At 41.2% G+C, this 552348-nt stretch overlaps 11 protein-coding genes and 1 non-coding gene across 39 annotated transcripts; 6 read left to right on the top strand and 6 right to left on the bottom strand.

The window, feature by feature from the left end:
• Window positions 1-5003: 5003 nt before the first annotated feature.
• Window positions 5004-24176, bottom strand: NSUN4 (NOP2/Sun RNA methyltransferase 4). Of its 4 annotated transcripts, XM_027059299.2 has the most exons (7): window positions 23987-24005; window positions 20322-20458; window positions 19210-19553; window positions 14496-14650; window positions 11130-11290; window positions 9833-9957; window positions 5004-9245 (listed from the first exon to the last, which is right to left on the bottom strand). In XM_027059299.2, exons 3-7 carry the CDS (start codon window positions 19497-19499, stop codon window positions 8969-8971), a joined length of 1008 nt encoding a protein of 335 aa, XP_026915100.1. In that variant the 5' UTR covers window positions 19500-19553; window positions 20322-20458; window positions 23987-24005; the 3' UTR covers window positions 5004-8968. The 4 variants fall into 4 exon arrangements, 3 of the variants coding, with proteins under 3 accessions (XP_026915100.1, XP_014925919.1, XP_026915099.1); XM_015070433.3 differs by lacking the exon at window positions 20322-20458 and having other exon boundaries at window positions 23987-24176; XM_027059298.2 differs by lacking the exon at window positions 23987-24005 and having other exon boundaries at window positions 20322-20661.
• Window positions 24177-35829: 11653 nt separating this feature from the next.
• LOC106973356 (cytochrome b-c1 complex subunit 6, mitochondrial) lies at window positions 35830-43771 on the bottom strand. Of its 2 annotated transcripts, XM_027059300.2 has the most exons (5): window positions 43622-43735; window positions 40018-40044; window positions 39383-39530; window positions 39113-39274; window positions 35830-36045 (listed from the first exon to the last, which is right to left on the bottom strand). In XM_027059300.2, the coding sequence occupies exons 3-5, from the start codon at window positions 39443-39445 to the stop codon at window positions 36013-36015; spliced, it is 258 nt and encodes an 85-aa protein (XP_026915101.2). In that variant the 5' UTR covers window positions 39446-39530; window positions 40018-40044; window positions 43622-43735; the 3' UTR covers window positions 35830-36012. The 2 variants fall into 2 exon arrangements, with proteins under 2 accessions (XP_026915101.2, XP_014925904.3); XM_015070418.3 differs by lacking the exon at window positions 39383-39530 and having other exon boundaries at window positions 43622-43771.
• A 128-nt stretch (window positions 43772-43899) lies between these two features.
• On the top strand, window positions 43900-63126 carry LRRC41 (leucine rich repeat containing 41). Of its 2 annotated transcripts, none has more exons than XM_027059296.2 (10): window positions 43900-44317; window positions 48405-48491; window positions 49395-49465; window positions 56408-57551; window positions 60248-60508; window positions 61025-61189; window positions 61279-61377; window positions 61916-62038; window positions 62260-62335; window positions 62430-63126. In XM_027059296.2, exons 1-10 carry the CDS (start codon window positions 44119-44121, stop codon window positions 62647-62649), a joined length of 2445 nt encoding a protein of 814 aa, XP_026915097.1. In that variant the 5' UTR covers window positions 43900-44118; the 3' UTR covers window positions 62650-63126. The 2 variants fall into 2 exon arrangements, with proteins under 2 accessions (XP_026915097.1, XP_026915098.1); XM_027059297.2 differs by lacking the exon at window positions 43900-44317 and adding an exon at window positions 44706-45519.
• Window positions 63049-88605, bottom strand: RAD54L (RAD54 like). 5 transcript variants are annotated; one of them, XM_053213584.1, is made up of 19 exons: window positions 88289-88601; window positions 87688-87752; window positions 87496-87582; window positions 86121-86240; window positions 80448-80508; window positions 79591-79726; window positions 79071-79140; window positions 78683-78971; window positions 78353-78477; window positions 73096-73246; window positions 69828-69954; window positions 68542-68616; window positions 68280-68410; window positions 67637-67747; window positions 67362-67485; window positions 66936-67014; window positions 66451-66630; window positions 63552-63715; window positions 63049-63455 (listed from the first exon to the last, which is right to left on the bottom strand). In XM_053213584.1, the coding sequence occupies exons 2-19, from the start codon at window positions 87688-87690 to the stop codon at window positions 63245-63247; spliced, it is 2244 nt and encodes a 747-aa protein (XP_053069559.1). In that variant the 5' UTR covers window positions 87691-87752; window positions 88289-88601; the 3' UTR covers window positions 63049-63244. The 5 variants fall into 5 exon arrangements, 4 of the variants coding, with proteins under 4 accessions (XP_053069559.1, XP_014925895.1, XP_053069561.1 ...); XM_015070409.3 differs by having other exon boundaries at window positions 87688-88601; XM_053213586.1 differs by having other exon boundaries at window positions 67362-67452; window positions 87688-88598.
• Window positions 88606-107223: 18618 nt separating this feature from the next.
• Window positions 107224-118018, bottom strand: LURAP1 (leucine rich adaptor protein 1). Its single transcript, XM_015070400.3, has 2 exons — window positions 117584-118018; window positions 107224-108067 (listed from the first exon to the last, which is right to left on the bottom strand). The coding sequence occupies exons 1-2, from the start codon at window positions 117779-117781 to the stop codon at window positions 107546-107548; spliced, it is 720 nt and encodes a 239-aa protein (XP_014925886.2). The 5' UTR covers window positions 117782-118018; the 3' UTR covers window positions 107224-107545.
• A 3191-nt stretch (window positions 118019-121209) lies between these two features.
• POMGNT1 (protein O-linked mannose N-acetylglucosaminyltransferase 1 (beta 1,2-)) lies at window positions 121210-130772 on the top strand. 2 transcript variants are annotated; one of them, XM_027059302.2, is made up of 22 exons: window positions 121210-121351; window positions 121862-122031; window positions 122657-122732; window positions 122923-123041; window positions 123690-123755; window positions 123845-123958; window positions 124780-124897; window positions 125091-125189; window positions 125357-125484; window positions 125855-125925; window positions 126152-126227; window positions 126408-126491; window positions 126581-126622; window positions 126835-126893; window positions 127233-127305; window positions 127394-127522; window positions 127609-127734; window positions 128959-129023; window positions 129218-129262; window positions 129494-129629; window positions 129894-130003; window positions 130103-130772. In XM_027059302.2, the coding sequence occupies exons 2-22, from the start codon at window positions 121912-121914 to the stop codon at window positions 130188-130190; spliced, it is 1944 nt and encodes a 647-aa protein (XP_026915103.1). In that variant the 5' UTR covers window positions 121210-121351; window positions 121862-121911; the 3' UTR covers window positions 130191-130772. The 2 variants fall into 2 exon arrangements, with proteins under 2 accessions (XP_026915103.1, XP_026915102.1); XM_027059301.2 differs by having other exon boundaries at window positions 122657-122771.
• Window positions 130773-131354: 582 nt separating this feature from the next.
• TSPAN1 (tetraspanin 1) lies at window positions 131355-138711 on the bottom strand. 2 transcript variants are annotated; one of them, XM_053213553.1, is made up of 8 exons: window positions 138578-138711; window positions 137933-137997; window positions 135289-135495; window positions 135008-135082; window positions 134793-134891; window positions 134558-134713; window positions 134374-134457; window positions 131355-134187 (listed from the first exon to the last, which is right to left on the bottom strand). In XM_053213553.1, the coding sequence occupies exons 1-8, from the start codon at window positions 138627-138629 to the stop codon at window positions 134140-134142; spliced, it is 786 nt and encodes a 261-aa protein (XP_053069528.1). In that variant the 5' UTR covers window positions 138630-138711; the 3' UTR covers window positions 131355-134139. The 2 variants fall into 2 exon arrangements, with proteins under 2 accessions (XP_053069528.1, XP_014925858.1); XM_015070372.3 differs by having other exon boundaries at window positions 138443-138580.
• Window positions 138712-142045: 3334 nt separating this feature from the next.
• Window positions 142046-142953, top strand: P3R3URF (PIK3R3 upstream open reading frame). The gene is made up of 2 exons (XM_027059304.2): window positions 142046-142523; window positions 142807-142953. The coding sequence occupies exons 1-2, from the start codon at window positions 142277-142279 to the stop codon at window positions 142848-142850; spliced, it is 291 nt and encodes a 96-aa protein (XP_026915105.2). The 5' UTR covers window positions 142046-142276; the 3' UTR covers window positions 142851-142953.
• Window positions 142954-179322: 36369 nt separating this feature from the next.
• On the top strand, window positions 179323-321169 carry PIK3R3 (phosphoinositide-3-kinase regulatory subunit 3). The gene is given in 12 exon segments (XM_053213544.1): window positions 179323-180406; window positions 270201-270309; window positions 272469-272567; window positions 280773-280807; window positions 280810-280846; window positions 286357-286537; window positions 286987-287112; window positions 301219-301361; window positions 303807-303983; window positions 306935-307009; window positions 307432-307602; window positions 313776-321169. Coding segments are annotated over 12 exon segments (1458 nt in total). The 5' UTR covers window positions 179323-180300; the 3' UTR covers window positions 313975-321169.
• A 504-nt stretch (window positions 321170-321673) lies between these two features.
• Window positions 321674-548929, bottom strand: MAST2 (microtubule associated serine/threonine kinase 2). Of its 17 annotated transcripts, none has more exons than XM_027059308.2 (31): window positions 548454-548927; window positions 514931-515078; window positions 510071-510213; window positions 455184-455215; window positions 420292-420486; window positions 380251-380342; window positions 355282-355357; window positions 352699-352719; window positions 350821-350899; window positions 348911-349065; window positions 346487-346562; window positions 342944-343153; window positions 337188-337289; window positions 334877-335009; window positions 334048-334109; window positions 333695-333777; window positions 333016-333224; window positions 331829-331967; window positions 329195-329327; window positions 328255-328420; window positions 327623-327724; window positions 327238-327360; window positions 326951-327060; window positions 326443-326597; window positions 325912-326195; window positions 325606-325803; window positions 324760-324983; window positions 324439-324561; window positions 323876-324012; window positions 323565-323758; window positions 321674-323255 (listed from the first exon to the last, which is right to left on the bottom strand). In XM_027059308.2, exons 1-31 carry the CDS (start codon window positions 548637-548639, stop codon window positions 321730-321732), a joined length of 5616 nt encoding a protein of 1871 aa, XP_026915109.1. In that variant the 5' UTR covers window positions 548640-548927; the 3' UTR covers window positions 321674-321729. The 17 variants fall into 17 exon arrangements, with proteins under 17 accessions (XP_026915109.1, XP_026915112.1, XP_053069489.1 ...); XM_027059311.2 differs by having other exon boundaries at window positions 326035-326195; XM_053213514.1 differs by having other exon boundaries at window positions 321674-322691; window positions 325606-326195; window positions 548454-548929.
• On the top strand, window positions 365899-366306 carry LOC106974045 (UPF0729 protein C18orf32 homolog). Its single transcript, XM_053204908.1, has one exon. It carries the CDS (start codon window positions 366064-366066, stop codon window positions 366304-366306), a length of 243 nt encoding a protein of 80 aa, XP_053060883.1. The 5' UTR covers window positions 365899-366063.
• Window positions 427469-427571, top strand: LOC113599643 (U6 spliceosomal RNA). The gene has a single exon (XR_003420562.1). It is a non-coding gene; the product is annotated as a U6 spliceosomal RNA (small nuclear RNA).
• Window positions 548930-552348: the final 3419 nt, after the last annotated feature.

Here is a 552348-nt window from a genome sequence, read left to right as displayed (position 1 = left end):
ACTAATTTTGAGGGCAATTCGTCACATAGCAATAGCTGACTGATATACCTCCTGATCCCCATTGCCCAGATGGATAACCAAGGCCCACAACCAGTGACTTGCTCAGTGCTGCATAACCATTGGGGGGGGGGGGGGCAACTGTGAATCAAACCTGGATCTTTGAGACTCACTGCTGCCTCTGTAATATGGACACAGACATCTAGACTTTAGAACTGTTATTAAAAGTTCCCATTCATTAGCTTGGAAACACATCAACCACACCTCACCTTATTTCTGTTTTTGTCAATTTGTTTTAACCCATGCACTCTTTGGATATACACAAAATGCTATGCTTTCTCCCTCCTAAATTTATTGGAAACTGTGGGGTAAATTTCTTTACCATTGTGCATTTGAGTTTCCCCATCTGTAAAATGGGGATATTGGACTACCTCATTGGTTAGGAGGATTAAATGAGTTCATGTTAGTCACGTGTTCAGAACAGTGCCTGACATCTAGCAAAGGCTGTATAAAATAAAATAATAAAAGAATGTGACTAGAAATGAGCCACAGCAGTAGCAATTTTCCTAGGGGAACGTTTTATTTTGATCCTGAAAGCTGCATATTTTTCACTTGGGTCTGGTGACATCAGCATGAGTGTGGAGTCAGCCCATATGCCATAAGCTTTCTCTCCAAGATAGTGTGGGAGACATCTCGAGGATGACAAACCAGTTTTTGAAAACCAGGCATGCAGAAAAGCACATGAGTCCCTTCTTGAGAAGCACTGGTAGGCCATTATTATACATTTATCTCTTATTTCACAGAGGGCATATTCTTGGTAGGTTGTATGTAAATCAAATCCTAACATAAATCTATGTTAAAGCTTACCTGGGGAATCATTCTGCAAAGTGAAGATGGTTTTTTTTTTTAAGTTTATTTTGAGAGAGAGAGACAGACAGAATGAGCGGGGGAGGGGCAGAGAGAGAGGAAGACAGCGGATCCAAAGTGGGCTCTGTGCTGACAGCAGAGAGCTCAATGTGGGGCTCGAACCCACAAACCATGAGATCATGAACTGAGCCGAAATCCAACACTTAACCAACTGAGCCACATAGGTGCCCCATGAAGATAGCTTTCGTAAAGCAGATCAGGATCCCTTTAAGGGACATTCAAAATTTTGACTAGAGATGGATTGAATTTCCTTGTGTCTAAAACAAATGTGTCCACCTGGGTTTCCCTCAGAGGACTCTGGTCCTTCTCTCTTCCCAGGATACCACCCCCCCCCCCCGCGCGCCCGCCCCCCCACCCAGTTTCCAGGGCTGGCTGCGCTGAACCTCAGAACAATGCCAAGAGGTCTCTTACTTCCTCTCACTTGGCTCTTGCTCTTGGCTCTTGTGGGAACCTGTGCAATTCCTGAGTCTACCAAAGTGAATGCCCTTGAAATCAGAAGGTACGGGGCTGTTGTCTGCAATGACTCTGATGTCATATGCTGGCAGCCTAGACATGTAGCTATCAACTCCCTGGCTTCTTGCCTAAGGCAACAACCTGCTTAGAGCTTCCTTCACAAACAGGGGCATCTACGAGAGAGAGAACCCACAGTTTTAGCAGATGCCCACATTTGGTTCTGCGAGCTGGATGAATATATGGATAGGGTAAAACTCAGTATCTGATGGTTCTGCCAGGCTGTTGGAATAAGCACAAGTATGAAGGAAGGTCCTAACTAACTTCTTAGCCTTCCTCAGACACCTTAGGCCCCAGTGATGTCCTGTGCCTTTGAACATACTATTCCCTTGTCTTCTAATGCTCACGTTCCTCCATACTCTTCCTCTAACCACCCCCACCCTGCAACACACAATGCCTCACAAACTTCTATTCATCCTTCAAGACCCAATTCAGAGGCCTCGGGTTCCAGATGGCACATAAAGTACATGCATTTACCGTCTCCATTAAAATAGCAGAAGAAAAATTCTTTTAAAAGATAAACATGAGCTTTTGGCAAACCAGGGAAAAAAAAGTAAAATTCTTAGAAGATAGAAAGCAGGTGATACCAAACTGAAGGAAAAGGAGAAGCTGTTAAAGACACCAGAGGGAGCTCTGGGGAAGATCCAAGCAGGAATGGCCCTGACGACAGTCATGGGAATACACAGAGTACTGCTTGGAACTGCTGCAACTCTGGGGGCTTTTCCTGCCCCCCCCCCATAAAGTAACAGTCCAGGTTCAAGTGTGGTGAAATACTCTATAAATAAAGTGCCCCGGTCTGGGAAGGACAACCATAAAGGGCATCAGGGTTTGAAAGGAACAGAACAGAAAGGGACTGAGTGACTCTGATCCCCTAAACAGACAAAAAGGGGGTTGGGGAGAGAAGAGGACAGTGATTTTGTAGGAGTCCTAAATTACCTGCCCACTTCTTGGTCATACTCCTTCACCTGACCAGTTAGCCCTCTGGATCAGGGGAAAGGCCTCCTGGCAGGCAATCCTACCCAACTCAGTAGGAAATGCACACCACCAGCACCTTTAGTAACTAATGTTTAGTCTTTCATTCATTCCCACAGGTACAGATGATTGAGTTCACCACACTCCCCAGTTTAGAGCACATTATCATCATTGATCCACCCAAGTCCCTCTCACATTTTATCTATTCTTGCTATCTTTGCTCCCCAATCTTATTCTCCTCCTAACCCACCCAGGCAACCACTGATCTGCTGTCTGTCACTATAGATTGCTGTGAATTTGATATTTTCTACTGTATTCTCTTTCATTAAAAATGAGGAGCTGGTTGGCATACCTGGGTGGCTCAGTTGGTTAAGCGTCTGACTCTTGATCACAGCTCAGGTCTTGATCTCAGGGGTCGTGAGTTCAAGGCCCATGTTGGGCTCCATGCCCAGCATATTTTAAAAAATAATAAATAATAATAAAGGAGCTGGCCTATACCTATGGCCGTAGTCAAGATAGACTAAGCTATACTTCAGGAACAACACAAACTCTCAGTGGCTTAACACAACCACAGCTATTTTTCACTCTCACCACATGTCTAATTCAGGTCCATGGGGGGCTCTGCTCAACACAGTCACTTGGGCACTCAAGCTGATGCAGGTTCCATCTCAACAAATGTTCCCACGATCACTGTAGCAGGAATGACATGGCAGATCAGATGCTCACATTCAAAGCTTCCATCCAGAAATGTGGAAGAAAAACACCATTTCTGCTAATATTTCATAAAGCAAGTCACATGGCCATGCCTACTTGCAGAAGGAGTGGGGAAGGCAACTCCTCCAAGGGTGTCTATGAAAAGTCCCACCACACCCACAGAACTGACTTCATGACCATTAATGAATCAGTGTTGTGAACCGTAGTTCAGAAAACACTAGTTTAAAGGTTTCTTATGTTGATCTGCAACCTGGCCCACTACAGATTCCTTCCACTGGCCCCAGCTCAGCCCCCTGGGGATACTCAAAACACCTCTGCACACCCTGCTTCAGAACAGTCCTATTTAGAAATGGCATCCCTCCTCCCTAGGCCTTCCCCTCTCCTGGCTTAATACCCTCAATTCCTCTTCCCAGGCTGAGACTTTCAGTTTCCTCTCTATCCTGGCCACCCTCCTCAGGCTCTACCCATTTGCCAGTGTACCTCCTAACATGTCACCTCAAAATGTGGTCTGAGCAGCTTGGCATTCAAGAATTCCCATTACTCTGAGGCATGAAAGCTGAGTAAGCTTAAGGATGGGACTGACCTTCAGAAGAGTTTTTTTGTTAAGCCAGTTATCTAATTTCCTCATTCTGCAAATACTACTAATAATCAAATTCCCAGCGGGAGGCCCATGGAAATTTGATCAGATCATTTTCTGGCTTAATAATCCTGCAACAGCTTCCAATTCCTCAGGATAAAATACCCACTCCTTCAAGTGGCCTGCAAGGCCCTGGTGCAGTTGGCTTACACCTGCTTCTCTGACCTCGTATTTCACAGCCATCCCCTCCTACTAGATTTCAGCACACTAGACCTCTTTCAGGTCCTGGAATACACCCTCTCTTGCCTCAGGAGCTTCACAGTCACATGACCTGTTCTCTTGCTCATGCCCCACATCCCCGCTGCCTAGCTCACTCCTCCTCATCCTCAGGTCTGTTTAAACCTCTCTTCCTCCAGGCTAGGTTAGGTCTCCTGGGTGAAGATACTCTACACTTCTCTCAGTACTTTGCTCACTTATCATTCAGTTGAAATTCGTTTGTAATTACTTGCCTAGCTTGCCCGGTAGATTATATATCCCATGAGAAAAAGGACCTTGTTTTGTTCACCACTCTCTCTAGTATCTAGGATTGAGCCTAGCACCCAACAGATACTTGATGTGTGCTACCTAATTATATATCAAGCATTCTGGATTAGGGATGCAAAGATGCATACTGGCTTCCTACCCCAAGTAATTCCTAATCTAGGGATGGGTTGAGGAGAGAAAGCAAACATGGGAGGAACTACATTCATAGTATATATAGAGGGCTGGGAAAGCAGAGAGGAAGGAGCAACTCAGTCTGCTATAGAGGGATCAGGAAAGAAACTTTAGATTATGTGTAATTTTTGGAAAGTTTCTTAAGTGGTCTAAGCTTGTTTCCTTATCTATAAAATGGAACTAAAAAGAGTACCTCTCAGGGGGTTTGTGAGGATAAGAAACAATGATGCCTATAAAACAATGCTTAGCATCAGCCTGGGACAGATAACTGTTCGAAATGCAAAAGTGATTACTGTCACTGCTATTATGAATTAGGCATCAAGGGTAACTGCAGTTCCTGGCTTGGGCAGCAGGGCCCATGGTGGTGCTATGTTTGGAGATGAGGAATGCAGATGGGAAGAAAAGCAGGTTGGCGGGAGAAAGAGTGATTTGAGTTAGCCACTGGGGCTCTGCTTGCCGCCCCCTGCCACCCACCCCCCTCCCCGTCCTCTTCTAAAGACCCTCAAGTTCTGAGACCTTCTTTTTTTTTAAATAATTTTTTAATGCTTATTTATTTCCTGTTGAGAGAGAAGGAGAGAGGGCACAAGTGGGGGAGGGATGGAGAGAGAGAGAGAGGGAGACACAGAATCCGAAGCAGGCTCCAGGCTCTGAGCTGTCAGCACAGAGCCTGATGGAGAGCTTGAACCCACAAACTGTGAGATCGTGACATAAGCTGAAGTTGGGATGCTTAACCAACTGAGCCACCCAGGTGCCCCATCAAATCCTGAGACCTTCTAATCCAAAATTGGATTTTGGTTTTTAACTTTTTTTCTCAAAGGTTTTTAACTTAGGGCTTATGGATGATCTTTGGGGAATGCCCAACCCCCTGAGATTATGTGCAAAATGTGTTTCCCCTGAGAATACCAAAGTTTTTACCAGTCTCTCAGATAGATTTATGACCCCTGCCCACAACAAGCTGAAAACCACAGACCCAAGCTATGTCTCTAATGTAACCTATGGCTGCCCTAACATTTATGGCCCCCTGACAAGGATGGGCTGTTTTATGTCACACAGAAAGAACTCACAAGCAAGACTGAGGCAACATCGCTAAGCTTCTTGGTCTCTAGATATCTCCCACAACCCATATCAAGTCACATTTGGCACTCATAGTTTGCGAGCTTGGTTCTGTACCCCCTCCTATTTTTGGCCATCTTGTGCACAACATTGGATTAATCATAATCCTTTTGCATGACTGCTTTTATCATTTTTATCATGTACAACACACTTTTTTTTAACATTTATTTATTTTGAGAGAGAGAGAGACAGTATGAGCAGGGTAGGGGCAGAGAGACAGGGAGAATCTGAAGCAAGCTCTGGGCTCCGAGCTGTCAGCACAGAGCCTGACACGAGGCTTGAACTCACGGACTGCAAGATCATGACCTGAGCTGAAGTTGGACACTTAACCAACTGAGCCACCCAGGTGCCCCACACAACACTTTTATGCATAGCTTTTAACCAATTTAGTTGACAATAATGGAACTATATGGTCCCTCCAGCTCTATTGTATCCACCTTACCTGTGGGAATCATTATCCTGAATCCCACAGTGAGAACCATTTTGTACTTCTTTTTACATAGTTTTATTGTATATATGTTCTTTTAAAATGTTTTTAAATTCTTAGTTGTATTTAACTCTAATAACACGGGAGAGATGCAAATTAAAACCACAATGAGATACTCAGACAAACCCACTAGAATACAGTTTAAAACTTATAATACCAAGTACTAGCAAGGATGTTTGAATCACCATGATCTGTGTAAGGAAGCTTGCCTTTGGGAGAGCTCAAATGAGAAGTTCACAGGAAGGGTTTTTATACTACTCTGGCCATGTAATCAAGCCAGATATATGTAACCAGTTAGGCCAATTGTAAACCATCAGTAAAGAAAGTGACCCTGGGAATCATCAGGGGAGCTTCAGCATTTAAATGCCACATTGCAAATTCTAGAATAGACAAAACTATATGTTTTGCAGATAGTGACAAAAGCAGATCAGTGATTTCCTGGGGCCAAGGAAGGGGGAGGGGATTGAGTGCAAAGGAGCACAAGCAAACTTTTTAGAAGATAGAATTATTTTCTGTATTTTGATGGTGATGGTGATTATATTATATGATTATCAAAATTCATTAAATAGTACATTGAAAATTGATCAATTATATTGTATGTAAATTATAACAAATTTTTATAAGTTTTTAAATTTATTTTTTATTTTTTAATTTTATTTTTGAGAGAGGAAGAGAGAGAACACGAGCCAGAGAGAGGGACAGAGGGGGAGAGAGAGAATCCCAAGCAGACTCCACCCTCAGCACGGAGCCTGATGCAGAGCTCGATCCCACAACCCTGGGATCATGACCTGAGCCAAAATCAAGTCAGATGCTCAACTGACCGAATCAACTAAATCAAACTGAAGCCCCTCAGTTTTCTTGTTTTTAAAAAGGGCATGATGCTACATTTAATCTTTTGGGACTAAACTTTTTCATCTAATATTTTATTGTAAAGATTCATTCATATTGTTATATGTCACTGTGGTTCATGTTTTGACAACCATATAATATTCCATTGTGTGAATATTCTAATTTATTTTTCCACTCCATTGCTCATGGGCATTTGGGTTTCCTTTTGGGATTGCTATAAACATTCTTATACAAGTCTGCTATTATACATGTATGAGTTTCTCTTGATTTATCCCTAGTATTGAGATAGCTGGGCTGGAGGGCAAGTAAATATTCAATTATAGGAGATAATCAAACTTTTTTCCAAAGTAGTTCTCTGCTTTTTCTATTTGGGTCAGTCTATCATCAATTTGATTGGGACTCCCGGAGCAAGAGACCCTCTCTTCTTGAATTATCACTGCTTAGCATTTAGTTAGCACCAGGCTGGATACCCAGGAGGCAGGGCAGAAGCCTAGGCACCTGAGGCCTCCCAGGCTCAGCCAATACTGAGTGCAGAGTAAACAGCAGACAGGGACCACATACCATATATGGAGACTAATTAAGGTCCTACTCCCTCGAGCTCCGTCTTCCTAGCTTCACTTGATTTTGAGTCTGGAAGATCTTCCAGGGCCCTCAGTTACAATGCAAATCCCAAGAAAAGAGAGGGCTTAACCTTATCGAAAATCCTTCTCAGCTGACACCTCTAATACCCAAACAAGAATTAGCAGGAAAGGCATAAAGAACAAAATGAGTGACAAAAAGAGGAAGAGGAGGGATAACGAAAGTGGGAAGAACCAGGAACATAAGTATTCTGAAATTATGCTCCCTTTTCTGCACAAGAACCAGTTTTTCAGGAAAAAAAATTTTTAATTAAAAAAAGCAATATTTTGCAAGTGACCAAGCAACTTTTAATATCCCTGCCATTAAAGGATTACCTTCTTTACGTTAAAGTTACAAAAACAACATAACTAGCATGCAGCCAGCAGTGATGTAATATCGACCCAAACTTCATACACTCTGGAAGATGAGGCCCTGTGACACTGGGGAAGAGCTCAGGGATTTGGGGGTGGGCCGAACAATGGAAACCAGAGCTTGGCCACAGACCAGGAACAAGAAAAACAAAACCAAAAGCATAACAGAAGAAGATACTAGGAGCTGCTGAGGTGCTCAGAAAGCAAAAGGAGAGCTGCATGAAGAAGGATGAGGGGGTCTCACCTCCCACAGTCCCAACTGCTACACCTCCAACAGCTCCCTGGCTGAGGTGTCACACAGGAGCTCAAGGAACACTTGCTAGATGAATGAACAATGGGAGAAACACACAGAAGAGGAGCACAGCCCTGTGGCAGAAGCAGCTTCCCCAGCCACCTTGGGCAGCAGTGCTGTGGACAGCAGGAGGAGTGGCTTCCATTGTGCAGCTCGGGAGAGCTTTCTCGGTATAAGTAAGCAGATTATCATGCATTGGCTTAACGTTTTTAGTTGCTTGTTCCTTAAATTAGATCATGGGCCATCTGAAGAAATTAGGGAGGCTTGTTTGGGCCCATTGGCTGCTGAAGACGGATCACACAGAACTCACTTCAAATGGGAGAGGTGCTCTGTAACCAGAGGTCTGTAACCAGGCTGAGTTCCTGGGCTTTGGACCCCTAGGAGCTAGTGCTCAGTAGCAGCAGCTGGTACAAATGGAACTAACAGTACTTGGACTGACATGAGGCCCCAACTACAGCCCCAGCTCTATGGAACTTCAATAATTTTATTGGCTAAATGCTTCTCCCCAAGTTTACAGCTTAAAGTGTGGGCCTGCTCACTGGCTCCTCTTCCTCCTAAGCCCCTAATCGGGCAGGAACCTTTAGCACAGGCTTAGAAATGGGGGAAGGGGGTACAATAAGTGAGTGAGAAACCTGCTGATGCTCCATAATTGGACAGCAGGACAGAAAAACTCCTACTTTCTAATGCTGAGAATTGTCTACACAAAGACTTGAACATGATGGAGATAGGACCCAGAGTGCATCTTTGCCACTGGTCTTGGTTTCTGGTGCCTCTATGGAAGTATACCCTTTACCTTCCTACCCCAGGACTTCGGGAACCGGGTGATGCTATGTCAGCCTACACATTTTGCAAAAGTACATCGGCCCAAAATTGGCCAAGAGGTTTGGGATTACCAGTTCCCCAACCTGGCAGGATGGGAAGAAAGAAAATGTGTCCATGAAAAGCTTTCGGAAGTAACTCAGGTCTTCCACCTGAACCTTGATGCTGTATTGATTGGCCAAGAACTCGATGGTGCCTTGCACCACATACTCGTTCTGTAAATGTGAGAGTGAGCAGGTGGAATAGACAACGTGGCCTCCTGGTTTGGTGGCAAGGAGTCCAGCCCTGAAACCAGAAAGAGAGAAAATCAGTGACTACTGAGCTTCCCAGAAGCAGAAGGACAACAGGAGGAGCTAGAAGCAGGCACAGTGGAGTCTACTGTGGGATGCACAGCTGTGTTAGCTTCTGAAGTCTCTCCCCCAAAGATACCACCAGAAAAGTCATTCTCGAAAGAGAGCAGCAACCCAACCTTACTCCATGGGCTCTCCTCTGGAAGCAATCCCCTGAACTCTGACTCTGGTTATGGGCCAAACCCTGGTGCTAGCTGTGCACTGTGTCCTTACCAGCCCTACCGAGCCTTGACTTCAGTAACTTTTTTCAAGCTTTCAAACTTGTGCCACTCACTGGGACTGAGACTAGCGTGGAGGTAAGATAACGTAAATGAATCTGTGCCACCCACCCTGCTATGTGTGTCCTACCACATAGGGTTTGTGTGTTCCAGAGAAAGCCCATCCTATCATATCTGGAAGTTCCTCAATCAGAAGACCCTTCTGTGGGTGATGGTGTTGGCAAGAGCTCACAGTTCCCCAAGTGACTGGTCCCCTGGAGCACTGTGGCACAAAGTCCTCAGTTTTTGTAAATCTGTTACTCACGCGAGCAGCTGCATCTGAAGCATAGGCAACATCTGCCGCTCCTTCTTCCTCGACCGCTGAAAGATGTTGTTCTCCTCCTCATGAAGGGAGTGGCGGTCTGTGGTACAGGGCACATCCACCAGCACCTACCCACAAGTGTTAAAGGGTACTGTGTTAGAGCTCCTTACTGGCTCCTCTCCCTTAGGCCCTTGCTCTGACAGGTTTCACTCAGTGCTCCCTCTGCCCATCCTTCCATTGCAGAGTACCTGACAAAGCTTCTCACTTTAACCTGGTAGACAACTGGGAAATAATGAGTGGGAAAAGAGTATATTTAGGTATACTCATGGCTAGTCAAAAAACAAAGCCAATACCCAAGTGACCATAATTAAATAATTGATATCAACCTAGAAAGAAGGCCTTCCCTTTTTTTAGAGATTTTAAGTAATAACTACATCCAACATGGGGCTCATACCTACAACCCTGAGATCAAGAGTTGCATGCTATTGGGGTGCCTGGGTGGCTCAGTTGCTTAAGCATCTGACTTCGGCTCAAGTCATGATCTCACAGTTCGTGAGTTCGAGCCCCGTGTTGGGCTCTGTGCTGTCAGCGCAGAGCCTAGAGCCTGTTTCAGATTCTATGTCTCCCTCTCTCTCTGCCCCTCCCATGCTCCTGCTCTCTCTGTCTCAAAAATAAATTAAAAAAAAAAAAAACAAAAAACATTAGAGAGTTGTATGCTCTACTGACTGAGCCAGCCAGGTGCCCTTCATCGTTTAGGACTCTGTCCTTGGCTATTTGAATGAAATATCCAATTTACAAAATGATACAATGCCCAGAAGGTAGCTAATATACTGAATAACAGGATCAGGATTCAAAATTATTTTATGCTGAAACATCATATCCAATATGGAAAGTTTTAAAGTAAGAAATATAAAATCATCCATTCATTTACTAAGAGCCTATACTCTGTGCTAGGCACAAGAGACAAAAACAAAAATTAAAACAAAAGAAAAAGTCCTATAATTATGTTTCCAAAAAAAAAAAATTCATCTATGGAAGAGAGCTGTGAATTTTACTTGAGAAATAACCCTTTTCCCACTCAGTCAGGTTCAAACTCTTTCCTGTTAATTGTCTCCAATGAAGACACTACTGATGACTGTGAAGAAGGCTGTGTTCTCTCAATCACGGAGAGCTGGCGAGGTCCAGAAATGGCCCTACATCCCCAAATATGGAGGGCTGGATCTTACTCACTCAGGGTCTGCAGCTGAGATGGGAAGGCCAGATTCGACTAGCTCGATGTCTCAGGTCAGGAATCACTCACCCGGTCATAGGTGTCCCCCTCCAGTTCTCCCCACTTCCTGCCATCCCATGAGGTGACTCGAACTCGATTCCTATCCCTGATATCTTGAGGCACATAGCTGTGAAGAACCTTCTGTAATCTGACTGTTCGAGAAGTGGACAGATCATTGGCAGCGAGATTGCCTGTGGGAATATAAATTTTAGCATTGTTTTTCTAATTCTGAAAAACAAATACCATCGGAAACTTGATAGGGATTGCACTAATCTATAGATGGCCGTGGGTAGTCTGGGCATTAAAATGCCTGTGAGAATAAAGAAACTTCAAAGCCATCGCCCAACAAAACATCACACCAGCAATGGTGCTGATGGAGAATCAGACCAATTCTCAGGCACAGCCAATCAATGCAGGCCCCAGGGGCAGGGGCAGGGGCAAGTGGAGAAGAAACATTTACTATGTGCATGGCACAGTCCTAGACACTCGAGAGCAGGAGTTGCAAAGGCAAACACCTACACCAGCCAGAAAGGATATGTAAATAAATAAAGCAGACCAAGTATGAATATTTCTAAACAAATATGCTCTCTCCTACTTTTCTTGAATCATGTGTCTCTCTCTACATCTTTGGCAGATGCTATACATTATTTACCAAAAATATATTCTCTTCCCATTCCTTATTAATAGAACTCCAGTTTTATTTGAGGTAGAGGGGAGTGATGTGCCCCATTTCCCAGCCTCCTTTTATAACTAAGTATGACTATATGGCTAAGTTTTGATCAATGAGTTACAGGCATAATTATCGTGTGGGATTTCTGGGGAGATGTTCAAAAGAAATTAATGCAATTAGATGTGCCCCTTTTACCCAATCTTTTCTTCCTGTCTTGAACTTGAATGTGATAACTGGAGTTCTAGGAGCCATCTTGAGCCATGAGGCAATCCTGACGATGGAAGCCAGAAATAAAATAGGTTGCAAAAAGAAAAAAGGAGCCCAAGTCCCTAAGACTGTGTAGACTCCATACCAGCCCTGGACTGCTGATATCCCAGTTCTCTTATGTAAGAGAGAAATAAACTTCTTTAAGCCAATTTGTTGATTTTCTGTTTTATATGACCAAACCTAATCCTAATTAACTTACCATCTGTCTTTCACTTTCCCTTTTGTGACAGGTGTGAATTCAAAAAAGAGCTCACTGGGGCACCTGGGTGGCCCAGTCGGTTAAGCAGCCAACTTCGGCTCAGGTCATGATCTCGCAGTGTGTGAGTTCCAGCCCCGCGTCAGGGTCTGTGCTGACAGCTCAGAGCCTGGAGCCTGTTTCTGATTCTGTGTCTCCCTCTCTCTCTGACCCTCCCCCGTTCATGCTCTGTCTCTCTCTGTCTCAACAATAAATAAACGTTAAAAAAAAAATTTTAAAAAACAAAACAAAACAAAAAAGAGCTCACTTTGGGGCACCTGGGTGGCACAGTCGGTTAAGCGTCCAACTCTTGGTTTCAGCTGAGGTCATGATCACATGGTTTGTGAGTTCAAGCCCCATGTCGGGCTCTGTGCTGACACCACAGAGCCTGCTTGGGATTCTGTCTCTCCCTCTCTCTCTGCCCCTCCCCGCTCGTGCTCTTTCTCTCTTTCTCAAAATAAATAAATAAAATTTAAAAAGAAAAATAAAGAGCTTAATTACTTTGTTCTTAGATCTCCTATAAGAAAAAATATTACTGTAAGCTTGATAACAAATGATGACTGATACCTGGCCTCAGAGTCAAGGAATGAAAAGGAGGCAGGAGCTGCGGTGAAGAACTAGAGAGTATATACCTTATCCACTGGGACTGGTCACTCCCATGAACAAGCTTAGTGTTCCCACAAACACATAGAGTCCCAATTTTTGAGGGCACTCAAAGAAGTAAAAATTGGATTCTCTGCTCAGGAGGAATTTGGAGAAGGCCAGGAACTAAGAACAGAAAAAGCTGGGTTCCAGTTCTGGCTCTATCTCCAACTCAGGTAAAAGTTAAGTTATTTCATCTCTTCAGGACTCAATTTCCTCCTCTGTAAAATATGAGGGCTAGACTAGGTAAACTCGAAATTGCCTTTGTCGACTGGAATCAAGGACTCACTTTGGTGAGGGGCCAGGATGGGGGTAAGGTGCTGGTAATTTAGCACACCTTAGAAAAGCAACTCTCAGTTACTTCTCCTTGGCCCTTCTCCCACCTCTTAGTTCAAGTTCCTCTTCTTACAAGTAACCCTACCTCATTCATCCCCTTTCTGATGGATTCCTACAGCAGTCAGTCAGATCAGCACAGCCCAGCACAGAGGCTGGGATCTCCTGCACTGGACTCATTAAACCATATCAACACTTTTTCTCCTCTCCCTCTGCACTTCCAGGAGGTAAGATCAAATGTGCAACCTTGCTCAATCACCCATAGGGTCTACCACACGACTGGAAGCTAACCCAAACTATGCAAGTTGGCTGACAAGAACTGAAGAGAAGGGCCCAGGTCCAACAAAAAGGCTAGGGCACAAGGCAAGAGAAACCTGGCAGGGTGAGTGGAAAAACCACAGTCCTGCTCTGGGTATTTCTCAAATCCCCAAGGAAAAAGTGTTGCCTATTTTAAGGCAGGATGTCAGCCAGTAGATGGCTGAAGTGAACTCTTATGGTACACATAGCCCAGGCTGGTGGCTGCACTACTGCGATTAGACTTGGGCCTATCCCCAGGGAATTCATAATCTTGAAGAGGGAGAAGATGCATACCCGGTAAAGCTCTGATGCAAGGCTAATGTGCTAACAGTTGCTAGGATACTGCCCACGGTAAGGGAGCATAGGAGACAGAGGCGTCACTTTGCAACCAGCCCCTAGAGGTCATGAGGGAAGACTTTCCAGGAGGTGGCACACTTGAGCTGGGACTTGAAAGCTAAAAGGATATAAGCAGGCCAGCTAGGATAGGACAGAGGGTATTCTAGAGAGAAAATGGAACATGAGCAAAAGATGGAGGCTTATTCAAGAAACAGAGAGTAGCAGGATGTGGCTGAAGCATATAAAGTCTGAGGAAGAATGACATAAAGCTATAAAGGGTGGCTGCAGCCAGATCTTATTGCTTTAGCTGGCAGACTAAGGAAATGGAACTTAGAGACAAAGTAAACAGATACAGAGCGGTAAAAGTGTCAGGTATAGACTGGTCAGGGCCCCACGTTAGTCTGCCTCCAGAGACCTTGCTCTGCTCAGCAATCTTCTTTGGCCAACTGACACAGAGAGAGAGGAGAGACAGCTGCAAACACAAATACTCCACCTTAGCAAGCAAGCACTATACTCCCTCTGACCTTGAGACCTGAAATCCCATCAGATTCAGTATGCCCCTGACTGGGTGAGGTAGGGAGCCCTCACTGCCCAAGACACCAGCCCTCTGACTTACGGCAACAGCCAGTCTGAAGCAGTGCTAGTGTTTTTCCCCCAGGGGCCGCACATAAGTCAAGCACAGTGTCACCAGACTGCAGGCCAAGGGCCAAGACAGGCAGCAAGGAAGCAGCATCCATCAGGTAGTAGTCCATGACACCCAGGCTGCCAAGCCTACAAGAGAGGAGACCACCTTATAGTCAAACTCCAAGTCAGGAGACCCACTGGAAGTCAAGGCCACCAAGTCCATGCCCTCGGGGGTTACTGAGTTCTACTCACCAAAAACTCATTTCTAAGACCCACACTCACTTATTCACTCACTCATTCATCCACACAGCAGGCAGAGTGACCCATTTAAAACACAGATCAAGGGGCACCTGACTGGCTCAGCTGGTGGAGCATGCAACTCTTGATCACAGGGTTGTCGGTTTGAGCCCCACATTGGGTACAGAGATTACTTAAAATTAAAATCTTCAGGGGCGCCTGGATGGCTTAGTCGGTTAAGCAACCAACTTCCGCTCAGGTCATGATCTCACGGTTCCTGAGTTTGAGCCCAGCATCAGGCTCACTGCTGTCAGCCCAGAGCCTGCTTCAGTTTCTGTCCCCCTCTCTCTGCCCCTCCCCCACTCACTCACGTATGGGCACACGCATGCTCTCTCTCTCTCTCTCTCTCTCAAAAATAAATAAACATTTAAAAAATACATAGGGGTACTCGGGTAGCTCAGTTGGTTAAGCGTCTGACTCTTCAGCTCAGGTCACGATCTCACCATCTCTGGGTTTGAGCCCCACATCGGGCTCTGCGCTGTCAGTGAGGAGCCTGCTTGGGATTCTCTCTCTCTCTGTCCCTCCCCCACTTGCTCCCTATCTCTTTCAAAATAAATTTTAAAAGAATAAAATAAAACTTAAAAAATAAATAAAAATAAAACAGCACCCCTCCCCCACGCCCATCACTTCCTTTCTCTCTATGTGACACTACTTTTCTTTAAGGCACTTATTGTTCACTTTATATGTACAGGGGTGTGTGTGTGTGTGTGTACTCTCCTCCTCCTCCCTCTTTAGAATAAAGGCAGAGACTTTGTTCACTGGAATTGAAAGGGCGGGCCTACGCCAGCCGACTCCATCTTGTTCTGTGTCCTTCACCTTGACCACACCTCCTCCCCTTGAGTAACCCCCCCCCTCACCTGCCTAACAGGACTCGACCCTTCCCCAGGACCCTTCCCCAGCCAATCGGCTGAGGCCATAGCCATTACCTCACCAACTGCCCCCAGGCCCCAATAAAACCTTTGTCCTTTTGAAACTTGCTCTCTTTCCCTGGTATCTCACTGCTGCGTTGGTGCAGGTAGGGGATTGAGCTTGAGCTAGCTCGAATAAAGGCTCTTTGCTTTTGCATCGGACTCGGCTCCCTAGTGGTCTTTGGGGATCACGAATTCTGGGCATAACAGAATAACCTCAGCACCTGAAACACCACCTTGCATACAATAGGAGCTCAGTCTTATTGGGTTACATATTAAGATACAAAATGCTTTCTGGGTTCAGAGAAGAGCGCCATCACTTGTCCCTCTCACAGTTACCTGAGTCAGGCCTGATGAAGAAATAGGCCCTATTAGGTGAAGAAAGGGAGGGATGGAGGAAGAAACAGGAGCATTCCAAGAGAAGAGAAAAGACCAAGCGAAGGCACAGAAGCATGCAAACTCATACCTCCTTTCAGAAACAATGAGAAACCTTCAGTAGCAGAAATACAAAGTGGAGGAGATTGAGGTTGAAAAGCAGGTAGAGGCCAGGTTGTAGAAAGCCTAGGACCCTATGCTAAGGAGTTTGGACTGTAACCTGGAGGCAGTTACCAGTTTGTAAAGAAAATGACATGATCACCTAAATAGAGTTTTAGAAAGCTAGGTAGGCTAGAAAGAACACATTAGAAACAGACACCAGTGATGAGGCTGTGATGAAAGTCCAAGTGAGAGCCAATGAGGCATGAAGACAGGCAGGATCCATGTGGGTAGAGAGGGGGACGACAGACAATAACCTAATGGTCACTCCCAGGCCAGTTGTCATAAGCCATTCCCCTGCCTGAGACACAGCTCAGCCATTGGGGACAGACTCAAGAAGACAGAAACCTGACCTTTGCTGCCCTGACAGGAAGGCTCTGGGAGAAAAATGTGATGAGACATGAGACATAGCAGCGCTGAGGGTTTGCTACAAAAGCTATAATCCCCAGTCTTGAGGTTGTAACACCTTCGCAGATAGGCTCAGACTATAATAGGATACTTTCAAAATCAAATCATGCCTGGATTGTCCCTGAAGCTGTGTGCCCATTGCCCCTGCAAAAGAGAATCAACCAGCACTGGTCTACAAAACTCATTCTCATCCAGTTCCTTCCTTTGGAAGTGTCACTCAACCTTTTTTTGGTTCAGACAGTTTCGAGAATCTGCTGAAAGCTACAGTCCCTCTTTTCAACAACAACAACAACAAAAAGCACAACAGTTTTTCAGACAATTTCAGGAGGTTCCTGGACTCCCTAAATACATCCTTGACCTCCTGAGAGGTTAAGATTCCCTTGATTTATAGGGAGCCTATCAAGATGAGAAGGAAACCCAAACCTCACTGAATAGAAGCCAAGCACCCTAGGCAACTTAGGAAACCCTGCTTAGTCTGTGGTTCTGCCTAAGACCAATGCCTCCAAACCGGTCTCTAATCCTGTCCCAATCTATCTTCCTCCCACCCCAATTTATTACAGTGATCCTCCTGAAGCATAACTTCGATGAGAATGACACAGACAGTAAGAGATACTGTTTAGGAGTGCTCTACCACAGGTACTACACTAGGTGTCTCGTATACATCACTCCATTCAGGCCTCACCACAGCCCTGTGATGCAGCAGAACCCAGGATCCAGAGCCACACTGGCTGCATCTCAAATCCAGCCCAGGTGCTCAACAATTGTATGCCTTTAGCAAATGACTCAATTTCTCTGTGCATCAGTTTCCTCATCTGTAATAAGAGTACATGCCATATAGGATTATTGTGAAAATGAAAGGAATTAATAGAAGTCAAGTGCTTAGAATAGCAGCTGCCACACAATGAGCCATAGTACCAGTACCATCATTTTCCAGATTATTTTCCAGGAAAGGAAACCAAGAGTCAGTTATTCAAAGCTAATGTCCAATAAGTAATGAAGGTAGAATCCAAATCTAGGTTTTCTTGACTCCAAAGCCCATGCTTATAACCACTGTGCATTATTGCCTTTCCCCTACTTAGAAACCCTTTCCACCAGTTCTCTAGAACAGATCTTGGCAATTTACAGCAATATGTACTAAAGAGTGCATCGTCTGAAGCCATTCAGCCCTGGCATGTCCAGCCATTTATAAGCAATCCTGGGCCATCAGAAAAATCCCCTTCTCCCAACCTATAAGCTCCTGGCATTCAAGATTCCCATACATGGCCCCCCACATACTCTTCCAGCCTTACCTTCTAGCTTTACTAAGCATGTAGCCCTCCCTCAAGCCAGCAGCTAGAGCTATTGCAAAAGCTTCCTAATTTACTTCCCTATTTCATATTTGATACATAGCCTCGCCCCTCTTCAATTTGTTTTCCACATAGCAGCCAGAAAAATATCTCAAAAATTCAAATCTGGTTATGTCATTCCCCACCTTAACACTTTTCATGGCTCCCTCTTCCTTTTAGAGAAAAAGTCCAAAATCCCTCATGGCTTAGACTTTCAAAATTTGGCTCCTGCCAGCTTTTTTGGCCTGTCACTCCCACCCCCACCCCCATGCCACCAGCTGTAATTCCTACTCATTTTCAGGTCTAAGCTTAAATTTCACTTCCTCAGAAAAGACTGCATTAGATCTCCTAGTTATAATACCTAATAGCACCTTGTACTTTTCTTTTGTGGCACTTATCACAATTGTAAATAGTTTCTCAATACTTATCTTCCTCACTAGACTGTAAGGTCAATGAGGGCTTTTGCACCTGTAACCCAGGCACTTAAGAAGGCCTGGCATTTGGTAGACAATAACTATTTACTGAATGAGTGAATCAGTCCTTCAAAGATCAATTCCCATATCCTACAACTAACATTGAGCTCTCGTTTTCTCAGTTTCTAAAGCACAATGTAGCATTTGATCGCAAGAGTCTTTTTCATCCAACTTTATATAAATCTGAGCACTGGATCAGAAGACCAGGAGTCCCCTCACCACCACGCCCCTCTGGTACTTGGTGTCCCTAGCAAGTCCCACTTGTTCTTTGGTACCATGAGCTTACCTGTCCCACTCACTTGGATGGGTGACTGTGAGGGCAAAATGAGAAAGCCCTTATAAATAATACACACTTTAACTGTGGAGGGTGTTAAGTGCTCAAGTTAGAGCACTCTTCGATGGGAGGTAGCGGAGAAGAGCAGGTTCAAAGTGCAGGTTTTGGGGTCAAACTGCCTGGGTCTAAGTCCTAGCTGCATCACCTGCTATCCAAGGAACCTAAAGCAAGCAACTTCTCTGCACCTCAGTCTCCTCAAATATAAAAGAGGAACAATAATATTACCTACCTCAGAGTGCTGTTGACAGAACAAAAGAAGATCATGGATAATGCACACACAACACTTAGAAAAACACCTAGCATGTATAAGCACTCAGTAAATATTAGCAATATTAGGATCCTCATTAAATGGGACAAAAGCTGGGTCTCCTGCTGTCTACTTCCTGTAGACACTCAGGATGGCCCTAGCCATGACTCCAGATCCTACCTGGCAGGGGGGAACCGGCTGACATCCCCTCTGGTGAAAGTGAAGCATCGAAGGTTCGGGCTGCAGGTCCCAGAGGCTAGGGATGGAGTTGCAGTTTGGCCACTCTCAGGCTCCAGTTCCCCATGGGAGATGGAGTCATTCACAAAGTCCCTGGCACCCAGCTTCTCCAGCTTTCCACTCACATGATCCCAGGCAGCAAAGTTATTGACCAGTGCACCATACTTCTGCTCTGAAAGGAGACTGACCCGGATGGATGGCCAAAGATCACCAAATTGCACACTGTAGGTCATGTCAAAATTCTGCAGAGCCAGTTGAGTGGCAGGAAATTTGGGCTCTGTGGCAGCCTAAAAGGAAAAGAACAGCTTTATTGGTCTTCCAGCCTTGCCTCTCCCCTCCCACCTAACCTCACCAATACCTCAGAGCCCTGCAGCCAACATGGTTCCAGCTAGTGCCCACTCCTGCCTTTGCATCCTACCTCTGCTAGCCAGAAGAGAAGTGCGAGAGAGAAAAGTAGTAGGAAGTCGGCCCTTCTGTCTCAGTGTTGTGAGAGAAAGCAAGCTGTAGCTCTCACAACAGCAGGTGGGGTCACCAAGAAAGGCGCGGGGCACTCCCTCAGGCCTGGGAGTAAGAACTTAAGAAAATGGCAGCTCAGGATAGGACTCTTGAGGGGGGCCTACCGAAGGTTGGAAGAATCTATGAAGGCCCCAGGAAGCTTCAGCCTTAAAAACAAAAGACGCGGGGCGCCTGGGTGGCTCAGTCGGTTGGGCGTCCGACTTCGGCTCAGGTCACAATCTCGCAGTCCGTGGGTTCGAGCCCCGCTTCGGGCTCTGGGCTGATGGCTTGGAGCCTGGAGCCTGCTTCCTTCCGATTCTGTGTTTCCCTCTCTCTCTGCCCCTCCCCCATTCATGCTGTGTCTCTCTCTGTCTCAAAAATAAATAAACGTTAAAAAAAAACAAAACACAACAAAAGACGCTTTCTCTCTGAACAGTCCTTCCATCTTCTAAAGCATTTTCTGGTCTCCTAGCTTATGTGAGCACCACAACAGATAGCTCGGTGGGATACAAAAAAATATCAACCCTCCACATTCGATGGACAGGTATAAGGTAACTTACCTAATGGCATGCAGTGGCTGACACCATAATGCTCAGAATCACAGGGTTGAGGGTCATTTGGGGAGTTCTTATACCCCAGGAACATGGGATAAAGGGAGCTCACAGAAACCTTGAGGTGTGAGCCAAAATGGGGACTTCTATGGGGGTAGCAGAGAGAGACATGAGTCAACCTTGCAGAGCATAAACACAGATTACGAGGAAAATGAAGACCTCAGCTGAGGAGTCCTCAGGTCGATCCACGTTGCCACAGCTGGGCGCTTGCTATGGCTGGCAGTCCTGTTATTGTCTATGAATTTTGCTCTGGTCTGCATTTTTGATTTGGTCAGAACTCTTCCTCTGGCCCTCATTTCTTGCTATGGCAAGGACTCTTGCTCCCACCATGACTTCTGCTATGGTGGGGACTCTCACTCTGGCCTCGACTTTTGCTGGGACAGGGACTCTTGCTCCGGCTCCTGCTGTGGGAGGGACTCTTGCTCTTGCCTTGCCTTTTGCCATGGCAGGAACTCTTGCTTCGGCTCCGACTTTTGCCATGGAGGTCACTCTTGATTTGGCCCTGACTTTTGCTACATGGAGAGCTCTCACTCTGGCCCTGATTTCTGCTATGACACTCGCTCTTATCCTGATTTATGCTTTGGTGGGAACTATTGCTCCGGCTCCGACTTCTCTTTCGACTAGGACTCTTGTTCCGACTCTGACTTCTGTGAAGATGGAGACTCTTGCTCTGACTTTGACTTCTGCAGGGGTGGTGGGTATTCTCATTCTGGCTCTGACTTCTGCTTTGGCGGGAACTCTTGCTCTGGCTGTCACTGCTCTGGCATTCACTAATAACAGTTAAGCTACGGCTGACATTAGTGCTACAGCTGGAAGTCTTGGATGAAGGCAAAGGACAGCCGAAGGGAACCTGGGGGCACTCTTTGCAGGAGACTCGAGGAGCCACAGAGTAGACGTGGAAGCCACAGGGCATAGTATCGGGGTGGCACCGGGTTTGGGGGCCAATGGGTAAACTTTGAGGATCAAAGGGTGTTCTCAAAGGGATAAAAGAATAGATGTGGGTGGAACAAGGAGGTGCCACAGGCTGGCGATAAGGTTGGGCTGGGCCCCTGGAAGTGCTATAGATGCCACAGGGGGGCACCATGGGCAGTTTATGACACTGAGAGGGGCAAATGGATTGATTGAGGGAAGCAAGGAGTGGGCAGGGATCAGGGGTCGAGGAAACCACAGAATATATATGGGTACTGCATGGGGGTCCTATGGAGAATCCATGGGGGCTGCTCTGAGCATAACTATTGGTTGAGACAGTACCAAAAGGAAGGCGAAGGGGAAGACAAGTGGGGATAACAGGTTTGAGGGTCCTAGGGATCACAGTAGGTAAGGTAGTTCCTTGGGGAATTTCTTTGGGGCAGGGATTTGAGCAAGTGGTAATGGATGTCACCATACAAGAAGGACCAGAAGGGCAGGACAGTGGTGGAGGGGAGGCGTTGGCCTTAGGGGCCCTGGGCTGGTCAAAAGGAGTGCGCTGGAGAGGGATGACCAGGGAGCGACATCTGTGGAGAGCACATGGTTGTTTTAACTCTGAGGATTTGGGGGACTTCACTTGGGGGCAAACTGGGGTAGGGAGAGGGGGTTCATTACAGCTTCCGCGGGGGGGTGACTGGGATGGAGATATAAACTGGTTGCCCAGGGGTGAAGGGAAGGAGAAGACAGTATAAGGACAGCAAGAGGAGAGGGGAAGAGGTGGTTCCTGGGGACAGGGGGGACAAGGGGGACAAGGAGGACAAGGGGGACAAGGAGGACAAGGAGGACAGGGAGCACAAGAAATTGGGGTGCCTGGCTCTACCAAGAGGTAAGAGTTCCCACTAATCTCCCAGGTTAAAATGGACTCCAAGCAAGGCTTTATGGGAGCCTGGGATGGGGGTGAGCAAAGAGAACCAGTACTCTTAGGGGATAGGCGGATGGCACAATAAGGGCTACCGGGGGCAGGTACATGGGCCTCTGGAGAAAAATGGGAACAGTGATAAGAGCTCTCCTGAGGTGAGCTGGGAGAGCCAGATGTACCTGCCTGAGAAGAAAGTGGGGAGCCACAGAAATTTTTCCTAAGGGGCAGGTCAAGCTGTGGTTTAGGCTCACAAGAGTCTGGAGGCTTAAGGTGGACATGGTAAAAGCTGCCAGTGGGTGGGGAAGATGCTGGAGAAAGAGGAGGGTCATTATAACTTCTCCCTGAGGACCAGGGAGAGAGCAGAGGGGAGATCCCAGTTTCCAAAACCTTGTGAGAAAGGAGTGGGGAAGCTAGAAGTCTAGTTTCCGGGGGCCGGTGAGCAAGAGGAGGTGACATAATGGGGGTAGTTCTCAGGGGCCTATGAGTAAGAGAAGGTGACATGCTGGGGCAAGTTCCCTGGGACCCAGGACCGGTGGAAGGTGAAATCATGGGATCTGTTCCTGGGTGCTGATGAGTGACAGAAGGTGGAGTCACTGGGCCAGTTTCCAATGGCCCATGAGGGAGGGTGGGAGAAGTCACTGGGCTGGTTCCTGAGGGCCGATGAGGAAGAGGAGGGGAAGTCACAGGGCTGGTTACCAGGGCTGAAGGGTATCCACAGTAACACAGGTAAGACTGCTGGTCAGTGTAAGGGCTTCGGGGACAGGGACGCGGTGTTCTCAGGGGACTGATCCAGCTGCAATAAGGGCTCCGTGGACGAACAGAGGGTGACCCCAGAAGGCTGCGCCGGTCAAAACAAGGGCTCGAAGGGGGCGAACCCGAGATAATAGGCTCACGGCAGTAAGGCCTTCCAAGGAGTGGATAACAGGGTTCAAAAGAACATCTCCCAGGGCGCAGGGGAGGCTGTGGAGGTGGGGAAGGGGACGGTGGGGGCGGGGAGGGAACCGGAGGGGGTAGGGAGGCGGGCGTGGCGGTTATGGAAGAAATTCCAGGACTACAGCTGAGGCCAGAGAAAGGGTCTCTGGAGAGGTGAGGAGATTCCAGGGGCTGAGGAGAGTCGCTGCATCCTTTGCCTGGGTCTGGGTAAAGGCCAGAAGTGTGGGCAGGGTGATCGCTGTAACCTTTCCTGGACGCCAGAGGCACCTCGAGGGTGAGGACAGGGTTGAATCCTTTCCCAGTGGGCGGCGGAGACCCAGGAAGGAAGGGGTTGTCGCTAAGACATTTTTCGAGGGGTGAGGGCGGCCGGGCCGAAAGTTCTAGGAGGAAAGGCGGAGACGAGGTCATGCAGGGAGGGATGAAGGGGGGCGGGGTAGGAAAGAAGGGGAGGGCGGGGAAGAGGGAGGAAGGGAAGTGTAAGGGATAGTGGGGGCCAAGGGGAAAGTAACCAACAGCAGGGGAACACGTGGTGGTGACATAACTGAAAGAATGAGGGCGGAGGTGATGGCGTAACTTAGGGGGGCGGAGTCGGGGTACAGCGGACATACTAAAACAGCCGAAGATTTGTGACGAAACAACGGGGCAGATAGAGGCGATGACGTAACAGATGCGAGAGGGAGGAGCCTAGAGACGGCCCCTGAGGGGCGGGGAAAAGAGGCTAAGGGCCTTCGGAGGGGCTGGAGTAGTGAACCTATCCGACAGTGGCGGGAGGTGGCAGGGCTAGAGAAGTTTCCCGAGGGGAGGCGGCAAAAGGCCGTTGTCACTGTTTCCTCGTGGGCCAGCGGCTGGACCTTACCCATTTCTTCTTATGTCGATGTCTCCGCGGGATGGTCGCGAAGTGCGCACGCTTCAGCACGCCCGGCACACCCCTCACTACCAGCGCAGCCATATCAGCGTGCACCGCCGAGTCATTCCTCCCGGAACCGCAAGGGCCGACCCGCGGGTTCCGGGGAGGTGGGGGCGCCACTCTGGACGAGAACAGGAGGGAATTCCGGCGGCCTCAGGTTCGGGGCTCAGCACACCTTTACAGCTCAGGTGCAAACCGAGCCCCGCTCCTCCAGGGATTTTCTGTGGGTTCTGGGAAAGAGCAACCATTCGCACGGAATGGCGTCTCTGCCTGGGTGCTTGGAGCATTGGGAAAGACTCCGTAAAGGCTCCTAGCCCAGCTGGGGGATCAGAGAAAACCGGGAGGTGGCAGTTGGCAAATGGGGGCGGGAAGGGCCTTCTAGGCAGAAGTTGCACGAGGAAAGATCCTGAGGTAGAGAAAAATGAGGCCAGATTTGTGGGCAGAGGCAGATTTATACTGAAGCTAACCAAGCTTGGAATTTCAGAACTTGCCATTTGCAGTGCCCCTTGCAAGACCCTGTACCTAATTTTGTATTGTTTTTCTTGAAGAGGACCTCTCGGATTCTGTAAGCTGTAGGTCCCACAAAACTTGACCCCCTCATAGGGAGACGGTAGAAAGGAAGGACGTGATCAGATAGGCGGGTTTTGTTTTGTTTTGTTTTTTAAAGTTTATTTATTTTGAAAGAGAGAGCATGAGGGAGGGGCAGAGAGAGGGACAAAAAGAGAATCCCAAGCAGGCTCTGGCGCTGACATCGTGAAGCCCCACACGGGGCTTGAGATCTCACCAACCGTGAGACGTGAGCCGAAATCAAGAGACCAAGAGACAGTCGCTTAACCCGACTGAGCCACCCAGGTGTCCCCTCAGATAAGTGTTTTTAAAATGATCATCTGGGAGCTTACTGGTTGGTGAATACACGGAGGTGCTGGGAGAGAGCACGGAAGCGCCCTGTCTTTCCCTATGTGCATCTCCATCTGACCATACCTGAGTTACATACTTTTATAATAAGCCAGTGATCTAGTGAGTAATGGGTTTCCCGAAATATGTGAGCTGCTCCAGCAAGTTAACAGAGCCAAGGAGGGGCTGGTGGGGAACTCTGATCCCTAGGCAGTGGATCAGAAGTACAGATGTGAGCTGTCAGCCAGTGGAGCTTAAGTATTCAAAAGTAATCAAACTCCCATCAAAAAGTCCTATCACTTTCAAAAGGCAGGAAGTTTGGGTACATTTTTACTGAAGTTACAGGAATGATGAAGCAAGTGTGAATTTTAAGACAACAAACTATCTCTTCACTACCATAGAAAATTAGAAGTAGTGAAGAACCTTGTAGCACTTTGAGCTTTTCCAGTATTTTATGGATTGTGAACTGCCAAAGCTACATATGAATGAGGGAATTTTTGACCTTTGCTCAAACTATATTCTTCTTGATGTGGGTTGTAAAATTCCACTGAGAAACATACACCTTTATTTCCACATTTACAGGGCAGGAGGAGTTACCAAAACTTTAAATATCACAAATAGAATCTTGTGTTTATCACTAAAAAAAGAAAAATCATCTGACAGTTGATGACCGGAGTAGGTAGGATTATGGAAGGTAGATCAGATGAGAGAAGACAGTTCTGGATTAGTGTGGTGCCAAGGAAGATACAAAAGGATTCCCGGGCGCCTGGGTAGTTCAGTTAAGTGCCTGACTCTTGATTTTGGCTCAGGTCATGATCTCACGGTTTGTGGGTTCGAGCCCCACATCTGGCTCTGTGCTGGCAGTGTGGAGTCCACTTGGGATTCTCTGTCTTCCTCTCTCTTCTCCTCCCCCGCTGGTGATCTCTCTCTCTCTCTCTCTCTCTCTCTCTCTCTCTCTCTCTCTCTCACACACACACACACACACACATACACATACACAAGTAAAATAAATAAACATTTTTTTTAAAAAAGGAAAAGGATTGATTCCACTTGTGATTAAGAGAGAATTGATTGATTGGCCCTATCTATCTAAACTAGTACATGCTACTAGTCCTCTTAACCTGCCTTTATTCTTATAACTTATGTATTTTTTCATATAGTCTGCTAAATTACAATTTGCAAAAGGTGGGAAACATAATTCTTACACAAAGATAAAGTGAGTGCAGGCCAAAGATTTTATTCATCATAATAAACTACTCCTCCATTATTATCCTAAATAATGAGGGAACCAGTTAGATGGTAAGATTTGTGCAAATGAGAATTTGGGTTTCAGATATTTAGATTATCAAAGGAATGCTGAAATGAATTTGCTGATAGTTGCAAAAACATTAAAATCTTCAGTAATAAACTATAATGTTTGGGACTATCACTTATACCAGATGGAAATCAATTCCATCTCTACTGATCAAAATCCATTTGCATTACTATGGATAGGAGTAATTGCATTTGCCATTGGTTTTTTACAAGCTAACCTTTACCCCTACAAAGTTGTGCAATAGCCTAGTCAATATAAAGTCAATCAAAGGTATACTCTAGCACTACAATGAGAGAGCACCCAGTAATTCTCTTCTGCCCATTTACAAGTTCTGGACCAATTTTCTGACCCCTCACCAGAATGTAAGATTTTAAAAATCAAATCAAGGATTTTGTTTAATTCATTGTTGGATTATCAGCACCTAGAGCTGTATATGGTACATAGTTGGCGCTCAGTAAATAGTCATTGAATGAGTGAGTGAAAGATGAGAAAGAAGTTTGTAACAGGGACCTAGCAGTTGTAAGACGGAGGGAGATGTGTGCATAGAGAAAAGCCTTTTTTGTTTTATTAAAAAAAATTTTTTTTAATGTTTATTTATTCTTGAGAGAGAGTGGTGGAGGGACAGAGAGAGAGGGAGACACAAAATCCAAAGCAGGCTCCAGGCTCTGGTCTATCAGCACAGAACCCGATGCAGGGCTCAAACTCATGAACCGCGAGATGACCTGAGCCGAAGTTGGATGCTTAACTGACTTAGCCACCCAGGTGCCCAGAGAAAAGTCTTTAAAAAAAAAAAAAACTCATGACATTTAAATCCAGATAAGGATCCAGTGAAGAAGATTGAATACACTAAATAGGAGTTATCCCAGCACACCTCTTCTCACAGATTTATACCGAATGTGGAGTGTCAGGACCACAACCACAGTCTCCCTGTGAAGGGTCCTTTCCAACTCCAAGCCTCAGTTTACCCATCTATAAAATAGGGAATCAAGAGAGAGAGGGTTGGAGTAGATCAATGATTCTCAAACCTTTGGGTCTTGAGACACTTTACACTCTTAAAACTTAAGAATTATTAAGCTTTTTATTTGCTATCAATATTTGCCAGATTAGAAATTAAAACAATATTTTAAATATTTACTCATTAAAAATAACAATAAACCCATTGCATGATAATATAGGTATCTTTATGAAAAAATAGTTATATTTTTCTAAAAGAAATTTAGAAGAGTGGCATTGTTTTACAAATATGTGGCAAATTAATGTCTGACTTAATGAAAAGCTGGATCTTCATCCTCTTCCTTTAGTGTGTTATGATATGTTGTTTAAGTATATATAGAAAATCCAGCCTCACACAGATAGGTGGTTAGAAAAGAGAGGAGTATTTTAATAGACATATTAAAGACATATATATTGGATATTCTTTGGTACTATCTCAAAATTGGACAAGTGGTAGTTTTCTTAAAAGTTAGTAGCAGGGAAAAAAAAATGTCAGTAGCAGGGGCACCTGGGTGGCTCGGTTGGGTTGAACATCCGACTTCCACTCAGGTGGTGATCTCAGGGTTGGTCAGTTCAAGCCCCACGCTGGGCTGGCTGCTCTCAGCCTGTCAGTGCAGATCCTGCTTTGGATCCTCTGTCCCCCTCTCTCTGCCCCTCCACAGCTTACACTCTCCCAAAACTAAATGAATATTAAAAAAAAAAAGTTGATAGCAGTGTGGAATCTGAAACCGTATCTATAACTTTTCATACTCTGTTACATTGAGATCCATTGATCTATCTTGTAGTTAAAATGACTCTTTTGCCTAAGCTTGATTTGTCACATCATACAGTGGTTATTTGGAAATTATCAGGGTCACTGAGTTATGCAGAGCTTACAAATGCTTTCACATTCATTATACAACATCAAAAATCATATTTGTTAATATCACTACTGATCTCATCGAAAACTTTATATGTTAGGAAAACTTTTAAGCTCACAATAACGGGTACCAGTTTTTTTCAAAATCCTAATTTTATTTAGTTAGTTATTTAGTTATAAATGTTTGTTTATTTTTGAGATAGAGTGGGGAAGGGGCAGAGAGAGGGATGGAGAGGATCCAAAGCAGGCTGTGCACTATCAGCTGTCAGCAGAGCCTGATGCAGAGCTTGAATTCACAAACCATGAGATCATGACCTGGACCGAAGTCCGATGCTTAACCAACTGAGCCACCCAGACACCCCTTTATGTATGTATGTATGTATGTATGTATGTATGTATGTATTTATTTATTTATTTAGGTAATCTCTACACCCAGTGTGGTTTGCAGACCCACAACCCTGAGATCAAGAGTCACACGCTCCACCGACTGAGCCAGCCAGGTGCCTCTCAAAATGCTAATTTTGCTTGAAGGCAAAATTTTTTTTTAAATGTTTTTTTGGGGCACCTGGGTGGCTCAGTCGGTTAAGATTCCAACCTCAGCTCAGGTCATGATCTCACAGTTTGTGAGTTCAAGCCCCGCATCAGGCTCTGTGCTGTCAGCTTGGAGCCTGGAGCCCATTTCAGATTCTGTGTCTATCTCTCTGCCCCTTCCCTGCTCGTTCTCTGTCTCTCTCTTTGTTCTTTTTAATGTTTCTTTTTTATTTTTGAGAGAGAGTGTGAGTGGGGGAATGGCAGAGAGAGAGAGGGACAGAGGATCTGAAGCACGTTCCCTGCTGACATCAGATCCCGATGCAGGGCCCGAACTCATGAAGCACAAGATCATAACCTGAGCTGAGTCAGATAGTTAACTGACTGATCCACCCCAGGTGTCCCTAAAATTAGCTCAATTTTTATCTTTGGCGACTGGTACTATCAATTGTTTGAATTGACAGTGACAGGCTTACTTTGTTCATTTTTTAAGAAAATGCTAGTTATTAAAATACAATTGATTTTTGTCTGTTGATCTTACATCCTGAGACCTTGCTAAATTAAATTATGTTTCGGTAACTTTTTGGAACTATTTTCACTTTTTCTGTGCACAAGGTCATGTTTTTTATAAAGACATTTTTACTTCTTTCCAATCTGTATGCCTTTTTTTTTCCCTTTGCCTTATTTTACTGTTTATGACTTACAGCACACCATTGAATACAGGTGGTAGTAGTAGATTGCCTTGTTCCCATTCTTGGGGGAAATCACTCAGTATTTCATCATTATATATGATGTTATATAGGTTTTTTTTTTAAAACAGATGTCCTTTACTAGATTGAGAAATCTCCCTTTCTTAGTTTGCTGAGATTTTTTTTTTTTAAATTATGAATGGTTGTTGATTTTCTTCAAATGCTTTTCCTGTATCTATTGAGATGATCATATGATTTTTCTGCTGTATTGTTAATATGATGAGTTATATAGCCTGATTATCAAATGATGAACCAACTTTGCATTCCTGTAAAAAAACATACTAGTTCATGATGTATCATTATTCTTTTTATATATTGTTATATTCTTACATCTGTGTCCACAGAGAATATTGGCCTGAAATTTTCTCTTTCTGTAATATCTTTGCTTGATTTTGATATCCAGGTAATGCTGGATTCATAAAATGAATTTGGAAAGCATCCTTTACTCCTTTTTTTTTTCCCTTCACTCCTATTTTCTGAAAGAATTTTTATAGGATTGGTATTATTTCTTCCTTAAATTATGGATAGAATTTACCAGTGAAGCCACGTAGAGTTGGGTGTTTGGGTGGCTTTGTTTTTGTTTTTGTTGTTGTTGTTGTTTGTTTTTTTGGGGGGGGAGGGTGTACAGGGTAAGGTGGAAAGGAAGGTTTTTAATTGTGAATTCAGTTTCTTTCATTGACATAGGGCAGTTATATTCAACCAGAGATGATATCCCTTCCCCAGGGAACATTTGGTAACATCTGGAGTTATTTGGGGTTATTATAACTAGATGATGCTTCTGGCATCTAGTGGGCAGAAGCCAGGGATACTGCTGAAAACCTTATCCCCCACACAAAGAATTATCTAGTCCAAAATGTAAGTACTACTAAAATTTGAGAAACCCTGATATAGGGCTGTTTGAATTTTCCAGTAGCAGTTTTAACAATTTGAGTTTTTTAAAGAATTTGTTTCACATAGGTTGCCAGTTTTCTTCACATAAAGTTGTTCAGAATATCCCCTTATTACCCTTTTAGTGTTTGTAGCAAGGGGCATCGAACTATAGCCACAAACCAAACTCAGCCTCAGCCAATATTTCAAATACTGTTTTATTTTTACACAGCCACCTTTCATTTACTGTGGCTCTAATAGAGATGAATGGTTGCTCAAGAGATCATATGTCCCACAAATCCAAAAATATTTACTGTCTGAATGTTTACAGAAAAAGGCTGCTGACCCGGTTTGTAGGATCTATAGTAATGTCCCCTCTCTCATCACTGATACTGGTAATTTGTATCTTCTCTCTTGGGTACTTTTGTCAGCCTAACTACAGGTTTATTTTGTTGAATTTTACAAAGAACCAGGTTTTGGTTTTATGGGTTTTCTCCTTTCTTTTCTCTCTTTTTTTTTAAAGTTTATTTCTTTATTTTTGAGAGAGAGAGAGAGAGAGAGCAGGGGAGGGGCAGAGAGAAAGGGAGACAGAATCCCAGTAGGCTCTGTATTGTCAGTGCAGAGCCTGTTTCAGGCTTTGAACTCACAAATGTGAGATCATGACCTGAGCCATAATCAAGAGTTGGATGCTTAACTGACTGAGGCACCCAGGCACCCCTCCTTTCTTTTCTATTTCATAGATTTCTACTCTTTATAATTTCTTTCTACTTAATGTGTTCTTTTCATTGTAAGCTATCTTTAAAAAAAATTTTTTTTAATGTTTATTTTTGAGAAAGAGAAAGCGGGGTGGGGGTGGAGGGGAGCAGAGACAGAGGATCCAAAGCAGGTTCAGTGCTGACAGCAGGAAGCCCGATACGGGGCTTGAACTCACAAACTGTGAGATCATGACCTAAGCTAAGTTGGACACTTAATCGACTGAGCCACCCAGGCACTCCTGTAAGCTATCTTTTAAATAAATTTTTTAAATGAGATAGAATATCTATTCTATTTAATATTTATTATTTACCATTTCTGGGACTGTTTGTTTCTTTGTGTAGATCAAAGTTTCCATTTAGTATTTTATTTTTCCTGAACTATCTTTAATATTTCTTGTAGAATCCAAGTCTGCTGACAATGAATTATGTCTGGTTTTTTTTTTTTAACGTTTATTTATTTTTGAGACAGAGAGAGACAGAGCATGAACGGGGGAGGGGCAGAGAGAGAGGGAGACACAGAATCAAGCAGGCTCCAGGCTCTGAGCCATCAGCCCAGAGCCTGACGCGGGGCTCGAACTCACGGACCACGAGATCATGACCTGAGCCGAAGTCGGACGCCCAACCGACTGAGCCACTCAGGCGCCCCTGTTTTGTTTGTTTAAAACATCCTTATTTAGTTTTCATTTAAGGATATTTTCACTTGATACAGAATTTAAGGATAAACATCTCTTTCTTTCAACACTTTATTTTTTAGAGAGAGAGAACATGTGAGTGGGGGAGCAGGGAGAGGGGCAGAGGAAGAAAGAATATCAAGCAGGCTCCACAGTCAGTGCAAAGCCCGATGTGGGGCTCAATCCCACAACCCTGGGGTCATGACCTGAGCTGAAATCAAGAGTCAGCTGCTCAACCAACTGAGCCACCAGGCACCCCTTTCAAAGCTTTAAAGATGATTTTTCTTAGGAGAAGTGGGTAGTAATTCTTACCATTGTGCCTCTGTATGTAATGCATATTTTCTTTTTGAGATTTTCACTTTATCACTGGTTTTCAGCAATTTGAGAATAAGTGACTTGGTGTGATTTCCTTTCTGTTTATACTGATTAGAGTCTATTGAGCTTCTGGGAACTATGAATTTATAATTTTCATTAAATTTGTAAAATTTCAACCATTATTGTTTCCATTTTTTTTCTGTTCCAAAACATCTACTTAAGTTTTTTCATTTATAACATTCCTTCAAATAAAATAATATGGTATTCCCCACCACCCCCCAAAATTTGTTTTTCTCTCTTCCTTCCCATCTCTCACTTTCTCTCTCTTCTGACCATGTGATATTGTCTCAGTTTACTTTTTCCTTGTTCATTTATTTTTAGTGTTTTTTTTTTTCCTCTTGTGCTTCAGTTTTTATAGTTTCAGTTGCTGGGTCTTCAAGAGCATACCAGTACACATACACTTTTTTTTCTTCACTGTATAATCTTGTGTCAGTCTTGTCCAGTGAAGTTTAAATTTCAGATATTACACTTATAAGCTCCAGAAATTCTATTTATTTTATATGTTGCACTTCTCTCATTATGTTCATTTCCCTTAAATTCTTGGGCATATTTGTAATAGCTCTTTCAAAGTCCTTGTCTACTATTTTCTCATCTTATCATCATGTGTCTGTTTTTATTGACTATCTTTCTCCTGGTCACATTTGCCTGTTTTTGTGCATGTCTAGCAATTTTTTATTGAATGCTTGGTATTGCAAAATTTACATTGTTGAATGCTAGATTTTGTTGTCTTCTTTTAAAATGTCTTGGACTTTGTTCCAGCAGGCAGTCAGGTTTTTTTGTGAATCAGTCTAATCCTTTCAAGGCTCCTTTTTAAGATGTGGTATAGCCTATCTTCAGTATCCTCTTTCTAGGGCTAGCTTTAGCCCTACTGCTGAAGCGTCCACTTCCAGAGTCAATGCTCCAGGTGTCCAACAAGTTTAATAGGAATTCCCCACATTAGCTCGCCAAAACTCAAACAACTCCCAGCCCTCTGTTAACTCTGGGAATTAGTCAACTTATAGGTACCCAGTAGTTCTTTGCCTGGCTACACAGAGTGTTGCCCTATTCAATTGCAGCTTAATATTCAGCAACAGACTCAAGAATCCTCTAGGCAGAATTCTGGAGCTTTTTCTCTGGGTAATTCCTCCTCTCTATGATAAAACTAATAACACATTACTAACCATTCACTGAAATCTGAGTGATGAGTTTAGAAATGTTCCCTGTAAAACTTCAGCTTTCCTATATGTTTGAGATTTTAATGAGCTGTTTGAAAATAATCAGATTACGTACAACAAATACAATCCCAGTATTTTTAAAGGTATTTTGTGAGATTATACATCACCATGAAATGGGTTCTAAGTCAGAAATGGCTGGGAAATGCTGGCCATCCCTGTAGCTAGGACAACAGGTTGAAAGAGCTTCTAGGTTCAAGTGGCCCTTTGCCCCGTTTTTGCAAACATAATCCTTCAGATTCTCAGAAGCTCCACTGCCATATTTTCATCTACGAAGCTTTCTGCAGCCTTGCTGGCTATACTATCAATTACTTCTGAAGCACAAGGTACTCATTTTTGCCATGGTTCACTTTCTATCCATATATAACTATCTGCATATTGTCTTTTTCATTTGCAACCAGAGGTTGCAAACTAGTGAGCCAAAGCCAGCCCATAGATGTGTGTTATTTGGCCTAATGCTTTTAAAAAGTTAGTTGTCCACATTTAAAAATTGGGAGATGGGGACAGGAAAAAATAAAAAATTGGGAGAGCTAACATAAAACTTGGATTTCTGGCTCCTTACCAAGTGGTCTGGCAACACTGGCTGTGTATTCCCACATAGCAACAGCTTATGCAGTTGGAGCAGTTTTCCAACATCTACAGCGCCAGCTTCCCTCAGCACTCAGGTGGTTCAATTTGCAATGCCTAGACCTCTGCTGTCTAATATGGTAACCACTAGACACACGTGGCAATTTGAACATAAATTAATTCAAATTTAATTGCAATTAAATAAATTTAGAGGCACCTGGGTGGCTCAGTTGGTTGGGCATCCGACTTTGGTTCAGGTCTGATTTCACCGTTCGGGGGTTCAAGCCCCATGTTGGGCTCTGTGCTGACAGCTCAGAGCCTGGAGCCTGCTTCGGATTCTGTGTCTCCCTCTCTCAAAAATACTAAAAAGAAATTTTTTAAAAAAAATAATAAATTTAAAACCTCAATACCTCAACCACATTTCAAGTGTTCAGTAGCCATCTATAGCTAGTGGCTACCATATTGGACAATACAGAATAGATACCAGTTGCCCCAATAATGTCCTTAATAACAAAAGGATCCAGTTTGAAATCACATGTTGCACTCAATTGTCTTGTCTCTTTAGTTTCCTTTTATCTGGAGCAGTTCTTCAATTTTTCCTTGACTTTTACCATCTTGATACAAATGAGGATTACTTTGTACAATGTCTAGTTTTATAGAGTGTCCCTCAGTTTTATCAGGTTAGATTCAGCTTATCTATTTTTTGCAGGAATCAGTGATGCTGTGTTCTTCTCATTGCTGCCTACAGCCATGTGTCTCCTTAGTGGGGATACCAGCTTTCATTTAAGCTACAGTTTGTACATTCTCCTTTTGTAATATGTATCACCTTCCTTACCTTTTTTTTTTTAGGTTTATTTATTCATTTTGAAAGGGAGAAAGCACACATGCAGGTGGGGGAAGGGCAGAAAGAGAGGAGAGAGAATCCCAGGCAGGCTGTTTGGTTCATGACCTAAGCCAAAGTCAGACACTTAACTATCTGAGCCACCCAGGTGCCCCCCTCACCTAACCTTTGATTCACTTATTTTTATTAGCTTGGATTCCTGTATTATTTTATTCAATTGAGTTACAATCCAGTACTATCATTATATATTTTGATGCTCAAATTATTCCGGATTTGGCTAGTTGCTTTTGTGTACTTGACACATCCCTATCGTTCTTTGAGCATTTCCTTCTCTCTGGAACAAACAAATGTCTTGTACTTTCCCAGCTCTGGAATCACCCATTCCTCCAAGGAACCCTGGTTCCTTTTATTGGAGAATAAAGCCCTCTTTGTGGGCTGAGCTAAAGAAATATATATCCCCTACATGTTTATACACTGGCATCTGTATTTACTTACATTGAAATCTGTATTTCGATCATAAATACCTCAACACTGCTCAAATCCTTCTGGTTTCTTCCTATTTGTAACTCATTCTCTCCTAGCACTTATTACCTTCAATATACTAACTTACTAGATGTCTTCTACTCATATGTATGTAACCAATTTCCCATTGCCAGCACTGCCTACCCAGGTGCCCTTTTTTCATCCTTCTTGGAATCCACTACCTTTCCCCTCACAAACTTATTATCTCCTCACTCCTTTTTAAAATATGTATGTATGTTATTTCTTAAGTAGGCTCCATGCTCAGCGTGGAGCCCAATGCAGGGCTTGCACTCATAACCCTGAAATCAAGACCCAAGCTGAGATCAAGAGTCAGATGCTTAACTGATTAAGCCACCCAGGGGCCCCCTAAATATGTGTATTTTTAAAAAGCAACCTTGTTGAATACTGAGACCAAAAACTGTCAAAAGACGCTTGTAAGAGAGAATTTCACATGGACTCAGCATTCGATGAAATTGAGCCATCCCTGTTCATGTTAACTGTGATAATGGCATCAAGGTAAATTTTGTATCATTAAGAGATGCATACTTGCTAGGCGATGGGTACACGGGAGTTGATTATTGTTCTACCTAGTCTTATGTTTGAAATTTTCAAATTAAATTTAAAAAAAGGACAAGAGGCAGCAGGTCTGCAGATCACTGGCCTTTATTAAGAGGAATCACTGCTAATTACATAGAAGCTACCTGCCTAGCTAAAATCCATGAGGTTCACATGAACTTACAGTTACACAAATAAACAAATGGCATGGTCAAAACCATAAGAAAGTATCCTGATGACCAGGTCATGAAGGCTGGGGTGAAGTCTGCACATTTATTTCAAGCTGTTAAAGAGTTTGTGGGCCACCTACATGGGGGAAAGAAAAGGATGTCATCAAATGGCAGCTTTAATATCCTGGCTTACATGGTCCTTCATGACCTGGAACAATACTGCTTCTTGTCTCTCCACAGCGTTCCATACACCCACACCCCTCTTGAGCCCTAGTGAACTCCCTAGTTACTGGAATACTATCTCCCTTCTACCTGGAACTCTTTCCCACTTTTTTCATCCTTTATTTTTCCTTTAGAACTTAAGTTTACATGTAATTTCTTGTAAGCCTTCTCTAAACAAACTCCTATCCCCACACAAATGTGTCTCTCCTCTGTCTTCCCCACAGAAACTTCTATGTCCCATATCACAGTGTTTATTAACTCAACAAATGTTTATAATATCTACTATATGCCAGGTACTCTTCTAGATGCTGAGTAAGCTACAATGGTAAACCAGGTAATACCTCTGTCTCTTAAGGAACTTACACAATGACAGAATTATAAAATACATATAAGATTAACTTCTGATAGTGAGGAATGCTCTGAGGAAAATAAAAAGGCAGGGAGGGCTAGCAGCTTTAAACAGGAGGATCAGTGAAGGCCATCCTGAAAAGGCTACACCCAAGACAGTTTACTACTCTACTTGTCTTCTATGCTGGCTCAATTTGGTGAAGGAAAGGACCATGCCTATTTCATCCCCAGATCTCAACCCAGTGATTGGCTCATAAAAGTATTTAAATAATATACAATTTACCATTTTAACTATTTTTTTTTTAAAGTAAGCTCTAGGACAAACATAGAGCTTGAAATCACAACCCCGAGACCAAGAGTTGCACACTCCACTAAATGAGCCAGCCAAGCACCCCCATTTTAATGATTTTTAACTCTACATTTCTGTGGCATTAAGTAATTTACTGTCTAGCAATTATCAATCTCCAATTTTTTTCAATTTCCCAAACTGAAACTATGTACCTATTAAGGAATTCCCCATTTCCCCCAACAATCACCATTCTACTTTCTGTCTATGAATTTGACTATTCTAGGTACCTAGTAAGTGGAATGACCTATTTGTCTTTTTGTGATAGGTTTATTTTACTTAGCATGTCTTCAAGGTTCATATATGTTGTAGCATGTCAGAGTTTCTTTCCTTTTTAGGACTGAACAATATTTCATTGTATGCATATACCACAATGGACATTTGGGCTGCATCCATCTTTTAGCTACTATGAGTGCTGTGAACATGCATGTACTAATCTGTTTAAGTCCTTGAACAGTCTCAATTCTTTAGGGTATACAACGAGAAGTGGAACTGCTAGATCATATGGTAGAATTTACATTTTTGAGTAAAGTACATGATTTCTTTTTACTGCCAAATAATATCCCATTATACAGATATATTACATTTTATTTATCCATATATCAGTTGATATATGTTGTTTCTCCTTTCTGCCTATTATGAATAACGCTTCTGTGAGTATTTGTGTACAACCTTTTATATAGACATGTTTTCATTTCTCTTGAGTTTATAGGTAGGAGTGGAATTACTGGGTCATATTAACTCTAACTTTTTGAAGAACTGCCAGACCATTTATCTATAGGGCTATACCAATCTATATCCCCATTATGAGGTTTCCAATTTCTCCACATTTCACCAACACCAATCTATTTCTTTCATGATATGGAGAATTACAGACACATATTTTGTATATAAATTTTGCTTCTTTCCACTAAAATTATGTTGAAAAAGAAATGCCTCTATTCATATTTTATATGTAAATGTATCTATGATGCCATTTTTATTTAAAAATCTGATAGTATATACAAGAAAACATGGTTATCTCTAGCCAGTATGATTTCAGTTAGATTTTTCTATATTCATAAAATACCTTCCTTGATTATCACAATGTGTTTAATGGGGGTACTTGTGTACATTTGTGTATTCCCAGTGTATATTACAGAATTAAAACACAAATATTGAATTGTTGAAGCATAAAATTGGTTGAATGGAGATCATTAACTTTTTCACGGGGGCAAATGTCATTTATTTTCTCCTTTTTACTTTTTGACCCCCTTCACCCATTTCTCCCTATCTTTTTGATTATAGCCATCCTAGTAGGTATGAACTGGTATCTCATTATGGTTTTGATCTGTATTTCTCTGAGGGGTAAAGGTATTAGGCACCTTTTCATATGCTTATTAACCAATCAGTTTTAATGTAACCAATCATATCCAACTTTTGCCTACTCTGTAATTTATTTACAATACCTTACTCTTACATGTAAAAGAGTCAAATACAAATTTTAAAAATTTTAAAAAAAGGAAGGGGCACCTGGATGGCTCAGTCTGTTGAGTGCCTGACTCTTGATTTTGGCTCATGATCTCCTGCCTGGGATTCTGTCTCTCTCTGCCCCCTCCCCTCCCCCCACCATTCTCTCTCTCAGAATAAATAAACTTAAAAATAAACAAATAAATAAAAAGAAAGAAAACTTTTTGGACCAACTGCTATGTATAAGACACGCTGAAGGATATAAATTATTATTTAAAAAAATTTTTTTTAATGTTTATTTTTGAGAGAGAGACTGCGTGCATGCGCACACATACACCCATGCATGCACACATGCACTGAGTGGAAGAGGGGCAGAGAGAGGAGACAGAGGATCTGAAGCGGGCTCTGTGCCAACAGCAGAGAGCCCAATACAGGGCTCAAACTCACGAACCATGAGATCATGACATGAGCCAAAGCTGACGCTTAAGTGATTGAGCTACCCAGGCGCCCCAAGGATATCAATTATTTTAAAATAGCCTGTTACTTAAAGATACAAAATCCAGCTTTCTTACTGGATTCCCAATCCAAGTTGGGACATCATTTCTCTTCTTTAAGCCTCAGTTTCTTATCTGCAAAATGGGGATAACGACCCCTTATCTCCAGTGAAAACAGAATTAGATAAGACTATTTATGTAAAGTGCTCAGAACTGGACCTGACATATATTGGGCCAATAAGTAAATGCTTATTGACGGAACTGTCCTAGGATGGAAAGGCTGTCAGCACCAAGTCTGCCTGGCCACTGTAAGTTTCCCCCTTCCTGACTTTAGGCTGACTCACACAATGGTCCCTTGCATGCAGGAAGTCAAAGAGCTCCTCTGTGCAATCCTCCTCTGTCTTTGACCTGGAGGATACGCGCTCATCACAGAGCTCTAGCCGCTCCCGAGCCTTTACACATTTCTCCAGCTGCTCGCATTGCTCTCTCACCGTTGTTAGAGGATCCTGAAGGAGAAACACAGAGAAGAACCAAAATGGGGTTATAGGAGGAGACCCACAACCATCTGCTTTGATTAATACAACCACCAAACCAAGGTGCTGCCTCTGAATTACCGTGCAGAAGGCCAGCTGGCAGAGCCACACTGACGCCAGAAATGGCAGAATGGGGTCTCCCATTCAATTCTGATGCTAAGTAGTAGGGGAAAGTTTCACATTCCTGCCTTCCAAGGTTGCCAGTATGCACTGAAAGCCTCAGTCCTATCTGAAAAACAAGGTGGTAAAGGAAACCTAGCCAAACTTGAAGTAGATCTATAGGAGGCCTTACTTGTTAACATAGCATTTTGGGATATGTAATGTCTGTGAATTTGAATTCTCCTCATCTGACAGCCAGGCCTATGCAACCCCAGCTGTCCAGCTAGAAAGGCAATGTTAACATGGAGAAGGACTATACAAGAAGAGTTCCTTCCAGAATTCTTTATTAAACCACAAATAGCAGATAATTGAGTACTAGGTCCTCAAGATGCTGCTCTGCTCCCTGACGCCATGACTAAAGCCCCAAACCCAGAAAAGACTGTTTCCCAGGCCCACACCACCCCCAAACACTCCACAGCACAGGAAGGATTAAAGGCCTTTTCCACTTCCATCTTTTCCAAGGTGTCAAGTAAAGACGCCTTAAAATGCCCTTAAGAGTTTCACGAAGCTCAAACTTTCTTTTACTGAGGTAGTTCCAAACCTGAGACGGCTCTTACCACTAATTCCTCCTCCTCCTCTTCCTCCTAAAAAAGGAAAACAAAATTAATGTCAGCAGCAATTTAGGAAATACATATTTCCAATCACACTGATTGTTGTAATTACGGAGGATAAGCATTGTATTAATTGTTTTTTTAAATTTTCTGTATTTTATGATGCTTTGACATTGTAGGGCATTGCTACGTTACTAATCCAGGAGAGAAAGCCCCTCCCAGGGCTGGCTAATTTCTAGGCAGCAACTTGCCTTACAGACACATCTTTCATATGTAAACCAACCAATCCAAAACCCTTATCACCAACTACCTCCTTTATCTAACTCTCCTACACTAAACCTGTTATTGTCCCTGCCCTAATCTCCTTAGAGTCAAGTACCAAACAACTGGAGAACACCTCTATAGCCCAGAACCCAAGGAAATTATTCAAACTATCTAATCCTAACCTTGCCAGAGCTTGACTATCTTGCCTCACCCATTCTTTCCCTCAGAAACCAAAAGTCTGGTTTCCCTTGCTCTCTCCGCTGGTCCAGGCACTTTCCCATGTGGCCCTGGGTGGTGTGGCCTTCCCCCCTTCTCTTGGAACCCATACAAACTCTTCTTTCAAGAACAGTTGTCTCCATGCCTGTAACCTTACCATACCTAATTAAAACAAACCCTGAGTACATTGCAACAAGGACACACTATCTCACTTTAATTAGCAACAACCTAAAGTGTGCAGGACACTCTAAAGCCTCTAAAGTACTTATCTGTAATTTGATTAATCACAACAGCCCCTTAAAGGGCTCCCAGTTTAGAAATAACAAACACTAATTAGACATTTTTTTAAGTGAGCTCTACACCCAGTGGGGCTTAAACTCACCACCCCAAGATTTAAAAAAAAGTCGCATGCTCTACAGCCTGAGCCAGTCAGACACCCCTAATTAGACATTTTCTGATACAGATTCAAGCTGATGTTCACATGGAACCTATATAACTTAAAGTATTTTGTTTGGAATTCTGGTAGGTCCTACTAGCACCAAAAATAGCTTAATTTCATCCTTACATCCCAAATGAAATTAGGAGGAAAACATTTTTTCTAGACACTGAACTTGAACTGGGAATATGAAAATGGCCAAACCTAAACTCTTCTATAGCCAATGCTTTCCAGTTACTGCATTTGGCTTGCTGAACCCTCAGGACTCTAAGTAAACTATCAGTGTTAAGTGCATCAAAAGTCTAGAGTAGTCCATTCACAAACTTGGAACCATGCCCTAACCTATTTACTTCTGATTCAGGGACACAACCTCAAACTTACAAATAATGTAAACTTTTACAAATAATGTAAAAGATTCTCTGTGGGAGCATCAGCATAGGCTTAAATCTCAGGCATAGCAGAGTCTGAACTGCAGTATCTCAACCTGTCTAAATTAAGGTGTTTGCCTTAATTTACATTCACAGGAATGTGAATGCACATGTCCACATTTGGGGAAGGGAAAGAAAAGGTATATACGAAGATTAAAAAAAAACAACAACAACAAACCACAACAAATTAGCTTAGCAATCCTTCATTAAGTTTTCAAAATTCCAACACAATTTGCTTCATTCTAATGAAAGCTGGGAAGGGTAAGGCAGGTTCAACCCAGGCTATTTATTCTCACAGTTAGCAAAGATCTCTCCTAAACATGAAGATGATTTTTATGATGTCAAATTCCAGTTTTTCATTAAGGTTTCTTAACCTTGCTCTTTAAAAAAAATTCATACTGAAAAAGTTTTTCCAGGGGCACCTGGGTGACTCAGTCGGTTGAACATCCCAACTCTTGGTTTCAGCTCAGGTCATGATCTCACTGTTTTTGGGCTTGAGCCTCACGACAGGCTCTGTGCTGACAGCAGAGCCTGCTTGGGATTCTCTCTCTCCCTCTTTCTCTGCCCCTCCCCAGCTCACTCACTCATTCTCTCAAAAACAAAAACAAGGGGCACCTGGGTGGCTCAGTCGGTTAGGCGGCCAACTTCAGCTCAGGTCATGATCTCACAGTCCGTGAGTTCGGGCCCTGCATCGGGCTCTCTGCTAACAGCTCAGAACCTGGAGCCTGTTTCAGATTCTGTGTCTCCCTCTCTCTCTGACCCTCCCCCATTCATGCTCTGTCTCTCTCTGTCTCAAAAACAAATAAACGTTAAAAAAATTTTTTTAAAAAAAACAAAAACAAAAAAACAAACAAAAAATCCTCCCACCCACCAAATTGAAATCCTAACCTGCCCGAGTTAGAAACCTGAAATTTGTATCCCAGAAGCAAGACCTTTGTATCATTTCCCTATTAGCAATGCTACTACATTGATCATTTTGATGATTTTGTAGCAGAAGTATCACAGCATGTTTTGGAAAAACAAATCCAAATACAAGTCTGAAAATGGGACTACTTCATATAAAATTTCCAGTCAATGACAAAAACCAAGGTCACACTAGATAAAAAGATTTATTGTCCAAAAGGTATAGATAGGTTCTTCATAAAAGACCTCAGTTTTCTTAATTAAAACAAAAAAACAAAAAACAAAAAAACTGACTACTTTCTTTTTCTCATCTGCTGCTGTGGTGAGCTCTACTGAACTTTCTGGTATACTTCCTGCTGAACTTCCTGAGGCAAGCTCCATTTCTTTCTGGTCCTCTTTCTGAAAATAAGACTAAGAAAAATCATGGGATCAACTAGTTTCCAACTACTCTGAACCCATAAACCCAGAACAGCTGCCCAGAAGTGACTAGAGAACAAAACAAAGGATAGGAAATGTGACTGAAAACCAAAAGTTAGCTGGCTTCTCTAAAGCTGTATAGCACTGTGGCTAAGTCTTGGCTCTGGAACCATGTGGCTTGGGTTCAATTCCTCGCTCCATGATTTCTTAGGTATGGTCCTTAGAAAAGATATTTAACCTCTCTATGCTAGCTTCCTCACCTGTAAAATGACAACAGGAATAGTACCTAATACTTACCTCATAGGACTATGGGGTGGCTTAAAGGAATGAGTACATATAAAGAACTTGGAATGGAATAGTAAGCTGTCAATAAATTATTACTAGGTTGGAATTCTTCCTCTGGGAAAGAGCTCCCTCTTCCATCCTCACAGAATTATACTGCACACTCCTACACCGTCCCCAAATATACCTCCCACTCCCACCCCCACCAAAGAAAAAGAAATCCCTTCCTCACAGAAACTAGCATAAGGCCAGATCTCCGGAACCTCAACAGAAGATGTAGCAGGATTCCTGACCTGAGCGGAGGGAAGCGCTAGGGTTGGTCTGCTTGCTCCCTGACCTTGTCAAACCAGGATCTCAGAACACCGGATTGACTAAAAACACAGATACTATTTTTACAAAAGTTTAGGCGACACAGCATTTTCGCTCTCGTTAAACCGTCACCGCTTTCACAAGACGGGGAAACCAAGGCCCAGAGAAAAGCTAGTCATCTACTAGCCCCAGATGAATCGACGAATTCTGGGGCTGGGTCGAGGGAACCAGTAAATCCCGACCGTGCAAACTCCAGGGGCGAATCCAAGGCCAACAGGGCCCCGCGTGTATTTTGGCGGGCTTGGTCTTGAGCCTCAGGGCAGTGAAGAGGGCCGAGTCGGTCGCCTTGCCTTACCTCTTTGGGGTCTCCGGACCCAGTCAGGATCTTTCGCTCGTCCTCCAGCCCCATGTTCCGCTACGGTCCTGAATTCAACACCAGCAGCAACAGCGGCACCTATACCACTCCAGGATCAAGAAGGACTTGTAAGGGTCACTCAGCGGATATCCGGCGATCTGGCCGGAAGTGCGGCAGACTCGTCGTAGTCGCGAACACACGCTCGGATTGGCATATACTACCGTCCACAGGCAGGGGACAGGGGGAGCTAGTACTCGTGCCTAAGGAGGATTTGCTAAGAAATATCCCCTTGATCGCGCCAGAGCCAAATACATTGATATACGAATTTATTTAAAGTATTGGCTTCTAAGAGACTTGGTAAGAATGCGCATTTACTCGACGTTCCTTTAGCGCAGTTCCCAGTCTTCCCCACATCGCTGATGAAACCGTCCTAACTGCTGACCTTTTCAAGATGGCGGCGCGAGGGTGCCACTCTCGGGATCGCGCACCTCCCCAAGATGGCGGCGCCCGAGGCCTGGCGCGCCCGGAGTTGCTGGTTCTGTGAGGTAGCGGCGGCAACGACCATGGAGGCCACGTCCCGGGAGGCGGCGCCAGCGAAGAGCTCGGCCTCGGGCCCCAGCGCTCCCCCCGCCCTGTTCGAGCTGTGCGGGCGGGCGGTGAGCGCCCATATGGGGGTTCTGGAGAGCGGGGTGTGGGGTAAGTCGCGGGGTGAGGGGCTACCTCTGGCAACGAGCGGAGGCGGCCCAGCGGCCGGGGGGCGCGGGGGGCGAGGCCGGGAGGCCTGGGGCAAGGCCCAGCCCGGGGTACTGGAAGCCGCACCGTCGGGTCGGAACACGAATTCCGTGACTGACTGGACTAGGCAGAGTAAAAGCAGGGACCAAATCGGCAGGTGGACCTGCACCGCGGCCTGGCTAGGGGGTCGCGGGGGGCGAGGGCAGGAGGCCCGGTCTGGGGCCAAGCAGGCAGGGCCCGGACGACAGAGGCTGGAGTGACGGACCGGCCGTGGGCACCGAACTGACGCTCGAGACGGGCCGGGCTGGGGAGTCTCGGATGTCGAACCGACGGGCAGAGATGGCCCTGCCGCTTGGGGGCGGGGGCCGAGGTTGGGAGGCCCGGCCTAAGGCAAGGAGGCCAGGCCCGGGGCCACCTAACCTGACTGACGCGCGGGGCCTCCGGTGTCTGCTTGACGGACCGCGGGTGCTGAGACTCCCGAGGCCAGGCTGATGGGCCAGGGCAGCCCAGTGGAATGGAGAGCGAGGGGCTGGGGGAGAGGCCGAAGGCTTGGGGCGCCGAGGCCTGTCCGACGACCCAGGGCTGAGGGGAGCGCACTGACGACCGGGGCCTCGGGTGCCCAATTGCTTCAGCGCAGGACTGACTGACGGGCAGGGCAGGGAACGCCGGAGGCCACTCGGACTGGCCTGAGCGGAGGAAGGGCCCGAGCGGGTGAAGGGAGGCCGGGAGCGGGTCAGCAATCTAGGGAGGCTCGAATGACGGACAGGCGGGAAGGGCCAGGGAGGCCCCAGGAGGGGCGACGGCCCGGGGATCCCGGCTGGGAGGGGGCGCGTCGCAGCTAGGAGGCCTTGGGCCGAGTCGGAGCCAAAGGAGGCACCGGGCCCGAAAGCTGCCGGGACCGACGGCCCGGCTCCGGGCTGAGGGTGCCCAGGCTGAGCGGCCAAGGCGGGCGGCCCGCGGCCCTGGGCCGAGGGGCCGGGAAGGGCAAACCGACCAGCCGGGCTGGTGGGCCTGGGAGTAGGGCGGCCCGGCGCGGGTCAGGTAACGCAGGAGAGAAGGCCCGCAGCCGGATGCGCACGCGGAGGCCGGGCTTTGGGGTGGGCCCCGCCGGCCCCAGCCTGGCAGCTGGTGAGGAAAAACTCGGGTCGGCCTGGCGAACACTGATGGTGAGAGTGATAGACAGCAGAGTGAGTGAGGGCTCCGGGGGCGGCGGGGGGGGGGGGGGGGGGGGCAGGCCTGGCCGCACGGGGATGAGGGAGGCCTTGGGCCTGACAGACTGGTGGTGTGAGGGGGTGGGGTCCAGAGGCCCGGCCGAAGCTGGGTGAGGAGATCCAGGCCAGGCCCAGGGCCCAGGGAACCCGGAGGGAGTGGCAGGAGAGAAGAGGAGGCCCCCAGGCCTTGAAGGGGTGGGGGGGTGAGGTTCTGGAGAAGGCCTCGGGAGTGGTGGTAGTGCCTCTGCCAGGAGGAAGGCCCTGGTAAGGTCAGAAGTGAAGGCTTGAGGTCCCGGGATTCTGGGTTTGAGTTGCACTTTGAGGAGATGGCTGTGAAGAAAGGGCCCTCGAGTTTGACCGGTTGGGCCTCCAGGAATAAGGCCTAAGGCTGTGGAGAGTGGTTAAAGAAGGCCTAGGGATGTGGGAAGGCCCTTGGTGAGGTGGGGGTGGGGCAGCGATCCTGAGGAGGCCCAAGTGTCTTCCTGTAGTGGGGAAGACTGTTAGAGTCCTCAAGCTGATGGGGGGAGGAGTTGTGGAGGCCCTGTGCCAACAGATGAGAGGAGAAGGGTCAGGCTGACCCATGGGGAATAGGTGAAGTGTCAGTGGAGCTGGGCAGGGGGCTCAGAAGAGTCCTGAAGAGTCTGCCTGGAAGAAGGCAGAGAGAGGATTGGCTCTATCAGCCTGGAGCTTCTAGAATGCTAAACTTGGCTAGGAGGGAAGAGGACTGGGTATAGAGGCCCCAAGTTGGGAAGAGGAGGCAGTAAAGGTAGAGGCTGGAAAGAAGCAAGGAAGAGCCTGGCTTAAGAAGAATGGAGAAAGGAAGAGAGGAGTTTGTGGATAATAGGGGATGAGAATCCCTATGGCTGTGAGAGGGGATGGCTAAACAGAGCAGATTGGAGGGACAGAGGAGGACGAGCTCTTATGGGCCTAGCCTAGGTAAATAGTCACACAGAAAAAGCTGAATCAGGTTAGGCCTCTTAGGAGGGCCAAGTAAGAGGCCTGGGAAGAAGTGCTGCTTTGGAGGAAGGTCTCAGTGTGGGCTAACAGCCAAGAAAGGCTTCCTGGAGGCAGTGGACTAGTGTTGCTTTGTGTAGGGAGAGAGAAGGGTAAAGTGAGTAGAGGCAGCAGGAAAGGATACAGTGAGGAAACAAGTAGAATAGGTATGTTATGCCTTGAATGCCAGGATATGGAGCTTGAATGCAATAGAGAACTCACATTAATGTAATAGCTTAGGGAATTAATACTTTCATTCAGCAAGTACACTGAGTACTATGTACAAAGAATTGTACTAGACTGTGGACATCAAGATTCACTTATTCCACAAGTAAAGATAAAGGGAGATCCTAGAAGTTTTGAAAGATTTTCCTTAGATATGGTATACTCTAAGATCTTAGACTGTTCTTGGCAGGACAGAGATGGTATTGACAGGATAAGGATAATAATAGACAACATTTAGTGAGCTTATTATGGCCAGGAATGGTCTTAAAAAGATTACAGGTATGATCTTCTTTAATTTTTATAGCAATATTATGAGGTAGTTATTATTACTTCCATTTTAAAATTGAGAAAACTGAGTCTTAAAGATGTTAATTTGCCCAAGGATTCATAACTAAGTAATAGAATCAGAATTTCACTCAGTTTTGTCCAACTCTAGAGACTAAACTGTTTAGCCATAATACTGTAAAGCCTTTTGGCTCTAGACGTCAGCAAGAGCAAGTTTTGTTTTTATGATATGTTGAATTTAGAGTTAGGGCTGGATTATTTCTATTGTTCACTGGAAAGTACTAGTTCAGAATATAGTAGGGGCCCAAAGGATGGGAGTCACCAACCTGGAAGAGTGGGAAGGGGATTCAGAAAAGGCTTGATAAAAGGCACATGATACTTGGAAGATGAATAGTTAATATGATGAAAATGGCAAGGACATTCCTAGTAGAGAGCAGCATGACAAAGGCACAGAGACAGAAAATAGTGTGACATGTTAAATAAATGTAAAAGTAATTTAGCATGGATGAAGCATAGGAGACAAAGCAGGGAGCTGGAAAAGTTAGTACGACCCAGATTATGTTGGATATTTTTATCACACATATTCAATAGGAATTTTTATTTGTTTTGTATTTTTATCTTTTTTTTTTTAAAGTTTATTTATTTTGAGAAAGTGAGATCAGGGGAAGGGTGGAGAGAGAGAGAATCCTAAGCAGGCTCCACACTGTCAGTGCAGAGCCTGATGCGGGGCTCGACCTCACAAACTGCTAGATCATGACCTGAGCTAAAATTAAGAGTCGGACACTTAATTGACTGAGCCACCCAGGCACCCCTTTTTATCTTTTTTTTTTTTTTTTTTGAGATTATTTATTGTGAGAGAGAGCAGGGGAGGGACAGAGAGAGAGAGGGAGAGAGGGAGAGAGAATCCCAAGCAGGCTCCGAGCCGCCAGCACAGAACCCGATGCAGGGCTCATACCCACAAATTGTGAGATCATGATCCTAGCTAAAATCAAGACTCAGTTACCTAACCAACTAGGTCACCCTGGTGCCCCTCAATAGGACCTTTCAAATGCAGAATGTTTCATTATGCTTGGGCAGAAATGAACTGACCAGCTCCTAAATGAGTATATCAGCTTGCTTTATTATCTCACCCTTGAAGATGTGCATGTCCCTGAAATTCCAGGTGCTAACTAAGTGGCTGAAGATAAGTGGATTAGAGTTTGAATTAGACTTAGGTTAGCTTCTGGAGGTTCCATTTGCCAAATGAGAAGTCTGCCCTTCTGTTTTCCTTTCCAGTAGGATAAATAATGCTTGGAACCCTAGGAGAAAAAAATAAATTTTGTGTTTTCTTTTTGTAGCTCTCCCAGGCCCAATACTTCAAAGCATCTTACCTCTGCTCAATATATATTACTTGGAGAGGATTGAGGAAACTGCCCTCAAGAAAGGTGAGTGTCTTTCTCTCTTTCTCATTCAGTGATTATAAGCCAGGCACCATAATGTTCTGGTAAATATTACACCTGATACCTGTATAGAACTCATGCTTTTCAAAAGTACCCTCACACCTGCTTTCTTACCAGATTCCTTACAGTGTCCAGTGAAACACAAAGCAAATAAATGATCCCAATTACACTAATGAAAGTGAAACCATAGGCACACCACAATTAATAGCTAAGTCAGACTAAAACCCAGACCTTCTGAATCTTAGTTTTTCTATTTTACCTTGCTGTTTCCCAAACCACTCATTAGACAGATCTTTTTTTTTTTTTAATTTTTTTTTTTAACGTTTATTTATTTTTGAGACGGAGAGAGACAGAGCATGAACAGGGGAGGGTCAGAGAGAGAGGGAGACACAGAATCCGAAACAGGCTCCAGGCTCTGAGCTGTCAGCACAGAGCCCGACGCGGGGCTCGAACTCACAGACCGTGAGATCATGACCTGAGCTGAAGTCTGACGCTTAACCGACTGAGCCACCCAGGCGCCCCTAGACAGATCTTTTAATAGCCAGCATTTATCTAACTAATCCTGATGTGCCAGGCACTCTCCTAGGCACTTTACTTGGAGAAACACATTTAATCTTTTCAACAACTCTATGAAATAACTATTATTAACTATGTTTTACAGATAAGGTAACTGAGGTACAGAAAAATGAAGTAAACTCGCCCAAAGTCACACAGCTAGAGTGTGGTTGGCTGATATTTAAACCCAGGCAGTCTGTCTTTAGAGCCAGTGCTCTTTACTAGTCTGCCATATTGCTCCTGTGAATCCAGAGAAGGCAACACTAAAGGCTGATGTACTTCACTCATGGTGGCCAAAGAGCAGCCAAATAAAGGTGATATTTCTCCCCACAGGCCTCTCCACTCAAGCCATCTGGCGCCGACTATGGGATGAGCTAATGAAGACAAGGCCTTCCAGTTTGGAAGTAAGTTAGCACCAGGTAGAACTCTGGCCTGACTTTGCACAATGAAAGCAGGAATAGCTTACAAACACAAGCTGGGTACTGGTAAAGTGCAGACACAGGGTTGGAATGAATTTGGGAGGAGGGCTCTGATGTCTTGTCACAAGGTTCTTTCCATTTGGCTTTTGTCACTGGTTTGATTGCTCACCGTGTTTATAGGTAACACAAAACAGAGGAAGGTAGTGATCATAATGGAAGACAGAACCCAGATTCGTAGAGGTCTTGACAGGGCTGGAGCAGTGGTCAAACCTAACAAGATAAAATTTAACAGAATAAACCAATTCCTCACTTGAGTCTAAAAAATTCCAATTGCATGACCTCAGGGAAAGAGGTGAAGGGGCCTGGCTTAGCAACTTGTATAAATGATTAAGGGGGTTTGGTCAACAGTGTGCTAAAGTCATTCATACAATGACTATACCCTGAGCTGTGTGAATTAATGTAACTATAACATATGCTAAAGGACAAGGGGGATGATAGACCTGCCTGGCTTTGCAGTGGTCAGGCTACCCTTGGAGTATGGAGAAAGAAGTCAAGGCCACATCATGTGAGTCACACTTGGAACACTGGAGATGTTTTTCCTGAAAAAAAGAAGACTTGGGGAACATGAACTGTCTTGAAATATTTGAATGATTATCATATAAAAGAGGAATTAATAGACTTGTATGGGTAGAAGCTAAAGGAGGATAAATTTTTGCCAAAGTGATTGTAGAACTTTTAAACCCTGAACTTATTGGTGATGAAACAAGTTAATTCCAGAGGTAATAAGCTTCCCATCACTAAGTGTTCAAATAGAGTCTAGATAACTACCTGACACAAGGATATTGTAGAAGAAATTCAGCATTGTAAGAGAGGTTGGACAAGATGACTTTTAGGGCTTCTTGTAGCCCTGTAGTTCTATTATGTGTTGGTTCAGATATAACTCACTGGATCTCTCTTTTAAGCAGAATTTCTTTTGCTGCTCCATAACTAGGTGACAGAACAGATTGAGTTCAATAAGCATTACTAAAACTTCCCACATGCCAGGTCTTATGTTAGATATTGGAAGTACAGACACAGTCCCTAATCTTCAGGAACTTCATGTTTAGCAGGAAGTCTGCAAAGAAATACATTATGCATGGGAGGATAAGTGGTGTGATAGTAACAAGAAGGTTGAGGGAGAAGGGAGCATGAAAGTGTTTCTTGGGAAGTAGTATTTGAACTGGTGGGTGAGGCCAAGTGATAAGAAAACAAGCTCTTATCAGGAATTGGAGATTTAATTTCTGGGGATGCACTGGGTTCAGTAACATTCAGCTCCATATCCTTCAGCTTGTCTACTTCCAGATCTGGATGCAACTCTTGAAGTTCAGTGAGATAATGCTAAGGCCCAACAAAATCTTCAGGCACTATATACAGGAATTAGGCCTCATGAGGAGAAGTAGATGCAAGATTTGAAAACAGTAACAGCTTCCTGAAACCTTTAAAGAAGCATGAGAGTCACTGTGGCCTAGTGTTTCCCAAGCAGTATGGTTGACTAGCAGTTGATGGAGATTGTAATATCTTTCACTTAGAATACGCTTTTTTTCCCAACATTATCTCAAGCTTCCTGGTAAAGAATATATGTTTGTTATCTTTTCTTGTCTCAGAGCATTTCAGAACATTAAGGAAACCCCAGGCTTGGTGGCCTAACAGTCACCTAGACAGAGGTCCTGACTTGGATCATATCCATTCCAAAGGGTGCCTCTTTTTGTTTCCCAGTTTTGCATGACAGTAACCTTAACCTCATAATTCAGAAACACTTAATAAGTGCCTGCTCAATTCCAGGCACTATACTAGGTTCTAAGTATACAGTGGTGAACGAGATAGCCATGGTCCCTGATTGCTTATAAAGAAATAGAATTTCAAATTGTGCAGTACTTTGTGTGTATTAAGAGATCTGTTATTCTGGAGACAAGGCAACAGGGAAATGAAGGATTATTCAGTAAATGATTCTCTAGTTACTAGTTCACTGTTTGGAAAAAATCAAGTTAGAGCCTCATTTTACAATATACTCAAATAATTTCTATATGGAACTAAAGATTAAACTGTAAAAAGTAAAAGCATAAAACAACTAAACAAGAATAAAGGTGACTGGTTATCTAATCTCAGGATGGAGAGTGTTAATTATTAAATGGGCAGAACCAAAAAAAAAAGTATGGACAATAAATGCCAATACAATAAACACAATTTAAAGGTACATAAACTAGGAAAGAATGTTTGCAACAACATTTGTAAAACGAGGATACAGAGAATAAGACAAAGACAAGCTATTCCAGTAGAGTACATAAAGATTGGGACAAGTCACAAAATATACAAAAATCTCCAATAAAGTGAAAACTATTCAATCTCAATAATAAAAAATGGGAAAATAAACTTATAACTCTTAAATTAGTGAAGTCTTGTTTTGGTTTGTTTTAAAAGATAATTCCAGGGGTGGGTGAAACTTGCATTTTAATATGGTATTGGTGGGAGCAGAAATGTTACATAACTGTCTTGGTGGACAATCTGGTGATAATTGTCAAGAGTCTTTAAAATATTCTTAGACTAGAAATTCTATTTCTTAGAATTTATAGTACATAAAAGTTGAGATACTCATGAAGATTTATTTCAAGACGTTCATCGCAGCAACTTAATATCAAAACCTGGAAATAATTTCTTCAATAATGCATGAATTATTGAATGTAGTACATCCAAATTTTCAAAATATTAACAAAGTCATGTTCTAAAAACATTTAAATACATGGTGGTAAAATGTAATGACACGGTGGTATAATGTTTAAAAAGCCCAGAATTTGAAATTGTTCAAAATTGTCTCAATGTTATAAAAACAATTATAGCTATATGGGGCCCCTGGGTGGCTCAGTCGGTTAAGTGTCCAACTTCAGCTCAGGTAATGATTTCGCGGTTTGTGGGTTCGAGTCCCGCATCGGGCTCTGTGCTGACAGCTCGGAGCCTGGAGCCTGCTTTAGATTCTGTGTCTCCCTCTCTGCCCCTCCCCACTTGCACTCTCTCAAAAAAAAGAAAATAATAAATGTTTAAAAATTAAAAAAAAAAAACAATTATAGCTATTCACATTTACATATACATTCCAAAGAGTTGGTATACAGATTTTATCTCTCCGCAAATAATATTTCTGTTATCAGAAACATAGTGGACAATAGTTTGTGAACATTTGCTGGCTCTGTTTAGTACATAAAATATTTAGCCTTCTCTAGTTTGTACACACACTTCTTCCTCCCCAGCTGGTGCCTAAGCCACCAGCCTGTGGATGGGCCAAGGACTGTGTTGGTAGACAAATGTTATTTTACCTCTTTGGTGGTGCCTTATTTCCCCTACTCTTGCCTGAAAGAATGTGTGTGTGTGTGTTTTTAATGTTTATTTATTTTTGAGACAGAGAATCCCAAGGAGGCTCTGCACTGATAGCGTGAGGTTCAAACTCATGAACTGTGAGATCATGACCTGAGCTGAAAACAAGAGTCTTATCACTAAACCTTGACTGAGCCACCTAGGTGCCTCCAAAAGAATGTGTTTAAATCTTTTATTTTTGGGGCGCCTGGGTGGCTCAGTCGGTTGGGCATCCAACTTCAGCTCAGGTCATGATCTCATAGCTTGTAAGTTCGAGCCCCACATCGGGCAGGCTCTGGGCTGACAGCTCAGAGCCTGGAGCCTGCTTCGGATCCTGTGTTTCCCTCTCTCTCTGCCCCTCCCCCACTCTCACTCTCTGTCTCTCAAAAGTGAATAAACATTAAAAAAAAAAAATTAAAAAAACAATCTTTTATTTTTAAATTTATTGAGTTTATTTTGAAAGAGAGAACATGAGCAGGGAAGGCTCAGAGAGAAGGAGAGAGAGACTCCCAAGCAGGCTCCGCACCGCCAGTGCAGAACGCAATGCAGGGCTCAAACTCATGAACCATGAGATCATGACCTGAGCTGAAGTCATGCTTAACCAACTGAGCCACCCAGACACCCCTCAACTTTGAAATTTTAGCAGAGATTCTTCTAAAAGGCGGTGATGGAATAAAACGCAGTGAACTGCTGTCTGCTCATAATTAATTGACATAATTGTCATAACTAACTTTACTCATCTAATCCTCACAACTCTATGATGTAGGTAGGTTTAGTTACCTTCCTCACTTTATAGATGATGAAACTGAGGCAGATAGAGGTGAAGTTACTGTCTGAGGTTATAGTTAGTGAATGGCAGACCTAGGATTCAAGTTGAGGCAATTTGGCTCTGGAGTGCCTGCTCCTATTCACTATGTCATGCGGTTCTCGCAGCAGTTACCACATGTCTGGGTGTTCCAGTTTCAAATATTCTCCCACTGTCTTCATCAACCAATAAAATGTGGGGAGAGGGGAACACTAATATTTAGTTACCAAAACTACATATTACATGTGCCTCCTGGTCAGAAACAGCCACAATATCTTGGTTCACATTTTTGTCCATATTTTAGGCCTTGACTGTCTCACTTGTGAAGTTGAAGCCTTGCTAGGTTACCTGCAGGTGTTTTCCAAGGCTGTGAGCATAGGCCAGCAAATGTGTAGGAAAAGTGTTAGAGATAGGATTCAGGAATACCCACTCTGCTTCTTCTGTAGGCTGAGTGGAGATTTGGTTGTCAGGTATTTTTTCCTGGTCCCATAATGCCCCTACATTATTGCTGGTGAGAGGTCCTTCCCCCTTGTTGCTGCCATGCAATTAGCTCAAACACGAAGAAGTCATTTCCAATTATTACCACAGCAGGCAGTGTCATAGGGAATGGCCAGGGCAAAGGGAATGACACTTTTGCCTAAGAATAGGGGCCCAACTCTTGCCAAGAACCTCAGATATAAGTTGAGGGTGACTGTGGTATGAGTGAATGCATAGAGGCAGGGCAAATACCAAAGAGAAGTGCCTTTTTAGTCTTGGGGAACCTCAGGCCCCTACTGCCTTTGCTTCAGGCTGAATAAAGCACCCTGCTTAACAGGCTCTGCCTCCATCAAGTTCATTTCACATTGCCCATCTGGGCTATTATCATTAGCAGTAACAGAAGTAACATTTTGTATTTTACAGTTTACAGAGTGCTTTGACTTGCATGGTCTCATTTGATCTTAACAACAAACCTGTGAAACAAGTGATATTATCCACCTTTTACAGATGAAGAGATTCAAGAGGTCCAGAGTATAGTGGCAGAGATAACACTTGTATCAAAGTCAGCAGACTTTCTACTGCACATTAGGAGAGAATGGGAACTTAAGGAAGGCTGTGTGCCCTTTTGGGGGTGGGGAGGGTAGGTAGCAGTAAATGCTGACCTCTGATATATATCAGAATCATCTGGGGGGAAGTTTAAAAAATAAAGATGCACAGGCCTTGGTGGCTCAGTCAGTTAAGCGTCTGACTTCGGCTCAGGTCACCATCTCGTGGTTTGTAAGTTCGAACCCTGCATCAGGCTCTGTACTGACAGCTCAGAGCCTGGTGCCTCCTTTAGATTGTCTTTCTCCCTCCCTCCCTCTCTCTCAAAAATAAATATTAAAAAAAATTTTTTTATGGGCCTTACTGCAGATATAACATAAGAGGATCACCAAGTCTGGGTAGCTGACATGAATTTTGGAGAAACAAAAGCTCCACAGTAAATCTTGATGTGCACCAAAGGTTAAGAAACACCTGCATTCAGAGATCTTCTAAATGTACCAGAATAGTCTGATAAAATCTCATGTGCATCAAAGCCAGTAACTATTGCCTTGGAGAAACCAAATCTAGGATTTGGACCTTGATCTCCAGGAATTTTTCATCTGGTTGGGATAAAACGTGTGCAGAGACAACACCATGAGACAAGGTTACCAATGTCTAACACCTGAGTAGTCAGATTATCAGAGGAGTCCCACAAGAGAGGCAGGGGAGGGGTAAAAGGGGGCACACAGAGACACTGAGATGAATAACCTCAAGAAGAGTAAAATGTTGGGGCACCTGAGTGGCTCAGTCAGTTAAGCATCCGACTTTGGCTCAGGTCATGATCTCACAGTCTGTGGGTTTAAGCCCTCCATTGGGCTCTGCTGACCACTCAGAGCCTGGAGCCTGCTTCGGATTCTGTGTCTCCCTCCCTCTCTCTCAAAAATAAACATGTAAAAAATTATTTAAAAAAAAAAAAGTGAAATGTTAGTAGGTCTTCTCAGGAAGCCTATTTGGTCTGGCAATGAAGAGCATTTCTGGCAGATGTAGGAAAAGCATGTAGAAGGCAGGTCTTGGTCAATAAGGTGATCAATTTGTCCAGAGCAAAACATTCACATGAGCAAGATGTGGGAGATAAATCTTAGAGGCCACATTGTACAGGGCTTTCCCTCCCAGGCTAAGGAACTTCAGATTAACTCTGAGCAATGGAAAGATTCTGAGGGTTTTAAGGCAGAATGTAGTCAGGCATGTTTTACAAAGACGAATCCAGTGGACTTGTGTATAAAAGTTTGGGAAGGAGAAAGAGATGGGGGAGTAATCAGGAAGCTAATGGTCAGGTGTGAGGGGGTAAGGGTCTGAACAAAGGTGGTAGTGGTAAGAGTGGAAAGTTGGGGTCAGGTTCTAGAAACAAACATGGAAGAAACTACAGGAGTGAATGTTTCACTTGAATGGCAGTCACTATAACAAAATAATCTCTGGAACCAAATTTCCTGGGTTCAGATCTTGATTCTACTATTTACCTGTGTAACCACAGGCAGTAACAACTTTTGTGCCTTATTTTTCCTACCTGTAAAATGGGGATAACAGTAATATAAGCCTCAAAGATGTGAAGATTAATTTGTATAAATTATTTAGAATGTTGCCTGACTCATCAAATAGCTATTGGAACAGAGGGACTTGGGGAAATGATGGTTCAGTGGGTAGCCCTTAGTATCACAGCTGTCTGGCATGTTCTCTGCTTTCAGAGTGTGACCTGTTGGCGAGCCAAGTTTATGGAGGCCTTTTTTTCCCATGTTCTACGTGGGACCATTGATGTATCTTCTGACAGGCGTCTCTGTGACCAGCGCTTCTCACCTCTTCTGCATAGCTCCCGCCACGTCCGGCAGCTGACCATCTGCAATATGCTGCAGGGTGCGACTGAGCTGGTGGCTGAGCCCAACCGCAGGGTTCTGGAGACCCTGGCCAGTTCCCTGCACACCCTCAAGTTCCGCCACCTGCTGTTCTCTGATGTGGCTGCTCAGCAGTCTCTTCGGCAGCTGTTGCATCAGCTTATTCACCATGGGGCTGTCAGCCAGGTGTCGCTGTACTCCTGGCCTGTGCCTGAGTCAGCCCTTTTCATCCTCATCCTCACCATGAGTGCTGGCTTCTGGCAGCCAGGCCCTGGTGGTCCACCTTGCCGCCTCTGTGGAGAAGCCTCCCGAGGCCGGGCCCCATCCCGAGATGAAGGGTCCCTCCTGTTGGGCTCACGCCGGCCTCGCAGGGATGCTGCTGAGCGATGTGCTGCAGCCCTGATGGCCTCCCGGCGGAAGAGTGAAGCCAAGCAGACGGCCAGAGCTACACCTGCTACCCGGGTAACACGCCGGAGCACACAGGAGAGCCTGATAGCAGGTGGGACAGACCCTAAGAGGGATCTGCACCCTCCAGCAACCTCCTACGAGGCTCCTGGCACCAAGCGGCCACCCTCTGCTCCAGCCACCACCTCCTCTGCCTCTGCTTCCTCTTCCACATCCTCATCCAAACGGGCTCCAGCTAGCTCAGTTCCACAGCCTAAGCCCCTAAAGCGTTTTAAGCGAGCTGCAGGGAAGAAGGGTGCTCGCACCCGTCAGGGGTCTGGAGCGGAGTCTGAAGACCTGTATGACTTTGTTTTCATTGTGGCTGGTGAGAAGGAGGATGGGGAAGAGATGGAGATCGGGGAAGTGGCTTGTGGAGCTTTGGATGGATCAGATCCCAGCTGCCTGGGGCTTCCAGCACTGGAGGCCTCCCAGCGATTCCGAAGCATTTCCACCTTGGAGCTATTCACAGTTCCGCTCTCCACAGAGGCGGCTCTGACACTGTGCCACCTGCTGAGCTCCTGGGTGTCTCTGGAGAGCCTCACACTCTCCTATAATGGTGAGTGCCCTGCAGGGGCAGAGATGGGTCTCACAGCAGCACCAGCCGTGTGCCCAATCCTGCAGAGGGGAATAGGGAATGCGATCGAGGAGCTGGAGATGTGGCCCAGCCTGCGTCAGAGTGGGGCAGAAGGCACATACATGAAACAGTGGCAGACTTTCAGTACTAGGGAAGAACATGAGGTTTATAGGCTTTAGAGTTGGAAGGAGTTCCTGAGAGACAGTGAGAACCTTAAGAATGGGTACATTTTAGATATGGTAGGCAATTCCCATATTGTGGGAATAGTATAGTGTATGCAGGCCCACCAAGTCTAAGGTTGGGTCCCACCACTCATATCAAAGCAGCTATACAGACAAGGTGTAGACCACATTTTTATCAGACCAGCAACCTGTAAAGCAGTCCTCAGTTCTTACCCGCATGGCTGTGCCCAGCGAGCCAAACTTCAACTCTGGGTAAATCCATCAATCTACTTAGGATGCTGAGTACTGATGGGGAAAATCACAACTGTGCAGACCAGTGCTACTGTATATTCAGTCATCATCCTTATATGAATCCTGTGTTTGTAACATTAGCTCCCATTCCTACTACTTCCAAATCCTCCCTTTTCCTTTCTTAGCAGATGACTTCACCTCCTACTTCAGAGAAAATAGAAGCCATCACACATGAACTTCAACTTATTGTTAACCAACCTATAAACTCTCCTACATCTACACTCATCCTTTTCTCCTTCATCACAATGGAAGAGATGGCCATCCTATCTAAGGCTAACTCACTTACCTGTTTTCTGGATCCATACCTTCTTGCCTTCTTAGGAAAGCTTGTTTCTCAGATGCCTTAGTAATAAGAACTTTTATACATTGCTTAGTATGTATCTGGCATAATTTAAGCACTATATGAATTGAATCCTTACACCAACCCTGTGAGGTCAAGTGGCTTGCCCAGGATAACCTCACTGAGCCAGGATTCAGATCCAGGCAACCGGATTCCCGAATCCAAGGTTTTCACCACTCCTTAATGCTGCCTTCCTTCTCCAAGGTCCTCCCTGTTGCTAAGTCCAATACATATGTTTTAGTCCTCCTCTCACATTAATTTTCGGCAGCATTTGCTGCTATGAAGTAGTCTTCATCAAATATTCTCATTTCCACTATCTCAAAATCTATTTTTCTCTTCTCCCTCTCTGGACATTACCTCTCTTATCTCAATGTTCAGAGTTTCTCAGAGCTCTGCCACTTTATACATGCTTCCTGAACAATTCTGTCCATTCTTGTAGTTTGAAAGGGCAACTATGCTGAAGATTCCCCAATCTATGACACTGGCCCAGATCCTTCTCCTAAACTCCAGAACTATTTAGCCAGCCGACTACTAGATATCACTTCATAAACCACAAGCCCCGCAGCCTGAATGCATCTTCTCCCGATAGCTCTGTTCTGTCAGTGACCTCACAGCTGACTCAGCTGCCCAAAAGAAAGCCGGGTTCTTTCTTTTGCACCACATATCTTTATGATCTCTCAAATCCACTTACTTCTCTATCTCCACATCCTTAATTTGAGCCATGATTACTTCTCACCCGGATTCATCATTTCAGTAGTTCCTCCTGACTTCATACTCACCATACAATTCACAGTCTACACTGCAGCCCAAGTTTTGTTTTTTCAATGAAAAGATCATTCATTTAAAAACCCTTGAATGGTTTCCTGTCACCATACTTAATTTACTTACAGGTCATTTGTGTTCTCACTCTTGCTTACTTTCATAGTGGCATCTTGAACCCCCCCTCCCCCCCCCCCCCCCCCCCGCCTCATACTTTATACAGCAGCCACAGTGAATATTTCCAGTTCTTGGAAGCTGCCACTCTTCCTCCTTCAGGCTTTTATATATACCGAGTTCTCCCTGCCAGTCCCTCCCGTCCCTCCTTTTAGCCTGTCTCCTTTGTGTTCTTTTACAACTCAGCTGTAAAGTTTTTACTGAGGGAAGCTGGACTGGGTGCTAAGTACCCCCATCCTTTGTGCTTCTACAATACTCAACTTCTCCAGTTCCCCTCACATATTTTTGTTGTTAATCAGCCTACATAGGCAGGAGCAAGAGCTGTTGCTGGCTACTGTCTAGCAAAAACACACAAAGTATTTACTAGGTGCTGGGTGAGGTTTAGTTGAAGAAATGGATCAACAGGGGCCTTCTCAGTCCAAGGGGAGATAAGTACGTTCCAAGAAATTATTTGCTTTGTGGCATTAAGCATCTACTCTAACCCTTCTGCATCCTGTTCCCTTTTGTGGGATGTGGTTATCCTTTTCTGCTCTATTCCTACCTAATTAATCTTTTAAAGTATTCCCTATTGAGTCATTGCCACTCCCCTTAGATTTCAAATGTTCCACGTGACCTATAAGAAAAGTGCAGAGATTTCTGCTGCCCTCTGGGCCTGTCATTTAGCTGGTAGCACAGTATGCCCCACCACATCCTCTTATTTTCTGACTGCCCTGACTGATGCTTGAGGGCATAGCCCAGTACAGTAGACATCAGTTTGCTGGTTACCTGAGGAAAAAAGCAAGACGATGAATAGTTGAGACAAATGGTTTTAAGTAATCTGATCGGAAGCTCAAGAAAATTGGTGGTCATCAACAGAAATATCTGGAGTGGTCTCTGAATGTTATTCTTGCTGACATTCCCACATGACTGACCTAACCTCTTTCCTGCCATAGGCCTGGGCTCTAACATCTTCCGCCTGCTGGACAGTCTGCGGGCCCTGTCAGGCCAGGCTGGATGCCGCCTCCGTGCCCTGCATCTCAGTGATCTGTTCTCACCACTGCCCATCCTGGAGCTGACACGTGCCATTGTGCGAGCCCTGCCCCTGCTGCGGGTCCTTTCTATTCGTGTTGACCACCCCAGCCAGAGGGACAACCCTGCCGTGCCAGGGAATGCAGGGCCCCCTAGCCACATAATTGGGGATGAGGAGATACCAGGTGAAGCACTGTGCGTGTGCGTGTGCATGTGTTCACACAAATGTGCAGGTGCATTTGTGTGGAAAAGGTGGGAAGACCTAATCCAGACCTAGCAACACTCATTCCTGGCTTATCTGAAATCCATTCCCTCTTTAGAGCCTGCTGTTAAAGATGACCATGGGCTGGACAGGGCCCAGACCACTACAAGCCCAACAGAAAGTGACCATGGCAGATGAATCTCCAGAAAAGGGGTCTAGGTCCCCCTTCTGTATGTCCCCTTGGATCCTGTTTCCTAGCTCACCACTCTTGCACACTCCTGTTTGCTTGTCTGAATAGTCTAGTCTTCCTGGGCTAAAAGCTCCAGGAGAACAAGGACTAAATCTCCTAGTACTCTCTTCCCAGAACCTAGTGTTATAGCAGGCACTCAATGACAAGTAAACAAGATTTTTCAGTGAGCCTCTAAAGGACAGGATGGGACCTGCTCTGAGAATAGAAGAGAGATGGCCCACTGGAATCTTTTCTCCCTATCATATCCAGAAAACTGCCTGGAACAGCTGGAGATGGGATTTCCACGGGGAGCCCAACCAGCCCCACTGCTCTGCTCTGTACTGAAGGCCTCAGGTTCTCTGCAGCAGCTGTCTCTGGATAGTGCTACCTTTGCCTCTCCCCAAGATTTTGGGCTTGTGTTACAGACACTCAAAGGTAGGACCCAGCTAGAATGATAAAGGGAGGGTAGGAGACCCTGTTATTCTTTGGGAAAGCTAAGGCCCGTGGCCTCTACCCCCATGCAGAGTACAACCTAGCCCTGAAGAGGCTGAGCTTCCACGACATGAATCTGGCTGACTGTCAGAGTGAGGTGCTCTTTTTGCTACAGAATCTGACTCTTCAAGGTAAATTCATCATTCAGAACCTGGGGCATTGCTGGGTCCTCATTGTGGCTCTGCCACTGTTCTTTTCTTGGCCTTATATCCTCAACTGTAAGTTATAGAAACTGCATCATCTTCCTTCTAAAAGGTCCCAAATTCAACTCCTCCTATACTTAACATGGGAAAATTACTCAAGTTTTTCTTACCTTTCAGTGGCCAACAGAAATAATGGTGGTGGGGAAGGATAAATATGCTGTCAGGTTCCCCTCATACTCTTGTCCCTAATCCCCACCCCTGCATAGAGGGCAAGCAATGGATAGAGGGAAAAGAAGTGAATGGAGAACTGTCCACACAGAGGACCTCTCTAGGGTGAACCTCTGGGTTCAGCCTCTGGTTTAAATCTGATTTAGTTCCAGTCTTGCTTGGGGTCTTGGACAAATTCCTTTCTCTTTCTGGGCCTCTATAAAATGTTCAGATCCCTTGCTAAGGCCAACTGGGGCAGGAGGGGCAGCAACAAGTCCTAATGTTAGCCATCAGAATTTATTCTAATTTCTCTTGACAGAGATTACCTTCTCCTTCTGCCGTCTGTTTGAGAAGCGCCCGGCCCAGTTTCTGCCTGAGATGGTTGCTGCTATGAAGGGCAACTCCACACTGAAGGGCCTCCGGCTGCCAGGGAACCGCCTGGGTGGGGGCAGGGCCCTGGGAAGGGACAGGGGTGAAGGAGCCAGTTCTTTGACCTCAAAATTCAGTGGAGGAAGGCATAGGCCTCTCCACTGGGAACATAGGGGTTGGAATATAGTTGTGTGCTGGGGCTTTTGGAGGCTGGGCTTCTCCCCACCAGAAATGGGTTGGGATACCATTGTTTCCTGTTCTTGGGTGATTAGACATTTCTCCCCTTCTCCCCAGGGAATGCTGGCCTGCTGGCCCTGGCAGATGTTTTCTCAGAGGATTCATCCTCCTCTCTGTGTCAGCTGGACATCAGGTATATGGGGAGGAGGAGGGGACAAGGGATGGAGCTGTAAGGATATAGACTAGGGATTGTTTCCTGGGTGTCTAATCCATCTCACCCCTACCAGTTCCAACTGCATCAAGCCAGATGGTCTTCTGGAGTTCGCCAAGCGGCTGGAGCGCTGGGGCCGTGGAGCCTTTGGTCACCTGCGCCTCTTCCAGAACTGGCTGGACCAGGATGCAGTCACAGCCAGGGAAGCCATTCGGCGGCTCCGGGCCACTTGTCACGTGGTTAGCGACTCGTGGGACTCATCCCAGGCCTTCGCAGATTATGTCAGCACCATGTGATGGGGCCCATGCTTCACAGGCCCATGCTCAGCACCATCAGCTTGCAGGGGCTGAGACATGGGCTGCCCAGAACTCCCAAACACCAATTCTGTCTTTCTCTTTCTGCAACTTTTTTTCTCTTTTTCCTTCTTCCCTTGCACTGAGGTCCTGGAGGTCTTGCTGGGCTCAGCAAAGGCACTCTCACAACTGGGTTTAGAGCCTTTGGGCCCCTTACCCACTACTCTCGGAACCCTGGGCCAGGTTACAGTGCTCATCAGTCACTGAGGACAGCTCCTCTCCCCCTGCCTGAGGTTCCTGCTTTCCTTCCTCAAGCAGGTACCCAGGCTTTAGAGAAGTACAGGAGTGTCCACTACCAGGCCTCTTCTCTGCTGGGCTCACCATGCTGCTCCCAAGCCTCAGTCCCTTTCATACCTTTATTCCTTTCTTTTTTTTAACCAAAAAAGTTTTTCTTATAAAATAAACTTTGGGCAAACATCATGCAGCCCTCCTTGATGATTTTTGTCCCAGAGAACAAAATTCAGTAGGGTCCTATGGGGCAAGGAGCCCCCTTTCCCTGTCTCCTTCCTCTAACAGCTACACCCAGACCAGCTGGTTATCAGTGGAGACCCCGCTGCTCCTCATGAGACTGCTGGTGGAAGACGAATGTGATGGCTGTGGAGGCAGCATCCCAGGCGGCCTGGAGTACCTCATCCTTAAGCCCCCGTTTATCAGTGTTATGGTTCCACTGAGCCAGGTCTGAGGTGCAGTCAGAACCATCAGGGGGTGGCCGGACCTGGTGATTGTTGACACAGCGGCAGCAGCGCAACCTGGGGGCAGAGGACAGAGCCATGGTAACTATAGAGCCCGTCTCCATGCTGTGCAGGGAGTTCAGAAGTAATGGCCAGCAAGGGCACCCCACCCACCTGTCATGTGTGTCACTGAGGCTAGCCTCATCCAGGGTAAACAGCTCCTTCAACTCGCCGAGAGAGAAGTGCCGCTCCACATCCTGTTCCTCATCCACCACACAGCTGCTCAGTGCCTTCTTGTGGCTCTGGCGCTGAAAGATCTTCTCCTCAATGGTTCCTGCCTGAGGTGGGGGCGCCCAAGGATGTACAGCTAAGTCATTCCCAAACATAGGGGGCAGGAAAACCCAGGGGTTGAAACTATAGCCACCCAAGAGAAGGGGAAATGAATGAGAAGTAAAAGTCCTATAGCAACACATCTGCTCAGCTGAGCCCATTTTCCCAATCTGTCTGTTGGGAACATGACTTGTAGCCACTGCTCACCCAGGATATTTTCTGTACGAATGAAGGGTTTCATGTCTTGGCTAAATTCCTTCAGAGTGAGCTGAGGTTTGCAGCAGCTTCACCAGACCTCCACACCAAGCCCAGGCCTTTCATACTCAACAAATATCATTTGGGTATCCTATGCCTGGCTCTGTGCCAACACTAGGATACAAAGAAGAATTAAATATGATCCTTATTCCTGAACTCCTAGGCTTCTGGGAGAGACATATAAACTAACTGGCACAATAACAGAAACCTGCATAGGATTCCCAAGGGCCTACAAGAGGGGTAGTAGAGGGGGAAAATGATGAAAAGCTTGAAGTAAAGATGATCCTTGAGTTGAATCGTAAAAAATGAATAGATGGTTTACAAGGGAAGAGAGAAGGAAAGCTCATAGGCCCCACATAGGACAAAGGCATAAGCCTGGCCTACTGGAGGACTGAGGAGTTGAGCCTGTCTTGAGGATAGTGGGAGTGTAGTAAGGGCTGGGACTGAGTAAGTCAGCAGAGGCCATACCGGAGAAATATGGATGCCAGGCTGAAAGAGCTTTGCCTTGTCCTGCAAGTGATGAAAAGCAAAATCAGGATTTTTGGAAAGTTCATTCTGGAAGCAATATGTGAAGAACAGGTTAAGACCAAAGGTAAAGCATTAGGAAGCTGCTGCAGTATCCAAGTGAAAAAGAACTGTGACTTTAGCACAGGGTAAAGAGGAAGGTTAGATAAAGAAATTGCCAGAAGACAAATAGTGATTTGTTGTTAGGAGACAGGGAATGGTCCAGTAGGATGATACCCAGATTTGGGTTGGTTGGATAATGGAGCCATTAAATGACAAAATTCAGAAAGGAAATGAATTTAGTCACCTTGCATCTAAAGTGTTCATGAGACATACAAGTGGAAATGTACAATAGGTGATGGAAATATGGGTCTAAAACTCAGGTAAGAGATCTTGGCTAAACATTTAGAGATTTGTCAATATAATGAGTAATCACAGAGATAGAAAAACCAGAGTGGAGTTTCCAAAGACAATAGAATTTTAAAGACTAGCAGTCAACAGTGTCAGATACACAGAGGAAAAATCAAGAGTTTCTTGTTCTGACAATTAGGAAGCCAATATTACATTCAAAAGCAAGTTCAAAAGCGGTCTGATGAGTGAATAGAAGATGAGGAAGTGAAGTTAATCTGTAGGCTTTGGAAAAATGTGATGGTGAACGCATGGAAAGTAACCCAAGGTAGTGGCTACAATAGGACAGAGAGTTAAATGGTGAGAGCTACCTCAGTATGTTTATAGACTTAGGTAAATAAGAGAGACCTTAATCAACTAAGAAAGAAGGAAAACAATCCAGGGCAGAGCTGGAATGATGAAGCTCAAAGAAGGAAATTATCTTCCTCTGAGATGGGAAGGGAAGGGCAGGTCTAGAGATACACAAAAGACAGGTAAGAGAACTCAAGCCTGGTAGCCTACATTTTTTTCTGTGAAGCAGAAGACAAGGTCTCTGCAAAAAGAATGAGAGACAGGGTTAGGTAAGAAACTTGAGGGAAGTGGTGAAGGCTTGAAGTGGCTGTTGAAAGAAACGAGATACACCCCAGCCCAAAATGGAATATGTGAATTTGTGGTAGTGCTAATCTACACCTGCAAATTTTATCTGGTGCAGAACTTGAGAACAGTTGTAGTGATCCAACTGGAGTATTACAGAAAGAGTGACTGAAAGGATGCACAGTAGGAATCAGGCCAAACAAAGAGAAGTGAAGCCAGACTGGGGGAAAGGTGAGGTACTAGGGACATTTAGGCTAAAGCAGATATAGGAGATATGAGAAAACTGGAAGGACAGGAAGTTGAGAACAGAATGATAGTTTTGGGTACTGTGTATAGTTTTGGCATTACTAAAGTTCCAGAGTGTGGCCTTGGGAGTAACTAAACGGGAAGGAGTTGAACTGGTCATTAGAGATGAGGTCAAGGAAACATGGAAGCCAGAGTGCTAGATAACTGCATAGTCCTTGAAGTCAAGATGATAACTGAATTTGGGGAAGAAATGAAGGACTAGACTAGGCTGGTATCCAAAGTCATCAATGAATTAGGAAACTAGCATAGGGTAGATGACAGTGACAAGAAAGAAAAGAGAGTAGTCAAGTCAGAGAACATGAGCTTTAAAAGAGAACTACAGTCTGTATGATTGATCACTGAGAACTTGGGAGAATGCCAATACTACTTCTTAGTCCCAGGGGACACATGGAGTATGAGAAGATTACAAGGCAAGTGCACAGTAGAAATCAAGGTATGAGGGAAAGCAGGTGTCCTGTGAAGAGATGAGGCCACAGGGGAGTTTGTCAACCACTGAACAGGTATCAGGAGGCATAGGTTTTGAAGAAATGGGGTGGAGAGAGGGAGAAAGAACAGAAAAATACAGGGGTCTGGCTAAGCCCATAGATTGGCCACTGCTAGAGGCAGAGGCAAAACAGGCACTGAGAAAAAACCCAAGATTGTCCTAAAGGTCTTTTTCACGACCCACCCCTACTCTGACCACTGTCACCATCCTTACAGACAGCAGGCGATAGATGTAGCAGGTCTTCTTTTGACCATCACGCCAGACCCGGGCCATGGCTTGTTCATCATTAGCCGGGTTCCAGTCAGGGTCAAACATGACCAGTCGGTTTGCTCCAATGAGATTGAGGCCACAACCCCCAGCTTTGCTGCTCAGCATGAAGACAAAGTCAGGGCTCTGGAAAGAAAGGAAGCAGGAGAAAAGAACCTCTTGCAGCCTGAACTGGAATCCTATTCAGTCCAGCCAACAGTTCTCTCTCTCATACATCTGTACTCTTATGCTGTGAGGACCACCAATTTGCCTACCAATTTCCCAGCCCCACCATCACCAACCAGGCTAATTCTACCACACCCACCAAGGGCGGGGGGAGAGAGAGAGAGGAGAGAGAGACCCTAAAGCAGAGCACCCATCTAGTTTCTCTATCAACCACTGATTCAGATGTTGCTGCATTGGTAGTATGGAAACAGGGGCTGTACATTTACCAATGGATTGTTGAAGCGCTCTACAATCTTGGCTCGCTTCTTAATGGACATTGTGCCATCCAAGCGGACATACAAGTACCTGAAGGGGAATTCAAACATCAAAACCCAAGAAGGAAGCAGAGGCTTGCTACTGAAGGACTTGAACTAACCAGGCTTGAGGCTACTCATGTAGAGCCTGAGGGCCTAAACTCCCAAAGGGAGAGGCAGGGGACTAAGGGCTAGGACTCTGTCCTCTGGAAGTACCTGAAGGGCCAGGGGCTATTCTGCTTGGAGATGGAGTCAGGATCATCAGAGTAAGAGAACAGATATTTTCTGGGAAATCCCCCCTGCACCCATTTCTTGCCCATATCCACCAATCAGAACACCTACCATCTACTCTTCCTAGGGGAGGCACTCCTTTGGCAAACTGATTTGACTCTTCCCTACCTTCGAGCCCGGCAGAGCTTCTCAAAGAGGTCCAATGTCTGAGTGTAATTGGACACCAGCACTACTTTGTCACTGCTGCGGCTTCGGGTCACTGCCAGAATGTAATCAAGGACCAGCATCTTACCTGGGGAAATCATCAACCATTAGCTCCCAACAGGCCATCCCCATGGCCCAGGATTCTTACTTTTGATATCATGCCTTGAGGTAAGGATACATCTAGCACAAAGAGACAATTTCCCACCTTTCCTCCCAGAGGAGCCCAAAGACTGGCTTACCTGATAGCTGGGGCTCTAGAGCCTTGGAGCTATAACCAGGGGGGAATATTTCCAAGGCACCTTCAAAGCCACCCTCCTCTTCCACACACTTGTCATAGATTAGAGCTGGATCTGAAAACAACAACAAAAACAAAACCCAAAATGCCAGCTACAGTGCTTTCCAGTTTCCACTTCGATGCTCATTGGAATCTCCTCTAGAAGCCTACCCAGCAGACCTTCCTCAGCGCCAGACTTACCAGGTCCCAATTCCTAGTTTGCAGTCAGTTCCATCTAGGACCACCTTGCTTACTAGTGTGTTCTCCCAGCAAGAAGGGAACTATACCACAGAGGGCAAGATTTGTTATTTTTCCTCCTGTCCAACATTTTATATGCACAGGTGTGCGTGCATACTCCCATGTACTCACAAGTCCCATATACTCCCAAGCATCAAGCATGGGCTGGGCAAAGGGTAAGCAAACTTTTCCAAAGCAAAGGGTCTGGTATGGAGTACCAAATGTAGGGTTCATGCCTTGGGGAGGGCTGGAATCACAGGTGCCTTTATGAGGACTCTAGACAAGTTTTGGTCAAGGTGGCTGGACCTTACAGGAGCCTAGCCTTCCTTGCTTACTCTCTCAGGGGGCCCCAGGACATGGACCCAACTCACGATTACAAAGCTTCTTTAGCAAGGTGATGGAAGAAAGGGAAGACACACTCATCTTGCCCTCACGCAACTCTTCTGCTGGCTTGGCCTGTCTCAGAAACTTCTTGTATAACTCAGTCTGAAGGGATGTCAGCCTGAAAAAAGGGTAGCTGGGTTAGTGGGAAAGGCTGGACGACACCTCTGCCCTGAGAATACTGTGAGAGCCCAGCCATGCCTCAAGGGCTGAGTTTTTACACACTCTACACCCCTCAGTTGAGTTCAGTACCTACAACAAACCACCTGCTCAATTTTCACAGGCAGATATTTAGAAAGGATATCAGAGGTCCTCCGTATCAGGCACCTGGGGAGAGAAGATAAAAAGGCAAGAGGCTGGTAAAAATGCCCTGCTAACTACTAGAATAAAAGCTACCACCCAAAGAACCCAAAAGACTGTCTCTTTTGTAGAATCAAATGTCAGAGACACATCAGCTCTATGGCAAAGAAATCTTTATCAGGGTCTCAGTCATGGGAACAGAGACTCTTTCGAACAGTCTAGCTTACAAGTGACAACTCTTCCTCTTCAAAAGTTTAGCTAGTCTTCAAGAGAAGGCCAAGATCTCCCATTAAGCCTGGTGCTCAGACAGAAGGAAGCTGCGAACCACCAAGTCCTTAGAGGAGTTTCTACTTGCACTTGCCCAAATACCACAGGGCCCAAGGTTCAATGAAATTAAGCCCATACCTCCTGGCCGACCAGGAAGGACAGGGATCAGACACCTAAGGAGCAGCTCCTAAGAATATAGTGACTCTCCTTCCTGCCATCGAAAATTGGGAGGGAGAGAGGGCGGGACTCCAGGATATAAATCAAGTGTATTACCTACAACAGGGAATCTAGAATGTACTTGCCTTTTGGATTATGTGGACCCTATGGAAAAGCCCTCTTAGTCTGGGAGCCACACCCATCAGTCAGATCTATTTCTACCTGTCACAGAAGACTATGGGGTCTGAGAAGGGAAGCCTGGTGCTTTAGGTCTAAGACGGACTGACAGGAAGCTTCTGAAGTATTAACAATGCTCCAAGGGATATTCTGTTCAGGGAGACCAGCATCAGAGAAGAGCTTCCTCAGCAGGATGCTAAGCAGCCCAAAGCCAGACCACAGGGTCCAGGCCAGGAAGAAAGCAGGGACTTGGCTTGCAAGACCTCTCCATTTATTCAGCGGCTATAGTCAGGGCACAGATCCCACTCCCTTCCCAGCCTCATGGGCCAAAGCACCAAAGGATTGGACTTGGATAGTTTAGTAGGCAATTCTGATGACCTAACTTGGGGGAAAATCCCAAAGAAAGGTGCTGCTGGGGCACCTGGGTGGCTCAGTCGGTTAAGTGTCCAACTTTCGGTCTTGGCCCAGGTCATGATCTCATGGTTCATGAGTCTGAGCCCCGCGTTGGGCTCTGTGCTGACAGTGCAGAACCTGCCTGGGATTCTGTCTCTCCCTCTCTCTCTCTCTCTCAAAATAAACACTTAAAAAAAAAAAAAAAAAGGTGCTGCTGCCTAGCCCAGCACCCACCCTGCTATTACCTATTCACAATGCTGGTGAGCTCCCGTAGCCGCTCTTCTCCTAGCTGCCTGTCGGCCTCACTGGCAGCTGCATCTCGACTCTTCAAAATTGGCAACTCAAAATGCTTCTTGAACTCATGGGCAGTTCCTAAGACAAGAGAGAAGGGAAAAATAAAATACTACATAAAAAAAAAAAAAAAAGGTAGGGGAGTCTCGCTCTTTTACATCCCACTTCTAGCCACTTGCTCTTTTTGCCATGTGTTCCCCGGCACCCCTCCTAGCCAGGACTCACAAAATTGAAGAAATCAAGGACTTTTTGCTCACAGCCAAATGAAAGGATGCCAAATCTGCCAAGATCAAGAAACGTAAGGGCGCTTGGGTGGCTCAGTCCTTAAGCATCTGACTTCAGCTCAGGTCATGATGTCACAGTTTGTGAGTTTGAGTTCTACATTAGGTGAACCCGAGTGCCACTTTGGGTGAGCTCAAACCCTGCTTCTCTCTCTCCCCCTCTCCCTCTCTGCCCCTCATGGGATTCTCTTTCTCAAGGAAAAAAAAAAAAAAAGAGCGTGCCTGGATGGCTCAGTTGGTTAAGCTTCCAACTTCAGCTCAGGTCATGATCTCATGGTTCAGGGGTTCAAACCCTTCATGGGACTCTGTGTGGACAGCTCAGAGCCTGGAGACTCCTTCAGAGTCCGTGTCTCCCTCTCTTTGCCCCTCTGGCACTCTCTCTCTCAAAAATAAACAAAAAACAAAACAAAACAAATACTATATCAACTTCCTTCTTAAAAAATTGAAAACATAAGGAAAACATAAGGATAATGTGAAGGTGAAAGTTTCATGCAGCTTGGTCATCACCAAAAAAAAAAAAAAAGGCAGAGAAACTGAAGCAATCCCTACCCCCAGGTCTGGCAGTGAAGGAGGTGAAATGAACCTCGCACACTGATTAGAACTGTATTAAAATTTTTAATTAAAAAAAACAAAAACAAAAACCGAATGATTATCCCACTGCCAATAATGACAGACTGCTTTGTTACAGACCACCTTCCTGCCAAGAACAAAGCTGAACAAATTATAGGCAATTTCTGTTTGAATGGATCAGAAAGCTAACCAAAGCAGTGGAGACTTGAAAGGCCAAGTAGGTTAAAACTCAAATATATAACTAATTACATTATATATAAATGGACCAAATAATCCAATTAAAAGACGATACAATTGTCAGACTGGGCTTTTTTTTTTTTTAAAGCCCATCTATATGCTGCTCATAAGAGATGAAGTAGCATGTATGATACGTGCTACAATGCAGCTGAAATATTATACTAAGTAAAAGAAATCAACACAAAAGGTAACATATTGTAGAATTCCATTTATATGAACTGTCCAGAATAGACAAATTCATAGAGATAGAAAGAAGATTGGTGGTTGCCAGAGTTTGAGGTTAAGGAGAGATAGGGAATACTTGTTTAATGGGTACAGTTTTCTTTTGGCCAGGAATAAAAAGGGCAGGTTATCTCACATATGAGGATCTCTAAATGGCCAATAAACATATTAAAAGGTATTCAACTTTATTAAACATTAGGTAAACACAAGGTATCACTAAACACCCACTAGAATTACTAAAATTAAAAAAAAAATTGGGGGGGGGAACCCCAAATCTTTAATTTTTCTCCTTGCCTGGTGCAAGGACTTGAGAGACACCTGAGCTTTACAAACAGGAGACAAACGTCAGCCACCAGGGCCCTCACCGGGTTCAATGCAGGCACGAGGCCCCTCCCCTCAGAGTGCATCACAGACTGGCTCCCATGTGGCCCTGAAGTTCGGCTCATCAGTGCCCTGACAAGTCCATGGTGAGGGCAGGGAGGGCAGAAAAAATTTTTCTCAAGATAAATATTAGTCATGGTATAGAGTAGAGGTGAGCTAACTACAGCCATGGGTCAGCCACATGTTTCTGTAAATAAAGTTTTATTAGAACACAACCATGTCCATTCATTTATACTTTATGGCTGCTTTCATACTACAGTATGAATTGAGTAGTTGTAACAGAGACAGGCCTGCAAACCTAAAATACTACCTATCCCTTTAAGAAAAAATTTACTGACCCCTCATGTAGAGACACTAGAATTCTCATACACTTCTGGCACACTTTGGAAAGAAAGCCAGAGTATCTACTAGAGCTGAATACATGCATAACACATGAACTAAACACATGCATACCCCAGAAATTCCACTCATAGGACAGAGAATGCATATGTACACAACAGAAATGCATACTATGCTCAGGTAAAGACATGTACAAAAATGTTTACATCATTATTCAAAAGAATAAAAAACTGGAAACTCAACTGTCCAACAGAACAGATAAAGCCTGGTATATTCATGAAAATGAAATACACAAACAAGAAAACAAACTACTGCACAACATGGACTGATCTCACAAACATAATGAACAAAAAGAAACTAGATGCCAAGGAATACTGTATTATTCCATTTACAAAAGTTCAAAAATAGGACAAACCAATCTTGAGTCAGAAGAGATTTCTGGGGGAAAAGGTGAGAATAATGATTAGAAGGGGGTGTCGCTGAGATGGTGGCAGTAATTGATCTGATAGTGGTTACACAAATGTGTTCACATGAAAATTCTACTGCTTAGCTGGTTCTTGCCTAAAGCCATCTTCCTGAGCAACAGCAAGTTGAGGTGGCACTAAGACATCCTCCCATAGATATTTAAGCGCAAGAACTGTCCACCTGTGGTTTCCAGAGGCTGGGAGGTGAGAGGGGATGGGACATGGGGAGTTATTATTTAATGGGTAGAGTTTCAGTTCTGAAAGATGAAAAAAGTTCTGGAGATGGATGGTGGTGATATTTGCACAACAATGTAAGTATATTTCAGGACACTGAATTGTACGCTAAAAAGTAGTTTAGAACAAAACAAAACAGCCCAAGACAGTCTGTTCTGAGGCCAAAGCTCTTATGAGGCAGCTACAATGCAATGAGCAAAAATGCCTAGGGGTAGTGTTTCCACCCCCAGCTCATAGTGACACCATACTGTGCATAGCCCCTGCTACCTCTGTATTGGAAAAATGGCTACAGTGGTTCTTGCTGAGCTGTTCAGCAGAACCACGGTCTCCCAATGGCTTTGCTACTCCCTGACAAGAGAAGCCTTCCTACAAGAGTGACTAGTGACCCACATGTTATAACTAGCATTCTCTCCTTTCTCTCTTCAGCTAGAGTTATACTCCCAAGGCCAAGGCAAGGCTCCTCTCCAATGTAGCAGAAAAGGCTGGAATCTTACCTAGAATGCCCGAATTAACAAAATGTACCAAGCTGAAATACTCAAGGAGATCATTCTGGATGGGGGTCCCAGAGATAAGCACCCGCCGGCTGGTGTTCAAGCTGTCCAGGGCCTGGTAAGTCTGATTCTCAGAGTTCTTAAGTCTGTGTCCCTGCAAGGAAATTAATTCTCACTTAGGCCTGGGCATGATAAGGCATCCCTAATGATAGTAAAGTCTTGTGTAGACAGGAAAAGAGGAAAGAGGAATCAAACATTACAGGTTCTGGGGCCTTAGGAACTGGGCAGGGCACAGCAAGAATGAGAACCTACCTGCTTGCTTACGGAGAAATGTCATGTTCAAGAGACAGACCTTCAGTTTCCAGACCACTAGTGTTACATCCATCCATAAAACAACGATTCCCTGGATTATTACCTCACCTCCTTTTCCCTGCCCTAACCTCCAGAGCCCTAGCAGCCTGCCTATCCTCTTCAGAGACATTCAGCCACATTAGTGACCCATGCTTTCAGGGAATCCTCCCTTCCCACTAGCCAAACCAACCCAGAACACCTCCTGAGCCAGATGCTTTCTGGATTGGTTTACAGGCCATGTCTGGGTTGTCAGAGCCCAAGTCCCTCTGGACTTGGCCCAGGCTCCTTCTTCCCGCTCCCTGCAGAATCCTAAGAGCCTCTCTTCCTCCCTTTGTATCTCTTCCCCAATTCGTCACCCATCCTTCATACACACCCTGTTACTTCTCTCTTTTAAGCCCTTTTCAAGGAAGTGGTAAAGGACCCTATCATCTTCCCTCTTTCCCCAAGAACCACATGGGCAAGATCAAGCCTGCGCCTGTTCTATCCAGTCTCCATTTCAGCCCCAAATGCAACCACCAATGAAAGAATGGCCAAACAAGTCAGCATGCTCCCTCTGGCCAGCCTTGTATGATGAAATTAAACACAGACCCTCTACTGACCCTCCTGTGTCTAGGACCAAGTCCAAGCTCGTTAGTTTAGCACTTCTCAGTAAGACCCCAGCTAACTTCTCTGACAAGTCTTCACAGCTCGTCTTAGTCCAGGAAGCCATAACTCCTCCTCACTCCTAATGTTGGAGTTCCTTAGGTCTCTTTGCCCATGCCATTCCTCTGCCCAGAATTCTCTCCCACAGGCAAATTCCTCAATGTCACCTCCAATGCAAAGCCCTCCTCACTGACACCAAGCTGTTGGTGTCTCCCACTTCCATGCTCCTATGGCACTCTGTACATAATAGCTGTTTACTAAATCTTTTCCAAGTGCCAGGCACTGGACTAATAAGCAGCATTTCCTGTATATTCTCTTCTATAATCCAGATAACAATTAGATGAGTGGGAATTGTAATACCTATTTTAGAGAAAATGAAGTTCAGAAAGGTGAACACACCAAAATCCCACACTGGTAAAAAGTAGCAGAACTAGGGGGTGCCTGGGTGGCTCAGTCGGTTGAGTGTCTGACTTCGGCTCAGGTCATGATCTTGCGGTTCATAAGTTCGAGCCCCACGTCGGGCTCTGTGCTGGCAGCTCGGAGCCTGCAGCCTGCTTCGGATTCTGTGCCCCCTCCCTCTCTGCCCCACCCCTGCTTGTGCTCTCTGTCTTTCAAAAATGAATAAACATAAAACAATTTTTTTAAGGAAGTAGCAGAACTAGGATTTGAACTCAGGTCTGTGTGATTCCAAAATCTGGGCACTGTACTACTCTGCCTCTCGTCTACTGCTACACAGAGTACTAATCATACTCTACTGTATGTACTCAATCTCCTCACCTAGACAGGAACTTCTTCAAACAAAGACCATGTCAGATTTGCCTTTATATAACTTGGTGTACATGACAGAGTCCCCCACAGAGAACTGCTCAGTAAATGTTAAATGAAAGAATAACCAACGTTGCTATTAAAGAATTAGACATAGAATTTTAATCTTTATAAATGACTGGATGTTGTATACCTAAGACTAATTCAATGTCATGTCAATTACATTTCAATTAAAATAATTTTTAAGACATCCAAAACAAACAAAAAAATAAAAAATGATTAGAGGCTCCAAGCACTAGTCCTGAAAACAGAAGGCTGAGACTTTGGAGTCAAAGAGGGAAATAAAACTTGAAGCTTGTGAGGAAATTCCCCAAAAGACCCCAGGGAAGGGCACCTGGGTGGCTCAGTCAGTTAAACGTTCAACTTTGGCTTATGTCATGATCTTGCGGTTCTTGGGTTCAAGCCCCACGTAGGGCTCTGTGCGGACAGCTCAGAGCCTGGAGCCTGCGTTGGATTCTTGTCTCCCTCTCTCTCTGCCCTTCTCCTGCTTGTGCTCTCTCTCTCTCTCAAAAATAAACATTAAAAATAATTTTTTTTTAACAAACAGAAAAACCCAAAAAATACCCTAGGGAAATAGGGGTCAACAGTTGGGTCCCTCTAAACTGAAGCTCCCTGAGGGCAGATATCAATGGGATTCCCAGGGCCTGATGCATGACACGCACTTAATAAATAATCCAACAAATGAACTGGGCTGACACACTATCCCTGTGGGTCTCTGTGGAAGTGTAAGCCAATACCAGCTCCCTATGGGAACACCCCAGCTCCAGACCCAGCTCCTCCCACCATCACCCACAGATTTAAAACCCAAACTCTCTGGGTTGCCTGGCTGGCTCAGTCGGAAGAGTATGCTACTCTTGATCTCAGTCCTCAGTTTGAGCCCCCGTGTTAGAGATTGCTTAAAAATAAAATTTTAAAAAAATAATAAAAATAAGACCCAAACTCTGGCATCTCAGCAAATCAAATATTTGGCCAGATGAAAAGCTGTCAGAGCTCTTATTAATAAGCTGCTGCTGAATTTCTGTTCTGGCAGAGTTCTCCGTTTATCCTTTTTAAAGACAAAAGGGCCAGTCTTTCCATACCTAAGCCAAGCTTCCTATACCACGTTTTGGATTATATCCAAGGCACTAAGGGATAAGAGCCCGGTCTTAAAACCCCAGGCCTGAATTCAAGTCCCAGCTCACTAGGTCCTCATAGGGGAAACCCTAGGCAAGTCACTGCACTCCTAACCTCCAAAACGGAGATGACAATGATGTCAATCCCTCACCTATTCATACACTTTCCAAAATGCTTCCATAGATCTCTCTTGATCAGGATCGTGTCCCTTTCAGGTATACCCTGTGCCATCCACTGTACAGAAGTCACTGAGTCTCTGAGCAGTCTCTTCTGCATTGTGCTTACAAGTGGCAACACCAAGGCTGACCCCATGTCTTCTGACTTGCCCTAGTAACCTGAGTAACCTGAGTAACTTAGCTCAGGTTACTATGAGGGATCAAAGATTTTGTACACAGAGTTATTACGCAGCATTTCTGTGTTCCAGAAAGACCCATCAGCTAGAAGGAAGTTGTGGGTATGAACAGGACAAACTCCTCCTAGAGTAGGCAGTCTTCCAGGACTGGCTTCCTCAGGTCTCTGACAATTGACAAACTGCTGACAAATAAAAGGTAGATGAGTAAAAAGGCAGGCCAGGATGCTAAGTGTGACAAGCAGCAGCCTGGTCCCTTCTGCCCTGCAGAGTCAGCTCAGAAAACAAGAGAGAATGAGAAAGAAAAGAAACACTACAGAGCAGAATGAAATCCAGATGGGCTAGGACCCTGAGCTTCATAGGGTTTATCACACATATACCCTACCTCAACCTCCTATATCCTTTACTCTTACAAGAACAGCCCATCAAGGTATCAGAAGTTGGCACACTTGCCCAACAATGACTAACTCTTTATTAAGGACAAAAGCCTAATTGGGAAAGAGCTTGTAAGTAGCAAGCATGGCATCCCAAAAGTAAGCCTTTCTTCTCTGTCCTGTCCCAAAAGTCCCTCGGATACTGAGCTAATAACCTACAATTCCCAGAGCACAGTCAAGCTTCCCAATCAGTTGACAAATGGGGGCCAAGTCTTTCAGCCACATCTCCACTAAAGACCCAGGGGTGTGCAAGGTGGCCTTAATTCTTCCCAAGAGGTACAAATAATGGTAGCAGCCTCAGGGTAGCCAAGCACCCTGAAAACCTGGAAAATTCATTTTTTAAGTTTACTTATTTTGAGAGAGACCTTGAAAGTGCGAGCAGGGGGGAGGGGCAGAGAGAGGGAGAGAGAGAATCTTAAGCAGGCTCTGCACTGTCAGCGCAGAGCCCAACACGGGGCTCAAACCCACAAACCATGAGATCATGACCTGAGCGGAAACCAAGAGTTGGACTCTTAACTGAATGAGCTACCCAGGTGCCCCTGGAAAATTCTTTATACTGGGAAGCTCCCACCACCCTCATTCCTTTCTAAGTAGTAGCATCATTACCACCATTCATGCATAGTGGTGGAAAAGGCTAGTAAGTAACTACTGCCACATTTCCCTCTGTCCCAGCGAGTCAATACGGACTGGTATAAGGTGTATGGACTGTCCACACTGGACTTTCCTACCTCTGTGCTTCTGTTCATATGCATTCCCCCAGCCTAGAATAAAAAAACAGAGTTCTATGACCCTTACCAAAGTCTTAGGACATACCAGGCACTTGGTAAGAGCTTTCCCTCATTCACCTCATTTAACCCTCACAATAACCCATGAAACAAATATTATAAGCCCATTTTACTGACGTGAAAATAGAGGCTCGGGTGGTTAAGTAACTTGTCTGACGTCATTTTACTGGTAAGTAGAAGAGCTAGAATTTGAAAACAAGTCTGACTCTTGGGGTGCCTGGATGGCTCAGCCGGTTAAGTGTGTGACTTTGGCTCAGGTCATGATCTCACAGCTTGTGGGCTAGAGCCCCACATCAGGCTCTGTGCTGACACCTCAGAGTCTGGAGCCCACTTCAGATTCTGTGTCTCCCTCTCTCTCTCTGCCCCTCCCCCACTCACACTCCATGTCTCTCTCTCTCTCTCAAAAATAAATATTAAAAAACAAACAGACAAAACTAGTCTGACTCCAGAACCTGTTCCCTTAAACACTATACAGTGTGTCTCCACCTATCCAAATCCCTCTCATCCTTCAAAGTCCTTCTTCAGTCTAAGAATACTGACTGGAAGCAATCAAATAGCCCACAGTACCTCACCCTCCTCAAGTTCCAAGCACTGCTTAATCCCTTTTGGCAGGCTGGTATCAAAGGCTCTCCCTCTCACTTGCGTCCTCTAAGGCAACAAGCTCTGTCCTTAATATTCCCTGGTGACTGGCACAGCCTTTGGATGGCAGTTATTAGGAGATTTCAACACTTCCTCCACCCAGACTGCTGAGAGGCAAGTACCTCATCACAGATGACCAGTCCAACACTCCCTTTCTGGAGGATTCCAACGTGAAGGCGGAATGTCTCATAGGAAATGATAAGGATGGGAGAAGGCACTCGGGCTCCACGCTGGTTCATGAATCCTTCTACAAAAGAAAACAGGTCAAGGGAACAAATCTTAGAATACCTTAAACAAAAAAAGTTTCACGGTTCTTTAATTTAGCCTGAAACTACTTCAATTATTTTCCATGGAATTCTCTTCCACCCCCTCAGTGCCCTCAACCTACTGGCCATCAGTGAGCATACACACAAGAAGCGAGCAAGCTCTATGGAAGAGTTAAGGCTCCATACCCAGTTTTTGGTCTATCTCGTCCTTAGAGCCTCCATCAATGGCCAGAGGTTGGATCCTCCCTGCAAGCCATTTCCCAACTTCATTGTACCAGTTCTTCACTAGGCTGGAGGGTGACACCACCACTGCCTTGTCAATTTCCGGTTTGCACTCTGGACTCTGGCGCAAAAGCGTCCACATCAACGTGATGCACTGCAGCGTCTTGCCCAGACCCATCTCATCAGCCATGATACAGCCGTGGCTGCCAGGGATGCGCCGACTGGTGACACACTCCCACAGGAACTTTACTCCCTGGGGAATAACAGCATTCAGGCCACTTTGATCCACACTGCTGCAGCCCCAGGGATGAAGGCCTCCCATCTCATACCTCTTTACCCCAGCTCCCCTTACCTCTCTCTGATGGGGCCGTAAGACCTTACTGAGAATGGGATCAACAACCACATGGACAGGGAGTTTTTCCCTGAGAAAACACAGCAAAGAAAATATAGTGCTCAGACATGTGCAAGGCCACTCCCTCAGGAAGTTGTGTCCTGCTGATCTAGAGGCCAGAGGCAGCTGCCTAAGAGAAGACCTTCTTAGCCTGATAATCAAACCATAGCAAAATTTTGCTCCAGGAGTTAGAAGGTGAGGAGAGGGCTCCCTGTGTCATCAATCCCTCCTGCTCCCTTGAGCAAGCTTGGCAGGAAGGGTGAGGAACCCCCACCAACTGGACATGCCCACAAGCTCTTCCCCACACACTCTCCTTCCCCACCTACCCACTCTCTGGATGATGCAGTGGTCATGACAGCACTCTGAAAGCATGCCAATCCCAAGGGGGAAAAAAAAAGTCACACCAAAATTCCCTCTGCCCTCCCAGGTATGTGCACTTAACAGAAAACCAAACCTGTTCAAGAAATACCAATGCACATACTTGTCAAGCTTCAGCTGGTCGTGGGCACTCAGAGGGGGAGGCTCATACAGAACCAAGGCACCTTCTTCCAAGGGGTCATGGAGGGCCCGGCGGACCCCAGCCCTTTTGAGGCCCAATGCACGAGAGCCCAGAGGACCTAGAAACCAACAATCTGTCACCTGGGGCTCTATATTGAGATCAGCACGCCCAGCTTAAATACTTATCTTTCATATGACCTTTAAGCTTGCATATGACCTTCTCTCTCCCAGAACCTCTCCAAACCCAGCGGGGCACCTCTACCTGACCATTATCCCAACCTGCTTCAGATCAGTTTTTCCCCATTTTGTTTCTTCCATTTAACTATAAACTTCTGGAGGGTTGGGTCTTGTTCATCTCAAGTCAATCCTAGAAAGGTGTGGAACCCAAAGGGCCTTTCAAGATGGAGGGCTCTTGAAAGTTGGCCTCCTCCCTCTCCAGTCCCAGTTTTAGCACAATAATATGCTCTACAAACGTCAGGGAAAACGCTGTAGAACCCAGGTCTCAGACACAGCCAACCTCAGACACAAGATGCTACTGAAATTATTCAGACTGAATGAAGCCTGGGCCCGTCAACCACCTGGGCCCACCAGGAGATTCCTGAGCACTGGCACATCCCCACCAAGGAGATGAGGGGCAGTCAGGTGTGGCAGCCCTTGCTCAAACTATCAAATACAGCCTTCATGCAAGCCTCTGGAGCCATTCCATACACAGACACCACTGGGCTGGCATCTTCAATTCCAAAGTAAGCATGTATTACAGAAGCAGAGGTTTTCCTCTATTCATTTCATCATACATTTGCACATGATTGATTCAAAAGATAGAAAACTCTCTATTTTTACCTTGATAATTTGGAATGGGAATTTTAAAAGGCTTTGACAAAATGCTTCGAATAAAGGCTTCCTAAAAAGAAAAAGAAACAGGGATTCAGGACTGATTGGAGAGGTTTGGGGATAATATTTCTACAAATGCAGTCTAAAATTTAAAGATAATAAATACATTCAGAGTATTATATTTTGATTACATCTCACTCAGATGCATTTAGAACATAAGGAGGGGCATATGGGTGGCTCAGTTAGTTAAGCGTCTGACTTTTTTAATGCTTATTTATTTTGAGAGACAGTGCACATGGGGAAAGGGCAGAGAGAGAGACACAGAATCCAAAGCAGGCTCCAGGCTCTGAGTTGTCAGCAGAGAGCCTGATGCGGGCTCGAACTCAAGGACCAGGAGATCATGACCTAAGCTGAAGTCTGAAGCTTAACCAACTGAGCCACCTAGGCACCTGAGCACCTAAGCGTCCGACTCCGGATTTCGGCTCAGGTCATGATCTCATGGTCCATAAGACTGAGCTCCCCCACCCCACCCTACCCCTGGTCAGCACAGGGCCTGCTTGGGATTTTCTGTCTGTCTCTACCCAGATTACATGCATGTGCTCTCTCTCAAAATAAATAAAAACTTAAAAGAAAAAAAACTTAAAAGAAAAAAAAAGCTAAGGACATGTGTTCCTTATTAGGTTATTAGGTTTTATACAACAGCTTTCATCTTTGAGGCTTTACATAAGATTCCACAAATACTCAGGGAGAGGAGAGTGCCACTGGCAAGTAACCAACCTCAATCAACCACAAGGCTTAGACCCATTTGTTCATGAAAGGCCATGTCAGTGAGGACAATTAAATATTCCCTAGGGTACAGCACCTTAAGAAGAAAACACCAGAGGGGTGCCTCAGTGGCTCAGTTGGTTAAGCATCCAACTCTTGGTTTAGGCTGAGGTGGTGATCTCACAGTTCATGAGTTCAAGACCCACGTCAGGCTGGGGCAGGAGAGAAGATAGGGAGAGAAGGTAGGGGAGTCCATAGCACCAGCCCCTGAGCCAACTCTGACAACTCCCATTAAAGTTCTGGGGTTGGGGGGTGGGGGGGTGGGGGTGTGTGTGGTGTGTGTGTGTAATGTCCCTGAGCCCTCTGGGGAATTACAATGGCCTGTGAACCTCAACAAAACAAGAGCTAAAACCCAAGATAGCAAAGAGAAAAAACAGAACCCCTCAGGGTAGTTTTAATGGGTAATACATTAGTGGAAAAAGAAATAATGAAAAATACTCCCCTCAAACAAAAAGGTTTAATAGGGAAAAAAGCACACCTGTCTTGCCCTGAAATTTTTTACCTTTTTATTCTGACCCACTGCTATACTGATCATAAATTTCTAGAAACTCAGTGTACTTTAAATAGGAAAAATGTAATGAACACATTTGACAATCTACTGGAAGACAGAAAAAGAATGTGGAGAACTGAACTTCATCACATGAAATAACATGACAAGGGAAGGTTGGAGGAAGGCCCAAATTCTCTGTTAATTGCATATTTCTTTGCAGCTGAATAAAATCTTTTATTGACTATAATAAGCATATTGACTATGCTTATTATAATTATGAATAGCAATGATAATGAGAAACATATATGAACAATGCTATCAAAAAGCTACTCTTCAAAGGAGAGGAAAAGAAAGGAGATGGACTCTAATTTCCTTTCTAATTTAGCTTCAATTCTAAAACAATTTTTTCAAAGATTTTTAAAAAATTATTTATTTTTTTTTTACATTTATTTTTGAGAGCCAGAGCGCAAGCAGGGGAGGGGCAGAGAGAGAAGGAGAGACACAGAATCCAAAGCAGGCCCTAGGCTCTGAGCTGTCAGCACAGAGCCTAACATGGGGCTTGAACCCACAAACTGCGAGATCATGACCTGAGTTGAAGTTGGATGCTTAACCAACTGAGCCACCCAGACTCCCCTAAGATTTTGTTTAAGTCCCACATCGGGTGAGCTCAAGCCCCGCTTCGGGTGAGCATGAGCCCCACTTTGGGTGAGCACAAGCCCTGCTTCTCTCCCTCTCTCTGCCCCTTGTGGGATTTTCTCTTTCTGCCCCTCACTCACTTGCACCTCCCCCTTGAAATGAAATGAAATGAAATGAAATGAAATGAAATGAAATGAAATGAAATGAAATGAAATGGATGTTTTAAAAGTAATCTCTACACTCAATGTCCCAATGTGGGGCATGAAACTACAACCCCAATATTAAGATTCTCACACTCCACTGACTGAGCCAGCCAGGCACCCCCAAAAAACTGAAATCTTTTCAATATGTTCAATACAGAAGGCTAGATTTGAGGCTCAGGGTAGCCAAAAACTTATGCACAGATTTAAAAAGCAAGACTTTCAATAAAACCCAGTAACCATAGGGTCCGCAGGGAGAACTGCAAGTTTGTACAACTAGCATGAGCATCCCTGGCCCAAAACACGAGGGCACAGCCTGTAAGACTGGCAATGGCCTGCTTCAGAAAATCTGGTCTGGTAAGACTGACAGAGGCAGGGGAGAGAGCATGCTCTCACTTTATTTAGTTACTGAAAATTCATACCATCCCTTCCTTCTGATAGAAGAGGAAGAGTATCTCTCCTTCCCACCAAGGTCAAAGCTTCCCTCTTCCAGAGAGATTCACTCAATCAGTTCTGCTAGATCTTTCCTGTATCTCAGCCTCTCCCTCTCTACTACCCCTTTCCCACCAGCATTCAAAACATGCTTAACTATCTTAAAAACAAAAATTCCTTTGACCTCTTATCTCCTCCCTTTCAAACTGCTACAAATTGTCTGCTTCCCTTTTCTAATCTTCCACTCCTGGTATCTTCTGCCATTTCTACTCCTCTGAAATGACTGGCCAAGATCACCAATGGCCTACATGACCTTAATTCCAGTGGACATGTCCCTATCCTTATGTTGGTAGAAGATAAAGCTGGCCACTCCTTCTTCTCAAACATTCTCTGCCTTTGAATTCCATGACACCACTCTCCTACTATTCTGACCTCTAGGTCAGGACCTAGAACTTCATGCTCAGCCCCCTAATGAGCTCTTCTTTCTCTGCTTAACCCCCTTAAAAGTCAGTGTTTCTCAGGGCTCAGGGATTATCTCTCAGCTCCTGAATGCACACTCACTGTGACACTCCAATACACTTTGGAGGTGTCAAATATCATCTCTATGCTAAGGATCCCAAATCTATTCCCAGTCCCCAGCTTCCTCTTAGGCTCCACACCTACCTATACTTGCAACTATCCCCAAACCTAGATATCCTATCAGACTTCAAAACACTTCACATCTAAGTGCTCATCCCCAGGGCTGCACTGTAAGATTTTTCTGGGCCTGAGGCACTTTTGCCTTTAGAACACACCTAGAACACCTCCCACTCTCTTCACCTGGCTGACTCCTCATATCCTTGAGGACTCAACCTAATCGTCCTACCCCTCAGATTCAAGTCTTCACCAACCTCCAGGTGGTTAGACCCCTGTTGTATACTCCCACTACACCTGCACTTATGTCATATGCTTACATAGGACAACTTGAATGAATCCTGAATGAAGAGTCCCATAGGAAGGGAAGGAAAAATAAGATTAAAACAGACAGGGAGGCAAACCATAAGAGACTCTTAAATATAGAGAACTGAGGGTTGCTGGCTGGGTGCTGGGTGGGGGGATGGACTAAATGGGTGATGGGCATTAAAGAGGGCACTTTTTGGGACGAGCACTGGGTGTTGCATGTAAGTGATGAGTCACTAAATTCTACTCCTGAAACCAATACTATACGCTAACTTGAATCTAAATTAAAAAAAAATATTTTAAAATTTTTAAAAATTAAAAGAAAAAAAAGTCCCAGAGAACTACACACCATTTTTAACGGCTCAGTAAACCATTAAACAATGTATTATTTAGTGAATTATATACACATAACTATCACAAAAGCAAGGGATGATGAAGATAATTCAGGATAGTGGTTACCTCTCAGGATGGGAAAAGGGATTATGACTTTGATGTTTTAGTGCAGGATGGCGGGTTCACAGGTGTTTTTTATCTCACATGTTATATGCATATTCCTTTGTATTTATCAAGTATTACATAAAAATGTTTTAAAATGTTTGCTGAACGCACAAATAACTAATGTCCACTATATATTCCCATTTTTCCTCCAAAACGTCCCTGTAAAGGAAAAACACACTCCTGTATGTCTCCCCCATTCTACCACAGTACTTCACTTGACACCAAATGTGTTTTCTATATACAAGAAATTATTCAGCACCACCTGGGTGTCCTATAATTTAACTCATTTCTGACACTACCTACCTGGAGATAGCATCAGATCCCACACGTTAGGGGCTCAGTCTCACAAGCCTGCCTCTCCCCACTTTAGACACCAATCTGAAATCCAGGTTGCTCCCTGTGCTTCTGACCAACAAGCTCTAGATCAGAGGGTCCCAACCCCCTCCTGGGGTTTAATTAATTTTCTAGAGTGGCTCACAGAACTCAGGAACTAAGTTTACCCATTAGATTACCAGTTTATCACAAAGGCTATTAAAGGACATGAACAGGGGCGCCTGGGTGGCTCAGTCGGTTATGCATCCAACTTCCGCTCAGGTCATGGTCTCATGGTTCAGTTCGTGAGTTTGAGCCCCGAGACGAGCTCTATGCTGACAGCTCAGAGCCCGGAGCCTGCTTTGGATTCTGTGTCTCCCTCTCTCTCTCTGCCCCTCCACGGCTCGCGTGAGCACACTCTCTCAAAAATAAGCAAACATTAAAAAAAATTTTTTTTAATAAAATAAAGGATATGAACAGCCAGAAGAGATACATAGAGCAAGGTCTGGAAGGGTCCTGCGCACAGGAGCTTCTGTCCCGCTGGAGTTTGGGATGTGCCACTTCCTGGCACATGGATGAGTTCCTGTTCACCTATTCGTAAGCTCTCCAAACCATGACCGTTTGGGGTTTTATGGAGGCTTCATTACATAGGGATGATTGATTAAACACTGGCCACTGGTGGGTTGGTTCCCCTAGCAAGCAGCCATCAAGGTTAGGCACTTTACAAATGAAATCTCATTAACATAAACTCAGGTGTAGCTGAAAGGGTTTTTTATGAATAATAAAAGACACCTTTATTACTTATTCACTTAAGAAATTCCAAACATTTTTGGAGGTCCAGGCCGGAGCTCAATACAACAGTCCTCAGAAAGTTTGGTGGAAAAAGCTTTGGTGAAACTAAGCAGCTCTGACTACTCTGCAATTGTAATTTGGGACACATTATTTAATCCCTCTGAGATTCAGTTTCCTCATCTTAAAAAATGAGTTACATGAGATAATGTCCAGAACCTGTCATAGTAAAGATTACATTTGATTTTACTATAGGAAACACGTGAAACCTGTAAGTTAGACTGAGTGAGAGACTGAGCTGGCATGGGGATCGTGGTTCCAATACCCTGCCATGGCCTTCCCTTTCCTCAGGAATCTGAGCCACCTGAGATCTGGTGCCCAAATAGCTCTAAACAAGGGGAGATTCCAAGTCAGGAACATATCTCAGAAGGCAAGAGGCCAGGACTCTTCCAGGCCCTCGAGGCTGTGGGTGGACCCACAGTAGAAGCCTCCCTAGACAAAGCAAGAAAGGCGCCTCCACAGGGCACACACATTTACCAGCAGGTAGCAATTCTGACTTACATGTTGACTACTGTCCAGACTGGGTGGTCGATTCGTTAGTTGAGTCAAAGGTTTCCGAAAAGGCGACAGGAAACACTCTTTGCTCTGGGTCCCACTGTTGGATTTCTGTTTCTTGGGAGTCTAGAAGAGTATTGGGAAAGGTGAAATCTGGAAGACCACAGAGTTTACCAAAATGACAACTACATTTAACACACTTATTAAATGCCAGGCATTGTGCTAAACTCTTTACATGTATTATCGTGTATCATCTTCACAGTAATCCTATGATAAATATTTATTATACTCATTTAGCAGGTGAGAAAACCTTAGGTTAATGAGGTTACAGAACTTGTCCAATCTGAAGAAGGGTACTGGATGAAGTGAATGAAGTGAGCCAGTCAGCCCACACCAAGGCAGTGAGGACACTAGCACTGAAAGCATTTTTTAGTAGCAACCAGCCGCAAACAGCAACATTTATGACCCAGCTGCACGAAGTGCCGCCCCAAATTCAAATCTGAGACCCATGTAAGTAATAAGGGGCAGCCTTGTCCCTCACAGGTAGAGGAGCCTCCTGCACACCAGCAATGGTGCAACTACAGAGCAAGACCCTATGGAACTATCAGGCAAGCCTGTAGCAGCTTGCCAAAAGTACTTGAACTTTCAATGATCCTACGAGACACACCTGAAACAAACACGGGGTCTCTTCCCCTCTCACATACAGCCCCTGCCCAAAATTGTCTTCTAGACCTTCCTTAGCTAATCCCTTCCTCCAAAGTTCCAGTGGCCAAGCCCTTCTTTAACTCCTCTCTATCTCTGAAGTACATGCTACATTATCCTGTTGATTTTTATTTATATAGGTCCTGCCCACAGCCAACCCCAGAAAGCCTCAAAAGCAGGCAACAGAGCACAGGACCCAGACCAAAATCAAACTGTACTTGAGTATTAGGAGGGACTAGAAGGGCACCACTCCTCTAATCTAAGCCCAAGTGAGCTCAGGACCCTAAGGCAGGCCCTATAGTATTCTACTATTCTGTGATATTGGGCAGGGGACAAAGAGGAAAAAAAGCAGGCAGCTAGTTGCTATTGGGGAGCCATTTTTTCCCCCAAGGAAGCCAAAAGGCCCAACCCAAGCCCAACTCTTTGGCTTTGAAATATCCTTTTCTATCAGAAAAATTGAGGCTATATTAGATTTTAGTAAGCACCTTGAGAACAAAGATTTTATCTTGTTCAATGCCTGATGATGCAAAGTAAGCACTCATTAAAAGTTTACTGAAGAGGTTTCTGGAGGTGACCAGCTTCATTCCGTGTAACCCCAGAAACCAAGTCCAGGATTCCTTTCTGTCCAAAGAGTCCTGCATCCCACCTGTCCTATACCCCTGTGGGGTAGAGTACTCACCACTGTCCTAGGCTGCCAATCTTCCTCATCACCAGGTCTGCCTTCCGGTTTTCTCTTGGCCAGCTGGCTAGGAGCTAAGCTCTTCCTCTGTAAGGAGAAAATGCAAACTGAGCATCTCCAGAGATCCTGCAGCCTGAGTCCACTAGACCCAGACACAAGGCTCCCCACAGTCTCCCGTATGCCCATACTTACCATCCTGGGCTCAGGATCATAAAATGTCAAGTACCCATCAGCCAAAGATCAAAGGCACCCAACAGCTGGGAATGCAGAAGCAGGGCGGATTAAAGCGGGCTGCTGTATTACTGAAAGCATGAGCTAATTAAAGAGGGCGTGTGGATGAAGGGAATCCAGCCAGGGGCTGGAGTTTGAGCCCAAACTGTGAGAGTGTCGGTCGCCAGTTAGCCAAGGCGGGAGAGCAGGCCAAAGAGGAAGTATCCAAGGAAAGGTGAGTAAAAGTCTGGGATAGAGGGAGGAGGCAGATGGAGTGCCGGATTCGGCAGAGCTGGGATAATGGTCCAAGTGGACGTGATGGCAGGCAGTAGTTGAGGGGGAAAAGTAATCACAGGCCAGGGGAAAGGGGCTGGGGTGAAAAGCTGAGGCCCAGGGAGGGCTAGGCGCTCGACTGCGGAGGGGTTTTTCCCAGGTCTGGAGCGCGGAAGCCAGGCCAGGACTAGGGGAGGTCGAGCAGGGGTCCAGGCAGAACAGGTAAAACACCCAGGCTTGGGAGGGGAATCCCAGGAAAAGCTGGAAAGATCCGCAGAAGTAAATCCGGGCCCAGGGAGCCCGGCTTAACCTTCCTCTTCGCAAAGCGCGCGTTAACAGCCGCCGGGACTCTCCGGACGCGCCAGGCCCAGTGAATCGAACCTCCCGCGGTGCTGCCGCCGCATCACCCATTGGCTGCGTTCGAGGAGTTCGGCGCTCGCGGCCCCAGGAAGGGGGTGGGCCTAGTGCTGTGGTCACCGATGGGCCGAGACTCCTCCGGAGAGTAGACTAAACCGACGTGCTAGGAGGTGGGACTTAGGGATGACGGGCGGGGCCAACAGTGATGTGCGCAGTTGGGCGAGGTGGGCGGAGCAAGCGGGGCTTGCAGGCAAATAAAGTGACATTTGCATCAGACTGGACTGCGGAGGAGTTGCCCCCAGTCGGCAGAAGGCTGGGTGTTATGAAAGATGGCACGTGTCTGCACTTCCCCTGTGCTCGACTTGGAGTTGTGGTCCAGGGTCGGAATCAGATCTCGCCCACTCTCTGGATGGGGATAGTCACTCGGCCGGGACTACCTATCACCAGGTCTATTCCGCAGTGATAGAGCCTTCAGGGGAAGTAATTTGTTTGGTCCGGGGTTTCTTGAAGGAAGCGGTTTCTTTGCTAGGCAAAATCAAGTTGGTGGAAGTGTGATTCTTGGAATCAGGCCTGATCCCAGAGACTTAATGATTCAATCTCTCAAAACTTCAGTTTCTGCACATCTAAAATGTGCATTCTATTAGTATCTTCCCCTGAGAAGATACTATGTTCTGTATCTTATTCTGAGAATTAAGTAAATTAGTGTTGAAAGTACTCAACACAGAGGGCGCCTGGCTGTCTCTTTTGGTGGAGTGTGAGACTCGATCTCCGGGTTCAGTTCGATCCCCGGAGTGTGGGTGGGTGTGGAGCCTACTTTAAAAATAAATAAAATAACATCTTTAAAAGTAAATAAAAACAGTGCCAGGCACAACCTAGGTACTCACTAATTATAATAAGGGTATACATAACATTTACTACAAGCACTTCCAAGCTTCTTACATATAATTCATTTAGTGCTTATTACTATGAGATAGGTTTATTATTGCCCCCATTTTATAGGTGAAGAAAACAGGTGCGGAGAAACCAGTAACTTGTCTAAAGCCACATACGTAGTGTGTGGCTCCAGAGTCATTGTTCTTAGCCACCATGCTAAGGAGGGTCAGAGCCAGGTTTTGTGAGGCCTAAAGCTTTTGTAAGTACTTGTTGAGACCCTCTAAAATTAGGCACACGTTAAAATTAGGAACACATATTAATATTTACTGAGAATAAAGGAAAAAATACTCAATTATGGAATCTTGGAAATGTGGGTCCCTTTCTTCTGAAACCTCTTTAGGCAATTAGAAATGCTTCCTGTTGCAGTCTGGTTTCTTCTTAGTTAGAACACTGGTTACAAATCTCTAGTAACTTCCAGCACTCCCAGAGGCTATGCAGACAGGAGTCTAAGGGTCTAAGCTTACCTTTAGCTTGATGGTAAATCTGCCTCTGATGATAATTTTACTATTTGGGCGGTGGAGGGCAATAATGTTTTACTTACTGATTTTTTTAAAGTTTATTTATTTATTTTGAGAGGGAACGCACGCACACGGGAGAGGGGCAGAGAGAGGGAGAGAGAGAGAGAATCCCAAGCAGGCTCTGCACCATTAGCACAGAGCCAGATCTGGGGTTCAAACCCATGAACTAAGAGATCATTACTCCAGCGGAAGAGTTGGAAGCTCAACCGATTCGGTCACCCAGGCACCCCTTTACTGATTTGTTTTAAATTGATTTATTTATTTTGAGAGAGAAAGGGAATCTCAAGATCCCAAGAGGGTTCCACGCTGTCAACAGAGCCCCAATGAGGGGCTTAAACCCACTAACCATGAGATCATGACCTGAACAGAAATCAAGAGTGGGTGGCTTAAGCAACTGAGCCATCCAGGCACCCTGTTATTATTTTTTACTTTAGCGATTCTGATAGGTGTGAAGTAATATCTTGTGATTTTAATTTGCATTTCCCTAATTGCTCATAACATTGAACATCTTTACATGGGCTTATTTGACATCCGTATATCCTCTTCAGTGAAATATATCTTTTGCCCATTTTCTAATTGGATTCTTTGTTTTTTAATGTTGTGTTTTGAGCATGTTTTATATGTTCTAGTCCTTTGTCAGATATGTGGTTTGCAAGTATTTTCTCCCATTCTGTAGCTTTTTTTTTTAATCCTCTTAACAGAATCTATCACAGAACAAGCATTTTTAACTTTGACACAGTATAATTTATCAATTTTTCCTTTTATGGATCATGATTTTGGTGTTAAGTCTGAGAACATTTTGTCTAACCCTAGATCTAACCATAGATTTTTCTCCTATGTTTTTCCTAAAGGTTTTATGGTTTTATATTTTACATTCAAATATGTAATCCACTTTGAATTTCTTTTTTATAACATAACATTTAGGTACAAATCCACTGTTTTGCCTATGGATGTTCAATTGCTCCAGTACCATGTTAAAAAAAAAAATCATTAAAGAAGACAATTTAGGTGATACAAACAAACTTAATTTAATACTTCATGAAGTGGACAGTCTCCATTTGGAGAACTGTGAAATGGGACAGAAGGCAGGAAGCATTTATAGGATAAAGAATAAAGAACAAGGAAGAGAAAAATAGAAAATATCTGATTGGCTGAGGTAACGTAGTGAAACTTATTTGGGGTGGGAAGGAACAAGGAAATAAGTATAGAGCCCAGAGTTGGCTTGGTGTTTAGAGATTGGCTGAGTGGATGTACTGTGTTTCTGGTCAAGCAGAGCATTTACAGGGACATGAAAGTTATCTAAGTTTCTGTTTGCTGATCTGGCACCCTGGGCAGGATTGGCTCCAACTTGGGCCTAGAAATTTACTTCAATAACCATTTGTTGAAAAGTCTGTCTTGGGGTGCCTGGGTGGCTCAGTCGGTTGAGCATCTGACTTCAGCTCTGGTCATGTCTCGTGATTCGTGTGTTCAGGCCCCATGTTGGGCTCTGTGCACACGGCTCAGAGCCCGGAACCTGCTTCGGATTCTGTGTCTCCCTCTCTCTCTGCCCTCCCCTGCTCGCGCTCTATCTCTCTCAAAAATACATAAGCATTAAAAAACATTTCTTTAATTAATTTTTTTTAACGTTTATTTATTTTTGAGACAGAGAGAGACAGAGCATGAACGGGGGAGGGTCAGAGAGAGGAAGACACAGAATCTGAAACAGGCTCCATGCTCTGAGCTGTCAGCACAGAGCCCGATGCAGGGCTCGAACTTACGGGCCGCGAAATCATGACCTGAGCCGAAGTCGGCTGCTTAACCGACTGAGCCACCCAGGCGCCCCCTTTTTTTTTTAAAGAAAGGAAAGTCTGGGGCACATCGGGCTCTGTGCTGGCAGCTCAGAGCCTGGATGGAGCCTGCTTCCGATTCTATGTTTCCCTCTTTCTCTGCCCCTTCCCTGCTTGCTCTCTGTCTGTCTCTCAAAAATAATAAACATTTAAAAATTAAAAAAAAAAAAAAAAGAAAAGTCTATCTTTCCTCCACTGAGTTGCTTTTGCCCCTTTGCCACAAATCAATTGTGGATATTTGTGTGGTATGTTTCTGGGATCTTTATTCCATTCCATTGATCTATGTGTCTAACCCTCCACCAACACTGCACAGTCTTTTTTTTTTTTTAATTTTTTTTTAACGTTTACTCATTTTTGAGAGAGAGAGTATGAGCGGGGGAGGGGCAGACAGAGAGGAAGACACATAATCTGAAGCAGGCTCCAGGCTCCAAGCTGTCAACACAGAGCCCGACACAGGGCTCAAACTCACCAAGTGCAAGATCATGACCTGAGCTGAAGTCAGACGCTCAACCGACTAAGCCACCCAGGTACCCCGTCACAGTCTTCATTACTGTAGGTGTATGTAAGTATTGAAACTGAGTAGATTTCTTCCTCCCATTTTATTTTCTTTTTCAAAGCTATGTTGGCTATTCTAGTTCCTTTGCCTTTCCATATAAATTTGAAAATAGTCTTGTCAATGTTTACAAAAAAATCTTGCTATGATTTTGATAGGAATTTAAATAAATCCATATATCAGTTTGGGGAGAATTGACATCTTTACTGGGTTGAAGCTACTAATCCACGAACAAAGTATATCTCTCCATTTATACAGATGTTCTTTTTTTCATTCATCAGCATTGTGTCATTTTCAGTATACACACACCTTGTACATGTTTTTTCGCATTTACACCTAAGTATTTCTTTCTTTTTTCTCTTAATTGTAAACAATATTATATTTTTATTTTCAGTAGCCATGTGGTCATAGCTAGTATATTGACTTTTTTCTTTTTCTTTTTTTTTTTAAGTAGGTTCCATGCCCAGCATGGGCTTTAACTCATGACTCTGAGATCAAGACCTGAGCTGAGATCCAGAATTGAACACTCAACCAATTAAACCACCCAGGCACCCTAACTTTTTTTAAAGTAATCTCTACACCCAATGTGGGGCTCAAACTCACAACCCCAAGATCGAGAGTTGCATTCTCTACCAGTTGAGCCAGCCAGGTGCCCCAAAATGCAATTGGTTTTTTATGTTTATTTTATATTCTGTGACCTTGATGAACTTACTTGTTCTAGGTTTTTTGTAGATTCCTTGGGATTTTCACATAGACAATCTTGTCATCTACACACAGGGACAGTTTTATTTCTCTTTCTAGTGTGTATGCCTTTTAGTTCCTTTTCTTGCCTTATTGCACTGGCTTAGAACTTCCAGCACCATGTTGAGTAAGAGTGGTCAAAGAAGACATCCTTGTCTTGTTCCCAACTTAAAACAATCTTCGACCATTATGCTTTTGTTGATGCTTTTTAACAAGTTGAAGAGTACCCCTCTATTCCTATTTGAGGTTTTATAATGAATGGCTTTTGAACTTTGTCAAGTTCTTTTTCTGTGTTAATTAATACAATCATGTGATTTTTCTTTTTAAACTGTTAATATGGTGATTTTCGAATATTGAACTGGACTTGCATCCCTGAAATCAATTCTGTCATAATGTAAAATTATTTTTATATATTATTGAATTCTATTTGCTAATATTTTCTTAAGGACTTTTACATCTACATTCATGAAGGATATTAGTCTGTGGTGTGTCTTTTTTTGTACTGTTTTTGTCTGGTTTTGGTATCAGGGTAATACTAACTTTATAAAATGAATTGAGAACTGTTCTCTTCTATTTTGTAGAAGAAATTGTGTAGAATTGGTGTTAATTCTTCTTTAAATGCTTGGTGGAATTCTTCAGTGAAACCATCTGTACCTGGGGATTTCTTTTACGCGAGTTTTTAAGTTATGAACTAAATTTCCTTAATAGTTATTGGATTACTCAATTTTTTTAATGTTTATTTTTGAGAGAGAGAGAGCATGAGCAGGGGAAGAGCAGAGAGAGAGGGACACAGAGAATCTGAAGCAGGCTCTGTACTATCAGTGCAAAGCCCAATGGGGAGCTTGAACCCACGGACTGTGAAATCATGACCTGAGCCGAAGTTGGATGCTCAACCAACTGAACCACCCAGGCGCACCAGGGACTATTCAAATTCTCTATTTCATATTGAATAAATTGTGGTAGTTTGTATTTTTTGAGGAATTGGTCCATTTTGTTTAAGTTGTTGACTTTATGTGTGTAGAGTTGTTTGTGGTATACCCTTACTGTGTTTTTTATGTCTACAGGATGTATAGTGATATTCACTGTTTCATCCCTAATATTATTAATTTGTGTCTTCTCTTTTTGTTCTTCATAAGTCTTGCTGGAGATTTATCAATTTTATTGATCTTTTCAAAGAACCAACTCTTTGTTTAATTGATTTTCTCTATTTCTGTTTTTGTTCTGTGTTTACTTAGGTTCTGCATTTGTTTTTTTGGCACCCTTTAATCACAGGGCCAAACTAATGACCAAAGTTTACATCTCCTCTGCAATCCAGCTTTCATAGGCATGTGAAAATCATATTACAAACCGTACAACTAATCCCAAGTCTATACCCCCAACCACTTCCTTTATTTAACCACACATCAAACCAATATTTGCCCTACCCTAAATCAACTGGGGCCAGGTATCAGACAACCAGAGGCAGCTCTTACGCCCTAGAGCCCACCAGAATTATTCAAATTAAACAATCCTTAACTATTTACCCCAACATGCCCTACATTTCCATGGAAACTCCAGTGAAGACTATGGCCTATTCCTTCCCTTTGCTCCTTTCTGCCTCTGATTGACACTGGTGCTTCCCCCCATGGTCCTGCATGGTGAGCTGTGCTTCTTGTTCTATGGGAATTATGAATAGTAACATTAAACTTTTCTTTTAGTGGCATTGACTTCTCTGTATTATCAGTCACCTTTAGAAATTAAGACCTGTTAATCAGTTTTCAACTTTACTGTTTTCTGTTCTTGTCTTTATTATTTCTTACTTCTGCCTTCATTGCATTATTTTGCTCTTCTTCTTCTAGATGCTTGAGGTAGAAATGTATTGATTTGAGACTTTTCCTCTTTTCTAATGTATCCAGGAGTGCCTGGATGGCTCAGGCAGTAAAGCATGTGACTCTTGATCTAGGGGTCACGAGTTCAAGCCCCACATTGGGCATGGAGCCTACTTAAAAAACATTTTAATTTATGCCATAACTTTCCCTCTCCACACTGCTGTAGCTGTGTCCCACAAATTTTGATATTTTGTATTTTCATTTTCATTCCATTCAATATATTTTTTTCCTTGAAACTTCCTCTTTGACCAATAGATTATTTAGAAATGTGTTTAGTTCCAAGTATTAATAAATTTTGTTATCTGTTACTGATTTCTAGTGATTCCACTGTGACTAGAGAATACACTCAATATGATTTCAATTTTTTTTGTTATTGAAATTTGTTTTATGGCCCAGGATATGTCTTGGTATATGTTCAGTGTGTGCCCTAAAATAACGTATATTTCAATGTTTGGTGGATTGTTATGCCATGTCCATTAGATCCTGTTAGTTGACAATATTATTATTTCTAATATTTTTGCCCATTTTCTGTCTAGTTCTGTTAGAGAATGGTGTTAAAGTCTCCAACTACATAGGCATACCTCATTTTATTGAGCTACACTTTACTGCACTTGGTAAATATTGAGTTTTTTACAAATTGAAGGTTTCTTGCAATCATGTGTCAAGCAAGTCTATCAGTGCCACCTTTCCAACGGCATTTGCTCACTTCATGTCTGTCACATGTTTTTAATTCTCTCAACATTTCAGACTGGGTGAGGATTTCAGCTTTTGTCCACTGCTGGAGACAAAATTTGGAGTTAAAGTCTAGCCAAGTTAGCTTCCAGCTAAAACAAAAACCATTCTTCAAAGGAACATAACAGAATTCAGAATTCTAAACATATCATTCCTAGTGCCCAGCATCCAACAAAAAATAGTAGACATATAAAGAAACAGGAAATGTGACTCACAAGTCAGTTAATAAAAACCTCCCCAAGGGGTGCCTGGGTGGCTCAGTCAGTTAAGTGTCTGACCCTGGATTTTGGCTTAGGATCTCATGGTTTGTGAGATCAAGCTCTGCATCAGGCCTCAAGCTGACAGTGCAGAGCCCGCTTGGGATTCTCTCTCTCCGTTCTCTCTGCCCCTCCCCAGTTGTGAGCAGGCACATGTGCTCTCTCTCTCTCCAAATAAATAAACTTAAAAAATAAAAATAAAAATAAAAACCTCCCCCCAGATGACACAGGTATTAAAATTAGCAGACATGAATTTTAATGCAGCTGTTATTAATAGTTTCAAAGACAAAAAGGAAAATGTATGCACATTAGATACCTCTACATACCTATTAAAAGAGCTCAAATTAAAAAAGACTGACAATATTAAGGGTTGCTGAGGATGCAGAGCAACTGAAACTCACATACATTGCTTTTGGAATGTAAAATGGTAAAGCACTGGCAGTGTCTTACAAATTTATACTTGCTATATAACTTATCCATTACACTCCTAGGTATTTCTTCAAGAGAGAGATTTATTCAAGAAACACATGCTTAAAAAAAAAGTTGACAAAAAGTCTTGTACATAAATGTTCACATAATCTTAATTCAGAGCAAAAAAAAAACTGGAAACAACTAAAATATCCATCAATAGGTGAATGGATTAACAAATAGTGGTATATTCATACAATGGAATACTTCTCAGCAGTACCAAGTAACAAACTCTTGATAAATACAACATGTATGAATCTTAAAAACATGATGCTGAACAAAAAAATACAGACATGAAAGATTAAAAATTTATTATTCTACTTATATGAAATTTTGAAACAAGAAGCAACTAATCTTGATTGACACAAAGCAGATCTGTGGTTGCTTGGAACCAGGGTAGGAGAGAGCCTAACTGCAAAGGGGCAGGTGATACATTTTGGAAAGGATAAAAATGTTCTATGTATTGATTGTAATAATGATTACGTGCATGTATACGTTGTCAAAACTCATCAAACTATATACTTAAAGTAGGTTCATTTTCTTATATGTAAATTATACCTCAATAAATTTTAATTTTTTTTTAAATAATATGAAGGCGAAATAAATACAAGTTCAGGTCAACAAAAACAGAGAATCACCACCACCAGACTTGTGCTACAAAAAATGCTAAGGAAATTTCCTTAGACTAAAGGAAAATTACACCAAATAATCTGTAGGAAGGAATGAAGATCACCAGAAATGACAAATAGGTGGGTGTGGTAGGAAGAATAATGGCCTATCAAAGATGTCCTTGGCTTCATCTCCAGAATTTGTGAATATGATAGGTTACCTGGCAAAGGAAAACTAAGGTTGCAGAGGGGAATTAAGGTTGCTAATCAGATGACCTTGAGACGGAGAGATCATCTGGATTATCTGGTCCAAAGAAATCACAAGTATCCTTATAAATGGAAGTGGGAGGCAGAAGAGTCCGTGTCAAAGAGCAGATGCCCTCTAGAACCTGGCAAAGGAAAGGAAACAGTTTCTCCCCTAGAGCATCCAGAAAGAACGCAACCTGGCTGGCACCTTGATTTTAGCCTGAGACTCATTTCATACTTCTGACCTCCAAAACTGTCTGACCTCCCAAACTGTAAAGTAGTAAGTCTGCATTGTTTTATACCACTAAGTTTGTGGTAATTTGTTACAGCAGACATAGGAAACTAATACTGTGGTTTAATATAAAAGTCTGGCTTAAATTTTTTTCTTCTGTTAATCTCTTTAAAATGCTTATTACATGTTAAAATGAGCACTATAAGCCATATTCTGCAGTTAACAACACATGTAGATATAGTACATCTGACTATAGTAGCTCAAAAGACGGGACCAAAGTTGGAAAATGGACCCACACTGCTGCAAGATTTCTATGTTTTGTAAAGGAGTAGAATACCTATTCTATCAATCAGTGAGGGAGGGGTGTTAAAAATCTCTAAATAGGGGGGCACCTGGCTGGCTCAGTAGGAAGAGCATGTGAATCTTCACCTCAGGGTCATGAGGTTGAGCCCCACGTTGGGTGTAGAGATTACTTACAAATAAATAAATAAATAAGCAAACTTAAAAAACAAAACTCCAAATAGGATTGTGAATTTGGTTTATCTCCTTTTACTTCTGCCGATTCTTCTCTTCACATAATTTGCAAGCTTTTTTATTAGGTGCATACGTGGCTTACATGTAAACCACGTATGTATTGATCCTTTTATCATTGTGAGATGTTTCTCTCTTTCTCTAGTAATTCTCCTTGTCTTAAATTTATTTTGCCTGATATTTCCTTGGATCAGCGTTTGCATGGGATATTTTTTCCCATAGTTTTACTTTCAAGTTATTTACATCTTTGTATTTAAAATGCATCTCGTGTAGACAGCATATCTTTGGATGTTGCTTTTTTATTCAGACTTATAGTCTCTGTTGTTTTTTTAAATTTTTTTTAACGTTTATTTATTTTTGAGACAGAGAGAGACAGAGCATGAACGGGGGAGGGTCAGAGAGAGGGGGAGACACAGAATCCGAAACAGGCTCCAGGCTCTGAGCTGTCAGCACAGAGCCCGACGCGGGGCTCGAACTCACGAACCCGCGAGATCATGACCTGAGCCAAAGTCAGCCGCTTAACCGACTGAGCCACCCAGGCGCCCCTAGTCTCTGTTTTTTAATTGCAGTGCAATTATAAGTGCACTTACACTGTAAGACTGCCATTTGCTATTTGTTTTCTATTTGTCTAATCTGTTGATGGAACAAGCAGATAAAAATTCATCAAGGATATACTAAACCAATACTATCAAATACTTTGACTTAATTGACATTTACATAACATCATACACAACAATTGCAAAATGCACATTCTTTTCAAGGGGCTATGGAAATTCACCCAGAAAGGTCATATTCCGGACCATAAAAAAGTCCCAATAAATTTTGAAAAATTGATACCTTACAGAGTATATTTTCTGGACTTAAATTAGAAATCAATAACAATAAGCTTTCTAGAAAGCCCCAAGTGGGGCACCTGGGTTGCTCAGTGGTTAAGCATTTGACTGATGATCTCGCGGTTCATGAGTTCAAGCCCCACATTAAGTTCTGTGCTGACAGCTCAGAGCCTGGAGCCTGCTTCCAATTCTGTGTCTCCCTCTATCTCTGTTCCTCCCCACTCAGGCTCTGTCTCTCTCTCACAAAAATAAATAAAGATTATAAAAATTTTTTTAAAAATAAAAAGCCCCAAGTATTTGGTAAGCATTATACTTCTAATTAACTCATAGGCCAAAGAAGAAATAGCAAAGGAAATCACAAAACACTTTTAACTGAATGATAATAAAATATATAAAAACTGTGTGGTATGTAAGTAAATCAGTGCTTAGAAATTTATAGCTTATATTATAAAGGCAGGCTTAAAAAATCAATTATCTAAGTTTTCACCTAAAAAACTAGAGAAAGATGAACAAATTAAACCCAAAATAAAATAAGGGAAATAAAGATTAGAGTAACATTTGATGAAGTACAAAACAAACAGTAGAGAAAATTAACAAGGCCAAAAGTTGGTTCTTTAAAAATATTAATAAAATGGGTAAACGCCAAGCAAGATTGATCAAGAGTAAAACAGGGAAGCACAAATTATTTATATCAAGTATGAAAGAGAGGATGTGACTACAGATTTTACAGACACCAAAGGATAATAGGGAGAGGATTCTGGGAAGATGATGGCAACAGTGACACCATAGTTTTTCTATCTCTTCAGATCCCCACATAAAAACCGACGCAGGGACTAGAGAGTAAAATTAGAAAGAAAAAAACATGGACAACATTTACAACAAAATTTGGGGACCAAGCTATCTCCACAGCCCCCAAATATAAGCAAGTAGGAGCAAACCACCAACAGCCACCAGACCTATACAGGATCAGCATCTGCAAGAGAAAGAAGAAAATAAAGGAATGGCCTCTGACAGAATAAGAACGGGAGAACCCGAACAAGCCTATAGGTACTCACTGAAATCAAGACAGGCCGTTTGAGAACAGTAAATGAAATGAGGGATCTGCTGTCTAAAATAGCAGGTGAGTGCAGAGGGCCTGCAGTGAGAAGCTCTAAGGGGCTGGGGCAGGTCTGGCTCCTATGAATTGTCAAAACTGACCCACCAGGGCTGCCTTCTAGTACCCTGCCCCACACTGAGGAGAAGTTGCTTGGAGTTGAATCAAAATGTATTAGGATGGGGACAACACTTGTGCGCACATGCTCTCTCTCTCTCTCAAATTAATTAAATAAATACATACATAAATACATAAAATTTTTTAAAAAGGTTGTATGCCCTCCAACTGAGCCAGCCAGGCACCCCTAAAATGATTGAACTGTAAAGAAAATGAAAAAAATCCTTTGGGCATCTGAACACACACACCCCATACACACAAAAAATTAAATGATCATTAGACTTCAATAGTAACACTTTATGTCAGAAGAAAATGAACATTTAAGAGACTCAAGATAGAAAAGTGTGAACCTAGCAAAACAAACTTTATAAAGGGCACAAACATATCAACATGAAAGATCTCAAAGAATACTGTTGTCAAGTGCCCTACCTGGGGAATCTGACCAGAAATTAGCTACAAGGGCACTTGGGTGGCTTAGTTGGTTGAGTGTCTGACTCTTGATTTCCATTCAGGTCATGACTCATGGTGGTTCACGAGTTCAAGCCCCACTGACAACACACAGCCTGCTTGGGATTCTCTCTCTCCCTCTCTCTGCCCCTACCCCCTTTGTGCTCTCTCTCTCTCTCTCTCTCACACACACACACACACACACACACACGCACAATAAATAAATTTTTAAAAAAAGAAGAAAAAGAAAATCAGCTTCAGACAACCAAAGTGAGTAGAATGACTTAAAGACTAGAGATGAGTATTAATTATAAGATTACTTGTGGAACTAAAACTATATAAAGGCTAAGAAGAAGAAAATACAGACTTACTACAAAGTTTTTTAATGTAGAGAATGGGAAACGCATTTGCAAAATACTTCCTTAATGTTTTCAGTAATCATATAAGTGGTAGTATTAATATTGTTACTCTGAGAAATCTTGCCATTTGCAACTACGTGGATGGAACTGGAGGGTATTATGCTAAGTGAAATTAGTCAGAGAAAGACAAAAATCATATGACTTCACTCATATGAGGTCTTTAAGAGACAAAACAGATGAACATAAGGGAAGGGAAACAAAAATAATATAAAAACAGGGAGGGAGACAAAACAGAAGAGACTCATAAGTATGGAGAACAAACAGAGGGTGACTGGAGGGGTTAAATGGGTAACGGGCACTAAGGAATCTACTCCTGAAATCATTGTTGCACTATATGCTAACTAATTTGGATGTAAATTTTAAAAAATAAAAAATAAAATTAAAAATATTGTTATTCTGAGAGTGCTTTGTATAGGAGATAAAAGAAATGAGTAATTATGGATTATTCTAATTCTATTATCACCTGTGTCCTTGAAAATCAGGATTCTTGGTACAGAAAAAAGAAGCTAGACAAGAAATTGAGTAAAAGCTCTTTAATCTTGAATTTGAAGCAAAAGTATCAATATGTACTCATGAGGTATTTCACCATATGTATGTTTGTGCGTACATGTATATATGTATGTGTATGTGCGTGGGTGTGTACAGTATACAGTTGACCCTTGAAAAACACAGGTTTGAACTATGCAGGTCCACCTATACCCGGATTTTGTCTTTACAAATACAGTACAGTGCTGTAATTATATTTTCTCTTCCTTATGATTTTCTTAATAACATTTTTTTCTCTAGCTTGCTTTATTGTAAGAAAAATATATAACATACAAAATATGTATTAATCAACTGCTTATATTATTGCTAAGGCTTTCAGTCAACAGTACGCTATTAACAGTTAAGTTTTAGTCAAAAGTTACATGTGGATTTTCAATTGCACTGGGGGTCAGTGCCCCTAACCTATGCCATTATTCAAGGGTCAACTGTACTAATTTCTCTACTTGTGTCTATGTTTTAAATTTTATGTGATATAAAACAAAAAGTAACTGCAAGTGATTAAAAAACATTAAATATATTAAAAACTACAAATTCACAATAATAATTTGAGAGCAAAACAAAACAAAATCATCGAACTCTAAGTTGCTAGGGGATCAATTCACTACTTTAAAAAGGATAGATAAGGGAAGAGATTTAAGCATTCATCTTGCTATTCTAGTATAAACTTTACTTTAGGTTAACCAAATGGTCCTAGAGGATGTAATGGTCCTAGAGGATGTGAAAAAGGTTTTATGTGTAGAATTAGAATAACAGAGGGAATAATATTACTAGAAAAGGCATCATTTTGTAATCTCTAATAAAATAACCAATTTATAAAATGGTCATTAATAGATGTTAAAACAATTTGCCAAAAAGTTGACAGGAATTTTATGACACAGAATCAGGCTATCACCACCTGAAAATGGAAGGAGCCATTTCAAACCTGAAATGGCCAGGGGAAGAGAGCCATCCAAGTGGGAATACCTGTGCTCCTGTGTAAGTGAAAAGGAAATGTTTATTGTATTAAATCACTGGAATATGGGGCAACGTGTTATGGAAGTTAGCTTATTGTAAAATAATACCATTTATATATATATTACAACATATAAGCACACAATTATCTATTGTTTTAAAGATACGAACATATCCGAACACATACTAAACCCATCAGAGTATATGCCTAGGTCAGGAAGAGGAATGAGAACAGGGATCAGGGATCAAAAGAAGAAAATAAAGCAATAAAGGGGCCTAATATCAACTGAGGATGAGAGTTCATCACGCTATGAGGAGCATGGTTTAACTTATTAAGGAATAAAAACTAATTTAAAAAGGAGAGAACAAATCTACCCTTTCTAAAGAGAGCCCAGCCTAGTTCGCTGGTAATTACCTTCCGCCTTGCACAGAATGGTTCTGGAGAGGAGGCAGTGTTGAAGACAGAGCTTGCTGGAACCCTCCACCATGTTCACTAGGAGAGTGTCAAGCCTGAAAATTCCCTAAACGGAGAATTTCTCCCTTTAATCTCAGCTCTGCCTGGTAGTGATGATGCAAGAGGCACTTGCCATTCTCCAGACATGGGGCCTGGACCTGGCCACCTTCCCCTTGGCCACCACTTTCCCACCACCCTTCACTCCAGGCTGAGGGAGGCTGGACAAAGCATACAGGCTCATTCTGGGCCTGGGTGCATCCATCTGCCCACCTTCCATCTCTGCCTTTGGTAGGCTGAATAATGGTTCTTACTCCAAAGATGTTCATTTTCTGATCCTCAAAACCCGTGAATATTTTACCTTTTGTGACAAAAGGGACTTTGAAGAGGTTAAATTAAGGCTTTTGACATGAGGAGATGATCCTAGATCATCCCAGGGGCCCAATATAATCACAAGCATATGTAATCACAATATAATCCTCAAAAGACAGAATTAGAGAAGATGAAAGAATGGAAGAAGAGGTCAGAGGAGAGAAGATGCTATCCTGTTACCTTGAGGATAGAGGAAGGGGCCATGAACTAAGGAATGCAAGCAGCCTCTAGAAACTAGAAAAGGCAAAGAAATGGATTCTCCCCTAGCGTCTCCAGAAGGAATACAGACTTTAATTTAGCCCAGTGAAACTGATTTCAGACTTCTGACCTCCAGAACTGTAAGATGCTAAATTTGTGTCATTTTTTTTGTTTGTTTGTTTTTTGTTAGTTTTTATTATTTATTTTTAAATTTTATTTTTTATTTTTTAAAATTTACATCCAAGTTAGCATATAGTGCAACAATGATTTCAGGAGTAGATTCCTTAATGCCCCTTACCCATTTAGCCCATCCCCCTCCCACAGCCCCTCCAGTAACTCTGTTTGTTCTCCATATTTATGAGTCTCTTCTGTTTTGTCCCCCTCCCTGTTTTTATATTATTTTTGCTTCCCTTCCCTTGTGTTCATCTGTTTTGTCTCTTAAAGTCCTCATATGAGTGAAGTCATATGATATTTGTCTTACTCTGACTAATTTCACTTAGCATAATACCCTCCAGTTCCATCCACATGGTTGCAAATGGCAAGATTTCATTCTCTTTGATTGCCGAGTAATACTCCGTTGTGCATATATACCACATTTTCTTTATCCATTCATCCATCGATGGACATTTGGGCTCTTTCCATACTTTGGCTATTGTTGATAGTGCTGCTATAAACATGGGGGTGCATGTGTCCCTTCGAAACAGCACACCTGTATCCCGTGGATAAATGCCTAGTAGTGCAATTGCTGGATTGTAGGGTAGTTCTATTTTTAGTTTTTTGAGGAACCTCATACTGTTTTCCAGAGTGGCTGCACCAGCTTGCATTCCCATAAATTTGTGTTGTTTTAAGCCAATAAGTTTGTGGTAATTCATGATAGCAGCAGGAGGAAACTAGCATACTAGCCCTGCTGCTAGGCAGCATAACCTGTTCTCCCAGGGGAGTAAGGTCTGTGACATTGGGGAGTGGGGAATCAAAGACTTCTGGGAAGCCCCTGCAGCCAGACTGACCCAGGTTCCTATTATAGTTGATTTATTACCTATCTCACCATGAACATATATCTAAGCAACAATACATGATTAATAATGCATTATTTAGAGGGTTGCTAAGAATTAAATAGAATAATATTTATATTACCTACTATGACCTAATTAGCTACTTTTTAAAAAACAAGTCATATCTCCTTGTGGGTTTACACACATTCGTTCTTCCATTCATTCAACAGGTGTCACTGAACACCAAGTAGTGCCTGGAACCCATACACACAGTGAGCCTGTCTGCTACAAGCTCCAAGCATTTCTCATCTAAGCTGCCACCGAGCTTCCAATCAGTCCAATACTCAACCTTACTGCTCCATCCTAAATGCAGGCTCTTACACTTGCCCACTCCCAAGGTCTCATAACTCCTCAATGGGCTCATCCTGTCAGCACCACCCTTTACCCTCCTGGGCATTGCTTTTTCAGCTTCCAGGAGCAGTCTCATCTCTGCCTTTACCCAGTTGTACCTATCCAACTTTGCTGTACTCCCTAGACCTGCGGAGCTCCCCAACTCCACAGGATCCATCCGGATTTCCTAATTTCAAAGCTCCCCACCCTCACCTTACTTCTAACCTCCAGGTCTGAAATGCTGAGCTCTCCCTCCATAATGTCTGGGCCTACTGGCCCTCCCTAGGAAAAGGGTTTGTCCAGGATGATTTTTCTTATATCTGCAGTCCAGATTCATGCAGCTTTTACCTAGTCGAGGTCCAAGGTTCTCTTTCCTCAGAGCCTATAGCACTTTCTCTAAACCCTGAGCTGCCTCTCTAGAATAGGATTAAGAACCTAAATATTAACACAAGGAAAAATTGCTTTCTGTCCTTTGGGTGGTGTTAACTGGGTGGAATGGGGGAACAGTCTAGCCAAGTGACGGCACTGTGGGCAGACAGGCAAGAAATCTGGGTTCTCTAGAGTCTTGCCTTGGATCCACAATGGGTGACACTGGGCAAATCTCTGCCCTCTCTAGGCCTGTCTCTCTAGCTTGTCTGTGCACTGAAGGTCCAGTGTTCTGTAAGGCTATACTTGAGCTTTGAGATTCTAGGCAGCTACCCCGGCTATGGCACACAATGGCCACAAGAGGGCGCACACCCTCTTCAGCTCAGAAGTTTGTAGCCTAACCAAACAAGTAAGCTTCAAAAAAGAACACAAAGCTAAGTGAAAAGGAGTTTACCCGAGGCATGCTACAAAATGGCAACACAGTAGGAACTGGAGAAGGGCATTTGAACTGCCACCCTAAGGGGAAGTCAGGAGCCCCAAGACCAGAAGAGGTGTTAAGGAGAGGGCTGGTAAGTAGCAAAGAAGGAAAGGCTAAGAATATGCTTTAGAGATTTTGATCACTTTGAGGGGATGGGAGAAGAGCGGGTCCTTAGGGGGGAGCTATGGAATGAACACATTGCCCCAAAAGGACTGGGGTGGGAGTTGCAGAACAAAACTTGAGAAATTTAGGGAAAGTGGAGATTAACTTGTCTTCTTTCCCTTCTCTAGCATAGAACAAAAGGTAGACAAATTGCAGGAGTTATTATAGCACTTGGGGAAGCTCCTCCTCCACGGTGGAAGGCACAGCAAATAGGCAAGGATCACCTGACATCCTTTTCTCTCTTTTTTGCCTTCCAATGATTAGTTTCAGGCCCCAGGAAAAACAAAGACCAACATATAGGCAGTTAGCTGGGGTTCAAAGGGTTAATCTCCAAGAATTCATTCTCTGACATCAGCCACAGCCCTTCTTTCACAACTGCACCCCCCCCCCCACTACCCCCACTTGTCCTCTCCTTGGGCCCCAGGTTGGCAGCTTCCTTGAATTCCTTCTTTGCTGTAATTCACTAGGGCCTTAGGACCTAGGCTCAGAGCCAGTTCCCTGCTCCCACCTTAGGTCCCAGGGGTCTAGGGCTTGCTCTAAGGGAGGAAGGAAAGCAGCCTTCCCCTCTATCTCTGCCCCTCATAGGATGTGGGGCTTAGGACCAAAGAGCCTCTGTCTTTCCCTGCCACACCCCCACACTCCCATTGTAACCCAGACAAGGAGATTTCTTGTGTCTCAGCCTCTGGCAGGCATCCTTGTGACCAAATGGTAGAAGGTCCGGGGCAGGATGGGGGAAGGGAAATCACAGGATCAGAGAAGACACCTCCCCTCTTTGGAAATTATGATACACCCCCAGAGCTCTTCAAGCTTCTTCTCCCTCTGATTCCCATCAGCAATGGGGAAAGAGGGGGGTAGATGGGGGACTCATCTGCATATAAAAGGCCAGAGGCCCTGAAGAAGTGGACGTGGAAACTGAGAAGGTGTGGAGACACAAAGGCTAAACCTCCTGGCAGACAGATTTGGAGCCAGAATACAAAAATGGGGGCAACCCAGGGAAGGGGTAAGACAGGGGACTGGCAGGGCAGGCCAAACAAACTTTTGAGAGCCGTGGGTAGAGGCCCCTGAATTTCCCTCCCTAAAAGCACAGATGTAGGAATACTGGCATCAGATAGGGATGCGGTCACAGAGGAAGTGAGACCCCCTAGAACAAAATGAGAACACCCAATTTAAAAAGTAAGAACCTTTCTGAAAAGGAACACAAACATCTGACAGTGAGAAGCTTTCCTACCAGGAGGGGTGATATGATCCCCCTAGCAAGAAGTAACGGTATGGAGAATAAATGGTGTAGTCTCACTTAGCAGCAGGGGCTCAGACAACCCTATACTGCCCTATCACCACTAAGAGACTGGTACAGAGGAAAGTCTATTCCATCCTGGCAGGAAATGACATCACTCACCAGACAGGAAGGGATGGTTCTACCAACCCCAGAGGCTTCTAGGAGGGCCAATCCATGGAAGGTTGGCCCTGAATGTCCATGTCCCTCCACACTTCTCCATCTTGGCCAAGAGGGGGGCCAAGACTCCTAGATGTTGGGTGAGGTAATTACACCCCCATCTCTTCATCAGTGATCTCCTATGGGTCCTAAATCCCTCAAATCCTTACGTAGTTGCAGGGGGAAGGGGAAGAGATACTATCACACCAAAAGCTACAGGTCAAGCCTCTAGAGTCATTGTATCTATGTAAATAGCTCTAGGGTCCCAATAATTGAAGGATAAAAGCAGAGCCTCCTTAGGGGCCAGAAGGATGGTAAGGCCAGGTTTCCACGGTAACTGGATTTCAATGCAGCCTCCTCCTAGACCCAGAATAAGGGAGAATAAATTTCTAGGGAGACCAGGACCTAGTGATGAAAGAGTTATAGAAATATGAAAGGACGGGAAAGTTATTACAAGAAGGTCACATCATCCTGGCACTGCCCCCAATACCAGTGGGCCTCAAAGCCAAGCTTAACACTTTCATCCTCTAGTGGTTCAGGAGGTCCACCTTGGAGCCCCTCCCCTGGGGGCTTCCATACAGCCCTCAAGTTCCCTAGCCTGGTGGCTGTCAGGTCCACCTCAGTCCTGGCCCTGTCCCCACTGGGTATAACCTTTGCCCAGTCCATCTCAGGACGGGGAGCCCCAGGGGGGCCCTGTTCATCCATCTCGCTGGGGGCCACCGTGTCTAGGAAACTGCCGATGGAGACACTGTCCAGCCGGTCAGTGGAGCTGGTGTCTGGCAGGCTGTCCCAGCTGCCTCGCCTTGAGCGGCCTGGACTCCCGCCTGTCAGACTATATTGGCTGCTGGTGAGGCTGCTGCAGTGGCTGGTCAATGTCCCCCGCTCCTCCAACAGCCAGCGCACAGCCTCGATGCCCTCATTCAAAGTCACCAGCTGCTGCAGGATCTTCACATCGATGGCTCGCAGGTAAGCCTGGGGGAGTAGGAGAAGGAATCAGTCTGAGCTTCAGAGCCATGGGTTTCCCAAATGTTTCTAGAGACCCCACTTTGTGGTCCAACCAACCATGCCTCAATTTTAAGAAGCATGGGAATAGAAGTATGGTTGATTTAGAGTGTGGGCTTTAGAAGCAGACAGATTGCAGTTGTTGTTTTTAAAAATTTTTTTTAACGTTTATTTGTTATTGAGAGACAGAGAGACAGAGAGTGAGCGGGGGAGGGGCAGAGAGAGAGAGGGAGACACAGAATCAGAAGCAGGCTCCAGGCTCCGAGCTGTCAGCACAGAGCCCGATGCAGGGCTCGAACTCATGAACCGTGAGATCATGACCTGAGCCGAAGTCGGACGCTCAACTGACTGAGCCACCCAGGCGCCGCAGATTGCAGTTTAAAATCTCAGTTCTGGGGGCACCTGGGTGGCTCAGTCCGTTAAGCATCTGACTTCATGATCACACAGTTCATGAGTTCAAGCCCCGCATCAGGCTCTGTGCTGACAGCTCAGAGCCTGGAGCCTGCTTCAGATTCTGTGTCTCCCTCTCTCTCTGTCCCTCCCCCATTCACACTCTGTCTCTCTCTTTCTCTTTCAAAAATAAACGTTAAAAAAAAATTTAAGTATTCAACACGGTGCATGACACAGAGTTAGGTCTCAGTAAATGTTTAGTATCGAAATCCGATCCCACTGAGATTTGAACTTCATAGAATAGGGCATTAACTATTGAACCAGTCCAGAATCAAAGAACAACCTGATAGGGAGTCTGGTGTTAATTAGGAAGTAGACTGAGCCAAAAGGAGGCAGGAGCTGGGGAATAAAGAGGGAGCTCACCTGGCCCCACAGTCCCTTCAGGGTGTGGGTAGCAGTTGTTCAAAGGGTCAGAATCCTGTTGGCTACAGATGCAGGGCTTCTCTTCACCACACACTAGTAGTCTAGGGTGTCTGTACTGGGAGTAAATCTGACTTACCAGGTAATCTTTAGGTCCCTCCTACCTCAGATCCCCTAAGTTATCTTCCGCAAATACCAATCTGAATCTGTCCCTCCCCTGCTCAAGAAACTTTCTGGGCTTTGCACAACTCTTAGAGAATAAAATCTAAATATTTTAGCAGCAGGCATTCAGAAGCTGTCATAATACATCCCCTGCCTGTCTCTCCAGCTTCACTTTTAGAATACTTCCCTGGAAGCCCCCCAGTCCCGTCACACATGACTTCCTGATTTCATATTTATTTAATTTTCCTTTTAGGCAAAGTAATGGATGCACATAGATTAAAGATGCAAAGAGTTCTGTGAGATTTATCATGAAAGTAATAGTCCCCCATCCTAATCCTAAATCTTTCTTCCCAGAAACAACCATTATTCATTTTTTATCTGCTTATTTTGGTACTTAGATTCTAATCTCCAAATAACATTCCACTTACTGACTTTTAAGTTTTAGGTGTTTTCTATTGCCTTCCCATACGATAGAAGGTTAAGGATTTAACTTTTTCATCCTACTCCCCGATCCTCTGCCATACAGACACCTTTGTCTCTGTATTCCAACATACGTGATAAAATGAATTATTCAGTATTTACCTTATTAGGATTTGGAAATGCTATTCGCGGCTAAGTTGTACAGTTTACTATGGCTACTTTTCATTTCTTCATGTTTTCCTTAGAATAATAATATTATTGTAATTATGCCTTAGAATAATAATAAATGAGATGTATCATCTTACGTAATTATTACGTTATCATATTATTACTACTACTACTCTTTTGCTTAGTTTGCTATATAATCATCAGTAAGTCAGCCTCAAACCCTCTCCCAATTGTCTGAATTTTCCTCTCAAGGCTTTTAAACATATCACATCTTCCATCTGTTCCATGTTCTTAGAGACAGCTCTTCAGGAGCCTTCTTTTTATATATATAAAATTTCTAATATTTATTATTTAAAAAAAGCTTTTAATGTTTATTTATTTTTGAAAGAGAGAGACAGCATGTGAGTGGAGGAGGAGCAGAGAGAGAGGGAGAGACAGAATCTGAAGCTCAAACCCATGAACTGTGAGATGATGACCTGAGCTGAAGTTGGATGTTTAACCTACTGAGCCACTAGGACGCCCTTATCTATTTATTTTTGAGAAAGAGAGAGCACGAGCAAGTAGGGGAGGGGCAGAGAGAGAGGGAGACAGAGAATCCCAAGTGGGGATGGAATTCATGCACCATGAGATCATGACCTAAGCTGCCCAGGCGCCCCAGGAGCCTTCTGATCTGCCCCAATCTGTACCTGCTGCACAACTATCCTCCAGGGATCCCCCTTCACTCTCATCCTAGGGACTCCCTTTGCCTCTTTCCTGAGTTGGATCCCTTGTTTCCTGATCCTGTGTCTTCTTCTTTCTTGATTCACTCCTTTATTGTATGTGTGGTGCTTTTCCTTCAGTAGCTTCCTGCAACAGTCTACATAGGAGGTACATTTGTTGAAGCTTCACATGTTTAAAATGCTGTTATCCTCCCCTCCCCTCATAGACAGTTGATGGGTATAGAATTCCAGGTTGAAAATAAATTTTCCTCAGGATTTAAGGCATTGTTCCATTGTCTTTTAGTTTCCAGTGTTAAACTTAAAAGTATGATGCCATTATGATTCCTGATTGTTTGTATGTATCCATCTTCCTTTTCTTTCTGGAGGTTTTTAGGATCTTCTCTTTGTTCCCAATGTTTTTTTTTTTTAATTTTTATTTGTTGTTTTTAAGTTTATTTATTGATTTTGAAAGAAAGAGAGTATGAGCGAGGGAGGGGCAGGGAGATAGGGAGAGAGAGAATCCCAAGTAGGCTCTGTGCTAGCAAAGTGGGGCTTGATCCCATGAACTGTGAGATCATGACCTGAGCTGAAATCAAGAGTTGTACGCTCAACCAACTGAGCCACCCAGGCACCCTGTTCCCAGTGTTCTAAATTATCCCAATAATTTGCTATGGCGTGGGTCTATTTTCATACATTGAATTGGCCACTTGATGGGTCCTTTTAATCTGGAGGCTCATATCCTTCAGTTCTGATTTTCTTTATTTCTTTCTTGATTTCTCCTCCTTTATTCTCCTCCTTTATTTCTATGATCTTTCTGGAAATCCTATTATTTGAATAGAGGGTGTCCTGGACGGATCCTCTTTTTTTTTTTTTTTTAATCCTCTTCCATCTTTTTCTGTATTTGCTCTAGTTTCTGAAATATTTCAACATTATCAACCCTTCTACTGAGTTTTTCATATTTTCCTATCATGTTTTTATTTCTAAGAGTTGTTCTAGTTCTCTGAATGTTTTCCTGTTTATAGCTTCCTGATATGGCTGCGATATTATCTTATCTTTTTAGGGATATAGTTAATGATTTTTTTATAAGTTCTCATCTTCCAATATTATCTCCATTTCATTCAAGTTGTTTTTTTCTGTTTATCTACATCTGCACAGTTAGAGAGTCTCATCAGGTGTCTTACAGTGTTTAGTAGCTGCGCATACTTCAGAGTGGTCTCTAAAAAGCTGGTTGCAAACTGGCAATTATCTGGCTGGGCTATTTGGGTTGGCCCTGAGTCAGTATCTCTTATGGTTACTTTCTCTCAGGTTCACCATATTCACCATATTATACCCATCTTGAGAATATAAGGAAAGCTGCCAAGTAGGGGGAAATGCTAGAAGGGTATATCATAACATTTAATACATTTTTACTTAATCCCTCTTGCCTTCAACTTTGTTGTCTCTCAATCTGGAGACCTTTGGTTCTAGGTGTTTTTTTTTTTAATATCAATTTATAAATGTTTATTGAATTATTCAGTAAATGATTGTTTTACATCTAGAATGATAAACCAGAATATAACCAAGTATTTGTACACTGAGAAAAATATAGGCACTGGAATTAAACAGATCTGGATTCAAACTCCAGTTATGCCATTAATGAACCATATGATTTTGGAATTTTTATTCCCCTTTAAACCTTCATTTCTTCATTGTAAAATGAGGATACTATTTTTTTTAATTTTTATTTAGTTAATTAATTAACTTATTTATTTATTTTTAATTAAAAAGTCTCCACACCCAACATGGGGCTTGAACTCACAACCCTGAGATTAAGAGTCACATGCCCTACCAACTGAGCCAGCCAGGTGCACCGAGGACACTACCTAATTAAAAAGTTTATTTTAAAAAACGGAAGGGTGTCCCTAGGTGGCTCAGTTAGTTAAGCGTCTGACTCTTGATTTCGGCCCAGGTCATGATCTCATGGTTCATGAGATGGCCCTGTGTTGGGCTCTGTGCTGAGCATAGAGCCTGATTGGGATTTTTCTCTTCCTCTCTCTCTGCCCCTCCCCCTCTTGCTCTCTCTCCTTCATTATAAATAAATAAACATTTAAAAAATAAAAATAAATGGAAGGAATGCATTAACATGCACAAGATACTACCTGACAAGTATTAGTTCATAAATGGTAGCTATTTAACTTTACATATTACCATGGCATAAGCACAGAACAAAATTCTGTACCTGAAATTATTTGTGACTTTGGAATAATATCACAACTCTAATTCAATGAAACAGATGGTTATTTGGTTCCTGAGTTGTCTAATGATTACAAAGATAATGGAGAAACTGTCCCTACTTAACAGAAACTTGCAGTTTCAATAAAGAGATATGAACAGGGGCAACTGGGTGGCTCAATTGGTTAAGCATCCAACTTCTGCTCAGGTCATGGTCTTGCAGTCTGTGAGTTCGAACCTCACATCGGGCTCTGTGCTGACAGCTCAGAGCCTGGAGCGTGCTTCAGCTTCTGTGTCTCCCTCTCTCTCTGCCCCTCCCCTGCACATGCTCTGTCTCTCTCTGTCTCTCAAAAATAAATAAACATTAAAAAAAATTTTTTTTAAATAAAGAGATATAAACATGAACAACTGAAATGCCACAGACTATACAGATTATTAATGACATATGATAAAGAAGATTATCTTCAATTGTTTCATACTGGGGACAAATAAGTTAACAGTGAAACCAGCAGCCCTAGTCCAAAACCAAACTAGATGTATTAAATAAAACTTCTCATACTAAAAATGCTTCTCCTGCTATAATTCCTCCTTTCTTCCTTTCTTCTCTCCTTCCTTCCCCTTCTTCCCTTCCTTCTGTACTATTCTTTTCCAAAACTTACATCTCCAATCTTCTGTTAGGATAAAGAAGTGGTTGGCATCTGGTTGCCCAGTTAGGGAGGAGATCTTAGAATACGATTCTTTTTTTTTTATTTTTATTAAAAAATTTGTTTTAATGTTTATTTATTTTTGAGAGATACGGAGACAGAATGTGAGTGGGTTGGGGCAGAGAGAGAGGGAGACACAGAATCTGAAGAAGGCTCCAGGCTGTCAGCACAGAGCCCGACGCAGGACTCAAACTCACGAGCTGTGAGATCATGACCTGAGCCGAAGTCGGACGCTCAACCAACTGAGCCACCCAGGCGCCCCATCTTAGAATATGGTTCTTAAACAGACATTCACAAACCCTTCTGTTTTCAGCTTCACTTGTGCCCCCCAGTTCTAGAAATACCCAGTGCTTCCAACTCCTGTGACCTTTGAGGGTTTCTGTAGTGCAAAATGTGTTGCTTTTCAGCTTTCCTTGCTGCTAGCTTGAAATTCAGCTTTTTTTTCAGGTCTACTAAGTTACAAGTCTTCCTTCTGCTCTTTAGCTTCCAAAATTTTATTCCTATCATCTTCTCTCCTATTTTTGTTGTCATAATGGTTTCATGGCCTTTAAAATAATCCTTCTATTGGCTTTTTAGTGAAGTTTCAGAAGGAAATGAAGGTAAATGCATGTGTTCAATCTGCCATCTTGAATTGGAATTCCCACTGACTTTATTCATTTTTCAAGCCCCAGCCTCAAATGCCACCTCCTCTAGGAAGTCTTCCCTGCTCTTCCTCACGATGTAATTAATCCATTCAGTTATGAAACAATATTTACTGGGTGTTTCTTATAGGCATTGCATTGTGTTGAAGAAAAGACACCATTTCTTAGCCTCAGGGAGTTCACAATCTATGGGTAAGATAAGACAATGACACAAGCACTAAAAATTCAATGTAGTAAATGCTAGGGGAAACAACTGCTATCTAGAGGGCCACAGGTACCTAGAGGGCCCTAACCCAACAAAGGGAGGTAAGAAAATGCTTCCTAGAATAAGGCACATCAGCCGAGGCATAAAGGTTAAGTAGGACTTAGCCAGACTAAGCGGTGGAGAGAGACATTCCAACCAGAGGAAACAGCATGTAACCCCTCCAATTCAAAGTGGCCTTTCCAGGGGTGCCTGGCTGGCTCAGTCAGTAGAGTGTATGACTCTTGATCTCAGGGTTGAGGGTTCAAACCCCATGATAGATGTAGACATTACTTAAAAATTAAATCATAAAAAAAAAAAAGTAGCCTTTCCAGAGTACAAATCTGACCATGTCACTCCTTAATGAAAACTCTTCCAGGAAGCCCATGCTGTGTTCCAATAACACTTATGGTCCTGTACCAGAGTTATTAGTCTCTCTCCCTCCTTCCTGTGAATTCAGACTGTGAGCTCCCCGAGAGTAGGTCCTGCACAGTTCATTTATGGTGCTTAGCCTAGGTCATATTAGACTTTGTGATCCTATTGTCTTTACCATCCTTGGCCCCTCTGGAGGTCTCCAGGATTCAGGGGGTTGGGTTTTACCATGCTGATGAAAAATGAGTTCTGTGACAGTGGGATTCCCTGACTGTGACAGCATCACTCCCCAGAATAGAAAAAAGCAAGACTTTTCTTGCCAGAAAAAGAAACACTCATTCCACACCATCTCTTTGGAAACAGAAAGGTATAAATAGCTCAGAGAGATGCAGCCTTAAAGGCCACCACAATCCAATTCTCTTCCCAGGGGGATTCAGGTTCCCTACTCCCCCACTTAACACATACATATTAGACTCTCAGCCCAGCCCTGGGGTCACAAGTATGGCTCCCTCATCACTCAATACAAATCAGGCCCTGGGGTAAAGCCCGGAGATTCCAGGCCCAGCTCCCTGGCCACAGATTGAGATTCTCAGACTATTCTTACTAGGACTATCTGGTCCCACAAGCTCCTGTCCTCTCATCTTCCAAGAGGCAGAAAAACTGAGGCCAAAAGAAAGTCAGGGCCCTGCTCAAGATCTCAAAATAATTCAGGAGCTGAGCCAGGACTTGAACCCAGGTCTTCTCCTCCTTCTTGCCTGAAGCTTTTTCTCAAGCTGCTCTGTGGGGGCTCTGTGGGGGCAGGTTGTCACAGCAACAGTTCTTTGGGTGGATTAAGTAGGGAAGGTTGCTGTTGTTTTCTTTTCCCACATACCCCAGACTCTGGCTGGTTCACTCAACGTGTGAGAGGGGGAGGGAACCAAGAGGAAAGGAGCCTAGAAGCAGGAATAACCTTGGCCTCAAGAGCAGGCCTGTCCCCTCCCTGCAGGATTGCTGGGAGAGGGACAGTTGAAGGACAGTGCTTAGAGGGCTTGGACCAGTACTGCCACCAGTTGCTCCAAGGGAAACCCCCTGCCCTGTCCCGTCCTCCCTAGGTGCAACCCAGTGGGCAGGGCAGAGTATGCAAAGATATCAATGACACCTTGACCAAGGAGAGAGAAAGGAATGGGGTAGGTAGTGACCTTTCACTGTTTGGGCCCCCAAGCAAGCGCCCTCCTTTGTGCCTTTAATGGGCAGCCTAGGGTCCTAGACCAGGCTGGGTCAAGAATGCAGAGACCTGGGGCTCCTGGGTGGCTCAGTCAGTTAAGCTCCAATTTAGGCTCAGGTCATTACTAGGGTCTGGCTCTGTGCCCAACAGCTGGGGCTGGAACCTGCTTCAGATTCTGCATCTCCCTCTCTCTCTGCCCCTCCCCCACTCACACCCTGTCTCTCTCTCTCTCTCTCTCTCTCTCTCTCTCTCTCTCTGTCTCAAAAACAAACATTAAAAAATTAAAAAAACAGAATGCAGAGACCTGATCAGAAGTTAAATGCACCCCCTTAAAGTTTACAACCAGAAAATCTCCATCAAAGGCAGAAGAGTTCTGAGCCAGAGAGGAGGCATGGCTCCACCACAGAGCTCCTGAGTGAGCCCAGGCAAGCCCCTGAACACCTGCAAGCATGCTTCATCCTATGGAGGAATGATGACTGCTCTTCTCACTTCAATGACGTAAAATGTCTTTAAAGTGTCTGGCACAAAGCAGATCTCAACGGTAAAAATGTAAAGTGCAGGCAGATCATCTGGATTCAAAGCCTGGCTCTGCATTTTACTTTTTATATGACCTTGAGTAGTTATTTAACCTCTCTGTGCCTCAGTTTCTTTATCTATAAAAGATCACTTGCCAAATAGGGCTGCTGTGAGTATTAAGCGAATATTTTGTAAAGTGCTCAACATGATACCTGGCACCACTTTGTACAATGAGGCAAATTCGAGCCCCTCCCTTAGGTGGGCAGTCACAGCCCTGCCCTGAAGAATCTGGCACTCACCTCCAACCTTCAGGGCCAAGTGCACACATGGCATTCGAATCCTTCCCCCACGAGCCTTCCCTGATTACTCTGCCTACAAGGCTCTCCTCTCAGACTTTCAGGCTGTCTAGGAGCTCCCATGCCCTCCTTCTCTGCTCTCTCACAGCCCAGCCTGGCACAGAACTGGTCAGACAGTGGGGCTCCAGGAAAACCTATTAACTGACACACTCACCATGGCCTCCTGGTTCTAAGCCAGAGATAATTCTTCGGTTCCCCAGAACTGGCTGCAAAGTGGTGGCAGGTGTGAATCACCCCCTTCACCGGAACTAGGGCCTTGGGGAGCCTAGGCAGTCCCAGATGCCCTTCTGGCTCTGAATCTAGACCAGCAGCAACAGGGGAGGGGGAGGGTGCCTGTTTCCTTCTCTTCTCCCCAAGAAGTTACAGATAAAATATAAATATCCTTGGGGGGCTCGGAGATGATGGAGCCAATGCTGATGGTGCTGCTATTCTGACTGCTCAGGTTCTAGGAACTTCCAAATATTTTAAATGGGGGTGGGAGAACATTGCAGGAAGGGAGGATGTCTTTAGTGGCCCTAGTCCAGGAGGTTTTCACCCAGATCTCTTCTGTGCTAAATCCTGTCATGAACACTGAGGCCTCAGAGGAGCAACCCAGTTTGCAGGAAGAGAAGAAACTGGTTGCCCTTTAATGGTGGCCAGGGGATAGATGGCACCTGGTGGAGGGGTGGGGTGGGGGAGATTTGGGCTGTGCTAGGTTCTCATGCTTCCCAATCCTCACCTCTCCCCGCCCAATTATTTGGCAGTAAAAACTTCCTAGAGCCCATGCCTCCCACCTCAAGTCTTCAGGACCCATCAACACCCCACTTACCCTTGGGAGGGGCAATTAATGGACCCCAGGGTTTAAGGATTGATCTGGAAGGGACCCTGAGGAGTAAGATGGGGAATTTTAATGCTCTCCTCTCCTGTCCAACTCTGGGGGCATAAGTCTGTCCCTCAGCCCTAGCTGGGGATTCCATCCCCTGGCCCATGGAGCCCACACTCACCAGCTCCATCCTCAGCGCCATGATCTTGTCCCCCAGGCCGTGGCCCGTGTTGGGCGCCCCCGGGAGCAGCAGGGCGCCAGAGGTTCCTGGCTCCCATTCGCCTCGCAGCCCGCGGAGCAGCCCTTCAGGGGTCTTCCTGCCCACCTTGCCCTCCACGTCTCGAAGGTCAGGCGATTGGGACTCCGCAGTCCCCTCCATGCGGGCCTACCGCTTAAAAGTGCTGGGAGACCGGACGGCGGGATCTTGTTCCCAGGGGTCCTCCTTTCTCCGCGACTAGCGCCGAGCGGAACCGGTGGGTCCCCGCCCGCGCCGCGCGGGGGCGGTCGAAGGGCGCCGTAACACTCAGAAAAGCAGCGCAGAGCCGCGCGCGCGTGTGCGTGTGCGTGTGTATGTGTGTGTGTCGGTCGAGGGCTGTGCACACGTCTGAACGTCTGGCCCTGGAATGGGTGGGGCTCGGCGATTTGTACTTGGATTTGTACTTGAAGGGGCGCTAGGAGAGTTCAGTGCCTTCTGCCCACTCTTCCAACTAAATCTAGCCAGGTACACAGCAGGCGCCCTGTAAGTATTGCAGAACAAAGGCTAAATAAGCATCCTCAGGAATTTGGGAAATTAAGAGATCTGCAGAGGTTTTTGAAAGACTTCCTGGAGTAGAAGGGCTGGGTCTAAAACAGTGGTCAGAATTTAGCTACCTACACACACACACATACACACACACACACACACCACTTTCAGTGTAGCCACTGAATTTATTTTTTTAAGTTTGTTTGTTTGTTTGTTTGTAAGTAATCTCTACATCCAAGGTGGAGTTCAGACTCACAACCGGGGATCAAGAGGGAGTCCGTCAGGCACCACCACCACCCCTCCCAGCCACTGAGTTTAGATTAAAGAAATAGAAAGTAACATTCTGTGCCTTGTGGCTCAGTTGGTTATGCAAGGGACTCTTGGTTTAGACTCAGGTCATGATCTCACGTTTTGTTGGTTCAAGCCCCGTATCTGGCTCTGTAATGACAGTGTAGAACCTGCTTGGGATTCTCTGTCTCCCTTTCTGTCTGTCCCTCCCCTGCTTGCTCTAAACAAACAAACAAACAAGAAAGAAAGTAACATTCTTCTGGCCACTGAGAAGTAATCAGTATGGAAGATGAAAGGTCCACATGGGCCAGACAGATCAGATCCTGTAGACTGATGCTTAAGCTTGACTGTGCATATGAATTATCTGCACATCTTGTTAAAATGCAGATTGTAATTCTGTAGATCTGGGATGGGGTCTGAGATTCTTCTTTTCTAACAAGCTCCCAGGCGATGGCCATGCTGCTGTAGAACTGTAGAAGATAGTTGTATAGTGCTTGGATTATATTTTATAAGCAATGAGGAGCCATGAAAAACTTTTTTTGTTGTTGTTTTGGCTTGATTTGGGTTTTTAATACAAATTATTTCAGCCCATGGTCACAGAAGCATTTACAATGCTTTATCTTTATCTTTATCTGCTTTATCTTTTCCCACCTCTATACCCACACCCCAAAGACAATGATGTTCAGCTTTTTTTTTTCTGGTGTTTATACACATAACTCTACATATGCTTATACAGTACTACTATTTATTAATTTTAAATATCATCTACTGACTTCCTATTATGATAAATATAGATTTATCTCACACTCTGTACTTCCCTTCTTCCACTGACCCTAAATATTTCTATCACTATTTTTAGGTCATCTAATGGTTACCTTGTAACCTTAAGTAATGTGTTTTTCCTTGATATCTCTTGATCCACAGAAGAGTTTTAAATCAGAGGTTAAAAACCAGATTTACCTTTTTGAAAAACTGCTCTGGATTTTGCAAGAAGAAAGGATTGGAGGGGTACAAATCTGGAGTCAAGGAACCTGGCTGGAAGGGAAGAAACTGAAATGGACTGGACCAGGGAGGGGCAGGTTGTGAGATTGGAGAACAGTTAGACCACAATGGAGGACTCTTAAGGAGGTAACACTGACAAGACTTGGTGACTGGTTACATTTATTTGTTTATAGTGGCATTCATGAGTATTTGCTCAGGAAACGAGTGATTTCAATAAATATTATGGAGCATCTACTATTTGCTAGCCATTGTGCGTGGTGCAGAGAGTATGCTGGTGAGTAAAGACACCTCGGCTGGTTGTTGGAGATGAGGAGTCAAGGATGACTTCAGCTGTTCCTGCTGTCATTCACCAAGGAAGGGAACCCCAAAAGAGATCTAAGAGTGGGAAGAGATGATTACAGCAGGGGTCACATTGAGTTGGAGGGGCCTGTGAAGATGTCCAGCAGGCAATTAGATACAGGTCAGCCTGGAGCTCAGGAAATATTAGGACTGCAGATATGAGTGTAAGAATCTAGGTGGTTACAGAGGTCAAGAGAGTGGATATGATCTTCCATAGAAAGTGAGATTGAGGAGTGAAGATCAGGAAGGAGCCCTGAGGGACATCTTTTTCAAATGCTAATAAAATGTGTTGCATTTTCTTCTGTTCTCTAATACATACCTATTAGAAAAAATGACTTATTATCTTAGCTTCTAAGATAAGTACTGTTAACATTTGGTGTGTGGGGGGGGGCAGGGGGAATACCATCCCACCACGTAGGGAGCAGGTGGAATATGGAGAGCTCAAAAAAAAAAAAAAAATCTAACTGGTCTGGCTTCCTCTGTTTCCTTTTAAAACAGTCTTCACAAAACAGTAAAGGTTCTCTTAAATGGGACTATATTGCTTCTCTGCTTACAACTTGCATAGCTACCCATTCACTTCAAATAAGCATCTCCATCACCTAGAAACTTGTTAGAAATGCAGTATTCTGCTCTACCCCAGACTATGAATCAAAAACTCTTAGAATGGGGCCCAGCAATTTGTGTTTTAAGGCACCCTCCAAGTGATTCTGATGCAAGGTAAAGTTTGAGAATTACTATGTTAAGCTAAGTGCTTTATATGTATTATCTCATTAAACCTTCACAACAACTCTGTATTTTTCTTGTCAGTATAGGGCAGGGGTTGTGAGTAAAATCCGGAGCTGGGATGCCTAGGTTTGAATTCTAGCTCTTCTAGCTTTGTGACATTGGGCCTCATTAGTAATAGCACCTAACTCATGGGGTTGTGGAATTCAATGAGTTGATGGAAGTAAAGTGCTTGAACAGTGACTGGCATAGAGTAAGCATCATATAGAGTAAGCATTTCACAGAGGAGGGAACCTAGGCTGAGACGTGCAGTGACTTGCCCAAGGTCTCGGGTCGTGGTAGAAGCAGGTTTTTAATTCCCCTCAGCCTCCAAACGCATACCCTAGGCCTGCATACCCTAGACCTAAGTGCATGCAGCCTTGGCCAAGCAAGGGGAGCAGGTAGCTGTGTCCGAGGCCTGTAGGCCCTATGACCCTGGAATCCCGAGTGGGCTAGTCCAAATCTCTAGGACTCCGACTTGAATGCAGTTTGCCATCGGCGATGCTGGGGACCAAGACGTCGGGGGTGGGTGGGGGGTGGATCTGCTCTCCCCCAGCAGCCACCCCGCCCGCTGGTTGCGAGCCGGGGGCTGCTGAGTATTCGCGGCACTCGCGGGCTGCTGACACTCGTCGCCGCCGCCCTAAGCGCCGCCCGCCGCCCTCTCACCCCGCGGCGGCGGCGGCGGAAGCGGGGAGGCGGGCCGGGCCGGGCCGGGGCGGGGCCGCGAACGGCATGGAGGAGGCGGAGGCCGCGGCGCGCCGGGCCGAGCAGTGCGGGCCCGAGAGGGGCCCGAGTGGGGCCCGGGCCCCTTGAGCCGTGAGTGCCTCTGGGCAAGAGTCCGGGAGGGGTGGCGCGGCCGGGGCAGGTTTCCCGAGTCCTCAGGCGGCCCCGAGCCCTGGGAGGAGAAGAATGGGGCCAGATAGGAGAGGGCGAGGGCGCAAGGGGGTGGAGGATTGGGGGCTGGGGAAGGGGGTTGTCTCCGCCCTTTGCCCACAACAGGACTAGGAAGACCTGGAGCTTGGCCCTTTTAGGAGCTGATAAACCTCGAGAGCCGATTATTTGGTCCCTTCTCCAGCGCGGGGGGCGGGGGGGGGGGGGGGAAGGTCCCCGAGCAGCTGTGTCAGTTACCCCAGCCCCAGGGGGAGTTTCCAGGTGATCTGACCCCTCTGAAGGTTTCCTCTCCAGAGAAGTTGAGCCACTTTTCTCAGGTCACACAGCGTGGATGTCTTCAGGGAAGCGTTGCTGGGAGGTCCTCCCTGGTCTCCCTAGAAGGTATCAGACTTTGGGAGGAATACCTTACTCCATGTGACCCTCTGGTCCTCTCAGATTCCTGAAGGCATGGGTTGGCCAGGACAGTGGTGACTCCCCAATCCGGCATGGACGACTGGAAGCCCAGCTCCCTCATCAAGCCCTTTGGGGCTCGGAAGAAGCGGAGCTGGTATCTTACCTGGAAGTATAAACTGACCAACCAGCGGGCCCTGCGGAGATTCTGTCAGGTATAGAAATGTCCCAAACCTCCTAGGGGCTCCCTCCCAGCTTTACCCTAGCCTAGACTATTGGCACTGGGACTTACCTTGGCTACCCCCAACCCTGGAAAGGGGCGGCAGGTTCCTAGAGAGGAAACCTCTTTGTGTCATGTCGCTACGAGGTGGTGGTTTGGGCCCAGAGTTCTAGAATCAGAACCCAAGTACAACCTCCTAGGCTTCTGACAAAAACCTGAAGTCTAATCAGGAAGGCTTTGCCCAGGGGTACACACACCTGTCAGGCAGTCAGAGCTAAGACCCAGGTCTTCTGATCCCCAGCTTGGTTCTCTGGGACTGGCTCCATCTCTAGGAACTAATTGTGGAGGGGACCAAGGAAATCAGGGCCTCAAATGGAAGAATACAGGAGCTCTGGGTAGGAAGGGCCCTGATGAAGAGAGAAGGGTCAGGGGTGGTTCCCAGGAGGAGGTGGTTGTGAAACTGGACCCTGGCTGGGGGGGGGTAGAACTGGGTGGACAGAGGGACGAGAGGCCCCAGGATCTCCCTGTGTCCTCACTGCAGCCAGGGCCCTCCTTTCAGGAAGACCCTCAATGATCTGGAGGGGGTGCCCCTCTTTAGTCATCCCTACCGCTCCTCTCAGACAGGGGCAGTGCTTTTCCTACTGGTGACCGTCATTGTCAACATCAAGTTGATCCTGGACACGCGTCGAGCAATCAGTGAGGCCAATGGAGACTCGGAGCCAGAACAAGACTATGGTGGGGCCAGGCTGAGGATGGGATTGGCTGTTGAGGTGGAGTGGTGGTGGGGGAGGGGTCCCCCGGGATCTCACAGCTGAAATGGTAGACAGATCCCAAGGGATGAGATGCTGCTGGAAAGACCATCTCCCTGACCTTTGCACCTCTACAGATGAGGCCCTGGGCCGATTAGAGCCGTCACGGCGCAGGGGCAGTGGTCCCCGACGGGTTCTGGATGTGGAGGTGTACTCAAGCCGCAGCAAAGTATATGTAGCTGTGGATGGCACTACGGTAAGTGGGCCAGTGTCGGGTGTACAGTCATTGTATTCTACTCAGGGTGTGGGTCCGTGGCTCTGGGATCCACTGCCTAAGTGGGTACTGCATCTCTGCCACTTTCAAACTATGTGGCTCTGGAGGCCTCAGTTCCTTATCTAAAGGCTGGGACTAATGATTTCTCCTTGTCAGGATTAAAAGAAAAGTATGTGAAATGTGTTGCATGTAGTGGAATATTATGCAAAGTGATCATTAGTATCAGTAGGTAGATAATTCATTGACTTATCCCATAACTGTTTTCTGGTCCCTTCTTTGACCTCAGCCTAGTTCCAGGCATTGGGGACCTAGAGGTAATCAGAGCTGGCCCCAGTTCGAGGGGCTTAATCTGATGGATTATAGTATCTCCAGCACGAGGAAGAGACGTTAGGGCTCTAAGAGTCTGAAAGCCATAGAGAGGAGGGTTCTAGAAAGATCTGATCTCTCTAATGGATAACTTAAGGAGGTTTTCTGGAAGAGGTGGCATTCAGGCTGGGTCAGAAAAGAACTGTTAACAGAGGCATAGGCAGGAGGAGAGGTTTCATGCAGCTGATTTTTTAAATTCCCATAAGACAGAGAGACCTTGAATGCCACCATGAAGAGTTGGATTTTGTCTCTGCCACCCTGTAGGTGCTGGAGGACGAGGCTCGGGAGCAAGGCCGGGGCATCCATGTCATCGTTCTCAACCAGGCCACGGTGAGGTTCTAGGGGTGGGGGACCTGGAGGGCTGAAGCTGAGCCCACCTTGCTGGTGACATTAACTCATGAGAGGTATGTCCCTGCCAGGGCCATGTGATGGCAAAGCGTGTGTTTGACACATACTCACCTCATGAGGATGAGGCCATGGTGCTGTTCCTCAACATGGTGGCACCTGGCCGAGTGCTCATCTGCACTGTCAAGGTCAGTGACTCTGCCCTGGTCCTTCTCCCAAAGCCCCCAATTCCAACTTTGTTCATGGGTTCTATACCCCTCATAAAGCATAGTGGGAAGAACCTCTGGAGGAAGGTAATACAGGTTCCAATCTTAGCCTTGTCATTTTTATTTAGCAAATAGTTATTGAGCAACTACTGCATGCCAGGCACTGATCTGGGTGCTAGAGCTACAATCAGAAGCAACCTTTATGGAGCTTACATTCTGCGGGGCAAAATCAACAACAAAAAAGCCAGATAAACGTGTGATGTCAGGAAATGATAACTTACTGAAGATAGTGAAGCAGGGAAAACAGAATAATGGGTGATGCATTTTAGAAAGGGAAGGTGTCTGTTAAGCAAGTGACGTGAACAGAAAGCTGGAGGAAGTAAGGAGAGGGCCAGGTGGCTATCTGGAGGAAGAGTGTTCTAGAGAAGAAGATTGACGAGTGCAAAGGCCCTGAAGTGGGAAGGTGCTTAGCATGCTTGAGGAATTGCAAGGATGCCAGTGGAGCTGGAGCAAACTAAGAGAGGGGAGGGGAGTGGTGGGAAAAGAGCGGAGAGATGCAGATTGTATGGGATCATGGTAAGGATTTACTAGCATGGCCGTCTTGGATAATTCTCAGAATCTCTCTAAACCTTCAGTTTTCTTAACTGTGAAAGGATAGTAACCTCAGAGGGTTGTTGGGATAATTTAACGAGCTAATTTTAATAAAAGGTTTTGCGTGATGCTTGACACACAGCGAGTGCTCCATGAAGCCAGGTCACCCAGAACCATGGCAGGCAGGCTGACCACTTTCTCTGGTCTCCCAGGATGAGGGCTCCTTCCACCTCAAGGACACGGCCAAGGCTCTGCTGAGGAGCCTGGGCAGTCAGGCTGGCCCTGCCCTGGGCTGGAGGGACACTTGGGCCTTCGTGGGACGGAAAGGAGGTACCGGCACCATGGGCCATCCACCCTAAAGTATCAGGGGTCTGGAAGGAACAGAACACCAAGAGATGGGGTGGGGTTGGGGGCAAATAGGAGCCAGAAGTGGTGGGCTGGATGAAAGTGGGCAGAGAGTTGGGAAGAAGCTTTCAAACTGGAGCCTGGGCCCCCATTGCCCCTCATTCCTGCCTCCTGCTAGGTCCTGTCCTTGGGGAGAAACATTCTAAGTCACCTGCCCTCTCCTCCTGGGGGGACCCAGTCCTGCTGAAGACAGATGTGCCGCTGAGCTCAGCTGAAGGTGGGGTTAGTGGGGTCTGGGCTCCAGGGCAGTGCCTGGGCTGGAGGTGGGGATTTGGGTCCACTTAATGGAGCTTTATTCTCTTGACTGAGTGCCTGGGGTTTTGTAAACCACACTGGTCTTCTGCCCCTACATGCCTCATCCTGTTGACCCCATCCCTCCCTCAGAGGCCGAGTGCCACTGGGCAGACACAGAGCTGAACCGTCGCCGCCGGCGCTTCTGCAGCAAAGTTGAGGGCTATGGGAGTGTGTGCAGCTGCAAGGACCCCACACCCATCGAGTTCAGCCCTGACCCAGTGAGTGCAGCCTTAGACAGTGAGGCTTGGACTCCTTCTCAATTCGGCCAGAGGCCCTAGGAAAGAGCCAGGTTGGGCTTTCCCTACCTCAGCCTGAGAGGGAACCAGGACCCGAGGATCTGTGCTGAGCTCTGAAAGATGGGGGGGGGGGGGAAGTGGGGGGCATCCTGTTGGGGGGAAGAGTAGGCCATGTGAACAAAGGCCTGGAGTTGGATGTGGGTTGAGTGTATGGGAGGGCCGGGACAGGGAGACCCTCTGCCTTTTCCCTCTCTACTCTGGAATCGCCTTCTCCCCAAAGAACTCTTCCCTGGGTGGGGATCCCAATGTGAAGAGGGAGTGAGGCAAGAACTAAAAGCTGTTTCTCCCTCAGCTCCCAGACAACAAGGTCCTTAATGTGCCTGTGGCTGTGATTGCAGGGAACCGGCCCAATTACTTGTACAGGTGAGCCTGGGAGTGGGCTGTATCCAGCACTGAACAGGAGGGTGCTTAGCAAGTGGGACCCTCAAGCTTATCTGCCTGCAGGAGGAACTCTTGAGGTGGGCAGAAAGGCAACAGATTCTAGGCCCATTCACCCATGTGGGTGAACAGGGGGATGTGGACCCATCTATAAGCACAAGGGAACCCAGAGTTGGGTGACAGAGACCTAACCCATCCCTGGGCTCCCCAGGATGCTGCGCTCTCTACTCTCAGCCCAGGGGGTGTCTCCCCAGATGGTAACGGTTTTCATCGATGGCTACTATGAGGTGAGTGGGGTTTGGGGGCTATGGGAAGAGCAGAGCCCAGGGCCGTGGGTGCTGAGTAGCAATGATCACAAGAGACGGCCAAGGCAAGGGCTGTGAAATGTGAATGGTTTGGCATGGCGGAGCCTGCAAGGTGGGCAGGGGGAGGTGGCTCATATGGTGACCAGTGGCCATGCCTTCTAGGAGCCAATGGATGTGGTGGCCCTGTTTGGTCTGAGGGGCATCCAGCACACTCCTATCAGCATCAAGAATGCCCGTGTGTCTCAGGTACTGCCTAGGCAAGGATGGAAGGGGCAGACACCTGACCCTGCCATCCACCCCAAAGCTCACGTGCCCTCTTTCCGCTCCCCACCCAGCACTACAAAGCCAGCCTCACTGCCACTTTCAACCTGTTTCCGGTGAGTAGTAAGGACAAAGTCCTTGGACCTAGGGAGGAGAAACATGGGTATAAGGTCTGGTCTTATTATATAGCAAGCTCTTCTCCTCTCTGGACCTCAGCTTCCTGATCTGGAAAACAAGGGTAGTGCTGCTTGAGAAATAAGATGGGGGTGGAGGAGGCACAGGATGGGAAAGGCCCCCTTGGGGTCATGCTGTCCCCCTCCCCCTGCAGGAAGCCAGGTTTGCCGTGGTTCTGGAAGAGGACCTGGACATTGCTGTGGACTTTTTCAGGTGAGGGGAGGGCCCTTCCATAAGTACCTCTCCACTCAGCTCCTATAGGCTTCCTTGGGCCTCTTTGCTTAACTGGGTCTCCAGGAAAGAAGGCAGTGGGATGTCTGGGAGAGCTTTCTGAGGAAAATAAGCTTAAAAGTGGGGGGAAAGCCTGCAAAGGTAGGACAGCAGGTGTTGGGGTTGGAGTAGAGAGTAGAAGGATGGGTAGACACAGTGGGGATTTGGGGGAAGGGACAAGTAGGCATGACTCCTGAGTCCCATCTCTAGCTCCTCCAGCATCACTGTGTGACTGGGTTTGTCCTTGTCCTTCCCTGAACCCTTGGACCCTGCCTGTCTCAGTTTCCTGAGCCAGTCCATCCACCTACTAGAAGAGGACGACAGCCTGTACTGTATCTCTGCCTGGAACGACCAAGTAAGCCAAGTGGCCAGGGGTCAGCTGGGGTGTTGGTACAGCACAAGCACCAAGCTGATACCTCCCACCATGGCACCCCTGTCCCCAGGGATATGAACACACAGCTGAGGACCCAGCACTGCTGTACCGTGTGGAGACCATGCCTGGCCTGGGCTGGGTGCTCAGGAAGTCCCTGTATAAGGAGGAGCTTGAGCCCAAGTGGCCCACACCGGAAAAGGTGCCCTGGCAGGGTAGGGTGAGTGCGCTGGAGCTGGAGCTCCCAGCTCCAAACCTCTTAACCATCATAATCTTCCATGCCCCCAGCTCTGGGACTGGGACATGTGGATGCGGATGCCTGAACAACGCCGAGGCCGAGAGTGCATCATCCCTGATGTTTCCAGATCCTACCACTTCGGCATCGTTGGCCTCAACATGAATGGCTACTTCCACGTGAGTGGGAGGCAGGGATATTTTGGAGGTGGGCACAGAATAGTAGATAGAGCAAGAACATGGACTCTAGAGCAGTCCCAGCTCTTCCACTTATTAACTTTGGGGAAAATTCCTTATCTTCATTTGCCTCAGTTTCCTTATTTGTAAAATGAGGATAAAGATACTACCTATCACAAGGGTTCCAGGTTACGAGGCTTAAATGAGTTAATATATGTAAAATGCTTTGAACTGCAAGCATTATATAAGGGTTAGCTCGTATTTTTTTCATTATTACTATTCTTAGCACCCGACTGTGGGTGTGGGGAGGGGATTTCTGCCACCAGGCGCTTATGCAGCCCTGGAAGCTTTGCCCTCTCCTGTCCTTGCAAGTGGAGGGGCCCAAGCCTCAGCCCAAAGTGAACAGGGAGGTCCCCGGGCCTCCATGCTTTACATGGCTGTGTCCAAAGGGCCACTCCCCACATACAGCAAGAGTATGCATTGAGACAGGCCAGCCCAAAGGAACATATGGGCAGCTTAGAACCTCCTAGATTCCAGAAGGACCCTGAAAGATCGGCTTATACAAGACCCTACTCATCTCCCAGAGAGGGGCAGGCATTGACACTTTCAGTACCTTGGTCTTAGCACTTTCCTCTGTCTCAGCTCAGCCTGGCCTTTTGCCCTCTGGTCCCCACAGGGCCTGTTCTGGCTTCTGTGGCTCTACAACAGCAGACCCAGGGAGAACCACTGGGAATAGGGACTAACCCAGGGGTCAGGAGCATGAGCTGCTGGTGTGGGCATGAGGTCTCTAGCAATGGGGGAGCTGAAATTAAAGCTAGTAAGAGCAGGAGCGCCTGGGTGGCTCCATCAGTTAAGCATCTGACTCTTGATTTTGGCTCAAGTCATGATCTCACAGTTTCTTGAGTTTGAGCCCTGCATTGGGCTCTGCACTCACAGTGCAGAGCCTGCTTGAGATTCTCCCTCTCTCTCTGCCCCTCCCCTGTTCACAGTCTTTCTCTCTCTCAAAATAAATAAATAAACTTAAAAAAAAAAAAAAAAAAAAAAAAAGGCTATGAGAGCCGGCCAAAGATGCTACAAAGAGGAGGATAGGGAAGATGGAGGGAAATTAGGGGGACCTCTGTGGGTCCAGGACTTCATCTGTGGGCCTTGTGGCTATGTGGTGGGTCACTGGGCGGGTGTGGGCCTGACAATGTAATGCCCTAATGTTCACCCTCACACCCACTTCAGGAGGCCTACTTCAAGAAGCACAAGTTCAACACGGTTCCAGGTGTCCAGCTCAGGAACGTGGACAGGTCAGGGATGGGGACAGAGCAGAGGGGAGGATATCTAGGAGCCTTGATTACCAATCCCCAATATTCCCCTCCAACCCAGAGACCTGCTGTTTACCCCAGCCTTGCTGCCACCCAATTCCCATGTAATCCCTTGCCTTGCCCCTGGAACCTGAGGGGTTACCCCTTCCCCTGACCCATTTTTCCTTCTCCTTCAGTCTGAAGAAGGAAGCTTATGAAGCAGAAATTCACAGGCTGCTCAGGTATGGCCTATGGCAGTAGGGATATATGGCAGGGAGTGAGGAGGCAAGTACTGGGGGTCTTGGCCCCATTATTTTTGGGGCCCGCTGCAAAATGAAAAGCAGGACACCTTGTTGAAAAATTAAGAATTTCAAGACAGCAATAGCAGAGCTTTAAACTAAGCACAGGGCCTTGTAAAACACACCCATGAAGCAGGCTCTGTCTTGGCCTTTCTCCCCTACCCTCTGTTGCAGCGAAGCTGAGGTTCTGGACCACAGCAAGAACCCTTGTGAAGACTCTTTCCTGCCAGACACAGAGGGCCACACCTATGTGGCCTTCATCCGAATGGAGAAAGATGATGACTTTATCACCTGGACCCAGCTTGCCAAGGTGCCCCACTAACATACCCACCCCAGGCTTACTCGTCCCCACCAGATACAGGGAGCCTTTGTTCTGGAATCTTCTACCTCAGAACCTTTTCTTCATCCTCTGGGAACCCCTCTTTCAAACCCTTTGTCCAATTCCATATTCTAGAAGATGCTACCTCTTACAAATTGAGACTGTTGAGGGGCTGGAGGCTGAGCCAAGGGTCCTCAGTGGCCCCTCCCCACAGCTCTCTGACCCTTGCCTCTCACTCTGTCCCACTCCTACCAGTGCCTCCATATCTGGGACCTGGATGTGCGTGGCAACCACCGGGGCCTGTGGAGATTGTTTCGGAAGAAGAATCACTTCCTGGTGGTGGGCGTCCCAGCCTCCCCCTACTCGTGAGTGACTCTTTTCTGCCCTGGGACGTGAGAGTCTAGTGGGATTAGCGGGCATAGCTAATTACCTTTTCCCTATACATTTTCAAATTATCTTTCCAGGGTGAAGAAGCCACCATCCATCATCCCAATTTTCCTGGAGCCACCCCCAAAGGAAGAGGGAGCCCCAGGAGCTGCAGAACAGACATGAGACCTCTTCCAGGACCCTGCAGGGCTGGGTACTGTGTACCCCCAGGCAGGCTAGCCCTTCACCCCATCCTGTAGGATTTTGTAGACACTGGCAGGGGTTGGGGCTGGTTTGTTTTTAACATGAGACTTAATTACTAACTCAAGGGGAGGCTTCCCCTGCTCCAACGCCCCTGTTCTTGAGTTGGAGGTCTATTTATTTACTTCCTTGTGGGAAGGGGCAGGATAGTACCTGGGAATCATCGGGGTCCCTGGGCAGCTGATCCTGCCCTTTGCACACTCCCTCCTCCCAAGCCTGGCTCAGAATCTAACCTATTTATTGACTGTCCTGAGGACCTTGGGAAAAGGCTGAAGCCTGGAGGGCCTTGATTCCTTTCTTGGCTGGGTGCTGCCCTGAGGGTGGGGCTGGCTCTTACTCAGGAAACTGCTGTGCCCAACCCATGGACAGGCCCGCTGGGGCCCACCTGCTGATGCAGACTCACTCAGAGACCCTCAGACACTGAACCAGGCCTCTTCTCAGCCTCCTCTTTGTCCAGGTTTCCAAAGCTGGATAAAGTGGTCATTGATTAAAAAAGGAGAAAACCTCTGGGGATGTGTTTTATGATGGTGTGACTGTGTGGGGGCGGGGGGGCAGGGAGGGGGAAGAGAGAGAGACACAGAGAGAGAGATGGGTAGGAGAGAGAATGGTCATGATGGATAATGAGTTTTCCTTACTGTCCTCCACAGAGTTTAGCTTCCATTTGGCACCATTTGGCCACCAGGGGATGCCCCAGTCTCAAACACCAAGGTTTTTCCCTAAGCTCCACCTTAAGACAGCTGAGCCTGACCTTAGCCTCACTGTACTTGGGGCTGAGCTTACAGAAGCCACCCCAAGCCTCTTCCCATCAGGCAGTTAACCTGCCTAGCTTGTCTGTTTAGGTACCTGTCTCCAGAGATGAAGCAACAGAGCAAAAGGGATACTTGGCGTTAGGGGAGGTGATGGGAGAGCAGGTGAGTCTAGGGGGGTTGGAAAGGAAGTGAGTGAAACAGAACTGGGGTGGCATCATTCAGGAGGCTATGACTGGGCTGAAGATGGAGTTGTAGGAACAAGGATCTGTGGTCCTTAGGGTACTTTTTTTTTAATGTTTATTATTTTAAATTGTTTTATGTTTTATTTATTTTTGAGAGAGAGAGAGAGAGAGAGCGAGAGCGCATGAGCAGGGGAGGGGCAGAGGGAGAGGGAGACATAGAATCTGAAACAGGCTCCAGGCACTGAGCTGTCAGCACAGAGCCCAACACGGGGCTCGAACCCACAAACCGCAAGATCATGACCTGAGCTGAAATCGGACATTTAACTAACTGAGCCACCCAGGCACCCTTTAATGTTTGTTTATTTTTGAGAGAGAGTGAGAGCAAGCAAGTGGGAGAGGGGCAGAGAGAGAGGGAGACAGAGTATCATAAGCAGGCTCTGCATTGATAGCAGAGTGCCTGATGTAAGGCTCAAATTCATGAACTGCAAGATCATGACCTGAGCCAAAGTCAGACACTTAACAAACTGAGCCACCCAGGTGCCCCCCTTTGGGTACTTTGTAAGCAGATTCCATATCTATAAATTTTTCTGGAGAAAAGCTATCAATTTCTTCATAAAAAAATATTTTTAATGTTTATTTTTGGGAGAGAGTGAGAGAGAGAACATAAGTGGGGGAGACAGAGAGAGAGGGAGACACAGAATCTGAAGCAGGCTCCAGGCTCTGAGCTGTCAGCACAGAGCCCAATGTGGGGCTCGAACTCATGAACCATGAAATCATGACCTGAGCTGAAGTCAGATGCTAAACCAACTGAGCCACCCAGGCACCCCCGTTTCTTCTTATTTTTTTAATGTTTATCTTTGAGAAAGCATGAGCAAGGGAGAGGTAGAGAAAGGGGAATAAAAGAACTGAAGCAGCTCTGAGCTGACAGCAGCAAACCTGATGTGGGGCTCAAACTTACAAACTGTGAGATCATAATCTGAGCCGAAGTCGGATGTTCAACCAACTGAGCCACCCAGATAGCCTGAAAAGCCATCATTTTCATCAGATTCTCACCTAGCCAGTGATCCAAAGAAGTTAGAAAGATCTAACTTAGTCACAGAAGCACCAGGAAATGGATAGGACTGTCTAGAAGGAGTGGATAAGAAAGTCTAAGGCAGGTGGCAGGACATTTAAGGGATCTAGTGTAGACCACACCTCTTGAGATGGGTCAGCCTGCAGAGTCTGTTCAAGGTAAGTCTGGTGAGTGCCTTATGTAGAGCCTTGGCCAGGGAGGCAGGAACTGACTAGAACTCCCGCCCTTTTTTCAGCTCTACCCCTCCCTCCACCATGGCACAGGTGCTCCGACATTTCTCGCCACCCTGACGCCTTCAGTGTTTGCTGGAGCTAGAGATAGCGCTTGAGGTGCCACAACAGTCAAGTTGAGGAGCAGTTAGCTCACGAGGTGGCGGAGGCCCGCCCTGGGCAAACAAATCCCCTGCAGCCTCCATGTAGGTACCTGGGGAAGGGTGGTGTGTGAGAGATGGTAAGGTTGTGAAGGTGGGGAGAGGGACTAGTTGCTCTCCCTGCCCAGCCCCCCAGCAGGCTCCTGATCTGGACCTGGGACTAGCTCTCAGGCACTGTGTGGTTCTCTCCAGGTTGCTGTTCCTTCGCGGGCTCAGCAAGGGGTAATAGTTCTGGACTGCCCTAGGAAAACCAGGTGGGGAGTAAGGAGGACTGGTTTGCTAGTCTGGGTTTTGCTGGCTGTAGCCTTCCTCCTTAGTGTTGTCCGTCCTGTTTCAGCAGCAATCAGATCTATGTCTGGGATATTCTGGCCTTCAGGTAAATTGGACTCCACATCAGCCAGGACCCCACCAGACTCTGGAGTCAGACAGTCTGGGCCCAAGTCAAGGCTCAGCCCTTCAGGGAAGGTTGTGGACGTGGAACAAGTCACTTGGCCTTTCTAGGCACAGTTTCTAGAGCTTGGGGGTGGTTAAGATTAAGAGATCAGATCTGTAGAGTCCCAGAGGCAAGCCAAGACCAAAATAAACAAAGTTCTTTCTAAAATCCCCAAGGCAAGGACAGGTATGGGCTTTGCCTGAGTGAGAAGGGTAGGCAGCTTGGATCCTCTGATGGGGGCTTCTGGAGGGATTCCAGAGCCTAAGAAGTGACCCTCCCATTGCCTTGGCAGTATTTCTTGTCTCTCCACCCCCACCTGGGCACAGGCTTGTTATTTTCATAGCTTTCCAGTCCACTGCCCCCACCCAGGAGGGGGTAGTTTCAGGTCAAAGTCCTCCCACATTATGGGAAGGCAGACTGGCCCAGCCCCCAGTTCCTCCCGGAGTGCCCTCTTGATCATCCCTGTTAGGCTCCCTCCCAGGCCTGGAATCCAAATGAAGGGGGAAAATAGGCATCTACCTCCACCCTTGTGACCTTTCCAGGGGCCTTCTGAGTCACCAGCCCCATAGGAATCTGAGGCCAAGTGAGGCAAGATGGGCCTGCCTCTCCAAGGATACGCGAAAAGAGTTCCAAATGGAGACATTTTAATTGGGTTATGAGTTCTGAAGAGCCTTCTACACATCCGCCTCATGACTGCTGATTTTGCATGTGTCCATGTTTTAGGGTGCCTTTCTCTCATCCCGCAGCGGGGCTGCTGGGATCACTGAGAGCCCCATTGGCTTGAAAGGGTGTCAAGGGTTTAAGGGACAGACTGGAAGTATGGGCAGGAGAACTGACTGCCTTAGAGGTTCTGACCCCAACCCCACCATTGGAAGGAAAACTCAGGCACAGCCGGAAGGGGGTGGTCCCCTATTTGGCCCCAAGTCCAGAGCAGCAAGGCTGGGCCCACTCTGGCCCAAATGAAACTGTTAGATCCTGTCCTCAGCCCAAACACTGCCGCTTGACAGTGCCAGGATGCCTCTTCCCAGTTCTTATGTGGCAGCAGCAGTGGCGGAGGCAGAAGCAGACTTACTTCAAATTGCAGTACAGATACATGGACACGATCATGGCTGCCAGCTGGTGGGAAAGGAATAGGTAGAGATAAGGGATATGATCAGGGTCCTTACGCTTCAGTCCCCTGCCTCCCAGACACTCTACATGAAGCTCTGTTAGAAGTCTGTCTCCTTCTGCAAGGCCTCCAAGATGGGTCAAGCACCCTGATCCAGTGGGGATATCCTGCCCCAACCTCCTCATGCCCCTTACCTCCAAACCCCCAATTCCAGCTGCCACAGCACCCACAGTGACTGCGTTGGTTCGGATGTCATACAGAAGCTGACTGAAGCAGCCCTTGGAGGAGGGAGGAGAGGGGCTATAGTCAGCAGCTGCACCCCTCCCTCATTCAGCACTTTGAGGACATTAAAGCAGCCCCCAACCTTCCATACCACACCTGTACAATGTTGTCATCAGCCTTCTCCTTGGTGCAGGGTTCTGTGGCTGTGCCATTGCCATCGTCAAGGCAACAGTATGGGGGAAAGGTATGGTTCTTCATGAAGTAGGGAGAGCCCTCAAAATCCGTGTAGTTGTTAAAGCCACAGCACTTGAGCTGGAAATGAGGAGGGAAGGGTGGTCAGTGGGGCCTCGTTTTTTCTCCCCACTCCAAAATCTCCCCCAGCCCACCTTACCCCTTCCATGGTGGTGTTCCACACTTGGGTGAAGTCCTTCTGAGAACCATAGTCTTTCTTGATGGTAGGCACTACCAGCAACGTCAGGAAGTGCTCAGCCTGGATGGGGCAGATCAATGCTTAGGGCCTGGTAGGGAAGGCGGCCATTCACAGGCCACAGCCCACTTGCAGGGTTTTTCCCGATCTTTCCCCCTTGCCCCATCCCCACTCCTCACCATGGTGGTATACACCAAGGCAACTACAGCAGCTGCAACCTCAGCGATGAAGATGATGAGGAGGATCAAGAAGAACTGAATGGGAACAGAGGTCTGAATTTTAGAGACAGTCCCTCCTGCCTCACTTATTGTAACCCACCACCCATTAAAACAAGGCAGTTGCCCCCTCTGCTGAGGCCTCTGGAGTCCAGAGCACGGTTTGGGGATCCCCAGAGCCTGGTGTCAAGGGTGAGGGGGCCCCGGGTCTCGGTTATGGGCCTATGGAGCTGGGTTTGACACACCATCATGAGGGCACACTTGTTCTCAGTCTGAGCACCGTAGCAGCCCAGGAAACCAAGAGCAAAGAGCACAGCACCAGCTGCGATGAGGAAGTAGCCCACGTTGACAAACTGCATGGCACTGGATGACAGCGGCCCGAAGATCTTCAGGAAGGATGACCCATCGACGGACACCCAGATGCCCACTGCCAATAGAGCAACGCCACACAGCTGGGGACAGAGAGGCAGACCATAAAACAGTGCGGGCAAGCAGCTCCTTACCATGCAGTTGAGTCAGGAAGATGGGAAATGAGAAAGTTTCTCCCTTTATTGGCTAAGGAGTCTTAAAAACTCATCCTGCACGGAGGAAAATATTCTGTAGAGCCAGAAAAATGGGAGCTGGGCCACCCATAGCCAGCACCTATGCAGATATAAATGGGATCAGGGGTTCCAGAAATATCTACAGGATGGGAGAAGGGCAAGACTTTTCCTCACTGCTGTCAAGGTCAAGCCACATAGCTAGGAGTGAAAACAGGCAGGTGAGGGCAGCAGGGTACTCCCCCCCCACCCCACCCCATTTCCTTGCAGAGTGAAACGCCTCTGTCTTCTGATAGGTGAAACAGTGGGGTTGTAGCTTGAACAGACTCAACAGTCACCATGGCAACAGAGGTGGGGCTGAGGTTTACACCTGCTTCCAACCTTGGAGAGGGACTCGGGGAGAAGGGACACCTACCTTGAGACCCCATTTGGCCCCTCTCCAGGATCAAACTCCAGGCCTGCCCTTCAACTAACCTAGACCTCTCTTTGCCTCACAGGAAAACTGAGGCACCAGAGGGGGAGTACAGCCAGGGTTTCTTTTAGAGGCTCTCTCTTGCTCAACCCCAAACCTCAGGGGATTCTGAGGCCCAGACTGGGCAGGAGGTACACTGTCCAGATGCCACACCTCTTAGAGCAAAGCCATCCTGATCCAGAGTATCAGCAGATGAATCAGCCTGACATCACCATGGTGCCCAGCTATAGAAACTGAGGCTAGAACCAGGTGGCAGATTGTGGCTGGATCCCAGGCATGTTTGCCCAAGGACAGAGAGCTGGGCTCCCAGCCTATAAGGGTCAAATTTCAAGGAGGTTGAGACCTGCCCTGCCCTGCCCTGCCCTGCCCAGCCTGGCAAAGCCTGACCAACAGAGGCCAGAAACCAAACCGGATTTGCCTTTAACCCCCTCGGACCGGAGCCCCTACTATCTCCATATTGCTGGGATCCCTTTGCCTTCTCCAGATATATGGATAAAGGCTAGTGCCCTGAAGCTAAAAGAAGCCAAGGCATGGACCATATTGGAGTCAGGTTATTCACCTCTAGCCCAATTTCTCCAAAAATCCATCTACACTTCCTGTCTCTACTTCCTCACTTTTCACTGACTCTAAGCCACTCTAGTGTGGCTCCAAGGTCTGTGGTGCCATGCTGTGCTAAATCTAGTGGACACCTCATGTGCCATGCCCTTCTGATCTCTCTGAGATTGTGCTCTCCTTGATTTCTTTCCACTGCTCTTTCTCTATCTGCTTCCTGGTGGCCGTTTCTCCACATAATCCTTGTAAGTTGGGTTTCTCAGAGGTCACTCTGCCTGAGTGCTGTTACCCACTCAGTGGCTTCACTGACCATTTGTGGTCACATGACTTCCAAATATCCATGTCCAGCTCCAACCAGAGCTGCAGCCCCATTGGGTATGCAGCTGCCTGTGGGACATCCCCCAGGTTGCTCATACCAGAGCCACAGACATTACCTCCAAAACCTCTGTCTGCCTTGCGCCCCTTCTGCCCCTTGGCCACCATCTGAGGCCTTTGTCTTTGTCCATTTCTCCCCATCTCCACCACCATCTCCAGGGTTCATGCCTCATTACTCAGCCTCCTCAAACATGCCCTATACAATCTGTTCCTGGTTTTCTGAACAATATCCGATTTCATTGCCTCTGGGTCTTTTTGCATGCTTTACAACCTCCTCACCCAGTGCAAATTCCCAGCCTCACCTATTTCCTCCAGATAGTCTTCTCTGACCAGGGTTCAGGCCCCTCCTGTGGGCTCCCATAGCCCCTCTGCTAAGGCCAGACACAGTACGTTGCCACCGTCTGCCTATCTGCTTTGCTGGATCTGAGATCCTCAAGGGCAGAGAAAGGGCTTGCTCACCTTTCACCCCGGCACTTAGCACAGTCTTAGCACATAAATGTTTGTTGAATGAATAAAGGCTGCTTGAGGCCGACTCTCTGCTCTGAGGTCTTCAGGCATTTCTCCTTTCAGCTGCCCGTCCTACAGAGGCCACTGAATTTCCTTGATCACTAGGTAAGCTTGGGCAAACCTCTTCCTCTCACTGGGCCCCCAGTCCCTATAAAAGGGGACAATCGCTCCTGTTAGCCTACACTGCCCTGCGCTAAATCTGGGCTGAAGCTTCCTAGAAGGGAGGACCTTCTCCTACGCTTCTCCTCCCCAACTTGTGTAGCAGCCAGGCTGCTCCTGAGACCAGGACTCGGCATTTGGGGAGAATTCTGCACCCTATCATAATGGGAAATTTGTACCACAGAGTCTGGACACAGCAGTGTCCTATTTCCCAGCTTGGGCTCTGCTTAGGTTGTGACCCACTCTTATAGGGAGCCCCAAAGAGCCCACAACCCCCATACTTACAAAGATGAGGAAATTGAAGAGGGTCATCATGGTTTTAATGAAGCTGAAGCACTGCATGGTGGCTCCTGAGAGGCAGACAAGTGTGAGTTAGGAATTAGTGCCACTTGCCTCCACTGGCCCCTGGACTGGCTCTGCCATTTGGACCCTGACATAGCAGACTCCAGCATCCAGGACCCATAAATCACCAAAATTCCCCTGAATCTAGACTCTGACACCTCAGGACTTTTCCCAAATCCTCCTGACACCCCTACCTCTTTGTACTGCCCCAGACCTCTACCAGCACCTGACATTCTGAGATACTAACACCCCAGGTTTCCCCGCTGGCGCCCCAAACCTAGCCCCCACACTACAGATTACTTCATGCCCTTCCTTGGCACCACTATGTCCTGGACCTCTCTCCCAACCCAGCCCTAGACTCTTTCCGGACCCTCCCCATTGGCCTCCCAGCTTCCCAAACCTGTTTACAGGTTGATTTCACTTTATAGGATAATACCTATCCTATACCATCACCTGTTCAGGGCTCTTGGTAGTGAGTTCTGAAAGAAGAATCTGCTGAGGCTCCAGAGGGGACAGGCAACTTCAGGGAATTGCCACTTGAGTGGGCAGGCAGTGAGACGGGGCTGGCTCTCACACACCACTGCTCACCTGTAGGCGGGGCAGGGCTTTTCAAGGCCTCCTCCTCTGCTTGCCTTCCCATCTGCCCCACCCAGCAGTCACTCAGCCTCCACTTGCCCTGCTGCCCCCTGCTGCCTGGAGATCTGTCCCCACAGCCACTGGAGCAGCGGGCCTCGTCGGCCTGGCAACACCAACCGCAGCAACACCTTTCCTGATCTGAAGAAGGAAGAGAAATCTGAGGGTAAACAAGCAGCTCACAGAATTTCTGGGTGCCCTCCACCACCACCGGGCACATATGCTTCTTAGCCCACATCTGCTGATACATTCATACACCCTGTGTGCTCACAGGCACGCATACCTCTGCCCAAGCTGCCATTTGTATACACACACAGAGATATGTACATAAACACCTACTAGCTCTCGTGAGCGTGCACACAAACACATGCATACACACATACTCTGACCTATGTGTGGATGGATCCCCAGCAACTAAGAAACAACAAAGCAACATCTGAGGTACATTCTTAAAGTCTCTCTGTCTCTCTGTGTTTCTTTGTCTGTTTCTCACACACACACACTCAAGCACATCTACACTTTCAAGGAAATGGCCAAGGTATAGTAGCTTCTGCCCCCTCTTCTGAGCAGCAAATGACTCCTAGTCCTTTTCCCTCTGCAATATCTCAGTTTCCCCATCTTTCTCCTCCCTTCTTTCCTCCTTACTCGGCTCCCTTCCCATCCTTTCTCTTGCTCCCCACCGCCCGCCCCCCCCCCCCCCCGCCGCGATCCAGTATTCTAAGCAATCTGCGTTTAGCACCCCTTTCCTTTCTGCCAGCAGGTGGCACCGTGGTCTCACAAAAACATCACCCCAATTTGAAGGCTCAGCAATCCCGTTCTACAAAAATCCCTCAGGGTTTAATTTGAACTCCTGCCTGCCTCTTTCCCCTGCTGGTCCTACTTTCCACTCTAATGCTGCCGCCCGACATTGAGGTGCTGGGGAAGTTCTGGCCTTGGAATCACTCAGACCAGGTACTCCAATGCTGGTTCTACTGCTTCTTAGCTGTGCAACCCCAGGGGCATTTCTTAGACTCGTTTATTTTTCTTTTTCTTTTTAAAATTTATTTTGAGAGAGAGAGGGAGAGGGAAAGCATGGGAGAGGAGCAAAGAGAGAATCACAGGTAGGTTCCATGCTATCAGCGCAGAGCCAGACATGGGGCTTAATACTGTGAGACCATGATCTGAGCCAAAATCAAGAGGTAGACACTTGACCTACTGAGCCACCCAGGCGCCCCTTCTTAGACTCAGTTTCAAGCCTCTGTGTCCTGGTCTGTATAACAGAATAGTTATATAGAGTTTTAAAATAAGATTTTCTCACCACTCTGGGACAAATGAGAATGACCACAGAGTGGGAGGTCAGAGTGGGAAGAGTCATCACCAGAGGGGGTATGAGTTGGATGAAGTGGACTTTTAAAATTTTTTAAAAATTTGAATATAGTTGACACTTTGTTTTGTTTTTTTATAATGGGAGGAAGCAGTGAAGAAACAGGGGAGAGAGGAGGGCTGATGACACTAATAGTTGTGTAGATCGTGTTTTAAATGCATTACATATATAGTTTTTTTTCCCCTCTTCACAACCATTCTATGAGATAGATTCTCTTTTATCCCCTTTTTAAATACGGGGAAACAGAGGCACAGAAGGTTAGGCACTTGCCGTGATCACACAGCTCATAAGTGGCAGAGCCAGGATTCAACCCTAGTCAGCCTGGTGCCAGAGTCTGTATCTTAACCACCAAGCAGACTGTCTATATTGATAGAATCTCTGAGAAGGCAGGAAGAGCTGACGTCCAGAAAGAGCAGAGGAAGAGGCCTTGGTCTGGGACTTGAGGAAGAAGGCCAAGGGCAAAGTGGGTTTATGGGTGTAGTGGCTAGGAGTTGATGGGAGAAAGGTCCATTTTCTAAGACTGAGGATAGCAAGAGAAGAGGCTAGAGGGGGAGTAGGTAGGTGTGAGGCTGTATAGGGTGGTGCTGAGGACCCTAAAATCTGCTGGCAGGCTCCTGCAGGAACAGAGAAAAGGCAGAGGCTGGGAAGGAGGACTAGAGGTGAAATAGGAGGGAAAGAGAGTGTGGAGGGAGAAAGGACAAGTCCATAGTCCCACAACAACTCAGTGCAAGGCCTGGCAGAACCATTGACAACACTGTCACCTACAAGAAAGGAAATAAACCCCGGGTTGATGCAACTTACATCCCCTGGGGACCTAGCTGTTCCTCCACCTGCACTGATTATCCACATGGCTTTCTCTTCTCACTCAAGAAGAATCGGGGCCATGTCACCTCCATCTACATCCCCAGAGCCCAGCACATATGAAGTTGTTAGTGAACATCTCCTCCTGGATGATTAAATGAATAAATGAGTGCAGAACAGCAAGAGTTAACTGTCTGGGCTTTGGGCCCTAGAGCCATCATGGATTTGAACCCCTCCCAGTCTCTAATTGTGTGACCTCACCTAACTGAGCCTCAGTTTCCTTATACAGTCGATCCTCATTATTCATGGCTTCCATATCTGTGAATTTGCCTACTCACTAAAATTCATCTGTAACCCCAAACCAATACTCGTGTCACTTTGGTGGTCATTCATGGACATTTGTAAAAATTTTGAGCTGCCTCATTCTCTTATTCTCAGCTGAGGTTGAACAAGAGGATACTCTACCTTCTTGTTTCACCTTTTATAATATAAACACATGTTCTTCTTGTGGGCTATTTAGTGTCACATTTTATGCATTTCTGTGCTTTTTGTTGATGATTTTGCCATTTATCAAATAATGCTGAAGTGTTGTCTAGTGTTGCTAAGCACAAGAAGCCTGTGATGTGCCTTACAGAGGACATATGATATAGTGGTGTTGGCTATGAGTTCAATGTTAATGACTCAACAGTATATTTTAAATTAGGAAACTTTTTTTTTTAAGTTTATTTATTTATTTTGAGAGAAAGAGAGAGAGAGAGAGTGTGTGCACAAGCTGGGGTGGGGCAGAGAGAGGGAGAGACAGAATCCCAAGCAGGCTCTGAACCATCAGCGCAGAGCCCAATGTGGGGGCTTGAACTCACAAACTGAGATCATGACCTGAGCGGAGCTCAAGAGTCGGGACACTTAACCGACTGTGCCACCCAGGCACCCCTAAATTAGGTGTCTTTAAACAGAAACACATAAAACAAGGTCATGTTCTGATTGATCAGTTGACGAAAAAATTGTGACCAGAGACTGGTAGGAATCTAACCCTGTAGATGCATTGGCTCAATTTACTAATGCACTATTTGTGGTGATGACTTTATTAACTACTATGAATAATGAGAATCGACTGTATATGAAATAGGAATAATGATAGAGTCTAAACTTTGTGGGATTAAAGAGATAGTGTTTGTAAAGTACTCAGTACTGTTTGACACACAGTAAATGCTTAATAAATATTGTTAATATTGTTAATGCGGATAAATGACAAAGTGAGGGAGTAATTTCCCCTACTCAGAGTTCCTTTTCCCTAGGGGCCAAGCTGAGGTTTTCTGGACCTTGGGCTGGACCCGTGGAGAGAATTGTGAGGAAGTCTGACCCATGGGGATGGGCTGGGGACCAGAACCTATAATAAAGAGCACCGCCCTTATGCAGACTCTATGTCATAGAGGCCCCAGCTGCCCTGGCCAGTAGTGCCCTCAGGCACACTACAGAAGCTCCCTGTGCCCATGGGGCCTTCTCAGCTTGCCCGTGCCCCTCGGCCCCGGGGTTTAAGATTCCGCTACCGCAGGCCAGGGATGGGCTGGCCTAGGCCTCGATTTCCCAGGATGTTCAAGTGTAGCCGTAGAAGGTATCGGCAGAAACCCCAAGGCAGAACTCCTACCACTGCAGCCACCAACTTTGCCACCCTGGCCCCAGATATCAACAACACTCACACCGTCACCACCACCAGTGTGTGGATCCTTCCACCACCAGGTTAGCCAAGGGCCCTGAGGCAGGGTGGGGGGGTTGGCAAAACAGAGCCATTAGTTTTCCCCCACTTTAGCCCTGCATAGGCATTCTAGGAGGCACACTCTGTGAGAAATACCACCCCAAAAGTATGGTGGGGTCTTGATAGCAGACATCCTAAAGGCTCAGAGCCTTAATGGAGGGCATATTGACTAAAAGCAGAGGGCTTGGGGGACTGTGAATCTAAGAGCAGTAGAGCTTCCAGAACTTCTGTCTTCCTCACACTCTTCCCTTTCCTTCTTCTCCTTAGTTCTCAGACACCTCTGTCAACCTGGCAGCTTTCTGATCTTCTAGAAATGTCCAGAAACTAGTCCAGAAGCTTGGCTGTCTCCGGACCTGTATCTCCTAAGGGCCCTGGGTGGTTAACAGCAGACAAATACAATCAATTCTGCTCCAACTGCCTTACTCCATTCCAAGGTGTTTCCAGATAAATATGCAGCAGGGTATGAGGGCAGGGTTGGGGCTGAATGCTCCCAGGGGCGGGCTTTAGTGACAACAGCAGGGATCACAGTTTGGCAATGGAAGGACAGGACAAGGTCGGCAACACACACCATTTCTCCATCTTTGGCCTCAGCTTTTGATCTGCCCTGGGAGGTAGGGATCCTTCCTGCACTGCACAGGGAAAAGGGTCTCCATAGACATCTTGGAAGTTATAGGGAGCCAGATCCTTGAGGAGGGAGGTAGAGGCACAGATCAGAAAGAGATAGGATGAAAGAGATTTCACTACTTGAGTGTAACTCCACGAGTGCTTGAATGTGAGATGTTATGTGGCTCTGTGCCTATGATGGCCAGTGTGCAGAAGTAGCTGTTGGTGTGTGTGTCTGAGTGTGTGTGGAGATGGGAGTCTGAGCAGACATGTGGCTGAGTGTGCCTCTGCAATAGATTGTGACTTTGTGGCCGGCTGTGTGTCGAGGGTAAGGCTACTGGTGTGCCAGACAGAGGCTTCAGCTAAGAGGAATGAAGGTCAGGAGAGAGGGTGAGGGGCAGCCTGAAGGAGGAGAGGGTTGCTTCTGAGGAGGACTGGTCACCTTCAGCCCCCTAGCTGTTCCCCGAGGCCAGTGTTTTCCAGGACTGTCAGCTGAGCTGCGGTGGTTAGGGGTGGGGCAAGACTGAGTTTGAGTCCAGAAAGGGGGAGGGTGTTAAGCACTCTGGCCTGGGGATTTTCCATTTGGATTTCTGAGTGTGTGCCCATGTGTCATCAGGTGTAACTGCATTTCTGTGGGGTGTCTCTCCATGGAATTGTGTCTCAGTGGTGGGAAACGTTGTGAGGGACTCGGTCTCTGAGGTGTCACTTTATGCCTGGGTGTGTGTCCAGGGCTCCCTTCCCTGAGGGGTGGGGGTGAGAGTGAAGTCTGAGAGCTTTGGCCTGGCCTCCTGGGGTTTAAGAAGCCTGTGAGGAAAAAATGAACTGTGTCTGTGTCCTTCCACTCTAAGGCTTGCCGGAGACTGGGACCCTGAGAGGAGGAAGCGGCAGAGAATTCACTGACACATCATGCCCAGACAGTGCTGGCTGGGGTGAGGGGAAGGGGGAGGCAGGAAGGTGGCTGGGCTAGCGCCCAAGGTCCACAGAGGGGCCCACACATATAAAGACACATGCCACAGTCCATGAACATATGCAGACATGTAAATATAAGTAGACTCACAGACACACAAAGCAACAAACACAGGTGCATGCAAGTACATACTTATAAACAGAGATAAACACTGACACTAATGCACATGGCCCTCCCCACATGGCATATGTAACAGCACATACACATGCCTACAAATGAACACACAGACATGCATGCATCTGGACAAGCACATAAGCATATAGATAGAAACATGCAATCACACTCATGCAAACCCAGGCACACATAGACACCTGCACACGTGCAGACACACTCACCAGACTTCCCTGCCCCTGCAGCCCAGGAACCCAGAAGCTTCCCTCCCCTAGCAGAGTGTGTGTGTGTGTGTGTGTGTGTGTGTGTGTATGTGTGTGTGTGTGTGTGTATGCCCACACTTGTGTCTGTGTGTATCTGTGTCTGTGAGGATGTGTGTGTATGTGTGTGAGTGAGGGGGGGTGCTGAGCTGTGGGAACCTGATGACATCATCTCTTCTGGCTATTTTTAGCTCCCTCTGCAATGACGGGCTTCTCCGCGGCCCCTCCCCCTCCAGGCTCCCAGAGGCAGCTGCAGCCAGAGGGCACCCACCACTCCAGTCTAGGTGACCCTTGGACTGGGTACAGCTCACTCATTCTCACCCCAGCAGGGCTCCCTGGAGGTTGAGAACCCCAGAGGAAGAGGCCTGGGCCATGTGGCAGCCTGGAGCAGGAGCCTGGTTAGGTGAGCACACCCGGCTGGTCTCCAGCCCCTAGGGTGCCTCTGCTTCTGCTTTTCAGTCTGAAACTCTGTCTCAGGCAGTAGTGCCTGCCATGTGCCAGGGAGGGTGCCAAGTCTGGAGATAGAGCAGTGTGCAAGACAGCAGGAGTTCTTCCTGGTGGGTGTTACAGCTCGGTGGGAGACAGACATTAAACAGACCACACAGGCACCGCACCAAACTGTGGCAAGAACTCTGAACATTAGTAACAAGGGGACTCAGTCTGGGATGATGGATGTTCTCTGTCTCTTTCTGTCTCATGAGATAGCCTGAGGACACCAGAGGGGCACCCTCCTTTACCTTGCACCTTCTACCCCAACAAGCACACTCCAGAACAGAGCTTCCTTCTCACACCCCAGGCTGTGCTTCCAACATTGCACCAACCCACCACCCAAGTGGGGAGCCACTGTTATTCATGGCCCCTTTGTTCTGGAGCCTCCTCACAGTTGACCCCTGGGAGTCAGGCCAGTCCTTAGTCCTCCATCTGCAGATGAGAAAACTGAAAACAGAGAGGGGCAGTGCTGGACCACACCTCCTGGTGCTGGGCAGGGGAGACTGCAGGCTGACAGAGGAGGAAGTGGTGGTGGCACAGCTCCGAGTAAGAGCAAGTGGTGGGGGCAGAAGGGCAGGAGGAAGAGGACAGTGGCCTGAGGGGTCCCAGCCCAGAGAAGGCTTCCCGCTCCAGCCAGCTTCTGGGCAGCCACCGGAAAATCGGGTTTGGCAGCTTCAGCCAAGTGCCTGGGGGCTGGAGGAGGGGTCCAGACAGCTCTGGGGAGGCTGCCTGGGGGCGGGCCCGTCCTCCATCCCAGAGTCCGGCCAAGCTGTCCTGTTGTGGGAGCATTTTGTAAAACTGGGACCTTTTAGAGTGTTGGGAGAACAGCTCTGGGCTGCAAGCTGGAGCTCAGAATTCCAGTCCTTGCTCTGTCCCAAACCCTAGTGTGATCCTTGGAAAGTCCTGTCCCCTTTCTTGGCCTCAGGTGGCCCTCCCAGGAAGGACCCCTGGAGGATCAGGTTCCCCATCCGCAATTTCTGCCCTCTGGGTTTTCCTGGGAGTCTGAGTCAGGCACAGAAACACAAAGTCAATGGGTAGGGACCAGACCAGACCACTCCCAGGGCGCCAGGCTGGAGGTCCCTTGTCACCAATGGGTCAATGGCAGGAAGCCCAGCTCCAGCCTTACAATGCAATACCGGTCACCCCACCCTGACCAGTACCCTCACCCACACCCCCACTTCCGTCCTCTGTTCCTTCCTCACCTTCGGAGAAAGCTACAGGGCTCCCTAGGGAATCTCCCATACTTACTTCATTGGCCACCTGCCCAGCCCTGTACTCAGCCCTCCCTCCCCCTCTGCCCATTTGGCCGGGCCAGCCTCCCTGTTAACTTTCTTTCCCGGATCCTGGGGCGGGGCAGGCCAGGGAGGAAAGGAAGCTGGGTGGAAGGGCTGCAAAGGAGCCTGCTTTTCCTGCTACACTCAAATACTTGCAGCCCAAATGACTTGGGGGGAGGGAGGTGGACTGAATGCTGGGCTGCCCTGAAGCCCCAGGGGAAGTGGGAATGTTACCTTTACCTATCTAATCATCTCCTTCCCTGCCTTCAGTGAATTCAGAGAAGGGAGCCCAGAACTGAGACTTCCATCCCGTGGAAAACAAACACAGAAACCCAGGACAAGTGAATCCTGGTTATTGTCACTAAGTCAATGACAAATTCATGAAACACAAAAAAACATAAAATTCTAAATGCATAGAATCCAGAGTCATGGAATCTTAGCATCACAGAATTCTAGCATGGTGAAATCTGAGTTACAGAATCAGGAATATAGAATTCTGGCATCACTGACTCCCAGATCACAAGGTTAGAGTATCCTTGAATTAGAAGTCTTGAGAAATCAATTAGTGAAATCCTTACCTTCAGGTGAATGTCTAAACTAGAGGATTCCTGGGTACCTGAGTGGCTCAGTCCATTAAGCCTCTGACTCTTGATTTCAGCTCAGGTCATGATCTCTCAGTTTGTGGGTTTGAGTCCTACATGGGGCTCTGTGCTGATGTGCAGAGCCTGCTTGGGATTCGCTCTCTCTCCCTCTCTCCGCCCATTCTCTCTCTCTCTCTCTCTCTCTCTCTCTCTCTCTCTCAAAATAAATGAACTTAATAAATAAATAAACTAGAGGTTCCCCCATTGGGGATGGGCAAAGGAGTTCACACATGAACACTAAGAAGGAGGCGGAGAGCTCAGGACATATGAGCTTAGGATAAGTTAAGAAGTCTGTAATAAACCAGACAGAGGACAGACAACTTCCAAGAGGACATATCTTGGTTCCTGAGGATGAGGGGGGTGGGGTGGCAGGAGAGGGAGAGAGAGAGGGGAACTAGAAGAAGAAGAAGAAGAAGAAGAAGAAGAAGAAGAAGAAGGACACCTAGCCTAGAGAAAAAATTATCAAGTCGCAAGTACACCAGCCACAATGCCCCTGATTTCTCCAAGAGTGGGAATAACACCAGCCCCAAGACATTTTCAAAGGTTAGTAATGGAATGGCAAGCCACGTCTGACTTTTTTGGGAAGAAAAGTACTAAGTAGAAAATATTTCATATACCACAATTTCTTGGGGCTGCTGGGAACAGCAGACTCTCCAAAGAAGATGCTGAGCCGTGAACAAGATCATGCTGTGGGGTGGGGTGGGGTGCAGAGCCCCTAGCAAGGCCTTGGTAAGGGACCTTGTGGAGGGCATCTGCCTGGGGTGGTGCTGGGAGAAGTATCTCCGAAGAAGGAGCCAAAGTTGAGGCAGCACTTGGTATGGGGACTCTTGTCAGTATGGGAACTCAGTAAACAACAGGGATATTTACCTAGCATTTCTGGGAAACTACTGCAAACTCAGGAACCCAGAAGGAGCAGTTCCAGAGAGAGGCAAATGCCAAGCCCTTCTGGGCATGGGAAACAGGGCAATGTCAGTTGTAGACCCTCTTGTTCGGCTGTCAGTCCTTGGATTCAGCTCAATACCTCAGCCCCGACCTCAGCCCCGACCTCGGCCCACATCCCCATTTGTCTCCCTCTCCCTGCTTGCCTGCCATTCTACCTACCTCCATCTGCTATATGACCTTTGGCAAATTGTGTCCCTCAAACATCCTTTGCTTTCTTTTGAAGTCTATAATTGGGTCCTACGCACAGGTTTTATTATTTCATAGTCCTGGTTTTGTCCAGATCAGTTCCATTTTAGACGTCTGCATTCCCAGCTTCCAGAGAAAGGGTCAGGCAGCTTCAGGGAAAATGGAGGGAATAGGGAATATAAATAATACTTACATTTGCCATCCTACATGTGTCAGTTCCTATGACAGGTGTTTTATAAATCTTATAGGATGCTCACAACCACTGTGTATATAAATCATTGCTGCCATTTTATAGATGAAGGAACTGAGGCTCGAAGAAGATAAATAACATGCCTAAGGTCATTCAGCTAGGGAGGACTGGAAACTCAGCTAGGTCTGTCCTAACTTGAGGGCTGTGTTTTCAGATCAGCATTAATCCATGTGGCTTCAACGGGTAAAGTGAAGGTAATCCATGTGGCTGACCCCGAATTTAAGGAGTTCCTTTTAAGGAAGTGTGCAATAGGGGCTGACAGCCTGTGCTGTGAGAGAGCTGAACTGAGTCTCCTCTTGGGGACTCTGGGTGTTCTCAACTCAGATTGGAGAGAGCTGGGGTGGGGTGGTGTGTAGGGGGTTGGAGTGGAGAGTAGGGTGGTCCTGGGCTGGTCTTCAGGGGGTTAAGGGACTGCTGCCACTGTTCCTGGAGATAGTGTGTATCGGTTGGAGAGGGGCTGTGAATGGGGGGTTCTTCACCTTCTGGGATGGCCTAACCAACCCCACACCCCCACCCCCACTATGCACCCCCACCCCTGCTGGCACTGGTTGTCAGGCCCCTGGAACCTTGGGGGCAGGGGACTTTCCAGCTGGGTTAGCATCATGGTGTGTTGTCACTAGACTCACCTCCTTGAAGTTCCTAGAAACTTTTGGATTCCTAAGCTTCATCAACCTTGCACAGTTGCCTCTGTTTTTTTGTTTTTGTTTTGTTTTGTTTTGTTTTGTTTTGTTAAGAGAGACAGGGCACAAGTGAGTGAGGGACGGAGAGAGAGGGAGAAAGAGAGAAGTGTAGCTCTTGTTCACTCGATGCAGGCCTCAAACTCACGAACTATGAGATCACGAACTGAACCAAGGGCTGATGCTTAACTCCCTGAGTCACCCAGGGGCTCCTACAGTTGCCTCTGTTAACTGACTCAAGTGGAAGTGGAAGAATTTTAAATGGAACCCTGACCCCTGCCCTTCCCAATATTGGTCATTATAGGAGGCTTGGGGATCCAGGAAGTCACTGGCTCACAGGGTCAGAGCTGGAGGCAACCCTGGGGACGGTTTCATCCAAATCCTTCACTGTAAGGGTGAGGGAGGAGTTTGAAGTTCAGAAAGGGAGAGGACTTGCCAAAGATCACACAGCAGCCAGTGCTGTCCCCACCAAGTCCCAGACACTCCCATTGGCACTGAGGACACAGTTGAATCGGTCCTGACTCTTTTTCTTGAAAACTTGCAGTCTAACAGAGAAAACAGGCTTGGTAGATACACCAAGAGGAGTGTCAGGGCTAAAAGAGAAGTCCAGACTTTGTACACTGGGGGCCTAGAGAGGCAGGGCACTGACCCTTAGGCTTCAGTGAAGATCTTTAGGTGGTTTTAGAGCTGGGCTTAAAGAGGGAGCAATATTTTAGCTGATAAAAAGGGGTAAAAGACTTTGTGGCTGAGAGACAGCATGAGCAGCCTCACAGAAAGACATGAATGAATTGCCCTGCAAAGACTGGCCATGTGGGTGGAGTGGAAGTCTGATGGCCTATAGTCTAAGCCAAGGCTAGGACCTGAAGTCAGGACTGTCTGCTCTATGAGCACACAGTAGTCACAGAGGTTCAGGCCACCGGGATACAAGGGCTCCCGCGGCGGTAGGGGGAATCTCAGAAGACCACGGCTGGGAGAGTCTTAGCAGTATGGGTGGGGATTGCTAGGCTCTCCCACCCTCCGGGCCGCGCTGTTTCCTTTCATCCAAGTTACACACATGCACAGAAAACCTCTGTCCCCACTTCCTTCGACGAGGACCCAAGCCCAGGCTGAGGTCCGGCCCAGCCAAGGAGAGATTACTCCCCACTAGCTGGCTTCCTGCCGCAGCTTTCGCGGCCAGGGCACACACCTCTTTCCTTTAAGCAGCTTCCCTCCCACTCCCCACTGCTCCTAAACCCGCCACTGGGCCGGGACAGGTCGGGGACGTCCTCCGCTTTGGAACTTCGGTGGCCGCGAGCCCTCCCCTGCTGATGTGATGCAAATCCGCTCCGGATTTATTCTCAGGCGTCCTTTCCGTCAAGTGCGACGCACCCGGCGCCAGCACTTGTCTGGAAGTGCCTGCCTCCTCCGGCCCTGACCCAAGGGCGCCAGGGCCTTGAACTGGGTGGGGGACGGGGGCGGTAGTTTCCCAGTTAGCAGCTCCCGCGGTTGCAGCCTGGGACGCGGTGGGAGCCCGGGAGTTGGGTTGCTGAGGCAGCCAGGGGCCTGGGGGCGGGGCTGTAATTTAACCGCGCCGGGTGCGTCGGGTGCGCTGAGTGGGCAGCCGGAAGCCGCGGTGCGGAAGACCCGAGGCTTAGGAGTGTGGGGGTGGGGGGCACCTGGGGCGGGCGGGACCGTGGCCTCGAGGTTCGGGCCTGAGGTTTGGGTACAGAGGTGAGAAGGTGTGGGGCTGGAGAGCGTGGGGGTGGAGCGAGGGGGAATCCCGGGCCTTGGGAGGGGCCGCCCCAAGCCTGAGCACCGCTCGTCACCTCGCCTGGTCTCTGGACTCTGGTTTGTGTACAGAGATGTGGTCTGTGCACTAAGAACCAATTCGACCCGTCCCTGTCCTCATCTCGCCGGGGAAAGTAAGCTGTAGTTACACCTCAGAGGACCGAGAGCCTGGTACTACTAGGGACTGGATGGAAGCGGGAGTGGGGGTGCTCGGTGCACTCCCAAGAGCTCCAGATTCAGGAAACGGCAGGAAGGGTGTGAACAGTTTATATAAAATGCTATCCAAATCAGCATGTATATATAGGCATAGAGAACTCGCGCTTACTTTGCCTACTGCATGCCAGACCAAGGGAATTCACCAAAATGACAAAAAGAAGAGTAATTCTTACCTTTTTCTTGGTACTTTCATAATCAGAAAAGAACAATGCAGATTTTTTTATTAAGGAAAAAAAAAAAAAAGTAAATAGACCTGGGTTTCAGCACTACTAAGCACTTATTTGGCCTTGGTAGTTTTGCTTCAACTTCTATAAGCCTCAGTTCTCTTACCTGTAAAGTAGTAATAGGAGAGCCTAGACACAGGGTTTGCTGTGAAGATTAGATGAGTTAAGGCATCAAAGGTGCTTGGAACAGTGCTCAGTAAGTGGCAACAAGGGGAACACTTAATCTAGTTTGGGAATGTGTGGGGAATGGAGGAGCAAAAAGCCTTCTGGAAGAATGGAAATCTGAGCTAAGTCTTATATGAAAAGGAGCTAGTCAGTGGAAAAGAGAGGAAGAGAAGAACATTAATGACAGGGAATGACATGAGCAAAAACAGGCAGGTGAGAAACAGGACAGTGAATTTGGGGAAACTACAGACATGAGGCAAGGAGTGGAGATGAGGTTAGAAAGGTAAGCTGGGACCAAACTGGGGCAAGGTGGGGGACTTACAATTACTGAGGCTGGTTTTCTGAGAGCTATTGAGGCATCTTCATCAGTGGCAGGAGGAGATGTGCAGGGTAGAGGCCAGGAGACCTGTGAAGAGGTGGGTAGTGGCACGAACTACAGCAGCAGCCCTAGGATGGGAGGAAATGGATGGATCTGAGAGGTAGAAATGACAGGACTTGGTGATGGAATGAGAGACATAAGTGAGAAGGAGTTGTGAGGACCATGTCCTGATCTCCAATTTGAGTCCCCTGGATGATGCTATTCTCTGAGATAGGGAGCAGGAAGGGTAATACATTTGAGGGGAAGCTGAATTCAGTTTTGGACATGTCTGTGGCCACACCCCTGGACAGACCCTTAATAATTGGGGTCTTGCCATCCCACCTGGCAATTACTCTGTCCAGAAGATGGGAGAGGTATCATTAGCCACTGCTGGCTGTCTGTTCTCTGGCTGCGGCTGGCTGGAGATCTGGGTGGGGAGGTTGTGTGTGTGTGTGGGGGGGGGGGGGCCTGCCACCACAATGCTGGGCCTAGTGAGTATTCTCTTGTGGTTCTGGGCTGCTAGACAATTTCTTGGGCACAATCATGTTACAGGAGCTTGAGGATTGGGTTGTCAGGTCCTGGGATGGGGGCAGTTCTGTGTGCTGCTGAGATTACTGTCTCCATTTTACAGCTGAGGAAACTGAGGTTCAGGAATTGAGTGACAAGAGTCAGGAAGTGAACCAAGGTCTGTGTGATGTCTTCTCACAGTACCAGCTGCCACATCACCACATTTGCTCTAAGAGGGGCAAGGAAAGTACCCAGAGCCATGACTCCTTGGGGGAGAAATGTAATATGGAGAGGCAGTGGGGATCAGGGAAGGAGGCACAGAAAGCTTCCTGGAGGTGGTGCCATTTGTGTTGTCATAGAAACATAATCTTGTTTTCTGTCTCCCAGTCCAGCAATCTTTGGCAACCAGCCATTGCCTGCAGTGAGGGAGACCTTGTCATCTGAGGGGCCTCTAGGTAGAATGTGTCCACAGAACCCAAAAAGTGGTAGGTTGGAATTCTTGCAGGTATTTCAGGCCTGAAATGGGGGCACATTTACCTGTCTCTGGCATCCATCAGCCTGGACAGCCCTTCTGCACTGGCACTTCACTGGCAGTTGGAAGCCCAGTGCCTACTCATTTTCATATCAGGGTTCAGCACAAGTTTATGTTCCATTCCCAGGTTTTGTTTTACTTAGAAAAAAAAAAAAAGAGGTATCATGTGATGAAGTGATGGATTTTAAGGGAGGACTGGCAAATACAGGAAAAACTGATCTTCCTGTGAATGAGGGGAGAAAAGTTGTAAGACACAAAGAATGTTGCTGATCTTTTTTTTTTTTTTAATTTTTAAATGTTTATTTTTGAGACAGAGACAGAGCATGAGCAGGGAAGGGGCAGAGTGAAAGGGAGATACAGAATCTGAAGCAGGCTCCAGGCTCTGAGCTGTCAGCACAGAGCCCGACGCGGGGCTCAAACTCATGAACTGTGAGATCATGACCTGAGCCGAAGTCAGACCCTTAACCAGCTGAGCCACCAAGGCGCCCCTAAATATTGCTGATCTTAATCTGTCACCCACCAAGTGTTTTTCCCCAGGTGTCCAAATGACTGAGACAGACTGACATGGTAAGTGGGCAGCCAAATTCTCAGGAGCTAAGAAGGGGTTACTTTCAAACAAGGTTTAAATAATTTTTGCTCATTGTGGAAAACATAAGCAAGTAAGAAGAAAAAAATGTATATAAAGCATCCAGCAAGTAGAGATAAACAGTACTAGCATTTTTATATATTTATTCTTTTTCATTTCTGGGCCTATGTGGCTTTCTTCTACATGGTTAATACACTGTGTAGACAATTTTGTGTCTTGCTTTCTTACTCAACGAATTTATATGAACTATCTCACATCATTTAATTTGGTCACTGCACAATCTTCTACTATATGGAGTTGCTATATTTTATTTTATCAATCTCTAATCCTTACAATTAGAGATTTTCTTTCCTTCTTCTTTCCCTCTTTTTTAAAAGACAAGTTACTTTAATGTTTATTTATTTTTTGGGGTGGGGGACAGAGGGAGAGAGGGAGAGAGAGTATCCCAAGCAGGCTTCTCACCATCAGCTCAGAGCCCAATGCGGGGCTCGATCTGACGAACCCATGAGATCATGACCTGAGCCAAAATCAAGAGTCAGATGCTTAACTGACTGAGCCACCCAGGTGCCCTTCTTTTCCCTTTTTCTTTCTTTCTTTTTTGTTATTATAAGAACTCTGTGATGAAAATCTTGATGCATAAATCTTTATCCGTATTTTGCATTATTATAATTATATATATATATATATATATATATATATATATATATATAATTTTTTTACAAATTTTTCTAGAAGTGGAATTACTGGGTTAGAGGATCAAAGTATTTTTAGGGGTACCTGCATGGCTCAGTCAGTTAAGCATATCCAACTCTTGATTTCAGCTCAGGTCATGATCTCATGCTTCATGAGTTCAAGCCTGGCACTGAGCCCCACACCAAGCCCTGCATCCAGCCCTACATCAGGCTCAGTGCTGACAGTGCAGATCCTGCTTGGATTCTCTCTCTCTGCTCCTCCCCTGCTTGTATGCTCTCTCTCTCTCTCTCAAAAATAAATAAAGAAACTTTAAAAAATATTTTTAGAGATCTTGATATGTATTTCCAAAATGCTTTCCAGAAAGAAAGGTTCTGCCACTTACACTCCATCACCCTGACAGAAGTGTTAACATTAAAAAGAAAGATCTTGCTAATTTGTTAAGTGAAAAATGGAATCTCAGTTTTTTGGTGCTGAGCGGTTTCTTGAAGGTCAGAGCAACATAAATCTCCTAGGTCAATGATTTGGTCCAATCTGGCAAATTCATCTACTGTTGAGAAACTGGTAGGGTTTGGCCATTGTTGTGAACATGTATTGCTTTTACCTGCCTGGAATTCTCTCTTCCTTTTGGTTATAGTCTTCATTCACTTCAGAGGTGAGTTCATGGAAGGCTTCCTGGAGGAAGTGGCATTGGGCTGACCTTTGAAGAAAGGTTTTTCATGGATGCAGATGAGGTGGAAAGGACAATTTTCCTTTGAGGAACATCCCTTCTCTATTTTGGTCCATGTGGTTTAAATGGGCTTGCCCCAACCCTGAATTCCAGGAATGAGCATTGAGACCCTGGCCTGACCAATCATCACAGTGATTGGTTTAGTGATGGAGACTTTTATTCCCTTTGACCCACGTGACTATTACCTTGTCATCTGGCTTTGGAGTCAGAACTGGTTTTAAATCTGGGCTTTGCCCCTAACCAGGGGAATATATGCCATTTTATATAGGGTGGACAGAGGAGACTTCATTGGTAAAGTGATATTTGATCAGAGACCTACAAGAAGGGAAGAAGCCAGCCCTGCCTGCATTTGGGGGAAGAATGTTTCAGGCAAAGGGTAGAGCAAGTGTAAAGACTCAGAAGTGGGAGTATGTGGGATGTATTTAAAGATCAACAAAGAGGCCAGTGGCTGAAACAATGAATTTGCTGTCTCTGAGCCTCAGTTTCTCACCTACTAAATGGAGATAATAGTACCTGTGTCTTAGAGTGATGTGTTGAATAAATGTGATAATGCTTAGCATAATACCAAGGGCTTGCAAGCTGTTGTTATTAAGATGACAGCTAAGTCTTCGACCTTGTTGACCATTTTTTTTTTTTTTTATGACATGTGCTTCTCCCTGCATCCCAGTTCCCTTCCTCTGATTCATGCTTTCGTTAACCTATAATCGGTCTGTTGCAGTTTGTTCATCAGTCACTAATGATTACCAGCACCTACTATATGCTACACTAGGTTATAGGGATTTTTTAATATTCTTATTGTTCCATGAGGGAGAGGGCATCTGTACATTAATAACCACCATAGAAAGCAAAACAGGCCCAAGAGAATAACTGGTAAAGTGCTGTGGCCCTTCAGGGGTGAGTTTATGGAAGGCTTCCTGGAGGAGGTGGCATTTGGGCTGACCTTTGAAGAAAGGTTTTTCATGGATGCAGATGAGGAGGAAAGGACATTCCAGAAGGAAGAAAAAGGTGTGAGCATGGGCACAGAGGCTGGCATGCCCAAGTCACATGGGGAAGGGGGAATTGCCTGGTATGGTGTAAGCATAGTGTGTTGGAAGGTGAGAAGTAGGGACAAAATTTTGAAGGGATTTACTGTCAACTTAAGGAGTTTGGACTTTGTCAATGATATAGAGCTGTTAAACATTTTTAGGCAGGGAGTGATATGGTCATGACTGTGTTTTAGAATGATCTGTCTGGCTATAAAGGAGGAGGGCTTAAGTCAGCTTACAGGGATACAAGGGATGGTAGCAGGGACCCAGTGCAGAGGCTATAACAGCTGCCCTGGTGAGAACTGATGAGACCTTAGAAATGGAGATGGAGAGGAAGGATGATAGATGTGCAGGGAGAAACAGGATACTCTGACTGGTCTCTAAGGATCATCAGGGAACATATAGGAATCGCCCAAATATGGCTACAGTGAAATTATGCTTTTAACTCTTCTGAAATTGGGCTTTGGCAATCAAGGTCAGCTATTTTCAGTCCCACCCCACGGAAAGATTTTTCAGAAAGGGGAGATGGATAGGAGTAACATGTGTCTGCCCGGGCACCTTCCTGTTTTGGGATTTGATAACTGCATGAAACTTTAGCAGCTTGGGGCACTCTAGCCATCACTCTGTCCTTCAGGGGTCAACTTTCTGGACACGGAGTTCTTGAAGCAGCTTGAATTGAGAGATGTGGAGAATTGAGTTTTGGCCCTAGGAATGTCAGGCTTAAATCTCTGTAAACTGGGAGCAGATAATGCTATGATTCCCACATAATCTTTTCAAAAGGCTGTTTTGACTTTCTAAATGATCTATCTAGCTGAAGAAAGAAATCAAAGATCATCCAAAATTCGATAATTTGGGGGAATCCGAGATCTGCCATGCTGCCAATTCCTTTAAATGAGGAAAGTCAAGCCAGACCTGGGCTTCAGGATTTATGGTACCATTTGGCATAGTATCAATATCAGGAGGCTGGGGGGCTCTGGCCTTAAACATGGGTGACTACTTAGTGACCTCCTCTGGAATTTTCCCATCCACAGATGGCAAGGTGTCGTGTGGGCTGACTCTGGGGTGGAAGGAATTAGAGGGAGGGGATCCAGCAGATGATAATCATAATAGCCCAGCTGAGCATTTTTCAGCTTCGAGCATTTTTTACCCACATTAGCTAATTAACTGACGGTTTGTCCAAGTGGAGATGAGGGATGGTAGGAGACAGGGAGCTCATGCCTGATCACGCTTCCAGGGTCTGGAGGGGACTGATAACGTGACTGCAGTACTAGGGCCAGAGTGTTTGGACAGGGGCTAATGGACAGGAGCTAATTCACAGGCTCTTGGGCCCATGTGCATGATGGTCAGCTGGTTTGCCCGAGACAGGGTGATAAATGCCCCATTCAGTCCGGGAGCATTCACGGTCAGAGAGACCCAGTCAGACCCCGTTACTGATCTGATGACAAGTGCACGGGGTATTAGCTGCTTCATCACAGATGTCTTCTCTGGAGAACTGTCTCTGTGTCCAGGAAACTGAATGAGATTCTTCACGGTCAGAGATGGTGCATATGATTTTTTTTTAAATAGGAAAATTTCACATCAGAACCCAGTCAGTGATAAATTCCTATTATTCACTATTTATCTTCTGTCAGAAAAACCAGAAAGGACATGCACATTTACAGAAATGAGTGTGTTAGCACAGCTCATACTAAATCAGTGTAGGCATCTATAATTTCACATTTTAAAATTCACTTTAAAATTTTTATGTAAGTAAAACCTACCAATTTTTGTGTACATTTCCATGGATATAGACCAAGGGTTAGCGAACTTAACTATAAAGAGCTAGGTAGTAAATATTTTAGGCTTTGTGGATATACAATCTCTGTCATAAATACTCAACTTTGCCTTTGGAATGCCACAACATCCACAGATAATACATAAATAAACGAGCATGACTTTATGCACACTGAAATTTGAATTTATATAATTTTCATGAAATATTCTTCTTTTGATTTTTTATTTTTTTCCCCCAATCATTAAAAAATCTAAAAACTATTCTTAGCTTGTGGGGCATACAAAGACAGGTGGTGGGCTGAATTTAGCCCTTGGCCTATAGCTTTCTGACCTCTGGCTTAAGCCGGGGTTTCTCAGCCTTGGCACTATTGACATTTGGGGCCAGATAATTCTTGGCTGCAGGGCTTGCTCTGTTGTCTTGTAGAAGTTTAGCAGCATCCCTGGCCTCTACCCAAAGGTGCCAATAGCATCCCCTCTCCCTTTGAGTTGTGGTAAGTAAAAATGTTTCTAGCCCTTGCCAAATGTCTCCTAAGGAGCAGAATTGCTCCCAGTTGAGAATCATTGGTTTAAACAATTGTATACAGCCATCTAACCACCACTACAGTCAAGATACAGAGCAGTTCTTGGATGTTAGGATGATCTGGCTGCGACATCTGTCACCCCATTTATCTCCAGGGTTGATTTGGCTGATCTGGGTAGCTTGGCGGGTGTCCCCTTCCACCCTCACTGCTCCAGGTGCATCCCTCCAGAAGCTGCACGCAGTGGAAGAGGACAACCTTCCCCAATAGAGGAGGACAGATTTTTGGTCAAGAGTATACGAGTAGCTGAGCTCCTGTGCTAGAACCTCCAAACAAGCTCTCAAGATACAGAACAGTTCTATTATCCAGAAAAATGTCTCTCATACTACACTTTTATAGTCAATACCTCCCTTCATCCCAGTTCCTGGTAGTCATTATTTTCTGTTCCTATAATTTTATATTTTTCTGAACAACATATAAATAGAATCATACAGCAAGTCGCCTTTTGAGTTTTGTCTCTTCTTTTTTTAAATGTTTATTTATTTTTGCGAGACAGTGGGGGAGGCCAGGGCAGGAGGACAGAGAATCCAAAGCAGGCTGTGTGCTGACAGCAGAGAGCCTGATGTGGGGCTTGAACTCAAAAACCGCAAGATCATGGTCTGAGCCGAAGTTGGTTGCTTAACCAATTGAGCCACCCAGATGCCCCTTGAGTTTGGCTTCTTTTACCCAGTGTAATGCATTTGACGTTCATTTAGGTTGTTGAGTGTATCAGTAATTTATTCTTTCTTATTGCTGAGTAGTATTTGTCTATATGGATATACCAGTTTGTCTACTCACCAGTTAAAAGATATTTGTGTTTCCAGTTTTTTGTGATTATGATGAAGCTGCTTTACACATTTGTGTGCAGGTTTTTGTGTGAATGTAAATCTTCATTTTTCTTAGGTAAGTACCTAGGAGTGGAATTTATGGGTCATATGATAATTGTATGTTTAATTTTATAATAAAGTGTTAAACTGTTTTCCAAAGTGGCTGTACCATTTTATCTTTTTTAATTTTTATTTTTTTAAATTTTTTAAATGTTTATTTTTGAGAGATAGAGAGAGACAGAGACAGAGACAGAGGGTGATTAGGGGAGGGGCAGAGAGAGAGGGAGACACAGAATCCAAACCAGGCTCCAGGCTCTGAGCTGTCAGCACAGAGCTGGACATGGGGCTCAAACTCACAAACTGCGAGATCATGACCTGAGCCAAAGTCAGGTGCTTAACCGACTGAGCCACCCAGGCACCCCGTGGCTGTACAATTTTAAATTTACACTGACCATGTAAGAGAGTTTCATCTGCTCCATATTCTCACCAGCCCTCAGTATTATTAGGGTTGTTTTTCTTTGTAGCCATTCTAATAGGTGTGGAGTGGTGTCTCATTGTGGTTTTAATTTGCCTTTCTCTAATGGTTAATGATGTTGAGCATCATTTTATGTGCTATCTGCATATCTTCTTTGGTGAAGTGTTAATAATTTTGCTCATTTTTAATGAAGTGGTTTGTTTTCTTATTACTAACTTCTTTTTTTATTTTTATTTTATTTTATTTAAAAAAATTTTTTTAACGTTTATTTATTTTTGAGACAGAGAGAGAGAGAGCATGGACGGGGGAGGGTCAGAGAGAGAGGGAGACACAGAATCTGAAACAGGCTCCAGGCTCTGAGCGGTCAGCACAGAGCCCGACAGGGAGCTTGAACCCACGGACCGCGAGATCATGACCTGAGCCAAAGTCGGCCGCTTAACCGACTGAGCCACCCAGGCGCCTCTAACTTCTTTTTTTAAAGTTTTTTTACATTTTAAAAATTTATTTTATTTTATTTTTTTGAGAAAGAGAGAGACAGAGTGCGAGCAGGAGAGGGGCAGAGAGAGAGGGAGACATAGAATCCAAAGCAGGCTCCAGGCTCTGAGCTGTCAGCACAGAGCCTGATGCGGGGATCCAACTCACGAACCTGACCTGAAGTTGGATGCTTAACCAACTGAGCCACCCAGGTACCTTAAATTCTTTTTTTTAATGTTTGTTTGTTTGTTAGTTTGTTTTGAGAGAAAGAGAGAAAGTATCCCAAGCAGGCTCTGGGCTGTTAGCGTGGAACCCGATGCGGGGCTCAATCTCACCACCATGAGATCATGACCTGAGCTGAAATCAAGAGTGGGACACAGGGCACCTGGGTGGCTCAGTTGGTTAAGTGTCCGACTTCGGCTCAGGTCATGATCTCACAGTTTGTGAGTTCAATCCCTGTGTTGGGCTCTGTGCTGACAGCTCGGAGCCTGGTCCCTGCTTCAGATTGTGTCTCCTTCTCTCTCTGCCCCTCCCTGACTTGTGCTCTGTCTCTCAAAAATAAATAAATGTAAAAAAAAAATTAAAAAAAGAGTGGGATGCTTAACCAACTGAGACCCCCCAGCACCCTTCTTATTGCTAAGTTCTTTATGTACTCTAGATATAAGACCTTGGGGCACATAGGTGGCTCAGTCGGTTGAGTGAATTCAGCTCAGGTCATGATCTTGCAGTTTGTGAGTTTGAGCCCCACATCTGGCTCACTGCTGTCAGCACAGAGCCTGCTTTGGATCCTCTGTCTCTGTCTCTCTCTGTCTCTCTGACCCTCCCCAACTTGCATGTTCTCTTTCTCTCAAAAATAAACATCAAAAAAAAAAAAAAGAAAGAAAGAAAGAAATCTTTAGATATAAGACCTTTGTTGGGTAAGTGATTTCCCAATATTTTCTCTTTTCTTTTATTCTCAACATTATCCTTTGCAAGCAGAAAATTTTAATTTTGAGGAAGTCTAGTTTATCAATTTTCTAATTTTATAGATTGTACTTCATGTCATTTCTAAGAAGTCTTTGTCTCACCCAAGGTCACAAAGATTTTCTCTTATGTTTATTCTAGAAATGTTACAGTTTTAGGTTTTACATTTAGGTCTATGATCCATTTTTTAAAAATGTTTATTTATTTTTGAGAGACAGAGAGTGCAAGTGGGGTAGGAGCAGAGAGAGGGAGACAGAGGATCTGAAGAGGACTCTGTGCTGAGAGCAGAGAGCCTGATGCGGGGCTCGAACCCACAAGCTGTGAGATCATGACCTAAGCCAAATTCGGACGTTTAACCAACTGAACTACCCAGGAGCCCCTGTTATCCATTTTGAGTTAATTTTTATATAAGGTGTGAGGTGTGTGTTGGGGTTCTTTTTTTAAATTTTTTTTGGTGTGTGGACATCTAATTGTTCTAGCACCATTGTTGAAAAGACTATCCTTTTTCCATTGAATTGCCTTTGCACTTTTGTCAAAAGTTAATGAGCTTATATGTGTGGGACTATTTCTGTGATCACTATTCTGTTCCATTGATCTATGTGTCAATGCTAATTTTGCTAACACCAAACTGTCTAATCTCACATTTTAAATAAAATTCCTAAAGGTGAATTCTTTTGGAACAATTATGTATCTGATAAGTGTTCTGGCATGCTGAACACATTCAAGATTATGAAATACTTAAAACCCAAAACAATTATTTTGGTGGGAATCTTGGGTCAAAGTTGGAGGGTGACAGAGTTGGTGACTCAGACATGTAAGGGCACTGAGAGGACACTGAGATACCTTTGGCTTCAAGCAAATCCCATAGCTTCTCTAAGTCACAATTAAAAATAACAAAGGAGGGACACCTGGGTGGCTCAGTCGGTTACCCATTCAACTCTTGATTTCTGCCCAACATGGGGCTCTGTGCTGATAGTGTGGAGCCTGCTTGGGATTCTCTCTCTCTCTCCCTCTCTCTCCCTGCCCTCTCCTGCTTTCTTTCTCTCTCTCTCAAAATAAATAAGTAAACTTAGAAAAAACAAAGGAATTAAACTAAGTGCATTCGTTAAACATTTATGGAGCAGTGTTCTAGGTATTAGTTATATAGAAATACAAACCATATATCTGACTTCATAGAATTTACTTTCTATCTGGAGATATAGTCAATAAACAAAAATAAGCAACATTATTTCAGGTTTGGTAAGTGATAGTAATAAATGAAAATAGAGTAATGGAATAAAAGCTGATGTGAAGGGAACAACTTTGGCTAGACTAGCATCTTCATGGAAGGCCACTTTGAGGAGGTGACGTTTGAGCTGAGACCTGAATGATGAAAGGTTACAGTAAAGATCTGGGATAAAGAATATTCCACATAGAGGTTCCCTGAGACCTCTCTGACTCTGACAGGGAAAAGACCACAGCTGATGTAAAGGACTGAGTGTGTGTGTGGGGATGGGTAAGAAGATGGGCAAGAGATAGATAGTGGACCTTCACAATCAAACCTCCACTGTGCCTCCTCTTCATCTCCCGCTCTTCTGCCCCTCACACTCCACTTTCCAGGCATCCTGAACTTTTCTGTTCTCCAAACAAGGCTGTTCTTTTCTTGAGATTTGCATAGTCTGTCCTCTCAAGTCAGAATGTGGGGCTGGATCCATTCTCCCATTCCTTTGAGTAATAGGATTTCCCTGAGTTTTTAGCCGGGCATTTGGATAGAGTGTCCTACTCGACCTGGACTACTTGCCTACCTCCAGACTATTCCATGACAGACAAATAAACTTCTGTCTTGTTTGCTATGCTATTTGGTGACTTATAGCACTTTAGCCTCTATTCTTCCTTTTTCTCATCTGCCTCTTGAACGCTTATTTATCCTTCAAGACCAAGCCTTAAGTACTGCTTTTTGCATCCTCTCCAGGGAAAGTTAATTGTTTCTTCCTCTGTGACCTCATAGTACTTTGCATGTACAGCTACCATCGTATTCTGTTCAGTCAGTGAGCACTGACTAGGAGCCTAATGTAAGTCATGCACTGTGGTAAATAAGGAGTTTATGGTCTAGAGAGAAAAACAGACACGTGATGGAATAATTGCAAAGTAGTGATAGTACACTCTCTGTGAAGATTGAGTGGTAGGGGAGCACAGGTATCCCTCATTCTTCCTTCCTCCTCGACTCCCACATCCAATTCTAACGAGATATCAGGGAGAGTAAGGCTGTATAACCCAGATCTTGGGAAACTAACATAATGGGAAGGAGAGAAAGAGGAAGGTAGGTGGCATCAGGACAGCAGTAGTAAGTCATACCAGCCTCGAGAGGGTAGATTCCAGCACCTTCAGCAAAGGTGGCAACAGCCAAGATAGAATGCATTGTTTCTCCTGGAGGCCAGAATGGGTCCCTGCTTGTGGCTACTATTGGAGACTCCTGGGAGTCATCTGCCACGAAAGCTGAAATGTATGGTGGCAAGATGACTAGCTTTTGAACTTATTCTTGAGGACTCAAGGGGCCCTGGAGAGACCCTCAGAAATAGCTGAAAGACATTTTGAGGTGGGGTTAATTCCCATAAGTAGGGAAATGGGTGTTTATACCTTTTGGTATAAAAAGTTATTAAATAATATAATCTCATTTTTTTTTACAGGCAAATGACCTGAAGACATGTGGGTTATGCTTTGGGGGTTCTATCTGGGATTTCTACATGCTACTGTATATCTGTATCTGTGTATCTTTTTATCTAACTTAAGTTTATATCTGTACCATGGACTCATCACTACTAAAGATAAAGCCAACTAAATGTTTAGGACAGTGACCAAGATAACACTAGAAAATTGCACACGGAGGTAGATATAGACTTCTAGAAGCCTCTATGAATTGTGAGATTCAAAAAGAACCATGAAAAACCTGAAATTGAAGAGGCTGTGTGAACTTCTGTTAGGTCTTTGAGCAGATAAAGAGGGCCCAAAGAGGTCTTCAGGAGCAGTGAGAACACAGCTCTCCTCAAGTTTGCTAAAGATGTTAACTAGTTTGCAGTCTTGGGGAAATAACAGGGAACAGAGTTTCAGTCTTGGATATGATTACAAGTTCTCCTCTAATGAAAGAGCCCCAGCTGCCACCAGAATTATTGGCCTAGTGACTGGAGACGGGTGAAAGGAAACTCCATTTGGTTAATACAGAGGTTTATGAGGATCCAAAAGTTGGGAGTATTTTTGAGGAAGGCCACCCCTGGCATGAGGAAAGTGTGTTCTTGGTTGGGCACATTGCTGAGATGCTGTGAGTGGTGGATACCCGATGTGGAGCAGTGATAGCAGAACGTCTGAGTGACAGGGACATTTTCAAGGCTACCGAGGCTTCAGTGTCAGTTGGTCGAGTACTGAATGTTCCAACCAATTGAGCAGTTTGGAGGGTTTATAACCACAGAGTTGCTCAGATTTTTTTCCCCTCTGCTCTATCAGAGAGTGTGACAAGAGATACCTGCTTTTGAATTGGGGGCGGAGACACTCTTATAGAAGGCAGAGGAAATAGGAGCCAAAGATCCAAACAGTAGGAATCAGGTCCCCTGCGTAACAGGCAAGGACTAGGGTTGTCCCAGGGTAAGGCTTTGGGGAAAATTCCAGCTGCCAGACTCACAGTGGTCTTTTAGATTCTTCCAACTAACATGGGAAAAGGAGGATGGGAGGCAGCTCAAGTCTTGGAGTAAAGGAAACTCAATCAGCTGAGGTGATTGTAGATATCAAGCAAAGACTCCAATGACTACCATACATGAGGACTAAATGGGACAGATGAAAGCACTAATGATGGCCCTATAGGTTTAGAGAAAGGGTATCATAATGGACACTTCTGAGCTTCTGAAAGGCAGGACACTGGAGGAAGTTGGAGGTGAAGGGGCTCTTGGCCAAGAAGAAATCCTGGCTATAGCATTCCTAAAGCTGAAGAGCATCAAGGAAAGAGGAAGTGAAGATGTTCTTGGAGTTTGAGCTATTTTCAACCCTCAAAACAGGAGGCTCAAGGCCTCCTAGAAGATCCCATCTTTGTCATCTGGAGGCAGAATCCTAGGAAGAGGGGCAGCCAAGAAAAGCATCAAGTCATAAATTCCGTTTGATGGTGACTTCACAAGTAGCAAGCACCCAAGCCACCCTCCATGACAGAAATCAAATGGGCCAGATGTGGTTTTAGTACTGATTGTGGGGCTCCAGTTCTTATGGAGATAAGGGAAGAGGTGAAAAATCTATAGTTATATGTTGGACCCTCACAGTGTTCAGGAGAGTTAGGTATATTGGTAGGGATCAAGTCTAGACTCTTTAAAGTGTTTATCAGAAGTATGCAGGGACAGAGCATCTGGGATGTTCTACCCTCATTCAGATGTGGAAGCCATAGGAAAATCAAGGCAAGGAAGAGCCAAAAATTCCCAACTTGTCTGCTTCCACTCTGGGTCCTCTATCTTAAAGCTTTAAGGAACAGTTTTCTCTCTCCAAGAATGGAGACTGACTGGGCTGAGGGTAAGTAATGAAAGCTTGAGGTTGGAAACCCAGGCTCTTTAGAAAACAGTGCAGGAAGCCTATATTGTCTGAGATGGATGATTTTTTAGATCATTTTGAAGACCTACTGATTAACTGCATCATCTTTGGGGTTCATACCCCATAGATTTCCTTTTGTGATAGTGAAGAAAAAAAAATCATGTAGGATCTGGGTTTGTGTGGATTTCTTGGCTCTGAATAGACAGTCCAAAATAGTCCAGCACACTGTGTTCCTTATACAGGATGGCTTAGCCACTTCCTATGGAGTCCATTGTTTCCAGCATTGGATGTCAGAGCAGGTATTATAAAATCCCTATGACTGTGGAGGACATAAACAGGGTGGATTTTATCAATTTTGTGTAGGTCTACCAAAATGAAGGGATGGTCTTTTCAGTAACTCCTGTTACTGCTCAGAGGTTACTGGAGAACATGATTGGTCATGTGAATTTATCTGAAGTGTTTTATTTACTCATTTATATGTAATATTTATATATTCATTATGCATATACACACATATGTAAATTCTCCAAAACCTTGAAAAAGCATAAACAGTGGCTCTTCAACAGTAAAGTGTTTTTGGTCTGCCCATATTTTCTCTGAGAAACTGCCCCTCCTCCCCAGTTCTCAATCTATGTAGCCTGGGTGCAGCTGATCTCATACTCTGCTTCTAAGGGTGCCACATGACCTAGGCCCATCCAATTAGAACATTCCATCTTACTGGACTCGTGATTGGTTCAGGCGTGAGCATGTGACCCACGCTAGGCCAATGAGACTTAACCCCCAGAATTTTTCCACAATTCTGTGGAGAAACTTGCACTCTGCTGGATGGGGTTGTTAAGCAGATGGAATGTAGCCTGCAGCTGCTGGAGACTATCCTTGGCACCACCTGGGGAAACATCAGAGGGAATGAGAAATGAGAATGAATCTAGTTCCTGATAATGTTGTTTGAGCACCTTTACTTAGCTGTTTGTCAAGTAAGACTATGCTTTTATTTGGTTTAAGTTAGTTTTCTGTCACTTATACCTAAAAAAGTCATGCTATTACAATGGTGATACTAGACCATGTGGGAGATTTTACAACTTGAGTCATATTTTTTGATCTCAATAAAAGAGGATGGCATGTAATATCACATGGGGATAAACACAGGCCATGAGAAGATATCCATTATTAATAACTAGTCCCACCCTATCAAATATGGAAAACTAGTAATATTCACAATGTTTATGTTTATGAAAAACTCTTCCAGGGCTACACACATCTTTTGTTTTCTAACTCGGCATTATCAAGACAGACCCAGCGCACCAATTCAGAAGTCAGCTTAAAATCCAGAAGGAAATCAATTCTCTCACTCCCTTGACCCCTTGCTGGAGTCCATGGCCTTGGTAACCTTGGTGAGCTACTCAGTTCAGGCTTGTCCTAGCAATTGATCACCTGCATTGATATCAATTTTAAGGGCATCAGAGTAGGTACTATGTTAGAAAAATGAAGATGAGAGAGAGTTTATAGTTTTGTTAACTTTGCTTCCAGGGATGTCAAGTTACTTTGTCTAATAGTGAGGTACAACACTATTAAAAGAATTCCTGGGGCAGGTGCCTGGGTGGGCCATTTGGTTAAGCGTTTTGGCTCAGGTCATGATCTCACAGTTTGTGAGTTAGAGCCCTGCATTGGGCTCTGAGCTGATAGTGCCGAGCCTGCTTGGGATTCTCTCTCTCTGCCCCTCCCTTGCTCACATTCTCTCTATCAAAATAAAGAAATAAACTTAAAAAAAAAAAAAGAGTTCCTGGATCAAAAGTGGGAAATCACAGGTAAGTTCTGAGACAGAGCACGTGAGTCAGGTATTAGACTACATACACCTCACTTGCTCATTTGTTTCCCAGTGCTAGGCTAGTTGCTTCTGGCAACTGGCTATTATAGGCCTGTGAGCAGGCTGGTGCTTTCTCTTCACTAGCTATACTTAGGCCACTGAGAGTCAGGATCTGAAAGAGGTCTATCAGGAAGCCTTGGGTACCATGCTTATTATGGTAGCATTTGACTGTATAGTCCAAAGCAAATCATTACTACCCTAACTATGAATGTAGAGTTTGGAGAGAGAAGTGATGGGTAGGATCCAAGCCAAGTATATGTGTATGGGGGTTGTCCCCAAAGACAATGCTCAAAGTTTCCCAAGGGAGAGGACAAGCGCATCCTCCAAAGGAGATGGCTTCAAGTCCTGATTAATGGGGTTATACAGAAATTTGACATTTTTGGCTGCCTAGCATTTGAACACCCTTTCCATTTTGGAGGACTCCCAAATCAGATGGGAGGCGAGGCCCATAAACTCTAATATGATGTTGAGTGTGGTGCCAGAAGAGACAAGAATGAAATACAATGCTGTTTTAGGATTTGGGGCTGCCCATTAAACTCAAAGTGGCTAACTGGAAGTATAATGTATGGCCTGAAAGAGGGAGAGGAAGTCACAGAGATTGATCAAAATAACTTACCACTGGTGGGAGAACCTATGAAAAGAGCTGCTTCCCTGTTTCTGGCCCACTTGGTAAGCATTAGGGTTCATGAGAAAGCCCTCTCAGGCACTACTACAGGCCCCTTCGGGAAGGAGTGAGAAAACTGGACAGTGGTTCAGAGGATAAAGGTAATGGCCTTAGTTAGGATTCTTGGGTTGCAAGTAGTAGTATCTAGTCAGACCCTGTTTAAACAAAGAATTCATACAAGGAACCCCTAATAGACCTGGGAAAGAGGAGGCCCAGGGCAGGATCTAAAGGGCTCTAAGCCCACCTAGCCTCAGACAATGAGAAATCAGTGGAGTCAAGGAAATTTATTCATCCAGAGCCCTTACTTCCCTCTTCTTAATCATACTCTTGGAATTGTGCCCAAATGACCGCAAGAAACTTGTTTCAAGATCTGCATTGGGCCTTTTCCATGGATCTGTTCTCCTAAGGATGGACAGGAATGTCAGTGTCAATACCTTTAGACCACAGGGGTGGTAAAGGGATAGCTGTTTGTGGATCGATGGGAGAGGCTTGGACATATGCACAAGGGCCCTCTTCACAGTGCAGGATGAAACCAGGGGTGGGAAGAGATGGGAGTCTGCTCTCTCCCAACTACCATGTTGTATCTGTCAGAACTCTAAGGACCCATGAATCCTGAATTTGAACTGGTCTTCCAAAAAAAGGTCTTCCAGAACTTTTGTATGAAAGTATATTTGTCAAGATAAGATGATTTAATATATTTTATTTGTTTGTTAACTTGATTTATAACTTTCAAGTATTTTGACATATTTTACGTGAGCCTCCATTTACATTCTTGCTCTGGGCCCTGCAAAGGTTACAGGTAAGCCTGTAACAGGGACAGGGACAAAGCTGGGTATTAGGGAGCCACAGACTCAAGAGGTTGACCATTGCTTGTGTCCTTTCCATTCCTCATCCCTACCCCTTTCAGAGCATTTCCTTCATTTTTCTTCACTTTCTGAACACTGATTTCCTTTGAACTCAGCTCTCATAGTAGAGTGGCCACAGTCAGCTCCAGAGATTCTACGCTAAAGGTCTAGACCTCTGGAGAGACCAGTCCCTGTTTGAGGTACTATTTCTAAATACTTAAAAAATTTTTTTTAATGTTTATTTTTGAGAGAGAGAGAACACAAGCAGGGGAGGGGCAGAGAGAGAGGGAGACACAGAACCCGAAGAGGCTCTAGGCTCTGAACTGTCAGCACAGAGGCCAATGAGGGGCTCAAACTCATGAACCGTGAGATCATGACCTGAGCTGAAGTTGGATGCTTAACCGACTGAGCCACCCAGATGCCCCTAAATACTTATGAAAGAAACTTTGATTCAGCCTGTGTCCCATCAACTATGGACAGGGGCAAGCAGGTCATGTACAAATTGGGAAGAAGAATATCATGGTGAACTGGGCAGAGGTATTAAAAGGTGTCCATTAAAATGAGGCAATTGACCAACCACCCTGGGTCATTAATCCACTCACACCCTTAGGTCTTAACCCATAAACAGTGCTCTTGGGGCTGGTTGATCCACCCAATGGAGTCCTGGTAGTGAGTGAATCATCTGCAGAAGCAGAGGAGAATACTACCAATAAAGGGAAAGATTCTCAACCAGAAAGGTTGTAATCTCATTTTGCAGTGATCTATTTAAAAGAATTTTTTTTTAATGTTTATTTATTTTTGAGACATACAGAGACAGAATAAGAGTGGGTTAGGGGCAGAGAGAGAGGGAGACACAGAGTCTGAATCAGGCTCCAGTCTCCAAGCTGTCAGCACAGAGCCCAACTCACGAGCGGGGTCCAACTCACGAGCTGTAAGATCATTACCTGAGCCGAAGTCAGACACTCAACTGACTGAGCCACCTAGGCACCCCTGCAGTGATCTATTTTTTAGAATAGGGATATACTGGTTACCTAATCATTCATCAAGTGTGGCCTTTTCTATCCTCTAAATGTCTCTCAGATATACACAGGGCTCTCCACCTTTTTGCCTACATTGTTTCAATAGTATTTTGTCTTCAAATGTGTTTAGAGTCTGCCCCTTTATCTTCTTTTCTTCCTTTTTCTTTTCTTTCTTTTCTTTTCTTTTCTTTTCTTTTCTTTTCTTTTCTTTTCTTTTCTTTTCTTTTCTTTCTTCCTTCCGAGAGTGAAGGAGAGCACGCGCAAACCTTAAGCAGGCTCCATGCCCAGCGCCCAGCTTAGAACCCAACAAGATCTCCCATATGACCATGAGATCTTGACCTGAGCTGAAATCAAGAGTCGGCACTTAACCTACTGAGCCACCCAGATGCCCCCAGAGTCTGCCCCTTTTACTCTGCAATCTATGATGATTCTCAGGTGCAAATCTGACTGTGCCACTTCTCTGCTTAACTCTTTAATGTCCAATGCCTTACCCCCTTTCTCCCTTGCTTTGAGCACACATGCCTTATCTTGGTTTACAAGACTCTTTATGCTTACCTTGTAGCTTCATCGCTCACCATCTTCAATCTTAGACCAGCCTGCACAATTTTCAGTGCCTTTAAGAGACATATGCTCTCTTCTGGGCCTTTACACGTGCTGTTCTCTCTGTTGGCCCATATTTCTGGTCCTGTCATCTAACTAGAAAAGGAGTTAAGATATGATGATTTTGGAGGTATTTTGGGGACATCCCAAAGTAGGCATTTGGATAGATAGGAGATGGACAAGAATGTTACTTTAGGAGGCTAAAGAGGGTGGCATCCAGAGGCCAGAATGGGTGATCAACTTTCTACTGGAGGAAAGACAGGCCTCCTCAGAGAGGAGGAAGCAAGGATGGGTCCAGTTTATAGGCTCTGGAGGGGATTTAAGGGGTGGAAGGCATTATGCCTGTTGGTCTCTGTGGAGTAAAAGGCCAGCTCAAATTTACTGATCTGAGGATGGAGGGCGGTCATTTGAGATGAGGAGTGAAGGGTTGGAATGTCAGAGGAAGCAGATCCAGGATAAGCAAAAGGAATCCCAGTTAACACCAGAGATCAGCCCAGAGTGAAGTCGGTAAATTTGGTTTTTCTTTACCAAAGCCTAGCTGCCTGCATATAAGAGCAGACGGAGGACTCTTGTTTTGGTCTGGGATTTGGCTTTGGCAGAATGACTTCTTTGGAAGGACAGAAGGGAGGCACAGTTAAAGGAACTGGGAGAAAATGGTTACAAATATCTACCTTGGGGTTGGGACTGTGGTTTCTAGTACTGGAGCTCGTCTATGACAAAATTTCATCAGTTTGAGCACCATGTTTAGTTTAAGGTGACTTAGAGTTATCTGGGAAAGATGCTCTTTTATTTTGAAATTATATTCTCCCTACATCTTGATATTAAAATGTTTTAAAAAATTAAATTATGGTGGGTGTATTAGTTTCCTAGGGCAGCCATAATGAGTTACCACAAACCAGGTGGCTTAAAGCAACAGATATCCTCTCACAGTTTTGGAAGTTAGAAGTCTGAAAGTCTGATTGTAGGCAATTGTTGGTGTTTATCGGCTTGTAGATGTATCCCTCCAATCTCTGCCTTTGTCTTCATCTTGCCTTCCCCTCTGTGTCTGTGTCTCAAATCTTCCTCTGCCTTTCTTTTTTTGTTTGTTTGTTTTTAAGTTTATTTATTTATTTTGAGAGAGAGCGAGCACGTGCGTGTATGCTCACGCAGGGGTGGGGCAGAGAGGGAGAGGGAGAATCCCAAGCAGCCTCCCCACTGGCATCTCAGAGCCCGACATGGGGCTTGATCCCACCAACTGAGAGATCATGACCCAAGCTGAAATCAAGAGTTGGATGTTCAACTGACTGAGCCACCCAGGCGCCCCCTCTGCCTTTCATTATAAGGACACCTGCCTTTGGATCTAGGGCCCACCTAAATCCAGGATGCTCTCATCTCAAAATCTTTTTTTATTTATTTTTTATTTTTTAAAGTTCATTTATTATTTTTTTCAGAGAGAGAGTGTGTGTGGGGGGGCGGGGGCGCGGGAGTCAGGGAGAGAGGGAGGCAGAAAATCACAAGCAGCCTCTGTAATGTCAGCACAGAGCCCAATGCGAGGCTGGAACTCATGAATCATGAGATCATGACCTGAGCTGAAACCAAAAGTTGGAAGCTTAATTGACTGAGCCACCCAGGTGCCCCTCAAAATATTTTTTTATTTTTAATTTTATTGTAAAGAGTGTGTGAGCCAATTGGGGAGGGGCAGAGGGTTAGAGAGAGAATCTCAAGCTGGCTCCACACTCAGCATGAGCCTGACACATGGCTCAATCCCATGAACCGTGTGATCATCACCTGAGCCGAAATCAAGAGTCTGATGCTCAACCAAGTGAGCCACCCAGGAGCTCCTTGTCTCAAAATCTTTAATTTATATCTGCAAAGACACTTTTCCTAAATAAGGTCACATTCAGAGCTTCTGAAGGGTTAGGATTTGTATATATCATTTTTGGGGGCCACTGTTCAACTCACTACAGTGGTATTAGATGGTAATTATTTTCCCTCATGTCTGTGCTTGAAAAAAAAAAGAGGTGGAGGAAGGTCAGAGAGTGGCATCATTAGAGTTGAGATTTCAAAGAGAGAGCAGTTCATGGGTATAGTATTGTCTGGTTCTTGTTTGCAGATTTCTGGGGGAACTCAGGAGAAACACCAACCACAGGCCCTGTGTTAGGGTAGGATAATGGGCCAGATTTCTCCATTGTCCTGAAAAAGAAGACAAGGAACAGATTTGAGTTGTGGTTAGGGAACACAAGCCAGCAGTCCATGCTATAAGTACAGAATCAGTGAGGAGTGTGAAGTTAAGACTCAGAAGTCCAGGAGGTCAGGAAGAGGCTAGGAAACAGAGTGAACTTGTTGGAGAGGAAACCTGATGGAGAGGGTAAATAAAGGATGCTATCTTGCCCTGATCTTACAGCCTCAGGGAGTTAGCCAGTTTGAAAGCATAGGGGTCAATGAAACTGTTATTGCTTTTTCACTTGAGCCTCTTACTCAGTGGTGGGCTCATCAAGGACAGGAATAGTGTTTTACTGAGCACTCAGCACAAGGTCTAGCCCATGAAGGGTCTGGTTGAACTGAAAGGGCTTGTCATTTTGGAGAGTTCTTCCCTTCTATCTTTAACATTTGATAAATCTACTTTAAGTGTAACTACCATATTACACACTTGGTGTATGTGATGACCAATTACATTTTTTTTTGTTTACAATAAGAAAAGATGTTGATTTTGAATACATACCCCCAGCACCTTAGGTACCTTTACTTAGTCCCAACATTACATAATTTAGAATTTCACAAATTGGCATCAAGAGGGGAGAAACACGATCCTGAATGATTTTGGGGAATAACAGTGATCCTCACTGAGTGCCTCCTTTGCAAGAAGCATAAGATGAGCAGAGCACAAGGTAGTCCCTATCCTTGAATGAAAAGAATTTTACTGTGGGTGTATCATTTTTCAAATTCCCAGAGCTGAAGATATAAATGATGAGGTCTTTCACATTCTATACTTGTACTTTTCTTACTCAGTGGTGATCCTTAAGCCCCAGAGGCTGCATCATTTTCTCAGATTTCAAGGATGATGCTCCCATAAATGTGTCAGAGGAGGATGCAGGAGGCCTTGTTTTAACATATCGATTTTATAAAATACTTCTAGAGGATGCTTGTGACTTTATTGTTCATAGAAGCAAAGAAAAATGCTATTAGTTGTTGATTTAAAAAAATTTTTTAAACCAAAATGTCCAAAACAGGAACTGGACTGATTTTGCCCTCTAACAATGAAACATATAAGACAGTTTAGATTTGAGACCTGTGGAATTACAGGGTAATTATTGTACATTCCAGAAGGGAGGCACGAACTGCAAATTGTTCCAAACTATTGAAATCATGGCCACAGGAAGTGAGCATACTTTAAAAACCCTATATGGTGTTACATTTCAGAAATGAGCTGGGTTGGAAAGTGAAACCAGCTTCTCTTCTCGCTGCTGAGTTTTCCTGAATTTCCTACAAGCTGCTTGGAATTTTGCAAACAATTCACAGCTGATAAAATAAAAGAGCAGCAGAACTGAGTGTCTGTGGTGAAGACCCTAGAGGCAGCCAGCAGGAGAGAAGGGTCACTATCTGCCTCTTGGATTTCTGTAACCAAAAACTGTACAATTTTTAAATTTTCTTTTTGTCCTCTTAAATAAACGGGAATCAGCTGAAGACCTAATCCTTTCTGATTATCAGGGTAACCTGAACTTAGACTGCCCCAGAAACTTCTTAGAGAGTTTAGTTTCTACAATTTTTGTTTATTTGCTCAAAGAACATTCACTGGCTACCCACTGTGTGCCAGGCCTGATATTTGGCACTAATGATTCAAGAACATGTTCTCCACCCATGAAGATCTCCCTCATGGTGGGGGAGAGATAGATCTAGAAAAAGACACTTTGAACATGGTGTGCCAAGGGCTGTGCAGAGGCTGGTACAGGGGGCTGCATAAGCAGAGTCTGCACGATCAGATGCATGGAAGTGGGAGTTTGCCACTTGACAGTGGAGTGTGTTTTGTGAGGAGAAATTTCTCCTGTTCTGAGGACTTTAGTACTTCAGTATGATTAGTCTTAGGAGTGACAGGATAGAACTGTGTGAGAAGAGATGGAAGAGGTAGACAGGGGCTAGATCATCAAAGCCTTGAATGCCAGTCTGAGAGATTCAAAATTTAGCCTATAGGCAAAAGGAATCACGGCAGGGTTTGTGCAAGGAAGTAGTATGTTCAGATTTTTTAGAGCCATCATTCTGTGCAGAGTAGGGACTGGAGGAGGACAAGACAGGGAGATTATGAGGAGGTTGTTGCAATCTGATCAAAGATGATGAGGGACTCTTTGGTGACCTGATATTTGGGTCAGCTTTCACTGAAACGTTTTCAGGCTTGGAGCTAATGCTACAGATTTGGAAAACAGAAACAAACAGACCAAATGTTTAAAGTAGGTGTATATAAGTTTGGGACAGCTCAAATGTCACCTCCTTGATGTTATTACCTGCATGTGGGGAGAGATCATCACTGTTTTGGAGGCTCACATAGCACTTTGTCAATTTCTCTATTATAGCCTTACATGCCTATAATTATTTATTCCTTTGTTGGCCCCTCCTCTGTGAGCTCTGGACTCAATGTTAGACACTCTGTCTTATTCATTTTTGTATCCCCAGTGTTTAGAAGCATCCATTAACACTTGCCAAGTGAATGAAAAGGAGAGGCAAGCTGTGGTACAGTGGAAAAGGTACTTACCTGGCTGTTGGGACCTGGGGCTCTAATACTGGCTCTGCTACTTAGTACCTGAGTGGCTTTGAACAAGTCCCCTCACTGCTCTGGGTCTCAATTTCCTCATCTGTAAAATGAGAATAAAAATACAACCCTCTTCCTCAGGGTTATGGAGATTAAATGAGGTAACAGAACTCACCAGCTGCCTGCCCTGTTTGTGCCCTGCCCTTGTCAAACAGCCTAGACTATTGTTCCTGTCATTTGGATCTCATTTGCTCTCTCTCTCCTGGTGAGAGCTGAGCTGAAAGCTGTTGCCTTGATGGAGGGGAAGTTTAGGGCAGCAGCATGCGGATCATCCAGGTGACCCCTGTGTTGCTGGAAGGGCAGATGACAAAAAGAGGGGAGCATGTTAGGCTAGAGAGAGATCTGATTTTTTGTGACCCCTAAACCTGTGGGAGGACCCAAAGTAGGGTGAGGGAGGCAGAGAAGGTCGTTATCATGTGCTGAGGGGTCTGAGGAAGCCCTCTAACAGTGCCCCCTAAGCCCAGGAGTTTAGCAGCATCTGGAGGAATGCCACTTCCATGAAGACCATTTATTCATCCAATGTTAAAATTTTTCAGTGCCTTGGGATGATGTAATTAACAGTATCAGAGATTTTCTTTTTTCTTTCCTTTTTTAAAAAAGTTTTATTTAAATTGCAGTTAGTTAACATACAGTGTAATATTAGTTTCAGGTGTACAATATAGTGATTCAACACTTACCTACATCACCACAAGCGCACTCCTTAATCCCCATCACATAGTTTGGGATGTACAAGAGAGATAAAAAATTGCAAAAGCAAGTAAAGGAATACCATTCTGAAAAAAATGGAAAATCATGATTGTAGATACTACCATCTCAAGAGATGACTATCAATTCTCAAGTGAGAGGTCTTTCTAGAAGATACACTAGCATTGTTTGCATTATAAAGCCAAACTTTTCTGGGCACCTGGCTGGCTCTCTCTTGGAACAGCATGCAACTCTTGATCTCAGGGTTGTGAGTTTGAGCCCCACATAGGGTGTAGAGATTACAAAAAATAAGCTAAAAAAAAAAATAAATAAAGGCAAACTTTACCATCAAATCTTGCTGTATCCCAACTTACAAGGCATGTGGTTTAGGAGGTCCTTGAATCTGCAACTGATGATTTGTGGAGTTGTCTTGGAACTCCATTTATTGAGTTTATTTAGCTGTATGGACTTGGCCTTATCATAAGACATTTGACCAAGAAACATGATGAGAGGGCAGGGGGAAAGAAGAGAGGGATTGAGGCCTGTGATCCTTCCCTAAAGGCTCAAGTCAGTTCTGGTGTTAAAGCTAGTGACGTTAAAAAAATAATAAAAGTGTGTTTCCATTTTGCAAGGCTTTTAAAAAAATATTGTGTGCTCAGATGGCACCTTTAATCACGAAGAACTTTTGGCTGAGTTCCAGGCTGATTCTGCTGGCACAGAGAGCTCTGAGATCATACCCTATATTCAGTGCACAAGAGAAATATTTCATCCATCTCTGAAATAAAGAGGGGGAAATGGAGCATATTTGAACAGTTTGATAGCAAGACCATACCAGGGTGAAAAGTGAAGGACACCCTATCTATTTGGAGTTACAGAAAGGTACTATTAATTCTAAGTAGTTAAGTGGCATTTTTGTTTTCATTCTTAGTGTTTCAGAATAAGCTAAGAAGCTTGTATAAATCTGAAGGCAATCTCTTATTTCATATAAATCTCCTATATATAAATAAAGGCATACAGATTTTGTGATTTATCTAAGACTACTTTAAATTAAAAAAAGAAAGGAGGGAGGCAAAGGGGAAAAAAAATCCCAAAGTAGCAGGTTGTGACCCAGGAGTTTGAGCTCTTAGAGCTGAATTTAATCCACGCCCAGGCCAAATATAATTCTCCAGGATGGAAACGGTCCAGGACACCAGAGCTAACATTCTCTACCTTTGCCAAAGAGCCTGAGGCGGTTTGATGACATGCAGTCAGAACCTCACTTTTATTTCTCAACTGAAGGAAAGTAAGGCCAGCATCATATGACAGGCACTTCCCACCATGACAGGGCACTGATTCAAGCCCATCCAAAGGAAATGTGTTTCCCCTTGATTCATCATTGCTTCTTGCATCACTGTTATTTTTTGGAGGTCTCCTATTCAAAGCTTTATTTGTTGGATACTTGGAGCATATAATTTTAGGTGGCAAGGTTGAATCAAGCCTTACTCTGTGTGCCAGTGTTGAGGACCAGATTATACACTGTGCTGCTTTACTACATCTCTCAAAGTCTTAGCTGTGGGAAAGGCTGGGTGATTGCTCTGCATATTAGAAATTGAAACCCCACCACTAAATGATGAAAAATGGTCCAGGCAAAAACTGCTGTGGACATCTGAAAGCCATTATCTTTTCCACACTTCCTCTCTTCACCTTCATTTTGTTTGGGAATGCACAGGGACACCCGTGAACAAAAATAAACCAACTTGCCCTTGACTGATTGTTCTGCCTTTTGAGTTATCACATGTGAGTACTTCTGGCTCCCAGATATGGTGAAGTAAAGAGACTGCTGGGAAGCCAGCCACAAATTAGAGTTGATCTTCCAGTATCTTCTACCTAGAGAAATGGTTCAGGACATTCAAATTAACAACATGCCCTGACCCAAAGTTGATCTGGCTTCTGAATCATGTTTGGGATTTCAGAAATGTGAAAAAGAAAGCATGTAAGAATCTTGATGTCTTTTGTCAGTTCAACCTTGTCCATTTAGTCTTACTAGCCCTTTTTTAATCCAAGACTCTATACAGAGCCTATACATATTTTGACTGCTTCCGGGAACTGTCTCAACTTAGAGCACCGTTAGGGAAGGCAGAATCACTTTAGGAAGTAGAGGGTGAAACGTGGCAACTTTTCGACAGGAATGAATCAATATAGCAGAGCCATTCAGGGTAGGAGGTTTTGCTAGGGCTTAAAGCGGGTTGTCAACCCAAACACAATGGGCTTTGTTACTCCTGTGTAAAGAGGAAATGGAACAGTTTTTGGCCTCCCCAGACTGTATTGTACGGTATGCAGGATGGCAATTCCAAGCATAACCTTTAGGAGACACAAATCTGCTTTTGGCTATTCAGTGTTCCCCAGCAAGTTATTTAGCTGTCTCTGAAATGCATGGAAATAGTCACAGTTTTTCATAGTCTATCATAGTTTTAAGTTTGGGGAAGGGACTCGGTGTATGTGGAAGGGGGTCTGTCAGGGAAACAGAATAAAGCCTTTTTGGCTGGGGATTCTAACACCTGTGATTTGTCTTAAATCACAGACGCACTGTAATTTCAAGGCATGTTTTCTGCCGTGAGCACTCGAGCTGAGGGGCCTGCTGTGGCTCCTCACTATTTATTTCAGGTGTGGGGAGTTACCTCTGAGTTCAAAAGTCCTTGCGTGGGAAGCGCAGAGGAACTGCGAAATACCTCCTTAAGAAAAGCCTAACCGCTCAAGGGGAGAAGCCGGGATTGGGTTCCGGTAGCTGCCTGGGAAAGCTACAGGGGGGCATGGGCATCTCATCTCACGGAGTGGTAACAGTCCTGCAAGTGGGTTTGGGGGACCTTTTCTTTATATGGCAACTTATCGCGAGGAGTGGGGGCTGCCCAGCACAGTGAAGAGGTCTGTGGGGAGGGATTCTGCCCGGGGACCTCCTAAGGACCGGAGGAGCCCAAGTCCCTCCAGGTGACAGCAGGCGCCCCTCTCCGTCCGCTCCCCTCCTCCGCGGCCAATCTCCGGGCAGAGGTGTCTTGCGCCAGCCGGTCTCCCTCCCCCCCACCTCCCCAACTCGTCCGGCCCGTCCCAGCCTCAGCGGGAGCCCCGCCTGTCTCCGGGCAGCCAGAGCCCCTGAGCACTCGCCCAGCCTGTCAGTAACCGCCGTTTGCGCTTTCTTTCTTTCTTTTTTTTTTTTTTTTTTTTTCCTCCTCTTCTTTTCTTTCCCCCTTCTGCCTTTGTCCCGCTTAGTAACTGGGCTTCGACCAATCGCCGCCTTACCGGCCAGCGCCGGCTGGATCCTGATTGGCCTACTTGGGGCGCGCAGCCGTCTCCCGCTCCTTCGCTGGAGCAAGGCAGACAAAAGACGCAGGCTCCGGGCTCCGGCAACCCGGCTCAGCCAATCACCACGCACCTTATCCTTTCTTTCTACCCCCTCCTTTTCTCTCGCAGCTTCCCCCCGGCCTGGCTCGCGTGCTCCCGGCACTGACTCCTGGCGTGCGGCCAGCGCCCGGACTGTACCATTTTGATTGAGGCTGGGGGGAAAAGAGGATCGATGATTAAGAAGCCAAAGCCCAGAGATCGTTGGGGAGAGTTGAAAGTCGAGATGAAGGACGGTTTTCTGTACAATTTCTCAGGCACCTGATGGAATCCCCAGTACTTCGAGTCGGAATAGAGGGGAGGAACAGTAGTTATGTTGCCTGTCCCCCCTGCCGGGTGCGGTTGGGTGGCGCCTCAGCGGGGGAGCGTGAGGCGGGGAAGGGTGTCCCCCTCCGCGCCGTTAAAATGAAACTCTAGTGGCTGGAGTCAGGGCAGAGCGTGAGGGGAGCCGGCACAGGCGGGCTTGCTTGCAGCCCAGCGGGAGCGGCCAGCCGGGCAGAACTAGCTGGACTTTCCGACGGGCCCCCATCCCGAGGCTGCGGCAGCTTCGGTTCCGAGCCTGACTGGAACGGAGCCCGAGTCCCGGCCCCTGAGGGGATCGCTCTCTGCAGACCAGTGGGACCCCGAAACTTGAACGCAATACCTACTCCCTTTTTATGCCTTCCTTTGTCACTTCCTCACCTTTCTCCCAGCGCGTTCTTTTTCCCCCCTTTTCGTTCTCCCTCCCTCGAAGGACACAAAAGTGGCTGCCGAGGAAAGATTTGGAGGCAGTGGGAGCTTTTCTCTTCGGAGAGCGACCGTGTGGAAAGAATTTTTGGGAAGCAGCTTTCTAACACCTCAGCCCTCCTGCCCCCCCAAGCCTCTCTTTACCTCTCTGAGGAGAAAAAGCCCGTAGATTGAAAGTTCGGGGGGCATCTTGCTGGGTGCTGTAAGAGGAAAGTGGGGGAGGACCCCGTCCTCGTCCCGGTAGTTGGCTGGACTTGTACCGGCCGTTGGAAACCCCGAAGTGCATTTCCGTGTGGGACTTTTATAGATCTATATTTTTAGATTTTTAAATATCAGATAAAAAAATATATATATATATGCTTTCTATATATTTCCTGACGACCTGCCCCTGACAGCGCGATGTACAATACGGTGTGGAGTATGGACCGCGATGACGCAGACTGGAGGGAGGTGATGATGCCCTATTCGACAGAACTGATATTTTATATTGAAATGGATCCTCCAGGTACTTGGGAGAGAAAAAGAATCTTGTGATGGGTCTGATTGGCATATAACAAGACCTTCGTGATGTTTTCAGGGCAGAAGTGTTCCTGGGAGCTCTAGGTTTGGGATGAGGGGCAGATTTGCAGTTAGAGCTGCAGTAAAACTGCTTCTGGTATACCCGTTTAAAGTTTGCAGTTAGGACCCCGATCCTATTGTCCTGCGAGGGTGGGGGTGGGGGCTGGAGTGGGGGTGGGAGGAGAGACTCATTTCTTTTACTTCTTTTTGCCTATGCGTGTCGTTCAGGTTTTTGTTGTGCACCCCCCGGTCCTTCTCCCCCCCCCCCCCCCCCAAAGATCTTCTACCTGCATAGGATGCTTTATATCCGAGCCTTGAAGTCAGCCTTTCCCTTTAGGGAAATTCTTTAAAGCTTGTCGTTTCATACGTTCGTCTTATTTGATTCGTTGTGTTCTACCTTCGTTAACTTCTGAAACTGGGTTGCCTATGTGATAATTCATTTTAAGACCCCCCCCCCCTTTTTTTTTCTCTTACAGAAACCAAATGCTGGTTAGTGATTTTCAGGGATTGGGCGTTTTTATTCAGTCATAGTCTTAGCCTGAGGTTTTTCTTCTCGGAATATAGTCGCTTAGAGAGATCTGCGTGCAGTATTTTATTACTCTTTAATTTATGGTAATTTAATTTATGGGCTAGGGTTTAATGTAACTTCAATTCTTAGAGCAAAAAAAGGAGGAACCTTCTTTTTTGTGTGTGAATATATGTGATGTGTACATCTATGTTATAGGTTCAAATACACATAATGTAAACTATACATATACTGTATTTTTAGTTCAGAGCTTTGTCTGACACCCTTACAGACATTTTGTGTATCTGGTAGGAAAGGAAAAGGAAGAGAAAATGGAAAAGTTGGGTCATTTTTTTTCTTTAAAGTCTAACCTCGTTTTATCATTATTAATTGTCAGATTTTCAAACCCTTTTTTGCAGTTATAGATAGTGCTTTACATAATGATTTTGAATAAGTAGAGGACCTTTGTGGGTCCTTATTTTTGTTTAGGATGACTTGATTATGTCTTTTAAAAATGTGTCATAGCTAAGCTTACAATATAAATCATGTGTGATTGGGGAACCTCAGTCATTATAAGACTGTATATTTCTGGAACCTTTGAAAGGATTTGGAGCCCATGCAAGTGTAATGAGGTATAACTGTTGTAGAATGTATATAGAAATTATTTCTTGTGTTCTTGTGAGCAGTAAATTATCCTTTGTTTTTTTTCCAATTAGAGTGTTGAATGATGCTACATAAAAACTAATATTAAATCAACCTTTTTTACTCTTAATGATTCCTTAGAATTTTTCTCTTTTCCCTTCATTTTGGAGCCTTCTTTATTTGCTTTTGTAATTGTGACTGCAATCCAGATGCAGCTTTTCAGTGTTTTGCAAAGTTTGTAAGATTTGCCACCCATCTATTGTGTGTATTTTCCCCTTTGTTTCCCCTTAACGGTAAAGCATCCTTTCTATTAGATGCATTTGTCATTCATGTAAATGGAAATTTAGTACATCATTGGTTCCTCTTGTAAAAAGTAAAGTTAATAATTCTAGATTTCTGTTATAAGAATTATATATTCATACTGCCTCAGAATCATACTGTATCCTAGTATCTTGCCTTGCAGACATACAAAGGGAATTTGTTGGGCGGAGAGGTGAGTGGGGAGGAGGGGAGAAAATGAAGAAGGCACTAATGTTTGAAAAATATGGGCCTCAGAAAAATATCTGCCGAGTTGTCCAAAAATGATTTTGAAAAAAGTTGACTATTGTAATTATGTAGTGATGTGGGTCTTACAAGGTTGTATATAAAATTCTGATCCAAACTTTGTGCATTACATAGAAATAAACTTTTGAGTTTTAAAATGATCATCCTTGGATAAAATTTTGCATACAGAGATTCTATTCAGAATATTGGAAATATGCATGTGCTCTTCTTTATTACCCATGTTGTAACCTTAATGTAGATTATGGTTGGTTATGCCTAACAGCTTTTTATAAAGGATGCACACTTGAGTATGCTGGAATATTTTCTGTGATGTGAATGGTTTTTAATGGAAATAATGTGGACGCCGGCCTTGTTTTGTGTGGTAAATTAAGGTTTTGAAACATTTAAAACTAAGTAAATTATTAGTGAGTAGGTTGCAGCATGTCTTGTATCTTCATTTTCCTACCGTCTATCCCAGATCAAGCTCTTATTATTCCCTGAACTGGACTGATAGTGTACTAACTGTTCTTGTTTCTACTTTGTTCAATCCACAGTATCATTAAAGTACCATCCGATGATTTGCGTCCCAGTGGTAAATCTTCCAATGACTTTGAAAATGCTTCAGTGGCTTTCCTTTGCCTATTAAAAAGAGTCCCAGATTGCTTATCTTGTCATATAAATCCGTCTTTTTTGCTTCCAACCTAATTTTCCAGTCTGGTCTCTTCATGGAGTCCATCACAAGTTCTGTGGAAGCTATTTTATACTTGCTGTTTCTTGAATGTATGCTTTTTCCTCTTGTGTTGCTTTTCACTCCCATTGGTTACTTGTTGAAATCTTCTATATGTTTAGGGTCTACATTATATGCCTTCTTTGCCAGAATGTATGTTTCCTGATCCCTTCTGTTAGAAGACATCCTTTCCTTTTCGTTTCTTTTCTAGCACCTCTCAGAACTTTTCATTCTGTCTGTGGAGTAGCTAGCTTCTGCATTTATGTATACTTGCATCAGTGGAATTGTCTTCCCATCAAATTATGAGCTTCTTAGCTTGCTCAGGGTCTTGCAAGCATAAACAATTTAATAAATATGTGTTGAATTAATAAATACCTAAGGAGCACCATTTCTTTCTAGCCTGTAAGTGCTTTTCTACTTAAGGTCCTTGGTCATCGCATTCCTTGGCTATTGCAGTAGCCTAGAGTTAAAGGACTTGATTTTGACAGCTGTTGACTTAGGGCCCTTAACTGTAACAAATATTACAGTTTTAAAAATATGGTTTTCATCTCCATTTTAGACTAAACCATAAATGCAGTTTATAATAAGTTACCTATTATTGCTTTCAGTTGCCTGAAAAACTGTTTTCCAAAGGTGTTTCTTTAGCCTATTTTCAAAAACTACCATTACCATACATCCTAAAGGTTTCTAATAACTGCATGGATTGCTATATCTACTACAATTTACTGACAATGTAAGTAAGACAAACTCCAAATGGGAGTTTGATGTCAATCTTTATGTATTTCTCAGAAGCAATAGAAATACTGAACTGTTTAGATGAAACAAAAGTTTTTATTTTGGAAATGTTAAGAGTGTGGTACAGAGAATTGCTTATGAGCATCTTGATTAGTCCTGTTGTGATTTGGGAATCAGGATTATTCCGTGATAGAACAGTTGCTGGGTAGGCTTCTCAAAGAGCCCTGTCTCTGGTATAGGAATTATTGGAAGATTACAGACATACAACTGATCATAAACTCATATCCAAAGCTTATAGATGGTGGTGTATTAGCTAGCACTGTAGTTTTGACATTGTTATTGGTTTTTTGGGGGGAAGATCTAACAAATGATTTTATTATTTAAATGAATTCTTTTGCTAAAGATTGTAGACTTTTTTTGTTCTTATCAAGAAGAATTTCTGAAATTATCTGTACGGCAGCAACATCTCTTCAGTAGTAATTAGAAAATTAAAAGCATTTATTGGTAAAGTATATATAGGAAGGTCTAGGAAAGTGGTTCTCAATATTTTTTTGGTCTCAGTACCCCTTTTATACTCTTACAAATTATTGAGGATCTCAAAGAGCTATTTACTGATATTTACTGTATTAGCATAATACAGTAAAACAAAACTGAGAAATTAGCAAAAACTGAGAAATTTAAAAAAATTTAATTCATTAAAAAAAGCATTACATGTTAACATAACTTCTTTTAATGTAAAAATAACTATATTAAAAAAACAAAAATAAGAGTAGCATTGTTTTACATTTTTTGCAAATAACTTTAAAAAAAATTTTTTTTTTAATGTTTGTTTATTACTGAGAGACCGAGAGAGACAGAGCATGAGCATGGGAGGGGCAGAGAGGGGAGGAGACACAGAATACAAAGTAGGCTCCAGGCTCTGAGCTGTCAGCACAGAGCTCGACGCAGGGCTCGAACTCACAAACTGTGAGATCATGACCTGAGTTGAAGTCAGATGCTTAACCGACTGAGCCACCCAGGCGCCCCGATTTTTTGCAAATAACTTTAATGTTTGCCTTAATAGAAGACCTCCAAGTTCCCATGTCTCTGCCTGTATTCAATCTGTTGAGATACCACAGGTCTTAGTCTCTGGAAAACTCCACTGTACAGATGTGAGAGAATGAGGGGTGCAAAAGACAAATAATGTTTTAGAATTACTATGAAAATATTTTTGACCTCTTGGACCCTCTGAAAGGGTCTTGGGGATACAGAGTGGTCTCTGGATTACACTTTGAGAACTACTAGTCTAGAAGTTACATAGTTTGTGACTACATAGTTTGATGGTCAACCTAGGAAAGTATTTTCTGACTTTTTTGAAGTCAGATGAAAAGGTTGTTTCAGGAAACTTACTTGCTTATTCTGGCATACTTGGTATTTTCATCCTGGTGAAATGTAGATTAAGTAACATTCTGGTGGAGAACTGGCATACTGGCCCTGTGGTTGGGAAAATATTTGCTGAGAAACACACTGAATAAATAGGTCACCTGCCACCATGTGGTCCTTACTGTTAGCAGGTTGGTCATTCTACTTCTGTGGTTGAGTATTTCCCTGTAACTGAACATTTGATGAGCTAATTTTTTTTTTTAATATATGAAATTTATTGTCAAATTGGTTTCCATACAACACCCAGTGCTCATCCCAAAAGATTCCCTCTTCAATACCCATCACCTCCCCTCCCCTCCCTCCCACCCCCCATCAACCCTCAGTTCTCAGTTTTTAAGAGTCTCTTATGCTTTGGCTCTCTCCCACTCTGACCTCTTTTTTTTTTTTTTTCCTTCCCCTCCCCCATGGGTTTCTTCTGTTAAGTTTCTCAGGATCCATATAAGAGTGAAAACATATTTGATGAGCTAATATTATATAAATTCTTCTCCTCTGTGTGGTAAGATATTTCTTTTATGAGGTTAGTGTCCTTTTTAAAATAATACTGTAGTGTGGGACAAATGTTAGTATAATCAAATGATGTAAAAGCCATGCCAAATTTGTTTACAATTTCTTATTGAAAAAGACTAGTCATTCCTTTCATTTAACATATTATAGTTTATAGTATACTTATATTTCATTAGAATATGGTAATTCTCCATTTAATAATGCTTTTTAAATTCATTCTCATCATTGTTTTCATGCTGAATACCTTTATATTTTTCTTAGAATGTAGAAAAGATTGGACATGTTTATGGTCACCATATTTAGGAAGGTAGGTAGAAAAATAATTACAAGTATGTCTGTGTGATACTGTATAATCTTATTGATTTAAAGGGGATGCAGCACGAGTGGAGTAGAAGGGACACAGGCTTGGAAACATAATATGGGTTCCAAACCTAGCTCTGTGTCTTATGATTACCAAGGTTATATGGCTAGAACTTAACCTCTTTGAGCATTGAGAAGCAAGATGCCAGTGCTCTTTTGAAAAATTGAATTTTAATACTCTACTTTTCAGAGTTCTGGGGATTAGATGTACTATATCAACATCTAGCACAGTGTTTGGCACTTACTGTGCCCAATTCATTGTAACATGTCTTTTTTTTTTTAAGTTTGTTTGTTTATTTTTTTTAGTCATCACTACACCCAACATGGGGCTCAAACTCACATCCCCAAGATCAAAGGTCACATACTCCTCTGAATGAGCCAGCCAGGCACCCCACTTGTAGCCTATATCTTAAAGTATGTTGATAACATGTAATTACTTCAGGTCTACCTCTTTGAATAATCTTGCAGTCAAAACCTTTTGACTTGCTCCATTTTTTTTTCTTCATCCCTGACATTTAAACTGGGGCCATTTTGTTCTTGGAAGAGTTCTCTAGGGTCTTTTCTAATTATGGCATCTCATGAGTCTATGGAAATGTCACTCCAAGTCATCCTTTCTCTTTAGTTTCTGTTGCCCTTCTCTGGTTCCTCATCACCACACATTTGAAATGATTTATAATGAAGGTAATACTTTTGTTGAATAATTTGTTGAATAATTATTTGTTCAATATTGTTGAATAATTATTTTAGACCAAGTGCTGTGTTAAATATTTTTACCTGTACTATTTCTGTTAGCTACATAACAACCTTATGAAATAGGCACTATTATTACCCCACTTTACAGACAGGAAACTAAGACTCTGATGTGTTTAATAACTTAATCAAGTGCCTCACAGCTAGCAAGTGGCAGAGCAGGTCTGTCTTGCTAACACCCTGGTTCTTAACCAGTACCTCCTAAAACTGGTTGCTCTATTTTTAATTTCTTCTTCTCCTCCCCCATAAATTTATCCTGAACTCTTCAGGTTAATCCTGCTCAAATGTTATTTTGAAATAATTTTTGACATAATTAGCAGCTATCCATTTTTTTAAGCAGAGGCCATATTCTTAAACTAGGCATACATGGTCTTTAGCACCAATTTACATTTCCAACTTAATTATTAATCCTCTATTGTCATTTTTTTAAGTAAACTCTACCCTCAACGTGGGCGTCAAACTCATGACCCTGAGATTGTCACATGCTCTACTGACTGAGCTAGCCAGGTGCCCCCATCTATTCTCATTCTTACTTTTAGCCCAGTTCCTTGCTATCCACTGACTACACTTTGCTTATTCCCATCTCCAACCTTTTGCTTATGCTGCATCTTCTGTTAGATTGTGTCCATCCCTCTCCAATCTACAAATCAGGATCTTTTGTAAGTCTTCTTTCTTCCTCTAGAAATTCTAGCACTGAATCCTGTAATTATCTGGGGCAATGGTCTATTGTTTTGACATAAAATCATATGTTAAGACATTTAATTGTTTTGTGAGTATACTTTGTCTCTCCCAAACAAGATCAGCTTTTTGAAGTCAAGCTATCAAATTTCTTTTGTATTTTTTTCTTTAAATACCCTGTTCCCAAATATTTTGTGGTCTTAGACCTGTGGACCCAACCAGCTTCATTTTGTGGCTTAAGTTTTAAAATGTTGATAATATTTATTAATCAACGTGGACCTTCAAACTTATAATTTATTCTAACAAAGGGAATAATGAAAAAGTACAATACTTAATATTGTTAGCAAAATTTTATGGTTTTGAGTAAAAGTCATTTTTGAAATTTCGAAGAATTAAAAGTGAGTAGTAAGTTTTTGAAAGTTTGTTCGGCTAGTTTTACATAGCACTGGGCAAAATGTAGATTTAAGTTTCCCAGTATGTTACACCAATTAAATTTAGAATGTGTAGGATTTGATTTGGGATTAAAAGGTAAGGTCTGCCATGTAGCCTTATAGGATCAGTTTCCAAATTGCTGATAAATGGTATATTTGTTGTTTTTTGCAAATATTTTGTAAGTTTGTATAAAGTAAGAGGGTTATCTTATTATTTTTTTTTATAAAAGAGACAGTAGGCTAGGTCCAGTCCGCCACATCCTACTATTTTACATGTGTCTTGTCAGTATAAAAACTGCTCTGGGGCCTGTGAACATAAGCCAATGCAAAACTAAAGTCAATACCATGATGTCATACCATCCACCACTATCCAGCCTTGGACATTCTGTTTGTGGGCCAGATTAATTGTTTACCCTTGTCTAAGGGTATAGGGCTACACCTCCAGAGCTTGTGGCTATGTCATCTTAAGTACTTACTGTTACAGTTTTTATTTATTTTTATATTTGTTTTGGAGAGAGCATGCACATGGGGGAGAGGGGCAGAGGGACAGAGATAATCTTTTTTTAATTTTGAGAGAGAGAGAGCGAACGTGCAAGCATTTGTGGGGAGGGGCAGAGAGAGAAGGAGACACAGAATCTGAGGCAGGCTCCAGACTCTGAGCTGTCAGCACAGAGCCCCACATGGGGTCAAACACACGAATTGCCAGATCATGACATGAGCTGAAGTCAGCCGATTAACCGACTGAGCCACCCAGGTGCCCCGAGAGAGAATCTTAAGCAGGCTCCATACTCCACGCAGAGCCTAATATGGGGCTCAAGCCCATGACCTTGGGATCATGACCTGACCTAAAATCAAGAGTCAGCCACCCAGGTGGTGGCCGTTTATTGTTTTTTCGTTTTTTGTTTTAGTTTTCATGTTTAAATTTTCTACGAAGAAAATTCAATCACAAATCAAAATTTATTTTTACACATTTTTTCTAAGTTTATTTGTTTCGAGAGAGAGAAAGCAAGAGTGCATGTGCAAGCAGGAGAGGGGCAGAGAGAGAGAGAGAGGGAGAGAGAATCCCAAGCAGGCTCCACACTGTCAGCATAGAGCCCGAAGCAGGGCTTGATTCCACGAACTGTGAGATCATGACCTGAGCCGAGATCATGACCTGAGCCGAAATCAAGAGTTGGACACTTAACCCACTACCACCCAGGTGCTCCCAATCACAAATCAAAATTTAAAATTTGTATGTGAATTGTTTTGGAAATGCCATATGGAAATGTTTGTGCTTGAAAATACTACTTTAGAATTTGTTCTTTCATGTGTAATATTCTAACTTTTTAAGAATGTTTATTTATTTTGAGAGAGAGAGATGGTGAGCAAGGAAGGGCAAAGAGAGAGGGAGACAGGGAATCCCAAGCAGGCTCTGCACTCTCAGAGCAGCCTGATGCGGGGCTGGAAAAATGAACTGTGAGATCATGACCTGAGCAGATATCAGGGGTTGGATGCCTGACTGAGTCACCCAGGTGCCCCTGTTTTGGCTTTTAGAAAGAAGTCTGATTAGTTTTAAAAGGACTATCAGGTGGTTCAAACCTGTTGCAGGCCATTAGTTCAGGACTTGGGTGTAGTCTTTTCTCCTACTAGTCATAAACTGTAAGAGCAGCTATCACATCTGTCTGACTGAAACTGACCAGAGCTACTTTTTTGATTGCTAGGGATCAACCATGAGCATTTAGAGTAGAGTTGCTGGATAAAATACATGTAATGTCCCGTGCAATATTTGTGATATACTTCTGAAAAATTGTTTGTTGTTATCTGAAATTCAAATTTAACTGGGTGTCCTGTATTTTTGTTTGCTAAATCTGGCAACCCTAATATAGAGAGAGGCTAGACAGTTGACAGTATTTCCTAGTCTACTTTCCCTATGGTGTTTAGGGATAGATGTGTAACTTGATGTAGTGGGTATCCGGATACTTTCAGTTTACGTGATAAATCCAACTGAAATTGGTTTAAACAAAGAGAATTTATAGGTTCATGTAATTGAAAAGTCCTAAGGGAATGAAGGCCCCTGACATAGTTGGATCAAGACTATCAGGCTTTGGTCCTATTTTTCTGCATTTCTCTTGGCTCTCTCCTCTATCAGCTTCTTTCTCAGGCAGGCTTCCTTGCCAGGACAAGATAACTGCCTTTGGCTGCTGGGATTACATGTTTCCTAATTTCTGGGGGATAAAAAGGATGGTTCCCACAAATATAACACAAAAATCCTGAGCTTGACATTAGATTATCCCCATGTTCCCAAGGATCACTCTTAAAATCTGAACTATTAATTACAGCTTTCTCTGTCTAGACCAGTGGCTCTTAAATTTGAGCATGCATCAGAACCACCTGGAGAAGTTTTTAAAACACAAACTGGTAGGCCCTACCCCCAGAATTTCTGGTTTTAGTTGGTTTGGGATTGGGTTTTAAGAATTTGTAGCTGCAACAGGTTTACTGATTTGGCTGGTCTGCAAACACTTTGAGAACCACTGCTGTGTCAAATCATGGCCTACTCCTGGAGCTGGGGAAGGGGTCAGTCCCACATAAATACCTTACTAGTGTGGGAAGGAATAAGATATCTTTTGAGGAGATAATTACAATGTCCACTAAGGAAAGGGCTGCTGTTTTTTGTCTATCTAGCTTTCCTGCCCTCTTATTTAGGTAACAGCTTCCTGATTTTTCTCTTGGAACCACTCATTCCCCATTTGTAATCAGTGTGGCTTGAGTAGAGTTGATCTAACCCATTGGCTTTAATGATGGGCACATGATTCAGGCCTGGCCAATAAGATTATTGCATTCACCTGACCTCAGTGATGGCTCTAATAGGGCAGTGATCTTTATAAGATAGTCAATGCACATTACTATACATTACTATTTACTGTCCTGGTTATTGATATAAAGATAGCATAATCCCTGCCTTTAAGGAGTTCAGACTGTAAGAAGGATGTAGACAAATGCATGTAGTATTTCTCTTGATAACTCCCTTTCTCCTGGCTTTCATCTAATATACATTTCCATTATTTACTGTATTACTTCCTTTATAATTCTTAACCACATTTATTATCAGTTGTTTAGTGTCTTTAGGCACTAGATTAGATTATAGTCATTAGATTATAAATTCCATCAGGATAAGGGCTGAGTCCATAATTAACTGCTGGATCTCCTGTAACTAGCACTGTCTGTGGCACATAGAGGAGCCCAGGATTGAATGAATGTTTTAAATATGAATTAATGTTTTAAGTTATGTTTATAATTAAAAAATATAGAAACAAAAGAGGGGATGATTGGTTTACTAGTGGGTACCGCAGATAGAACAGCCTAGGTAAAAGGCACAGGGTTATTAAAACACTTGATGTATTTTGAGAACTGAAAGTAATTCAGTTTTGTTAAAACATGATGTATGAGGTGGGAAGTGGTGGTAGAGGAGTCTGGAGAAGTAGGTGAGGGCCAAATCATGAAAAGCCCTGAATGCTTACACCTACAGGTTGGGGAGCCATGGACTGATTTCAATTAGGGAAAAGAATATATTAGCTGCAAAGTGAAAAATAGATGGAAGGAAAGTGAGATTAAAGAAGGAAAACTGGTTAGGAGGGTATTTCAGTACAGATGAAAGATGCTATGAAAACTTAAGGCGAAAAAAAAATATGCAAGAAGCAGGGAGATGGAGACCCTGTGCACAGAATTCATGTGGACTCATATGGAGGTTTCCACTGTAAATTTGTTTTAGCAACAGAGACATTGTATTAGCCAGTCTTAACTACTGACCCTAGCTCTGCATCCACACCCACTTAATATTTGTAACCGGAGATTGTATTTTTATTTTCTAATCATTAAATAAAAGAAATATACTCCCTCCCCCTCCCTTCCCCCCACAAAAGCCTAAGATAAAGTAGCAGCATTGAGAATAAATAGGAGAGTTGTTTAAAAAGTAGAATTGAAGGGACATAGAGACTATCCTGAGAAAAATGAAAGAATCTAGAATGACTTATTTTTCTGGCTTAGGAGATGGTACTATAAACCAAGAGACGCAATTTAAGAAGGAAGGACAGGTTTGGATCATATGGCTTCTTAAAGTGAGACAGAGGTTAAATAAAAAAGCTTTTCTTTTGGAGGGATTCTTTTTCTCTTAGGCTTTAGTGGGGGAGGAAAGGGGAATGCCTTCTATTGCTTTTAGGTTTTGAACCCAGAGCAGATGGTAGTAAATCAGATGCTTTTGAGTTCCTAAAGGTGTGGGAGAGATTTGCAGTAGGTCTTTGACTACTCCCAGGGTATTAGTTGCTGAGGTCAATTTAAAGTTGCAGATATAGGGCACCTGGCTGGCTCAGTTGTTAGAGAATGTGATTCTTGATTATGGAGTCATGAGCTTGAGCCCCACATTGGGGATAGAGTTTACTTAAAAAAATTTTTTTCCAGATGTTTAAGCTGCCTCATCTTATTTAAGCAGCTTTTTGAAAGCAAGTGTGCATAACTTTTTTTGTATGGTCTTTTAAAAAAAGTTTTTATTTAAGGACACCTGGGTGGCTCAGTCGGTTAAACATCCGACTCTTGGTTTCGGCTCAGGTAATGATCTCCCGCTTTTGTGAGTTTCAAACCCTGCAATGGACTCTTCGCTGACAGTTTGGAGCCTGCTTGGGATTCTTTGTCTTCCTCTCTCTCTTTGCCTCTCCCCCACTCACGGCTGTCTCTGTCTCTCTCAAAATAAATAAACTTTAAAAAATTTTTATTTAAATTGCAGTGTAATATTTCTAATAATACAGTGTAGTATTAGTTTCAGGTGCAAAATATAGTGATTCAGTACTTCCATATATCACCCAGTGCTCATCACAAGTGCACTCCTTAATCCTCATCACCTGTTTAACCTATCCACCCTGCCCCTCCCCTCCCAACTCCCTTTTGGTATCCATCAGTTTGTTCTCTATAGTTAAGAACTTTCTTGGTTTGCCTCTATCTCTTTTTTCCCCTCTTTGCTCATTTGTTTTGTTTCTAAAATTCCACGTGAGTGAAATCATATGGTATTTGTCTTTCTCTGACTTACTTCACTTAGCATAATACTCTGGCTCCATCCATGTTGTTGCAGATAGCAAGATTTCATTCTTTTTTTATGGATGAATAAAAATCTTCTTTATTCACCAATTGATGGATACTTGGGCTGATTCCATAATTTGGCTGTGATAGATAATGCTGCTGTTAACATCAGGGTGCATGTATCCCTTTGAATTAGTATTTTTGTATTCTTTGGGTAAAGAGTAGTTCTATTTTTAACTTTCTGAGGAACCTCTGTACTGTTTTCCACAGCAACTGCACCGTTTGCTTTCCTACCAGCAGTGCAAGAGGGTTCCCCTTTCTCCACATCCTCGCCAGTACCTGTTGTTGTTTGTGTTGTTGATTTTAGTCATTTGGACAGGTGTGAGTTGATATCTCATTGTAGTTTTGATTTGCATTTTCCCTGATGATGACTGATGTTGAGCATCTTTTCATGTGTCTGTTGGCCATCTGAATGTCTTCTTTGGAAAAATGTCATATCTTCTGCCCATTTTTTAATTGGATTGTTTTTTGGTGTTGATTTTAATAAGTTCTTTATATATTTTGGATATTAACCTTTTTAAAAACTTTTTTTTATAAAAATTTTTAAATGTTTATTTTGAGAGAGAAAGAGACAGAGCCTGAGCAGGGGAGGGGAGGGGCAGAGAGAGAGGGAGACACAGAATCTGAAGCAGGCTCCAGGCTCTGAGCTGTCAGCACAGAGCCCAACTTGGGGCTCCAACCCACAAACCATGAGATCATGACCTGAGTCTACATTGGATGCTTAACCAACTGAGTCACTCAGGTGATCCTAATTTTTTTTTTCACATTTATTTATTTTTGAGAGAGCAAGTGTGTGCACTCAAGTTGAGGAGCAGAGAGAGGGAGATTCTGTGTGTGCACTCAAGTTGGGGAGGAGCAGAGAGAGGGAGATTCTGTGTGTGCACTCAAGTTGGGGAGGAGCTGAGAGAGGGAGACAGAATCCCAAGCAGGCTCCTCTTTGTGAGCACAGAGCCCAGTGTGGGGCTCAAACTCACAAACTGGGAGATCATGACCCAAGCCAAACTCCAGGCACCCCTGGATGCTAACCTTTTATATATGTCCTTTGCAAATATCTTCTTCCATTGTCTAGAAATAGCTTCTTTCAGGGGCACCTGGGTGGCTCAGTCGGTTAAGCGGCCAACTTCGACTCAGGTCATGATCTCACGGTCCGTGAGTTCGAGCCCCGCGTTGGGCTCTGTGCTGACAGCTCAGAGCCTGGAGCCTGTTTCAGATTCTGTGTCTCCCTCTCTCTGACCCTCCCCCGTTCATGCTCTGTCTCTTTCTGTCTCAAAAATAAATAAATGTTAAAAAAATTTTTTTTAAATAAAAAAAAAGAAATACCTTCTTTCATATCTAGAAAGAAGTTGTTACAGTTGATGTCAAAGAAGTTACTGCCCGCGTTCTCTAGGATTTTCATGGTTTTAGGTCTCACATTTAGTTCTTTAATCCGTTTTGAATTTATTTTTCTGCATGGTGTAAGAAAGTGGTCTACTTTCATCCTTTTGCATGTTGCTGTCTAGTTTTCCCAGAACCATTTGTTGAAGAAACTATCTTTTTCTTTTCCAAGTATTTATTTAAATTCCAGCTAGTTAAGGGGCGCCTGGGTCAGTGGGCTAAGCATCTGACTTCGTCTCAGGTCATGATCTCGCAGTTTGTGAGTTCGAGCCCCATGTCAGGCTGTGTGCTGACAGCTCAGAGCCTGGAGCCTGCTTCGGATTCTGTGTCTCCCTCTTTCTCTGCCCCTCCTCTGTGCCCTCTCTCTCTCACTCACTCACTCTCTCTCTCTCTCAAAAATAACATTAAAAAAATAAATTCCAGCTAGTTAACATACAGTGCAATATTAGTTTCAGTTGTAGAATTCAGTGATTCATCGCTTACATACAGCATACAGTGCTCATCACAAGTGCCCTCCTTAATACTCATCACCTGTCTAACCCATCCCCTCCACCCACCTCCCCTCCAGTAACCATCAGTTTGTTCTCTATAGTTAAGAATGTTTCTTGGTTTGCCTCTCTCTCTTTTTTTTTTCTCACCCTATGTTTGTTTCTTAAATTCCACATGAGTGAAATTATACGGTATTTGTCTTTCTCTGACCTGCGTTATTTTGCTTTGCATAATACTCTCTAGCTTCATCCATGTTGTTGTAAATGGCAAAATTTCATTGTTTTTTATGGCTGAAAAATATTTAGTTATTGTATATATGATATTTATATACGTATACATACACACATACCATATCTTTATCCATTCATCAGTCGATGGACATTTGGGCTCTTTCCATAATTTGGTTATTGTAGATAATGCTGCTGTAAATATCAGGGTGCATGTATCCCTTGAAATTAGTATTTTTGTATTCTTTGGGCAAATACCTGGCATGCAATTTTGGATGGTAGGGTTGTTCTATTTTTAACTTTTTAGGGAACATCCGTGCTGTTTTCCACAGTGGCTGTACCAGTTTGCATTCCTACCAGTAGTGCAGGAAGGCTCCTCTTTCTCCACATCCTCACCAACACCTGTTGTTTCCTGTGTGTGTGTGTGTGTGTGTGTGTGTGTGTGTGTGTGTGTGTGTGTTTGTTTGTTTATTCTCAAGATAGTTAGCATACAGTGTAGTCTTGGCTTTAGGAGTAGAATCCAGTGATTCATCACTTACATACAACACCCAGTGCTCTTCCCAGCAAGTGCCCTCCTTAATGCCCATTACCCATTTTCCCTACCCCCATCAACCCTCAGTTTGTTCTCTGTATTTAAGAGTCTTTTATGGTTTGCCTCCCTCTCTGTTTGTACCTTATTTTTCCTTCCCTTCTCCTACGATTGTCTGTTAAGTTTCTTAGATTCCACATATGAGTGAAATCTTGTGATAAATGTCTTTCTCTGACTGAATTATTTCAGTTTAGCATAATACCCTCCAGTTCCATCCGTTGTTGCAAATGGCATGACTTCATTGTTTTTCATTGGTGAGTAGCATTACAATGTATGTATGTATGTGTGACATCTTTTTAATTTTTTGTAATGTTTTCATTTATTTTTGAGAGATAGAGCATGAGTGGGGGAGGGGCAGAGAGAGGGAGACGCAGAATCCAAAGCAAGCTCCAGGCTCTGAGCTGTCGGCACAGAGCCCAACACAGGGCTCTTGAGATCATGACCTGAGCAGAAGTTGGACACTTAACTGACAGAGCCACCCAGGCACCCTTGTATGACATCATCTTAATCCATTCATCAGTTGGTGGACATTTGGGCTTTTTCCATAATTTAGCTATTGTTGATAGTGCTGCCATAAACATTGGGGTGCATGTGCCCCTTCCAATCAGCACTCCTGTATCCCTTGGCTCAATTCCTAGTAGTACAATTGCTGGGTCATAAGGTAATTCTATTTTTAATTTTTTGAGGAACCTTCACACTGTTTTCCAGAGTGGCTGTGCCAGTTTGCTTTCCCACCAACGGTGCAAGAGGGTTCCCCTTTTTCCACATCCTCAATAATACCTGTTATTTGTGTTGTTGATTTTAACCATTCTGACAGGTGTGAGTTTATACCTCATTGTAGTTTTGATTTGCATTTCCCTGATGATGAGCAATGTTGAGGATCTTTTCATGTATCTATTTGCCATCTGGATGTCTTCTTTGGAAAAGTGTCTATTTCATGTCTTCTGCCCATTTCTTCACTGGATTATTTGTTTTTTGGATGTTGAGTTTGATAAGTTCTTTATAGGTTTTTGGTACTAACCCTTCATTTGCAAGTAGCTTCCCATTCCATCAGTTGATTGTTTCCTTTGTTGTACAGAAGCTTTTTATCTTGGTGAGGTCCCAATAGTTCAGTTTTGCTTTTGTTTCCCTTGCCTCTGGAGACATGTCAAGTAAGCAGTTGCTGTGGCTGAGGTCAAAGAGGTTGCTGCCTGTTTTTTTCTGTAGGATTTTGATGGTTTCCTTTCTCACATTTAGGTCTTTTATCCAATTTGAATTTATTTTTGTGTATGGTGTAAGAAAGTGGTCCAGTTTCATTCTTCCGCATGTTGCTGTCCAGTTCTCCCAAAACCATTTCTTAAAGAGATGGTCTTTTTTTTCATTGGATAACTCTTTCCTGCTTTGTTGAAGATTAGTTGGCCATACATTTGTGGGTCTATTTCTGGGTTCTCCATTCCATTGATCTATGTGTCTGTTTTTGTGCCAGTACCTTACTGTCTTGATGATTACAACTTTGTAATACAGGTTAAAGTCTGGGACTGTGATGCCTTCAGCTTTGGTTTTCTTTTTCAACATTATTTTGGCAATTTCGGGTCTTTTGTGGTTCCATACAGTTTTTAGAATGGATTGTTCTAGTTCTGTGAAGAATGCTGGTGCTATTTTTTTAAAATGTTTATTTATTTGCATTGTTTATTCTAATTAGATTGAGTATCAGTAACTTTTTAAGATTTGTAGGTTTTTTTTTTTAATATGAAATTTATTGTCAAATTGGTTTCCATACAATACCCAGTACTCATCCCAACAGGTGCCCTCCTCAGTGCCCATCACCCACTTTCCCCTCCCTCCCTCCCCCCATCAACCCTCAGTTTATTCTCAGTTTTTAAAGAGTCTCTTATGGTTTGGCTCCGTCCCTCTCTTTTTTTTTTTTTTCCCTTCCCCTCCCTCATGGTTTTGTTAAGTTTCTCAAGATCCACATAAGAGTAAAAACATATGGTATCTGTCTTTCTCTGCATGACTTATTTCACTTAGCATAACACTCTCCAGTTTCATCCACATTGCTACAAAAAGCCATATTTCATTCTTTCTCATTGCCAAGTAGTATTCCATTGTGTATATAAACCACAATTTCTTTATCCATTCATCAGTTGATGGACATTGGGGTGCAAGTGCCCCTATGCATCAGCACTCCTGTATCCCTTGGGTAAATTCCTAGCAGTGCTATTGCTGGGTCATAGGGTAGATCTATTTTTAATTTTTTGAGGAACCTCCACACTGTTTTCCAGAGTGGCTGCTGGTGCTATTTCGATTGGGATTGCATTGAATGTGTAGATTGCTTTAGTTAGTATCAACATTTTAACAATATTTGTTTTTCTGATCTAAGAGCATGGAATGTTTTTCCATTTCTTTGTGTCTTCTTCAATTTCTTTCATAAGCTTTGGATAGTTTTCTATAGATCTTTTACCTCTTTGGTTAGGTTTATTCCTAGATATTTTATAGTTTTTGATGTATTTATAAATGGGATTAATTCCCTGATATCTCTGTTGCTTCATTATTGGTGTATAGAAATACAACCGATTTCTGTACATTGATTTTATATCCTGCGACTTTGCTGAATTCCTGTATCAGCTCTAGCAGTTTTTTGGTGGAGTCTTTTGGATTTTTTTTTTAAACATTTATTTTTTTATTTTGAGAGACATAGAGAGACAGAGCACAAGCTGGGGAGGGGCAGAGAGAGAAGGAGACACAGAATCCAAAGCAGGCTCTGGGCTGTCAGCACAGAGCCTGACACGGGGCTTGAACTCAGAGTGTGAGATCGTGACCTGAGCCAAAGTCAGATGCTTAACTGACTGAACCACCCAGGCACCCCTCTTGTGGATTTTCCATGTAGAGTATCATGTCATCTGTGAAGAGTGAAAGTTTGACTATTTCTTTGCCAATTTGGATGCTTTTTATTGTTTTAGACTGTGAGTCTGGAGTCTTCTCTCGTCCAGCAAGAGAGCAGACACAAAATTGAATACGAGAGAGGCTAATGTCCAGGAGGAGGCAAGAGCCCTGAACAGGGGTCTTGTCTCCCTATTTATTGAGCGCACAAGATCTTACATACGTGGGGAACATGAAGCAAACCAGATCTTACACACGTGGTAAATGTGAAGAAAACAATCAGATAGTAATCATTAATTTGTATGTGTAAGTAAGGGGTCTGTGGGGCAAGTGGAGTTTGTGATTAAGGTACATTGGTGCCAGATGGGAAGTAAGTTCCTGCAGGTGATATAACAAGTTACTCATGATCCCATCACAATATCTCACTAGCTAACCTTGGGCACTTTCACCCCGTGGTGGTGGCTTTCTGCCCTAAGCTTTTTTCTAACTGATTTATGGAAGTAGAACCTATTTCCCCATATTTTATGTTGTTTTGTTGTCTGCTGAGGCTAGGACTTCCAACACTATGTTAAACAGCAGTGGTGAGAGCAGACAACCCAGTCATGTTCCTGATATCAGGGAAAGCTCTCAGTTTTCCCCATTGAGGATGATATTAGCTGTGAGCCTTCATAATATGACTTTTATGATATTAAGGTATATTCCTTCTATCCCAACTTTCTTGAGGGTGTTTATTAAGAAAGGATGCTGTATTTTGTCAAATGCTTTTTCTGCATCTATTGGCAGGATCCTATGATTCTTATCCTTCTATTAATGTGATGTATCATGTTGATTGATTTGTGAATATTGAACCAGCCCTGCAGCCCAGGAATGAATCCCACTTGATCATGGTGGATAATTCTTTAAGTGTACTGTTGAATTTAATTTGCTAGTATCTTGTTGGGAATTTTTGCATCCATATTCATTAGGAATATTGGCCTGTAGTTCTTTTAGTGGGGTCTTTGGTTTGGGAATCAAGGTAATGCTGGCTTCATAGCATGAGTCTGAAGTTTTTCTTCTGTTCCTATTTTTTGAAACAGTTTGACAAGAATAGATATTATCTCTCCTTTAATTGTATGGTAGAATTCCCTCTAGGAAGCCATCTGGCCCAGGACTCTTATTTGTTGGGAGATTTTTAATAACTGATTCAATTTCTTTGCTAGTTACAGGTCTGTTCAAATTTTCAATTTTTTCCCATTTGAGTTTTGGTAGGGTGTGAGTGTCTAGGAATTTGTACTTTTCTTCCAAATTGTCTAGTTTGTTGGCATATAATTTTTCATAGGATTCTCTAATAATTGTATTTCTGGGGTGTTGGTTGTGATCTCTTTCATTCATGATTTTATCTATTTGGGTCTTTTTTCTTTTTGGGAAGTCTGGTTAGGGGTTTATCAGTTTTGTTTATTCTTTCAAAAAAACCAGCTCTTAGATTCATTGATCTGTTCTACTGTTTTTTTGTTTTTTTGTTTTTTTTGATTCTATATTGTTTATTTCTGCTCTAATCTTTATTGTTTCTCCTTTTCTGCTGGCTTTGGGCTTTCTTTGTTGCTACCTTTCTAGCTTCTTTAGTAAGGCTAGGTTGTATATTTGGGACCTTTCTTGCTTCTTGAGGTAGGCCTGGATTGAAATGATTTTCCTCTTAGGAAAGTCCAAAGAGTTTGGACTGTCATGTTTTCATTTTCATTTGCTTCCATTTATTTTTTAATGTCTTCTTTAATTTCCTGGCTAACCCATTCATTCTTTAATAGGATGTTCTTTAACCTCCATGTATTTGGAGGCTTTCCAAATTTTTTCTTGTGGTTGATTTCAAGTGTCATAGTGTTGTGATCTGAAAATATGCATGATATGATCTCAATCTTTTTATACTTGTTGAGGGCTGTTTTGTGACCCAGTATGTGATCGATTTTGGAAAATGTTCCATATGCACTCAAGAAGAATGTGTATTCTGCTTTAGGATGAAAAGTTTTGAATACATTTGTTAAGTCCATCTGGTCCAGTGTGTCATTCAGAGCTGTTATTTCCTTATTGATTTTCTGCCTAGATGATCTGTCCTTTGTTGTAAGTGGAGTATTAAAGTCCCCTATAATTATGGTATTATTATCTATACATTTATTTACATTTGTGATTAATTGATTTATATATTTGGGTTCTTTCATGTTGGGGGCATAAACATTTATAATTGTCAGCTCCTCTTGATGACCCCTTAATTATGATATAATGTCTTTCTTCATCTCTTGTTACAGTCTTTGTTGTAACATGTATTTTGTCTGGTATAAGTATGGCTACTCAGGCTTTCTTTTGACATTCAGTAACATGGATATATGGTTCTCCATCACTTTCAATATGCAGGTGTCTTCAGGTCTAAAATGAATCTCTTGTAGGCAACATATAGATGGATCTTGTTTTTTAATCCGTTCTGATACCTTATGTCTTTTCATTGGCGCATTGTGTCCATTTACATTCAGAGTGGTGATTTAAAGATATGGATTTAGTGCCATTGTGTTATATGTAGGTTTCGTGCTTGTGGTGATGTCTCTGTCTCTGGTTCTTTGTAGTCTTTGCTGCTTTCCACTCACAGAGTCCCCCTTAGGATCTCCTACAGGACTGGTTTAATGGTCATGAATTCCTTTAGTTTTTGTTTGGGAAAACCTTTATCTCTCCTGCTATTCTGAATGACAGCCTTGCTGGATAAAGGATTCTTGGCTACATATTTTTCCTATTGAGCACATTGAATATTTCCTGAAATGCCGCTCCCTTCTGGCCTGCCAAGTTTCAATGGATAGGTCTGCTACTACCCTTATGTGTCTACCCTTGTAGGTTAAGGACCATTTGTCTCTAGCTGCTTTCAGAATTCTCTCTTTATCTGTGTATTTTGCTGGTTTCACTATGATATGCCATGGTGTTGATCTGTTTTTGTTGATTGTGAGGGGAGTTCTCTGTGCCTGTTGGACTTGGATGACTGTTTTCTTCCCCAGATTAGGGAAGTTCTCAGCCATAATTTGTTCAAATAAATCTGCCCCTTTCTCTTGCTCTTCTTCTTCTGGAATTCCTATGATATGGATATTGTTTCATTTTATGGAATCACTTAGTTCTCTAATTCTCCCCTCGTGATCTAGTAATTTCCTTTCCCTCTTTTTTTCAACTTCATCATTTTCCATACTTTTATCTTCTATTTCACCTATTCTCTCCTCTGCTTTTTCCATCCTCACTGTCACTGTTTCCAGTTTATTTTGCATCTCATTTATGGCATTTCTTAATTCATCATGACTATTTCTTAGGTCTTTGATCTCTGCAAACATAGATTCTCTGCTGTTTTCTATGCTTTTTTTCAAGCCCAGCTGTTAGTCTTATGACTGTTATTCTAATTTCTTGTTCAGATATATTGCTTATATCTGTTTGAGCATTTCTTTGACTGTCATTTCTTCCTGAATTTTCTTTTGAGGAGAATTCTTCTGTTTTGTCATTTTGGCTAGGTTTTTGTCTTTTACGTGTTTTAATAGCTTGTTATATGCCCTGCACCTGCGAGTACTACTACATTGAAAAGGGATCATACACTGTCCAGGGCCTGGCACTTCAGGAAGTGTTTTTGGAGTGTGTTGCATGCACTCCACTGGTGGGTTTTGGTTGCTCTATCCCACTGGTCAGTCCCCTGCAAAGTTCCTCTTTGCTTGTAGTGGTGGAGTGTTTGGATCTTCAACTAGGTATAATTTGATTTGTTCATCGAAATAACTCTGGAAAAAAGGGAAAGGGTTGGGAGAAGCCCAATCTCATATAAAGAGAAAAATGAAAGGGGGGAAAAGAAGACCAAGCAGAGAGTCAAAAAACCCATAAGGCTTAATCCAGAGAAAGAGAAAGGAAAACGAAGAAGAAAAAGATATAGAAAACGCGTAAAAAGAATGGAGTAAAAATGCCTGATTAAACAAACAAAACATAAAAAGAAAAAACAATTTTGTGTGTGTGTGTAGGTACAAAATAAGAATTGACCAAAAACAAATCAGAAACTATGAGCCTGATTCCAAAAGGAAAAAAGAAGAGGGTAGAAAGAAGACAAGAACCAACAAAGACAGACAAAAACAAAAAACAGTTGTCTGTTGGTGCCTGGGACCTGTGGCTGTGCTGGTCTGGAGGAGAGGCAGTCTGGTTGGCTCAGTGTCAGTCTTCCTCCAGCACATAAGTGGTTACTAAGCCTGGAAAGGTGGGGTTTGGTGTAAGCAGGTCTGCTTCCACTGGGGGCCGCTGTGCTTCTCCCTGAAGTCCCACTGTGTTGGTGTTGGGAAGAAAAATGGTGACACCCCAATCTCTCCTCCTCCCCAGACTGAGTATCTCAAACCACCCTGTTCAGGCAGCCTTCACAGAATAGCTCAGGCAGTCAACTTGCCCTGCTTCACAGTTCTCCTAGGCTTCCTAGGCCCTTGGCCAGGATCCAAAACCCAATGTTTTAAAGGTCCCTGTACTGCACAGACCCTATTCTGGTGTAGTGCCACTCCTCCCTGCTGATAAAAGGCCTTTGGCTGGCACCTGTAGGGTCTTTTCTCCTTGGGGGGGCAATAAGCCCTCTTACAGTACTTGAGGAAGGGGACTTCTCTCCGAGTATGCCCCTGAGATTGCTGTCACGCCCCAGTGCTGGCTCCCCCTGACCCCCAGGTGTGTTCACAGGGTCAGCTCCGGTCCAGAGAAAGTCGTGCACTTTTGAAACTTCTGATCTTCAGCTCCTAAAACTGTAATAAAAGTTGGAACTCTCCATACTTCTTGTTGCCTAATCCATGGTCTGGAGAGGTTTTCCTCTTGTGCTAACTCAATGCTGCAATTCCAGAGTCCCTCTGTCTTTCTCTCCCTTTAGCCTCTCCACAGAAGGGGTTTCCTTCCCTCTGTGCCTGCACCATTTTATCTCCCCAAATTCGCATACAAGTATCTCCATCCTGCCAAGCTGTCTCCCTCCACCTGTAGAGATCCTTCTGCCACTCTGCAGATTGATTTCCTGGGTTGTTCCAAGTGATTTGACCTCAGCTGTGTTTGAGGGATGAAGGAAATCCTGGTCCCCCTACCTCTTCTCCATCTTAACACCTCTCCACCCATGTTGTTAATTTTAGCCATTCTAACAGGTGTGAGTTGATAGCTTATTTTAGTTTTAATTTGCATTTCCCTGTTGATGAATGATGTTGAGGATCTTTTCATGTGTCTGTTAGTCATCTGTATGTCTTCTTTGGAAAAATGAGACTGTCTTTTTCCCATTGGATGTTCTTTTTTTTTTTTTTTAATTTTTTAAATGTTTATTTTTGAGAGAGAGGGAGACATAGTGTGAGTGGGGGAGGAGCAGAGAGAGAGTGAGACCCAGAATCTGAAGCAGGATCCATGTGGGGCTTGAACTCGTGAACTGTGAGATCATGACCTGAGCTGAAGTCAGATACTTAACTAGCTGAGCCACCCAGGCCTCCCACCCATTGGACATTCTTGCCTGCTTTGTCGAAGATTAATTGACCATATAGTTGTGGGTTCATTTTTGGGCTTTTTACTCTGTTCCATTGATCTATGTGTCTATTTTTGTGCCATTACCATACTGTTTTGTTTATGACATCTTTGTAACATAACTTGATGTCTGGAATTGTGATGCTTCCAGCTTTGCTTTTCTTTTTCAAGGTTGTTTTAGCTATTTAGGGTCTTTCGTCATTCCGTGCAAATTTTAGGATTGTTTGTTATAGCTTTGTGAAAATGCTGTTGGTATTTTGATAGAGATTGGAGTAAATGTATAGATTGCTTTGGGTAGATTAGACATTTTAATAATATTTGCTCTTCCAATATAGGAACATGGAATGTCCTTCCATTTCTTTGTGTCATCTTTAATTTCATCAATGTTTTATAGTTTTCAGAGTATAGGTCTCTCACCTCTTTGGGTTAGGTTTATTTCTAGGTATCTTCTTATTTTTGATGCAGCTGTGAATGGGGTTGATCCCTTAATTTTTTTTTCTGCTGCTTTATTATTAGTGTATAGAAATACAACCGATTTCTGTACGTTGATTTTGTATCATGTGACTTTACTGAATTTGTTTAGCAGTGTTTTGGTGGAGTCTTTCAGGTTTTCTATATAGAGTGTCATGTCATCTGCAGCTAGTGAAAGTTTTACTTCTTCCTTGCTGATTTGGATGCCTTTTCTTTCTTTTTGTTGTCTGATTGCTGTAGTTAGGACTTCCGGTATTTTGTTGAATAAAAGTGGTAAGAGTGGACATTCTTGTCTTGCTCCTGATCTTGGGAAAGCTCTCAGTTTTCCCCCACTGTATATGCTGTTTTCTGTGGGTTTTCATATATGGCCTTTATTATGTTGAGGTATGTTCCCTTTAAACCTACCTTGTTGAGGGTTTTTATCATGAATGGATGTTGTGCTTTGTCAAATGCTCTTTCTGCATCTGTTGAAGTGATCATATGGTTCTTATACTTTCTTTTATCAATGTGATATATCAGATTGGTTTGCAAATACTGAACCACCCTTGAAACCCAGGAATAAATCCCACTTGATCATGGTGAATGATTTTTTTTTAATGTACTGTTGGATCTGATGTGCTAATATTTTATTGAGAATTTTTGCATCTGTGTTCATCAGGGATATTAACCTGTATTTCTCTTTTTTTTAGTGTTGTCTTTATCTGGTTTTGGAATCAGGGTAACGCTGGCCTCATAGAAGAAATTTTGGAAGTTTTCCTTTTTTTTCTCTTTTTGGGAATAATTTGAGAAGAATAGGTATTAACTCTGACTTAAACATTTGATAGAATTCACCTGTGAAGTGATCTGGTCCTGGACTTTTGTTTGTTGTGAATTTTTTTTTTTTATTATTATTGATTCAGTTTCTTTGCTGGCTATTGGTCTGTTCACGTTTTCTATTTTTTTCCTGTTTCAGTTTTGGTAATATATGTTTCTAGGAATTTACACATTTCTTGTAGGTTGTCCAATTTGTTGGCATATAGTTTATTATAATATTATAATTGTTTGTATTTCTTTGGTTGTTATTTCTTTCTCATTTGTGATCTTGTTTGTTTGGGTCCTTTTTCTCTCTTTTGATAAGTCTGACTAGGTGTTTATCAATTTTGTTAATCTTTTCAAAGAACCAGCTTTTGGTTTCATTGATATGTTCTTTTTTTTGTTTCTGTATCATTTATTTCTGCTCTAATCTTTATTATTTCCTTCCTTCAGTTGGCTTTAGGCATCATTTGTTGTTCTTTTTCTAGTTCCTTTAGGTGTAAGGTTAGGTTGTTTCAGATTTTTCTTCTTTAGGTAGGCCTGTATTGCTATATACTTTCCTCTTAGGATCACTTTTGCTGCAGCACAAGTGGGCATAAGTTATAAGAAAACTTTTTTTATGATTGATTTATTATTATTTTTTAACAAAAGTTTATTCTTAAATGTACAGCAGCATCTAAGACAATACTTTATTCTAGCTATAGGGGTAACATGCTATGTCAGGGAGTCCAGATGTTTAAACAAGAATGGAATTAAGGATCACCATTCCCTCAGGCACAAGGAATACCTTACTTTTTGCCAAAGTTCTTAAATCCATCTGTGGCCAGGGGACCCTTCTGCAGTCTTGGCTTTTAGCTCCTCAAGTTTCTTCTGCTCCTCTTTTCTGTTTCTGGTTGGATGCATTCTCTTCCTCATCTGTCTCTTTGGCCTGCTTCTAGAGCTGCTTCAGGAGCTGCTTCTTGACACTTTTGCGATTTGACGTGGCATCTGCCACACCTTCCCCAGCAAGGAAAGTTGATTCATGAGTTAGGTTCAGTATTGGTGGAAATATGAATTACTATAGCCATTTTGGAAGGTTTATAAAAATTGGTGGAAGGCAATAATAATTAGATTCCTCTCCTGGAAATCTATTCTCTGGAAATTAAAGTATCAACATGAAAAGTATATGTATGCAATATTTTTATTTTTATTTTATTTTTTAATTTGTTTATTTTTAAGAGAGAGAGACAGAGCGTGAGTGGGGGCAGAGGGAGAGAGAGACACAGAATCTGAAGCAGGCTCTAGGCTCCGAGCTTTCAGTGCAGAGCCCAGTGTGGGACTCAAACTCATGAACTGTGAGATCATGACCTGAGCTGAAGTCAGATGCCCAACTGACTGAGCCACCCAGGTGCCCATATTTTTATTTTTAAATGAGCAGCAGGAAAAAGTTTATTAAGTATAAGATCAGGAAGTAAGAATAACATGAAAGCTCTCTACAGAGAGGGGGAATTTGGAAATGAATGCCTGCAATATTGTGTTTAATGGCAAAAATTAGAAACAGCCTGAATGTCTATCAATAGGGGGTATGAATATATAGACTGTGATGTACTTATATTGTAGAATATTATGCAACTCGAAGAGAATGAGTTACATCTGTATATCTTGACCTAGAAGAATATCCGTGCTAGGTTGTAGATTAAGACAGGCAAATTATAAAGAAATGTGTATAATAACATTTATACATTTGAGCCTAGGTGGTTCATTTGGTGAAATGTCTGACTGTTGATTTCAGCTCAGGTCATGATCTCGCGGTTTGGGAGTTCTAGCCCTGCATTGGGCTCTGCACTGACAGTGTGGAGCCTACTTGGGATTCTCTCTTTCTCTCTCTCTCTCTCTCTCTCTGTCTCTTTCTCTCTCTCTCTCTCTCTCTCTCTCTCTCCCTCCCTCCCTCTCCCTGTCTCTCTCTCTCCCTCTCCTCTCTCCCCCTCTTCCCCTCTCCCTCTCCTTCTCCCTGTCTCTCTCTCCACCCCTTCCCCCTCGTGCATGCTCTTTCTCAAAATAAACGAACTTAAAAAATATATATCTTTTATAAAATAAAGATATAAATATGTAGTTTTATTTGGGGATTGTATGAACATGGAGAAAGGTGTAAAGGTGCATTTAAAATTTTTTTTTTAATGTTTATTTATTTTTGAGAGAGAGAAAGAGAGAGCAGGAGTGGGGGAAGAGCAGAGAGAGAGGGAGACACAGAATCCAACGCAGGTTCCAGTCTCTGCACTGTCAGCACAGAGCCTGTCGCAGGACTTGAACTCACGAGCTGTGAGATCATGACCTGAGCCGAAGTCGGATACTTAACCAACTGAGCCACCCAGACACCCCAAGGTGCATTTTATTCTAGGTATTCTTCTCATTGCTGGGAATATAGCAGTGAACAAAACAAAGTCTTTGCTTTATGTAGAGGAGATATGACAACAAACAAATTAAGAAGTAAATATATAGTATGTTAGGTGAAGATTAATAATATAGAGAAAAAAACCCCTGCTGGTGAAAAGGGATGGGGGGCAGAGAGGAATGACTGTTTTATTCTGGTTAGTCAGAGGAAGCCTCACTGATATGGTGATACAACCTTTTTATTGTGAAATAAAAAATATGCTAATAAGCATAGTTTACTGACATTGGTGAACAATTATGTAACTACCACCTGGATAAAGATGCTGAAGATGGCCAGCTTCCCAGTAGCCAAAATCATGCCCCTTTCCAATTATAACTCCCTTCTTTGCACCAGAGTAAACCATTGACTTAACTTTTTTTTTGTTCACAGTTATTTTTTTTTATTTTTTATTTTTTAAAATTTACATCCAAATTAGTTAGCATATAGTGCAACAATGATTTCAGGAATAGATTCCTTAGTGCCCCTTACCCATTTAGCCCATCCCCCCTCCCACAACCCCTCCAGTAACCCTCAGTTTGTTCTCCATATTTATGAGTCTGTTCTGTTTTGTCCCCCTCCCTGTTTTAATATTATTTTTGTTTCCCTTCCCTTATGTTCATCTGTCTTGTCTCTTAAAAGTCCTCATATGAGTGAAGTCATATGATTTTTGTCCTTCTCTGACTAATTTCATTTAGCATAATACCCTCCAGTTCCATCCACGTAGTTGCAAATGGCAAGATTTCATTTTTGATTGCCGAGTAATACTCCATTGTGTGTGTGTGTATGTATATATATATCTATATATCTATATATCTATATATCACATCTTCTTTATCCATTCATCCCTCAATGGACATTTGGGCTCTTTCCATACTTTGGCTATTGTTGACAGTGCTGCTATAAACATGGGGGTGCATGTGTCCTTTCGAAGCAGCACACCTGTATCCCATGGATAAATGTCTAGTATGCAATTGCTGGGTCGTAGGGTAGTTCTATATTTAGTTTTTTGAGGAACCTCCATACTGTTTTCCACAGTAGCTGCACCAGCTTGCATTCCCATTGACTTAACTTTTAATGGTAATTATTTCCTTGTTTTTCTTTATAGTTGTATTCCTAAATGCTATATTTTAGTTTTGCCTGTTTTTGAATTTGATATGTATGGAATCACACTGTATTTATTCTTTTGTGGGTTTTGCTCACCATTATGCTGAGTCATCTATACTGTCTTTATGTAGCTGTAGTTTCCTTTTTTTTTTTTTTTGTTATCTGATATTGTAGAACAGTTTATTTCTACTTTTAATAGACATTTGGGTAGTTTCTATTTTGGCTATCATGGAAAATGCTGCTGTGAGCATTTTACATATATGTTCTACATGAATGCATTTTTGTATGGTATATCTAGGATTCAGAATTCTGGTTTATAAAATATGTGTATCTCAGCCCTTCTAGAGAATGCCAAATTATTTCCATCTATAATAGCATATGACAGTTAACTGTACATCTACAGTAACCCTAGGTATTGTGAGACATTTACGTTTTTGCAAATCCTCGTAAGTGTGTAGTGGTATATCATTATGGTTTAAATTCATTTGCATTTTTTCATTCCTAATGAGGTTGATCATCTTTTCATATGTTGGCCATTTGGTTATTATCTTTTATGAAATGTCTTTTCATGTTTTTTGCCTATTTTTCTATTGGATTGTCTTTTATTTGTTTATGGGAGTTAAAGATTCTGGATATTCTTGTCTATTACATGTATTGCAAATATCTTCTCTTAAGGTGACATTTTGAGCAGAGAACTGGAGGAAGTGAAGGAGTGAGTTGTGGAGATGGCTGAAGGGTATTTGAGGTAGGGTGAAAGGCAATTACAAAGAACTTGATGGAGGAGTATTTTTGAAATGTTGCAGGAGCAGCAAAAAGATGCTTACCTGGGGTTGGAAAGGAGAACAGGTAAGAAGATCTCAGAAAAAAATGAAGCAAAATGGGAAAAATCTTCTGGCATGTTACTAGTAAAAATATAGATTACTAAATCCATTCCTTGATATTATCACAAATATGTAAAAATAGAATATGGTGGAGGAAAAGAACTAGCATATGATCAAATGAAAACATTGATGAAAGGATTGTGGACAATTTTTGTCTTAGATTTGTTTATATAAGCAAAAACAATGTTAAAAATAGATACAAAAAGTTAAAAGAGTGGCAAGTAAATACTAAATACAAAAAATTAATCTTCAGAAAGATAGGCTTAGCGCTGCCTTTTATTCTCAGGCACTGATAAGTAGAAACTCTGTTAGTTTCTTATTGTTGCCATAATGAATTACCATAAAGTTAATGGCTTAAAACAACTCAAATCTATCATATTGCAGTTTTGGAGGTTAAAAGTCCTAAAATCAAGATGTCAGCAGGTTGTATTCCTTTTGGAGGCCCTAGAGAAGAATCCATTTTCTTGCCTTTTCCATATTCTAGACGCTGCTCGCATTCCTTGGCTTCTGGCCGCTAACTCCATTTCAAAGCCAGTAGTGTTACATATTTCTTTCTCTGACCTCTGCACCTGTTGTCCTATCTGTTTCTCTGACTCTGATATTCTTGCCTCCCTCTTGTAATGACTTTTGTGATTTTTTTGGCCCACATGAATAATGCAAAATAGTCTTCCTTTGTCAATGTTCTTAACTTCATCACATCTGCAAAGCCCTTTTGCCATGTAATAGGATATATTCACAGGTTCCAGGGGTCGGGGTGTGGACATCTTTGTCGGGCTATTATTCTGTCTACATTACAGACTGTAAATTTGAGAATAAAACTTTCACTAACCCTGTTTCTTAGGGTTTGATGAATGAGGAATTGGAAGTACAGATAAAAGAGAGAGGACCCTTACTAGCAGAGAATAAACTTGGTCAGTGTCCTATCTTGAATATTCTACAACATCTGCCATAGAGGCTAGCTTAGAGTTAGCCTTACACATGATGTGAGGGATGCCTGAAAGACAACTGGAAAATTTCAAGTCCCATGAGAGGAAAGAGGATTGTACTTTGTTTTTTTAATCTTTATTTATTTTTGAGAGAGAGAGAGACAGAGGGTGAGCAGGGGAGGAACAGAGACAGGGAGACACAGAATCTGAAGCAGTCTTCAGGCTCTGAGCTGTCAGCACAGAGCCCGACGCAGGGCTTGATCTCAAGAATCTTGAGATCATGACCTGTGCCGAAGTCATATGCTCAACCGACTGAGCCACCCAGGCACCCCTTTACTTTGTTAGAACACTGGTTTGAATTTGGTCTGCTTAACAATGGTATGGCACTGAACAGTTCTCATCTATAAAATGGGAGTAGTAATTAACAAAGATTTTTATAACAATTATAAAAATATATATACACAAATATACATATAATGAAGTAATACTTAGCTTGTATCTGGTATATATCAGGTACTCACTTTTCTGGAAGGCCCATGTTTTTGTGATACAGTGATGAGAAAATGTTAGAAAGGGGCATCTGGATGGCTCAGTTGGTTAAGCATCTGACTCTTGGTTTTGGCTCAGGTCATGATCTGCTGGTTTGTGAGTTTGAGCCCCATGTCAGGCTCTGGGCTGCTGGTGTGGAACGTTCTTGGGCCTCTGTCTCTCCTTTCTCTCTCTGCCCCTTCCCTGCTCACTCGCTCTCAAAATAGATAAACTTAACTTTTTTTTTTTTAAGGTGAAGGGCTTATGCTTATGCTAGAAGTTTTGCTAGAGTCTGCTGCACATCTCTCTTGCTAGAAGCTACCTGATTCTAATGTGTATCTGGCTCTAAGAGCAGTGTGGGTAAAATTTTGGGCAAAAAGAACCAATGGTTTAAACCTTGTGACTGATTATCATTCTTTTTCTGTGGCTCGTTTTACCTTTTTCTGTGGGAAATTCAAATATAACATTTGTTTCTCTAGGCTGATCTTTTTTCTTTTACTGCCTTCAGTAAAATTCCACTGCTATACTTTCAGCATGATTGTTTTTGGATATTCACTTCCTCTCTGTGGTAAGCCTAAATGCTGATCATCTCATGCATTAATTCAACAAATATTTAAGTACCTTCTCTCTGTGAGACACTTGGTGCTGGTGATGCAAAAAAATAAATAAATAAAGGTGTGTCCTCAAGGAGCTCACAGTTTTAGTACAAAGACAGGTCAATAGCTAAACTATAATGTATAAGCTTTATATTAGAAGGTTGAGAAAAGCTCTGTGGAATCAAAGAAGAGACAGTATTTGGACCTAAAGATGTGAGAGAAGGTTTCAAGAAAAAAGTATGCATGACATGAGTCCTTTTAAAAAAAAAAAAAGAAAAGAAAAAAAGGGTAGCTGGATATAAGGGAGTGTGGTGAGGGAGAGGCGTGGAGAAGAGGGTGGAAGGAATGGGTGTTCTGTGAAGTACAGGGAACCCTAGGTACAAAGACATGAGAAAATGTTGGATGTTTGGATGAGCTTTGGTGTTTTTGTTGTGGCTAGGGTGAAAGGTGCCTGTGGGAAAGTAATAGAATAAGCTTAGGAGAATAAGTGGAGACCAGACCATGAAGGGCCTTATATGCCATGCTGAATGAAGAGTTTGTACTTTATACTATAGGTGGTGGGGAACTCTTGGAATATTTATATGCTAAGTTAACATGATTAGATTTGAGACTCCTAAGAAGCAGGGAAGGTTGGAAATGAACAAAGACCTTGGTCTCTGGGAAACCCAGGGAAAGATTTTCAAGAAGGAAAAAATGGCTAACAGTGTAAAACTTAAAGTGATTGTGAAATAAAGATAGTAAAGTTTCTGCTGGACTCTCACTGAGAAAACCTTAACAACACTATAGTTAGTGAATGGGGTAGAAATCAAATTACAACAGATTGAAGAGTGAATGAAAGGTAAGAAAATAAAGACTACAAGTATAGACCACTCTTAGAAAACTTGCTGTGAAGCAAAAGTGAGATGTAGCTAGAGAGAGATGTAGATCTGAGAAACATTTTTTGTTTTAAAGATAAAAAAAATGTTCTACATGTGTTATGTTTTAGTGGAGATGATAAATTAGAGATAAGGTTGAGTATACGGGAGTGTGTGATTTGATGGACCAGGAAGATAATGGGTTTGGTTGTTGAAGAGATTATGACCCCAGGGAACGAGGAGAGATACTTTTGTCTAAGACTTGGAAGGAAGGAGATGGGCTTGAAGAAGAGTGTGGATTGGAAAATTGGAGGAGGTCAGGTTTCTTTTTTCTGGTAGAGGGCAATTGTGAGAGGAGGTAGATACAGTGTTAGGTTTTAGATATGGTGAAGTCACTGATCACTGTATGGAATGGAGTAGGTCACTGATCAGAGGCATGTAGATAAATTACTAATAGGATAGTTGATCTCAGTTAGATTAGAGACTAAATTTGTAGTGGCACAAATTTCCAGCTTGTGATTTTCTTCAGAATTTGCAGCTGTGGTGTGGGAACAGCAGAAGCAGATGGTTAGGTTGATTCCCCATGGTTGAGAGATTTACTGGGCTGGTGTGGTTTAAAAAAAAAAAAAAAAAAAAAAAAAAGCTTGGTGGAGATAATTGACAAGAGAGTGGTTGATGCCCAACATTGAGGGAATAGTTAAGTAAATTATGACACATTCATGTAAACTATTTTGTAGCTATTGAAATTTATGTTTATGAAGAGTTTAGGGGTGTCTGGGTGGCTCAATTGGTTAAGCATCTGACTTCAGCTCAGGTCATGATCTCATGGTTCATGAGTTGGAGCCCAGCCGTCCTGCTCTGTGCTGACATCTTAGAGCCTGGAGCCTGCTTCAGATTCTCTTTCTCTCTCTGCTCCCTCCCCTGCTAACACTGCCTCTGTCTCTCAAAAATAAATAAACATTAAAAAAATTAAAAAGAGTTTATAAAATGCTTATTTTATAATGGTAAGGTAATAAAAATGTTATATGTTGTGGGCACCTGGCTGGCTCAGATGGAAGAGTATGAGACTCTTGATCTTGGGGTCATGACTTCAAGATCCACTGGGGTTTAGAGAGTTCTTAAATAAAAACATAAAACAGTGTTATGTTGTACTAAGGTTTAGTAATGATCAACTGTAATAGTCAAGGGATTGTGAATGAAAATGATGAAAAAATAGTCTGAAAACCAGAGAGTATTGATCTTCCCTATTAGCACATAGACCATCATTTGACAGGAATTATTAAACATTTATTTATTTTTGAAAGAGAGAAACAGCACAAGCTGGGGAGGGGCAGAGAGAGGGGCAGAGAGATACAGAATCCAAAGCAGGCCATTTGACAGGGATTATTATTTCTACTTTACAGTTGAATAAAATGACTTGTTTAGAGTCATAAACTTGATAAATGGCAGAGATGTCCTTTATAGTGCTTACTGAATAAATACTGTGTCAAGCTTTGTTTTATATATTCAGTTTTACTTAATATTTTCTTCATGTATTGCTCTAATTTTTATTTTCCAGTAAAGAGGATAGATTCAGGGCCACCTGGGTGGCTCAGTCGGTTAACTCCTGACTCTCAGCTCAGGTCATGGTTTCACAGTTTGTGGGATTAAGCCCTGCATTGGGCTCTGCGCTTCCATAGCTTTGCAGAGTCTACTTGGGATTTTCTCTCTCTCTCTCTGCCCTTCCCCCACTTGTGCTTGTGTGTGTGCACGCTCTCTCTCAAAATAAACTTAAAAAAACAACAGAGATTGTCAGGGTGCATGGGTGGCTCAGTTGGTTAAACCTCGGGCTCTGGATTTCAGGTCAGGTCATGATCTCGTGGTTTATGGGATTGAGCCCCACATTGGGCTCTGTGCTGAGAGCATGGAGCCTGCTTGGGATATTCTCTCTCTCTCTCTCTCTCTCTCTCTCTCTCTCTCTGCCTCTCTCTTACGTTTTCCCTCTCTCTCAAAATAAATAAACATTAAAAAAAAAAAGATTCTTTCTCTGTCCTTCTGCCCCTTCCCTGCTCACACTCACATGCTCTCTCTAAATAAACTTAAAAAAATTCTCAGGGCGTCTGGTGGCTCAGTCGGTTAAGCGTCCAACTTCAGCTCAAGTCATGATCTCATGGTTTGTGAGTTCAAGCCCTGAGTCGGGCTCTATGCTTACACCTCGGAGCCTGGAGCCTGGCTTGGATTTTGTGTCTCCTTCTCTCTCTGCCCCTCCCTGCTCGCACTCTGTCTCTCTCTCTCTCTCAAAAGAAAAAAAAAAAATCTCTCTCTCCCCCTCTGTCCCTCCCCAACTTGAGTGCATGGGTGTGCTCTCTAAAATAAATGAATAAAATAAAACATTCAGAAGTAAATAATATGAGCAATAGATAACTATCAAAAGAGTGTCAACAAGTGCTTTAGAAGTGTAGCAGAAGAAGGTATTGTGGAATAGGATAGAAGAGAAACTTTGGAAATGATGATATTTGAACTTGGACTGAAGGACAGGTAGGCTAGTAGTATTTTTTTTTGTCTCTTTGACTTGCTTTTTTCATGTTTAAAAAAGGTTCTCTATAATAGTCTAGAATATCATGTTTCTAAAGCCTTTTGCTCAGGTAAGAAGAAAAATATTCTTGCCTTTTTTTTTTTTTGCTTGCTTATTATTACTTTTAAAGATTTTATTTCTAAGCAATCTGCATACCAGCATGGGGCTTGAACTCACAACCCCAAGATCAAGAGTCACATGCTCCACCAACTGAGTCAGCTAGGCACCCCTTTTCTTATTTTTAGTGAAAGATCGAGGCTATTGGTAGATGTCATAAAGGGAACCACCATAATTTCTGGATCTCTAGTACATCAGTTTTGAGACTACTTTGGAGAGAATGGAAGAAATAATGTCTTCCAACTAACTTTGCAAGTTGAATCATGAACTCATTGGTAGGCCTTCTAGAATAGGTTTCAAAATAAATATAAATCTGTCTGCCTAGTTATTTTTCCCCTTACACAACCATTTATATTTGAGTATTCTGGTTAATGGAAGAAAACATTTCATTTGATACAACAGCTAAAAGGCCACTGAAATCAAGGATTTAGTTCTTTCATGCTGAGCTGAAATGGGAAAAGTAGGGCTTTTTTTTAGGATAGTTTATTTTTATTTTTATTTTTTTTTAATATATGAAATTTATTGTCAAATTGGTTTCCATACAACACCCAGTGCTCATCCCAAAAGGTGCCCTCCTCAATACCCATCACCCATCCTCCCCTCCCTCCCACCCCCCATCAACCCTGTTTGTTCTCAGTTTTTAACAGTTTCTTATGCTTTGGCTCTCTCCCACTCTAACCTCTTTTTTTTTTTTTTCCTTCCCCTCCCCCATGGGTTTCTGTTAAGTTTCTCAGGATCCACATAAGAGTGAAACCATATGGTATCTGTCTTTCTCTGTATGGCTTATTTTACTTAGCATCACACTCTCCAGTTCCATCCACGTTGCTACAAAAGGCCATATTTCATTTTTTCTCATTGCCACGTAGTATTCCATTGTGTATATAAACCACAATTTCTTTATCCATTTATCAGTTGATGGACATTTAGGCTCTTTCCATAATTTGGCTGTTGTTGAGAGTGCTGCTATGAACATTGGGGTACAAGTACCCCTATGCATCAGTACTCCTGTATCCCTTGGATAAATTCCTAGCAGTGCTATTGCTGGGTCATAGGGTAGGTCTATTTTTAATTTTCTGAGGAACCTCCACACTGCTTTCCAGAGCGGCTGCACCAATTTGCATTCCCACCAACAGTGCAAGAGGGTTCCCGTTTCTCCACATCCTCTCCAGCATCTATAGTCTCCTGATTTGTTCATTTTGGCCACTCTGACTGGCGTGAGGTGATATCTGAGTGTGGTTTTGATTTGTATTGCCCTGATGAGGAGCGACGTTGAACATCTTTTCATGTGCCTGTTGGCCATCCGGATGTCTTCTTTAGAGAAGTGTCTATTCATGTTTTCTGCCCATTTCTTCACTGGGTTATTTGTTTTTTGGGTGTGGAGTTTGGTGAGCTCTTTATAGATTTTGGATACTAGCCCTTTGTCCGATATGTCATTTGCAAATATCTTTTCCCATTCCGTTGGTTGCCTTTTAGTTTTGTTGGTTGTTTCCTTTGCTGTGCAGAAGCTTTTTATCTTCATAAGGTCCCAGTAATTCACTTTTGCTTTTAATTCCCTTGCCTTTGGGGATGTGTCGAGTAAGAGATTGCTACGGCTGAGGTCAGAGAGGTCTTTTCCTGCTTTCTCCTCTAGGGTTTTGATGGTTTCCTGTCTCACATTCAGGTCCTTTATCCATTTTGAGTTTATTTTTGTGAATGGTGTGAGAAAGTGTTTTAGTTTCAACCTTCTGCATGTTGCTGTCCAGTTCTCCCAGCACCATTTGTTAAAGAGACTGTCTTTTTTCCATTGGATGTTCTTTCCTGCTTTGTCAAAGATTAGTTGGCCATACGTTTGTGGGTCTAGTTCTGGGGTTTCTATTCTATTCCATTGGTCTGTGTGTCTGTTTTTATGCCAATACCATGCTGTCTTGATGATTACAGCTTTGTGGTAGAGGCTAAAGTCTGGGATTGTGATGCCTCCTGCTCTGGTCTTCTTCAAAATTCCTTTGGCTATTCGGGGCCTTTTGTGGTTCCATATGAATTTTAGGATTGCTTGTTCTAGCTTCGAGAAGAATGCTGGTGCAATTTTGATTGGGATTGCATTGAATGTGTAGATAGCTTTGGGTAGTATTGACATTTTGACAATATTTATTCTCCCAATCCATGAGCAGGGAATGTCTTTCCATTTCTTTAAATCTTCTTCAATTACCTTCATAAGCTTTCTATAGTTTTCAGCATACAGATCTTTTACATCTTTGGTTAGATTTATTCCTAGGTATTTTATGCTTCTTGGTGCAATTGTGAATGGGATCAGTTTCTTTATTTGTCTTTCTGTTGCTTCATTGTTAGTGTATAAGAATGCAACTGATTTCTGTACATTGATTTTGTATCCTGCAACTTTGCTGAATTCATGTATCAGTTCTAGCAGACTTTTGGTGGAGTCTATCGGATTTTCCATGTATAATATCATGTCATCTGCAAAAAGCGAAAGCTTGACTTCATCTTTGCCAATTTTGATGCCTTTGATTTCCTTTTGTTGTCTGATTGCTGATGCTAGAACTTCCAGCACTATGTTAAACAACAGCGGTGAGAGTGGGCATCCCTGTCGTGTTCCTGATCTCAGGGGAAAAGCTCTCAGTTTTTCCCCGTTGAGGATGATGTTAGCTGTGGGCTTTTCATAAATGGCTTTTATGATCTTTAAGTATATTCCTTCTATCCCGACTTTCTCAAGGGTTTTTATTAAGAAAGGGTGCTGGATTTTGTCAAAGGCCTTTTCTGCATCGATTGACAGGATCATATGGTTCTTCTCTTTTTTTTTGTTAATGTGATGTATCACGTTGATTGATTTGCGAATGTTGAACCAGCCCTGCATCCCAGGAATGTATCCCACTTGGTCAAGGTGAGTAATTCTTTTTATATGCCGTTGAATTCGATTTGCTAGTATCTTATTGAGAATTTTTGCATCCATATTCATCAGGGATATTGGCCTGTAGTTCTCTTTTTTTACTGGGTCTCTGTCTGGTTTAGGAATCAAAGTAATACTGGCTTCATAGAATGAGTCTGGAAGTTTTCCTTCCCCTTCTATTTCTTGGAATAGCTTGAGAAGGATAGGTATTATCTCTGCTTTAAACGTCTGGTAGAACTCCCCTGGGAAGCCATCTGGTCCTGGACTCTTATTTGTTGGGAGATTTTTGATAACCGATTCAATTTCTTCGCTGGTTATGGGTCTGTTCAAGCTTTCTATTTCCTCCTGATTGAGTTTTGGAAGAGTGTGGGTGTTTAGGAATTTGTCCATTTCTTCCAGGTTGTCCAATTTGTTGGCATATAATTTTTCATAGTATTCCCTGATAACTGTTTGTATCTCTGAGGGATTGGTTGTAATAATTCCATTTTCATTCATGATTTTATCTATTTGGGTCATCTCCCTTTTCTTTTTGAGAAGCCTGGCTAGAGGTTGGTCAATTTTGTTTATTTTTTCAAAAAACCAACTCTTGATTTCGTTGATCTGCTCTACAGTTTTTTTAGATTCTATATTGTTTATTTCTGCTCTGATCTTTATTATTTCTCTTCTTCTGCTGGGTTTAGGCTGCCTTTGCTGTTCTGCTTCTATTTCCTTTAGGTGTGCTGTTAGATTTTGTATTTGGGATTTTTCTTGTTTCTGGAGATAGGCCTGGATTGCAATGTATTTTCCTCTCAGGACTGCCTTCGCTGCGTCCCAAAGCGTTTGGATTGTTGTATTTTCATTTTCGTTTTTTTATATTTTTTAATTTCTTCTCTAATTGCCTGGTTGACCCACTCATTTGTTAGTAGGGTGTTCTTTAACCTCCATGCTTTTGGAGGTTTTCCCGACTTTTTCCTGTGGTTGATTTCAAGCTTCATAGCATTGTGGTCTGAAAGTATGCATGGTATAATTTCAATTCTTGTAAACTTATGAAGGGCTGTTTTGTGACCCGGTATATGATCTATCTTGGAGAATGTTCCATGTGCACTCGAGAAGAAAGTATATTCTGTTGCTTTGGGATGCAGAGTTCTAAATATATCTGTCAAGTCCATCTGATCCAATGTATCATTCAAGGCCCTTGTTTCTTTATTGACCGTGTGTCTAGATGATCTATGCATTTCTGTAAGTGGGGTGTTAAAGTCCCCTGCAATTACCACATTCTTATCAATAAGGTTGCTTATGTTTATGAGTAATTGTTTTATATATTTGGGGCTCCGGTATTCGGTGCATAAACATTTATAATTGTTAGCTCTTCCTGATGGATAGACCCTGTAATTATTATATAATGCCCTTCTTCATCTCTTGTTACAGCCTTTAATTTAAAGTCTAGTTTGTCTGATATAAGTATGGCTACTCTAGCTTTCTTTTGGCTTCCAGTAGCATGATAGGTAGTTCTCCATCCCCTCACTCTCAATCTAAAGGTGTCCTCAGGTCTAAAATGAGTTTCTTGTAGACAGCAAATAGATGGGTCTTGTTTTTTTATCCATTCTGATACCCTATGTCTTTTGGTTGGCGCATTTAATCCATTTACATTCAGTGTTATTATAGAAAGATACGGGTTTAGAGTCATTGTGATGTCTGTATGTTTTATGCTTGTAGTGATGTCTCTGGTACTTTGTCTCACAGGGTCCCCCTTAGGATCTCTTGTAGGGCTGGTTTAGTGGTGACAAATTCCTTCAGTTTTTGTTTGTTTGGGAAGACCTTTATCTCTCCTTCTATTCTAAATGACAGACTTGCTGGGTAAAGGATTCTCGGCTGCATATTTTTTCTGTTTAGAACACTGAAGATATCGTGCCAATTCTTTCTGGCCTGCCAAGTTTCAAAAGAGAGACCAGTCAGGAGTCTTATAGGTCTTCCTTTATATGTGAGGGCACGTTTATCCCTTGCTGCTTTCAGAATTTTCTCTTTATCCTTGTATTTTGCCAGTTTCACTATGATATGTCGTGCAGAAGATTGATTCAAGTTACGTCTGAAGGGAGTTCTCTGTGCCTCTTGGATTTCAGTGCCTTTTTTCTTCCCCAGTTCAGGGAAGTTCTCAGCTATAATTTCTTCAAGTACCCCTTCAGCACCTTTCCCTCTCTCTTCCTCCTGTGGGATACCAATTATGCGTATATTATTTCTTTTTAGTGTATCACTTAGTTCTCTAATTTTCCCCTCATACTCCTGGGTTTTTTTATCTCTCTTTCTCTCAGTTTCCTCTTTTTCCATAACTTTATCTTCTAGTTCACCTATTCTCTCCTCTGCCTCTTCAATCCGAGCTGTCGTCGTTTCCATTTTGTTTTGCATTTTGTTTAAAGCGCTTTTTAGCTCCTCGTGACTATTCCTTAGTCCCTTGATCTCTGTAGCAAGAGATTCTCTGCTGTCCTCTATACTGTTTTCAAGCCCAGCGATTAATTTTATGACTATTATTCTAAATTCACTTTCTGTTATATTATTTAAATCCTTTTTGATCAGTTCATTAGCTGTTGTTATTTCCTGGAGATTCTTCTGAGGGGAATTCTTCCATTTGGTCATTTTGGATAGTCCCTGGAGTGGTGAGGACCTGCAGGGCTCTTTCCCTGTGCTGTGGTGTATAACTGGAGTTGGTGGGCGGGGCCGCAGTCCGACCTGATGTCTGCCCCCAGCCCACCGCTGGGGCCACAGACAGACTGGTGTGTGCCTTCTCTTCCCCTCTCCTAGGAGCGGGATTCACTGTGGGGTGGCGTGGCCCGTCTGGGCTACTTGCACACTGCCAGGCTTGCGATGCTGGGGATCTGGCGTATTAGGTGGGAAGGCAAGGTGCACGGGGGCAGGAGGGGCAGGCTTAGCTCGTTTCTCCTTAGGTGATCCACTTCAGGAGGGGTCCTGTGGCAGCGGGAGGGAGTCAGATCCGCTGCCGGAGGTTCGGCTCCGCAGAAGCACAGTTGGGTGTTTGCGGGGAGTAGCAAGTTCCCTGGCAGGAACTGGTTCCCTTTGGGATTTTGGCTGGGGGATGGGCGGGGGAGATGGCCCTGGCGAGTGCCTTTGTTCCCCACCAAACTGAGCTCTGTCGTCCAGGGGCTCAGCAGCTCTCCCTCCCTTTGTCCTCCAGCCTTCCCGCTTTCTGAGCAGAGCTGTTAACTTATGACCTCCCAGATGCTAAGTCGCGCTTGCTGTCGGAACACAGTCCGTCAGGCCCCTCTGCTTTTGCCAGCCAGACTCCTGTGCTCTGGTAGGCCGGCGAGCTGCCCCTCCGCCCCGGCTCCCTCCCGCCAGTCCGTGGAGCGTGCACCGCCTCGCCGCCCTTCCTACTCTCTTCCGTGGGCCTCTCGTCTGTGCTTGGCTCCGGAGACTCCGTTCTGCTAATCCTCTGGCGTTTTTCTGGGTTATTTAGGCAGGTGTAGGTGGAATCAAAGTGATCAGCAGGACGCCCGGTGAGCCAAGTGTCCTCCTATGCCGCCATCTTGACAGTCTCCTCTTTAGGATAGTTTAAATTACACTTACCTTTTTCTCCACTCTTAGCACTTTTCATTCTGTGGTTTCAGTGGAAGAGGCATTTGAATATAAGGCATTTTACATATAAGGAATTTTTACGAATTATCAGAAAGTACTTAATAAGAATGATCTCACTTTACTCATAAAAGTAGGGATCACTATGTGTAGATACAGTTATCAGTTTTTATATTTAAAGATGTCTGTAATTGGCATCTGTAAATTTCTATAAGAAGTAGCCACCATTGGGTCCCTGGGTGGCTCAGATGGTTAGGCATCCGACCCTTGATCTTGGCTCAGGTCATAATCTCATGGTTCATAAGATTGAGCCCCACGTAGGGCTCTGTGCGGACATTGGGGAGCCTGCTTGGGATTCTTTCTCTGCCCCTCCCTGACTCACATATGCATGCTGCTGTCTCATAAATAAACTTGAAAGAAGAAAAAGTAGTCACCTTTGTAATTTGTAACATAGTTTTTAGATCCAGTTCATATATAATGGCTATGGCTTTCAGTGAATACTTGATACTTTTTAATAGGGCTCATCTGATAACTACAAAGAAGTAAAATTAATATAGACATTTTAATGACCTATGAAAAGGTAGTTTCAATAGCAAAAGCACATTAAAAAAAAAATAACAAGAATAACTTACCAAAACTGACTTAAGAAGAAATTAAAAGTCTAATCTAAAAACCAATTTGTAGTCTTTCAACCATAAAATAAATTGAATTAGTAATAAAAAAAAAAAACCTGCCTACCAAAACAATTCCAGGGCCATGTAGGTTTTTTTTAATTGTAATAAAAAAAAAACCCATAAAATATACCATCTTAACCATTTTTACGTGTGCAGTTGAGTAGTATTAAGCATATTCACATTGTCGTAGAACATACTTCTAGGACTTTTTCATCTTGCAAATTTGAAATGCTGTACCCATTAATTTCCTTTTCCTCCTTTTCTCAGTCCCCAGAAAAACCATTCTATTTTCTGTTTCTGTGTATTTTACTACTTTGGTTACTTCATATAGATGGAATCATACAGTGATTGTCTTTTTGTGACTGGTTTATTTTACTTCATATAATGTCCTCAAGGTTCATCTTTGTTTAACATGTGACAGGATTTCCTTCCTTTTTAAGGCTGGCTAATATTCCGTTGTCTATATATACTACATTTCGTTTATTCATTCATCCCAACAAGAGCCATTTGGATTCCTTCCACCAGTGGCTAATGTAAATAGTGCAGCTGTGAGCGTGGGCATCTATATGTCTCTTCTAGATCCTGCTTTCAGTTCTTCTGGATAGACCAAATTGGGATTGCTGGATCAAGTGGTATCTTTTTTCTTTTCTTTCTTTTTTTTTTTTTACATTTATTTATTTTGAGAGTGAGAGTGCAAGCAGGGGAGGGGCAGAGAGAGAGGGGGGAAGAGAGAATCCCAAGCAGGCTCTGTGCTGTCAGTGCAGAGCCTGATGCAGGGCTTGAACTCCTAAGCTGTGAGATCATGACCTGAGCTGAAATCAAGGGTCAAACACTTAACTGACTGAGCCACCCAGACGCCCCCCATATGGTATTTCTATTTTTAATTTTTTGAGGTACCTCCATACTGTTGTCCAGAGTAATTGTGCCATTTTTACAATTCTATCAACAGTGCATCAGGGTTCCAATTTCTCCATAATTCACTAACACTTGTTTTCTTTCTTTTTTTTTTAATAGTAGTCACCCTAATCAGGTTTATATAATTCTATAAGTGAGTGCAATAAAATATTTATGGATAATCATAATTTAAGATAAACTCTTCCTGAGTCTAGAAAAATAATTATGAATTTGCCTGTTCTAGGTATTTCATAAATGTAGAATCATAAATTTTTGTCTTTTTTTGGCTTATTTCACTTAGCATAATGTTTCCAAGGTTTATCCATATTGTAGTATATATCAGAACTTCACTTTTTATGGCTGAATAATACTCCCATTATGCATGTACTCTGCCTTTTATATATCCATTGATCTGTTGATGGACACTTGTGTTTTCACAGCACATGTAATTTTATTTTATTTTATTTATTTTTACTTTCTAAGAGAGAGAGCAAGACAGAGTGTGAGCAGGGGAGAGGGGCAGAGGGAGAGAAAGAGAGAGAGAATCTTAAGCAGGTTCCACACTCAGTGGAGAGCCTGACACAGGGCTTAATCCCATGGTTGAGATTGGGATCATGACCAGACCAAAATCAAGATTTGGATGCTTAACCAACTGAGCCACCCAGGTGCCACCCCCCACATGTAATTTAAAAAGATAAAATTTATTTTTTTAATGTTTATTTATTTTTGAGACAGAGGAAGACAGAGTGTGAGTGGGGGAGGGGCAGAGAGAGAGGGAGACACAGAATCTGAAACAGGCTCCAGGCTCTGAGCTCAGCACAGAGCCCGATGTGGGGCTCGAACCCACGAACCATGAGATCATGACCTGAGCCGAAGTTGGACGCTTAACTGACTGAGCCACCCAGGCGCCCCTAAAAAGATAAAATTTATTACATCAATAACAACAATTGAAAAAGTATTTAGGAACACAACCAACAAAAGATGCATATGACCTTTTATGGAGAAAATTATAAAATTTTATTAAAAGACATTAGAGAAGATCTAAATTGGGATACTATATTAATGGATAGGAAGACTTAGTATCATTAACACATTAGTTCTTTCCAAATTAATTTATAAGTGTAATATTCTATTTAATATAATGATAGGGTATTTCATGTAATGTAAAAAGTCCTGTCCAAAAATTTATAATAGAGCAAACTGGCAAGAAAAATAAGAATTTACTTATACAGTTTGACTTTTTTTTAAAATTTTTAAAATTTTAACGTTTGTTTATTTTTGAGACAGAGAGAGACAGAGCATGAACAGGGGAGGGTCAGAGAGAGAGGGAGACACAGAATCTGAAACAGGCTCCAGGCTCTGAGCTGTCAGCACAGAGCCCAACACGGGTCTCAAACTCACGGACTGCGAGATAATGACCTGAGCCGGAGTTGACGCTTAACTGACTGAGCCACCCAGGCACCCCGATAGTATGACTTTTAAAGCCATGCTAACAATGTGGTAATGGCACCTGTGCCATTACCAGAACAAAGATGCCAGAAACTGATCTTCATATGAGGAAACTTAATATAGGATAGTGAGAGCTTTGCAGACAACTGAGGCAATGATGGATTGACTAAACAATACATGATACTCATGAAACAATTGGTTATATGGGAAATAACAAAATGCAATTTCTACTCACACCATATATGCAAGTAAGTTTCTAATGATTAAAGATGTAAATGTGAAAAGCAAAACTTACAGAAAAAACATGGAAGAATGTTTTTATGATATCAAAGTGAAGGTAGGAAGGATTTCTTCAATAAGATTTCAAATTTGAATTGTAAAGGAAGAGATCAATAAATAGGTCTAGATCAAAATTTAAAAAGTACAGTTATCAAAAGACAATATGCAATGAAAAATACCATCTGGGAGATAATGTTTGCAGGACATTTAAGTAAAAAGGATTAATATTCAGATGTATAAAGAGGATTTTATAAACCAATAATAATATATAGCGGGTTAGAAATTCATAGAAGAGGAAACACAAATGACCTGTGGACATGAGAAAGATTTCAGTCTCCTTAGTTGTTTTGAAAGTGTAGGTTAAAATCTCAATATTTTAATCCCACCATTTTGTCGAAGATGTGGAATAATGAAAATTCATCATACGTTGTTGTGGGGAGTGGAGTTATCAAATTGGAACCCCACTTTAGAGGATAATTTAGCAGTATCTGGTAAAGTATATACCCAGTGCTAACTCCAGAGGTGGGCAGAGTTTGTACCTATGACGACTAGAAGAAAGTTCATAGCGACATTATTATTTTTTTAATGTTTATTTTTGAGAGAGACTGAGTGCAAGTGGGGGGAGGGACAGAGAGAAGAAACATGGAATCTGAAGCACGCTCCAGGCCTCTGAGCTGTCAGCACAGAGCTCATCGTTGGGCTTGAACTTGTGAACTGTGAGAGTATGACCTGAGCCAAGGTTGGATGCGTAACCAACTGAGACATCCATGTGCCCTGTAACGTTATTTGTTAAAGCAAAAAACTGGAAACAACTAAAAAATCCATCAGTAATAGAATGAATACATTAAAGAATAGTCCTATAATGGTAGAGAGCACTGAAAATAACCACAGTTAAATATCAGTATAAATGAATCTTAAAAACAATGCAGAATGAAATATTATGGGGGCGCCTGAGTGGGTCAGTCGGTTAAGGGTCTGACTGGTCCAGGTCATGATCTCACAGCTTGTGAGTTCAAGCCCTGCATTGGGCTCTGTGCTGACAGCTCAGAGCTTGGAGTCTACTTCAGATGCTGTCTCCGTCGCTCTCTGCCCCTCCCCCACACTTGCGCACTCTCTCTCAAATATAAATAAGTATTAAAAAGATTTTTTTTAAAAAGAACGAAATATTATGGAGTGGTTCCTCTGGAAACAAAGTATGTTAGGAGATAGAGCTCCTGGGGAACAATAAGGAGACTTGGGAGAGGTGAAAAACAGTGGCAGAGGAAGGAAAGTGAGGCTAGGAGCTTAAAAAGGAGCAACCAGAACATATAACTAAACATATAACTAAAAAGGTTTAGAACCAGGTAGTTTTTCTGTTATATATAAAATTGTGGTAATAGGTTGAAAGTAAGCCCTGAATTGAAACATCCTCCTCTCTGTGATTAGTCTTTTTTATGTATTTAAAAAAAAATGTTTACTTTTGAGAGAGCAAGAGACCGTGCCTGTGCACACAAGCAAGGGAGGGGCAGAGAGAGGGAGACAGGATCTGATGTGGGCTCTGCGCTGACAGCACAGAGCCCGATGTGGGGCCCAAACTCGTGAATAGTGAGATCCTGACCTGAGCCAAAGCTGGATGCCAATCAACTGAACCACTCAGACACCCATGGTCTTCTTATGTATTTTTATTTTTTCTTTGCTAGGACTTAAAAGGTCTAAAAAAGGCTATTTTAAATGAGGTGGAATTTAAAAGTTTTTAAAATGTCTATTTTTTTATTTTGATAGAGAGAGTGTGAACATGAGTGGGGAAAGAGCAGAGACAGGGAGAGAGAGAATCCCAAGCAGGCTCTGCACTGTCCGAGCAGAGCCCAGTGTGTGGCTTAATCCCACAAACCAAACTGGGAGATCATGACCTGAGCTGAAATCAAGAGTTGGACAATCAACCAACTGAGCCACCCAGGTGCCCTAGGTGGAATTTTTTTTTTAAAGGATTCCTTTTTAAAATTTATTTTTTATTTTATTTATTTAATTTTATTTTTTTAATTTACATCCAAATTAGTTGGCATATAGTGCAACAATGATTTCAGGAGTAGATGCCTTAAATGCCCCTTACCCATTTAGCCCATCCCCCCTCCCCCAACCCCTCCAGTTACCCTCTGTTTGTCCTCCATATTTAAGAGTCTCTTAAGTTTTGTCCTCCTCCCTGTTTTTATATTATTTTTGTTTTCCCTCGTGTTCATCTGTTTTGTATCTTAAAGTCCTCATTTGAGTGAAGTCATATGATATTTGTCTTTCTCTAATTTCGCTTAGCATAATACCCTCTAGTTCCATCCACATAGTTGCAAATGGCAAGATTTCATTCCTTCTGATTCCCAAGTAATACTCCATTGTAGATATACACCACATCTTTTTTTTTTGTCTTTTTAAAAATTTTATTAAAGATTTTTTTTTTCCTTAATGTTTTTATTTATTTTTGAGACAGAGAGAGACAGAGCATGAGCAGGGGAGGGGCAGAGAGAGAGGGAGACACAGATTCTGAAGCAGGCTCCAGGCTCCGAGCTGTCAGCACAGAGCCCGATGCGGGCTTGAACTCACAGACTGTGAGATCATGACCTGAGCTGAAGTCGGATGCTCAACCCACTGAGCCATCCAGGGGCCCCTAAATTTTATTTTTTAATTTACATCCAAATTAGCATATAGTGCAACAATGATTTCAGGAGTAGATTTCTTAATGCCCCTTACCCATTTAGCCCATCCCCCCTCCCACAATTCCTCCAGTAACCCTCAGTTTGTTTTCCATATTTGAGAGTCTCTTACGTTTTGTCCCCCTCCCTGTTTTTATACTATTTTTGCTTCCCTTCCCTTATGTTCATCTGTGTCTTAAAGTCCTCATATGAGTGAAGTCATATATTTGTCTTTCTCTAATTTCCTTAGCATAATACCCTCTAGTTCCATCCACGTAGTTGCAAATGGAAAGATTTCATTCTTTTTGATTGCCAAGTAATACTCCATTGTGTATATGTATGTGTGTGTGTGTGTGTGTGTGTGTGTGTGTGTGTGTGTATATATTTATGTGTATACCACCTCTTCTTTATCCATTCATCCATCAATGGACATTTGGGCTCTTTGTGTACTTTGGCTGTTATTGATAGTGCTGCTATAAACATGGGAGTGCAAGTGTCCCTTCGAAACAGCATACCTCTATCCCTTGGATAAATACCTACTGGTGCAATTGCTGGGTTGTAAGGTAGTTGTATTTTTAGTTTTTTGAGGAACCTCTGTTCCGTTTTCCAAAGTGGCTGTATCAGTTTGCATTCCTACCAGTAGTGCAAAAGAGATACTCTTTCTCGGCATCCTCATCAGCATCTGTTGTTGCCTGAGTTGTTAATGTTACCCAGATGGAATTTTAAAAGTACTTTTGCTGGGGCACCTGGGTGGCTCAGTTGGTTAAGTATCCGACTTCATTCAGCTCAGTTCATAATCTCATGGTTTTTGAGTTCGAGCTCCACATTGGGCTCTGTGGTGACAACTTCAGAGCCTGCTTCAGATCTCCCGTCTTCTCCTCTCTCCTCTGCTCACTCACTCTCTCTCAAAGATAAATATTAAAAAAAAAAAAAAGTACATTTGTTTGGCTTTTTCTCTCCTTTATTGAGATCTCATTTACATACCTTAATAATATTAATCCTTTTAAAGTATATAATTCAGTGATTTTTAGTATGTTCACAAAGCTGTGCAACTATCACTACCATCTAATTCCAGAGCATTTTTTTTAAGTTTTATTTTATTTTTTAAATTTACATCCAAATTAGTTAGCATATAGTGCAACAATTATTTCAGGAGTAGATTCCTTAGTGTCCCTTACCCATTTAGCCCATCCCCCCTCCCCCAGCCCCTCCAGTAACCCTCAGTTTGTTCTCCATATTTATGAGTCTGTTCTGTTTTGTCCCCCTCCCTGTTTTTGTATTATTTTTGTTTCCCTTCCCTTATGTTCATGTTTTGTCTCTTAAAGTCCTCATATGAGTGAAGTCATATGATTTTTGCCTTTCTCTGACTGACCAGTTTCACTTAGCATAATACCCTCCAGTTCCATCCACGTAGTTGCAAATGGCAAGATTTTATTCTTTTTGATTACCAAATAATACTCCATTGTATATATATACCACATCTTCTTTATCCATTCATCCATTGATGGACATTTGGGCTCTTTCCATACTTTGGCTATTGTTGATAGTGCTGCTATAAACATGGGGGTGCATGTGTCCCTTCGAAACAGCACACCTGTATCCCATGGATAAATGCCTAGTAGTGCAATTGCTGGGTCGTAGGATAGTTCTATTTTTAGTTTTTTGAGGAACCTCCATACTGTTTTCTAGAGTGGCTGCACCAGCTTGCATTCCCACCAACAATGCAAAAGAGATCTTTCTCCGCATCCTCACCAACATCTGTTGTTGCCTGAGTTGTTAATGTTACCCATTCTGACAGGTGTGAGGTGGTATCTCATTGTGATTTTGATTTGTATTTCCCTGATGATGAGTGATGTTGAACATTTTTTCATGTGTCGTTTGGCCATCTGGATGTCTTCTTTGGAGAAGTGTCTATTCATGTCTTTTGCCCATTTCTTTACTGGCTTATTTGTTTTTTGGGTGTTGAGTTTGATAAGTTCTTTATAGATTTTGGATACTAACTGTTTATCTGATATGTTGTTTGCAAATATCTTCTCCCATTCTGTCGGTTGCCTTTTAGTTTTGAAAAAAAGAATTTTTTTTAACATTTATTTTTATTTATTTATTTTGAGAGTGAGAATGCAAGTGGGGAGGGACAGAGAGGGAGGGAGAGAGAATCCCAAGTAGGCTCCACACTGTTAGCGTAGAGCCTGATGCAGGGCTTGAACTTGTGAACTGTGAGATTGTGACCTGAGCTGAAATCAAAAGTCGGATGCTTAACTGACTGAGCCACCCAGGTTCCCCTTTAATTAAAAACAATTTATTGTTTATTTATTTGAGAGAAAAACACAGAGTGCTAGTGGTGGGAGGAGCAGTGAGAGAGAGGGAAACACAGAATCTGAAGCAGGCTCCAGGCTCCTAGCTGTCAGCACAGAGCCTGACTTGAGGCTCAAACTCACAAACCATGAGATCATGACATGAGCTGAAGTTGGATGCTTAACCAACTGAGCCACCCAGGTGCCCCCAGACATTTCATATAAGTGAAATGGTACAGTATATGGCCTATTGTGTTTGGCTTTTTTCACACAGCATAATGTTTCCAAGGTTCTACCAGTTGTTGCATGTAATGGTACTTCATTTCTTTTTATGACTAAATAACATTCCACTTTATGGATGTAACACATTTGTTTATCCACTTATCAGTTGGTGGCTATTTGGGTTGTTCCCACTTTTCAGCTGTTGTGAAGAATGCTGCTGTGAACATTCATGTATGAATTTTTGTATAGACATTTTCAGTTCTCTTGGGTATATTGCTGGGAGTGGAATTGCTGGGTCAGATGGTACCTTTAACTTTTTGAAGAACTGCCAAACTGTTTACTACAGTAAAATCATGTATGATTTTACATTTTCGCCAGTTTTTATGAGGGTTTCACTTTTTCTATATCCTCACCAACACTTGTTATTTTTATATTTTTCAGTCTATCCTCTCTTTTTATTATAGCCATCCTAGTGGTTGTGAAGTGCATACCATTGTGTTTTGATTTGCACTGCCCTAATGACTAATAATGTTGAACATTTTTTCATGTGCTTGTTGGACATTTGTATTCTTTGTTGAAATATCTATTCAATTTTTTATTCTCTGGGAGGGCTATCACAAAGACCATTGTTTTCTTAATTTCATTTTTGGATTGTTAATTGCTAGTGTATAGAAATTCAATTGATTTTTGTGTTGATTTTCTGTATCTTTCAATCTTGCTGAGTTTGTTTATTGACTAGTGTGTGTGTGTGTGTGTTCTTTTTAATTTTCTATGTGCAAATAGAGATAGAGATAGTTTTACTTCTTTCTAATCTGGATGCCTTTTATTTATTTTATTTCCCTAATTGCTCTGGCTAGAACCTCGAGTACAGTGTTGAATAGAATTGGCAAGAGAATACATCCTTGTATTGTTCCTGACCTTAGGAGAAAGCATTCAGTTTTTCACCATTTTGTATGATAGCTGTGGGATTTTTGTAGATGCCCTTTATCAGGTTGAGGAAATGCCCTTCTCTTCCTAGTTGGTGAGCATTTTTTTTTTTATTGGGAAAAGGTGTTTGATTTTTGTCAGATGCTTCTTCTGCATCTATTGTGATAACCAAACCTTTATTCTATTGTTCTGTTAATATAGTGTATATATTGATTAATCTTTGTTAGTTGAACTAACCTTGTGTTACTGGAATAAACCTCACGTGATCATGATACATAATCCTTCTTATGTCTTGCTGGAGTTGGTTTGCTAGTATTTTGTTGAGGATTTTTGTGTCTGTTTTCCTAAGGGATATTGGTATTGGTCTATAGTTTTCTTCTCTTATATTGTCTTTTTCTGGTACTGGCACTGGGTAATCCTGGCCTCATGCAACGATTTGGAAAGTGTTCCCTCCTCTGTTTTGCTTCTCCATTCCCCTACTTCCAAGTCTAATCCCGTTTTCTTCAGTTTTATTACCCATTAAAAAATATTTATGCTTTTCTTTTGGGTTCTGGTTATTCTTTTTATGAACACCCAGAAAAACTTTGTGGCCTTCATAATTGTATTTAGGTTACTAGTTGGGAATATGACTTGTGATACTCAGTCAAGTTTTAATGAAATTTCTGAAATTCCAGTGAAATCTGCCTACTATACTATCTCTCTTGGTTGGCCAATTACAAAGGCTCATATAAAAATTAGGGACAGGAGGAACTATGTAGATGTAATCAAACATTTTGTAGATAAGCAGATAAGAAAGTTTAAGAGAACTGTCCAAAATTACATTGCTAGGTTATGGCTGACCCACGAGATTTTATTTTAAACCAGTAGCTTTTATTTACCAGTGATTAGTAATCTGTGAAAAGAATAAGTTAAAAAAAATTGTTTCATTTCCATCTGTGTGTTTGTGAGCAGTGGTAAGAAACAGTATTCTATTTATTTGAATGGAACATGTCTAAGACTTACCATACCATAATCATCCTATTCTCCAGCTGCACAAGTCCCTGAAAATATAATTAATTCATTGCTCTCAGGAAGAAATTATTATTAGCATTTTTGATATCTTCAGAGCAGTTAACATTAACTGAAGAAACTTCTGTTTACCTAAATTATATCACATGAGTGGGCAAAAAAAGGCAGTGTCAAAATAAATTGAAATCCGAAGGAGCTCTGTTTCTATTTTGGGGAAAAGCACAGAGGGAGAGAAAATCATATTACTGTTTCAACCTAAATCTTTTAACTTTTAATTAACTAATTATTAAATATTATTTCTCCTAATTGTTGAAATCATTACTTTGGTTGTGAGACCGTCTTTTAGAAAAATATTTTCAAAGAAAAAAATCAGCAATATAATTTTAAGGAAATATCACGTATGTCTCCAAAGATAAGATGATATTTCAATTTTGCTGAGCCAAGAAACGCAACTAAAATTACCTGCTGGAAACCGCATAGTTTTTCTCTGTCAACGTCAGTAACATACGATCCGAAGTCTGTGTTCTGATTGGCTGTTGTACTGTTTTCATTCAGAGATTAGTTTTGCCAACAACATCTGATTTGGGATTGGGATTTAGCTCACAAAGCAGGTTGGTTGTTGGGACATAGGAAGGGGGGTTAGTCTTACTAATGAGCAGCTACAGATAAATCATTTCAGTGGGGAAAAATAGCATTTGTCCATGCCTGAGCAAAATTGTTCAGTAATTCAGTACTGCATGCCAAATGGTGAAGTCTGGATTTGAGTGTGGCAGCTCACTGATGCTGGGGGGGAAATTGTGTTTAATCGTTGTCTTTTAAAAAGAAGTTTGTTAAAGCTGTCGGTTGTTTCCCTTTTAGAGAGATAAAAATGTTTTTATTTCCCCGTTTCCTAATTTTATTTTTAGCCTTTCAATAAGCTGAAGATTTAGTTTAAATAATTTTTTTTTCTTTCCCCTGAAGATAATTGTTATTTTCCTCTGGATAGTTTTATCAGCCAGTCATTTTTTTCTAAGCATTTTTCTGCATCTAAGATGATATCATAACATCTAGGATAGTTTTAATTTATTTTATTTTCTTCTTGTTATTTTATTCAAGTATAATTGACATAGTATCCTATTAATTTCAGTATAATTATTTGTATCCCTCTAAAATAAAATAGATTGTGAGTTTAGGAAATTTATTCTAATGAAATTATTTAGTTTTGTTTTTGTATTTGAAGCCTTATAATTTGATTTTTCACAAATATATGTACTGGTTTTTTGTTTTTGTTTTTTTCTCGTTCCCTGTTTCCCTTAGCAGTGGGTAGTCAAAGCTGGTTTAACGTTTCCAGAAATTTAAAATACCTTTCTACTAATGTGGTCAATCAGAGTACCAGAATTAAAACTTTCTATTCGGGTAGACACAATTTATCATCTAATAAAATATTTCAGGTTTGTCATGTGTCTTTGATAATGTCATTGACTTTGGCAATATTTAACAGGATAACGCTACGTACTTAGTATTAATTTTTTTTTATGTTTTATTTATTTTTGAGAGAGAGAGAGAGAGAGAGCAGGGGAGGGGAAGAGAGAGAGGGGGATACAGAGTCCAAAGCAGGCTCTAGGCTCTGAGCTGTCAGCACAGAGCCTGACATGGACGTGGGGCTCGAACTCACAAGGCTCTAACTCAGGCTCATGACCTGAGCCAAAGTCAGAGGCCCAACCTGACTGAGCCACCCAGGCGCCCCTGTACTTAGTATTTAGGTATAATACATCAATATCCTATAGCAAACATTTATATAAATGAAATACTTTTCTTAAACTGAGAATTTTTATGTCAAGGATATTTGTAGAAGATAGGATTTACTATTTGGAGGATAAATATTAAGAATTAGAATCAAATGTAAGAATTTGAAAAAGAAAGGGAGATATTAAAGCATTACAAATTCCTTTCTTTTTAGTTGATTGGTCAGAACCAGTAACTAAAAGTAGCTTAAATGACTTAACTGCAAAAGGGAAACATAAATTAATAGGGGTTGCTTTATTTCTTCCTTTTTATGAAATTAAAGATAATTTCTGTTCTACTTGTTCACCATTTCTAGTTATTCTGCACTACCAGTAACTAAGCCAGAAGTGCTTGGAGCTTTTACTAATACAGAGATGATGGCTTTCTGTTTGTGCCTGTGTTACTTGGGTCTGGTTTAGTGATAACTGAAATATCCTATGAATGGCTAGTATTTTTGGTGTCTACTACTTTGCTTAAGTGTAGTGGAGGAAAAAAAAAATCTTTACTCTCATAGGTTGTTTCTGGGGTCTGCAGATTAAACTGACAAACACTAGGTTAACAGGAGAAAAGATTTACTACTCATATATCAGGAAGCTTCATAGGAAACAAGTGGAAACCCAAAGAAGCAGTTAAGATTGATAGTTTGTATGCCACTTTTTCTTTTTTGCTGAGCTATAATTGAATATAACATATTAGTTTCAGGTGTACAGCATAATGATTTGATACATGTATATATTGCAAAGTGATCACCACAGTAAGTCTAGTTAATATGCATCATCTCATAATAGTTTTTTTTTTTTAAGGAAAGGTTTTTTTTTTTTTTTTAATTTATTTAGTTTTGAGAGAGAGAGAGAGAGAGAGAGAGAGAGCATGAGCAGGGGAGGAGCAGAGAGAGAGGGAGACCCAAAACTCAAAGCGGGCTCCAGGGCCTGCACTGTCAGCACAGAGCCCGAAGTGAGGCTCAAACTCAGGAACTGAGATCATGACCTGAACCGAAGTCAGACGCTTAACTGACTGAGCCACCCAGGCGCCCCAACAGACTTTTTTTTCTTGTGATGAGAATTTTTAAGATTTACTCTCTTAGCAACTTTCAAATACAGTATTATTAACTATAGTCACCATGATGTACATTATATCCCTGTGACTTCTTTTATAGCTGGAAGTTTGTACCTTTTGACTACCTTCATCCATCTCCCACCCCCTGCTAGCAACTACCAATTGGTTCTCTGTATCTGTGAGGTTTTTTTTAGATTCCATATGTAAGTGAGATTATACAGTATGTGTCTTTCTCTGTCTGACTTATTTCACTTAGCATAGTGCCCTTGAGGTCCATTCATGTTGTCACAAATGGCAAGATTTCCTTTTTTTAATGGCCAAATAATATTCCTGTGTGTGTGTGTGTGTGTGTACACACAAATGTGGTATATATATCACATTTTATCCCTTCATCCTTAGGTTGTTTTCATATCTTGGTTATTGTCAATAATTCTGCATTGAACATGAGAATGCAGATACCTTTTTGAGTTAGTGTTCCTGTTTCTTCACTAAATGCACAGAAGTGGAATTGCTGGATCATACAATAATTCCATTTTTAACTTTTTAAGGAACCTCCACATTGTTTCCATAATGGCTGCACCAATTTACATTCCCACCAATAGTGCACAAGGACTCCCTTTTCTCCACATCATCTCTAACACTTGTTATTTCTAGTCGTTTTGAGAACAGCCATTCTAACAGGTGTTAGATAATACCTCATTGTGGTCTTGATTTGCATTTCCCTGATAATTAATAATGTTGAACACCTTTTAATGTACCTATTGGCCATCTGTATGTCTTAGGAAAATATCTTTTCAGATCCCCTACCCATTTAATCAGATTATTTTTTGTTATTGAGTTACGTTAGTTCTTTATATATTTTGGATATTAACCCTCTGTCAGATATATGATTTGCAATATTTTCTCTCATTTGATAGGTTGCTCTTTCATTTTGTTGATGCTTTCCTTTGCTGTACATAAGCTTTTTAGTTTGCTATAGTCCCACCTTTTGCTTTTGTAGCCTTTGCTTTTGGTGTCAAATTAAAAAAAAAAAATTACCACCAAGACCAGTGTGAAGGATTTTACCACCTGTGTTTTCTTCTAGGAAGTTTATGGTTTCAGGTCTTAGACTCAAATCTGTAATCCATTTTGACTTGATTTTTGTGTATGGTGTAAGATAGTGGTCCGGTTTTATTTTTTGGCATGTGGCTGTCCAATTTTCCCAGCACTGTCCTGAAGAGACTGTTCTTTACCCATTGTATATTCATGGCTCCTTTCTCTTAAATTAATTGACATATATATGTGGGTTTATTTTGGGTCTCTCTATTCCTTTCTGTTGATCTGTGTGTCTGTTTTTATGCCAATACCATACTGTTTTGATTAGTTTTGTAATATTGTTAAAAATCAGGAAGTGTAATGCTTCCTTTTCTTAAGATTGCTTTGCCTATTTGAGGTCTTTTGTGGTTCTGTACAAATTTTAGGGTTGTTTGTTCTATGAAAAATGCCGTTGGAATTTTGTTAGGAATTACACTGAATCTGTAGATTGCTTTGGTTTGTATGGACATTTTAACAGTAGTAAGTCTTCTAATCCATGATCGTAGAAATCTTTACATTTATCTGTGTGTTCAGTTTCTTTCATCAGTACCCTATAGTTTTCAGTATACAGAGCTTTCATCTCTGTGGTTAAATCTATTCTTAAGTAATTAATTCTTTTTGATGTAGTTGTAAATGGTATTTCCCTAATTTTCTGATAGCTTGTTGTTAGTACATAGAAATGCAACTGATTTTTGTGTTCTGATTTTGTATCTTGCAACTTTACTGAATTTGTTTATTATAACAGTTTTTTTTGTGGAGAGTTTAGGGTTTTCTATATATAATACATCGTCATCTGCAAATAGAGACCATTTTACTTCTTTTCTGATTTGGATACCTTTATTTCTTTTTCTTGGCTAATTGCTCTGGCTAGGACTTCTAATACTGTGCTGAATAAAAGTGGTAAGAGTGGACATCTTTTTTTTTTTTTAATTATATATAATGACCCATTTCTAATTTAAAAAAAGCAAAATATAAAAGAATAGTTGGGCATCTTATTTCTGATCTGAGAGGAAGAGCTTTCAGCTTTTCATTGAGTGTGATATTAGCTATGGGCTTATCATATAAGGTATTTATTATATTGAGTTTTGTTCTCTCTATACCCACTTTATTGCGAGAATTTATCATGAATAGATGTTGAATTCTGTCAGATGTTTTTCTGCGTCTATTGAGATGATTGTACGATTTTTATCCTTCATTTTGTTAATGTGGTGTATCACATTGATTTCTGCATATTGAACCATCCTTGTATCCCTAGAATAAATCACATTTTATCATGGTGTGTGATCCTTTTCATGTCTTGTTGAATTAGGTTTGCTAATACTTTGTTGAGGATTTTTGTGGCTATTTTCATCAGAGATATTGGGCTGTAATTTTCTTTTCAGTATCCTTGTCTAGTTGGAGTATCAAGGTAATGGTGGCCTTGAAAAATGAGTTTAGATGTCTTCCCTGTTGTTTTTTAAAAATGTTATTTATTTATTTATTTATTTATTTATTCGTTTATTTATTTTAATTTTGTTAAATATTTATTTTTGAGAGAGGGCACACGTGGTGGAGGGGCAGAAAGAGGGAGACAGAGGTTCCGAAGTGGGTTCCACGCTAACAGCAGCGTGCCTGATGTGGGACTGTTAAACTCACAAACTGCTAGATCATGAGCTGAGCTGAAGTTGCATGCTTAATGGACTGAGCCACCCAGGCACCCAATTCCCTCTTCTGTTTTTTGGAAGAGTTTCAGGAGTGGTATTCTTCTTTAAATGTTTGGTAGAATTCACCAGTGGAGTTATTAGGTACTGGACTTTTGTTGGGGGGCTTTTGATTACTGACTCAGTCTCCTTACTGAGTAATCAATCTGTTCAGATTTTCTATTTCTTCATGATTCAGTGATGACAAGTTATATATTTCTAGAAATTTATCCATATTTCTAGGTTGCCTAATTTTGGGGGCAATTTTTTGTTCATAGTAGTCTCCTGTGATCCTTTGTATTTCTGTGGTATCAGTTGTAACATTTCCTCTTTCATTTCTGATTTTATTTGAACTCTTTTAGCTCTAAGACTAGCTAAAGGTTTGTCCATTTTATCTTTAAAAAAAACAAACAGTGAGAATTTGTATATCATTTTAAGAAAGTGATAAATTGTGGAGAAGTGATTAAACAAAGTAAAAGAGGTTTAGGCTTGTGGGGGCAGTAAACTATGGGTAGAAAATGTAGGAGAAACTAACGGAAGATAAGGGTTACTTCAGTAAAGTTTGTTTTATGCGGATGCAAGTTGGTTGTCACCTGTGATAAGAATCATCTCCACTGAGTAAGACTCTCCTCTTCCTGGTATGGGAGAGGGAGACATCTTTATAAATGGAAATATATGCCCTGCTTTTTAGGCAGAAAGGGGGAGGGCACAGAGTTCCTCCTGTGTTTGCTATTTCTTAATTGCCATTAGCTCAAAGTAATTCTTATGCCAAAGTGGCATATTTTGGCCTGGGCATATTATCATCCCCTTCGCTGAACATGTTTTGTTCCTTAACAAATACAGCTTTCTGAATAGGTTGTAGGATCAGAACTTCAGCCTCTTCTTTATTCTATCCGCTCCCCCCCTCCCCCCGCCCTGTTTTTTGGTTTCAGGGTACAGTTCAGTTATACATATACCCTTTTAGTGCCTGAACAATGGAGGTAATGAAAAAAGTGCCATTTTGAAACAAAGGTCTGACTAGATCAGCAGTTCTCAAATGTTTTGAGAAAACCAAACATTACCAAAAACCCTACATACTTATTGTTTATGTGAGTTATATCTGTTGTTATTATATTAGAAATTAAAACTGAGAAAATTTTAAAATGTTTTATATATAAATAACATAATAAAACTGTTACATGTAACATAAATGGCATATTTTTAATAAAAAATAATTTAATTTCCAAAACAAATTAGTTAGAAAAGTGGTATTGGTTTACACTTTTTAAAAGAATTTTATTTCATTTTATTATTTTAATGTTTATTTTGAGAGAAAGAGAGCAAGCGAGTCCAGTGAACATGAGCAGGGGAGGAGCAGAGAGAGGAGAGAATCCTAAGCAGGTTCCGTGCTGTCAACACAGAGCCCAGCCTGGGACTTGATCTCACAAACCGTGAGATCATGACCTGAGCCAAAATCAAGAGTCAGATGCTTAACTAAGCCACCCTGGTGCCCCAGTTTACATTTTTTCAAATCTCTTAATCTCTGGTTTAATAAAAGGCAGATGGATTCTCATAGCTTCTTTCAATCTGTTGTGATGTTTTGGTTGAAGTGTGTGAAGAAAAATCTTGCCTCATACAGATACATAGTTGCAAACAGGAGGACTATTTTACTATCTATTAATATTAATATTTAAATTCTTCCTTGATATTACACCAAAACTTTCTAAGTTGTAGTTTCTTAAAGGGTTATTTGAAATGTGGAATCAGAAACTATATCAAAGAACTTTTCATACTCTGTTGTATTATAATCCATTGGTCTGTCTTACACTTTAATGGATTTCTTACCCATGCCTGATTTTGTAACATAATGAATTGGTCATTGTTGTAGTCCATTTGGGCTGCAGTAACAAAAATACTGTAGACTGTATGTCTTATCAACAACAGACATTTATTCACAGTCTTGAGGCTGAGAAGTCCATGATCAGGGTGCCATCAGATTTGGCATTTGATGAAGGCACACTTCCAGGCTGTGTTCTCACTGTATCCTCACTTGGTGAAAGGGACAAGGGAGCTCTCTGAGTTCTCTTTTATAAGGGCACTAATCTCATTCATGGAGACCCTACCCTCATGGCCTAACCACTTCTTAGAGACCCCGCCTCCAAATAACATCACTGTGGGAGTTAGGATTTAACATACGAATTCTCTGGGGATACAAACATTGTCTTTAGCATTCTTTTTTTTTTTTTTTTAAGTTATTTATTTTGAGAGAGAGAAAGCACATGCACCAGTCTGAGTGGGGAAGGATCAGAGAGAGGGAGAGAGAGAATCCCAAGCAGGCTCTGCACTAATGGTGCAGATCACGTGGGGCGTGATCTCATGAACCACAAGATCATTACCTGAGCTGAAATCAAGAGTCAGAAGTGTAATTGATGAGCCACCCAGGCCATTGACTTTAAAACAAACAAACAAACAAACAAACTCCAGGTGTGTGATAGTGAAGAATAGAGTGCTTATACTGATGAAATAGTTGTTTGATGCCACTGCTTTGAATTCATTTTTATCCAAGGTGCTTTTACACATTGAAAAAGAAAATATTAATATGAAAATAATTTTGACCTTGTATATTCCCTAAAAAGTCCCAGGGACTCTCAAGGGTTTGTGGAATACTTTGAAAACTGCTACACCAAATCAAGAGAAGAATGCTTTCTTTATCTGTGTCATGACTGTTTTAGTGAAAAATCACCCTGGGATTTTTTTTTTTTTTTTTGGTACTGTGTAGGAAGATGAAAAGATTCTGGTTGTGAATTAAAAGATTTTTTCTAATATATACAAATGTAAAATTTATTATTTTAGCCATTTTTAAAGTGTGCAATTCAGTGGCATTAAGTACATTTACAATGTTGCGCCATTATTACCACTATCCATTTCCAGAACTTTTCATTATCCCTAGCAGAAACTCTGTATGGATTAATAATTACCCATTTTCCCTGCCTTGCAGCTCCTGGTAACCTCTGTTCTACTTTCTGTCTTTATAAATTTTATCTGTTTTAGGTCCCTCATATAAGCTGAGTCATAAAATATTTGTTCTTTTTTTTGGTCTTGCTTATTAGGATAATGTTTTCAAGATACATTCATGTTGTAATCTATCATAATTTCATTCTTTTTTAAGACATATATTTTTTTTATATGTATATACCACATTTTATTTGTTCTTCTGATGTAAATGGGGTTGTTTCCAGTTTTTGGTGATTATGAATAATGCTGCTATGGATATTGGTATCTTGGGTATCTGAGTCTCTGCTTTTAATTCTTTGGGGCATATATTTAGAGGTGGACTTGCTGGATCATATTGTAATTTGATGTTTAACTTTTTGAGGAACCATCAAACTGTTTTCACAGCATCTGCACCATTTTTACATTCCCACCAGCAATGCACCAGGGTTACAGTTTCTCCAGATCCTTACCAGTACTTGTTATTTTCCATTATTTTGATAATAGCCACCATTCTTCTGGTGTGAACTGATAACTCAGTGTGGTTTTGATTTACATTTCCCCTAATGACTATTGATGTGGAGCATTTCTTCATGTGCTTCTATGCCCTTTGTATGTTGTGTTTTGGAAAATTCTATTCAAGTCCTTTGCCCATTTTTTGATTCAGTTGCTTACTTTTCTTCTTAATTTGTTCTCTATATATTCTGGATATTAAGCCCTTATCAGATTTATGATTTGCAAATACAGTGGACCTTTTGAAGAACTCAAGTTTCAAGTGTGTGGGTCCATCCAGTACAGGATTGTAAATTTGTTACTCCTTCCTTATACTTTTCTTTTCTTTCTTTTTTTTTTTATTATTTTTTTAAGGTTTTTTTTTTTCAACGTTTTTTATTTATTTTTGGGACAGAGAGAGACAGAGCATGAACGGGGGAGGGGCAGAGAGAGAGGGAGACACAGAATCGGAAACAGGCTCCAGGCTCTGAGCCATCAGCCCAGAGCCTGACACGGGGCTCGAACTCACGGACCGCGAGATCGTGACCTGGCTGAAGTCGGACGCTTAACCGACTGCGCCACCCAGGCGCCCCTTTTATACTTTTCTTAATAACATTTTCTTTAGCTTACTTTATTGTAAGAATGCAGTATACAATACATATAATATACAAAATATGTATTAATCAACTGTTTATATTATCAGGCTTTCAGTCAACAGTAGGCTATTAGTAGTTAAGCTTTTGGCTTAACACAGATTTCCAACTGCATGAGGGTTGATATTTTATTCTTTTGGGTGCTGTTATAAATGGAGTTGCTTTCTTAATTTCCTTTACAATTGTTCATTGCTGAATTCATTGCTATTTATAGAAACATGAATTTTTGTGTGTTGATCTTGGAGCCCTATAATATTTTTTGAATTTTTGGATATTTAGGATTGTGTCATCTGCAAATAGAAATAGTTTTGCTTTTTCCTTCCTAATTGGGATGTCTTTTACTTCTTTTTCTTGCCTAATTACTTTGGCTAGAACTTCCAGTCCCATTCCATTTTTGCATCATTTGCTCAGGTTTCAAAGTCCTGCAAAAAAAGATCCAGGGATGCCTGCGTGGCTCAGTCGGTTAAATGTTTGACTTTGGCTCAGGTCATGATCTCATGGTTTGTGAGTTTGAGCCCTGTGTCAGGCAGGCTCTGTGCTGACATCTTGGAGCCTGGAGCCTGCTTCAGATTCTCTGTCTCCCTCCCTCTCTGCCCCTCCCCCACTCACACTCTGTCTCTCTCAAAAATAAACAAACATTTAAAAAAAGAAAAGATCTAGTTTGCTTTATTCAGATTATGTGCCTCTCCCTTAGCCCCTTAGCCTAGGGGAGAGGTGGAGACCTTGATTTACCAAGATGTGTAGATAGGGAAAGAGTTATTCTACTAGATGAAATTGTGGTACTGTTACCAAAGAAGGGGACATGGATGCTCAGTAGCCAGAAAACAAACAGCTGTTGACTCCAAGGCCCTATTTGGTCCTAATTGGTTGTGGCAAATCTAGGCCAGAACCCAGGTTTCTTAATTCATAGGCCATATTTTTGTCCAGTGTTCCAGCATTCTTTGTTACATTAAAAAAAATTTTTTTTTAATGTTTATTTATTTTTGAGACAGAGAGAGACAGAGCATGAACGGGGGAAAGTCAGAGAGAGGGAGACACAGAATCCTAAGCAGGCTCCAGGCTCCGAGCCGTCAGCACAGAGCCCGACACAGGGCTCGAACTCATGCGAGATCATGACCTGAGCCGAAGTCAGACACTCAACCGACTGAGCCACCCAGGTGCCCCTCTTTGTTACATTTTAACCACAAATTAATTTTCTTAGAATAGTTCAATAGGTTTGAATTTTCATGGTTAACAGTTTACACAATTTAATGAGACAGTTTTAAAACAGCATTTTCTATTACATAGAAAAACTTAATGGGTAATGTTGAATTCTTTCAAAGGCCCCTAAATTAATCTAACAGTTTATGTTGAATATGTGTATATAGCGTTTTATGTTTTTACTCTCCATCCAGTAAGAATTGCTCATGACATTCTTGCAGTATCAAAACTTTGTTTTGGTACTCATGTTTAAACATTTTCCTAATTATTTTATTTGTTCAAGATGTTGACTTATGAAGAAATGACCACTTTCATTCAAAGTCCTCTCCTAAAGCATGTTGTAAATTATTGGCTTAGAAAAGCATCATTCATTTCTGTATGAATAAGAAGTGGTCTTCAAAATGGTTAAAGTGATAGAATCTGGAGCAAAGCAAGACTGCTTGGATTAATTTCCCAGCTCTAATCCTTACTAGTTGGGCAAGGGCTAGTTAGTTAATTTCTTTGTGCCTCAATTTTCCATTTGTAACATGGTATAAATTAATAGTATAAAGCATTTAGAACAATGTCTGACATAGTGAACATTTAGTAAATGGTAGTACAATGTCCCCAATGAAGAGGAATATTGGTCCAAATATTTTTATTAAGCCCTATAGAGTGGATTTTTAGTCATTGTTTGATTTGATAAACTTAGGGTGAATTAGTATATCAGGAAATTGCATTACTAACTACAAAATTCTTGTGGAGATTCAGCACTATATTAGGTACAGAGGTTATAGTGATGACCAGTATACACTGATATCTAGGAGCTTGCAGGCTAGTAGGGACCACAAAAAAGAAATTATTTTTATAGAGACTGAGAAGTACTATGGATAAGTAGGAAATACTTATGGTATCAAATAGAGGGGCACTTTAGCCTTATAGTGGAAGGGGATATCTGAGAAGATTCCCTAAAGAGGTACTGAGAATGAATTCACATAGAAATTAGCCAGTGGCTAGACTGGATGGCTGGAGATAAGATTTGGAGGTCTACAACATGAAATCACCCCAGGAAAGTATACAGAGCATAGTGTTGCAAACTTGCATGTCTATAAGTAACAATGAGGGGAACAGGCTGAATATTTTTTAAAAATGCTACACCAGCAAAATGAAAATGACAACTGATTCTTGGCCTTAGGTATTTGGGAGTCTCTAGGGAATGTTTCTTTGTGGTAATGGGCTCAGGATTTCCAGACCTGTTTTTTGCGAGAAGTTATGAATGAAAATTTTTATGTGGAATTCCCTAATTTTTAAGTGTTGGCAAATCAAAACATTCTGAGAGTGGAGTTGGTGGGGGAGAAAATGCTTTGTAAGGTATATAGTTCTAACCATTAAAATCAGCCTTGTGGACTGCCAGTCTGTGATGTCTTCGCTGTAGAGTGGTGGGTAAGGAGGCAACCAAAGATAAATCCCTGATGATACCTCAGTTGGCCTGGGAAAAGTTGCTTATGACAGGTTTAGAAGGAATTTCCAGAGAAGTGGAAAAAGTATAGGGGAGTAGAGGGTCTCATATGCTGAGTAAAGATAGTGTTTCGAAAAGGAGGGAATTATTAGCAGCATCAAATTCTGCAGGTGAGGACTGAAAAATGTCTACTAAATTTAGCAAAAAGGGTCACTGACCCTTGGCAAGAGTGTTGTTAGTGGAGTTGTGAGATTGGGAGGCAGGACTGCAATAGATTCATGAGAGAATTTAAGTAGAGAGAGAGAGTGTATACAGCTTTTTGAAAAAACTTGGGTATGAAGGAGATAAGAGAACAGAAGTTATAGAACATGGGTTCTTAACAGGGCACCTGGGTGGCTCAGTAGACTCCAGCTCAGTTCATGATCTCATGGCTCATGGGTTCATGCCCCACATTGGGCTCTGTGCTGACAGTGCAGAGCCTGGAGCCTGCTTTGGATTCTGTGTCTCCCTCTTTCTCTCCCCCTCCCCTACTCACACTGTCTCTATTTCTCTCTCTCAAAACTAAGTAACATTTAAAAAAATTTTAAAGAATATGGGTTCTTAACCAGGTATTTATGGATACCCCACCCTCAGTATTACATGCAAATTTTGTGTGTATGTACATTTTTTTGGAGAGAAGGAATAAGCTTTTATCAGTTCTTCAAAAGAGTTTATTTTTTTAAATTTTTGAATGTTTTTAATGTTTATTTAATTTGAGAGAGAGAGAGAAGTGGGGGAGAGGCAGAGAGAGAGGGAGAGAGAGAGATTCCCAAGCAGACTCTTCACTGTCTCTGCAGAGCACGACATGGGTCTTGAACTCATGAACTGTGAGATCATGACCTGAGCCGAAATCAAGAGTTGGATATGGAACCGACTGAACCACCCAGGTGCCCTTGTTCTTCAAAAGAGTTTATAACCCAAAAGCACAACTCTGTCAGGGGACATGTAATTGAATGGATTGGACATACTTATAAACTGGTAGGAAAAGGAGCCAGTAAAGCAGGAGAGCAAGAGAGTAGGAATAGGTTGGTGGAGGGCTGAAGTTTCTCTAGTGGTAAAAGGAGATGAGATCCAGAGCATTTGATAGAGGGCCTAATTTAGATAGGAAAGAAAAAAAACGGGTGTAGATGCATACCATTTATATGTGAATGACAGGAAGCCGAAGTAGCTCTCTGCACACAATTTTTATTTTCTCTGTTATATAGGGGGTGTAATGGGGTTTGATTAAAAAAAAAAGTGAAGAGAGGTGGAATATCATGTTTGAGAAAGGTGGAGAAGGTTTGAAATACCAGTAGTAAAGAATGGGAGAGAGGGAAATCTAGAGAAAGATATTTGGATCATGTGGAGGGTCTACTTGTGATTGAAGGTCATTACTAGTGAAACCAAACTGAAAATGGTATAGCTTTTTTCACCCCCTCTAACCACCGAAGGAAAGAGGAGAAACATGAAAATGGATTGAGCTGTTGGTGGTGTCTTGCCAGGCAGGTGCTGTTGGGAGGATAAGAAGGACAAAAGAAATGAGGGTATTAGTTGAGAGAGAGAGAGAGAGAGAGAGAGAGACGAGACCAGTATAGTATAGAAAGTAATGAGTTTGAGGAATTGGAGGTCTCCTAGAGAGAACAGGGGAGTATTGGAGTGAGAAAGCTGTAGAGATAGAAGCCAGAGTATATTTGTGGGATTAGGAACAGGGTTCTTCTCCCAGATAGCCAAAGCAGTGTTGAAAAAGAAAAGCAAAGCTGGAGGCATCATAATTCAGGACTTTAAGTTACATTATAAAGCTTCAAGTTACATTACATTACATTACATTACATTACATTACATTACATTACATTACAAAGTTGATTACACAGTAATCAAAACAGTATGGAACTGGCACAAAAATAGACACATAGATCAATGGAATAGAATAGAAAGCCCACAAATAAATCCACAACTATATGGTCAATTAATCTTCAACAAATTGAAAAGAATATCCAATGGGAAAAGGACAGTCTCTTCAACAAGTGCTGTTGGGAAAACTGGACACCAACATGCAAAAGAAAGAAAGAAGACCACTTTTTTTAATTTAAATTTTATTTTATTTTTAAGTAAACTCTGCACTCAGTGGGGCTTAAACTCACAACGCTGAGATCAAGAGTTGCAGGCTCTACCAACTGAGCCAGCCAGGCACCCGCCCCCCCCGCCCCCACCAACCACTTTCTTCCACCATATACAAAATTAAGTACAAAATGGATTAAAATATGAGACCTCAAACCATGTAAATCCTAGAGAACACAGGCAGTAACCTCTTTGACATTGGCCGCCGTACCAGTGTTTTTCTAGACATGTTTCTTGAGGCAAGGAAATAAGAGCAAAAATAAACTGTTGGGACTACATCAAAATAAAAAGCTTCTGTACAACAAAGGAAACAATCAACAAGACTAAAAAGCAGCTATGGAATGGGAGAAGACATTTGTAAATGACGTATCTGATAAAGGGTTAGTATCCAGAATATATAAAGAACTTACAAAACTCAACACCAAAAAAACAAATAATCCAATTAAAAAATGGGCAGAAGACATGAACAGACATTTCTCCAAAGACATCTGGATGGCCAATAGACACATGAAAGGTGTTCATCATCACTAACCATCAGGGAAATGCAAATCAAAACTACAATGAGATATGACCTCACCCTTGTCAGAATGGTTAAACTTAACAACACAAGAAACAACAGGTGTTGGCATGAATGTGGAAAAAAAGGAACACTTGTACATTGTTGGTGGGAATTAGTGCAGCCACTCTGGAAAATAGTATGGAGGTTCTTCATAAAGTTAAAAATAGAACTACCCTACAACAATTTAGCACACTACTAGGTATTTACCCAAAGAATACAAAAACACTAATTCAAAGGGATACATGCACCCTGATGTTTATAGTAGCATTATCTATAATAGCCAAGTTATGGAATCAGCCCAGGTGTCCATTGATTGATAAATGGGTAAAGAAGATGTGGTATATGTATGTGTGTGCATGTATGTATGTATGTATGTATATATAATAGAATATAATAGAATATTATTCAGCCATAAAAAAGAATGAAATCTTATCATTTGCAATGACATGGATGGAGCTAGAGAGTATAATGCTAACCTAATTAATTCAGAGAAAGAAAAAATACCATATGATTTCACTCATATGGAATTTAAAAAATGAGCAAAGGGAAAAAGACAAAGATCTAGATTCTTAATTATAGAGAACAAACCGATGGATAACAGAGGGGAGGTGGGGGGGGATGGGTTAAATAGGTGATGGTGATTAAGAAGCACACTTGTGATAAGCACCAAGTGATGTATGGAATTATTGAATCACTATATTGTTCATCTGAAACTAATATAACACTGTATGCTAACTAACTGGAATTAAAATAAAAATTAAAAAAAGGAACAGGGTTCTTTTTTTTAAATCAGAATTGCCAGCTGTGTTTAAAAAACTTCAGGACTCATTCTGGATCAACTAAATCAGAATTTCTAGGGAGTTGGAATGAGACACCTTCATTTAAAATGTGTCACAAGTTGGGGCACCTGGGTGGCTTAGTCAGTTAAGCCTCCGACTCTTGATTTTTGACTGAGGTCACGATCTCATGGTTTGTGAGATTGAGCCCCATGTCACAGAGCCTGCTTGGGATTCTCTCTCTCCCTCTCTCTGCCCAGCTCTTGCATGTGTGCACTCTCTCTCTCAAAATAAATAAATAAATAAACTTAAAAAGAAAAAGTTTCACATGTGATTTAAAGAAAGTTTTTAAAAATTACATATAATAAAATTTGCTCTTTTTGGTGTATAGTTCTAGGAGTTTGACAAATGCACAGTGATACCCTTTATTAGGATAGAGTAGACAGGAGGAATAGTTTTGGTGAGGAAGATATATTTATTTTTAAACACCATCTAATTTCTTATTACACTAAAGCTGCAGCCATGGAGTTAGGATTATTATACTGAATTAATATTTTCTCTTAAGTTTAGATCAGGACTGGACACTTTTTTTTTTTTGGTAAAGAACCAGATAGTGAAAATTTTAGGCTTTGTAGCTCATGTGGTCTCTGTTGCATATTCTTTGTGTGTGTTTCCAGTGATTAAAACATATAAAAACCATTCTTTGCACTGTAAAGAAACTGTTAGAGGGCCATAGTTTGCTGACCCCTGGTAGATAATAAATACAACAATAAACTCTGACCTGTAGCGTTTGCTGATTTCTGAAATGTAAATACTCCCACTGTGGCTGGTTTTAAGCTACCCATGTGTTATACTGAACGCAGAGTTTGAAAAAGATGTGCATGAAGTATTTCTACTATATAATACAACAGTTATAGATAGGTAGTAAAACATAGTAATAAAATATTAATGAAATAATGAATTTTGAGTGCTTATTACCTTTCTTTTTTAAAAAAGTAATTTCTACGCTAAATGTAGGGCTTGAACTCACAGCCCTAAGATCAAGAGTTGGATGTTCTACCAACTGAGCCAGTCAGGTGCTCCGCCCTTTTTTTTTTTTTTTTTTTTTTAAGTAGGCCCCCAGCCCAGCACAGAGCCCAACATGGGGCTTGAACTCAGGACTCTGAGATCAAGATTTCAGCTGAGATCAAGAGTTGGACACTTAAGCAACTGAGCCACTCAGGTGCTCCCCCCTTTATTTTTAATATAACTTCATTGTGCATTCATAGGATTTAATTCTTAATAATGATTGTGTATAACTGTGGCTTGCAAAATTCTTGGAACTGTAACAATCAGCTCTTGCTAGCCTATATGAGTTGACTTAAACATATCATTGAAGCTAGAGCTTAAGTGAGATCATTTACCAAATCAATTTTAAGTGCCAGAATCAGATAAGCTCTTAAGTTTTTTGTTTTTTTTTAAATTTTTTTTTAACGTTATATTTATTTTTGAGACAGGGAGAGACAGAGCATGAACAGGGGAGAGTCAGACAGAGAGAGACACAGAATCTGAAACAGGCTCCAGGCTCTGAGCTGTCAGCACAGAGCCCGACGCGGGGCTCGAACTCACGGACCGAGAGATCATGACCTGAGCCGAAGTCGGCCGCTCAACCGACTGAGCCACCCAGGTGCCCCGCTCTTAAGTTTCTTTTAATTTGATTTTCATTTTCATCAAAGCAATATAAGTTCATAATTTAAAAAGTCAAAAGGTACTTCAAGGTTTATAGTGGGACCCCTCCCACCAAAATCCCAGCAGTTCCCTGATCTACCCTCTCTATCCTCCATTTCTAGTTTACAGAGCCAACATTTAACTCTTAGCTTTTTCTTCTAGTTTTATCTCCCTATTTTTCATAATGTGCTTTTACTTCTATTTTAATTTTTTTCACTTTTATTACTGATTCCTTCTTAGATGGGGATTTAGGTCTCTTATGTCATACATGCTATTCTCCTTTACTCATTTTTCCAATGTATTTATATGACAATTATAATTGCTTCTTAATTTATCTTTTTTTTTTTTAATTTTTTTTAACGTTTATTTATTTTTGAGACAGAGAGAGACAGAGCATGAACGGGGAAGGGGCAGAGAGAGAGGGAGATACAGAATCGGAAGCAGGCTCCAGGCTCTGAGCCATCAGCCCAGAGCCCGACGCGGGGCTCGAACTCACAGACCGCGAGATCGTGACCTGAGCTGAAGTCGGACGCTTAACCGACTGAGCCACCCAGGCGCCCCTTAATTTATTTTTTTAAGATTTTATTTTATTATTATTTAAGTAGGTGTCATGCCTGTACACACAACCCTGGGATCAAGACCTTAGCTAAGATCCAGACTTGGACACTCAACTGACTGAGCCACCCAGGGGGCCCTAAGATTTTATTTTATTTTTAAATTTTTATTTATTTTTGTGTGTTTATTTTTGAGAAAGAGAGAGAGTGAGCGGGGGGAGGGTCAGAGAGAGAGGGAGACATAGAATCCAAAGCAGGCTTCAGCCTCCAGGTTGTCAGCACAGAGCCTGACATGAGTCTGGAACTTGTGAACCGCAACTTCATGACCTGAGCCGAAGTCTGATGTTTAACCAACTGAGCCACCTAGGATCCCCCCTAAAAATTATTTTTAAGTTTATTTATTTATTTTGAGAAAGAGTGAGCAGGGAGGGCAGGGAGTGGCAGAGAGAAGAGGGAGAGAGAGAGAAGCCCAAGCAGGCTCTACACTGTCAGCCCTGAGCTGTCAGCACAGAGCCCACCACGGGGCTTGAACTCCCAAACTGTGAGATCCTGACGTGAGCTGAAGTCAGACACTAACTGACTGAGCTACCCAGGCACCCCTGAGATTTTTTTTTTTAATTAATATTTTAATGTTTATTTACTTTGGAGAGAGGGAGAGAGTGTGAGCAGGCGAGGGGCAGAGAGAGGGAGACACAATATGAAGCAGGCTCCAGGCTCTGAGCTGTCAGCACAGAGCCTGATGCAGGGCTTGAATTCGTGAGCCATGAGATCATGACCTGAGCTGAAGTCAGACACTTAACCGTCTGGGCCACCCAGGTGCCCCAGATTTTATTTTTAAGTAATTTCTACACCCAACGTGGGGCTCGGGCTTAAACCTTGAAATTAAGATTTTCATGCTGTACTGACTGAGATAGCCAGGAGCCCCATAAATTGTCTTTAGTATTTACGTGTTATGATCATGTAACCAGTGCTTACAGACAGGCCATTAGTATATTATGATTACATGTTCTTCTTACATAATTTTTTAGAATTAATAATTGCCATAATTTTTATTTATTTTTAAATTTGCAACTGTAAACTCTTTTTCTGCTTTTTTTTTTTTTAAGTTTATTTTGAGGGAGAGAGAGAGCATGGGAGGGGCAGAGAGGTAGAGAGAGAATCCCAAGCAGGCTCCACACTGTCAGTGCAGAGCCTGATGTGGAGTTCGAACTCACAAACTGCAAGATCATGACCGGAGCCAAAACCAAGAGTTGGACACTTAACCATTGAGCCACCCAGGCACCCCAAATTGCCATAATTTTTAAACATTTGTGGGTTTTAAAGTTTATATATTTTGAGAGAGAGAGAGTGGGGGAGGGGTAGAGAGAGGGAAAGACAGAGGCAGTCGCTACTCTGTCAGTGCAGAGCCCAATGCAGGGCTCAAACTCATGAACTATAAGATTATGACCTGACCTGAGATCCACATGCTGTGGGCTTTCATTCTGGATATGTATGTCCTTAATTTCTGAACATTTTTTTCTTATATTTATTTTAAAAATTTCTGCTTTCTGGAACTTCTGTTAGTTCAGTGTTGGGTCTTCTGGGTTTATCCTCTAATTCTTATTTTTTTTAAATATTTATTTATTTATTAAATCTTTATTTTTTGAGAGAGAAAAAGAGCACAAGCAGGGGAGGGGCAGAGAGAGAGGGAGACACAGAATCTGAAGCAGGCTCCAGAGCTGTCAACACAGAGCCTGATGCAGGACTTGAACTCACAAACCATGAGATCATGACCTAAACTGAACTCAGACTTTGACTGAGCCACCCAAGTGCCCCTAATATTTATTTATTTTGAGAGAGCACAAGCAGGAGAGGGGCAGAGAGAGGAAGAGAGAATTCCAAGAGGGTTCCATGCTCAGCGCAGAGCCTGATGTGGGGCTCCATCTCACCAGCCTGATATCATGACCTGGGCCAAAATCAAGAGATGGACGTTCAGGGCACCTGGGTGACTAAATTAAGTGTCTGACTCTTGGTTTTCGGCTCAGGTCGTGATCTCACAGTCTGTGAGTTTGACCCTGCGTTAGACTCTGCACTGATGGTGCAGATCTCTCTTGGGATTCTCTCTCTTCCTTTCTCTCTCCTTTCCTGCTCATGCTGTGTCTCTCTCCAAATAAATAGATAAACCTTAAAAAAAGAAAAAATAACATATTAATAAAAATAAGTTGGACTCTCAATGGACTGAGTCACCCAGGTGCCCCATCTACTTTTCATTACTTTCTCTTTTTGTTGCACTTCTTGGGAGATTTCCTCAATGTTATCTGCCAGCTTGTCAACTGAGGTTTTTTTAAAAGCCTCTGTCATTCTTTTAATATATATAAGGGCTGTTGTTCTTTTTTTTTAAATTTTTTTCTTTAGTGTTTTTATTTGAGAGACAGAGCATTAACGGGGGAGGGGCAGAGAGAGGGAGACACAATCCGAAGCAGGCTCCAGGCTCCGAGCTGTCAGCACAGGGCCTGACACAGGGCTTGAACTCACAAACCGTGAGATCATGACCTGAATGGAAGTTGGATACTTAACCGACTGAGCCACCCAAGCGCCCCAGGGCTGTTGTTCTTTAATGTTTATTGTAGATCTTGTGTTTCATAGATGCAGTATTTCCTTTTATATTTCTGAAGATGTTACACTTTTTTGTGTATCTCCTAACTTCCTCACTTCCTTTGTTTTGTTTTGGTCTTTAATTTTGATAGCTTTCTTTAAATGTCTTGTGGGTTTTTTTTTAAATTGTGGTAAGCATACATAACAAAATTTTGTCATTTTAATCATTTTTAAGTGTACAGTTCTTTGGCATTAAGTACATTCACGTTGTTATGCAACCATAACTCCTTCATCTCTAGAACTTCTTCATTTTATGTAGCTGGAATTCTGTACCTTTCTTTTTTTTTAATTTAATTTTTAATTTTTTAAATTTATATCCAAATTAGCATATAGTGCAACAATGATATCAGGAGTAGATTCCTTAGTGCCCCTTACCCATTTAGCCCGTCCCTCCTCCCACAACCCCTCCAGTAGCCCTCAGTTTGTTCTCCATATTTATGAGTCTCTTCTGTTTTGTTCCCCTCCCTGTTTTAATATTATTTTTGTTTCCCTTCTCTTACGTTCATGTTTTGTCTCTTGAAGTCCTCATGAGTGAAGTCATATGGTTTTTGTCTTTCTCTGACTAATTTCACTTAGCATAATACCCTCCAGTTCCATCCATGTAGTTGCAAATGGCAAGATTTCATTCTTTTTGATTGCCTACTTGGCAATACTCTGTTGTATATATATACCACATCTTCTTTATCCATTCATCCATCGATGGACATTTGGGCTCTTTCCATACTTTATTGTTGATAGTGCTGCTATAAACATGGGGGTGCATGTGTCCCTTCCAAACAGCTGACTTGTATCCCGTGGATAAATGCCTAGTAGTGCAATTGCTGGGTCATAGGGCGGTTCTATTTTCAGTTTTTTGAGGAACCTCCATACTGTTTTCCAGAGTGGCTGTACCAGCTTGCATTGCCACCAACAAAATGCAAAAGAGATCCTCTTTCTCCGCATCCTCACCAACATCTGTTGTTGCCTGAGTTGTTAATGTTAGCCATTCTGACAGGTGTAAGGTGGTATCTCATGGTGGTTTTGATTTGTATCTCCCTGACGATGAGTGATGTTGAGCATTTTTTCATGTGTCGGTTGGCCATCTGGATGTCTTCTTTGGAGAAATGTCTATTCATGTCTTTTGCCCATTTCTTCACTGGCTTATTTGTTTTTTGGGTGTTGAGTTTGAGAAGTTCTTTATAGCTTTTGGATACTAACCCTTTATCTGATATGTCATTTGCAAATATCTTCTCCCATTCTGTTGGTTGCCTTTTAGTTTTGCTGATTGTTTCCTTCACTGTGCAGAAGCTTTTTATTTTGATGAGGTCCCAGTAGTTCATTTTTGCTTTTGTTTCCCTTGCCTCCAGAGATGTGTTGAGTAAGAAGTTGCTGCGGCCAAGATCAAAGAGGTTTTTGCCTGCTTTCTCCTCGAGGATTTTGATGGCTTCCTGTCTTACCTTTAGGTCTTTCATCCATTTTGAGTTTATTTTTGTATATGGTGTAAGAAAGTGGTCCAGGTTCATTCTTCTGCATGTTGCTGTCCAGTTTTCCCAGCACCATTTGTTGAAGAGACTGTCTTTTTCCATTGGATGTTCTTTCCTGCTTTGTCAAAGATTAGTTGGCCATACGTTTATGAGTCCATTTCTGGGTTCTCTATTCTGTTCCATTGATCTGAGTGTCTGTTCTTGTGTCAGTACCATAGTGTTTTGATGGTTACAGCTTTGTAGTATAGCTTAAAGTCTGGGATTGTGATGCCTCCTGCTTTGGTCTTCTTCTTCAAAATTACTTTGGTTATTCAGGGTCTTTTCTGGTTCCACACAAATTTTAGGATTATTTGTTCTAGCTCTGTGAAGAATGCTGGTGTTACTTTGATAGGGATTGCATTGAATATGTCGATTGCTTAGGGTAGTATCGACATTTTAACAATATTTGTTCTTCCTATCTAGGAGCATGGAATCTTTTTCCATTTTTTTGTGTCTTATTCAATTTCTTTCATAAGCTTTCTATAGTTTTCAGTGTATAGATTTTTCACCTCTTTGGTTAGGTTTATTCCTAGGTATTTTATGGTTTTTTTGTGCATCTGTAAATGGGATCGATTCCTTGATTTCTCTTTCTGTCCCTTCATTGTTGGTGTATAGGAATGCAACTGATTTCTGTGTGTTGATTTTATATCCTGCAACTTTGCTGAATTCATGAATCAATTCTAGCAGTTTTTTGGTGGGATCTTTTGGGTTTTCCATATAGAGTATCATGTTCTGTAAAGAGTGAAAGTTTGACCTCCTCCTGGCCTTTTTGGATGCCTTTTATTTCTTTGTGTTGTCTGATTGCAGAGGTTAAGACTTCCAATACTATGTTGAATAATAGTGGCGAGAGTGGACATCCCTGTCTTGTTCCTGACCTTAGGGGGAAAGCTGTCAGTTTTTCCCCATTGAGGAAGATATTAGTGTTGGGTCGTTATATATGGCTTTTGTGATCTAAAGGTATGCTCCTTCTGCCCCTACTTTCTTGAGGATTTTTATCAAGAAAGGATGCTGTGTATGCTTTCTCTGCATATATTGAGAGGATCATATGGCTCTTGTCCTTTCTTTTATTGATGTGATGAATCACGTTAATTGTTTTGTGGATAGTAAACCAGCCCTGCATCCCAGGTATAAATCCCACTTGGTCGTGGTGAATAATTTTTTTAATGTTATTGTTGGAGCCGGTTGGCTAATATCTTGTCAAGGATTTTTGCATTCATGTTTATCAAGGAAATTGGTCTATAGTTCTCCTTTTTAGTGGGGTCTCTGTCTGGTTTTGGAATCAAGGTAATGCTGGCTTCATAGAAAGAGTCTATTTTTTCTTTTTTTGAGCAGCAGGCAAAATTTTATTAGAGTATAAGATTAGAAAGAAAGAATAGTAGGAACGCTCTCTTTACAGAGAGGGAATACCCAAAAGTGAATGCCCCTGGAATTCTGTACTTATTAAACACTAACTTCCAATTCACCTTCCCCCCAGCCTCTGCAGCCACCATTCGTTCTGTGTGAATTTGACTACTCTGGCTACCTCAGATAAGAGAAATAACACAATATTTGTCCTTTTGTGACTGGCTTATTTCTCTAAGTTGTTCATGTCTTCATGAAGATGTGGCTTCAACGTTCATCCATGTTGTAGGATGTGTCAATTTCCTTCCTTTATAAAGTGTTTTCTTATTTAAAAATGACATACTAAAAAACTGATTGGAAGTTCCATGTCAATGGCCAGGTTGTGTTAATTGGAGACCTTTAGTGAAAGTTGATAAGATGAATATCTTTTTCATTGGTAACCCAAATATCCATATTTTTAGATCTTTTATGGGGTCCTTGTCAGTTTCTCCAGAGAAAATCTCTGTGACTTCTCCCTGGAAATAGAAGGCTGGTAGTTCAGTGTTCAGAAAACTGAGGTGGGAAAGGGGGATAATTCTGTTTTCAATAAAGGACTTACCCCTAGTCTCAGCTGTGCTTGGTGTTCCCTGAGTTGACAGGCAACCTTTGTGTGGGGTGGGGCAGGGGTGGTTGCCCAGTTGCTTGGGGGTTGGGGTGGAGAACTAAGGATCTAACTGCTCTTTCTGTAGACTGTCAGCCAATCCTTCTGGTTATGGCCCCATCCCTCATTCCTGCCTTCAGGAGATGCATCGTGCCTTCAATTTCTGGCCTTCCCAGAGTACAGTGATGTGACTCAGATTGTTTTTTTATTGGACTTTCTTCAGGCTTAAGTTTCAGTTTTTGCACTCTACCAGGTCAAATTTATCTTTTTGCTTTTGTATATTAACTTTTTGTTGCTGTGTCATTTGCTGTTGTTTCCTCTCCTGATCTCTTTGCTATTGTGTGTTTATACCATTAAAAAAAGGGAGAGGAGCAGACCAAGAAACAGACTCTTAACTACAGAGAACGTACTGATGGTTACCAGAGGGGAAGATGGGCAGGGAGATGGGTGAATTAGGTGATGGGGATTAAGGATTGCACTTGGTGGTTTTTTTTTTTAATGTTTATTTATTTTTGAGACAGAGAGAGACAGAGCATGAACGGGGGAGGGTCAGAGAGAGGGAGACACAGAATCTGAAACAGGCTCCAGGCTCTGAGCTGTCAGCACAGAGCCCAACGCGGGGCTCGAACTCACGGACTGCGAAATCATGACCTGAGCCGAAGTCGGACGCTTAACCGACTAAGCCACCCAGGCGCCCCAAGGATTGCACTTGTAATGAGCGCTGGGTGATGTATAGAAGTGTTGAATAACTATATTGTACACCTGACACTAATATTACACTGTATGTTAACTAACTGGAATTTAAATAAATATATATATATTTTTTATTGCCAATTTGGATGATTTTAGATGTAGTGAAGAATCACATGTATTTAATCAACTGTATATTACCTGCTATAATCTACTTGCCTAATTTTTTTTTCCTTACCCCATAGAAGCTTTCCAAGAAACATCTGTAAGCTTCTTGCTACAGTTTGGACCAGCAGCATTGGTATCACCTGGAAGCATGTTAGAATTGCAGAATTCCAGGCACCAATCCATACCTAGAAAACCATATTTTACATTTTTACGAGATCCCTAGGTGATTTATAATTTAATGAAGTGTGAGAAGCACTGTCTTCTGTTGCATAGTCAGAAATTTAGGAAGGACCTTGTAGTTATAAATACTGTTTTGGGGTCAGAGTATAGGTATTATTTGAAGCTATGGGAGTAGATGAGAGTATGAACCGTGGATCAAGGAAATACCAGTTTTAAGGTGTGGATGAAGGAAGAAAATTGAGAGCTAAGGAAGAAAGAAGCCCAGAGTACATGAGGTGTGGGAAAATGAGCAACCTTCCAAGAACAAGGGCTTCAAGATTAGTAGTGTTCTTTAGGGAGAGCCAGATTTCAGAGAAGGCTAGGAATTAGGGAAAAAACACATTCTGGGAACATACTGAAATTATAAAATAGTTTAATTACAATGTAGGGAGAATGTTCAGGGAGGAAGCTCCAGAGGATATAATGGAATGATGAGGAATGAGAAGATGGTTTAGTTAGTGGGGAGGCAGCTATATTGGGGTGAGAACATAGGAGATGACAAGTAGCTAAAAGGAACTTCCACTGTTCCCTACCTTCTTCTCTTCATGTTTCAGGCATTTGTTTAAATTGTCTCTTGGATCTTTCTTTCTTTCTTTCTTTCTTTCTTTCTTTCTTTCTTTCTTTCTTTCTTTCTTTCTTTCTTTCTTTCTTTCTTTCCCTTCCTTCCTTCCTTCCTTCCTTCCTTCCTTCCTTCCTTCCTTCCTTCCTTCCTTCCTTCCTTCCTTCCTTTCATATAAACACTGTTCCTTTAGTCTGGGACACTAGATTGTCTTCCTTGACTCTCTAGATTCAGTGCCCTTACTTTGTGTTCCATGGCATCCGTTTCTTTCTGTGTCTTTTTTAAAAATTAAGATGTAAATCATACTTTAAAAATACTTTCATTGTGTTTAATCTTGGCCCAATAATTATATGTTTTACTTACTTGAATTGCCCACTGGACTGTTTGTTTTGTTACTATCTTTGGCATCTAGCCTAGCACCTATATCTAACAGCTAATATTTCTTGGTTGCTGTGTGTTGTACACTGTTTTAAGTTTACATGTATTGACTCATTTAACCCTCATAGGATGTAGGTACTACTTTGGCCCTATTTTATGGATGGAGGAAACAAAGGCCTAGAATAAGTAGGTCAGTCACTGTTGAATGAACACATTTATTGTGTGTATCAGGCACTGTGCTGTAATTTTGGGTTACAGAGTTAAGAAAGTCTTTGGTCAGAGTTTCAGACAGAATGTTAGTTAAAACTTTACCCTGAGAGGAGCCTGGGTGGCTCAGTTGGTGAAGCATCCAGCTCTTGATTTCAGCTCAGGTCATGATCTCACAGTTCATGAGTTCGAGCCTTGCATTGAGCTTTGTATTGACAGTGCAGAGCCTGCTTGGGATTCTCTCTCTGTCTTTCTCCCCTTACCCTGATTGTGCTCTCGCTCTCTCTCTGTCTATCAAATAAATGTAAAAAACAAAAACAACAACAAAAAACTTCACCCTGAGATGAGGGAAATATAGCTGGCTCTGAGTTTTGTAGTATTTGGAATGAAAAGGTTGAAAGGCCTAAATACTTATATAATTAGATGTGCCCCTTCTCCCCCCAGCACAGACTGGAGACATACATTCGAATGTTGTTTTAGCCTTTTATCTACCATTTTATGTTTGAAACCATCCTTTGTAAAGTCAAATCCCAGCATAAACTATTAGGGCTGAGATCTGCCATTCCTCCCTGGTTTTAATAAGTACCTAACTCTGACTCTTTTTTTTTTTTTTAATTAAGTATTTTATTTGGAAACAATTTAAAACTTACAGAAAAGTTGCAAAAATAGGAATATAAGGAATACCTATATGTTCTTTACTCAGGTTTACTTGCTAACATTTTATTCCATTTACTTTATCATTCGTGTTCTCTGTTTATTATATAAAATCCTACTGCTTTTTTCTGAACTGCTTGAGAATAAGTTACATTCATCCTGACCCTTAACCCCTGAATGCTTTAATATAGATTTCCTAAGAATAGGAATGTTCCTTTACATTCCACAGTATGCTACAGTTACCAACTTTAGCACTTTTAACTTTGATGCTTTACTGTTCATTTATAAATAGCATTTATAAAATACTAATTATAGACCACGACTAAAGAAATAATCTTTTTATAGTGCTGTAGATCCTGAATGCTTTCTTTAATTAAAAAATACCAAAGTGAATTTTTGAAACTTCTTTTAAAAAGTCGGAAAATAGACTCTTAACTATAGAGAACAAACTGAGGGTTGATGGAAGGAAGTGGGTGGGTGGGGTGGACTAAATGGGTGATGGGTATTAAGGAGTGCACTTGTTGTGATGAGCACTGGGTGTTACATGTAAGTGATGAAATGCTAGATTCTATACCTGAAACCAATTTTATCATATAGGTTAACTAGAATTAAAATTTTTTTTTTAACATTTATTCATTTTTGAGAGACAGAGTGTAAGTTGGGGAGGGGCAGAGAGAGAGGGAGACACATCATCCAAAGCAGGCTCCAGGCTCTGAGCTGTCAGCACAGAGCCCCACGCGGGGCTTGAACCCATGGACCACGAGATCATGACCTCAGCTGAAGTCGGATGCTTAGCCGAATGAGCCACCCAGGAGCCCCTAGGTTAACTAGAATTTAAATGAAAACCTGAAAAAAAGTCAGAAAACACAATGAATTAAAATAAAAAGTTACTCATAACCATCATTTTTGTTTTTATTAAAATATACCTAAAGAAAACATACATACATACTCTCCTGTGCTGCTTCTCCATCCCTGTTATATACACTATTAAGTTTCTGTATTTTTCCAGATGTCTTTATGTATGTATACACACACACACACACACACACACACACACACACACACACACCAAAGCAAACATGTACATTTGTGTGTAGATGTTTGCTCGTATATCTACATATTAAAATTGAATTTAAAAATCTTTGTGTGTTGCTGAAATTTAAAACTCATAATTTATGAAAGTGGAAACAAAAGTCCTTTTTATCATCTACTAAACAGAAATAAAACTCCTAGGCATTTTATGAATACTTATTTAGGAAGATATTTGTTCAGGTGTATTTAACATCACCTAGCACTGCAGTGCTCACCAGTGCAAGAACTACCTTATCAAGTGGTTAAAAGATCATTAATGTACCCTAATTAGCTTTTCTCTCCATATGTTCCACTTGACCTACTTAAAGTGTTAAGTGGTTTGGAATTTTTTAAGCCTTATTTATAATATCATAATTTGGAAGCAACATATAGATATAAATCTCCCTGTCTCCATATAATTACAAGGTTAGGATAATTTTTTTGTTTTGCTTGTGTTTAGTAAATTCTATAATTTACATGATGATGGGGGTCAAATACCAGAGAAGGCAAGACATTTAGTTTGAAGACTCTAATTGGGATAAATTTGAACATACTCAGATTTTAGGAATAATGAATTATATTGAAATTTATCCTTTTGGACTATAAAGTCCGTAAGTATAGGGACTGTGTCTCTCTAGTTTATTGCTATAATTCCCCACTTATAGAACATAGGAGGTATTGAATATTTTATGTATATAATGATAGATAAGAATATATAAATAGGCCAGTATTGCATTCATTTCCGATCTTATAGTTCATTATAGTTGTGTTGTTTTAGGAACTTTATGTAGAAACAGCTTTGTAGTCATTTCATTCTTATTTCTGTAGATAAGAAAAGTAAGATACAAGGAGGCTCTGGGCAGCCCTCTGTAGTAGATGAAATGGTCATTATATGTTTGTTGGTGGTAGAGCTACCAGTGAACTATTATCCATAAATAGCATCTTCCCCATGCAGCTTGGTCAACTCAGTTTAGCATAGAGCTCTTCCAGAGAAGGGATATAGATAGTACCAAGTCTTTGTGATTCCTTTTGGTGATTAGAGTGTAACCCACTGCTGACTCAAAGAGGCATATTGGTTCTTTTTGGGCCCTGCTGGTCACGGCTCTTAGTTCAGGAAGTTCTAGGTTTGAGAAGCTTAGTGTTTGAACTGAAGTTTCCCCAGGAGGGAATCAAATGCTCCTTTTGCTGGGTTTCCATTACACTTTGCTTTTACCTTTATTATAGTATTTACTTCACTCTGCCGAGTGTTACGGTTAGGTGTTTCTATGTGTTATTCCCTCTAGGTTGGTTCATTTGAGTGCTGGGAACACCTTGTCTTTGTACCTTTCATAGCTATAGCACAATACTTTGTATAGCACAAGTTTAAATTGTTAATTCTTATAAGTGGAGAAGTAGCAGAATTTTAAATTTTGCAAAATTATAGTTCCAATTGTAGCTATTTTTTGTAAGCCGCATCAAATCCTTTCCAAACAAGATAGGCATAAATAAGTAGCATTTAGAAAAAAGTATGGATTATAGCAAGTTCTTCCTTCATCTAACAATTTCAGAAGCCTGATAGTTTTTTTAAAAGAACAGCTTTATTGAGATAAAGTTCACACAGCATACGATTCACCCACTTAGAGTGTATAATGCCATAGGTTTTAGTACATTCACAGAGTTCTGCAACCATCACCACAAGCAATTTTGGAACATTTTCATTGCCCCACTCTGTACACATTGGCTCTCCTTCCCCTTTCCCCTTTAATACCACCCTAGGCAACCATTAATTTATTTTCTCTGTAAGTTTGCCTGTTCTAGACAGTGAAATCCTCTAATTTGTGGTCTTTTGTGACTGGCTTCTTTCAGGTAGCCTAAATGTTTTCATGGTTCATACATTTTATGGAATATTTCATTCCTTTTTACTGCCAAATAATATTCCACTGTCTGGATATATACATCTTATTTATCCATTCATCTTTCTTTTAAGCTTATTTATTTATTTTGAGAGAGAGAGAGAGAGAGAGAGAGAGAGAGAGGGAGCAAATGCGGTAGATGCGGAGAGAGGAGGAGAGAGAATCCCAGGCAGGCTCCACACTGTCAGCACAGAGCCCAGTGTGGGGCTCGAGATCACGAACCCATAAGATCATGACCTGAGCTGGGATCAAGACTTGAATGCTTAACTGAGCCACCCAGGCACCCCTATCCATCCGTTGATGGATATTGGGTTGTTTCCACTTTTTGGCTATTATAAACAATGCTGTTATAAACACTGATACAAAAGTTTTTGTGCGGATGTAGATTTTGTTTTTCTTAAGTATATAGCTATGATTGAAGTTGCTGGGTAATATGGTGACTCTAGGTTTAACCTTTTTTAAAAAAATTATTTATTTTTTAATGTTTATTTTTTTTTGAGAGAGAGAGATACAGTGTATGAGTGGGGGGAGGGGCAGAGAGCGAGAGGGAGACACAGAATCTGAAGCAGGCTCCAGGCTCTGAGCTGTCAGCACAGAGCCTGATGCGGGGCTCCAACTTGCAGACTGTGAGATCATGACCTGAGCCGAAGTCAGATGCTTAACCGACTGAGCCACTTAGGCGTCCCTACTAGGTTTAACCTTTTTAAAATATTTATTTATTTTTTTGTTTTTAAGTAATCTCCACACCCAACGTTGGGCTTGAACTCAAAACCCCAAGATCAAGAGTTGCATGCTCTACTGACTGAGCCAGCTAGGCACCCCTCTAGGTTTAACCTTTTGAGGAGCTGATAGATTGTTTTCAAAACAGTTACATCATTTTATGTTTCTATTAGCAGTGTATGAGAGTTCCAGTTTCTTCACATTCTTACCAACACTTGTCTGTCTTTTTGATTATAGTTTATCCTTGAATAATGTGGGAGTTAGAGGTGCAAATCCCCTGTGCAGTTAAAAATCTGTGTATAACTTTTGACTCCCCAAAAACTTAACTACTGATAGCCTACTGTTGACCAGAAGCCTTACTGATGACAGAAACAGATTAACACATATTTTGTATGTTGTATGTATTACATACTGCATTTTTACCATAAAATAAGCTAGAGAAAAAATGTTAGTAAGAAAATCATAAGGGAAAATACATTTACAGTACTGTAATATATTTATTGACAGTGTGAGTTTATGTTGTCTGTTCATAAGATAAATCATCTGTCTTTCAGTAACTACATTAATATTATATGATACAAAAATACTGTAAGATGTTATACCTTTTACACTAGACATCAAAAATGAAAAGATAATGTGAAAAAACTCATTTATTTACAGATATAACAATTCATGCATTGATAATGAAACATAAATATGATTGGCAATGATGACAAAAATGTCATAGTTCTTGCTATACAGTTACTAAGTTTTCATATCAAGACATGCACAACAGTTTATTAACTGTACAGTATGATGATTATTTGCTGTTAAGTGGAATTGAATCATCATAAAGATTTTCATCCATGTTATCTTCATGTTGAGTAGTCTGAAGAGGAGGAGGAAGAAGGAGAGTTGATCTTGCTGCCCTGGGGTGGCAGAGGCAAAAGAGGTGGAGGAGGAGGTAGAAGTGGAGGCAGGAGAGGCAGGCACACTCGGTGTAATTTTACAGAAATATGTAGTAATTTTTTTTTTAAGTTTATTTAGTTTGAGAGAGAGGGAGAGAGAGAGATTCCCAAACAGGCTCCATGCTGTCAGCACAGAGCCTGATGTGGGGCTTGAACTCACAAACTATGAGACCATGACCTGAGCTGAAGTCAAGAGTTGGGCGCTTAACTGACTGAGCCACCCAGGCACCCCTGTAGTAATTTCTATCTGACATTTTTGCTTTTTCATTTCTCTAAAAATTTCTATACAGTATCAATCCTTCTACCATTTGTTTTGTTTCGTTGCTTGTGTCATACAAGGGTCCATATCCTAAATGAAGTTAAAAGCAGTCTTGGATATTTGGAACCCTTTTGCCAGATTGTCTAATGTCACTTTGTTTTCTGGAACTGCTGCTGCTTCATCTTCTTCTTCATCATCTGACATTGGTTCAGAAGCACTCATCTCCATCACGTCTTCTGTTAATTCCTCCGTTGTGATAGCATTTTTTCTCTAAGATCCATATCTTGAAACCCTTCACTCGCTGCTTCCCCCTCCCCCCCATATCTACGATCTCTTTCATGATTTCCTTGATTGGCTCTATTGTAAATCCTGTGAAGTCATGTACAACATCTGGACACTATTTTCTGCAGCAGGAATTTATTGTTCTGGGCTTGATAGCTTTCATGGCTTTTTCTGTAACAGTGATGGCATCTTTAGTGATGTAATCCTTCTAAAATATTTTTTTAATGTTTATTTTTGAGAGAGAGAGAGACAGACAGCATGAGTGGGGGAGGGGCAGAGAGAGAGGGAGACACAGAATCTGAAGTAGGCTCCATGCTCCCTGAGCTGTCAGCACAGAGCCCCAACACGGGGCTCAAACCCACAAATTGCCAAGATCATGATCTGAGCCGAAGTTGGACGCTTAACCAACTGAGCCACCCAGGCGCCTCTTTAGTGATGTAATCCTTCTAGACTATCGTGATGTTCTCTCTATCAGGGTTCTCTTCCATATCACTGACAATTCTTTCCAAAGACTACTGTGCATCACGAGCCTTTAAGGTCTTTATGACCCCCTGATCTAGAGGCTGAATTAGTGATGTTGTGTTTGGGGGCAAGTAGACCATTTTAACACTTTTGGTGTTGGATTTGTCGGGTTCTGGGTGGCCAGGGGCGCCGTCCAATATCAAAAGAACTTTAAAAGACAGTCTTTTACTGGCAAGGTAAAAGCCAATAAAAGGTAAAAGCCTGGCAAGGTATAAGCCTGGCAAGGTAAAAGCCAGGAAGTACCTGGCTTCAGGGACAAGCATTGATCAAACCAGTCTAGAAAAAGGGTTCTTATTATCTAGGCTTTCTTGTTGTATAATCAAAAGACTGGTATCTGGTATTTATTTTTTCTCTTCAAGGCTTGGGGTTAGCAGCTTTATATAGATAAGGACAATCTTTTTTTTTTTTTTCTTTAATGTTTACTTATTTTTGAGAGAGAGAGTGAGACAGAGTGTGAGTGGGGAGGGCCAGAGAGAGGGAAACACAGAATCCGAAGCAGGCTCTAGGCTCTGAGCTGTCAGCACAGACCCTGACTTGGGGCTTGAACTCACAGACCACAAGATCATGGCCTGATTTGAAGTCAGACGCCCAACCGACTGAGCCACCCAGGTGCCCGATCTTGATCATAAATCCAACTGCATTTGCACCAAAGGATAGAGTTAGCCTATCCCTTCTTGTCTTTTTTTTCTTTTTTTTTAATCCCTTCCTGTCTTAAATCCTGGTGCTCACTTCTCTTTCTTACTAATGAATGTCCTTTGTGGCTCCCCCCCCCCCCAAGAAAAGGGCACTTTTGTCTGCATTAAAAACCTGTTCAGGCAGACCTCCTTTCTCCTCCATGATTTTCTTAATGGTTCTGGGAACTTGTCTGCTGTCTCTTGGTTGGCAGAAGCTGCTTCTTCTGTTATCTTAATGTTTTTAAAGCCAAACTTCTTTCTAAAATTATCAAACCATCCTTTGCTGGTTAAATTCTCTGGCTTTAGATCCTTCACCTTCCTTTTGCTTTCAGTTGTCATATAAAGACTTAGCTTTTCTTTGAATAATATTAGAGTCTATAGGTATGCCTTTCTTATAGCTGTCCTGCTATAAAAGCTGCACTTGCAATACAGGATAAAAAAGTATTTTGCAAAAAGTGTGAGGCTTTTGCATCTGCTGGCATAGCGGCAGTGACGGCTTCACAAATTTCCTTTTTTTTTTTTTTTTTTAAACAGTGGTCTTTTAGGCTGGTGGGCAACTGCAGACTTCAAACAATTCAACTTTTTCTTGTAATGTTATGACTTTTCTTTGCTTCTTGGGAGCTTCCAACATCACTAGTGGCACTTTGTATGGGTCCTTTGGTGTTATTCAAGGTTTAAGGTATTGCACTAAACACAAAAAATATGCAAGAACCACGGGAGATTACTTTTTACTGTGATATGTAATTCACTAGAGAGAAATGAACTGTTCATGCAGAGATGATTAGTGTCACAGGGCATTTTAAGTGGATACTTACAACACTTGAGCTTACTGCAATAGCAACAGGAGATGGCTACAAAATTATTACAGTAGTACAACATGTACTACAGTTAATTTTATGCAGTTATGATTTAGTACTGTATTTTTACCTTTGTTTAACATTTCAACCACAAATGGCACCATGTACAATCTGTAAGTGTTGGCACAAAATTTTGATGAATTTTAACTTTTTATGATTTGTGTATATTTTATGGTAGTAAATGATAAAATAGACTAGTGTATACATGTATTTTATGCATTCATGACATATCTAATGTTTTCTTAGGCTGTTATGTTTCTAGACTTAGGTGGTTTGTGAAGTTTTTCAAGCTGTTGGAAATCTCCAAGAAATTTTCCAAAAAAATCTGTGTATAAGAGGACTTGTGCATTTCAAACCCCTGTTGTCAAAGGGTGAACTGTATAGTCAAATCCTAGAGGGTGTGAAGTGATATCTATTGTGATTTTTATTTTATTTTTTTGAATTTAAGTTAGTTTATTTGAGAGAGAGAGAGGGAGTGAATGAGAGAGAGAGAGAGAGAGAGAGAGAGAGCAGGGGAGGGACAGAGAACGAGGGAGCGAGAATCCCAAGCAGGTTCCATGCTGTTAGCACAGAGCCCCACCCAGGGCTCAGTCTCACAAACCCTGAAATCATGACCTGAGCGGAAAGCAAGAGTCGGACGCTTAACCAAATGAGCTACCTAGGTGCTCCATTATTTTGATTTTGATTTCCTTGATGGCTGATGATCTTATTTTTTCATGTGCTACTGGCCATGTGTATATTGTCTTTGGAGAAATGTCTATTCAGATCTGGTGCCCATTTTTAATTAATCATTTGCCTTTTTGTTAAGTTGCAAGAGTTCTTTCTGTGTTCTAGATACAGTTTTTAAAATCAGATATATGGGGCACCTGGGTGGCTCAGTCCGTTAATTGTCCGACTTCAGCTCAGGTTATGATCTCGCGGTCCATGAGTTTGAGCCCCGCGTCGAGCCCTGTGCTGACAGCCTAGAGCCTGGAGCTTGCTTTGGATTCTGTGTCTCCCTCTCTCTCTCTGCCCACCCCCCACTCATGCTCCGTCTCTCTCTCTCTCTCTCTCTCTGTCAAAAATAAATAAACATTAAAAAATTTTTTAAAATAAATAAAATCAGATACATGATTTACAAAGATTTCCTGCAGTTCTGTGTGTTGTCTTTGCACTTTCTTGATGTCATCTGAAGCACAAAAAATTTTAATTTTGATCAAGTCCAGTCTATCTGTTTTTTTTCTTTTAGTCATTTGTGCTTTTGGTTTCTAAGAAACTAATGCCTAATCCAGAGTCATGAAGATTTAAGCCTGTTTTCTTTGAAAAGTTTTTTAGTTTTAGCTCTTATGTTTAGATCTTTGATCCATTTTGAGTTAATTTTTGCATATGGTGTGATATAGGGGTCTGACTGTGTTCTTTTGAATAAGGATAACCAGTTATCCTAGCACCATTTGTTAAAAAGACTATTCTTCTACCATTGAATTTTTTGACATTCTTATTGAGAGATATTTAACAGTTTCTGTTTTGAAGAATATATTCACATTTTCCCCGTTTTCCTTCTATATTGTCTTTTTTTTTATTAAAAAAATATTTAGAAACCATCTCAAACTTATAGAAAAGTTAGAAGTATAAAAAGAGGTTAGAGTGGGAGAGAGCCAAAGCATAAGAGACTCTTAAAAACTGAGAACAAACTGAGGGTTGATGGGGGGTGGGAGGGAGGGGAGGATGGGTGATGGGTATTGAGGAGGGCACCTTTTGGGATGAGCACTGGGTGTTGTATGGAAACCAATTTGACAATAAATTTCATATATTGAAAAAAAAGTATAGTACAAATAATTTATTTTCTTGAATCATTGAGAGTAAGTTGCTGACATGATACCCCACAATGATCATATTTGTCTGTATTTCCCACCACCAAGAACATTCTCCTATACAAAATCAGAATATTCACGTTGATGTATTACAACACCAATCTTATTCTCCGCTCCCATTCAAGTTTTGTCCTTCCTCCAGTAATATTCTTTGTAACAAAGTCACAAACTGCATTTAATTGTCACAATTCTCTAGTTTTCTTCAATCTGGAACAGTTCATCAATCTTTCTTGATTTTCACAACCTTGACTTTTTTGAAGATTACAGGCCATTTTTTTTTTTTTTTTGGTAGAATATGTCTTAATTGTGGCTTGTCTGATGTCTCCTCACGATTAAATTCAGTTTGTGCGTATTTGGCAGGAATATCACAGAAGTGATGTTTTATCCTTCTCATTGCATCCTGTTTGGGGCCCAAGATTTTATCATTACTAGTGGTATTAACTTAATTGATTATTTGATTAAGGTGGTATTTACCAGACTTCTCCACTTCTTGTCTTTTTACTTTTGTGACTAATAAGCATTTTGTAGGAAAGCCTTCTGAGATTTTGTAAATCCTCCTCATTAATCTTTCAATTATTTATTTATTTTTTATATCTGCCTGCATGGACACGTGGATTCTTATTTTGTTTGATGACTTATATTTCCTTACTATCATTATTCATATTGATGCTCCATATTTGGTAGTGGGAGCCCCTTCAGTTGGCTCCTTTATTTTTTGTCGTGGCCCCTCATTCTTTGAGCACTTGCTTGCTTTTTGGCTTAACATGATGTTTGAGGTTCATTTGGTTCTTGCTCTGCCCCAGCCCTGGAATCAGCCTTTCTTCAAAGAGCCCAGATTTTTTTTTTTTTTAATTTTTTTTTTCAACGTTTATTTATTTTTGGGACAGAGAGAGACAGAGCATGAACGGGGGAGGGGCAGAGAGAGAGGGAGACACAGAATCGGAAACAGGCTCCAGGCTCTGAGCCATCAGCCCAGAGCCTGACGCGGGGCTCGAACTCACGGACCGTGAGATCGTGACCTGGCTGAAGTCGGACGCTTAACCGACTGCGCCACCCAGGCGCCCCGAGCCCAGATTGTTTTAAGTAGAGGATGGCACTAGAAATAAAGATATGGGTACTGGTTATGCATATTGGGGGTGCGGCTGATCTCAGGACCTCTCAGGACAGAGCTTGGGAATAATTTTATTCCCAGTATGTACAGACATTTGCATCTCTCTTTCTATTGAATTTCATGAGTTCATTATCAATAGCTGCAATTCCAGTTCAAACTCGAGGGATCGTTCTATTTTTTCACTTTTCCATATTTGTAACTTCCTTTTTAGACTATGAGAAAACTGGGTCTTATTAATTTTAATAGTTTTACTTATTTGGTTCATATCTCTGTATGTACCTCATCTCTTACAGCTATTGCTGCATTCCCCCAACACCTCGCAGCCTCCCCTCCCCCAAGTAGAAACTCTTTTCACCCTTATCTGGCTTTGTCTCATTGCACTGGTATGCCCATTTCTGAGGACTGTGTCCTCATTGGCTTGGTCTCCACTACACTGTGCCACCGGGCCCTGTGCTGCTGTGCTTCTTATTTCATTTAGCTTTATTTAACACCTTGTGCCAGGCTGTCCCTGTGAAGATCTCCTTCTTACCCTCCTCTGGCTCTGAGATCCTGTGCTGTGCTGTGCTGCTGTCCCCTTATTTGGACATAATCCTTCTTTACCTGCTTTGGGCTCTGATACTAACTCTTGGCCATCATGACCAGTCTCATGTAATGGCTTTTGGGCTGAATTGTTGGTGAAGGGGCTTCACACTGTCTTTTGAGAGAAGATGAAGTTTTGGGTGGCATCTGTTCAGAATTAAAAGTTAGCACTTTATAAGAAGGAAAAAAAAACCCAGGTAGCTTGAAAATTTCACATTTTAGGCAGTTATTGGTAGAGTTCTAAAAGGATTCCTTCTTTGGCTAACATTTAATATAAAATAACGCTTGATTTATAATTATCTGAATCTTAATGTACATTGGTTAATGAGCTGTTCCTGACTGAGGAAATTAGAAAAGAAATAGTAATTTACATCTACAAAATAATATTCATTTTTCTTCTAGCTCTTCCACCAAAGCCACCTAAGCCAATGACTTCAGCTGTTACAAATGGAATGAAGGACAGTTCTGTTTCTCTTCAGGATGCAGAATGGTACTGGGGGGATATTTCAAGGTAATAACTAGAATACTACTATAATTCAATGCAGTTGAAAAACAAGTCATTTTTGAGAATTAGTTAAAAATAAAACATTTTAATGCACTACTAGTTGTTAAAGATTACCATTTTGAAAATCATACGTGAGAACATTTCAAAAGTTTCTAAATGCTGTCCTTCCCACAAAAAAGTGACAAGAAAATCTTTATTACAGGTGTGATCATTACTTTTAATACTGTATTGAGGATAGATTTCTGAATAAATGAAACTTCTACATTTAGGATAGCTACATGTGTTTTAGGATAAAAGATAGTTACAGGTACTTAATTTTCTTTACCTTTCTGTGTCTAAGTCAGTGGTTCCATTATCTTTGCATGCACAAGAACCAATTGAGGTGGGGCCCAGGAATCTGCATTGTTAACAGTTTCCCCAGGTGATTTTGATGTAGTCTTCACATACCTCATTTTGAGAAACAGGACTCTAGAACAGGTTTACTTTTTGGGTAAAATGTGGTTTTGGAAAAATCTGAGCCTAGAGAAGGGAAATATATATATTGAATTTGAATTTTCAAATCTCTTGTTTTTCTTGAATTTTGTTTTAGAAAAGACCTATCCATTTCTGTCAAATTAGGTTCCAGGCTGATGGTGTATTCTTTAATATGCTTGTGTTTCTCTTTCTCTTGTCTGTTTTCTTTAATTCCCAGAGTGCCACTCATTTCTTTTTTTTCCCCTTTGTTACCATTTTAACCATCTTTAAATGTCCAGCTTAGTGGCATAAAGTACATTGACAGTATTGTTCAACCCTCACCACCATCCATCTCTGGAACTATTTCATCTTCCCAAAGCATAACTTTGTACTCGTTAAACACTAACTGCCTTTTCCTCCTATTCTCCCCAGCGCCTGGAAACCACCATCCTACTTTCTGTTTCTATGAATTTGACTACTCTAGGTACCTCACATAAGTGGAATCTTACCATATTTATCCTTTTGTGACTGGCTTATTTCACTTAACAAAATGTCTTCAAGGTTCATCCGTGTTATAGCATGTGTCAGTATTTTCTTCTTTTTTAAGGCTGAATAATATTCCATTATGTGTATATACACCACATTTTTATTTATTCATTCATCTGGACATTTGGCTTTGAACATTTGGATTGTTTACAGCTTTTGGCTCTTGTGAATAATGCTGCCATGAACATTGGTGTATAAATGTTTATTCAAGTCCCTGCTTTTAGTTCTTTTGGGTGCATGCCCTGAAGTGGAATTTCTGAGTTATATGGTAATTCTATGTTTAATTTTTGGGAGGAGACTTAATATATTTTTATATTAAAATGGATCAGAAAATTTTTATTTCGTAATTATATAATAAAATGCTTTGTTAGATTTAAATATCATTTAAATTTATATTCTTTTTTTTTTAAGTTTTTTTAAGTTTTATTTTGAGAGGAGGGGGAGCACAAGCATGTGGGGGAAAGGGGCAGTGAGAGAATCAAGCACAGGACTTGAACCCACTAACTGAACTGAGATCATGACCTGAGTCAAAACCGAGTCAGTTGCTTAACCGACTGAGCTACCCAGTCATCCCTTAAACTTACATTCTAAGACCATGTGGGTCTGTAACTCAAGAGTCTTCTATGCCCTCCTTTCCTGAGTGTTCTAGTATTCTTAAAGTTCTAAACCAACTCTGCGAGAGGAGTTTATCATCAGTATAAATTCAAATTGGAGAAGATTATATTGAAAGGTTGTGAACTTAGTGAAATTTTCCCCTTCTGATCAGACACAGCTGCCACTGTTGCTTAAACATAACCTTATTTCTAAACAGCTGCTGGTTTCTCCTGAAACCGTACAAGTTCAGACTTGCCTAAGGAAGCCCTAAAGGCTTAATGGAAACACTATCCCCTACAGACGTTTGAAATCTGGAAGAGTTTAAAAAGCAAATAGCCTGTCCTTAGGTTGCATAATTCCAAAAATCAAAACAGAAAGATCATATCTAGGGGGAGGAACTAAATGACCTCTGAGGGCCTCCATAATTCTGTGACCTTAGACATACTCCCCTCCTAACTAGTCTGAGTAGTAATATGTGAAGAAAACAATTGACTAATCAACTAATCGATTAATGTGAAGAGAACAATCAGCGATTACATTTTTTTTTGTTTTCCTATAATTCTGTTTTTCAGGGAGGAGGTAAATGACAAATTACGGGATATGCCAGATGGTACGTTCTTGGTCAGAGATGCCTCAACAAAAATGCAGGGAGATTACACTTTGACTTTGCGGTGAGTATTTTTCAGCATTTGACTAGTGTTCTACTACCATTATTTATTTCTGGGTATAGAGAGATTTTTGTATTTATTTAAATGTTTATTTACACATTTAAAAAGAAGTTAATTTAGATATATAGTTTTTTTAAGTTTATTTAGTTTGAGAAAGAGCACGAGCGGGGGAGGGGAGAGAGGGGGGGAGACAGAAAGAATCCCAGTGCAGAGCCCAGTGCAGGGCTCAAACTCACAAACCGTGAAGTCATGACCTGAGCTGAAACCAAGAGTCAGATGCTTAACCTATGTGAGCCACCAGGGAGCACCTAGGTCCCTAGATACATAATTTTTAATTGTTTGGCTGACTATTCTTTTTCTGTACATTAAATATTTAAATGTCTTATATGAAAATGGCCACAATTTTTATTTTTATGAAGGAATAAAAAAAAAAAAAGTCTAAGATCCCTAAAAGTAAGGAAGGAAGAAGACCTGTGAGTGAAAAAGAAGTCCTGGGCACAGTTTGAGGTTATTAATGATATGTTGGGGATCCACCCCTCTATTAATCCTATTATTTTTCTCAGTGCAGACTTCAGAGAGTAAAACTCAACATAGTTTAGGCTGATGAGGATATGTAGAAGATAAGGCAATTCTCAGCCTATATCATGCCATCCATATGGGCATATTAGAATTTTCTAAGTGGTGGGTGTATCACCTTTTATATTTACAAAGATATATTTACAAATATATTTTAAAAGATTAGGAAAACGGCATTAGATATTTTTACATTTAATTTTTTTATATTCAATTTTAACAATTAAAATAGCCTAATTACAATAAAGTACTGTGATTTTTTTATAAAGGAACTATCTAAAGAAAAATATAATGAAAACAGTAATGATAATAGCTCCCTTGTACTAAACATTTTACATGCAATATCTTATTATTCACAACAACCTTATGAGATAGGTATTATTCATATTTCCATTTTATAGATGAGGCAACTGAAGCTTAACCTGGTTAAGAAACTTACCTGAAGACACATAGCTAGTAAGTGGCAGAGGATGGGTACAGATCTAGATTTATCTGACTCTTTATTGTCTTTCTACCTACTATCTTTAGGAAAAATCATGTAGTTTATGCTAGAAATTTGGAGTTTCTGGTAAAGATATTATAAGAAGTTAATACCTTGGGGCTTTTAGTTGTGCTGAGGAATAATCAGTGTGCTACAATGATTCATTTGATTCTGTTCCCCACCCCTCCCCCTGCCCCGCCGCTCCAGTCAGGCTTCTGTCTCTTCCAGTCTATAGGGACTACAAAACCAATGGCCACTTCTTTCTTCTGTGTGTGTGTGTGTGTGTGTGTGTGTGTGTGTGTGTGTGTGTGTCTAATTAATGTTATTTATTTACATCCAAGTTTGTTACCATATAGTGCAATAATGATTTCAGGAGTAGATTCCAGTGATTCATCCCCTATGTATAACACTCAGTGCTCATCCCAATAAGTGTCTTCCTTAATGCCCCTTACCCATTTAGCCCATCCTCCCACCCCACAACCACTCCAGCAACCTTCAGTTTGTTTTTTGTATTTAAAAGTCTCTTATATTTTGTTCCCCTCCTTGTTTTTATATTATTTTTGCTTCCCTTCCTTTATGTTCATTTGTTTTGTATCTTAAATTCCTCATATGAGTGAAGTCATATGATATGTCTTTCTCTGACTAATTTTGCTTAATATAATACCCTCTAGTTCCATCCATGTGGTTGCAGATGGCAAGATTTCATTCTTTTTGATTGCTGAGTAATACTCCATTGCATATATATACCACATCTTCTTTATCCATTCATCCATCGATGGACATTTGGGCTCTTTCCATACTTTGGCTATTGTCAGTAGCTCTGCTATAGACATTGGGGTTGCATGCACCCCTTCGAACAGCACAGCTGTATCCCTTGGATAAATACCTAGTAGTGCAATTGCTGGGTTGTAGGGTACTTCTGTTTTTAGCTTTTTGAGGAACTTCCATACTGTCTTCCAGAGTGGCTGCACCAGTTTGCATTCCCACCAGCAGTGCAAAAGAGATTCTTTTTCTCCACATCCTCGCCAACATCTGTTGTTGCGTGAGTTGTTAATTTTAAGCCATTCTGACTAGTGTGAGGTGGCATCTCATTGTGGTTTTGATTTGTATTTCCCTGATGATGAGTGATGTTGAGCATCTTTTCATGTGTCTGTTAGCCATCTGGATGCCTTCTTTGGAGACGTGTCTATTCGTGTCTTTTGCCCATTTCCTCACTGGCTTATTTGTTTTTTGGGTGTTGAGTTTGAGAAGTTCTTTATAGCTTTTGGATACTAACCCTTTATCTGTTATGTCATTTGCAAATAATCTTCTCCCATTCTGTTGGTTGCCTTTTAGTTTTGCTGATTGTGTCCTTTGCTGTGCAGAAGCTATTTATTTTGATGAGGTCCCAGTAGTTCATTTTTGCTTTTGTTTCCCTTGCCTCCCTTGAGTAAGAAGTTGCTGCAGCCAAAGTCAAAGAGGTTTTTGCCTGCTTTCTCCTCTAGGATTTTGATGGTTTCCTGTCTTACGTTTAGGTCTTTCATCCATTTTGGCTTTATTTTGTGTATGGTGTAAGAAAGTGGTCCAGGTTCATTTTTCTGCATGTCACTGCTGAAGAGATTGTCTTTATTCCATTGGATATTCTTTTCTGCTTTATCAAAGATTAGTTAGCCATACATTTGTGGGTCCATTTCTGGGTTCTGTAGTCTGATATGAGTGTTCTTGTGCCAGTACCATACTGTCTTGATGGTTACAGCTTTGTGGTATAGCTTGAAGTCTGGGATTGTGATGCCTCCTGCTTTGGTCTTCTTCAAAATTACTTTGGCTATTCGGGGTCTTTTCTGGTTCCATACAAATTTTAGGATTGTTTGTTCTAGCTCTGTGAAGAATGCTGGTGTTATTTCGATAGGGATTGCACTGAATATAGATTGCTTTGGGTAGTGTCCACATTTTAACAATATTCTTCCAATCCAGGAGCATGGAGTATTTTTCCACTTTTTTGTGTCTTCGGTTTCTTTGATAAGCTTTCTATAGTTTTCAGTGTTTAGATTTTTCATTTCTTTGTTTAGGTTTATTCCTAGGTATTTTATGGGTTTTTTTGCAATTGTAAATGGGATCGATTCATTGATTTCTCTTTCTGTTGCTTCATTATTTGTGTAAAGGAATGCACCTGATTTCTGTGCATTGATTTTATATCCTGCAACTTTGCTCAATTCATGGATCAGTTCTAGCAGTTTTTTGGTGGAATATTTTGGTTTTTTTCTATAGAGTATCATGTTGTCTACAACCACTTCTCTTTTTACCTCACCTGACTTCTTAGTAGCATTAGTCCTAGGCACTTTTTCCTAGAAACAGTTTATTGTCTTGGCTGTGGTGACATCACACTCTTCTGATTTTCTTCCTAACTCTAGACTAGCCACTCCTTTGCTCAGTATCTAAATTTTAAGTGTTCAAGGCTCAGAGTTGGGTCTCTGTATTCATTCTCCCAAGATGAGTTTGTCCTATTCCATGGCTTTAACAGGCAGTTATATGGTGGTGATTCATAAACCTCATCTCCAACTCTGACCTCCAGAACTCCACATGCATATATCCCATTGCCTATTTGACTTTGCCATTTAGATAACTAGGGAACATATTAATTTTAACATGGTCAAAGCAAAATGTTTTATTTCTTTTTATTTCTTTATTTTTTATTTTTTTAAATGTTTGAGAGAGAGAGAGAGAACACAAGTGGGGAAGGGGCAGAGAGAGGGAGACAGAGAATCTGAAGCAGGCTTCTTGCTGTCAGCACAGAGCCTGACGTGGGACTCAAACCTACGGAACTGTGAGATCATGATCTGTGCTGAAGTCAGATGCTCAACTGACGGAGCCACCTAGGTGTCCCAGAATTTTTTATTTCTAACCTGACTCCTCCTACTCAAACGATTTCTCTTTTAGTCTTTCCTTTTCTTTGTTTCTTTGTTTTTTTGTTTTTTTTTTTTTTTCTTTCAGAAATAGAACCACCATTGGGGCACCTGAGTGGCTTAATCAGTTAGGCATCCAAGTTCAGTTCAGGTGATGATCTCACAGTCTGTGAGTTCGAGCCCCGTGTTGGGCTCTGTGCTGATAGCTCAAGCCTGGAGGCTGCTTTGGATTTTGTATCTCCCTCTCTCTTTGCCCCTCTTCCACTCATGGTCTGTCTCTCTCTGTCTCTCAAAAATGAATAAATGTTAAAAAAAAAAAAAAAGAAATAGAACCACCATCTCTACAGTACTCAAGTCACAACTCTTTTTCCCTAACACATTCAAATCCATCATTAAACAGTCCTGCCAACTTTACCCCCAAATCTGTATTTGTAATCTCCACTTTACCTCCAAATCTATATTCATAATCTTGTCACACTTGTCTGCCACTCAACACTAAGCCACCATCATCTTGTTTGATCTTTTATAGTCATTTTGTGACAGGCCTCTCAGCATCTTATAATTTCTAGTCTTCCCCACCCTTTTTGACCATTTTCTGCACAGCAACCCGTAGTGATCGTTTTAAGGTGTGAGTCTGATTACTCCTTTGCTTAAAATTCTTTTTCTTATTATTTTTTTTAATATTTTAATTTATTTTTGAATGAGAGAGAGAGAGACAGAGCATGAGTGGGGGAGAAGCAGAGAGAGAGGGAGACACAGAATTCAAAGCAGGCTCCAGGCTCTAAGTTGTCAGCACAGAGCCCGATGTGGGACTCAAACTCACAAACTGTGAGATCATGACTTGAGCTGAAGCTGGATGCTTAACCAACTGAGCCACCCAGGCACCCACTTAAAATTCTTTTTTAAGAGTTTCCCTACTGCACTTAAGGTAAAAGAATTTGGATTTTATTCTAACTTACAAAATTCTATTTGACCTGGTCTTGGTCTACTTTTTTTTTTTCTAAGTTTATTTATTTTGAGAGACAGAGCAGAGGAGGGGCAGAAAAAGGGGGAGAGAGAGAATCCCAGGCAGGTTTTGTGCTGTCAGAGCAGAGCCTGATGCTGGGCTCAAACTCACGAACCGTGAGATCATGACCTGAGCTGAAACTAAGAGTTGGACGCTTAATCAATTGAGCCACCCAGGCACCCTGGTCTCAGTCTACTTTTTACACCTCATATCTTGCCCTCTTCTCTCCCTTCCACTACATTCAACCCCACTATCCTTTTTGTACCTCAGATAAGTGAAGCTTATTCCTGTCTCTGGGCCTTTGCAATAGCTGTTCTTTCTGGTCTTCGCATCCTCGGTTCCTTTTTGTCGATCAGATCTCTGCACAGTTGCCACCTGTTAACTCTTAAACTCTCTTAAACTCTCAATCCAAAGTAGCCATCCAAGGATATATATTGCCTCAATTTAATTCTCTATAATCTGCCCCTGTATTTTCTTTTCCTCTTCCACCTTGTCTATCTCACCCCATAGAATTTAAGTTCTCTGATAATCATTGTTTAATCATTGTTGCATCTCCAGACTTTAGTGTGTGATAATGGATAGACATTAGACAGTGGATAATACATAATAACAGATGAATGTCTGATCTGAAAAATGGTTTTAATCCCACACTAAGTTGTTTTATGATGGGTAGATTCCTAAGTGCAGCTAACTAAAGACAACAATTTTTGCATCTTGGGATGAGGAAAAGAGCCTGCAGAAGTTATATTACTTACCTGAAGTTGCAGCACTGTTTAAGAACAAAGGCTGGAAAGGGGTCCCAATGACAGTCTAGTCTAGAACCACCTTGAGAATTCTTATGCTTAGAGACCTGCAGCTGGAAGATTGTTAATACTACTTGGTTCAGCTGGGGTTTCTACAGATGTAAGAATTCTCTGCATAACATTTTTCAGAAAGGGCCACTGAGCTTCCATGTGATCTTTCAGTCAGAGGGAGCTAACATCTTCCTTTGAGACAGCCCATTTTATTTTTGGGCAGCTTTACAATTTAGAGGGTTATCTTTGTGGTGGATATTACGGTAGGACCAGGAATGTGGACATGAATAAGAAGATGCGGTTTTACCCTTAAGAGTTCATAATCCCAATGTGTAATGGTAGAATAGGAGAGACACATATATACTATACTTGAATGCTTTTAATATAACACATAATATAACATTGTGGTGTTATATTTGAGTTCTCCCCATTTACTCCTTCTCCTAACTCCTGGTAACCATTGTTTTAGTTTGTTTGTGAATTTAATTTGACTATTCTAGGTACTTCATATAAGTAGAATCATACCAAAAAAAAAAAAAGGTAGAATCCTACAATATTTATCCTTTCGTGTCTGGCTTATTTTTCAAGAATAATAGTTTTAAGTTTCATCCATATTGTAGCATATTCTTCCTTTTTAAGGCATGTGTATACTACATTTTGTTTATCCATTGTTCAGTGGACATTGGCAAGAATATTTTATTTAAAAATTATTTATTTATTTATTTATTTATTTATTTATTTATTTATTTTGAGAGAGAGAGGAGGAAGAGAGAGCCAAGTGGGGTAGGGACAGAGAGAGAGAGAATCCCAAGTAGGCCCCACGCTGTTGGTGAACTATAAGATCATAACCTGAGCTGAAATAAAGAGTCAGACGCTTAACTGGCTGAGCCACTCAGGCTCCCCAGCAAGAGTATTTTAAAGCTTTCATGTATCTAGCAAAATGTCTGACATGTAGTAGGTACTCAGTGAATATCTGAAAGGAAAAAATAAATGAGAGAAAGGTAAAGGGAAGTTTTCTCAGAGGAAATAATAGTTTAACTGGGCCCTGACAGATTTTGTTAGACAGAAAAGTGATGGTCTTACTGGAGTTTAGTAAAATCCATAGTTCAGTACTAGTTACTCTGCATAGGATCTGATAATGAGTTAAAATTTTTTGTCTCAAAGAAGCCATAGTGTGTTGAGGGCAATAGGAATAAGAAAATTGCTTTGAATTAAACTAAAATAATAGGAGAAATTCAAAAAATGGGAAAGAAATATCTTGTTGAGAGGATATACAGAGGTGTCCTTCATGGAAGAAATTGCATTGCAGTGTATCTGGAAGAAGGGAATAGATTTGGGCATGTAGAAAGTGGGAGGGGAGGTTGCAGGATTAGGTAGCAATAGGAACAGAGATAAGCTGGTGAGAAACTAGAGTGCCCTGTTCTTGAAGGATGCAGTCCCAATTTGGCCAGAGGATAAAGTCCATAAAGAGGAACCAAGTGGTAGGGGATGGATGGTTGGAAAGGGTCATGTTGAAGAGGGCTTTGAATTCTAAAATTTGGAGTTTGCATTTATTTCATTTTAATTTTATTTTATTTTAGAGAGAGAGTGAGCGGGAAGAAGGGCAGAAGGAGAGAGAAAGAGAATATTAAGCAGGCTCCATACTCAGTGTAGAGCCTGACATGGGGCTCGATCCCATGACCCTGGGATCATGACCTAAGCTGAAATCAAGAGTTGGATGTTCGGCGAATGGACTGAGCCACCCAAGTGCCCCTGCATTTAATATCATAGGTAGGCAGAGGGAACCATTGCATTTTTTTTTTTTTTTTAGCAATTATATGATCAGACTATATTTGAATAGAAAGAATAAAAGAGGATAGATACTAGCAAAGAGTTAGGATATTATGAAATGTCAGGGTACCTGGCTGGCTCAGTTGGTAGAGTATGTGACTCTTGATCTCATGGTCGTGAGTTTAAGCCCCACATTGGGCATAGAGCTTACTTAAAAACAAAACAAAAAACCGTAGAATATTATCAATTGAGAGGTAATGGTGATCAAGAATAGAATTTATTCTTTAATCATTTAATATTTATTGAGTGCCCACAATGTTCTAGGTACTATTCTAGGAAAAGGAAATGATGAACATTTCCTATCTATACATGGTCTCCTATCCATTTGGTGTTTATATTTGGAGGTAGAGATAGGAGTAGGGGAGAGGAGACAAACACATAAAAAAGAAATAACTTCCAGTATATGAAATGCTATATAGGAAATACACAGGGTTATGTGATAGAGAATATAGGGAAAGGGAATTTAAGATAGTTTTGAGAAGGAGGGCCTCTCTGAGGATGTGACCTCTGAAAACTGAAGGATATGTGAGAACCAGCCAGAAAAGTGTTCTAGGAAGAGGGAACAGAAAATGCAAAGAAACTGAATTTTGGAAAGGTTTGGTGGATCCAGTGAATACAAAGACTGCTGTGACTGGCTTACAGTGTGAACCATAGAGTGGTAGAAGATAAAGTTGAAAGTGAAAAGGAGACAGATGCACAGAGCCTTGTGAGCCATGGTAAGGAATTTTCTCCCTCCCTCCCTCTCTTTCTCTTTTCTTTCTTTCTTTCTTTCTTTCTTTCTTTCTTTCTTTCTTCCTTCCTTCCTTCCTTCCTTCCTTCCTTCCTTCCTTCCTTCATTCCTTCCTTCCTTCCTTATTTTCTTTCTTTTCTTTCTTTCTCTCTACCTCCCTCTCTTTCTTTCTTTCTCTTCCTTCCTTCCTTCCTTTCTTTTTTTCTTTTCTTTCTTTCTTTCTTTCTTTCTTTCTTTCTTTCTTTCTTTCTTTCTTTCTTTCTTTCTTTCTGAGTGTGTGCGTAGGAGTAGGGGAGGAGCAGAGAGAGTGAGAGAAGCCCAAGCAGACTCCATGCTGTCAGCATAGAGCCCAACACAAGGCTCAAGCCCATCAACCGTGAGATCATGACCTGAAACCAACAGTCAGATGCTTAACCAACTGAGCCACCCAGGCACCCCTAATTTTATTTCTAAGTGAAAAAAAAAAAAACAAACAAAAAACACAACAGCAACCAAAAAACCAAACCCAAGAATGGTTTTTTAAGCAGGGGAATGATATGATGGAAAGATGGAATACACTATTAGCTGGGATAGTGGCTCTAGGAAAGGAGTTGAGGAATCAAAGTAAGAGGCAATATGGAGCTAAGAGCCAAGGGATTTAATAATAGAGTAGGTATGAGGTTGGGGTGGAGTAGTTAAAGATGATTCATTTGAGCCTGTTGGGCTTAGAATGAATGTGCCATTTATAGAAATAGGCAAGTCAGAAGCAGTTGTTTTATAGAGAATAGGGGAAAGATGTTGGTTTTTAGCTGCTCCAGAACTTCCAGAAAAAGTGTATCTAGAGTAGAGCTAGAAATGTAGGTTTAATGCTTAGAGGAGAGCATAGAACTAGAAAAAGATTCAGGTACCATCTCCATAGAATAAATGGGATTTTAAGGAAAGAATATATATAGGGAAGAAAAGGTAGAGGCTGAAGGCAAGTATTTTTAGAGACTGTGTTTACCAACAGGAAGGAGCTGAGGAAGAACAGTCTAACAGGTTGAGACAAAAGTGTAATGTCATAGGGGCACCTGGGTAGCTCAGTTGGCTAACTGTCCAATTCTTGATCTCAGCTCAGGTCATGATCTCACAGTTCATGAGTTCGAGTCCTGCATTGGGCACTATGATGACAGCACAGAGCCTGGTTGGGATTCTGTCTCTTCCTCTGTCTGCCCCTCCCCTGCTCCCTCTCTCTCTCTCTCTCAAAATAAGTAAATAAAAATTTAAAAAACTGTAATGTCATATAAGTAATGGGAAGACAAAATATTAAATGGGTAGGGAGAGAAAGTAGGGAGAGTAGAAATCTTAAGCCATTGCAAAGAATCTAAGCCTGGGGTGGAGGGAGGAGGCAGGCAGAGTCTGAATTTAATAAAAGTTGGTGACTCAAATGAGAGTGAAATCAGACTGTAAAGGGTAGGTGATAAGGAAATAGAAGTTTTCCAATTTAGTAAACCATCGTAAATAGAACTCATTGTAGAAAATCTGGATAGTTAAATCTTTAGGAATTTGCTGTATGCCAGGCATTAGGCCAGGTGGTAGAATACAAGAAGGGATAGCATAATTCTTCTGTTTAAGAAGGGTATAGTGAGGGAAAGAGACATATAATTAAAAATTGACCATTATTTAGTTCCTTCATGTCCTCACTTTCTTCCCTCTCTGCTTAGAGTCCATGGTCTATTATTAAAATTAGCCTCATGAATATATCCTCAATAAACTTGCTCCTTTTTCCCCTCCGTTGTAGTTCCCTAACTGTATTCCTACACTTGTTAAATTCAACTCTTTATCTATTCCTTGCCTATACCTAAGTAGCTGAATGTGAAGAAAAATACACTGTGCTCACTGGCTTCACTTAAAATTCATGACTATTAATCTTACATGGGCGTTTAGTACTGCTTAGCTGAATTTCTGCATCTCTGCAATCTGTTTGCTCTCTCACTTTCCTAGATGACAATTTTTCTCTTTTTTTTTTTTTTTTTGAGAGAGAGAGAGAGGGCAAAAGTGAGAGAGGGGGAGGGAGAGAAAAATGGGGCATACCTGAAGCGGAGCTCACCCAAAGTGGAGCTCAAGCTCACCCAGAGTGGGGCTCGTGCTCACCCAAAGCAGGGCTCGAACTCATGAACTGTGAAATCATGACCTGAGCCGAAGTCCGATTCTTAACTGACTGAGCCACTCAGGTGCCCCCCAAGATGACAATTTCACATATTCTTTCTTTGTTTTTTTTCTTTGAACAACTCATTTTCCCCTTTCTACCTAAGGAAATTGCTTCCTGTTTCACTGGTAACATTGAAGTTGTCGGAAGATACCTAACTCCCCATTGGTCCTGTTGCCACAGCTATCAACATATTTGCATCTGAATGTGAATACCCTTTCTCCTGTTCCAGTGGATGACTGTTCAAGTTTTGTCCAAGATCCATCTCACTACTTGTGGGCCAAATCCCATCCCATCCCTCTATTCTTCTCAAGGACATACATTAGGAATTATCTTGTCAGTCCTCTTGGTGATCATCAGTTTTATCTCTCTACTGAGCCATTCTCATCAGCATATAAATATGTGATACTATCTCCCATTTAAGAATAATGAAGGAAAATTCCCTTGACCGTATCCCTTTCCAAATACTTCCCTATTTCTCTGCTCCCTGTTTACAGCAGTACTCCTCAAGACATTTGTCTGTTGGCATTTCTTTTCCTTCTTATTTCATTCTCTTTAGTCCATTCTAGTCAGGCTTTCACCTTAGCATCCCATGGAAACCATTTTGTCCAGATCACTTAATGATCCCTTCTTTATCAAAACCTGTTAGCATTTACCTGGTTGATCATTTTCTCTGGGTTGAAATGCTTTCTTAAAAATGTACCATGCTGGGGCGCCTGAGTAGCTCAGTCTGTTAAGGTCTGACTTTTGGTTTTGGCTTGCTCATGATCTTGTTTATGGACAGTGTGGGGTCTGCTTGAGATTCTCTCTCTCTCTCTCTCTCTCTCTCTCATTCTCTCTCTCTCTCTCTCTCTGCCCCTCCCCCACTCACCCTGTCTCTTTCAAAATAATATATATGATATATATATAATATATATATCATATGATATATATCACATATATTGATATATATATCACATGATATATTATATATATATCATGTTCTTAGTTCTCCTTTTACTTTATTAATTGCTCTCTCTTGGTTTCTTTTGCTGGTTCTTCCTCATCTTCCTAACTACTAACCATTGGTGAACCCCAGGACTTAGACCTTGGACCTCTTCTCTTATTTGACTGTACTCATTTCAAATAACATCTGTAGACTGACAGCTCTTGATTCTATAACTCTAGCCCAGACCTTTCTCCTGAACTTTAGATTCTTCAAATAGGTTGCTGGATTGTCTACTCTTGTACATTCATTAGGCATCTCAATCTTAACATGTCTAAAAGCAAAATATTTTTCCCCTTTAAACATGTTCTTTTTATACAGCCTTCTTCATTTTGATAAATAACAATTCCATTCTTCTAATTGCTTAAGATAAAAAACTTGAAATCATCTTTATGTTGTTTCTGTCTCTTCTACCCATCTATGTCTATGCCATCAGCATGTCTGGTAGGCTCTCTCTTCAAAATATATTCAGCGTCCCACCATTTCTCACTATATCGTCTTTGTTCAGGATGGATGCCATCTCTCTTGCCTAGATTATTTTAATAGTCTCCGAACTGATCTTTCTACTTCTACACCTGCTCATTTTGAATGGTTTCTTCTCACCCCAGCAACTAGAGTGAGCCTTTTAAAATACATGAGAGATGGTATCATTCGGCTCAGAATCCTCTTGTGTTTTCCCATCTTATTCAGTAAAAGTCAATACCCTTAAGATGGCTTACAGGTTGTTACATGATATGATCTCCTTTTACATCTCTTACTTCTCTCCTACTAGTATTCTCCCTTTTGCTCATTCAGCCCCAGTGTCATTGGCCTCCTTGCTGTTCCTTGAACATGCCAAACATGCTTCTACCTCAGGGGCTTTGCACTTGCTGTTCCCTCTGCTTGGACCCTTATATACCTGCTGTGCTAGTTCCCTCACTTCATTTAGGACTCTGCTTAAATGTCACCTGAATAGAGCGGTTTTCTTTGTGCAATATATATAAAAAAGAAATCCCTACACCCCCAGAACTATCTCTTGCCTTTACTCTGCTTTATTTTTTTCCGTAGGACGTATTACCATTTGATATATCTAGCTGTTTGTTGTTATATTCTATCTTAATGAGAAATTCTTCATCTTCTTTATAAACTTAAAGATAGAAATACGTTCCTCATGCTCCTAAATTGGAAGTCTGGCTTGTTCATCATTATATGCACTGTACCTCGTACAGTTCCTGGCATATAGCAGATATTCAAAAATTTTGAATGAATGAGTGCCTTTTTTACTTTTCTCTAGAGAGACCAGGTTGTATTTATTGTGAATATATGTGTGGGTATACACACCTATAGTAACTACATAAGATTAGGTGGTCCTTCCGATACATATTTTGTAGGAATAGTTCTTCATCTAAATCTTGACTTTCTATAAGCATTATTAAATCAATCCATAGATTGAACCTATTGTGTTTGACCTTTCATTTATCAATGAGGCATTGACAAATCCCAGTGTCTCTTTTATTATGTGTAATAGCATGGCAGAAAGAGATGTAGAGACATATTTTCCCCCCATTAAGTCCGCATGTATTATAAGAAGAGTTGAGTGGGAATGGTGCAGTGTTTCGCTTGATAGAATGAATCAACCTGCTGTGGTTTGATTATACTGTGTGGGACTTGGAAAACACTGCCATTTTAAGCTTTGGTTATATATTATCTTTAAGGAAACATTGGATATGACTCAGTAAACAAAAGAGTCAAATTACCCCATTCTAATATAAATGATTCTTCAAAAGCTATACCTTATAAAACAGTTGAATGACAATTGAATCATTTACTTATTGTGATGGTTTAAATAAAGTCATTTCCAAGAATTATAAGCAAATATAAAAGACAAAATAATGCAAGGTACTAGATTAAATTACTCAGTTATAAATCATTCAAAGAGCTTAATTATGTTTGGGCATTCACAATAAAACCTTGAATGTGTTGGTGATTTCTGTGTGACAAATGTTTATCATCCCCCTTCATACAGAAATGGCTTCTGCTTCCCTCCAAAGACACACAATCACATATCTTTAGGTCCTAAAGAGATTATCTCTGTTCTTCCTGAAAAAATATTAATCGAATTTAAATTTAAAAATTCATTCAGAAAATAAACAAAAGATATAATTTACTTTTGTTTTAGTTATTTTTCTGGTCAGGTATATTGACCTTTAGTAACCAAGATATTTTATAGACAAAAGAAATAGTTGTTAAAATGATAAGATATTGTATGTACTTTTACACACATAATTATATGGAAACATATATGAAAATAGTACTTTGATAGAATTTTTGGAAAAAAAATCTACAGTTGTTGTTTTGTTCACAGGAAGGGAGGCAATAATAAGTTAATAAAGATCTATCATCGAGATGGTAAATACGGCTTTTCTGATCCTCTGACATTTAATTCTGTGGTGGAGCTCATTAACCACTATCATCATGAATCTCTTGCTCAGTACAATCCCAAACTTGATGTGAAGCTCATGTACCCAGTGTCCAGATATCAACAGGTATGATTAGTTCTTGATAGTTATTCAACAAGTCATTTTTAACATCATTTCATTTTAATTTACCAGGCTTATCAGTTTAAAAAAAGAAAAAAAAAAGAAATGTAGTCATTTTAAATTTCCTATTTAAGATGTAAGATATTTTTGGAACTTATTCTGTGGCTACTATTCCTTAATAGCTGGTTGCATGTATTTACTAACTTTATATAAAAATACTTCTGTTTGTTTCCTATTTATACTTCATTTCTTAATTTTTAAAATATTAACTATTTTGATATAATCTAAAGGCTTATAATAGTGTTAACAAAAGAATTTAGTGCTTTTGGATGCTTGATATTAATACAGTGACTTAAACTTATAGTAGAAATGCAATTTAAAAATAAATAGGTGTGGAAAAATTCATGTGTCAGAATTCTCAACATTCTTTATTTCTTTTTTTTTTAACTGTATAGGATCAATTGGTAAAAGAAGATAACATTGATGCAGTAGGTAAAAAACTCCAAGAGTACCACTCTCAGTATCAGGAAAAGAGTAAGGAGTATGACAGGCTATATGAGGAATATACCAGAACATCACAGGTTAGTATATTTTTGTTGGTTAGCCCAGCAAGTATGCAATGTTATAATTACATTAGATTTTCTGTAATTCACCTGACAATCTTTAGCTGTTTTAATATCTTATACAACCTTTTTGAGACTTTGGAGTGATACAAATTCTTCTCTCATTTGTAAATCACTTTCTTATTGGTTAAGGGCATAATTTTTTTTCAGTTAGTAGTAACTAGGATAAGATTTGACTGCAGGTGATAAAAAATAACAAAATAGCAAAGGCTTCAGATAGAAATTTATTTTTCTGTCATGTATAGGCAGTGCCAAGGATATTATGTCAACTCCACAGTCATTAGGGGTTAGGGTTCTTCTGTTTTGATGCTTTGCTATCTGTAGAAGTTGGCTTACTCCAGTATCAGTCATCACAACAATATTCTAGCAAACAAGAAGGAAGAATAGAAACAGAAAGCAGTTTCCTGTTTTTAAGGCTACTTCCTAGAAGAAGTACACACTGCTTCTACTTTCATCCTACTGGCAAGGCAGCTGCAGGTCACAACGCTGTAGTGGAGGTGAAGAAAGCTAGTTATTTGGTCAGGTGTGCCCGACTAATATTTGAGAGTTTTCTGAGGAAGAAGGAACTAATGTAATTATGAGACCACTGGTAGTTTTTTTTTTTTTAAGTTTATTTTATTTATTTTTAAAATTTATTTTGAGAGAGAGAGAGAGAAAATGCCATGAGCTGGGGAGGGGTAGAGAGAGAATCCTCTATCACTGCAGAGCCTGACTCGGGGCTCGAACTCCCAAACCATGAGATCATGACTTGAGCCGAAATCAAGAATCAGATGCCCAAGCAACTGAGCTACCCAGACGCCCAAGACCACTACTAGTCTTAACCACACAGTTTCTGGATCATAAAGCTTAATAATATTTCTTTTATCTTATATATGTGATAGAACAAAATTCTGAAGAGTAACCTAGTTCTTTTCCTAGATCTGTTTTTTCCTAGTTCTTTTCCTAGAACTGTTTTTGATTTTTTTTAGTTACATTTGGATTGGCTTAATTTGCCCTAAGTTATTATATAATATATAAAAGGTGCTAGGAATTTTTATGAAGGTGCAAGTCTTCAGGGGAGTTTATCCATTGCAGTATTTGGGTCATTGGTGGCCTAAGAAAATATATCTAACTGGGTTTCTTATGCACATTCTTTTGAAACACAGGTTATTTGAACGTCAAATAACTTACAGAAGCTTTAGTCTATGTTGATTAGTCCATGTTATGGTGGCATTAGTCCATTCTACTAAATTCATAGTGAATCCTCAGTGCAGTAATAACTTGCCTGAGTCCTTTATCGAACATAACAGTAAGTGGGTTTTTTCTAGTGTTTGTTTTCTATTGTGTTATTATTACTGCTCTTTATTATTTCCTTTTTATTTTTATTTTTGCTTTCAATTTAATTTGCTCTTCTTTTACTAGCTTGCGGTGAATTTTGTTCACTGGCTTTAAAACTTTTTTTTTTTACAGTTATTTATTCATTCATTCATTTATTTATTTTGAGAGAGGGAGAGAGCACGAGTGAGTGAGGGACAGACAGAGAGGCAGAGAGAGTGCGGAGCCCCGAAGTGGGGCTCAAGTTCCCCCAAAGCAGGGCTGCCGCTCACCTGAAGTGGGTGAACCGCAAGATCATCACCTGAGCCGAGGTCGGATGCTTAACTGACTGAGCCATCCAGGTGCCCCCAAAACTTTATTTTCTAATATAAGCACTTAAAGCTATAAATTTCCTTCTAAGCACTGCTATAGGTGCATCCTACAAATTTTGTTATACTGTTATTTTCCTTATTCAGTTTTAAATATTTTCTAATTTCCCTTGTGATTTCTTCTTTGGCCATATGTTCTTCAATTTCTAAATATTTGAGGCTTCTCTAGATATATTCTAGTATATCTTCTAATTCACTGTAGTCAGTGAACATATTCATTAAGGTTACAGTGTTTTGAAATTTATTGACTTACGACCTAGTTAACCTGCCTTATCTTAGTAAACTTGTGCACTGACAAAGACTAGTAAAGTTGTTGGGATAGTGCCCTTGTAGTTGTTGGTGTAGTCCTCTCCAAGTATCAGTTTGGTCAAGGTGATTCATAGTGTCATTCAGATATTCCATATCTTTACTGAATTTTCTTTTTTGCCTGTACTTTCAGTTAATTAGAAGGAATCTTAAAGTCTCTACTTACAATTGTAGGTTTGTCTGTTTATCTTTTTAGTTTTGTTAGCTTTTGCTTTATGTGTATTGAAATTGTATTAAGTGCTTACATATTTATAGTAATTTTTTCCTTTATCAATATGAAATGTTCCTCTTTATATCTGGTAATCCTCCTGGTCTTAAAGTCTACTTTTTCTAGTATATCCCCATCAGCTTTCATATACTTGTTATTTTCAGGATATATCTCTTTCTGTCCTTTTATTTTCCATCTGTTTGTGTCTATATTATAGTTAAAGTGCATCTCTTATAGATAATAATATATAGTTGGGTATGGCTTTGTAAAAAATCCAGCCTGACAATTTCTGCCTTTTAATTGGAGAGTGTAATCCATTTGTATGTCTTATAATTATTGGTATGGTTGGGTTTATGTTTACTTTTTTGCTATTTGTTTTCTATTTGCTTTATCTGTTTTTTGTTCCTCAGCAACTCTTTCACGGTTGTCTTTTGGGTCAAACATTTTTTTTTTTAATGTCTATTTTTGAGAGAGAGCATAAGCAGGGGAAGGGCAGAGAGAGAGACACACACACAGAATCTGAAGCAGACTCCAGGCTCTGAGCTGTCAGCACAGAGCCTGATGCGGGGCTCGAACCCACAAACTGTGAGATCATGACCTGAGCCGAAGTTGGACACTTAACTGACTGAGTCACCCAGGCACCCCTGGGTCAAACATTTTTTAGTATTCCATTTTGATTCCTCATCTGGCTTTTTTGCTATGACTGTCTTTTTTTTCCCCCATAGGAAGTTGTTCTAAGGATTACAGCATGCATTCTTAATCATAGTTATTTAACTTCATATCGTGTCATGTAGCATCTAAATATAATAACCCTGTTTTATATCATTCTGTTTTTATCTCTTATTGTTACCATATATTTTATATTTACCTATGTTACCCCCATAATTCATTCTTGTAATATTTGCCTATTCTAAGTACCTTATATAAATGAAATCATATAATAATTGTTCTTTGGCTTACTTCACTTATTACAATGTTTTCAAGGAAAATACATGTTGTAGCATATATCAAAATGTCACTTTTTATGGCTGAATGATATTGCATTTGAAGGGGAATATGGCATTTTGTTTATCCATTCATCTGTTGATGGCATTGGGTCATTTTCCAGTTTGCAGCCATTGTGAATAATCCTGCTTATGAACCTGGTGTGCAAATAACTGTTCAAGTCTCTGCTTTCATTTCTTTTGGATATATACCTAGGAGTGGAATTGCTGGATCATATGGTACTATGTTTAACCTTTTAAGAAACTGACAAACTGTTTTCCACGCTGGCAAAACTATTTTACATTCCTACCATTAATGCATGAAGATTCCAGTTTTTCCACATTCTAAGACTTGTTACTATTTTTTTTTAATCTTTAATTTTTTTATACCCACCCTAGTAGTCATGAAGTAATATTGTTTTTGTTATTGTTGAGTTTTAGGAATTTTTTTTTTTAAAGGAATTTTTTTTTTTTAATGTTTATTTATTTTGAGAGAGAATGTGAGTGGGGGAGGGGCACAGAGAGAGGGAGACAGAGAGAATCCCAAGCAGGTTCCACGCTAAGTGCAAAGCCAGATGTGAGACTCAAACTCATGAACCATGAGATCATGACCTGAGCCGAAACCAAGAGTCAGCTGCTTAACCGACTGAACCACCGAGGCACCCCCCTTGGAGCTTTTTTTTTTAATCCCTTATCAGATCTATGATTATCAGATATTTTCCCCATTTTGTAGGTTGTTGTTTTGCTTTTTTAATATCATCCTTTGATGTGCAAATGTTCTTAATTTTGATGAAGTCCAATTTTTTTCTTTTGTTGCCTATGCTTTTGTTATATTCATGAAGTTGTTGCCAAATCCAATGTCATATTTTCTCCAGTGTTTACTTCTAAGAGTTTATTGTTTTTACTCTTAAATTTAGGTCTTTGATCCATTTTGAGTTAACTTTTATATGTGATGTGAGTTAAGGTCCCAGCTTTATTGTTGTACATGTGAAAATACATTTTCCCTGCACTGTAGTCCCAACACCATTTCTCCATTGAATGGTCTTGGGATATTTACTGAATTGAGACATAGATCATAGGTGTGAGGGTTTATTTTTGGGCTTCCTGTTGCACTCTCTTGGTCTGCATGTCTATCTTTATGTCATTACCATATTCAAAATATGTTAAACTATTAACATAGCTTCTTAATAAGCTTTGAAATCAGCAGGTGTGAATCTTCCAACTTCGTTCTTTTTCAAGATTGTTTTGGCTATTCTAGGTCCCTTTCAATTCCATATGAATTTGAGGTTGAGTTTTTCTGTTTCTGTAAAAAAAATGCAGTTGGGATTTTGATAGAGATTGCATTGAATCTGTATATTATTTTGGGTAAGTATTGTTATCTTAACAATATTAAGTCTTCCAATCCATGAACAAGGAGATGTCTTTCCATTTATGTATGTCTTCTTTAATTTCTTTCAGTATTGTTTTATAGTTTTCAGTGTATGAGTTTCTTACCTCCTTGGTTAAATTTATTCCTAAATATTTTATTCTTTTTGATGCTGTTGTTGATGGGATTATATCCTTACTTTCCCTGCTAGTATATAGAATACAGAATATTCTATACACAGTTGCTAGTGTATAGAATACAGTTGATTTTGTGTGTTGATTTTGTATTCTGCAACTTTGCTAAATTTATTAGCTCTAACAGTTTTTGATGGATTCTTTAGGGTTTTGTACCTATAAGATAATGTCATTTGAGATAATTTTACTTCTTCCTCTCCAATATGAATGTCCTGTATTTTTTTTTTAATTTTTTAATGTTTATTTATTTGTGAGAGAGAGAGTGAGCGAGTGACAGAGTGTGAGTGGGGGAGGGGAAGAGAGAGAGGGAGACACATAATTCGAAGCAGGCTCCAGGCTCTGAGCTGACAGCACAGAGCCCGACGCAGGGCCTGAACCCACAAACCATGAGATCATGACCCGAGCCGAAGTCAGACACTCAACTGACTGAGCCACCCAGATGCCCCATGAATGTCCCATATTTCTTTTCATTGCCTAATTGCTTTGGCTAGAACTTTAAGTACTTTGTTAAATAAAAGTGGAGAAAGTGGATGGATATCCTTGTCTCCTTCATGACTTAGGAGAAAGTTAGCCCATTTCACCATTGAGTATGATGTTAAGCTTGTGTTTTTTATATATAGCTGTATTAGTTTCCTAGGTCTGTTGTAACAAAGTACAACACACAAGAGGTACCTGGGTGGCTCAGTCGGTTGAGCATCCGACTTCAGCTCAGGTCATGATCTCGTGGTTCATGGGTTTGAGCACCGTGTTGGGCTCTGTGCTGACAGCTCAGAGCCTAGAGCCTGCTTTGGATTCTGTCTCCCTCTCTCTCTGCCCCTCCCCCACTCACTCTGTGTCTCCCAAGGATGAATAAAAATTAAAAGAAATTTTTTTAAAAAACCCAAAAAACAAAAACAAAGTACAACAAACTGGGTGTCCTAAAACAACAAATTTATTGTTTCACTGTTCTAGGGACTCCAAGTCCAAAATCAAGGTGTTGGTAGGGCCCTCTCTTTCTGGAGGCTCTGGGGAAGACCATTCCTTGTTTTTCTTAGCTTCTGTTGGTTGCTGGCAGTCCTTGGCATTCTTTGGGTTGGACATACCACTTCTGTTTATGCCTTCATTATCAGTAGCATTCTCCCTCTGTGTCTCTGCTTTCTTTTTTATAAGGATACTAACCAGTCATTGGATTAGGGCCCATCTACTTCCAGTATCACCTCATCTTAATTCACTAAAGACTCTCTTTCCTAGTAAGATCACATTCTAAGGTCCTGAGGATTAGGACTGATCATATCTTATGTGGGAACACAATTCAATCTGTAACAATGGCCTTTATATGATGAAGAAGTTTCCTTTTATTTCTAGTTTATGGTTTTTATCATGCAAGGATGTTGGATTTTGTCAGATGTTTTGTCTGCATCAATTAAGATGATCGTGGTTTTTTTTTTTCCTTCAGCCTATTAATGTTGTGTATTGACTGATTTTCGTATGTTGAACCACCCTTGCATTCCTGGGATAAATTCCATGTGGTAATCGTATACAGTTAAAGTCCTTTCAATACGCTGCTAAATTTAGTTGACTAGTATTTTGTTGAGGATTTTTGCATCTGTATTCAAAAGGCATGTTGTTCTGTAGTTTTCTTGCAGTCTCTTGATTTAGCTTCAGGATCAGAGTAATGATGGCCTTGTGAATGAGTTAACAAGTGTTCCTTCCTCCTTCTAGTTTTTGGGAAGGGTTGGTGTTAATTCTTCTTTAAATGTTTGGTAAACTTCACTAGTGAAGCTATCTGATCCTGGGCTTTCCTTTGTTGGGAAGTTTTTGATTACTGCTTCAATTTTCTTATTGATTCTTGGTCTATTTAGATTTTCTTTTTGAGTCAGTTTTGGTAGTTGTGTGTTTCTAGGAATTTGTCCATTTCATCTAGGTTATCCAGTCTATTGGCATAAATTTTATGCAGCATTCTCTTAACAATTTTTATTTCTGTAAAGCGGGTAGTATGGCCCCCTTTAAACTTAACAATTTAGTAATTTGAGTCTTTTTTTTCCCTTAATCTAACTAAAGGTTTGTCAATTTTGGTGATCTTGTTAAGAACCGCTTTTTAGTTTTGTTGATTTTCTCTACTTTTCTATTTTCTATTTCATTTACCTTTTTAATCTTTATTATTTCCTTCTGCTAGCTTTGGGTTTAGTTTGCTCTTCTTTTTCTAGTTGAAGGATAGTACTGCTTGAATATAGACTTCTTGGTTGACAGTTTTTTTTCTTTTAAGATTTCTATGCCATCCCACCGCCTTCTGGCCTCCATGGTTTCTGACAGGAAAACAGCTATTAATTTTATTGAAGATCTTTGTACATGACACATTTCTTCTCTCTTGCTTCTTTCAAGATTCTCTTTTGACAATTTGACTATAATGTGAAATACATGTTTCTTATATCTTTGTCTATAGTTTATAGTTATCTGTGGAAGGTGTAGTCAGCAGGGAGCTATTCTAGTATAACTGTAACTCACGGTTTCCTGTTTGACCCTAGTATTTATATTTTTGATTTTTCCAGCCTCATAGCCACTGATCTTATTTCCAGCATAGTGTCCATGGTGGGCAGTGTTAAGGTAGATACTGCAACCCTGAAGAGGGTATTAGGGGATACTACCCTATGAGGATTACAGATTAGGAATGAGATATAGTACTGACTGGGAAAAGGTATGGGATTACAGCCAGAAATGCTGTAATGGTCTATTTTCCTATATGAGAAGTTTACTTCCATTTTATTTTCAGGTTTAATTTTATTAATTAGTTATTCAGAATGATCTTAATACTTTTTCTTTCTTCATGATACTTGAGCTATATCTCTGGTGTGCCTGTGTGTGTATGCTTTTTTACCCTGCTAATTTCATTTTCTCTCTGTATTCCTTTAGCTTTTCCAGATGAATTATCTGTGATGAGGCCAGTGTTTCGGGTAGAATGGGGAAAAATTTACTGAAGCCTCTTTAGATTGAATCAACATAAGTGGGCAACATTAGGGGATGGTGAAATGATCATACATATAATAGAACATTATACAACTATTAAAATAGGTTTTCAGAAATTATTTTAACTTTGATTTTTAAAAAGTACAAAGGTTATATAAATATGTATGCTAAATTCAATATAGATTATTGCTGAATTATTAAATTCAGTATAAGTTATTGCTGAATTATTATGAATTATTGCATACAGAATAAAAGTCCTGATTTCTTGGAGTCAACTGCTGCTAACTATGTGCTTTTTAGGAATTCCTAATGACCTGAGAAATGCTTATGGTATAGTTGCAGGCAAAGGAAACAGCATGTAGAAGTGTGTGAACAGTGATTTCAGCTGTGGGTGTACTCACTAACCTGAAGGGAAACTTTGTAAAAATATGCTGGAATGTTTGTGGTGATAGAATTAACAGGATTTGGGAAAACTACAGTTAAAAACAGAAAGGAGGAAATAATAGAAATACTATACACATTAATAACAATAATATATATAACAAAAATGACCTTTTTTAAAAAAACAAAATGATATGCAGTTATTCTATTACCATCAAAAAATGAGGTAAGGTCTATATTTACTGATTCTGAGTGATTTCTAAGATACATTAAGTAAAAAAAGCAAGGTAGGAAAAAAATGTATGTGGTATACTATCATTTATTGTTAAAATATATCATGGCTAGACTAATGTATTCAGTAAATGTTTTTGGATGTATAGTCCCCCCACCCCACCTTTTTTTTTTCCCTGATTCCCTGTTTCCATTTCTTTCTATCCTTTTGTCATTCATTCTCTCTCTCTCTCTCTCTCTCTCTCACTCTCTCTCTCTCTCTCTCTCAAATATAGTTGGGGTTGCCATTATCTCCATTTTATAGATGGGAACTTAAAGCATAGAAAGACTCTCTTAAGGGACATAACCAGTTTTTAACATTACCAAGATTAGATTATAAATCTCCTAAATTCAAACTCGGTTCCTTTGTAGCATCTAGGCATGATACTGTGCTTGACTCTAGAAGCACAGAGGGAGAGATGAGACTCTGTTCTACACAAGGTTGAAGTACTCTGACAGCATTTGTCAAACACAATGTACATTAGCCAAAAAGGCATGTTTTGATCCCTTTTCTCTCCATCAAACAAAACAATGATGGATGACTATATTTGTGTGTGTATATTTATTTAAAGGGCAACATATAACACTGTTTAATCTCACAAAGAATATTGAGTGAAGGAATACATATACATATTCTATGGGTCTATTCATAGAAGGTACAAAACAAGGTAAACGTTAACTTTTTTATTTTGGTTGGGAACATAAAGTGGTAAAATCATAAAGAATAACAAGGAAATGATCCTCATAAAGGGCAGGATAGTGTTATTACCAAGGTGGGGGAAGTAGAGTGGGCAGAGACAGGGAGTTATGATCCAGAAAGGATACACAAGGAATTTCTGGGGTTGCTAGTTGTGAATGTTCATTTTATAATAATTTGTTAAGCTCTGCATTTTTTTTATGCACTTACATTATCTCATACTAAAAAATTGGTAAACATTGAAAACACATGGCTGTATGCAAAAACAATACGATTATTTCTGTAGATAAGAGGTGGAACAGAAAACCATAATAAAAATTATAAATGGAATTTCCAGATCTGGAAATAACCAGAGACAACTGAGAACGGAGAGTTTGACCTCCCTGTTGGTTCCTTCTTGGTCATCTTTGCTGATTTCTCATCTTTGACCTTGGGCCTTTTCTTTTTTCTGGTTATTTATTCACTCTCTGGTGATCTCAAACAGCCTCATGGCTTTATATATGATCTGTATGCTGGTAACTCCCAAATTTATGTCTCTGCTTCTTCTAACTTCTCTTAATTGTAGACTCATATATATCCAATTGCCTTTCCAACAGCTCCACTTGGATGTTTAATAGATATCTCTCAGACTTAACATGTCAAACTGAACTCATGAACAAAATTGAACTCAGGGCTGTTCTATCCTTTGCCTTACCTGTCGGAGTTGAGAGAAGTCATGTCCTCTCTTAGGTCAAAAGCCTTGAAGCCATCCCAGACTCTTTCTTGTACACCTTCCATCAAATCCAGTAAGAATTTCTGTTGACTTTACCTTTAGAATATAGCCAGAATGCAACCCCTTCTCCTCACATCCACTGCTGATACCTTGATCTAAGTCACTATCATTTCTTACTTTGATTTACCACAGAAACCTCCTAACTGATCTTCTTGCCCTTATCCATGCTTCACTCTCCCTGATCAGTTCTCAACAGAGCAGCTAGGAGATGCAGGTGTGCCCTGCATTTTGCAAGTTCTCATTACACCACTTGGCTTTTATGAAAGACCTACATTAGTACTCGTTTTCACTAACTGAAATAAATCTGAAGAGTTCTGCTTTTACAAAAAAAGGCAAAAAGTGACAATAGCATTCAGAGTTTGTTTTGCATCAAGCTATTACAAAGGCAGTGTGCACCCCAAGCAGTGGGAATGGTGCTGCCAAGTTCCGTCCCCGGGAACTACACTCAGCATCTCAGCATCAAGCCACTATAGCTTTGAACTGTGTCTGTGAGCATCTGTGCTTCTCTCCATTTACTTTGTGCACCTGTTAGTAAGATGTGTCCTAAGGTATTCAGAAAAAAAAGCCTAAGAGAAGTTATTTTTTGAGTTTGGGAACACTGCAAAAATTTTTTCCATGTAAATTAATGTTAATTGTTTCTTTGCTTTATGCCATTTTGGCTTGTGAAAGGTTTCATAGGAACTCTATGTAGGGGAAACCTATACTTGTAAAACCTAGGTAGGATCACAGTACTCCTTTAACACCTGTCTGTGGTTCCACGGTTTACACATAGGAAAGCCAGAGTGCTTTCTACAGTGCCCAGCATAATCTGCGCTCCTCTTCCTCTCTGGCCTCATTACTTCTCTCTTCTCCAACCATGCTATCCTCTTTGCTGTTCTTCGAATATACTAGACCTGCTTCCTACCTTTGAGTGTTTTACTGGCCACTTCCTTGCCTGAAACACTCCCCCACTGCACCGCCTGCCCAGATAGTCAGCTGGCTAACCCCCTCCCCTCCTTCAAGTCTTTGCTCAAAGGTTGTCATCTCAACAAGGTGTGCACATGAGCTGGGGAACAGCAGAGAAAGAGGGAGAGAATCTCAAGCAGGTGCCATACTGTCAGCTCAGAGCCCGATGTGGGGCTTGATCTTACCAACTGTGAGGATCATGACCTGAGCTGAAATCAAGAGTCAGATGCTTAAGTGACTGAGTCACCCAGGTGCCCCTAGAACTGCATTTCCGCTTTCTTGTCATGACTGGAGGAAGTGAAGAAGGCTCCACATGTTGTCCGCATGCTCAGTAAACTGGGGATTTAACCACAGAGTATGAGTTCTGAGCAGCTGGTGTGAGACTGTATTCTGGACTTGGAATCCTTGGTTGGGGAGCTGGGTATGGGAGTAGATGGAGGAAATTGCAAAAACCACTAAGTTGAAGCTAGGAGAGGGCTAAATCTGGGTGTGCGAGAACTGAGAGAAAGACGTAAGATGGCTGAGCAGAGAAGAGCCATGAGGTTTAAGGCTTTGGGAGGTGGAGGAAGAGGAATATCCAGTGATTATTAGCAGTACAGGAGATGTGCTGGGACAGTGAGGATAGTGAGTGTTAAAGGGAAGTTAAAGAATTGATCTCCTCTGTTTATAAATGTTTCAATATTTATAAGTGTTATAGACTGCCTAAGGTTTCTGTGAAACCTTAGATAAAATTTGGATTGCTTTGTTGGAAGTGAATTCTTCCCAGAGAATGGGAAGAGATGGTGTATCCTGAGTCATAGTTGGCACAGGATGAGAATAGATTGCATGTGGGGATATTTGACATCTGGATTACATGTAATTAGGAGGAATTGATAGGATTTAGGGATGGATTGGGATAGGGGACAGGAATTGGGCAATGAGATCATTGATAACCTTGGAAAGACAGTCTCTGTGGAATGGTAGGTACAGAAGCCAGAAAAGAGTGAGTTGGAGTGAGAATGAGAGATGAGGAAAGAGAGACAGCCTATATAGATAGTTTGTTCAAGGAACTTAATTGACTGGAAGAGAATTTAGGGTTAAGGGATTATTTTTTCAAAGTGGTGTTACTAGAACCTGTTTGTATGCTGATGAGAAGGAACCATAAGAAGGGCTGGAGAGGAGAAAGGAGAGAAGGGGTGTAGATATAGGTAGATTTACAGTTTTTTTGTGGTGGGTATTGTGACATTGTTTATGGGGCAGCTGCTGCTTCGGCAATGCTATAAATATTTTCCCTTTGCTGCTTTACCTACCAACACAAACACCAGTTATAGTAAAGTCTGAATTATTAGTGTCTTCTTTAAGGATATAGGGCCAGGGCTTCATAGGTAATTTTTGATCTTGCAAGGGAGCCAAGACCCTCCACTGTAATTTGAGAGTTGCAGAATTTGTAGCTAGATATTTAGATATGGGCATTCCAATAAGTTTACAGCACTATTTGAGATATGTATAACTTCAAGCATATGGAACATCATAAGGTTCTTGTAGCCTCCATGAAGCCTCTGTAAAGAAGTAATTCACCCTGATTTGATTGTCTCTGCCATGACATGGAACAAAACCTTATCAGAGTTCGGAAATCTGTTTCACCTGTGTGTTCTGAAACCTGGAGGGCAGGCTTCATGTTTTATTAATCTCTTTACCACCAGACTGTACTTTCTGTATAGTGGATTCTCGGTAATCATTTGTTAAAATTAATCAATGCTGGATAGTTTTGAGGAATTATCCCATAAACACCAAACTTTAAAAACTGTAAATATTCAGGATAGCAATTTTCTAGACCTTTAAAATATTTCTTGACTTTCTAATATAAATTGTACAAAATTTTAACCCTCTGAAGATTTGGGGGAATCTGAGTTCAGATGCTGAAGTCTAAAAAAAACCTCAGAGCTCATCAAAATGTATAGGACTACTTATCCTAGTGCTAAATGGCTTAGCCTACTGGGCATTTGTTTGTGAAGTTTTTAGTTTTTCATCTTATTCTGCATATAATTTTGTTTTTTTTAAGTTTATTTATTTTGAGAGAGAGAGAGAGCAAATCAGCAGGGGAGGGGCAGAGAGAGGGGGACAGAAGATCTGAAACAGGCTGTGCGCTGACAGTAGAGTGCCTGATGTAGGGCTCGAACTCCCAAACCTTGGAATCATGACCTGAGCCGAAGTCAGACGTTTAACCTACTGAGCCACCCAGATGCTCCTCTGCATCTGACTTAGCTGCTATTCTTCCCCCTTTCATTTTCTGCTTTACCTTTTCTTTTTAAAGATTTTTTGGGGAGCGTCTGGGTGGCTCAGTCGGTTAAGTGTCCGACTTTGGATCAGGTCATGATCTCACAGTTCGTGGGTTTGAACCCTGTGTTGGGCTCTGTGCTGGCAGTGTGGGGCCTGGAAGTTGCTTCAGATTTGTCTCCCTCTCTCTCTGCCCCTCCCCGACTCATGCTCTGTCTCTGTCTCTCTCAAGAATAAACATTAAAAAAAAATTTAAGATTTTTTTTATTGTTAAGTAATTTCTATGCCCAATGTGGGGCTCAAATGTATAACCCTGAGGTTAAGCGTCTGATGCTCTACTGATTGAACCATCCAGGCACCCCTCATTTTCTGCTTCTGAGATTAATCTACTGATGAATCTGTTTAGAAAAACTACATGTTTTAGAAATGATAATAATAAATAGACTCTATAGGACTTTTCTGGGAATAAGGCTTTGTACGTTGGTGTATGGACTCCTCCACTGTATCCATTCACTTCTTCAGCGCCTTTTGGAGGTCAGCACTACAATGAGTGCAAAAACATAATTTTATCTTTGTCTTCAAAGTGTTCAGGGCACTTGGGTGGCTCAGTCGGTTAAGCATTGGACTCTTGATTTCAACTCAGGTCATGATCTCACGGTTTGTGAGATTGAGCCCCTTGTTGGGCTCTGCTCTGACAGCATGGAGCCTCCTTGGGATTCTCTCTCTTCCTCTCTTCCGCTTGTGCACACATGTTTTCTCTCTATATCAAAATAAACAAACATTAAAAAAAATATCTGAAAGTGTTTAGGGTTAATCTAAGCAACTCAGGCCTTTTTGTGGATCTCAGCTATATTTCAAGTAATAGTTTTTTTCTTCTATTTTAGGGTTTGAGTGATGTAGTTTGCATATAAGTATTAAGGGTGGGAGTTAAATAAGTAAGAGTTGTTTTAGCCATCTTTCATTTTCTATGGAATTGTAATTAGAATTACAAGATTTAAGACCAAGGTTACCAGAAAAAAAAAAAAGATAAAGTGTATGTCTTTTCTTTTTCTCCTTTGTAGGAAATACAGATGAAAAGGACTGCAATAGAAGCTTTTAATGAAACAATTAAAATATTTGAAGAGCAGTGTCACACACAAGAACAGCATAGCAAAGAATATATCGAGCGATTTCGCAGAGAGGGGAATGAAAAGGAAATTGAACGGTAAATCTATCTAACACTTCTAAGTGCATCAATGAGATGAGACTTCTTTTCTTCCCCAATAATCTCTGTTGTGTCTGCTTTTACCCTTGTAAACTTCACAGTCCTGCTATATGGAACTATTTGCTGTTCCCACTAATGGCACCAAATTGAACTGCCTCTGTTCTGTGTTCCTTCTATGTCCTTCCAAATTTTTAACTCCTGCTCATCCTTTAGGATTTAGCTTACACATGACTTTTTTAAGAAAAATTTCCCTGATTTTCTAGACTGGTTTAGGAGCTTTTTGTCCCTACCCCTACAGTATCTGGTCCTGATTCCTACCGTGACTTTGCCAAATGTCACACCCACTAAACTGCAAGCTTGTTGGTGAAATAAGGATGGTGGCTTATTTTCCCTGATAGCTCCAGCATCTGTTATGGTACCTGAACGTACATGGTGATGCTCACTGAATATTTGTTGAACTGAAAATAAACAGCAGCAGTCTGAGAATAAATTGGAGGCTGAACAAGACTATGGGCAGGAAGACCAGCTTGACTCTTGCAGGTGACTGCAGTGTTTGTGGTCATCAGGTTAAATGATGGTGAGGGCCTGAACCAGAGCAATGGCAGGAAAGGAGGGGGAATTAATGGAAATACTGAGGACTTGATACCTGACTAGATATGGTAGGTGTGGGAGAAGTCAAAGATTACTCCTAGATTTCTAGGATTCCTAGATTATTTCTTAGACTAAGGAATGGTGTTATTTACTAAAATAGAAAGTACGTGAGGAAGGTTCAGGGTTGGAACCAATGAATTTGAAGTTCCTGTGAGAAACCAAATGGAGTTGTCTGAGAAGCAGGCAGCTGGTTATTTGGTTTTGGAACTCAAGGTACAGAAAGGATTTGGGAGGCATAAGTGTGTAGGTTATACTAAGGTTATAAGTGTAAAGTTATACAAGAATGAGATTACACAGAGAGTGTGCAGCCTGAGAAATATTGGGTCTGGCAACTAAAAGGATATTGGAAGCCTTTATCATAGCAAATTTAGTGGAATATTGGGAGACCGAGCCAAGTTAACAGTGGGATGAGGAATGAAAAAGTGGATAGTAGATAAAAATGAATCATTTGCAAGGGAAAGGCATAATTACTTCTCATTACTAGTATCAAAGTGTCAGTGAACTTCTGTGTGCATAAGAATAGGGCTAAGTGCTGTTGAGGCAGGATAGCTTAATGGTTAAAACCATTAAAACCATGGGCTTGGATTCTGTATTGACCACGTACTAGTTGTGTAACCTTGGGTAAGTTACTTAATTCTCTAAGCCCATTTCCTCCTCCGTAAACTGGATAATATCTTTTTGAAATGCGTTGAGAATCAAGTGATAGACACATACATGTATACTTACGTTGCAGAAAGGCATGTGTGTGTATGTATGTTGGCATATGATATCAATAAATGGCATTATTATTAAGATGAAGAAATAGAAAAGAACTTGTGGTTCAGTTGCAAAGGGAGGTAAAGTATCTGATGAAGAAGTTTTAACATGAATATAAAACCATGTATTATATTAAGTGACAAATGAGTGACACAGACACTTGTCTTCAGAGCACAGCAAAACTTTGTGTGCTAGAAAAGCTTAGGGCCATTATCTGCTGAGTGCTTACCAGGATGTACCAGGCACTGTTTAGTCCTTTTAGATGTATTACTACATTTAATTCACATAATAATTTAGTGAAGTAGGTACTATTATAGGGCCCATTTAAACAAATGAGGAGATAAAGGCACAAAGAGGTTAGGTAACTTGCCCATAGCCACACAAGTGGCAGGGCAGAGATTCAAACTTAGGCAGCCTGACTCCAAAGCTGTTGCTCTTAACTGTTATATTGTGCTACCTCTTGAATATCATACAAAGAGCTTTACTTGTTTAGTCATGGCTGGATCCAGGGCCCAAACAAGGTCATCAGTATTCTCTCTTATACCCTGTATTTTGCCTTAGGTTTTCTCTGTGTTGGCTTCATCCTTAGGCAGGCTTTCCCTATGAGGTTGGTGGTATAGCTGCTGGGAGTCCTAGAATCACATATTTATAACTTAGCAATTGAGTGGAAAGAGAGAATCTCTGTTTATAATAGTTCTAGCAAAAGTCCTAGAATTGACTCTCATTGGGTCAATTTGGGTATTTATTCTCATTCCTGAACTAGTAACTGTGGTCTGAGTGTGGCGATAGGATGTAATGGTGGAATACTTTTATTGCCCAGGCTGGGTTGTGTGAATATTCATCATGACTCTGAGATGGGGGCAGGGAGCCCTTACCTACAGGGAACATCAAGGTGCCATTACCAAGAGCGAGAATGGATATGGACCAGGCAGAAACAACAAATATCCACCACACCTAAGATACTAGGACTATGCTCATACTATAGAGTGCTTCTGTTTGGTTCCTGGTTTAGCCTTAATATGTCAAATGTTTTCACAGAATTATGATGAATTATGACAAATTGAAATCACGTCTGGGTGAGATTCATGATAGCAAAATGCGTCTAGAGCAAGATTTGAAGAAACAAGCTTTGGACAACCGAGAAATAGATAAAAAAATGAACAGTATCAAACCTGACCTGATCCAGCTGCGCAAGATCCGAGATCAGCACCTTGTGTGAGTAATCTGAGCCCGTATGGGAGAAAACCCCAGCCCCACATTACTGCTGGCACTAGACATGTCAGAGGTAGAAGAGATTTGTAATTAAGAAACCAGCCAGTGAGATTATAAGAATTTAGGAAAGCAATCCTGGTTAGTAGTTGGCAATACCAGAGTTTACCTAGTCAGCGTGTGGGGCAAATCAGAATGTAGCATTCTAGACTCCAGTCTGTACAAATGGAAATTTCAGAGGGTGGGTGTGGTGTGGGCAGTGTGGTGTAGCTTAAAAAGTACAGGTTAATGTTTGCCTATATGTGGGGAAATAATGTTTGCCTATAAATGGGGCTTAGGGTGGAAAGCCACCACCATGGGATGAAAACTCCCAAGGTTAGCTAGCGAGATACTGTAAATGGGATCATGAGTGAAATTACTTTCCGTCTGACGCCAGAATACTATTGTACTTTGTAATCACAAACTCCATTTGCCCCTCAGACCCTTTGCTTCTTGCACACACAAGTTTACGATTACTGACTGATTGTTTTCTCCATGGCCATGTGTGTAAGATCTTGTTTTCTTCATGTTCACCACATGGGTAATACCTCGTGAGCCCAATAAATACGGAGATGAAGCCCCTGTTCGGGGCTCTTGTCTTCTCCTGGACATTAGCCTTCCTCCTATTCGATTCTGTGTCCACTCTCTTGCAGAAGAGAGAACTCCAGACTCATAATCTGTGACACCTACATACAAAAACCAGAATCTTTGATTACATAGAACCACAGAAATAGAAACTACGCCTCATAGGCATAGACAAGGACACTAATAGTGGGGGCCTACAAATAAGTATATAGGACAGTCTATTAAAGGGTTTTTATATTTAAGAAATGAAACTCTGTAGTCAAGTAATAGAAATGTGCTGATGGCAGGCATGCAAGATAATTTGACCTAAGGATTTAAATAGTTAAAACCCAACTATTTAATATTATGGAAAACTATATGGTTTAGTTAGATATAGGGACATTATTTAAATATAGATTAAAAGATATATCATCAGAACAAGGTGTTAGATTTTTAGAACAAATGACTTTTATAGAAGGAAAGAATCCATGAAAAAGGAAAATAGATTAGGTTTTGTTCTAGGTAATGAATGTTATGAAATATGTTTATGGGTGACTTTCAAGCATGTAACATAACTTTATTCAAACTCATGGCAGAAGACAGAGTAAAAACCTCTGACTGGGTTTTCTGTAGGCTTCAGGGTTTCTTTGTGTGAGAAAGAGAGTGGGGAGAAAATAAAAGCTTAGAGGTTGGAACAGTAGCTGTTGAGTTTCAGTAGAGTAAAATTTAAGGTGATAACTTTTGAGGGCAAACAATTACAACTATGCTGTGCTGAATAGTTTTTAGTAACTCCTCTTTAGGGATCATTTCAGTTTGCTATTGTGGCCAAAAAAAAAAAAAAAAAAAAAAGTCCAGCAAGTACACCTAGCATACAGAAGAACTTTGGAAAGAAGGCAAGGAAGTACCCTTGTCTAAAATTAGGGTGTGTCTGCTCTTGGAAAGCTTATATGGTTCTGGTCACATAGTGAAACTGAAGGAAGGCCCAAGAAGAAGACTTATGCCATGGACCAATGGAATGAATGGAAGCCCTTGTTTTCTCTGGAAAGTGATGAGGTTAAGAAATATACCATCCCTTGGGGCGCCTGGGTGGCTCAGTCGGTTAAGCGTCCGACTTCAGCTCAGGTCACGATATTGCGATCCGCGAGTTCGAGCCCCGCGTCGGGCTCTGGGCTGATGGCTCAGAGACTGGAGCCTGCTTCCGATTCTGTGTCTCCCTCTCTCTCTGCCCCTGCCCCATTCATGCTCTGTCTCTGTCTCAAAAATAAAAAAAATAAACATTAAAAAAAAAAAAGAAATATACCATCCCAAGAGGCATGAATAAGTATGGCAAACTAAACCTTGAAAGCTCCTTTAACAAATAATGTAGGCTAAATATAAAAGAGAGCTCACATCATGTGTGATAAATTATCACCTGGTGGTAAAGACACATAGGGTGTTTAGGGAGGTATTTGTTGAATATCTACTAGGTGCTGGCACTGTTTTCAGCAGTGGGGACATGAACAACAGGACAGACTCCTTTCTTTAAAGCAGCTTACATTTTAGTGGGGAAGACAAACATAAGTGAAAATACAAAATAATGTCAGGAAAGTGCTATGAAGGTGATAAGGTAAAGTATAGAGAATAGCAAGGGGATAGCATTCATTGGGATGATTAGGGCAGTCCTCCCAGAGAGATGATGTTTATGATGAGACCTGAGTGATCAGGAGCCTGGTTGGAGGATGGTGATGAAAGAGTTTTTATACTCAAGTTTTAGACCAGTGGCCATGTCAAAAGAACTAAATGTAATGGTTTATGTTGTTTTGCATCTAAAGTGTTGGTTTGGTTATATTTAAAAATACTATGATTTGCCTAGTGATAAAGTAAATTTGTATTAATTACTCAGATTGTCACCATGAATTTCTTGTGGCTTGCTTAGGTGCAAATAATAGGACTTGAAATTGTTTTGGAATGTTTAACTCAATATAGTAGGCCATCCAGGACTTCAGTCTTCTGGCTTAGTGGAGATTGCTAATGTGACACCATGCTCATGTAACTAATGATTTCAGAAACACATGTCACTCTCTGTTTGAGTGCAAGTGTATGTGTGCTTATGGTGGTACAACCTTCTAGAACAGGAAAGTTGAAAAATGAGGTAAGTGCCTAATTTCAGGTACCTCCCTGTGTTTCTGCTTTTTTGCAGAAAGTTGAAGGAAAAGTTAAGGAGAAACTAGTTTAAGGAAATCTCTGGCCATTCTTAGTGGGAATGGGTTAAAATAAAAGGTTCCTGGACTCTGGAAATTTGGTTGGCTTGGACATGTCTACTTTGGGCAGAGTTGTTGGCACAGATACTGACACTGGTGTCTTCCCTCTGGCAGATGGCTCAATCACAAAGGAGTCAGACAGAAACTCCTAAATGCCTGGCTGGGAATCAAGAATGAAGATGCTGATGAGTAAGTTATTTACCTTTCTGTCAGAGGGTTTTGTTCCCAATATAAGACATGAGCCCTCTTCATACATGTTAAATGCTGGTTCTCATTGTCACTTGAGGACATTGAATCAAGAACTTTGCACCTCTTGAATTGAATTACTTGAAGAGTACTTAAGGTCAGAGACCTGCTGAGCCACATGAAACCTAGGTGCATAAGCATTGCACGTTCAGACATTCATGTGTCAGCTGATTGGATGAGACATGTGATTTTTGTGCTTTCTGCACCATAGCAAACAATGAAGTTGTTAAAAACCATATAAGTAATTATTGTTTCACTTTGTCATTTTGTGGTTAAAGATTTAGAAGAGTGTCTTATTCATGAGTTTGCTTTTAGATATAAAGTAACCTGATTGTTAGAATAACATTTTAACATTTAATTTTTAGGACCTATTTTATCAATGAGGAAGATGAAAACCTGCCCCATTATGATGAGAAAACCTGGTTTGTTGAGGATATCAATCGAGTACAAGCAGAGGACTTGCTTTATGGGAAACCTGATGGTGCATTCTTAATTCGTGAGAGTAGCAAGAAAGGATGTTATGCTTGCTCTGTGGTGTAAGTCTTCTCTGGGGGGTTAACCTTTTGAAAACTTTTGCATTGATTAATAGAAACTCAGCCCCTCATCAAATTCAGTTAAAATTATTTCAAGTACAGTAATGAGGACCCATGGCTTAGACCATTAATATTTGTACAAGGAAAACAGTTTGTTGCTTTAGGAGAAATGATATCTGAAATTCTTTAGGGGATTTTAATTTTTTTTAAAAATTAAAAAAAAATTTTTTAATGTTTATTCATTTTTGAGAGAGGGAGAGAGAATGAGTGGGGGAGGGATAGACAGAGAGAGGGAGACACAGCATCTGAAGCAGGCTCCAGGCTCCAAGCTGTCAGCATAGAGTCCCATGCTGCGGAGCTCCAACTCACAAACCATGAGATCATAACCTGAGTCAGAGCTTAACCAACTGAGCCACCCAGGCACGCCTGGGGGAATTTAATTTAAATGGTAAGTAGATTAGGCCCTGCAATGTTACTACTGGATTTCAGGTATTTGTGAAAAGTAATGTGAGTTCTTCAATTGAAAAGATCACGTAATTCTTTAGTAGTCTCCTCATGTCTAATTTGGGCTTCAGTGTCAGTTTAAGTAAGGCTTGATTAAGAACTGTTTTTACTTCAGAAGAAAAACTATATAAATTTTATACTTAAATAGTATTCTGTTGGGGTACTGATAGAAAATATTGGGTATTTTCCATAAGATGATTTTATGACTTTGGAAAAGTCTATTCTATTAGTTTTCTTTTTGAAAACAGTTTTTAATGTTTATGAGAGAGACAGAATGAGAGTGGGGGAGGGGCAGAGAGAGAGGGAGACACAGAATCCAGTGCAGGCTCCAGGCTCTGAGCTATCAGCACAGAGCCCAATGTGGGGCTCGAACTCCCAAACCGTGAGATCATGACCTGAGCTGAAGTCGGACGCTTGATTTCCAGTTTCTTTGCATTGTGGTTAGAAATCATATTATGTGAGATTTCAACATATCTCTCAACGTTTGAGACGTATTAACGTTTTAAACGTATTGAGACTCGTGGCCTAACCTCTGGTCTATCCTGGATGATGTTTCACGTGCACTTGAGAAGAATGTGTATTCTGCAGTTGTTAGGTGTATTGTTCTGGATAGGTCAGTGAGGTCTAGTTGTTTTATAGTATCATTCAAGCCTTCTGCTTCCTTTTTGATCTAGATCTATCCCTAATCAAATTTTTTATCCCAAATGGCAATAAGGATCAGAGTTGAATCCCTAACCTATGAATACAGGCATTGCTGGCTGCAGGTCTTCAGCCTGAGAAGGCTGTAGAGTTAAGCAATTTCTTCTTAAGCTTCTTTATGATGTCATTAACAAATTAAAATGGAAAAATGAGTGAGTTCCATGTGTGACTTCCTACTACATAATCACGTGAATTTTGCTATGAGAATCTCCTAAAAAACTACTTAAGCAAATGTTCTAGGTATATTGGGAGATTACTGTAGGCAGAATGGCTGGTAAACAAGTGGAAGTCTTTGTGTTGCCAGACTTTTGCTTACAGCCATCCTCAGCATGAATGCCAGCATGATATTTGACTGCAGGTAGTTTTCATAAGCAAGGGAGATCTACATTGCTGTGGACCTCAATGTGGTCAAGTCTGAGGCTAAAGGAAGGAGAAAAAGTACACCTTCGCAAGAGACTCAACCTAACCATAGGTTAGGTCACGAGTCTCAGAGTATGTTTAAAACGTTAATACATCTCAAACATTGTGAGGTATGTTGAAATATCACAAAATATGATTTTTAACCACAATGCAAAGAAACTGGAAATCAAAAACAGAAATTTGGGAAATCCTCAAATGTCCGACTTCGGCTCAGGTCATGATCTTGCAGTTCGTAGGTTCAAGCCCCGTGTTGGGCTCTGTGCTGACAGCTCAGAGCCTGGAGCCTGCTTAGGATTCTGTGTCTCCCTCTCTCCCTCTGCTCTTCCCATGCTTGTGCTCTCTCTCTCTCAAAAATAAACAAACATTAAAAAAAATTCAACAAAATATATACTGCATTAATAGGATAATGGACAAAAACTACATGATTATTTCAGTAGACTCACAAAAAGCATTTGACAAAATCTAGTGCTCTTTCAAGTTAAAAAAGCACTGAACAAACTAGGAATAGGAGGGTACTTCCTCAACCTGATAAAGGGTATCTATGAAAAACCCAGAGCTAATATACTTAATGGTGAAAGACAATCCTTTCCCCTAAGGTCGGGAAGAAGACAAAGATATCCACTCTCACCACTTCTAATTATCATTGTATACAAGGTTCTAGTTAGGGTAATTGGGCAAGAAAAATAAAAATAAAAAGCATCCAGTTTGGTAAAGAAAATATAAACTATTACAGCTAAAGTTCAGCAGGGTTGCAGGTTAAAAGAGCAGGATTCTAAATACCAGTAATAAACAATCTGAAAACAAAATGAAGAAGGCATGTAATATCATTTGTAATATCATCAAAAATACCTAGGATTAAAACTATAAAATGTTATTAAAAGAACTTAAAGGGACACCTTAAATAAGTGGAAAGACATCTTCTGCTCATGGATTAAAAGACTTAATATTGTTAAGATGGAAATAACTTCCCAAATTGATCTACATGTTCAATGTAATCCCTATCAAAAATCCCAGGGGCATCTGGGTGGCTCAGTTGGTTGAGCATCTGACTCTTGATTTTGGCTCAGGTCATGATCTCACAGTTCACAAAATCGAGCCCTGCATTGGGTTCTGTGTTGATAGCATGGAGCCTGCTTAGGATTCTCTCTTCCTCTCTCTCTCTGCCCCTCCCTTGCTTGTGCACACGCATGTGCTCTCTCCCTCAAAATAAACTTAAAAAATTAAAAAAATCCTAGCTGGATTTTTGCAGAAATTGACAAAATGTCATGAGAGAGCAAGGGATCTAGCACAGCCAAAATGGTCTTTGAAAGAATAGAAAAAAGTTGAAATCCTGATTTCAAAACTCAACAAAGGTTTAGTAATAAAAATCCTGAGGTGCTAACAAGGATACAGATGTAGATCAATGAATAGAATTGAGAAACAAGAAATAAACTCTTACATTCATGGTCAGTTGGTTTTCAGTAAGGGTCTCAGGACAATTCAATGTGGAAAAAATAGTCATTTCTAACACATGGAGCTGGAACAGTGGGAGAGCCATGCAAAAGAATAAAGTTGGACCCTTGCCTCACACCATATATAAAAAATAACTCAGTGGGGCACCTGAGTGACTCTCAGTTGGTTAAGCGGCTGACTTCAGCTCCGGTCACGATCTCATGGTTCATGGGTTTGAGCCCCACATTAGGCTCTGTGCTGACAGCTCAGAGCCTGGAGCCTGCCTTATATTCTGTGTCTCCCTCTCTCTCTGCCCTTCCCCCACTTGTGGTCTCTCTCAAAAATAAATAAACATTAAAAAATAATAAAAATAAATAAAATGGATTACAGACTTAAATGTAAGAGCTAAAGGTACAGAATACTTAGAAAACATAGGCATAAATCCTTGTGACTTTGGATTAGGCAATGGTTTCTTACAAACCAAAAGCACAAACAACAAAAGAAGAAATAAATAGGGGCACCTGGGTGGCTCAGTTGGTTAGGCATCCGATTTTGGCTCAGGTCATGATTTCGTGTTTTGTGGGTTTGGCCCTGCGTCAGGCTCTGTGCAGACAGCTCAGAGCCTGGAGCCTGCTTCAGATTCTGTGTCTCCCTCTCTCTCTGCCCCTCTCCTGTTTGTGCTGTCTCTCTCAAAAATGAATAAACCTTAAAAAAATAAATAAAAAAAGAAGAAATAGATTCGATTTCACCATAACTAAACACTTGTTTATTCTTTTTAATGTTTTATTTTTGAAAGAGAGCAAACATGAGCAGGGGAGGGGCAGAGAGAGAAGGGGACAGAGGATCTCAAGTGGGCTCTGCACTGACAGCAGAGAGCCCAATGCAGAGCTTGAGGTCAGACACTCAACTGAATGAGCCACCCAGGCACCCCTAAAAACTTTTTATATCAAAGGGCACTATCAAAGTGAAAAAACCCACAGAATGGGAGAAAATATTTGTAAATCATATATCTGTGAAGCAACTAATGTCTAAATCATAACTCTTAACAGGAAAAAACCAAATGTTCCAATTTAAAAATGGGTGATTTGGATAGACATTTAAACAAAATGTCACGTACAATTAACATACAGTGTTATTAGTTTCAGGTGTATTATATAGTCCAACAATTGTATACATTTCTCAAAATTCACCAAGATAAGTGTACTCTTAATCTTCTTCATGTATTTCACCCATCCCCCTACCCACCTTACCTCTGGTAACCACCAGTTCTCTGTACTTAAGGGTCTGGGTTTTTTTTTAATCTTTTTCCTTTGTTCATTTGTTTTGTTTCTTAAATTCCATATATGAGTGAAATCATATATAGTATTTGTCTTACTCTGATTTCACTTCGAATCATACCTTCCAGGTCCATCCATGTTTTTGCAGATGGTAAGATCTCGTTCTTTAATGGCTAATATTCCATTTTGTATGTATGTGTATGTATCTCCCATATCTTCTTCATTCATGTATCGATGGACTTGGGTTGCTTCCATATCTTGGCTATTGTAAATAATGCTGCAGTAAGCCTTTTTAAACAGCAAAGGAAATCATCAACAGAACAAAAAGGCAACCTACTGAATGGGAGAAGACATTTGCAAATGACATCTGATAAGGGGTTAATATCCAAAATGTATAAAGAATTTATACAATTCAACACAAAAAAAACCCCAAATAATGCAATTAAAAATGGGCAGGGAACATGAATAGACATTTTTGCAAAGAAGAAATATAGATGGCCAACAGACACATGAAAAGGCACTTAACATCACTCATCATCAGGGAAATGCAAATTAAAGCCCTAATGAGCTATCACTTTACACTTGTCAGAATGGCTAAAATAAAAAATGCAAGAATCAGCAAGTGTTGGTGAAGACATGGAGAAAAAGGAACCCGTATACATTGTTGGTGGGAATGCAAATTCATACAGCTACTCTGGAAAACAGTATGGCAGTGGTTCCTCAAAAATAGAACTACCATATGATCTAGTAATTCCACTACTGGGTACTTATCCAAAGGAAATGGATAGACATTCCTGTAAAGAAGATATATAAATGGTCAATAAGTCTATGAAAAGATGCTTCACATCATTAGTCCTTAGGGAAGTGCAAATCAGAACCACAATGAGATTATACTAGATTATACTAGAATGATTATAATAAAAAGGATGGACAATAACAAGTGTTGACAAGGATGCAAAGCAATTGGAACCCTCATACACTGCTGGCAGGAATATGAAATGGTGTAACCACTTTGGAAAACAGTTTGGCAGTTTCTCAAAAAGTTAAAAAGAGATACCATATGACTCAGCAGTTCCACCCCTAGCTCTATATCCTAGCTCTGTATCCAAGAGAACTAAAAACATAATCCATACAAAAACTTGGCAAATGTTTGAGCAACATTATTCATAATAGTAAAAAATAGAAACAATCCACTTGTCCCATTAGTCGATGAATGGATAAATAAAATGTGGTATATCCAGACAGAATATTATGCGGCCACAAGATGAAGTAACTGATGCAGGCTACAACATGGACGAACTTCGAAAATGTGCTAAGTGTGAAAGAAACCAGATACAGAAGGTTGTACAATATTGTGTGTTCTATTTATGTGAAATTCCAGAATAGGCAAATCCATATAGAGACAGAAAGTAGGTTAGTGTTTGTTAGGGTCCAGGGGGAGGAGGGATACAGTGTGACTGCTAATGAGTACATGGTTTCTTTTAGGGTAGTGACAATATTCTGGAAATTTTTCCACAACCTTGTGAATATTCTAAAAAATCACTGATTTGTATACTTAAAAAAAAAAAAGGTTCTCTTTCCAGTGCAGTCTTGCCTCACGAAGATTCACAGCTTAGTGATTATGTGCCACCATCCATTTTCCTTCTGCCATGTCTTGGTGGGAGGTGAAAGGTGCCTCTGTGATAAGTCTGTAAGGGGGGTGAGGGGACACACATGGATGTGACATTTTACAAATTTACTGCTAAACCTCTTTGCAGAAAAATTGTTCAGACTTTTGGTCATTTAGGGTCTCTTTATCATCCCTGCTCTAATTCCCTGTGGTGTTTGTGTGTTGTATCTTGGCAGCGCCGATGGGGAAGTGAAGCACTGTGTGATCTACAGCACTGCTCGGGGCTATGGCTTCGCAGAGCCCTACAACCTGTACAGCTCGCTGAAGGAGCTGGTGCTCCATTACCAGCAGACGTCCCTTGTTCAGCACAACGACTCCCTCAATGTCAGGCTTGCCTACCCTGTCCATGCACAGATGCCCTCGTTCTGCAGATAAAGAGGGAGTGGGAAGAGAGGTGGCTCTCTAGCATTTTTTTCCTACAGTTTTTATTAGACTATGAGGGCATTCTTTCTACGTAGACTGCTTGTTTTGCACAAGAAGTGATCCTGTGAATGTGGAGAGGCCGAGAAGCAGCCTGCCAGGATGGGGGCGCAAGAAGCCTGAGCTTCTCTGAGACTCCGCTCTGCCGCTGCACCAACATAGGGAGCTGGAAGCAGATGTTGTTTTCTGGAAAGCCTATTTCATTGGGGTTTTTGTTTTGTTTAGCCAGGCACCCTCAGCAGAACGTATTAGGTTTGATGGGGGTGGGGGTTTATATCTGGAAATCTCTGAAGAGTCCTTGTCCTCTTTTGGTCTTCGACTCTGAGAATGTGGCAGGGGCATGGCTCTTTGGGGAGTTCTGTTTTGATCTGGCGGTCTCTCTTAACTTCCTCCCAAAAAGAAGTCTGTTTTGGTTCTGTGGTAGAATGGCATTTGGTGAAAAAGACTACCAAAGGAAAACGAGGAGGCTTGGGATTTCATTTAGAGAATCTTAGTCAAGGGGGTAAAAACACCTTCAACTGGAGGTACTTTATTAACTAACACAAGTTAGGCGTCAGCATCTCACAGTGGCTCCTTCCTCTAAAGAAGCATTATGTTTAGAAACCAAATTGATCTCAGCAGAATAATATTTGTTGCCAGACTAAGGTCTGATGGAAAAGACAGCACTAGTATCTGAATGCACACTTCTGTACCAAAACTTGAAAGGAAAACTAGAATTTGTTAGTTTTAGCAAACACTAAAATTGGTCAGTGCAACTCCTTCTGCCCCACCCTTGTTTCTCAGAGATGAGGAATAGTGTTCTTTTTGTGGGCATGGTGAGCTTTGAATCATAAAATGAAGTTGGTGCTTGTGTGGTGTTTCCTTAAAAGAATGATCTATTGTTTGAAACCTTTGTAACTTGTTTGTATGAGTAAAGAAAAGGTGCAATCCAGTGCTTTTAGATGGCTTGATATACCAAATAATGATATAGAACAACAGTCTTACATGTGCTTCCCCAAGTTTAAATGCCCTGCAGAAACAGTAAACGTGGTTTAATTTCCCTTCATCTCCCTCTCCTTTGCTGGGTAAGGCTTAGGGGAGATCTAGGTGGCTAAGGTTGTAGCAGGAAGGGAGCCAGACTGTTGTCAGGGACCTCAATAATTTACAGACCCAGAGGCTGGGGGTCATCTGCATCACCCATGTGCTTCCATACAGTGGTTTCTGAAACTTTTGCAAGGAGAGGAAATAATGGCTTGGAGTTTAGACTGTTAGTAAAAGCCATCTGGAAGTTTTTCACTTTGCCTTTTTGTGAGCCTGCCATTAAGATGATGTGCACAGACTGTCCTCATGCTTCAGTGACCCTGATTTTAGGCCAGGAATCTTCTGCTCCATGTGGTTTAAACCTTCCAGCTGAGTGAAGCTAGCGAGCAGAGTTGGAGGCAGGCATCTACTCCTACCTCCATTATGCCCCACCCCCATCAGTCCACACTCATTCAACAAATAGAGTCCAGCTGCCTCCAAGCCAGTCCTGGAACCATAATAGGTTCAGAGTGAGTCAGCTGTTTGAGTCCAAAGCTGTGCAGTCAGGCATCTTGGCTGAGCTACAGAAGCAGCCAATATCCGGGTCTTGGTACATAAGGCTTACCTAGGAAAGTTCTAATTTGTGGGATGAAAGAAAGAAACACTGCTTTCCCTGAGCACTTATCTTGGTGACAGGGTCTAGAATGGACCATGATGTAAAAATAGCTTACAATTTTTGGAAAGACCTCCAGAGTTACTAACGATGAGGATAGGAAGAAAAGGGCATATCTTTGGTTTTTCTTTGGTTACATAGCAGTTTCAGGATTAGGTGAGGCAGACAAATGAACCCCTCCCTCCAGTGTCCCATTCTGACTTAAGCCCTTAACGATAGCCAACTGCACATCCCTTCTCCACATTGCCAGCTTGAAATCTTGCAAGTTTTACTGAGTAGTATCAGCTTAGTTGCTGCTAGGCCTTGTACCTGGTATTGAACCTGCTTAAGCAGTTGGGTGCTCAAGATTGGGTGCAAGAAATCCCTCCTTTCTGGTACTAAAATTTAGTGAGTTCCGAGTGTCTCTTCTAAAATAAAACAGGAGTAAGGATACATGCCTGTGACATTGAACCATGTGTTGCTCCTTTTCAGGCAGACATTAAGGGTGTGTAGGGAGAGAGCTAACACCATCTAATATTTACACTTCGAATAAGGGCTGGCTTGTAGAGAAGGACTCTTCTTTTTTAGTCCTACATTCCTTCACTTTTTTCTTTCCTGTTTTTTATTCTTGAATTTGTTGCTTTGTGGGAACTAAGGCCTTAGGGATCATTTGAGAAATTGGAAAATATCTTTTCTGACTAGTTGCCACATGACTTGCTTGATCCTGAGCCAGTGGAAATGGCATAGGGGACCAGTCTACTAGCCACTTGGAGAGGTAGCATGCAGCTCTTTTACTCCATGGTCCTTCGTGTCCTGTCCCATGATTTGGACCCTGGGACTCTCTCTCTTGGCATCTTAACTACAGCCTCACTGAAGCAGGGAGTAAAGAGACAAAGACCAGAGGGGCTTGTTGTTTTTCTGGCTAGGGAAGCCAGCCACCAGCATGGAAGCAGCTTGAGGCTTGCTGAACACAGGTCCTAGGCCCATCTTTTCCAGGCACAGATTTCATCACAGAACAGTCCTCTTGGTCTCTTCCTGATCATAGATGCTAAATCTTGGCCAGGCCTCAGGACTGTATAGGCTAGCTGTGTCCTTACCACTGATTTGGCCAAGGTTGAGGACTTCCTAATACCACCTTTACTCCATCTCCAAGCCTTGTTGGGACCTCCCACTTACCTTGGACCTCATGTGCTCTAAAGGCATTGATAGCCAAATGTGGTGTCTTCCATAGGTCTCCTCTTCTTGCTGCAAGGAACCAGCCCCATGGGTCCTCTTGGGCCAAGAATTGCATCTGGACAATTCTTAGTTTTTGAGGTGGCCTTTGTTGCCAGTTAAGACTCCAAAGTAGGCCTCTATAAAGCTTCTGTGGCCTCAAAGCAGAGGGTGCAGATGGAGGCCTGGCTGAGCTCTCTGCTGCCAACTGCTCATCCTTGCTGTAGCTGCAGCCACTTGTGACAAACCTTGTTTCCTTACAAATTCCAGCATGTGACTTTGGTGCCCTGTTGTTACTTGTGAAAAACTATTCTTCTACTGTCTTTGATGTAGTCAAAAACAAAAAAAAAACAAAAAAACAAAAAAAACAAAAACAAAAACAAAAAAAAAATCCCAACCATGTAGTTTATGTAAAAATATCTGATTCACAAAGAAGCCAACTATATGTCTTGTGTTGGGACAGTTCATAATGTAGTTCCTAGACCACTTTTGCAAATTGTTCTTGTCACCAGATGTGTTCAGACATTGCTGTGCAGTTGTGGGGGAGGGTGGGGGGGGGGAGGTGATGGGGGAGATACTTTTCAGTCTTTTGTTTATCTTCCCCAAGAGGGTACAGTCTGGCCAACTTGCTCCAGTAATGCAATAAAAACATTGCAATAAAGCACCTTTTGTCCTCATGCTATGAAAGGGTGGCCTAGGGGTGGGAGGCAAGCAGAGGATTAGGGTGTTGAAAGCCCTGAAACTCCCAAACCTTCTCTGTCATGAGCACCAAAAGATTGGTCCTAGGGCTGAACTGGGGCCACGAAAGGCGCTCCTCCTCCCCTGAACAAGAAGAGGAAGTCGCCCCTAACAGGCATGATGCCAACATCTCCATCCAGCACAGGACACAGGGACACTCAGAAACCAACCCCGAGAAAGTTAAATCTGAGAGCTGTTTCCTTCTCGCCCCATTCCTAACTACTAAAAAGTCCAGCTTACAGATTCTCATCACACCTTTCTACCCGGAAATAAAAGTGTTTCCAGAGTCTATTCTGGGGGTAAATGTTTGTTGCCCAAGGCCCTTGTCACCCTCCTGCCACAGCACTTTGTTAAGGTTTCTCTATGTTAGGGACATAATTAACAAAATGTGACCACCTCTTTGCAAAGGACATTGCAGTTTTCATGCAGTCTCTCAGGCCCCACCCAGGTGTGTAGTGAATTACAAATCAGATTGGGTAGTGGGTAGTCCATTGCCCTAAATGATCTTGCCTATGTCCTTTCTCCCCATATGCTAGGAACTGATAGAGGATCTTCCCAGATCCTGAGTTGTTCCCACTCTCTGTATAGGACACTCAAATTACTGTCTCCAGCCTAGTCCTGTCTTCTGAACTTCACCTGCTGTCTGGATATCTCCACTGGGGCCTTGAGTGTCCCACAGGGACTGCAAACTTTGTTTCCAGAGAAAACCTATGCTTGGCTATGAATTCCCTTTCCTACCACCAAACCTAAAACCTATGTCCACATGACTGCTCTGCCTCTCACCTGTTAAATTACAAAAGCTGGCCCTCCTCCAACTAAAAGCTAACCTTTCCACATGTATTTTTGTATCTATTTTCTCCCTCCTCTTCAGGAATCCCCCATGATCAGTTATCAATTCTTTCACTGTTGTTTTCTCTCGACTGGGTCATCTGTTGACATTGAAACATGGTTGGGTGTGTCTCAGTCCACTTCCTGACCTCTACTGAATCCTACATCCCTTCATCTCTTTGCCCCCCTTCAAAGCCAAACCTTTTTATAAAAACTGTCTAAATCTGTCTTTATTTCCTCTCCTCCACCATCTCAGTTCAGGTTCCATCACCAGCTGAAGCTGCTTTCCTTGAAGTCTTCAATAACCATCATCATTGACTACTTGCCATGAAAAACTCTCCCCTGGACTCCATGACGACTCAGCATCTGGTTTTCCTCCTACATCTCTGTTCCTTTTAATTCTTCAGACTCCTCTGGCTGCCTTCTCACTGATGTCTTTTTCCTTGGCAGTTTTATCCACATCCATGATTTCATCTACCATCTTTAGGCCAATTAAATCTTTGTTTCTCCTGCTCAGTCCTCTATTGGGAGGCACCTCACAGCATACCACATGCAGGGTCACCACTTAGCCCAGGTTCTCTTCTACTGTTTCACATTTCGGGGTGGAAATATAAAATTCATCTGGTTATGTAAGCCAGAAATGCAGCAGTCATCCACAAGGCCTTCCTGTTTCTTGTCTACACAAAACATCACCAACCCATATCAGTTTTACTTTCTAAATGTCAGACTTCACTTCTCCCCAACTACATTGCTTCACTTCATTGCTTCACTCTAACCTTAATACTGCAAAGGCCTCCCTTCTTCCATTCTTGCCCCCCTCAGATATATTCTCATAACAACCAGAGTTAGCTTTTCTTTCTTTTAAAAAAATTTTCTTTAATGTTTATTTTTGAGAGAGAGAGAGAGAGAGAGACAGAGTGCAAATCGGGGGGGGGGGGGGGTGGGCAGAGAGAGAGGGAGAATCTGAAGCAGGCTCCAGGTTCCAAGCTGTCAGCACAGAGCCCAATGCAGAGCTTTAACTCACGAACCATGAGATCATGACCTGAGCCAAAGTCCGAAGCTTAACTGAGCCACCTAGGGGCCATCCCCCCCCCCCCGCCCCTGCCTTTTTAATGTTTCAGAGTTAGCTTTTCAAAATACAAATCTGAACCTGTGTAAAACCATTAATTTTCAATTGCTCTAAGGGTAAACCACAGAATTCCTAAAATGGTCTGGTTTCTCCCACGTTCAGGATCTCATCCCCCACTTCAGTTATTCTTCCCTGACTCCTTCCCTTCAGATAGTCCCAATGTTTTGGGTTTTCTTCCTTCTGCAACTATTCTTTATACAATCCCCATCTATTCCTATGGCTTTACCAACTATTTGCTGGTAGTTGTCAAATCTGTGTCCAGCTACTACACTTTCCATCAAGGTTTTCCTAGTATTTCAGACCACCATAATGGATCACTACATCATTTTCTCTCTGGTCTGCTTATTCCACTAGAGCCTTCCTTATATACTGAAGCCAGTGATATTCTAAAACATAAATGTGATTATAACACTTTTGTGCAGTTGTCTTTCAGAAACCCCTCCCCTCAGGCTAATCTAGTGATGTTTCTCAAAGAGAACACCACTGGCACTTGAGACAGCTGCCTTGTGCATTACAGGATGCTTAGCATCTCTGTGCCTAGTCTTTCCTCAATCACCCCCCACTTCTAACCTAAGAGAGGTAGTTTCCTCCCTCCCACAAACTGTTGCAAGATGTGCTTGCCCCCACCTCCTTCACCTGTGGTATTACGGTGCTTCTAACCAGATCCTGATCTACATGGAAGGCTCCCCCAGGCAACCAGTTACCTGTGTTCTCAGTGTCCAGTACAGGCTGGCTGAGGGTCTGCTGCCAATGAATGACTGAAGGAAAGAGGAAGTGAGTTCAAGAAGGGACTGAAGGCTGAGGGGCCAGACATCTACTTGTGGACTCTGGCGCCACAGGCAGGGTACGCCCTCTGGCGGCCACAGCCTTCTCCATGCAAGGTGACAATGAGTTGAAGGGTGCAGGAGGCACCCAGCCAGTGGCCCTGAGGCATTTTCCTGTCTCCAGTCCTCTGGACGCCTCTCCTTCAAACCTGGGCATTGGATTATGGGACAATTAGTGCAAGGCCACAGTTTGAAAAGTCCTCCATCACCATGGAGGTACTCCACCACAGCCTTACTTTCTGCTCCTGTGATGCCATCTCCTGACTCCTCCAAAACAATGGCCCCATAGATGTCCTCTCCCCTCCCACACCACCTGCTCACCCACCCGCCAATGCAGTCCCATTCACTGGGGGCCATCCACCTTGGTAACGTCTACTTCCGTTGCTAAGGCCCATCTGACAAAAGCCCAGGAAGGGCTTACTGGCTACAGACATTAAGGCATCTCTGTATTTTCACCTCAAATGGGCTTTCAGTGTTTTAACAAGTCATTTCTCCCTTCATTTCAAAACTCTTCCCTCTCTTGGATTTTAGGATTCTCTTCTTGCTGCTGTTTCTAAGTCCTCTTTATTTGCCTTAAATGCTAGTGTTCCTCAATGTATCACTATTGATACATTGATGGCTCTCAAATTTCTATCTTCAATCCAGATTTTCCTACTGAGTTCCAGGCCCATGCATCCAGTTACCTTCTGAATGTCCCTCAAGTACCTCAAATATATCCCAAGTTTAACTCTTCACCTCCTTCTACCTCATCGTCTGGCCATGAAACACTCCAAGTTAGGAGATAAATATGGGTTGTGGAGTCAGGAAAGACCTAGGTTCTAATTGTAATTGTGCCCAAGCTATGTTAATATCTGAAAACCCAAGTTCCCTCCTCTATAAAGCCAGAATATTAGTTGCTAAGGGGTCTTCTATAACTCCCCATCACTTACAGAAAGTCTAAGCTCTTGGAAGATCATTAAATATGGCCCTTGCCAAACTCACTAGACCCATTTCCACTTTGTTTTCTGTTTCTTGAATATACCAAGTATATGGTAAGTGCTGTACTTTTTGCTTGGATACTCAGACTAATGCCCCCCCCACTCTTCTAACCCAGCAAACTACTATCATCTGTCCTGGAGGTTGGAGTTCAGACGTCGCAGTCTCTGAGAAGCCACATTGGGCTTAGGCAACCCTCCCCTGACAGGGGAAAAGTGTGTTATTCACCACTCTATTCTCAGCAGTAACAAAGACCTTGAGTTACATTTGTGTTGACTGAAAGAAACAAGACAAAGATGGTTTCCAAGAGCATGTATTACACAGATCTGAGTGCAAGAAATGGCAAACGACTGTTAGGTTTGCTTTAAAAGCTCATCAGGCACCAATGCCAAGTCCTGATGCTTTTGAGGGCCTGCTGGGTCTCGGCCTCTCCGGAGCAGGCTGGGCCCAGGCTCCTGGGTGAGAGGGCAGCTTCTGCGTGGAATGTCCTGCTTCCTATCACCTGAGGCATCAGGCACTTTGGTGATGCCCAGGGCTGGCTCCTCTTTCTCTATTTGTGCACATTCGGGCTCCCACAGCCAGGTTTGGCGGGGAAACTCACAAGGTGTTTGGACCGGCCCAGGGGCACCAGGTGGCCATGACTTCACCTCCTGTCTGGGAGACAGGTTCTCTGAGTGGACTGGAGTTATGGTTTCCAAATCCTGGGAGCTGGCCATCCCACCTTCCATTGTTGCCTTTCTGCTTGGGGATGCCCTGTCTGGACCCTCAATAAGAAATTTCCAGGCCCATGGGCCTGGCTCTCCAGAGGTCGAGGCGACAGCAGAGGGACTGGTAGGGAGAAGTCCTGAAGAGCTAGGACAAAGTGCTGTTAGTGCCTGGGTATGGAAGTGCTGGGCCTTCCAGCAGCCTTCAGGAGGGATAGGGTCTGTGGGTCCAGCCTTACCTAGGCTGGGGGCCGGTGATGAGGAGCTGGCAGCCTCCTCAAAGGCTTGTGGGATCCCAAGCCTCCTCTGGGGGACACTAGGGCCTTCCATTCCGGGATCCTTCAGTGTGATCTCTGTCAACAGGCCTGGGGCCGCTGAGCCCTGGCTCTTGGGGTCCCTAGACAAGAAGGCATCCTCTTCCTCACCCTCTCCTGCTCCTCTGAGGGGTGGGTCCCGGCCCACTTCTGGGCTTGGTGCCAAGCTCGGTTCCTGTACACCTTGGCTGTTCTCCGGCCCCTCCTCGGCGTCATCCTCTGAAGAGTCAACCTCACGGATGGCTTCCTGCTTCTGCAGCGACTCCCGCCGTTCAGCCCGGTCCTGTCGGAGAGCGCCTAGGGCCCATGAGGGAGAAGGCTGCAGCACCCCCTTCCCTGGCAGTGACCCTTTCCCAGACAGCACACTCCTGGTCCCAACCACCTCTAGAGGGCTGACTTCCCTGGGCGGCAGTTCCTTCTTTAGCTCTGGGTGGGGCAGGTCAAGGCTATGCTTCCGAGAAGTGGCTAGCTTCTTCTCGGAAGCAGCAAGCGCAGCTGCCAGTTTCTCAGCTGACTGTACCCTCTTAAGTAGTGGTGAGCGGGGCGGCTCTGCACTCTTGGGTCGTGAGAGCTGCCTGCCCAGAGGAGGTGACAAGTGAAGCTTGGTGGGGAAGGCCTGGGCTCCATGTCCAGAAAGGGGTGATGGGGAGCGCTGGGGTGAAGCTGCTGGCGGTGGGGAAGGGGTATGGGCCAGCGGTGACAGAGGGATGCTGCCGGCCGACTTGCGCCGCGGAGAGCGGTACTGGCGCTGGAGCTTGGGTGCCAGGCCGTGCAGGGAGCTGGGTCGTGTGTGCCCAGAGCCGGCTGGAGAACTGGGCACGCTGGAGCTGGGGGAGCTGCTTTGTGATGAATTTCCTCCCACTTTGCACACACAGACAGACACACAAAGGCAGAACAATGTTAGCTGATAGAAGTGACTGAGGGGCAAGGCAGGGCTAGCCCTAGAATGTCCCAGGATCATCAAGGTGACCCTAGCCAGTGAACCAGAGCCCAGGCTACAGAAATAAAGTCACTCTCCACCCCTGTCACCTCCTCCCTAGGACTGCTGAGTCTTTCAGGGGGTAGGGTGAAGGAGTTTCAGAGTGGGGCCGCAGAGAAGCACAGAGGGCCTATAGGCTCTTTCCTACCTCCCAGGGGCTGTCTCTGTGATGTGCAGGGAGCACTTCATACCTGAATGCAGAGCATCAGGGGTCACCCGGTAGCCCTGAGTGGGAGATCGGGGGGAAAGGCTGTGGCTGTGTGTAGGAGAGCCTGGCCCGCTCTCCCCTGATGATAAGGAGCGGTTAAGGGAGGAAAGGCTACGGCTGGTGTGCAACAGGGATGCCTGCTTGGTGATCTTCCGGAACAGGGAGCTCCTTTTTTTGCTGCAGAGACAAGAGTCAAGGGCTGTGTGAGTTGGTGCACGAGGCATAGCATATACTGGGCCCAACAGCCAGGGCTCCGAGCACACACGAGCACCCAGGTGGCTCAGTCATGCTCACCTTTCTTGCCCATCTTTGCCCCGGCTCCGCTTACTCCTTCGGGCCATCTTGGCCTTATAGCTGCCCTTCCGAGCTGGCCCCACTTTAATGGATGTGTTCTCCAAGGGCGTTGTTGAAATAGACACCTTGTTTCCACTCTGGGGAACAGAGCGTGAACCCAGGCTAAGGCAGGGAACATATTTTTGCTCCTACCCTCACCCTCAGGCATGGCTACCCCACAGCTCTAGCTTTTGTCCCTACATTGACAGGTGTGAACCATAGGCCTGTCTTCCCACTTCACAGATTAGGAAATGGCTCCAACTGGAGCCTGGACAGTTTAGGGTTGGGAAAGTGGAGAAGAGGCTCATTTGTCTTGTTCTTCAGTCCTATCCATGGCTCAGAAGGATCCCTGGGCCTTGGTCAGTGAGAACGCTGCTTTCCAGCAAAAGCCCACTGCTATGGGTGCGTCTGTCCTCAGTGCCATGGGTGTGTGCACCCAACTCTCCCAATTCCCCGTAGTAAGTCATAGACTTATAAGGCAGGGTCACTGGGGGACCACGTCAGGTAGCATACCCAGCACTAACCTTCAGAATCAGCTCCACCACTTCTGTGTGCACCAGTCCATGCACAGGCTCCCCGTTGACATGAGTGATGAGGTCACCCTGACGAAGCCCTGCCTCACTGGCTGGACCTCCATCCTCCACGTGCTGCCCCAGGGAGATAACAGTCCTCAGCCTGGAGCCTGAGTGTAAAGTGTGGGGCCTGGTTCTGCTGTTCCCCACCCCCACTTTATACCCTGAGGATAGTTTAGGCAGGGAAAGAAGCAGGGACAGACAGGCCCTGATAGGGGGAAGGCAGAACAATGACAAAACTGGGAGACAACAGGTCTGGACGGCCAGACATACCCACACCATGTGGTGCACAGTGTAGACGTCTGAGTCACCCATGTAGACACGGATGGCCCGCAAGGTGAAGCCATACTTCTTGCCAGCTCGGTGGATGACGATGGGGGGCCTCGAGCTGCTGAGGGCTGGCAAAAAGTCCCTGCTTGGAGAAGAGTCCCTGGATGATGGGTTGGATGACTGGGAATGTGGGGACATGGGGCTGGCCAATGGAGAGCAGGTGTGTTCTGGAGAAGGAAAGACAGGACTGAGCAGGTCAGAGGACCCTGGCCTGGCCATACTTCCAGCCCAGCTCCATCTAGGCTAGGCTGCTGATGCCTCACAGCTGTAGTCACAGGCAGAGACTAAGCCCAGGGATGTCTTCACCACAGACTCAAGAGCAGCAAAGCCCCTCACATGCCCAAACCACCCCCCTTGGCCCAGGAGGTGATGGCAGCTAGCACTTACTGAATACATACTTGTATCCATCAGGGGCCATATACGCTCTCTGTACGTATTCATACGTCCCAATTACCCTACGAGCTACCACTAGTAAGTTTTACGATTTTTGATGAGGAACTTGAAACTCAGAGAGGTTAAGCAACTTTGTCAAGGTCAGGAGCCAGGATCTGAATGTAAGCTCTCTGCCTCAGAGCCTGCACTCATTACATAGTGCCATCTCGCCTTGTGGCATATGCACACACAACCTGACACCAATGCACACTTTTAGAGAACTCTCATCTCCTAACAAGGAGGCAGCAGTGACACACAGTCTCTCAGATACCTGCCATGCGCAGACCCTGCCAAAGGCCCACAGAGATTCCAGGGCCCTTCCTGTGAGTTTTATTCTAGTTCCCTGGGGGGGCTTACCTGTAGGAATGAGGAGGGACAGGGTTGTGGCTGAGGCGGACTTGATCACTTTGTTGATGGGGCGAGTGGTGCGCTTTTCTGCTGAGTCCCCGGAGAGCAGTCGGTGGCGGGCCCTGCGTACCGCCAGGTCACTGATGGCCTTGGCTGTGGCTCCCTCAGTCAGCTGTGGGGTCCCACGGCCTCCTCGAGTCTCCAGAGCTGTGGGCCCAAGTGAGCACTGAAACCTGCAATGCAGTGGAGCCTCACCCCCCTGCCTGCCTGCAGCGTCCTCCATTCCAGGCCTCCTGGCCACCTGCTGGGCCACACCTGGACTGGAGCTGCAGCTCTGGCCAACAGGCTCCTCATCTAGCTTCAGTCGCCGCTCTACTGGCCGTTCAGGGACAGGCCCAGATACCCCTTCTCCAGATGGGGGTGTCAGAAGCCATGTACCCTCCAGCTGCTGCCTCCTGGGGGTGCTGCTAGCCTCCTCAGGGCCCTCAGGGAAGTGAGGAGCATCCAGGAGACCTGAGCAGCGGCGTCGCACTGTCAGTGGAGGGCTTGAGTCACTCTCCGTGTGGGATGACTCTGACACTGACAGCCTCTTCCGCAATCTGTGAGACACAAGGCCCAGGGTGAGACAGGCAGGTGGTCTCCTTCCTCCAGCTCAGGCTTCCTGAGGGGCTCACAAGAGTTGTAAGTCATAGAACTTTTTTCCTCTGACATTCCCTTCAGCAGACATCCCTGGGATACCCCCTCACTGCCACCAGCACTGCCCCCCAGCATCTGAATCTCGCCCATGATCTGTAACAACTAATGGATGGCTATGCTGCCCACCCTAGGTGGATTCTGGGTGCTCACATCTCAGGGGAGCCAATCACCCAGCTCCGGTCTCGGCCCTTCAGCCCTGCCAGGCCATCAGAGCGGTCGTCCTTCTCCTCACTCAGGCTGCGCTTGGTGGGGGGTGGTGCCCGGCGCTCCTCAAGCAGGGACAGCCGCTCCATGCTACTGTACACCTGTGGGCACAGAGTCTGTGCCAGGGACAGGCCCCAACACCCACACCTCCCAAAAGTATCCTTGGCACCTGAAACCCAGGAATTGGAACCAGTTTTCCCCTTCCCTCCTCCATACCAGATGAACAATTCGAGGAAGCGGCTATTCCACTGGCCTGACTGGGCCTCACCCCTGGCATCTCTGACGTCAGGGCCTGGAGTGGTTCTTGCGATATCTGTCATATGCAGGCTGGGCCCCTTCTTCCTCTTTTCCTAGGGGTAGCCCCGTCACATGCTCCCCCCAACCTGCCCCAGGCATATTCCTTGACAGGTCCTCTTCTCCCAGTCCTCCCCAGCCTGGGCCTGCTCCATCGTACCTTGCTGAACCTTGGAGAGCACGATGAGAACTGGCGGATCTCCAGGCAGCCATCCTCACTCACTTCTTCCTCATCCTCTGAGTCCACGTGGTGGTAGCGCTCGGAGCGGGCTGGGTCAGACACACAGGACAGTTCCCTTTAGAGGCCCTGGGTGGTGCCTCCTTTTGACCTTTATCAGACCTCAGAGGGCTGGAGAAGTGACTCCCAGTACCAAGTGGAGGGTGCACAGGTGTTTCTGGGCAAACAGGTAGGATCCCCACTTCTCCCCATCCCACCAGTGGCCTTACTGTCAAAGTAGCTGGTATCATCCTCTGACTCCAGTTGAGGAATAAATTCAGCCTTCTGGCGAAGAAGTCCTGTCCAGTCCAGACCAGTAAAGAACGGATGCTGCTTCACCTCAGAAGCACTGCCTGTGGACAGGGAGGGTGTGGGCGAGGCGCAGGATGAGCTGTGTGGAGTCCAGGCCAGCAAGTCCAGTGAGAACCCAGACCTCAAGAGGCCAGTCCTGAATGCCTCGGCTATGGCACCTTTCTCCTTGTGCTCACAGGAGTAGGGCAGTCTCAGGATCAGATGCGCTGCCCATATCTGAAGCCTGAGCTTCCCGGTTGCATGGACTCAACCTCCCTCTTCCCTCTTCCAAGTTGTGAGAAAGGTCAGTGGGGCCTGTCCTACCTGCACCCAATCTCTCCAGAGGGTTCTGGTGGAGCAGTTTAGAGGTGAGGTCCTGGGCATCTGGCGGCAGTGCATCCTCCCCCTCAGGCCACACAATCTCATCTGAAGAGTTGGGGGTAAGAGGGAAGGAGTGGTTTAGAGAAGGGTCTCAGAGGTTGCAGGCAGGCAGAGTGGGGAGATAAAGAAGAGGGTTCTATGGTAAGACATGGGTAGGGAGGCATAACGGGCCCAGCCCAGAGCCACTGAAAGCCTTGCCCAGGACCCAACTCCTTAAGTTCTATAGGTTCCTGCCCTCCTAGGGGGTCGCACATACCCTAGCCCGAAGCTTGCTCTTGATCCAGGACTTCCCCTGTCCTGAAGCTCCAGCTCACCCTGCCTTTACACTTCAGACACTAGTATACTCACACATACACAACACAGGCATTTGGGGGATACATGAACACAAATGGAACGAGCCCCACATGACACACACAGTGCACATGTACCCACACACATTCGCATCTAAGAGGCAAACATACTACACATACACACAAATTCAGAACAAGAACTCATAAGCCTCACAGGTGCATGTGTAAATCATATTTGTGGATCCAGACTCTGTCTCCCCAGTATGCCAGGGTGATGGTACCTACCACTGATCACTTGCCCAAAGAGCTCCTCCGGAGTATCTCCAAAGAAAGGGACGCAACCCACCAGGAACTCATACAGGATTATGCCCATGGCCCACCAGTCCACTGGCTTCCCATAGCCCTGACGCAGGATCACCTCAGGCGCAATGTACTCCGGGGTCCCGCATACCTGGGCACAGAGAAGCCAGGCTGGCTCAGCATCCTGAGTTAGCTCATTGGCATAGTGGCTGAAGAAGTGGAGATGTTCCCACCTCTGGAGAAGAAAGTCTCTGAAGGAAGACTTGGCTTACTTTGGTTAAAGAACAAGATCAATAGGAACCCAGGGTATCGGATTTGGAACTGTTGGTGGAGTGAATTTACATACTTCCTAACTAACCAAAACATACACTTCTAGCCTGGAACAACCACTCCCTGGGCCCTTAACAACTCTTTCTGGCATCTTGTTCCCATAACTGGCCTCTGCCCTCCAGCCTCTCAAAGGACAGACCCTATAGTTAGTCACATGACTACTATAGGGACTTGCAAATAGTCACAACCTGAACTGTCAAATCAAGGAACATCCAGAGGCTACTCTCAAGAAGCTGGACCATAATCCAGTGGAGACTTGGAGCAGTGTTCCAAGAACAGGCTCCAGAAGAGCCTTGCCCTTGACCGAGGCTATAGGAGGTTCAGGACAAATCTCAGGTTAGTCTCTGAGAGTAACAATGGTTATACGACCTATTTTCTCCAAACCCTGAGGAAGATGATTTTGGATTTTATATCCATATGATTCTTGTGGCCCACCCTATTTTCCAAATGTGCTACCTACCTCAATACCTCCGTGGAACCAAAAGGTGGAAAAGATACGAGCTCCCAGTCTTAATATCTAGCTAAGTATATGGCCCCCTACCCTTATTCTGAAGTCTGGAACTCAACTCCCAAGGTCTCAACTATCCTTCTGTACCTGCTTGTCCAGGAACTCCCGGGCATCCTTTTCAATGTGGCCCTCATACAAGTTTGTTGTCAGGCTCATGAGGCCAATTTTAGAAAGGCCAAAGTCAGTAAGCTTGATGTGCCCCATGGATGTAATCAGGAGGCTGGGAAACCAGAGAAACAAAAGTATAGGGTTATTTCCTAGTTTTCTAAGAGTACTGATTTTTTATATGCCAAAATTTCCCAGTCAGGCTTCCACAGGGTTCCTGTGGGATATAAGCAGGGTAGCTTCATCAAGGAGACCGGCCCCTATGAAAAAAAAAAATCTCTGGCTTTGTGAGTACTACATTCTGCACAAGAACTAACCTGCCTTTTGCCCATTCCCCCAACTCATTAATGTTTACTCCCCTCAACTGTATTCTATGCTGGGGGCAGGTACCAGCCAGCTGACGGACTGACTTTCTTCCACAGAAAGATCAGCCGCATCCCAAGGCTCTAGCCATACCCAGCCCTCTTTTCTCACTGGGTGTCTCACGATACCCAGACTCAGGGAGAGGTGAAAGGGGTGAATCATCTTGCTCCATGTGCACAGCTGGTTTTAAAATTTTTTAAAGCTTATTTATTTTGAGAGAGAGAGAGAGAGAGAGAGAGAGAGAGACAGAGAGAGAGACAGAGAGAGAGAACAAGCAGGGGAGGGGCAGAGAGAAGGACAGACGAGGGGCAGAGAGGAGAGACAGAATCCCGAGCAGGTTTTACTCTGTCGGCGCAGAGCCTGATGCTGGGGCTTGAACTCATGAACTGTGAGATCATGACCTGAGCCAAGATCAAGAGTTGGTCACTTAACTCACCGCGCCACCCAGGCACCTCTCCACAGCTGGTTTTAAAGGAGGGTTGATTGGGAGAAACCAGAAATAAGATCTCACAGAGAATGGTCTCTCTGTTCTCCCATTACATACTCTGCTGGGACCATTTCATTTCATGACAAAGGCTTCACCCTGCCACCCCTTTATTCTGATTCCCAAATCAGCATCTGACTTCTTTTATGAGCTTCATGACTACTAACTGCCCAGATGTCTTATGGACACCATGAACTCAACCTGTCCAAAACAGAGTCACACCGCCTAAGTGGTCTTCTCAGAAAATGATTTTTGTTATCTCTGAGTTCTGTTACAAGTAGTTTATTACTTATAAAAATATCCTGGCTCCCAAAAGGTCTTACACAGTAACTAATGCAACAAAGACCAGTATTAATAATTTAAAAATAAATTAAATAATTAATTTATTATTAATTAAAAACAGTTGATTAATAATTGATAATGAATAAACAATTAATTAATAATTAATAAAATAATTTAAAAAAATTATCCCCAATTTTTTAAGAGGAGGAACATGAGGTTCAGAGAGGTTTAATGAAAAGACCCAAACTCACAGAGTTAACAACGGGTCATTTGAACTCAGGTCTGTCTAGTGTCAAAGCCACTTTTCACAAAAGAGGCTATTCCCCATGCATTAGTCCTGAGCTAGAAGTCTGGATGACATCCCAGACTCCTGCTCCCCTGCTTCTCTTCCACCACCCACCCCAACCTTTTGGTTTCCTTTCTACTTCTTAACATTATCCCCTCTCTTCCGCATCTTGCAGGTGTGGTTGTTTTGGGCCTGATCTACTGCAACAGCCTCACCACCTTTTCCACTGCACAGTGGACTCTCTAAACCTAAACTAAAATCTGTCATTCTATCATACCTTTGGCTAACAGGCCCTTTGAAAACTTGTTAGGACCCTGTATTTTTTATTTTATTTTATTTTATTTTATTTTATATGTTTATTTTTGAGAGAGACAGAGGGAGAGACAGAGAGTGAATGGGGAGGGGCAGAAAGAGAGTAGGAGATACAGAATCTGAAGCAGGCTCCAAGGCTCTGAGCTGTCAGCACAGAGCCCGACATGGGGTTCCAACTCATGAATTGTGAGATTGTGACCTGAGCTGAAGTTGGACACTTAACCAACTGAGTCACCCAGGTGCCTCCAACCCTTTAAAATAAAACCCAAACCTAACAAAAAGACCCGATGATCTAATCCCTGCCTATCTCTCCAGCCTTCTCTCTTACTACTCTGACCAATTAACGATCTCCATTTCCACATACTGTAGTTCCTAGGTCTCATTCTCTCACACCTGGGTGGGTGCCTTTGCAAATCCTGTTTCCTGGCTTTAGAAAGCTCCTCTCACCTTTTCCATCTGACTTATGCCTTCCGAGAAGCAGCCTATACTCAGATATTTCTGTTCCCATACTAAACTTATGTTCTATAGGCCAGGGACTATTTTACAGTCCAGATTATAGTGCTTGGCCCAGAGAGGCCAGTAAATGTTAGAACACTTGTTTATCCATCTACTAGATGTGCCGATTCTTTCGTTCCTGCTTGGTTTCTTTAGTGGAGCTTCTCAGTGATTCTTACATGTCACCGAAGTCTTATGTGCCTGCCAGACTTACTGGCAATGGTCTTCGCATCTGGGGTGGTCAGGGGCTAGAGTACTAGGCCTAGACGGACACCCACAAGAGCACTATTTCCTAGCATCCATTCTAGGATAGATTCAAACATGCTGTGTCTGCCTCCATCTACTTAGAGATCCAAGAGAGACCCTGGACAAGGAACCAAGAGTGTGGGCATACTTGTCAGGCTTGAGGTCACGGTGCACGATGCCATAGTTGTGTAAGTACTCCAGGGCTAGCACGGTTTCTGCGAAGTACAGACGCACCATGTCCACAGGCAGGGCCCCGATGTTCTTCAGCAGAGTAGCACAGTCTCCTCCTGCAACAAGCCCAGGCTACCATGAAGGAAGGATCCAGTTCCCTATGGTCTTAGGCTTTATAGTCTCTGAGGTCCCAGAGGAGACAGCCTCACAGAATAGCCTGGTGCTAGGGACTGTGAATCCAGCCCTTCCAACGCTGGTATGGGGGCAGACAGAGTGTGGAGACAAGTAGGCAGCATGGTGAATCTGCCAATGGCTGTCAGGGCCACTGTTCAGGCCAGAGAGGGTAGGAACCCAGGCTTCCGTACTTGTGAGTGGATTTGCAGGGATGCAGCTGCGTTATTTTAGGGTATGAGTCCTGTATATTATAAACACATCTGACCGAGACTTCAGCATTTGTTCACTTATTTTCTTCCTGACAACTATCCTCTGGTTTTCCAGTAAGATAACACCGTAAACTCTCAGCATGTACCCTGAATTAAAAGGGGAGTTTTGTGTTTCAACTTCAAGCCTTAGGCAAAATATCTTTGGCAGTTGTACACAGCAGCGAGAAGGGAAGTGGGAAGGCCACTGGCAAAACTGCTCTCTCTCCCCCATATGCCCCATGATGCTCTTTTATTCCATCCCCAGAACATTTTGTGTTCTCAAGGGGTGATCCCTTCACAAGCCATCAGCCAGGCCAATGGCATTCCTTTCTTCTGAGGGTCCAGATACAGTCCTCCCAGCACATAACCTTGGGCTATGTGGCTCTGCTACCTCCTTTGTTCCTGCCTGACGCCAGCAGTAGAGACCGTCCAGGCTTTGAGGTGCAGGATTCTACAGCTATTGGGCTGATACATCTTGTCCCAGAATGCCTCTCTTTGCACCTGACATGGGGAGCCGCATGGCAGCTACTGCTCCAGAAGCCTCTCCCTATGAGGGGCAGGGAGATTTGTGCCCACCATGGCCAAATGGTCTCTGAGATCCTAAGGCAGAAACCAATGCCAAAGAGAGATTGGGAAGCTGGGCTCTGAAACTTCACCCCTATTCAAAGCTGTTGGTCTTAGCTCAGGGCTAAGCCTCATGTTGTGCCTTGGCTTCCATGCCAGGTCACCCTTCCCCCAGTACCTTCCACATACTCCATCACCATGCACAGGTGGCGCTTGGTCTCAAAGGAGCAGAACATGCTGACGACAAAGGGGTTCTCGGCAAAAGTCAGTATGTCACGCTCCACGAAGGCCTGCTGGATCTGGTTCCGTAGGATCAAGTTCTGCTTGTTGACCTTCTTCATGGCAAAGCGCTGCCGAGTGGACTTATGCCGCACCAGGAATACAGCCCTGGGAAACACAGCCCGGCCCAACCCCCAAGGGCCCTCAGCAACCTGGGCCGTGCTCCCCACCACCCAGAGCTGGGGTGTCCAAAATGCCTCCTATCACACCTTGTAAATGCACAGAACAAAGGAGCAGGGGTGAGCTTATCGATGAAAAGGATGTGGTCCCCCTGCCCATAGAGCTCTTCAATTTCCCAATAACACCAAGTCCTGAGGACACAGCTCAGACTTCCCCAGAGCTCACTACAGGAGGAGTGCTACCAAGAGAGGTGGGGACCTTGTCTGGGAAAGGAACAATGCCCACATGTCAGAGGAAAATCAACTCCTGTCTCTCCTGGACTCCTGGCTTTGGAGAGGGAGAGGGTCTATCCTGAGGCATCTGCTGCCCGGAGAATTGGGTATCATATACTTCTAGAAGGAAGAGTCCAGGGGCTGACTTAGCTCCAGTCCTGGCTACACCCTCCCCTCTGCCTTTACCCATAGGCGCCATTGCTGATGAGCTTAATGGTCTCAAAGTCCTCTTCAGAGGGTGTCTTTTTAGTCAGAGATGCCCCACGGCCCTGGAAGACAAGAGCAAAGGCAGAAGGCAGGCATGCTTCTCAGAGCCCACGTGCCTGGGGAAGCTGAGCCCCAGGATCAGCTCAGCTCTTAGTCCTGCTGCGGCCCCAGCCCATTCTTCCTCAGTCAGGAGCTGAATGACTTCTGAGACAGTATGCACAACCACCCACTCCTCCAACCCTCCTTTTAGATATTCTCTCACAGAGGACTCACGGGCCTTTGCTTCACAGGGCCCAGTCTCTGTGATTGGGGCAGAAGCTCAAGCTCTTTACCTCAACTGAATCATCTGTCTCTGGAGTGTCAGGACTGTCATAGCTGCTCAACTGGGCCATTTCTAGAAGCAAAGCAAGGGCACAAGAGAAAGGTGTGCATAGCAATGTCAGTAGTCCACTCACATCACATGACAGGTACGTGCAAAGTAGGCATTAATATTTCCTGCATCTGTGCACTCCTGTGGCTCTATCCACAGAAGAGTCATAGCTTTTGGACTTAATTGCCAAATAATACTGCCACTCCTATTTCTAGAAGTCCAGTGCCATTCATAAGGCCTGGAAAATTCTAAAAAGTTTCACTCAAATTTAGGACAATTCCTGAAAACAGGGCCCAAGGGTGGGCTATTGGTCCCTATCCTGCTTTGCCGGATGGGGTTGGGGAACAGAGAAGGCAGGAGCAGGATGAGCACAGACCTGGGACTTAGAAGCCCAGGGTTCATGAAGGGGCACAATGTGAAGCCCCGTGTCAGGACACATCAAAGACACAGGAGAACTTGTAAGGTGGCAGACAAGGAGGTAAGCATGCAGAGGAGGGAGGCATTTTTGAAAATGTAATTGTGGTCTTTTGTTGTTGACCTCTTTTGACATTCTAAATCCACCCCAACTGGCCTCACGCCAATCCAGATTGGGTTAATGTCAGGCAGATGTGAACAATTCTGAAGGAGAAGCTGTTTTCTGACAGAGAATACACGGTTCCTCTGATAGCTCTGAGGCCCCTGATGCTGAGTTGTGACCATGTCCAATCTAAGTCTCTTCTCCAAGTGGCTTTCTTGAGGTTAGAGTTTGTTGGCTGTGGGGCCTCTTCACAGCCACCAGGCAGCATGCTCACCCTCTAGGGGATCCCGTGTGAGGCCCAGTTGACTAACGATGTAGCGGGGAATGTCACATTTAATCCCTTGTCCCTCTTTGGCATGGCCCTCGGCTGCTTCTAACAGGTGGTAGAACTCTTCAGGGTCAAACTCCTGTACCAGGGGAGAGAGGTGGTCAGTGGTGAGGGCTACAAGTGAAGGCTTTGGTTTTCACAGCACATACCTGGAGGAAGATGAACAAGAAGACTTTCTCTTTGTGATGGGACACCCCTGCCTCCGAATACCCAGAAACATCATGATTCATGGATCATGAGAATGGGGACAAAGTTGTCTTCCAGGTGAGCTCCAGACTGGACATCCTAAGCATGTGTTGTCTTCCTCACACTAAGAACCAAAGCTTTTGGCTTCAAGATAGCTCAACCTATTCATCTGGTCCAAAGCCTTCTGCCAGCCAGATGGCACTATCACACACACACGCACAAGTACGTGCAGGCCTGCCTTCAGATATTTACCGAGCACCTCCTACGTGCTAGGACCGGAGTGCCATGTGGACAGCACATGAGTCCTTGTCTGCACAGAGCACAGAATAGTGAGGATTCTATTTACTGAGTCCCTACTAAGTGCTACACTCTGGACTAAACCTGGCTAACACCTCTATGACCTCAGTGAGGAAATCAAGGCCCAAACAGATGCACTGATTTATCCATGGTCAGAGAGACAGGAAGGGACAGAGAGCCAGCATTCAAACCCAGGCCTGACTCCAAGCCCTGTCCAAGCATGGACTTCATGTTCTTGAGGAAGAGGCCCTCTGCTTGACCACAAGTCCAGCTTCCACGGCTTCCCTCATCTCTGGTCTCAATATTTTGGAGAAACATCCACTGCCAGAGGAGAGTAATCTTACTCGCCTATGAATTTAAAACGTGGATTAATCAACTAGGCAAGATCTGGAAGTCCTTCTAACTTCTTATTCTTTCCTCAGTCCCTGGTCAGAGTGTCTGTCTCCTAAACCCCTAAAGCTCCTCCATCTACCTCTTCTCTGTGCCCCTACCACTGGCCTCCTCAGGCTACTCCTATCTGCACACGAACTGCTGCTTCTGGCTATTTGCCTGGTCATCCTGCCCTCTCTTCCAATTCACCATCCATGTTGCCACCACAGTAATCTTTCTCAGGAGTAAATCTGATGGAATGTTACTCATAAACAAATAGGAACCCATTAGTGATACATGTAACATGTATAAAACAAAACAAAAAAAAACTATGCTGGAAGAAGTCAGAACATACTACATAATTTCATCTACATGAAACTATACAAAGGGCAAACCTATCCACAGTGGAAGAGAGCAGATAAGCAGCTGCCTGGCAGTGGGAGGTGAGGGATGGGAGAGAGACTGACTGCAAAAGGCACAAGGGAACTTTTTGAGGTGAAAGAAATGTTCTCTATCTCAACTGCAGTGGTGATTATGCAGGTGTGTATATGTTAAAACTCATTGAATACATCAAAAAGGATGTATTTTATTGTATATAAATTATGCGTTAATAAAGCTGGTTAAAAAAAGTAAATCTGACCATATCACATTCTTACCTAAACTTTCTGATGGCTCCAAGTGGCCCTCAGGATAAACCCAAACTCTGGAGCAGGGATCCTGACCCTCCGTGATGCTTCCCCGCCTACCCTCCAGGTTTCTCCCTCACCAATTCTTCACACTCACCCTGTGCTCCATCGAATGCCCTTCCCGGGCAAACTCATAATCATCCTTCATGTCCCCCAAGCTTTGTGTCCTCTAAGGAGCTTTCACCAAACGTCCATCCCAAGGAGGACTAAGGCACCTCCTTCCTTCCCCATGTTCTTGTCACACTTTGGACTTCCCTCAGTTGCAACACTACTTGCAGTATCATAATTATTATTTCTACATCTCCATGCCTCCTACCTGAGGCACTGAAAGACCAGCTCCACTACAGAGGGAGTACCTTAGGCTCAGGGACTCTGCTGTGTTTAAGTCTGTGTCTCCAGTGTGTGGCGTGGAGCAGGTGCTAAGTGCTGCTGCATGATGAACTGATGGACTCGACTTGTGCCAATGGAACTGGCCTATGCTCCTCACCGCCCAAAGCCCACTCACCTGGGGTCTGCTCAGTGTGTGGGGGTCAGACGAATACCCCTCAGGACCAGCCATTTTCCTCACAGGAACTCATTTGGGCCCAATGCCAGCATACCACATTTAAACAAGGACGTCAGCAGCAGAAATGACGGTGGTACTACCATAGTTCTGCTGTTAGCAGGATACTTCCTCTGTATGCCCCACCCCCTCCCAACCTTCTCTGGAGTCCACTCACCAGGCATTCCAAGAGCCGAGCTGGGCGGGCAATGACAATCATCAGCTTCTTCACCAACTGCATCACAAAAGCCACTTCTGAACTCTCTGAGCGCTCATGAGCCTGTAGAGAACACAAAGGTTGGTTAAGTAATCCACTGGCACATCGTGGTTGGGCTAATGCAGGACTGGGCTGGGCAGAGTGGACTCTGGGGAGACATAAGTTGGTAGAACAGAGACTTCTGCAAAATGAAGGACTTAGGGAAGGCCTGTGTGCCATGAGAGACAGCAAGCCGCTCACAGGAACTGTGTGAACTTCAGGACACTACATGACACCGGGGAATGTCACAGAGACCCTGGCTCAAGGGACAATCCTCAGGGGAGTTTCATTGTTCACTCCCCACCCCAGGCAGAAGGTCAGGAATAGAAAGGCTTCAAAGCAGGAGTGATGCGACCAGACTATTTTAGAAAGATGGCTCTGGCTGTAGTGTGGATGGTGCACTAAAGAGCACAAGCCTAAAAGCAGAAAAACCCATTAATGGACTGCTGTAATAATGTGCATAAAAAAGGCATAAATCAAGGCAGGAAGAATAGAAGGAAACACAGTCTGGGGCCATTTCAGAGGTAGATGACTGAGTACAGCGGAGGGTTGGACGAAGCAAGAAGAGAAGGGAACTGCAACTACAGTTTTAGGGAAAGTTCAGTGAACCCATAAATAAAATAGGAAATATAACAAGTAGTTCAAGTAAGGGAAGGTGGAGAAGCTCCATTTTGGATTTGCAGAGTTTGAGATACCTAGATTAGATACTTTATTGGGTATTTACTCAGCCCAGGAGTCTTTATCTTTTTTATGGAAACTGCTCTGACTTCTAGTAGCTACAATTGTATCGTGTGGCTGAACCTTCCATCCCACCTCCAACAGCTGACAAGTGTGGATTACTCTCCTAGGAATTTAAAAATGGACGGAAAGACAACTGTTATTTATTGGTGTGCTAGAAGAGTATAATCTACTGTTGGATGAAAAGGGATGGCCACATCTACCAAAGAGACCTAGGAAAAGCAGCACAGAGAAAAATGGCAGGAAGGGGAATCACCACTTCCTGAGCTTCCCACAGTTTCTGGTTTCTAGTTTTGGTCCCTTAAGACCGGGTTGCATTCCTGTCTTTAATTCTCTAAAACCCACCCTTTTCATCTTTATAATTAGTTTCTCCTTCCTGCTTAAACTACTCTGAGTTAGCTTTCTATTACTTACAACCAAAAAATACTAACCAATCTGGAAGTCAAAGTGGGAGTGGAACCAATAAACAGTGGACTGGAGCTCCAATACTGACCAGGGGCTAAAGAGAACAGGGAGAGAAGCAGCCAGGTGGCTGTCCTCAACACATGGGCGACAATAGAAGGCACGGAAGATGAGGCTGTCAGAGAGCGTGTGAAGAAAGGAGGAAGAGGAGACCAACACTCAGGGCTGTACCCTGTGGAACATCAACATTTAATACTTTTATTTCATGTATTTTTAAAGGTTTTTTTTTCCCCCAATAATCTCTACACCCAACATGGGGCTTGAACTCATGACCCCAAGATCAAGAGTTACATGCTCTTTCGACTGAGCCAGTCAGGCGCCCCCTAAAACCAAATGAAAAGCATTTAAGAGATGGGCAAAAAAGGAATTTGTGAAAGGGCAGCAAGACTGCAAGACTGGAGAGAACAGTGCCATGACCCCAAGTGGGGGAAAAGTCCAGGAGACAGATTCACACTGTAGAGCTCTGCAGAGCTGTGAAGAAGGATGAGGACGGAAAGAGGCCATAGGATCTCTTCGGCAACTGGTTGCTTGGTGGCTTTAGCCTGAAACAGTGTTGTGGAATGTTGGGAAGGGAAAGTAGAAGGCAGAAGACTGGGCAGGTTGTTAGACTGAATGGGTTGTTAGTAAAGAAAACTAGCAAATGAAGACCATTACAAAAAAAACTGGTTATGAAATGAAGAGAGAGGCTGGGCACTACGTGAAATCTTGTTTATTCTTTTAAGACTTAACCCAAATAGCCACTTTGTGAACCCTCACTGAGATCCTCTGCCTGTACCTCCCACCCCACCCAAACACATAAGAACAGGAACTAACTGCTCCCTCTTCTATGTTTTGTTTGCTTACATGCCATGGTGCCACATGTTTGTTTTTTATTTTAGAGAGAGAGAGCAGGAGAGAGAGGGAGATGGGCACAGAGAGAGGGAGAGAGGGAAGGAGAGAGGGAGAGAGAGAGAGAATTTTAAATCCATGCATGGAGCCTGACTTGGGGTTCAATCCCATGACCCTGGGGATCATGTCCTGAGTGTCAGACGTTCAACTGACTGAGCTACCCAGGTGCCCCCCACATGTTGTTTTACAATTAGTTATCTGTTTCTACGGCTACACTGTAGAGCCTTCTGAACAGAGACACTATGTCTTTTGTTCTTCCTTTACATGCTAAGACTAGCATAGTGCCTCTTACAGAGCAGATGCCAATGTTTGTTGATTAAGTGTTTGAAAATATGATCTTAGGCTCTGGAATAAGACAAACCTGGGTTTGGGTTCTAGCTCTGTTACTTAAGAAATGAGTTACCTTTGGGGCGCCTGGGTGGCTCAGTCGGTTAAGTGTCCGACTTTGGCCCAGGTCATGATCTCACGGTTCATAAGTTCAAGCCCCACGTCAGGCTCTGTACTGACAGCTTGGAGACTGCAGCCTGCTTCGGATTCTGTGTCTCCCTCTCTCTCTGTACCTCCCTACCTCACACTCCCTCTCTCTGTCAAAAATAAATAAACTTAAAAAAAAATTTTTTTTAATTTTTTTTTTTTTAAGAAATGAGTTACCTTGGGCTAACCTAGCTTCTTTAAAGCTTTGGTTTCCTCACCTGTAGACTTACAGAATAGTAGTACCTTACCTACAGTGTTGCTATGAAGATTAAATTAGATAAATTAAATGAGATAATGCAGTATCTAGTATGCATTAAGTGTTCTTTAATAACAGTTATGTTTATTATTTTAAATATAAATTTTACCATGCCATTTTCCAAATTACAACCATTAATAATTTTCCCACTGCCTTTATGATAAAACCTAAGCTCCTCACAGACACTTCAGCCTTTGCCCATCCCTTCCTAATTTTCTCTGCAGGCATCCTTCACCTAGTCATGCCAAACTACTTTATCTGCAATTCCTGGAATGTCCCAAGTTCCTTTACACCTCTCAGAGTGGCCTGATTCCTGGGGCTGGCTAGTGCCAGCTGCTGGTGGGCAGACTGACCCTAAGTGGTTGTTCCTGTGTATCTTTTGATGACTCTCATGATGCATTTACTGTTTACATTTGTTTTGTTTACACAGGTTTGTAAATATTATTGCCTAAGATGTTTGTATATAACTTGTAGCTTTTATTTATTCAAAATTCACATGTTAACGACTTATGATGGTGTCCTACTCCCACCATTACGTGGTTAAAAAAGAAAATAATTCCCCTCAAAAATTTTTTTAATGTGGCAACAATAACTTTCACAGGAGAAAAAAAAAAAAAGGAAAAAAATAACAACAAAAAATTTTTCCCTAGTGAACTCCTACCTACTTGTCAAGACTCAACTTTTCCCGAACTCTCCATGCAGAGTCAGCATATCTTCCTCCGTGCTCAGAACTGACCTCTAATATTTAGTGCTCACCAATTCACAATTACTATAACACACAAAAGTGAGATAATTCACGTACTCAGTGTAGTGTCTGGCACACAGTACACTTCAATAAATGACAGCTGTTCTTTTTACTTGCTGATGGGTCTGTAATCCCACTTAACAGCAAATTCCTTGAGCTGGAACCTGCAACAAACTTTTTTCTGAATTCCCAGGACCTAGCAAATTAGGGAGCAGATGAATGCACTGACTCCATATTCAGTGTTCTTGCTGCACCAAACAACCTACTCCCAGGGGGACAGGAGTTTGGGAAAACGCCTGAAGGTTTTGGGCAAGGCTCTGACTTTAGCATTTTTGGAGATCAATCTTAGATATACAAACAACCTGGGAAGTCACTCTACCTTGATCCTTTGCCTGATGCCACAATCCCAGATTCCTATCCACTGTTGGAAAGTTATTCTTGAACAGAAACAAAGAGCTGCCAGGGATATGCATGAGAATTTAGTTGCCTAAAGTCAAATTTCTACAATGTCTGAATTTTTTTTTTTTAATTTTTTTTTTTTCAACGTTTATTTATTTTTGGGACAGAGAGAGACAGAGCATGAACGGGGGAGGGGCAGAGAGAGAGGGAGACACAGAATCGGAAACAGGCTCCAGGCTCTGAGCCATCAGCCCAGAGCCTGACGCGGGGCTCGAACTCACGGACTGCGAGATCGTGACCCGGCTGAAGTCGGACGCTTAACTGACTGCGCCACCCAGGCGCCCCTACAATGTCTGAATTTAAGTATTATTCCTGAAATAAGAAAAAAAATTTTTTTTGTAGAAGGAAGTAATTTTTCATCTATTAAATCAAAACTTTTCTCGCTGTAACACTTGCCCACTGGGTTAACAGGCCTTTTAGAGAATGGAAAACAATCTGCTACCTATTATATATGAGAAATCTTCCAATATTTGACAGTAATAATCATGGTCATTTTTAATCATCTGTCTCTAGATTCAAGTGTTTCCTAATTAAAAAAAATAAACTCCCTGTTCCTAATTTCTAGACCAACACACTGAAGTCCTGTTTGATCATTAGCCCTGGGTTCTCAGCTCAGTTGGTACTACCCCAGAGCAAGGTCATAGGTCTAGAAGTAATAGGGGCCTGGACTAGGAAATACTCTAGCACACAAAGAGGTACATGTCCTTCCCGTTAAACTGTACTAATGGTGTAGTATGGGGCAACTGTCATTTGAGTGGGCAGGCATCCGACCACCTATTTGTAGAGACCAACAGGAAAGCAAACTCTGGAGCATGAAGCAGTAGTTAAGAACTCACTGGACACTCTGGTCTTGACCATCTCTGGGTTATTTTATCTCTAGCCTCCTAGAGAAGACTTTTCACACTGGGGAGGATCGGGTCTCTAAATACCTAAATCCCTACTAACAAAGTTCTCACCATGTAAACAGAATGTTAGCAAATAGATAAACCCATAGTACAAGCCCCAGCCTGTTTCCCCTTGGCTGAGCAGAACCAGTCTGAAGGCTCTGCTTATACCAGTATTTCTACTAGAAGAAAACCCACCACAGCCGCTGGGGCCACTTTTAGGCTTTCAGTATTTTTTTTTTTATTTATTTTTATTTTTTAAAATTTACATCCAAATTGGTTAGCATATAGTGCAACAATGATTTCAGGAGTAGATTCCTTAATGTTCCTTACCCATTTAGCCCATCCCCCCTCCCACAACCCCTCCAGCAACCCTCTGTTTTTTCTCCATATTTAAGAGTCTCTTATGTTTTGTCCCCCTCCCTGTTTTTATATTACTTTTGTTTCCCTTATGTTCATCTGCTTTGGGTATTTATAAACACTACCAATGTTGGAGCCTCAGGCAGAGGAATCAGAATCAGAAAAAGAAAAACCCCCCAGAACCGAGTTCTTCTCACACCACACAGGCTTCTCTTAGCAATGCAGGGGACTGAGTAGGAACCAAAGTCCATCAGCAACCACACTCGGGGGTGGACTCTGCACATGAGTAAGGAGGTGGGGGCAAGCTGGCTGAGAAGACTGGAAACAAAATCTTAGCCTTAATGTTAGCTTGGAATTAATAATCCACTACCTCACAGAGAATTTACCAGAATTCCAGCACAAGGACACTCACATCTTGCAGAAGTTTCTCTAAATTCTCTTGAAGCTCATAGAAGTAGTGTGATGTAATGAGACGACTCCGAGATTTATCCAGGCAGTCTCGGGCCATCTCAATCACCTGATGATGAATAAAGCTCAAGGTTCCATCTGCCAAGGGCAACACACTGTCTGGAGTGTTGGAGGAAATGAATTCTGCAAGACGCTCTTCCATTTGTGCGGTGGCCTGCAAATAAAAGCAGGAAAAGTGACATTTCGCTTCTAGTTCCAGCTCACTTGGCAGCTCAGCCTGAAGGACCTGGCAATAACCTGAGGATAAGCTCTGTGATCCTGGTTTCCTGATGTTGCATTTGGGGAACCTGACAACTGGACATATGAAAAGATCACCGTCAGGTCAAGTCAAAACATTACAGTCAAGGCCCTCTCTCACGTGACCTTGCCTATCTTCCCCCACTTCTTGGAAGATGTGCTCTTTTGCTCTGAGGACCTGGAAGTGTTTGCTGCTCTCCCCCTTTAGCATGCTGCTTCATGCCTGTTCATGCTGTTCCCTGTATGTAGCTTTTTCACCTGCCAAGCCTGACTGGCAAACTCCTATCACTCCTCTAATCTCAGTTCACACATCACCTGTCTCTCCTCTGGGAAGTCTTTGATTCCTCCAGGCAAATAGGGTTTCCTTTCCTCCATGCTGCCACTAGACCTCCTTGTGTATAGGCACTGCTAGTTTCTAAACATTTCTCTAGACTGGGAATTACAAGTCAGAGAGAATTTGATTTATTTCAGGATCCTCTTACTTGACCTTAGGACTCAACTCAACTAAGCAGATGCTCAGAGAGTGTTTACTGAAGGTGTGAACCTGCCTCCTCACGGACCCAGACCTTCAACAGAGCAGAACAAAAGTTTAGCTCAGAAGCCTCTGGGGGACCTAACTGCACAGTCACGTCAAATGATAAATACACACCAGTTAACAAGTTCATAGCTGCCAATCTAGGATGTGGCCTAAATCTTTCCTTTGCCACAAGATGGCAATTTCTGATTTCCAGTGTGTGTTTAGGTGGATATATGTGTGTCTGGTATTTTCATCATAAGCATTTTTGCCACATTTTTACTGTGTAATTAATTGGCCATAAGGCAATTTTGCTGTATGAAAAAAATAACTGGTTGACAGTTTGGTTTCATTTCTCCAATAATGCAGTATTCCCATTTTGTATCATATAAACCTTAGCCTTCATAATGGTCTATACAGTGGCACCGAGTTTTGAACCCACATTTCCCATAGAACTTTGGAACATCTATAAACCGACATGTGACAACATGCTAAGAACAAACAGTGTGGAAGGCTTTCACAACAATACAGAACTCAGTTATAAACATGTACCCAAGTATTTAGAGAAACTGATACTTCTCTTAATGAAGGATGAAATTTTGATCAAAAAAGAAAAAGTGTGATGCCAAACAAGGAGATGAATCTACAAGCAAAAACAAAATGTATAATACTATGACCAAAAGACTTTGAAGACAAATGCTTACGTACAATCAACAAAATAAAATCAGTTATTTGTGCTGTATTGCAATTAATCTACACTACACATTTTGAATGTATACAAATATTTTGTGTATTTTGTTTGCAAATAGCCTTTTAATTTTGTGATTTGTTTTTTGTGTTTCATTATGTTCTTTTCAATGAATGTCCCTCATTTATTTTTTGCAACCTTATCCTTTACAACAAAATTGCCCAATGGCCAATTAGTTATGTAGTAAAAGTGCTTATGGAAAAACTACCCAGAACTATGTATATAAACACACATCTAAGTACAAACACACACACACACACACACACACAGTATGTGGAGAGAGAGAGGAAACAGAAGGAAAGGAATCTTAACATATTTTTTCTAACAGTTCGTCTTTACATGAATGACTTGGAGACATCCATACGAAACAAATACGCAATGTTAAAATGATAATATAACACCTAACATTTAAGCAGGAGGAGATGCATTTTAAACACTACACACTCCCAAATTTCTTTGTAAGGATCAAGCATAAAAAAATGATTTCCTAGGGGCTCCTGGGTGGCTCAGTCGGTTAAGCGTCCGACTTCAGCTCAGGTCATGATCTCACAGTTCGTGGGTTCGGGCCCCGCATCAGGCTCTGTGCTGACAGCTCAGAGCCTGGAGCCTGTTTCAGATTCTGTGTCTCCCTCTCTCTCTGCCCCTCCCCCACTTGCACTCTGTCTCTGTCTCAAAAATAAATAAACACTAAAAAAAAAAAAAAAAGATTTCCTAGCTGTTCATTCTGCCTATCTTCCTCACTCTTACTCTCTAATGCCTGCTCCAAGGCATAGAAAGCACAGACCACAGGGCACTGGGCAACAAAGAAACAATAGCTCACACTGAGTGCTTATTATGTCCTGGGCACAGTTAGAAAAGTTTAATGTCCATTAACTTTCATAAACTCTCTATGAGATCAATACTCTTATTATCCCAAATTACAGATGAGGCAAATCAAGCTCAGAGAAGTTAAATAATCTGTCTGGGGTCATATAGCTAGTAAATGGTAGAAGCAGATTTAAACCCATTCAGTCTGGTTCCAGAAAGTGTGTCCTTCCTAACTGCTATGCTTCACTGTGTATGTCAGGAGGGAAAGTACAGGGTGTCATATCATTTCCCTAGGCCACCCATGTGTGTCCAGAAGACTATACTGGAGTCTAGAAAAAGGACACTCTCAAAAGAGTAGGAAACCAACTGCGCACTGCAGATCCTATACACAGATAAACAGACCCAGGGAAGTCTGGACAGAGGATGAAGACAGAGGCTTGAGGACTCCATGCTCCTTGCTGTCATGGACAGGGAGGCTGAGTCAGTCCCTGGTTCAGACAGAGCTGGCTGTGTTCTGCAGGAATAGGGCCTGGCACGAGAAGACCAGGTGAGAATGTATAGGCGTGCTGTGCAAAAAGGGAAATAAAGGCCTTCGTTCCATACACTTGGTGGTTTCCAGCCAAACCATACAGCTGTGGAACCTACTTCTCCACTATCCCAGGAGAGTAATCTGCCTTCCTCCTTCAGCATTTTCCTGCTTGAACACTCTGTCTCCCACTTTCCTGCTCCCTCTGGCCAACCTCCTGCCAGTCCAGCACACCTGTCTGCTGTGCACTCTATGGGCCTGGTAATGAGGCTCTGCTTAAGAAATCTGCATCAAAGGAACGTGCTCTCTGATAGCTAATTCCATTCTATGGGGACCCTGACTTACAGACCTGAGGTGCATGGTTAGAAACAGGGTCCCCAGTTCTTCCCTTCCTCACTAACATACAGCAGAACATCTTTCTAACATTTCTCTCTAGATACCTCTCCAGGGAGTGAAGAAATATAGGCCCTGCAAGCATGAGCCCCAGACTCATAGTCCTCTGCTGCCTGCCTCTTCTCCAGCAGTCTGGAAGCCTTGTGTTTGTATCCTCCTCCTGCCAGGGACCTTTCTGCTCTTCTTGATTACCTATGGAGAGAGCATTCCATCCCCTCACCCTCAGTCTTCCCACAGGGGCAGCCCTCCTCAGAATCCTTACCTTGGGAAATCTTTCTTTGTACACATGATTCATCATTATTATTTCACTGTCAAAGGAAACTGGGGACCGTCCAGGACTAAATAAGAAAGAAACAACTGTGTTACTTCAGTGCCATGGAACTATCAAGAAGGAAGATGACCATTCCCAGAGTCCCACTCCCACAATGTCTGCAGAGTTCCCTCCCACTGTCTGCAGCACCCACACACTCCCACCTTAATGACTACTGACTTCTAGAGTCTTCCTTTTTCCTGAAGCTCCCAGCATACCTTGTTTAGCTCAAAATGCTGCCATCTGGAACTAGGCTACTTTCCTGCAAGAAGCCTAGCTTTCACAAAGACCTTTGCCAGTGCCTGAAAAGGCCTAGAAAGGAGGAGACTACTCCTGAGACTACCTGTGGTCTTCCTAGGATGACCTCCCCCAGACCAGGACTCTCTGGGTCTTCTTTGCTTTGGCCAGTAGATTTAGTATACCCCAGCATGTTCTAGGAATCAAATCAAATCAAACCACCACCAAAACAGCCAAAGGAAGACAGTGTATACCTGTATCTTTTTCCAAACATGCTGGAGCCAATGAGGCTAACTTGGGCTCTGACCTGGGGGATAAATGAGGCCAATCCAGCTTATAGTGTGTTATAAGCCTGGGTCCTCTATACGTTCTCCTTTGACCCACGTGTGGTTACATCTTCTTAAAGGACTTCAAAGTTTGAGCCACACAAATGGATATTTAGGTCCTGCCCATTTGGGTGCCCCTGACATGTGACCCCAACTGAGCTAGGTTCAGAACCGTTCCTCTTTGCCTTTCCTCCCTGGTGTGGGGCCATGGTCTGCCTGCTGTATCAGTATACATTACCAAGTATTTTAAGAGTAATACAGCAATGGGGCACTTGGGTGGCTCAGCTGGTTAAGCGTCCGACTTCAACTCAGGTCATGATCTCAGGGTTTGTGAGTTCGAGAACTGCAATGGGCTCTGTGTGTACAGCTCAGAGCCTGGAGCCTGCTTCAGACTCTGTGTCTCCCTCTCTCTCTGCCCCTCCCCTGCTCACACTCTCTCAAAAATAAATAAACGTTAAAAAAAAATTTTTTTTAAAGAGTAATATAGCAGGGATTTCCCTGAGATACTGTGGTCCCCTCAATCTCAAATGGCCTAAGATGTACCCTTTACCCTGTGGATTACAGAGAACACCAAGATTTGGGTGTTCCTCTGAGTGAGACAAAGAAAGGCACTGGGATCCACACTCCACAACCACTCATTTGTGTTTCTCATCCTCTACACTACAGTCCAGTGATCATCTTCATCAGTCTATGAACTCAAACCAGTCTTTATGGTCTGGCTCGGCCCATTCCCCAATACTCATAGTAGCAACATTACCTGAGGCGATTCTTCCTGGGAGGCCATGCTCCTCTGTGTCCCCACCCTGAACATATTAACCAATTTATTATTTCCCAGGGGCTCTGGAAAGCTGAACTCAGTCATTAAAGTCATGCCCATTTTAATTTCCACCCTCTTCCTTAATCTGGAATTATGGTGCAATTTTATCAGCTAATGCCAAAGAAAAGAGTGAATTAGTCTAAGGATTCACAGACAAATCAGCTGCTACAGTTTGTATGGTTTGATGAGCCCAGCTGAATCAGGGAAATGAGTTAGATTCAGATGGGCATTTAATTCTGCTTCTGAAATTGGCTTCTTCCCTAAGTCAGCCACAAGTGTCTTCAGCAGCAACTTTTGTAGCTGGCCTAGTTCATATACCCTGGGACGGTGGGTTCTGCAGCCAGGTAAATATCAGAACAGATCATACTATTACTCTCCTCTTACTGAATGGAGCTTAAAGTATATTTCTACTGCTAACTACTTTTTTTAATGTTTACTATTTCTGAGAAAGGGAGAGACAGAGCACGAACGGGGGAGGGGCAGAGAATGAGGAGACACAGAATCTGAAACAGGCTCCAGGCTCTGAGCTGTCAGCACAGAGGCTGACACGGGGCTCAAATTCATGAACCACGAGATCATGACCTGAGCTGAAGTTGGATGCTTAACCGACTGAGTCACCCAGGCAGCCCTCTATTGCTAACTACTTTCAAAGGGAAAAAGAGAGGGACCACTCGACAGCATCATCAGATATGCTTGAGTGTCACTGGACTTAACTCATTTGAGCTGTGCCAAGGTGCTGTGCCAGGGGTTGGCAAACTATGGCCCACAGACCAAATCTGGCCCACTGCCTGTTTTTGTAAATAAAGTTTACAGAATGTCTGTGGGTGCTTTCGCACTACAACAGTAGAGTTAACTAGTTGCCACAGGGACTGTATGGCCTACAAAGCCTAAATTATTTACTATCTTGCCCTTTATAGAATATCTGCCAAATCCTATGCTGTGGAAACAGGCTGAGTTCCATTGGTCCTGGGGTAGCAGGCAGAGAGGACTCCTTACCTGAGGCTGCGAGAACGGGGCCGCATGGCTGGGGACTGCCGTCCCTCCTCATCTGGTACACTCTCTGTGCTGAAATGTTTCGTCAAAAAGTGCAGCTCATCAGCTGTAGGCTGGAAGGGCAACTGGTGAAGCTTTTCCTGTGAGGAACATGATGACTAAAGGGAAAAACATTAAAAAACAGCATTATAGGCATGTCTAAATGCAGTCCAGGAACAGAGAGAACTTCCCAGTCAATGTGAACCCAAAGGTAACCAAAATCAGGCCTTCTTTGCTTTGTTCCTTTTAGTCTCCACTGTGTAGGATTCCCCTCTCTACTCCTTCAGAGCCTTTAGTCCTGAGGAAGCCAAGATACTAGGAGCTGACTTGAAAACAATTAAGAATTCCAAACATGGTCCAATGACTGAGATTCCAGACAAGAGCCCACTGCCAACCATAACAGACCTTTGAGGGAGCGAGCCGTGCTACGACAGGAATCCCACCAGATGCAGCAACTGCTGTGACAGCCCTATGCAGCACCAGAATCAGTGAAGTCCCCCTTTCCTGACAAGGGAGCAGGCAGATCTAACACCATTGGCTCAGTTTCCGTTCACCAACTGATGAAGAATCTGGGGTTCAAATATCTAAATCCATTTAGAGTCAAAGCTGCAGCACCACACTGAGGAAATTGTTGCCACAAGTAAGCCTCAACACCAAGTGAAAAATCAGAACTTTTTTTTGAGCTACCGGCATAGGCTTCTGTCATGGAATGCTATCACATGAAGCTGTAAATAGCTAGTGGGAGGTCTCCACAGGGCTCTGTCTTGGCCGCATTTTTGGAAATAGTTTGGATAGAAATTGCAAAAAGTATCTTCACCCAACTGCCACTAAGATGAAGTAAAATTGGTTTTTTAAAGTATCCCAATAAAATAAGCTGCAGCCATGGGTTGAGTCTATGAAAATTTATTGAACAGGTACATGTCATATATATCTTTATCTTGCCTTAGGTTAAAAAATCATCATCTGAGTAAAGGGTTATAGGGAAAGGGATATTTACCAGGCAGAGATCTAAAGCTTAACTGCTGCTAAAAGACCAGTGAGATCTTTGGATTAATTTATGAGAAATATCTAGGTCAAGGGAGGAAATGATACTCCTTTTACTTGCTTGGTATTCATGAATGTCAAAACTGCCTAGGAAGACCTGAAGAATGGCGGAAGACATGGGGAATGGGTCATCCAGCCTGCTGCCCAATCCAGCCTGCAAAGCCTATAATACTTACTATTTGGCTCTTTACAGAAAAAGTTTGCCAACCTTGTCATCCTGGCTTCAATTAAAACTTGCTCAATGTGAAAGACTCATTTTACCATCAATTGTGCACAGCAGCAATTATGACATCTGTTGTGTTTTAGGCTAAACCTTCTCTAAAAGAAATATAACTAGACGTTTTAGAGACAGATTTAGCTTTTTTTGCTGATATATATCAAACTTCAATATAAAATATCATCCTTCCCTTCTTTTTGAAAGGAAAAGGTGAAAGAGGAGAAGGATGGTCCACCAGGCCTTTGGGACATGGGAGGGTCTATCTGCTCTTGGTTGCAGGTCTAGAAATAAGTTGGGGGAAGATTCTTGCTTAGGATCCCCCATGTCTGGCAAAGCAAAAGTCCATCCTCAAGCCCTCCTCTAACTCAACTAGGAAAAATTGATGCCCAGAGAGCATGCTGGTTAGTTTTTTCCAAAGGTGTTTAATGGATTTGGCTATAGCTGTTAAGGGCCACCACTGCCCCACCGAGCCTCATCCCAAACAACCTGAGTTTGGCTTTGGCGGGAAAACTGAGATTCACTTTGCAGCACACTTTAAGGACATGCAGCAATAATCTGTAGGGAAGTATTTCCTTGGGGTGATGGAGGCAGAGCCACAGATTTGGCTACTTACTGAGACAGTAGAGCTAGGAGTGTTGGTTCCATAGCCTGAAGAGGGCAAAGAGGCCAAAGACCAGCGCCGTCCATCAGTCCTATGTAAGATTAAGAATATTAGGCAGTTTCCACAGGACCCCACCCTGAGCCCTGGACCTGCCTGTCTTTCCATTAGCATTTTTTGGGCAGCTGGTTCACTGGTAGGCTCTTCTTGGTCTCTACACAGTACTGCTCGGTCTAGTACATGCTTTCATGTCTCTCTCCCACATGGGGCCTATGGTTGTGTGTTTTCCACTGCAAAGACAAACATCTCTGACTAAAAAGAAGTCTGTGACTTTGAATAAGAACATCTGGTATATAATACTGCGGTTCTGAAATAAAAATCTTTATACTCTCAACCTATTTACTTTTAGAGAAGCAATGACAGAGGGCTCCAGCTAAGGCATCACCACAAGGAGAGAACTGCCACTGAAATGCAGCTATTCCTTTTTCCGAGGACTCCATGTGAAAGGCTCTTTGGTCTTCCCAGGCCACTGGGTTGATAAGGAAGAAGTGGATCACCATCTGTGTCTGAGTATGAATTAATCATTGGCAAACAGTCCAAGGTTACTTAAGATCCATTAGGGCCTATAAAACCAGTCTTTGAGAATGTTTATAAAGAGTGACAGTAACCTCATGAAAGAAGAGTGAGGTGGCACAACCTTGGCTGTGTATAAGATTTTGGAGTGGGCTTCCTGCTGCTCTTGAGAGGATGCACCTCAAAGCTCTCATCACAGAGAACCACTTATCTGCTTTGCTGTGGAGGAGAAAGAGCAAGCAGGTATCTGGTTTGAAGCTTTTAGTACATGGACAAGTGATTCTTTCCTGGACTATGGGATGTGCTGTTCAACAAGTGTTTTTTCTTATGAAGCCTGGGGGGGATAGCCTGGTCTGGGTGAAGATGGAGAAAATTTCTTTTCTGCTCCCACAGAACCTTAGAACATTAGCAATGGAAGACGTTTAGAAGCTAAATACCCTCAATCTTTGAGAAAACATTAAGGTCCAGGAATTTGGGTGATTTAGTCCAGACTTCACAGTTAAGGGGAGTGGGGAAAGCAGGGAGAGAAAGGAGAAAAAAGAGGACTCAATCTTGCCAGGTCTTTTCCTTTTGAAGCATTCCTCTCCACCCCCACCAATACTCAGCAGCTTTTCCTACTATATTCTGCAAGGGGACAGTCCAGGGTTCCATGCCACATGCACCTGATTCAAACTTCATGCCACCCAGGCAGCTAGTTCTGCTGGAACCTAGTCTCTGAGGCAAAGAAATGTCCAGGAGGCTGCCTAACATGATGTTCTCTTTGACCTCTTTGTTGGGTCCCAAGAGCTCTACACAAGAAAACAAGTCAGTTCCAGGAAAACAGAGCTCACCAAAGACAGTATTAGTCTAATTCAGCGAGGAATTTCCCAAACCCTTGTCAAATAGACTTTTTCACAGATCGTTTTTCCTTCTTTAGATAGAAATGCAAACAAACTGCAGGGCAGCCATTTTCTGTAATCTGAAGAGCAAGGGCTACCACAGTCAGAAAGAAATGCCACTACAGGATGCCTCCATCTCCTCTGCCTGGTCATCTCATTCGGTGACTGAGGAAATTTGTGGGAATGAGGGTGACTTGTTCCTAGGCTCAGAAACTTGGAATTATTCAGCAATTCTTGCCCCTAAGTGTATGGGCTCTGAGCCTTGGTTCCAGCAGGGGGTTCCCTTAGGGCCTCTGTGCTAGATATGAAAGGCCAAATGTTCACACCCACAGTCAGAAAGACTCATCACAACCAGTTCTCACCAAGCACAACATCAAAAACCATATTGTCTGGCCATGCATAGCAGTTTCCCAGTCCCTCTCCCCATCAAGTCCACTATTACCTGTCTGCTCTGTGGCCATGGCTGTAGTGAAAAGACATATATTATAATGAGAATCATATGGAACCAGAGAGATTGATCTGTTTGACCCCTGGCACTGGGTCATGCTTGGCAGGGGCAAACTTTGTTTAGGAATGTGTGGAAGTTTGAAGTGAAATTGTAGGATTGATAGACCTATCCTTAGCATTTCATCAAATCTGTGTTTTGTGTGATATTGCAAACCCATGTGGTCCTACAAGGCTCAAGTCAGACCTCAGCAACCTAGCAAAAACAATTTCTGAGTACCCTGTTTGCAGGGTGAAGTCCCCTTCTCCACCCCTACCAAAACCTAGCTGCTTTTCCTACTATGTCCTATTATGGGGATAGCCCAGAGTTCCATGTTCCATGCACATGACTCAAACTTTATGCCACCCAGCACAGAACTATTTGGATCTCAGTGGTAATACCAGGCCCAGAAATCCCCTAGCTGATCCTACTCCTAAAGCCCAGATAATGAAGCACAGTCAAGGGCACCAATGGAACATGTTATTCCTTCTGCCTAAAATGGTCTACACCCATGTTCTCACTTTCAACATGCAGGCTCCTTCTTATCCTTCAGGTCTTACCTTGAAAGTCAGACCCCTTCAGAAAGGTCTTACATGACCACCCCGTATATATTCTTCAGCCCCATTCCCTTCCTATGCTTTCATGCAGCATCATGTTCTTTCCTCTCATGTTGCTTATCATAGTTTATAAACGTTTGCTTGTTCATTATTCTTCCCCATCACTCATTCAAACAATAAGAGCTGAGTGAGTACTTATTATACACCAGGAGACACAGCTTTCAACATATTAAGGCATCTCTATTAAAGATACTTTTATTCTGGTTGAGAAGAGATAGAAAACAAGCACATAAGAAAATACCAGGTATTGAAAAGTACTTGTTTGAAAATAAACTAGATGATATGATGGAAAATGAGTGGGCTCCTTTATATTGCATGGTTAGTGAAGGCTTCCTTGATAAATTGACATTTAAGATGAGAAATGAAAGACAAGAAAGAGTTAACAAAGTGAAGATCTGAGAAAACAGCATTCCTTGCAAAGGGAACAACAGGTGCACAGACTCTATTAAGTCTACTAAGTTTCAAGAAAGTAGGCACTATGGTGTGGGTTTTTTTGTTTGTTTTTTATGGTTATTTTGTTACCACTATATAACTAGTTACCCAGCATAGTGCCTGGGGATACTGGATGCTCAGTAAATATTTACTGAATGAACGAGAAATGACTCAATACCACTTAAAGAGATTGGTCACAGATCTTGCTGTCTCAGCACAGATATAATCTGAGGCTACAGTTCACATACAAGATAGGAAGTCTGGGGTAAGAAACACTTTCCAGCTGGACTAGGAAAACAAATGCATCAATCCAGCATATTACTATACTGGAAATGCTCCTAAATAGATGCCTGGGTAACTAATTTTAAGTTACACAAGGTAGGAGAGATCTGTCCACGGGACGAACTTAGATATTTGTTTTGAATAAGGCAACTGGGTCAGGAGGAGCACCCAAGTCAGCTATCCATTTTTCCCAACCTATCCATGTCCTTTTCAGCTACAGAGAATCATGGAGAGGAAAGGGGTGGATTTCTTCTGGGTCCTCATTTGAATGGTGAGTTAATGCTGTTTCGAAGAATGTGCTCTTTTTCTATTATCTCTTTTTAAAAAGGAGTCTAAGTATAGAAACTGCTCTGGCCTCAAGCTGCAAATATCATTCTGTGTCCACTAAAGGTTCCAAATCTGGAGCCATGATTTTTCTGGAGGACTTAATGCCAAATGCTGATTCTAACCAAAAATACTTTTAAAAATAAAAAATAAAACCAGAGAACATGAACTCTGCCAAGAAAGAATTTTAGAAAAATTTTTGAAAAGTAAGGCTTTTTCTATTTTATATGGAGCCATGGTATGTAGTTTGGATGAACTCATCTCAATCAGCTCAGTACTTCTCAAGAGGCCCTGACAATGGGCTGGGCTGTCAGGATTGCTACCACTTCCAGGAATAAGTTTGTATCACTTCCAGAGGGTGAAATGCCAGGAGGAATATAAGCATGGCCTTTTAATGCAACAAATCTTTCTAAATTCATGAGAGGATAAGTGAAGACTCTGTAATCTCTTTATCCCCCAGGAAAGATCCTTTCAGCTCCTCAGAATTAGCTGAGTAAGAGGAGTAAGAGTAAAACCTTGGGTTCCTCTGAGAGGAGAGGCCATTTTCTCATTGATCACACTAGGATAGCTCAGTCAAGAGTATAACGTTTTGGAACATATCCTCAGGAAACCAGAGACTTGTGTTCAGGATTGTAAAAATAAATCCACACTTCTTATATCTACTTGTCCATTCAAACTAAATGCAAATACTAGGGCTTTTTAGAAAGCAAAACGTGAACAAGATGATTATGACGTGGGTGAGGAAAGCAGGGAAGGAATTTTGATGGCTGACTGCCCAGGTAACACACTTGAAGGGCAGTACCTCAAAGGAAGAAGTCAACATTTAACTGACATCCATGCAAATGCCACACATGTTTGTCACAGAGGAGGTTTTCTATCAACTTACCTACGGGCAGGAACAAAGGAAAAGTGAGCAGGTGCATTTGGAGAGAAATTCCGGGGACTATCCAAAGGACTGTTACCTGTGGGTGGGAAAAGGAAAAGAAAGCCTATACGAGGTCTGTTTCTGAGGACTGTGACAACTTTTAGGGAAGAAATCTCCCCCTAGTATCGGCAATTAGCACTCATATAGTTATGTTTTCAGGCTTACCATTAGTTTAATGATTCTCTCTTTGTAAAAGTCTGGTAGTCCAGAGGTTTCTTCCTTGTTCCCAAGTTGCCTGTAACCATCTATGTCTCTCAGGCATCCATTCTAGTTCCAGCGGCAATTTGTCAATTTCCTGCCCTCCTAGGAACACCTCAGGCTCCAATCTGCTTAGTCAAGTTACCCCAACTTTCCAAAAGCTTAAAGAACTCATTTGGTGCAGATGGCATGGACAAATGCTCAAACATTTCTCAAAGGGCAACAGGACTCCTGGTCTAAAAGTCTCTTGCACATATATCTCCGCACACTGCATCCAAGGCTAACCCAGAAAAATGCATGCTTAAGAGAAACTTAAGTTCTTTGGTGAGGACTTAGGATAGCAACATTCCTTAAAAAAGACCATACACAAGGGCCAAGTCTGTAAAGCATGCCCAACTTCCTCACAGTATAGGAATTAACTCCATTTTCCCTTATTAGTTTTCACATGTCCCCTGTAACTTGCTAACCTACAGACAGAAGGTTTGAACAAAACTATGGTTACCTTTGCACTAGTTACAACAGTTCTTGGACCTAAGACTGCCATACTTCTCTGGTCTAACTCCCACCTGGGGGGTTGTATTCAGAAGCTCCTAGATGGCAGAAGCTGTCAATGTGTCTCTATACAAAGGGCCATGTCAAACCAAGTACCATACTCCATTATGTGCTGACTACTCTGCCAATCTCTGTCTGCCTCCCACTTCTGTATTCACTTCCCCACACAGCACCTCTGCGACGATTATGTAAAGCCACTCTCAGGACACCTGGCTGGCTTAGTAAGTGGAGCAATGTGACTCTTGATCTCAGGGTTGTGAATTAGGGCCCCACATTGGGTGTAGAGATTACTTAAAATATTTAGATGGCACAAAAACAGACACTCAGATCAATGGAACAGAATAGAGCACCCAGAAATGGACCCACAAATGTATGGCCAACTAATCTTTGACAAAGCAGGGAAGAATATCCAATGGAATAAAGACAGTCTCTTCAGCACGTGGTGCTGGGAAAACTGGACAGCAACATGCAGAAAAATGAATCTGGACCACTTTCTTACACCATACACAAAAATAAACTCAAAATGGATGAAAGACCTAATTTTAAGACAGGAAGCCATCAGAATCCTCAAGGAGAAAGGCAAAAACCTCTTTGATCTTGGCCGCAGCAACTTCTTACTCAACACATTTCTGGAGGCAAGGGAAACAAAAGTAAAAATGAACTACTGGGGCCTCCTCAAAATAAAAAGCTTCTGCACAATGAAGGAAACACTCAGCAAAACTAAAAGGCAACGGACAGAATGGGAGAAGATATTTGCAAACAACATATCAAATAAAGGGTTAGTATCCAAAATCTATAAAGAACTTATCAAACTCAACACCCAAAAACAAATAATCCAGTGAAGAAATGGGCAAAAGACATGAATAGACACTTCTCCAAAGAAGACATGTGATGGCCAACCGACACATGAAAAAATGCTCAACATCACTCATCATCAGGGAAATACAAATCAAAACCACAATGAGATACAACCTCACACCTGTCAGAATGGCTAACATTAACAACTCAGGCAACAACAGATGTTGGTGAGGATGTGGATAGAGAGGATCTCTTTTGCACTGCTGGTGGGAATGCAAATTGGTGCAGCCACTCTGGAAATCAGTATGAAGTTTCCTCAAAATATTAAAAATAGAACTGCCCTACAACCTGAAAGGGCGGGCCCACGCAGGCCGACTCCATCTTGTTCTGTGTCCTTCACCTTGACCACACCTCCTCCCCTTGAGTAACCCCCCCCCCCACCTGCCTAACAGGACTCGGACCCTTCCCCAGCCAATCGGCTGAGGCCACAGCCATTACCTCGCCAACTGCCCCTAGGCCCCAGTAAAACCTTTGTCCTCTTGAAACTCGCTCTCTCCCTGGTATCTCACAGCTGCCTTGGTGCAGGTAGGGGATTGAGCTCGAGCTAGCTCGAATAAAGGCTCTTTTGCTTTTACATCAGACTCGGCTCCCTAGTGGTCTTTGGGGATCACGAATTCTGGGCATAACAAACCCAGCAATTGCACTACTAGGTATTTATCCAAGGGATACAGGTATGCTGTTTCAAAGGGGGACATGCACCCCCATGTTTATAGCAGCACTGTCAACAATAGCCAAAGTATGGAAAGAGCCCAAATGTCCATCAATGGATGAATGGATAAAGACTCCATTCTTAGTTTATTTAAAGACTCTATTAAGGAAAACATCAATCTCCGATATCTTACTGATAAATTCTACCAAACAGTTAAGGAAATCTTTCTCAATTGACTGAGCCACCCAGGCACCCCCATTCTTTTTTTTTTTTTAAGTTTATTTATTTTGAAAGAGAGAGACAGAGAGTGTGTTAGGATGTCCTTAGAACCACAGTAGAGGTCCCAAGTAGAGGACGGCCATCTTGCCAGCGCAACCCAACTAAAAGCCCCTAGTAGCGTGCCAGAACGAATTGGAGGTCAACCAATCACCGAGCGACAGCACGACCAGACGAGAAAAAGGCCCACCCGGACTTAAACCTGGAACCGCAGCAGCTTAAACCCCCCCCCCCCCCCCCCACACCTGGGCGCAACTTCCCTGACTCCTCTCTCTCTCTCCCTGAGTCATGGAACCTCGCCTGAGACCTTAGTTCCCAAATAAAGCCTTTGGTAAAATTTTTTAGCCTCTGACTCCTATCTTTACCCTGCCTTACGCCTGACCCTAACAGAGAGCATACGCACACAAGTGGGGGAGAGGTAGAGAGAAAGGGAGACAGAGAATCCCAAGTAGGCTCTGAGCCACCAGCACAGAGCCCGACACAGGGCTCGAACCCAGTGTGAGATCATGGCCTGAGCTGAGATCAAGAGTCAGATGCTTAACTGACTGAGCCACCCAGGCACCCCTATATGCATACATTCCTAATGAAACTTCAGAAAATCAAATCCAACAATTATGAAAAGGGTAATACATTATGACCAAGTATATTTATTCCAGGAATACAAGTTAGTTAAAATAAGGAAAAATCAATCAATATAACCCACCAATATAATAGGCTGACAAAAACTATATGATCATCCCAATAGACACAGAAAAAGCACTTGATAAAAATCCAACAACCATTTTTTAACATTTATGTATATATGCATAACCAGTGAGATCAGAAAGGAAATAATATTTATTCATAGACAACGTGATTGTCTAGAAAATCTGACAGAATCTATAATAAAATTACTTATATGAATTTAGCAAGGCTACAGGATACAAGGACAATATACAAAAATCTATTATATTTCTATTTGCTAGCTATAGCTAGCTATTTTTATAGCTATACTTTATGTAATCACGAAGTGAAAATAAAAACACTAGCATTTATTGCATAAAAACATGAATACTTAGGGATAAATGTGTCAAAAGGTGTATAAGAGCTATATACAACACCGTTAAGAGAAAGGCATTAAGAGGTACAAACTTCCAGTTATAAATAAGTTATGGAGATGAAAAGTATAGCACAGGGAATATCATCAATACTATAATAACGCTGTTTGGTGACAGATGGTGGCTTCAGTTATGGTGAGCGTTAATGTACAGAATTGTTGAGTCACTATGTTTTAAACCTGAAACTAATAAAACATTAATGCAACTATACTTCAATAATAAATTTTAAAAATAAATTTAAAATATTTTTTAAAATGGTAAGAGAAATTAATAATGGCCTACATAAATGGAGAAATATACCATGTATAAAAACATTCAATATTGTTAAGAAGTCAGTTCTCTTCCCTAATTGATCTACAGGTTCAGAACAACCCAATCAAAATCCCAGCTGCCTTTTTTTTTTAATAGACTATTTTTTAGAGCCATTTTAGGTTCATAGTAAAATTGAGCAAAAGGCACAGGATTTTCCTAATGCCCCCTGCCCTCACTCATGCACCACCTTTTTCTATCAACTACCTTTTGGGTAAGCTGATTTTAAAATTCATAATGGAGGGGCACCTGGGTTGCTCATTTGGTTGAGAGGCCGACTCTTGATTTTGGTCCAATCATGATCCCAGGGTCATGGGATCAAGCCCTGCATCAGGCTCTGTGCTGAGCATGGAACCTGCTTAAGATTCCTCTCTCTTTCTCTCTCTCTGCCCCTCCCCCAATGTGTGCACATGCTCCCTCTCTCAAAAATAAATTAAAATAAATTAAAAATAAAATTCATATGAAGGGGCACCTGGGTGGCTCAGTCAGTTGATTGGCAGGTCAGCTCAGGTCAGGATCTCGCAGTTTGTGAGTTCAAGCTCCGCGTCAGGCTCTGTGCTGCCAGCTCAGAGCCTGGAACCTGCTTCCGATTCTGTGTCTCCCTCTCTCTCTGCCCCTCCCCCGCTCATGCTCTGTAACTCTCTCTCAATAATAAATATACATTAAAAAACAATTTTTTAATAAAATTCATATGGAAATGCAAAGGACAAGTGGACAAAAAAAACACACTGTATGATTCCATTTAGATAAAATTCTACAAAAGTCAAATTAATCTATAAGTGTTGAAAGCACACCAGTGGGTGCCTGGAGATGGGAAGAATTATAAAAGGACAGGAGGAAACTTTTGGACAATAATGGATATTTTCACTATTTTGATTGTGGTGATGGTTTCATAGGAATATATATATATCAAAATTTATCAAAAGGTATTCAAATAGGAAAGGAAGAAGCCAAACTTGCACTCTTTGCAGATGACAGGATACTCTATGTGGAAAACCCAAAAGACTCCACCAAAAAACTGCTAGAACTGATACATGAATTCAGCAGTCTCAGGATACAAAATCAATGTACAGAAATCTGTGACCTTCCTATACACCAAAAATAAAGCAGCAGAAAGAGAAATCAAAGAATTGATCCCATTTACAATTGCACCAAAACCCATAAAATACCTAGGAACAAACTTAAAGAGGTGAAAGATCTATATGCTGAAAACTATAGAAAGTTTATGAAAGAAATTGAAGAAGACACAAAGAAATGGCAAAACATTCCATGTTCATGGATTGGAAGAAGAAATACTGTTAAAATGTTGATACTATCCAAAGAAATCTATATATCCAATGCAATCCCTATAAAAATAACACCAGCATTCTTCACAGAGCTAGAACAAACAATCCTAAAATTTGTATGGAACCAGAAAAGACCCTGAATAGCCAAAGTAATGTTAAAAAAGAAAACCAAAGCTGGAAGCATCATAATTCCAGACTTCAAGCTGTATTAAAAAGCTGTAATCAGGGGCGCCTGGGTGGCTCAGTCAGTTGAGTGTCTGACTTCGGCTCAGGTCATGATCTCGTGGTCTGTGAGTTCGAGCCCTGTGTCAGGCTCTGTGCTGACAGCTCAGAGCCTGGAGCCTGTTTCAGATTCTGTGTTTCCCTCTCTCTCTGCACCTCCCCCGCTCATGCTCTGTCTCTGTCAAAAATAAATAAACATTAAAAAAAAAAAGCTGTAATCATTGGGGCACATGGGTGGCTCAGTCAGTTAAGCGTCCAACTTCAGCTCAAGTCATGATCTCGCGGTTCATGAGTTCAAGCCCCATGTCGGGCTCTGTGCTGACAGCTAGCTCAGAGCCTGGAGCCTGCTTTGGATGCTGTGTCTCCCTCTCTCTCTGCCCCTCCCCCACTCACACTCTCTCTCAAAAAAAAAATTTTTTTTTTAATTAAAAAAAAAAAAAGCTGTAATCATCAAGACAGTATGGCACCCGGCACAAAAACATACACCCAGATCAATGGAACAGAATAGAGAACCCAGAAATGGACCCACAAACATATGGCCAACTAATCTTTGACAAAACAGGGAAGAATATCCAATGGAAAAAAGGACAGTCTCTTCAACAAATGGTATTGGGAAAACTGGACAGCAACATGTAGAAGGATGAACCTCGACCACTTTCTTACACCATACACAAAAATAAACTCAAAACAGATGAAAGACCTAAACATAAGACAGGAAACCATCAAAATTCTAGAGGAGAAAACAGGCAACAACCTCTTTGACCTTGGCCACAGCAACTTCTTACTAGACATGTTTCCAGAAGCAAGGGAAACAAAAGTAAAAATTAACTACTGGGACCTCATCGAGAGAAAAACCTTTTGTGCAGTGAAGGAAACAATGAGCAAAACTAAAAGGCAACCTACAGAATGGGAAAAGATACTTGCAAATGACATAACAGATAAAGGGTTAGTATTCAAAATATATAAAGAACATATCAAACTCAACACCCAAAAAACAAACCAGTGAAGAAATGGGCAGAAGACATGAATAGACACTTTTCCAAAGAAGACTTCCAGATCGCTAACAGACACATGAAAAGACACTCAACGTCACTCATAATAAGGGAAATACAAATTAAAACCACAATGAGATACCACCTTGCACCTGTCAGAATGGCTAAAATTAACAACTCAGGAAACAACAGATGCAGGCGAGGATGCAGAGAAAGGGGAAAAATGCAAACTGGTGCAGCTACTCTGGAAAACAGTATTAAAAAAATTAAATTAAAAAATTTAAAATAGAACTCCCTACGACCCAGTAATTGCATTACTAGGTATTTATCCAAAGGGTACAAAAATGCTGATTCAAAGGGACACATGCACCTGAATGTTTACAGCAACACTATTGACAAGAGCCAAATTATGGAAAGAGCCCAAATGATGTCCATCCATCAACTGATGAATGGATAAAGAAGATGTGCGCGCACACACACACACACACACACACACACACACACACACACAGGAATATTACTCAGCAATCAAAAAGAATGAAATCTTGTCATTTGCAACAACGTAGATGGAACTAGAGTGTGTTATCCTATGCAAAATAAGTCAGAGAAAGATAAGTATCATACAGTTTCACTCACTTGTGGAATTTAAGAAACAAAACAGATGAACATAGGGGAAGAGAAGGAAAAATAAAATAAAAAGAGAGAGGAAAACAAGCCATGAGAGACTCCTAAATACAGAGAACTGAGAGATGCTGGAGGGGTGGTGGGTAGGGGAATGGGCTAAATGGGTGATGAGCATTAAGGAGACCACTACTGAGATGAGCACTGGATGTTATATGTAAGTGATGAATCACTAAATTCTATTCCTGAATTCATTATTACACTATATGTTAACCAATTTGGATTTAAATAAAATTTTAAACATTTAAAAATTTATCAAATTATATACTTTAAAACAAAAACTTTGTAAGTTAAATTTTATTAATGGTACACAATTTTTTGCTCCTTTTATTCTGAGTCTAGTACAATTGAAGATGGTTCATATTTTTAGAAATTTTAGGTCTTTTTGCAATTTAGTTTTAAATTTATTTTGTGAGTTGGTTTTATTATAGATGAAAAATAAATGTCACAAAGATACATAGCTCCCAATGGAAGAAGTCCATTACTGGCTCTATTTATTAGATCGTGATACTTGTTTTTCAATTCCACCCAAAGGATGGTAAATTTCTATCTTCTTGTGGTAACAAGCAGTTTCTCTTGAAGATGAATAGAAACGTTTATGTTATTATATTTTTACCAAATAGGTTCAAAATCTATTAAACCTTTCATTTGGAAGAGGAGAAACATGTTATTTCCAATGTTTTTATGAGGTAGATTTACCTGTTTTAATAGGTGGCATCAGTTTGTCAACAAAATAACATACAGATGGGAACACATCCAAAAATTCATTTTTCAAAATACTCTTTCCGTGGCACAAATTTCTTTCAAAACGCAGCTACTTTTTCACTCACGTTACATGTCACCTTCACCTTGAAGGGATAGACTAAGAATATCTGCCACTGTTGCCCACCCTCCATCCCCAATTCCTAGGCAGCATACTACTAAAAACCACTTGTTAGTACAGGAAAGTTCACCAAATGTGGAGCACTTGACATTTTGTAAAGAAAACTGCTACAACATTTAGTTTGACCATTCTTTTAATTTGCCACAAGACAACCAGTAAATTTCCTTCTTACACAAACCATTTCAAAGGTTCCCTCCATATTGTATTACAAAGTTTTGTGAAAATGCATCTGTAAGAGAACAGGTGGTTGCCAGGGTCGGGGATGGAGATGGGTGAAATAGGTGAAGGGATTAAGAGTACACTTATTCTGATGAGCATTGAGTAATGGATAGAATTGTTGAATCATATTGTATAGGTGAAACTAATATAATACTGTATGTCAACTATACTGGAATTGAAAACAGAGACTTAAGTAATAGCAAAAACTGGGGGGGGGGGGGAATGCGCCTGTAAGCTGCAATATGTTACAATATGATCAAGGGAAATGATGACTGAGGGTATAGAGGGGCTCAACTCTGTTCATGGCATATTATGTACACTTTGTGACACAGGGTTTAATGTGGGTAGTACCATTGTCAATCCATATTAGTACTGGTAAAACCTGATTTAATTCTCAATTTTCATTGTAAAAAATAAGTAGAAGTTTTATTATTTTCCCCTCATGTCCAAATGGATTGTCTTTAGAGAACCACTTTGGAGAATGTTGCCATTCAAAAATTCTAGGTAGTAGAATGACAAGTACTAAGTGATACATTAGGAAGAAAATGTCCAATTTCAAAATTTAGAATGAACTGAGTAGAAAGAAAAAAGGAGTTAGGGGTTTCTTCAAATAACTCAAATGAAAGGTGATTAGGGCCTCCATATGACCATAACAAAGTCAGAATATATTCACCCAGAATTAGTTTATTAAAGGCTTTCTCTCTCTCTCTTTTTTTTTTAAGACCGCGAGAGAGCACTAGAGGATGAGGGGCAGAGAGAGAGGGGGAGAGAGAGAATCCCAAGCAGACTCTGTGCTGTCAGTGCAGAGCCCGACATGTTGTGAGCCCAATATCTCACAAACCATGAGCCAAAATCAAGAGTCAGATGCTCAACCGATTGAGCCACCCAGGCATCCTGGCTTTTTCTAAGTCTTAAACTGAATATGTCCTCTGTTTCTCCTCTGTTGGCCTATTTCTAAATCCTTGATGGCATCTGTCATAACTAAAGCACTGTATACTTCATCTTTATTCCCGTGTCAATAAGGTAAATACTTGTTAATTTATCAGTTTTTAAGGTTTATGCATTTGTTCATTACAACTTTTTAGAGCTGGTTCACAAATCAACACTTCAATATCAGATATGGCCAACAAAGTAAGGAAATGGTTTGCAAGTTGTGGGGTAGTTGCCAGGACACAGCCAAAACCCCTTGCCTGTGTCTGTGATGGTAATGTCTCGCAAGAAAATTCTGTAGTTCAAAAGGAAATAATAATGGATTCCCAGTATCTGAAAGCTGACAAAATAATAAACATTGTAATAAGCATTCCTTCCAACTGGCCAGGCTCCAATAGACTTTTCAAAGATACTATTCTGACACTAACTGGGTGTACTGAAATTTAACCACACAGAGTTAGTGCAGATCTGACAGATAGGGCAAGGTCCTCAAGCCTGCCTCACTTCCTACACCAACTATAAATCTTCAGGGAAGGAAGGTGGCAAAGCCACCTGTACTGTGGACATATTGACTATAAATTCAGAGGTTTCTACAGGCCCCCCCTCCACATTCAATAATTCACTAAAACAAGTCATAGAACTCAGAAAGCGTTATATTTACTATTACAGTTTTATTATAAAGGATGCACATGAGCAAGGTCAGGGAAGGAATGCAGAGCTCCTGTGCCCTCTTCTTATGTAATCAGGGTGTGTTGCCCTCCTGGCACATAAATTGTTCACCAACCAGAATGTTCTACTCTGAGCTTGCTATCTACAGTTTTTATTGTGGTCTCACTAAACAGATATAATTGATTAAATCATTGGCTGCACAACTGAACTAAATCTCCGGCTCCAATTCCCTCCCCAGGATGGCCCAAAATTCTAAATTTCTAAACATGCAATTGGTCTTCCTTCCCGGTGACCAAGCCTCCATCTTGAAGCTACCTAAAGGGCCACCTTGAACTGCCCCATTAGCTAACAAAGACACTCCTATCATTCAGGATGTTCCAAGGTTTCTAGAAGCTCTGTACCAGGAACCTGAGATAAAGACCAGAGAAATTGTTTATTATACCACCAGATGCCATGGCCTAAAAAGTTTGTGCTACTTTTCCTAGGTTTTCTCTACTTCTGCAACATTCATTTTACCTTAAAAAGTCAAAATTACTAATATGATGGTTGTAACAGAATAAAATCAACATTTGAATTGCTCTTGTTTTGAGAGAAAATTAAGATGTTAGAATGGAGATGGTTGTGGGGATGGGTTACAAACATGATGGGGTGTAAGGAGTGCACTTGTGATGAACACCAGGTGTTGTACAGAAGTGCTGAATCACTGTACTGTACATCTGAAACTACCATGACACGGTATGTTAACTAACTGGAATTTAAATAAAAACTTTAAAAAATGGAACTATCCTACAATCTGGTAACTGCACTGCTAGGTATTTATACAAAGAATACAAAAATATGAATTCAAAGGGCTACATGCACCCGATGCCTGATTTTCCACACGGACCTGGTGGTCGCGGTGTGGGAACTCCAGCCTGGGAGGATGGTGTGCATCCCTTGCTGCGTCATGGTTCTGCTCTGGATCTACAAAGAATTCCTGGTGCCATACATATGCCCTCTGCTTTCTGCCTTTGTTAGTCGCATGTGGCCTAGAAAAGCTCTTCTAAAATCCCATGATAAAAACAAAGGCAAAGCAGACTGCAAAGGTGCAGACATAAGTGGACTGCCAACAAAAGGACCAAAGGAAATGTCTGATAAAAATAAAGACTTAAAGGGATTGTTTTAAAGGATCTCACTGTTTTAGAAACGGACGTGATAATATGAAGCACCTTGCTTGTAATTGTCTCTGACCTTTTTCTGAGACTAGGATTTGGGATAGGTAGCTTAGATACTTACCCGATACTAATCAGGAAATACATGATATTTATATTTAAAATGTGTTTAGTGGGGCGCCTGGGTGGCTCAGTAGGTTAAGCATCCGACTTCAGCTCAGGTCATGATCTTGCAGTCCGTAAGTTCGAGCCCCACGTCAGGCTCTGTGCTGACAGCTCAGAGCCTGGAGCCTGCTTCTGATTCTGTGTCTCCTTCTCTCTCTCTGCCCCTCCCCCACTCATGCTCTGTCTCTCTGTCTCTCTCTCTCAAAAATAAAAATAAACATTAAAAAAAATAAAATAAAATGTGTTCAGTTATATTTAATGATCTCATTCCTGTGTTCCTTTTTCATTAAGGTAGCTTTCATTTCTATTATTGCAGTTATGAATAAATAGAAGGTTTGTGCCAGTAGGCACTGCTACTAAATCAGTACTCAGAAATCCTTGGGCCTCTAGCTTTTGTTCAAGCTCTTTGAATTTGAGCAGAGTACAATGTTACCGTGAAATAGTGCAATGAGACTATGCAGTGAAAGGAAAAGGGGTTTGGGGGGATGCTAAGGACCTGAAACATAAAGATACAATTACTGCTCAATACAACAGAGAAGCTTACTCAGGAGAGTAGTAATTACTGCTTCTGGCTGTGAGGAAAATAGAAAAGACAGGAAAATAGGGGAAACACCTTTGAAAAATGTAATACTTTTAAATATCTAATGTACATTATAAAATTCTAATCCTGTTGCATTCTTTCTATTCTTACAAAGTATACCAAATATTCTGTTCAGTGGGGGAAAAAAAAAAGAAAGAAACAGCCTTAGTGTCCATCAACTGATGAATGAATAAAGATGTCAGATACACACACAAACACACACACTGGAATATTACTTGGCCATAAAAAAGAATGAACTTTTGCCATCTGCAACAACATGGATGAGCTAGAGAGTATTATGCTAAGTGAAATAAGTGATAGACAAACACCATATGATTTCACTCATGTGGAATTTAAGAAACAAAACAAAGAGCAAGGGGTAAAAAAAAGAGACAGCGAGATGCAAACCAAGAAACAGGCTCTTAACTATAGAGAATGGATAGTTACCAGAAGGGAGGTGGGTGGGGGGATGGGTTAAATAGGGGATTAAGGGGTGCAATTGTTGCAATGAGTACTGATGATGTATGGAAGTATTGAATCACTATACTGCATATCTGAAAGTATTACACTGTATGTTAACTAACTGGAACTTTTTGTTTTTTGTTTTTTTAAAAAAGAGAGAGCATGAGCAGTAGAGAGAGAGACTGTTAAGCAGGCTCCAAGCCCAGTGCACAGCCCGATGCAGAGCTTCATCTCAAGACCCGCAGATCATGACCTGAGTCAAAATCAAGTCGGGTACTTAACTGACTGAGCCTCCCAGGTATCCCAGTAACTGGAATTTAAATAAAAACTTTACAAAATAAGAAAATTAAGATGTTAGAATGTTAACATTTTGAAGAAAATATTTAATTCTTTCATTAAAATTTTTTGTTTGTTTTTGACAGAGAGAGCGCGCGCGGGCGCGCGCGCACTCAAGTGGGGTAGGGGCAGAGAGAGACACACACAGAATCTGAAGCAGGCTCCAGGCTCTGAGCTGTCAGCACAGAGCCTCACACAGGGCTCAAACCCATGAACTACAAGATCATGACCTGAACCAAAGTCGGCTGCTTAACCAACTGAGCCACCCAGGTTACCCTAATTTAATTCTTAACAATCGCATTATTGAGAAGAACTCTTTCATAAAAAGAGCCAGAAATGGATCAACAGGACCAAAAAAAAAAAAAAAAAAAAAAATCTCGTCAGGACAGAAAGCCCAGCGGCCTACAAAGTAGGCTTTTTCAACTTTACCAAGCAGTTTAGCAGTCGGAGGAGGTAGTTCAAAGGCAAGTAGTCAACCCACCCCATATGTTTTTATGAAACATATAAACAGAACTGGGAACAGTCAGTTGACCTTGAACCAGTTCCTTCACTTACACAGTTTAACTAGTTATAAAGGAATGTAAGCATATAGCAAGCTCCTATGTAAATACCACCCAGGTTAACAATACCATCTTCCAAAATCCCTTTACATAATCTTTCCAAAGTCCCTCCCCTTTCTCAATACAGGTAAACATCACTGCCCTTACTTTTATGGCAATCATTTCTTTATAGATTTATCAACTAAGTATGCATCTCTAAATACTTGAGTTTTTTTCATACAGCTTAAAAAACTGAGAAATAATTAATACATTATAAAATCCAACCTTTTAAAGTGTACAGTTTAGTGGTTTTTAGTATATTCACAAAGTTGTACAACTATCACCACTATCTACTTCCAGCACATTTTTATCACTCAAAAAGGAAACTGTCCCTGTTAACAATCACTCATTCTCCTCTCCCATCAAGCCCCTGGCAAACCACTAATTTACTTTCTGTTTCTATGGAATTGCCTATCCTGGACATTTCATAGAAATGGAATTATATAGGGGCGCCTGGGTGGCTCAGTCGGTTAAGCATCCGACTTCGGCTCGAGTCATGATCTCACGGTCTGTGAGTTGGAGCCCCGCGTCGGGCTCTGTGCTGACAGCTCAGAGCCTGGAGCCTGTTTCAGATTCTGTGTCTCCCTCTCTCTCTGCCCCTCCCTTGTTCATGCTCTGTCTCTCTCTGTCTCAAAAATAAATAAACATTAAAAAAAAAATTTTAAAAGAAATGGAATTATACAAGTAAGTGACATCTCATGTTCTACTTTGTCTATCTTTAAAACTTTATATGAGGGGTGCCTGGGTGGCTCAGTCGGTTAAGCGTCCGACTTCGGCTCAGGTCATGATCTCACGGTCCGTGAGTTCGAGCCTCGCGTCGGGCTCTGTGCTGACTGCTCAGAGCCCAGAGCCTGTTTCAGATTCTGTCTCCCTCTCTCTCTGACCCTCCCCCATTCATGCTCTGTCTCTCTCTGTCTCAAAAATAAATAAACGTTAAAAAAAAAATTTAATAAAAAAAAAAACTTTATATGAAAAAAATGCCAAACTGTTTTTATAAAATGGTTCTACCAATTTATATTTCCACCAGTAGTGTTGTAGGATTACCATTGTTTCATATACTTATCCACACTTGGTTTTGTCACTTTAAGCCATTTTTGGTGGCCACATAATGGAGTCTCACTGCAATTTTATTTTGCATTTCCATGATTACTAAAGAGATTAAAGTATCTTTTCATGTATTTATTGGCCATTTGTATTGCTTTTGTTAACTAATTCCTGTTCAAGTCTCTTAGCTGTTTTTCAGTCATACTATTTTTTATTTTATTGATTTGCTGGAATTCTCTTAAAGGTTCTGAAGGCAAGCCCTTTGTCAGTTTTAAGCATCATAACATCTTCTTCCACTTTGTGGCTTGCTTTTTCACAGTATCATCATCTTCTTTTTTTTTAAGTTTATTTATTTTAAGAGAGAAAGAGAGAGCAAAGGAGGGGCAGAGAGAGAGAGAGAGAGAGAGAGAGAGAGAGAGAAAGAGAGAGAGAGAGAGAGAGAATATCCCAAGCAGACCCCACACACAGTACAGAGCCCTATATGGGACTCCAACTCACGAACTGTGAGACCATGACATGAGCTGAAACCAAGAGTCAGATACTTACCTGACTGAGCCACCCAAGTGCCCCCACAATATTTTCTGATGACTACAAAGTCTTAATTTTAAGGAAGTCAAATGTATTATCCTTCTCCTTTATGTTCTTAAAAAATATTCCCTTTATGCTCTTTTAAGATATTCTCCCGCACACTTTCTAAAAGTTTAGTGTTTTGACTTTCACCATTTAAACCTACAATTTAATGTATATCAAATCATGTTGTATACTTTAAATAGCTTACAATTGTATTTATCAGTTATACCTTAATGAAACTGAGAAAAAAAAAATCTAAAATTCACCTGAATTGATTTCTGTGAAGAAAGAGTTAAATCTGGGGCACCTGGGTAGCTCAGTCAGCATCTGACTTCAGCTCAGATCATGATCTCACCAATCATAGGTTTGAGCCCCACATAGGGCTCTCTATTATCAGCAGAGACCCTGCTCTGGATCCTGTTTCCCTCGTGCTCACACTCTGTCTCTCTCTCTCTCTCTCTCAAAAATAAACAATAAAAAAAAGAGGGTTAAATTTTTCAGTGTCTCCATATGGTATACAATCGGCCCAGTGTTACTTTCACCATAAATCAAGTGTCCATATATGTATACATTTGTTTCTGGGATCTTCTTTTTCCTTCTCTTTCATCTACTCTTCAGTACTCCTTATTTAAGTTAAGGGTATCATTACTCATTAATCACCCAACCAGGAAATCTAGAGATAGCTAACTCTAATTCCTACTTATTTAACCTCATAAAATTTTCTCATATTCATATATTTTCTCCATTTCTAACACTCCCTTCCATCTTGACAATGGCAATGGTCTCCTCACTGGTTCTGCAACTGCCAGAGTATCCTTACTTTTATACTCCCAAACACCCTGGACATATATTTAGTAAAGCCCTTAACATATTTAATTAGGTGAAAACTTGACTGCCCCCATGAAGACACACAGCTTCCCCTGCAGCTCTCTCAAATAAGAACTGTTGGCTGTCACACATCCCTTTATATCACTGGACATAGAGGTGGGGTAGGTATTTTGCTGGCTCCTTATGTTCTCTTCCAGGTACTCTCCATCTTAATACCACCGAATCATCCCCATCAGTGTCTAGAAGGCATCCCAAACTTAAATTCCCAAGGATTGGAGATCCTGGAATCAAATGCTGATGTTTGGGGGGATGAGGTTTCTAGATGACACAAGGTAGAAAGATTAGAGGTAGTGCTTAGAGAGCAGTAGGAAGAATAAAACTAAAATTAGTTTAAAACAGTCCAAGTAACTGAGGTACTATGGAGAAGAAGCTCACTAGAAAACAAGAGTTCAAACAACCAAAAGTCCTAAGAACTGAAAAATCAGCGAATGTATTCAAACCATCAAGAATAACAGGAGTTAGAACTGAAGAGTAATAGTGAGTCAAGAGCTAAGATAACTACAGGTGCATTGATGGGTAGTGATACAATTTAATGGTATAAGATTAAAAGTTTGGGGGCATTAAGAAAAAGAGAGAGAGAATAATGAAAAGATAAGGACATCTCTTCCTTTCAGGCCCAATGCTATAAGGCCATGGGAGAGGTAAAAGCTAACACTTGAGAGGGTTGTAGGACAATCTTATTCTAACCTTTCCCTTTCCCACAGGATTCCACTAGAACAAGATTGAGCAGGGGCACCTGGGTGGCTCAGTCAATTAAGCATCTGACTTTGGCTCAGGTCGTGATCTCCTGGCTCCTGGGTTCGAGCCCCATGTCAGGCTCTGTGCTGATAGCTCAGAGCTGGGAGCCTGTTTTGGACTCTCAGTGTGCCCCCCCACCAAAATAAATAAACATTAAAAAAAATTTTTTTTAAAGAACAAGATTGAGCATATAGGAGATTTTGCTGATAATAAATTCCAGAAGGTACATTGGAAGGGTTTCAAGAGTCGGAGGGTTGAGAAAAAGGGGCAAAACAGGGAATATTCTGGAATTTATAGGAATTAAGAATGTAGCATACAGGAAAGGAGGGTGCCAGGGGATTCCTGTAGTGACAGATATAAACAGGAATAAGGGATGATGAAATTAGCCCTAGTGGATTCAAGGAAGATGGAGTGATGAGCCTGCAAGTGTTAGGGAGTAAAGAGGAATGAATCCTGGGACTTGCTCCAAAGTCTCAAGGAAGTCATACTCTAAATCCCAGTACACTCATTGAAAATTAGATGATATTTAACAAACATCATATAAACATACATGCCCACTGACCTGTTAATCTTATTCCAAAAATTTACACGGTATATTCCATGACTCACCAGTTTCATGTCTACATACACAGGCAGAGAATCTGTAAGGACACAGTTGAATTCTACAGCACCACCAATCAACTGGACGTAACTGACATGTATAGACTACTTAATCCAATGACAGCAGAACACACATCCTTCTCAGGATCACATGGAGCATTCACAAAGATAGACCACATTCTGGACCATAAAGCACATCTTAACAAATTTAAAAGAACAGAAATCATACAATGTCTACTTTTAGATCACAATGGAAGCAAACTAGTAATCAATAACAGAAGATAAGTGGAAAATGGCAAAATACTTGGAGATTAAAAACACACTTCAAAATAACACATGAGTCAGAGAAGAAATCTCAAGATAAACATTTTCAACTAAATGAAAATGAAAATACAGCTTACCAAAATTTGTGAGATGCAATGAAACACAGCTTTGAGAGAAATTCATAGCCTTAAATGCATATATTAGAAAAGAAGATCTAAAATTAATCATCTAAGCCTACACCTTAAGAAACTAGATTAAGTTTAAAGTAAGCTGATGAAATAATAAATACTTGAGAAGAGGTCAATGAAATTGAAAACAGGAAGTCAACAGAGAAAAATCAACAAAACTAAAAGCTGGTTCTTTGAGAAGACCAACAAAATGGATAAACCTCTAGCTAGGCTAAGAAAAAGAGAGAGAAGACAGAAATCACTAATATTAGAAATTAGGGGCACCTGGATGGTTTAGTCGGTTAAGCGGCCAACTTCAGCTCAGGTCACAATCTTGTGGTCTGTGAGTTTGAGCCCCACATCGGGCTCTGTGCTGGCCCCTGGAGCTTGCTTCTGATTCTGTGTCTACCTCTCTCTCTGCCCCTTCCCTGCTTGCTCTCTGTCTCTGTCTCTCTCTCTCTCAAAAGTAATAAACATTAAAAAAAAATTTTTTTAAAGAAAAATTAAACAAGAGACATCATTACAGAGTCCATGGACATTAAAAGGATAATAAAGCGATGCTGTGAACAGCCCTGTGTCCATAAATATGATAACCTAGATTAAATAGACCAATTCCTTAACAATCAAAATCTACCAAAGCTATGGCAACAAACAGGCAATCCGAATAGGCTTCTATTAAAGAAAGTAATCAATAATTAATAACCTTCCAAAACAGAAAATACCAGGCCCAGATGTACTCAATCAAACACTTAGTAAGAAATTATAACAGCACTCCACAATCTCCTCCAGAAGACAGAAGCAGAGGGGACTTAACTTACTCTATGAGCCACAATTATCCTAATACCAAAACCAGGCAAAGACATTACAAGACAAAAACTAAAGACCAATCTCTCTCATGAAAGATGTAAAATCCCCCCCCCAAAATATTAGCAAATGAAAGCCAACAATGCATAAAAGAAATTATACACCATAACAAGGGGGGATTTATCCCAGGTATGCAAGGCTGGTTCAACATTTGAAAATTAATCAGTGTAATCCATCAAACCAACAAGCTAAAGAAGCAAAATCAAATAAGCCCTGGGTGGCTTAGTCAGTTGAGCATCTGACTTCAGCTCAGGTCATGATCTCACAATTCATGAGTTTGAGCCCTGCATCAGGCTCACTGTTCTCAGTGCAGAGCCTACTTTGATCTTCTGTCCCCCTCTCTCTCTGCCCCTCCCCAGCTTGTGCTCTCTCAAAAATAAATAAAACATTTAAATTTTAAAAATGATATTAACAGATGCAAAAAAAGTATTTGATAAAATCCAAAACCCATTCATGATTTTAAAAACTCAGCAAATTAGGAATTGAAGGAAAAGTTCATCAATTTGATAAAGAACACTTACAAAAAACCTACAGTTATCATCATACTTAATGGTGAGAAACTTGAAACTCTCCCACCATGTGGTACCTTCTCACCACTGCTTTTCAACATTGCAGTGGAAGTCCTAGCTAATGCAGTAAGATAAGGAAATAAAAAGTATACAGATTGAGAAGGGAGAAATAAAACTGTCTTTGTTCACAGAAGACATGATAGCCTATAGAGAAAATCTGAAAAAAAATCAGAAAACATCCTAGAACTAATAAGCTATTACAGCAAAAATTCAGGACACAAGGTTAATGTACAAAAGTCAACACTTTACTATATACTCTCAATGAACATGTGGAAATATAAATTAAAAGCCTATTGCCATTCACATTACCACTCCCCAAAAATGAAATACTTAGTTATAAATCCAACAAAATATGTGTAAGATCTAAATGAGGAAAACTACAAAGTTCTGATGTTTGATATCAAAGAAGAACTGCATAAATGGAGAGGGATTCCATATTCATAGATAGGGGGACTCAATATTGTCAAGATGTCAGCTCTTCCCAGCTTGATCTATGGATTCAACACAATTCCAATCAAAATCCCAGCAAATTATTTTGTGGACATGGAGAAACTGATTCTAAAGTTTATGTAGAGAAGCAAAAGACCCAAAAATAGCCAACTCAATATTGAAGAAAAAGAACAAAGTTGGAGAACTAATGCTATCCAACTTCAACACTTACTATAAAGCTGTGGTAATCAAGACTGTGTGGTACTGGATAAAGGAAAGACAGATTAATGGAACAATATAGACACAGAACAGACAGGCAGAAACAAAACCACATACAGTAAACTGATCTTTGACAAAAGAGCAAAAGCAACAAAACAAAACAAATTAAAAAAAAAAACACAATCTTTTCAACAAATAGTGCTGGAACAAGTGGACATGCACAAGCAAAAAAAAAAAAAAAAAAAAAAAAAAAAGAATAGATATAGACCTTCATAAAAACTCAAATGTATCACAGACCTAAACCTTGATGACCCTGGCTATGGCAATGACATTTTAGGCACAACACCGAAGGCATGATCCATGAAAGAAACAATTAAGTTGGGTTTTTATTAAAATTAAAATTAAAAACTTCTGCTATACAAAAAAGAATAAGGCAACAAGCCAAAGACTAGGAGAACATGTTTGCAAAAGGCCTCTGATAAAAGACTGTGATCCAAAATAATACAAAGAACACTTAAATCAATGATAAGAAAACAACCTGATTAAAAAACAAGCAAAAAATGTGAACAGACACGTCACCAAAGAAGATGACAAGTAAGCATATGAAAAGATGTTCAGGGGCACCTGGGTGGCTGAGTTGGTTAAATGTCCGACTCTTGATATCAGCTCAGGTCATGATCTCACCAATCAAGAGACTGAGCCCCGTGTCAGGCTCTGCACTAACAATGTGGAGTGTGCTTGGGATTCTGTCTCTCCCTGTCTCTCTGCCCCTCCCCTGCTTGTGCAGGCGCTCACTAGTTCTCTCTCTCTCAAAATAAACATAAAAAGATGTTCAACATCATATGCCATTAGGGATATGCAAATTGAAACGAGATACCACTACAGACCTATTAGAATAGCCTAAGTCCAAAACACTGATAACATCAAATGTTGGTGAAGATGTGGAGCAACAGGAACTCTAACTCACTGCTGGTGGGAACACAAGATAGTACAGACACTTTGGAAGATAGTTTGGCAGTTTCTTACAAAATTAAACATACCCTTAACCACATGTTCCAGCAATCAAGCTCCTTGGTATTTATCCAAATGAACTGAAAACTTATGTCCACAAAAACTCTGCACACAGATGTTTATAACAACTTTATTCATAATTGCCAAATTTGGAAGCCACCAAGATATCCTTCAGTAGGTGAACGGGTTAATAAACTGTGGTACATTGGACAATGGAATATTATTACTCAGTGCTAAAAAGAAATGAGCTATCAAGGCATGGTAAGACATGAAGGACTCTTAAAATGCATATTACTAAGTAAAATGAGCCAATCTGAAAAGGTCTCATACTATATTATTCCAACTATATGACATTCTGGAAGAGGCAAAACTATGGCAACAGTGAAAAGATTAGTGGATGCCAGGGGTTGGAGGTAGGGAGGGATGAAAAGGCAGAGCACAGGGAGTTTTTACATCAGTGAAACTATTCTCTGTGATAATACAATGACAGATACATGTCATGTACAACACCAAGAGTGAACTCTAATGTAAATTATGGAGTTTGAGGGATAATGATGTGCCAGTGTAGGTTAATCGATTTTAACAAATATACCACTCTGGTGCAGGATATTGATAGTGGGGGAAGCTATATGCTATGGGACAGGGTATATGGGAACTCTCTGTGTTTTCTGCTCAATTTTGCTGTAAGCCCAGAAACTGCTCTAAAAAACAAAATTTATTAATTAAAAAACAACAACAACAACGAACTAGGAAGGTTCTATTCCCAGAATTACTAAGTACCTACTAAACTGACCTTGTAGTAGTTATAATCTACTTACACATAGTAAGTATTTAATAATAAATTGAACTGTATGGAATAAATAGACCTACTTTCAAGTCAACAGGCCTCACATTACTCAACAGATTCCAGACTTAAAATTAAAGTTGAAGGGTCTTAGGACATCCTGTGGACCCAAATATCACGATGTATTAAGACTGGAGGATATAATCTAATGTGAAGTTTGATTTGCATGGAACAATCAGTGCTGCTTTTCTCAACATCTAGGTAAGTAGAGAGTCTACAGCCATGAATTGGGCTTTTAAGTCAATTCTTCCCTGGGTCTGAGGCCCACCTGGATTTTCTACAGTGATCTGGGGAGAGATGATGATGATGACAGGTCACATTTGAGTACAAACTATGTTACACATATTAACTCAAAGCTAGAGTCTACAGCCCTAGGCAGGCTGAAAAGAGCAGATGATGTTCTCAATCAAAGCCACTTGAATAGGGAAGATTTAGTCCTGAACTCTAACTGCCAGGAATCTAAATAAAGAGACAATCATCTCAGAGAGGAGCAGACACTAGTAACATGCACAGAATTCACATTATAGTTATGAAATAATGTATAAGGTCTATACAAGCTAAATTTATTTCTATAGATGAAAAGGCCAGGTCAGAGATATATGCTGTTTTTACAAAGTTCCAGTGTAGAGTGCACATAACCCAGTCAATTTGAGGGGGAACATACCTAAACACAATGAGAGCTTTACTTTACAGGCTCAGTATGCCTCCAATTCCCTGGTCCCCCCTGTGCTCTTGTGGTGTCTTCTAATATGAGAGTTAGTGTTTGAGAGTTTTATTGATTTCTGGAGAAGGGCCATGAGCACACTGAACAGCTGGATTTGAGCCCAGTAAAGTGAGACCTTTGTCCCAAGGACAAAAATCAATTTCAGAACCACAAGACTCTCATTGTACTTAGACAACTACTCCACATGCACCCTCATTTTCCTTCCTCCAAAGACACAGTAAACTGTGAGAAAAGAGACAAACCCAAGTGAAACAGGTCTGTCTTATCTGGCTTGATGACGAGCTGTTTCACTGCTGTGGTTTTTGTTTGTTTTTTTAATGTTTATTTCTATTTTTTTTCTATTGTAATCTGTACTTTTATGCTATTTTTTTTTAATTCTCTTTCAATTCCTAAACATACATCCTTACTTGAAATATTGCCCTATGCTCTGTGGACAATTTACAAACACTTAAAATATTTTCCAGGAAAATTTCATTTCATTTCAACTTGTGAATCATTTAAGCCTTTTTTTTTTTTTTTTTTTTTTTAATATCCAAGTTAGTTAGCATACAGTGCAATAATGATTTCAGGAGTAGATTCCAGTGATTCATTTCCTATATATAACACCCAGTGCTCATCCCAACAAGTGTCTTCCTTAATGCCCCTTGTCCATTTAGCCCATCTCCCCACCCCTAACCTCTCCAGCAACCCTCAGTTTGTTCTCTGTAAGAGTCTCTTATGTTTTGTCCCCCTCCTTGTTTTTGTATTATTTTTGCTTCCCTTATGTTCATCTGTTTTGTATCTTAAATTCCTCGTATGAATGAAGTCATATGATATTTGTTTTTCTCTGACTAGTTTCACTTAGCATAATACCCTCTAGTTCCATCCACAGAGTTACAAATGACAAGATTTCATTCTTTTTGATTGCCGAGTAATACTCCATTGTATATATATTCACCACATCTTCATCCATTCAGCTGTCAATGGACATTTGGGTTCTTTCCATACTTTGGCTATTGTCGATAGTGCTGCTATAAACATTGGGGTGCATGTCCCCCTTTGAAACAGCACACCTCTATCTCTTGGATAAATACCTAGCAGTACAATTGCTGGGTCATAAGGTAGTTCTATTCTTAATTTTTTGAGGAACCTCCATACTCCTTTTCCAGGGTGGCTGTACCAGATTGCATTCCTACCAGCAGTGCAAAAGAGATTCTCTTTCTCTGCATCCTCGCCAACATCTGTTGCTCCCTGAGATGTCAATTTCAGCCATTCTGACTGGTGTGAGGTGGTATTTCATTGTGGTTTTAATTTGTATTTCCCTGATGATGAGTGATGTTGAGCATCTTTTTATGTGTCTGTTAGCTATCTGGATGTCTTCTTTGGGAAAGTGTCTATTCATGTCTTTTGCTCATTTTTTTCACTGGATTATTTGTTTTTTGGGTGTTGAGTTTGGTAAGTACTTTATAGATTTTGGATACTAACCCTTTACCTGATATGTCATTTACAGACATCTTCTCCCATTCTGTTGGTTGTCTTTTAGTTTTGCTGATTGTTTCCTTCGCTGTGCAGAAGCTATTTATTTTTATGAGGTCCCAATAGTTCATTTGTTTATTTCTATTTTTGAAAGAGCACAAGCGGGGGAAGGGCAGACAGAGGGGGACAGAGGATCTGAATCAGGCTCTGTGCTCACAGCAGTGAGGGCTTGAACTCACGAACTGTGAGATCATGACCTGAGCCGAAGTCAGAGAGACACTTAACCGCTGACCCACCCAGGTGTCCCGCTTTGGTACTCTTTTATTGCCCAAAGACTGACAAGGCCTATGGCTTACCAAACCCAGGCAGCAAGCTCTAAGTGGCTTCCCACGGTTTCAAGCCTGCTCCATTTCCATTACCCCTAGGTCTGGAATTTCCACTGTAAATAATGTAGCAACGAACAGTGTTTAACCGTGCAGCAACCCCTTTAGCAAACGCTCCCCTGGGATGCAAAAATACATGTCTAGGCTAAAATATATGTCTAACTCAAATGAAGTCTTCTGCCTTATAATTTTTTTATATTCCTCAGTCATAGGTAAATAAATCAGTCCTCATACTGGCTAGAGGAGCTCACGTTCCAAAAGGAGGAGAGTCTGAATACATGAGATCATTTGCTTCAATTTCAGTATGTGAAATCAATACCAACATAAATATTCCTCTCACTTTTGTTGACTCCTTTTCTATTTTTTATGAGTTTATTTAAAAAAATTTTTAATGTCTATTTTTGAGAGAGAGAGAGAGTGAGCACAAGCAGGGGAGGGGCAGACAACGAGGGAGATACAGAATCCAAAGCAGGTTCCAGGCTCTGAGCTGTCAGCACAGAGCCCGACACAGGGCTCAAACTCACAATCCATGAGATCATGATCTGAGCCAAAGTCAGACACTTAGCCGACTGAGCCACTCAGGTGCCCCTGTTGAATGCTATTCTAACAGAGAGAAAGTTATCAGGAGTTCCATGAAGCAGAAAACCATCTTTGTGAGAACTTCCCCTTGGCCATGGTAGGACAAAATGTTAATGAAGCCCTCTTCACATGGCCCCAGATGACTAGAATCGTAACACACTCTCAGTATACCAGAACAGAGGCCATGAACCCAGGATACATACCTGGCCCCAAGATATGTACAAGACCAAAAGAAAAGGTGGCAGGTTAAGGCAAGAAACACCTAAGTCAAAAACAGACTGAACACATTCTCCCATAGAAAGCATGCCCATGAATTCTGTATGCCTCAGTCAGCCACATGAAATGACAATGTGATGTGCTGAACTACACAAAGTGAGAAGTAGGAAAGAAATTAGGCGTCACTGACCACTCTTTTCATTCTGCCTGTCCTTTTTATCATTCCACCTTTCTTAACCTTCAAGCACTCACCTGTGTGGCCATGGAGTGGTGAGTGTGGCCGTGGTAGTGTAGGTGATGTGCTAGAGGTCACAATCAAACTCTTACGGTTACTTGTCCGACAACTGCAATGAAAACACAAATGTCAGTTATAACAGGGGCCCACCTTGGGCTCAAGGAACTTAAATGGCTATTGAAGAACAAAAGGGTGACACCATTACATGAGCTGAGCAGTATACCACTTTCAACTGAACCAGGTCAGCAAATCCTGTTTGCCCCAGAAAGATTTCATAATTCATTGTGTTCCACCTTATAATAATTTGTCACCGTCTTGACTTTTGTATTACTACTGCACTTTTCCAATGTTTAGATTTTGCTTCCCAAGAAAACACAAGGAGCTCCTCTAAAGGTAACAACCATGTCTTAAATAGTTTCTAAAGAAGAATGGTCATGGTAAATTTGATTTAGAAAACAAAAAATACAAGTCACATTCTCATATCTCATAAAAATTAATGTTCTTGCCATAAAAATAAAACCATTAACTTAACCTGTGAAATTTATTTCTTAAAAACTGCTTAATCACTGAATGAAGTAATACTTTCATTTCACCATAAATTTTAGAACAGGCCTGGGTTCCTTCTAAAAACTCTTTCCATTACATGTTAATGCCTGAGGCTTTTTCTTGTAGTTGGGAGAAAAACAAAGCATGATGAAAAGCAACCTTATGCTGTACCTGCCAATGAAAACTGTATATAAATTTATTTGAAAGGCAATTTGGGAAGCTTGCCATTTATATTCATCCAAATATTTACCAAATACCTACTTTGCACCAGACAGTGTTCTAGATGCTAGGGAAGCAACAAGAAACAAGAGAAAGTTTCTGTCCTCAAACTGGCGTACTGCTTGAAGAAAGACAAAGATAGAGGAGTGGAGGGAAGGGGTAGAATGTTCAAGAAATAGTAAAGTGGGTGACAGGAGGGGAGAATGACAGGAAAAGGAATAGCTTAAAGGCTATGGGGGTAGGTCACAGCCAGACTCTGTAGGACTGGTAGATGGTCATAAAAAACTATTGGAAATGTGAGGAGAAACTACTGAAAGGATTGAGATCAATCTGAAGAATGCAATTATGATTAGAAATAATAAATACTCTTTCCTAAGAAACCATGAGGACGAATCTAATCATGTCTTACAGCCCTCATTATCTCAGTCACCATCATATCTCCAAGCTTCGCTTTCTCAATTTGACACAGTCTCCCTCTGTTCTCTGATCTTCCAACAAAAAAGCTTACACTGTGCCTCCCATGAACTCATTCTGTCGTCAGCAAACTCCCTATATTCTCAACTTCTTTGTTCAAAAATCACTTTAAATTCTAGTTCTAATTAAAACTTGGCCCAACACACACATACACACGACACCACAGTCCTGGTGAAATCCCAACACTTTCAAACCCAGCTTTCCATCTATTTTACAACCGCACTCAGGCAGCTGAAGATGACTAAAGAAAAATCCAAAATCATGCTGGCTACTGTCTCTTTATATTTATGATGATAAATATCAAGTGGGTCTCATTAACCATACTACAGTCACCTAGGCAATGTGTGCTCTCCCTCCCTCTCTCTCTCTCTCTCTCTCTCTCTCCAAGACAACTAATTTGCACCTTCTCTCCAAACCTCTAGTACTCCTTCCCCAAATCTCATCCTCATATGCTGACTTTGCTTTTTATCCAACTGGGTGTAAAAAGAAACAACACAAGGGGTGCCTGGGTGGCTTAGTCAGTTGAGTGTCCAACTTCGGCTCAGGTCATGATCTCACGGTTTGTGAGTTTGAGCCCTGCGTCAGGCTCTGTGCTGACAGCTCAGAGCCTGGAGCCTGCTTCAGATTCTGTGTCTCCTCTCTCTCTGCTCCTCCCTTGCTCACACGTTCTCTCTCAAAAATAAATAAAGATTAAAAAAAAACCACAAAAATATTTCATATTCCTGCTCTACAAATCCACCAACCTAAATTTGTACCCATATACTCATTTCTTATCTACAACAGCAGAAGGAAGACCATACTCCTATTGAAGGCAACTCCTTGAATCTCCTCCTTAAGAAGTCTGCACCTCCACTGCCCTCCCTCTCCTATGCCATGAATTTCTACTTCCTACTGAACCATTCTCATCATCATAAAAACATGCTGTCATTTCTTCAATCTCAAGAAAATAAAAAGAGGGGTGCCTGGGTGGCTCAGTCAGTTAAGCGTCCAATTTCGGCTGATGTCATGATCTCACGGTTCATGGGTTCAAGCCCCGCATCAGGCTCTGTGCTGACAGCTTAGAGCCTGGAGCCTGCTCTGGATTCTGTATTCCTCTCTCTCTCTGCCCCTCCCCACTCAGGCTCTTTCTCTGTCTCAAAAATAAATAAACATTAAAAAAAATTTTTTTTACAGAAAGAAAATAAAAAGAAAATCTTTCACAGACTTCCCTGACTTGTGCAGTTCTTTCCTCCCCTGTTTAGGAAAGAGTCCATGTAGGTAATTCTGTACTTGTCACTTTCACACCTTCATTTCCTATTGTCTTGTTAGTCCATTCTAAACAGTCATCCCCATATTTGCCATTTAAAACCACTGTTATCAAAATCACCAGTGATTCTGACCCTCATTTCATGTAACCTCTCAACATCATTTGCAGTTTCAACTCCCTCTTTAAAAAAAAAAAAAATTGGGATATAATTTGCATTCAATAAAATATATAGATCTTAAGTGTTCTGTTCAATGAGACAATTATATACATCCATATAACATCCAAAACAAAAGACGGAAATATTCTATTACCCCAGAAATTCCCATGTGACCCTTTTCCAGTCAACCCCCTCGTCCCTCAACTACTTTCTTCTATCACCATGTTATTAATTTTGTTTTACTGGATCTCCTATAATTAGAATTGTACACCATGTATTTTTGTGTGTGTTTGGCTTCTTTTGTTCAACCTAATATGTGTAACTCTTCCTGAGATACTTTTCTTTGTTTAGTTTCTGGGACCTGATGATTTCCTGGTTTTCTTCCTCTCACTAGCTGCTCATATTTTATTCTCCTTTACTTGTTCCTTCTCTTCCTGACCTCTAAATAATTTAGTACTGAGGCTCAGATGTGAAATATCTTTTTTCTCTCCCTATACACACTCCCTAAATGATTTTTTTCCAGTTTTCCAGTTTTAAATCTTTGATGTTGATGATACCCAGCATTTTATTGCTGACTCTGTGCTCTCTCCTGTGAGTGCAAGACTCATATAATCAAGTGCCTATTTGACATCTCCAACTGGATGCCTTAAAAGGCATCTCAGACTCACACTTCCACAACAGAGCTCTTGAATTTCTAAAATCTGCTACTCCTCCCTACATTGTACTATCTCATTGTATGGAACCACCATTCCTCCAGATGCTTAGGCAAAAACCTATGAATCGTTGCTTATTCTCTTTTCTTCACACCCACATCCAAAACAACCAGCAAGTTCTGTGGAATTATACCCTAAAAATATATCCTGTGTCCAAGCCATTCTATTTCCAATACTACCACTACTTCAGTTAAAGTCTATAAGATATTTTTTTTTAATTTTTTTAATGTTTATTTATTTTTGAGAGTGGGGGGAGCGAGGGAGGGAGGGAGGAACAGAGGGAGAGGGAGACACAGAATCCGAAGCAGGCTCTGAGCTGTCAGCAAAGGGTCTGATGCAGGGCTTGAACTCACAAACTGTGAGATTGTGACCTAAGCTGAAGTTGGATGCTTAACTGACTGAGCCACCCAGGTGTCCCAAACTCTATAAAAGATTTCTAAATGATTTTCCTTCCACTTTTGTTCTTCTTACTCATTCCCCTGCCCCTACCAGTCTTTTCTTCACCTGAGCCATAGTAATATTTTAAAAACCATAGATGAAATTATGTGAATTCCTTGTTTTAAAACCCCAATGGCTTCCCATCATACGTGGAATATAATTTGGACTCCTTACCACAGTCATTCAAATTAACCCTACTGTAAAGAATTTTGGGGGGCACCTGGGTGGTTCAGTCAGTTAAGCATCCAACTCTTGACTTCAGCTCAGGTCATGATCTCATGGTTGTGAGATCGAGCCCCACGTCCAGCTCTGCACTGAGGGAGCAGAGCTTGCTTAGGATTCCCTCCCTCTCTCTGCCCACCTCTCCCCCTAGCTCACGTGCACACTTGTGCACACATGCACGTGCTCCTTCTCAAACTAAATAAACCTAAAAAAAATTTTTTTTAAGAATTTTTTTTGGGGGAGCACCTGGGTGGCTCAGTCAGTTAGGTGTCCAACTTTGGCTCAGATCAAGATCTCTTGGTTTGTGGGTTCAAGCCCCACATCACGCTCTGTGCTGACAGCCCAGGGCCTGGAGCCTGCTTTGGATTCTATGTCTCCCCTCTTTCTCTGCTTCCTCCCCACTCATGCTCTGTTTCTCTTTCTCTGTCTGTCAAAAACGAATAAGCATTTAAACAAAAAGGTTTTTTTTTTTTTTTAAATTAAGGATCTTAGGTAAGGTTTTGTATTTTGGGTTTTCTTAAAAAGAATCATACCTATGCTTATTCAATCTCTTGTTCTAAGGGCAAGTAAGATCTAAATATTCTCAAGAAAATAAACTCTAGACCCTTCAAGTTCTGAACATGAGACATTTTACAGAATGTACATATGAAATTATACTGACCATTGAAAAGCTTACCCAGATCAAAGGAATCCTGAGTAGAAAGATATCTCAGAGACTTCTGTACTTCAGGTCACTATTCCCTCAACAGTTACCCTTCCCTCCTTGACTTACTCAGTTTTTACCCAATTTTTAGAAAGTATGAGCTCAGATTAGGTTTTATGTGAATTTTCCTTTATTCTTTCAAGCAGAAAAATGTTTCTCTTCCTCGCACCCCCTTAGCACTTGTGGCTTATCCTACTCACAGTCTTAGTGTCACTGTGGTACACTAGAAAGAGATAGGACTTTGCAATTAAAAGATCTGAGTTTGAGATTGGCTGTTTGACCTTGAACAAGCCTCATAAATTCTCATGCTCTGGTGTTCTAAAATATAAAATGAAGATAATATAAACCTTATGTGTCATTCTGGACTTTTCTCTTTCTTTTATATATCAACCCATCATAAATTTTGTCGGCCTTAACATCAAAATATATCCAAATTCTGATCATTTCCTACTTCTTTCACCATTAACACCTTGGACCAAGCTACCATCATCTTTTATTTGAATTAAGTAAAATAGCTTCCTCACTGGTATTTGTGTTTCCACTCTTGTTCCCTTGTCATCTATTCTTAACAAAACACCCTTTAAAATATAAATCAGAAAAGACTTCCACTTCCAATCATGATGGAATAACAATATATTTACCCTCTCACCTTATATAACTAATAAGCTGAATTAAAAAAAAAAAACAATTTTCAGACATTGGACAAGTAGTAATTCAGGACAGTGATCGCTAAGAGAAGGGATTACCTGAGGTTACTATCTGAAAAGACCTCCCAGCAACAGTGCAGGGAGGACGTGACCTGCACAGGGCCTGTCAGTGTCCCTGAACTGAAAAAACTACCCAAGAGAAGGAGGTGAAAATTCCTCAGTGTATACATAGGGTTAGGAATAGTTTGTGTTCCTACCAGTCAGAAGGAGAAAACCTGGTAATTCATGGTACAGCAGCAAGAAAATATTAGTCCCAAATGTTACTCTGGTCTTACCTAACAAAACTTAAAAGCAATCCTTAAAAAGATCGAACTATTTCCAAGTAACGTAACTGTGTCCCAGAACAAGGCTCAAAAATATGGAAAGCAATAAAAAATGACATACCTGATAAAGGGTTAGTACCCAAAATATATAAAGAAGTTATAAAACTCAACACCCTCCCCCAAAAATAATCCAGTTAAAAAATGGGCAGAAGACATGAATAGACATTTTTTCCAAAGAAGACATCCAGATGGCTAACAGACATATGAAAAGATGCTCAATATCACTCATCATCAAATTAATACAAATCAAAACTACAGTAAGATATCACCTCAAACCAGTCAGAACAGCTAAAATTAATAACACAAGAAACAGCAGGTGTTGATGAGGATGCAGAGAAAGGGGAATTTTCTCACACTGTTGGTGGGAATGCAGACTGGTGTAGCCACTCAAAAACAGTATAGAAATTCCCCAGAAGGTTAAAAAATAGAACTACTCTATAATCCAGCAATTGCACTACTAGGTATTTACCCAAAGGACACAAAAATATTAATTCAAAGAGATATATGCACCCCAATGTTAATAGCATCATCATCAACAGCCAAATTATGGAAAGAGCCCAAATGTCCATTGACTGATGAATGGATAAAGAAGATGTGCTGTGTATATGTGTGAGTGTATATATACACAATGGAATATTACTCAGCCATAAAAAAAGAATGAAATCTTGCCATTTCTAATGATGTGGATGGAGCTACAGAGTATTAATACCAAGCAAAATAAGTCAGACAAATATCATATGATTTTACTCATGTGTGGAATTTAAGAAACAAAACAAACGAACATAGAGGAAAAAAAAAAAAAGAGAAGAAAGCCAAGAAACAGATTTTTAACTATAGAGAACTGATGGTTACCAGAGAAGAGGTGGGTGGGGGGATGGGTTAAATATGTGATGGGGATTAAGGAGAGCACTTGTTGTAATGAGTACCAGGCATTGTATGGAAACATTGAAATCATTCAATTGTATACCCGAGACTATTATTACATTGTATGGTAACTAAATGGAATTAAAAAAAAAAAGGAATATGTTCAGCATATAAGCTAAAATTCATAGTTGTATATATAATAAAAAATTACTAGACATGGACAAAAGCAGGAAAATATGACCCATAATTAAGGGGGAAATCAATAGACCCAGAAATGACACAGATGATAGAATTAACAGAATATTAAAACTGTTATTATAAATATATTTCATATTTTCAATAAGGTATAGGAAGGTATGAACATGTAAAGGAGAGATTATAGATGACATTTACAAACACACAAAAAAACTTCTAGAGATTAAGAGTCTCAGATGAAAATTAAACTGGATGGCACTAACAGAGATGAAGCACTGCAAAAGAAAAGATTAGCGAATGTAAGCATAGCAAGAGAAACTATGCAAAATGAAACAGAGGAAAGAGAATTTTTAAAAATGGAAAGAGCAAAAGTGAGCAGTGGGACAACTTTAAGAAGACTAGATGAGTAATTAGAGTCTCTAAAAGGGAGGGAGGGACATAAAAAATATTTGAAGGAATAACTGCTGAATAATTTCTAAATTTGATGATAATTATAAACTCACAGATCCAAGAAGCTCAATGAACCCCAAGCACAAGAAGCATGAGGTGGGGCGCCTGGGTGGCTCAGTCAGTTAAGTGTCCAACTCTTGATTTTGGGTCAGGTCATGATCTCCTGGTTTGTGGGATTGAGCCCCACATCAGGCTCCACGCTGACAGCATGGAGCCTACTTGGGATTCTCTCTCTTCCTCTCTGTCCCTCCTGTGCTCATTCTCTCATAAATAAATAAATAAACTTAAAAAAAAAAATAGAAACATGAGTAACCAGTGTACATCATAATCAAATTACTTAGAACCAGTGATAAAATCTTAATAGCACCACACAGAAAAATTATGTAATACACAGAAGCACAAAAATAACAATGACAACAGATTTCTCATTAGAAAAAGATGCAAGCCAGAAGACGGTAAAGAAACATCTTAAAGTACTGAACCCAGAATTTAATACCAAGCAAAAATATCTCTCAAAAAGGTAGTCAAAATAAAGACTTTTTTATACATACAAAAGAAGAACTAATTCATTACCAACAGACCTGTACTATAATAAATATTAAAGAAAGGCCTTCAGGGAGAAGGACATGACACCAGATAGAAATCTGGATCTACACAAAGGAAAGAAAAGCACCAGAAATTGCGAATATGCGGGTCAATATAAATCACTTGTTTTTATCTTTAATATCTCTTTACAGGATAAGTGAGTTTTAAAGGAAATATAATTTACTGTGGGCTTTACATACATATGTAGATATAAAATGTGGGACAGCCACAGCACACAGGCTGGGAGGGAAGAATGGAAGTGTACCATTGTGAGGCTCTTACATTAAATGTGAAGTGATATACTACTTGAAGGTGAACTGCGACAAGTCAAAATTTTATATCTAAACACTAATGCAACTACCAAAAAAAGTATAGTTAATAAGACAACGAAGAAAATAAAATGAAATCATAAAATATACTCAATCCAAAAAAAGGCAGAAAAAGGAGAAAGGAAAAAACAAGTACAGCAGGACCAAAAAGAAAACAAATAGCAAGATAATAGACTTAAGCCAATTATACCAATAACCACATAAAGTATAAGTGTACTATACATACACTGTCAGATTGGACAAAATAGCGGGACTAAACTATATGCTGTTTATTATTTGTGGCAGCCAAACCTAGAAACTACCTCAAATATCCACTGACATGAATGATAAATCATAATCCACCCATATAGTAGACAACTACTCAGCAATAAAAAGGAATGAACTACTCATTCACACAGTGGATAGATCACAAAATAGGCTGAAAGTAAAAAGAAGCCAGACATAAAAGAGTACATACTGAATGATTCCATTTATATAAAATTTAAGAAAATGCTAACTAATCTACAGTGACAGCAGATTAATGGTTGCCTGTCCAGAGGCAAGGGAGGGATTATAAAGAGGCATGAGGAAATTTGGGGGACTTATAGATAGGTTATCTTGACTGTCATAATGGGTTCACAGATGTATCCACATATCAAAACCCATCAAATGATATGCTTTAAACATGTATAATCTATTATGCTTCAATCATACCTCAATAAAGTTCTAAGAAAAAAAATTTTTATAATGTTTTTTATTTATTTTGAGAGAGCACAAGCAGGCAAGGGGCAGAGAGAGGGGAACACAGGATCTGAAGCAGGCTCTGTGCTGACAGTAGTGAGCCTGATGTGGGGCTTGAACTCAGGAACCGCAAGGACAAGACCAGAGCCGAAGTTGGATGCTCAACTGACTGAGCCACCCAGGTACCCACTAAATTTTTTAATATAAGCAGTATCAAAGTTACTCTTCTGCTTAAAATTCTCCCTGTCTCACTGAGAGTAAAAGTCAATGCTCTTATAGCAGCCTACAAGACTTTATGTGGTCTGGATCTCCATTTCCTCTCTCCCTTTTACTCACTCTATTCCAGATACATGGGCCTCCTCCCTTTCCTTAGAGTATGCCAAACCTTTACAAATGATATTTCCTTTGCCCATGTTTGCTCAGATAGCCTCATGGCTTGAACCCTCACCTCCTTCTGTCTTTGCTCAAGTGCAGTCTTCTCAATGAATTTTCCCCGAGTCATTCTATTTAAAATGTAATCTCCTCCCCAAACTCTCTATCTCCCTTTCACAATGTATTTTCTCAACAGAACTTACCACTATCTAACATACTATATATTTTGCACATATTGTTTGCTGTCTCTCTTCCCATTAAATAAAAAAAATTTTTTTTAATATTTATTTATTTTTGAGACAGAGAAAGGGGGAGGGGCAGAGAGAGAGGGAGGCATAGAATCCAAAGCAGGTTCCAGGCTCTGAGCTGTCAGCACAGAACGTGACACAGGGCTCAAACTCCTCAACTGAGAGATGACCTGAGCTAAAGACTGATGCTCAACCGACTGAGCCACCCAGGCACCCCTGTCTCTCTTCCTATTAGAGTCTAATTTCTAGGGGAGCCTGGGTGACTCAGTCAGTTAAGCATCTATCTTTGGCTCAGGTCATGATCTCACAGTTCATGGGTTCGAGCCCCGGGTCAGGCTCTGTGCTGACAGCTCAGAGCCTGGAGCCTGCTTCAGATTCTGTGTCTCCCTCTCTCTCTGCCCTTCCCCTGCTTGTGTTCTTTCTCTGTCTCAAAAATAAACAAACATTAAAAAAAAAAAAAAGAATCTAATTTCTAGGAGGCCAGGCAGGGGCTTGTGTATGCTTTGCTTACTGCTGTATTCCTCAATTCCTAGAACACTGCCTGGCACATGGCAGGCTCTCAAAATGTACTTGTTAAATGAACGAGTGGATGAATATGCTTTGTTACAAGGATTAAAATAAAAGAGGATACTTGTATACCTGGCACATGAAAGATATATCAAACCACTATGTTTAAACTTCTTGTGTATGAAAATGGAGATTTCTTGGCACTGCAGGGACAGATAATTGATTCTAACTTCATTTGCCATGATTTTTTTAAAATTTAAAATAAAATCCCCAACACTAAAGATATTTCCAAGCCACATGCCTTTTTATGAAGGTACACATAATCTCAATTGGCAAATCTGTGACAGCTGCCAGGGGAAAAAAAGGTCAGACATCCTGGTAAAGATGCCATGACTCAGCTGAGATACAAAACAAGGAACCGGCTAATTTTTCCATTTCAACAGGCTCTGGCCATTTCCCCAGGATCCTAGAAAATAAAGAACAGGTCTTAATTCCTTCATCCCAGTAAGACAAAAGTACTGGATGTTTACAGAATCAGCCATGCTAACTCTCAGCTGATGGGAGGAAACCTAGAAGCCCCCCTGAGCTGATGCTCTGTTGCCTATTGCAAAGACTGTGTTAAACCAGACTGCTGCTCAGTACTATCCCAGTCACTTGGTCACTTGAGCAAGACCTGACATTTCATCCTATAAGCTTCACACAGTCATCTCAGTGGATGGTGGTAGCAACAACTAAAGCTGTGCCATCTCTTTGATACCATCGAATTATGGCCATATTTGGAGAGATCCCAGCCTTCAAAAATTCCTCCTTCCATCTACTAGCAGGTATTCAAATCTGACCCCTGCTTCCCTCCTTGCAGGAGCTGCTATAAACTCATTTAGGAGGTCTGCTTCCCAGTCTGAAGCAATACAGGGTACAGAGTAGGATGCATGGTCTGCAGGCTCCTTATACCTCTCCAAACCCCAAATCCCACAAGTCCAAGTGCTCCTAGAAACTTGAGAACTCTGTAATTGGCTAACACATGGCTACTTCCCTTCAGAATTTAGAATGAGGAAAAGGCCACTTCTGGTTCATTAAGTATGATCAATAAAATATAGAAGAATTTGGGGTCATTTAAGTAAGGTCAAGTACTTCCAGATGTTATCTCAGAGTAACAACCATGATAATGTCCCTATAAAGACTGAAAAGCTAGACTTGCAAATTCATTCTATGAGGTCAGCATTACAAATAAAAACACTACAGATAAAACCAGATAAAAACACTACAAAAAAAAACAAAACAGGTCAATATCTCTGATAAACATAGATGTAAAAACCCTCAACAAAATACTAGCTAATCAAATCCAACAATACATTAAAAAAATCCACCCACCACAATCAAGTGGGATTTATTTCTGGATGCAAGGGTGGCTCAATATTTGCAAATCAAATAACCTGACACATCACATAAACAAGAGAAGGGTTTAAAACCATCTCATCATTTCAATAGAGGCAGAAAAAGCATTTGACAAAGCACAACATCCATTCATAAAAAAAAAAACAAAAAACCCTTAGCAAAGTAGGTTTAGAGGGAATGTACCCCAACATAATAAAGGCCATATATGAAAAACTGAGAGCTTCCCCCTAAGATCAGGATGTCCATTCTCACCACTTTTATTCAACACAGTACTGTAAGTCCTAGCCACAGCAATCAGACAAGAAAAAAAGGCATCCAAACTGGTAGGGAAGAAGTAAAACTTTCACTATTTGCAGATGACATGATACTATATATAGAAAACCTGAAAGAGTCCACCAAAAAACTGCTAGAATGGATACATGAATTCAATAAAGTCACAGGATACAAAAACAACATACAGAAATCTGTTGCACTTCTATGCACTAATAATGAGGTAACAGAAAGAGAAATTAAGAAAACAATGCCATTTATAATTGCACCAAAAAGAATAAAATACCTAAAAGGCCTGTATTCTACAAACTATAAAACACTGATGAAAGAAATTAAAGATGACACAAAATAATGTAAAGATGTTCCCTGTTCATGGACTGGGAGAACAAATACTGCTGAAATGTCCATATTACCCACAGCAATCGACAGTTTTAATAAAACCCTATAAAAATATCAACAGGGACGCTGGGCTGGCTCAGTAGATACAGCATGTGACTCTTGGGTTTCAGGGCTGTGAGTTTGGACCCCATGTTGGTGTGGAGAACACTTAAAAAAATAAAATCTTTAAAATTTTTTTAAAATGTTTATTTATTTTTGAGAGAGAGAGACACAGAGTGAGCAGTAGAGGGGCAGAGACAGAGAGGGAGATGCAGAATTAGAAGCTGGATCCAGGCTCTGAGCTGTCAGCATGGAGCCTGACGCGGGGCTTGAACTAACAAACTGCAAGATCATGACCTGAGATGAAGTCAGACGTTTAACCGACTGAGCCACCCAGATGCCCCTAAAAAAACAATATCTTAAAAAAAATTTTTTTTTTCATAGAACTAGGAGAAAAAATCCTATATGTGTATGGAACCACAAAAGACCCTGAATAGCCAAAGCAATCTTGAAAATGAAGAACAAGGGGAGCCTGGGTGGCTCAGTTGGTTAAGCGTCCAACTTTGTCTCAGGTCATGATCTCATGGTTTGTGGGTTCGAGTCCCGCATTGGGCTCTGTGCTGACAGCTCAGAGCCTGGAGCCTGCTTCTGATTCTGTCTCCCTCTCTCTCTGCCCCTTCCCTGCTCATGTTCTCGGTCTCTCAAAAATGAATAAATGTAAGAAAAAGAAGAACAAAACTGCTGGTATCACAATCCCAGATTTCAACATTTAATAAGATATAATACAAAGCTGTAGTAATCTTAACAGTATGGTACTGACACAAAAATAGGCACATAGATCCATGGAACACAATAGAAAGCCCAGAAATAAACCTATGATGATATGGTCAATTAATCTTTGACAAAGAGACAATATTATACAATGGGAAAAAGACAGTCTCTTTGACAGTGGTGTTGGGAAAACTGGACAGCTACATAAAAAAGAATGAAACTGGAGGCGCCTGGGTGCCTCAGTTGGTTAAGCGTCCAACTTGATTTCGGCTCAGGTCACAATCTTATGGTTCATGAGACTGAACTCTGCATAAGAATGCAGAGCCTGCTTGCCATTCTGTCTCTCCCTTTCTCTCTCTCTCTCTCAAAATAAATATTTAAAAAATAATAAAACTGTTTATTAAAAAAAGAATGAAACTGGACCACTTTCTTACACCACACACAAAAATAAACTCAAAATGGATTAAAGATCTAAATTTGAGACCTGAGACCATAAAAATCCTAGACGAGAGCACAGGCAGTAATTTGTTTGGCATCAGCCAAGGCAACACTTTTCTAGATATATCGCCTGAAGCAAGGGAAACAAAAGCAAAAATAAACTACTGAGGCTACCCCAAAATAAAAAGCTTCTCCACAGCCAAGGAAACCATTAACAAAACTAAAAGACAATCTACTTAATGGGAGAAGTTATTTGCAAATGATATATCCAATAAGGAGTTAATATCCAAAATACATAAAGAACTGATACAACTCAATACCAAAAAAATAAAATAACCCAACTTTTAAAAAAGCAGACATAAACAGACTTTCTCCAAAGAAGACATACAGATAGCCAACAGACACATGAAAAGATGCTCAACATCACTCATCATCAGGGAAATGAAAATCAAAATCAAAGTGATACCACCTCAGACACATGTCAGAATGGATAAAATCAAAAACACAAGAAACAGTAAGTGTTGGTGAGGATGTGGAGAAAAAGGAACCCTTGTGCACTGTGCACTGTTAATGGGAATGCAAACTGGTGCAGCCACTGTGGAAAACAGTATGGAGGTTCCTCAAAAAATTAAAAATAGAATTACCATATGATCCAGTTATTCCCTACTATTTACCCAAAGAGTACAAAAAGACTAATTCAAAAAGATATATGCACCCCGATGTTTATTGCAGCATTATTTACAATAGCAAAGATATGAAAGCAACCCAAGTATCCATCAAATGATGAATGGATAAAAAAGATGTGGTGTGTGTGTGTGTGTGAATATATATATGTATATGTGTGTGTGTATATATATGTATATATATACACACACACATATACATATATATACACACACACACACGCACACACACACACACAGAATGGAATATTACTCAGCCATAAAAAATAATGAAATCTTGCCATTTGTAATAACATAGATGGATCTATTGGGTAAAATATTAAGTGAAATAAATCAGAGAAAGACAAATGCCACATGATTTCACTCATATGTGGAATTTAAGAAACAAAACAAACGAATAAAAAAAGAGAGAAACAAAACCAGAATCTTAACTACAGAGAATAAACTGATGGTTACCAGAAGGGAGGTGGGTGGAGGGATGGATGAAATAGATGAAGAGGATTGAGTACATTTTATTAGCGATGAGCATGGAGTAACGTATAGAATTGTTGTATCATGGGACGCCTGGGTGGCTCAGTTGGTTGAGTGTCCGACTTCGGCTCAGGTCGTGATCTCACAGTTCAAGCCCCACCTCGGGCTCTGTGCTGACAGTTCGGAGCCTGGAGCCTGCTTTGGATACTGTGTTTCCCTCTCTCTCTGCCCCTAACCCACTCGCATTCTGTCTCTCTCTCCCTCAAAAATAAATAAACATTAAAAAAAATTTTTTTAGAATTGTTATATCACTATATTGTACACCTGAAACAATTATAACATTGTAAATTATACTGACTTTAAAAAGTGAATGAGTAAATAAATAAGAAAACAAAGACTGAGAAGGTAGAGTGGGAGAAAAGTGTGTTCGCTCAGTCAATAAAGGGTGCTGCTTAGTTAGAAATAAATCCGTTATTTATCTCTTGCCTAGATTATTTTGACAGCTTCCTAACTATTCTCTCTGGTTTACTATTGTCTCCTATTCCCAGTCTCTTCTCAACACAAGTAGTCACAGTGAAAGCATCAATCAGATTATTTCACTCTGCCCAAAACCTTCCAAAGGCTAATTTCACATGGAGATCACAAGCTAGAGTAATTGCACTAATTATTCCCTCTAGCTGAAATGCTCTTTCTGCAGCAATACAATGGCAAAAATCCCTTACTCTTTCAAGACCTTACTAAAATGTCACCTACCCCATTTCCCTATATGATACTGTGACCTGCTCTCCTCTAATCCCCCTTACTCTACCTTTTCTTTTTTTTTTCTTTAGATGACAGCTCTTCTTGGATTAATCAAGTAGTTTTTTAACCCTGCTTCATTGATTTGGAAATTATACACTGTTTTATTTTCTTTTTTAAAAAAGTTAAAGTTTTAACAAGGTTAGCCAATATCTCAACCCTTCTATACAAAATTAGAGAATCCTAACTCCAATTCCTTCCTATTCCCTTTCAATTTACATATTATTTGCTCCCGTATTTTGGGTCTAGCTTGCTTTCATATTGCCAAATTAATAATTATTATTGTTTTACACAAGAACTGCTTGCTTAGATTTACTCATATATTTTCCAATTTCTTTGCTCAGCATTTCCTCTTGGATCTCGCTTAGCAATGATTTCAGTGAGAATGTGATACTGATCAACATTCTCAATTTTGATGTTTGTCTGAAAATGTCTTTATTTTGCTCAATGACTTCCAATGATAATTAAGCAGGTATGGAATTCTACAACCATTTACTGAGAGTGACTTTTTTCTCAATATCTTAAAGACATTATTCTATTGTTTTATGGCTCCCCCTATTATTACTGTTAAGGAGCTTGCTCTTAGGATTACTGCTCCTTTGTAAATAATTTTTTTTCTCAAGTTCCTTTTTTTTTTTTTTTTTTTTTACCATTAACTTTGGTGTATAGATATAATTCACATACCACAAAATTCAACCTTTTCAAGTACACCGGTCAGGGGTTTTTAGTATACTCACAAGGCTATGCAACCATCACCACTAATTCCAGAACATTTTCATGAAGCCCCAAAAGAACTCTTTTAGCCATAAATAATCACTCTCCATTCCCCCATTCCTCCCCCACCTCCCTTCCCAGGAAATGACCAATGTACTTTCTGTCTCTATGGATTTACCTATTCTGGGTATTTCATAGAAATGGAATAATACATTATATAGTCTTTGTGTCTGGCTCCTTTCAGTTAACGTAATGTTTTCCAGATTCATCCATATTGTAGTATTTATCAATACTTCATTTCTTTTTATGGCTAAATAATATTCCATTGTGTGAATATGCCACATTTTATTTATCCATTTATAAATTGATGGACACTTGGTTGTTTCTATTTTTTGACTTTTGAAAATAATATTGCTATGAACATTTGTATGTATATCTGTCTTCAATTTTCTTGGGTGAACTTCCTCCCTGAACTCATTTATTAGAGTTCTTTTAGCTTTTGTTAATTCTTGAGGGTTCTCTAGCTGCTTTTAAGACCTCTCTTTTTATGGTTCTGCAAGTTGACTGCAATGTTTCTAGATGGAGATTTATTTCTGCTTATTGTGCTTCATGATGTTATTTTATTTCTAATCAATTTTGGAAGGTCTCAATCATTATCTCTATGAATACTGCCTTTCCCCCATTTCTCTATATTTTGTGGGACATTCATATTGTATCTTCCATACTTCTTAGCTCTCATTCATACTTTACATCTTTCGGCATGGAACCTGCTTGGGGCTCTCCCTCTCTCTCCTTCTGTCCCTCTCTCCTCCTTGTGCTCTCAAAATTTTAAAAATTAAAAAAAAAAATAGGGGCACCTGGGTAGCTCAGTTGGTTAAGCGTCTCACTTCCGCTTGGGTCATGATCTCAGAGTTTGTGACTTTGACTCCCACATAGGGCTCTGTGCTGACAGTGTGGAGCCTGATTCAAATTCTCTCTCTCCCTCTCTCTCTCTGCTCACCCTCTCTCAAAAATAAATAAATACTTAAAGAAAATTTTTTAATTAAAAAATTTACTAACTTTGTCTATGGCTTTACTATATAACCTGTAAAGTTTTCAAATTCAAGGACACAATATATTTATTGATTTTTAAGTTTATTTAAGAGGGAGAGAGAAAGAGCGCGCACACATGAGCAGGAGAGAACAGCAAGAGAAGGAGAGAGAGAATCCCAAGCAGGCTCTTTGCTGTCAGTGTGGAGCTTAATGCCGGGCTCAATCACTTGAACCGAGAGACCACGACCTGAGCCAAAATTAAGAGTCAGATACTTAACTGACTGAGCTACCCAGCCGTCCCAATGACAACATATCTAATTTCTTGAATTCTAATTTGCATTCTTCCCAGATACGCCTGGTCTTTTTTACTAAATATATGTGTTTCTTCTCTTGTGTCTCCTTTTATATTTTTATTCATTTTAAATATACTTATTTTATGGGGTGCCTGGGTAAGCATCCGGCTCCAGCTCAGGTCATGATCTCGTGGTTCGTGGGTTCAAGCCCCGCATAGGGCTCTGTGCTGACAGCTCAGAGCCTACTTCGGGCTCTGTGTCTCCCTCTCACTCTGCCCCTCTCCCACTCATGCTCTTTCTCTGCCTCTCAAAAATAAAGAAATGTAATAAAAATTTTTTTTTAATATACTTATTTTATAATCTTTATCCATAATGCTATTTTCCAAAGTTCTTAGGCTTATAGTTTCTTTCCTTTTTTAATTTGAGAGAGAACACAGGGTTGGGGTAGTGGGAGAAAGAGAGAGACAGACAGACAGACTCTTAAGCAGGCTTATGCTCAGTGCAGAGACCAACTCAAGGCTTGATCCCATGACCCTGGAATCATGACCCGAGCCAAAATCAAGAGTCTGACGCTCAACCCAATTGAGCCACCCAAGCGTGACTGTTTCTTTTTTTCTATTGAATCTCAGTTGTGGTGAATCGTTTCCTTTATGATCTGTTTCTTTCGTACTATGAAATCACTTTCAGTGTGGCTTTGTTTATGGGAAAGTTGTACTATGTGATTTGAGAGTGTGTCATTTAAATGAAATTTTGAGTTTCTAACAGACTTGTCAAGGTTATTACCACCTAGAATCACTTCCTAGGCCACATATACACTATAAACTCCAGGCCCCAAATTCACTTGAATAAAAGCCCTACAGTTAAAAATTCTCAAGGGAAACTTTTTAATTATTAATAGCCCTATTTACACAGATGAGACTAAAGAAATTTTCATTTCTCCATGCCAGTGGGTAAACTGTTTTCTTAGTCCACTGGGGGCAAAGTCCTTTGAGGGTCCTAATTATACATGGGGTCTCAATTCTATGGTACTTTAGAGTCTCCTTACCCAAAACAAGCTTAAGGCCTTATCCTCTTTCCCCTAAAGGAAATCAAGACCAGTACACCTCCTCACTAGTCCCTTTCTTAGAAGTTCCAACACTGGTTTCCACCATTCAGGTACTGTTTTTTTTAGAATTAGGTCCTGTGGCATTTTCTTCACAATCTACTGAATTTAGCTATGCATGTAAAGCAATAATCATAATAGCTAATATTTATTAAGTGCTAACCAGGCACTGTTTAAAGCACTACATGTAGTATCTCATACCCTATGGAGTAGGTATATTATTATTCCCTCCATACAGATAAGGAACTTGAGGCATAGACAGGCTAAATAGCTTGCCCTAAGTCACAATAAGGTACTAACACTCTTTGAAACCTAATGTAATTTACATCTCTTTGCTCTGGGACTTTCTTAATGTGGAGCACCATTCTAAAGATGATTAAGGGGTGCCTGGGTGGCTCAGTTGGTTAAGTGTCCAACTCTTGATTTCAGCTCAGGTCATGATCTCACAGTCATGGGATCAAGCCCAGCATCGAGCTCTGCACTAAGTGTGGTGTAGAGCCTGCTTGAGATTCTTCCTGCCTCTCTCTCTGACCCCTCCCCTGTTTGTGCTCTCTCATTCTCTCAAAATAAATAAATAAACTTTAAATAATAATAAAAAAAAGATAATTCAGAAGGCATGTATCCACAAAAACAAGGGCATGATTCAGTTGATAGCAGATTATAATAGCCAAACCTAAAAGTCTCAGCAACAAGGTCCTGCAATGATACCAACTTACAGTGAAAAGAAACAAAGGTCTAATGCTCAAATGTCAATGTCCAAGGTATCACCACATGGATTTAAAAGACCCAGAATGCAGGGCACCTAGGTGACTCAGTCGGTGAAATGTCTGACTCTTGGTTTTGGCTCAGGTAATGATCTCACGGTTCATGAGTTCTAGCCCCACGTTGGGCTGTGTGCTGACAGTGCAGAGCCTGCTTGGGATTCTCTCTCTCTCCCTCTCTCTCTGCCCCTCCCTCTCTCTCTCTCTCTCTCTCTCTCAAAATAAATAAATAAACTTAAAAAAAATTTTAAAACACCCAGAATGTTTGGAATGAATTGATACTTTTAAAGTAAAAAACATGAGAAGAGGGGAACCTGGTCAAATGTAGATCAGTGTAATGTCCTCCCCTGGAATTGTGTAACATAGTGGGAAGATTCTCTAACATGACAGTGGCAACATGTCTCCACTCCCAGTCTCAAGATGAAGAAAGAGTTGCCCACCACACCTTAGTAAATGTGCCCACCACCTACATACCAGATAATTCTGTCACTGGTGACTGTAGGTCACATTCCCAGAGGTCTAAATAAATAAACCTGATGTAGAAATAGGAGAGAAATTTAAAAGCCCTAGACTGGGGACTGCTTCAGAATTTGTTTATTCTAAGCATGTCTGTATTTCCAATGCCTGGGACAATGGCTGAACCACAGTTGTTATTATTTGGATAACTAATGAATGGGAGAGAATGGTCCTGTCATACATTTTTAAAGCAGTACATCTCTTGGTAATCAAAGGAAAGTGGCCAATGAGACTAAGGATTTTGTCTTTGAATGAAGTATACTTCCACTACAGAGGCCCTTCACAAATAAGGGCCCTGGTAAAATGAAATAGTATAAAGTTACTCCTGATTACACAGTGTCTGGGAAGATGTGGTAAATTTGGTTTGTCTTCACTAGTTTCCACGGTTTCCATATTTCTTTGGAAATTCCAAATTATGAACCCATTCCCAAGTTACATTTCCAGACCAGTTTCTTTGAAAGTTACTGGTTAAAGGGAAATACAAAAATGTCTTGTACTCTATATGTTAGTCCAACATCCAGATTAAACCCTGCATTAGTAACAACCCTCTTCTGCCTCCTTCCTTAATAAATAACCCAGCTGTCTGTCCTGTGCCCAAATTTCCATAATAGATAAGATTAAAACAGAGTTCTGTTTCTGTGAAGCAGATGAGTACAGAGGCTACTTGAAGGACTAGGCCTCCACTTTCAGTAGTCAAACTCTGTGACAGTGGTTTTCAGTGACAGTTAATTTTAAGGTTCTATGCCAGGCACTCAAAGGACTAAAAAATGTGCATATATAATCAATCCTTGGCCTTCAGAGACCAAGAAAGAAGAAACTTAGATATGTCAGGGAAGAGAACTCAGGCAACATATACTGACACAGGTTCCTTTTAAGAATCTGGGTGTCTATGCTCCATAAAAATGAGAGTCAACTAAGAAGAAGGCAGAAGGTCTGAGGAACTCAGAACCCACAGTGGAGAGGTACTGGGAATTCCATGACAACAACTAGGTCAGAGGACTGGAGAGTAATCAGTCTAGACCAGAGCAGAAGGTGAGAGGCCTCTAGGAAGAATAATGCTGGGGTGATTTGATCATTTGATATAGAGAAGCACTTTGCAGCTTAGATGGAAAATTTTATAATGAATAAATGAATTCTACATAGAATATAAAGCAATGCAAAGATGAGACAATTATTACCCCCAGGAAAACAAAAAGTCATAAAAGAAAACAGAATATAGTATGTAATGACTCAATTAGGAATAATAATTATGAATTCATAATAGTTTAACATTGATATAGATAAAATGATTTTTAAAGTAGTTACTTCCTAGTTAAGTATCCCGAATCTTGATTTCGGCTCAGGTCATGATCTCACGCTTTGTGGGATCAAGCCCTGTGTCAGGCTCTGAGCTGACAGCATGGAACCAGCTTAGGATTCTCTCTCTCCTTCTCTCTATCTGCCCCACCCCTGCTTATGCGCTCTCACTTTCTCTCTCAAAAGAAATAAACATTTTAAAAAATAAAAAATAAAGTGATTACATTTAAGAAGTAAAAATCAAGAGTGGTAAGAATGGAGTAAGAGAACACCCAAGTTTTCTAAGACTTAAAGAACTGACTTTTAAAATTATGTCCATATATTTGACAAAATAAAAGCTAAATTTAAAATGTGGGTGGATTACACATATGTAAAGTGAACAGGAAGAGGGTGGTTGTGATAGAAGATTTGCGCAGATAGAAGAAATGTGTATTAAGCAGTAACATGATAGTAGTGATTACGGTGCATTTTAACTGGTACAACCATGGTTCAAATCTAACCTACAGCAGTATGTTTAAAGAAAACCAGCAAATGGTCACCTCAAACCTCTGCTCAAAATCCTCTGACAACTGCCAGAGCCAAGTAAATATCTAACTTAGTTATTAGCATGCCATGCCATGATATGGCCCCACGCTGACTTGTCCTACCTATCATCTCTCTACAAATCCACTCTCCCCACACTTTACACCCCAATGCTAAACAAGTCCATGCCATTATGTTTCTACTCCCTTGCACATGCTATTGCTTCTATTAAATACAAGGTCTACCTGACAAGTGTGTGTCAATTCCTCTCTTCTCAAGTCAAGAGTTTCCTCATCTCTAAAGCCTTCCTTGTGTTCTCCAGAGCAAAATGAGACATTGGTTTCCACACACTGGCACTGAATTTTGTATAACCTTTCATTACAGAATTTATTATGCATCTCCACGCAACTCCCACCACACGCCAGGTAGCTTTGTAGGAGAAAACTAACAAACTTTCAAGGAACAAGTAATTCATGTCTTATAAAGTTGTGCAGGAAAATAGAGTAAGATGGAGAGCTGCCTAAGTTATTTTATAACAATAGTATAACTTTGATTCAAAGCCAGATAACAACAGCTTAAGAAAATTATGGGCCCATTTCCTTTATAAATTTATATGTTTTAATTCTATAAAATTTTAGCAAACTTAATTTTAAAAAATACTGTGATCAAGTAGGTCCACAGACCCCAGAAGGGCCCTGAGGCCCCTTCAAAAGGACTGCAAAGTCAAAACTATTTTTATAGGAACACTGACACATCATTTGGCTTTTTTCACTGGGTAACATTTGTACTGATTTTACAACATCAAAGTGGGTAAAACTTCTGAAGCACCTCAGCACAAATTAAAGTAGTCATAGTTTTTTTCACAACCATTCATTTGCGGGGGGTGGGGGGAGACAACTAGATTCACTTAGAATGTTCTTATTGCAGCAATAACAATTAGTAATTTCGTTAAATCCCGACACTCTTTAGAGGCACCTGCCTGGCTCAGTTTGGATAGCATGTGACTCTTGAATTTGGGGTTGTGAGTTTAAGCCCCATGTTGAGTGTAGAGGTCACGTTTTAAAAATATTGACTATCTTTTAAATATTCTACATGACAAAATGATTAATTATGCATTAAATACTACTGCTGAATTATCAAAGTACAATAACTGTGTTGAAGAAGACATGCCATTGTTTGTGAGCCACTTTTTTTCCATGAACATCATTTTACAGTTATTCAGACTTAAGAACCTGCAAACATTTTCTGGAAATGAACAAAACAAGCTTATCACTTTAAGGAAAACAGCTGAAAGTATTTGTTGCCAATGATAAATTTAAACTTTTGAGCAAAAATCAGAATTTTGAAAAACTTGTATCATGATTTTGACTGCTTCCCAATGTTTATACTTTGCTGATAAGAGTGATGTTGATATTAGCAAATGTGATTTTTTTCATATTGTACAACTGAAATGTATCAACATTTGAGAGAAAAATAAAGAGAAAAAGTATTTGATATATATCTTTGAATATAAAGAAATTCTCAAGAAAACAGAAAAAAAAGATATTTTCTTAATTTCAAAAAGGATCTTTACTCAAAATTTAAAGGAAAAATTATACTCAAGGAAAACTATATTCCCTTTGAGGCCAAGGAAAAACACAAGGGTACCTACTCTAATTGCTATCCCTAAACCTAATGCCAGAAGCTCTGGCCAATTAAAGTAAAAAAAAGAAAAAAAAAAAGAGAAAACAAAAATGAGGATAGCATGGAAAGATATAAAATTGTAATCTTTGCATATACTAGCAATAACTATGTAGAAAACCATTCACAACAGTAGTCAAAACACTTTAAGAAATCCAATGTTAAGAAAGTCAGACAATACAATCAATAATGGGAAGATGAATTTCTTTAAGTCGAAATTCAACTAATAGAAATCTGAGGAGTGTCTGGGTGGCTCAGTCAGTTTAGTGTCGCTCTTTATTTTGAGGGAGAGCAACAGCAAGAGAGAGGAAGTGGATAGGGGAGAGAGAAAGGAAGAGAGAGAATCCCAAACAGACTCTGTACTGTCAGCACAGAACCCAGTGCAGGGTTCAGTTCATGAACTATGAGATCATGACCTAAGCTGAAATCAAGAGTCAGACCTTAGTTGACTGAGCCACCCAGGCACCTCTTGCACGTGCTCGAAAGAAAGAAAGAAAGAAAGAAAGAAAGAAAGAAAGAAAGAAAGAAAGAAAGAAAGAAACCAACCTGGGAAAGACGTGCAAATACAGAACACTTTAGCTTATCAGAAATATAAATGAATAGCATTTTAAAAATAAAGATTAATGCAAAACTAGCAGTAATGAAATAAGAATTGTTGGGTATGGAAAAGAATTTAATTAAATGTCTTATAAATTAAAATTATAGACATTGAAAGGATAAATGGATAAAGAAAATATGGCATATACTGACAGTGGATTATTATTCAGCCATAACGAAAATGTAATCTTGCCAAGTGCAACAACATGGATGAATCTCAAGGGCATTATACTACGTGAAATAAGTCAGACAGAAATAGATAAATACCACATGATCTCATCTATATGCTAAATCTAAAACAAAAAACTGAGTTTATGGATATAGAGAACAGACTGGTGGTTGCCTGAGGTGGGGTGGGAGGTGGGGGGCAAAATGAGATACAGATTTCCAGTTATAAAATGAATGTCATGGTAATTTAATGTAGAGCATGGTGACTCTAGTTAATAATACTGTATTGCATATTTAAAAGGAGCTAAGAGAGGGGATCTTGGATGTTCTCATCACAAGAAAAAAAGCCTATAACTGTGTATGGTGATGGATATTAACTGGACATATTGTAGTGATTACTCACAATACATACAAATATCGAATCATCATATTATATACCTGAAACTAATATAATGTCAATTTTAAAAATTACTATAACTCAATGATGAGGTAAACTCTGAGGCAAAGTAATTAGAAAGATAATTAGTGAAAGACCGTTTTAAGGAACCAAAGACGCAGTGATTAAATGGTTATATGAGTTTGTTTCCTGAATTCTATTTGGGACCATAGTGTAGAGGCCTAAGCACAGACTTAACAACTAGAGAGAAAAAAACTGCAATATAATGAGCTTACTTATCAACCACAGACACTTCCAAACAGTCCACTTCACTGCCTTGGTTCTTCTTCCACATAAACTTCATGGAAACATTTAGACTAGGAAGAACATACCTCTTTTTAAAATAATTAGTAATCCAAAAGGGACCAGAACAAAATCAATCAAAGACACGATAGAAAATTAATGTCTAGAATATATAAAGAACTCCTACAACAAACAACACCAGATTTTAAAATGAGCAAAGGGGGGCACCTGAGTGGCTCAGTCAGTTAAGCGTCCGACTTTGGCTCAGGTCATGATCTCACGGTTTATGAGTTCAAGCCCCATTTCAGGCTCCGTGCTGACAGCTCAGAGCCTGGAGCCTGCTTTGGATTCTGTGTCTCCCTCTCTCTCTCTCTCTCTGCCCCTCTCTCACTTATGCTCTCTCTCTCTCTCTCAAGAATAAAAATAAATAAATACAATAAAAGGAAAAAATAAATAAAAATAAATAAATAAAACGAGCAAAGGCCCTGACGGGCACCTGGGTGGCTCAGTCAGTTAAGAGTCCGACTTCAGCTCAGGTCATGATCTCGCAGTCGGTCAGTGAGTTTGAGTCCCATGTGGGGCTCTGTGTTAACAGTTCACAGCCTAAAACCTGCTTGGGATTCTATGTCTCCTCCTCTCTCTGCTCCTCCCCCGCCCATGCTCTGTCTGTGTCTCTCAAAAATGAATAAACGTTAAAAAAAATTTTTTTAAATGAGCCATGGACTTGAATAGACATTTCTCTTAAGAAGATACATGCATGGCCAAAAAGTACATGAAAAGCTGCTCCATATCACTAATCATCAGGAAAATGTAAATCAAAACCACAATAAGCTACCACTACATACCCACTAGAATGGCTATAATCAATAAGACAAAATATCTAGTGCAGGTAAGGATGTAGAAAAACAACCCCTCAAATATTGCTGGTGGGAATATAAAATGATATAGCCACTGCAGAAAACAGTTTGGAGGTTCTTAAAAAGTTAAGTATAAATTTACCATACAACACAATTTCATTCCTAGGATTCTGTCCAAGAGAAATGAAAACATATGTCCACACAATGACATGTATGCAAATGTTCATAGCAATATTTACACCTAATAGTCCCAAACTAGAAACAATCCAAATGTCCATCAACTGGTGAATGGATTAACAAAACATGGTCTACCCATACAATGAAACATTATTCAGTAATAAAAAAGAATGAACTACTGATGTGTGCTACAACAAATAAGCCTCAAAAACATTATTATTATTTTTTTAATATATGAAATTTATTGTCAAATTGGTTTCCATACAACACCCAGTGCTCATCCCAAAAGGTGCCCTCCTCAATACCCATCACCCACCCTCCCCTCCCTCCCACCCCCCATCAACCCTCAGTTTGTTCTCAGTTTTTAACAGTCTCTTATGCTTTGGCTCTCTCCCACTCTAACCTCTTTTTTTTTTTTTTTTCCCTTCCCCCCCCCCATGGGTTTCTGTTAAGTTTCTCAGGATCCACATAAGAGTGAAACCATATGGTATCTGTCTTTCTCTGTATGGCTTATTTCACTTAGCATCACACTCTCCAGTTCCATCCACGTTGCTACAAAAGGCCATATTTCATTTTTTCTCATTGCCACATAGTATTCCATTGTGTATATAAACCACAATTTCTTTATCCATTCATCAGTTGATGGACATTTAGGCTCTTTCCATAATTTGGCTATTGTTGAGAATGCTGCTATAAACATTGGGGTACAAGTGCCCCTATGCATCAGTACTCCTGTATCCCTTGGGTAAATTCCTACAGTGCTATTGCTGGGTCATAGGGTAGGTCTATTTTTAATTTTCTGAGGAACCTCCACACTGCTTTCCAGAGTGGCTGCACCAATTTGCCTTCCCACCAACAGTGCAAGAGGGTTCCCGTTTCTCCACATCCTCGCCAGCATCTATAGTCTCCTGATTTGTTCATTTTGGCCACTCTGACTGGCGTGAGGTGATATCTGAGTGTGGTTTAGATTTGTATTTCCCTGATGAGGAGCGACATTGAACATCTTTTCATGTGCCTGTTGGCCATCCGGATGTCTTCTTTAGAGAAGTGTCTATTCATGTTTTCTGCCCATTTCTTCACTGGGTTATTTGTTTTTTGGGTGTGGAGTTTGGTGAGCTCTTTATAGATTTTGGATACTAGCCCTTTGTCCGATATGTCATTTGCAAATATCTTTTCCCATTCCGTTGGTTGCCTTTTAGTTTTGTTGGCTGTTTCCTTTGTGTGCAGAAGCTTTTTATCTTCATAAGGTCCCAGTAATTCACTTTTGCTTTTAATTCCCTTGTCTTTGGGGATGTGTCGAGTAAGAGATTGCTACGGCTGAGGTCAGAGAGGTCTTTTCCTGCTTTCTCCTCTAAGGTTTTGATGGTTTCCTGTCTCACATTCAGGTCCTTTATCCATTTTGAGTTCATTTTTGTGAATGGTGTGAGAAAGTGGTCTAGTTTCAACCTTCTGCATGTTGCTGTCCAGTTCTCCCAGCACCATTTGTTAAAGAGACTGTTTTTTTTCCATTGGATGTTCTTTCCTGCTTTGTTAAAGATGAGTTGGCCATACGTTTGTGGGTCTAGTTCTGGGGTTTCTATTCTATTCCATTGGTCTATGTGTCTGTTTTTGTGCCAATACCATGTTGTCTTGATGATTACAGCTTTGTAGTAGAAGTCTGGGATTGTGATGCCTCCTGCTTTGGTCTTCTTCTTCAAAATTCCTTTGGCTATTCGGGGCCTTTTGTGGTTCCATATGAATTTTAGGATTGCTTGTTCTAGCTTCGAGAAGAATGCTGTGCAATTTTGATTGGGATTGCATTGAATGTGTAGATAGCTTTGGGGAGTATTGACATTTTGACAATATTTATTCTCCCAATCCATGAGCAGGGAATGTCTTTCCATTTCTTTAAATCTTCTTCAATTACCTTCATAAGCTTTCTATAGTTTTCAGCATACAGATCTTTTACATCTTTGGTTAGATTTATTCCTAGGTATTTTATGCTTCTTGGTGCAATTGTGAATGGGATCAGTTTCTTTATTTGTCTTTCTGTTGCTTCATTGTTAGTGTATAAGAATGCAACTGATTTCTGTACATTGATTTTGTATCCTGCAACTTTGCTGAATTCATGTATCAGTTCTAGCAGACTTTTGGTGGAGTCTATCGGATTTTCCATGTATAATATCATGTCATCTGCAAAAAGCGAAAGCTTGACTTCATCTTTGCCAATTTTGATGCCTTTGATTTCCTTTTGTTGTCTGATTGCTGATGCTAGAACTTCCAGCACTATGTTAAACAACAGCGGTGAGAGTGGGCATCCCTGTCGTGTTCCTGATCTCAGGGGAAAAGCTCTCAGTTTTTCCCCGTTGAGGATGATGTTAGCTGTGGGCTTTTCATAAATGGCTTTTATGATCTTTAAGTATGTTCCTTCTATCCCGACTTTCTCAAGGGTTTTTATTAAGAAAGGGTGCTGGATTTTGTCAAAGGCCTTTTCTGCATCGATTGACAGGATCATATGGTTCTTCTCTTTTTTTTTGTTAATGTGATGTATCACGTTGATTGATTTGCGAATGTTGAACCAGCCCTGCATCCCAGGAATGTATCCCACTTGGTCAAGGTGAGTAATTCTTTTTATATGCCGTTGAATTCGATTTGCTAGTATCTTATTGAGAATTTTTGCATCCATATTCATCAGGGATATTGGCCTGTAGTTCTCTTTTTTTACTGGGTCTCTGTCTGGTTTAGGAATCAAAGTAATACTGGCTTCATAGAATGAGTCTGGAAGTTTTCCTTCCCCTTCTATTTCTTGGAATAGCTTGAGAAGGATAGGTATTATCTCTGCTTTAAACGTCTGGTAGAACTCCCCTGGGAAGCCATCTGGTCCTGGACTCTTATTTGTTGGGAGATTTTTGATAACCGATTCAATTTCTTCGCTGGTTATGGGTCTGTTCAAGCTTTCTATTTCCTCCTGATTGAGTTTTGGAAGAGTGTGGGTGTTTAGGAATTTGTCCATTTCTTCCAGGTTGTCCAATTTGTTGGCATATAATTTTTCATAGTATTCCCTGATAACTGTTTGTATCTCTGAGGGATTGGTTGTAATAATTCCATTTTCATTCATGATTTTATCTATTTGGGTCATCTCCCTTTTCTTTTTGAGAAGCCTGGCTAGAGGTTTGTCAATTTTGTTTATTTTTTCAAAAAACCAACTCTTGATTTCGTTGATCTGCTCTACAGTTTTTTTAGATTCTATATTGTTTATTTCTGCTCTGATCTTTATTATTTCTCTTCTTCTGCTGGGTTTAGGCTGCCTTTGCTGTTCTGCTTCTATTTCCTTTAGGTGTGCTGTTAGATTTTGTATTTGGGATTTTTCTTGTTTCTGGAGATAGGCCTGGATTGCAATGTATTTTCCTCTCAGGACTGCCTTCGCTGCGTCCCAAAGCGTTTGGATTGTTGTATTTTCATTTTCGTTTTTTTATATTTTTTAATTTCTTCTCTAATTGCCTGGTTGACCCACTCATTTGTTAGTAGGGTGTTCTTTAACCTCCATGCTTTTGGAGGTTTTCCCGACTTTTTCCTGTGGTTGATTTCAAGCTTCATAGTATTGTGGTCTGAAAGTATGCATGGTATAATTTCAATTCTTGTAAACTTATGAAGGGCTGTTTTGTGACCCGGTATATGATCTATCTTGGAGAATGTTCCATGTGCACTCGAGAAGAAAGTATATTCTGTTGCTTTGGGATGCAGAGTTCTAAATATATCTGTCAAGTCCATCTGATCCAATGTATCATTCAAGGCCCTTGTTTCTTTATTGACCGTGTGTCTAGATGATCTATGCATTTCTGTAAGTGGGGTGTTAAAGTCCCCTGCAATTACCACATTCTTATCAATAAGGTTGCTTATGTTTATGAGTAATTGTTTTATATATTTGGGGCTCCGGTATTCGGTGCATAGACATTTATAATTGTTAGCTCTTCCTGATGGATAGACCCTGTAACTATTATATAATGTCCTTCTTCATCTCTTGTTACAGCCTTTAATTTAAAGTCTAGTTTGTCTGATATAAGTATGGCTACTCCAGCTTTCTTTTGGCTTCCAGTAGCATGATAGGTAGTTCTCCATCCCCTCACTCTCAATCTGAAGGTGTCCTCAGGTCTAAAATGAGTCTCTTGTAGACAGCAAATAGATGGGTCTTGTTTTTTTTATCCATTCTGATACCCTATGTCTTTTGGTTGGCGCATTTAATCCATTTACATTCAGTGTTATTATAGAAAGATACGGGTTTAGAGTCATTGTGATGTCTGTATGTTTTATGCTTGTAGTGATGTCTCTGGTACTTTGTCTCACAGGGTCCCCCTTAGGATCTCTTGTAGGGCTGGTTTAGTGGTGACAAATTCCTTCAGTTTTTGTTTGTTTGGGAAGACCTTTATCTCTCCTTCTATTCTAAATGACAGACTTGCTGGATAAAGGATTCTCGGCTGCATATTTTTTCTGTTTAGCACACTGAAGCCTCAAAAAATTATGCTAAAAGAAAGAAACCAGAAACAAACTACAAAGTATATGATTCCATTTACATGAAATGTTCAGAAACAGCAAATTTATACAGCCAAAATCAAATCAGTGGTTGCCTAAGGTAAGTGGTTGCCTAGGAGAAACAGTACAGTGGTACGATGGGCACAAGGAAACTCTTTGGGTTAAGGAAATATTTTAAATTTAGATTATGGTGATAGCTGCACAATTTTACAAATTTGACAAAAACTGATGAGGTTTTTTGGGGTGATGGGGGTTGGTTCTTGACAAGAGCTAGGCCTCCAGTATCCTGTGAGTCTTCTTTAGCATATGAAAATCTCATTGGAAACTTCCCTCCACTTTACCTTCCCAAATCCCAAATATATAACCAGTCTCTCCACAGGGTCCAAGTCAGCTCTTCCTGCCCGCAGGTCCTCTCCCTGTGCTTTAATAAAATCACCTTTTTGCACCAATGATGTCTTCAAGAATTCTTTCTTGACCATCAGCTCCGAACCACCCCACCTCTGTCACCCCAGAACCTCATCAAAAACCACTGGATAACTTGGAATTGGTGAATTTTACAGTATATAAACTGTATCTCAGTAAACTTTTTTTTTTTTTTATTATACAGGCATCTAAGACTATATCTTATGTACTTAGTGGACCTAAGAATCCTCCTTCCTCCTCTTTTTTCCTGAATAATTCAGTCTAGAAGCCATTAGGTTATTATGATGATGGCCAAGTGGTTGGAGGGTTGGGGGAAGAAGGCACTCACACATGCATATTACATATATACACATTCTCTAGGAACAGTGAACCCAAATATCAGCAACCATGCCTATCACCCATATCTTGGCTTTTAAATACCATTCTCCACTAAAAGGAACCATGTTCTTTGGAGAAATGGCTAATACAAGGGCTAGAGCAGGGAAGATACAAAATAAGCCATCCAGGAATGTCTTACAGAGCCAGAAAATTAGGAAGTTCTCAAAGAATGGTGGGGAAATGTTAAAAAAAAAAAAAAAAAAGCAGCAGCAGCAGCCACCAGCATAAGAGACTCCTCTTGACTAAATATGGTACAAATTGAGTATCAAAATATATAATGTTATTAACAGATTACAACCCACTAAATAAAATAAGAGCCCATTGAATTCATGCTGATACGAGAGAAAAAATGAACAGGGAGAAGAAAAAGCTTTTCTTTACAGTGCAGTGCCAATGGACGAGTGCAGAAAAAATGATGGAATTTGAAAAATACCATTTGGCAACCAGCATAGAATAATAATTCAGCCAAGAAACATCAATGGATGCTAAAAATAGTGAGTTAAAATTTGATGAGAAGTGGGGTAGTTACATAATTTCAAGAAATTTCCCTCAAAATACTTGTTAATTAGAGAGGGGGAAAAATAATCTTAGAGCAGAGAAACTAGCAGATCAAGTGATCAAGGTTAATTTCACAGTAATGGGATATAATGAAAGCCTGTATCACCTGATAGGATGCAACAAGAAGAACACACCATCCTTTTTCAGGAACCGTAATATTTCTGCCAAAGATGCTGGAGGTGACCAGAATTTGCCACCCCAAAATACGCTACGTTGGCAAAAGGATTTTTTTAAGCCAAAGGCAACTGAGAATCAAAAGAAAAGGAAAGAATTCTCTGTCCTCTCGTTATCTGCCTGAAACCAGGCAAATTTCCCTTTGAGGAATGTGTCCCTCTGTACCTGGGAGAGAAGAGCTACAATGTGTTTGCATAAACATAAACACTGCATAATGTTCCATTAGTTCCTTCACATATTTCCTATTATTCCCTACAATTTATCATGCCTTAAAGCCCAAATCCTCTTTCCTTTGTAAAAGGATACGTAAGCTTTCTGAGTCTAACCAGTTCTTTGAGTTACATTTCTTTTCTGTGAATTCCTATATGTGTAAATATTGATAAAAATTGTATGCCTTTCCTATTAATCTTTCCTTTGTCAGTTTAAGTCATAGGCCCCCAGGCACTAAACTAAAAGGGTAGAACAAAAGTTTTTCCTAACAATGCATAACCTGAGCCGAAATCAAGAGTTGGATGCTCAAGTGACTGAGCCACTGAGGTGCCCCTGAAATTATTTATTTTTAATAGCTGCTAACCTCCAGAGCAATCACCTGAAATGTTCTCAGAATGGCTGTAATAGAAATGAATAAGGCTGAAGGCTGAAAGCTTACTGGATAAACAGCATTCCCTCTCACTCCACCATGTGCTGGGAACTTTCCTACTGCCTATTTGGGCCTATTCTCCCACTCAGAGTATCTAGTATACAGTTGAATGAAATAATGGATGATTCCACCTTAATTTCCTAGGACAGGAAAACTAATTCCCTCCACATAAGATGGGAAATACATTCTTTATCCTTAAGGAACAATTTAATATGACTTTTTAGTTAGCTACTTTGAGATACTATTTCTCACCCATCAGATTGGAAATAATTCAGAAGCTTGATAATCTATTCAGTTGGCAAGGCTGTGAGCAAATACAGTAGTCCCCCTGCTTTTTAATTTTTAATTTCTTTTTATTTTTAATTGAAGTATAATTGACATACAACAGAAGTCCCCACTTATTGGAAGTTTCGATCTTGGTAGTTTCAGTTACCCACAGTCGGGAAGGCATAACGTCAGAAGGTCAGTAGTACTTAATGCTACATCACAGTGCCTGTATCATTCACCTCACTTCAGCTCATCATGTAGACATGTTATTATCTCACATCATCACAAGAAGAGTGAGGACAAGATATTTGAGAGACCACAGTCACATAACTTTTATTACAGTATATTGTCATAACTGTTCTATTATTAGCTATTGCTGTTAATTTCTTACTGTGCCAAATTTATAAATTAAACTTTATCACTGGTATGTACATATAGGAAAAGACATAGCATATACATGGCTGGGTCCTATCCATGGTTTCAGGCATTTGGTGGGTCCCCTGCAAATAAGAGGAGACTACTGTAGACATTATCTTATACCCACTGGTGGAAATACATAATGATATAACCACTATTTTGGGAAACTGGACAATAGCTAATAAATTACATATGCATTTATTCTTTGACTCAGCATCCGCAATTCTAGGAATTTATCCTGAAGGCAAACCGTGAAAATTAACTCTTCTATGCTTGATAACTCTATCTATCTGATAAATCATTGAAAATTATTTGTGTCCAGAACTCTCCAGTTCTAAACCTCCTATCTACCAAGACAAAAGAAGGGACTGACCCGAGCCCCTATGACAATCAGGATTGGCATTGGTTTCTCTTCCTGTAGCATCCAGGGACATGAAAGAGAAGCTGTTGCAAGAGCCCCTCCTAAAGAACCCTAAGAAATAACATTTATCTTTGCAATTGCCTGGGCTGTTGGGTTCTTGCTATCTGGATCAGTTCTCACCTCTCGGAGCACCTATGTAACAAGGGTCTACATAAATGGTGTCCCAGGATGACTACTAGGAGCCAAAAGAGGAAGCCAAGGTTTTCTTCAGTTTAGCAATCAGTTAGCAGCTACTTAAATGGCAAGCTTCAAGGGTCTTTACACACACAAAAATCACTACTCTGGGTATAGAATCTTCACTACAAAGGAGTAGTTACCAGGTTTGAAACAAGACAAAGAAACTGGTGACACCGAGGCATCAGGATGAAGGCCCAGGAAAGAATCTAGCTAAACTGACTCAAGAGTAAGGGTAACAAATAGATAACAAGGGGGAAATTCCTTTTGTGTAAGTATTATAGCTAATAAATGGAAAGGGAATGGGAATATCAACTTTTTTTTGCAAACTTTTAATAAAATAATGGGTCTAAGGTGACAATTATTAATGGCCAATACTATCAAAACACGGGAAAGAGTTGACACAACCTGCCTCCTGACAATTGTACACTGCAAACCAACTACTAAGTATTCTTCTCTGGCCCCCCAAATCAAACCAGAATCAGATCAAGCCACCAGTTTATGAGAAACACAGAGGTCATAAGAACTATGTTAAATAACCACTCAGGGATGCAATGAGCAAAATTCAGAATGTAGGAAAAGTCTATAAGAACAAATATTTACAGATAAAATGATACAGTCTGGGATTTGCTTTAAAATAATCAGGTTGGGGGGAATAGGCAGAGATGCAGAAGAGATAATATACTGACCATGAGCTGATAAGTAGACACTCAAGATAGAAGACTACTCTTTGTATTTTGTAATGTTTCTGAGAGTTTCTATAATACAACATTTAAAAAAGAGTTTTTTAGTGAACAAAATTTTCCTACTTCCAGAAACAGAAATGCCATTTAGAAACCTTTAGCTTCTTGAAGTTGAACAATCCAAGAACAAGCCTGTGGCATCTTGCCAAATAGAACTATATGTTTATTCAGAGTTACCTGTAGCCAGGATCTATGAAAAATTCTCTGCTATACAAAGTTTCCTGAGGTTAAGTCACAGCTAGTATTCTTCCTTACTTTACCTTTCTATTTAAAAAGCAAAAGAACACGGGCTGTGACTCCATCAGTTAAGTGTCCAACTCTTGATATCGGCTCAGGTTGTGATCTCTCAGTGGTGGGATAGAGCCCATGTCAGGCTCTATGCTGAATGTGGAGTCTGCTTGGGATTCTCTCTCCCTCACTCTCTCTGCTCTTCCCCCGCTCGCATGTGTGCATCTGCACGTGTGGCTCTCTCTCTCAAAATAAACATTTAAAAAAAAAAAAAAAAGAAAACAAACAAACAAAAAAAAGCACTTTCCCTTTCTTAATAGGAGAATCCTATTTCCTGATGATACTCTCAAGCTGTTCTTTCCCTTACCTATGAGGAGAGGGAAAATGAAACACTTTAAACCTAGTTTAATGAATTTTCCTCACTGTCAAAAATAGCCCAAAAAGAGTTTTTCTCATTTTAGTCCACATCCTGCTGCACCCCAACTGGCCAATTTTTAGTAGCAAATAGTGAAACCGCATGTGAGGGCAGAAGAGCACCCAGCTGCCAGTAACAAAGCTTCCGTGGGCAGGACATAATGATAAGTGATACCTAGAGCTATCCAAGGGAAAATAAGAATATGAGAAAACGAACAGAAGCAACATGAAGTGTGGGGATCAGCAACATGTGAGTTTTCCAACAAAAACAACAACACAGTAACTGTTATAGCAGCCTGAGTATTCTCAACAATTTTACATGTATTGACTCATTTAATCCTTACAGCAACCCCTGAAGGGCTATTTTTATCCCCATTTTAATGATGTAGAAAACTGAGGCAGAAAGAAGTGAAGTAATTTGACCACAACAGGGCCAGGATAAGAACAAGTTCTAGAGATGTTCCTCTTTTAGAGTCACTTTGAAAAGCAGTTGTTTAAAAAAAGACAGACAAGGAAAGCAGGTGTTGGTAAAATGAAAATAGTGCTTTCTCTTTGGCAGGAAACAATCTTGACACTACCAAAAAGGGGTTTCAAAGGCTGCCTAGTCTTGGAGGAAGTCCAAAAGAACACCTGTCCTTTGCTGTAAAAGTCTACAAAAAGCCTCTCACACATGTGACACAGGAGGGGTCAGAGGGCTGAATTAGTACCAGCTGCAAACTTCAGTAGTGAATTTGTTTGCTGAAGATGTTTAAGTGAAGGCTGAATAGCTTTTTACTAGACACTGTATAAAAAAGAATTCCTTACCCTATGACCCAGCAATAGCACGGCTAGGAATTTACCCAAGGATATAGGAGTGCTGATGCATAGGGGCACATGTACCCCAATGTTTACAGCAGCACTTTCAACAATAGCCAAATTATGGAAAGGGCCTATATGTCCATCAACAGACGAATGGATGAAGATGTGGTTTATACATACAATGGAATACTACTTGGCAATGAGAAAGAATGAAATCTGGGTATTTGCAGCAACATGGATGGAACTGGAAGATATTATGCTAAGTGAAGTAAGTCAGTCAGAGAAAGACAGATACCATATGTTTTCACTCATATGTGGATCTTGAGAAACTTAACAGAAGACCATGGGAGAGGGAAAGGGGGGGGGGAGTTACAGAGAGGGAGGGAGGCAAACCATAAGAGACTCTTAAATACTGAGAACAAACTGAGTGTTGATATGGGGGTGAGGGGGAGGGGAAAGTGGGTGATGGGCACTGACGAGGGCACTTGTTGGGATGAGCACTGGATGTTGTATGGAAACCAATTTGACAATAAATTATATTTAAAAAATAAATAAAATTAAAAAAAAAGAATTCCTACACAGTAGGGAGTGGACTAGAGCTAGAACCCTTCCAATATAAACTCTAATAAGGAGTTCTTGCTGCAAACCGTCCCAACTACAGGGCTGACAAAGTCTATGGCAGTTTAAAACTGAATCAAAATATAAACCATTCTATGTTTCAAGAAGTTGCCAACACCAAATTCTTATCCCCAGGAGGCCTAGCTGGGCCAGGGAATAGCCAAAAACACAATTGCCTTTTCTCTCTTCAGGGATACCAGTTACACCATAGACCATATCTAGCATCCCTTCAAATCAGGTTATGTCAACAATGCAATACCCATGTCTGAATGCCAATCAATAGGCTGGAATCATATTCTTGGAAGATATACAAGATAACTAAAGGTTATAGGGTAAGGGCGCCTGGGTGGCTCAGTCAGTTAAGCATCTGACTCTTGATTTCAGTTCACGATCTCACAGATCGATCCCTGCATTGGACTCCACACTGACAGAGTAGAGCCTACTTGGGATTCTCTCTCTCCTCTCTCTGCCCCTCCCTTGCTCTCTCTCTCAAAATAAACTTTAAAGTTACAGGTTAATTAATTCAACCCCAATCATGATCATATTTATTATGTCTCTTAAGGTTGATCAGACCCATCTAAGACATTTAAGAGCCACCATCAAGCTTGCCTAAAACAGACCCATCCATCCTTTCCTATCAAGGAACAAACAGAAATGTAGTATACAGTTACAGTAGGCATCATTTTAAAACTGTGCCGTAATTGTTCTTCAAATTATTATGGGCAATAATTTGTAAGGTCCTAAGCACATCACTAAGATGCAGTCAATAAGGAAGGTTAAGATTCTGAGCAGGGCCTGTTCTAACAACCAAGCAAAAGGATACTATTTTCTAGGACTTTAGGCCAATGCAGCCAAAAGCCTCAAGGGCTATATTAGTTTGCTAGTGCTACCACAACTAAGTACCACAGACTAGGTGGCTCAAACAAAAGACATTTTTTGCCTCACAGTTCTGGAGATTGGAAGGTGTCGGTAGGGTGGGTTTCTTCTATGGCCTCACTCCCTGGCTTGTAAATGGCTGTCTTCTCTATGTCTGTGTCCTAAATCCCTCTTTACAGGGCACCACTTGTATTAGGACCCACCCCAATGACCTCATTTAACCTGTAAAGACCAAATACACTCACATTACAGGTACTAGGGGTTTTAACTTCAACGAATGAATTTTAGGGGGTCACAACTCAATCCATAACAATAGTTATACTCCATGGGAATAAAAGAGAACTCAATATGGCCACTGCAAGAGAGTTCCCTCTCTCTTGTGTCATCCCTTTTTATTATTTTTTAAAGAGATTTTATTGTTCAATAATCTCTAAATCCAACATGGGGCTGGAACCCACAACCCTGAGATCAAGAGTCACACGCTCCACTGACTGAGCCAGCCAGGCACCCTTTGGGTCATCTATTTTTAGAGGTCAAATTCACTGCCAGTAGCTCTCAATTTTTAGTTCCTCACATTGTTTAGTAGAATCATTTTTCTCTTCTTTCAACTTGTATTTTCTCAGTTGCTCAATAACAGTGATGTTCAACAGACTTATCTACATGGTAAGGATTTGTAGAATTTATGTGCATCGCTGTGTTCACTAAGCACTGATTCTGTGCTAGACTTTGAATGTGAATAGAGAGAACAAAACTAAGTTAATGGATGACAGCAATGAGCAGGGGTAAAAGATAAAAGTGAGTAAAATAAGCCTAAAAGAGGAAAGAAGGTAATAAAGACAAGGGCCTGGAAGTGACAGTGGACTATGAAATACCAATTCCCACCTCCAGTATGGAAATATTTAGTAAACAATGTTATGAATATGTCATTTTGGGAAGAGAAAACCTGGGGCTGCAAAACAATTTAGGTTCAGAATATACTATATTACTCAAACGAAGTATCTTAGATGCAAAAACAGAATACTTTTTTTTTCCTAACAAAAAGCTTAACAAATACCTATTGATCAAACACACTTTCCTTCTTGAAAAATTATGATTGGTTTCCAATATACCTCTCTCTTGATTCTTCTCATTTCTAAAAAGCCACTCCTTTTCAGTCCCTCTGCTGCTAGTTCCTCATCTCCCCAATCCCTCAAAGTCAGATGGCCCCAGGGCTCAATCCTTTGACATTTCTTCCTTATCAATAGACACTCATTGGATGATCTCATAAATCTAATCATTTGTTTCACTTATACCCTGATAATTCCTTATAAATCTTCAACCCAGAGTTCACCTATCTTTAACTGAATGTCTTAGCTATTCTTACAGTTTCTCAGTCTCAGTTCATGGTTCTTCCAGTTTCCTAGCTGCTCAACCTCAAATTCTCAGTCATCCTTCACTCATCTTTTTCTCAAACTCTGCATCTAATCCATCAGCAAATCCTATAGATTTTACCTCCAAAATATATCCTCAAATCTGACCACTTCTTACCACCTGTACCACCGTAGGTTCAAACAACCATTGTGTCTTACCTAGAATGTACTGTAGCCTTACTTACTTACTTACTGAGAAGGAGACACACAGTGTGAGTAGGGGTGGGGCAGAGAGAGAGGGAGAAAGAGAGAGAATCTCAAGCAGGCTCCATACTGTCAGTGGAGAGCCTGATGCAGGGTTTGAACTCATGAATTGTGAGATCATGACCTGAGCCAAAATCAAGAGTCCGGCACTTAACCAACTGAGCCACCCAGGCACCCCAGGTACCCTTCTAACTATAGCCACAGGGATCCTTTGGATTTAAGTCAGATCATAACATTTTCCTGCTTCAAACCCTCCAACAGCTTCTTATGTCATTCAACATAAAAACAAAAATCCCAGTAATGGATTTAAAGCTCTATTCCATTTGGCTTCTCACGTATGTCTCAGACTTCATTTCCCACTTTTTACCTCTTAACTCATTCCACATGAGCCTCACTGGATTCTGTGGAAGAACACATGAAGCAAGCTCTTAGATCAGGTCTCTGGCACTTAGTGTTGCCTCTGTCTGAAACACTCTTCCTTCAGATATCTCTAATTCTAGCTCTGTGACTGTCCTTCAGGTCTTTGCTCATATGTCAACTTATGAGTGAGGACCCTCCCTGACTATCTTATATAAAATGTCAACCCCTATGCCTCACATTCCCTATTCTCCTCATCCTGTTTTCTCCATATCACATATGTCCATCTGTTATATATTCATTCATTAATTTGTCTCCCTCCACTAGAATCTAAGCTCCTCGGAGGGCAGGTATTTTACCTTTGTGTTCATTCTTTTGTTCTTCATGCCTAAAACACTGTCCAGCACATAGTATTACTCAAATGCTGATTATACGAAAAGACAGAAAGAACTGAAGAGAAGAAGATTATTTTCAGCAATATGAACAAATCACTTAACCTACTTCAGAATCAAGTTTTCCTGTTGTATAAAATGTGGCATTTGGACTAGCTAACCTTTAGAGAGCTCTAGCATTCTGCCATGCTATGCTTCTCCTATGGAGGGGTCAGAGGGCTGTCCAATAGTCACAATGGGCACAAACTGTCTTAACTACTGATATGCTATATTACTTTCTCTTGAATTTTGAATACAGCAGAAATCTCTGAAATTCCTCTTACTCTTCTCTGTGACTTTTATTCTGTTTCTTCCCATCATTAAGGAGAAAGGTCTGGGTTTTTACCTACTTGGCCAAAAGCAATCACTAAGGCCACACTCACATCACAGCAGGTTTCCTTACCTCCACTGCAGTGGGCGGCTGGAACAGGGACTGCCAGGACTGCTGTGAACTTGTGGGTTCAGGAAAAAGGCAAGAGGAGAAGTAGCCAAAGCATAATCAGCACTAAATGGGATTTTAGAGAAGTAAAGAGCTGGAGCCGATGTGGGTGAAAACATGTGCTGGTTTACTTCAGATCCTCGGCAAAGAGTAGAGATTCTGACAAGGTACCACAGTAGAAAAAAGAAGGGTCAGGGATAATTTCTCAACCAAAAAGAAATATATTCAAAGTGGGTTAGTTTAGGCAAAAGGCTCAAAAATAGTGGTCAAAAATCATTCTCACATATCATACCTCAGTGTAGTGTTGGCACAGAATGACCATCGAGACTAAAACTTAATCCACAGAATTAAAACCAAAAATTTAAGCTTTGGGTATTCAAAGTATTTAGAATTGGCTTCTGGAAATATATTATAAGTTTACTACCAATCATCAATTAGCAAGAAGTAATATTTTATGTTCAATGACTAAAACTTCCTAGAGAAATGTGTATGTCCGTAAAAGTAAAACATTAATAGTTCATAAATTAGATTATCTCTACCATAACACCAATTTATTTAGCTAATTCTTGACTAATGAGTACATTAAATAACATCATTTAATTCTGTACAATAAATTTTGCTTCCATTTAAATTTTAGTATTTTAGTTTACTTTTTTCCCCTAAAAACAACCTAGCCCTCTTGATGTGTTAAGTCTTAACGAAGACTATTAAGTAAATAACCTCATTAGACTGAAAACAGATGGTAAATATGGATTTCTACTTTGTTGATCATTGATTGATATGTCACAGATGATGAAAAATAATTGACAGATGCACAGCATTTAATTTGCTATAGTAGGAGCATGGCTTTCCATACAAACACCATATTTAGCCACAACATTTCAAAGATTTTTTAAAAACTTAGGTATCTATCACACAAGCACCTGTTTAAAAATGTTAGTTGCCTATGTTGTTACTACTGGCTATTTGAATATGGTGACATTTTACTTGTTTTAATTACATATATTCAAAGGAGATATTTACTACTAATTATCCCTGTAGCTGGCTTCAGCATATTTCTCAGATGAGTACACAAAAAGAGGATACAAAATGATAATGTAGAAGGGAGAAAATTATTTAAAATTACCGGTGTGCACAAATTTCCACAAACTCAACATATTAATAAAAATTACAAGAAGTAGAAATATTAATTTTGGATTAATTCCTCACTTTCAAAAAGAATTTTCACTTTTCTAAGGAACTATTTCAAAACTCAACTCCCTAGTGTATACAAGCTACAGCTAATTAGAACATACAATAAGACAGTTCTTATTGGGGCACCTTGGTGGCTCAGTCAGTTAAGCATCCAACTTTAGCTCAGATCATGATCTCACAGTTCATGGGTTTGTGAGTTCAAGCCCTGCATCAGGCTCTCTGCTGTCAGCACAGAGCCCACTTCAGATCCCCTGTCCCGCTTTCTCTCTCTCTCAAAAATAAATAAAAATATTTTAAAAACTATTTTTGAAAAGACAGTTCTTATGAACCTAAATAATACTGCTTATGGAGTTATAAATCTTATCACATAATATGAGGCTTAGTCATGTTGATGAATATATAATTAAGATTATAAATCTATGAAAACCAAATCTCATTCTCTACTGTCTATTAATTAACACTCTGCAAACTGGTTATACACTGAGGCTAGAGTTTAAAAAGGATTGTTTGAAAAAGGAAAGGTTATTTAGAAACTACTTACTAGCTCCTCAGGGGGAATTTTCCTAAGTTAAATTCAAAATCACTAATGATTACCAACAGCAGTGCACCAACAACATTTGGAGAGCATGATTCTGACCACTTATGTTTTCTTAAACTACAAGCTTAATTTTAAAAATTTAAAGTTTTACTAACAAGTCCTTTTTACTTTAAATGATACTTTAGTTCATGAAGCTTCTTTTTTATGGTCTTTAACTTTTAGTCTAAGTAGGAGAATTTTTAAATTTTTAAAACATATGCCAATCCTTCTAATTATATATTTCAAACAAGTCCAGTCTTCCAAGGTCTTGTTGAATCATTAATTCAATCAATGAGCATCCACTAACACAGATCCACTAACAATGATCCAAAGAAAGCCCACTGAAGAAGTATGTCTATTTAAGTATACCACACTAACTCCAGGTAAACACTAACATTCAGGGGAAGAAAATCTGAAGTGCATTCCCTCTACCCTGTGAGTTACACAAAGGCAGTTTAAGACAGATCAATGAATGAAATGGATTCTAGGACACTTCATTCCCTGGTTCCTTAACTTGCTGATCAATTCGCTCTGCATTTCTTCATTAAATAAGCCTGAGCAGCTCTTGGAAAAGCTACCCTGAAATGGAAGCCTTCTTCCATTGCCCAGCTTTGAAATCCTTATCTAAGTATTCTTCTATTTCTATTTTATTTCTATACTGGCCAACACAGAAATAAAATTAGGTCACACCTGAAAGGACTCAGGCTTGGATCTGCAAGGGCAGATCTGAGGTCCTGAGCTGACAGGCCAGGGGCAGAAATACAATACCCTCTCTAGTCCAAGGAGAAGATACTTTCACTTCCATTTGTTTCCCACATTCATGGAGCTTGTATAGGCAGCTTTGACAGTAAATTTAAATACACATTTGCTTTCAAGGCAGGAAAAAAGATCTTAATCATTAACCCAGTTCCCCAGGTACCTAAGCACCCCTAAAATGATATCGAACTCAATTTTCAGAACTAGAAGCTCCATAGGCCCCTGCCAGGGACCAGTGTTTTGACCTTGAATTTATGAAGCCAGCCCAGCCCTCTTGGCATCTCCAAAGCAGAGTCTTTATCCAAGCAAATGAAAGTGTGTTAGTTGGCATTAGTTCTTTTCCTGACATGTGCCAGTTTCCACTCAGAGACCCCAGCCTCCTTACTGAATCCGCAGACATGGTGCTCCCAGTCTCTCTCTCCTTCGTTTCATCATTTTCCTGGCTACTCAAGCTTTTGCCCTCTCACACTCGGGAGTCTTGGCAGGAAGTTCTCTCACACAAGGGGTATGCAGTCTATAAGCCAAAGGAAACTTACAAAGGTTTCCCAAACTTAAGAGAAAAATTAAAGCACTGTTCTTCTAAAACATAATATTCAGAATCCCCCCACCCCACCCCCACTGCAAAAGACTTAAGAGCCCAGGAGGCAGCAATGAGGCACAGTGAGGAGTCCCAGATCCCAAATGAATCAGCTGTCCTCTGATCTGCCTGACATCATTCACACTCCGCCTGTAACAAATCAGAGCGTCAGAGAGCACCTTGTTCCTCCCCAGTGACAAGCACCAAACTCCCTCCCCCACAAGTCAGTTGCAACCTCCAACCCTGAGGCCTGGTAGCAGTGAAGACTCTGGCAAAACCGTAAATACCAACTTGAAAACTCACACTGTGACAGAAATGCCATTAACTCTGGAGGTGTGGGCTACTATAGAACAGCTGTTGCAGTGGGCGGTGGATTGGAAGAAAGAATATTAAGATCCCAAATTGGTAAATTAAGGAGCTAAGAATACATGGGCATTTCTGCAACATTATTCATTGCCAAGCACAGGTCAGGTGAAGTATTACAGTCTTAATGTTAGGACTCAAAGCATAGCCATTATTCAAATTCTGAATTTGACCGATTTAAATAAACTCTGTACTCCCTCCGTAAACAAAGTTTAACATCATTTTTAATTCAATTTCTATTACTCTCTAATCACTTGAATAAGTTTGTGGTGAGAAAAGCCATAGGAAGCTAAGAAAATAAGTCCAGAAAGTATTGGTTTAATTTCAACCAGTAACTATTAATAACATCATTTGCATGGCAGATGTTACACAAGACATTAAGGTAAGCTACAGAAGAACTCTAAAGAAGTGTAAGCTATTTAACCTTGTATGCTTTGTTTTCCCTATCTGTAGAATGAAAATAATTAAGGTACCTATCTATAGATTGTGGTGAAGATTAATATATGTAAAACAGAAAAGTGCCTAGCACAGAAGTGCTACAGAACCGTTAGCTATTATTATAGGTCTTGCCCTCAAGGAGCTAGCTCCCATTGTAGAGATCAGCCCAGACACACAAAAAACCATCTGACAAAAACAGCCTGGCCTGAAGAAAGCCAAGTGCTCAGGTAAAGCCAAGTGATCAAGCAGAGCTAAACAACAACAGCTAAGGGAGCCAGAGTAAGCAAAAGTCTTGGTCCCCTGCTTCAGAGCACCTGCCAACTCATTTATCTAGATGACAAAGTATGTCAAACTGTTTTTCTAGGGTAACATTCAAAGGATTAATTCATACCCCAACCAATACTTTTCAACTGCAGGTCACAACTCTTTATTAACTCATAAAATCATTTCAGGAAGTCAGGACCAACATTTTCTTAAAAGGAAAACAGAATGAAATAGAATAGAAAATATCAGAGTGCTTCACACAGAACTGTTTTATGAAATATGTATGTTTGTGACATCTATTACTGGTAATACATATAAATATACAAGGGCAAACACATGTGATGGGCTGCAATATAAAATCTTTTTGTTATTAAGGGTCAGAGTAGGGGCGCCTAGGGGGCTCAGTAGGTTAAGCATCTGACTTCGGCTCAGGTCATGATCTCATGGTTTGTTAGTCTGAACCCTGCCTCAGGCTCTGTGTCCATAGCTCAGAGCCTCAAGCCTGCTTCAGACTCTGTGTCTCCCTCTCTCTCTCTCTGACCCTCCCTTGCTTCAATCTCTCTCTCTCTCTCTCAAAAATAGAGTTTATTAAAAAAAATTTTTTTAAAAAAGGGGGTCAGAGTCTACAAAATTTGAAAGTCACTGTTCTAATTACCCAAGCAAACTCGCCCCCACCTAGTAGCTACAGACACTCACTCTTCCTTCCATGTACTAGTCCATCACTTGGCTTTCACAGCTCCTATTTCAGAATCCCCTGTTTTCTATAAGTCCTAATGAAAATGGAAACACTCTGAAATCTACAACCTCTCAACAAGTAATTATCAGGGTCAGTCACAAAAGCCCACACTCCCACAACTAAGAAACCAACCATGGTCTATCCCCATCTCAGGCTAAGTTAAGGCCAGCCTTAAGTTTCTAATCAACATTGTCCAATCTCTAATACCCAAGCCCATGCTCCTGAACAATAATAATAGTAATATATAATGATGACATAACAGCAACGAACATTTACACATTTGTAAGTACTTACTATGTACTCTATTCTAAGCACACTACACATAATACCCAGGTAGTCCTCATCACAGTCCTATAATATATGCGCTATTATTATTCTCATTATTAAAAAAAAAAAAGAAGGCAGCACGAGGATGTTAAAATCATGCCAGTGGTAAAGCAGAAAGTACCCTTTCTTCAATATATTTGCACCTAGTTATCCTACATATGAACTATGTATGCTAGCCAGAAGTATTCCTGTCTTCAGCCAAGTTGGTGAACTGAGGTAATCTCTAGAATCAATGTAATGAACCATTTTGCTATAAATACCTTTCAGCAGACGATTCTGACAACAGCAGCAAATACACTTCTCTCTAGCCTGCTGTGCAATAATAAATTGGGAGAGGAGGCAGAGCATGGAGCTCCTTAAATAATGCTAAAGGTTAGAAAATATTTGATTTTTAGAGAATGGGAGTCATATTTTATGTCCTTCATCTAACCCAAAGAAGGCATCACTCTTACTCCCAGAGTTTAACATCCCCACACAAAGCACTTTCTTTAAACTTACTGGCATTATAATACATTTGTGCCAATATCCCTGTGGCTGTGTCAGCACTAGGAGGGCTTAACATTTCCCTGGGACTGGATAGCATTCAACAATTTGAGGTATGGAAGATTAAACATCTGCTTTTTCTTATTTGTTCACACAACTATTTATCAACTGCATTACTACCCTTAGGCCAGGCAAGAAGGGTCTCTGCCACAGGCTTCTCACTTTAGCAGTTCTGCAAAATAACAAATAGCACAAAAATAAATTCATTAAAGAAATGAGTTGCTTCTATCACACTTGTGACTTACAATTCTGTACTGACAAAGTAGAACCCTAAAAATCCATTCTCATGACTTACACTGTTCAAACCTCAGGAAAACAGTTGCCCACATGTTTCTTCCTTTGTATTTTTTAAGAAGACAACCATGTCAGATTGCTGTTATGGACTGTGAAACTGCAAACTTCAGAGAGAGTTCTGCTGAGATTATAAAGTATCTGAACAGCAAAGGGCCTTAGAAGTAAGCAAAAAGACAAATTAATTAACCTGTCAAATCCTTCCTCCTCTCAGATAACATGAATAAAATAGATTTCTTGTCTAATCCAAGTATGGTTCTAAATACAACCCAACAACTATTTACTTAATTTCTTTCTGTTCCAATTCATGGTTCTAAAGATATTTATCATTTACCTCAGTATTCATACCAGAGCACAGGGCAGCTGAGGAACATTTTGCAGAATTAAGGAATTCATATCACCAGTAAGTTTATTTATGTGCAGGTCTAGACATAACATATGTAAGGCCAAAGGCTAATTTTTTATGCTGATAATTGTATAGTTAATGCTAAAATTAAAATGTTATCTATAAAACTATACTTAGGAGCACCTGGGTGGCTCATCAGTTAAGTGTCCAACTCTTGATTTCGGCTCAGGTCATGATCTCATGATTCATGAGTTCGAGCCCCATGTCAGGCACTGTCGGCATGTAGCCTGCTTGGGATTCTCTCTCTCACTCTCCCTCTGACTTTCTCTCTCTCAAAAATAAATAAACATTAAAAAAAAAATACATACTCAGATGTATCCAGAAATCACAAAATTTTTAAATTTTTTTAATGTTTATTTATTTTTGAGTGAGAGACAGAGTGTGAGCAGGGGAAGGGCAGAGAGAGAGAGAGACACAGAATCGGAAGCAGGCTCTAGGCTCTAAGCTGTCAGCACAGAGCCCAATGCGGGGCTCAAGCTCACGAAATGTGAGATCATGACCTGAGCTGAAGTCAGACATTTAACCGACTGAGCCACCCAGGTGCCCCGAAATCACAACATTCTTAAATTTAGGGTAAATAATTTAAAATACTTAAAAAAAAAGTAATTTTAAAAGCATGAAAATTTTCAATTTTTTACTTTACATTTTTATAAAAATATATTCAAACTTGTGCTCACTTTGGCAACACATATACTAAAACTGGAATGATACATAGATTAGCTGGCCCCTGGGCAAGGATGACACACAAGTTCAGGAAGCATTCCATATTTTTATAGTTTGCAATATATTTTTGAAAACTATAAAATATATGTATTCAAACTTGATACTCTCTGAATACAATTACATTTTCTTTTTAAATCCTATAGATCATTATAATAATGAGTACAAGATATAATCATGACAGAGATAGAAAAAGCAGGAAAGTAGAACTTAAGAAATAAAAAATCTACAAATAAGTTGTACTGCTTAAATTAAAAAACAAAATTAACGAAAGTGAACAGACTTCACTGCACACAGAAGGCACACATACAATTATTAGCACTAAAGAAAAGATTGAATAAACAGGAAATAAGCCATCATAGTCAAAGAACAGAAGTAAATGCCAATATAGATGCATGTATAATTGTTCTTAATATTATCTATTTAATGTTTAGCCAAGTAGAAAGGTGTTTTTTTTTTTCCTCCTGTGGTTTAACAGCAAAGTGATCACAGAAAATAAAGAAAAACTTACAGGTTTAATGTAAATTACTTTGAAATTTGATGCTAAAATGACTAAAGATTTCAGCTGGTTGAAAAATGATGAAACAAATGGTCACTAGCAAGACTGAATGAAGACTGAAATGATTAATTTTACTGGAAAAAGTAAGAAAAATCATACCTAACTTTAAATATATATATATATATATAACTCAGTTCTATAGATTATAACAGGGACAAAAGTCATGTTAAACAACTTTGTTATATGTAATAAGTTATCTAAGGAGGAAAATGACAAAGTACAAATGACACTTTCATTAACTTGAAACAAAATACAGGTTCTCACTTATGAGAGAACTAAGAAAAAACTCTCAATTTTAGGCATTAAGACTGTCAAACTTTCACCTGCAACTATGAGAGTTATGGAAACAAAAGTAGTTAGTCTGCTACAAAGCCCTACAAAACTAGACAAACTGTATGAAGGAGAACAAAACTAGCTATTCTGCTACAAAGCCCCATAAAACTAGACAAAGCATACGAAGCAGTAGTTTTCAGGCACTGGGAAAAGGCAACACAAAAATGCAAACCCAGGAAAAGGGGAAACATCCCAGTTGTCCCAGCCCTCTGCTTGGGAACACTTTTCTTACAGAGGTACAGACAGCTACAGTTCAAGCAAAATATAGTAGTTCCACCAGGCTGAGAAGGCACCAGTTAGAATGCAGGGTAGCTAATCAAACACACATTGAACATACATCAAGAAAGACCACAGGCTAGACCATAAAAGAAATCTCAAGAAATTTCAAAAGACTGAAATCCTATAAAGCATGTTATCTGAACACAACAGAATTCAAAATCAATTACAATTTTTACATAATTCCCCAACATCTGGAAATTAAACCACACTTCTAAATATGCTATTGATCAAAGGTGAAATGACAAAGGAAATTAGAAAATAATTTAGATTAATTTAAAATGAATACACAACATATCAAACTTTATAGTACGCAGTTAAAGGAGCACTTAGAAGGAAATTATAGCTTTAAATGCTTACATTAAAATGCTTACACTAGGGGCGCCTGGGTGGCTCAGTCGGTTAAGCGTCCGACTTTGGCTCAGGTCATGATCTCGCGGTCTGTGAGTTCGAGCCCCGCGTCGGGCTCTGTGCTGACAGCTCAGAGCCTGGAGCCTGTTTCAGATTCTGTGTCTCCCTCTTTCTCTGACCCTCCCCCGTTCATGCTCTGTCTCTCTCTGTCTCAAAAATAAATAAACGTTAAAAAAAATTTTTTTTAAATAAAAAAAATAAAAAATAAAATGCTTACACTAATTTATGCCTCTAGATTAAAAACTGAAAAAAGAAAAGCCAATTAAAATTTAAAAATCAAAATATAAGAATACATACAAGTAAAGGCAGAAATCAATGACTAAAACACTGTCTGTCAACTACATCTCAATTAAAAAAAAAGGGGGGGGCAGGAACAGAAGAGCCCTGTCCTGAGGTCTAGAGGCAGCCTCAATGGTTTAGGACATGCTTCTAAAAGGAAATCAATGACAGAAAACAAAAAATAGAAAAAATTAACAAAGCCAAAAGTGGGTTCTTTGAAAATATTAATAAAATTAATAAAAATCCCAGTAAGACAGAGGCACCCAGCTGGCTCAGTCAGTTTAGAGCCTGTGACTCTTGATTTTGGGGTCGTGAGTTCAAGCCCCACATTGGATGTAGAGTTTACTCTAAAAAAAAAAAAAAAATTCCTAGTAAGACAAATCAAGAAGCAAAGGAGAGAAAACACAAATTACCATTCTTAGGAATAAAAGATGGGCTATCGCAACACTTCAACAGACAATAAAAGAATGAGAATACCAGGAACAACTTATGCCAATAAGATAAATTAAAAACCTCAAGGGGCACCTTGGTGGCTCAGTCAGTTAAGCGTCCGACTTCAGCTCAGGTTGTGATCTCACAGTCTGTGGGTTCGAGCCCGGCATCGGGTTCTGTGCTGACAGCTCAGAGCCTGGAGCCTGCTTTGGATGCTGTGTCTCCCTCTGTCTCTCTGCCCCTCCCCTGCTCACACTCTGTCTCTCTCAAAAATAAATAAACACTAAAAATTAAAAAAGAAAAACTCAAAAAATATCTTACCAAAATTGACTTAAGATATGGACAAAATGAATTATGTTAAGTGACATAAGCCAGACATAAAAGGCCAAATATTGTGTGATTCTACTCACATGAAGTACCTGTAATAGGTGAATGCATAGAGACAGAAAGTACAATAGAGCTACCGGAGGCTGGGAAAGCCTTATTTCTTAAAGGCTACAGAGTTTATACTTGGGGTGATGAAAAAGTTTAGAAATATAATGGTGATAGTTGCACAACATTGTGAATAAACTTAATGCCATTAAATTGTATACTTGAGAATGTGTATAATTAAATGTTATATGTATTTTATCACAATTTTTAAAGTAAAAAATAATTCAAAAGGGACTAAGACCCAAATGTAAAAGCTAAAATTACAGAACTTCTAGAAGAAAACACTGGAGAAAATCTTCATGATCTCAGGACATGCAAGGATTTCTTGGATGTACATAGGATGAATACTCACAAATTGAACTCACAAAAAATAAAAATTCACAAGCTAAACAATATAAAAATTAAGACCTTTTGCTCTTTGAGAGCGCCGAATCCTAACCACTAGACCACCAGGGAGGTTGACCTTTTGCTCTTTGAAAGTTACCGTTGCAAATATTTTTCAAAGGAAAAAGGCAAGCCATAGACCGGAGGAATACAGTCACAATGTATCTGACAAAAGATCTATATCTGGAATGTATAAACATCTCTTAGTAATAATAATAAACTACACAATTCATTTTAAGTGAGCAAATGACTAGAGCACACATTTCACAAAAGAAGATATACAAATAGCCAATTTGTACATGAGAAACATGGTCAACATCATTTTTCATCTGGCAAATACAAGTTAAAACTACAGTGAGATACCACTACCCACCCACTAGAATGACTAAAATTTAAAGTCTGACCATAACAAGTGTTAGTATGGATGTGGGCCAACTAGAACTCTCAATATCACTAGAGGGAGTATAAAATGATACAACCATTTTTGGAGAATTATGTAATGGGTTTTACAAACTTAAACACTTAACATTTACCATTTGATGGGGAGACAAAAACGAAAGAAATCTGTTTAGCAGTTTGGCTCTTTTACCTTTTAAAAGATTAAAAATAATTTAGTCAAAAGAATTTCCACATACCAGATGTAATGAAACTGACATTGCAATATACAGAAATTAAAGCAAGAAAATATAATAAGTACATCTGTATCATGTATTCATTTTCTATCAAATAACATATTATCACAAATATAGCCACTTTAAACAAACTTTCATTAATTTCAGTTTTTGTGAATAAAAATTTAAGCACAGCTTAGCTAGGTCCTCTGCTTAGGGTCTCACAAAGTGAGACATTCACAGTGTTGCCTAGGTTGTATTTTCATAAGGGAGGCTAGGCTGGGAAAGAGTCCACTTCTAAGCCCAGTATTGTAATTGGCTGAATTCATTTCCTTGTGGTTGTAAAACTGAGGGCCCTAGCTGCTTGTTGGATATCAACTGAAAGCCACCTCACCTCCTAGAAGCTACTACAGTTCCTTGCCACATGGGCTTTTCCAACACAGCTGCCTACTTCATCAAACAAGTACAGTCTCTATGGTGAGCCTACTAACTACAGAGTCTTACATACCATAAAATAGTCAAAGGAGTGATATCTCATCACCTGTACTATGTTCTGTTGTTCTGTTAGAAGCAAGTCAAAGGTAGTGTCCACATTCAAAGGGAGGAGCAACACACAAATGTGTCAACACCCAGAGGAGAAGGAAACCATGGGGGCCACCTTAGATTATGTTCACCATACATGACTATAAAGAAGAGTCACTGCCAAATAATCCTAAACTGATCTCTATAGACTACTTTGGAACCAGCAACATTATTAAGATTTAGTATGAACATACTGCTATTGTTGGTTTTGTTTATAATATCCCAGCACTGAAAAGATTAAAGAAGACCTTAACAAATGTTATAAGGCCCTAGACGTTGCTTTTAAGAAATGGTGAAATTGCAATAAAAGTGACAGTAATTTATAAGGTGATATTACAACATTGTGCAATATCTTCCATGATGACAATTATTTATGAAACTTCATCACAAAGTTTGATGTGCAAAATTCATGGTTCATCTGCAGAATAAACACCCCCTAAATAGAACTTATTTTTTAATAATGTTAAGAAATAAAATGCCTCAAGAAAGTTAATTTGGCACTTGTTCAAAGTGCCAAAGATAACAATCTTTGTTACTTTGATCAAAGTAACAAGATAACAACAATTTTTGTTATCTTGATAACACAATTTTTAAAATTTTAATATATCTTATTTAATGTAATATAGTATATTCAAAATACAATTTCAATATATAATATACAATATTGATGAATTATTTAACATTTTTTCCTAGTTTTATTGAGATATAATTGACATAAAGATAATACCATTTATTTTAAACAATCTTAATTACAACATAGTGATTTTGCTGAAATAAAGCCAAGGAAAAGTATAGGCATTTTAACAATTTATGAATTGCTTGCCTTTATTGCTCAAACAGATGAGTATCAATATGGGGACAATATTAATGAAATTATGATCCTTGATATTTTGCCAACTTTCAATCATAAATATTGATAATGGAAAAATTGATAACTGGTTATAACATCTGATTCCCTCATTAATGATGAGGCCTTTTTTTTAATCTTTAAATGTTTTCATTTTATATCTAGATAAGAGCCATGATTTTCTTTTTTGGAAAATTACCTGTTAAACAGTACTGCAAGTCCTCCACCAAAATGCCCAATGGATTCACCTCACAGAGCCACAGATGAGAAGTGTACCTCATGTGGGCTGCCCACACATATCTTTTCTTAACTTCTAAAGGTAAATTTTAAGTGGCAATCTGAACTTTGCTGACTCTCTACTTTTATAAGTTTAATTTTCCTCTATATAATCAGGTTTTGTGTTAGGTTTGTTTATGGCTAAGCTACTCCCATTGCTGGTAGCAATGATTAGGGTACTATTTTAATGGCTGGACCACTCGCAGTTATATACCTCAAAAAAATGAAAACATATGTCCATAAAAAGACTTGTACATGAGTGATCATAGCAGCTTTATTCATAATATCCAAAAACTGGAAACAACCCAAATATCTACCAAACAAATAGTGGTATATTTACACAAGAAAATACTAATCATTAAAAGGAACAAGAGTACTAGCCCCACGTTGGGCAGTATGCTGACAGCTCAGAGCCTCGAGCCTGCTTCAGATTCTGTGTCTCCCTCTTTCTCTGCCCCTCCCCAACTCCTAATCTGTCTCTTTCAAAAATAAATAAACATTAAAAAAATCTTTAAAAAAATAAATAAAATGAACAGGAGTACTTGAGGAACATGAGGAAGCCTAATACAAAAGAGTCAATACTGTATGATTTTCACATACGAAATTCTGCCATAGGCAAAACTAATCTATAGCCCCAAAAAGCAGATCAGTGGTTGCCTGGAGCCAAGGGTGGAAGGAGAATTGACTGCAAAACCATGCAAGGTATGTTTTGGGTAATAAAAATATCCTACATATTGATTGTTGTGGTAGTCTAGTTACTTCCCAAAGGCCCCACCTCCAAATACCAGAAGATTGGGGGATAGGCTTCAACATCTGAATTTTGGGAGGACACAAACATCTTTAACATACTTAAATAATCTCAAAACTTAGCACCTCAAAACATTATTATTAGCTCTTGATTTTATGGGTTGACTATGATTGGCTGGACAGTCTGAGACATTTTTAAATGTTTACTTATTGATTCATTTTAAGATAGCAATGATAAATGCACTGCATGTTAGTATCACTTTAGGAATGCAAGTTGGTACAGCCACTCTGGAAAACAGTAGGGAAAAAACTAAAAATAGAACTACCTTACAACCCAGCAACTGCACTACTTAGGTGTTTATCCAAGGGATACAGGTGTGCTGTTTTGAAGGGACACATGCACCCCCATGTTTATAGCAGCACTATCAACAATAGCCAAAGCATGGAAAGAGCCCAAATGTCCATCGATGGATGAATGGGTAAAGAAGATGTGGTATATATATACAATGGAGTATTTACTCAGCAGTCAAAAAGAATGAAATCTTGCCATTTGCAATTACATGGATGGAACTGGAGGGTATTATGCTAAGTGAAATTACAGAAAGACAAAAATCGTATGACTTCACTTATATGAGGACATGAAGAGACGAAGAGACAAAATAGATGAACATAAGGGAAGGGAAATAAAAATAATATAAAAACAAGGAGGGGGACAAAACAGAAGAGACTCGTAAATATGGAGGACAAACTGAGGGTTACAGGAGGGGTTAAATGGGTAAGGGGCACTAAGGAATCTACTCCTGAAATCATTGTTGCACTATATGCTAATTTGGATATAAATTTTAAAAAATAAAAAAATAAAATTAAAAAAAGAGATAAAACAGATGAACATAAGGGAAGAGAAACAAAAATAATATAAAAACAGGAAGGGGGACAACACAGAAGAGACTCATTGGGGCGCCTGGGTGGCTCAGTCGGTTGAGCCTCTGACTTTGGCTCAAGTCGTGATCTCGCGGTTTGTGAGTTCAAGCCCTGCATCAACTCCATGCTGACAGCTCAGAGCCTGAAGCCTGCTTTGGATTCTGTCTGTCTGTCTCTCTGTCCTCTCCCACTCGCACTCTGTCTCTCTCTCTCAAAAATAAACATTAAAAAAAAAAAGGCTCATAAATATGGAGAACAAACAGAGGGTTACTGGAGAGGGTGTGGGAGGGGGGGATGGGCTAAATGGGTAAGAGGCACTAAGGAATCTACTCCTGAAATCATTGTTGCACTAGATGCTAACTAATTTGGATGTGAATTTAAATAAATTAAATTAAAAAAAATTTTTTAATTAAATTTGACCTTGATGACCCCCTAAGAAATGTCCTCAAGTAAATTGTAAATATGTTACAGAATATAAAGGAAAATAATGAACAAAACTTAGCAAGAGAATTTTATTTGCCATGGTTTATAATACCACGCCACAAGTCTGAAAAGCTATGAACTGGTTAAAATCTTAGCTAAGTTTGTTCAGTATTGATGGGCCAATTTCCCTGGTTTACAGTTTATCGCTTTCACCTACAATATTAAAAGCTATTCTTTTTTTTTTCTGTGTAATATGCCCAGATAGCAATCATTTTGTGTCTTAATAGAATAATTTTCTTTGCTTTATACTGACTAATTATGTCCTTAATTACTTAAGAAAACAAACAAAGGCTCCTCATGAAAAAATTGTGGTTATTTAAAATTGGTTACCTTCAATGCTCATTTTAAAATGTTTTATTGTCACCCTGGTAAAATACCTGGGTATTATTTCTCAAGCACCAACACTCCTATCTTAAGCATTTTCACTGACAACTCCTTGAAGGTTTGCCTTCCCAAAATCAGATCCTAAATATAGAAAATAAAATTTTCAGTATATTTTTACTAACTAAAGCTATCTTAGAGACATCCCATAGCATCCCTGGAAAAATCACAAGGTGTCCTTTCAAATGTACTAGAAATAATTAGATTTGTTTTTTTACTTTTGATAAGTTTCATGAGAAAAGTTCTCAAATCAGAAAAGACGCTCAGCCCTCCCTAGTTTAAATTTGGACAGGTAAAATTAACATAAATATCCTAAACATTGTATAATTTATGGGAAGCTCCTCTTAGAGATTTGTCAATGCCCTCTTTATACATAAGGTTTCTATTTACAAGTCCCAATGGTGTTTTGCCAGATTTTGGGAAATAAGAGTTTAGTGTTTCCAGTCTTAATTTGAGTTATTATTTAAAATGTTTGGGGGGTGCCCGTGTGGCTCGGTCAGTTAAGCAACTGACTCTTGATCTCCGCTCAGGTCATGATCTCATGGTTTCATGAGTTCAAGCCCTATACTGGGCTCTGCGCTGACCATGCACAGAACCTGCTTGGGATTCTCTCCCTCCCTCTCTGCCCCTCTCCCATTCTCACTCTGTCTCTCTCAGATAAATAAACTTAAAAAAAGTAAATGGGCCGCCAGGGTGGCTCAGTAGGTTAAGCCTCCGACCTCAGCTCAGGTCATGATCTCACAGTTCGTGGGTTCAAGCCCTGTGTTGGGCTCTGTGCTCAGAGCCTGCAGCCTGCTTCAGATTCTGTGTCTCCCTCTCTCTCTCTCTTCCCCTCCCCCACTCGCACTGTCTCTTTCTCTCTCAAAAATAAACATTAAAAAAATGTTTTTAATTAAAAAAGTAAAAATAAGGAGCACCTGTGTGGCTTAGTTGGTTAAGCGACCGACTTCAGCTCGGGTCATGATCTCGCAGTTTGTGAGTTTGAGCCCTGCATCAGGCTCTGTGCTGACAGTTCAGAGCCTGGAGCCTGCTTCAGATTCTGTTTCTCCCTCTCCCTCTGCCCTTCCTCAACATGCACTCTCTCTCTCAAAAAATAAATAAACATTAAAAAAATAAATAAAAATAAAAAACAGGTAAATAAAACAAAATGCTTAATAGGGCACTTGGCTGACTCAGTTGGAAGAGCAAGAGAATCTTGATTTCAGGGTCATGAGTTCAAGCCCATGTTGGGTATAGAGATTATTTAAATTAAAAAAAAAACTTTAAAAAATAAAATAAATAAATAAATAAAATGCTTACTTGGTAACAATCTTACTTTTAAAATTTGAATCTTCTAGGTAGATGTCTAGGACTTATACCAGACTTACTAAATCTTTTTACTTGAGATCCTTAGTATAGCCTTGGTACATATATTATGCCATAAGATTTTATATGTTATATGTCAAGATTTTTTTCCTCTGCAAAAATTATGTTCATTCATGTTTTAGAAATCAGCTATAATATTCACTGTCTTCCTTGACAGTTCTTGAAAAGAACTACTCTTAGAGACACTTTGTTAGAACGTTTTTGAATTGGCTTTAATATTCTTTTTGTATGACACAGGAAGAACTTGCTGGTTAGCTGCATTATTCATGTTGTAAACTCTCATTAGACCTTTCACCTTTAAAAATTACCAGTATAAACTGACCACAGCTATTTTAAGTCTTTGTCATCTACAGAGAGATTCTGTTTTACACAGATGCTAGTCTGAAGGATCTGCAATAAACTAGAAGCCAAATCTGTTTGTTTGTTTGTTTGTTTTTTAATAAAGGATGGTCTCAGAGCCCCCTGGAAAAGAACTGTAGCAGGTATCTCAAACTACTGACACTTCAAAGAATAGACTCTTGGGTACAGGCTTCTGATACCATTGCATGAACAACTGGACAACTTCCAGACCATTCCACGGGACTGAGTCAGAATTTCCAGAACTCTTTTTAGTTGAGAAGCAGACCACTAAACTAAATCCAGTGAAATGAAAATTAATTACACAGGACTAAATGAACTAATAAGAGATGATTATAGTGATTTGTTTGGAATACTGTCTTAATGTCTGTTTTCTAGATATGTAAGGAAGCCTGCTCTCTTCCTTCTTAAGCTATCTAAACTCTAAAAAATTTAGTAACCTTTGCTTTTATAAATGCAATATTCCTGAATCATGATTCTCAAAGACTCTCTCCCCAGTGAGATTTGAGAAAGTCTTGCTGAATTTACTTACTGAATGCCCTTAAAATATCATTGTAAAAAAAGTTATACAAAAAGTATTTGTCTGAAATGTCATATTTGAGAATGATGTTTACTTATTTAATCAGGTATAATAAGCCACTTTTAAGGAACTATAGTTGACTTTATGGAACCAGTAATTACAAAACCCTCCCAGGAAAACTGCCCTGGTACCTAGCTTTCCAGGGTCCACCCTTCTAGGTGGTAAGGAAGGTCACTTCCTGGAAGGCCCAGGACCCTTAGGACATTTGGGGGATACTGAGAAAAGAAGAATTCACCCAAATGTATCAGTACTGCTGATGAAATATAATACAGCATATTTCTTAAGCTTGCTTTCTAGACTCAAAATACAGATAATAGAGGGGCACCTGGGTGGCTCAATTGGTTAAGGGTCTGACTCTGGATTTCAGTTCAAGTCATGATCTCACGGTTTATGAGTTCACATCCCACATCAGGCTCTCAGCTGACAGTGCAGAGCCTGCTTAGGATTCTCGCTCTCCCTTCTCTCTGTCCTACCCTGCTCACACTCTCTCAAAATAAATAAATAAACTTTAAAAAAATTGAAAAAAACAATAGAGGCTTTTAAAATTCAATCTGAGATTCTTTACAAAATTTCCAGAAAAGCAAATTAAAAAGGTCAACATGAAAAATTAACATTATTGCTACCCCTATTTAAATAACCAAGCCAAACTTAATGAGACCAATCTTGTTTTGTGAATCAAGAATAATATTTGAGATTGCGTTAGATCAAAAGGGTGAGACTATAAGGAAACTTGGAATAAGCAAAGAAGAGATAACAATCATCTGATGGGAAACTATGTACTGTTTAGAGAATACACTACTTGTTCTAGCCTTTTATTGCCTTTCAGCTATTTTCCAACTCTGTAAGTTATAGGTAATTGATACTGATACAAACAGTTCTTGTCTATAGATATTATAAATAAATTTTGTAGAGCTGAGGTTCAAATGACTTCCCTTCTCCCCACAGAAAACTCCAGTTTAGTAACCATTTATAAATATAGTTCAACATTTCTTTAAACATATCAAGCTATGTTTCTTTCACTTCTCTGAACTGGCTGCAACGTCTGCCTCATTATTATTGAGTTAGACAAAATATCACATTCATTTTTTAAAATCAATAGCTTCACGGGTGGGCACCTGGGTGGCTCAGTCAGTTAAGCATCCAGTTCTTGGTTTTGGCTCAGGTCCTGATCTCACAGTTCTTGGGCTCAAGCCCCACATTAGGCTCTGCACTGACAGCACACAGCCTGCTTGGGATTCTCTCTTTCTCCTTCTCTCTGCACCTCCCCTGCTCACTCTCTAAGTAAATAAATAAACATTAAAAAAAACCAACAGCTTCACACAATTATTTTTGTAATTTGTTATTATGAAGCTATGTATGTCTCAGGATAGGAAAGTAGAAGGTGTTTTATTTTACAATTTGTTAGCATTACATAAAAATCTAACTTAATATCTCTATTTATGTTCTTGTTCCAGGACAAACAAATGTTAGGAACAGGCCTAACTGCCCACTATGTATTAAACTTTATACCAGGCCTCAAGGACAGAGTATACCCATACAACATGGGTCCTGACCTCATGGAACTTACCATTTGCTATGGACCAAACAGTACCCCTACCACCCCAAAGTCAAATGTTGAAGCCCTAACCCCTAATGTGGCTATATTTGGAGATAGGGTCTTTAGGAAGTAATTAAGATTAAATGAGATCATAAGTGTGGGGCCCTAATCTGAAAGGACTAGTGGCTTTATAAGCAGGAAAAAAAAAATCTTTCTCATACACACATACCCTTCCCCCCTCCCACTCCCCTCCAAAAGGCCATGTGAGCACACAGCAAAAAGCATTATCTACAAGCCAGAGAGAGAGCCCTCTCCAGAAACTGATGCTGCTGGCACCTAGATCTTAGACATCTGGCCTCCAGAACTGAGAAAATACATTTCTGTCATTTAAGTCACCAAGCCTGTGGTGTTTTGTTATGGCAGCCCAAGCAGACTAACAGATCATCCAGTGGGAAAAGACAGACAACTAATTCTTTACAACTGCTGTAAAAGCTATAAAGGAAAAGTACAGGGTTTAATGAAAGTACTTTCTGGGAAATACAACTTAGTCTAGGGACAGCAAGGTAAGGGTGAGGTCAGAAAAGCCTTTCATAAGGAAGTGAGATAAAAGCAGACATTTGACGGAAAGTAGGAGCTAGCAAGGTAAATATGAAAGAGGATTCCAGGTCCAGGGAACATACTGTGCAAAACATGGAAACAAAGACAGGAACCAGATTATGTATATAGTCTTATGGACCATGTCAAGACTTTCAGGTATCATCTTAAGAGTAACAAAAAATTCACTAAGCAAGTTCACATAAACATCTAATAATCAAATCTGCACTTTAAAAAGCTTTTTTTCCAGTTATTGTGTAATAGATGGGTGACAGACTGGTGATAGACAAAGAAAGACTAGTTAGGAAGTTATAGCAGTAGTAGAGCCAAGAGATTACAATGGCTTGGACTATATGGACATACCAGTGGTAGTAGAAAGAAGTAGAGGAAATTAAGAGATATTTGAGGTATAATAGAAAGGAGTTATAGGTATAAGGAAGAGGAAGGTAACAAGAATAACAAAGTTTTCTATCAGGAAGTGGTACCATTTAGTAAGCTAGAGAATATGAGAGGAGCAGGTTTTTGTGAAAGGCAATGACTTCAGTTTTATAAATGCTAAAGTTGAGATATTTCTGTGATATCCAAGTAGATTATAGTGAATTGGTAGTTGTGAGGTCTAGAGATTAAAATGTGAGGATGATTAGCATAACAACAGCAATTCTAAAAATAACAGTAACAAAATGGGCTCTCAAAAATTTTCAATTTTCAAGTCCTATGTCCACATACTCACAGGTCACTAACAAACCATATCTATTTTTTAACAACAAAATGGGTCCTGCTAGGAAATTAGTGATGACTATTTTTCCATCCCTGCCAAACTCTGCCAATTCCTGCCTTCCCACTAGAGAGATAGTGTACCTATGTGAAATCAATTCCTATAGAAGCCCAATTTTTAAAAAGGTAGGGGGGGCGGCGCCTGGGTGGCTCAGTCAGTTAAGCATTCGACTTCAGCTCAGGTCATAATCTTGCAGTTTGTGAGTTCGAGCCCCGCACTGGGCTTTGTGCTGACAGCTCAGAGCCTGGAGCCTGCTTCAGATTCTGTGTCTTCCCTTCTCTCTGCCCCTCCCATGCTCATGCTCTGTCTCCGTTTCTTAATAACAAATAAACATTAAAAAAAAATTTTTTTTAAAAAGACAGACTATAAAGTGTAGCACAAAGCTATGGCTCTGGCCTTCAACATGCTTAAAGCTACAAAAATTTCCTGATTTTCAAAGTTCATAGAGAAACCATAGCCCTATAGCAGGCACCACAGATACAACACAAAGGGTTTACTATGTGTAGCAGGTGGTATCTCTTTTTAGAACATTCTCCAGAAGCATTTATCCAGGCAAATACCATCAAGTTGCATCAGAGTGGGAAAGTACATAATACTGTTTCACATGTCAGTTTCACAGGGGCAAAGTGAGACACATCATATCCTTGAGCCCCAGGAACTCCTCCCTGCTCGCTGCCTATCATTGCACACACTTGGCATTCACTTTCATCCAATATCCGATGTCTAAGTCCACTGCCCAAATGAGTAAGCCAACAATGCAAAAAGATAACTATCCCCAAGGACTCTAAGAATAAAGGTCACCAATATCAACACACACACTATGACAGGTGCTTCAGCTACCTCTTTACTCCTATAGTCCATTCTTCACCTCCACTGAACTAACTGCTCATAGCCTCAAAGAAATAAAGCAATGACATTTCAAGAAATATAAGGAAAATTACTTTAAGTTGTAATGGGTATTAGAAAAGTTTTACTTTCTGGGTAACTAGAGACATAAACAGTATTTACACTGAACTCCTAAAGTGTAGGGTCTAATTATTACTGAAATTCACAAACAAACAAACAAAAACCTATTTGAAAGGAAGTGCCAAAGGAGGCCTCCCTCACAGAACTGGGGAAGGGAAGCCATTCAGTACTGGTCCAATTGAGGAAAAGCAAAATATAATACTCCCATAGCTTGGAAAACAAATAAAAATAACTTTAGAACTTCATTTTCTCAATTCTTTTTCCACAGATATGTCTACTTTTTTTTTAAATGTTTATTTTTTAAAGTTTATTTATTTTGACAGGGAAAGAGAAAAAGCAAATGTGGGGGAGGGGCACAGAGACAGAAAGTGAGTGAGGGAGAGAAAATCTCAAGCAGACTCCACACTGATGGTGCAGAGCCCAACACAGGGCTCAAACCCACAAACCATGAGATCATGACCTGAGATGAAATCAAAAGTCAGATGCTTAACCTACTGAGCCACCCAGGTGCACCTATTTATTTATTTTTAAGAAGAGAGAGAGAGAGAGATTGTGAGCAGGAGAGGAGCAGAGAGAAAGGGAGACAGAATGCAAAGCAGGCTCATCACCATCAACACAAAGCCGGATGTAGGGCTCAATCTCACGAATCCATGAGATCACAACTTGAGCTGAAATCAAGAGTTGGGCACTTAACCAACTGAGCCACCCAGGTGCCCCTGTATACTTTCAACAAGATTATCAGCTCCTCTAGGTCTGATAGGAGTTAGGTCTGATAGGTCTGATATTCTAGACTAGATTTTTTAATGCACTGAAAAATATCAAGGTGGGCTTAAATATGAAATAGCTTTCTAAAAATGAAAATGATTTTTATTTCAGAGAGCTACACCTAAAATAAATGGTATGAACCAGGCCAAGAGAACTTACATAACCAACTTGCCCCAACAAAGCCCCTTATCATTGAAGGCCTGGATTTTCTCCTTCCCCATATTGAAATTTAGTTGTTCTCTTCCCTTAAGTGACCAAAGCCAGTCATGAATATCCTGTGGCTTTTCTAAGATACACTATTGTTCATTTAACTTGGTTTGGGATCTTTCTAATATCAAAACAAAACAAAACAAAACAAATCTACAGGCCCTAAATATCATTTAGGCCAAGTCACCAAAGTGAGGCTTAATACCTAACCTAATTGCTCTTATAACCTCTCCCAGAAATGTAGTCTTTATCGGCCAAGAATTTTCTGGTCAGCACCAATAAGGGTAATCTGTCACATGTGCCCTCCCCATCCCTCACAGGAATATGAGATAATCCACCAACTTAAACACTTTCATCCCCAAAGGTAGGTGACCTCACCTCAAATAAATAACACTTTTTTCTGTTTATAACTTCCTTGTCCTGCCTTTAAAAACCTTTCCCTTTCTATATCCCTTTGGAGCTTTCCTCTACTTGTTAGGTGGGATGCTGTCTGACTCATCGATCATTTAATAAAGCCCATTACATCTTCCAATTTACTAGGTAGAATTTTGGGGTTTTAACACTAATTTGTTTTTCTGAAGAATTTACAGCTTCTAACAGGTAATTATGACCTGCTAATAATAAAAACAGTAATAAACTACTGGGTAGTTTTGGTTTTTTTTTTTTTTTGAAAGTTTACTAATAATAGGCATTGCACTAACTTCTATAACAAAGAGCTGAGGGCTTAATTGCAGGCACTATGTCATATACTTTACATGCATAATCTTTTACAGATAAACTGAGGTAACCAAGGCTACTGGGGATAAACTGTCAAAGCTCCTAAGGCCAGCATTTCCATATGTACCTAGATGTGTCTTCCGTTTTTGCCTATTCAAAAACACCCTGGCAATTGTTCCTTCCTCTCTCACACATCAACTTTTCCTTCTCTACTGGATAATTTCATTGACATACAAACATAATGTAATATCGCCCATCTACATTTTTAAAAGAGGGCAAAAAAGCTCCATGACCTTTTCCAGCTATCACCTGATTTCTATAATCTTCTTTTCACCAAATCTCTTTGAAATAATATTACTCACTTACTCCTCCCCCAAAATATCAGAAAAGGAGCAAGAATAATTAAATGAAACTCTATATACCTTTCACTTAAATTTGCTTTTTTCTCTCCCTACTCCTCTTCCTCTCTCTCTGCACACATATGCACACAATTACTTTTGGTTAATTAGCTGAACCACTTGAAAGTCATTTGTAAACACCCGAACACCTCCTCTCTCAAATACTTCATCTACAATTAATCCCTAGCCTAACAAGGGAGAACCACCACACGACCATCATATAAGGAAGTTTAACACACGAAAGAAGGAAGGGAGGGAGGGAGGGAGGGAGGGAGGGAGGGAGGAAGGAAGGAAGGAAGGAAGGAAGGAAGGAAGGAAGGAAGGAAGGAAGGAAGGAAGGAAAGAGAAAGAAAGAAAGAAAGAAAGAAAGAAAGAAAGAAAGAAAGAAAGAAAGTAAGTTAGTTTAACACTGACACAACAACATTATTGAATAAAAGTCCACATTCAAGTGTCCTCAATTGTCCCAATAGTGTCCTTCAACTATTTTTTAAAATCCAGCATCAAACCAAGAATCAAGCATTGCATTTATTCACCAAGTCTCTTTTGTCTCCAATAATCTAGAATACATCCTTAGTCTTTTTTTTTTTTCAATCTTTTACAACTTCAACATTTTTGAGTCCAGGCCAGTAGTTTCTACAGATTGCCCCCTCAGTTAGGACTTCTCTGCTTCTTCCTATATTAGACTGAAGTTAAATATTTTTAACCCAAATATTACATAGATAATACTATCTCCCACTCTCTCTTGAACCCATTTGAATCAAGCTCTATACCCACTGCTGACCAATACTGCTCACTAAAGGTCACCAATAGGGAATGTCCTATTACTAAATCCAAAGGTCAATTCTTAAGTGTTCATCTTACATAACCTGTCAGCAGCTTTTGGCATACTTTCTTCTTGTGGCTTTGGAAACACCACTCTTTTCTGGTTTTCCTCCAACCTTACTGGCTGCTCCTTTCCAGTTTTCTTTACTGATGGATTATTCTCACTCCCTGACCAGTAAATATTCAAGTGTCCCAGGGCTCAGTCCTTCTATCTGTTCTTCCTAGACTCACTCACTCACCATGTCAGTGCTGCTCAAACTAGCTGTGGTGAAGGACCAGGTGAAAATTTTAATCCATCGCAAACCACTATAAAATGCAATAGATATGAAATAACAAAAATGATCAAATGCTTGAAGGTTACAACAATATCACTTGCTTATTCTAAATTTTTGTAGTTAATTCACAGCAAATTGGTAACAGTTCTATAACCATCCACCAGTCAGCTGACCACATTTGAGTAGCATTTAAGGAGTTTATCATCCAATCTCATAACTTTGAATATCTTTTATATGTTGTCAATCTGCAAATATGTATCTCCAAATTAGATTTCATACCTTGATCCCCCAGTTCATATGTACAATTGTCTTATCAACACCCTTTCTTGGATGCCAATCAAGCACCAAAGTCCTGATTCTTTCAACTCCCACTTCTGCTCCTCCCAAGAACAGTAAAAGAAAACACCCCTGCTCCTCTCACATATTCCCCATCTTGCTCAGTAAATGGCAACCATATTCATCTAGCTATGCAGCCCTAAAATCTTGTAGTCACCACCAATTCTTCTTTCATATACTAAAGTTAACTATCAACAAATATTGTCAGTTTCAAAACACATCCAGAACCTAACCATTTCTTACTACCTCAGCTGCTGCCACCCTGTCTAAGCTACCATGATCTTGAGTGATTTTTCTAACTTCATGTACTTCCCTGCTTTCTCACTTCCCTGCTTCTCTAACTTCATGTACTTTCCTACTTTCTCACTCCCATTCTCCCCACACTCTGAGTATGAAGTGACTTCATTAACACCTAAGAAAACTATTCAGTAGGTAAAGAAAAGTTGGAAATGGAGCTGGTACAACAGCTATCCACATTCTGAGGAATGAAATCAAATCCTTACCTTACACCACATATAAAAATTAATAATGACTCAAAGACCAAAAGTAAGAGCTAAAACCATAAAACTTTTTTTTTAATGTTTTTATTTATTTTTGGGGGGGTTGCCCAGAGAGGGGAGGACAGAGGATCTGAAGTGGGCTCTGTGCTGACAGCAGTAAGCCCGATGCGGGGCTCGAACTCACAAACCATTAGATCATGACCTGAGCTGAATGTGGACACTCAACAGGCTCAGCCACCCCAGCGCCCCTAAAACCATAAAACTCTTAAAAGGAAATAGAGGTAAATCATCACAACATTGTTCCGTTTTCTTAGATTCTGTATTTGCCTATTTGGCCTTTTTTTTTTTTTTTTTTTTCAAGTAACCTCTACACCCAATGTGGGGCTTGAAGTCAACATTGAGATCAAGAGTTGCATGCTCAACTGAGCCAGCCAGGCACCCCCCATTTGGCATTTATTAATCATAGAGCCAAACTAACAGCCAAACTTGTTTATATCTCCCCTGCAATCCAGTTTTTGTGAATACGCAAAAATCCTCTTACAAACCTTCTGACCAAACCTGAGTCCATACTCCCAAGCTAATTTATCACACTCATACAACAAGCCAATATTTCCCCTGCCCTGTATCACTCAGGGCCAAGTACCAGATCACTAAAAATCACCCCTACAGTCCAGAACCCACCATTGTTATTCAAAATAGCCAGTCATAAGGGGGCTATCCTGCCTGCCCTTGCCTTATCTGTAGAAACCCAAATAAAAGCTCTGGTTTAGGCTTTTCCCTTGCTCCTTTCTGTCTCCTAACCAAATCTGGTGCTTTCTTCATGTGGCCTGCATGGCCTGCCATGATCCTTTCTCCTGGAGAAACTGTAAGTAGTAAGTTCTTCTTTCAATAGCATTACTCTCTCTCTGTGTCATTACTTAGTTACCTTTATGTATTAAGGCCCAGGAAAAAATTAGACCTTGAATTAGTCAATGGTTTATTAGATAATGATAACAAAAGTACAACCAAATAAAAAGCAAATAAACTGGACTTCATCAAAATTACATATTTCAGTGCATCAGAGGTCACTATCAAGAAAGTAAAACAACTGAGCCTAGGTAGCCCAGTCAGTTAAGCGTCTGACTCCTGATATTGGCTCAGGTCATGATCTTGCGGTCATGAGATTGAGCCCATGTCAGGCTCCACACTAAGTGTGGAGTATGCTTAAGTCTTTTTCTCCCTTTGCCCCTCTTCCCTGCTTGCACTCTCTCTCTCTCTCTCAAAATAAATAAACTTAAAAATAGGAATAAGTTCAACTAAGGAGGTAAAAGACCTGTACACTGAAAAAGAAAACTACAAAACATTTCTGAAAGAAATTAAAGAAAACATAAATAAATGGAAAAATATCCTATGTTCACACACTGGAAGACAATATTGGTCAATCTGATAATATTACCCAAGTTGATCTATAGATTCAATACAATCCCTATCAAAATCCTAATGATGTTTTTGCAGAAATAGAGAAACTCTTCTGTCATTCTCATGGAATCACAAGCAGCCCTAAATAATCAAGACAATCTTGAAGAACAAAGTTAGTTCTTTGATACCGCACTTCCTGATTCAAAACTTACTACAAATCTATAAAAATCAAAAGTGTGGTACTAGTATAAGTACAGACATTTAGACCAATGGAATAGAGAGCCCCAAAATAAATGCTCGTATATATGGTCAAATATACAAAATATATTTACTCCAATGGAGTAAAGACAGTCTTTTTAACATATCATTCTGGGAAAACTAGATACTCATATACAAAAGAATGAAGTTAGATACTTACCTTATACCATAAACAAAAAGTAACTCAAAATAGATCAAAGACCTAAACATAAGAGCTAGACCTATAAAATTCTTAGAAGAAAATACCTGGAGGAAATCTTTAGGACACTAGATCTGGCAATGATTTCTTGGATATGACACCAAAAGCACAGACAACAACAACAACAAAAATAAATCAATTCATTTCATGAAAATTAACATCTTTTATGTGTGCATCAAGGACACTATCAAGGGAGTGGAAAATACAACCCAAAAAATGGGAGAAAATATATGCGAATCATGTATCTGGTAAAAGTTTAATATCCAGAACATATAAAGAATTCCAACAACTAAGCACTCAGAATAAATCACCCAATTCAAAAATGGGCGAAGAAATTTATTTCTCCAAAGAAGGTTTACAAATGACCAATGAGCACGTGAAAAGATGCTCAATATCACTAGTAATTACGAAAATGCAAAGTAAAACCACAATGAAATACCACTTCACACTCATTAAGATGATTATTATTTTAAAAATGGAAAATAACCAGTGTTGGCTAGGATGTGGAGAAATTGGAACCCTCATGTACTGCTGGTTGGAATGTAAAATGATGCAGCTGCTGTGGAAAGCAGTATAGTAGTTCCTCAGAAGTTAAACAGAGAATTACCATATGATCCAGAATTTCCCCTTCCTTTTTTTTTTTTTTAAGTTTATTTATTTATTTTGAGAGACAGAGACAGCAAGAGTGAGGAAGCAGAGAGAGAGAATTCCAAGCAGGCTCCACACTCACAAAACTCTGAGATCATGACCTGAGCCAGAACCAAGAGTGCGACACTTAACCGACTGAGCCACCCAGGCACCCCCAGAAAACTCCCTTTCTTGGTATCTACCTGAAATAGAAGTGAAAGCAGAGCCTCAAACAAATACCTGTACACCCATGTTCACAGCATTATTTGCAATAGCCAAACAGTGGAAGCAACCCAAATGTTCAGCAACAGATAATGGATAAAGAAAATGTGATACATACATACTATGCAATATTATTTAGCCTTGAATGGGAACAAAGTACTGACACAAACTCAAACATGGATGAGACTTTAAAAAATTATGCTAAGTGAAAGAAGCCAGACATAAGAGGCCACATATTATATAATTCCACTTAGATGGAATGCTCAGAATAGGAAAATCTATTAAGATAGAAAGTAGATTAGTGGTTACCAGGGACTAGGGGGAATGCAGAATGAGGAATGAATGCTAGCAAGTAGGGGTTTTTCTTTTGGGGTGATAAAGATGTCTGAATTAAAATAGTGGGTAATTCCTGTAAAACCTTGTGAACACACTAAAAACCAGTGAACTGTATACTCTTAAATGGTGATTATATGACATGTGGATTATACCCCAGTAAAGCAAATTTCCATTTTAAAAAAGAAAAAACAAAAACCTAGGGCAGATCACATCTTTCTCTGATTAAAATTATCCACCCTCTTTCTGTCCCAATCAGCTGAAAATACAAAATCTTTTCTGTAGCCCACAAGTACTACAAAATCCAGCCTCTGCCTCATATTCTCTATGCCCCACCACCATCATCAGTCCCAATACCACTGTTCACTAACCAACAGCCACCTTGGCCTCTTGCTGTCCTCCAACACGGCAAGCATGTTCCCACCTCAGAACCTTGGCACATGCGTATTCTCTACATGGACTACTCTTGCCCAAGACACATCAGCATCACTCATTCTATACTCTTTCTGTTCTCTGCTCAAATGTCACCTTAATGAGAATATTCCTAGACAACACAATTTAAAATTTCAATCCCTGCTCCAGGGATTGAAGTAGAAACTTTGCTTAAACCCTACTTTATCTCCAGTATCTAGAATAGTGCCTGCACATAGTAAGAACTTAATAAATATGATGGATGGATGAATTTAAACAAATGAACAAATGAATAGAGGCAAAAAAAAAAATATATATATATATATACACACACTAACTTGTTTTACAAGGAAACACTTAGTCAAGAGCATTGGCAAGACTCAAGCCCAGGTTGGCCTCTCAAACCCAAGCTCTTCATTTCTAAGCTATACTTCTACTTCCCAATGTAGAGACATTGGAGGGATTACTTGTTAGATGGAAGAGTATTTTGTAGAATGCCAAGATATCACATATATCTAAAAATCCATCTTTTAGTTCCTATTCATTTTAATGCAATGATCATATTACACAAAAAAGCATAATGAGTCATAGCCTGCAAAATTACTGAATTTCATTTATTCTATATTGCTCAGCTACTTTCAAAATTACGCTTATTGAATGAACCTGACTCTCTCTCAAAAGGCAAGACACCAGACTAGATGCAACCTCCAAATCTCTCTCTACCTATAAAGTATACTATAGAGAAAATGCCAAAGGAAATGAGGCTTTATACCTGCAATGGGCATACAGTAGCATCTGCTCTTGCAAGAGCCATTATGGAACAGAGACAAACAGGGATATAAATACAACAGTTCCTTCTCCTTCTAACCAAACCAAGACTCATAAGATAATTGTAATAACTTTTTTTAATGTTTACTTATTTATTTTGAGAGAGAGGGAGAGGCCAAGGGACAGAGAGAGGGAAAAAGAGAATCCCAAGCAGGCACTACACTGTCAGCACAGAGCCCAATGCAGGGTTCAATCTCACCAACCGTGAGATCATGACCTGAGCCAAAAATCAAGAGTTGAACACTTAACTGACTGAGCCACCCAGGCGCCCAATAACTTTTTAAAAAGTAATCTCCACACCCAACGTGGGGCTCAAATTCACAACCCCAAGATCAAGAGTTGCATGCTCTACCAATTGAGCCAGTCAGGCATCCCAAGACAATTATAGTAATTTTTAAAACTTCCAGATTCAGCTACAAGGACAAGAAATAATGGGACAAATGGCTAAGTCACTTGTTTTATTAACATCAATTTCTCCACACTTACTACAAACTTTTAAGTATTCATTAAACTTACTCAAACATCTTATGTTTTGTGGTTTTTACCTTCCTGGCTTCTCTACTGCAAATGCTAAGCCATCCTTTGCTTCCTACTGCATACTTCCTACAAAGACTTAACCAGCTCTGTGCAAAAGAGGTACCATGGAGCTTCAATTATTTGGGGAGATAACGAAGCACAGAGATGAGGTAAGCCAACTGCCTCATTTTATAAGTGAGACAATTCAGGCTCAGAAATTATAGTTCCTGTGGAAACCACACATAACTTATTAGTGGCAAAGCATAGATTAGTATCCAGGATTTCTGGCTTCCTTCCAGAATGAAACTTGTCTACTCCTCCAATACTAAAGATAAAAAAACTATTGTTTGCATTAAGGTACCTCTGACTTACTTAAAAATAAATCCTCAAAATAGAAGGATGTAGGGGTGCCTGGGTGGCTCAGTCGGTTAAGTGCCAACTTTGGCTCAGGTCATGATCTCACAGTTTGTGAGTTCAAGCCCCGCATCAGGCTTTGTGCTGACAGCTCAGAGCCTGTAGCCTGCTTCGGATTCTGTGTCTCCCTCTCTCTCTGCTCCTTCCCCACTTGTGCTCTCTCTCAAAAATAAACATCAAAAAATTTTTTTAAAAATAGAAGGATGTAGCTAATTGAATCTTATAGCCTCAAAACTTAGATCAGTGCCCAACACATAGTAGGTATTAGTGTGCATTTACTGCATGGTCAATTGTTTAAATGTGAGTTACTTTATTAAAAAGTATTTCTGATTCTTTTTTTTTTAATGTTTATTCTTGAGAGAGGGAGAGACAGAGCGTGAGCTGGGTAGGGGCAGAGAGAGAGAGAGAGAGAGAGAGAGAGAGAGAGAGACAGAATCTGAAGCAGGCTCCAGACTCTGAGCTGTCAGCACAGAGCCCAATGCGGGGCTCAAACTCACGAACTGTGAGATCATGACCTAAGCCAAAATTCGACGCTCAACCAACTGAGCCACCCAGGCACCCCAAAAGTATTTCTGATTCTGGTCAATTAAATATTTTAAGGCAGTTATAATAAGCCTAACTTGAGATACCACTAAAATGACCAAGATATTCCTTGAATTTAAAACTAAAATGACCCAAAATTCCTCCAATTTCAAATAAAAAACATTTTCCCAGGATACCCTTTCTTCTCCTCTTTGTCCTCCTCAGCAAACTCCATTCATTGGAGGCATACACTCCTAGAAGCTACCTGCCTCAGGCCCTGATTCATTTCACCTAATCTTTAGCAAAGAGCAAATCACAGAGAACTTACAAATAAGAGGAATCAAAAGAAAAAATGCCAGAAACAGTAGAATAGTGACCAAGTACAGGGTTGCTCAGTCTGTAGAACATGCGACTCTTGATCTCAGGTTGTGAGTTTGAGCCCCACATTGGGTGTAGAGATTACTTAAAACTAAAATCTTAAAAAAAAAAAAAAAAGGACGAGTGACAAAGTACAAATATTTGCTGAACATGATGTTGAAAAGCCACTCCTTTTTAGTTATGTTATACTTACTCGGTAGATGACTCCATTAAGAGCCCTGATAGCACCATTCCTCAGTTTTTAGAAGACTCCGGATACTTGAAAGCGTGGAATTGAGATTCCATTTAGGTAGAACTAAATTTAAATAAAGGAATGTGGCTCTTAAATAATAAAAGTGTAACCAAATTTATAATTTTTATTTTTTTAATGTTTATTTATTTTTGAGAGAGCACAAGTGGGGGAAGGGTATAGAGAGGGGGACAGAGGATCTGAAGCAGCTCCGTGCTGACAGCAGTGAGCTCAATGTGGGGCTCAAACTCACAAACCGTGAGATCATAACCCAAGCGAAAGTCGGACACTCAACCAAGTCACCCAGGTGCCCCAAAGTGTATCCAAATTTAACCCAATAGATTTACAGGAATTCTAAAGCTGGGGTGCCTGGGTGGCTCAGTTGGTTAAGTGTTCGACTTGGTTTTGGCTCAGGTCATGATCTCATGATTTGTGGATTCGAGCCCCACATCTGCTGTCAGTGCAGAGCCTGCTTGGGATTCTCTGTATCCTCCTCTCTCTGACTCTCTCTCTCTCTCTCTCTCTCTTCCTGTCTCTCTCTCTCTCAAAATAAATGAGTAACCTTTAAAAAAAAAAAAGAAGAAGAATTCTAACACTAATACACCTTAGAAAATTGTAAGAAATGGAGCACCTGGGTGGCGCAGTCAGTTAAGCTCTTGATTTTGGTTCGAGTCATGGTCTCACAATTCATGAGCTCAAGCCCCACATTGGGCTCCACACTGGCAGTGCAGAGTGTGCTTCAGATTTTCTCTCTCCCTCTCTCTCTCTGGCCCTTCCCAGCTCATTCTCACTCTCTCTCTCAAAATAAACATTTTTTAAAAAGAGAATATTGTAAGAAACGAAGCACTAACACATGTATTAAATGATCCTTCCAATAACTATAAGAGAAAGACAAAGGTCATGACCTTCATTTTATAGATAAGACAACTAAGGTTTAGGAAATAAAGTGATTTGTCTACATTTACAAAGCTGATTAAGTGACAAAGCTAAGACCAAAGTGTAAGGGTTTCCTACTCCTAAGTTGAGATTCTTCTTGTCAAATCACAGTGAGCTTTCATAAAGCAGACAAAGGGGCTTTATAAACAAAAATCTCACAGGACAACTAATTACTAGGGCATTTTTATACAACTAAATCCTAAAATGACAGTAACAGAAAGAATTACATTGTGTTTCATACATTTACAAAAAATGCATAAGATGTATAAAGTACACTTAATAAATAAATATGAATACTGTTGTGTCCTTCTCCTTATATGCTCTATATGGAAAAGTTTCAAGGCCACTATTTAATCATAGCACTATTTCCTAAGAGTTTCCCAAATCTTAGCAAAATCATGGTGGGTGTGGATTGCAGGTACATAAGAATACAGCTTTCCTGGGCCCCAATATGGAGATTCTGATTCAAATAAGTTCAGAATCTGTTCAGAACTTTAACAAGCATTCTAGCAAACTGGTGCAGCCGCTCTGGAGAACAGTATGGAGGTTCCTCAAAAAGTTAAAAATAGAACCACCCTATAATCCAGCAATTGCACTACCAGATATTTACCCAAAGGATACAGATTTGAAGGGGTACTTGCACCCCAATGTTTATAGCAGCATTATCAACAACTGTCAAACTATGGAGAGAGCCCAAATGTCCATCAATAGATAAATGCATAAAGAAGATGTGATATATGGGACGCCTGGGTGGCTCAGTCACTTAAGCATCGGACTCTAGATTTCGGCTCAGGTCATAATCTCATGGTTCGTGAGTTTGAGCCCCACATCAGGCCCTGCACTGACACACAGAGCTTGCTTGGGATTCTCTCTCTCTCTCTGCCTCTCCTCCCCTCAAAATAAATAAATAAACATTAAAAAAATAAAAAGAAGATGGGGGCACCTGGGTGGCTCAGTCAGTTAAGCATTTGAGTCTTGGTTTTAGATCAGGTCATGATCTCACAGTTAATGGGTTCCAGCCCCACATCAGGGTCTACACTGACAGCACAGGGTCTGCTTGAGATTCTCTCTCCCTCTCTCTCTCTACCCCTCCTTTGTTCGTGTGCTCTCTCTCTCTCAAAATAAACTCCAAAACAAAAAGATATAATATATACATATACAATGGAATATTACTCTGCCATCAAAAATAAAATCTTGCCATTGGCAACAACGTGGATGGAGCTAGAGTGTATTATGCTAAGCGAAACAAGTCAGAGAAAGACAAATACCACATGATTTACTCCTATGAAGAATTTAAGAAGCAAAACAGATAAACATATGGGAAGGGGGAACAAAGAGAGGGAAACAAGCCATGAGAAACTCTTTAGAAATAGAGAACTGAGGGTTGATGGAGGGATGTGGGTGGGGAATGGGTTAGATGAGTGATGGGTATTAAGGAGGGCACTTGTTATAATGAGCACTGGGTATTGTATGTAAGTGATGAATCACTGAATTCTACTCCTAAAACCAATATTGCACAGTATGTTAATTAACTAGAATTTAAATAAATACTTGCGGTGGGGGGAAGAATTTTAAGAAGTATTCTAGATGATTCTGATTAGCCAGATTTGCAGTACTGCCCCAATAGAATTCTCAGAGAAGAAGCAAGCCAAGAAAATACAAAGTAATTAAGGTCCAGGGACAAAGATTTTCACCAATTTCCCTGGTCCTAAAGCCAGAATAGAACAAACAGGTGAAAGAAAACCTTATTCCTACCCTGAATCCAAACTTAGCTGCTGCCCTTACCCCCAACTGTCAAAAAAGTTGGCCTCTCTCTAGTCCCATGTTATGAGACAGATATAGATGCTAAGAGTTTCAACCTGAATGTTCTCGAAAAGCTTGAGTCTGTTAAAAACAACAACAAAATGGTAAATCCCAAAACACAAGTATAAAACTGTGATGGGTACTTAAGTAGCAGCTTTCTCCCAAATACTAGGCAAAAACTGAGACAGAGGAGAGGATTTGGGGTGAGAAGGGATGGGGGCAAAGGGGAGGTTCTGACCTAGCAACAAAAGTTAGTTGGCCCCCAGCTTCCCTGACAGAGAAGAGTCCACAAGGAGAACATACACACACACACACACACACACACACACACACACACACACACACACACCCCATGAGGGAGATTCCTCCAAATAATACTTAGAACAGTCCCCAGAAAGGATTCCTAAGCAGGTGTTCATAATCATAATAATCATCAACTTACAAGCTGCCTCTTCTTGGAAGGCTCAACTCCTTCTGAAAAACAAAGCACAAACACAAGTTAGAAATAAGGACACCTCTAAGTCCTACAGGTCTGCATTAAATGTCCTACAGCATTATCTTAATAATGGCAAAAACTAAATATTTCCAAATGATAATTTCTTCCCTTATCTTCTAAATTCAGTGATTAGTCTTCTAAATAAAGACTAGTCAGGTAAACTACCACCTCTTTATTTTTCCTTCCCAAAGTAACATCTCACAGAGTACTTGTAGCATTTTCCCCACTAGATGGAACCATCTCACCAGTGGAGAGTATTCCAGATATTCACTGGGCCAGCCATTAACTGTCGATGGCACTGGAAAGGATTCACCTATCATTAAGTCAGAGATATGAAGGAATGACATGGAATTTTTCTTTAAGAAACATTTTAGACAAAGAAGTACAAAAATTATATAACAAAGAGATGACTATACTCACCACTGGCTTGAGAACAGTTGGGTCCCTGTGACTTGCTTTCAAAATTTATTAGGTCTCACTCCCCTAAGTCCCCACCTAACTATTCTGAGTATTTTATCTTTGCCATATGTCTTTATATTTTCTTACATATATATTCATAAATAATTAGTATTGTTTTATATGTTTTTAAATTATATATTTAAAAATCTGCTGACTTGAACATCATAACTGGGAGATTCACCTATGTGGATATTTTTCACTTTCACACATTACTTCACTCTATAAATTTATTTTGTCACTTATTTATAATATTTATTTATCCATTCTTCAGGAAACAAAATTAATTTTCTTTGCATGTTTTTCTTCTCCATCAGAACAATTCTCCTATAAATAGCCTGTCCTTGTTTCCTCATGCACATTATAAAAAGTTTCTTGAAGTATATAGGATGTGGAACTGCTAAGTCATAAAGTACCAAAACTTACTACCAAAAATGATTATACCAATTTATCCTCCCCCCTAACAATTCCCAGACCTATCTCCCAAATTCCTGACACTTCCAATCAGTTGCCTACTCAACACCTCAAATCCAACATGTCCCAAACTGATTCCATTTTTTCCACAAAAACTGATTCCAACCACAGCCTTTCCCCATCTTAGATGATGGTATTTCTATTCTTCTGGTTGTTTAAGCTGAAACCCTAACCATCTGGACTCCTCTGTTTTTCACATACACATCACATCCATCAGGAATTCTTAATAGCTCTAGCTTTAAAATATATATCCAGAATATATGAGTTTTCAGATATATCTCCACAGACATACAAACTTAGAATCTCTTAAAAACCTTGGATTTAGTCCTGTTTTAGATATTGGAATGGGGGGTGAGTATTAAAGTAAACAGGATAGGGGCACCTGGGTGGCTCAGTCGGTTAAACGTCCGATTTCAGCTCAGGTCATGATCTGACAGTTTGTGGGTTCAACTCCCGCATCAGGCTCTGTGCTGACAGTTTAACAGCCTGGAGCCTGCTTCGGATTCTGTGTCTCCCTCTCTCTCTGCCCCTCCCCTACTTGCGCTCTGTCTCTCTCTGTCTCTCAAAAATAAATAAAAATGTTAAAAAAAAATAAGATAAATAGCATATACTTGTTATATTATGTAACAATATAGAACACTCTCAAAAAAGACCGGGGCAGCAACAAAACATACTAAATACATTAAAATTTCTGCAACAAAATATATGATAGCTATGATAAGTGTGTGAAAACTTCATCTAAAGAGTCTCAGTTCAATTTTGTCACCTGAAGAGTTAAAGTCAGGAAAAAACCTCTAGGTTTCTGCTATTGCCAATCTAAGCTACTATGGTCTCTCCCTGGCCTTTCAATCATCTCCTAACTGGTACTCCATTCCTGCTTCTACCCTTACTCTATAGTCTATTTTCAATGTAACAGGGTCCCTTTTAAAGGCCAGTTAGGTCAGGGCACCTGGGTGGCTCAGTTGGTTAAGCATCTGACTCTTTTATTTTTTTTTTTTTCTGAGAGAGAGAGCAAGAGCGAGCAAGTGAGCGAGGGGCAGAGACAGAAGGAAAGAGAATACTACAAGAAGCAGAGAGAGGAGGGAGAGAAAATCCCTTGCAGGCTCCACACTGTCAGTTGTCAGTTCAGAGCCCAAAGTCGGACTTGAGCTCACCGGAAGATGGGCTCAAATTTACCTGATGCAGGGCTCAAATTCATGAACCCTGGGATCATGACCTGAACCAAAGTGGGATGCTTAACTGACTGAGCCACCCAGGTGTCCCAGCATCTGACTTTTGATTTCGGTTCAGGTCATGATCTCACGGTTCGTGAGATGGAGACCCCACCTCAGGCTCTGCTGACATGGAGCCTGCTTGGGATCCTCTCTCTCCCTGCCCCTCCCCTTACACTCTCGCACTGTCCCTCAAAACAAATAAATAAACTTAAATACATATATACATACATACATGTCAGACCATAACGCTCCTGCTCAAAACCCTCAAATGGCTTCCCAATTTACTCAAGAGTAAAAATCAAAATCCACATAAGACCTAGAAGTAACCCGCCACCCCTCCCCAGTATCTCTGTCCCTTACACTTTGATCCAGACATACAGGACTCTATTATCCATTAAATACATCAGGCATTCCTCCACCTTAAGGTCTTACTCTAAACCACACATTCTGCCTATAATGCTCCTCTTTCCCCCAAATATTTCTTTGACTAATTGCCTAACAGCCTTCAAAAATCTTGGTTCAAGTTTACCTGAGTATGAAACCTACTACCCTGATAGCCCTACATAGTATTACCACTTACTTTACACCCCATCACCCTCTTACTCTGCTATAACTTTTTAATTTATCACCAATACACTTTCAATACACTTATCACTCCTAACATGCTATGTAATTTACTTATTATGTTTATTGCTTACTTTCTATCCTCCCCCGACTAGAATCTAAGCTTCATGAAAGCAAGGATCCTAGTATGTTTTATTTACTAATGCATCTCAATGACTTAGTACAGTAATTGGCATATAGCAGATGCTCAAAAAATAATTGTTGAACACATACTCTCCAATACTTGGTGTTTTTAGACTTTTTAGTTTTACTAATTTAATGGCTGTGATGATAGTATGGTTTTTAATTTTTTAATTTTTTTAAAACCCACAATCTTGAGATCAAGAGTCACATGTTCCACTGACTCAGCCAGCCAGGCAACCCTGATCATAGTATGGTTTTAACTGGCATTTCCTATAATTATGGGTAAAATTAAGCAATGTTTTATATGTTTATCAACCACTAGGGTTACCTCAACTGTGAGCTAGCTATTTATACCCTGGCCCATTTTTCTATTAGGTTTTCTGTCTTTTTTCTTACTGAATTATAGGATATATTCTGGATAGTAATTATTTGAAAGTTAAATTCATTGTAAATGTTTTCTCAGTCTTATTTTTTTACTTCTATTTTTAATGGAGTCACCAAAAGATTTAATTTTTATGTAATCAAGTTTATCAATCTTTCCTTATCTTTTTTTGTATGCAAGAACTGCATCTCTGACAAAAGACACATGAATATATTTACTTAGAATTTTCTTCTAAAAGATTCATAGGTTTGCTTTTCACATGAAGTTTGTTAATATACCTGGAACTTATTTTTACATATGAAAGAAGATAGAAATCCTATTACATTTTTTTCTAAACATATGACTGATTATCTCAGGTCATTTGTTAAATGATGTTGCAATGTCAGTTCTGTCATATATTAAGTTTTCATAAATGCAGGACTGTCTTTCTTGACTATATTCTGTTCCACTGTACTATCAGCCTCTGTGCCATACCATACTGTTTAATTGGTATAGCTTGACAATAAATTTTAATACTTGTAAGGCAAGTCCACTCACATTGTTATTATTCTTAAAAGTTATGGGAGGTAATCTTGAGGCTTTGTTCTTCCATATAAATTTTAGAGTCAACTTGTAGATAAAAACTTTGACAGTGCACTCAATTGAGAGTTGATCTGGGGATAACGGATATACAATACAGACAACTACTATATAAGAACATAGTATACCTATCTATTTATCTCCTTTTTTTAATGTTATTTATTTTGAGAGAGAGCAAGTGAGTAGGAGATGGGCAGAGAGAGAGAAGGAGACAGAGAATCCCAAGCAGGCTCTGTGCTGTCAGTGCAGAACGTGACATGAGACTCAATTCACAAACCATGAGATCATGACCTAAGCCAAAATCAAGAGTTGGACGCTTAATTGACTAAGCCACCCAGGAGCCCCTATTTAGGTTTCCTTTAATATGTTTTAATAAAGTTTGATAATTTGTCAAGTAAGGATTATACAAATATTTTTGTTAGATTTATTTCTAAGTACCTTATATTTTCTTGTTGCCATTACAGCCTATTTTTTAAAAATCTCATTTACTAGGGTTCTTGGGTGGCTCAGTTGGTTAAATGTCTGACTCTTGATCTCAGCTCAGGTCATGATCTCACAGTTCATGAGATCGAGCCCCACATCAGGATCTGCACTGACAGTGCTAAACCTGCTTGGGATTCTCTCTCTCTCTCTCTCTGGCCCTCCCCTATCCACACTTTCTCTCCCTCTCTCCAAAATAAACTTAAAAAAAATCATCTCATTTACCAAGAGTTGTATTTCATCACACTAGTAACACCATTTTCCTCCAGGTATGGTATGAAAATGTTCAAACATAGAAAACAGAAAAATTTAAAGACCTGTACATCAAACATTCATATACCTACAACCCAGATTGTTAATATTTTGCAGTACAGGCATGCCTTGTTTTATGGCACCTTGCTTTCTTGCTCTTCATAGATATTGCTTTTTCCTTTTTTTTTTCCCCCAACAAATTGAAGGTTTGTGGCAATCCTGCATCAAGCAAGTATATGAGCACCACTTTTCCAACAGCATTTGCTTACTTCATGTGTTTCTCTCACACTTTGGTAATTCTCACAAAATTCCAAACTTTTACGTTGTTATTATACTTGCTATGGTGATCTGTGATCAGCGATCTTTGAAGTTACTATTGTAATTGTTTTGGATACCACAAACCTTCCCCATAGAAGATGGCAAACTTAACTGATAAATGTTATGTGTGTTCCAACTGCTCCCCTGACTGGCTGTTCCCCTCAGCTCTCTTTCTCTCCTCCAGCCTCCCTACAATATTGAAATTAGGCCAGTTAATAACCCCACAATGGCCTCTATGTGTTCAAATGAAAGAAAGAGCTACACTTCTCTTGCTTTAAATCAAAAGGTAGAAATGATTAAAGTTAGTGAGGATGGCATTTCACAAGTCAAAATAGGCCAAAGACTGGCCTCCTGCACCAAACAGCCAAGTTGTGAATGCAAAGAAAAAAAAGACTTGAAGGAAACTTAAAATGCCAATCCAGTGAACACATGAATGCTAAAAAAGCAGAACAGGCTTATTGCTGATATGAAGAAAGTTTGAGTGGTCTGGATAGAAGATCCAAATTTTATTTCCAGTTTTCCATCATGGATTAGATTTGCCTGCTCCAGAACTTCTTATGAAAGGAACAAGTATGGGGGTGCCTGGGTGGCTCAGTCAGTTGAGTGTCCGACTTCAGCTCAGGTCACAATCTCATGGTTTGTGAGTTTGAGCCCCATATTGCAGAGCCCACTTTGGAACCTTTGTCTCCCTCTCTTTCTGCCCCTCCCCCTACTTACATGTGCACACACTCACATGCTTTCTCTCTCAAAAAATATAGGTAAACATTAAAAAAAAAAAAAGAAACAAGTATGAATCTTCTTATATAAAACTTCTTTCACTCAGCATGTGGATGAATTTAGAAATAAAGCCACATGTTGCATATAACAGTAACAATATCCAATCATATGAATATACCACAGTTCATTTATCTTTTCTCCTACTAATGGACATTTGGGTTATTTCCAGTTTTGAGCTATTAACATCCCTGTACAAGTCTTTTAATAGGTCTATGTTTCATCTGTCTTGGGTAAATACCTTAACAGAAGAGTAGAAATGCTGGGTTATAGGATAGGTGTATATTTAGTCATATAAGAAACTACCAGATCTCTTTCTGAAGTGATTGTAACAAGTTACACTCCCATTAACAATGTAGGAGAATTTTAGTTGCCCCACCTTCTAGCTAATATAGTAATAATAATAACTAATAATACAAGAATAGCTCTACATTTACCCCAAGAATTCTAATTGCTCCACATTCATGCCAATATATGCTATCATTTTAAATTTTAGCAGTTCTAGTAACTGTGCAGTCGTATCCTATTGTTTTAATTTGCATTTTCAAGATGACTAATGATGTTGAGCATCTATCTTTTCATGTGCTTATTAGCCATCAGTACATATTCTTTTATGAAGTATCTAAAATATTTTGCCCCTTTTATAATTGAGCTATCTTTTCACTACTGAGTTGTAAAGAATTCTTCATATATTCTAGACACAAGTCCTTTGTTAGTTGTTTGATGAATATTTTCCCCCAGTCTGTGGCTTGCCTAACTGAAGTCATTAGTGGTATCTTTGGATGAGCACAAAGTTTTTAATTTTGATGGTCAACATTTTTTTGTGGTTAATGCTTTCAGTATCTTGCCTATGAAAACTTTGCCTATGCCAAAAAGACAAATATATTTTCCTATATTTTATATCTAGATGCTTTATGGTTTTTAGCCTGTATGTTTAGGTCTGTGGTCCATTTTGAATTAATTTGGGGGTATTATGCAAGACAGGGCTATGGTTCATTCTTTTCCCATATAGATATCCACTTATTCCAGCACCATTTATTAAAAACTCCATCTTTTCCCCAATAGATTGCTTTGGCACCTTTGATGACAATCAAATTAAAATAGAATGGGCTATTTGGGGGCTCTCTACTGTACTCTACTGATCTATTTTTTTCATCCTATGCCAGCTATACTTTCTTCATTCTGCAGCTTTGTATTAAGTATCGAAGTCAGATCATGTACAGTCCTTTAACTTTGTTCTTCAAGAATGCTTTGGATATTCTAAACTGCTTGCATTTCCATAAAAATGTTAGAATAAAATTAATTTGTACAAAAATGTCTGCTGTGATTATAGTCCAATTTGGAAGAACTGAGATCTTCATACTGAGTCTTCCAGGGCGCCTGGGTGGCTCAGTGGGTTAAGCGTCCGACTTCAGCTCAGGTCATGATCTCACAGTTCGTGGGTTTGAGCCCCACATCAGACTCTGTGCTGACAGCTCAGAGCCTGGAGCCTGCCTCGGATTCCGTGTCTCCTTCTCTCTCTGCCCTTCCCCTGCTCCCTCACTCTCGTTCTCTCTCTCTCTCTCTCAAAAATAAATATTAAAAAAATTATAAAAAATTTTAAAAAATATTGAGTCTTCCAACCCATGAACATAAAATTTCTCCACTTACTTACATCTACTTTAATTATTCTAAGCAATGTTTTGTACTTTTCAGCAAAAAGGTCTTCTTTTTCTAAACTTATTCTTAAGTCGATATGTTGAGGCTATTGCAAATAAAATTTTTATTTCATTTTCTAATTGCTTGCTTCTATATAGGAACACAATCAATTTTTATATATTTACTGTTGTATCCTACAACTTTGCTAAATTCATTATTAGTTGTAACTACTGTTTTGTAGATTCCTTAGGATTTCTCTGTATAAACAATCATGTTCTCTATGAATAAGAAAGTTTTACTTCTTTCCACTTTCTTTTTTTTTAATGTTTATTTTTGAGAGAGAGACAGAGTGCAAGCAGGGGAGGGGCAGAGAGAGAGGGAGACACAGAATCTGAAGCAGGCTCCAGGCTCCAAGCTGTCAGCACAGAGCCCAACACGGAGCTCAAACTCACTGACTGCAAGATCATGACCTGAGCCAAAGTCAGACACTTAACCAAATGAGGCACCCAGGCACCCCTCATTCCACTTGATATAACTGTCTGTGGTAGATGTCCTTGCCATGTTCCTCATCTGATCAAAGGGGGAAGGAGTTCAATATTTTACCACTAAATATAAAGTTAACTGTAGGTTTTTCATAGATAATTTTTATCAAATTGATGAAGTCTCCTTCTACTCCTAATTTGTTTAAAGTTTTTATCATAAATGAGTATTGATTTTGTCAACATATACTGAAATGACCACAGGGTTTTTCTCCTCTATTCTGTTAATGTGATGAATTACAGTGATTGATTTTCTAATGCAGACCTCCCTCCTCAACTTACTATGGGGTTATGTCCCAATAAACCCATCATAAGTTGAAAATGTTATAAGCCAAAATTGCACTTAATACATCTAACCTGCTGAACATCACAGCTCAGCCTACCTTAAATGTACTCAGAACACTTATATTAGCCTACCGGTGGGCAAAATCATCTAACATAAAGTCTATTTCATAATCAAGTGTTGCCTATCTCATGTAATATATTAAATACTGTACTGAAAGTGAATGGTTGTATGAGTACAGAATGGCTGTAGGTATATCAGTGGCATGGCTGACTGGGAGCTGTGGCTCGCTGTTGTTGCCCAGCATCACAGTAACACTACATTGCTACTAGCCCAGGAAAGTAAAAAAATCTCAAAATTCAACATATAGTTTCTACCAAATGTTCATCATTTTCACACCATCATAAAGTGGAAAACTTGTAAGCCAAACCAGAAGTTGGGGACTGTCCATAATGGACTGTCCATTTCTAGGTATAACACAACTTTGTTAGATTATCTTTGCTAATATTTTTTTAATGATTTTTGCACCTATGTTCATAAGGGATAATGGTCTCCAGATTTTCTTATAATGCTTTTGTCAGATTTTGGTATCACAATTATACTAGCCTTCTAAAATTGTCTGAGAAGAGTTCCTGCCTCTATTTTCTGAAAGAGTTTGTGTAAGATTGGTGTTACTTCTTATTTTTTTTTTTAAGTTTATTCATTTTTGAGAAACAAAGAGAGACAGACCATGAGCGGGAGAAGGGCAGAGAGAGAGGGAGACACAGAATCCAAAGCAGGCTCCAGGCTCGGAGTTGCCAACTCAGAGCCTGATGCAGGGCTCAAACTCACGTACTGCGAGATCATGACCTGAGCCGAAGTCGGACCAACTGAGACACCCAGGCTCCCCTCTTCCTTAGTTATTATATAGTTTTCGTTAATAAAATCATCTAGGTCTGGAGGCTTTTATTAAGGATTTTGCCTCTATGTTAATAAGTAAGACTAACCTACATACTTTCTGTTCTCAAACTGTCCTTGTCGGTTTGGGCATCATAATCCTCATAAAATGCAGTTAGGGAAGTGTGTCCTCTTTTTCTTTATTCTGAATCAATCCATATAAAACTGGGAATACCATTCTTTGAACTTACATGACAATTCTGGCTTCTTGAATAGTTTAAATAGGTAACATTAGGTGGGTTATATTTCAGGGCAAAAATAATAAAAATTCTACAAAATGCCAGGGCGCCTGGGTGGCTCAGTCAGTTAAGCATCTGGCTTCGGCTCCGGTCATGATCTCATGGTTCATGGGTTTGAACCCTGCATTGGGCTCTGTGCTGACAGCTCAGAGCCTGGAGCCTGATTCAGATTCTGTCTCCCTCTCTCTCTGCTTCTCCCCAGCTTGTACTCTGTCTCTCTCTCTTAAAAATAAATATTAAAAAAATTTTTTTTAATTTCTACAAAATGCCTATGTGCCCCTCTCTGAATCCATATTTTTTTATTTTATTTTTTTTGAGGGAGAGAGAGCACAAGAAGGGGAGGGACATAAAGAGAAAGAGAAAGAGAATCCCAAGCAGATTCCTCGCTTTCAGTGCAGAGCCCAAGGCGGGGCTTGATCTCACGAACCGTGAGATCATGACCTGAGCCAAAATCAAGAGTTGGATGTTTAACCCACTGAGCCACCCAGAGACCCCTGAATCCCTTTTACATAAGGAAATGCATCCATAGAGATCCATCCCTTCTTCTTCCTTACCCATTCTGTGCACCTCTACAAAAGTCTGCATTTGCAAGATGGATGCCCAGAGCTCCCGATCAGTACATTCTATGCCAACCACCCTGGTACCATAAAGACAAGCCTAAGGCAAAGTGGAACAAAAAGAGTTTTCCAATCAGATAAAGGTAGTAGTCCAAAGAACAATGATTTCCCAATCCTCCCTTTCCCAGAGAATATTCATAGCAAATTAAGGAGGAAAGCTGTACAATCAGGAAGTTTGACTAAGGTAAGAGCACTCTCATTTGGACAGGTAACTATAAATCTGATTCATCATCTTATCTTAGAAACTAGGATGGTAGTAGCTAACAATACACTATAACATCAGGACAAGCTGATCCCACTCAGCCTTCTCTGATCTACTAGTTATCTCTTGGCTCTCCATACTCTTCATGATCTTCTAATTAGCATTCTGAACACATGCAAGTCTATCCCACCTTAAAAAAATTCTTCCCCTTAATTACTACACACCCTTCTTCAAGTACTGCCATATCAAGCCTTTTTCCCTTCACAACCACACTTCTTGAATGAGTTGTCTACATTTAGTCTCCAACTTCTCACTTCCTATTCATTCTTCAATACACTACAAATATCCCCAGACCTTACCACTCCATTTAAATTATTCTTGCCAGGGGGCGCCTGGGTGGTGCAGTCGGTTAAGCGTCCGGCTTCAGCCAGGTCATGATCTCGCGGTCCGGGAGTTCGAGCCCCGCGTCAGGCTCTGGGCTGATGGCTCAGAGCCTGGAGCCTGCTTCCGATTCTGTGTCTCCCTCTCTCCCTGCCCCTCCCCCGTTCATGCTCTGTCTCTCTCTGTCCCAAAAATAAATAAATGTTAAACTACTTATAAAATAAAAAAATAAATAAATAAATAAATTATTCTTGCCAGATGATTAATGGTCTCCATGTAAAAAAACCACTGTATTTAGGCCACCATTTCTTTTTCAGACTTGATGCTCAGCAGGATTTGACAGTATCATTCACTCTTCTATCTTGAAAGACTTTTCTTTCCCCCAAACCACATTCTGTGTTAGCTCTATTCCTGAAAATACTATTTAAACACTTTTGCAGACTCATCCTTCATCATCTGAGACCCTTATACATTGACTATCCTTAAAGCTCTGCCTGGAAACTCTTCTCTCTATATTCATTTTACAGATGATTCCCATATATGTGTCTTCATCCCAGGTCTCTCTCCTGGGATGCTCTATAGTCATATATATATATATATATATATATATATATATATATATATATGCTCTGTAGTCATATATATACACACACACACACACACACACACATAACTACCTTGTCCTTAAAATGTCTAAAACCTCAACTTAGTCTCCTATTCAATCTTCCTCCTCCTGAATTTTCCATTTCAGTAATGGTACCACCAAGTCCAGAGTCATTCTTGATTCACTTTCTCTCACCCTGCAACTCTATTTATTATTTAGCAAGCCTTGCCAATTCTATCTCCAAAACATGTATCTTTAGTCTGTCAATTTCACTTTACTTCCACTGCCATGTCCCGTAGTCCAAATCAGTATCATCATCTTATACCACCTTCCTAGTTGATCTCCCTTTAGTGTGTTCCCCTTGATTCTTAATGTTATATAAATATCATGTAATTAGTAGCTGTTTTCTAAGTGATACTATGTTAATTTAACAAAACAAACAGCCAAAAAGATCTTTTTAAAATGCAGAACCGGGGGTGCCTAGGTGGCTCAGTAGGTCAAGTGTCTGACTCTTGATCTCAGCTCAGGTCATGATCTCACACTTCCTGAGATTGAGCCCCACATTGGGCTCTGCACTGACAGCACAGAATCTGCTTGGGATTCTCTCTCAGTCTCTCTCTGCCCCTCCCCTGCTCTCACTCTCACTCTGTCTCTCTCTCTAATTAAATAAACTTTAGATTAACTAATTAAAATAAAATACAGAACTGATTGGGTCATTTCTTAAAACTCCTCAATGGATAAAGTCTAAAATCCTTTCTGTAGCCTATAGGATGTTACCTGGCTGCTATTGCCTACCTCTTCAGCATCCTTTGTACAACTCCCCAGTCTCACTGGAGTTTTGATCTCTGGGACAGGGCATACCCTCTCTTCACCTTCAGGGTTTCACACCTCTTGTTCTCTCTGCCTGGAATACTTTTCCTTATCTCTTTTTATACATTCCTGGACCTTAGCTTAAATCTCATTTCCTCTGGGAAGATCTCCCCAGACACAGTTTCCCTAGCCTACCTCTATATAATTCCAACTCTTTACTATCGTTAGTTACTTAATTGTCTGTTTTCTGGGAATGACTGTCAGCTCTAGAGGAAGGGAGATCAGTCTTGCTCACAATGACATTCCTAGCACCCAACACAATACCTAGCCTAGTAGGTACCAAATGAATATTAGATGAATAAATCATTGAATCAATCAAGTAAGTAAATGGTACTTACTATTAATCATTATCATCACTATAATGCTCAAAATATCAACTGGAAACTAGGTCAGCAAAAAGGCTTTACTAAAGAAAGGATATACTCTGTTATCACATATTATTTATCAACAGTCTTCTAGCTGGTAGCTATTATAATAATCATCAAAAAAATGCTTTTAGGAAAGAAAAACATATCCTACCACAGAAATCTACTTTAGTACCATTTACTAACTGGCCTTAAAAGAACCATTATCCCCATATATAATCTTCTCCCCTAAGCTCTGGCAGGAAATAAATCTGCTGGGATGCACAAAAACCTCCCTTTCCTATGTACCGTTATTCCTGCTCTGGGCATTATGGTGTTTTTAGCTCCACTTACTCACACTTGAGTGTGAATCTATCTTGTCAGGAGCCAACAAGGAAATCAGTGTATATGCAGCTATGAGGCACCAATGAAACTCTAATGTAGTTTATTTCTCTTGTCCCATTAAATAAACATGTTATCACCCTGAGAACAGGTTTCAGTGATACATTATTTACATTATACAGTATTAAGAAACATGGGAAAAAGGACAAAATATAGAGTTCAGAAAATCAGGCTCATGTGATGGCTCAATAACATAACATGTGACCTGGAATTTCACCTACCTCTAAAGCTCAGAAACAATATTTATAAGGTCAAATAAAATAACACATATGTAAGTATGTGATTCTATAAACTGTGACACAAATGACAGATGTGTTGTTCTCATGTGAGTCTGAAGAATAACAGCTTGATGATATTAACAAGATATTTCAACACAGTATAAAAAATTCAGGACTCAGGGCACCTGGGTGACTCAGTCAGTTGAGTGTCCGACTTCAGCTCACGTCATGATCTCATGGTTCTGGAGACTGAGCCCTGCCTCAGGCTCGCTGCGTGCAAACAGCGCAGAGTGCACTTCGGATCCTCTGTACCCCTCTCTCTCTGCCCCTCCCCTGTTCACATTCTCTCTCTCTCAAAAATGGATAAACATTTATTTAAAAAAACAAAAAAACAAACAAAAAAACCCTCAAGGGTAACCTGGGTGGGTCTGTTAAGCGACCGACTTCAGCTCAGGTCATGATCTCATAGTCCGTGGGTTCAAGCCCTGTGTCAGGCACTGCGCTGATGGCTCAGAGCCTGCTTCGGATTCTGTCTCCCTCGCTCTGCCCCTCCTCTACTTGCACTGTGTGTGTGTGTGTGTGTGTGTGTGTGTGTGTGTGTGTGTCTCTCAAAAATTAAATAAACAAACAAATAAATAAATAAATAAATAAATAAATAATTTTTTCATAAATAAAATTTAAAAACTCAGGACTCAGACTCAAAATATTTAAATACAGTTCTACTACTTATTTCACTCACTATATCTTGATCAATGATTACACCTTCCTAAATCTCATTTTGCTTATCTGAACACCTGCAATAAAAATACCTACTTTGCCTATCTCACAAAAGTTAGTCTAAGGTTAGAATAAGAAAAACATTTAGGGGCGCCTGGGTGGCTCAGCAGGTTGAGCGTCTGACCTCAGCTCAGATCATGATCTCATGGCTTGTGAGTTCAAGCCCCCCATCGGGCTCTGTGCTGACAGCTCAGAGCCTGGAGCCTGCTTCAGATTCTGTGTCTCCATCTCTCTCCCCTGCTCGCACTCTGCCTCTCTCTCTCTCTCAAAATAAATAAACACAGAAAGAAAGAAAGAAAGAAAGAAAGAAAGAAAGAAAGAAAGAAAGAAAGAAAGAAAGAAAGAAAGAAAGAAAGAAAGGGAGAGGGAGAGAGGGAGGGAGGGAGGGAGGGAGGGAGGGAGGGAGGGAGGGAGGGAGGAAGGAAGGAAGGAAGGAAGGAAGGAAGGAAGGAAGGAAGGAAGGAAAACAAACATTTAGGGGCCCCTACGTGGCGCAGTTGGTTGAGCATCCAACTCTTGGTTTCGGCTCTGGTCATGACCTCATGGTTGGTGAGTTCGAACTCCACATCAGGCTCTGCACTGACAGCACAGGACCTGCTTGGGACTCTCTCTCTCTCCCTCTCTCTGCCCTTTCCCCTGTTTGCACGTTCTCTCTCTAAAAATAAATAAACAAACTTAAAAAAAGAAAACAGAAAATACATTTAAAAGCTTAAGTTGGAGCATCTGGGTGGCTCAGTCGGTTAAGCATCCAACTTTGGCTCAGGTCATGATCTCACAGTTCATGAGTTCAAGCCCCACATCAGGCTCTGTGCTGACAGCTCTGAGCCTGGAGCCTGCTTGAGATTGTGTCTCCCTCTCTCTCTCTCTGCCCCTTCCCTACTCATTCTCTCTCTCTCTGTCTCTCCCAAAAATAAATAAACATTAAAAAAATTATTTAAAAAAAGCTTAAGGTTTTCATATGAAAAGATGCTCCACATCATATGTCATCAGGGAAATGCAAATTAAAATAATAACCAGGGGGCGCCTGGGTGGCTCAGTCAGTCGGTTGAGCGTCTGACTTTGGCTCAGGTCATGATCTCACAGCTTGTGGGTTCGAGCTCCGCATCTCACAGCTTGTGAGTTCTGAGCTGTCAGCTCAGAGCCTGGATGGAGCCTGCTTCGGATTCTGTGTCTCTTTATCTCTGCCCCTTCCCCAGCTCACACTCTGTCTCTCTCTCTCAAAAATAAATAAACATTAAAAAAATTTTTCTTACCAAAACAAATAAAATAACACTATACATCTTGTATAAAAATGTCCCAAATGTGAAACACTGGCAATACCAAATGCTGGCAAGGATGTGCAGCAACAGGAACCTTCATGTGATATTCTAATGGTGGATATATGTCAGTATACATTTGTCCAAACCCACAGGATGTACAACACTAAGAGTGGACACTAAATTAAACTGCGGACTTCGGGTGATTATAATGTGCCAATGTAGGTTCATCCCTGGCCAAAAAAAAAAAAAAAAGTACCATTCCGGTAAGTGGTGTTGCTAATGAGGGAAGCTGTGCACATGTTGGGGACAGGAAATATACGGGAAATCTCTGTACCTGCCACTCATTTTTGTTGTAAGCCTACAACTGCTTTAAAAATAAATAAAGTCTTTAAAAAAAAAAACAAAACTATGCCTCTCCCCCATCCCCCACCAAGAAACGCTTAAGGTTTGACAGTCTGGATTATCACTAGTAATAAGGAGTTGCATTTTTCTAATCTGACCCACTTGCAGCAAGGTTGTAAAGCTAATGGATGAGGTACTATTCTCCAAAAACCAACTCTACCCCCAAACTAAGAATATATTGTTTAGAGTCTCTAAAATTGTATTCCCTTAAACTGATATAGTTTGATACTATCTGCTGAAGATGATATTCCCCTATTTCCTTGAACCATATTCTGAAGTTGCAAAGAAAGCTGTATATACTAAATTCTAGAGAAATAACCATTCACTGTTTTTCACTTGTCCACAAAGCAAACTTTTAAAGGTATTACATACAAAATGAGATGGCGCTGTTCACATGGGGAATCACTGTCTATGCGTATTACTCCTTATTCAAAATGACTAAATCCATAAAATATTTCCAAAGAAAAGACAAAGGCCAAGTGTCCAAAGGCAATAACCACTACCCCCACAAGTAAATATGCAAGCCAAGAGTCACAAGGCTGGGGCTTGTCCTTTACATCAATTGTCACCAGCATGGAGATGACTGTTGAGTCAAAGCCACCTCTGCCTAAGGCAGCTCCCTCTCTGGGCCTCCCTCACACTTTCTAGTTGAAATCTCACTCAGTCATTCATTCGTTCCTCTTCTACTGGAGCAGCAGTACTCTTCCCAGAGAAGGCAATTAACAGGCTTCAAGAAACATAGCTCAACCTTCCACTCCATTGAGAGTAGAGACTGAGTTAGGTTTAGGAGACAAGGTCTCAACTAACATACAAAATCAAGGGGTGGGGGGGAGAAAAAGGCATTCTCATTACTGAGTAACTATATACCTCTTAACAGAACTTGTAAATAGGGGCACCTGGGTGGCTCAGTTGGTTAAGTGTCCTACTCTTGATTTCGACTCAGGTAATGATCTAGCAGTTTCATGAGTTCAAGCCTCACATCGGGCTCTGTGCTGACAGTGCAGAACCTGCTTGGGATTCTCTCTCTCTCTGCCCCTCCCTCACTCATGCTGTCTCTCTCTCTCTATCTCTCTCTCTCTCTCTCTCTCTCAAAATAAATAAATGAACTTAAAAAAAATTAACAATGGCAAAAAAAAAAAAAGAACTTGTAAATAAACCAATACAGTGTGACTAACATAAATAACACTGCTTGGGGTGAGGGTAGGAGTGGAGAACAACATTCTACAGCCCACTCAGAATCCACTGCTGATGACAATTAACATCATGTACTTCAGTATCCCACTGGATGAAAGAAGACAACAAATATTTTTAACTACTTACTGAAATACAATAGAAATACAGAAAAGTGCACATAAACATACAACTCAAATTTTCACAAACTAAATACAGTAGTGTAACCAATAGCCAAGTTTTTAAAAAATGAACATCACCATCAACCCAGAAGCATCCTTGTGCCTCCTCTTCTATTTACTACCTACACTTCCCAAGGAAACCATCATTTTCACTTCTAACTTTATAGGTCACTTCTGCTGTTTTGGCATTTTCTTAAATGCAATATACAGTCTATACTATTTTGTGTCTAGCACTTGTATTCAATATGTCTAACTTGAATCCCAGAAGGCAAAAGGTAAATAAAGAAGTTATAATATTTTCAGATATAATGGCTAAGAAATTTCTAAAATTGGTAACAAAAATGAATACACGTATAATAGGAAGTTCACTATACCCAAATGAGCTTAATTTTTTAAAACTCCAGATAAGGTAAATGATAGTAATACCAAAACAACAAGGATGATCTTAAAAGCCAGAAAACAAGACCCATAAACTTCAAAGGAATGACAATTACAGTGGCAGTATATTTCTCAATAGCAATGACAGAAAGCAAAAGACAGCTGAATAATATGTACAAAGTTAAAGAGAAAATGACTACCAGCATATAACTAGGTACCCATACAATCTTTCAAAGAGAATGACAACATAGAGAAATTTAAATGAATATTAAGTATTTACTAACAACCTACCTATACTAAAGGAAAGTCTACATGACATACTTTAAGAAGAAAAATGATCCTAATAGGAAAGTCTAAGACCCAAGAAGGAATATTGAGCAAGAAGACTAGTAAACATAATTAACTCTAAGTACTGACTATGTAAAATAACAGTAATAAAAATATCTAATTTGTAGAATTTTTAGAAGAAAAAAACTAAAATACTGTAAAAAGCAGCATGTAAGTTTGGAGGAGGTGATGAGAGGGAAGAAGTCCTTGTGTTGTTCAGGAGGGGGTTAAAATTTGAATTTCAACTCATCAGTAGAGTTAGAAAAATTAGGTAAGAAAAACAACCCAATAAGCCTCTATCAATATTTTTAAATGGCAAAAAAGAATAGAATTACTAAGGCATGGAAATGCAGGACATGGAATGCAAGAAATAATAGAGCTGTAACAAATACAAATTAATCAGTGATCATAATAAATGTAAAGAAATTTACCAAAAACCAAAAAACCTACTGCATGCCATTTGCAACAAATAATCCAAGTATGCAAAATGATAGTTGGCTTTAAAAAACTAACAAAACAGACAAACTTCTGATGCTGATCATAAAAAAAAGAAAGTAAAAACACCCACTATCAGAAATACAAAGAGGGACATAAGAACAGATTCAACAGATTTTTGGTTTTTTTAAGTTTATTTATTTTGAGAGAGAAAGAGAGAGAGAGAGAGAGAGAGAGAGAGAGAGAGAGAATGCATGCAAGTAGGGGGTGGGGCAGAAAAAGAGAATCTCAAGCAGGCTCCACACTGCCAGAGTGGAGACTGATACAGGGCTTAAACCCACAAACCATGAGATCATGACCTGAGCCAAAATCAAGAGTCAGACGCTTAACCAACTAGGCCACCCAGGCACCCCAACAGAGATTGTTTTTTTTTTACAAGAGCAAATAATAGAAACACTTTTTTCCTAAATAAACAACAGACAAAATGGACAAACTCCTATGAATATATCTTATAAACCATACCAAAACTACCTCAAGATGAAATAAGAAGCATAAGTTAAATCCATTCCATTTAAAAAACTGAATTAGACATCATGCCTGAGTTGGGTTTATCCCCAAAATTCAAGTAATTATACAATAGAAAATTTATAAATGTTACACACCTCAAATAATAAAGAAAAAACACCATATTTTCAAATGATACAGAAAGGAAACACATCAAATGGGTACTAACTTATTAAAAGATAAGCAAAGAATCAAGGGAACAGGTGTTCAAGACATTAGAAAAAGAGAGCTTAAAAAAAAAGTCGTCTTTAGACGGAGACATTAATGTTGCAAACTTAAATACATACTTTCATGGACTTGTAAAGTAATATAATGTATTTCATAAAATCTGAAAAATTATTAATTGTAAGAGATGACATTATTTTAGTATCAGTAAAAATATTTTTTAAGGCAAAACAAAAATAACAACTGCCAATTAATGTATAACACACCATCAAAACACATGAGAATTTCAGAGCCAGTAAGAAAGTAAAAAGATGTGAGCCTTAGAAATTATCAAACACAGTAAATGTATGAAGCAACAAAATATAAAGGATCAGTAGGAACTAGATTGATCAATTTTTCTTTAACTTCCAAAGGTAGCCAAAAAAAAAAAAAAACCCCATATCTATAGGAAGTGGTTCACAGACGTACCATTTGTGATTCTGATTTACACAGAATGCAGGAATTTAATTCAGAGACAACAAGGGGATGCAACATTAGATTACTGTAAGATTTCTAAGTGAAACAACTCCATGTACAAAATATATCCTGCTTAGGGAAAAAGTACTGTTAAAATAAAATCCAGGAAGATGGGGTGCCTGGGTGGCTCCATCAGTTAAGCATCCAACTTCAGCTCAGGTCATGATCTCACAGTTCGTGGGTTCAAGCCCCATGTCGGGCAATGTGCTGACAGCTCAGAGCCTGGAGCCTGCTTCAGATTCTGTCTCTCTCTGTACCTCCTCCACTCCCACTATCTGTCTCTCCCTCAAAATAAATAAACTAAACTGAACTAAAATAAAATAAAATAAAATCCAGGAAGAAGAGGAACTCTAAAGATCTGAAGCTGGCCTCATTATCCTTGTCAGCACAGATCTTGAAAGTAATCATGATGACAGTAAGAATCTGAAAATTAGGTGCTACATGGTGAAGATGACCAGGAGGCTATATGTACAGAAGGAGGAGAATGACACTCAGGGATGGAAAATGCCAGAAAAGATAAATATGTGAAATATAAACCCCTCCCAATAAAAGGTGAAAGTCTGGAATGGCTACAACATAGAATAGGAATATCTAGGGCGGAGAGAAAAAGAGAAGGTATATGAATAAGATAAATCATTCAATTTTCAAAACCATTTTGTTTACTGACATGATGAAAACATTTAGCAGTACTAAGGACTAAGGAGCACAAATTGCAATTTTCCTTTACTTTTATTCAACTTCATGCAAGAAGGAATAAAAAACATCAGAAGGAAATCACTAGGTTACATTTCTGTCCATATATCATCATCTTTTTAAAAGTAAAATAACATGGGGCGCCTGGGTGGCTCAGTCGGTTAAGTGTCCGACTTCGGCTCAGGTCATGATCTCACGGTCCGTGAGTTCGAGCCCCCGCGTCGGGCTCTGTGCTGACGGCTCAGAGCCTGGAGCCTGCTTCGGATTCTGTGTCTCCCTCTCTTTCTGACCCTCCCCCATTCATGCTCTGTCTGTCTCTGTCTCAAAAATAAATAAACATTAAAAAAAATTAAAAAAAAAAAGTAAAATAACTTTTAAGAAGAAAAGGAGTATTTGAAATCTAGCTGGTTCTTGAAGACTTTGCTTTTAAGGACAACCATCTAAGCAGAATTACATTTTGTATGAGGATTTCAATTTATTAGGTCATAGTTTTCAAAATATAAAAGAAATCCCAAGAAATCTTTGTCAACAATGCTTCCCAGTATGTTGTCATATGTTCTCCAAAATAAGTGCCCCTGAACAATAGTACTTTTAAGTACTCTCACTTTTGAACATCGAAAGCAGAAAAGAGATGGGAGAAACATTACACGGTTTTCACCTGAGGGCAATAACTTTATCAGCACAACAAATACTCTCAACTCAGAACCTGGGAAACTGGGTTCTCTCTATATATACAATGAAGCCCAATTACTGTGTCTGCCTTCTAGGCAAAAACTTAATGTTGAAATGACGGCATTAAGAGTTGATAATAAAAATTTATTTACGGTAGCCAGTCAGCTGACCTTTCAAAATTAAAATAAAATCATCTCCCATAAAGATCACTGGAAAACAGAGCAAATATAAAAGCACCTTCATTCATTCACAAGGAACTTCAACCTCAAAAGTAGCAATAGGATGAAAGCTGACCCAAAGACCCAAACCTGAACTGCTCTTCAAGTAAAACAAGGTCAATTCCTACATAGGAATAGAGCCTCCTCTAGTCTAAAGGAAAGACACTGCCACATAATCTCCCAGACATCTAAAAGGACCTAAGAATGCTATAGTGTATGAATGTGCAGGCTGAAACCACAACAGCCCTTTCTCTAATAAGTAGGGAGCCAACTTGAGAATTAGGCCAATACATAGAGCAGAAAAGCTGAGCAAAAGACACTAGATTACCCAACTCTGAACCCCATCCAACCTCTGGATTTCCATATTTGAGTCAATACCTTTTTTAAATAACAAAATCACTCAGAGTCGAGTTTTCTGCTACTTTCAATTCAGCATATCCTGACTTATATACCTAGCCTGTCCACTCACAAGCCGTCTGTCCTTGAGGAAGTTACTAAGATTCACATAGCTGAAAAAATGGCCAATCAGAAAATCTCCCACAGCCTCCACTGCTATCGCCCCCAACAAATCATTAGATCTTCTTGCCTCTACAGCTTACTCTCAACCTGACAATGGAATACAGAAAGGGAGGCATTAAGAGTTTTTCAAAATTTGACCATGGTTAATATGGTAGAATGTGGCAGAACTATAATTTGAACCAATCTTCTGCTCCTTCTTTAAAAATTTCTGCACCTGAAAACCTACCTGTCATCAACATCATGATGACTACGTGAGATAATATATACACTAACAAAGTAGGGCACAAAATAGGCACACAATAAATGCACTATTTATTACACTGCCACTTCCCAGGAAACCTGGCAAAGAAAGCTGGAAGGATCAAAGCAGGGTTGTATGTATCTTAGCTGATTTTCTGGAAAACTTTTAAGAAATCTAAATTATTCATCAAAATGAAGTCCCAAACATTCATTTGGATTTTCATCTTCTAATCTGAGGTTATCCAGTAAATTACTTGTACACTGGATACATTTTAGCTTTTGTGTGCTTATGTACATAAATCTAAAACTAACTTTTGAAATTTTACATTATAATTTACCTGTTTAAAACAAATAATCCAAACCACTGCTTTTCAAATATTATTTCAGAATGTTCCAATACAGTCTTTTGGAGAATAAACTTTAAAGTAATAAAAAATATCGGGGGAGGTGGAGAGGAAAGGAGGCTGTAAGAAAATACCCTCCAGTGTCTGTAATCTGGCAATTTGGAACTCCTGCTAGATAGAAACAAAGACTCAAGAAGAAGGACATCAGTAAACAGGGTTAGTGGATACTGGAGAGTGACTCATTTAGTAGGGAGAAAATGATGGATTCAACACAAAACAGGCACAATAATTGAAAATACCCTCCACTCAACAAATAGGACTCCCTTTCAGAATCCAGGCAACTAAAAAGTTAAATAAAAATATAAATAGGCAAAGCAATTAAATGTGCTTATAGAGCCAGCCATTTTATTAACAGCTAGTGGAACATACGTGACTTATGTATGTTATGAGAGGTCTTCTTGAGTACTTTACACTTTTTAAAATATCCCCAAGAAATCAAATGACAAATTCATCAAAGCAATTGTACTAAAGCCCAGTCATACTAGGAAAGTGCTGAAGATTCAGTGAATGCTCCCAGTAGGCTTTGAATGTTCACAATACCATTAATAAGAAAGATACATAATAACTGCAAATATCATAATATGCCTAAATTTTACCAATTCTGTATGTTTTCTTTCTGAGCACTTTAAAGAAACCAAAATAACGTTAATTCATGATAATTAAAAAGACCCAAGGTGCTTTGTACCAAAAAAAAGGGGGGAGGGCTTTACAAATGTCAAACAAACAAAATAAAAACAAGAGAAATAGCTACATTTCAAGAGACCTTCACAGGTTGATTGATTAGTTCAGTGTTTTATAGTGTAATCTTCACTACGTTAATCCTTAAACTCATTCAATGTTGGACTAAATGAAACTGGCTTGTTCTTTATTAATAAGACCAAGACAGGATGATCTACTTTACAAAGCATGAAAAAATTAATCAGAAAATTTAAAAGAAATGTGGTTAAGTATTCTTTTAGTGCTAAGGACACTGAAACTCCGTTGAATGCTATCGACCAGTCTCTCCATTTTTCCCTCATTATTATAGCTTACTTACCTCTTCATGTGTCAAATGACCCAAGACTTAAAGAGGAGAAGGCCTCTAAAACAGGTGTCAGATATATGGCTTTGATATATGGCTATACTGTATGTATATACATACATATGCAAAGTGATAATTTTAAAAAGTTCCTAAAACTATGTGTAGAGTCAAATATATATTACACATATATGTGACTTAATTAAGCAGAGGATGTGGGGAAGCAGGCACAGTGGTAAGGAGCAAAATATGTTTACTGTAAACAATCAGCAGCAATGTGTAATATTAAAAATTAGACTTACATCCTACAAAGATCTGATTTAATTGTACCACTCATTTAATACAAGTAAATGCAAGCAGCATTCTTTCAATCAAAGTAGAAGGGTCTTAGACAATTTCTCTAATTATAACTATACATGATGGAATAAAGAACTTAGTGGCATTCTACCTTGCTTCAAATGAATTAAATAACATTGGAGCAATCCATTTAGCACATTTTCAAAAGACACTAAGAGGAAGGAGATCAGTAAAAAGGCTTTCTGTTACTCACCTGTAACCCTCTCCTTCGCAGAATACTGGAATCATCCATAATAGATATCAGACAAAAAAAGCCACTCCCCAGACAGTCAACTACTAGTGCCTACTTACTTATTGCTAGATAATGCAAACAATCAATTCCTTTCTCCATGCTGTACCCACTAACCACCACTCCACTAAATCAGTTCTCTCTCAGTCCAGTTTAAGTAGACAATCTCTGCCTCACATCAGAGCCACGTCTTTCTTCACAGCAGTACAGATAAATCTGAATCACCACCAAAATAGGGGAAAATATTTCACATTTGTTTTTCTTTTCCAGGCATACCTCTTTGGTTAAAAATATTTGAAGTACCAAGAAAAGGATAAAGGTCCCAGGGAAAAAAAAAATCAATCTTTGATATCCTGACTTCATTGCTTATTAAAAAGGTTTGGCAAGCAAAACAAGAGAGTCTCCACCTGCAGCTACTGAGCTTTTAAAATCCATGTCACGTTTTCCTTTCCAAAAAACAAAACCACTTCACATACGTTTTTAAAAGGATAATAATTCTTCAGAAATACAAAGAAAAACATATTATTCTGATGCCTGTATTTTAGGCTGAGGCTGATATAAAACCAGTTATTGTTCTAAGCCGGCTAAATTCCTTTCATCCTTTGTATAGACAAAGCAAATGTCAGATTCTTTCAATACTGTCACAGGCTCTTTTGTTTCTTTATCTCTAGATATGCTATGCTGGTCTTCACTTCTTGGGCAGTAACGAAAGCCTCTTTCTTCATGAGCTTAGATCACTGCTAAGGTCGGTTTCCCTGCTCTTTTATGTCCTGGAAGGGGCTAGTACACGTATGGTATGTTCTGAGCATGGACGAATTCATTCATCTATTCACTGCTGGATAGTACTGTCACAGGAAAAGCTCCCCATTCCATCAGACTTCTAAAAGGGCACAGCATGAAAAAGTCTAGTTTTACTCAGGCTTTATTAATCTCAGAATCGTTTCTTTGGTCACTGGCTGCCATTTTCAAGACTCCAGTCAAGTTTAAAGATGTTTCTAGGGTCTTAATTTACAACTTAAAAATATGTTGTATTTTTACACACACACACACACACACACACATATTTTTAAGAGTTCTAGAGTGAAAGGTTAGCTGACAAGATAGGATTTTGTCAAACATCCCATAAGTAATGTTTTAAGCTTTCCAATTTTATAATAATTTCCAGAATCCTAGTAAACATGGGTAATGTGAAGCAAGTTGGTGGTTTTTCCAACAAGTCACCAAAAAAAAAAAAAAAAAAAATTGTTAGCAAAGGCAGCACTATATTTTTAGGAAGAGGGTTAAAACATTATTTATCAATTCACAATCATTTGTTCTTCAAACTATGGGACATACTACAAAAATTATTCACTCTCCAAAGGATTGCAGGAGATACTGATCCAAATTTCCTAATTTGACAAATAGATACATAAGGTGCTGTTATACTCTCCGTAGTAGATATAAAAGTATATATAGAGATATATAAAGCAGGCCGTTATACTCTCTATTGAGTAAATATAGCAGTAACTATAAGACTGATTCAGTCTGTACTCAACAAGGAGAAAAGACAAGCTGCTGCTCATATAATTATGGCAGCTGTACCATCAGTCTGAGGCTTAAAGGAAGGTTTATTTACAAAATCTTTTTCTGGTCTTAAAACTGACTCTAAGAACAAGAACTAGCCATACTGCTGAAAATAGCACAGAAAGCAGGATTCATCTCCCTTTCATTCAGCAAAAAATTTCTAATCCTTAGACAACCAGTGTGGTCTTTCGTTGTGAGAGCTAATAAATCCACATCTCCATGGACTCCTTCCATCTGCTGCTTTAAACAACTAACGGCTGGATTAAGTCTATGGGGAAAACAAACACAAGACCTGAACGGACAGCTGATTTGCATAGGGTGTACTATCTACTATATGAGTCTCTGCAAAGTCACAGGCTTTTAAAGCCAGAGAACTTCTCCATCAAAATGGATTTTATTAATTAAGTAAAATATATTTATCAGCAAAGAGGAAGTAGGAATCAGTCTCTAATCCATCAGTCCTGAGAAATACAAATGGTACAGTATGATAAACTGTTCCGACCAGAAATTCAAAATTCAAACTCTTCATTCATTTACTAATTCAGGAATCATTTATTATGCTAAGCACTGAGATGGGAATGGGGAAAGACTACCAAGTTTAACATTATCCATAAACTAGTAATTCTCTAGAAGATCTCAAATACAATGGGGAAGTCAAATACAAACAAGTAATGATACAATGTGAGAAATTCTATCAAAAGTATGACAAAGTGCTAATAAAGGAATGCCAAAGAGGGCTCAATTCATTACATCAGGACATCTACAAAAAGGCTTCCAGTCGAAGTGCCATCTGGCCACTGAAACTATATTATAATCAGCCCTTGGCCAAGACAGTCTCTCTTTCCTAAATGTGCACAGCTTAAAAATATTTCACCAGTCCTCACTATCTAAAAAATTAAGTAAAAAACTCCTCCTCTTGGCATTCAAGGCACCCCATAACACTGAAACAATAGATTTCATCTCCACTACTACCTTCCTGTAACTTGGGCCTTCCAGTAAGAAAAAACAATGCGCTGTTTCCTAACACATCCCATCCTTCTGTATCTCACATTCTTTGCGGTTAAAAAGGAATATAGTCATCTACCTTGTAAGATTGTTGAAAGGAGTAATTTAAATAACATATACCTGGGGCACCTAGGTGGCTCAGTTGAGCATCCAACTTTGGCTCAGGTCATGATCTCACGATTTGTGAGTTCAAGCCCCATGTTGGGCTCTGTGCTGACAGCTCAGAGCCTGGTGCCTGCTTCAGATTCTGTGTCTCCCTCTCTCTCTGCCCCTTCCCAACTCGTGCTCAGTCTGTCTGTCTCTCTCTCAAAAATAAATAAACATTAAAAAAATATTTAAACAACATATATCAATGATTCTTAAACTTTTTCAGTATCTCTAATGACACAGTAGAGTGCACCCTGAGCAAAATTTCCTACCACAACCTGGTTTCTTTAAAGTTTCATGTTTTATTCTTGAAACTCATACAAATTTTGCATTCTTCTAATAAACCCTTACTTTTTAATATTAATATTTATAGACACTGATTAAATTGCAGAAGGCTGAGGAAGAATAAGCAGGGAAATGGGAGAAAATAGAGACTGTGAATGCTATTAAGGAAGCCAAGAGCATTCAGAGAGGGGTGAACAGTAACAAATGCTGCCAAGAGACCCAAGAACACCCTTGAATTTACAAACGTGAAAGCCAGTAGTACCCTTTGTAAGAACAATTGCAGGGGTAGATGTGGGATAAGAGCGGAAGCCCAACTGCAGTGGGTTACAGAATAAGTAGGAGATGAAGAAATAAAGATAGAGAATCTAGACAGCATTTCCAACTTCCATTTAATTTCATTTAATTCTTTTCTACCCTTCACAAATTTCTAAAAAAAAAAAAAAAAAAAAATTGTTCTTAAAAAGGTGGTAGTCAGAGCATAAACAGAGATAGAAGGAATACTTCTTTCACTCTAACATTACAAAAAGCAGGTACAGGCAACAAAATATCTGTAATCTTAGTAGTAAAGAGGCTAGAGACATTTCCAAATTATAGCTATTTTCTTTGTGAAATGAAGAAGGAAATCAGGGTCGCCTAGGTGACTCTGTCAGTTAAGTATCCAACTGCTGACTCAGCTCAGGTCATAATCTCACTGTTCGTGAGTTTAAGCCCCACATTGGGCTCTGCGCTGTCAGCCTGCTTGAAATTCTCTCTCTGTCACTCTCTCTCTCTCTCTCTCTCTCTGTCACTCTCCCACTTGCTCATGCACATACACTCTCTCTCTCTAATAAATAAATAAACTTAAAAAAAAAAAAAAAAGGAAACCAGAAAGCAAAGAGATTGGAGACTTGAGAAGAGCAAGGAAATCTGAAAGGGATCATGTAGAGAACAGATGATGCGTTAATTAAAGAAAAAAGTAGAATTGGCCAACAATGCTGAGGACTTACTGGCATTATTCATCATAATTTTACAGGGCCACCAATCTGCTCCGCGTATGGCTTTCTTCAGCAGACTACAGTAACACAAAGGTAAAAGTTTTACCAGACTGATATACCAGATGGACTGACAAAAAAACGGGACAAAAGATTTAGGACATTAACTAAAGAGTTAAAGAGTTAATGGACCAGGGAATCAAAGCTAAAAAGGGAGGAAAGTAAAGATGAAGGAACAGGTAGAAATCAGAAGGATCTAACAGAGATACAGATAAGCCTAAGAACTGGTACACTTTAAGAATAAGTAAATGAATGGGAATGCAAGGTGGTGCAGCCACTCTGGAAAAGAGTATGGAGGTTCCTCAAAAAAACTAAAACTAGAACTAGCCTACGATCCAGCAATTGCACTACTAGGCATTTATCCATGGGATACAGGTGTGCTGTTTCGAAGGGACACATGACCCCATGTTTATAGCAGCACTATCAACAATAGCCAAAGTATGGAAAGAGCCCAAATGTCCATCAATTGATGAATGGATAAAGAAGATGTGGTATATATACACAATGGAGTATTACTCGGCAATCAAAAAGAAGGAAATCTTGCCAGTTTCAACTATGTGGATGGAACTGGAGGGTATTATGCTAAGTGAAATTAGTCAGTCAGAGAAAGACAAAAATCATATGACTTCACTCCTATGAGGACTTTAAGAGACAAAACAGATGAACATAGGGAAGGGAAACAAAAATAATATAAAAACTGGGAGGGGGACAAAACAGAAGAGACTCATAAATACGGAGAATAAACTGAAGGTTATTGGAGGGGCTGTGGGAGGGGGGATGGGCTAAATGGGTAAGGGACACTAAGGAATCTACACCTGAAATCACTGTTTCACTATATGCTAACTAATTTGGATGTAAATTTAAAAAAATAAAAAATAAAATTAAAAAAAAGTAAAAAAAAAAAAAAGAGTAAGTAAATGAAGGAGCTGAAATCCATTAAGCTATAGTGAGGAAGTTTATCCAGCATTATGATTTTAGTAGGGGACATTTCAGTGGTATGACAATGCACAGACTCCAGTCCTGAAGAGGGTACAAAGGTAGACTAGAAATGATGATGATGAGATCCAGCAACTGTGATGCTGGAATACTTGTAGGGTCCACATGGTTGCTGAAGATAAAGATAATAAAGATAATGGCAGAAGTTAGGAGACTTATGCCTAATGACAATATCTAACATGAAAAGGAGGAAAAATTAGGAGATTAGTAAATACAACAGCTAGGAATGGAATGGTTTAGACCTGAGGACTGCTAAGGAAAATTACCCTAACAGTTCACATTGAATCCTGCTTCTAATAAGTTTGATTTATAAATGGATGTATTAATTTAACTGAAACCATTTATTTTATAACTAAATAAACTTAGGACCCAAGAAGGGGATGTAGCATGCTTAGAAACTGTATGGTAGGAACTTGAACATGTGTTTCTGCTAGAACATATTTAACTAAATAGAACAGATGGAAAAGGGTTGCTTATCCTAGAAAAGATGAGCAGAACATCTTCATCAGTTTCTCTACTCTACATTAATATGGTCTTAATAAGACTATTTGGGGGCAGGTACCTAGCTGGCTCAGCCGGTACAGCATGCAACTCTTGATCTCAGTGTTGTAAGTTTGAGCCCCACATTGGGTATAGAGATTAGTTAAACATTAAATCTTAAAAAAAAAAAAAAACAAACTTTGGCAATAACTAGGTTAAAACTAAACATCTGCATAAATAAATAAAATTGAATACATAAATTTCAGGATAGCTTGCATCTATGTATGTTCTCAACATAAATTATCTTTTCATTCATCAGAAAGTGAATAAAATATCTTATAACAAACTCTATATGGAAAGCTATAAGGAGCTTTACATGGTAAACATACCAAAGTAAGCACAGTGACAAAATTCACTTTTGTTACAAAACTTAAGCCCTAAAGGCAGTCTCAGAGATTTTCTCACTAGACCTACCACAGCCTCTACCTGTGACATTCCACACAGCACAAAGCACAGAACCTGGAACCTCTGTGGTCCATGATAGGTTCAACAAAGGATTCTTTTTTATTTGTTGCTTAAATGGGAACTCACTCAAGTAAAATTCCTTCAAAATAGGCAGACTTTTTATAGAAGAAAAATGGGCTCCTCAGGGTAAAAAGACAATTGATTTTCTGATATCTCCTATTTTAGAATTTGCATAGGTTTACAATTAAGATTCCTCCATCAAACCTCACAGGAAATCATTTTGAAAGTAACTCCTTTCATTCACTTATTCTACAAATTAAGTATCCTCTATGTACCAGGTGTAATTTGGGTTCCAGAGATGCAACTGTTAATAAAGAAAAAAAATCTCTGAATTCTTGGAGTTTCCATTCAAGTAGGTTTAGGCAGACATTAAACACAGCAATGAATACATTGAATATATAGTATGTTAGAACATGATAAATGCAATAAAGAAAAATAAACAAGGTAAGGGGACAGAAACGTGAGGATTTTTCATGTAAATTTGATATTTAAGATACTGAATATATTGTTGAAAAAGCTATTCTAGTATTGAGGCAAATACATTTAATCCAACTCCTATCAAAATCCCATGGCATGGAGGTGGCAAAGAGCCTGTTTGGGATTCTCTCTCCTCCCTCTCTCTCTGCTCCTTCCCCACTCATGCACATGTTCATGTTCTCTCTCTTGCTCTCCCAAAAATAAATAAACTTTTAAAAAATGCATCATGAATTTAAATGCAAAATTAAAAACTACAAAACATTGGAAGATGGTGTAAGAATATCCTAGGCTCACCTCATCCCACAGATACACCTAGGTAACACCCACATCAGTATTAAAAACCCAGGAAATGACCCAAAGACTGGCAGAACAGACTCTCCACCGCTAAATGCAGGAAAAAAAAACACATGGAAGAGGGTACAATGGGCAGAGAAACAAACAGCTGATCTGACTGCAGGCCCCAACCACCAACAAAAGCTTCTCAGGGGACAACATAGGGGGACCATCCTGAAATTCAGTGCTACTAGACCTCTGGCAAACACCTGGTCTGACTCAACTCAAGTCCAAGACAGCCACAAACTGGCCCACTAACAACACAGGGACCGAACCCTGTCCACGACAGGCAAAGAGAGCCATTACAGACAACTAGACTGAAGGTAAATGTTGCTCAACCACAACAGTAGGGTCACGCAACACACATAGGAGACATCCCTGAAGCATCAGATTCTGGTAAACAGCATACTGGAATACAGAACCTCTTCTTCATAAGGCCACTACTTTCAAAAGCAGGACACATGGCTGCCTTTCCTAACACATAGAAACATAGAGGATTAGACAAAATGAGGAGACAAAAGAATATGTCCCAAATTAAAGAACAGGACAAAAAAATCACAGCAAGAGACCTAAGCAAAACATAGATAAGTAATTTACCTGAGAGAGAACTTGAAGTAATGGTCACAAAGACAAAGATACTCACTGGACTGGAGAAAAGAATGGAGGATCTCAGTGAGACCCCCAACAAAGAGACAGAAAACATAACAAAGACCAATCAGAGATGAAGAACTCAGTAACTGAAATTAAAACACACTAGAGGGAATAAACAGTAAACTATAGAAAGTGGAAGAATGGATAAGTGACCTGGAGGACAGAGTAATAGGAAGCAATCAAACTGAAGAAGAGAGAGAAACAGGAATAATAAAAAATTAAAACAGAATAAGGGAACTCAGCAACACCATCAACATAACATTTGCATTATAAAGATCACAGAAGAAGAAGAGAGAGAAAAGGTGCAGAAGATGTATTTGAAGAAGCTGAAAACTTACTGAATATGGAGAAGGAAACAAATCCAAATCCAGGAGGCACAGAGAACCCCAACAAAATCGACCCAAGGAGGTCTACACCAAGAGATGTCGTAATTAAAATAGCAAAAAGTACTGATAAAGAGAGAATTTAAAAATCAACAAGAAAAAAGTTAAATACAAAGGAAACCCCATAAGGCTATCAGCTGATCTTTCCACAGGCCAGAAGGGAACAGCATGATATACCCAAAGTACCCAAAGAAAAAAATCTGCAGCTAAGTATACTCTATCCAGCAAGGCTATCATTCAGAATAGAAGAGATAAAGAGTTTCTCAACCAAAGTTAAAGGAATTCATCACCACTGAACTAGCCCTACAAGAAATGTTAAAGGGAACTCATTGAGTGAAAACAAGAGACCATAAGCAGAAGAAAAGTAGGAAGCACAAAAGCAGTAAATTAAGTATATCTATAAAAAATCAGGGGCTCCTGGGTGGCTCAGTTGGTTAAGCGGCCGACTTGAGCTCAGGTCATGATCTCGCGGTCCATGAGTTCAAGCCCCGCGTCAGGCTCTGTGCTGACAGCTCAGAGCCTGGAGCCTGTTTCAGATTCTGTGTCTCCCTCTCTCTGACCCTCCTCCGTTCATGCTCCGTCTCTCTCTGTCTCAAAAATAAATAAACGTTAAAAAAAATTTTTTTTTAAAAATCAGTCAAGGAATTCACAAAATAAGAGGATGTAAAGTATGACACCATGTATCTAAAATGGGGAGTGGGAGATAGTAAAACATAGTGTTTTTAGAATGGGTCAAACTTAAGTGACCATCAACTTAATATAAACTGCAATATGCGTAAGATGTTATACACAAACCTAATGGTAATCACAAATCAAAAACAGGTAACAGATATGCAAAAAATAAAAAAATAATCAAGTATATCACTAAAAGAAGCCAATTGTGAGAAGAGAGCAAGGGCAGAAAGGAACCTCTACAAAAACAACCATAAACCAAATAACAAAATGGCAATAAATATATACCTATCAACAATTACTTTGAATGTAAATGGACTAAACACTCCAATCAAAAAACATAAGGTGATTGGGACACCTGGGTGACTCAGTCAGTTAAGCGTCAGACTTCAGCTCAGGTCATGATCTCGCAGTCCAGGAGTTCAAGCCCCACATCGGGCCCGTGCGGACAGCTCCGAGCCTGGAGCCTGCTTCCGATTCTGTGTCTCCCTCTCTCTCTGCCCCTCCCCCACACGAATGCTCTCTCTCCTCTCAAAAATGAATGTTAAAAAAAAAAATTAAAAAAAAAAAACATAAGGTGATAAAATGGATAAAAAAGCAAGACCCATCTATATGCTGCCTACAAGAGACTCATTTCGGATGTAAAGACACATGCAGGTCGAAAGTGAAGGTATAAAAAGCATTTATCATGCAAATGGAAGTGGAAAAAAAAAAAAGACAGGATAGCAATATTTATAATGGACAAAATAGACTTTATTTTATTTATTTATTTTTTTTTTTAACGTTTATTTATTTTTGAGACAGAGAGAGACAGAGCATGAACGGGGGAGGGTCAGAGAGAGAGGGAGACACAGAATCCTAAACAGGCTCCAGGCTCCGAGCAGTCAGCACAGAGCCCGACGCTGGGCTCGAACTCACATACCGCGAGATCGTGACCTGAGCCGAAGTCGGACGCTTAACCGACTGAGCCACCCAGGCGCCCCCAAAATAGACTTTAAAACAAACACTATAGGGGCGCCTGGGTGGCTCAGTCGGTTAAGCGGCCAACTTTGGCTCAGATCATGATCTCACACTTCATGTTTGGCTCAGATCACGATCTCACACTTTATGAGTTCGAGCCCCATGTGTTGGGCTCTATGCTGACAGCTCAGAGCCTGCAGACTGCTTCAGATTCTGTCTTCCTCTCTCTTTGCCCCTCCCCCACTCCTAGAAATAAACTTAACTAAGGAGGTGAAAGTCTTGTTCTCTACAAAGTATAAAACATTGATATAAGAAATTCAAGAGGACACAAACGGAAAGATATTCCATGCTCATGGATTGGGAGAACAAGTATCATTAAAATGTCTATACTACCCAAAGCAATTTACTATCAAATTTATCAGATTTAATGCAATCCCTATTAAAATAAAAACAGCATTTTTCACAGAACTAGAACAAACTACCCTAAAATTTTTATAGAACCACAAAAAACCCTAAATAGCCAAAGCAATATTGAAAAAGAAAAGCAAAGCTGCAGGTATCACAATTGCAGATTTTAAGTTCTATTACAAAACTGTAGTAATCAAAACAGTATGGTACTGGCACAAAAACAGACACACAGATCCCTAGAGCACAACAGAAAGCTGAGAAATAAACCTACCATTTTATGGCCAATTAATTTTTGACAAAGGAGGCGAGAGTATATGCAATGGGAAAGACACTGTCTTCAACAAATGGTGTTGGGAAAACTGGACAGCTACATGCAAAAGAATGAAACTGGACAACTTTCTTATATCATACACAAAAATAAACACAATAGATTAAAGACCTATACGTGAGACATAAAACAACAAAAATCCTAGAAGAGAACACAGGCAGTAATGTCTCTGACACTGGTCATAGCAACATTCTTCTAGATAAGTCTCCTGCGGCAAGGGAAACAAAAACAAAAATAAACTATTGGGACTACATCAAAATAAAAAGCTTCTGCACAGCAAAGGAAACCATCAACAAAACTGAAAGACAACCTACTTAATTCAAGATGGTATCTGCAAATGACATATCCAATAAAGGGTTAGTATCCAAAATACATAAAGAACTTGATGCAACTCAACATCTAAAACACAAATAATCCAATTAAAAAGCAGGCAGAAGATATGAACAGTTCACCAAAGAAGACATACAGATGGCCAACAGAAACATGAAAATATGCTCAGCATCACTCATCAACAGGGAAATGCAAATCAAAACTACAAGGAGATATTATTTCACACCTGTCAGAATGGCTAAAATCAAAAACACAAGAAACAACAAGCATTGGTGAGAATGTGGAGAAAAAGGAACCCCTGTACACTGGTGGCAGGACTGCAAACTGGTGGTGCAGCCACTATGAAAAATAGTATGGAGGTTCCCCAAAAAGTTAGAAATAGAAATACCATATAATCCAGGGGCACCTGGCTCAGTCAGTTAAGGTCCAGTTCTTGGTTTCGGCTCAGATCACGATCTCACAGTTTCATGAGTTCGAGCCCCACATCGGGCTCTGTGCTGGCAGTGCAGAGCCTGCTTGAGATTCTCACTGTCTCCCTCACTCTCTACCCCTCCCTCACTCACTCCATCTCTGTCTCTCTCAAGATAAATAATAAACTTTAAAAAAAAAAAAGAAAAGAAAAAAAGAAAGCACATATGATCCAGTAATCACACTACTGGCTATTTACCCAAAAAATACAAAAACATAAATTCAAAGGGATACATGCACTCCTACGTTTATTTACAATACTTACAATATTATTTACAAGAGCATTATTTACAATAGCCAAATTATGAAAGCAGCCCAAGTGTCCATCAATAGATGAATGGATAAAAAAGATGTGGCATATATGTATGCACACACACGTGCACACAAAGGAATATTATTCAGCCATAAAAAATGAAATCTTGCAATTTGTAACAACATGCTTGGAGCTACAGAGTTACAATGCTAAGCGATGTCATTCAGTCAGAGAAAGACAAATAATATATGATTTCACTCACATGTGTAATTTAAGAAACAAAACTGGGGTGCCTGGGTGGCTCAGTTGGTTGAGCGTCCAATTCTTGGTTTTCAGCTCAGGTCATGATCTCAGTTTAGGAGACTGAGCCCCACATCAGGCTCTGGGGGATCCTCTCTCCCTCTCTCTGCTCCTCCCCTCCTCATGCTCGCTCGCTCTCTCTCTCTCAAAAAATAACTAGATAAAACTTAAAAAAAAAGGGGGGGGTAGAGACAAATCAAAGAACAGACTCTTAACTATAGAGAACAGAGTGTTAACAGTGTTAGGGGAGGTGAGGGAGGGAGGGGGAATGGGTGAGCAGGTGAAGGAGATTAAAAGTACATTTATCTTGATGAGCACCGAGTAAGATATAGAATTGTTGAACACTATACTGTACACCTTAAACTAATTTAACACTTTATGTTATACTGGACTTAAAATAAAATTTTTAAAAATATGCTTATGAGAAAAAGAATTAGCAATGCTTTAAACAAAACTGCTATGTAATTTAACATAAAGTAATTCATAGTCAAAAGTGTACATAAATAAGCTCAGTGTTCAAAACTTGCAAGATGTACAAGACAGCATCCACTTGCCCTCTGGATCATCCTCTGTACCCCAAAATGCAGAATTATTATAAACTATATACCAAGAGGCTCTCTTGCCCTCTTCTGTCCAGATAGATTCAGCCAATAGGTAGCACCGGCAAAAGGTCAAAGAAAGAAAAGAGGATAACAGGAAGATAAAGAGGCTATTTATTCTCCTGGGTTGGTTCCTACATGGTCAAGTTAGGCTGGCCGCATCACACTACCACAAGTCATGCCATTATCAGATCGCCTTCTACATACACATCTCCTCTATCTCCCTAGGTCCAAGGATCACTTCCTCTCCTCACCCTTTCAGACCTAGGGTTAGTAATGGTACGGGTTAATAACAGTACCAGATTACTACTATTAAGCAGAAAGTACTAGGTGTGTGTTGCCATCTCATGATGCCCTGCCCATATCCTTTTATTATAATTTCATAATTTTTTCTATCTGCTGCCAGGACCCTGAGTAATATGTGGAATAAAGATAAATATATTTTCATCTTTATTTGCCTAAAGAACAGAAATTCCTTTCAATTCATAGAAAATTTTATGTAATCAAAACCAAGTAAAACTCTTCCTATATGTAATCCTGATCAAAGTCTTCAATATCCAAACAGAAAATGGAGTATTAATAAATCCAGGAAAAAAATGCAATTCAAATCCAACCTGCCAAAGACTTTTCTCTCCACTTACAAGTCTTGAAATAGACTTCAGAGTCAGACCTCTTTTGAATTCCCACTCTAACCCTTACTGTCCTACAGCAAAGCATCTAACTTTGTTTTGTTCATCAATGTTGTATTCCAGACACCTAGTACAGTGTTGACACATAGTGGATACTTCATAAATATTTGTGGGATAAATGGACAAATGAACAAATCTCTGCAGGCCTAAATTTCCTCACCTGTAAACTAAGATAATGATATCTACCTCACAATGTTCTTGAGAAAATAAAGGATAATACATGCAAATGAACCTAAGTGTAGGGTCTAGTAAATATTATTACTTTTCTATCCCAACTCAAATTTATCTCCTATAAATATATATATCTACCCTAAATAAATATATCTACCCTGTTTACATGAAAGAATGTACTAATATCCGTACTTCTCAATCTTTCCTCAGCACTTGTAAATACACCTATGTATAGCAATACATGACATTAACAATAAAATTAAAAGACATTCTGGACAAGATTTAAAACAAAAGCAGAACAAAACCTGCAGTTATAACATTCGTTAATGTTTTCATTTATTTTGAGGAGAAGGGGGGGGGAAAGCATGAGCAGGGGAGGAGCAGAGGGAGAGAGAGAGAGAGAATCCATCCCAAGCAGGCTTTGCGTGACTCACAGAACTCATAAACTGTGAGATCATGACCTGAGCTAAAATCAAGAGTCAGACGCTTAACCAACTCAGCCACCCAGATGCCCCTGTAGATATAACTTCTAATTCGTGGTTTATAATACCATTTTTTTTACATATATGATACTTTATGAAACACTTGCATAAAACTAAAATACATAAAGGGTCACGTATTCTAACTCTCAACAAATTCAATAAGATGTGTTTCAACAGTCCCTTAATCAACCAGCTTAAGTAAAAAAAAAAAAATTTAGGGGCACCTGGGTGGCTCAGTCAGTTAAGCATCCTCTTCCGCTCAGGTCATGATTTCACCATTCGTGGGTTCGAGCCCCGCATCTGGCTCTGTGCTGACAGCTCAGAGACTGGAGCCTGCTTCAGATTTTCTCCCTTTCTCTCTGCCCCTCCCTCGCTCACACTGTCTGTCTCTCTCGCTCTCTCTCTCTCAAAAATAAACAAACATTTAAAAAAAAAAAGTAGGGGTGCCTGGGTGGCTCAGCTGGTAAGCGTCCAACTTCCACTCAAGTCATAATCTCATGATTTGTGGTTCGAGCCCCATATCAGGCTCTGTGCTGACAGCTCCAGCCTGGATCCTGTTTCCAATTCTGTGTCTCCCTCTCTCTCTGTCCGCCCCACTTGTGCTCTGTCTCACTCTCAAAAATAAAAATTAAAAATTTTTTAAGTAAAAATTTGTTTCAATTTTAAAATGTCTTTTAAAAACATAAACCCACTATTTTTTCAGGTTGCATACAAATTTACAAATTTCTTACAAATTCTTAAGAATTCTTTACAAATTTACAAATTATCACAGAACACAAGATAAAAGTGTTTAACGATCCAAGTTAAGATTAAGCTCTGAATTTGTTCAGGCAAAATAATTGGTCTGGTCTTTTGCTTCTCTCTTGAGGATGTTCTTGAGAAGCAACTAAGCTAATAAACATCCCGTTCAACCTCATGAAAATCTCTCAACTTTTATTTTAAAATCTCTTATGAAACATTACCCTCATACCTTTGAAAAGACACTAGGTGGCATTGGAAACATATTCATTCCTCTTACAAAAAAGAAGAAACCAAGAGTGCCAAAGATAGCAATTCTCAAATCAGCAGATAGCAAATGATCTAAATTCCTATAAATCTTACTAAATTGAATACTTCACTATCTTATCCTTTCACATATAAAGTTTTTGTTCTCCCCTACGTTCTTTTTCATTCTCTATACTCTCTTGGATGATGATTTAATCCACAGCTTCCAAATCCCTATCTATAGCTCTAAAATTGATCTCCTTTATATCTTTATTTCTAACTCAAAAAAGCCTATCTAACAGGGGTGCCTAAGTGGCTCAGTTCAATTTGCGTTGGACTTCGGCTCAAGTCATGATCTCATGGTTCATGAGTTCAATCCCCACATTGGGCTCTCTGCTGTCAGTGCAGAGCCCACTTCAGACCCCCTGTCTCCCTCTCTCTCTGCCCCTCACCTGCTCACACACCCCGCTCTCTTTCTCTCAAAAATATATAAACATTTTTTTAAAAGGGCTATCTAACAAGTGGATATCCATATTCAAAAGACTGAAATTGGACCCTCCTAGTTCATACCATATACAAAAATTAACTCAGAATGGGTCCATGAAGTAAATATAAAGCTAAAACCATAAAACTCTCAAGAGAAAGCAGAGGGGAAATTTGTATGACCTAGGATCTGGCAATGGATTCTTAAGATAGGAGACCAAACGCACAAGCAAAAAAAAATAAATAAATAAACTTCATCAAAATTTTTAAATTTTATGCATCAAAATATATTATTAAGAAACTGAATGGGGCTCCTGGGTGGCACAGTTGGTTGGGTGTCTGACTTCGCCTCAGGTCATGATCTCGCGACGTGTGGGTTTGAGCCCCGTGTGGGCTCTGTGCTGACAGCTTGGAGCCTGCTTAGGATTCGGTGTCTCCTTCTCTCTCTGCCCCTCCCCCACTCATGCTCTGTCTCTCTCAAAAATAGATAAATACTGAAAAAACAATTAAAACAAAAAAGAAACTGAAAAGAAAAATACAGAATGGGAGAGAATATTTGCAAATCATACATCTAATAACGGTCTAGTATCCAGAATATAAAAAGAACTCTCACAATTCAACAACAAAAAACAAACAACAAAATTTTTAAATGGGCAGGCAGGGTATGTGAAGACATTTCTCCTAAGAATATATACAAATGGCCAAAAAAGAACATGAAAAAAAGATGCTCAAAATCATTAGTCATCAGAGAAATGCAAATCAAATGAGATACAACTTCACATTCACCAGGCCAATATAATAAAAAATAATTTTCTTAATGGAAAATAAATGTTGGCCAAGTATGTGGAGAAACTGGAACCCTTGTACATGGCTGGTGAGGATATAAAATGGTGCAGCAACCAGGGAAAACAGTTTGACAATTTCTTAGAAAGTTAAAGACAGAATTATCATATGACCCCTCAATTCCATCCCTAGCTATATACCCCAAAGAATTGAAAACTGGTACTCAAACATGTAGACATACACACATGCTCATAGCAGCACTATTCACAAGAGCCAAAAAGTGGAAACATTCCAAATGTCCGCCAACAGATGAATGGATTAACAAACTGTGTTATATACATATAATGGAGTATATTATTCAGTCACAAAAATAAGGAAGTACTGATACATACTAGAATGTAGGCAGACCATCCAAACATTATGCTAGGCCAAAGAAGTCAGACACAAAGGTTACATATGATATGATTCCATTTATAGGAAATACCCAGAACAGATAAATCCACAGTAACAGAATGTATATTGATGGTTGCCAGAAGCTGAATGGAAGGGAAAAGGGGGAGAAGAACAGGTAAAGGGTTTTACTTAGGAGTGATGGAAAGGTTTTATAACTGGATACTGGATAGTGGTTGCACAATATGGTGAATATACTAAATGTTCACTAACTCTTCATTTCAAAATGGTTAATTTTATGTTATCGGAATTTCATCTCAGTGTATTATTTTTAATTCTTTTTAATGTACATCATTTTTGAGAGAGAGAGCGTGCGTGAGTGCAACCTGAGGAGGGACAGAGAGAGGGAGACAGAGAACCTGAAGCAGGCTGCAGGCTGTCAGCACAGAGCCCAATGTGGGGTCGAACTCACAAACCATGAGATCATGGCCAGAGCCAAAAGTGGATGCTCAACCAACTGAGCCACCCAGGCTCCCTTTCAATAAGTTATTTTTCAACGTTTATTTATTTTTGGGACAGAGAGAGACAGAGCATGAACAGGGGAGGGGCAGAGAGAGAGGGAGACACAGAATCAGAAACGGGCTGTAGGCTTTGAGCCATCAGCCCAGAGCCTGACGCGGGGCTTGAACTCACGGACCGCGAGATCGTGACCTGGCTGAAGTCGGACGCTTAACCGACTGCGCCACCCAGGCGCCCCTAAATAAGTTATTTTTAAGAGGTTATCTATATCTATACCATATGACGTGTCATCAATATGCTGAGAATCAAACTCATTAATTTCCTCTCCCAAACCTGTTCCTTTTCCTGCATGCCTAATTTCAATTAAAGGTACCACAATCTATCCCTCAAAGCTGTAAATGAATTCATTCTTATTTCTTGATTCTCTTTTATCAAATCCAGCAGTTTTCCATGAGTAAACCTATGTTATAAATAATTGTTTCAGGAAGGAAAACTTCCAGACTCAGTCTATGAAACCAGTATTACTTTGATTCCTAAACCAGACAGAGACCCAGCAAAAAAAAAGAGAACTACAGGCCAATATCCCTGATGAATATGGATGCAAAAATTCTCAATAAGATACTAGCAAATCGAATTCAACAGCATATAAAAAGAATTATTCACCATGATCAAGTGGGATTCATTCCTGGGATGCAGGGCTGGTTCAACATTCGCAAATCAATCAATGTGATACATCACATTAATAAGAGAAAAGATAACAACCATATGATCCTGTCAATCGATGCAGAAAAGGCCTTTGACAAAATCCAGCACCTTTCTTAATAAAAACCCTTGAGAAAGTCGGGATAGAAGGAACATACTTAAAGATCATAAAAGCCATTTATGAAAAGCCCACAGCTAACAACATCCTCAATGGGGAAAAACTGAGAGCTTTTTCCCTGAGATCAGGAATACGACAGGGATGTCCACTCTCACCGCTGTTGTTTCACATAGTGTTGGAAGTGCTAGCATCAGCAATCAGACAACAAAAGGAAATCAAAGGCATCAAAATTGGCAAAGATGAAGTTAAGCTTTCACTTTTTGCAGATGACATGATATTATATATGGAAAATCCGACAGACTCCACCAACAGTCTACTAGAACTGATACATAAATTTAGCAAAGTTGCAGGATATAAAATCAATGTACAGAAATCAGTTGCATTCTTATACACTAACAATGAAGCAACAGAAAGACAAATAAAGAAACTGATCCCATTCACAATTTCACCAAGAAGCATAAAATACCTAGGAATAAATCTAGCCAAAGATGTACAAGATCTGTATGAAGGCTTATGAAGGAAATTGAAGAAGATATAAAGAAATGGGAAAACATTCTGTGCTCATGGGTTGGAAGAATAAATGTTGTTAAAATGTCAATACTCCCCAAAGCTATCTACACATTCAATGCAATCCCAATCAAAATTGCACCAGCATTCTTCCCGAAGCTAGAACAAGCAATCCTAAAATTCATATGGAACCACAAAAGGCCCCGAATAGCCAAAGGAATTTTGAAGAAGAAGACCAAAGCAGGAGGCATCACAATCCCAGACTTTAGCCTCCACTACAAAGCTGTAATCATCAAGACAGCATGGTATTGGCACAAAAACAGACACATAGACCAATGGAATAGAATAGAAACCCCAGAACTAGACCCACAAACGTATGGCCAACTCATCTTTGACAAAGCAGGAAAGAATATCCAACGGAAAAAAGACAGTCTCTTTAACAAATGGTGCTGGGAGAACTGGGCAGCAACATGCAGAAGATTGAAACTAGACCACTTTCTCACACCATTCACAAAAATGAACTCAAAATGGATAAAGGACCTGAATGTGAGACAGGAAACCATCAAAACCCTAGAGGAGAAAGCAGGAAAAGACCTCTCTGACCTCAGCCGCAGCAATTTCTTACTTGACACATCCCCAAAGGCAAGGGAATTAAAAGCAAAAATGAACTATTGGGACCTCATGAAAATAAAAAGCTTCTGCACAGCAAAGGAAACAACCACCAAAACTAAAAGGCAACCAACGGAATGGGAAAAGATATTTGCAAATGACATATCGGACAAAGGGCTAGTATCCAAAATCTATAAAGAGCTCACCAAACTCCACACCCAAAAAACAAATAACCCAGTGAAGAAATGGGCAGAAAACATGAATAGACACTTCTCTAAAGAAGACATCCAGATGGCCAACAGGCACATGAACAGATGCTCAACATTGCTCCTCATCAGGGAAATACAAATCAAAACCACACTCAGATATCACCTCACGCCAGTCAGAGTGGCCAAAATGAACAAATCAGGAGACTATAGATGCTGGCGAGGATGTGGAGAAACAGGAACCCTCTTGCACTGTTGGTGGGAATGCAAATTGGTGCAGCCACTCTGGAAAACAGCGTGGAGGTTCCTCAAAAAATTAAAAATAGACCTACCCTATGACCCAGCAGCCGCACTGCTAGGAATTTACCCAAGGGATACAGGAGTACTGATGCATAGGGGCACTTGTACCCCAATGTTTATAGCAGCACTCTCAACAATAGCCAAATTATGGAAAGAACCTAAATGTCCATCAACTGATGAATGGATAAAGAAATTGTGGTTTATATACACAATGGAGTACTACGTGGCAATGAGAAAGAATGAAATATGGCCCTTTGTAGCAACGTGGATGGAACTGGAGAGTGTGATGCTAAGTGAAATAAGCCATACAGAGAAAGACAGATACCATATGTGTTCACTCTTATGTGGATCCTGAGAAACTTAACAGAAACCCATAGGGGAGGGGAAGGAAACAAAAAAAAAAAAAAAAAAGAGGTTAGATTGGAAGAGAGCCAAAGCATAAGAGACTCTTAAAAACTGAGAACAAACTGGGGTGCCTGGGTGGCTCAGTCGGTTAAGCGGCCGACTTCAGCTCAGGTCATGATCTCACAGTCCGTGAGTTTGAGCCCCGCGTTGGGCTCTGTGCTGACAGCTCAGAGCCTGGAGCCTGTTTCAGATTCTGTGTCTCCCTCTCTCTGACCCTCCCCATTCATGCTCTGTCTCTCTCTGTCTCAAAAATAAATAAACGTTAAAAAAAAAAATTAAAAAAAAAAAAACAGAACAAACTGAGGGTTGATGGGGGGTGGGGGGGAGGGGAGGGGGGTGGGGGGGAGGGGAGGGGGGTGGGGGGGAGGGGAGGGGGGTGGGGGGGTGGGGAGGGGGTGGGGGGGAGGGGAGGGGGGGTGATGGGTATTGAGGAGGGCACCTTTTGGGATGAGCACTGGGTGTTGTATGGAAACCAATTTGACAATAAACTTCATATATTGAAAAAAAATAAAAATAAATAAAAAGAATTAAATAAATAAATAAATAAATAAATAATTGTTTCTATTACTATTTGAGGTACCTAAAGGCAGGCAAAGAAAGAGTAACATTTAGTTCATACTTATGACAAGTCTGGCACTATGTTATTTTACATGGATAGTCTCATTTCATCCTAATAACTCTATGAGAAAAGCCCATAATTATCTTGATTTTAGAGATGAGAAAGCAGAGATTAAAGTTAAGTGACTTCCCTAGACCTATATGATTACTAATCAGCAGGACAAAAACATATAGGACTACAGCCTCAGCTAGTACTTACTTCTTTTATAAAATAGAAGGCACTCACAATCATTTCATTCAAATATATTTTCTTGAGTAGGAATGAAAAAATAGAAATTGATAAGTAAACACATAAGATTTTTTTGCAAATATCACTTATCATGACTTCTGGACTTCTATCTCCAAAGAAGGTAGTGGTATTTTTTAAAATGCAAACAACAAAACCTATTAATACCTCTTTAACAGTTAACAATGTTGCATGACATTATTACCATTCCACCCTCCTGTAGATGCACTTCATTTTGTCCCTACCCCAGTAAAAATTAGCACTCAACAGCAAAAATTTTTCTTTTTGATAAGGTCAAATTGTTCCTCCTCTTACAGCGTGTGCTGTTTTTTGTGCTCTAAAAAGGCTTTACTTCACCCAAAATCACAAAGACTTTCTCCTGTGTTTTCCTTCACATGTCTTATTATTTTATCCATTTCAACTTAAGTTTTGTATATAGCATTTCAACTTAAGTTTTGTAAAAGTCAAAGTTCTTTTTTTTCCCATGTAAATTGTTGCAGCAACACTTGTTGGGAAAAAAACTATCTTTTCCCTATTACCTTGGCACGGTTATCTATTTCTGGACTTCCTATTCTGTTCCAGTGATCTACATGTCTATTCTAACACCAATATCACATTGTCTTGCTTACCGTACCTTTATAGAAGTAAATTGGATGAAGTGATTTCTTTAAGTTTAGTCTTCTTTTTCAATATTTTGGTTATTCTAGGCTCTTTGCATTTCAATATAAATTTGAAATCTATCTTGTCACCTTCTGAAAAAGACTGGGTTTTTATTAGGATTGCATTGAATCTATAAATCAATAGGGAGAGTTTACATTTGACATTGAGTTTTCCAATCCATTGACATATCACATATATTAGTTTAGGTCTTCTCTAATTTCTCTCAGTGATGTTTTATAGTTAACATGTACTGATCTTACAAATGATTTCTTAAATTTATCTTTAGTTATTTCATATTTTTTACATTTATTTATGTTTGAGAGACAGAGACAGAGAGTGAGCAAGGGAGGGGCAGAGAGAGAGAGAGAGAGAGAGAGAGAGAGAGAGAGACAGAATCCGAAGCAGGCTCCAGGCTCTGAGCTGTCAGCACAGAACCCGACACAGGGCTCGAACCCACAAACCGTGAGATCATGACCTGAGCCAAAGTCCAATGCTTAACTGACTGAGCCACCCAGGTGCCTCAGTTATTTCATATTTTTAAGCTATTGTAAATAGCAGTGATTTTTAAATTTCAATTTCTAATTGTTCATTGTTAGCAGAGAAATACAATTGATTTTTGTTTTTTAATATAGACTTTTGAATAAAACCCTGATAAGAAAATGAAAACGTGAGGAGCGCCTGGGTGGATCAGTGGGCTAATTGTCCAAGTCTTGATTTTCGCTCTAGTCATGATCTCACAGTTCGTGAGTTTGAGCCCCATGTCAGGCTCTGCGCTGACAGCGCACAGCCTGTTAGATATTCTCTCTCTCTCTCTCTCTCTCTCTCTTTGCCCTTCCCCTGTGAGCTCTCTTTCAAAATAAACAAATAAACATTGAAATAAAATGAAAATGTGAGCCATAGACCGGGAGAATATTTAGAAAGCATATATCTGATATACAACTAATATCGTAATAAATGAAGAACTCTCAAGACTCAATAATAGACAGATAACCTAAAAATTTTTTTAACAGACGAAAGATCTGAACAGGTACCTCATCACAGAAGATTTGTGAATGGCAAACACTTGAAAAGTAATTCAACCTCATTAGCCATCAGAGATGCAAATTAAAATCACAATGAAATATGCTTGCATACCCATCAGGGTGGCTATAATTAAAATAATACTTCGTACTGACAAGGATGTGAAGCAAATGTTGGTAGAAATGCAAAAATGCCACTTTATGAAATGGTTTGGCAGCTTCTCATACAAGTTAACATGCCCTTACCATTTACCATACATCCCAGCAATCTCATTCCTAGGTATGTATCAAACAGAAATTAACGCATAAGTTCAGACAAATACTTGTACACAAACTTTCATAGGAGTTTTCTCCATAACAGGCAAAAACTAGGAATAATCCAAATGATCATCAACTGATGAATGGCTAAACAAAGTCTGATTAGACCCATGCCCAAGGAATACTTTCAGCAATAAAAAAGAACTGCTGATACTCAAAACAACATGGAGGAGTCTCAAAACCATTATGCTAAGTAAAAGAAGTCAAGACACGGGGCACCTGGGTGGCTCAGTCAGTTAAGCGGCCGACTTCAGCTCAGGTCATGATCTCGCGGTCAGTGAGTTCAAGCCCCGCGTCAGGCTCTGTGCTGACAGCTCAGAGCCTGGAGCCTGCTTCAGATTCTGTGTCTCCCTCTCTCTGACCCTCCCCCGTTCATGCTCTGTCTCTCTCTGTCTCAAAAATAAATAAATGTTAAAAAAAAAAAAAGAAGTCAAGACACAAAAGGTAACATTCTGTGTGCTTCCATTTATATGAGCTCCTGGAAAAGGCAAAAACCACAGTGACAGAAAACAGATCAGTGACTGCCAAGAGCTGGGGCTGGGGGAGAAAACAGACTGCAAACAACAGACACAAGGGATTATTTTGGGGTGACAGAAATTTCAGTACCATGATTTTCTATACTATATCATGATTTGGTGGTGGTAACACAACTGTACACATCTGGAAAAACCAATCAAACTGTACACTTAAAATGGGTAAGCTTTATCCTATGTACATTATACTTCAATACAACTTACAGTATAGCTACAAAAATCTCCAACTCTCACAGTAGAAAATGCAAAGCTACAGTTACAGACTGAAAGTGGAAGTTGCTGAGTTTAGAATCACTTGAACACAAAAGTGGGTAACACAATATTTGGGTATTTCTATGGGTATTTCTCTTTGAAGGCACAGGTGATAATTAAAGAATAATCATGACAGTTAAGAATGAAGCAGAAAAGGTTCTAAGTAGTATCATGGATTTTTAATTCTTTTAAAAGCATATCCCATGTATGTCCATTTCAACAAAGTTCTGAAATATTATTAAAGTAAAAATATAATGATAAAGAAAGCCTTAAATCCTCAAAGCCACTAAACACCTATTAGAATGACTAGAAATTTTGGTGGGCGCCTGGGTGGCTCAGTCGGTTGGGCGTCCGACTTCAGCTCGGGTCATAGTCTCACTCTTCCTGGGTTCAAGCCCTGTGTCGGGCTCTGTGCTGACAGCTCGGAGCCTGGAGACTGCTTCAGATTCTGTCTCTGTCTTTCTTCCCCTTCCCTATTCGCTCTCTGTCTCTCTCTCAGATATAAAAAATAAAACATAAAAATAAAAAAAAAGAATGACTAGCAATTTTTAAAAAAGAAAAAGAAAAAAGAGAATAATAAGTGTTAGTGAGGATGCAGAGAAATTGGAACTCTCATACATTGCTAGTGAAAACACAAAATGATGCAGCCACTGCGGAAAACAGGTTAAAGGTTCTTCAAAAAGTTAAACACAGAATTACCATGATTCTGCAATTCCACTGCTAGGTATATGCCCAAAGGTATTGAAACCAGGAACTCAAACATTTGTACATGAATGCTCATAGCAACATTATTCACAATAGCCAGAAGGTGGAAACAGTCCAAACAACTGTCAACTGATGAGTGAACAAACAATATATGTTATATCCATAAAATGGGATTTTATTCAGCCATAAAAGTAATAAAGTACTGGGATGCCTGGGTGGCTCAATCAAGTAAGGTCTGACTTGATTTCGGCTCAGGTCATGATCTCACAGTTTTTGAGTTCAAGACCTGCATCAGGTTCTGCATGAACAACATGGAGCCTGCTAGGGATTCTCCCTCTCTCTCTCAAAATAAATAAACTTTAAAAAAAAAAAAAAAAGGAAAGATGCCTGGGTAGCTCAGTTGGTTAAGCGTCTGACTTCAGGTCAGGTCATGATCTTGCAGTTCATGAGTTTGAGCCCTGCATCAGGCTCTGCACTGACAGCATGGTATCTGCTTGGGAATCCCAATCTCTCTTTCTCTCTGCCTCTTCCCCACTTGCACTCCCTCTCTCAAAATAAACTTAAAAAAAAAGGAATAAAGTACTGATATATGCTATAATGTCGACAAACTTCAAAAACATTATGCTAAATAAAAGAAGCTAAATGAAACAAAACATCACATATTATATGATTCCATTTACATGAAATATCTGGAATAGGTAATCCATAGAGACAGAATGCAATTGGTAGTTGCCAGGGCTGGGATGAAGATAGAATGCAAAGTGACTGCTTAATGGGTAGAGCTTTTTCTTTTAGGGTGATAAAATGTCTTCAAACATTACTTAAACTGAAAGTTCAATCTGGTTTTGAGCTTTGGTACTTTAAAGTTTATACTTTTCTTGGGACCCCTGGATGGCTCAGTTGGTTAAGCATCTGACTTTGGGTCATGTCATGATCTCGCAGTTCATGAGTTCAAGCCCCACATCAGGGTCTCTGCTGTCAGCCAGTGTGCAGCCTGCTTTGGAACCTCTGTCTCCCTCTCTCTGCCCCTCCCCTGCTCTCTCTCTATCTCACTCTCAAAAAAAAAAAAAAAAGTTTACTCTTCTCCCTGTTAAATCTCACTTGCTAGTTCTTCTTGAACCATCATTTCTGTTTGTGACTGAACTTATTCAACATGGAAAATGTGCCCTCAGCATATGTGATAAGTGTCTCTTCTAGGTCTTTATCAAAGAAGTTGATGGAAATAATTATTAGGGCAGGGACAAGGGGTGCCTGGGTAGCTCAGTCAGTTGAGCATCCAACTCTTGATTTGGGGTCAGGTCATTATCCCAGGGTCATGGGATCAAGCCCTGTGTCCAGCTCCACACTGAGCATGGAGCCTACCTAAGATTCTCTCCCTCTCCCTCTGCCCCTCTCCCCTGCTTCCTACACTCTCTCTAAAAAAAAGACAAGTACAAGAATAGAGGTCTGTATGACCTGATCATATCAGGCTGGTCCTGACACATCAAATCAACCTTCTTTTATAGACATTATACTTCAAACAAGTATTAATACAATCAGCTGTAACATTAGCAAAGAAATCCCAAAAAGTTCTTTACTCATTTAACAAAAAAGTATACATTGCTTACTATGTGTCATATATAATGCTACATATAAATTAGAAACATGATAATGGAAACAGTCATTCTTTGCAGTGATCATTCCTATTGTTAAAAAGAAAACCACAGGCCCAAAATGGTGTCACTTAGGTTAAGGCCTCTAGTTGGTAAACCAATACCTAACTGCAGTTTCAACCCCAGGAATGTAACCTTTAACCTGTTGACATGGAATTTCCTGGTCAATACTCAGAAATTTACTAATAGATCCCTTCTGCTCGCTTTAAGAGGGCAACCTTGCCTAAACAATGCATTCCCTGCTAATAAATTCCTTTCTGTTTTTCTTTCTTCCCTTTTTTTTTTTTTTTTTTGCTATGCCCTCTCTCTGCCTTTAAAAACCTTTTTTCTTGCTTAACTCCTTAGAGATCCCTTCTACTTGCTAGAGGGGATGCTGCCTGATTCATGAACCAACTAATAAAGTCAATTACATCTGTAAATTTACTCAGGTTGAATTTTGTTTTTTTCAACACTATAAGGCATTATTCTTGTAAAGGCAAGTTGGCCAACAAAGTAAAAAAGAGAATCCCAGGGGCGCCAGGGTGGCTCAGTTGATTAAGCATCTGACCTCGGCACAGGTCATGATCTCCTGGTTTGTGGGTTTGAGCCCCACATCGGGCTCACTGCTGTCAGTGCGGAGTCCTCTTCAGATCCTCTGCCCCCCTCTCTCTCCCCCTCCCCTGCTTGCTGCTTGCTCTCTCTCTTAAGAATAAACATTAAAAAAAAAAAAAAAAAGAATCCCAAAAGTTCATTCAGAGGATCAAACCCTACCAATTAAAAGATTCTTGAGATTTACAATCTTCCTATTAAAATGCCAATATTCAGTACAGTTCACTGGTTAGGCCAACCTCAGTATAAATTACTTGAACCCAACAAGAAAAACCATCCAAACCTAATCCTTCCATCTGTGGTCTCTGTTTCTAGTTCCTCATTCCCCATTTGCTAATCTCAATGAAAACTCATTCATTCAATAATTACTAATTATTGTACATTATTATAACTGTAATAGGAAACTACTGAAAGACTTTAATCAAGAAAATGGCTAAACATTGGTGCTGCATAAATATTGACAAAATGAAAAAATTGGAAGATAAAACTGAAAGAAAGAAGGTACGGCATAGGTGATACAGTTAAAGGTACTACACTAGCATTGTGTGGTAACAGATGGTAGCTACAATTTTGGTAAACACAGCATAACATACAGAGGTTTGGTTTTTTTTTTAATTAAGTTATTTTAATGTTTATTTATTTTTGAGAGAGACAGACAGAATGTGAGGGGTGGGAGGGGAGCAAAGAAAGAGGGACACAGAGAATCCAAAGCAGGCTCCAGGCTCTGAGTTGTCAGCACAGAGCCTGACACAGGGCTCGAACTCATGAACCGTGAGATCATGACCTGAGCCGAAGTCAGATGCTTAATCGACTGACCCCCCCAGGCACCCCCCACCTACTAACTTGTTGATTGGCTATGTTGTACACAAGAAACTAATGTAACATTGTGTGTCAACTATACTTCAGCTAAAACAAAACAAAAATCTAAAAGAAAGAAGAATAAACATGATCAGGTTTGTGTTTTGGGATTAACAGACTTTAGAGAGAAGAGTGACCTGGAAACGAAGAAGACTGAATACAGTGTTAACATAATAAGGCCACCAAAATGACCTAAGTAAAAAGACTGTAAATGTGGCTTAGAATGGGCAACTGTGGTGCAATAGAGCAGACCACCTGGAGATGTTGGGAACTAAGGCTCTCTGGGTGATTGGATAGGGAGGGGAAGAAGGGCAGAAGAGGAGTCAAGAAGGACTTCCAGGTCTCTGGCTTTCAACTACTGGGTGGATAATGGTGATATTTAATAAGACAGGGACCAAGGAAGAACTGGTTTAGGGGAATAGAGAGGCAGAACAGGGGCGTTTGGGTGGCTCAGTCAGTTGAACATCCGACTTCAGCTCAGATCATTATCTTGCCATTTACGAGTTCCAGCCCCGCATCAGGCTCTATGCTGACAGCTTGGAGCCTAAGAGCCTGCTTCAGGTTCTGTGTCTCCTTCTCTCTCTGCCCCTCTCCTGTTTGCACTCTGTCTCTCTCTCTCTCAAAAATAAATAAAAACATTTTAAATTTTTTTTTTAAAGTAAGGCAGAATAAACAGATGGAGTGAGTTGTAGGGTGGTATAGTTCAGTGGATTCATATTAGAAATACAGAAGACAGAGCACCTGGGTGGTTCAGTAGGTGGAACATCCAACTTGATTTTCAGCTCAGGTCATGATCCCAGGGTTGTTGGATCAATCCCCATGTCAGGCTCCTCACTGAGCATGGAGCCTGCTTAAGATTCATTCTCTCTCTCTCTCTCTCTCTCTCTCTCATATTCTCTCCACCCCTCACTCCCTCTATACCCCCTCCCCTGCTCTCCCTCAAAAAAAAAAAAAAAAAAAGGTGGCACGCCTGGGTGGCTCAGTTGGTAAAGTGGCTGAGTTTGTGAGTTTGGCTCAGGTCATGATCTCTCCGTTCATGGGTTTGAGCCCCGCATCGGGCTCTGGGCTGACAGCTCAGAGTCTGGAGCCTGCTTTGAATTCTGTGGCTCCCTCCCTCTCTGCTGCTCTCCCATTTGCACTCTGTCTCTCTCTCTCAAAAAATGAATAAGCATTTCTAAAAATTTTTAATTAAAAAAAAGGAAAGAAAGAAACAGGGGCACCTGGGTGGCTTAGTTGGTTAAGTGTCCAACTCTTGATTTTGGCTCAGGTCATGATCTCACCATCCGTGAGATCAAGCCCCACGCCAGGCTCCACCCTGACAGCATGGAGCCTACTTGGGATTCTCTGACTATCTCTCTCTGCCCCTTTTGTACACACACTCTCTCTCAAAATGAACTTAAAAGAAAAAAAAAGTAGTTCTTTTACAAATCTCCCAAAAGATAAATAAATCAGCTTTTTAAATGGGCAAAGAATATGAACAGACATTTCTTCAAAAAAACATTGCAAATAGCCAATAATCACATTAAAAGGTACTCAATGTCATTAGTCCTCAGGGAAATGTCAATCAAAACCACAAGATACCACTTCAGACCCACTATGATGACTAAAACCAAAGACAGACAACAGCAAATGTTGATGAGGATGTGAAGACATCATATACTGCTGACAGGAATGTAAAATGGTACAGCCACTTTGGGAAAGAGCCTGGCAATTCCTTATTTAAAATGTTAAACATAGAATTACCATACAACCCAACAATTCTACTCCTAAGTATATACCCAAGAAAAATCAAAACATATCCACATGGAAATCTTTACACAAATGTTCACAGAAGCATTATTCACAACAGTCAAAAGGTAGAAACAACCCAAATATCCATCAACTGACAAAATGTGGTATATCCATACAATGAAATATTGTTCAGTGATAAAAAAAGAATGAACTACTGCTACATGCTACAACATAGATAGACCTTAAAAACGTCATGCTAGAGGGACATGTGGGTGGCTCAGTCAGTTGAGCAATGGACTCTTAATTTCAGCTCAGGTCATGATCTCACAGTTTATGAGTTCAGGACCCACGTCAGGCTCTGTGCTGGCAGTATGGAGCCTGCTTGGGATTCTGTCTCTGTCTCTCTCTGCCCCTCCACCCCAGCCCCTCTCAAAAATAAGTAAATACAACATTAAAAAAAAAAAAATCACGCCAGGGGCGCCTGGGTGGCTCAGTCAGTTAAGCGTCTGACTTCGGCTCAGATCATGATCTCGCAGTTTCTGAGTTTGAGCCCTGCATCCAGCTCTGCAATGACAGCACAGGACCTGCTTCAATTCTATCTCCGTTTCTCTCTGCTCCTCCCCCACCTCTCTCTCTCAAAAATAAATATTTTTTAAAAAGTCATGCTCACTGAAAGAAGCCAGTCACAAAAGGCCACATATTGTATGACTCAATTTATATGAAATGTACAGAATAGGCAAATGTACAGAGGCAGAAAGTAGATTACTGGTTACATAGGGTTGGGGGAAAGGGAGGATAAAGAGGTGACAGCTAAAGGGTCTAGGGATTCTTTCTGAAGTGATGACAGTGTTCTAAATTTGACTGCAGTGATAGCTGCATATATCTGTGAATATACTAAAAGTCACTGAATAGTACAGTTTAAATGGATAAATTGTATCATATGTGAATTATATCTCAATAAGCTTTTAAAAAGAAAAAGTAATTCAGGAATACTCTCTACTTCAGTTGGGCTAGGCTAGGATTCCAACAACCTCAGTCCAGGAATTCCCTATGCAACACAATACCTTAAAATAAAACATTCAATTTTAGTGGCAATAGTTCTCAAAAGGGTACATATTGGAATGAGTTGTAATGCTTTAAAGAAAATACAGATCCCTGGGACCACCCCAGTCCCACTGGATCAAAATCTTTATGATAGTGTATGGATTTATATATATATATTTTTTTTACATTCCAGAGGTTAAAAGGAAGACAACGTGAGGCTTTTAATAGACATGTTGAGAACAAGTGAAAAAATTTGAATATGGTCTTTATATTAGATGCTATTATTAAACTGATGTTAAACTTCTTGTATCTGATAATATATTGTTACTTAGGAGACTATCCTTGAGCTTACAAAAAATACTTTTAAGGGTGAGGCACAAAAGGTCTGTAACTTGCTTTGAATTGTTTCAGGAAAAAATATACATAAATACACACAGATAAAACAAATATAAAGTTACAACCAAATCAGTCAACCAAAGTCAGTTTATATGGGTATTCATTGTATTTGAAAATTTCAAAATAAAAAGTTAGGTAGCAGGAAAATTCCCGATTCTCCCTGTAGCTTAAGAGTCACAAACTTCAGGTCAAAAGGAAATCTGACCCAAAAATTAATTTCCCAGTTGCTATAAGAAGATTTCTTCCCCTATCCTCACTTCCCAGGATGGACAAATGGACAAAGCTTTCTAATCCATATGTGCCCAAGATTTATAATCCCGAAGAACAGATGAGATTACATTTTAATGGGAACAAGTGTCTGTTATTATACCCTGAAAATTACTAGTGTGCTTTGTCCTTTAGAAAGAGGGAAGAGTGTGATTTCAGCAGGAAGTCAATGAGTACCTTCAGTAAAAAAGCACAGGCACTAAAGGTAAAAGAGTAGAAGATGCAATCACAGGCGAAAAAACTGCCCAGACTACACAGCTTAACTTTTGTTAGATCCCGTCTATCATACAAATCCTAGACAAAGAAAAGGCTCATTCTTTCATCCAGGATATACTGAAGTGCCCAGTACCTTATCCTATCCTCATGTACTAAATATGTGTATCAAAGAGCTATACACAGAAGCAATCTAACTTCACAAGGTTAAGAATCCTGTTTATAAGGGGGTATCTGGGTGGCTAGGTCGGTTAAAGGTCCTACGTCAGCTCAGGTCATGATCTCGCAGTTCGTGATTTTGAACCCTGCATCAGGCTCTGTGCTGACAGCTCAAAGCCTGGAGCCTGCTTCGGATTCTGTGTCTCCCTATCTGCCCCTCCCCTGCTGGCAATGTGTGTGTGTGTCTCTCTCTCAAAAATAAACATTTAAAAATATATAAAAAATAAAAACTTTAAAAAAAAAAAAAAAAAGAATCCTGTCTAGGAGAATGCTCTCTCCCAGAAAAATGCATTCATTCAATCACATTGAATCTTCTTCTTGACTCTCCCTACATGATCAGTACCAGTGATAGCATAAGAGAGCAATCAGAATATATTCCATTAAATTCCACTTTCTATACTTCACTTTGAAAAATTAAACTATCTAAATCCTAGAAAGAAAAATAATAAATGTGGCCATGACAAATGACAATCAAGAATTTGTTCATAAAGCAAGGGACCATCTTTACTGACACTTACCAAGCTGGCAGTAAGAGAAGGTGCAGATTGTCCAAGAGACTGGTTCCTCATTCGAACCAGGTTTGATGCTTCTCCTGAAGACTGCCAAGTCACCTGTCCCACACTGCTATGTACACTGCTGGACAAGGGGAGCAGCTGCTTACCTTCAAACACAAGGTTCAGAAAATATACTTGTAATTATTTATTAATTAACAAGTGAAAATACACACTGATATCAAGTGGATAAAAGTATACCAATTCAAAACAAAATGAAGTTCTGCCATACCCATTTTAGAATCTGTAGCCCTTTAAAAATTCCAACTGCCTTGGGGTCCCTGGGTGGCTCAGTTGGTTAGCATCTGACTCTTGATTTCGGCTCAGGTCATGATCTCATTATTCGTGGGTTCAAGCCCCGTGTCGGGCTCTGCACTGACAGCATGGAGCCTATTTGGGATCCTCTCTCTCCCTTTCTCCCTGTCTTCTCTCTCTCTCTCTCTCTCTCTCTCTCTCTCTCTCTCTCTCTCTCTCTCTCTTTCTCTCTCAAAAATAAATACACTGTTAAAAAGATTCCAGGGGTGCCTGGGTGGCTCAGTCGGTTAAGTGTCCAACTTCATTCAGCTCAGATCATGTCTCACAGTTCATGGGTTCAAGCCCCACATCAGGCTCTGTGCTGACAGTGCCAAGCCTGCTCGGGATTCTCACTCTGCCTCTCTCACACACACGTTCTTTCTCTCTCAAAATACATAAACAAACATTAAAAAAATACAATAAAATTCTCTGTAATATCCACCACCATGCCAGCCCCCAACCCAGACATCCAACCTGCAAGCTAGGAGTTTTCCAGTCTCTTCCATGCTACTTAGTTTCTCACCAACTCAATGCAACATGAGTGAAGCAGGCAGCTTCTCCTAGACAAGTTTGGCCCCTCGGTTTCCAGAAGACAAACAGTGGATCTGTAATGCTCTGTCTAGACCCCATGTGTCCAGTCCAGGATGACTGACTGCCTTAATCCCAATGAAAGAATACAAGAAAGTCACTTACAAAGACTGAGTATCTAGAATTGCAATGACTTTCCAATTCAAGTGCAAGTCCCATTTCAACCTCTTCCTTCATAATGTTCTTCACATTGCTGCTAGTTATTTAACCAAAACAAATATGATATCATTCCTCGCCTTAAAATATTTCTGATGACTCCTTACTGTTTAAAATAATTAGCCAAACTTTTAAAAAAACTAAAGAGATCCTTGGTGCGACTAGATGGCTCCATTGGTTAAGTGTCTGACTCTTGATATCAGTTCAAGTCTTGAACTCAGGGTCATGTGAGTTCAAGCCCCACACTGGGCTCTGAGCTGGTCATGAAGACTACTTAAAAAAGCAAAAACAAACAAACAAACAAACAAACCTAAAGAGATCCTCAATAAATCCAGATTATCTTCCTGGCCTCATCTCCAACTCTTTTCCACACCCATTTGCTCACTCAACTTCACGTATGCCCTGCGTTTTCACCCGGCTTTATCCTAGTCACCCAATTCACTTGAAAATTCTTCCTCTTCCTAGCAAAATCCTATTCAACATGGAAATACCTGCTGTAATAAAGGTGTGAGCAAAAGGAGTTTTTAGTTTTGTTTTTGCTACAACATATCCTTTTATTGCAACAAAATATGATGCAAATTATTTGGAGGGCAATTTAGCAAAACTTATTAAAATTTTAACTCAAATGTTTGAATCTAGCATTCCACTTGTAGGAATGCAGTAAAATGAAAAAAATAACAGTCCAGAATGCTCACCTTAGCAATGCTCACCAGGATAAAACTGGAAATAAGATAAACGTTCATTATAGTTTAAAGAAATTATAATATCTCCACATAATGAAATACTAAACCCATTAAATGAGGCACCTTGGGGCGCCTGGGTGGCTCAGTCAGCTTAGTGTCCAACTTTAGCTCAGGTCATGATCTTGTGGTTCGTGAGTTCAAGTCCCCGTGTCAGGCTTTGTGCTGACAGCTCAGAGCCTGGAACCTGCTTCACATTCCATGTCTCCCTCTCTCTCTGCCTCTACCCTGCTTACACTCGGTCTCTGTCTCTCAAAAATAAATAAACATTAAAAAAAATTTTTTTAAATAATAATGAGGCACCTCAACATGCAGTCAAGAGAAAAATGTTCAACATTTCCTGTTGAGTATAAAAAGCAGAAAGGAAATATGTGGCATACGATTCCAATTTTGATTTTTAAAATAAAAAAGTTTATGTATATTTACATAAATTTTTAAATATATATTTAAATATAATGGAGCATATATAAATAGTTGGAGAGAGGGAGACAGAAGACTAAGAAGAACTTTTCACTTTGATAATAATGCAGGTCTTTGAACTCAAATTTTTTATTACTGGTATATCTACTTTTTTTTAAGATTTATTTTATTTTGAGAGAGACAGACAGAGAGAGAGAGAGAGAGAGAGAGAGAGAGAGAGAGAGAGTGTGTGTGTGTGTGTGTGTGTGTGTGTATGAACTGGGGAAGGACAGAGGGAGAGAAAAAGAGAAGCCCAAACAGGCTCCATACTCAGCACAGAGACCAACACAGGGCTCAATCCCACAAACCATGAGATCATGACCTGAGCTGAAATCAAGAATTGGAGACTCAACCAACTGAGCCACCCAGGTACCCTATGGTATATTTACTTTTTTAATCAGAAACATGCAATGTTTTTTAAAAATCTAGTTATCTTTCAAGTCTGTTCTCAAATGTATGCTTTACCAAAAAGCCTTTCCATAAAACCCTCTACAAAAAGTAAAAATGGTTCTCTACTCAAAACTTCCATAAGGCCAGAGTAGAGACTGCCTGCCTTCTTTCCTTCCTTCTGCAAATGTTGCCATGTTCTCCAGATGACCTGCCTACTCCTCATCTATATATTCTAAAGGAAAGAGATCATTGACTTACCCTATCCACATATACAAAGGCTAGTATCATAGCCCTATCTCCCTTCAAAATAAGGGCTTACTGGGGAAAGGCTTATACATCTGCAAAAGAAACCCATTTGGATATATACAAGTCTGGGCTTGAAGCATACCAAGGTTTGCCAAGAATTTGAGGAAAACAAACAACGTAAGAAGGAACAATATGAACAAATGGAGCAACTGGCCTTTTAGTAAAGAAAGAACTCAGAAGAAAAGAAAACTTAAAAATTATAACTATTCTTACAAGGATTCAAAAGGCTAATGTGTAAAATAATCCCAGTTAAAGATGGCTGACTGAGGACATACTTTTTATCTTTGGTCACCAAGGACAGTAAATGAAAATAAAGAAGTAAAATATACAAACAAACAAAGGCTATAATGAGGGAGGGGGATTGACTGAGGAAATGAATAAAATTTGGGGAAAATCTAAAGCAGATAGGTGAATCATAACCAATGGAACTGGGCAAAGAAAGACACAAGGTATAATAAGCAGAGAGGAAATTGCAGTTAAATGACATATGAGGCTACCCTGCAAAATCTCAGATAAGTTCAGTATTCAGAGATACAAGATACCAAAGAAGATATAAAGTTAAGACATAAAGCTGAACTCAGATTAACTGAAAATCTATAGGCAAACACAACCACATTCCCATATTGTACCACCCAGCAGCCAGACAATCACCTCACAGGATAGAAGGGATATGGGATCTCAGAGCAAAGTGATGGATTCTGGTTGTTAGGTGCTCAAAAGAAAGAGTTGATTCAGAAACAAAACTTTAAAAAAAAATTTTGATACAAAACTCAAAATTCTATTTACTTATACAAAATTGAGAAGGTAACACATCCTTTATTCATAGCATTCTGCTATGAAAAGAACCAAAAAAAAATGGCTTTATGTGATTAAATACATGCCTGGCAAAATAACAATTCCAATAAAAAAGTGCAAAGATAAAGCCAAGAAAATAGCCCTGAAATGGGACAAAAATAAAAAGAAATTTAAAACCATTTACCAAGAAGTATGGTGGGGTTTCTTCTCTATTAATCTAATATTTTTAGCTGAGGCCAAACAGATTCTCTTTTAATATTCTATTGATTTCTGAAAATTATGTCACATTTTAATGGTTTCCCATTTGGATTATAACTTCCTTGTATCACTTCTTCCTCTTGAATTTTTTTAAAGACTTTTCAATGGGGAAGGTGGGGAGGCACTACCAGCTTTGGAAAGGATTTTGAAAATGGGGGTGGGGGCAGAAAATCAAAAGGAGTGCCTATGTGGCTCAGTCAGATAAACATCTGACTCTTGGTTTTGGCTCAGGTCATGATACATCAGTTCATGAGTTCAAGCCCCACATTGGGCTCTGCACTGGCAGTGCAGAGCCTGCTTGGGATTTTCTCTCTCCCTCTCTCATTGCCCCTTCCCCATTCTCTCTCTCAAAATAAGTAAACTTAAAAAAAGAAAGAAAGAAAGAAAATCAGAAGAAGCAAAGGATGTAAAGTCTACAGAAGTGAGCAGAAAGCAGAAGTCAAATTCAAAGAGAATAACCAGTGACAGTGGTCAACTAGGAGATAACTAACAGGCCCAGGAGGCTACCATTCAGACACCACCAGGAACTAGTAAAGAGAGGAAGATAGCCTTACCCTTAAGTGTTTTATACAAAACTACCACAGAGAAGATGACAAGTCAACTGATATACCCTTAAATATTGACAACGCAGTCCCATATTTCTTAAAAAACAAATTTAGAGAGGCTCCTGGAAGGTTCAGTTGGTTAAGCATATGACTCAAGTCATGATCTCACACTTCGTGAGTTTGAGACCCATATGGAGCTCTGCACCAGTGGTACAGAGCCTGCTTGGGATTCTCCCTCTCTCTCTCTCTCAAAATAAATAAATAAAAGCTTTAAAAAAAAAAAATTAGCTACTCACCTGACAGAGAACTGGCCAGGCTTCCTCTCCGCAACTTACAGTCATCCTGACTAAGTTGTCGTTGAAGTTTAGCTTTTCCAGTGGATGAAAACAGGTCAGGATTACTGAGCTTCCTGAAAAGCAGGGGACTAAGTCCAGTTATCACATCCTTCAAAGAAAAAAAGGTAAAATATAAAGTCTTTAAGGTCTTTTCTGAAAGTATAAGGACTTTATATTAAACATTCATTACAGTTAAATAGTGCCAGCATTTTATACTTCCTGATCAATAGCTAAAGCCAAAAACATATTTCTTAGTAAAAGCTGTTTGGGTATGCTATGAAGGCTACAGGACACTGATTATAAATGCAAAAGAAGGGACGCTTAGGTGGCTCAGTCGGTTAAGCGTCCGACTCTTGACTTCGGCTCAGGTCATGATCCCACTGTTTCTGGGTTCAAGCCCCGCATCAGGCTCTGCGCTGGTGGGGTGGAGCCTGCTTGGGATTCTCCCTCTTTCCCTCTCTCTCTCTGCCCCTCCCCCACTCACTCTCTCTAAGTAAATAAACTTTAAAAAATAAAATAAATAAAAATAAATAAATAAATAATAAAATGCCAAAGAAAAAACGGGGGGGAAGGCTCACAAGATGACACGTTAAGACATTTTGACAGGATGTGTTATTCATAATGAGTACATGTCTAGTTATGTTTATTTATTTTCCTCCTTCTATTCACTCTTCCTATATATCCAGTAAAGAAAAGCATATTTTAGTTTTTAAAAAAAAACATAAATAGCAGACCTTCCTTTACCTGATATACAAGGTTAGAAATGCCTCTAACATTCCATTAATGCTAAAATAAGATATAGAGATTTCTTTATAGGTCAAATAGGAGCTGAATACATGTTTCAATGAAAAAGCATAATAGTACTATGGAGAGGGGTGCCTGGGTGGTCAGTCAGTTGACCATCCAACTCTTGATTTTGGCTCAGGGCATGATCGCAGGGTCATGGAATAGAGTCCCACATGAGGCTCCACACTGGGCATGGAGCTTGCTTGGGATTCTCTCTCTCTCTCCCTCTGCCCCCTCCCCAGCTCACACACACACATTTTTTGAAAAATTTTTAAAGTACCACGGAGAAAATACAGATAATATGAAACATTGACAGAGCCTCCTCCCATTTGTCTTTATTTTAATCCAGCTCATCCTGCTCCATCCCAATGCCTGTTCCTCTTCACTCAGTAAGCAATGTCAACTCTCTTCAAGATTCAGACATTTTGAAGCAAACATGCACCTCATTGGCAGCATTGAAAGAGAAACTATTTTTTAAAAAATAAGGCAAATGAGACATATCTTTCACATTTCAATGAAAGAAACTAAAACAAATACAGGTAATTAGCACATCAAAGTGATATGGACAGGACAAAGACAAAATGAGAAACATAAGAAATAACTACAATCTATGTTACCTGCCATTTGAAGAATAAGACTCAAACAACTAGTAAAAGCCACAGGGGGGGAGAATGGGAAAATGCCAACCTTCTTCAGATTTAAAAAAAATAAAAAACTATAAGGTCATACACTGTGATTGGTGGGTTCACAAACATGTTCACAAACATAATACTGGTTGGTGGTGCCTATCCAGAATATAATTTACAAATGCCCCAAAATAAAAAAAGTTAAATAAAAATAACGATTAAATAAAAATAAGAGTAAGTTAAATAAAAATAAAATAAAGAAACAAGGAAACGGTATTTTTAAATTGGTAGTAAATGGATAAAATGATGAAGAGGGATATTTAGGCACTGTATCATTAAAGCAAATGGTGTGTCAAGATAACTATAACAGAAGTTAGCAGGGAGAAAGGGAAACTGGAAGCAGTAGCTAATACAAAAAGAGAAGACAGCAAGATAGCACTGTATATTCCCACCATCGGGTGTGTTAAGGATGAAATACCACCTATGCATCAAGGAGAAAGCATGGAAGGAAGCAGGGTTTGGGCACTAATGCTGATAACCAACCAAAAAAGGCCGGCCACTCACAGAGGCAACACCCCAGCATGCAGCTTTAGGTGGAATAAGGAAGCATTGGAAGATATCAAGCTGAAGTAATATCCTAAATGAAGACAATAGGGAGACGGAAAGGACTCATCCCCAAAATAACTTACAAACCAACTACATCAGGAAGCCAGCACTGGGATGCCTGCTACACTGTATGGATGAGCAATTAGTCTTAGCCAGAAAAGGAACAACAACGAATACAGGACTAGAGCAGCACCAATTAAGAGCAAGTCCTAGCCTTTTCAATCTCCCTATTCCCTATCATAATATACCATAGGAAAAAAAAAGCCAGAAAACAGAAAAAAATAAATAAAAGTATATCACATCCCTTCTTATTCCAAGACTCACCTGTCAAAACCTTGCAAAGGGAAGCAAATATAAATTAAATTGGATAAGAAATTTAATTTTTAAACAATTTTATTTTTAAGTAATCTCTACACCCAATGTGGGGCTCAAACTCAGAACCCCGAGATCAAGAGTCGCATTTCCACCAAGTGAGCAAGCCAGAAGCCCCTGAAATTTAACTTTTAAATTAGTATGTCTTTTTTTTTTTTACTGAAGTATATTAGTCATTTCAGAAAAGTACACATATCCAAGCATATAACTCAATGAATTTTCACAAATTAAACATACCTATGTAACCAGCATCAAGATATATATTTAAAAAAAAAAAAAAAAAGACATAACCAAGCACCCCAAAAAGCCCGCTGTGTTCCCTTCCAAGCACTACCCAGGCTTCCAACAGAACAGATTATATAAAGTGAAAAACTTGGGGCACCTGGGTGACTCAGTCGTTTAATCATCTGACTCTGGATTTCAGCTCAGGTCATGATCTCAGGGTTCGTAGGATCAAGCCCTGCCTCACTCAGGCTCTGTGCTGACAATATGGAGCCTGGTTAGGATTCCTGCTCTCCCTCTCACTCTAATTTTGCCCCTCCCCTGCTCATACTCTCTCTCAAAAATAAACAAACTTTTTTAAAAAAATTAATAAATAGGAAATCTTTATATGAATGGAATCAACTAGCCTGGACTTTTTAAAACTATATTTACCCAAGAAGTCATTAAGGGACAGGATAGAATGAAGCAAATAATACAAAATCACATATAATCCAACAGAGAAAGAAAAAGTGTATAGGAGGTAGAACTTCCTTACTAATTTCCATAATAACTTCATATAGTTCTCTAGTTTCCACTCTAGTCACTTATGAGATCCATCCAAGCTACATGTTTTCAGGTTCTATGGGATCCATTATACCCTTTAAACTCTTCCTTTCGGCTCAAACTAGATTAAATTGGTTTCTATAGTTTTTACAATCAAATGATTCTTAAGCAAATTAGGGAGTTAAGGAGGGGAAAGAGTCTAGGAAGACTTAGAGGCTTCTGGCTTGGGTAGTATGCTTATCAAGACAGGGAATACAGGAGAAACAATTTACAAATAAAACACTGCTCTGACAATAGTAAATATCAGCATTAACTACACAGCATAGTACTTTTCCAATAACTATTAGGGGAACTATAAACATTTAACCTGAAAGAAAGAAAACAAAGGAGACATGAGTAACTCTCTAACTACATGAGTGCTATTTCTTACATTACAGGAAATTTCTAACTTCTGAGGACAGAATTAGAACTAATGGATGAAATTAAGGTCATGATCTCACAGTTTGTGAGTTCAAGCCCTGCATCAGGCACTGAGCTGACGGCACAGAGCCCGCTTGGGATTCTCTCTCTCTCCCTCTCTCCCGCTCTCAAATTCTCTCTCTCTCAAAATAAACTTTAAAAAAAAAAGAAGAAGAAGAAGAAGGAAGAGCTGTCTAACAGTCAACAGGCCACCTTAAAAAGGAATGGACTGTGCCACCAGAAATACTGAAAAAGGTGAAAGCTGACCTAAAACAGTAATTCTCAAAATGTGGTCCCCCATACCAACAGCACCAGCATGACCTGTGACCTTGCTAAAAAATGCAAAATCTCAGGCTTCACCTCAGACCTACAAAATCAGAAATTCTGACAGAGGGGACCAGCAATCCATGTTTTAGCAAGCCCTCCAGGTGATTCTGAAGCACATGAAAATTTGAGAACCACCAGACTAGGTCAAAAACTTTCAACATGATCCCACCAACACACAAATATACCAATCAGTTGTGAGGACTGTATCACAAATTACTTAAAATTTAAATAAAGTACTTAAGTTTGCAACCACTTTAATTAAATGAAAGCAGGTTCTTGGTAAACTCTACAATAAAGTGAATTCACTTGTCAATACAACATTCTTCATTGAAAACTTTAAAAGGCAGAATTATAGCAAGCATCCCAGAAATTACACATAACCTATATTTATTTATGTAACATTATAACAATAACATATCTAACATATGTCAGGTAAAGTTCAACTGTCAAAAAAAAAAAAAAAGGGCTGAAAATTGCTTGACTACACAATCTTTATATTTTCTTCCCAACTCTAGGAGCTTCTTGCTTTCTTTTTTAATTATGAGTACTGAGTTGTGCCCATTTTGCCTGTTGCCCTGGGAGCCCTCACAGAGACTTCTCTCTTTTGGCTCAAAACCATCTCCCTCCTCCACAATACCAAAGCAAATCTCACACTAACTTTACCCACAACGCTAGTGTTGTGCTTACACTGTACTATGCTATTAGGATAGGATTCAAAGGAAAGGATTCACAGCTGAAAAACTGAAGTCTACACAACTAAAAACATTTGTACCAGACTAAAAACCTGGATTAACTCTCATTGGGAGTTGTCTTATCCCAAATGACTGGTAATCCAGTAGGTAAAGAGAATTCTATACCTTGTGGCAGATTCTTCCTGATCTACCCAACAAGAGTCAAATCCAGGTGCCACACTAATCAAAGTCCGTCCTCTTAATCCCTATCAAAAAACCTTTGCTTGATTATCTATCTATCTATAATGAACTTTGACCCATACCCCAAGCATATCAAACACAGACATAAATTAACTCTAAATGGATCATGAATCAAACTGTAAAACCTAAAACAATAAAACTTAAGAGTAAATTTTTGTAAGTTTTAGAGTTCTTAGATAAGATACAAAACACAAGTTTAAAAAGAACAAATTTGTAAATTGGACTTCACCAAATTTAAAAACTACTCCTCTTCAAAAGATACTGTTTAAAAAAATGAAAACAAATCACACACAAGGAAAAATCATTTGCAAAACACATGTTAGAAAGGACTGGCATTCACTATATAGAAAGGTCTTACACAATTCAATAACACACAAGCCAATTAAAAATGAAAAAAAGACTGAACAGACACTTCAACAAACAAGAGGCAACTACGGCAAAAGAATATACAAAACCATCATCAATATGATTTATCATTAGGGAAACAAAAATTAAAATCAAATGAGAAGTAATGTCAGCACAAAAAAAGGGGGGGGGGGCGCCTGGGTGCCTCAGTCAGTTGAGTGTCTAACTGATTTCAGCTCTGGTCATGATCCCAGAGTCGTTGGATCAAGTCCCTCATCAGGCTCCACGCTGCACATGGAACCTATTTGGTATTCTCTCTCTCCCTCTCCCCCACTCATGCATGTGCTCTCGCTCTCTCTCTCTAAAATAAAACAAAGCAAAACAAAACCCCACAGTTGCAAGCTAACATCTCCCCAGAGAAACAACTGAAAAACAAGCAGAAACTATCAGAACCACCTTTGTCAGAATTCTGGAAAATAGTCAAAGGTTTACAGTCAAGAAAATGCTGAATCAACAAGTAAACTTAAAAATGGTAGGAATGCTTTGTGGCATTTTTATGTGCCCCTGCCCACCCACTTCTTGATGTTAAAGCAGTGTGAAGACATCAGCTGGTGGTCCTAGTGCGGGACCTTGGTCCCTGATTCTAGAAGGAGCAGAACAAATCTTGTTTGCAAATTATTGTTTGTAGCTGTTCTCATTTGTCTGGGGGCTGCCAAAAAGACTGACACAAGGCACTCCTTTATTTCACCTAACTCAGAATCTGCTCAAGGCAGAAAAGCAGGAGGCTTTGTTCAAAAACACTGTAAGGTGATCCAACCACCCAGAGCCACGTGGACCAAAAGATTAAAGGTGAGACATAAAACAGACTGCCTAAAGCCTGGGAGGAAAAAGGGAGAGTTTCTCTGGAAAATTTGTGCAATCAAAATAGGGTAATTTAGAAAGTCCAAGGTAGGGGCACCTGGCTCATTCAGTCGGAAGAGCTTAGGACTTTTCATTTCAGGGTTGTAAACTCAAGCCCCACATTGACTGTAGAAATTACTTAAATAAATACACTTAAAAAAATAATAATAATAGAAAGTGCAACGCAAAATGCATGCTCAAGAAAGACCTGAAAAGACTCTAAGCTTTCATTTCAGGCTGATCCCTATGCTCACTGTAAGTCTAGCTAAGCAAAAAGTCCATATAGTGGTTTGCAAAGACCCTATAGGAGATAGGTTTGTTTATTTAGATTCTGGTGATCAAGGAAATCTCTAAACACAAGCTAAGGAACAGAGACTTCAGTACCACAGTACAGTACCACAGTATACACAGACCAAGGAATATAATTTCTGCAAAAATAAATAAACAAAAAATAAATGCTGGGAAAACTCACTAGAAAAATGGACAACTACAGCCTTCAACAACCTAAAACAACAAACTCTGGAGAAAGGGGAAGTGATTTCCAGAGTTATCAATATTCAAATGTCCATTTTTCAACAACAAAAAAATCACAAGACCTACAAAGAAATGAGAAAGTATGGACCATTCAAAGAATCAAAATAACAGAAACCATGTCTGAGGAAACCCAGCATTAGACCTAGTAGTAAACTTTAAATCCCTTTCTTAAATATGTTCAAATGTACAAATGAAAGAAAATCAGAAAAACAATGCATGAAAGAAAAACAGGGTTGCATATATGATACTCAAGGAAAGACAATGTGAGCCAAGGATTTTATATCCAGGATAACTAACCTTCAAGGTAAAGGGCACAGGAAAATTGTTACCAATATAAAAATAATTCAGAGAATATTGTTCCAAGAGGCCCTTCCTAAGGAATCTACCAGAAAACAAGATTTACACAATCAAAATAATTAGAGCAATATCAGCATGTGATTAGCATTAAATATGCAGTAACTTGTAAAATGAATAAATGTACATTCAAAGGGAGAGTACAGTATATAATGGCTATATAATTTAAAAATGTAGATACACATTTTCAACCACAAGATGGAAGGGGAAGGTGGAGACAGCATATACAAGAAAAAATTTAACAGTTCTCATTAACCATTGATGGTAGTACATTAGAATTGCCTTTAGAGACATATATTTACGTAGGACAAAGCAAATGCACAATTACTGGATATTCTAATTGTTGGTTCAAAACACTCTCAGAAGCTTCCCGGCTGTAATCTGAAAATGGCCCCTGTTTCAGGGGTAGGGAGAGACAAAACAAAAAGAGGCAGGCCACTCCAAGTTGGTACGTGGCAGTATTAATAACCAAAGGGAACTTACATAACAAGACTTGCCTTGGGCGGCAGCAAGACAAATAGATCTCCACACCTGCCCACCAGATCTTGGTTTATAAAGAGGCCTTAACTAGGTGCAGTCCTGTATACCATGCAGGTGTTTTCAATACTACATCACTATCTCAAGGCTATGTCCTTGAAGAAGCCTCTGGGAGCAGGAAAGGCAAGTGGAACCTATTTCCAAGGACAGGGGAGGGGTGAGGAGCCTCCCAGAGCCCAGGTCCATCCGCAGTCATGTCTTTTTGATAACATTCTCCAATACTTAATTCTTTCACACCGTGAGTCTTTGGGAATATGATTCAAGGTAGGAAATAGAGAAAATACTGATGTAATATACAGGAGATTAAGTTTTTAAAAAAATCTGAGTAGTCCTTTGCAAATACACTGTTAATTGACAAGTAGTTTATGTATTTAACTCTCCACTGACAAGTTTAGAAACAATGACCAACATAATAGCAAAGAGTATCCTTAAGATATAGTTTATGGGGCGCCTGGGTGGCGCAGTCGGTTAAGCGTCCGACTTCAGCCAGGTCACGATCTCGCGGTCCGGGAGTTCGAGCCCGGCGTCAGGCTCTGGGCTGATGGCTCAGAGCCTGGAGCCTGTTTCCGATTCTGTGTCTCCCTCTCTCTCTGCCCCTCCCCCGTTCATGCTCTGTCTCTCTCTGTCCCAAAAATAAATAAACGTTGAAAAAAAAATTAAAAAAAAAAAGATATAGTTTGCAGTTGTTCTAAAATACCATTTCCCATTAAAAGAAACCAAGAGTTCTTAGAAAAACAGCTAATTCCAGGTCTAAGGTGGAAAATGAGCCCGGAACAGTTTGACCCATGAGATTGCAAAAAAAACTATCAAAACTATTAGGATCAGGTCCAAAAGACTAAGAAACCAATTGTTTCTAGACAAGAGGACAATCTGAGATTCAATTAGTACAAGAAAACCATCAGATGCTGTACATTTAAATGCCTGACCAGGGTGGCTCAGTCAGTTAAGCCTCTGACTTGGGCTCAGAAAGCCTGCTTCGGATCCTCTGTGCCCCTTTCTCTGCCCCTTCCCCACTTAAGCTCTCAGTCTCTCTCAAAAATAAATAAACTTTAAAAAAAGGTTTAAATGCCTAACCACATGAATAATAAGATGACAGGGAACTAATTACCTTAAAAATCAGGCAAACTTGAAAGAATCAAGCCTTTCTTACATGTACTATACCACTGGGAACTAAATAGTAGATGAGGGGAAGCATCTCCTTAAAATGTTATTCCAGTTAATAATTGAAAACAAAATGATAGAATTGTATCACCATTTTGCAACTCCCAATTACTGAATCTTGGCACTGAGCATCAAAACTGCTAAAATCAAAGAGTAAGCAGCAGAGATTACACACCTACTGTTGAAAGACCACACAACCATCTATAATTTTGCCAAAGGAATTAAACCTGAGGCTGGATGAAGCTTCTGTATCCAGCTGTAATTTGCAGGAAATACAAAGGATACGGAAACATTCTGAAATGCATCATGGTTATATAGTAGGAAACCTACAGGTCAAATGCCCCAGATATTTCTACGTATAAATTTTAAGGAAAAGGAAGACATGGAAGGGAAACCTACAGATTATAAAAGATTTAAGACATATCTTGTGTTGGGGCACCTGGGTGGCTCAGTCGGTTAAGCATCCGACTCTTGATTTCGGGTCAGGTCATGATCTTACTGTTCCTGGGATAGAGCCCACGCATCCAGCTCCGCGCTGACGGTAGGTAGCCTGCTTGGGATTCTCTGTCCCTCTCTCTGTGACCCTCCCCCGCTTGGGCTCACACGCGTGTGCAGGTGCATGCACATACACGCTCTCTCTCAAAATGGATAAACTTTAAAAAAATAAACATATCTAGTGTTTTTATTTTATTTATTTTGAGAAAGAGGGAGAACACAAGCAAGGGAGGGGCAGAGAGAGGGAGAGAGTCCCAAACAGGCTCTCTGCTGAAAGTGGAGCTCGAACTCCTAAACCTGTGAGATCATGACCTGAGCCAAAATCAAAAGTCCAATGCCCAAGGGACTAAGCCACCCAGGCACCCCTATCTCGTGTTTTTAAAGGGGCAGGACTAAAATGTAATGTTTTAGATGCAAACTTACAAGGAAATGAAAGCAAATTATTACTTTTTAAGTTAGGACAGTTATTACTTTTGAAGGGAAGGTGGGGCTGTGATTGAGATGGGACACATTTATAGAATGGGTGGCAAAACTGTTTTTCTTGATCTGGGTAATAGTTTGTAAGGGTGTTCATCTTATAATTCATTAAGTTATACATTTGTTTTGACTGCTTTTCTGTGCTTCTTATATTTTACAATAAAAAGGCTAAAAAAGAAAAAGAGGAAAGGAAAAAAAAATCACAAAACAAGTGGCCTGCTGCAAAAGTAAGGGAATATTTTGCCACACATAAAGTTAGAGCAGTGACAAAAAACAAGCACAATAATAAACATAGAAACACTTAGTGAGATCCAGTACAAATGAGAAATTCTAAATCTTGATTTGACAACAAAAACAACACTGCAAAACAGACATTCTTTTTTTAAAAAACTTTTTTAAGTTTATTTATTTATTTTCAGAGAGAGAGAGAGAGAGAGTACAGAAGGGGGAGAGGGAGAGGGAGAGAATCCCAAGTAGGCTCCACACTGTTGGTACAGAGCACAATGTCAGGCTCAAACTCACAAACCATGAGATCATGACCTGAGCCAAAACCAAGAGCCAGATGCTTAATCGACTGAGCCATCCAGGTGCCCCCAAAGCAGACATTCTTATCCTCATTTCATATTCAAATCTACTAAGCTACTGAGAGAATTCACACCTAGTCCAAATTGTTTTTTCTCTTATTATATTTAAATTACATTGATAAAGAACTCATAACAATAAGAAAAATAAAACGAAAGAGTGTATAAGAAAAACAAGAAAGTATATGGATAAGAAAGTCACAAGACAATAAATCCAAATAATAAATAAAATTCACTAGCAATTAGGGAAATATATTTAAAACACTGACAAGTCGGGGCGCCTGGGTGGCGCAGTCGGTTAAGCGTCCGACTTCAGCCAGGTCACGATCTCGCGGTCCGTGAGTTCGAGCCCCGCGTCGGGCTCTGGGCTGATGGCTCAGAGCCTAGAGCCTGTTTCTGATTCTGTGTCTCCCTCTCTCTCTGCCCCTCCCCCGTTCATGCTCTGTCTCTCTCTGTCCCAAAAATAAATACACATTGAAAACAAAAATTTAAAAAAATAAAATAAAATAAAAAAAATAAAACACTGACAAGTCATCCAAACCTAACAAATTACCAGAAGTAATAACCTGATAAAACCAAGAGTTGGCAAAGACATAGAGAAACATCACTGATCAAAGTAAAAATTGGTACAATCACTGTAGAAAACAATTTGGCAATAATATCCAGCAAGAGAAATTGCTGTACATGGGCACAAGGAGATAAGTACAAGGATATTTACTGCAGCACTATAATAGGGAAAATGGAAATAACGTAAGGGTCCATTATTATAAGAATGGATAAACTGTCATTTACTCAAAGGAATGCTATATAGCCTTTAAAAATTAATGAAACTGATTTGGAGCGCCTAGATGGCTCAGTCAGTTAAGTGTCTTACTCTTTTTTTTTTTTTTTTTTAACATTTATTCATTATTGAGAGACAGAGAGAGTCAGAGCACAAGCATGGGAGGGGCAGAGAGAGGGGGAGACACAGAATCTGAAGCAGGTTCCAGGCTCTGAGCTGTCAGCACAGAGCCCGACACGGGGCTCGAACCCACGAGCAGTGAGATCATGACCCGAGCTGAAGCTGGACACCCAACCAACCAACCGAGCCACCCATGCCCCAAGTGTCTTACTCTTGATTTCAGCTCAGGTCATGATCTCACAGTTCGTGAGATCGAGCCCCACGTCAGTCTCCATGCTGACAGCACAGAGTCTGTTTGGGATTCTCTCTCTCCCTCTCTCTCTGCCCCTCCCCTGCTTGTTCTCTCTCTCTCTCGCTCTCTCTCTCTCAAAATAAATAAATAAACTGTAAAAAAAATTAATGAAACTGATTTAAATGTATTAACATAGATCAAGGTTGGCAAACTTCAGCTGGCAGGCCAAATCCTAACCATAGCCTGTTATGTCCAGTCAGAAAGCTAAAAGTAGTTTTTACATTTTGTAAATGGCTGGAACACAAATCAGAAGAACATTATTTCATGAAATATTCTCAATATGAAAAATATAAAAGTTACATGAAATTCCAATTTCAATGTCTATACATAAAGTTTTATTAGAACATAGCCACATTCACTCATTTACATATTATCATAGGTATGCTATCATGCTACAACAGAAATGAGTAGTTATGAAAAAGTATGACAAAGCCTAAAGTATTTATTATCTGCCCCTTTACCGAAAAAGTCTCCTGATCCATGACATAGATAATTCTCAAAAAAATATTGACCAGGGTCTGGGTAGCTTAGTTGGTTATGCATCCAAATGTTGATTTAGGCTCAGGTCAAGAACTCACATTTCATGAGATCAAGCCCCATGTCAGGCTCTGTGCAGACAGTGTGGAGCCTGCTTGGGATTCTCTCTCTCCTTCTCTCTCTCTCTGCCTCTCCCCCACTCTCTCTCTCTCTCAAAAATAAACTAAAACAAAACAAAACAAAAACCAATGTTAAATTAAAAAGTAAGGGCAAAAAGATTTATACAGTAATACATAATTTATATAAAAGTTAAAAACAAATACTGCTTCATCTTACTTATAAATATCTTTAGTAATGGATTGTTTTTCTTCCTTATTAATGCAGCATTTAAATACACACCACCTTTAACAGTGGTTTCTTTCAGGAATGATAGTGGGGAGGGAACGGATGCTAAAAGTAACTGTAACATTTTACTCCTTTAAATATAACATTTTACTCCTTTAAAATCTAAAGCAGGGTCCCTGGGTTGCTTAGTCACTTAAGCTTCAGACTTCAGCTCAGGTCATAATCTCACAGTTCATGGGTTCCAGCCCGAATCGAGAGAGAGAGAGAGAGAGAGAGAGAGAGAGAGAGAGAGAGAGAGAGAGAATCCCAAGCAGGCTTCACACTGACAGCTCAGAGCCTGGAGCCTGCTTTGGATTCTGTGTCTCTCTCTCTCTCTGCCCCTCCCCTGCTCAGCGCAAACGCACTCTGCTCTCTCTCTTTCTCTCTCAAAATTAAACACATTAACAACATTTGAGTATCTACTATGTTCCATAATGTTAGGAATACAAACCTAAGCAAAATAAAACCCTGATACTTATTACTTTTTTACTCTATTTTGCCTAAAGCAGTGGTTCTGATCCTCAAAGTGTGGTCTCCAGACCAGCAGCATCACTTTCATCATCACCTGGGAACTTGTTGGAAATGCAGACTCCAGGCCCTACTCAATCAGAAATTCTGGGTGTCAGGCCCAGCCATCCTTGTTTAACAAGCCTTCCAGGTAATTCCATTAGCCCTGAAGACTGAAAATAACTGGCCCAAAGAAGTTCACACCCATACCCCAAAAGAATGAGGCTCTGGTTAGGCTCTGGGGCACCTGGGTGGCTCAGTCAGTTAAGTGTCCGACTTCTGCTCAGGTCATGATCTTGCAGTTTGTGAGTTCGAGCCCCGCGTCGGGCTCTGTGCTGACAGCTCAGAGCCTGGAGCCTGCTTCGGATTCTGTGTCTCCCTCTCTCTCTGCTTATTCACCTCCTTGCTCACTTGTTCTTTCTCTCTCTCCTCTCTCTAAAAAATAAATAAAACATTAAAAATTTTTTAAAAATAAATAAATGGGTTAGGCTCACTTAAATGGACCAGTCTCAGGAATTAAGAAAAAGCATAGCTAGAACTGGATAGCCACATGCAAAAGAATAAAGTTAGACCCTTACCTCACACCATATACAAAAAATAGCTCAAAATAGATCACACCTAAACATAAGGTCTAAAACCATAAAACTCCTAGACGAAAACATAGGGGTAAATCTTCATGGGGATCTTGGCTATGGCAATAGTTTCTCAGATGTGACCAAAATCACAAGCAACAACAACAACAAAAAAGGTAAATTATACTCCATCAAAATTAAACTTTTGTGCAAAGGTCACCAGCAAGAAAGTAAAAGACAGAGGCACCTGGCTGGCTCAGTCAGAGCCCTCACGACCATGAGATCATGACCTGAGCCAAAATCAACAGTTGGATGCCCAACCAACTGAGTCACCCAGGCAACCCAAAGATAAAATCTTAAAAAAAGAAAAAAAAAAAGTGAAAGACAACCTACCAAATGGGAGAAAATACCTGTAAATCATATCTGATATCAGATTCTAGATGTCAGATATCAGATATCTAGATATCCTAGTATCCAGAATAAATATAGAACTCTTACATCTCAACAACAAACAACCCAATTTAAAAATGGGCAAAGAACTTGAATAAACATTTCTATGACAAAGATATACAAATGGTCAACAAGCACATAAAAAGATGCTCAACATCATTAGCCTATAGGGAAAAGCAAATCAAAAAGCACAATGAGGGGTGCCTGTCTAGCTCAATCAGAAGAGAATGATCTTGATCTTGGGGTCATGACTTTAAGTTCCATGTTGGATATAGAGATTACATACATACACACATACACACATACATACATACATACATACATACATAAGCAAGTACAATAAAGGGCACCTAGCTGGTTCAGTCAGAAGAGCATATGGTTCTTGATTCGGGGTTGTAAGTTCAAACCCACACTGGGTGTAAAGATTACTTAAAATAAAATCTTTAAGAAATAAAAATAATTTTAAAAACTTAAAAAAATTTTAAAATTACAATCAGAGATCACTTACATCCACAAGATGGCTAACAAAAACTTATAATCCAAAATAACAAATGTTGAAAGGTCATGTAAAACTGGAACCTTTGCACACTGCCGGTAGCAATGTTAAAATGGGACAGCTAGGGGTGCTTAGGTAGATCAATCGGTTGAGCATCTATCTCTTGATTTCAGCTCAGGGCAAGATCCCAGGGTTGTGGGATTAAGCCCCACATCAGGCTCCACACTGAACATGGAGCCTGCTTGAGATTCTCTTCCCCTCTCTCTCTCTCTCCCTCCCTCTGCCACTCTCCCTCACTTGCTAGCTCACTCGCTCTCTCTAAAATAAAACTTAAGGGCTTCTGGGAAGATGGCGGCGTAGGAGGACGCTGGGCTCACCGCGTCCTGCGGATCAATTAGATTCCACCCACACCTGCCTAAATAACCCAGAAAATCGCCAGAAGACTAGCAGAACAGATTCTCCAGAGCCAAGCATAGACAAGAGGCCCACAGAAGAGGGTAGGAAGGATGGAGAGGCAGTGGCACTACACGGACTGGCGGGAGGGAGCCGGGGCGGAAGGGCGGCCCGCAGGCCAAGCAGAGCCCCCGAGTCTGGCTTGCAAATGCGGAGGGGCCAGACGGAGGGTGTTCTGACAGCAAGCGGGACTTAACATCTGGAAGGTTATAAGTTAACAGATCTGCTCGGAGAACAGGAGGGCTGGAGGACAATGGGAGGGAGAGTTGTTGAGCCCCGGACCACAGAGCTCAGCTTGGCGGGGAACAGGGCGCTCGCCAGTGCCATCTCCCTAGCCCAGCCCCCAGCCAAAATCCCAAAGGGAACCAGTTCCTGTCAGGGAACTTGCTTGCACTGCACAAACACCCAACACTGTGCTTCTGTGGATCCATCCCTCCGGGAGGCGGGTCTGACTGCCTCCCGGTGCCGCAGGGCCCCTCCTGAAGCGGACAACTGAAGGAAAAGTGAGCTGAGCCTGCCCCTCCTGCCCCCATGCACCTTGCTGATCCACCCCAGCTAATATGCCAGATCCCCAGCACCACAAGCCTAGCAGTGTGCAAGTAGTCCAGACGGGCCACACCACCCCACAGTGAATCCCGCCCCTAGGAGAGGGGAAGAGAAGGCACACACCAGTCTGACTGTGGCCCCAGCGGTGAGCTGGGGGCAGACATCAGGTCTGACTGCGGCCCCGCCCACCAACGCAAGTTATTCAAGACAGCACAGGGGAAGTGCCCTGCAGTTCCACACCACTCCAGGGACTATCCAAAATGACAAAATGGAAGAATTCCCCTCAAAAAAACCTCCAGGAAATAACGACAGCTAACGAACTGATCAAAAAAGATTTAAACAATATAACAAAGTGAATTTAGAATAATAGTCATAAAATTAATCGCTGGGCTTGAAAATAGTATAAAGGACAACAGAGAATCTATTGCTACAGAGATCAAGGGACTAAGGAACAGCCAGGAGGAGCTAAAAATGCTATTAATGAGCTGCAAAATAAAATGGAGACGACCACAGCTTGGATTGAAGAGGCAGAGGAGAGAATAGGGGAACTAGAAGATAAAATTATGGAAAAAGAAGCAGCTGAGAAGAAGAGAGATAAAAAAAATCCAGGAGTATGAGGGGAAAATTAGAGAACTAAGTGATGCACTAAAGAGAAATAATCTACGCATAATTGGTATTCCAGAGGAGGAAGAGAGAGGGAAAGGTGCTGAAGGTGTACTTGAAGAAATAATAGCTGAGAACTTCCCTGATCTGGGGAAGGAAAAAGGCATTGAAATCCAAGAGGCACAGAGAACTCCCTTCAGACATAACTTGAATCGATCTTCTGCACAACATATCAGGGTGAAACTGGCAAAACACAGGGATAAAGAGAAAATTCTGAAAGCAACTAGGGATAAACGTGCTCTAACTTATAAAGGAAGACGGATAAGACTCGTGACAGATCTCTCTACTGAAAGTTGGCAGGCCAGAAAGGAATGGCAGATAATCTTCACTGTGATGAACAGAAAAAATATGCAGCCGAGAATCCTCTATCCAGCAAACCTGTCATCTAGAATAGAAGGAGAGATAAAGGTCTTCCCAAACAAACAAAAACTGAAGGAATTCATCATCACTAAATCAGCCCTACAAGAGATCCTAAGGGGGATCCTGTGAGACAAAGTACCAGAGACATCCCTACAAGCATGAAACCTACGGACATCACAATGACTCTAAACCCATATCTTTCTATAACACTGAATGTAAATGGACTAAATGCGCCAACCAAAAGACATAGGGTATCAGAATGGATACAAAAACAAGACCCATCTATTTGCTGTCTACAAGAGACTCATTTTAGACCTGAGAACACTTTCAGATTGAAAGTAAGGGGATGGAGAACTACCTATCATGCTACTGGAAGTCAAAAGAAAGCTGGAGTAGCCATACTTATATCAGACAAACTAGACCTTAAATTAAAGGCTGTAACAAGAGATGAAGAAGGGCATTATATAATAATTACAGGGTCTATCCATCAAGAAGAACTAACAATTATAAATGTCTATGAGCCGAATACGGGAGCCCCCAAATATATAAAACAATTACTCACAAACATAAGCAACCTTATTGATAAGGATGTGGTAATTGCAGGGGACTTTAATATCCCACTTACAACAATGGAGAGATCATCTAGACACATGGTCAATAAAGAAACAAGGGCCTTGAATGATACATTGGATCAGATGGACTTGACAGATATATTTAGAACTCTGCATCCCAAAGCAACAGAATATACTTTCTTCTTGAGTGCACATGGAACATTCTCCAAGATAGATCACATACTGGGTCACAAAACAGCCCGTCATAAGTATACAAGAATTGAGATCATACCATGCATACTTTCAGACCACAATGCTATGAAGCTTGAAATCAACCACAGGGAAAGTCTGGAAAACCTCCAAAAGCACGGAGGTTAAAGAACACCCTACTAAAGAATGAATGGGTCAACCAGGCAATTAGAGAAGAAATTTAAAAACATATGGAAACAAACAAAAATGAAAATACAACAATCCAAACGCTTTGGGATGCAGCGAAGGCAGTCCTGAGAGGAAAATACATTGCAATCCAGGCCTATCTCAAGAAACAAGAAAAATCCCAAATACAAAATCTAACAGCACACCTAAAGAAAATAGAAGCAGAGCAGCAAAGACACCCCAAACCCAGCAGGAGAAGAGAAATAATAAAGATCAGAGCAGAAATAAACAATATAGAATCTAAAAAAACTGTAGAGCAGATCAATGAAACCAAGAGTTGGTTTTTTGAAAAAATAAACAAAATTGATAAACCTCTAGCCAGGCTTCTCAAAAAGAAAAGGGAGATGACCCACATAGATAAAATCATGAATGAAAATGGAATTAATATAACCAATCCTTCAGAGATACAAGCAATTATCAGGGAATACTATGAAAAATTATATGCCAACAAATTGGACAACCTGGAAGAAATGGACAAATTCCTAAACACCCACACACTTCCAAAACTCAATCAGGAGGAAACAGAAAGCTTGAACAGACCCATAACCAGCGAAGAAATTGAATCAGTCATCAAAAATCTCCCAACAAATAAGAGTCCAGGACCAGATGGCTTCCCAGGGGAGTTCTACCAGACGTTTAAAGCAGAGATAATACCTATCCTTCTCAAGCTATTCCAAAAAATAGAAAGGGAAGGAAAACTTCCAGACTCATTCTATGAAGCCAGTATTACTTTGATTCCTAAACCAGACTGAGACCCAGTAAAAAAAGAGAACTACAGGCCAATATCCCTGATGAATACGGATGCAAAAATTCTCAATAAGATACTAGCAAATCGAATTCAACACCTTATAAAAAGAATTATTCACCATGATCAAGTGGGATTCATTCCTGGGATGCAGGGCTGGTTCAACATTCGCAAATCAATCAATGTGATACATCACATTAATAAAAGAAAAGATAAGAACCATATGATCCTGTCAATCAATGCAGAAAAAGCATTTGACAAAATTCAGCAACCTTTCTTAATAAAAACCCTCAAGAAAGTCGGGATAGAAGGGACATACTTAAACATCATAAAAGCCACTTATGAAAAGCCCACAGCTCATATCATCCTCAATGGGGAAAAACTGAGAGCTTTCCTGAGATCAGGAACACGACAGGGGTGTCCACTCTCACCGCTGTTGTTTCACATAGTGTTGGAAGTTCTAGCATGAGCAATCAGACAACAAAAGGAAATCAAAGGCATCAAAATTGGCAAAGATGAAGTCAAGCTTTCGCTTTTTGCAGATGACATGATATTATACATGGAAAATCCAATAGACTCCACCAGAAGTCTGCTAGAACTGATACATGAATTCAGCAAAGTTGCAGGATACAAAATCAATGTACAGAAATCAGTTGCATTCTTATACACTAACAATGAAGCAACAGAAAGACAAATAAAGAAACTGATCCCATTCACAATTTCACCAAGAAGCATAAAATACCTAGGAATAAATCTAGCCAAAGATGTACAAGATCTGTATGAAGGTTTATGAAGGAAATTGAAGAAGATATAAAGAAATGGAAAAACATTCCGTGCTCATGGGTTGGAAGAATAAATGTTGTTAAAATGTCAATACTCCCCAAAGCTATCTACACATTCAATGCAATCCCAATCAAAATTGCACCAGCATTCTTCTCGAAGCTAGAACAAGCAATCCTAAAATTCATATGGAACCACAAAAGGCCCCGAATAGCCAAAGGAATTTTGAAGAAGAAGACCAAAGCAGGAGGCATCACAATCCCAGACTTTAGCCTCCACTACAAAGCTGTAATCATCAAGACAGCATGGTATTGGCACAAAAACAGACACATAGACCAATGGAATAGAATAGAAACCCCAGAACTAGACCCACAAACGTATGGCCAACTCATCTTTGACAAAGCAGGAAAGAATATCCAACGGAAAAAAGACAGTCTCTTTAACAAATGGTGCTGGGAGAACTGGGCAGCAACATGCAGAAGATTGAAACTAGACCACTTTCTCACACCATTCACAAAAATGAACTCAAAATGGATAAAGGACCTGAATGTGAGACAGGAAACCATCAAAACCCTAGAGGAGAAAGCAGGAAAAGACCTCTCTGACCTCAGCCGCAGCAATTTCTTACTTGACACATCCCCAAAGGCAAGGGAATTAAAAGCAAAAATGAACTATTGGGACCTCAAGAAGATAAAAAGCTTCTGCACAGCAAAGGAAACAACCACCAAAACTAAAAGGCAGCCAACGGAATGGGAAAAGATATTTGCAAATGACATATCGGACAAAGGGCTAGTATCCAAAATCTATAAAGAGCTCACCAAACTCCACACCCAAAAAACAAATAACCCAGTGAAGAAATGGGCAGAAAACATGAATAGACACTTCTCTAAAGAAGACATCCAGATGGCCAACAGGCACATGAACAGATGCTCAACATTGCTCCTCATCAGGGAAATACAAATCAAAACCACACTCAGATATCACCTCACACCAGTCAGAGTGGCCAAAATGAACAAATCAGGAGACTATAGATGCTGGCGAGGATGTGGAGAAACGGGAACCCTCTTGCACTCTTGGTGGGAATGCAAATTGCTGCAGCCACTCTGGAAAACAGTGTGGAGGTTCCTCAAAAAATTAAAAATAGACCTACCCTATGACCCAGCAGCCGCACTGCTAGGAATTTACCCAAGGGATACAGGAGTATTGATGCATAGGGGCACTTGTACCCCAATGTTTATAGCAGCACTCTCAACAATAGCCAAATTGTGGAAAAAGCCTAAATGTCCATCAACTGATGAATGGATAAAGAAATTGTGGTTTATATACACAAAGGAGTACTACGTGGCAATGAGAAAGAATGAAATATGGCCCTTTGTAGCAATGTGGATGGAACTGGAGAGTGTGATGCTAAGTGAAATAAGCCATACAGAGAAAGACAGATACCATGTGTGTTCACTCTTATGTGGATCCTGAGAAACTTAACAGAAACCCATGGGGGAGGGGAAGGGAAAAAAAAGAAAAAAAAAGAGGTTGGAGTGGGAGAGAGAGCCAAAGCATAAGAGACTCTTAAAAACTGAGAACAAACGGAGGGTTGATGGGGGGTGGGAGGGAGGGGGGGTAGGTGATGGGCATTGAAAAGGGCACCTTTTGGGATGAGCACTGGGTGTTGTATGGAAACCAATTTGACAATAAATTTCATATATTAAAAAAAAATAAAATAAAATAAAACTTAAATTTAAAACAAATACATAAAAATAAAAATAAAATGGTAGAGCCACTGTGAACAGTTTGTCAGTTCCTCTTAAACTTAAACATAAAACTGCCATATTATCCAGCAATTCCACTCCTATCCATACAACAAAAAACTAGAAAAAACAGGTATTCAAACAAAAACTTATACATGAATGTTCATAGTAGTTTCATAGCAGTCATCTCTATCATCAAAAGGTAGAAACAACCCATCAACTGATGACAAACAAAATCCATATAATCCATATAATGAAATATTATGTAGTCATAAAAAAATAAGGTACTGATAATGTTACTATATGGATAAATCTCAAAAATATGCTAAGTGAAAGAAGGCAGACATAAAAAGCCATATATTGTATGAATCCATTTATATAAAGTGTCCAGAGTCCATAGCAACAGAAAACATATTAGTGGTCCCAAAGACAGGAGGAAGGAAGAAATGGAGACTAACTCAATAGGTAGTTTTCCTTCTGGGGTGATGAAAATGTTCTGGAACTAGTGGTAATGGTTACAAAGCATTTGAATGTACTAAATGTCAGTGATTTTATGTTAAGTGTATGTTACTGTAATTTAAGAAGCCAAAGTACATGTGGAGATGGACTGTCCCGGGCCATGTTTTCTTCCTACTGAAGAAACCTACTGAAATGAGAGCTGAGACCCAGTCACCTTTCTCTCTGGCATACCTTTGCCTTCCTTCTTGGTTTTTTCCTCTTCCACATGGCTGGGCTGACAAAGTGAGAAAAGCCTGAGCACAGCTTTCACTAGCCACCAAGAGTGAAGGAGTATGAGGGTTGCCAGTAACTAGTTCTGCCAGAGGCAGAAGAAAACAAGCTTTTCCAGATCTCCTAGATGTTCCTGAAAAAAGGCCTTTACTTGCATTCAAAATGGTTATTACCCAAAACTCTGTGGGCCTATAAGAAATGAAAGGAGACTACACTGCTAGGCTGTCTATACCCAAAATAAGAGGATTTCTACATAGTTCTCGTTGAGGAATTATTGAGGTTTGAAGCCTGGAGCAGGGAGTAACTAGATGTTGACTAAACATGATTCACCTTCCTCCTGGGCACAACTAGATTTTTCCCAGCCCTCTAGCAGTTAGGCATGGCCCTGTGATTGAATTCCCACAATGGAATATGGGTGAAAGTAATTAGGCCATTTCCAGACCAGGCCCATCAAAACCTCCCACAAGATTCCCCTACCTGCTCCAGGTGACCTTGGAAGCCATGTGCATAAAATGGTAGAGCCTCCATTAGTCTGGATTCTTTTGAATGTATCTGTTACAGTAACTAATATTCCTTAATATAAAAGACTACTAGCATAAGAGCTACTAGTAGCTCTCACTGGTCAAAGGCAGGACTCAGATGTTCCTGGGTCACTTGAGCAAAACCATCACACCTTTGAAATAGCTTAAGTGGGGTGCCTTGGTAGCTCAGTCAGTTGAATGTCCAACTCCTGATTTCAGCTCAGGTCCTAATATCCCAGTTCATGAGTCTGAGCCTCACATCAACTCTGCGCTGACAGCACAGAGCCTGCTTAGATTTCTCTCTATCCTCCTCTCTGTCCCTCCCCTGCTTGCTGTCTCTCAAAATAAATAAACTTTACAAAAAAAAAAAAAAAGTGATGAAATAGCTTAAAGACTTTTTAAAAATTAATACCAACTATTTCTACTCTCGGCTTTTTAAAACATTCCTGAAAGCCTCACACAGTTGTGCAAATTAGAAGGTCTGACAATACTATATTACCTGTTTTACTAAAATATAGGCAGAGAAACTATGTGGCTTGTTAATCTCCCACATATTAAGAGTTAAAGAATTTGTGCATCTGCTACTCAGGTTCACCCTTGGGAAATATTGTTACATTAGAGTTGGCACAACTAAAATGGTATCACAGAATTTTTAAATGTGGTTTCCTTGGCCTGAATTTGTCCTTAATTACATTCTAAAACCTAGGGAAACTACACTATCTCCTAAGCTAGTTACTTAAAGAAATTCATAAAAGGTTCCCTAAAAGCAAAAATGCACAAATTAAAGCCTCCTTTTCAAGTTGAACAAAGTAAAAGAACAGTTCAATAATACCAACAAATCAAAGGTCAAGATACATCTTTTTCTATTATATTTCTTTCTCAAGCCAGACAAGAACACTGAAAAATATGAATTCTATATTCACACATTCTGTGCATGTACCTTAAAAATATAATGATAGCTTTTTGGTATCATGCTTTTAGTAAGTGTTTTACGTGGATTAATTTATTAAATCCTCGGGGTGCCTGGGTGTCCCAGTTGGTCAAGCGTCGAATCTTGATTTTGGCTGAGGTCATGATATCATGGGTCAGGAGTTGGAGCCTGTAGCAGGCTCTGCACTGACAGCACAGAGCCTGCTTGGGATTTTCTCTCTCTCTCTGCCACCCCTCCCCCAAAAAAATAAATAGGTAAACTTTAAAAAAGGGGAGGGGCCCCTGGGTGGCTCAGTCCGTTGAGCATCTGACTCTGGCTCAGGTGGTGATCTCCCAGCTCATGAGTTGGATTCCCACATCGGGATCTGTGCTGACAGCTCAGAGCCTGGAGCCTGCTTCAGATTCTGTGTCTCCCTCTCTCTCTGCCCCTCCCCTGCTCATGCTCAATCGCTCTCTCTCTCTCAAAAGTAAATAAACATTAAAAAAAAAAAAGCTTTCCCTCTAAAAACAAATTTTTTAAGCCTCACAATAACCCTATGAAATAGGTAATGATATCATCTCTGTTACATATATGGGATAATTAAAGCTTAGAGAACTTAAGTAACTTGCCTCAGGTCACAAAGTTGGAATTTGAAGTCAGAAAATGACTCAATCTTAATCATTACAAAATCACCTAAAATATTTATTGAGTACCTTCTATACACAATTTTATTTTATTTTATTTTTTTATTTTATTATATGAAATTTATTGTCAAATTAGTTTCTATACAACACCCAGTGCTCATCCCAAAAGATGCCCTCTTCAATGCCCATCACCTACCCTCCCCTCCCTCCCACCCCCCATCAACCCTCAGTTCTCAGTTTTTAAGAGTCTCTTATGCTTTGGCTCTCTCTCCCACTCTAACCTTTTTTTTTCTTTGTTTTCCCTTTCCCTTCCCCTCCCCCATGGGTTTCTGTTAAGTTTCTCAGGATCCACATAAGAGTGAACACACATGGTATCTGTCTTTCTCTGTATGGCTTATTTCACTTAGCATCACACTCTCCAGTTCCATCCACATTGCTACAAAGGGCCATATTTCATTCTTTCTCATTGCCACGTAGTACTCCTTTGTGTATATAAACCACAATTTCTTTATCCATTCATCAGTTGATGGACATTTAGGCTTTTTCCACAATTTGGCTATTGTTGAGAGTGCTGCTATAAACATTGGGGTACAAGTGCCCCTATGCATCAATACTCCTGTATCCCTTGGGTAAATTCCTAGCAGTGCGGCTGCTGGGTCATAGGGTAGGTCTATTTTTAATTTTTTGAGGAACCTCCACACTGTTTTCCAGAGTGGCTGCAGCAATTTGCATTCCCACCAAGAGTGCAAGAGGGTTCCCGTTTCTCCACATCCTCGCCAGCATCTATAGTCTCCTGATTTGTTCATTTTGGCCACTCTGACTGGTGTGAGGTGATATCTGAGTGTGGTTTTGATTTGTATTTCCCTGATGAGGAGCAATGTTGAGCATCTGTTCATGTGCCTGTTGGCCATCTGGATGTCTTCTTCAGAGAAGTGTCTATTCATGTTTTCTGCCCATTTCTTCACTGGGTTATTTGTTTTTTGGGTGTGGAGTTTGGTGAGCTCTTTATAGATTTTGGATACTAGCCCTTTGTCCGATATGTCATTTGCAAATATCTTTTCCCATTCCGTTGGCTGCCTTTTAGTTTTGGTGGTTGTTTCCTTTGCTGTGCAGAAGCTTTTTATCTTCTTGAGGTCCCAATAGTTCATTTTTGCTTTTAATTCCCTTGCCTTTGGGGATGTGTCAAGTAAGAAATTGCTGCGGCTGAGGTCAGAGAGGTCTTTTCCTGCTTTCTCCTCTAGGGTTTTGATGGTTTCCTGTCTCACATTCAGGTCCTTTATCCATTTTGAGTTCATTTTTGTGAATGGTGTGAGAAAGTGGTCTAGTTTCAATCTTCTGCATGTTGCTGCCCAGTTCTCCCAGCACCATTTGTTAAAGAGACTGTCTTTTTTCCGTTGGATATTCTTTCCTGCTTTGTCAAAGATGAGTTGGCCATACGTTTGTGGGTCTAGTTCTGGGGTTTCTATTCTATTCCATTGGTCTATGTGTCTGTTTTTGTGCCAATACCATGCTGTCTTGATGATTACAGCTTTGTAGTGGAGGCTAAAGTCTGGGATTGTGATGCCTCCTGCTTTGGTCTTCTTCTTCAAAATTCCTTTGGCTATTCGGGGCCTTTTGTGGTAACATATGAATTTTAGGATTGCTTGTTCTAGCTTCGAGAAGAATGCTGGTGCAATTTTGATTGGGATTGCATTGAATGTGTAGATAGCTTTGGGGAGTATTGACATTTTAACAACATTTATTCTTCCAACCCATGAGCACGGAATGTTTTTCCATTTCTTTATATCTTCTTCAATTTCCTTCATAAACCTTCATACAGATCTTGTACATCTTTGGCTAGATTTATTCCTAGGTATTTTATGCTTCTTGGTGAAATTGTGAATGGGATCAGTTTCTTTATTTGTCTTTCTGTTGCTTCATTATTAGTGTTCTATACACAATTTTAGAAGCTGGAAATATAGCAGTGAGAAAAACAGACCCAAATTCCTGCCCTCATGAACCATATATTCTAATGTGGAAGGATGACAATAAACAGCAAACACGTTAACAGTACCAGGTGGAAAAAAAAGAAGATATGCATAAAAAGAAGGAAATGGAATATCTACGTGTTACTTTATTTTTATTTTTAAAAATTTTTTTTAATGTTTATTTATTTTGAAAGAAAGAGAGAGAGGGAAGGAGGGGCAGAGAGAAAGGGAAAGAGAAAATCTCAAGCAGGCTTTGCAATGTCAGCACAGAGCCCAAGGTGGGGCTCGATCTCACAAACAGAGATCTTGACCTGAGCTGAAATCAAGAGTCGGATGCTTAACCAACTAAGCCACCCAGGTGCCCAACTTTTTTTTTTTTTAATATTTATTTTGAGAGAGAAAACGAGGGAAAAGGGCAGAGAGGGAGAATCCCAAGTAGGCTCCATGCTGCCAACAAGAACCCAACACACAGCTTGATCCCATGAACTGTGAGATCATGACCTGAGCCGAAATCAAGAGTCAGACACTTAACCAACTGAGCCACCCAGCTGCCCCTCCCCCCTTCATTCTTTATCCCCCTTCCTTGCTTTATTTTTTCATAGTACTTATCACCATATAACATAGTACATATTTTATTTTATTACCTGATGTTCCCTCTACTATAATTTCTTGGCCTTTTGGCTAAGATCAAACATGACATTCCCTCTACTAGAATAGACACTTCATAAAAGCAGAGTCTGTGGCCTGCCTTTTCCACTGCTGTAATCCCAAGAGTACTGAAAACAAACAAAAAACTGTTGAATCAAAGAATAAATGAAAAAAGGAGCAGTGTAGGATTAATAAAGTTTTTTTAAGATGGAAAATAATATAAATATTATAGCCATACTGATGAGAACAAAACATACAGAGCATACAACAGAAAAGAAAAACTAATGATTCAGGAGTATGAAGGAATGATTTCAAGAAGAAAACTCTTAATTGATGTAGGGGTTGTCCTTGGTAAGAGTAGGAAGAGATTATCCATAGCAATAGGAGAGAGGGCATGGAATATGGGTACAGATACAGGTAGGTTGGGTAACTTATAATGGGAGCTTGTGGAAGTTCTCTTCGGATTTTTTTTCCCTTCAGTTAAACAGGAAACAAGGATATCAACTAAGAGTAAAGAGGACAAAGAGAGTTTTGGAGATTTGAGGAGAAAAATTAAACTATCATTTAAGAGTGAATGGACTAGGGAAATGTCATAGGACTGAGTGGCAGTGCTGACAGACTCTTTGAGGTTCCTGATCACAAACTGGGATGTCACCATGGTCATGTTTTTCTCCAGCCATATTCAGCTGCTTAGACACAGGTGCAGAATAGCCAGAGTTGGTGTAATGATGGTTGGAATTTAGTCAAGCACATATGCCAGAAAGGGGAAATGGCAAAGAAACCGGAGGTACGTGCACAGGAATGATTATGATAGCCCATGAAATGTTAAGTTGAACAGGAGGGAAGTCGAAGCATGAGGTGACTGACAATGAAAAGATGGTTTAAAAAAAAAAAAAAAATCAACTAGAGGTTCCAAAGACCTTGAACCATTTTTGAAGAGGACATTCTAAAAGAAGTGTGAAATAGAAAAATGGAGGATGATATGAAGGTCAGAGTGTGGTAAGCTCAAAACTAAGATTTTAGGGGCACCTGGGTGGCTCAGTCAGTTAAGCGTCCATCTCTTAGTTTCGGCTCAGGTCATGATCTCACAGTTCATGAGTTCAAGCCCCACATCAGGTTGTGTGCTGACAGCGCAGAGCCTGCTTGGGATTCTCTCTCCCTCTGTACCTCCCCCACTGATTTGCTTGCTCACTCTCTCTCAAAATAAATATTTTTTTAATCTTACATTTAAAAAAAACAAAGACTTCAGAGGTGGAACAATTATTGGTAAGGATGAAATATACCTAATGAAAATGGAAGTAGAAGGTTCAGGTTGATGTCAATTTCTCACCTCATTCATTTACTATATATCCATTGTGTTCATGGCTGTGGTAAAGGGAAGAGGAAAGAATCTTTGGGAGTTAATAATGAGGCTAAAAGCTAAAACAAAAGGTTGCCAACTATGTCTCACTAACTGCATTTTGTGGAAGTCCTTACTCCTAATAACATCTAGCCTCTACTCTCCCTTGAGGGCTTTTTCTTCTTCACCCAGGGCTAGGCCTTGATCCAACAACCCCAGTTTTCAACTTATTTGGAACCTCAAGTAGGTATATTAATGATGAAAAACAATCATCACCTGCTAATGAAAAGTAATAATTACCAAGGTACCATAGGGATTTAATCAAGAAAATACAAAGCTAGGTAACAAATTTAGCAGAGAATCACACAGCAGCTAAGACCAGCAATGAAGATGGTAACAATCATTGCAAGATTCAGCTGCCTTTGATACTCATGACTATAGGTCACCATCAGTAACTGGGGTGGTAAAGCCCTTAGGCTGATCGTTAGGCTAAGAGGCATCCAGTAGAACAGAGACAGAAAAATCAGGAACATTGTCCAACCCACTTCAACCATCCCAGGCTCTCTACTCCCACTACCTTTGACGAAATCAAATCTTCCAAAGCCACCACGTTTTCAGGAGCTGGCCTTTACCCATTATACTTGTGGATAAGAGGCAAGGGAAGGCTAAAAACTTTCTATACTGGAAACTCAAAAGAATTCTCAAATGTCTATGTCTCAATCACCATGTCCAACATTCTATCCCCCACACCGTTGCCAAAGTAATCCAGCTAAAACACAAGTAAGACCATCTTGCTTCCCTATTTATTACACGTTTACATAGTACTAAAGAGCTTCTATAACCCAGGCTCCTTCAGTCTCTTAACTAACCATCTATGCCTTTAACTTTACGCTCCAGCAATACCAAGTTGATTTTAGTTCCCTACATACAATATGCAGCTTCCCCTCTTTCTTTCCTATGCTTTTGCCAATGTACTAACATTATACTGCAGAGGAAAGAGATGTTGCTGATTTCCATGAAAATAATTTTGCAAATTTCTCAATGGTGCTGAGGGAATATCTTCCTCCATCCTCAAAAATGTCTCATTTCCTTTAATTGGCTATTTCTATCATGCTATTATTATTCGAATCCCCCCAAATTCAAAATATTTGAAGAATTTTCTACTCATCAATAAATACTTACCAACTAATGTGAGCAAAGCCTTGTCTATGCATTATAGTAGAAAAATTATATCATTCTTACATTTAACCATTTACAACTTAAAAGCAGAAATGAAATAATACAAAATGAATACAGAAGGATAAAAGTGCTAAAACACTAATTCATTCACCCACTCATTCAGCAAATCTTTATTCAGAACCTACCATATACCATGTAGTGGACAAAACAATGTTATAGAAACAAAATGAGATAAGAATTAGTATTTATTGGGGCGCCTGGGTGGCTCTATCGGTTAGACCTTCGACTTCGACTCAGGTCATGATCTCACGGTTCATGGGTTCGAGTCCTGTGTCAGGCTCTCTGCTGACAGCGCAAAGCCTGCTTGGGATTCTCCCTCTCTCTCTCTCTCTCTCTCTCTCTCTCTCTCTCTGCCCCTCCCCAGCTTGTGCTCTCTCTCTCTCTCTCAAAAATAAACATTAAAAATAATTTTTTTAAGAATTAGCATTTATTAAGTCCCTATCTAATGTGCTTTCTAATCATTTTTTTCATTTTCATTTAATATCATAGAACCAAAGCTTTCACTTTCTGGATCACAGATTTTTGAGAACTAAAATTTCAGGAGATTTAAAGATTTATTAAGCCTAATCAAGGATCCTCTTAGGAGGATCTCAAATAGAAAAATAACTTCAAAGAACAGTTTCTGTAGCATTTGAGCTAGGCCTGGAACCTTGAGTAGAATTTCAATGGGCAGAGGCAGAGAAGAGTTTTTCAGATGGATGATTAATTAAAATAAGTATACGAAAGTGCCCAACAGTAAACAAATATTTACTGACCGCCAACTACTACAACCAGTTAAAACACTAAGGTGATACAATGAATAAGACAGTCTCTGAGGAGTATTTTCTCTGATGAGAGACTGACATCCAATTAGCATGCTCATTGAGCAAATATCTGTTTCAAGCACCACCACATGTTTCTTTCTTTTTTTTTTTTTAAGATTTACTGTTTTTAAGTAATCTCTACACCCAATGTGGGGCTCAAACTAACAACCCCTAAATCAAGAGTCACATACTCTACCCACTGAGCCAGCCAGCCAGACACCGCCACATATCTATGTTTCTAATAAATATTCAGACAAATAACTATGTTTCAAATACCACAGTAGGCCTTAGGTGCACAACAGTAAATGAAACAATGTGGGCCTCAAAGAATTTATAAAGCAAAGTCTTGGGGAAACAAGAGAAGCGGCACCTAACTCCAATTCTTCGAATAAAAAGTGGTATCAAGTAGACCTTGAATGCCAAGATCTCCAGACTTTATTCTATGGGTAATAAGCTAATGAAGGTTTCCGAAGACACAGAAATGGAATGATCATGTAACAAATATTTATCTACTACTGGAACTCAGGTAAGCAATGAGTTATAATCTTTTGGGGTTTTTTTTACCAGAATGCATTATAAATTAGAGGTTAAAAGACTAAAAGCAGAGTAAATGCACTTAAGGTATTACAACAACCAAGACAGATTTATAAATGCTTAATTAAGGTGATGACAGTGAGAATAAAGATTTGAAAGGCATCATGAAGGCAGAATCAGCAAAATCTGGGTTAGGGGGTCAAGGGAGAGGGGAAGTCAAACACCAAGGATACAACTTCAAGCTGGATGACAAGGAAAAGGAATGACAGGGAAAAGCACATTTCAAAGGAGAAATAATGAATTCTATTTTAAGGATATAGCAAGCCACTGATCTTCTAGAGATCCAAGTCATGCATCCTCTTCAGAACTTACTCCAAAACACCAGCTAGTATGTAGTATAACAAGCATTGCTCCACGTCATGAGGAAAGGAGAACAAAGTCACCTGTGAGAGTCAATGCTTGTTGATCAGCTAAGCTTACTCCCTGAATGGACATAATCCATTCAGCCTCATAATGCAAACAACTGAAATTTTTATCTTTTCAAAATCAAATTATTACAAGTTATGGACTTTCAAGGACACTATCAAATTATAAAAATTACAATGTTAAGATCACAAATGCTGAGTATACTATAGTGGAAACATCAGAGAAAGAAATGGAAATGTAGAGCTAAGGGAAAAAGTCAAGCTTGGGAACTCAGATCACTCTACAAGGAGGTTCTGTGACACAAGGGCATGAATAAAAGAAGATCAGAGACCCTTGTTTCACATCCTAAATACTTGCCATGAATAGGGTAGGCCTGCAAAAACACAAGAGTACAATAAAGGAGAGAGCTAAGAACAGAGGACATATCCTCAAGAAACATTTATGAGAAAAGAAAACAAAAAAGGACACACCGGAAGCAGTCAGAGAAAAAGGAGTCCAGTGGTCGTTATGACAAGAGATGAAAATATCAAGAAGGAACACCTGAGCAACAGTGATAAATAGTTCACAGAAGTCAGAGAGAATGAAGACTGGGCTGAAGACTATCAAATTTAGTCATTTAAAGTTCCCTGGGACTGCTACATCTCTCTGCATAATTCTTTCACAATGAAAACTTTACACAAGTACCATGCATTATTTTGTTATTTGAAAAAGAAGTTTTAGTATCATTGTGGACATTCGCACAATGGAAAACTACACAGCAATGAAAAAGAACCATTTCTACAAGGAACAACATAAATGAATCTCACAGCCATGATTTAATGAAAGAAATCTAGTCAGAAGAGTACAAACCGGGAGATTCCATGTATACGAAGCTCAAGAAGGGGCAAAACTAATCCATGGCGATGAAGGTTGGGAAAGCAGTTACCTTTGGGGGAGCATAATAACTGGGAGAAAACACCAAGGGGCATACTAGGGTATTGGACATGTTCTACATCTTGATTTGAACAGTGGTTACAGGGATGTATTCAATCTGTAAAAATTCATGGGCTGAATGAACCTTCAATTTATGCACTGTATTTAAGTCACATTCAATAAAAAAGTAAATATCATACAAAGCAAAAAACATATAAAGTTATTAGTGACCATGAAGACATCAGTTTTGAAACAGTATAAGTGTAGAACCCAAACTATAAGGGGTATCTGGCTGGCTCAATCGGAAGAGCATGTAACTCTTGACCTCATGATCCTGGGCTGAGTCTCATGTTGGGTGTAAAGATTACTTATATAAACAAACTTTTAAAAAAAAGCACCAAACTGTAATATGAGGAATGTGTACAGGTGAGGAAGCTAAGACAGTGAATACAAACTCATTTCCCAAGAGGGTTGCTGGTAAAGCAAAGCAAAGAAAACAAATTAGCTTAGGTGGGTTACACAATTCAGGGAAACTGTTGTTTCATTTTTTAGTTGAGGTATAAGACAAAGAGAAAATAATATACATAACAAAGGCCTCCACTGAATGAGAGAGGATAAAATCAAGGACAGAAGTACAGGGATAAGCCTTGAAGAGGATGAATACTTCTTTCTCTAGAATTGAAGCAAAAGATGAGTGAACACAGAAATTGTGAGCTAGAGGGGCACCTGGCTTGCTCAGCTGGTAGAGTATGTGACTCCCAATCTTGGGGTCATGAGTTAAAGTCCAACGTTGGGCAGAGAGCTTGCTTTCTTACTTACTAAATAGATAAATAAACAAACAAACAAATAAAATTGTGAGATAGAGAAGAAGGAAAAATCAAATAACCCTGAACTCTTTTGTGAACCATGCAATAAGGCCAATTGAACCGAGTAAACTGAATCAGGAAAGGATCAGAGCTTTAAGTACATTTTAAAAGTTTCAAGTAGGTACGGGAGAGAATATAAAAAACAATATAAAAAACTGGGGAAATTACATCCAGGGACAATGTTCAGTGGCCTGAAAGCAAGGGCAGAGACAGCGGATGGTGCAGTCTACTCAGAGCTGGGTGCAGAATAAAAGATGAACAAAACGTAGAAAAAAATCCAAGTGCTAGCGTGTGCATCAATGAAACTATGTAATGAAGAATGATATCTAAGTAAAATACTTATTGAACTGATGGAAAAGAGGCAGGAGACCTAATAAAAGTCTTGAATGAGTCAAGGATGAATTTACTTGGGTCTCAAGTAGAGCTGTGCAAAGAGAAAGCTGTCACTAGAGTTCACTACTACAGAACATTTTTCTGCAAGTCGCACAAGGTCAAGGACCACATATTCTCCTTTCACTGCACCTCCTACAGCTACTAGTGGCAACTTCTCCTGCCTCATAAAACTGACCTTTATCCCCTATTTCTATGCTTGATTAATAAATTATACAAACACATCCTATCCATTCAGAAACTCCATGAATAGTTTTACACTGCTTTCTGTTTTCCCATTAAGGTGTTTTCAGTGGTAAACTCCTAGAAGGCAGAGCCTATCTCTCTATAAATTCTGTTCACAGCGCTGGGTTTGGAATTGCACATATGCAGGTGTTTTAAAAAGTGCTTTCTTGTGAAATAGACCGTTACCGAAGGGAATCTTGAATATTTGAACACACTCCACAACACTATATAATGATGGCCAAATAAAAGAATGCTTAGGAATGGCATCTGTTTTTATAACTGTCAGGACAACCTCTAGGAAATAGGATAACATTTACTCTATCATACTGATTTTCCCTACTTTGCACTATTTACCCTTCTGGCTAGCTCCTCAGTATCCTTTAGTAAGCCTATTCTTTGCAGTTCATTTACTCCCAGGCCACATTCCAGCGTCCCTTCTTCGCATCCAGAATCCCGGACTACAAACGCTCATAGGACCATTTTTCCAAACCCCTGTTCCCCCATTTCCCTCCCATTCAACCCCAGGCCATGACTTCCATTTTTCCACTCCCCAGTTTTCTGCCGCTCCAGACCTTCCTTTAATCCGGCAGAACTACACAGTCCCCACCCCTCAAATGCCCTAGCCCAAGTCTTCCCGCCTGAGATCCCCCTCCCCCACCGCTCCCATTCAGGCTCCCGCTCCCCATCCTTTCCCTCCCGGACGCCGGCCCGCCTTACCTGCTCCTTCACCTCGGGGCCCGAGGGCCCGGTCCTCTCCTCCAGTAGCTGCCTCCCAGGAGGCGCTCGCCGGCGCGACGGCAAGGGCTGGGGTTGGGGCAGCTCCGCCGCCCGCTGAGCCCCATCCTCCCTGCAGGCGGCCGGTGGTGGCGGCTGCGGTCGGTCGCGGCAGCGGCTCCGCTTCATATCTGTGGCTGGGCCCCTCGGGCGTCAGCGCCACGACTGTCCCGGCCCCGAACGGCCCCGGGCCGCAGCGCTGCCGCGCCAACCACCGCCCGCGGCCACCATGGCCGGGCAGGCGCCCGAAGCCACCGACCCAGCTCGCAGCTCTTCCGCGCTTTCTGGGGCTTCAAGCGCAGCAACCTCCTCGGGGCTCCTTAGGGAGGCGGCAGCATCGCCGCCGCCCGTCTTCTCCCACCCGGCACACGCTTGGCCGGCCACCCGCCGCCGCAGCCGCCGCCACCACGGCCGCCGGCTCCCCAGCCAGCAGCCAGCCGGCGCGCCCGCTTCTGGCCCGGCCCCGCCCCTGTCCTCCCCACCTCGCGCGCGCGCGCACGGGGAACCCGCCCGCCACCTCCGGCCGCGCGCGGCCTCCGGCGCACGCGCCAGCGAACGGTCGCGAGAGACGCGCCCGTGGCCTCCCTGCTTGGTGGGTAAAGCGGAAGGGGGCGGGCCCTTGGCGCGTCTGCTGCGGCTGGGGACGCTCATTGATCTTTTCATTCATCCATTCATGAAATTGTGTGCCCGGCCAAGCTAAGTGCTAGGGATCTGAAAGTGAGTTAGAACCGATTAGTGTCTTCAAGGATCTAGGGGGAGTGGGAACAGGAACAAGGAGACAAAATATGCAATTAATTAATAAAATACTAACGTATGCCTTTTTATTGACCACCCATCAACTGTCTTCACTTGGCGCTTTGGATGCAGGTTTGCTCATTCTCGTGTTACAAATAAGGGCGAGGTGAAATGACATACACCAGGTCACTCAGCAAATCAGTGACCAAACTAGACAGGATTCAGATTCTTGCTTTTTGTCCCTTTCTACTGTTTCCTGCTGCTTCCAGAAAGTAAGACAAGGTATGGAAAGTCCTATAAAAGAAGAAGAAGTAATGGATTCCTTCTGGGAGGAAGAGGAGGACAAAAAGGCTTCTGGAACAATCCTCATGATTCCCCACTGACAATGAAGTCATATAATAGCCCAGTCTAGCCTGGCCACAGCCAGTCCAGCTGTGGCTTGGGCAGCCCTGCCTGCACTTCCAATGACTCATCTTCTCAGCAACGTGGCTTAAGTTCAGCCCTGTCTGGCCTCCTCCTTCTGGCTTTAGCTGGTCTGCCACAATGTTGCATTTTTCCTGTTTTGTCTTGAACACAGTTCTTTCTCATAAGGCTTTCCTAAAGGCTTCACCCATTTTTCCTGAGCCTCCTCCCTGAACCCTCTTTGAGAAGTAATAGCCAGCATTATAGAGTACTTACTTACTGGATACCAGACACTGTGCATTCAATTCACACATACACAAGCAAGAGGTAAGTTATATTATTTCTAGTTTACAACTGAGGAAACTGAGGCTCAAGTTGCATAACATGTTCAATATGACATAGGTCATAAATGCAAAGCCAGGATTCAAACCAAGGTCTGTCAGATACCCGAGCCTACATACACAACCAAGCATACAGCCCATTATCAGTCTGCCCCTGTATTCCCTGTTTCAGTTCCTCACCATCATCCATCCAGTTTCCTCAGCCAGAAATTTGGAAGTCATCCTAGACTCTTTCCCTTCTGCCCCCACATCCAAGTAATCAACAAGTCCTTGTTGCTTCTGTGTATCTAGTCTGTCTCCTATTTCCATCCCAATGACACCACCTTAGCTCAAGTCCTACCTTGTCTCACTTGACTGGGAAACTTTCTAAACTGGTTCACCTACATCCACTCCCTTTCTCTTCAAACCCATCCTCCAAAAAGCCTTTCCAAGAATCTTCACATAAGATGATGTCACTCAGGGCACCTGGGTGGCTCAGTCGGTTAAGCGTCTGACTTCGGCTCAGGTCATGATCCCATGGTTCATGGGTTCAAAGCCCTACCTCAGGTTCAGTGCTGACAGCTTGCTCAAAGCCTGGAGCCTGCTTCGGATTCTGTGACTCCTTCTCTCTCTGTCCCTCCCCCACTCACACTCTGTCTCTCTGCCTCTCAATAATAAATGTAAAAAAAAAAAAATTTTTTTAAAGGTGATGTTACTCCTTTGTTTAAAACAGTTAAATGGAGGGGCACCTAGGTGGCTCAGTAGGTTAAGCGTCTGACTCTTGATTTCAGCTCAGGTTATGATCTCACAGCTTTGCAGTTTCAAGCCTTGCATCAGACTCTGTGCTAGCAGCATGGAGCCTGCTTGGGATTCTCTCTCTCCTCTCCCTGTCCTGGGTTCACGCTGGCTGTCTCTCTCAAAATAAATAAATAAACTTTAAAAAAAATTAATGTTTATTTGACAGAGAGAAAGAGAGACAGATTGTGAGCAGGGGAGGGGCAGAAAGAGGGGAAGACACAGAATCTGAAGCAGGCTCCAGGCTCCAAGCTGTTACCACAGAGCGCAATGCGGGGCTCAAACTCACAAACTTCAAGGTCATGACCTGAGCCGAAGTCAGAGACTTAAACGGCTAAGCCACCCAGGTGCCCCAATAAATAAACTTAAAAAAAAAAAAGAGTTAAATGGATTTCCACGACCCTCAAGATGAAATGTAAACTTACTATAGTTGACATGGCCATCCAAAATCTAGTCTCTGCCTTCCTCCCCTTCTCCTATTAATCTGTGCTGTATCAACTATTTACAGTTACACCAGCTGTCTATATTGACCTGTATGTACAGGATCTGCCATATTCTTGGGTACAAACCACAGAAACAAACACCACATCCTACACCTAAAGGGGAATTTATTGGAAGGCTGGATAGAAGGGTTCACAGAATTGAACAGAGATTGAAGAAGCAGGCTTATAAAATTGGCAGGAAACAAAAGGCCTCTACAAACTGAAAACCAGGAACAATTTCAGGACATTGCTGTCACCACCACTCCTGCACTACCACCAGACAATGTACTATGCTGCTGCCACACACCTCCGTGAAAGGATTCTAATCTTTTCATAATTATATCACCATTCCAGATTAACTGTCTCAAGCAGGAGAATCCACTGACTCAGCCTTGAGTCTAGTCCTTAGGGACCAGGAATTCATTCCAACTTTTCACCTTTCACTATGGGGACTAGGAAAGTAAGTGCAGCACACAGACTCTAAGGGGGCCCTCATGATCTGCCTCCTCCTCAGTATTTATGCCTTTGTGTGATCCCCTCCCCTTGAGTGTAGGTGGGACCCATGACTTACTTATAACCAATAGCACATAGCAAAGGTGATAAGATATCATTTTCCTGATTACTTTAAAGTATATAAGGATCTGTCTTGCTAGCAGCTCCGCTCTCACTTTCCTAATGCCCTTGAAGGAGCAAGCTACATATTCTGAACTGCTTATGGAGAAGAATATGTGGCAGGAATTTGCAGATACCCTCTAGGAGTTAAGAGCCAAAGAGCCCAGAAAAACAAACAAACAAACAAAAAACTTCAAAGTGCTCCATCCTACAACCAAAGGAAATTAATTCTACCAACAACCTGAATGAGCTTGGAAACAGATCCTTCTCTAGTTGAGTCTCCAGATGAGAACTCAGCCCAGCCATACCTAGACTCCTGATCCACAAAAACTGAGTTAAGTGTGTATTATTTGATATATCTTTTTAAAGTTTATTTATTTTTGAGAGAGGAAGAGAGAGAGAGACAGAGTTGTGGAGGGTCAGAGGGAGAGGGACACACAGAACCCAAAGCAGGCTCCAGGCTCTGAGCTGTCAGCACAGAACCCAACGCGG

Source organism: Acinonyx jubatus, chromosome C1 (assembly GCF_027475565.1).
Source record: "Acinonyx jubatus isolate Ajub_Pintada_27869175 chromosome C1, VMU_Ajub_asm_v1.0, whole genome shotgun sequence".
NCBI lineage: Eukaryota > Metazoa > Chordata > Mammalia > Carnivora > Felidae > Acinonyx > Acinonyx jubatus.
This window is presented reverse-complemented; position numbering and strand designations above follow the sequence as displayed.

What these genes read in the sequence shown, in the direction of transcription:
- NSUN4 (XM_015070433.3), bottom strand. Translation starts at nt 24,079, where the DNA reads ATGGCTGCGCTGGTAGTGAGGGGTGTGCCGGGCGTGCTGAAGCGTGCG. An exon ending in GCTTCAGACTGGCTGTTGCC is followed by an intron (nt 11,291 to 14,495) that starts GTAAGTCAGAGG and finishes ATATTCCCACAG; the next exon opens with GCAATCTCGCTGCCAATGAT. An exon ending in CTTCAGATGCAGCTGCTCGC is followed by an intron (nt 9,246 to 9,832) that starts GTGAGTAACAGA and finishes TTCTGGTTTCAG; the next exon opens with GGCTGGACTCCTTGCCACCA.
- LOC106973356 (XM_015070418.3), bottom strand. Translation starts at nt 43,675, where the DNA reads ATGGGGCTGGAGGACGAGCGAAAGATCCTGACTGGGTCCGGAGACCCC. An exon ending in GGTCCGGAGACCCCAAAGAG is followed by an intron (nt 40,045 to 43,621) that starts GTAAGGCAAGGC and finishes TTCCTTTTTTAG; the next exon opens with GAGGAAGAGGAGGAGGAGGA. An exon ending in TGCATGCAAGGGACCATTGT is followed by an intron (nt 36,046 to 39,112) that starts GTGAGTCAGCCT and finishes TCCCCCATGTAG; the next exon opens with GTGGCCCACAAACTCTTTAA.
- LRRC41 (XM_027059296.2), top strand. Translation starts at nt 44,119, where the DNA reads ATGGCGGCGCCCGAGGCCTGGCGCGCCCGGAGTTGCTGGTTCTGTGAG. An exon ending in CAAGGCCTTCCAGTTTGGAA is followed by an intron (nt 49,466 to 56,407) that starts GTAAGTTAGCAC and finishes CTCTGCTTTCAG; the next exon opens with AGTGTGACCTGTTGGCGAGC. An exon ending in GCTGCCAGGGAACCGCCTGG is followed by an intron (nt 62,039 to 62,259) that starts GTGGGGGCAGGG and finishes CCTTCTCCCCAG; the next exon opens with GGAATGCTGGCCTGCTGGCC.
- RAD54L (XM_015070409.3), bottom strand. An exon ending in TGTTAATTCGGGCATTCTAG is followed by an intron (nt 69,955 to 73,095) that starts GTAAGATTCCAG and finishes CTCTTGTCTTAG; the next exon opens with GAACTGCCCATGAGTTCAAG. An exon ending in TCTAGAGCCCCAGCTATCAG is followed by an intron (nt 67,486 to 67,636) that starts GTAAGCCAGTCT and finishes TGATTTCCCCAG; the next exon opens with GTAAGATGCTGGTCCTTGAT.
- LURAP1 (XM_015070400.3), bottom strand. Translation starts at nt 117,781, where the DNA reads ATGGAGGGGACTGCGGAGTCCCAATCGCCTGACCTTCGAGACGTGGAG. An exon ending in TGGCGCTGAGGATGGAGCTG is followed by an intron (nt 108,068 to 117,583) that starts GTGAGTGTGGGC and finishes CTACTCCCCCAG; the next exon opens with GCTTACCTGCGAGCCATCGA.
- POMGNT1 (XM_027059301.2), top strand. Translation starts at nt 121,912, where the DNA reads ATGGACGACTGGAAGCCCAGCTCCCTCATCAAGCCCTTTGGGGCTCGG. An exon ending in CTTCGTGGGACGGAAAGGAG is followed by an intron (nt 124,898 to 125,090) that starts GTACCGGCACCA and finishes GCCTCCTGCTAG; the next exon opens with GTCCTGTCCTTGGGGAGAAA. An exon ending in CGGCCCAATTACTTGTACAG is followed by an intron (nt 125,926 to 126,151) that starts GTGAGCCTGGGA and finishes TGGGCTCCCCAG; the next exon opens with GATGCTGCGCTCTCTACTCT.
- TSPAN1 (XM_053213553.1), bottom strand. Translation starts at nt 138,629, where the DNA reads ATGGGAAGGCAAGCAGAGGAGGAGGCCTTGAAAAGCCCTGCCCCGCCT. An exon ending in CTGATGACAACATTGTACAG is followed by an intron (nt 134,458 to 134,557) that starts GTGTGGTATGGA and finishes CCCTCCTCCAAG; the next exon opens with GGCTGCTTCAGTCAGCTTCT. An exon ending in CTGGAATTGGGGGTTTGGAG is followed by an intron (nt 134,188 to 134,373) that starts GTAAGGGGCATG and finishes CTTTCCCACCAG; the next exon opens with CTGGCAGCCATGATCGTGTC.
- P3R3URF (XM_027059304.2), top strand. Translation starts at nt 142,277, where the DNA reads ATGGGGCCTTCTCAGCTTGCCCGTGCCCCTCGGCCCCGGGGTTTAAGA. An exon ending in GTGGATCCTTCCACCACCAG is followed by an intron (nt 142,524 to 142,806) that starts GTTAGCCAAGGG and finishes TCTTCTCCTTAG; the next exon opens with TTCTCAGACACCTCTGTCAA.
- LOC106974045 (XM_053204908.1), top strand. Translation starts at nt 366,064, where the DNA reads ATGGTGTGCATCCCTTGCTGCGTCATGGTTCTGCTCTGGATCTACAAA.
- MAST2 (XM_027059306.2), bottom strand. Translation starts at nt 548,639, where the DNA reads ATGAAGCGGAGCCGCTGCCGCGACCGACCGCAGCCGCCACCACCGGCC. An exon ending in CTCCTAGCTCTACTGTCTCA is followed by an intron (nt 349,066 to 350,820) that starts GTAAGTAGCCAA and finishes TTTTCCCTTTAG; the next exon opens with TCATCATGTTCCTCACAGGA. An exon ending in TGATACCAGCTACTTTGACA is followed by an intron (nt 327,061 to 327,237) that starts GTAAGGCCACTG and finishes TGTCTGACCCAG; the next exon opens with CCCGCTCCGAGCGCTACCAC.